This window comes from Abramis brama (assembly GCF_963993115.1).
Source record: "Abramis brama genome assembly, chromosome: 2".
Taxonomy (NCBI): domain Eukaryota; kingdom Metazoa; phylum Chordata; class Actinopteri; order Cypriniformes; family Leuciscidae; genus Abramis; species Abramis brama.
Window position 1 is genome coordinate 25,007,111 of NC_139964.1, and position 512,500 is coordinate 25,519,610.

At 38.4% G+C, this 512,500-nt stretch overlaps 16 protein-coding genes and 4 long non-coding RNA genes across 38 annotated transcripts in view; 9 read left to right on the forward strand and 11 right to left on the reverse strand.

The window, feature by feature from the left end:
- The window catches only part of LOC311078237 (uncharacterized protein), a 25,778-nt gene extending 2,820 nt beyond the window's left edge, over positions 1 to 22,958 (forward strand). The window contains exons 5-13 of one of the 4 annotated variants that reach the window (XM_084106976.1): positions 3,369 to 3,731; positions 3,816 to 3,851; positions 6,377 to 6,751; positions 6,836 to 6,892; positions 8,581 to 8,964; positions 9,049 to 9,096; positions 21,414 to 21,524; positions 21,639 to 21,706; positions 21,815 to 22,958. In XM_084106976.1, coding sequence (XP_083963102.1) covers positions 3,369 to 3,731; positions 3,816 to 3,851; positions 6,377 to 6,751; positions 6,836 to 6,892; positions 8,581 to 8,964; positions 9,049 to 9,096; positions 21,414 to 21,524; positions 21,639 to 21,706; positions 21,815 to 21,931 — 1,559 coding nt within the window. In that variant the 3' untranslated portion in view covers positions 21,932 to 22,958. The remainder of the gene's footprint in view (positions 1 to 3,368; positions 3,732 to 3,815; positions 3,852 to 6,376; positions 6,752 to 6,835; positions 6,893 to 8,580; positions 8,965 to 9,048; positions 9,097 to 21,413; positions 21,525 to 21,638; positions 21,707 to 21,814) is intronic. The other 3 variants (XM_084106977.1, XM_084106978.1, XM_084106979.1) reach the window with 3 other exon arrangements.
- Positions 22,959 to 29,034: 6,076 nt separating this feature from the next.
- Positions 29,035 to 43,999, reverse strand: LOC311072709 (B-cell receptor CD22-like). Of its 3 annotated transcripts, none has more exons than XM_084097898.1 (9): positions 43,097 to 43,999; positions 40,007 to 40,083; positions 31,542 to 31,877; positions 31,032 to 31,265; positions 30,622 to 30,885; positions 30,388 to 30,493; positions 30,207 to 30,258; positions 29,690 to 29,832; positions 29,035 to 29,466 (listed from the first exon to the last, which is right to left on the reverse strand). In XM_084097898.1, exons 2-9 carry the CDS (start codon positions 40,074 to 40,076, stop codon positions 29,412 to 29,414), a joined length of 1,260 nt encoding a protein of 419 aa, XP_083954024.1. In that variant the 5' UTR covers positions 40,077 to 40,083; positions 43,097 to 43,999; the 3' UTR covers positions 29,035 to 29,411. The 3 variants fall into 3 exon arrangements, with proteins under 3 accessions (XP_083954024.1, XP_083954023.1, XP_083954022.1); XM_084097897.1 differs by lacking the exon at positions 43,097 to 43,999 and adding an exon at positions 41,047 to 42,306; XM_084097896.1 differs by lacking the exon at positions 43,097 to 43,999 and adding an exon at positions 40,530 to 41,039.
- A 684-nt stretch (positions 44,000 to 44,683) lies between these two features.
- Positions 44,684 to 122,550, reverse strand: LOC311077898 (B-cell receptor CD22-like). Of its 5 annotated transcripts, none has more exons than XM_084106543.1 (16): positions 121,637 to 122,547; positions 121,116 to 121,247; positions 120,780 to 120,907; positions 112,509 to 112,606; positions 96,869 to 96,976; positions 91,863 to 92,025; positions 91,487 to 91,549; positions 50,172 to 50,516; positions 49,672 to 49,917; positions 48,005 to 48,262; positions 47,670 to 47,924; positions 47,322 to 47,585; positions 47,144 to 47,243; positions 46,947 to 46,992; positions 46,495 to 46,736; positions 44,684 to 46,363 (listed from the first exon to the last, which is right to left on the reverse strand). In XM_084106543.1, the coding sequence occupies exons 7-16, from the start codon at positions 91,539 to 91,541 to the stop codon at positions 46,330 to 46,332; spliced, it is 1,845 nt and encodes a 614-aa protein (XP_083962669.1). In that variant the 5' UTR covers positions 91,542 to 91,549; positions 91,863 to 92,025; positions 96,869 to 96,976; positions 112,509 to 112,606; positions 120,780 to 120,907; positions 121,116 to 121,247; positions 121,637 to 122,547; the 3' UTR covers positions 44,684 to 46,329. The 5 variants fall into 5 exon arrangements, with proteins under 5 accessions (XP_083962669.1, XP_083962667.1, XP_083962668.1 ...); XM_084106541.1 differs by having other exon boundaries at positions 91,487 to 91,563; XM_084106542.1 differs by lacking the exon at positions 121,637 to 122,547 and having other exon boundaries at positions 91,487 to 91,563; positions 121,116 to 121,612.
- LOC311069622 (baculoviral IAP repeat-containing protein 2-like) lies at positions 56,270 to 57,693 on the forward strand (the record flags this gene model as incomplete). The annotated part of the gene is made up of 1 exon (XM_084092906.1): positions 56,270 to 57,693. The coding sequence occupies one exon, from the start codon at positions 56,270 to 56,272 to the stop codon at positions 57,674 to 57,676; it is 1,407 nt and encodes a 468-aa protein (XP_083949032.1). The 3' UTR covers positions 57,677 to 57,693.
- Positions 122,551 to 134,052: 11,502 nt separating the features above from the next.
- Positions 134,053 to 318,861, reverse strand: LOC311077894 (B-cell receptor CD22-like). Of its 2 annotated transcripts, XM_084106536.1 has the most exons (18): positions 318,791 to 318,861; positions 318,415 to 318,491; positions 315,426 to 315,773; positions 305,867 to 306,121; positions 303,426 to 303,773; positions 256,754 to 257,005; positions 250,305 to 250,649; positions 249,816 to 250,067; positions 239,612 to 239,956; positions 203,328 to 203,582; positions 202,811 to 203,158; positions 196,128 to 196,379; positions 190,001 to 190,264; positions 189,852 to 189,922; positions 142,602 to 142,636; positions 142,404 to 142,449; positions 141,297 to 141,538; positions 134,053 to 141,165 (listed from the first exon to the last, which is right to left on the reverse strand). In XM_084106536.1, exons 2-18 carry the CDS (start codon positions 318,485 to 318,487, stop codon positions 141,132 to 141,134), a joined length of 3,765 nt encoding a protein of 1,254 aa, XP_083962662.1. In that variant the 5' UTR covers positions 318,488 to 318,491; positions 318,791 to 318,861; the 3' UTR covers positions 134,053 to 141,131. The 2 variants fall into 2 exon arrangements, with proteins under 2 accessions (XP_083962662.1, XP_083962663.1); XM_084106537.1 differs by lacking the exons at positions 134,053 to 141,165; positions 141,297 to 141,538; positions 142,404 to 142,449; ... (4 more) ...; positions 202,811 to 203,158; positions 203,328 to 203,582 and adding exons at positions 234,120 to 234,722; positions 234,808 to 234,885; positions 235,008 to 235,056; ... (1 more) ...; positions 235,377 to 235,640; positions 238,971 to 239,222.
- On the forward strand, positions 225,592 to 226,179 carry LOC311078362. Its single transcript, XR_014605145.1, has 2 exons — positions 225,592 to 225,873; positions 226,070 to 226,179. It is a non-coding gene; the product is annotated as an uncharacterized lncRNA (long non-coding RNA).
- LOC311078046 lies at positions 264,849 to 266,593 on the reverse strand. Its single transcript, XR_014605032.1, has 3 exons — positions 265,904 to 266,593; positions 265,719 to 265,817; positions 264,849 to 265,532 (listed from the first exon to the last, which is right to left on the reverse strand). It is a non-coding gene; the product is annotated as an uncharacterized lncRNA (long non-coding RNA).
- Positions 318,862 to 343,960: 25,099 nt separating the features above from the next.
- On the reverse strand, positions 343,961 to 347,391 carry LOC311069628 (B-cell receptor CD22-like; the record flags this gene model as incomplete). The annotated part of the gene is made up of 4 exons (XM_084092920.1): positions 343,961 to 344,076; positions 344,150 to 344,425; positions 344,741 to 345,006; positions 347,387 to 347,391. 4 exons carry the CDS (start codon positions 347,389 to 347,391, stop codon positions 343,982 to 343,984), a joined length of 642 nt encoding a protein of 213 aa, XP_083949046.1. The 3' UTR covers positions 343,961 to 343,981.
- A 600-nt stretch (positions 347,392 to 347,991) lies between these two features.
- On the forward strand, positions 347,992 to 349,208 carry LOC311078394. Its single transcript, XR_014605156.1, has 3 exons — positions 347,992 to 348,049; positions 348,325 to 348,429; positions 348,778 to 349,208. It is a non-coding gene; the product is annotated as an uncharacterized lncRNA (long non-coding RNA).
- Positions 349,209 to 352,199: 2,991 nt separating this feature from the next.
- Positions 352,200 to 375,485, forward strand: LOC311070671 (uncharacterized protein). Of its 3 annotated transcripts, XM_084094678.1 has the most exons (5): positions 352,200 to 352,770; positions 352,914 to 352,981; positions 353,847 to 354,189; positions 371,517 to 373,629; positions 374,621 to 375,485. In XM_084094678.1, the coding sequence occupies exons 4-5, from the start codon at positions 371,522 to 371,524 to the stop codon at positions 374,685 to 374,687; spliced, it is 2,175 nt and encodes a 724-aa protein (XP_083950804.1). In that variant the 5' UTR covers positions 352,200 to 352,770; positions 352,914 to 352,981; positions 353,847 to 354,189; positions 371,517 to 371,521; the 3' UTR covers positions 374,688 to 375,485. The 3 variants fall into 3 exon arrangements, with proteins under 3 accessions (XP_083950804.1, XP_083950803.1, XP_083950802.1); XM_084094677.1 differs by lacking the exon at positions 352,914 to 352,981 and having other exon boundaries at positions 352,445 to 352,800; XM_084094676.1 differs by lacking the exon at positions 352,914 to 352,981 and having other exon boundaries at positions 352,445 to 352,770.
- An 8,897-nt stretch (positions 375,486 to 384,382) lies between these two features.
- LOC311068262 (uncharacterized protein) lies at positions 384,383 to 387,750 on the forward strand. The gene is made up of 4 exons (XM_084090605.1): positions 384,383 to 385,652; positions 386,100 to 386,193; positions 386,381 to 386,478; positions 386,617 to 387,750. The coding sequence occupies exons 1-4, from the start codon at positions 385,463 to 385,465 to the stop codon at positions 387,603 to 387,605; spliced, it is 1,371 nt and encodes a 456-aa protein (XP_083946731.1). The 5' UTR covers positions 384,383 to 385,462; the 3' UTR covers positions 387,606 to 387,750.
- Positions 387,751 to 401,128: 13,378 nt separating this feature from the next.
- On the reverse strand, positions 401,129 to 423,278 carry LOC311077896 (B-cell receptor CD22-like). The gene is made up of 12 exons (XM_084106539.1): positions 423,039 to 423,278; positions 422,661 to 422,723; positions 419,630 to 419,968; positions 412,785 to 413,039; positions 412,280 to 412,624; positions 405,432 to 405,677; positions 404,872 to 405,126; positions 404,517 to 404,792; positions 404,353 to 404,443; positions 404,152 to 404,194; positions 401,511 to 401,746; positions 401,129 to 401,381 (listed from the first exon to the last, which is right to left on the reverse strand). Exons 2-12 carry the CDS (start codon positions 422,713 to 422,715, stop codon positions 401,327 to 401,329), a joined length of 2,196 nt encoding a protein of 731 aa, XP_083962665.1. The 5' UTR covers positions 422,716 to 422,723; positions 423,039 to 423,278; the 3' UTR covers positions 401,129 to 401,326.
- Positions 423,279 to 427,708: 4,430 nt separating this feature from the next.
- On the reverse strand, positions 427,709 to 434,525 carry LOC311077901 (cell adhesion molecule CEACAM8). Its single transcript, XM_084106549.1, has 9 exons — positions 434,418 to 434,525; positions 434,219 to 434,262; positions 433,316 to 433,660; positions 432,985 to 433,233; positions 432,601 to 432,876; positions 432,437 to 432,527; positions 432,236 to 432,278; positions 431,676 to 431,911; positions 427,709 to 429,997 (listed from the first exon to the last, which is right to left on the reverse strand). The coding sequence occupies exons 2-9, from the start codon at positions 434,259 to 434,261 to the stop codon at positions 429,943 to 429,945; spliced, it is 1,338 nt and encodes a 445-aa protein (XP_083962675.1). The 5' UTR covers position 434,262; positions 434,418 to 434,525; the 3' UTR covers positions 427,709 to 429,942.
- An 8,421-nt stretch (positions 434,526 to 442,946) lies between these two features.
- LOC311078475 lies at positions 442,947 to 443,488 on the reverse strand. The gene is made up of 3 exons (XR_014605180.1): positions 443,374 to 443,488; positions 443,215 to 443,286; positions 442,947 to 443,138 (listed from the first exon to the last, which is right to left on the reverse strand). It is a non-coding gene; the product is annotated as an uncharacterized lncRNA (long non-coding RNA).
- A 1,635-nt stretch (positions 443,489 to 445,123) lies between these two features.
- LOC311068233 (B-cell receptor CD22) lies at positions 445,124 to 449,349 on the reverse strand. The gene is made up of 9 exons (XM_084090553.1): positions 449,249 to 449,349; positions 449,054 to 449,097; positions 448,146 to 448,487; positions 447,815 to 448,063; positions 447,431 to 447,706; positions 447,267 to 447,357; positions 446,176 to 446,233; positions 446,017 to 446,088; positions 445,124 to 445,940 (listed from the first exon to the last, which is right to left on the reverse strand). Exons 2-9 carry the CDS (start codon positions 449,094 to 449,096, stop codon positions 445,869 to 445,871), a joined length of 1,203 nt encoding a protein of 400 aa, XP_083946679.1. The 5' UTR covers position 449,097; positions 449,249 to 449,349; the 3' UTR covers positions 445,124 to 445,868.
- Positions 449,350 to 472,916: 23,567 nt separating this feature from the next.
- LOC311077900 (B-cell receptor CD22) lies at positions 472,917 to 484,163 on the reverse strand. Its single transcript, XM_084106548.1, has 10 exons — positions 484,083 to 484,163; positions 483,710 to 483,764; positions 478,612 to 478,941; positions 475,092 to 475,352; positions 474,457 to 474,711; positions 474,109 to 474,372; positions 473,909 to 473,999; positions 473,771 to 473,828; positions 473,612 to 473,683; positions 472,917 to 473,535 (listed from the first exon to the last, which is right to left on the reverse strand). The coding sequence occupies exons 1-10, from the start codon at positions 484,083 to 484,085 to the stop codon at positions 473,464 to 473,466; spliced, it is 1,461 nt and encodes a 486-aa protein (XP_083962674.1). The 5' UTR covers positions 484,086 to 484,163; the 3' UTR covers positions 472,917 to 473,463.
- A 1,008-nt stretch (positions 484,164 to 485,171) lies between these two features.
- On the forward strand, positions 485,172 to 488,846 carry LOC311078427 (guanine nucleotide-binding protein G(I)/G(S)/G(O) subunit gamma-5). The gene is made up of 3 exons (XM_084107207.1): positions 485,172 to 485,299; positions 487,955 to 488,095; positions 488,211 to 488,846. Exons 1-2 carry the CDS (start codon positions 485,207 to 485,209, stop codon positions 488,078 to 488,080), a joined length of 219 nt encoding a protein of 72 aa, XP_083963333.1. The 5' UTR covers positions 485,172 to 485,206; the 3' UTR covers positions 488,081 to 488,095; positions 488,211 to 488,846.
- An 80-nt stretch (positions 488,847 to 488,926) lies between these two features.
- Positions 488,927 to 495,598, forward strand: LOC311078426 (afadin- and alpha-actinin-binding protein B). Of its 5 annotated transcripts, none has more exons than XM_084107202.1 (12): positions 488,927 to 489,063; positions 489,312 to 489,387; positions 489,470 to 489,576; positions 489,935 to 490,239; positions 490,659 to 490,737; positions 490,956 to 491,073; positions 491,794 to 491,944; positions 492,541 to 492,644; positions 493,293 to 493,454; positions 494,999 to 495,116; positions 495,202 to 495,349; positions 495,462 to 495,598. In XM_084107202.1, exons 4-12 carry the CDS (start codon positions 490,158 to 490,160, stop codon positions 495,514 to 495,516), a joined length of 1,017 nt encoding a protein of 338 aa, XP_083963328.1. In that variant the 5' UTR covers positions 488,927 to 489,063; positions 489,312 to 489,387; positions 489,470 to 489,576; positions 489,935 to 490,157; the 3' UTR covers positions 495,517 to 495,598. The 5 variants fall into 5 exon arrangements, with proteins under 5 accessions (XP_083963328.1, XP_083963331.1, XP_083963330.1 ...); XM_084107205.1 differs by having other exon boundaries at positions 489,935 to 490,205; XM_084107204.1 differs by lacking the exon at positions 488,927 to 489,063 and having other exon boundaries at positions 489,242 to 489,387; positions 489,935 to 490,205.
- A 2,431-nt stretch (positions 495,599 to 498,029) lies between these two features.
- On the reverse strand, positions 498,030 to 502,517 carry LOC311078045 (uncharacterized protein). Of its 2 annotated transcripts, none has more exons than XM_084106700.1 (7): positions 502,482 to 502,517; positions 502,048 to 502,099; positions 501,845 to 501,933; positions 500,225 to 501,727; positions 498,878 to 499,008; positions 498,639 to 498,731; positions 498,030 to 498,525 (listed from the first exon to the last, which is right to left on the reverse strand). In XM_084106700.1, exons 2-7 carry the CDS (start codon positions 502,073 to 502,075, stop codon positions 498,426 to 498,428), a joined length of 1,944 nt encoding a protein of 647 aa, XP_083962826.1. In that variant the 5' UTR covers positions 502,076 to 502,099; positions 502,482 to 502,517; the 3' UTR covers positions 498,030 to 498,425. The 2 variants fall into 2 exon arrangements, with proteins under 2 accessions (XP_083962826.1, XP_083962825.1); XM_084106699.1 differs by having other exon boundaries at positions 502,398 to 502,511.
- Positions 502,518 to 502,558: 41 nt separating this feature from the next.
- The window catches only part of cc2d1a (coiled-coil and C2 domain containing 1A), a 19,037-nt gene continuing 9,095 nt past the window's right edge, over positions 502,559 to 512,500 (forward strand). The window contains exons 1-21 of one of the 2 annotated variants that reach the window (XM_084106828.1): positions 502,559 to 502,738; positions 503,200 to 503,278; positions 504,140 to 504,299; positions 504,729 to 504,835; positions 504,926 to 505,144; positions 505,404 to 505,698; positions 505,804 to 505,913; positions 506,838 to 506,910; positions 506,998 to 507,075; positions 507,170 to 507,297; positions 507,386 to 507,458; positions 508,076 to 508,200; positions 508,937 to 509,048; positions 509,125 to 509,297; positions 510,206 to 510,328; positions 510,423 to 510,481; positions 511,354 to 511,470; positions 511,561 to 511,634; positions 511,813 to 511,871; positions 512,163 to 512,214; positions 512,311 to 512,410. In XM_084106828.1, coding sequence (XP_083962954.1) covers positions 503,222 to 503,278; positions 504,140 to 504,299; positions 504,729 to 504,835; positions 504,926 to 505,144; positions 505,404 to 505,698; positions 505,804 to 505,913; positions 506,838 to 506,910; positions 506,998 to 507,075; positions 507,170 to 507,297; positions 507,386 to 507,458; positions 508,076 to 508,200; positions 508,937 to 509,048; positions 509,125 to 509,297; positions 510,206 to 510,328; positions 510,423 to 510,481; positions 511,354 to 511,470; positions 511,561 to 511,634; positions 511,813 to 511,871; positions 512,163 to 512,214; positions 512,311 to 512,410 — 2,294 coding nt within the window. In that variant the 5' untranslated portion in view covers positions 502,559 to 502,738; positions 503,200 to 503,221. The remainder of the gene's footprint in view (positions 502,739 to 503,199; positions 503,279 to 504,139; positions 504,300 to 504,728; positions 504,836 to 504,925; positions 505,145 to 505,403; positions 505,699 to 505,803; positions 505,914 to 506,837; positions 506,911 to 506,997; positions 507,076 to 507,169; positions 507,298 to 507,385; positions 507,459 to 508,075; positions 508,201 to 508,936; positions 509,049 to 509,124; positions 509,298 to 510,205; positions 510,329 to 510,422; positions 510,482 to 511,353; positions 511,471 to 511,560; positions 511,635 to 511,812; positions 511,872 to 512,162; positions 512,215 to 512,310; positions 512,411 to 512,500) is intronic. The other variant, XR_014605069.1, reaches the window with a different exon arrangement.

The window sequence follows — 512,500 nt, forward strand, 5'->3', positions numbered from 1 at the left end:
ATAGGTTGAGATTCAATCCTTGCGAGTACATCAGGAAGATTGTTGGAATCTTGGGATGTATCATAAGGAAGTGTTGCGTCAATCGAAATGTAGGCCAACTAACTGAATTTCAACGACACCTCGAACTGGTTTGGGGATTTTGTTTCTACTCCCTTTTAATTCGACTGCTGGCATAATTATTCTTGAACAAAATCACAAAATCCCTCTTTAAAAATCAACAATAGGAAAGATTAGGAACCCATTTTCTGTGCTTTTAATGGTTCTTTCAATTTCTCATCCAGCAAAATCCCCAGTGTTTAAAGGAACACTCCACCGTTTTTTGATATAGGGCTTAGTCTCCACCGTTTTTTGAAATAGGGCTTAGTCACCTTCTTTCCAACATTTAGATAAGTGGGTAAATGCATTTTTGTCTCAGCGCATGCATTGTTTTAGTTTGACAGGGTCGGCGCTAGCTTAGCTTAGCACAATGAATGGAATCCTTTGTTGCCAGCTAGCATGTCCTGAATAAAAGTGATAAAAAAAACAATAAAACAAACACATAATTACTTCTTGTGGCCTGCGTATTGACAACGAGTACAAATAGCGATGCAGATTAACACTAGGCGATTTCCTAGGCAGATACTGACTTAGGACTATATTAGGGGGAAGCACAGGCGAAGCAATATTTTATTATCGGACAATTCTTATCATATAATAATTTAAATATTCTTAGGAATTCAACATATACTTTATCAATATCTTTTCCCTTATATATTATTTCCCAGTCTTGTGAAAGCAAATCATCTTTAAATGCAACCATAGACTCTTCTGTTCTGACCCGTCTGAATAGAAGTTTATTGCCTTTTTTAGATGTGTAATTGCTGTTGTAAACTGTAAAAACTGGTAGGTGGTCACTAATATAATTTATTAGTCCACTCACTGTATTTTTATCTATATCATTTGTAAAAAATATGATCAATTAGTGTTGCACAGTGGGAAGTAATCATACTGTGTCTGGCAATTTTTGGGGAAAAGCCCAGAGTATACACTGTATTAATAAAATCCTCCGTCATATTGTGCTTATTTGGATTCAGCAAATCAATGTTGAAGTCATCACAGATAAACATGACTTTCTGATTTGTTTTTGTAAATTTTTCCTCCATCCAATCCTTAAATAAATCAATATAAGAACCAGGTGATCTATAGATGCAACTTACAATAAAACATTTTTTTTTTTCATAATTCAGTAAATCATCCACCATTGTAGAAAGTTTTTCCACCACCCTGTAATTAAATTCCTTGTCCATGTACAAAACCACACCACCCTCCTTCTTGTTTTCTCTGTCAATACAAAACATTTCATATCCTTTCATTTCTAAATCTAAGTCCGTTTCACTATTTATCCGAGTTTCAGATATAGCAATTATATTGAAAGGCTGTTTAAAGTGATAATATTTAATGTTGTGAAAGTTAGCCTATAGGCTTCTGCTATTAAAGGACAAGTTCGGTATTTTACACTTAAAGCCCTGTTCACAGATCCTTTCTGATGAAATAGAACGGTTAAGATTAAAATTTGGACACATGCTGCTGTCCCGAGAATTTTTAAGTTTATTTCGCTTCTCCCCCCCACCTACACAATGGCAGCCTATGTGCACTGGAACAATCCTTCATAAAACGCATTAAACTTTCGTTTACAAAGACGTGAAACTCACCGAGTGGTCAGGGGTGTTCACTGATATGCTCACACACAAATCGCTGCAAAATATGCTTTCCAACAGGTGTTTTACCATTCGTTGTAAAACTGTGGATCTATTTTTCCAAACGTCTCACACCCGTAGATTCTTCCGTTGAGAGCTTGAATAATAGACAATCCAGCCCAGTTGGTGGCGATAATGCACCTTTGCCAATTGCAAGCAAACCACTGGCATTTAATTGAATACACAGAAGAAGCAGAAGAAGAAGCCGGAGTAATACCGTACCTCACACAGCTCACTCAATACAAGTCAATGGAGTTCGACAAAAACTACTATAAAACCTGTTGGAAAGCATATTTTGCAGCGATTTTTGTGTGAGCATATCAGTGAACACCCCTGACTACTCGGTTAGTTTCACGTCTTTGTAATCGAAAGTTTAATGCGTTTTATGAAGGATTGTTCCAGTGCACATAGGCTGCCATTGTATAGGTGGGGGGGGGGGAGAAGCGAAATAAACTTAAAATTCTCGGGACAGCAGCATGTGTCCAAATTTTAATCTTAACCGTTCTATTTCATCAGAAACGATCTGCAAACAGGGCTTTAAGTGTAAAATACCGAACTTGTCCTTTAAGGTGGATTATTGATAGTTGATTTTAAGTCTTAACTGAACTATTAAACTGTTCATTAGTGTAATAAAAACAGTTGCTGTTGGTGTTGAGGAAAAAGTTGTTTACAGGATCAGTATCATTTTCCAGGTCCTGTGAATGATGTTCAGTGTATTGAAAGATGTTCAACTCTAGTTTATCATGATCAACAATCCTCTGTTGTAGTTGATTAACTATTTTGGTGTACTGGACCGGGCATGAATGATCAGCTTCTCCTGTCATAGATAAGCAATGTCCCCCCTTTCTCTCGCAGCTCTCATATCCGGCATCAGTTCCTTGCTTTTTCTCCTGACAGTATCTGTAAAATCCTATTTGATAAAGGTTTTTCCTTTCAGTGACTTGGTACATTGTAGTATGGCAGATCTGTCCCTGTGCCTCAGAAATTTCACAACAATTGGCCTTGTTCTATCTCCTCCAGGTTTCCCTGTACGGTGGGCGCTCTCCACTTCAACCTCTCGCTGCAACTGTAACTTTTCAGCCAGTACTTTCTTCTCTTTCTCCTCCGTCTCAGCCCAGGTTTCTCCTGGTGCCTCCTGTATTCCCTCTAAAACGAGGTTATTATGCCTGGATTCTCCAAATACTCCATTTTGTCCTTGACAGCAAGCAAACCATCACAAACTTTAAAGATGTCTGACTGCATGTTGATGCAGCATTGAGTTGCAAAGGCTGGAATAAAGTCAGCTTTGTTGACTGCTGTCTGACAATTCCATAGACCCACAGAAAAAGAGAGATCATTTTAAAGAACTATATCCCTGATAGCAGATCAACATTGAAACAACATTGAATCAAGTTTGAAACTTAACATTGATTTTTCATCAGCTTTGCACCCTGAAATAATGTTATTTCAATGATGAATAATAGATCATGATCAACATAAAATCAAAAATTCTCCACTTAAATTAAATAATTTCATTTACATAGAATCAACATTGAAACAATAACAAATGAATCTTGATTTTATAATAAAATATGTTTTTCAGAAACTTGTTAATTTCTTCATATATTTTCATAACCGCTAATCTCTCTGCAGACCCCTGCTACACCTACAATGTGCTGGACAATCCATGGAGATCCATCAAAAGTGGATATAACTACAACTGTGACACGTATGTCTCCTGGAGCGGCTGGTATCGTCTCTACATTAGTGGCGTGAGTGCTCATATTCCAGACACGTGTGTTGCTCAGTACAGCTGTGGCACCTATTACCCACTGTGGATACGTGACGGACACCCAACAGTAACAGATGGTATCGTCACTAGAGATGTCTGCGCTAACGCTGGGAGTTACTGCTGCTTTTACGGGTCTTTTCCCATTAGAGTCAAAGCCTGTCCAGGCAATTATTATGTATATGAGCTGGTTAGACCAACTATCTGTTATTCAGCATACTGTGCAGGTAATTATATTCACATGAGCTCTTTCTACACACTCATGATATTTGTGTTTCTGTTCATTAATCACTATTCATCCAAACTTTCAGACACTGGCAGCGTTAACACCAGCCCTATCTCACCTGGTAATGTAACATACTGTGTTTCTATTGGCTTATTTTCTGAATGTTTTCTAATGCATGTAGGCTATATGGTAAATTTGAACATGGATTTTAACTTGAATATTTGCCTCAAAAGTCATGGAAATGTTTTGGTAGAAATGAATGAAACCTGTAGATTGTTCTCAGGTGTGTCTGGCTGTCATTCACTGTACAGTAGTTCTGAATATGCCACACTTAGTCAAAAACAGTCCTTGTTGTGTTTTTCATTATAAAGAACTATATCCCTGATAGCAGATCAACATTGAATCAAGGTTGAAACTTAACACTGATTTTTTTCATCAGACTTACACCCTGAAATAATGTAATTTCAATGATGAAGAATAGATCAAGATCAACCGAAAATCTATATTTGTTCAACTTAAATTAAATCATTTCATTTACATTGAATCAACATTGAAACAATATATAATACCCTTTTCACAAGATGTAAAATAAGTCTCTGATGTCCCCAGAGTGTGTATGTGAAGTTTTAGCTCAAAATATCCCACAGATATTTTTACATAGAATGTTAAATTTGTCACTTTTTGAAGGTGAGCAAAAGAGGGTGGAGCTTCACCAGCTTGCACTCACACAGACAGTCACTGAAAATTTCAAACACTTTAAGCCTTTTATGTTTAAACCAGAGTCAGACAATGATGGAGAGACTCGAAGTGACAACATGTAGAAGCAACAGGACATTTCTGAATGGTTAATTGATGAATTTATGTAGCTTATGTGTAGTTATCTTCTAGTCATTGATTAGCATATTCTGTCTCGATAATCTATAAATCGTGTTCCAGGGGGCGGGGTTTATGTAAATTATAGGGTTGGTGACATCACTAACCCTGGAGGAATGTCGTATAGTCCCTACCAGCCGTTTGCTGTAGTCCTTAAAATCTATTTCTTTAAAAGCAAATATTTCCTGTTGCGTCGTAACTTTGCCAGATATAGAATATACATTTATATACTATAAATTTCTTTATAATAACTAGTTACCATAACACTGCTGGATCTCATGCTGTTGAATCACAGGGCGCTTGTCTGAAGTTTAAAATCATTGGTTACCCGTAAGCCAATCACATAACATTTAGTTATGGCTTGTGTTATGCGCATGCTCGGCCGCATCTAACTTCCACTGTAACACATGTACGATGCAAAACAAAACCATCGAGCGGAGGAAGGAAAACGGGGAAACGGTCGCTATCTCAGACTGAGTACAGAAGCGAACTGAATTGAGCGGAAGTATGAAGTCTGATGTAATCAGGCTAGGTAACTTGGCAACTATATGTCAACTCATTCTCCTAACCCAAACCCTAACACCTAACCATAACCTATCAGTCTACTGACAGTCTACTACGGTCTACTGCAGTCTACTAATACTCTAATGAGAGTTAGTTGACATGTTGTTGAAAAGTTACTTATAGTTAGTAGAATATCTGTTTGTTGTGATTTTAAGTAGCCTGTTTTGGGATATTTAGAGTTGATCTGTTTATCTGAACATTTTATTGTCACTATTGTTGAGATTCATTTGCTGATTGTTGATGTCTAAGTTATGCTATTCTTGCGCCCTTAAAAAATGGGACAATATATATATATAGCCAGCATCATCTGATCATACTTTATCTTGGTTTTTCTTGTTTTAACAAATGTGCTTTATATACACACAGTTATTAGGATTAATTGACAGCTGCTGTCAGACTCTAAAATGGAGAGTGATTGGAGTGACGCAACAGAGCTGTAGCATTTGAAATCGAGGACTTTTCTCCCCCACCTTCACTCCTCACAGGGTCGCAAGACGACGTAAAGTACATGCATCAGATGAGTTTTATCGAGTTGATGTCAATAGTGCGCGCTCTCTGTAGGCATATTCATATTTTGCCGCTATGTGAAAAAATCCAGCAGTGCATGCAACCACCGGTGCCTAATTTACAAGTCTGCTGGAAAGCTATGCAATCCAGCAGTGCTGTTGCAACCAGGAACATTACACCTACATCCCATCCTGACCACTGTACTAAATACAGATAAATCTACGCAAACTTGAAGCTATCCTAACTGATGCAATACTATGCTACTAACTAACTATGCTTCTAACAATACTACACTAACAACTATGCTAGGCTACACAAAATAATCGAAATAACTATATAAATGCTATGCTAAATATATGCTAAAATACTCGTAATTCCAACTCCTGACTCGCTACAGTGGTTTTGACGAAACGAGGGTTTTTATACTGCCAAGGGCGTGGTGAGCTGGAACCTGCTTATGTCTCGCAGTACCGCAAACATCCAATAGGAAAATTCAACTGCAGTAGCCACCGTTCAACCTGAAGAGGGCAGCACTCAGACGTTTTTACACCATATATTGTAAAAAACACTTTATACCCAAATGTCAAAAAAGTTACTCGAATCAATGAACAGCACTAATAAAGCCCCATTCTTACAGATCATTGACTAAAAAAAGTTGGTTTAGGGTTTAGTTACCCTTTAATATAGCTAATCTCTCTGCAGACCCCTGCTACAACTACAATGCGCTGGACAATCCATGGAGATCCATCAGTAATGGATATGGCTTACATTCATACTACAACTGTGACTACTTTGTCTCCTGGAACGGCTGGTATCGTCTCTTCATTAATGGTGTGAGCGCTCATATCCCAGACACATGTGTTGCTCAGTACAGCTGTGGCACTGATATCTCACTGTGGATACGTGGTGGACACCCAACAGTGACAGATGGAGTCGTCACTCGAGATGTCTGCGGTAGCACTGGGAGTTACTGCTGCTTTTACGGGTCTTTTCCCATTAGAGTCAAAGCCTGTCCAGGCAATTATTATGTATATGAGCTGGTTAGACCAACTGTGTGTAATTCAGCATACTGTGCAGGTAATTATATTCACATGAGCTCTTTCTACACACTCATGATATTTGTGTTTCTGTTCATTAATCACTATTCATCCAAACTTTCAGACACTAGCAGCATTAACACCAGCCCTACAACTGTCACACCAGTGGCCATCTCACCTGGTAATGTTACACACTGTGTCTCTATTGGCTTATTTTCTGAATGTTTTGAATTTCTGAATTTTCTGAATTTTCTAATATATATGGTAAATTTGAACATGGATTTTAACATGAATATTTGCCTCAAAAGTCATGGAAATGTTTTGGTAGAAATGTATGAAACCTGTAGATTGTTCTCAGGGTGTCTGGCTGTCATTCACTGTACAGTAGTTCTGAATATGCCACACTTAAGCCCCTCTCACACAGCGCTTTGAACCCGGGACATTGCCGGCGAATTGCCAGAGTGCCTTCTGTGTGAACGCAAACTCGACCCGGGATTTATGCCGGGATCGATGCCGTGTTGGGGACCTAGTAACATTGCCGTGTTCAGTCCCGGAACGCGCGCTGTGTGAACAAAAGCCGTAATAATGAAATCGCAGCTCATAAGCAAACTTAAAGGGATAGTTCACCTAAAAATGAAAATTCTATCATCATTTACTCACCCTCAAGTTGTTCCAAACCTGTATGAGTTTCTTTGTTCTACTGAACACAAAGGAAGATATTTGGAAGAATGTTTGTAATCAAACAGATCTCGGTCCCCATTGACTTCCATAGTAGGAAAAAAATATACCATGGAAGTCAATGGGGACCGAGATCTGTTTGATTACAAACATTATTCCAAATATCTTCCTTTGTGTTCAGCAGAACAAAGAAACTCATACAGGTTTGGAACAACTTGAGGGTGAGTAAATGATGACAGAATTTTCATTTTTGAGTGAACTATCCCATTAAGACCCTGCTGAGATTACAAGTCACATCGATGTCACGTGTCTTTACGGGATTTTTACAGGTTGTGTGTGAACGCACTCTCTGATTCCGGAAAATAACTGGCAGTGTGAATGAGCCAAAATCAAACGAACCCAGGTCACTTTATTCGTGTATTTTCTGGAATCTCTGTGTAAAAGGGGCTTAAGTCAAAAACAGTACTTCTTGTGTTTGCAATCTGGGAGCCAGCAGAGAACAAAACACATTGATGACTCCCAGCATGCACTGAGACATGAATAAATTATGCAGCTGAATGGTCTTACTATTTTCTTTATTTGCGCTTTTGTTGTGATTTTAAGTAGCCTTTTTTGGGATATTTAGAGTTGATCTGTTTATCTGAATATTTTATGGTCACTATTGTTGGGATTCATTTGCTGATTGTTGATGTCTAAGTTATGCTGTAATGCTTTTTTGTGCATCACTCATAACTGATTACTGTAATATGTATTAATAATATTACACTTTCCATATGGAATTAAATAGTCCGAGTCATGCTTATTTCATAACTATTATCATAATTAGGTCATCATTAGAATATAGCCAGCATCACCTGATCATACTTTTTCTTGGTTGTGGTTTCCTGATCAACAAATGTGCGTTATAAACACACAGTTAGAGCAGCCAGAGAAAAACTAATGTTATAAAGTCAGCGGGCATGAGCTCAACTAAAGTGAACATCGATCACAATAATGGTGTCTTCAAATGAAACAATACAACGTCAACATATAAACCTCTGTTAATTCTCAGTAAGAACTTTTGTAGTCATCTGACAGAAATAAAAATCAAACTGGTTAGAAGCTGTACCAAAAGCTGGATTTATGGTTACATTTTATAATAACAAATGTTTTTCAGACACTTGTTAATTTCTTAATATATTTTTATAACAGCTAATCTCCCTGTTGACCCCTGCTACACCTACACTGTGCTGGACAATCCATGGAGATCCATCAATAATACACATGCTTCAGTCAGAAAGTGTGACACGTCTGTCTCCTGGAGCGGCTGGTATCGTCTCTTCATTAACAACACTAGCGCTCATATCCCAGACACATGTGTTGCTCAGTCCAGCTGTGGCACTGTTCTTGCACTGTGGATGCGTGGTGGACACCCAACAGTAACAGATGGAGTCGTCACTCGAGATGTCTGCGGTAACACTGGGAGTTACTGCTGCTATTACGGGTCTTTTCCCATTAAAGTCAAAGCCTGTCCAGGCAATTATTATGTCTATGAGCTGGTTAGTCCAACTCTCTGCAATTCAGCATACTGTGCAGGTAATTATATTCACATGAGCTCTTTCTACACACTCATGATATTTGTGTCTCTGTTCATTAATCACTATTTATCCAAACTTTCAGACACTGGCAGCATTAACACCAGCCCTACAGCTGTGACCATCTCACCTGGTAATGTTACACACTGTGTCTCTATTGGCTTATTTTCTGAATGTTTTCTAATGTATGTAGGCTACAGATATGTTATGGTAAATTTGAACATGAATTGAATATGAATATGACCATAGTCATTTAGCAGACGCTTTTGTCCAAAGCGACTTACAAATTAGGACTAAGTTAAGCGAGTCATAGTGAAGAGGCAAAAATAACGCAAGAAGTGCTCAAAATACGAAGGTCAGGCATTATTCAGAGTAGCATCAGCCCGATAAGCGAGGATTTAAAGGAAAAGGAAAGTTTTTTTTTTTTTTGGTAGAAATGTATGAAACTGGAGATTGTTTTCAGGTTTTTTCCTGACTGTCATTCACTGTACAGTAGTTCTGAATATGCAACACTTAGTCAAAAACAGTCCTTGTTGTGTTTTTCATTATAAAGAACTATATCCCTGATAGCAGATCAACATTGAATCATTGTTGAAACTTAACATTGATTTTTCATCAGGCTTACACCCTGAAATAATGTTATTTCAATGATGAAAAATAGATCAAGATAAACATAAAATCGAGATTTGTTCAACTTTAAATAATTTCATTTACATTTGAATCAACATTGAAACACTAACAATTCAATCTTGCTTTATGTAGAGCAGGATTCTATGCCATATATATATATATACATACAGTTGTATGTCTTATTTATATTTGCACATTGTCTGTGACTTCTTTCAATCAGAGGCCATAAAGGCTGAAATTAACATGGCAAAAAAAATCAACTCCAAAAACAGCTTTGCCATCTTATTACAAACCAGTTTGACTTCTGTCAAATCATATTATGTCTTTTTGATTTGATGATCAGTGTTTGCTTTATTTGGGCACTTGACCTGACTTCATAACATTAACTCTTTTTCTGGTAACTGTGTGTTAATGATCATATTTTCTCTTTTCTTTTTTTTTCCTGTAACAAATGTTTGTTACAGGGGGAAAAAAAAGAAAAGAGAAAATATGATCAGGTGATTTTGGGAAACTGTTGATTTAGTGGCCTGAACAGATTGATGACTCCCAGCATGCATTGCAGCATGAATAAATTATGCAGCTGAATGATCTATTTTCTTTACTTGCTTTAATTTGTGCTTTTGTTGTGATTTTAAGTAGCCTGTTTTTGTATGTTTATAGTTGATTCGTTAATCTGAATATTTAATCTGAATATTTTATTGTCACTATTGTTGAGATTCATATGCTGATTGTTGATGTCTAAGTTATGTCATAACGCTTTTTTGTGCATCTGGTAATGCTGTTTGTGGAGTTTTTTAATGACGTTGGAGCCTGACGCGTTTATACGTCAACCCAATTTTCATTTTCAACCAATATTTGACGTCTGAGCGATGTTGGAGTCCATGTCCAATAACATTTCTAGCTGGGGTGAGTCACATTGTGGCCATAATATGAGCACACAGTCAGTGCGCTGTGCGGTTACACTTTTAACTCACTGTGAACTCACATTATGGTCATATGGAGAGATCACTGTGAGATCAACGTGTTGACTGGGCAATATTAACATATGTAGCCAGCATCACCAGAACATATTTCCTCTTGGCTTTCTTGCTGGAACAAATGTGCTTTATAAACACAGTTAGAGCAGCCAGAGAAAAACTAATGTTATAAAGTCAGGGGGCAAGAGCTCAACTAAAGTGAACACCGATCACCATAATAGTGACTTCCAATGAAACAATAAAACATCACCATCTAAACCTCTGTTAATTCAAAGTAAGAACTTTTGTAGTCGTCTAACAGAAATAAAATCAAACTGGTTAGTAATAATTGAAGAAGGTAATGCTGTTTGTTTTGGAGTTGTTTACCCAGTCAACACTATGATCTCACAGTGATGTCACCATGTGGTCAAAACGTCAGCAATCTGAGTTCAAAGTGATCTAAAAGCGTAACCTCACAGCGCTCTCACTGTGTGCTCAAACTATGACCACAATATGAGCTCATCCCAACTAGAAATGTTATTGTTCTATGAATGTTTTGAGAGCATTATCTTATGTTCTTGTAATGTTTTCTGTAGCTAATTTTATTTTTGTTACCAGAATGTTCTCCTAAAAGGTAGGATAACACTCTAACACTATAAACATTTCAAACATGTTTAGTGATGACATTGATAGAACATTATCCCCTAACATTCTTAGACAGTTATAGCGGGAAGTTTCGATGTTTAGAAATTATGTTTAAGAGGTTTAGATGTTGAAGTTTTTTTTAAGATAATAGTTTGGTTTGGTCACCATTGCCTCTTTGGCCTTGACATTTTAATGTTAGTCTTTCTCTGGCTGCTGTAGTTGTTTATTATAGCAAGAGAAAATGTGGTCAAGTATGTTGGCTATTTATATTATTACAATCAAGATCAGTGTACAATAAGTTTTAAAACCCTGCATTAAGGCTAACACAAACCTCAAGAATCAGCCTGTGAATCTCAATAACGGTGACGTGCTTCATGCCACAATGTATTCTGGGCACATATATATATATATATACACACACACACACACACATCAAGAATCAGCACGTGAATCTCAATAACATCAAGAATATGATTTATACATTATTATTATTATTATTATTATTACAGATTTTCGTATCATAAAACAATTGGATGTCAAGCTGTAGAAACATTACTATAAACAATTATATGTAATTAATAAAAAACATAATTGTCTATAAGAAATTACATGATGATGATCATATCAGCACTACATGATGATTATATCATTATTGTCATCAAGTAGCTGACATCATCTGATTAAAAAAATGTCTTACTGTTATTGTCATGACAAACAGTTACAGCAGCCAGAGAAAAACTAACATTAAAACATCAAGGGTCAAACTGCCGAACTAAAGCAAACACCGATCACCATAATGGAGACATCAAACCAAACTATAAATTTTTAATAAATCATCAACATCTAAACCTCAGTTAATAGGACTTTTGTACACAAATGACAGAAATAAAGTCTGGTTAGTAATAAGTGAAGCTGGTAATGCTGTTTGTGGAGTTGTTTAATGAAGTTGGAGTCTGACATCCAATGTTTACACGTCAACCCGATTTTTATTTTAAACCAAAATTTGACGTCTGAGTGATGTTGGAGTCCATGTCCAATATTTTTTTTTTGCTGGGGTGAGTCACATTGTGGCCATAATATGAGCACACAGAGAGTGCGCTGTGAGGTTACACTTTAAGCTCATTGTGAACTCACATTGTGGTCATATGGAGAAATCACTGTGAGATCAACGTGTTGACTTGGTAAAATATTTACACACAAATTCAGGGTGATTTACAAATATGTGACAACTTGCAAATGCAGGAAATGTAAAATCTTTTTTTTTTTTTTATTGTGACCAGTCTTGCTTTAGGGAATAACATTTTGTGAATATCAATTAGGTTATGCATTAGGAAATTGTATTTATATATATATATATATATATATTTATATTGAGACAATGACTGGTGTTTTCATAATATATTTATAATATATATATTTAATTTATAATATATAATATAGCCTACACTTAATTGCCAAAAGTATTGAGACACCCCTCCAAATCATTAAATTCAGGTGTTCCAATCATGTCCATGGCCCCAATTGTATAAAATCAAGCACCTAGGCATGCAGACTGAATGGGTCGTTCTCAGGAGCTCAGTGAATTCAAGCGTGGTACCGTGATAGTTTGCCACCTGTGCAGTAAGTCCATTCGTGAAATTTCATCACTACTAAACAGAGGTGTGGACTCGAGTCATGTGACTTGGACTTGAGTCATGAATTTGATGACTTCAGACTCGACTCGACAAAATGTACAAAGACTTGCAACTCGACATGGACTTTAACATCAATGACTCGTGACTTCACTTGGACTTGCGCCTTTTGACTCGAGAAGACTTGCTACTTCCCATGAAAACTGGGGAAAAAATGTTCACACGGCCGCGCCGCTCTCAGTTTATCTGCATCTGTGAAAAAATGTGCACCACCTGTATGCATGCAGAGAGCGCGCGCGCTTTCTGCATGACATCCAATCACTGTAGTCCCACGTTGTTTTGATTCGACAGCATCTAAGCAGGCACATTGCAAGACAACCAATGAAGCGCAACAACGCGCCAGTTGGCAAAATGATACCGAAGAGAGTTTTTCTATTGGCTATAAAAATTACGAGGTAGTCGACAAAAAACGAGTTCCAATTTGCAAAACATGCGGGTCGAAGATTACAGACGGAGCTGCCACAACGTCCAACTTTGTTCGACACCTGAAAGGTAAGTTTTGAACGAATGCTAAGCACCTTATCGGATGTACTGTAACTTACTAGCTGCTACATATTTACCATAGCTGCCAACTCTCACGCATTCACCGTGAGACACACGCAATTGACACTTTTCACACGCTCTCACGCCACACATACATTTTCTCACGCACAGAAAAATCGCGAAGCAAAGAGGACACGGAGACCGACAGACTAGACAGAGCAGGTTACTTATGATATAAAAAAATCTCTGCTCTCAGATTCTTTTATTACGAAATTCAGACAATAAATACCGTTTTGGCACTTGTAAATGTGACGCGACAGATCCCTAGCGGCACGTGAACCGGTCATCTCTAGCTGATAGTAAATAACGTTAAACACGAATGAACACTGTTGAAAGATACAGTACAACTTACCAAAATGTATATTCCTCATACATAATATCGACCAATCAATCAAAGGGGTCAATAAAACAGCTGGAGAACAATTATGTCACATAACATTTACCTCAGGAAAGTTAGTTGGCTAGAAAAAAAGAGCTATAGAGAGTATTTTGCTAAATATGTGTACTATATTGCATGTTTATTATATTTTTACTTGTATCATTAAATAAAGTTGTTATTATAATTAAAAAAAACGCATTATATTTAATTTGTGTTATTTTTAACCTTAAATAATACTGCCAGCTGATAGGGCACTCTGTATGTTTACAGCATTAGAGGAGTTGTTTTTTTCTTGAGAAAAAATAATGCCCATCTTGTGTAGCCTACCTAATATTTATCCAAATGAGTCAATATTAAATCAAATCACAATTATTGAATTGAACTAAAAAAATAATAAAAGCGTAGCTTACCAGAAATTGAACCATGTAAACATTGTAACATGTTGTCACTAAACCTAATAAAATTCAGTTTAGTTACTAAAATGTTTTGACAATCACAATACACTTATTGTGATGCAAAAATTACATCACAATTATTAATAATTGCATCACAATTGCACCCCCCACCCATCCCCCATTGAAGTCAATGGGACCCAGAAACTGCCTGGTTACTGACATTCTTCTAAATATCTTCCTTTCTGTTCAGCAGAAGAAAGAAATTCATGTGAATTTGTTTGTGAAAATTACATTTTCTGTTTTTTACTGTATTTGATTAATGTCATTGTATAAAAAGAGGTTTAAATAAATACAAATGTTACAGACATACATGATTTGTATACATTTTATTTCTGTGGTAAGAGGACTTGAAATGACTCGAAACTAAAATGGTAGGACTTTGGACTCGACTTGAGACTTGTTGGATTTGACTTTTGACTCGACTCGGGACTTGCATCATCTTTGACTCGACTTGACTTGGGACTCGAGGGCAAAGACTTGAGACTTACTTGTGACTTGCATAACAATGACTTTGTCCCACCTCTGCTACTAAATATTTCAGGATCATTTATTAGAGAACGGTATTTGCCTGACTGCATTGTGCCAAGTTTGGTGGAGGGGGGATAATGGTGTGGGGTTGTTTTTCAGGTGTTGGGCTCGGCCCTTTAGTTCCAGTGAAAGGAACTCTTAATGCTTCAGCATACCAAGACATTTTTGACAATTTCATGCTCCCAACTTTGTGGGAACATTTTGGGGATGAACCCTTCCTGTTCCAACATGACTGCGCACAGGTCCATAAAGCCATAGATAAGCGAGTTTGGTGTGGAGGAACTTGACTGGCCTGCACAGAGTCCTGACTTCAACCCGATAGAACAGCTTTGGGATGAATTAGAGTGGAGACTGTGAGCCAGGCCTTCTTGTCCAACATCAGTGCCTGACCTCACAAGGTCAGGACTCTGTGCTATTACACAAACTGAAAAAAATAATGCACAATTATCAGAATAGCAAACAACGTGCTCATGGATCAAAATATAATAAGCGTGAATCAAGAAATAATAAGCATGAATAAAAACTTTAAACATAAAAAATTTAAATTGTACAAAACTTAAAATTATGTTCATGTTTTCTTAAAAATTATGTTTTCCTTGGTTTTAATATTTTAGTACTTTGTGATCTTTTACATTTTCTACTCATATTTTACTCTTTTGTACGCTTGTGGCGTTTTTCTCTTCGCTCTTTTTCCATGTTCTGCGCTTGCTTTTCAAATTGTTGCAGTTGGAGTTTCATGTAAATTAGGGTGGGCTTAAGCATTGGTCCACTAGTTCTAGATTGCCAGCTCCTCCTCTAGCCAATCAATCGACGAGGGGAGTAGACGTCACTCCAATGCGACTCATGGTGGATGTTCACTCACACAGGGGAAGACAACAATTTAATTTGAAACTTTAAAGGGACTTTCAAGCAGTAAAGCTATCTGAACTCTGGATATATACAAATTAGTGCTGCACGATTAATCATAATCATAGCGCAATCGCGATGTAAAGCCTATGCGATTATATGCTGCAATTTTATGAAATAAATAAATGTGTGTGGACGTGACAACCCATTCTCTCTGAGAGCTGTTTGCCCATTTTCTACACCGCTAATAAAAAGACCAGTCAGTTTCAGTTTAGGCAGTGGCACGTGTGGCACACTTTTTCCGGTGTGCAGCGTGGAGAACAGGTGAAGATGGATGCCGAGCAGACGGACACTGATCTGGTGGCCAGAAAACCTCTACCTCTGTTATATGGCGATATTTTGGCTATAAGATAACCGACACTGAGCAGAAAGAGCAGGGCTGCCAACTCTCACTTATTCAGTGCGAGACTCACCCAATTCACACTTTTCACACACGCTCTCATGCCACACATCCATTTTCTTACGCAGAGAAAAATCGCGAAGCAAAGAAAACACTGACACCAACAGACAAGACAGAGCAGGTTACTTTTGATATGAAACAAATCGTCAGCTCTCAGATTCTGTCAATTTTATTACAAAATTCAAACAATAGCGTTTTGGCGCTTATAAATGTGACGTGACAGATCGGGGTCGTGAACCGACCATCTCTTAGCCTCTTTACTACTAGTTAAAGCTCCAATATTTAAACAAATTTGAACACAAGAGGGCGCAGTTTCCAACAATAACAAAGGCGAAGCTTGATGACGCTATGAAGGAGGTGACGATGGGAGATGTCGTTTTTAATGCGTTTTCACTGGTTTTCACCATCTAGCGATGTATCTAAATGGAATTATTGAATCATGATCACGGATGAGGTAATTTATTCGTTTTTGTATTACCTGTAGCCTATGTCTGATCGTATTATTTTATGTCATTATAATTAATGAACTGCAAGGAACGTGAAATGTTATGCTATATTATCCCGTTACAACTTACAGCTATTTGTCATTAATTCTATTAAAATCATCTTTACTGTAACTATTACGTTACTTGTACAATAAAAAAAAAAAATCGATTTGCTTACCTGTCTATCAATACACTCGCCTGGCCGTTATTTATCCGGGTTTTATTCCTCCGTTTGTCACACAGTCTGCGTGTGTCTGAATATGGATGCTTTCGTTTTGTTGGCACTTCAATACTCGCCAAAGAGTAATTGTGATCCATAACAGCTATAACCATACAGTCTATGGCTATAACGCTATAACCACCACTTCCGCATTTGACCATGTGATATTCCGGTGTGGACCTTGTGATATTCCACCACACCGGAATGGGTAAAAAGGATAGTGCGGACATTGCGTCACTGAGAGGCGACATTTCTTTTCCGGGACGGACAGTTATTTAAAATCGGAATTTCTCTGAAATAAAAAATCTTTGGAGACTTTTGAGATATTGTAAGTACACAACTGGAGGAAATATATCACACTGTGCAAGTTATTTTCGGAAATTTTATTACAAAATTGTTACATATTGGAGCTTTAATATTAAATAAACATGAATGAACAATAGGTGTGTTGAAAGATACAGTACAACTTACCAAAATGTTTATGCTTCATACATAATATCGATCAATCAGTGTTTTTCAACCGCAGAAAGAGGTCAATAAAACAGCTGGAGAGCAATAGGCTATGTCACATAACGTTACCTTTACCTCAGGAAAGCTATTTGACAGCACATTAGTTGGCTAGGCAAATTATATATAGAGAGTATTTTGCTAAATATGTGCACTATATTAAATATTTATTATATTGTTAATATCATTAAAATATTGTAACGTTATTATTATAGCCTAGTAAAAAACAAATTATATTTAATTTGAGCTGTTATTTTTAACCTTTAATAATAATACCAGCTGCTCTCTATTTTTACAGCATTACATGAGTTTTTTTTTTTTTTTTTTTTTTTTGTTGAGAAAAATCAACATGTATCAATATTTGGTACCTAATATTTATCCAAATGAATCCATATTGAATCAATATCGGAATCAAATCACAAGATCAAGCAATAATAAAACTAGTAGTCTACCAGTCATTGTACATACTGTCACTAAACTTAACACAATTCTGTTTAGTTACCAAATGTTTTGACAATCACAATACACATCCTGCTTAAATGTCCCTGTTTGTCTGGACAGAATGTTCAAATTATCTTATTTTCATGAGCATACAAATGTTCTTATTTATTGTTCTATTTATTTTATACTATTGTACTATTGAGACAATAACAAGTTTGCAGTAATGCAAAGATCTCATTATTAAATTTAGTAAAAAATATTATTTTAATTTGCAAACACGGAGTTGAGAAATACAAAATCTGTGTGTGCATATTCCTTGAGAAGTAAACAAGTTGACTCATGAAACCATTTGTTTATTATATCACAATCGCATTATTGACCTAAATAAGCGCAATATGACATTTTCCCCAAATCGTGCAGCCCTAATACAAATACTTATATTCCTCTTTTTTTAGATACATGAGAATTTTTAAGTGAACACTGGTAATTGGTGTTAATATTATTTGGCTCATGATGTTAACATGCTAAGGCTGCTGTGAAACTCCCTGCAGTTTTGAAACGTTACATTTTCTTTACAAAAATAAGTTTAAAACTGCCATTGTACCCGTCTGAAGACTTTAGGACTTTGACCTGTCACCGCTATGCCCAGCCTACCTTTTTATACATTTATATATGTATATTTAGTTCCATTATAGACAAGGGCTACAGTGCAAAAAGTACAAGACAAATACAACACGTTTGTGGTACAGTTCAGAGTACAGTATGAGAATAACAACAACAACTAAAATATAAAATGAACATGTATGTAAAGCACAGCCTACCTGGCGATCTCTTACATGCGCCATCCTTAAATATTTTCTTAATTATTGTAGGTAAACGATCATATAGCTAACCTGGTAAATTAATTCTAAGACTGAATGTACCATTTCTGCATCCGACTACGCCAGATTAAACAAAAGATTAATGAAAATGATACACAGCAAAATGACAATGATAATTGAACACTGCCTGTTGCACTCTACTGAGTTAAAGTAGCATTTAAGCAGTGTTGAAGTTAATGTGATAATTAAGTGATGATTGAGCATCAATGATAAACACCTGCTGTTAACAAGCAGAATCACTGAATGAAGAGAAACACGAACAGAAAAAAGGGAAACTTCTAGCCACCGCCTTAGATGAAATTACCTGAAGGTAAAAGACATTTAGGGTATATTTTCACAAACACAATATGCTTAAAACAGAGAAGTTTTTCCTTTGAGTTTTACACGTACATACTCAAAACAATGTCAAAACAATACCCATTCACACGGATCCGTGAAAACAAATAAAATCGCTGTTTTCTTGCTGCCGCGCCATTAGATGGCAATAAAACACTATAGACTGAACACATTAGTTGAAAACAAGGGTCAAGACCCAAAATAAAGAAACCACTGATCTCCATCATGGGGACTTTAACCTATTGTTTCCATTAAAACAGAAATTACAGGAATAAAGTCAGTCTGGTTAGTAATAAGTGAAGCTGGTAATGCTGTTTGTGGAGTTGTTTAATCCTCCTCTGCTGAGATCTTCACAGATTGAATGTCTTTTTTTTATATTCAGTTGATTTCATCTAATTCCGAGTTCACACTGCACGATTTTAGGCCCGATTTTCACTCGCCGACAGGTTTTGTGAAATTGCTGACAAATTCCCGAAATCATAGGCAAATCGGTGCTCTTTCACGCGAGTGACAATCACGCCATGTGAATTATCAAAGACGCGAACTGAGAGAATTGATGACTCAAAATGCTGCAGTGTGAATGTGTTTTGACTGAAAACTACATTCCTCCTACATATGTTTTTTTTTCTTTTTCTCCTTTTCGCTACAAATCAGCGCACACACAATTTGGATCATAAGCTTATTGTGGGCTATCATTTTTTTATAATGATTTCAGTCTCACGCGAGAACTCCGGTCTCACGCACTTGTGATCTTGCAGTATTTTCTTATCACTTCTCGCATGTTTGGTTGTGAAACGTAGTTTGCAGACCAGACAGAGTTGTCTGCGATTTCTTTTCTCTTGAAAAGTAATTCAATATGAAACCCAGTCAACAATTAGATCTCTCAGTGATCTCACCATGAGCTCACAGGATACTGTGATGTGGTCACAATCTGAGGTCACTAAAATCTGAGGCGCTCTCACTGTGTGCTCATACTATGGTCACAATGTGAGGTCAAATTGCACACAGAGACTAGATACCCAGCATGCATTGCAGCATGATCGTCACCATTGTTGAGATTCATACGCTGATTCTTGGTCTCTCTTTGTGTCTAAATGACATAGTAGTTCAAATGTTTGTGTCTTATTATGCATTCAAAATCCTCCATAAATGATCATAACACTGCTGGATCTCATAATGTCTAATCACAGGACTATTATAATTCAAAATATAAAATAAATAACATACAGCAAAAACTGCATGCATTATTATGATTATGTTGTTATTATTATTAATATCAAACCAACATCACCTGGATACATTCTCTTTGTGTTTGTGTTGTTTGATTATTTTTTTAATGTTCAGAATTTGTCTTTATTATTATTATTATTTGTTGAGTGTTTGTCACCATTTTTGTGTTTTGTATGTAGAGTATTGATGTCTGTGCATCATTAGCTGATGGAAGAAAAAACTCTTAAAGCTGCAGTCGGCAAGTCTGGCAGATTGAGGGGACTTAGCCCAAATTTTGAATGTTTACAACTCTCATGCCCCTCCCCCACTGCCACTGAGCACCCTCCCATTGGGTTTGTGTTCGTCAGTGCGTGTGCACCAGATTTTCTGTGAACGCACCCGTCTCTTCAGCATCAGAGCATCATTTTCTTTTCCTTGGTTGTTTTCCGAGGAATTGGAAGCTTGTTAGTAGATTTTCTCTCCGCCATCAAGCTTCGTACAATCCAACACACCTGCGAACTTCAGGCGTGTGCATGTGATATTGCAACGTGCGCGAGAGGGGAGGGGGGATCTGTGGCGTGTGCACGAACTGTGATTGACAGTCAGATCGCACACAGCCCTGCGCTGATTGGACTTGAAGAACTGGGAGCGGTGGATTTTTGCAAAACAAATAACAGGCTCTAGGTGGAGGTAGAAGCGCAGGGTTTTTTTCTAAAACCGGCTGATTTATGTTGTTCTGTCGGAGCATAGTGTCGGTTTCAGTGAATATGATTAAAAAAATCTTGCTGACGGCAGCTTCTTGCAAAGATTTGTTTTAGTCATGTCTCATCTTTCAAAGATGAATGTTAGTATCTGTTAAAACATCCATCTCCAAACAATTATGAATTTGAAATAAGATAAACTTATAATCATCCCATTAGCTTATTTCATATTTTAGCTTGTCATTATTTTAACAAATGTTTTCATTTGTCACTCTTCTGACTAGATCACAAATATGAATATGAATAAACAATCACCATTATGGTAAATCCAATTACAAATCAATTAAACAATGTAATTTCTTACAGTGCTTACATTCATTTATTGTAAAATAATAATACTCTTTGATCCTTTTAATTCCTGGTGATCTTTTAGGTACATCAACAAGTCAATGCTCCTTTAATTGGAGGAAATAATGCAGATAATGACTAATTGAATGACTTTAATGATACAAAAATATCTTTCTATCTCTTCCTCAGCATTCTCGAACACTACAGTATACATACTATATGCTGTCGGTGGTCTGGTCATAGTGGTGATCATACTTGTAGTTGGATTGATCGCTGTTCGCAAGACATCAGCAAGTACAAGTATAAATAAACAAGCCATGTCTACTATCAGCATAATTAAAACAATAGAAAGATTTGACCAATGTATTTTTAAAACCATTCTTTTCTCTTTTTTCTTTTTTGATATTTCCATAGGCAGTGTGATGCCTCTCAACAAGCTTAATGAAGGCAGAGATGAACAGAAGAGTGATGCCAGAGATTCTGTAAGTCGCTTTCTGACCTTAAAAAATAACTTAAAAACCCAACTTATTATTCTGTATGCAATGACCCAGCAGACATATTACTAGTGCACTTTTGTTTTCCTGATGCAGGAGAATGTGTACGACAAGAGCACTAAAGTGAAACCTATCAACAGACCTGAAGTCCCAAAGAGCCAAGTACATGCAATCTATGGGAATGTACAGCTCAACATGGACCAGTCACTGTGAAAATCTCTGATCCTATTATTAAAGGGGTCATGAATATTAAAGGGTGTATTTTTAATGTTCTCTGAAGTTCACTCGTAATGTTATCAAGATTTTAACACCACAAAACATCCTAATAGAAGTATAATCTATTTTCTATTCTGTTTTTGACCTTCTCTTTGAAACACTTTTTTATAGGCGCATCACAGTCAAGACTTGGAAGTAAACGCCCACTTCTATGATTGGGTAACAGTTTTGCATATTAAAATATTTTTCAAAATCCCCACTAAATGTGTAAATACTACAAATATTAAAAATAAAGTTAATTTACGCTTACTTAATTGTAGGATCACAAGGATGGCAATGCAAAGATGTCTTGTAAACCTCAGAGGCGTCTCTGGTTTTGTTGCCGGAGTAATCCTGTGTTAACATCTCTCGTATTTACTACATGACATGCGTGAATCAGTGGGCGGGGCTAAAGAGGCAATGATGTAGAAGTAGGAGTTGATTTTCCTCTGCAGAGGCGGTCTTTCGTCACACTATTACATCATAATGTCACAAATTCCAAAACGAGTTGTTTTCTGAGCTTGGTTTCAATAAAAATGTACAGGATGTTTTTAATAACCTATTTTATGTCAAAAGATTATGGAAAATTAAATTTCTTAATTCATGACCCCTTTAAGCAAGGATATTAAACAACCAGTGAAAACCTGATATGTATAAGATCAAAAGTGACAACTTTTCTGTAACTTATCTGTAACTTCCTCATATGACCACAAGGGGTGCCAGGTTGGATTTTGTTTATCTCCTTTTATATTAATTTTGCTAGCTTTTTGTTTAGCTATAGTTTGTATAATCATATTTTGCATGGCTATTTTAAAATATTTTTTCTTATATCTTGGACAATGTCACTACTAGACATCAGTTCAACCTCTATCAATATGCAAACATTGCCAGTGTGCCACTGAAATTGTAAGGATGTATTTCCACTAAGACTGAATTTGAGAATCCTAATCTGTAATAAAACAGTAAATCTTGCTAATCTGAATCTAATCCATCTGGCTCATTTTTATCTCTTCTTCCCGAGCTGAGCCTCGTCTCCCCACTCTCTCTCTCTCTTTTCCCTCATGTCTTGGCAATAAAGCAACTTCTTGTTGTGTAGTCAATACCAGGTAAAACCAGGTGTGACCCTTTGGGGCACAAGAGTAGGCCACAAATCTAAAAATATTTGTGTTGTAAGTAAATATTAACAACTCTTTCGTTCTAGTCTGGGTATTTAAAGGTGACATATTATGCCCCTTTTCACAAGATTAACATAAATCTATGGTGTTCCCAGAATGTGTCGGAAATTTCAGCTAAAAAACACCCCCCAGATCATAGCTTGTCAAAGTTGCCCCTTTTTGGGTGTGAGCAAAAACGCTCTATCAGAGTCCTGCACGGGTCCGATTTTATAAATCCGCACCTGCCCGTACCTGCAGTGCTTAAAGCCGCATCTGACCCGTTTTCCGACAGCAGCACTAATAAAAGTCTGCATCCGACCCGACCCACTTAAAATAAAACTGAGCACCCGACCCGCAACCGAAATAAAATCAGTTTAGACTATAACATTATAGACACACTTACAAAAATGTTTATTTCCAGGTCATACAGAAGTTATTATACGACAATTAACACAAGGAGAACTTGAGCCGAAGCTGTCAAAAGGCTGGTACATGAAGAACATGGCTAACGTTATTACAAAACTGAGTAGCCTAATAACATTTGACCAATCTAGCAGACGCGGCTACAACACTATATCTGCCATGCAATTTCGTCTAGCCTACATCTGACAATTTTGGGTTCAAACATGCCCTGCACACCACACATCACACATACTTAACAGTGTTAAATTTGAAAAATACCATTCGATAGAACTGCTTGGTTTGTTACCACAGTTATCTGCGTGCTTCTTTAGCGATGAAGTTCCACATTTGCGGCTTTCCAACATGAAAATGCATGCAGCAAAGCCTTTTACAATATTTTTTTCTTCACGTAACTCCAAATTTCTCCCACACACTGGACTTGATTTTTGATGACGTATTGTCGACAACTTTACACTCCCAGAAAAAAAGGTACAAAAGCTGTTGCTGTGGCGGTACCTTTTCAAAAAGTACACTTTTGTACCTAAAGAGTACATATTAGTCCCTCAAAGGTACATAGGTGGGTAATCCAGGGGCCAAAGAGTAAAAGTCCTGCCATGTGTTTATTCCACCCATGAACTCAGTCAGCTGATTTCACTAATTAGTTCTCTCTCCTGTCTGAATTAGCAAATCCAGGTGATTGGAACAAAATACTGAGGAGGACTTTTACTTTCTGAACCTGGACTTTACACCTCTGGCCACATGTCAGCCAAGAGCAAAGAAATAAACCAGAACTAGAACTGGACCTAAACCAGAACTTATCGTAGTATATTAAATATGGAGTAATTTCAGCCACAGCCTCAGATGAAATCAACTGAAGAGAAAAGAAGACATTAAATCTGTGAAGATCTCAGCAGAGGAGGATTAAACAACTCCACAAACAGCATTACCAGCTTCACTTATTACTAACCAGACTGACTTTATTTCTGTCAGACGTCTACATAAGTTTTATTGAGAATTAAGAGAGGCTTTCCTGTAGCTCAAACAGTAGAGCATTGGCGCTAGGCTAGCAACGCCAAGTTCATGGGTTCGTTTCCCAGGGAAAGCAAGAACTGACAAAATGTAAAATGTGTACCTTGAATACAATGTAAGTTGCTTTGGATAAAAGCGTCTGCCAAATATGTAAATGTAACAGAGGTTTAACTCTGTGTTTCATTTGAAGTCACCATAACAGTGATTAGTGTGTCCATTAGTTGGGCTCTTAACTCTTATTATATCTATTGTATTTTTTGGCCGCTGTGACAGTGTGTTTGTCTCCACTAGCTAGGCTATTCTTTTCTTCAACTCCTCAGCATCCATCTCGACGACTGCAAGCAGATCACGTGATGCATTTTTAAAAGTGAAGGTAGCAGAACCCGTGCAGGGCTCGCCTGTGCTCTGTTTCATGTGTCCCTTTAAATGCAAATGAGCTGCTGCTCCCCGCCTCCGTTCAGAAGAGGGACGATCCTTTACATGAGCTTCAGATACAATAACAAAACATGCAAATCTCAGTCATCCAACATCTCAGAAATAACCAGTAGTGGATTGCAGCCTTACAGAGAGACTCAAGAAGAGATTGCAACTTTTAGACGCACCTGGACGTTTCTGAATGTTTAGTGGATACATTTATGTAGTTGTTGTGGAGTTACATTGATTCATCTGTTTCTGGGGGATTTCCTTTGAAAATAAAATGTATCCACTGCTATTTTGTCTCATCTGAGACTGGGACCCTAAATAATGTTCAGTGCTCGTCTGTGCAGCAACGACAGAACAGTTTGCATGCTTTGCTGGAACTTTTGCCATTGCGTTAGAACTGGTTACACTGTTGTCGGTTGTGTAAACCAAATGGCGGCGCCATGGGTGTAAATGTGCAGATTAAGGGGCTGTAATATTATAATAAGATCCAGAAGGGAAGTGAAATCTGATCTGCTTATTTTTGACATGCTTGCAGAGAAAGGCTTACCAAAACAAAGTTACTGGGTTGTCACTTTTCACATTTTCTGGGTTGGTAGATGCACCGGGGACCCGATTATAGCACTTAAACACGGAAAAAGATTGTCACCTTTAAAAGGATGGCATAATAGCCCTTTTTACAAGATGTAAAATAAGTATCTGATGTCCGCAGAGTAGAGGTCTGCTACCTATCATATACAGTTTGCGTGCCTGCTTGCTGCGTTGTGACCGTAGAGCACACGAGAGAGAAAGTATGTGCGCATTATGAGAAAGTATATGCACACACACACACACACACACATATATATATATATATATATATATATATATATATATATATATATATATATATATATATATATATATATATATTCAGTCAGTTTAAATAGTCTGGTTACCAAGGGAGTCTTTTAGCGTAGTGGCTCCAAGGTTGTGGAATGCTCTTCCTCAAGACATCCGTCAAACATCCACCCTTCTCTCCTTCAAAAACACATTTTTTAGCTGAATATTACTCTTCAGCTCAGTCAGTAAATTCTACATTGTTATTGATATGCTATTTGTTTGAATCCCTCTTTGTTTGTATCTTTAACCTACCTTTGTAAGTGACCTCTGAATATTAGGCCTACTTTCTGCCCTTGGTGTGTGTATTGTGCTTTGATGTTGATGTTTATTTTGTTCTATTCCTTAACCCAGTCCCAGTGGTTCTCAAACTTTTTAGAGTTGTAGCCCATGAGGCTTTTAACATCCTTCTGCGCACCCACACTCTTCAGTCACACCTTTTTCAGTAAGGGACACTATTTGCCCCCTTAAATCGATTTTTCCAGTGCATTTTTACCTTTACAAATACCTTTATAAAATAAATAATGCTTTAAATAAAAATAAAAAACTACTACTGGTACTATACGGTTATCCGGACCACACCTATTTCCTATTTCCTGAGACGTGCACACAGCTGGAGGAGACGTGTAGAAAAAGCAGACATTTTGAATTTCTATCATATTTTTCACATAAACTGGGTGCATTTAATATCTCAAACACACACAAAAACTGACAATTTGTATATATGATTTATGTATGTATTTACTTATTTATTTAATGAGCGTGGCTCATAAACTGTCATGCCAAAATAGAGGGCGCCCAGCTGCCCCTGAATTTACTTTTAGTACATTTAAATATTATATATTATTTTCTGTTTGGTTATCTTAAACTCCCAAAATGTTAGGTTGTGCAATTGTCCGCACAAATGAACAGACTAAGAAACAATTAAAAATGGTGTCTTAAAAAATTTAAAACTATTTATACTATGGCATCATTTTAGGTTTAAAATTGTAGTCTCCACTATGGTTTGCAGTGCTGCATAAGGACAGTTGCTCAGAGAAAGCAGTATGAATATAATTTTCCCCACTGACATGGGGAGGAGAAATTATTTTTAAGAACTCCTCTATTGACCCAGACTGTGACTGGTGTCATTCTGGATCAGTCTCTCTAATCCATGTTCTGGACTTTCTCTGCTCTGTCTCCCTTTCAGAGGCTATTTTTGTCTCACTGTCAGCCATTTCCTCTGTATATCCCATGTCCAATTACTGTATTAGGATTCTAGAATTGTAGGCTATTTTATTGCACTCATAATGTATTTTTCTTTTTTCAGTGATTTTTAAAAATATTATGTATTTAGTTTATTTTGGGAAAGTTAATTTCTTGTTGTTTTTGTTAAAATGTATGAATAAAAAAAATACACAAAGGCGTCATTTTGCCTCGTCCTCCTGACAGACGGATCAACTTACCTCAATATTAGGCTAACACTCGACGTAACGTTCAAACCAGTGGTGTAGTCTACGTGATACGCAGGTATACGCCGTATACCCACTAGAAAATGCCAAGGATTTGCGTATACCCACTTAAAAAAAGCGTGAGGATACGTATCAACTTCGTTTTGTGTCAGAACTTTCACACTTTCATTCATAAATTCACCCCGTCTCTGTTTGCGAAGCGACGGATCGAATCGCGGAATCCAGTCACAAATGGAACTTGCTGTATAAAGCAGAACGTCACAGATTTTGGCTATTTTTGAATGAATAAATCAAAACTGTACAATGAATCAAATCTCGATATGGACTAGTGTCTATAAATATTAAAGCTAAAAGAGACTGCAATTAGATACGCGTCTCTGGGAATGAGCGCTCAATGTGTGCTCCACTACACACACACACACACAGACAGACAGACAGAGAAGCACGGGTGACTCACGCTCGTGGTGTTTTCAGCGTTTCACTGTATTGAGACATGATGTAGGCTACAGCTACACATGTGCATTTCATCGCAGAGCTGCTATGAGAGTCACTGCACGAGAATTTCACCATTTCATTTGATAAAACTATCGTCATTCATTCGTTTAATATACACACAGAAATGTATGTCTTTACGACAACCTGTCAAAATAAAAGTTCGGTATAACTTGAAGAAATTATAACAGAAATATATTACTATTGCTTCAGGCCTAATAATAATAATAATAATAATAATAGTTTATTAAAACACACAGAAACTCAAATGTCTACAACCCACCAAAATAAAAGTTCGGTCTAACTCAAATTAATTAGAAAGAAATTGCACAGTAAAATGTATTTTAAAATAACACTTTTTTTTTTTTTTCAAAAACACCATTTCTAAAAGTAAATTTGTATTTGTGCCTATAATGTTTAAAAAAAAATTTTTTTGAAAATTGTCAGCTGATAAAACCTGTGCTTCAGGGACCATATTCATATAACATCTAAGGCTAAATGTAGCTCTTAACTGACTGAGTTAGATGGTGATTAACACTAAACAGTAGAAAATCAGTCCAGTCTCCCCAGCTGTAAATGTCATTGGCTGTTAAAGTCTTGTGTTGCTTATAATAAATTGACATGTTGATAACACTTAGTATTTCATAATGCTCTCAATTACATGTCGATGCATACTGTATGCATTAGTGAGTGTGGTGGTGCTTATGGGGTGACGCTCTGGGATGGGTGAGTATGCAGCGGCGGCGGGGGTATTAGAGTATACTCACTACAAAAAACTAGACTACACCACTGGTTCAAACTACTGACCCTAACTCAAAACCCGTGTTCAAACTCAAAACCCGTGTTCAAAGAAACGTAAACTTGAACATGATGTTAAATCAATTCCAAAGCTTTACTTTGTTTAAAGGAGTTCCCCGCCATTTTAATCGGAAAAACTCGAACTGCAAATCCCGCTGAGTTGTGGAGGAGTGAAGCTGCGCGCGCTCTCAGTCAGCCGCTGTCACGCGCTCGGACGGTTTCAGCTCCCTCTAGTGGTTGAGTTTAACAAAACAGCAGTTTAACAGCAAAGTTTAAAAATTTCGCTTATTATTATATAAGAGAATATGGGCTATAAGCACATGACTAAATACATTGTGAAATACAATTAATTATTAATAAATCGAAGGAAAAAATCACTCTAGCTTTCTTCACAGGCGAGACTGCATTTAGCTTTAACACTTTTTATTTTGGTATTTCTCATGGTAAGTTCATTTTTGACATATTTTTAGTAATTTACAAAAGACTCAGTCACACAAGAAGTACCTGATATTAACTGACAAATCTTTCACTTTTTATTAGCACAGGAAATGGCAAATACATTCTGTAAAGAGAGCTTTGCAGGACAGGTGGAGCCTCCTTTGCACCACTATCAGGTTGTTTGCTTATTTGGCTTTGGTTTACAAGGAATGCAAATGCTTTAGATTGAACTAATTTGGAGCAGATACACTCAAAATATAATCATGATTAAAAGAAACACAAATACTAAAGCAAGAAAAGGTATTATTATAGTCTGGTTTAGATATGTTTTCAGATGCTGTTTAAAAAAATAAATAAAAAAAAAGTAAGTCTGCATTATCTGATGCTGCTGTAAATCACAGACAATTCCTTGTCTTGGCTTGCAGTAGATCTGCAAAAATGACAAATACATAATTAACTGAGAATGAGATCAACACAGAGCGTTAAACATGCTGAAGCCCAAAATATATTTTTAAAGGTGCTGTACAAGGTTCAGCTTTTAATACTTGTATATATTTTATTAATGTGCAATTTTCTGTAAAGACATTGTGAAAAATAGGCTACTTTGCGAATAAAACTGACTTATGAAGCAAAATAATTCAGTTTTTGCTCACTTGGCTTCAGCAGCAGGATGGTGAACTGCAATGCTGGCATACTGAACCTCATCCTCCTCAGGTTTCTTTGTGTCTTCATCTCTGCAATCTTGAACAGAAGCATTTTTACCAGCACCAGATTCAGAGGTCTTTTCTGTAGACGGCTGCAATATAATGTGGCATACATTTAAACTTACAGCAACCTGTAAACATTCATCTCTCCACATTTAATGATAATGTGTACGATAAGTGAATCATAAGTGTACGATAATTAACCTGCAACTCTACAGAACGTCATTAAATTCATGAGCTGATGTTACCATTCATGCATTTATGTGAATTAATATTTTATACATTTTGATTGGCTAGTAAAAAACAAACAATATATCAATGTAAAGTTTTAGTGGCATCAATGAGCTATTGTATGTTGTACAAAGTTTACACCACCTTTTAGAAAGGGACAAAAAATGTCAGCAGAAAAGTCTGTGATACATGATCAATGAAATATGAAGTGATTTAACATCAGCTAGAATCTCACCTTTTTTTGCTCAAGGTCTTTAGGGTCATTATTTCTTCTGTTATTCCTGTTGCTAAATATATAAGGATGCATGCATATATGAAAGTTAAAACCGTAACAGACTGCTTTTTCTGCAAAAAAATGGCTTGCCAAATATATACACATTTGTAGGCATATGCTTAAATAAATATTTCTCACTAACCTTATGAACACAATGATGAGAAACAAGAGCCCAAACCCAGCTGCAATTGCAAAAGTGGCACAAATAGCAATGACATACATGATATTCCAACCCGATCCTTGAACACCTAAGAGGAAAGACAAATCAAGATAATTTATTTTCAGTAAAGTCTATGAACATGTAATGATAAATTAGGGGGTGAATGAACTTCACCCTTACATTTAAACATGATGAGCACAGAAGTGTCTTGAATACCTTTAACAGTGAGTGAAACAGACGCTGATCTCTGAGATCCATGTTTATTCTGAGCCTCACAGTAGAAGCGTCCACTGAAACTAGAGTCAAAGCTGGAGATGCTGAAACTCTGTCCAGATCCAACAGCTGAGGTTTCATTCTCCTTAAACCAGCTGAAGTTCAGAGCAGGAGGGTTTGAGTCACTGCTGCAGTTCAGAGTCACTGAATCTCCCTCCACTATTACACCAGACCGACTGACCGACACTGACGTATTTTGGGGGGGATCTAGACGTAAAACAACATGGTCTCCTTTATTCATGTCATTTTGTGGAGACTGACTACTGCTTGATATATAATGAATGTATGTATTTGTGATAAGTACTCCATCCATGATATTTGTAATCAGTTGTCTGATATAAATGAATACTCACACACGACACTGATGCTGACAGCAGGAGAAGGCAGATGTTCATGTCCTCTGACGGCACAGCTGTATCTGCCAGAATCACTGCGGACTGACTGAAACTGAAGGATGTCGCTGGTGAAGTTTAAAGCCTGTCCATTTTTGTACCAGATGAATCTGTCTGTCAGATTGCAGGTGGTTCTACATGTCAGATTGAGCGTTTCTTTCTCCAGCACCAGCTGTGGAGCCTGAACCTGAAGGCCTGAGGAAATCAAATCAAATCAAATCAAGTATATTTGTATAGCGCTTTTCACAATACAGATTGTATCAAAGCAGCTTCACAGTATTAAAAAAAATAAATAAATAATACAACAAAGTTTGTTTCTAGTGGAATTTATTGATTGATAGAATAAAATTAAATATCCCCAAAATATCCCCAACTGAGCAAGCCAAAGGAAACACATCTTTCTAACCATGTCTTGAAGGTAACAACTTTTTGTTAAATAAATAATGGAAATGAAGGACCGAAGTGGATTACCAGAAACAATAAGTTGAATTCCTGGTTTACCAAACCATTTGTCTTTATCAGTTATGAATCTGAAATAATATATCCTCTCATCGTTTTCAGTGACGTTGTGCAGTCTGAGGACGGCAGTTTTGTTTTGTCTGTCTTCAATGAATTCAACCCTGTCTTTATACTCTGGATATTCTTTTAAACTTTTGATCTCTACATCTGGGTTCTTGATCCAAAATGTATCTGTGAGTTTATACTGCTGAGGGAATCTATATGTGCATGACATGTTTACTGAGGATCCTCTGAGAGCACATATTGATTTAGTTTCATAAATCACATTCCAGTCTTCTCCAAAAACTCCTGAAACACAAAATACAGAAAATCAGTAAACTACTGCAACACACACAGACACACACACACACAGACACACACACACACACACACAAAAGTGTCAAAACTTGTGTTTTTGCACAAGTTAAATAATATCAATCAGTTTTTGTGAAGTGAGTGAGAAGTGTTTTAAAATGTCCTGCAGACGACTATAAAGGGTGTTGCAGAAAAGAGATGATCATTACGACACAGAAAGGTAAAAACTGAAAAGAGCAACATCAACATAAAGGCCAAAATATGAACTCCAACTAAGACTCCACTATGATCAAAGAAGGAAAGAGAATAATCGTTTAATTTGTAAATGTCAACTGTTCTGCTAACTCCCAACATTACACTAACTTTAGCCACACCCCTTCTCTTAAGCCCCGCCTTCTAAAGACATGTGAGCCAATCTGATGTCAGCAGGCATTATAACAGACAGTGATTGACAGGCTGAGAAAAATTCTGGATTGAAAATTCTGGATTGGCTGAAAACGTCAAGCTCCCCAAGTGAGCTGCTGGAATAAGGGACATTTTATGTGTGCTATTACACAAAAATATATAATATTAAAGTGTTGTAATCAGGGACTCACCAGAATTCATGAGTAGAAAGATGAGAAGAAGAGCAAGAGCCATTCTGACTTTCACCAACACACCAAACTTCACAGACGATAACTTAATATAGTTATAGGTACAGTATAAGAATCACTATGTTAGTAGTTATGCACATTAGTATAATAATAGCAGGAAACTCAACTCATTTATTTATTGAAATGAATCTGTTATCCAACAAACAGAGGCTTATGTATTTGTCTATTAAAGAGTTTTATTATATCAGAGATCCGATGACCTCTTCATGAATAACAGTGATCATATTTAATCCTGTACTGTGACTCTGTTGCGTTTAGCAATAAAGCTTTTAAAAAAGTGTGTTATTGTCTACAAAGGACAAATCTATAATCATCATAACAGTTCTGCTGAATGAAAGCTTTTCAACTTCTTATGAAGATCAGCCACATTATATTCATTACAACATTAAGTGTCTACATATTTACACACTTTAAATTGAATTTTACAACTCTTTATTAATATGTAAAAACTCTCATACCTTGGCATTGTAGTTTTCATCACTAGTACACAAAGAGCAAATGTTGAGTTTGGAGACTGAACATGTTAGACGAGTTACGCTGAATAACTTTGAATATGGTTATAATAACTTAATGTAAATGTGTTTTCCATGTAAGTTACAGAGATAAACACTTCTCCATATTCACAAAATGGCCTTCTGCCTTTACTGTAAATGTCACTTCAACACCATTTTATTTGTAAGGCACTTTTCACATCACACATTGTTTTAAGCTTTACTTTAAGCTTTGTTGAAGCTTTACATGTTTGTCTTCAGACATCTAACATCCAAACATGAGATCTGGGCCGTTTTATATGAGTTTGTGGCTTTTTAAGATACAAACGTGATTCTGTTTAACCATTAAGCTCATATTCTACAGCCTCTTCCTGTCAGTCTAAAAGAAAGAAAGAAAGAAAGAAAGAAAGAAAGAAAGAAAGAAAGAAAGAAAAAGAAAGAAAGAAAGAAAGAAAGAAAGAAAGAAAGAAAGAAAGAAAGAAAGTGTGAATTAATACATTAATAAATAATTTACTTTGAATTTCTGCTTGGTATAATATGTGATATAAAATATTAAACAGTAAAATAAAACAGTTGTCACGGGGGTGACGAAGGCGGGAACCTTTTTTTTGAGAATGTTTCCCCCGGGGAGCGCTTCTGCGGAAACATCAGGACGGTTCCGGGTTCTCACGTGAGTGTCATGGCGGCGGGCGAGGCTTGATGAGGGAAACTCGCGGCAGGTGTGAGAGGAGAGGATACAGGATGGTGATTGGGACATGGAGGAGGAAGGGGGGCTCATAAAAGGACACTTTGGTGGTGAGGAGCGGGGGAGAGAGAGGCACGAGGGGGAGAGAGGCACGAGCGAGAGAGAGGCACGAGCGGAGAGAGAAGCCTGAGGAGGGCACGAGGGGATGTGGGGCGCGCGGCGCGCGGCACGTGGGCGGCCGCGGCCGCTGATGCGGCGGGATGCGGCGGGAGGCGGCGGGAGGCCGCGGGGGAGGGAGAGGGACAGAGACAAGGGATTTCGGCTGGATTGCGTGTGTGGGCCGTTGTTTGCGCCTTGGGTCTGTTGAGTTGCGGTTCTATTGTGGGGATGGGCGCGGGTGAACGGTGTGTGGTGGGTGTGCAGGTGTGGGAGTTGTGTTTCTGCTGTTCACACGCAGTCACAGCTGTCTATTAACCTCTTCTCTGCCTGAGTCCTGTGAGTGTACAGCTACGCTGGTGAAATACGATTAATCTCTTCTCTGCCTGAGCCTTGTGAGTGTACAGCTATGCTGGTGAAATACTATTAACCTCTTCTCTGCCTGAGTCCTGTGAGTGTACAGCTGCGCTGGTGAAATACGATTAACCTCTTCTCTGCCTTAGCCCTGTGAGTGTACAGCTACGCTGGTGAAATACTATTAACCTCTTCTCTGCCTGAGTCCTGTGAGTGTACAGCTACGCTGGTGAAATACGATTAACCTCTTCTCTGCCTGAGCCCTGTGAGTGTGCAGCTACGCTGGTGAGATACATAACCTTTGCTCTGTCTGAGCCCTGTGAGTGTGCAGCTACGCTGATGAGATACGTAACCTCTTCTCTGCCTGAGCCCTGTGAATGTGCAGCTACGCTGCTATGCTGGTGAGATACGTAACCTTTGTTCTGCCTGAGCCCTGTGAGTGTGCAGCTACGCTGATGAGATACGTAACCTCTTCTCTGCCTGAGCCCTGTGAATGTGCAGCTACGCTGCTATGCTGGTGAGATACGTAACCTTTGTTCTGCCTGAGCCCTGTGAGTGTGCAGCTACGCTGATGAGATACGTAACCTCTTCTCTGCCTGAGCCCTGTGAATGTGCAGCTACGCTGCTATGCTGGTGAGATACGTAACCTCTTCTCTGCCTGAGCCCTGTGAGTGTGCAGCTACGCTGGTGAGATACGTGACCTCTTCGCTGCCTGAGCCCTGTGAGAGTGCAGCTACGCTGGTGAGATACGTAACCTCTTCTCTGCCTGAGCCCTGTGAGTGTGCAGCTACGCTGGTGAGATACGTAACCTTTGCTCTGTCTGAGCCCTGTGAGAGTGCAGCTACTCTGATGAGATGCGTAACCTCTTCTCTGCCTGAGCCCTGTGAGTGTGCAGCTACGCTGGTGAGATGCGTAACCTCTTCTCTGCCTGAGCCCTGAAGAGAATGCCGAAGAGACTTTTAAGAGACTTTTTATTTATTTAATAAAGTATATTTATTTTGAAGTCTGTGTCTGCCTTTTCCTTTGTGTCCACGGTCCGCTCCTCAGGGGTGGCGCGCGGGTGGGGGGGTGGGCGGCCCGCTGGCGCTCCACCCCGACCTGTGACATAAATGGCGTAGTCGGCAGGATGCCGCCCTGAGTTGAGCGACCGTGGGCCGAAGGTATGGCGACCAGTTTTTTATTTTATTTTTTCCCTTTTTTTGGTTTTGCTCTGTTTCCTTTTTTTCTTTTTTTTCTTTTCTACGGCGTCCCGCTCCAGGGACTGGAGCGGATTGGTGGGGGAGGATGTCACGGGGGTGACGAAGGCGGGAACCTTTTTTTTTGAGAATGTTTCCCCCGGGGAGCGCTTCTGCGGAAACATCAGGACGGTTCCGGGTTCTCACGTGAGTGTCATGGCGGCGGGCGAGGCTTGATGAGGGAAACTCGCGGCAGGTGTGAGAGGAGAGGATACAGGATGGTGATTGGGACATGGAGGAGGAAGGGGGGCTCATAAAAGGACACTTTGGTGGTGAGGCACAAGGGGGAGAGAGGCACGAGGGGGAGAGAGGCACGAGCGGAGAGAGAGGCACGAGCGGAGAGAGAAGCCCGAGGAGGGCACGAGGGGATGTGGGGCGCGCGGCACGTGGGCGGCCGCGGCCGCTGATGCGGCGGGAGGCCGCGGGGGAGGGAGAGGGACAGAGACAAGGGATTTCGGCTGGATTGCGTGTGTGGGCCGTTGTTTGCGCCTTGGGTCTGTTGAGTTGCGGTTCTATTGTGGGGATGGGCGCGGGTGAACGGTGTGTGGTGGGTGTGCAGGTGTGGGAGTTGTGTTTCTGCTGTTCACACGCAGTCACAGCTGTCTATTAACCTCTTCTCTGCCTGAGTCCTGTGAGTGTACAGCTACGCTGGTGAAATACGATTAATCTCTTCTCTGCCTGAGCCTTGTGAGTGTACAGCTATGCTGGTGAAATACTATTAACCTCTTCTCTGCCTGAGTCCTGTGAGTGTACAGCTGCGCTGGTGAAATACGATTAACCTCTTCTCTGCCTTAGCCCTGTGAGTGTACAGCTACGCTGGTGAAATACTATTAACCTCTTCTCTGCCTGAGTCCTGTGAGTGTACAGCTACGCTGGTGAAATACGATTAACCTCTTCTCTGCCTGAGCCCTGTGAGTGTGCAGCTACGCTGGTGAGATACATAACCTTTGCTCTGTCTGAGCCCTGTGAGTGTGCAGCTACGCTGATGAGATACGTAACCTCTTCTCTGCCTGAGCCCTGTGAATGTGCAGCTACGCTGCTATGCTGGTGAGATACGTAACCTTTGTTCTGCCTGAGCCCTGTGAGTGTGCAGCTACGCTGATGAGATACGTAACCTCTTCTCTGCCTGAGCCCTGTGAATGTGCAGCTACGCTGCTATGCTGGTGAGATACGTAACCTTTGTTCTGCCTGAGCCCTGTGAGTGTGCAGCTACGCTGATGAGATACGTAACCTCTTCTCTGCCTGAGCCCTGTGAATGTGCAGCTACGCTGCTATGCTGGTGAGATACGTAACCTCTTCTCTGCCTGAGCCCTGTGAGTGTGCAGCTACGCTGGTGAGATACGTGACCTCTTCGCTGCCTGAGCCCTGTGAGAGTGCAGCTACGCTGGTGAGATACGTAACCTCTTCTCTGCCTGAGCCCTGTGAGTGTGCAGCTACGCTGGTGAGATACGTAACCTTTGCTCTGTCTGAGCCCTGTGAGAGTGCAGCTACGCTGATGAGATGCGTAACCTCTTCTCTGCCTGAGCCCTGTGAGTGTGCAGCTACGCTGGTGAGATGCGTAACCTCTTCTCTGCCTGAGCCCTGAAGAGAATGCCGAAGAGACTTTTAAGAGACTTTTTATTTATTTAATAAAGTATATTTATTTTGAAGTCTGTGTCTGCCTTTTCCTTTGTGTCCACGGTCCGCTCCTCAGGGGTGGCGCGCGGGTGGGGGGGTGGGCGGCCCGCTGGCGCTCCACCCCGACCTGTGACATAAATGGCGTAGTCGGCAGGATGCCGCCCTGAGTTGAGCGACCGTGGGCCGAAGGTATGGCGACCAGTTTTTTATTTTATTTTTTCCCTTTTTTTGGTTTTGCTCTGTTTCCTTTTTTTCTTTTTTTTCTTTTCTACGGCGTCCCGGTCCAGGGACTGGAGCGGATTGGTGGGGGAGGATGTCACGGGGGTGACGAAGGCAGGAACCTTTTTTTTTGAGAATGTTTCCCCCGGGGAGCGCTTCTGCGGAAACATCAGGACGGTTCCGGGTTCTCACGTGAGTGTCATGGCGGCGGGCGAGGCTTGATGAGGGAAACTCGCGGCAGGTGTGAGAGGAGAGGATACAGGATGGTGATTGGGACATGGAGGAGGAAGGGGGGCTCATAAAAGGACACTTTGGTGGTGAGGAGCGGGGGAGAGAGAGGCACGAGGGGGAGAGAGGCACGAGCGAGAGAGAGGCACGAGCGGAGAGAGAGGCACGAGCGGAGAGAGAGGCACGAGCGGAGAGAGAGGCACGAGCGGAGAGAGAAGCCCGAGGAGGGCACGAGGGGATGTGGGGCGCGCGGCACGTGGGCGGCCGCGGCCGCTGATGCGGCGGGAGGCCGCGGGGGAGGGAGAGGGACAGAGACAAGGGATTTCGGCTGGATTGCGTGTGTGGGCCGTTGTTTGCGCCTTGGGTCTGTTGAGTTGCGGTTCTATTGTGGGGATGGGCGCGGGTGAACGGTGTGTGGTGGGTGTGCAGGTGTGGGAGTTGTGTTTCTGCTGTTCACACGCAGTCACAGCTGTCTATTAACCTCTTCTCTGCCTGAGTCCTGTGAGTGTACAGCTACGCTGGTGAAATACGATTAATCTCTTCTCTGCCTGAGCCTTGTGAGTGTACAGCTATGCTGGTGAAATACTATTAACCTCTTCTCTGCCTGAGTCCTGTGAGTGTACAGCTGCGCTGGTGAAATACGATTAACCTCTTCTCTGCCTTAGCCCTGTGAGTGTACAGCTACGCTGGTGAAATACTATTAACCTCTTCTCTGCCTGAGTCCTGTGAGTGTACAGCTACGCTGGTGAAATACGATTAACCTCTTCTCTGCCTGAGCCCTGTGAGTGTGCAGCTACGCTGGTGAGATACATAACCTTTGCTCTGTCTGAGCCCTGTGAGTGTGCAGCTACGCTGATGAGATACGTAACCTCTTCTCTGCCTGAGCCCTGTGAATGTGCAGCTACGCTGCTATGCTGGTGAGATACGTAACCTTTGTTCTGCCTGAGCCCTGTGAGTGTGCAGCTACGCTGATGAGATACGTAACCTCTTCTCTGCCTGAGCCCTGTGAATGTGCAGCTACGCTGCTATGCTGGTGAGATACGTAACCTTTGTTCTGCCTGAGCCCTGTGAGTGTGCAGCTACGCTGATGAGATACGTAACCTCTTCTCTGCCTGAGCCCTGTGAATGTGCAGCTACGCTGCTATGCTGGTGAGATACGTAACCTCTTCTCTGCCTGAGCCCTGTGAGTGTGCAGCTACGCTGGTGAGATACGTGACCTCTTCGCTGCCTGAGCCCTGTGAGAGTGCAGCTACGCTGGTGAGATACGTAACCTCTTCTCTGCCTGAGCCCTGTGAGTGTGCAGCTACGCTGGTGAGATACGTAACCTTTGCTCTGTCTGAGCCCTGTGAGAGTGCAGCTACGCTGATGAGATGCGTAACCTCTTCTCTGCCTGAGCCCTGTGAGTGTGCAGCTACGCTGGTGAGATGCGTAACCTCTTCTCTGCCTGAGCCCTGAAGAGAATGCCGAAGAGACTTTTAAGAGACTTTTTATTTATTTAATAAAGTATATTTATTTTGAAGTCTGTGTCTGCCTTTTCCTTTGTGTCCACGGTCCGCTCCTCAGGGGTGGCACGCAAGTGGAGGGGTGGGCGGCCCGCTGGCGCTCCACCCCGACCTGTGACACAGTCAATTCAATTCTGTTTAAATGTGAAAACCTTTAGAGAAGCTTGTTCTCATGTGAATTTCCAAATTTGTCCTAAAACTAATAACTTTTTGTTAAATATAATGGAAATGAAGGACAAAAGTGCTTTACTAGAAACATGAAGTTGAATTCCTGGTTGACCGATCCATTTTTGTCCTTCATTTGCAGTTATTAATCTGAAACAATACTCTATCTCAGCGTTTTCAGTGACATTGTGCAGTCTGAGGATGGCAGTTTTGTTTTGTCTGTCTTCAATGTATTCAACCCTGTCTTTATACTCTGGATATTCTTTTAAACTTTTGATATCTACATCTGGTATCTTGATCCAAAATGTATCTGTGAGTTTATACTGCTGAGGGAATCTATATGTGCATGACATGTTTACTGAGGATCCTTTGAGAGCACATATTGATTTAGTTTCATAAATCACACTCCAGTTTTCTCCCAAAACTCCTGAAACACAAAATACAAAGAAGATAAATGGTCAAGTATAAGTTATGTGTAAATGCAGCTAAAATAAAATCTATCACTTGTTGCTGGAGAGATGACACACAGTGAGAGAAGTGTGAAAAGTCCTGCAGAGGGGTGTTGCTGAAAAGCATAAATGATCACGCTGACACAGAACTGTGAAAAGCGAACACATCCACAGGCGCTTTAAGCGATTTCAGCCATTTTGTCAGCGTAACCACACGCTCTCCCCAAAGCCCGTCTTCTACGTGTCAACCAACCCAATGTCAGCTAAAATTACTGACAGACTGAGTGTGTTTCTGATTGGTGGACCGTAAAATAGATAAATAATGCACTCTTTAAAAAAGCTTACAGCTCTATGACAACTGTGACTCACCAGAAGTCAAGAGCAGAAAGATTGGAGAGAGAAGAAGAGTCATTCTGGCGCTCACGACCACAGGAACCATCACAGCTCTATAGACAAACATATAAATACACACATCCACTTCATGCACTCCATACCTATAATAAAGCTTCTGAAAATAGTTTGTTTTCGTCTTTGGTTAGTACAAAAATAACAATTCTTAAGCGCTGCTCAGAAACAGTTTTAGTGACTCATCGACACCCAAAGGACTGATAAGATCAGGGTGGCATGGAGGTGTTGCACTGCTGAACTGTGCTCACATTGCTCATGCATGCTAAGAATTAGTCTCAAGCAAGATTAAACCTTTTCTCTGGACAACAATTTCTCTTCTTTTTGCAACATCAGATTGTTGTGTCTTTAGTGTTCCCACAGCATGTCTACACCAGCTTGAGACTGTCTACACTGGACGTGACGAAGCGACCATTGCTAAAATCATCTGTCTTTCATGTCAGGAGAAGCACGTACTTGTCGGAAATAAAACAAGGCGTCAGTTTACTGTTGGAGATTTGTCGTGTCACGATGCTTCATGCCTCATCCAGTGTAGACAGTATGGCTGATTATTATGGGCCCACATCTGGTACACTTGGATTCCACACGGCCCAGATGTGGGCCGGATCTGGGCCGACACTATGTTGCTGTCTGGGTTCTATTGGCTTTTGTTGCTTCACATCTGGTGTAACAGTAAGTCAACAGGACTCAAACACTAACAATGAATGAGGGCTTTACAGCTTCTTACATTGCCCAGCTGGCCTTCCACCAAATCGTATACATCATAATATTTTATATCTACATGTTTGCATACTTCACATTAATCAATTTAGTGTCTCCTGAACTTATTTACCAAGCTTAAAATGCAGCATCCTGTGAAATAAGGGTCCACTAAGGTCCTGTGTGGTATAACCTGCTCCAAGCGACCAACACACAAACATTTTGTCCCAAAAGCTATCCATTTCTTCTCTTTCATAGCCCTACATTTTACAAACTCATCAAGTAATATGTAAAAACTCTCATACCTTGTTCGCAGCAGCTTTCTTCACTAGCACTCAAAGTGCAAATGGAGAGTTTGAAGACTGAACAGACGTATGAAGCAGGGGTTGTATATGATAGGATTTCCTGACTCTATGCAAGCAATGCTCAACTTTCATGAGATTAAAAAAAAAAAAAACAATAGGGTTTTTACACTTGAACAAGTTCATTCTGGGTCATTCTAAACCCCGCATAAACTGAATCCTGAGTTATCTTGTTTAATGTTTAAAGCAACACCAGAGCACTTTTCCTCTTCGGTCCCCCTACAGGTTGGAAGCGGAATTGTCCATTACCTCGGTCGTAAATAATTTAGCCTACCGTTGCATGCACGCTATTTGTTTATCCAGCACCAGCTTTGGAAATAACGATGTCCACAGACAAGGTAGAGTATGTTACATGATTTTATGAAAGTATGATGTATTGCGACATCAGAAACGAAGAAAAACAAAATAATGACATTGCTTGCTATTCTTTTTTAACAACAAAGTCAAGTAATCATCAGTCTTGCATCTTGTAGCCTCCTTCAGCTCTCGCCAACGAGTGTAAGCCGGTCCAATGTTCAATCTAGTTCGAGCTCTTTCTCTTTCATGCTCACGTTTTCTTTTCTTCACCTCCTCCGACATCAAACCCTTCCTTTTATTTGCAGACTCTATCATGATAACAATTCAAAAGCTACCTGGCTGCTAGGTATCTTCCATTTATATGTACCTGCCGAGTACGCTATTGTAACGCTTGCCGTAAAGCAAGTCAGATTTGTAGTTTCTTATGTCTCATTCGAACTACAGATCCACTACCCGATCTGGCAAACTTGAATAGTGCGGTTATAGCCGATAGAGGGACGCAAAGCGAATGCAGAAGTGCCGTTCACCCTGTTACGAGTTGACGAACCACTGAAACTATTTTGGAAACATTATTTTAAGGTAAAAAAGAATCTTTGGTGTTGCTTTAACACTGCTCATACTGTACCCGGAGTTAACAATTAAGAACAATTAAGAATAACATTTTTATTTGCATATTTGTGGTGTCAATGTCTTTGAATGCTATAGCATAGTGCATCTTCATGTTACACATGCTGCATTTCGGGATGACAAAACGTGACGTTCTTGGAGCTGTTCACATCGTCGGACAGGGAATTATGTGTTTCTATGGCAACATTACGAGCTCTATAAAGACGTGAACACTTTTTAGGGCTTCAAGTGCTTACCACTGAAACCCTATTGTACTTGTTAGGATTTTCAAAGATCAGCATCCTGCCCTAAAAGTGATCGGGCAGATCAAACCGCAAGTCGTAGAGACATGAAACTTCGAGGGATGATAGTAACCACCCCATCTACAACGTCACTAAAGCTCACCCTAATCGGCCTGATGGTGGCGCTACAGCGATCAAAAGTATGAAATCGCTCATAACTCAAAAACCGTTAGTCGCAGACTCAATTGTCTTATATCTTTGGAAACATTGGCTCAATACGAACAAGCGTCTCATGTTCATGTCTCGAATTCGATCGTCACCTTTTCTCTGTGTTTTGGATTTCCAGAAAAACCTACTTTTGCTTACAACTACAAGGATTTTCGCCCGGCTGGAACCAAATCAGTGCAGAAAGATTTTCTGGAGTCTGATTGTCCATAATCATATAAAATTAAATTAAAAACGGCAGTTCCTGAGCTTTCAGTATGTTCTGTTGAGGCCAATCAGGCCATTAATGAACTCTCGGTCTCATCAACTGCCTTTGAAAACCCTGTCTGTCCTGCCACGAATACGAAGGTCATCTTTGAGAGTCCTGTCTGTCCTGTCATGGCCACAGGGGTCGCCACTGAACTCTGTGCCAGTCCTGTTATGGCTATAAAAGCCTGCCCTATCACAGCCATAGAGGCCATCTCAGAACTTTATGCCTGTCATGTTGCGAACACAGAGGCCGTCTATGAGCACTGTTCCTTCCCTGTCACGGCCCTAGAGGCCACGTTTAACATTTAACCTCTGTATGTTGTATGGTACAGATCCGCCTAATCCGCCGTGGTGGTTTGCAGTCCCTCCCACACCGCCAAGGTTGTTATCAGTTTCGTCTGCTGTGGTGATCTTCTGCTCCACCGTGGGGGTCGTCAGTTTCACCTACTCCGCTGAAGTGGTCTTTGGCTCCATCTGATCGACTGTGGGGGTCTCCTGCTGTACCTCAGTTCCCAGACCACCTTCTACCTCAGGGGATTGGGCCTTGTAAGAAAAAATTATGTGGACGTCGAAGATCTCAAAAATGAAGTTTATTTCAGCATAGCAGTGGCAAAGTCCACGAAGCACCTTGGGTTCACCGGCGTCAGAATGAACCCAGAACATCCAAATCTCAAACCCTTTATCCTGTAACAGTTTACCACTCTTAATGTAAATGAAGTTGCTCTGTTATAACAGCTGTGGTCTGTATGTTATGAAGTTCTGACACCCCATTGTCTGAGATGGTTCTCTGTGTCCCACACTGATAGATTTTGTATTTTCAGTAATCAGATTAATTTACATTGTGACTGTGTATCAGATGTAATCCACTCTGTCTGTGTCTGCAAAGGTGTGTATCAAATGGCCCATACAGATGAATGGCCCATTCAGATGTATGGCCCATAGAAACTGATTGGTGTGAATGAATAAAAAGAATCAGCATTGCTCAGAGTGGATTAGCAAGTTAGATCGATCTCCTGTGGGAGGCCCTAACAGTTTTCCTTTGTTTGTAGCCCTTTTGTCTTCATGTATAAAGTTCAGTCATACAGACAGAACTTTGGGTTAAGATTGTTGAAGGGCAACATGCTAACATCGCTGCTGAAGGACTGCTACACTACAAACCTTCAATAAATTCTTCTCCCCACAAGAACTCTGGTCAAGCTTACTTATTTTATGTATTGGAGAAATCTAATACATTGGCGAGCCACCCAAACGACTGCTCGGCCAAATACATCAAAATCTAACAACACCCATTCCCATTCTACAATTGATGATGACCATTTGCTTAGGATGTGATCATCCAAATGGTGAAGAAACAATATAACTGTTGCCTTTCTTCTTCTCTATGATAATTAAGCCACTTTGGGGATGAACTCTAAAATATACTTTGGAGTGGGATCTGAGTCGGGGCAAACTATAATATCTTACACCCTCCATCCCTCCCCCTGTTCCTCCTGCCTCCTGGACTGATTTGGTGCGTCTGGAAGCCGCTCTTTTGAGGGGAGACTGTCACGATCCCGGTTCTGTGTCTTTTGTTTTGTATGGACTTTTATGTTGAAGTGTGTTCTCTGTTCTCATTGTGTCTGTCATTCCCTTCATGTGTTTGGTTTCAGTTTCTCCTGGTTTATGTGTAAGTTTCTATAGTTACCGTCATTAGTTCCAGCTGTTGTTAATTGTCTACTCATCGCTCTGTGTGTTTAAGCTCTTTGTTTTCAGTCATACTTTGCTAGTCGTTGTTTTGTGTTGGATCATGTTCGTGTTTGTATTTGGGATTTTGTAGTTGTTCCTGGTGTTCCTGTATTTCATGTGGAGTCTTTTCATTAAAGTGTGCGTGAAAGTGGATTTTCAAAATACAATACCCGACACATTACAGTAATGAGTGTTGGGTGTAAAATGTGCAAAATATTCATGACAATGAAACTAAAGACTTTCTGACAATGTTCAGATTTTATGTATTTAGCAATAAAATCACACAGTATGACAAGAGAAGAGGAAACATCAGTTCTGCATTGACTGTACAAAGCGAGAGCTAAAAGGCCTTTGACTATTCTGCCGTGCAAAGGCAAAAGACCGTAACTTTGTTTTTGGTCGAAAATGAGTTATTTATATTTTTGGCACATTCAAGACCTCCTTTATCATGTGGATGAGTATCTTGAAACAATTCCGTTGTTTTTTCGAGAAAATAATGAGTTGTCTTAACAGTAACTTCCAAAAGCCCATGAGAAACCAAGGCAGAACACAGTAACATCAGTTACCGCTCTTTGGCTTTGTTTTGGAACGCTCAAATTGAGTTACGGTACTCTGCCTTTGTTTAGCCGCGCGTCAATATGAAGTTACTGTGCCGGTGTTCTATCAAATAATGCTACCTACCAGATTGTACGGTTATCTGCCTTTGTTTTACTGTCCATTAAAATTAAAATTACGGTGTAGCCTGTGTACTTTGTACAGCTGCCATCAGTCCCTCTAACTTCTGATGTCCTCAGAGCTTTGTCCTGCGGTCAGAACATTTAGTATGGTCTGAACCCGCCGTCGACAAACGTGCGATTATCGATCGCGAAGGATTATGCAGCGTTGACAGAAAAATGTTACACATGCCGTGGCAGATGAATACAACAAAGAACTAAAGCCCCGCCTCACCCAGTTCGGGTACCGGACCTGGTTGAAACACTCATGCATCTAGCTGGCAGAGTGCCAAAACTTCGCCGGCGCCTTCAGCCCCGCCCTAAACACGGTCGAGCCAAAGCTGGACTAATATATCTAGGGAGGTATTTTGTCATGTCAAATGTATTAATAATGCCATCAGAATGCAACCAAAGCCCAGGATAGCAATAAGTAGATGGCTATAAATAATTGTAAATCATACAAAATAAATGCCATGATCACTAGATTTTATACAGATGTTACTATAATGATTTTGTTAATGGTGATCAGCAACCAAATATTGATAATGTGGAAGTTACTGCCTTTTGCCTTGGCATAACTTCTCACTTTTTGCTGACAATACAAAGGCAGAGTACAGTAACTTTAAAATAGTGGTCAAAAGTCAAGTTTAAGCTCAAGATTTTTTATGTATATAATTTTCATTACTAAAACTTCTATTTGCCAGATTGCCAGTGTCCTACCTATAATTAATTTGGCGGGACAACTAAAAATCTTTAAAGTCATTTTTCTCAGTTCCACACTCTAGCGACTTAAGGTCTTTTGCCTTTGTAGGGCAGTATTACAGGTATCAGTGTGTTCATGTGTGTTTGTGTAGAGTGAGTGTGTGTGTGTCTGTGTCTGTGTCTGTGTGTGTGTGTGTGTGTGTGTGTGTGTGTGTGTGTGTGTGTGTGTGTGTGTGTGTGTGTGTGTGTGTGTGTGCGCGCGTGCTTGTGATTCTGACAATCAATTCAGATTGTAATAAAAGAACTAATTATAAACCAAAATCAATTCATGTCTAAACAGTAAAACAGTCCCATAAATGTGTAAAGGTGAAATCAAGAGGACAGTGAGATGGGAACATGACCTGAGCTGGACTCAAATCCAGGTCTCCCATCAGCATCAATAGGAAGCGGCTCCGATCACATGTTCTTTACTTGACTGAGCTGTAGATCACATCCTCAGATCTGGGGAGAAATTAAACAAAAATAATATGGCATTTCAAGAGGTGACAATCCATCATCTCAACAACACAAAACAAGAGCTCTGATTAAGAACTGAATATGTTTTATTTGAGTTTAAATGAGTCGTTTCTCACCTGTTGGCTTCAGACGGATGATGCGTCTCAATGCAGTCGTACTCTTCAGTCTTCATGTCTTTGTTCTTGAAGTGATGGACACTGGCATACTGAACCTCTTCAACATCTGCAGAGTCTGTTTCTGTTTGTTTCTTTGCTTTAATGTTGGCATAGAGATCATCCGTCTGATTGGCTGATACTAGTGAATACAGTGGATCGTCATTGGTCGAAGCCGTTTCTGCTGATCTGTCAATGTGATCCTCCTGCAGTTTCATCAAATAAAATATCACACAGATATAACAACAGATCGATCATTCAGAAACACAGTGACTGTGAGTTACATGCATGATGTTTTCCAGATTGTCTTCATGTCAAATATTTGTCAGTACATGATCTTGTAAGTCTTGTATTTTCTAGTTAAATATAATATCCATGTCACTGTAGATTCAGGTATGTATTATTATCAAACTTGCCTGATTTTGTCTGATAACTTCAGTTCCACCGTCTCTCCTCTTCTTCCTGGAGAAAACATGTTTTTGTTAGAAAGTACTGAAAAGTAATTTATTTTAAGAAACATTTATTTTTTGTTAGTGGTTTAAGGTCAACAAATGTTGCATTTATGTTTTTTTTTAAAAGAATTTAATGCAGGAGCTGCTCAACATTCACTCACTTTATGAACACAATGATGATGATGATGATGATGATGAAGATCAATCCTCCACATCCCGCCACGATCCCAGAAACTGTGAGCAGAGCATCTCTCTGAACCCCTGAAACAAGACGATCATGAAGATCATTTCACACGTGAGACAGATGAAACTGAAAGAGTGTCTGATTATAGAAAATACCTTTAACAGTGAGTGAAACAGACGCTGATCTCTGAGATCCATGTTTATTCTGAGCCTCACAGTAGAAGCGTCCACTGAAACTGGAGTTAAAGCTGGAGATGCTGAAACTCTGTCCAGATCCAACAGCTGAGGTTTCATTCTCCTTAAACCAGCTGAAGTTCAGAGCAGGAGGGTTTGAGTCACTGATGCAGTTCAGAGTCACTGAATGTCCCTCCACTATTACACCAGATGGACTGACCGACACTGAGACGCTCTTGGGTGAGTCTGAAAAGACAAAAAGTGTCAAATGACATGCAGTAATTGAGCAAATAATCATCCAGAACTGATCTAAAATCAAGGCAGACTTACACATGACATTCACAGTCACAGCAGAGGAGTTCAGAGATCCATGTTTATTTCTAGCAGAGCAATAATAGTTTCCACTGGCCTCAGATTTAATATTAGTGATGCTGTATGTGTCGCCAGATTGCAGAATCATTCCTCCTTTAATCCAGCTGATTTCTGCAGGAGGGTTTGAGTCACTGCTGCAGTTCAGAGTCACTGAATCTCCCTCCACTATTACACCAGACCGACTGACGGACACTGAGACATTTCTTGGTTGGTCTGAAATAGACAAAAAATAAAACATTATTGGATAACTTACTATAACCAGATGATATACTGACTCACATTTATTAACTCACACATGACATTCAGCTTCACAGCTCCAGAGTCTTTCTCTCCATGTTTATATCTGGATCTGCACTTGTATTCTCCACTGTGATCAGAGCTGATGTTTGAGATGCTGAAGATTCTTCCAGATCCTACAATCGTTCCTCCTTTAATCCAGCTGAAGTTCAGAGCAGGAGGGTTTGAGTCACTGCTGCAGTTCAGAGTCACTGAATCTCCCTCCACGATTTCACCAGATCCAGTTATGGATGCTGAGACACTCTTTGGAGGATCTACATAAAATATATATAAAATATGAAAATAATTACTTTATTCATGCCATGACCTTCCATTATCTTTATTATATTACTGAAGTTTATCTTTAAGTAGAAATCAAAATGAAAAAGGTGCAAACCTACATCTGAACTGAAAAATTAATAAAACAATATTATATTTACAGATTTATCAACTAAAGATTCATAAAAAAAGTAACTAAACACAAATTCATGTTTTAATGGACAATTGTACGTTACTTTCAGAAATTAGCCGGGGTTTTTTACAGCAAGGCTTTACAGTGCATCTACACCACTTCAATCCCACTAATCCACCAATTAACTCTTAAAGTCTTTCTAGAAAACAAAAAATGAGCATATTCTTGGTACCTTATGTGAATTATATAACAAATTAGATTATGGAATAAAAGCTCCTGGTGTGACAGGTGCATTAGAGCTACAATTAGCATCAAGCTTCATTACACAATTTAAAAGGTTAATATTACACTTTTACTCAAAACTCACTTTAAACAACCACTGAGTTTTTGTATTAACTTCCGATCGCGATCTAATGTGGATTTTAATAATAATGATGTTGAAATATGTTATTTTAGCCTTTTATATGCATGTATCGTAATCGTGTGTTTATTAGCTTCTTGTTTCACGTGTAGAAATGTTTCTTTGGGTTTGTTCTTCCCGGAGCAGAACGAGGAAGTGTACAGGACAGTGTCATGCAGAAGAGCAGAGAATATGGTCACGTAAGATGATTGACAGCTGTACAGCGAATGAGAGAGCGCTGAGATCATAACTGACGCAAAGCAGAAAGAGGAGAGACAGAGTTCGCTCTAAACGCTCTTTCAGCTCTTCAGATCACATAATTCAGTGGGAAATCAATAGAAATGGTATTCTGCATGACGAAATATTTTGCAAACATGAGAATAAATCAATATTTCTCCCAACATACGCACTTTTGGACTAAGAGCCGTAACAGATGCTGTTCAGTGAAGCTGTGAACACAATAAACCAGAGCAGACGTGACTGAATATGAGTGTGTTTTTATTCTGTTCAAAATATCAAAAATTACAGATCGATTACTTTGCACTCCTGACATAAATTAAATTAAGAAATGAATGTCATTACAACCTAGTTTTATCATAAACAGTGGTCAAATATCGAAGCTGGAGTCTTTAATCTTTCTAATGATACTCAGTTTGTCCAGATCAAGTAAGAGTGTTTTAACGTGAGGTGAATGTTGAACAACAATAATCTGGGGCCGTCTGAGATCTTGTAAAGGGGTTAATGTCTAATAAACAAAAATGTCATGCAGTCTGTATGACTGGTCCTGAAATTACCAAACAAATCTGAACTAAATTCTGAATAATCTGTGAACTATTTCACTAATATTAATGAATCATTCAGTTTGTACTCACATTCAACATTAAGATGAACAGGAGGAGAGATCAGATGTTGATGTCCTGTAACGCCACACCTGTAGTTTCCTTCATCAGAACGACTGACTGACTGCAGATGAAGCTGATTCTCTGTTCCTTCAGTTATTCTCTGTGTGTTTCTGTACCAGATGAATGTTGTTTGTTCAGGCAGAGAGCAGCTGCTTTTACATGTCAGAGTGACTGAATCTCCCTCTTTCACACTCTGCTGTGTCTCCACCTGCAGGTCTGACACAACAACAACAACAACATCAAAAACAACAACAACAATAACAACAACAACATCAACATCATCATCAACATCATATTCACTGTCATCACATCATCAGCATCATGGTGATTAAACTACAACAATAATATTAAAACACTAAACTGAAGCAGTTATAAAATAAACATGATGTTTCTGTGGCACAGATCGTAGTTTATTCAAAAGCTAATAAAACATTTTCTGTGTTTTATTTCTGAGAGTTCACTAGTTTTACCTGTGACATCAAGCCAAGATCCAGGAATCACTGTCCATCTTTTACTCTGATGATCTGTAAATCTGCAGTAGTAGATGTGTTTATCAGCTTCTGTTACATTCATCAAAGTGATGCTGTAAGTGTCTTTATCTTCACTCAAACACTGAATCCCTCTTCTCTTCTCTGGATCTGAACACAGATCTGGTGATTCTCCATAAGCTACAACAGGTTTGGTCCAGAAACCTTCTACGAGTTTATAACTCTGAGTATGTGTTAAAGTACAGGATATTTTCACTGTTGATCCCTTTAATGCACAAACATATGAAGGGCTGTAATTCACTCCCCAATCCCACAGACCATAAACCCCTGAAACACAGAAATGAGGAAAATAATTAAAGAGGCTTTCAGCAACAAACACAGAAATCTTTCATTGGGTTCAAGTACGTGGTAAATTTCCAAGAATCAGCATTTCCCCTAAAAGTGATCGGGCAGATCAAACCGTAAGTCGTAGAGACTTGAAACTTTGAGGGCTGGTAGTACCCACCCCGTCTACAACGTCACCAAGACTCGCCCCGATCGGCCTGACGGGGGCGCTACAGTGGAGAAAGTACGAAAAGTACTTCGGATATACAGCTGGGTCCTTTAGAAAACAGGCGTAGCCAAGTCTACCCAAAAGCCTATTGTTCCTAAATGAAAACTCAGAACTTCGCATCATTAGGTGAGCACTTGCAGCACACGCAACTTCTTTCTAAAGAAGCATGCAAACTTTAATTCACATCGTATTTCCATCTATGTTCTAAGTAATTTAATGCTTGCTAAATAAAACATTATAACTTTTTAATGTATGTGTAACGAATGTAAAATTAGCATTATTATTTTCACTCAAAATCTCCCCTTTTCTCATTAGAGAGAGAATATAGGGCGGCTTCTGTCACTTTGAGTGATTTATTGTCCTTAAGCCCCGCCCCCTTTTTGACCGTGGGAATATTCCCACGCTTGCTCCACCCCTTTCTACCCCCTCCCTCCCACCTCCAGACAAGTCACGTGACCGTGGGAATTTTCCCACGGTACCCTTCCCTACAATCATCCCCACCCCACCCCACTTCTGAACAGGTTATGTGACCGTGGGAATTTTCCCACGATCCACATTAAAACGTTAAAACAACATGTATTAAAATTATATCATGCAAATAGTTCTATTTTCTAATAAAGTTAAATAAAGTTAAAATACACGTCTTTGGTGTTCATCATACATTGTAAAATGTTAAAACATTAATGAAAAAGTTTAAAGTTTATCTTAAAGCTATCAAAATGTATTAGTATTAAGACATTAAACAAATATTAAAACATATCAAATGCGTAAACACATGCGTACATTTTAAAAACTGACTTACGTTTTTACAATTTCACTTGTTGAAAGAAGAACAAAAGTCTTATCCAACTCAGCGATCTCCAAAGTTTAAAGATGTGTAAAAAGATTCCCTTGTGTAAAGTAATATCCTAGGAGCTCAATGAAACACGTCCATACAGTTACATCCCAAAAGTTAGACTGACAATAGCTACCGCTGGACACTGACCAGACGTAGACTCCGCCCCTAGACACCGCCCACCCCTAGACACCTCCCACCCCTAGACACCTCCCACACCAAGACCCCTCCCACATCAAGACCCCTCCCACATCAAGACCCCTCCCACATCAAGACCCCTCCCAAGCCAACTATGTATTGGGTAACAGATCAGTGAGTTGTTTTTAATTAAAGAAAAGCTTTGTTTTCCACATTCATTTAAAACTCTTTAAAAACAATATATGTATAAAGTTAAAATGCAATGGTTTAGTATTCGTACATTTTACGACGTTATCTGAAAAAAGTTAGAATGTGGTCCTTCACATACAGATTTAGAAAACCGTTCAAAACAACATCAACAAAAAATAATGTGCAATCATTTTAAAACAAGTTCCATTTGATACATCACTCATCGTAGGTAGACGCATGAATGAGTATAGATCATGTGTAAACCCGAGTCTCAGCCCCCCTAACACTAAATAACATTTATAAAAAATAATAGTTGTTTAAAGTTTAAAGTTAATTCATGTTTTAGTTAAGTTATATTCACTAACTTACTGATTTATTCACTCTTTGATAAGATAATCCACCTCACCCAATGGAGAAATCGATCATTGTTTGAGAACAATGTATGACACACACACACACACACATGTAACACTTTCACATACAACTTTAATAATAAAATAACTTTAACTTTAATAAAATGACACAGACCTTTAAAATACAAAGGTGTATAGGCTAGTATTTAAAACGCTAGGCCTATCAGAAAAATGTAGACAAGCTAGAATGTCTACACGTTAAAAACAACAACAAAAAAGTCAACGTTAAATAATTTAAAACAAGTTATAGGGTAGAATGCATTTCACAAATGAGTTTTAAAGATACCGGAAAAAGAAATGGTAAATTATATTTTTAAACAATGTTTCAAACGTGAGCATTTAACATATCGAACAACAACCGCTAAAAATACATAAAATGAATAATTTTTAAGCAAAACTTTTTAACATTACAATTCACTATAAACTTTTGTTTAGTTCTTAGCTAAAATATATATCTTTCACTGTCCCGCAAAGCATCCATGTGCTCGGAAAGCAAAACATGATTGAGAAATCGGTCTGTGAACCCAAGTCTCCGCCCACCTAAAAACTTCGCCAAAGCAAATACACATGTGCAGAGGTATAGCTACAGATTTAAATCTTGGTAAAAAGGCTTAATCAAAACAACATTTTAAATTTTTGTACATTTAATTTAATTTAGTTATTAATCCGGTATTAGATCTTTCTAGCCTAATATTGTTTGATGTGTTATGCCTAGATAACGAAACATGTCCATACATGTTGTGTTCGAGAAAAGTAATATTGATGTAATCTTTGTGAGATCATACCCACAAACGCAGAACTTTGTGTTGGGTGCTCCACTTTACTAAAAGAAAATATTATGGAAGTCATTTTCAAACTGTAATTATACCATATTTTATGTATTAATAGTATGGTTCCATGTTGCTTTAAAGTTTTGTTTGTTTGTTATTAACTAATACCTTTTTTTTAACTAACACTTCAACATCCTGCACAAATTAAAGAAACATATGAGCTAAGGAGGTAAAGATGTACATTAATCCCGAATAAACAGATAATGGAATGTCCACAATCTACAGTATATTAGTTATTCTCATACTTGCATGTGTGTAAATAGTTGTGCTTAAATCAACAACTTTATACAGAATCACACGTGTCCAAAACATCCATGTAAGATTCAAAAGACCCAAACCTCTAAGAAAAGAGGCTTGAAAACCATAGTTTATTATAAATTCACAAAAGCATGCAAATGATGACCCTGTTTTACATTTTGTATGTTGGACCGTATGTTTTAGGTGAAGACTTTTCATTGAGAGCTGTCTATAGAAATAAATGACAATTAAGAATTTAAGTGATAGTCTTTCTGTTTGACTAAATTGATACTTCATTTAGTGCAACTTTTCCCTCTATGAATTACACAAAGTGTATGCTGTTTTACACTTAAACTATTACAACAGAATCACATCTGACTATTGCACTGAGAGAGGCATATTCATCCAAGCTCGAGACTGTTAAACAAAGTTCCACACTTTGGTAAAACCTAAATTCTAGAGGTCAACTGGGTTAAAAGTAAATGCATCATGAGTCATTTAAAACAAATACAGAAAAGCCACTATAGTGATCAGTTTTAGCGTTTGAATTGACATTTTACATATTACACTGTTTACATCTTGTTTTTGTACAGTTTTTGCAACAAAGTGTATAGTCACAGAGCGTGGTCAAACATGTTCATATAGGAATGTATGAAAAACATGAACAAATATTGCATAAAGAGAATTAAATGACGGTCCTTCTAGTATGAGAGTGTTTAAGACTAAACAAATCATATTTATTTTAGAACATCTTTCTGCTATGTCTACGAAACATTGACGTGAAAGATGAGTATTACACTTCAAACTCGTCTAACTATTACACTTATTTTGTTATTATTACACGGTTATTTTGTGTGTGTCACTAAACAACATGGTTAAGCTAATGAATTACAGTTGATACGTGGTATTTTTACGTGAAAGGAGGGAAAGGAATATTTAACATAAAAATAAAAATATTTTAACCTATCGTCAATTTCAATTGTTTGATAAATCATCTAACAATCAACATTTATATGTAAAACAATTAGAGTTGGCTAGAATTAGTTGCATTAGAGCAGGATTCTTGTTTATATTGAACATTGTTATTGTACCGCATGTTTAACAGCGCTATTGTCGTCGGCCTCATCAAAGTTCACACAGTTTTCACCGGAGCATACCGACTCTGAAATAAGACCAAGTATTAGCACGTAACATTTTGGACACCTTTGTTTTTAGGCATCTTTGCATTTCTTCTGAAACACCCTGTTTTGAAATTGTTTAACAATTTTTAACATCACTAGCGTAACACTTATCGTATTGTCGGGTGTGATTGTAATGTTTTGTATGGCGTTTTCTTTACACTTTCCCCCGGATATTTGTTTCCTACAGTTAGCTGTAATGTTAGTGAACTCTAGGTCTTCTCTTTGTTCATATACGACAGTATTCACATGAATTGACTTGATTTGATAAAATTATGGTTTAAACCATCATCTTCACGTGAGACATTTACATTATATTATTATACCGTCCTAGTTTTTAAATAGTGCTAAAATGTATATTTTACATTTTAACCTTTATACAGATATAGAATGCCGCACAAGGTTCTCTGACATATCGTGTAAAATATCTATCTAGGTATGTTTTTAAAAATACCGCGAAACAAAGACAAGGACACATCTTTCTATAAGCGACCCTCAAAATCTGTGCATACAACAAAACACATGTATGTGTACAATGATTTATCAGAAAATTACTTTTGTTTGAAGAAAAACTTAAATCAGCTGGTGCTTGATAACTATTGAAGCTATTAAACACCCCTGAATTCGGTAATGCGATATTGATATCACGTTTTAATTTTAACTCAATACATTTGAATGCGTTAAAGGTCTATGAACTTTAACATCTTAATAGTTGGTAAAATGAACTTAAAGCCTATAGGCAAAATGAAATACATCCTAACTACTTTCTACATGCTTGTTACAGATCTTATGACGTACAATTCACCCATGCATATGTTTAAAAATATATGTATATATATATATATATAAATATTTTGGTTTAATTATAGACATCTCTCCGGTGGCATATGCATAACTTCTCCATGACGCTACTTCTGATTCAATGTGGCTTTAATCCTATACAGCGGTTTACGGCGTCATGATGACAACCCCTCCAGCGGGGCGGGGTGAGCTGTTGTCCTGATAAATATTTCAGGACTTCGCACACAACCCCGGTTTGCCGGTATATCATTTTCTTCACTACTTCAATGTATACTCAAAATTATAATGTTGAAATAAAAAAATAAAAAATAAAATAAAAAAAATTACAAACATTTCTGTTGTGTTAATGTCTGAGCTCATAAAAATAGTATTATACATAATAATAATATTTAGAATAGTTAAAAATACTACATGATTTAAAAGATTAAATATTTCAGAGATCCTTGTAAAGAGTTGCGGAATGTTTTCTGCATTTTAATTACTGTATCCCCGAGGTGGCAACCATTTCCATACCACGCCTGGATGCGCTGTGCCACGGACCACAGAGGCACATCGCGTCTCTGAAAAATGTGTGGTGATTTTTCAAATGATACCACTAATTTTCCTGCTGTGTACAGAACAGAACAGAAGAAAGGACATTTTGTAGTGTTGAACAAAATTCGATTTTATTCTTAGCATCGGTTCCTGCATCATAGAGGGAGGAAGCACATACCCCCTACGTCGATCTTCTATCTGTTCAGGAGTTCATTAAATTTTTTAATAAGATTGTGTTCTGTCATGGACGACTAGACACTAGTCATGGGATATCCAGCAGAGAGAAGGGCTCGAGTGGACACACCCTGTGTTTTCCCCCGCTTCGCAACGTAGCCATCCTACAGCCCTGTGACACCCTTAACATCGACCACCATGGTATCTGTTTCAGGCCAAACGGAGGAGCGGGTGGGTTACTTAAACCTGGATATGTCTCACCAGGATATGTCTCACCAGCGACCTCCGGCTTGTCACAATCCTGACATGCGTCGGGAACAGGAACGCCTTGACACCTTTCAGAATTGGCCTCTTGCTACAGTAACTCCAGCCGAGCTTGCCAAAAGTGGTTTCTACTACCTTGGTCAGGGCGACAGAGTGGCTTGCTTCAGTTGTGGAGGCCAGCTTAGCAACTGGGAACCGGGAGATCGGGCAGTATCAGAGCACCAGAGGCATTACCCCAACTGCCGCTTCGTTCGAGGTGACCGTGCAGATAATGTACCTTTATCTGGCGGCGACCTTTCCAATGTATCTAACTCGGCAATGCAACAGTGTGAAGAAAGGTTGCTCACATTTGTCTACTGGCCCTCAAGAATAACTGTTCGACCAGACCAATTGGCTAAGGCTGGTTTTTACTATGTTGGTCGTCGTGATGACATGAAGTGCTTTTGTTGTGATGGTGGACTCAGATGTTGGGAGCCTGGTGATGATCCATGGGTAGAACATGCCAAGTGGTTTCCAAGATGTGAATACCTGTTGCAAGAAAAGGGCCAAGAGTTTGTTCATCAGATTCAAGCAAGATTTCCAAGACTATTTGAACAGCTATTGACTAATGGAGACAGCGACTCAAGAGAATTTGTTGATCCAGCTGTTGTACACCAGGGTCCTGGAGAAGACCGTTCAGAAGATGCAGTGATGATGAACAATCCTGTGGTGAAGCAAACTGTTCAGAGCAAAATTCTCCCAAGTGGAGAAAATTACAAAACCGTTCAAGAGTTGGTGTCTGATTTACTAAGTGCAGAAGATGAGAAGAGAGAGGAGGAGCGAGAGCTTCTTGCTGAGGAAATGGCATCAGATGGTTTTACTTTTCTTAAGAAACATCATATTGTCATGGCACAGCAGCTAAAAAGCGTGCAGAGCTTAATGGACCATCTTCTAGAAGAGAACGTCATCTCACAGAAAGAGTATGACATTATTCGTAACTGCACTACAGTCAAGCAGCAGACAGGGCAGCTCATTGAGTTAGTCCTGTCGAAAGGAAATGCAGCAGCAGAGGTCTTCCACAACTGGATCAAGAAGAATGATGTCTGCCTGCTGAGAGAACTGATGGCCCAGACAAATGAAGCTGCATCACCGAGTCAAGATCTTTCACACTTGCCTATGGAGGAACAGTTAAGAAGACTTCAAGAGGAGCGCACATGCAAAGTTTGCATGGATAAGGAAGTGAACATTGTCTTCATCCCCTGTGGTCACCTAGTTGTGTGCAAAGAATGTGCGCCTTCTCTGCGCAAGTGTCCCATATGTAGAGGATTGGTCAAAGGCGCTGTCCGTACTTTCCTATCATAAAGTGAAGACATTCATCATCCAAGTAACAACAGTTTTGGATGTGCAAATTTACACCAACTCTAATTGTTTCACATATAACTGTCGATTGTTAGATGATTTATCAAACAATTGAAATTGACGATAGGTTAAAATATTTTTATTTTTATATGTTAAATATTCCTTTCCCTCCTTTCACGTAAAAATACCACGTATCAACTATAATTCATTAGCTTAACCATGTTGTTTAGTGACACACACAAAATAACCGTGTAATAATAACAAAATAAGTGTAATAGTTAGACGAGTTTGAAGTGTAATACTCATCTTTCACGTCAATGTTTCGTAGACATAGCAGAAAGATGTTCTAAAATAAATATGATTTGTTTAGTCTTAAACACTCTCATACTAGGAGGACCGTCATTTAATTCTCTTTATGCAATATTTGTTCATGTTTTTCATACATTCCTATATGAACATGTTTGACCACGCTCTGTGACTATACACTTTGTTGCAAAAACTGTACAAAAACAAGATGTAAACAGTGTAATATGTAAAATGTCAATTCAAACGCTAAAACTGATCACTATAGTGGCTTTTCTGTATTTGTTTTAAATGGCTCATGATGATGCATTTACTTTTAACCCAGTTGACCTCTAGAATTTAGGTTTTACCAAAGTGTGGAACTTTGTTTAACAGCCTCGAGCTTGGATGAATATGCCTCTCTCAGTGCAATAGTCAGATGTGATTCTATTGTAATAGTTTAAGTGTAAAACAGCATACACTTTGTGTAATTCATAGAGGGAAAGTTGCACTAAATGAAGTATCAATTTAGTCAAACAGAAAGACTATCACTTAAATTCTTAATTGTCATTTATTTCTATAGACAGCTCTCAATGAAAAGTCTTCACCTAAAACATACAGTCCAACATACAAAATGTAAAACAGGGTCATCATTTGCATGCTTTTGTGAATTTATAATAAACTATGGTTTTCAAGCCTCTTTTCTTAGAGGTCTTAAAATGTCAAACTGCAGTGCCCTTAATGCACACTAAACCCACACTATCTCCAATACTGCTTCATAGTGTTATTCAAGGCTAAGCGTATCCCAGCATGCATTATGTTCGGAAACTCATGTGCCCTGAAATCGCAAGATGTCGAGGAAAACATTCCACCGTAGTTTAAATTAATTAGATGCATATAATTTGGTTGTAAAAATTTGGTTGTTTTTTTGGTGTAAAGATGAGTCTGGTGTGTGTAAAGATGAGTCTGGTTTGTGTAAAGATGAGTCTGGTTTGTGTAAAGATGAGTCTGGTGTGTGTAAAGATGAGTGTGGTTTGTGTAAAGATGAGTCTGGTTTGTGTAAAGATGAGTGTGGTTTGTGTAAAGATGAGTCTGGTTTGTGTAAAGATGAGTCTGGTTTGTGTAAAGATGAGTCTGGTGTGTGTAAAGATGAGTCTGGTGTGTGTAAAGATGAGTCTGGTTTGTGTAAAGCTGAGTCTGGTTTGTGTAAAGATGAGTCTGGTTTGTGTAAAGATGAGTCTGGTTTGTGTAAAGATGAGTCTGGTTTGTGTAAAGATGAGTCTGGTTTGTGTAAAGATGAGTCTGGTTTGTGTAAAGATGAGTCTGGTTTGTGTAAGCCTATTTTGTACAACATTTCCAATTTGCTTCTGTTAGTTACATAGCGACTACTGAACAGACATGTAGAAGTTTATTTTTAAAATGCAAAGTATTGAAAATATAATAAATAAAAGCTTCTCAAAAGTTCTACACACACTTGCAGTCTTCAGACCTACTTGAACACTTGGGCCAAATAGAGGAAATACGTCATGCAAGTAGACATTTTGTGCTTTCACAAAAAAACACAATGCGAACGCATATCAAACACACTGACTTGTTTTAGCAGTTTCAATGTAACGGAAATTGAACTAAGATCATCTAAATACACTTTTGAGGCCAAAGCATTTCAACAAACATTTGGACTCAAAATCAACTGAGTGACTGTAAAATCTGTTTATTATATAATTCATTGGATGATATCAGTAACATGGAGGCTTAAGACTCAATACACAATAAGCAAAAACACATTTAACTGTGACATATTCATATCTAATAGGATGCCATGTCACACTTTAGAAACACATCACCATACCCTGATAGCACACGTACATCTCAGAGACGTCTATTTGCTGTCCGTGTTTTCATCTGGAAGACATATGTTTTAGTGTTATAACGCTTTGTAAATTATGATAAAATGTTAGTTGTAAATGTGGTCATTTTGCTCTGAAAGGTCAAAATACTGGAACCCAGCAGGCACAGTACGTCAATATGACGTCAGGAAGACGTTGGACTCCAACTAATTCAATTCATATTTTGGTTGAAAATGAAAGTCAGGTTGACGTCTAAACTCAACGCTTGTTTGGCGTCAAGCTCCAACGTCAGACAGATGTTGAATTTTGGTTGGAATAAGCACCACAAAAAAATGTGACATGCATGGCAGCACATTAAATCTGTGAAGATCTCAGCAGAGGAGTAAACAACTCCTCAAACAGCATTACCAGCTTCACTTATTACTAACCAGACTGACTATTTAATTTCCGTTTTAATGAAATCAATAGTTGTATCCATGATGGTGGTTAGCGTTTGCTTTAGTTGGACTCTTGACCCTTAACTTTTTAGTATAATTTTTTTTCCGGCTGCTATAATTGTGTTTAATAAGTGTTTATAAAGCACATTTATTGTGGCAAAAAAGCCTAGAGAAAATGAGATCAGGTGATGTTGGCTGTTTATTGATGATGAAGTCATCATCATGTAATTTCCTGAATCCCTGACCTTAGAGTCTGAAGTTTTGATTATATTGGACTTGTGTTTTTAATTTTGTTTTATAATATAAGCCATTTAATTTTACAGCATGAAAGCAATGTTGTCTATCAAATAATATAAAGGATTTTAAAAACATTTAGTGCATTAAACTTTTTCCTCTACATTATTACTTGGACATACATCAAGAATCAGTGTATGACTCTCAACAATGGTGACAATCAATGAAATGCTTCATGCTGCAGTGCATGCTGGGTACCACCAATCAAAACTCACCCATATCTCCCAGCATGCATTGCGGCTTTAATAAATTATGCAGCTGGATTTTTTGTAGCTTGTTTTATGCTCAGAGTTGATCTGATTATCTGGATATTTTGTTTGATTGTCACCATTGTTGAGATTCATATGCTGTTTCTTGATGTCTGTGTGTGTCTTAGTAATGCCATAGATTAAAGGTTTTTGTGCACTAAATAGTTTTTAAAAAACAAGTATATTTTTTGATAAACAACACTGCTAGGTATGCTGTGGAACAAAATGACTTATATTATGAATAAAACAATATTAAAACCACAAGTCCTATATGATGATATCGCCATCATCAATAAACAGCCAACATCACCTGATCTCATTTTCTCATGGCTAGTTTAGCTACAACACATTTACTTCATAAACACACAATTATAGCAGCCAGAGAATTTTTTATATTAAAGAGTCAAGGGTCAAGAGCACAACAAAAGCAAACGCTAACCACCATCATGGTGACTTTAAAATACAAAATATGATTTCATTAAAATGGAATTTAAATAAAGTAAATCTGGTTAGTTTTAAGTGAAGCTGGTAATAAGTGTACGGCCATGCATTTCACCTTTTTGTTTGGTTTATTCCTACCAAAATTCAACGACTGCCCAACGTTGGAGCTTGACGTCAAACAAACATTAGATTTAGACATCAACCCGACTTTCATTTTCAACCAAAATCCAACGTCTGACCGACGCTGTAGTCTATATCCTGTGCCTGCTGGGAAGTGAAAATGAATCCTAGTGACTTGAAACTCAGTTTTAACAAAGTCAAAGTCTTTGGTTTTACCAAATTTGCATAAAACACACTAACCAGATCAGACACTGTTAACTAACAAACAGAGCAATTCAAGTTGTGTTGTTCTGTTCTGTCAGTTCTTTCCATTTGTAGCAAAACGTGGCGCGCTCAGTAGCGACGGGAATAACGGGGAAAACAACCCAAATAAAAAGGACACACAAGTACGTTCCACTTAGAAATAGACAGAGGCGTGAGTTTCCGAATAGAAATAGTAGGTTTTATTAAAGTTACAATGGTTGGCCAATAGTCATTTAAGACCAGTACTCAGCACCATTGCCAGCGGTCGAACGAGAAAGCAACAAAACAGAAATGAACAATAATAATTGCAGGGGGTTTAGGCTTTCTTGTTGAAGAACGGGCTGGTGTGACAGAAGACCCTCACGAAAAGAAAATATATTTCCCAATATATGAATGATCAATATATTAAATGATATTTGAACAGTATATTTGAAAATATACAGAATAATTGTGTTAATATTACATTATATTGAATAATAAATAAGGAATTGCCACTTTTCATATATTGCAAAATATGTGACAATATATTTAGGTTTAGGTTTAGTTTATTTATATCAGGACAATGTGCAGTTACATTAAAAAGATGGCTGCACCAGATTTAGCACTATGCTAATTTCCATCTGTAGTCCTACACAGTTGAAATTACATAACAAAGTTAAAATTACATAGTAAAGGCAATTAACATATAAAAAAATATATATATATATATATATATATATATATATATATATATATATATATATATATATATATATATATATATATATATAACAAAGACAGTTAATACAATATAAAAAGGCAGTTTACAGAGAAGGTACAATATACAAATATAAAGTGCAAATTACCAAATTGTGTGCAAAATTAGCTAGTTGCAATGTTACAAGGTGCTAAATATATGGAGTGCAACAGTTTATATTTTTTATAACACACAAAACACAATACAGTGTAAGAGCCATCAAATGGTACCCACAAGGCTATCATCTGATGGCCAGATACCCGTCTGGTACTTTTAGTGTGAACAGGACTGGTGGTCTAAAAGCCCGTCTTTGACTGTCCGTGAGAAGCTGTAAAAATCTGCATTGTTCTTTAGATTGTCTGGAAGCCCATTCCATTCTTTGATGGCTTTATAGGAAAAGGCTGATTGAGAGAAGGCAGACTTTCTTTTGGGTACATTGCAATCACCCCTGGATACAGACCTCAGCGCTCTGTTTGTTAGTTCAGAGCGTAGCTGTACATATGTTTTTAAAGGGGGTGGGGCAGCATCATTAAAGATTTTATGAACCAAACGGATATCAGAATACCTAATCAGGTTGTCAAAGCTTAGTATACTGTACTTTTCAAGTATATTGCAGTGGTGGTACCGCCGAGGCTTTTTATCGAGGATTTTCAAGGCCTGATTATGTAATGATCTAAGAGGGTTTAAAACAGTTTGTTTAGCTTGAGACCATGATGACATACAGTACAATATATGCGATATAATCATGGCCTGGAAATACGATTTTGCTGCTTCCAATGATAAAGTCCTCTTTATATTTTTTTAGTAACAACGAATCAAGACCCCATGAGTCCTTTGCTCTCGAGTTAGAGAGTGATGTAATAACTTTGTTGACCTTGCCTTCATTTACACATTCAAAGTCCAGTACTTCCACCAAAGTGGGTTGTGGTCCTCCTGTGGGACCAGCGGCCGTGGCCCCAACAATGGCTGCAGATGGTGTTAAAAGCAGCTCTGAGGGTTTACTTAGTTCCAGAATTGAAGTGATGAAGTAGTCATTAAACATGTTGGCAACCATTAAGCTGACCTTTGCAGTGGCTTGTGTTCCAGGCGCAAGTGTTTCATTGTTGTCAATGTTTATGTTAAGTTCGATAGGTCCATTTTTAGTCCGCTCTTTCCCAGATAAATTGTCAATACACTTCCATATCATTTTACTATTCCCTTTAGCCTGCTTAATTATTTCTAAGAAAAAGTCTGCTTTAGCTCTTCTGAGCTGTCCTGTGACTTTGTTTCTCAGGCTTTTGAAAATCAACTGGTCAGTCCCCAACCTTGACTTGAGATACTTTTTTAGGGCAGCATCTCTATCTTTCATTAAAAGCCATAACCTCTCACTTAGCCATGGTAAGGTTTTTTTACTTTTAAATTGTCACGGCTACCTTTTTGTGTATTTAGAGAGAATTTGAGTAATTGTATTTTTAAGAGTACTACAGGCCAGCTCACAGTCTTGGCCACAAACTAAACTATTTTGGACAGTAGTTTTTATTTCAATATCCAAGAGCTCCATGTCACGCTTAGGAATAAGTGATATATAGGTCTTTTCTCTATTTTGATTTCTATAACGGGTCTTGGAGAGTTTCCTAGATACCAGAGTTAGATTATGGTCCGATAAACCGGTTATTAAATATGATATATTTACTAATATATCATAATATATGTAATTCTATATTCAGCATTACACTTCATAATATATAGATGTATATGTGATCAGATATGATACTGCATGTGTAATATAATGCAGATATATTTACTCACGCAGCATTAACACACATTTATAGAAAAAAAATATAATGTAATATATTTCTTATATCTTATATTTATTTACAAATGTTCCATATTTTCAAGCTATTTAACAACAGCACACCTGCATGTACTAAAGTATTTAGCCAAGAGACTATCACTGTGCAGAAACATTACTTTTAAAATATTGTAATAATAGTCTAAATGATATTCAGCCAATCATCAACGTCAGCACAGGCTCTGCTCTTCAGCACAATGGTCACCCCAAAAACTCACACATACCAGAAAACATTTAAAATTTAAAAACAACAGAACATTAAACACTTACAGATCTCCACCTATATTAATATTGAGCAAAGCACATTAAATAACACTTCATTTTAACATTTACTCTCCTTTAACAGTCGGAAGCAAAGCATGCTGGGAACTAGAAATCTGTTGTAACATTCTGTGAATGTATACATTCATACAAATATACATATGTATATTTCATATACATACAAACATACATTCACATTTATAAGAGAACATGTATGTGCAATGCAATACATGTACACAATAAAGGATAACACTTTGTGAATATAACATGTAATGCTATTTACTATTGTCTTCATTTATAAATATTGGATATGTATGGATATGTATTAATATAAATCCATACATGGCCAATGCATATATTGCAGTATTTTGAAAAATATAAGCATATATGGAAATGTATTATGTAATATTTCGCATTATATTTTGCAGTATATTCCCACATATTTTTTGTTCTGCAAGGGGAGACACCACGGCAATCAGAATCACACCCACCAGATTCACTGCAAATAATGACACAGCAATAATGACAACCCCTGGTGAAGTAAAGCCTGTGCCGCAGAGGAACAGCCGCTTCAGGAAGCACTCAGCTCCTACAAAGAGAGGAACAAGAAGAAACAGAACATCAAGAAAAGCACAAAAACAATATATTCAAACTAAACAAAACAGCCTGTTTATGTGTGGATCTGCTGAATCTGAGTGTAAAAGTGTGTAAAAGACATTTACTGACTGTGACTGTGCTGTAAACGTCAGATGTTCTGGACGCTGGATCCAGAGCTGTGTATGTATCATCACTCGCGTCAGCCGCCTATAGAGAAAGATTTATACACTTATATTGCTTCATAGACACTGTTGTATTCATAGTTCAATGCAACAATACAATCACACTGTATTGCAGTTGTAGATGGAGGTGTGTGTGTGTGTGTGTGTGTGTGTGTGTGTGTGTCTGTGTGTGCCGACTCGCCTGCTTTTGATTCCCGTCTTCAGTTCCTCCTTCTCTCCTCTTCTTCCTCCTGAAAACAGAGAGTAAACTATTAAAATATATATTTTAAAAAGAAAAGGCTTGGAATTGAGTCCATTTGCTTTATATGTGAGATTGATTTTGGTCGATTTTTTTTTTGTGAATAGGCTTAGATTTAGTGTGCAGATAAACTTCACTCACTTTATGAACACGATGATGATGATGATGATGATGATGATGATGATGATCAATCCTCCACATCCCGCCACGATCCCAGAAACTGTGAGCAGAGCATCTCTCTGAACCCCTGAAACAAGACGATCATGAAGATCATTTCACACGTGAGACAGATGAAACTGAAAGAGTGTCTGATTATAGAAAATACCTTTAACAGTGAGTGAAACAGACGCTGATCTCTGAGATCCATGTTTATTCTGAGCCTCACAGTAGAAGCGTCCACTGAAACTGGAGTTAAAGCTGGAGATGCTGAAACTCTGTCCAGATCCAACAGCTGAGGTTTCATTCTCCTTAAAGGAGACGTATCATGCTTTTAAATTGTTCCTTTTTACATATAAATCATACATTTGTAGTCTATATAAAGCGGAACTGCAATGCTTGGGTCTGAATTCCTCATTATTATAGCTCCACAGGCCCCTTTTCTACCCCTTTTCTGATGTGCGTCTCTTTAAATACAATTGAGACACTTCATACCCCGCCCACACTCGGTTCAACTCCCCCCTGTTCGGCCAATTTTGTAGTTTGATAGCAGAGATACGGTTATCTAGCGGCACAGAAACTTTTTATTCACACGTTATTAACAAAATGTCAACAACGGAAGACTTGTCCAGCCAGCCTTACATGTTCGAGCCAGAGTCAGAGCCGGAGCGAGATGAAAATGAAGACGACGAACCTGCAGAACAACGTCTTCATATGGATGTATCGCAATGGTGTGTACTGTATTTACACATGAAACTTTGGTCTTCCGACCTTTTACCGCCGTGTCGATTTATTTTGATTAATATGTGCGAGGGAGAGAGAGCAAGACAGCGTCTAGTTTGGAGACGGTGAAGTCTTGTTTACACTTTCGCCTGGCTCTGAAGAGAGAGAGTGAGCGCACACACGACCGGGTCTCTCTCTCTGCTCGTTCTTTCAGTTAAACATGCGTCCTGTAACAAGCGCGGAAGTTCATCTACATTAAACGGTGTAATGAAGCGTGTGGGTTACTACATCCAACAACCGAACATTTTAACTTACCCTCTCGTAACTTCTGCATCCTTTAGCTTGGACTACAAAATTGCAGCGAGAAATAAAAATGGCGGATTGCTCGAAGTGTTGGGCCGGAAGTCAGTGTCCTTATTTGGCAGTTCCGCTGCAAATACTGTGACGTAATAGTTCAAAAAACGTCATAGATAACAGAAAAATCGGAACAGGTTGAAAAATATGACCAAAACAGAATATAAAGATATCAACGAAGCACCTGAAGAGAATAATTTCATATTTTCTGTACTTCTAAACACTCCAAATATACAACAAAATGCATTTAAGGGCTAAAAAAGTGCATTTGGCATGATATGTCCCCTTTAAACCAGCTGAAGTTCAGAGCAGGAGGGTTTGAGTCACTGCTGCAGTTCAGAGTCACTGAATCTCCCTCCACTATTACACCAGACGGACTGACCGTCACTGACGTATTTTGGGGGGGATCTAGACGTAAAACAACATGGTCTCCTTTATTCATGTCATTTTGTGGACACCGACTACTGCTTGATATACAATGAATGTATGTATTTGTGATAAGTACTCCATCCATGATATTTGTAATCAGTTGTCTGATGCTGACAGCAGGAGAAGGCAGATGTTCATGTCCTCTGACGGCACAGCTGTATCTGCCAGAATCACTGCGGACTGACTGAAACTGAAGGATGTCGCTGGTGAAGTTTAAAGCCTGTCCATTTTTGTACCAGATGAATCTGTCTGTCAGATTGCAGGTGGTTCTACATGTCAGATTGAGCGTTTCTTTCTCCAGCACCAGCTGTGGAGCCTGAACCTGAAGGCCTGGAGGAAACACATCTTTCTGTCCTAAAACTAATAACTTTTTGTTAAATAAATGATGGAAATGAAGGACAAAAGTGCTTTACTAGAAACATTAAGTTGAATTCCTGGTTTACCAATCCATTTGTCTTTTTCAGTTATGAATCTGAAACAATACTCGATCTCATCGTTTTCAGTGACGTTGTTCAGTCTGAGGACGGCAGTTTTGTTTTGTCTGTCTTCAATGTATTCAACCCTGTCTTTATACTCTGGATATTATTTTAAACTTTTGATCTCTACATCTGGTTTCTTGATCCAAAATGTATCTGTGAGATTATATTGCTGAGGAAATCTATATGTGCATGACATGTTTACTGAGGATCCTTTGAGAGCACATATTGATTTAGTTTCATAAATCACACTCCAGTTTTCTCCAAAAACTCCTGCAACACAAAATATAAAGAAGATAAATGGTCAAGTATGAGTTATGTGTAAATGCAGCTAAAATAATATTTATCACTTGTTGCTGGAGAGATGACACACAGTGAGAGAAGTGTGAAAAGTCCTGCAGAGGGGTGTTGCTGAAAAGCATAAATGATCACGCTGACACAGAACTGTGAAAAGCGAACACATCCACAGGCACTTTAAGCGATTTCAGCCATTTTGTCAGCGTAACCACACGCTCTCCCCAAAGCCCGTCTTCTACGTGTCAACCAACCCAATGTCAGCTAAAATGACTGACAGACTGAGTGTGTTTCTGATTGGTGGACCGTAAAATAGATAAATAATGCACTCTTTAAAAAAGCACACAAAAAAAAGCTCTATAACAACTGTGACTCACCAGAAGTGAGCAGAAAGATTAGAGAGAGAAGAAGAGTCATTCTGGTGCTCACGACCACAGGAACCATCACAGCTCTATAGACAAACATATAAATACACACATCCAATTCATGCACTCCATACCTATAATAAAGCTTCTGAAAATAGTTTGTTTTCGTCTTTGGTTAGTACAAAAATAACAATTCTTAAGTGCTGCTCAGAAACAGCTTTAGTGACTCATCGACACCCAAAGGACTGATAAGATCAGGGTGGCATGGAGGTGTTGCACTGCTGAACTGTGGTCACATTTCTCATGCATGCTAAGAATAGTCTCAAGCCAGATTAAACCTTTTCTCTGGACAACAATTTCTCTTCTTTTTGCAACATCAGATTGTTGTGTCTTTAGTGTTTCCACAGCATGTCTACACCAGCTTGAGACTGTCTACACTGGACGTGACGAAGCGACCATTGCTAAAATCATTTGTCCTTCATGTCAGGAGAAGCACGTACTTGTCAGAAATAAAACAAGGCGTCAGTTTACTGTTGGAGATTTGTCGTGTCACGATGCTTCATGCCTCATCCAGTGTAGACAGTATGGCTGATTATTATGGGCCCACATCTGGTACACTTGGATTCCACACGGCCCAGATGTGGGCCGGATCTGGGCCAACACTATGTTGCTGTCTGGGTTCTATTGGCTTTTGTTGCTTCACATCTGGTGTAACAGTAAGTCAACAGGACTCAAACACTAACAATGAATGAGGGCTTTACAGCTTCTTACATTGCCCAGCTGGCCTTCCACCAAATTATATACATCATAATATTATATATCTACATGTTTGCATACTTCACATTAATCAATTTAGTGTCTCCTGAACTTATTTACCAAGCTTAAAATGCAGCATCCTGTGAAATAAGGGTCCACTAAGGTCCTGTGTGGTATAACCTGCTCCAAGCGACCAACACACAAACATTTTGTCCCAAAAGCTATCCATTTCTTCTCTTTCATAGCCCTACATTTTACAAACTCATCAAGTAATATGTAAAAACTCTCATACCTTGTTCGCAGCAGCTTTCTTCACAAGTACTCAAAGTGCAAATGGAGACTTTGAAGACTGAACAGACGTATGAAGCAGGGGTTGTATATGATAGCATTTCCTGACTCTATGCAAGCAATGCTCAACTTTCATGAGATTAAAAAAAAAAAAAACAATAGGCTTTTTACACTTGAACAAGTTCATTCTGGGTCATTCTAAACCCAGCATAAACTGAATCCTGAGTTATCTTGTTTAATGTTTAAAGCAACACCAGAGCACTTTTCCTCTTCGGTCCCCCTACAGGTTGGAAGCGGAATTGTCCATTACCGCGGTCGTAAATAATTTAGCCTACCGTTGCATGCACGCTATTTGTTTATCCAGCACCGGCTTTGGAAATAACGATGTCCACAGACAAGGTAGAGTATGTTGCATGATTTTATGAAAGTATGATGTATTGCGACATCAGAAACGAAGAAAAACAAAATAATGACATTGCTTGCTATTCTTTTTTAACAACAAAGCCAAGTAATCAACAGTCTTGCATCTTGTAGCCTCCTTCAGCTCTCGCCAATGAGTGTAAGCCGGTCCAATGTTCACTCTAGTTCGAGCTCTTTCTCTTTCATGCTCACGTTTTCTTTTCTTCGCCTCCTCCGACATCAAACCCTTCCTTTTATTTGCAGACTCCATCATGATGACAATTCAAAAGCTACCTGGCTGCTAGGTATCTTCTATTTATATGTACCTGCCGAGTACGCTATTGTAACGCTTGCCGTAAAGCAAGTCAAATTTGTAGTTTCTTATGTCTCATTCGAACTACAGATCCACTACCCGATCTGGCAAACTTGCATAGTGCGGTTATAGCCGATAGAGGGACGCAAAGCGAATGCAGAAGTGCCGTTCACCCTGTTACGAGTTGACGAACCACTGAAACTATTTTGGAAACATTATTTTAAGGTAAAAAAGAATCTTTGGTGTTGCTTTAACACTGCTCATACTGTACCCGGAGTTAACAATTAAGAACTATTAAGAATAACATTTTTATTTGCATATTTGTGGTGTCAATGTCTTTGAATGCTATAGCATTGTGCATCTTCATGTTACACATGCTGCATTTCGGGATGACAAAATGTGACGTTCTTGGAGCTGTTCACATCGTCGGACAGGGAATTATGTGTTTCTATGGCAACATTACGAGCTCTATAAAGACGTGAACACTTTTTAGGGGTTCAAGTGCTTACCACTGAAACCCTATTGTACTTGTTAGGATTTTCAAAGATCAGCATCCTGCCCTAAAAGTGATCGGGCAGATCAAACCGTAAGTAGTAGAGACATGAAACTTCGAGGGATGGTAGTAACCACCCCATCTACAACGTCACTAAAGCTCACCCTAATCGGCCTGATGGTGGCGCTACAGCGATCAAAAGTATGAAATCGCTCATAACTCCAAAACCGTTAGTCGCAGACTCAATTGTCTTATATCTTTGGAAACATTGGCTCAATACGAACAAGCGTCTCATGTTCATGTCTCGAATTCGATCGTCACCTTTTCTGGGTGTTTTGGATTTCCAGAAAAACCTACTTTTGCTTACAACTACAAGGATTTTCGCCCGGCTGGAACCAAATCAGTGCAGAAAGATTTTCTGGAGTCTGATTGTCCATAATCATATAAAATAAAATTAAAAACGGCAGTTCCTGAGCTTTCAGTATGTTCTGTTGAGGCCAATCAGGCCATTAATGAACTCTCGGTCTCATCAACTGCCTTTGAAAACCCTGTCTGTCCTGCCACGAATACGAAGGTCATCTTAGAGAGTCCTGTCTGTCCTGTCATGGCCATAGGGGTCGCCACTGAACTCTGTGCCAGTCCTGTTATGGCTATAAAAGCCTGCCCTATCACAGCCATAGAGGCCATCTCAGAACTTTATGCCTGTCATGTTGCGAACACAGAGGCCGTCTATGAGCACTGTTCCTTCCCTGTCACGGCCCTAGAGGCCACGTTTAACATTTAACCTCTGTATGTTGTATGGTACAGATCCGCCTAATCCGCCGTGGTGGTTTGCAGTCCCTCCCACACCGCCAAGGTTGTTATCAGTTTCGTCTGCTGTGGTGATCTTCTGCTCCACCGTGGGGGTCGTCAGTTTCACCTACTCCGCTGAAGTGGTCTTTGGCTCCATCTGATCGTCTGTGGGGGTCTCCTGCTGTACCTCAGTTCCCAGACCACCTTCTACCTCAGGGGATTGGGCCTTGTAAGAAAAAATTATGTGGACGTCGAAGATCTCAAAAATGAAGTTTATTTCAGCATAGCAGTGGCAAAGTCCACGAAGCACCTTGGGTTCACCGGCGTCAGAATGAACCCAGAACATCCAAATCTCAAACCCTTTATCCTGTAACAGTTTACCACTCTTAATGTAAATGAAGTTGCTCTGTTATAACAGCTGTGGTCTGTATGTTATGAAGTTCTGACACCCCATTGTCTGAGATGGTTCTCTGTGTCCCACACTGATAGATTTTGTATTTTCAGTCATCAGTTTCATTTACATTGTGACTGTGTATCAGATGTAATCCACTCTGTCTGTGTCTGCAAAGGTGTGTATCAAATGGCCCATACAGATGAATGGCCCATTCAGATGTATGGCCCATAGAAACTGATTGGTGTGAATGAATAAAAAGAATCAGCATTGCTCAGAGTGGATTAGCAAGTTAGATCGATCTCCTGTGGGAGGCCCTAACAGTTTTCCTTTGTTTGTAGCCCTTTTGTCTTCATGTATAAAGTTCAGTCATACAGACAGAACTTTGGGTTAAGATTGTTGAAGGGCAACATGCTAACATCGCTGCTGAAGGACTGCTACACTACAAACCTTCAATAAATTCTTCTCCCCACAAGAACTCTGGTCAAGCTTACTTATTTTATGTATTGGAGAAATCTAATACATTGGCGAGCCACCCAAACGACTGCTCGGCCAAATACACCAAAATCTAACAACACCCATTCCCATTCTACAATTGATGATGACCATTTGCTTAGGATGTGATCATCCAAATGGTGAAGAAACAATATAACTGTTGACTTTCTTCTTCTCTATGATAATTAAGCCACTTTGGGGATGAACTCTAAAATATACTTTGGAGTGGGATCTGAGTTGGGACAAACTATAATATCTTACACCCTCCATCCCTCCCCCTGTTCCTCCTGGACTGATTTGGTGCGTCTGGAAGCCGCTCTTTTGAGGGGAGACTGTCACGATCCCGGTTCTGTCTTTTGTTTTGTATGGACTTTTATGTTGAAGTGTGTTCTCTGTTCTCATTGTGTCTGTCATTCCCTTCATGTGTTTGGTTTCAGTTTCTCCTGGTTTATGTGTAACTTTCTATAGTTACCGTCATTAGTTCCAGCTGTTGTTAATTGTCTACTCATTGCTCTGTGTGTTTAAGCTCTTTGTTTTCAGTCATACTTTGCTAGTCGTTGTTTTGTGTTGGATCATGTTCGTGTTTGTATTTGGGATTTTGTAGTTGTTCCTGGTGTTCCTGTATTTTCATGTGGAGTCTTTTCATTAAAGTGTGCGTGAAAGTGGATTTTCAAAATACAATACCCGACACATTACAGTAATGAGAGTTGGGTGTAAAATGTGCAAAATATTCATGACAATGAAACTAAAGACTTTCTGACAATGTTCAGATTTAATGTATTTAGCAATAAAATCACACAGTATGACAAGAGAAGAGGAAACATCTGTTCTGCATTGACTGTACAAAGTGAGAGCTAAAAGGCCTTTGACTATTCTGCCGTGCAAAGGCAAAAGACCGTAACTTTGTTTTTGGTCGAAAATGAGTTATTTATATTTTTGCCATATTCAAGACCTCCTTTATCATGTGGATGAGTATCTTGAATCAATTCCGTTGTTTTTTCGAGAAAATAATGAGTTATCTTAACAGTAACTTCCAAAAGCCCATGAGAAACCAAGGCAGAACACAGTAACATCAGTTACCGCTCTTTGGCTTTGTTTTGGAACGCTCAAATTGAGTTACGGTACTCTGCCTTTGTTTAGCCGCGCGTCAATATGAAGTTACTGTGCCGGTGTTCTATCAAATAATGCTACCTACCAGATTGTACGGTTATCTGCCTTTGTTTTACTGTCCATTAAAATTAAAATTACGGTGTAGCCTGTGTACTTTGTACAGCTGCCATCAGTCCCTCTAACTTCTGATGTCCTCAGAGCTTTGTCCTGCGGTCAGAACATTTAGTATGGTCTGAACCCGCCGTCGACAAACGTGCGATTATCGATCGCGAAGGATTATGCAGCGTTGACAGAAAAATGTTACACATGCTGTAGCAGATGAATACAACAAAGAACTAAAGCCCCGCCTCACCCAGTTCGGGTACCGGACCTGGTTGAAACACTCATGCATCTAGCTGGCAGAGTGCCAAAACTTCGCCGGCGCCTTCAGCCCCGCCCTAAACACGGTCGAGCCAAAGCTGGACTAATATATCTAGGGAGGTATTTTGTCATGTCAAATGTATTAATAATGCCATCAGAATACAACCAAAGCAAAGGATAGCAATAAGTAGATGGCTATAAATAATTGTAAATCATACAAAATAAATGCCATGATCACTAGATTTTATACAGGTGTTACTATAATGATTTTGTTAATGGTGATCAGCAACCAAATATTGATAATGTGGAAGTTACTGCCTTTTGCCTTGGCATAACTTCTCACTTTTTGCTGACAATACAAAGGCAGAGTACAGTAACTTTAAAATAGTGGTCAAAAGTCAAGTTTAAGCTCAAGATTTTTTATGTATATAATTTTCATTACTAAAACATCTATTTGCCAGATTTCCAGTGTCCTACCTATAACTAGATGTACCGCATGGCGGTACAAAATATGACCGCCGCTCAGGCCTGCACTGGCTTTCCACAAAAATAAATGACGTGGAGCAATTTGGCTGTATTGCGTGTTTATGTATATACCTAAAAAAAGTAGTAGTATGTGCATGTCTGTCTGTGTGTGTGTGTATGTGTGTGTGTTTGTGTATGTGTGTGTCTGTGTGTGTGTCTGTGCGTGTATGTATGCGTGCGTACATGTGTGTGCGCGTGTGTGTTTGTGTGTGTGTGTCTGTGCATGTGGATTTGTATGTGTGTGTATGGGTGTGTGTCTGTGCGTGTGGATGTCAGTGTGTGTGCATGCTTGCGTTTGTTTGTATTCCTGCATGTGTGTGTGTGTGACAGTATCGTCCTAAACCAGCAACCCTTCGCTCAACACCACCATCTACAGGCCGATGAGTGTACAGTCACTAAATGTGCACATAAATGAATTTATTTTATACCCCCCATGGATGAAATTCTACGAAACTTAGCATACCCCCAGAGGATGTCAAGTTAATCATACACATGAAATATGGTGCAGTTCTGAACATCTCAACTGAAGATAGGGGCGATTAAAGCAGAATAATATTGCATTTTCATTTTTTATGGGAGGGGCGCAAATCACAAATGAGTGATTATGGGCTAGGTTAATGTGGGCCCTTAAGAGCAACATACCATAAAAATTTCTTCATCCTCGGTGCCACGGTTCAGGTAGTTATTTAGGAAAAACTGCATTTTTGGGGTTTCTGGGGGCCCAGCGCGGGGGGGGAGTGGCCCCCGGGGACCAAACGAAATTTTTCCGTACAAGTCTAGTGGGGCTACATGCCCACCGAATTTCATGTTCCCCGGTGTTTCGGTGTCCCTGGTATCATTTACGAAAAAATTCAGTAGATGACGAAAAAAAAAAAAAAAAAAAAACTTTGACAATCCCTATATGACCGCTTTCGCTAGCTATGCTAGCGGCGGTCATAATTAATTTGGCGGGACAACTAAAAATCTTTAAAGTAATTTTTCTCAGTTCCACACTCTAGCGACTTAAGGTCTTTTGCCTTTGTAGGGCAGTATTACAGGTATCAGTGTGTTCATGTGTGTTTGTGTAGAGTGAGTGTGTGTGTGTGTGTGTGTGTGTGTGTGTGTGTGTGTGTGTGCGCGTGCTTGTGATTCTGACAATCAATTCAGATTGTAATAAAATTGTAATAAAAGAACTGATTATAAACCAAAATCAATTCATGTCTAAACAGTAAAACAGTCCCATAAATGTGTAAAGGTGAAATCAAGAGGACAGTGAGATGGGAACATGACCTGAGCTGGACTCAAATCCAGGTCTCCCATCAGCATCAATAGGAAGCGGCTCCGATCACATGTTCTTTACTTGACTGAGCTGTAGATCACATCCTCAGATCTGGGGAGAAATTAAACAAAAATAATGTGGCATTTCAAGAGGTGACAATCCATCATCTCAACAACACAAAACAAGAGCTCTGATTAAGAACTGAATATGTTTTATTTGAGTTTAAATGAGTCGTTTCTCACCTGTTGGCTTCAGACGGATGATGCGTCTCAATGCAGTCGTACTCTTCAGTCTTCATGTCTTTGTTCTTGAAGTGATGGACACTGGCATACTGAACCTCTTCAACATCTGCAGAGTCTGTTTCTGTTTGTTTCTTTGCTTTAATGTTGGAATACAGATCATCCCTCTGATTGGCTGATACTAGTGAATACAGTGGATCGTCATTGGTCGAAGCCGTTTCTGCTGATCTGTCAATGTGATCCTCCTGCAGTTTCATCAAATAAAATATCACACAGATATAACAACAGATCGATCATTCAGAAACACAGTGACTGTGAGTTACATGCATGAAGTGTCTGATTATAGAAAATACCTTTAACAGTGAGTGAAACAGACGCTGATCTCTGAGATCCATGTTTATTCTGAGCCTCACAGTAGAAGCGTCCACTGAAACTGGAGTCAGAGCTGGAGATGCTGAAACTCTGTCCAGATCCAACAGCTGAGGTTTCATTCTCCTTAAACCAGCTGAAGTTCAGAGCAGGAGGGTTTGAGTCACTGCTGCAGTTCAGAGTCACTGAATCTCCCTCCACTATTACACCAGACCGACTGACCGACACTGAGACGCTTTGTGGAGGATCTACATGAAATATATATAAAATATGAAAATAATTACTTTATTCATGCCATGACCTTCAATTATCTTTATTATATTCAGGCATGAAAACTGGTCAGGGGTAAAAACGTGAGAAAGATACGGCAGCAAAAAAATCCAATCCAATCAACTTTAAATATATAGCACATTTTAAAAAAACAAGGTTACCAAAGTGCTGCACAAAGAAAAAATATAAAATATAATAACACATTAAAACATATAAAATATGGGGGCCATTTGAATGTGTGGAGGCAAGTATTTACACAAAACACACAGCATGAGATAATTTTTTCTTTTTCGCCTGAACCAGAATCTCCAGGGCCCGTGTTCTCTGTTCAGCAGCATGTCTCAGCCTTGCTCTTCTCCTCTTCAGCTGCCTGTTTTTTGAGATCCTGAGCACTACTGGACCCTTTGCAGTGCATCACTCTCTCCTATCTCTCCGTGCGAAATACGGAAAGCCTCAAAACTAAAATTTGAAGGGGGTCTCTTTTTATTTTTTTTTGTCACCAGTGTTAATTTCGTTAACGAAAAAATGTACGTTGCTTACCTTTTTTCCCCTGACCAAGACAAGGCAATGAGAGACGACAGCCACCTCATTAAACAATAACTGTGACTATATCAACACTTGCAATATCAAAACAAAACAAAACAAAAACACATGCAATATCGTTGACAAAAAAAGACGAGACTGAAATGTGTTTAAAAAAAAAAAAAAACCTTGACCAAAACCACTTATTTTTGTCGAATAAAGAAGAAGACTACACATTACAGACTGTTTTTACGAGCGTTCATGCTTATGGTTGCCAGATTTTAATAATTAAACCCCCAGTCAGAGCTTTTCTGTTAAAAGTACATGTTTTCTACCCGGTCTTTTCAACAGCTGGGAAAGAGATGGGTCTTGTGCATGCTGCCCACTTGGGTCCCACCTAGTACCAAGTGCAATCCTACATGAAATCTATTTGGGCAATTAACATGGGGCCATTATGGAACCCGTGGACAATCCCATACAGAGCCCATTTTTCAGCCCATTTCAAACCCACATGGGCCCCATATACAAATGTCTACTGGGTTAAAGCTGGGACAGAGATGGGTCTTGTGCATTTTGCCCACTTGGGTCCCACCTAGTACCAAGTGCCATCCTTTATGAAATCCATCTGGGCAATTAACATGGGGCCATTATGGAACCCGCGGACAATCCTACATGGGGCCCATTTTTCAGCCCATTTCATACCCATATGGGCCCCACATACAAATGTTGGCTGGGCATACGCGCGCGCACGCTTTCTACACTTTTGAAGAAGCGCGGATGATCTGAAAACACAGACAAGTAAGCATGAGTTTCTTCATTCGAGATTTTCATTGAAAAGATTTTCTCACGACCCTCAGATTTTTTTTTTTTTTCAGAAATTAGCCGTTTTTTTACAGCAAGGTTTTACAGTGCATCTACACCACTTCGATCCCACTAATCCACCAATTAACTGAAGTCTTTCTAGAAAACTAAAAATAAGCATATTCTTGGGACCTTATGTGAATTATATTACAAATTAGATTATGGAATAAAAGCTCCTGGTGTGACAGGTGCATTAGAGCTACAATTAGCATCAAGCTACATAACACAATTAAAAAGATTAATATTACACTTTTACTCAAAACTCACTTTAAACAACCACTGAGTTTTTGTATTAAATTCTGATCGCAATCTAATGTGGATTTTAATCATAATGATTTTGAAATATGTTATTTTAGCCTTTTATATGCATGTAAGCAGGCATCTTAGCATTTATAATGTAAACATCCATTATTAATATGAAAATAAAATGCATGAAAAAAATCACACACAAACCATATTCTATCGTAATCGTGTGTTTGACGTGCAGAAATGTTTCTTTGGGTTTGTTCTTCCCGGAGCAGAACGAGGAAGTGTACAAGACAGTGTCATGCAGAAGAGCAGAGAATATGGTCACGTAAGATGATTGACAGCTGTACAGTGAATGAGAGAGCGCTGAGATCATAACTGACACAAAGCAGAAAGAGGAGAGACAGAGCTCGCTCTAAACGCTCTTTCAGCTCTTCAGATCACATAATTCAGTGGGAAATCAATAGAAATGGTTCCCTTACGAGAACGTTCTCTCGTACTGCGTTGCAAACGCTGTGGGAAAACTCCTTTTCTCGAGAATATTGAAGCCTTTATTTTAAAACGCATTGCTGCAGCATAAGCGAGAGCATCAGGCTCGCGCGAGCTAGCTGATAGGCTATGCTGCATGCAACTGCACGAACCAATGGCGAGAGAGCAGAGGCGCACGAACCAATCAGAGAGCTTGGCGCCCTGCCATACTCGAGCGCGCCAGATAGGGCGTGGCAGAAGAGTATAAATACAGAGAAATCTCGCCATAAAACAGATCTAATCTCCTTCAGCTTCGAGACTCACCTCTTCGCTGAAATCTCCAGAGAGAAGCCGCTCGTCGTTGAGAAGCCCTTCAGCGGAACAGCTTCAGGTTTTGGCAGATCATCCTCGCAGATCGCCGGCTGAGCGTTTCCCTGTGGCATCCGACGAGTATCCTTTTTGCACTATCTAAAAGAGCATACCGCTGTTTTCACAGCGCGCGAACAGCGTTGTTTCAAATGTCTGTTTGCGAGTCCTGCGGGGTTTCCCTGCATGTGTCTGACAGACACACACTGTGCGCGGTCTGTCTCGGTCCTGAGCACACCGAGGCAGCGCTCACTAAAGGCGGCTGTCCACACTGCGACAGCATGACCATGGCGGTTCTCCGGTCACGTCTCGCCCTCGCTACTTCAGAGGGCGAACCCGCTTCACTTCCGTCTTCGGCGCCCCACGAGCCCCGTAGGAAGAAGCGACGAGATCAGAGGATCCCCGAAAGCGGTGAGGTTGAAGAGCTCACGCCGGGTCTCTCCCCGCGTGCTTCACCCGCCTCCCAATCCCCGGTTCTGTTCGTGAGAAGCGACCAACGCCCCTCTCTCGAAGCGGCGGGACTCGTTTCTTTTGGCGGATCGGCGGATGAGGATGACGCTGTTTCTGTGGCGGCATCCGAGAGCGAGGAATGGTCGGGCTCTGTGGACCCCGCCCCCTCTTCTCTGAGCGATCGTCCTGACACACGTGCGAACATCGACGCCGAACTTTTCCGTGTCATGTCTCGCGCTGTCGACGAACTAGGACTCAACTGGCTTTCCCCAGCTGAACCTGCAAGAGGCCGCCTCGACGAGTGGTACCTGCCGGGCCGCCAACAGGCCCCCCGTCAGCGCGCCGCTCCTTTTCTGCCGGAGGTCCACGAGGAGCTCACTAAAAGCTGGCGCGCGCCCTTTTCAGCGCGAACGCGCACTTCCGCTTCTCACACCCTCTCCTCTGTCGACGGCGCTGAAGAGAAGGGCTACGTGTCTCTTCCCCCCATCGAAGAAGCGGTCGCCGTCCATTTATGTCCTCCCACTGCAGGCAGTTGGAGGTCTAAGATGACGCTGCCGTCTAAGCCCTGCAGGGCCACTTCAGCTTTAGCCGCCCGTGCCTACGCCACCGCTGGCCAAGCTGCCTCGGGGATTCACGCCATGGCCACACTTCAGGCGTTCCAGGCCAAACTCCTCCGCTCCATGGATGAGTCAGGCCCTTTCCCGGACACCCTGAAAGACCTCCGTAGCGCTTCAGACTTGGCGCTTCGGGCCACGAAGACCACCGCTCAAGCTCTCGGCCGCAGCATGGCCAGTTTGATTGTGCTTGAGCGCCACCTGTGGCTTAACTTGACGGAGATCAAGGACGCAGATAGAACCGCCTTCTTAGACTCTCCGATCTCCACATCTGGTCTCTTCGGCCCATCTGTCAGCGGCTTCGCGGAGCGCTTCACCGAAGCACAGAAGGCTTCTAGTGCTATGAAGCACTTTCTCCCCAAACGCTCCAGCTCGGCTTCACGGCGTCCCAAGAGCGCGCCGCGGCCAGAGAAGTCAGTTCCTCAGGTTCATCAGCCCCGCCCAGCGGCTGAGACCGGTCAGCGCTTAAAGCCAGCGAAACGTTACCCTTTCCCTAAGCGCCAGGGACCCAGACCGAAGCTCACGCTCGACCTCGAGCCGAAGAAGCCGTCCTAACCGGCAGAAAGAGGGGTTCATGTCCCGCCGCGGCCGGACCAGCCCCGAAGATCGCTCGAACACTGCTCACAGCCCCCTCTTCAGTTCAGGCGGCTGGAGTAGTTTTAAATGCAGAAATAGGGCCTGCTATCTGTCATGCACCTCTGCACACAAACGCTGTTTTAACAGCGACCCACAAAAAGCACAAATCGAGCAAAATTTCACTTTCATGTCTAGTCGAGCCCCCGTCTCCGGGCGCTCAGTCTTCAGATATGATCATACCTCTGGTTCATCGGGCTCTGGCATGGCAGGCCATACCCGGAGTCTCAGAGTGGGTAATGAACATCATAAAGCGCGGTTACTCGCTTCAGTTCTCCCGCAGACCACCACGCTTTCGAGCGGTTATTCAAACTTCAGTAAGGAGCACACTAGTTCATGTCCTCCGCACCGAAGTACAGGGTCTGCTGGCAAAGGGGGCTATCGAGAGAGTTCCCGCTGCACTAAGCGAGTCAGGGTTTTACAGCCGTTACTTCCTCGTTCCGAAGAAGGACGGCGGCTTAAGACCCATTTTAGATCTCAGGCATCTGAACAAAGCCCTCATGACACGGCCGTTCAGAATGCTTACAACCAAACACATCCTGGCGCAAATTCGCCCAGGCGATTGGTTCTTTTCAGTGGATCTAAAAGACGCGTACTTTCACATCCAAGTGAACCCCCACCACAGGCCATTCTTGAGATTCGCCTTCGAGGGGCAGACATACCAGTACACAGTTCTACCTTTTGGACTGGCACTGGCACCTCGTATGTTCACGAAATGCATGGATGCAGCTCTCTCCCCCCTGAGACAGCGGGGAATGCGCATCCTGAACTACCTCGACGACTGGCTCATTTTGACTCAGTCAGAGGCGGAGTCCAATACTCACAAAGCCTGGCTTCTCAGTCATTTAGAATGCCTGGGGCTCAGGGTGAACTTCTCCAAGAGTATTCTGTCCCCCAGTCAGCGTATCACGTTCCTGGGAACAGTTCTAGACTCCGTACTTATGAGAGCGTGGCCCACTTCTACCCGCGCTCTCTCAATCCAACAGCTCGCCGCGTCGTTCACGAAGGGCACTCATGTACCCCTTCGAACGTATCAGAGGATTTTGGGCCTTATGGCTTCGGCAGCTTCAGTACTCCAACTAGGTCTACTGCGCATGCGTCCTCTTCAGCTGTGGCTAGCACCTCGGGTACCCCCTCACGCTTGGCGTACAGGTATCCTGAACATCAGGGTGGACCAGCATTGCATTCTAGCACTGGCCCCTTGGATGAACGCCAGCTGGTATCAGCAGGGCGTGAGCATGGGAGTGGTCTCAGAAAGGAGGGTCATTTCGACAGATGCCTCCAACTCAGGTTGGGGAGCCCTGTACGAGGGCAGGCCTGCCTCCGGCCTCTGGTCGAGCTCGGAGAAACGCCTACACATAAACTGCCTCGAGATGAGAGCAGTTTTTCTGGCCCTAAAAACCTTCCTTCCACACCTGGCAGGACACCATATCTTGGTCCGGACGGACAACATGTCAGTGGTGTCCTACATAAATCGCCAGGGCGGTCTCAGATCCCGCAATCTGCTCGCCATAGCTACCCAGCTGCTACTTTGGGCTCAGACCAATCTGCGCTCGCTCAGAGCAGCTCACGTGCCGGGCACGTTGAATACAGGAGCAGACATGCTCTCTCGGGGCAACGTTCCCCCAGAGGAATGGTCTCTCCACCCCCAGACAGTTCTCCTATTATGGGAAATCTTCGGACAGGCAGAGGTAGACCTCTTCGCCTCAGAAGACAACTGTCACTGCCCAATCTTCTTTTCGAAGAAAAAGGACGCGCTGGCCCACGACTGGCCCAATCGTCCCCTTTACGCGTTTCCTCCGGTCTCGATGCTGCCTCAGGTCATCGAACGGATCAGGAACACGGGGTGTGCGATCCTCTTGATAGCTCCTCTCTGGCGGTCCCAATCTTGGTTCCCAGAGCTGATGCAGCTGTCAGTTTCAGACCCTTGGCCAATTCCTCTGAGGAGCGACTTATTGGCTCAAGCGAACAGAAGGATATGGCACCCCCGTCCCGACTTGTGGGCCCTTCATGCCTGGCCGCTCAACGGCTACCCCAGGACCTCCCAGAGGGCGTCCTGAATACTATTCTGGAGGCTAGAGCTCCGTCTACTAGACGTCTCTACCACCTTAAATGGTCAGTGTTTTCCAGCTGGTGTCAGGCTCGAAACCTCGACCCTCACTCTTGTGAAGTACCGTTGGTTCTTTCCTTTCTCCAGGAGCTGTTGGACGCGGGACGTTCCCCGTCCACACTCAAAGTGTACGTGGCAGCCATCGCGGCTTTTCACGTTTTGGTGGCTGGCTCTTCTCTGGGAAAATGCGACCTTATTGTTCGCTTCCTTAAAGGAGCCAGGAGGCTCAACCCGCCTCGGCCTCCCTCAGTGCCGGCCTGGGATCTTTCTCTGGTTCTACGGGCCCTCAAGGGACCCCCCTTTGAACCCTTGGGGTCCACGGACCTAAAGTCCCTTTCCCTGAAAACTGCTCTGTTACTGGCACTGGCGTCAGTCAAAAGAGTAGGGGACTTACATGCGCTTTCCATAAGCGCTTCCTGTCTTGAGTTTGGCCCCAACGACTCTAAAGTCCTTTTGAAGCCAAAACACGGTTACGTGCCTAAGGTGCTCTCTACTCCGTTCAGAGCGCAGGTAATTTCGCTGTCGGCCCTCCCAGTTTCGGGAGAAGACAGTGATGCTCATACGCTCTGCCCTGTTAGAGCGTTGAGATTATACTTGGAGCGTTCGGCCTCGTTTAGGCAGTCCGAACAGCTCTTTGTCTGTTTCGGGGGCCGAACCAAAGGGTTGCCGGTCACGAAACTCACGCTATCCAGATGGATAGTTGATGCTATTGCTTTAGCATACACCTCACTGGGCCTTCCTTGCCCCATGGGTGTCAGAGCTCACTCCACGAGAGGCATCGCCTCCTCGTGGGCTTGGACTAGTGGTGTCTCTATTGAAGACATTTGTGCGGCGGCAGGCTGGTCAGCTCCGTCCACATTTGCGAGATTTTATAACTTAGAGGTCCCTGCTTTACAAGCACGGGTTCTCTCAATCTAACCTCGGCTCTCCGATCCGGGTTAAATTTCTAAGTTGTATGGGAACTTTACATGGGCTGGCCCCTTTCGCCCTAGCCTATGTACACACCAAGTATCTTTAGACCCGATGTTCTGGTCTGTGGTATTCTGGCTACTTTCTATCCCGGAAATTCCTGGAGTAGAGTAGCCACGAGACTTAGCACGGCGTTTTAAAAAGTGTTCCCACAGCGTTTGCAACGCAGTACGAGAGAACGTTCTCGTAAGGGAACGTACTTGGTTACTTACGTAACCTCGGTTCCCTTAGAGATAAGGGAACGAGTACTGCGTTGCCCTGCCGTGCTATCCTCGAACATCAGGTATTTTCGTTCAGTCGATTAGACCTGTTTTATGGCGAGATTTCTCTGTATTTATACTCTTCTGCCACGCCCTATCTGGCGCGCTCGAGTATGGCAGGGCGCCAAGCTCTCTGATTGGTTCGTGCGCCTCTGCTCTCTCGCCATTGGTTCGTGCAGTTGCATGCAGCATAGCCTATCAGCTAGCTCGCGCGAGCCTGATGCTCTCGCTTATGCTGCAGCAATGCGTTTTAAAATAAAGGCTTCAATATTCTCGAGAAAAGGAGTTTTCCCACAGCGTTTGCAACGCAGTACTCGTTCCCTTATCTCTAAGGGAACCGAGGTTACGTAAGTAACCAAGTACGTTTTCTCTATGATGAAATATTTTGCAAACGTGAGAATAAATCAATATTTCTCCCAATATACGCACTTTTGGACTAAGAGCCGTAACAGATGCTGTTCAGTGAAGCTGTGAACACAATAAACCAGAGCAGACGTGACTGAATATGAGTGTGTTTTTATTCTGTTCAAAATATAAAAAATTACAGATCGATTACTTTGCACTCCTGACATAAATTAAGAAATGAATGTCATTACAACCTAGTTTTATCATAAACAATGGTCAAATATCGAAGCTGGAGTCTTTAATCTTTCTAATGATACTCAGTTTGTCCAGATCAAGTAAGAGTGTTTTAACGTGAGGTGAATGTTGAACAACAATAATCTGGGGCCGTCGGAGATCTTGTAAAGCGGTTAATAAGAATAAATCATGTCTATTAAACAACAATTTTCATGCAGTCTGTATGATTGGGCCTGAAATTACCAAACAAATCTGAACTAAATTCTGAATAATCTGTGAACTATTTCACTAATATTAATGAATCAGTTTGTACTCACATTCAACATTAAGATGAACAGCAGGAGAGATCAGATGATGATGTCCTGTAACGCCACACCTGTAGTTTCCTGTATCAGAACTTCTGATTGACCGCAGATGAAGCTGATTCACTGTTCGATCAGTTATTCTCTGTGTTTCTCTGTACCAGATGAATGTTGTTTGTTCAGGCAGAGAGCAGCTGCTTTTACATGTCAGAGTGACTGAATCTCCCTCTTTCACACTCCGCTGTGTCTCCACCTGCAGGTCTGACACAACAACAACAACAACAACAACAACAACATCAACAACAACATCAACAACAACATCAACAACAACAACAACAACATCAACAACAACAACAACAACAACAACAACAACAACATCAACAACAACAACAACAACCACATCATCAACAACCACAACATCAACAACAACATCAACAACAACAACAACAACAACATCAACAACATCAACAACAACAACAACAACAACAACAACATCAACAACAACAACATCAACAACAACAACAACAACAACATCAACAACAACAACAACCACATCATCAACAACAACAACAACAACAACAACATCAACAACATATTCACTGTCATCACATCATCAGCATCAGGTGATTAAGTAAGGAATAATTGACGACAGGCCGTTGAATTATTAGAAAAATAATGCACACCCGAGGTGGTAATGCGGTCACGACTCGAAGCGGAGTGGCCGTTCACCTCGGGTGTGCATTATTTTTCTAATAATTCAACGGCCTGAAGTCAATTATTCCGCTTATACTACAGTTACCACACCTCGAAACATTGTTCAGATTATGTATTTCAAGACGTTTGTAAAGTTTTTGTCATTAAAACGCTCTTGTATGTAGGCCTAATTTCTTACGCATCTAATCCCATGCCTCCGTTGCTAATTCCAAAACGTCATTTTAGAGTTAGTAACGGAGGTTTGAGCCACTGAGAGCAGACTAATGCCGGGGACACACGACTAGCTGACACAATCTCTGACTGTTTTCATCGACTGCAGCAGATTTTAAACACCGACTCTGAACACAGACTGAACGCTGAACACGCGTTTGGACATGATCAGTCGTAAGAATCAAATAACATTCATAACCGGCCTTAAAGTGTGTCCCCGGCTTTATGCAGTTATTAATGCAGTTATTAGAGAGAGATGTTGCAATAACGAGACAGAAAAGCATGTGCGTCAATATTATTATTTATTTATTAATTCAATTCGTTTTAATTAATTCGTTCATTCTTTTGTTTCTATTATTGACAGATGACAGTAGACTAGCCAAATAAATGAAACACAAAGCCCTTTTAACAAGTAGGCCAATCAATAATTATTTATTTGTTAAATTATCTGCAATAAAAATCCGTGCTGCAGGACTATCCATTTATTTAGCCTATATTCAGTTTAATTTGCTATTGATTATATAGGACTATATACTTTATTTATTAAAATTAAACTGCATGTTTCCATTGATTGTGAAGCTAGACATTGAAAATTGCAGATCAAGCGCATGGGGCTAAATGTTTTTTCTTGTTATGAATTGTATCCTATTTTCCGTTATTACAGTTAACACGCGAAGTGATATGGAACTGTAATGCGGTCAAGACCTGCCTGGAACTACTTTAGCCGTGCGTTTCCCTGAAAATAATGCACACCTCAGAACGTTCGTCAACCAATCAGATTCAAGCATTCAACGGCCCTGTAGTATAAACTACAACAATAATATTAAAACACTAAACTGAAGCAGTTATAAAATAAACATGATGTTTCTGTGGCACAGATGGTAGTTTATTCAAAAGCTAATAAAATGTTTCTGTGTTTTATTTCTGAGAGTTCACTAGTTTTACCTGTGACATCAAGCCAAGATCCAGGAATCACTGTCCATCTATTATACTCCTGATAATCTGTAATTCTGCAGTAGTAGACACGTTTATCAGCTTCTGTTATATTCATCAAAGTGATGCTGAAAGTGTTTATATTTTCACTGTGACACTGAACTCTTCCTCTCTTCTGTGGATCTGAACACAGATCAGGTGATTCTCCATCAGCTACGGTCCAGAAACCTTCTACGAGTTTATAACCCTGATATGTTAAAGTACAGGATATTGTCACTGTTGATCCCTTTAATACACAAACATATGAAGGGCTGTAATTCACTCCCTGATCCCACAGACCATCAACCCCTGAAACACAGAAATGAGGAAAATAATAAAATCTTTCGTTTTCTCCTGCATTTTTAATAACACACTATAAATATTTCAGTTGGTGTTTAGTAGGGATGTTCCTGAAGCCGAATACTATGTTCGGAAAGGAAATTACCCATTCTACAGAACCTCTAAAGGGACATGATGATGGAGAAATGTATGAGATGGGAGGAAAACATATATTTCAATGCTTTTGCGTTCAATCCTAATTATATAGTTGGATAATTATATTGTATATTACGGGCATCATGGAGCCACTATCAATATGCAGATTATTGAAATAGTTTTTGAATGAACGCTTGTTACTTTCGCATTCACGATCACGAGTAACGTTACTCTGTTTATAGGGAGCGCCGAAACTGACCACACATTTTACAACATAAGATATTTGTCAGTGACACTCAGGATCTGCTGCACCAAATCCTCCACCATCGTCCCGTCAGTCATCTCTCCTTACTCTCGTCACCAGATCAGTGAAATCTGATGTACTGGAATGTGACCGACTACCACAGCAAGACTAATGTCCCTTTAGGGGCTCCGTAGAAAGCGTTACTCATTTTCTGTGCCTTTCTGAGTTCAGCGATTGAAAGTGTTTGAATGGAGATTCATTGCATATTAGTAAAATTACTTTTATATATTACTTTTATAGTTATAGTTAAGTGATGAAATAAATTCACAGTATACTCGTATAACTAATGGTTAAAGGGATCGAGGCAATCAGCTTCCTCAATTAAAATTAGTTATCTTGTTGTGTTTTAGAAATTCAAAAAGTGTGAAATATTTCATTACTGTTAATCAATCAGTTTGTACTCACGTTCAACTTTAAGATAAACAGCAGGAGAGATCAGATCTTCATTTCCTCTTACAGCACATCGATAGTATCCTTCATCAGAATATCTGACTGACCACAGATGTAGCTGATTCACTGGTCGATAAGTTATTCTCTGTGTTTCTCTGTACCAGATGAATGTTGTTTGTTCAGGCAGAGAGCAGCTGCTTTTACATGTCAGAGTGACTGAATCTCCCTCTTTCACTCTCTGCTGTGTCTCCACCTGCAGGTCTGACACAACAACAACAACAACAACAACAACAACATCAACTGTCTGTCATCTTATTGTCTTAATAATAATTAAAAAAACTTATTGTTTTAATGAAATTCTGTCATCACATCATCAACTTTATATGGTGATAATACTAAAATGACAATAATGACGACACTAAACTGAAGCAGTTCAGACAGCAGTTATATAATGTCCCAGCTAACAGGAAACGTTCTCATAACTTTAACTAACGTTCTGTCAAAGTGATGAACAAACGTTCTTCCAGTAACAATAATAGTGTGTTTGTTCAATGTTTTCTGGTCTTTAATAATGTTCTCAGAAGGTTAGTACAAAAACATTATTTATACATTGTTCCTTGAAGGTTTTTGAAATGTTTTCATTATGTTTGGAGAAAACACTCTTAGAACAACATTCTTGAAAAATGTTGAAACATCAGATGACGTTGACTGTTAATGGTGACATCATCAGGAAGTGAGCTGATTTACTGATCACAAATGAAGTCTAATCACTCATCATGATCAGTATACCAGTATTACAGTAGTATCGCGATACTATAAAGCTTCAGAATTCTGGCGATGTCGTTGTATTTTTTAAACGGTACTGTATGGAATGTTGCATGTGCGGCTGTACACTTTTAAAACGTTCATTTGACCACGCATGCCTGCAAAAACAGTAAAAGGTCATTTTTTTGAGTGCCGTTGCCTTTTGTGCTCTGTGTAGTAAATGCTGTGTAGAATTAGCGCATTATTGAGTGTTTCCCGATGCTTCAGTTCATTTTGCAGTGAGTTGCGATTGCACGTCATTGTTCACGCTGCAGTTTATCAGGAGAAAGGGTCTGAAATGATTTTTAAAAAAAGCAGCTCAAGCATCACTTAATCAGCATTATAACAGCTGTATATAAGAATGTATTCTCACAGTGTTCTGTTGCTCATTTGACCACTTCTGGAACAATAGTTCGTTTCTAGAAACACCTTGCGAAGACAGTTCAGACGAATGCAATGCCTTTAGTGATGGGTGCTTTAGAAAAACTGCTCGTCTGCTTCATGAAGCTTTGAAACTTTAATCTTTTGTTTCAAATCAACGAGGCTTCGTCACGTCATAACTGGTTAAATGGTTCAATGAATCGTGTGGATTCACTGAGAACCACTGAACAAACGTCTACAGGTTTTACCTGATCTCTGGTCAGTTTTATACATTTGTAGTTATTAAAATAAAATACAAATAAAAGGAATAATAGTAGTAATAGTGTCTTATTGGCCTGTTTAGCTGAGCAATCCATTGAACAAACAAAACATGGCCTGACATTTTTTTTATTATTTTTTTTTTTTAAATCACATGTTATACAGACACTTGATATTTAATCGTATTAGATGATTAGTTAATTGTTTTTGAGTAATTTTTTTAAACCGTTTTTTAAAAGGTGTTTTTCTGCATGTTTGGCCTGAGTTTTTGTTGCATTTACACTGTTCTGACCAGCAGGGGTCACCAGAGTGTAGCGTTCGGTTTAACGATTCAGCGATTTACGATTAACATTTGCTGCTATCTACTTGCGGCTTTAGTTTCACATCTAAAATTAGGCCTATTAATTAATTTTTTTCAAACATTTCATTTATCTATATTCAGAGATTTATATTTAAGACATTAATCTCATAACATTGTTTATGCAATTGTAACTGCAGTGCAAATAATGTAGAGAGGTAGACTGTTCCCAGGTTTTGGGCCTGCAGTCGCAAAAGCGCGATCGCCTCGTTTTCTAAGTCTAGATCTAGGCACAATGAGTCGACAGTGATCACTATATCTCAGAGTTCTAGAAGGAGTGTACGGACAGAGTAGATCAGTCAGGTGCTGAGGGGCCAATTTGTTGAGGGCTTTATAAACAAATAATACAATTTTAAAATCAATTCTAAATTTGACAGGGAGCCAGTGCAGTGTGGATAAAATAGGGGTGATCGACTCATACTTGCGGGACTCAAAACATACACCTCATAACATTTATTATGCAATTGTAATTGCAGTGCAAATGCATAAATACCACATTGGTGTGTGTTCAATACTCACTGCTGTATGTGTGTGTGTTCAATACTCACTGCTATGTGTGTGTGTGTGTGCACTTGGATGGGTGAAACGCAAAGCACGAATTCCAAGTATGGGACACTATACTTATATACTACCGCCAGTAGGTGTCACTGTTAATGAGTGAGTCATTGAGATTCAACCAATTCATTCAAACGGCTGATTCATTCAGGAATGTCTTAATCCATTTTAGTCACTGATTCAACTGATTTGTTTAAAAAGCTGATTCATTCAGTAAGGAAACACTGTTGTGTTGCTCAGAGACGCGATTACAGTGCTGTGGCTTTGTTTTGAACTATTTTGGCGAAATAGAGCAAAAACAGGAGCAAAACAATATGGTGTCAATATATATATCGCTCACCCCTACGTGACGTGTAGCCAGGTATAGTGTCCCATACTTGGAATTTTTGTTTTGTATTTCACCCATCCAAGTGCACACACAGAGCAGTACGTATTGAACACACACACACACCATGAACACACACACATAGTGAACAGCCATTTTTGCTGCGGCGCCCAGGGAGCGATTGGGGGTCGATGTCTTGCTCAAGGGCACCTCAGTTGTGGGGAAAGAGAGTGGAAGAGTTCATTCACTCCCCGACCTACACTTCCTGCAGGTACCAATCAACGTTCCTATAATGTTGAGTTGTTCATAAAAATGAAGTTGATAGAATGTTTCAGGAACATCACACTAATCTTGAAAAAAACATTCCACTAACATTAAGAAAACTGGACATGTTACCGTTTCCAGAACCAAAACAATGTTTTGAAAATGTTCTTAGAACAATAATCCGTTAGCTGGGATAATGCTTCATGTTGACAGTCTCATCACACCTGACAAACACAGCTGATATAAAGAGCTGTTGTGCTCTGGATCATGTGCTCATCTCATTCCTTTCTGTTTCAAATGCAAAAAGATTAGTTTTACCTGTGACATCAAGCCGAGCTCCAGGAATCACTGTCCATCTTTTCTGCCATGCATCTGTAATTCTGCAGTAGTAGATGCGTTTATCAGCTTCTGTTACAGCCGTCAAAGTGATGCTGGAAGTGTTTATATTTTCACTCAAACACTGAACTCTTCCTTTCTTTTCTGGATCTGAACACAGATTCGGTGATTGTCCATCAGTTACAACAGGTTTAGTCCAGAAACCTTCTACGAGTTTATAACTCTGAGTATATGTTAAAGTACAGGATATTGTCACTGTTGATCCCTTTAATGCACAAACATATGAAGGGCTGTAATTCACTCCCCAATCCTGCAGGCCATCAACCCCTGAAACACAGAAATGAGGAATGAAGAGACTTTCAGGTGTTTTGAAGAAATGTACAAAAAAATCTCTTTTCACTTTTGATCATTTTTATGTTAGCTGACAGTAAAACACTCATGTCCGTTTATAAGTGTGAAGAGCTCAATCATCTTTTGTTAAAATATCAGTATAGTGAGTGAAACTGAAGACTCACCCGCAGTCATGATCACTACGATCAGAGGAAGAGACTTTATGAGAGACGACACCATAGTGACTTCTGCAATCATAAAACTGACAATTATGACATTATGAGCATCATCTATATACAACATCACAAACTCTATTGATAAAGCACATGATGATTAATAATTCACGGCTCATTGAAGGCTTGATGTGAACTGATGATGTTTCTCATGTCAGGCCTCGTGTGTCTAAAGAGCTTCACACAATATTTACACATGAATCTACAACAGATATTGAGCTTCTGGAGTTTAAATCACTTCATCAAATCAACATTCACCTAAAACACTTTTACAAACATCAATCGTAGCTCTACTGAACTATTTTAAATAACAGTAAAATGGTCTTACGGCTCTGAAGTGTCAATGTTTCAGTGTCAACGGCCAAATGAGGAAAACATCCACAGTTTAAGGCGTCAAACGCTGCAGTTTTCACACTTAATATTGTGCAACTAAATGTTGGTCTTCCTCTTCCTGGTTATGAGTGACCGTCATCTCAACTACACAAGAACAACTGGAGAAGAAAGTTAACGAGTCAGATTCAAACACACATCAAGCTTTACATGTATCTCTGTAGAGCTCAGTATTGTCAGATCTTTGTGAGAGAATATGTGAAAGATGTTTGCTTTGAGAAAGAACAGTGTAAAGATGCTCATCATGTCTGCAGGAGCGTCTGAGCAGCATCTTTACAGCTCTTAGTTTCACTTCCTCTTTCTGACACAAACTCTGTGTTTAACACATGACACACACACACACACACACACACACAGAGAGACACACACACACACACAGAGACACACACACACACACACACACACAGATATAACCATCAGCAACTACATTGAGTTTAAGTGGGTCAATGGCAGTTTCTGACAGACGACACAAGCACTCAGAGACCAGACCGACGACAGATACAGGAGAAATAGTTTTAATGGTCTTCATAAACACTAATACATCACTGATGGATCTATTTAATAACTCCTAATAATGGAGCAGTGATGTTCACTGCAGAGCCAAATGACGTCCAGCTCCTCCTCAGTGGATCTAATGGGTGGAGGGAGAGAGTTATGGGTCGGTTAGGGTGTTGTTGGACCGTCTCTGTTGTGTATAAAGCGTTGTTACTTTAAGACATAAGTAATGGGCGGAGTCATGTAATGATGACGAAGTGATGTGCTCAAGTGAATATACAAGTGAATGTGAACATTAAAAGAGATGCAAGTTCTTTCGTTCCTGAACTGATTGTTCTGACTCTTCTTTAGTGTCCTCTGTCTTTATAAAAAGGGAAAGACACGACAAAGTGGCGATGAGGATGTTTGAAAGAACCTCTGCATGTTTGAATTGCCGAAAGCAAGAGTAGTGAAGTGCAGAAAACTTCTGAACGCGACCTCGTGCCTGAAAAGACGTTATGGTTGGCGTCATAGGAAATATTAGACGAAAATGTTGAACAATGGAGCCCATACAAGGAGCGATTTGAATATTTCCTGCAGGCAAACGCCATTGAGGAAGAGAAGATTGTGCCTACGTTCCTCAGTGTGATGGGTGCAAAAACTTATGATGAGATTGTGGCAGTGTTGAGCGCACATTTTTCACCTAAACCGCTGGTGATAGCTGAACGATTTCGGTTTCACAAGAGAAATCAGGAAGAGGGAGAAACTGTTACTATGTTTGTGGCTGCACTGAAGAAACTTTCAGAACACTGTGAATTCGGCGATGTTTTGAATGATACCATCAGAGACAGGCTCGTTTGTGGATTAAGAAGCGAAGCCATTCAAAAAAGGCTGTTAATTGAAAGTAATCTCACATTGCAGAAAGCCACATAAATAAATGTAAGCATGGAACTTGCTGCTAAAGAAGCACAGCACTTCAGTAGCTCAGATAAAGTCCATAAATTGTCTGCTGACATTCCAGAATTCCCCTGGCAAAGCACCTAATAATGCAACATGTTTTAGATGTGGCAAAGTCGGACATCTTGCATCTGAGTGTTGGAGTAAAGAGTTGGTGTGTCGCAGTTGTGGAAAAAAAGGCCACATAGAACGTGCTTGCAGAGGAAAACAAAAGGCTGCTAAACAAAAATTCAGAAAAATGCCTGGCACATCAAAGAACAAGAAGAATGTGTATACAATGCAGTCAAATTGCAAGTACACAGACGACACTGATTCCTCCTCAGAGGAAGTTCCTTTGAAAATTCTAGCCGTGGAAGGAGACTCCAAAGGCTGTTGGGTGACACCTGTCATTGAGGGAGAGCCGGTGTGTGAGATAGACTGTTTATATCGTGTCAGATGCTGTGTACCACAAAGTGTTGCAAAAGCCCGTTCTGTGCCATATGCTATCAGATCAAAAGTTGAGACCGCTCTGGAAGATCTGGTAACCAGTGGAGTCATCGTACCAGTGAGTAACAGTGAGTGGGCTACGCCTATACCCGTTCCTAAAAAGCATGGTTCCATTCAAATTTATGGTGACTTTAAAGTCACAGTAAACCCTGTACTGTCTCCTGACCAGTATCCACTTCCCCTCATTGATGAACTGTTTGCTGGCTTGGCAGGGGGGAAGCGGTTCAACAAACTTGATTTCAGTCAAGCTTACAAATGAAAGTCGATGAGAACTCTAAGGAGTTACTGACAATTGTCACACACAAGGGGCTTTTCAGATACCAGTGTCTTCCTTTTGGTATCACATCGGCCCCTTCGCTTTTCCAGAGGGCCATGGACCAGGTGTTAAGTGGCCTGTCGGGGGTGCAGTGCTACTTGACATCTTGGTAACAGGAAAAACTGAAGCAGAGCATCTAAGTAATCTGGATGGTACACTCCAGTGCCTAAATGAATATGGTTTAAGAGTGAGAAAAGACAAATGTGAGTTTTTCAAGCAGTCATTTGAATATCTTAGTCATGTGATCGATGCTGATGGACTGCACAAGGCACTTTCAAAAGTAAGAGCCATACTAGAGGCTCCAGCACCACAGAACACCAGCCAGCTCTGTTCGTTCTTAGGTCTTCTAAACTACTATGGACGATTCATCACTGGCTTAGCCACACTGTTGAAACCACTACACCAACTTCTGTGTAGTCCAGAACCAGTCATGGGAATGGACACAGCAATGTGAGACCACTTTTCAAGAAGCTAAGGAGCTGTTTACACCTGGCCACTTCATGTGTTTTCTCAGATCGGATAGCTATCCGATCGTGAAAAGACCAGGTGTAAATGCCCTCTGAAACGCATTCGAGACGGATTTGAATCCGATCGCTCAAACCACTTCAGGAGGTGGTCTGGGCCGCATTCCAGACGAAACTGGACAAGTGTAAATGCATCTGGTTGTTGAAACCACATATGTAAATTGTACTCCTCCCAAAAATGCAAAAAAAATAAACGTGTGAGAGCGTGTTATAGGCTATATGTAATGTTATAGCCAGATATGACGACGCTACTGGAACACGCATCACCGCAGATGAGAAGCTGAGCATCTATTCATTAAGCCAACGTGCAAACTATCGCAAATCAAAGTGAAAGTGAAAGTGAGACGCTTAACACACAATCATCATCATCATTAAAAGTAGAGAAACGATATGATCTTACCAGGGCTGTTGCCGCTCTGTCTTATTGTGGTCTTTGATTTTGAAATTTTAGCTGATCAATAAAATGCAGATCATATCTGTTGCTTTCGGTGACGTGCACTCCGTTAAATCTGCATATAGCGCGGGAATTGAAGATCGGATTTAAATCCGTTTCGCAAAAACACATTTATATGACCAGGTGTAAATGGAATCGTTTTGATAAATCAGATAGCTATCCGATCTGAGAAAACGCATGAAGTGGCCAGGTGTAAACAGCCCCTAAGAAAGCTCTGGTGAAGTCCAGTGTGCTAACCCATTTTAATCCAAAGCTTCCCCTGCAGTTAGCTTGTGATGCGTCACCTTATGGTGTGGGAGCTGTGATTTCCCACATCATGCCTTCAGGAGAAGATAGGCCAATAGCATATGCCTCATGCACGCTGAATAAAGCAGAGAGCAAGTATGCGCAAATTGAGAGAGTAGCTTTGGGAATATTTTTTTGGTGTTCAAAAATTTCACCAGTACCTGTATGGCAGGCAGTTTATACTGCTAACTGATCACCGGCCTTTAACCACCATTCTTGGGCCACACACTGGTATTCCCTCTCTGGCAGCAAGCCGAATGTTGATGTTAATCAGCACACACATATGAAATAAGATATAGGAAGGCAGAGCAACACGGAAACGCAGATGGTTTATCAAGACTACCATTACCCGTGACATGTCCCGAAACTAAGCAGAAAGATATTTTCTTCTTTGAGCAAGTCACAGTGGCTCCAGTGACCTCCACACAGGTGAGAAGATGCACACGGAATGATCCAATTCTGTCTGCAGTCATGAAGATGGTAAAAGATAGACATGTGCCAAAGGACACCACCAACTTGAAGCCGTACCTGTCTAGAAGGAATGAACTGTTATTTCATTCAGGATGTCTTCTCTGGGGACAAAGAGTCATCATTCCCCCATCGTTGAGAAAACCGGTCCTCCAGCAGCTCCATGTGGGCCATTGCGGTATTGTGTGACTGAAGGAAATAGCTCAGAGTTATTTTTGGTGGCCAGGTCTTGAGGGGGACATTGAATGAAAAGCAAAGTCATGTCCATCCTGCCAGCAAGTGAGAAATGAACCTCAATTGGCCCCATTACACCCGTGGGACTGGCCAGAAATCCCTTGCCAGCGTGTACATGTGGATTTTGCTGGACCAGTCGAAGGAAAGATGTTGTTAATAACGGTGGATGCCCACAGCAAGTGGCCTGAAGTTGCTGTTATGCACTCTACAACTGCAGAGAAAACAGTAGTGAAACTTGGAGAAATGTTCATCAGTGACAATGGGCCACAGTTTACATCTCAAGAATTTGCTGTGTTTTTACAACGTTGTGGAGTACAACATATTAAATCAGCTCCGTACCACCCAGCCACGAATGGTCTCGCAGAGAGAATGGTTCAAACCATCAAACACGCCTTAAAGACATCACAAGGACAAGGGAGCCTTCAGCAGTGCCTGAATGATTTCCTGTTGTCATACCGAAACACCGGCCATGGGACAACAAAGGTTTCTCCAGCTTCTCTGATGTTGAAGCGTTCGCTGCGCTCTGGATTTGATTTACTGAGACCTTCTACTGTCAAAGAGGTGGTAACTCATCAACAACAGAAGCAAGTTCACAGGAGAGACATGAAGGCTAAAAGCAGACTGTTCCATCGAGGACAAAATGCTCTGGCACGCAACTATAGTTCAGGACCAAAGTGGGTACCAGCGACAGTGAAAGCTCAAACCGGCCCAGTGTCACACACTGTACTAACATCTGACAAGCTTACCTGGAAAAGACACTTGGATCAGCTGTTGCTGGAATCTGCTACTGTGGTGGAGTCTGCTGTTGCCACACCCACTGCTTGTTCGGACATCTCCGATGGTTCCAGAAGTGACTGTGGACACATCAAAAAACAACCAGAATCAGGAACCAACATATCTGTTTCAGAGCCCAAGTCAAGCACAGAACGCCGTTATCCCACTAGGGAAAGACGCCCACCAAAAAGACTTGATTTCTAGTGAAAAAGAAAAAGAAAATGAGTGACTACGAAATTGATAAAGTTCTTTATATCAATTTAGTTCAGTAAATGACTGAAGATGTCCTTGCGTTGAGATTTGTTACTGTAAAAAAAAGAGGGAAACAAAGAGGACATTCTGTTTTGGGGGGGAAGGAGTGTTGTGTATAAAGTGTTGTTACTTTAAGACATAAGTAATGGGCGGAGTCATGTAATGATGACAAAGTAATGTGCTCAAGTGAATATACAAGTGAATGTGAGCATTAAAGGGGTCATATAATGGTACATGCACTTTTACAAGTTGATTGTACTGAAATGTGTGTTGGCAGTGCCTCTACACAACCATCATAAAATGATAAAAATCCATCCAGTGTTTTTTTTTTTTAATCTTCTTATATGTTATCCCCTCTCTCAAATCAAGCCGTTCGATTTTGTGGCGTCACAAAATCGACGCCCCTCCCACGATTGTTGATTGACAGCAGCGTTTCAACACAGACCCGCCCTCGCTCGTGAGCGAGCTGTCAATCATAGTCTGCGTGGACCGGCACGGTCATTGTTGATACGCTGGAGCACTGTCTATGAGCAGAATGGCGTCTAAGCGATTGTGGTGTTCTGTTCTTGGGTGTAATAACGAACACAGCAGTCATTTTGATGTTCCTAAATCCGTACAGCTGAAGACGCAGTGGCTGAGTTTGTTAATGTGCAAACACATTAAATGACTTCAGACCAGTGGCATTGACCTCACTGGTCATGAAGTCATTTGAAAGGATTGTAAAGCGGCTTCTGCCGTCCAGGGTGGGTGGGGCCCTGGACTCCAGGCAATTTGCATACAGGACTAGCAGGGGGGTAGAGGATGCCCAGATTACACTTTTAGATCTCCTTTATAGACATTTAGAGGGTCCTGGTATACACGCCAGGCTCTTGTTTTTGGATTTTTCTTCTGCTTTTAATACTATCCAGCCACATGTTTTAGTCAGTAAATTATTATCAGAATTTAATATTGAGAGTAATCTTGTGAGCTGGATTATGGATTTTTTAACAAACAGAACACAGCGAGTTAAGGTGAATGGTTGTCTCTCTGAAAGGCGTGTCTCTTCCACTGGCTCCCCGCAGGGTTGTGTACTTTCACCTCTACTATACATTCTCTACACTAACGATTGTAGGAGCCAGTATAGTAATAGACACATCCTGAAATATGCTGATGATACAGTTATTCTCAGTTTATTGCAGAAACATGAATCTCAGCATGGGCCGGTGGTCGACGAGTTTGTCAGTTGGTGCGACAGGTCTTTTCTTCAGCTTAACACCTCTAAAACCAAGGATATGCTCATAGATTTTAGGAGAAAACAACTTGGTTCTCCTCCACCCACCTATATAAAAGGAATCAGCATAGAGGTGGTAGAGCAGTATAAATATCTGGGTACTGTGATAGACAGTAAACTCAAATTTGACATAAACACAGAGATGATCTGCAAAAAGGGACAACAACGATTGTACTCTTTTAATGTTGATACGGTTATTCTGTCTTTATTTTATAAATCTTTTATTGAATCTGTCCTTACTTTTGCTTTTATTGCCTGGTATGGGGCATCAGCCTGAGGGAGAAAAATAACCTCAGCCACATTGTGAAGGTGGCTGGTAAGTTAATAGGCTGTCCACAGGTTTCCTTGACAAATATTTATGAGAGGCAGGTTATGAGGAAAGCAGATGCCATATTGGACTGTGTAAATCACTCCCTTCATTGTTCTTTTGAGGTCCTCCCCTCAGGCCGGAGATTCAGAATTCCTTGTTTTAAGTCCAATAGGACAAAGAACTTTTTTATACCTAGTGCAATTCGGTTGCTAAATTTGCACAATTCTTTGACCTAGATGAGTAGTAGAGTAACAGTTTTTAATTAAAGCTGCAAGCAGCGATGAAAGGGCCCTCGCACCCATGCCATCAACACTCGGTGGGTTTAGGAAGACAGAGCATGGTTGGGAAATGTACATTTAAGGAGGTATATATAGTAAGAGTATGTCAAAGTCAGTTACAAAATGTTTTGTATAATGGTGATAATAGCATGCTTCATGACTCAGCTAAGTGTTGCTAGCATGTTTAGTCTGTTTCTAGCATGCTTAGTACACAATAATTATGTGGTTAGTACTGCATTACTGTGTTAACCATGTCAGTTTCTGTTGCCAGTAGGTGGCGTTATGACTATAACTGAATATGAGCATGGATGTGTGTTCAGGACAGAACTCTTATCAAACGTGTGAAGTTTGGTGCAAATTGGACATTGCCTTCTTGAGTAACAACAAAGTCATGTTTCATTGAATTAGCATTCTTTAGCACTTAGCTAAGCATTGTTAGCATGTTTTAACATGTTTCTAGCATGTTTAGAACTCAATGGCATTTTTAACATGTTGCTAGAACGGCATCAACGTGTTAAACATGTCACTTCCTGTTGCCAGTAGGTGGCGCTATTACTATAACTGAACATTCTCATGTAGATGTGTTCAGGCCATGACTCTTATCAAAAGTGTGAAGTTTGGGGCAGATTGGACATTCCATGCCTGAGTTACAGCAAATTCCTATTTAATTGCAATAATAGCATGCTTTAGCACTTAGCTAAGAGTTTGCTAGCATGTTTTAGCATGTTTCTAGTATGTTGTTAGCATGTTTAACACTTGCTGGCACTTTTTTATATGTTATTAGGAGTCCATAACAGTGTTAAACATGTCACTTCCTGTTGCCAGCAGGTGGCGCTATGACTGTAACTGAATATAAGCATGGTCATGTGTTCAGGACAGAACGCTTATCAAAAGTGTGAAGTTTGGGGCAGATTGGACATTCCATGCCTGAGTTACAGCAAATTCATATTTAATTGCAGTAATAACATTCTTTAGCACTTAGCTAAGTGTTTGCTAGTATGTTTTAGCATGTCTCTAGTATGTTGGTAGGATGTTTAGCACCTACTGGCATTTTTTTATATGTTATTAGGAGTCAAGAACAGTGTTAAACGTCACTTCCTGTTGCCAGCAGGTGGCGCTATGACTATAACTAAATATGAGCATGGACATGTGTTCAAGAGATAACTCTTATCAAACGTGTGAAGTTTGGGGTAGATTGTACATTGCCTTCTTGAGTAACAAAAAAGTCCTGTTTCATTGAATTAGCATGCTTTAGCACTTAGCTAAGTATTGCTAGCATGTTTTAACATGTTTCTAGCATGTTTAGAACTCAATGGCATTTTTAACATGTTGCTAGAACGGCATCAACGTGTTAAACATGTCACTTCCTGTTACCAGTAGGTGGCGCTATTACTATAACTGAATATTCTCATGTAGATGTGTTCAGGACAGAACGCTTATCAAAAGTGTGAAGTTTGGGGCAGATTGGACATTCCATGCCTGAGTTACAGCAAATTCCTATTTAATTGCAATAATAGCATGCTTTAGCACTTAGCTAAGAGTTTGCTAGCATGTTTTAGCATGCTTCTAGTATGTTGTTAGCATGTTTAGCACTTGCTGGCACTTTTTTATATGTTATTAGGAGTCCATAACAGTGTTAAACATGTCACTTCCTGTTGCCAGCAGGTGGCGCTATGACTATAACTGAATATGAGCATGGTCATGTGTTCAGGACAAAACTCTTATCAAACGTGTGAAGTTTGGGGCAGATTGGACATTCCATGCCTGAGTTACAGCAACTTCCTGTTTCATGGCGAAACATCGAAATTTGTCAGGCCGCCGAGGACCCGCCCTTCGACGAAAACTCAAGATCTTCGCAATTTAACGTCGCAAAGGCCTTAAGATTACACTCACCAAATTTGAAGATGATCAGATTAAAACTGTAGGAGGAGTTTGTTAAAGTACGAGGCCTGAAAATGGCAAAAACTGCACAAAAATCTGAGAGGAAGTTGAAAATGGCTGACTTCCTGTTGTGTTTAGGGCTATGCTCCAAGAGACTTTTTTGTAGGTATTAGGTCATTACATGTATGTACCGAATTTCGTGCACGTACGTGGAACGTTGCGGGAGGCGCACTCTGTTGAACTTTTATAGGTGGCGCTATCGAGCCATTTTGCCCTGTCCAATTCTGAAACCTATATCAGATGTAAATTTTCGCCAGTTCTGACACGTGTGCAAAGTTTTGTGAGTTTTCGAGCATGTTTAGGCCCTCAAAAATGCAATTAAATGCGGAGAAGAAGAATAATAATAATAATAAATATAGCTGCGAGCAGCGATTACAGGCCCAAGCCGGTGGCACTGCAACCCCGGTGCCTTTACCTAAAGGCACCGGGGTGGCGGTACCGCCGGCTTTGGCCCTTCATCGCTGCTCGCAGCTATATTTATATATATATATATATATATATATATGGCTATAATGAACAGGCTGCGATGTCAAGATTGCAATGCTGGAATGTGTGTGTGTGTGTGTGTGTGTGTGTGTGTGTGCATGTGTGTTCATGTTTTTCTATCCCAGTGGGGACTTCAACCTGAATGCACACAGACTCATGGGGACTCGTGTCACAGTGGGGACCTAAATAGAGGTCCCCATGGGTAAACAAGCTTAGAAATCATACAGAATGAGTCTTTTTGGAAATGTAAAAATGCAGAAAGTTTTCTGTAATGGGTAGGTTTAGGGGTAGGGTTAGTGTGAGGAGATAGAATATACAGTTTGTAAAGTATAAAAACCATTAAGTCTATGGAGAGTCCCCACAAAGATAGTAAACCGTGTGTGTGTGTGTGTGTGTGTGGCGTGGGCGCGATGGAACAGTGGACACATAAAAACATACGTCATTATACAGGACCACATTCAAACTGCAAAGTGTTAACTTATATTTGTGTACTGTCGCAATAAGACACAATATTGTGCTTTTGTAAAATAATTTCAAGCAATCCACCCCCCGAAAGGCGCTAATTTTAAAATTAAACTAAAATGCTCATGGCTGCACGGGCATTCATGGTGCGCATCCACGACAAGGAACGAGCAGAATAGAGTGAACGTTTTTCAGTTTATTCCTACTTCCATAGGAATTCATTTGAAACGCCCGCTCAACCGCTCACCCTGTAGTCTGTGTGAGTCCTAATGCCCCAGTGTAGTGACGGGGACCCTATACTGCCAAAAGAGCACCGTCCTTCGGATGAGACGTTAAACCGAGGTCCTGACTCTCTGTGGTCATTAAAAATCCCAGGATGTCCTTCGAAAAAGAGTAGGGGTGTAACCCCGCCATCCTGGCCAAATTTGCCCCTTGGCCCCTATCCATCATGGCCTCCTAATCATCCCCATGTACTGATATACTGATTGGCTTCATCACTGTCTCCTCTCCACCAGTAAGATGGTGTGTGGTGGGCGTTCTGGCGCAATATGGCTGCCGTCGCATCATCCAAGTGGATGCTGCACATTGGTGGTGGTTGAGGAGATTCCCCCCATCTATGTAAAGCGCTTTGAGGTCTCAGAAAAAGCGCTATATAAATGTAACAAATTATTATTATTATCAACCACTATCAATGTCAGTGCGGACGAAAATATTTTACTTTCGTTTTTAAGTTTGCGATTCAAAAGCCCCCAGCGGTGTCACACGTCGATTAACCGGTGGTAAAATTTTCTCACCGTCACATACCTAGTATATTTTTATGTAAATACAATAGGCCTACCTGATTTTGAACACAAGAGGGCAGTATAGCCCTATGTATGACTTGACTTTTATGAGACTAAATAGTACAATTACTATTTTTAAACTTATAAATAATTATTAAATTTAAAAAAAAAAAAGAATAAAATGAGTTTGGTTGTGATATTTGTATACTTTTATAGAAATAAATGGTGTATAATTACATTTTTAGAAGATGAGGCTTTTAGTGTTTAATTTTTGTACATTACTTCAGTCCCTCACTATAGCAAAAACATTTGAGATGTTTAATATCCGTTCACAATTTAGCATCTTTAATGTATTTTCATCATTTTGAAAAAGTTTGGTGTGAATAAAATAAGCCAGTTTGGAAGAGTAGCTAAAAACTCAGAGTCTGAAATATCCAAAAAATCCACATTCAAACCAAAATATCTGACTTTCTTTTGCTCTGAGCTAATGACTGTTAATTAGAAAGTTGTCCGGCTCGGTGAGACCAATATATATACTCATGTTTGTAACTGTTGGTAAAACTAACCCCCCCACTTTTGTCAAAAGCATGTTGAAAGTGACACACTTCCTGCTGCCAGTTGGTGGCGCTATAAATTTGACTCACAATAGTTACATCCATCTGATCGGCCTCTTATCACAAACACACTGCTGAAGTTTCATCAAGATCAGTTAATGTATGCAGAAGTTATAACACTTCGTGTCTCTCTTTTCTCGCCATAAATTCATTTCCTCGCCACGGCCAAACCGTTCAAGATATCAAAGATCCGTCCGCAATTTAGCATCCTCAATGCCTTGACTTCACGCTGACCGAGTTTGGAGGCGAATCGATGTATTTCCTAGGAGGAGTACATTAAATTCCACAGCAAGCGTTTCCAAACAACCCTAAATAGCCGACTTCCTGTTGGGCTGGCGTAAAACTTAGAGCACGAAAGTTGTTCGGCCCGATGAGATCTATATGTGTACCGAGTTTCAAATTGATTCATGCAAGCGTGTTTGATATATGGACCAAGTTTTAGAACCCCGTTCAAGGGGGCGCTGTCGAGCCCCCCTGCCACGCCCGGCTACCAGATTCAGCCCGTCCCTGATGACCGTGGGTTCTGACCTGTGTGCAAAGTTTCAAGAGTTTTCGAGCAAGTTAAGGGCCCCAAAAGCCCCTGAAACCTTGAAAAACAAAGATTAAATGGAATATACAACCCCCCCCCCACACACACACACACACAGACACACAGAGAGAGAGAGAAAATTCTCCAGAAAATCCACATTCAAACCAAAATATCTGACTTCCTGGTGGTCTGAGGTTATGACTGTAAATGAGAAAGTTGTCCGGCTTGATGAGAACAATACACCTACCAAGTTTTGTGATTCTAAGAAAAACTAAGCCCCCATTTTTGACTAAAGGTGGCGCTACTGAGCCATTTCACCACGCCCGTTTCTGAAACTTTTCACATGTCTACTGGATAATAAATGTGATGTGTCTGTCGAGTTTCATGCATTTTCAAGCATGTGAAGAGTCTCAAAAGCATCCGAAAAGAATATTAAAGTTTAATGCATTGCCACGGCAACAGTATCTAAGATATCAATAATCCTTTCACAGGTCTACATCTGCCGTGTGTTTACATTATACACATAAAGTTTTAAGCAAATCGGGTAAAAATAAGAGGGTGATTTCAAAGCATTTTGAAAGTGACACACTTCCTGTTGCCAGTTGGTGGCGCTATAACTTTGACTCACAAATGTCACATCCATGTGATCGGCCTCTTACAACTAACACACTGCTGAAGTTTCATCAAGATCAGTTAATGTATGCAGAAGTTATAACACACTTCCTGTTTGAATTATTCGCCATAAATTCGTTTCCTTGCCACGGCCAAACCGTTCGAGATATCAAAAATCCGTCCGCAATTTAGCATCCTCAATGTCTTGACTTCATGCTGACCGAGTTTGGAGGCGAATGAATGAATTTCCTAGGAGGAGTACATCAAATTCCACAGCATGCGTTTCCAAACAACCCATAATAGCTGACTTCCTGTTGGTCTGGCGTAAAACTTAGAGCACGAAAGTTGTTCGGCCCGATGAGGTCTATATGTGTAACGAGTTTCATATTATTACATGCAAGCGTGTCTGATTTATGGACAAGTGTTCGGATCCCGTTCCAGGGGGCGCTGTCGAGGCCCCCTGCCACGCCCGGGTACCAGCTTCAGCCCGGCCCTGATGGCCGCGGGTTCTGACCTGTGTGCAAAATTTCAAGAGTTTTCGAGCATGTTAAGGGCCCCAAAAGTGCCCGAAAGGTTGACAAAATAATAATAATAATAATAAATATAGCTGCGAGCAGCGATTACGGGCCCAAGCCGGTGGCACCGCAACCCCGGTGCCTTTAGTTACCTAAAGGCACCGGGGTGGCGGTACCGCCGGCTTTGGCCCTCCATCGCTGCTCGCAGCTATATTTATATTTATATATATATATATATATATATATATATATATATATATATATATATATATATATATATACATACACACACATACATATATATGTATATATATATATATATATATATATATATATTATTGTTCAAAAGTTTGGGGTCAGTAAGATTTTTAATGTTTTTAGGAGAAGTCTCTTCTGCTCACCAAGGCTGCATTTATTGATTAAAAATACAAACAAAAACAGTAATATTGTGAAATATTATTCCAATTTAAAACAGCTGTTTTCAATTTTTAAATATTTTACATAGTAATTCATTTCTGTGATCAAAGTTGAGTTTTCAGCATCATTACTCCACTCTTCAGTGTCACATGATCCTTCAGAAATCATACTAATATGATGATTGATGCTCAATAAATATTCATTATTATTTTCAATGTTGAAAACAGTTGTGTACAGATTTTTTTTTTTTTCAAAATGCTTTGATGAATGTAAAGTTCAAAAGAACAGCATATATTTCAAATATATATATTTTTAACATTATAAATGTCTTTACTGTAACTGTTGATCAGTTTAACTCATCCTTCATAAATAAAAGTACTGATTTATTTTATTTATTTCCCCAAAAAATAAAATTTTAATTATTACTAACCCAAAACTTTTGAGCGGTAGTGTTTAACGTTACAAAAGCTTTAGATTTCAGATAAATGCTGTTCTTTTGAACTTTCTATTCATCAAAGACTGTACACAACTGTTTTCGACATTTAAAATAATAATGAATGTTTCTTGAGTATCAATCATCATATTAGAATAATTTCTGAAGGATCATGTGACAGTGACGACTGGAGTAATGATGCTGAAAACTCAGCTTTGATCACAGGAATAAATAACAGTTTAAAATATATTAAAATAGAAAGCAGCTGTTTTAAATTGGAATAATATTTTACAATATTACTGTTTTTGTTTGTATTTTTAATCAAATAAATGCAGCCTTGGTGAGCAGAAGAAACTTCTCTGGTATGTGCGCGCCACAGACTGCACGCACGTCCGCTTAGAGTTCCGCCTTTTGCCGTCCGTCAATATTACGTTATTAGAAAAATATTTTTTTAGAGAATCGATTTTTTGACATTTGTGAATCGATTCAGAATCGTCCACGTCCGCATCGCGATGCATCTAAGAATAATTTTTTTCTCCCACCCCTAGATTTTATACAACAGGTTAATAAACAGTTACAATTAAGTCACTTACATTTTAGATGCAATGTTGACTGTTTTTGTTCTGTTTCAGCAGCGAAAATAGTTAAACAAAGATCACGGCAGAACCATCACGCATCACGTGTTTTCTCATAACTGAACGATTCAGCATTTTTAACGAATCGGTTAACTCAAAGATTGAATGATCAATCCATAAACATCTGTCTTAATCATGATCGACTCATTCGAACGAATCGTTTGAACGAATGAATCAATGACTCGCTTATTAAGATGGATGCCTGGCGACACCTAATGGCGGTTTAGTGTTGTTTAAAAGCATCATTCTTTCCCACATGTGTGTGATTTGTGTGTGCAACATTATCATTATTTTTCTTACACTATTATATTAGCGATTTAAAAGCACCCACTCGTGTCACACGTCGATTAACCGGTGGGAAAATATCCTCAGACACATACCTAATACATGTATATTTAAATACAATATTGGCCTACCTGGTAAAAAGTTTTATATACTATTTTGATGTCCTTTTGGACACAAGAGGGCAGTATAGCCCTATGTTTGCTTTTTTGTTGAACCAAATAGCACTAAATAGCCTGTTTTAACTTTTTCATTCTTCTTGAATTGCAAAAACAGAATAAAATGGGTTTAGTTGTGATATTTGTATACTTTTATATAGAAATAAATGGTATATAATTACATTTTTAGAAGATTTTTAGTGTTTCCTTTTTGGACATTATTTAATCCCTCGCCATAGCAAAACCGTTTGAGATATTTATTATCCATTCACAATTTAGCATATTTAATGTAGTTTCATCATGTTGAAAAAGTTTGGTACGAATAAAATAAATAGTTTAAGAGGAGTGGCTAAAAATTCAGAGGCTGATTTTGCAAAAAAATCCACATTCAGACCAAAATATCTAACTTCCTGATGGCCAGAGCTATTGAATGTAAATTAGAAAGTTGTCCGGCTTGATGAGAACAATATACAAACTATTTTTTCTTTACTGTAGTTAAAACTAACCCCCCCACTTTTGTCAAAAGCATGTTGAAAGTGACACACTTCCTGCTGCCAGTTGGTGGCGCTATAACTTTGACTCACAATAGCTACATCCATCTGATCGGCCTCTTACCACGAACACACTGCTGAAGTTTCATCAAGATCAGTTAATGTATGCAGAAGTTATTCCACTTCCGTGTTTCTCTTTTCTCGCCATAAATTCGATTCCTCGCCACAGCCAAACCGTTCGAGATATCAAAAATCCGTCCGCAATTTAGCATCCTCAATGTCTTGACTACATCCACACCGAGTTTGAAGGGGGCACGGTGAATTTTCTAGGAGGAGTATTTCACATTCCACAGCAAGCGTTTTCCAAACAACCCATAATAGCCGACTTCCTGTTGGGCTGGCGTAAAACTTGACTGGGGTAAAGTTGTTCGGCCCGATGAGATCTATATGTGTACCGAGTTTCATATTAATTCATGCGAGCGTGTTTGATATATGGATCAAGTTTTAGAACCCCGTTCAAGGGGGCGCTGTTGAGCCCCCCAGCCACGCCCGGGTCCCAGCTTCAGCCCGGCCCTGATGGCCGTGGGTTCTGACCTGTGTGCAAAGTTTCAAGAGTTTTTGAGCACGTTAAGGACCCCAAAAGCCCCTGAAACCTTGATTAACAATATAAAAGCAATAGTCAAATCCCCCCCTCCCCTCACACACACACAGACACAGAGAGGGAGAGAAAATTCTTCAGAAAATCCACATTCAAACCAAAATATCTCTCTTCCTGTTGGTCAGAGATGGTTCATGTAAATTAGAAAGTTGTCCGTCTTGATGAGAACAATACACATACCAAGTTTTGTTGCTGTTGATAAAACTAACACCCCCACTTATGACTAAAGGTGGCGCTACTGAGCCCCTCACCACGCCCGTTTCTGAAACTTTGCACATGTCTACTGGATAATAAATGTGATGTGTCTGTCGAGTTTCATGCAATTTCAAGTATGTTAAGAGTCTCAAAAGCATAAAAAAAGAATATTAAAGTTTGATGCGTTGCCACGGCAACAGTATCTAAGATATCAATAATCCTTTCACAGGTTTACATCTGCCGTGTGTCTACATTGTACACATAAAGTTTGAAGCAAATCTGGTAAAAATAAGACAGTGATTTCAAAGCATTTTAATAGTGATGTACTTCCTGCTGCCTGTTGGTGGCGCTATAACTTTGACTCACAATAGTCACATCTGTGCGATCGGCCTCTTACAACGAACACACTGCTGAAGTTTCATCAAGATCAGTTAATGTATGCAGAAGTTATAACACACTTCCTGTTTCATTTTTTCGCCATAAATTCGTTTCCTCGCCACGGCCAAACCGTTCGAGATATCAAAAATCCGTCCGCAATTTAGCATCCTCAATGTCTTGACTTCATGCACACCGAGTTTGGAGGCGAATCGATGAATTCCCTAGGAGGAGTACATTAAATTCCACAGCATGCGTTTCCAAACAACCCTAAATAGCCGACTTCCTGTTGGGCTGGCGTAAAACTTAGAGCACGAAAGTTGTTCGGCCCGATGAGTTCTATATGTGTACCGAGTTTCATATTATTACATGCAAGCGTGTCTGATTTATGGACAAGTGTTCGGATCCCGTTCCAGGGGGCGCTGTCGAGCCCCCCTGCCACGCCCGGGTACCAGCTTCAGTCCGGCCCTGATGGCCGCGGGTTCTGACCTGTGTGCAAAATTTCAAGAGTTTTCGAGCATGTTAAGGGCCCCAAAAGTGGCCGAAAGGTTGACAAAATAATAATAATAATAATAATAATAATAATAATAATAATAATAATAATCCTACCGAAAACAATAGGGCCTTCGCCCTTTCAGGGCTTGGGCCCTAATAATAATAATCCTTACGAAAACAATAGGGCCTTCGCCCTTTCAGGGCTTGGGCCCTAATAATAATAATAATAATCCTACCGAAAACAATAGGGCCTTCGCCCTTTCAGGGCTTGGGCCCTAATAATAATCCTTACGAAAACAATAGGGCCTTCGCCCTTTCAGGGCTTGGGCCCTAATAATAATAAACAGAGCAATTCCAAGAGGGTCCTCACACCATCGGTGCTCGGGCCCTAATTAGTAGTTTGTGTTGTTTTATTCGTATGTGTATGTGGTGTTTACCTGTTGTGCTACCTTAATATGTTTACCTCGCTGTAAGACAAGTTTCCCTTAGGGGACAATAAACTGAAACTAAACTAAACTAAACTAAACTTTGTTTTCGAAGTGAATATTCCCCACGATCAACGTCAATGCTTTCATGTTTGCGCAAATAATTTCACACACCAGACTGCTTTACAAACGAGGTCAATATAAAGCTGGTTTTGCTAAGAAGCTGCTCCTGAAAAGAGGATCTGTACCAACTATTCGTGTTCCTGCTGCACCTCCAGAAGAAGAAGTGAGTGTAACATTTTATTAACCTTTATATTAATATTTATATTAATCTTTGCAAATCGTTTGCTGCACGCTTCACGATGAATGCGGCTATTTACACTCAGGGTACATTACGGCATGTTTTCTATATACGACGTTCTCAATATAATTCATAATCCCATGTTTATAATGAACAACGTGTTATGGTTATTGTGTTACGGTGTTACGGCACAGAACAGAGGGGCGGGGTGAGCAAAGCTCATTATCATTTAAAGACACATGCACTGAAACGGCGTGCTGAAAACAGAGCTGTTTTTGACCAGGCAAAATTAATGTTTTCTTACAATACTAATGAGAATTTTTAATTAAAGTATATTACAAACTTTTAATTTAGACCTTAAAGAATCATATTAGCTTGTACAAAAATGGCATTATATGACCCCTTTAAAAGAGATGCAAGTTCTTTCGTTCCTGAAATGATTGTTCTGACTCTTCTTTAGTGTCCTCTGCCTTTATAAAAATGGAAAGACACGACAGTCTCGCTCCACCCATTACACCCAAATTACATCCAGAGAGAAGAGCTGGACTTCTCTCTCCACCCACGACTCTGCAGTGAACAGCCTCTCAAAATAGAGGAATTACATCCATTACTCAAATCCAGGGCCTGAAATTAACACCCGACCACGCGCCAAATGCGGGTGAATTTTGCAATTGGCGGGTAAAACTGTCAATCTACCTGCCACATTGGCAGGTAGCCAATGAGAATTGAGTGATTCATTAGTTGTTGTTTTTTGCGTCTGTTGTTTTTTTTAAAGTCTGCGACATAAAAGACGACGTTTTGGATGTGCGAGTAACAGTATTAAACTGTTGCCGTGAGATGGGATGAGATGAGATAAAGCAAAGCTGACGTTGGTTACGGTACAATGACTGTTACACAGATGTGTGTGCGTGTATGTTGGGAGTTGGGAACCAGTGAGAAAATATCCGGTACCCGGTAACTTAACAATAATATTAATATTAATTTAGTTCTGCTTAACGGTTCCTGAAGGCTGTAATTAACAGTTGCCAGGAACTGTCTACTGACTAAATCAGCCATCGATACAGCCGTGTGTGATTTGTTTACATACGAGCTGCGGTAACTTAGGTCTATATCTGTTAGCACGGTGTGTGTGTGTGTGCGTGCGTGCGTGCATGCGCTGGCATGCATGTGTTATCAAGCTTACTGTGAATTGTCATTGTTTCTGTAGGGTGGATGAACAGAAATGGTTAGCTGTAGCAGGGAACACATACACAAATGCAAACCAAGCGCGCATCCGAGTGAAGAAAGTACGGCGTGTGCGCGAGCCACACGAGAAAACACTGTACCCGCATCTCTGATCGCAGCGGCAACGAGCACTTTGATCACTTGATTTAAAAAACACATTTCAGCGCTAGATCGCCTCTTATTTAAAAAACGAACGAAATGAATGCTCTGCCAGTTAACTGGAGATGTTTTATTTATTTGTAGAATTGGTACATGACATATGACTATGTCTGTGACAGCAAATCAATGAATAAAAATATTTTAAAAATTATAGTCTGAGTTATTATTACTTATAATGATTTCGTTAATAACTTGACAGCACTTAAATGTGTATTCTTACAAGTTAAAACAATGTTTGTGTGATTTCTATTTTTCACCTTTATGAGGCAAAAAAAAAAAAAAAAAAAAACTGGCTGGTAAAAAGTTACTGTGGCAGGTGGATTTTTAAATCCACCTGCCACAGTGGCTGGTGGTCAAAAAAGTTAACTTCAGGCCCTGCTCAAATCTTTATGTAATGGCACTTTACTGCCATTACAGCAGCTTTTACATCTGACTCTTGGACATGTTGATTTCAGAAGTAATGTAAGTTACTGGTTGTATTTTTTCTGTACTGTTCACTATGTGTTAGGAGAAGCTAATGTGGGCTTCATATGAATTATAATTATAATGTATTAAAAATGCACATATGTAAAATGAATGAAGCTTTATACAGTCAGGATGGGAAATGAACACACGTCACCAGCCAAATACTGGAACTTTAGGACAATAGCTGGTTGTTTTGCTTCATCTGCCAGTCAGGAGCCTTGTCCAAATATTCACACTTGTGGTCTTGGCCACTTGAGAGCACGACTGTCCCATGTCTTAAAATGTCAAACTGCAGTGCCCTTAATGCCCACTAAACCCACACTATCTCCAATACCACTTCAGAGCGTTATTCAAGGCTAAGCGTATCCCATCATGCATTATGTTCGGAAACTCATGTGCCCTGAAATCGCAAGATGTCGAGGAAAACATTCCACCGTAGTTTAAATTAATTAGCATGCATATTATTTGGTTGTAAAAACAAAGTGTTGCACATTTTTTTGGTGTAAAGATGAGTCTGGTTTGTGTAAAGATGAGTCTTTTTATGATATAATTCATTGGATGATATCAGTAACATGGAGGCTTAAGACTCAATACACAATAAGCAAAAACACATTTAACTGTGACATATTCATATCTAATAGGATGCCATGTCACACTTTAGAAACATACCATACATGTGATGTATGAATCTCAATTTTTAAAAAAATTACCCATGTGACTGATTTTGTGGTCCAGGGTCACATATATGGAAATGTATTATGTAATATTTCGCATTATATTTTGCAGTATATTCCCATATATTTTTGTTCTGCAAGGGGAGACACCACGGCAATCAGAATCACACCCACCAGATTCACTGCAAATAATGACACAGCAATAATGACAACCCCTGGTGAAGTAAAGCCTGTGCCGCAGAGAAACAGCCGCTTCAGGAAGCACCCAGCTCCTACAAAGAGAGGAACAAGAAGAAACAGAACATCAAGAAAAGCACAAAAACAATATATTCAAACTAAGCTAAATCAATATTGCAGAACTGTACACCTTAAAGACAAAACAAGGACTTATACTGTCACAGAAGTATAAAGATCACCCGAGCTCAGAGCTAACTACAGGTCATAGGTTAGCAGAAAATGACTGAAACATCTAAAACCACATGGTGGTAATCAATACAATGGATGGAGACTGTTGCAAAACAGTCGGAAACATTAAACAGGTCGTGACAGTAATATGAAACAAATCCACAAACACAAATAAATAAATGATCCAAACAAAACCCAAAAAGGAACTTTCAAGCCCACTTGGGCACTGGACGAGGAGGTGATGGACCCCAAAAGCAGCTGCGTGGCTCAGAGCGAGGGAGAGGAAGAGGAGATCTACACTAAAGGGTTAGTTCACCCAAAAATGAAAATTCTGTCAGTAACTAGATGTACCGCATGGCGGTACAAAATATGACCGCCGCTCAGGCCTGCACTGGCTTTCCACAAAAATAAATGACGTGGAGCAATTTGGCTGTATTGCGTGTTTATGTATATACCTAAAAAAAGTAGTAGTATGTGCATGTCTGTCTGTGTGTGTGTGTATGTGTGTGTGTTTGTGTGTCTGTGCGTGTATGTATGCGTGCGTACATGTGTGTGCGCGTGTGTGTTTGTGTGTGTGTGTCTGTGCATGTGGATTTGTATGTGTGTGTATGGGTGTGTGTCTGTGCGTGTGGATGTCAGTGTGTGTGCATGCTTGCGTTTGTTTGTATTCCTGCATGTGTGTGTGTGTGACAGTATCGTCCTAAACCAGCAACCCTTCGCTCAACACCACCATCTGAGTGGCCGATGAGTGTACAGTCACTAAATGTGCACATAAATGAATTTATTTTATACCCCCCCATGGATGAAATTCTACGAAACTTAGCATACCCCCAGAGGATGTCAAGTTAATCATACACATGAAATATGGTGCAGTTCTGAACATCTCAACTGAAGATAGGGGCGATTAAAGCAGAATAATATTGCATTTTCATTTTTTATGGGAGGGGCGCAAATCACAAATGAGTGATTATGGGCTAGGTTGATGTGGGCCCTTAAGACCAACATACCATAAAAATTTCTTCATCCTCGGTGCCACGGTTCAGGTAGTTATTTAGGAAAAACTGCATTTTTTGGGTTTGGGGGGGCCCAGCGCGGGGGGGGAGTGGCCCCCGGGGACCAAACGAAATTTTTCCGTAAAAGTCTAGTGGGGCCCCACACCTGGTATCGTTGACGGAAAATTCAGTAAGATGACGAAAAAAAAAAAAAAAAGAAACTTTGACAATCCCTATATGACCGCTTTCGCTAGCTACGCTAGCGGCGGTCATAATAATTAGTCATGTTGTTCTGTGTGGGCCTCTGACGTGAGTTCACGTAGTGTAACAGCGCAACGTCAGAACGTAGGCTCACTATTGGCCGACGCTGGTCATGTGTGTGATGCTGGCCAATAGTGAGCCTACGTTCTGACGTTGCGCTGTTACACTACGTGAACTCGCGTCAGAGGCCCACACAGAACAACATGAATAGTTGAATAAAGTCGTTATTTTTGTTGTTTTTTGCGCACCAAAAGTATTCTCGTTGCTTGATAAACGTATGGTTGAGCCACTGTAGTCACTTGGACTATTTTAAACATTGTCTTTACTAACTTTCTGGGCCTGCAAGTTTCAATAACATGGAAGCCTATGAAGGGTGAGCCAGCTCTCAGATTTCATCAAAAATATCTTAATCTGTGTTCCGAAGATGAACGAAAGTCTTACGGGGTTGGAACAACATGAGGGTGAGTAATTACTGACAGAATTTTCATTTTTGGGTGAACTAACCCTTTAAGGAGAGACTGCTCTCACTCAGCCTGCCCTAACACATGACCAGAGGACCGTGATCCAATGACGTAATACTCACGACGGCACATACAGAGATCATAGAGGAGCTTCTTTAGTGGCTATAGTGGTTTGGCAAAGTCCAAACGCATATTTTCCTCCTTGAAGGGCACTTACAAACATTTGTAGGGGTTTTCCAAACGAAAGTGAAAAACTGGATCCCTTCACAACGGGCCTGTAATTTTATCATTTATGGTCATGTGACCCAGCGAATACTCGTAATTCGTTTTAAAGCCAGATGGCGGGAGAGTTCGAGTTAACTAACAAACAGAGCAACTCAAGTTGTTTTGTTTTGTTCGAGATATAATTCACATATTTTGTCATGTTATGTTTAAATAAGTTTCATAGGTAAGAAATGTGTTAGTAATGTGCAGGGTCTAAAGATGACACGACACATTTTAAAGTTGAGAGCAGAGAAACACACTCACCGTTTGGAAATTGCTCTTGCTCTGAAAGTCATGAGGACTCAAATTTTCCCGCGCTGTGGGCGGAGCAAAGGCGTCACGTCACAGGCGTTAATCTGACTGGTGTTTGCAGTTTCATTAATCCTGTTTGATTGGTTATTGTTGCACCGCTGTGCACAATGTTATTTTTTTGTTTTATTATTAACTGTTAAAATGAATTGACTATTCTGGTTCACTGTGTTTATTTTGTCCAATTTCAGTTTTCTACTTCATCACTTATTTACTTCTGGCCTTTCATTATACAGTACTTAAAACCTATAGGCAATGTTAATTAGTGTGTGTGACTAATATCCTCTAGATGGCAGTCTGGACACACACATGAAATATCAGTTATAATGATAAAATACACATCAGCAAGGAGAGAAATGTTTATTTGAGATGCTGGTCTTTTAAACACTACAGGAATTATTAGGATCCTCAATTAAAGATACAGTAGAACAAAATCCAGTCAACAGAGCAATCCAACATGACTGAGAAACTAGAGACTTTAATACAATCAGATACAGATTTTACTGAGTTGAACATGAAAATACTGCTTTACAGGGCAATTATTAACATACATAAATAAAATTTGTAATACTCCAGTGAAGCAGACACTAAGGGGCTGTCACATGGCCACTTCATGCGTTTTCTCTGATCGGATAGCTATCGGATTTGTGCAAACGGTTCCATTTACACTTGTCCACATGAATGCGTCTCAGCTAAACGGATATGAATCCGATCTTCTAATTCCCGCGAAAAATGCAAATAAACATTTCCGGTGAACTGAAATGGCATCCACTGTTATTTTGCACTATTTGGGTTTGCGAATGCAGTCAAAACGAAAAAGAAAAAACTTGCTTCAACGCTTACGCAACAAAAGGCAGCACTTACTATGTGCAGTATTTTCGCTGTCGGCAGTACTACACTTTAAAAACCAGCGAGATACTTGGATGAAAGCTCGGAGTCAACACTGGTGGGAAAATATAGTACAGGCTTCTTTTTCTGAACAAGACTGGCAATCCAGTTTTCGAATGGGGCGCCGTACATTCGATTACCTTTGTGTCTGCCTGAAAAGTTATTTAATGAGGAGGCACACTCATCTCCGTCAGGCTACACCGGTCGATAAGCGCGTCGCCGTGGCCCTGTGGTATCTCGCTACAGGCAGCGGGTATAACACCATCTCTCACCTCTTTGGGCTGAGCCGGTCTACAGTATGCATCTGCGTGTGGGAAGTATGCAGTGCGCTGGTGTCCTGCATGCAGAAATGCATTCAATTGCCCACAGGCCAGAGGCTCCTGGACATTAGGGATGGGTTTGAGAGAAGATGGGGTTTCCCTCAATGTGCAGGTGCCATCGACGGGTCGCACATCCCGATAACGGCTCCACAAAACAACGCCAAGGACTATTTTAATCGCAAAGGACATTGTTCCATAATCCTGCAAGCTGTTGTAGATTATCAGTCACAGTAAGTAACCATTAACATTTTTATTTATTACAAAGTTTGCTAATGTGCAAAGTCCTTACATGGACATAAATCACTTTGGCCCATTTTATAAGATTTTTTTTTTTACATTAAGTATATTATATATTTGTATAGTTTATGTATAGTATTTTTTTATACAGTCAATGTCTAATTAGCAATCTCCATTAGGTTCACCAATATCAATGTCGGTTGGGCAGGCAGTGTTCATGATGCCAGAGTTCTCCGCAATTCAGAGATCTTTGACCTGGCAGAGAGAGGTGCTCTTTTTCCAGAGGTAAAAACATGATCTTTCATTGTTGTCCTAAGAATAACAGAAAAACTATCAACATAGGTTGTCTATAAAAATGTTACAGTAAAGATGAGAAAAATGTGTGAATTTGTAAAAGCAGCCTTTAGTATCATTATTAGTAATAAAAAATATAGGTAGTATGTGTTTATTACACCAAGATATACATTTCTGTTATCACCATACTTCATTTTATGGACAAATTACTTGCAAATGAGAAAAACATAAGCAATTAATATATATAATATGCAAGCAATGCCACAATAATAATTTATCGCAATTGATTTGTTTATACAGCTTACACGCAACATTGGAGGCATTGAGGTGCCAATCACAGTCCTGGGGGACGCAGCCTACCCGCCAGGGCCGTGCACAGACATTTTAAGGGGCAGTGGCCTAAACCAAAAAAGGGGCACTATTTTGTTTTTTTTTTGGGGGGGGGGGGGGGGGGGGGTGGCACACTAGTGTGCCAAAATTTAGTTACTTTTATTAGATCTGATCAAGAGTACAATAATTTGATTAGACAAGCAGCTAATTCTAAGAACGTGGATATGTTGTACACAGGGCTGGACTGGGGCAAAAAAATAAAATAAATCGGCCCTGGCATTTTGGCCCAGACTGGCCCACTATATGATCATAAACAGCACCCATCTTTGCACGCCCTTAAATATATGCATACCAACTCCAATTCCTTAAAACCACTAATGCCATGTAATGAGTGAGTATATGAACAAGTGAGAGTTAACAGATGAAATAAGTAAAAATTTGACATTTATTAATACTAGTGATGAATCCTAAAACAAGCTATAAGCTGCACTGGCATAGCAATACCAGTGTTTCTCACAGGATTTTTGGTAAAACTGTGGTGGGACCTCTGTCCTTCTAGGGGGGGTTGGGGGCATGCCCCCCCTGTAAGAAAATTTTGTGCATTTTAATGTTAAATTCATCAATCTGGTGCACTTTGAGAGTTCAAAATTAAAAGCTCCAACCCATATTCAGTGTGCAAATTAAACAAAGAAAAATTCAAACCTATTTTAGTGGTAAAACATAATAATAGTTATAATATTAATCCAATGACAGTAATAGCCATATTTTGTAAAACAATAAAGGAAACTTTCATAATTAGTTTTGTACCAATTTCTATACTTGAAAGAGATAAGCACATGATATTTTATTTTGACGCAAACTGCATCAAGCTTTTATTTTGGCGGAAAACATGGTTTACAAACGCCTCTCATTAGATTTCTAGTGAATTGCGGTAATCGTCAACTATGCAGATGTGGAAATAATCTGTAACTGGGTTATGGGTTCCTACACTCATGACATGGCCTAAGTGTTTTGAAAGTAGTTCTGCTTTAATACCGCAGGCTCTACACTCTCTCGTCTCTCTCCTGATCCTCCTCACTATCATCATCTGCCACTGGAGCTGTGAAGGTCAGAAAATATACACTACCATTCAAAACTTTGGGGTCAGTAAGATTTTTAATGTTTTTAAAAGAAGTATCTTCTGCTCACCAAGGCTGCATTTATTTGATTAAAAATGCAAACAAAAACAGTAATATTCTGAAATATTATTCCAATTTAAAACAGCTGTTTTCTATGTGAATATACAGTAATGCTGTTCTTTTGAACTTTCTATTTATCAAAGAATTTTGAAAAAAAAAATGTACACAACTGTTTTCAACATTGATAATAATAATGATTTTTTCTTGAGCATCAAATCATCATATTAGAGTGATTTCTGAAGGATCATGTGACACTGAAGACTGGAGTAATGATGCTGAACATTCAGCTTTGATCACAGGAATAAATTACAATTTAAAATATATTAAAATAGAAAACAGTCATTTTAAATTGTCATAATATTTCACAATATTACTGTTTGTTTTTTATCAAATAATGCAGCCTTGGTGAGCAGAAGATAGGCTACTTCTTTTAAAAACATTAAAAAATCTTACTGACCCCAAACTTTTGAACGGTAGTGTCTATTTTGACACATTTTACAGTGTCTGCTTCAAGGGCCTGTTTCCATTTTTTCAAGCTGTTTTTCTGCACATTCCTTCCGTTTCTTCTCCATCTCGCTGACTATTTTGACAGATACACACTGACACTGCTGCACTCTCGCTCACTCGTTTAAAGATGTGATTGGCCCAGCCCAGTGTCAATCAAGAAAATAACCAATGGGCCGCTGATCTACGTGTTTCATGGGCTGGTCTGTCAGAAAAAAAAAAAAAAAAAACCTAACGCTGACTTTTTCTGACCAATGCATTACACTGGCACAAACCCGGCACCGCCAATTAAGCAAAACAAAACAAAACAAAATGAATGGGCCGCCGATGTACAAATTTTATAGGCCGTTAAAAAGAAAAAGAAAAAATAATAAGCCTAATAATTTTTATGAGTATGAGATGTATCGGCCCATGAGTATGAGATGTGTTGGCCCAAAAAGCACGTCGGCCCACCGGGAAAGTGCGCGGTATGCCCGATGGCCAGTCCAGCCCTGGTTGATATAAATCAAAGAAAGAGCCAGAAGCCAGAAGACCAAGAGCAAAACATTACCGACATAAATACAACAAAAACAAATGACTAATTTCGCAGATTCAACCACTGTCTTGCATAGCCTACCTGTTAATGCGACAGCTTTCGTGAACTGTCGTATACTGTGAGTGATGCTGCGGAGCGAGCGGGAAAACCTGGAGCGGATTAGCGGAATCAGCGGAATGCTTTGAGCGGAGCGGTGGGGATGGGGAAGAGGGGCACCTCAGTCGATGAGGGCATAGGGGCAGTGGCTCTAGCCACCGGGCCACCCCCCTGTGCACGGCCCTGCTACCCGCTCATGTCTTGGCTGATGAAGCCCTACAGTGACCATGGCCAGTTGACTGTGGAACAGCAACATTTTAACTACCGCCTAAGCAGAGCACGAATGACGGTAGAGTGTGCGTTCGGGAGGCTGAAGGGCCGGTGGAGGTGCCTCCTCAAGCAGTCTGAGCTTCAACTGAAAAGAATGCCAGTGGTCGTCACAGCATGCTGCATTCTACATAATCTGTGCGAGCAGAATGGAGAACATTTTGACAACGAGTGGCTACAGGGCGTTAGTGAGCCTGGCACTCAAGAAGAGACCCAGGAGATGGCACCTGTTCTGCGGCACCAAGAAACACAACCCCATAAAATTCGCATTGCTTTGACCAGTTTTTTCTCTGAGCAGGGACAACAGTAGCAGCAATCACTTTTCCATTTGTAACTTGTTCACTGAAATGATGCAGCTCATCTATTTCTAAACATTTGTTTTTCGGTTTTCTACCAAGTTATGTTTGTCAGAGTGTTAAAAACCAAACTGAAGATGGTGGACATTTAAAACTTTTATTTATTTTTTAACAAAAAAAAAAAGACATACGTGCCTGGCTGTATCAAGTTAAGTAAATAGCAGCATAAACCAGACTTTATTAATTTACAAATGCAATATTTGAAAATAAAGTGCAACACCCAAAGGCAAAATGATTTGTTGTGTTTAACAAGAAACATCTTATAACTCAAACTGTACATGAAGAGCATAGTAACACAATACCCAAAAGCTCTAGTGTGAAAGGTTAAACTCCACTGAAGAGGTCAAAATTGAGTACAAAAGGTAAACAGAAATGTCTATGGCTCACAATAACATACATTTAACAGGCAAAAACCACTTGAATTTGTTTTTTGTATTACCAAAAGTGTGTTAACTTGGTGAAAAATGTTTAACTTTGTTTTTCAAAAACAAGAAATTGTGCCTCTGGAAGAATTACAGTGGAGTGAATGTATGGGTTTCCTGGTCTTCATCTAGTGGATAGTGTCTGCTTGATGAGGGAGTATGTGGCAGGTACGAAGGTTGTGGACTGTCATGGGCCCAGGTGAGTTAGTGTGGCTAGGATGCAAGTATGGATTTTGTGCAGGAAATGGCATGTTATACGGGGGGCCTTGGGGTGGCATGGGGTGTGTATTTGTTATGGCTTGGATCATCATACCAAACATTCTTACCTCGTGTTCATTCTGGGCTGCTTGCATTTGCATAGCAAACTGCATCTCTCTTGAAAGATTATCGGACAGGGCCTTTGCAAAGCATTCGACTGTGGCTTCTAGTTTTGTCTTCTTCCTTTTCCGTGATCCTAAAAAAAAGACCAAGTTGATGTATTGTTAGTTTAAAATAGTAGATTAAATCAAATGCCTAACTAAAATAAATAAGAAAAAAAGTTTGCTTTGAAAAGTACAGAACCTACATTATTTACTTAGTGTGTCCAAAAATGCTAATTCCACAGAGCACAAATATTATATATTTATCTCAGCATTTACAGAATTTTCCCTAAAAGCACTTACCTACAGCACCCTGATCTCTCTTGGCACGCTCAAAAACACGCTCCTGACCATCATCTTCTGACGTGGGTATGGGAGTGGGTTCAGGAGTGGTTTCGGAAGAGGGTCTATCGGTTGAATCAGTCCCATCCACGTCTGTTAAAAAGTTAAACAGGTTAATATGGTAAAGTGACACTTTTTTTATTTACTACAATTACTATTATCACTTGTATGGGTTAAAGTTAACTGATTTTCGTCAGACTAGCTATTATTATTTCCTACCCACCCCCTACTACTAAGTCAACTAAATACTTATCAAACCTGTGTACAACAATAGATAGAAATGACAACAGAAAATAAAATAAAAATGACTTGGCCCATTTATAAGCCTTTTTAACTAGTTGTCATGATAATTCACTATATAAAAACTTTTGGCCCATAAAAGTAACTACAGAACTATATACACATACGTTTAGAATTTTGTAAATTACTATTGTATTTTTAACTAGCTAGAAAACTTGACCGCACAGACCAAGCATACAAACCTCCTTCAACGTCGACATTGTCTTCTGCCAAACTGGCCGTATCCAGCACCTCGCCTTCTCCAGGTACGAAAGACGGCTTATCTCCTAACACCCGATCCAACACTTCATAAAATGGACATGTTACTCTGGCCCGTCCACTTTTACCATTATTATCTTTTGCTTTGCGGTAAATTATTTTAAGACTTTTTATTTTCCTTTGGCACTGTTGCCAGGTTCGGCTGTAACCGTGTTCTCTCATTTTTTGCGATAAGTCTTCATATATTGCTTTGTTCCTATAAGTTCTTGATAATTTATGCTGCACGCTTTCGTCGCTCCATAAAGAAATAAGTGTCCGAGTTTCGCCGCTGCTCCATCCCTGAGTATCATCCATGTTTGTTTCTGCTTCTGGCGCGGCTAAAGCGAGTGACGTACTTCCGTTTGGGAGGAGAGAAGCGCTGACGTATGTGGTTTGAGCAACCAGATGCATTTACATTTGTCCAGTTTCGTCTGGAATGCGGCCCAGACCACCTCCTGAAGTGGTTTGAGCGATCGGATTCAAATCCGTCTCAAATGCGTTTCGGAGGGCATTTACACCTGGTCTTTTCACGATCGGATAGCTATCCGATTTGAGAAAACGCATGAAGTGGCCAGGTGTAAACAGCCCCTAAACTATTGACTACATGTTATTGCGATGTAACTTTAAATATTTGAATCACACAAGTTTTCTCCTAAAATGCATTTGCTTATGCAGCACAAACATAAATATGCAGGCTAAAATATAGATTTGCAGGACTAATACAACAACACTCTTATAAGCTCAATATACACAGCTTAAGAAATCAGAATGTTATTGATAAAGTAATGATGTTTATGAGCTCATAATGATGGATTATCAGTTTGTGAGGAGCATCAGATGTATATTAGCAGTAATACAGTTTAGTGTGGATCTGCTGAAGTCACTGCTAGAGTCTCATATTCAGAAGATCTGGACTGAAGCTCAAGAGCCGTGTAGGAGTCATCAGGAGCTCTGGACTGAACAGACTGTGAGAGACAGATCAACAACAGCCTGTTTATGTGTGGATCTGCTGAATCTGAGTGTAAAAGTGTGTAAAAGACATTTACTGACTGTGATTGTGCTGTAAACGTCAGATGTTCTGGACGCTGGATCCAGAGCTGTGTATGTATCATCACTCGCGTCAGCCGCCTATAGAGAAAGATTTATACACTTATATTGCTTCATATACACTGTTGTATTCATAGTTCAATGCAACAATACAATCACACTGTATTGCAGTTGTAGATGGAGGTGTCCCACTAAGCAAAATGATGTCCGAAAGACGTCTTTTCAATGTCTTTGTTACAAAAATCGGACGTTGAAAAGACGTCAACTGAGGAGCCAGAATGAAAGTTGTTATGACGTCTTTTTTTGACGTGTTCTGCACGTCCGATATAGACATTCATCGAACCTTCGTACAAGGTTAAAACTAGTTCAGATGTGGCCACTGTGGACATATTTCAACATCATTTATGGTCTCATTTAGACATAATTGCTTTGACTATTGCTGTCAGATGATCTTAGTGAGAATTAACAGAGGTTTAGATGTTGATATTTGTTTAATTTGAAGTGTCACCATTGTGGCGATCAGTGTTTGCTTTAGTTGGGCTCTTGGTCCCCTTTCTTTTACTTTAACTTTTATTTGACTGCTGTAACTTTGTGTTTGTAAAACACAATTGTTGTGGCAGAGAAAGCCAATAATAAGTAAAATCAGCTGTTTTCAGCTTATTGATGATAATGAAATCATCACAAAAAAAAGTATCTAATGTTGTCAGATGCTTTGGCATTCATAACCACCAACCTTGTGGAACTGCATTATTGGTGCCTAAAGCATTAAAATTATCACTTATTTGAAGGTGTATGAAAAGCATGTGCACATGATGTTTTGAGCAAGTGTATCGTGTAATCACATACAGACATCAAGATTTTGGATATGATTCACAACAACGGTGACAATCAAAACAAAAAAGCTTGGGAATTAAGGATGAGTTTTGTACTATGAAAGCTACCCATCATGCATTGCAGCATGAAGCTTTTTTTTTTTTAAATTGTCACCATTGTTGTGAATCATATGCACAATCTTGATGTCTGTGTGTGACTATATGATACACTTGCTCAAAACATCATGTGCACATGCTTTTTATACGCCTTCAAATAAGTGATCATTTTAATGCTTTTGGCACCAATAATGCAGTTCCACAAGGTTGGTGGTTATTATTGCCAAATATAAACGCAAAACTTTAAACACAATATTAAAGGCCCATTTTGTGATGATTATGATGTCATCAACATTGAGCTGATAACACCTCATACTTTTTCTAGGCTTTCTCTGCCAAAACAATTGTGCTACACAAACACACTGTTAAAGCAGTCAAAGAAAAGTTAAAGTAAAAAGAAAGGGGACCAAGAGCCCAACTAAAGCAAGCACTGATCACCACAATGGTGACACTTCAAATTAAACAAATATCAACATCTAAACCTCTGTTAATTCTCACTAAGATCATCTGACAGCAATAGTCAAAGTAATTATGTCTAAATGAGACCATAAATTATGTTGAAATATGTCCACAATGGCCACATCTGAACTAGTTTTAAACTTGTATGAAGGTTCGATGAACGTCTATATATCGGACGTGCAGAACACGTCAAAAAAAGACGTCATAACAACTTTCATTCTGGCTCCTCAGTGGACGTCATTTCAACGTCCGATTTTTGTAACAAAGACATTGAAAAGACGTCTTTCGGACATCATTTTGCTTAGTGGGGTGTGTGTGTCGACTCGCCTGCTTTTGATTCCCGTCTTCAGTTCCTCCTCCTATCCTCTTCTTCCTCCTGAAAACAGAGAAAAAACGATTAAAATATATATTTTAAAAAGAAAAGGCTTGAAATAGAGTCAATTTACTTTTAAAAAAATCGACCAAAAGTGAAGTCTTAGATTTAGTGTGCAGATAAACTTCACTCACTTTATGAACACAATGATGATGACGATGATGATGAAGATCAATCCTCCACATCCCGCCACGATCCCAGAAACTGTGAGCAGAGCATCTCTCTGAACCCCTGAAACAAGACGATCATGAAGATCATTTCACACGTGAGACAGATGAAACTGAAAGAGTGTCTGATTATAGAAAATACCTTTAACAGTGAGTGAAACAGACGCTGATCTCTGAGATCCATGTTTATTCTGAGCCTCACAGTAGAAGCGTCCACTGAAACTGGAGTTAAAGCTGGAGATGCTGAAACTCTGTCCAGATCCAACAGCTGAGGTTTCATTCTCCTTAAACCAGCTGAAGTTCAGAGCAGGAGGGTTTGAGTCACTGCTGCAGTTCAGAGTCACTGAATCTCCCTCCACTATTACACCAGACCGACTGACCGACACTGACGTATTTTGGGGGGAATCTAGAGGTAAAACAATAAGCTTTTTATTCATATATATAATTTGTATACTGCACTGATTCACTTTCCCTAAGTTTAACTTGAATAGAAAAAGAATGTGAAAATGTTTTTATTAATCTGGTATTGCAACAACTGATGATTGCATTTCAGCCACAAAACAACACAGTTTAGATGCAGATTTTAAATGTTATTGTAAGCCATTTTAGCTTTTTTAGATTCATACCAGGACCTTGAGAAAGCTATACATCCATTTTCATGAGCCCTCCAAAAAGAACTGGACTCTGCTAAAACATATATACTATAATAAAATATTTGCAGTATGTGTTTAGTTAGAATACATGGTTAATGAATGTATAATGGTCTGTCAGATGCAGTCAGATCGTGTAGTTACTGCTTCCTCCAGCAGGGGGTTTACGAGACCAAGCTAAACAGCCAAACTGCTCTCTGATTGGCTGGTTTTCCAGTTAAAGACATGCAGGCCACTCCCCTAACACTTTACTGCTGTTGTTCACAGACCTAGACCTACTCACACACGACACTGATGCTGACAGCAGGAGAAGGCAGATGTTCATGTCCTCTGACGGCACAGCTGTATCTGCCAGAATCACTGCGGACTGACTGAAACTGAAGGATGTCGCTGGTGAAGTTTAAAGCCTGTCCATTTTTGTACCAGATGAATCTGTCTGTCAGATTGCAGGTGGTTCTACATGTCAGATTGAGCGTTTCTTTCTCCAGCACCAGCTGTGGAGCCTGAACCTGAAGGCCTGGAGGAAACACATCTTTCTGTCCTAAAACTAATAACTTTTTGTTAAATAAATGATGGAAATGAAGGACAAAAGTGCTTTACTAGAAACATTAAGTTGAATTCCTGGTTTACCAATCCATTTGTCTTTTTCAGTTATGAATCTGAAACAATACTCGATCTCATCGTTTTCAGTGACGTTGTTCAGTCTGAGGACGGCAGTTTTGTTTTGTCTGTCTTCAATGTATTCAACCCTGTCTTTATACTCTGGATATTATTTTAAACTTTTGATATCTACATCTGGTTTCTTGATCCAAAATGTATCTGTGAGATTATATTGCTGAGGAAATCTATATGTGCATGACATGTTTACTGAGGATCCTTTGAGAGCACATATTGATTTAGTTTCATAAATCACACTCCAGTCTTCTCCAAAAACTCCTGCAACACAAAATACAAAGAAGATAAATGGTCAAGTATGAGTTATGTGTAAATGCAGCTAAAATAATATTTATCACTTGTTGCTGGAGAGATGACACACAGTGAGAGAAGTGTGAAAAGTCCTGCAGAAGGGTGTTGCAGAAAAGCAAATGATCACGCTGACACAGAACTGTGAAAAGCGAACACATCCACAGGCGCTTTAAGCGATTTCAGCCATTTTGTCAGCGTAACCACACGCTCTCCCCAAAGCCCGTCTTCTACGTGTCAACCAACCCAATGTCAGCTAAAATGACTGACAGACTGAGTGTGTTTCTGATTGGTGGACAGTAAAATAGATAAATAATGCACTCTTTAAAAAAGCACACAAAAAAAAGCTCTATAACAACTGTGACTCACCAGAAGTGAGTAGAAAGAGCAGAAAGATTAGAGAGAGAAGAAGAGTCATTCTGGCGCTCACGACCACAGGAACCATCACAGCTCTATAGACAAACATATAAATACACACATCCAATTCATGCACTCCATACCTATAATAAAGCTTCTGAAAATAGTTTGTTTTCGTCTTTGGTTAGTACAAAAATAACAATTATTAAGTGCTGCTCAGAAACAGTTTTAGTGACTCATCGACACCCAAAGGACTGATAAGATCAGGGTGGCATGGAGGTGTTGCACTGCTGAACTGTGGTCACATTTCTCATGCATGCTAAGAATTAGTCTCAAGTCAGATTATATCTATTCTCTGGACAACAATTTCTCTTCTTTTTGCAACATCAGATTGTTGTGTCTTTAGTGTTTCCACAGCATGTCTACACCAGCTTGAGACGGTCTACACTGGACGTGACGAAGCGACCATTGCTAAAATCATTTGTCCTTCATGTCAGGAGAAGCACGTACTTGTCAGAAATAAAACAAGGCGTCAGTTTACTGTTGGAGATTTGTCGTGTCACGATGCTTCATGCCTCATCCAGTGTAGACAGTATGGCTGATTATTATGGGCCCACATCTGGGACACTTGGATTCCACACGGCCCAGATGTGGGCCGGATCTGGGCCGATACTATGTTGCTGTCTGGGTTCTATTGGCTTTTGTTGCTTCACATCTGGTGTAACAGTAAGTCAACAGGACTCAAACACTAACAATGAATGAGGGCTTTACAGCTTCTTACATTGCCCAGCTGGCCTTCCACCAAATCATATACATCATAATATTATATATCTACATGTTTGCATACTTAACATTAATCAATTTAGTGTCTCCTGAACTTATTTACCAAGCTTAAAATGCAGCATCCTGTGAAATAAGGGTCCACTAAGGTCCTGTGTGGTATAACCTGCTCCAAGCGACCAACACACAAACATTTTGTCCCAAAAGCTATCCATTTCTTCTCTTTCATAGCCCTACATTTTACAAACTCATCAAGTAATATGTAAAAACTCATACCTTGTTCGCAGCAGCTTTCTTCACTAGCACTCAAAGTGCAAATGGAGACTTTGAAGACTGAACAGACGTATTAAGCAGGGGTTGTATATGATAGCATTTCCTGACTCTATGCAAGCAATGCTCAACTTTCATGAGATTAAAAAAAAAAAAAAAAACCTGTTCACACACACAATAGATTAGACAACAACAATAGGCTTTTTACACTTGAACAAGGTCATTCGGGTCATTCTAAACCCAGCATAAACTGAATCCTGAGTTATCTTGTTTAAAGGAGAACTCCGGTCAATTTTAACATTGAGCTCATTTTTTTGTAAATTTGGAGTGCTGTCAATACAGAGAACAACGACAAAAATTGGTGTTGCCTACACCATGTTATCCTCTTTTTAAAATTTGCACCCTGTTGACTTCAATGGGGCATGTTTAAAACCTGCTTTTAGCCTCTTAACATCCTTGATGTGTCATTACAAGTGCACAGCCAATGTGAGTGATTCCTTGAGTGAAGAGGCTAAAAGCAGGTTTAAAACGTGCCCCATTGAAGTCAACAGGGTGCAAATTTTAAAAAGAGGATAACATGGTGTAGGCAACACCAATTTTTGTCGTTGTTCTCTGTATTGACAGCACTCCAAATTTACAAAAAAATGTTAAAATTGACCGGAGTTCTCCTTTAACGTTTAAAGCAACACCAGAGCACTTTTCCTCTTCGGTCCCCCTACAGGTTGGAAGCGGAATTGTCCATTACCGCGGTCGTAAATAATTTAGCCTACCGTCGCACACACGCTATTTGTTTATCCAGCACCGGCTTTGGAAATAACGATGTCCACAGACAAGGTAGAGTATGTTGCATGATTTTATGAAAGTATGATGTATTGTGACAAAATAATGACACTGCTTGCTATTCTTTTTTAACAACAAAGCCAAGTGACCGTCAGTCTTTCATCTTGTAGCCTCCTTCAGCTCTCGCCAACGAGTGTAAGCCGGTCCAATGTTCACTCTAGTTCGAGCTCTTTCTCTTTCATGCTCACGTTTTCTTTTCTTCGCCTCTTCCGACATCAAACCCTTCCTTTTATTTGCAGACTCCATCATGATGACAATTCAAAAGCTACCTGGCTGCTAGGTATCTTCCATTTATATGTACCTGCCGAGTACGCTATTGTAACGCTTGCCGTAAAGCAAGTCAAAATTGTAGTTTCTTATGTCTCATTCGAACTACAGATAGTGCGGTTATAGCCGATAGAGGGACGCAAAGCGAATGCAGAAGTGCCGTTCACCCTGTTACGAGTTGATGAACCACTGAAACGATTTTGGAAACATTATTTTAAGGTAAAAAAGAATCTTTGGTGTTGCTTTAACACTGCTCATACTGTACCCGGAGTTAACAATTAAGAACAATTAAGAATAACATTTTTATTTGCATATTTGTGGTGTCAATGTCTTTGAATGCTATAGCATTGTGCATCTTCATGTTACACATGCTGCATTTTGGGATGACAAAACGTGACGTTCTTGGAGCTGTTCACATCGTCGGACAGGGAATTATGTGTTTCTATGGCAACATTACGAGCTCTATAAAGACGTGAACACTTTTTAGGGGTTCAAGTGCTTACCACTGAAACCCTATTGTACTTGTTAGGATTTTCAAAGATCAGCATCCTGCCCTAAAAGTGATCGGGCAGATTAAACCGTAAGTCGTAGAGACATGAAACTTCGAGGGATGGTAGTAACCGCTCCATCTACAACGTCACTAAAGCTCACCCTAATCGGCCTGATGGTGGCGCTACAGCGATCAAAAACATGAAAACATCTATAGCTACGCAACAGTCAGTCCGATTGACTTGAAAACCGGCATGCGGTGTCTTGGTCCAAGGTGCCGTGATTGTCTCTGAGGACGTTTGCGTATCACGAAAAACATGGCCGCCATCAGCCAATGATGTTTGAGCACCATTCGGTGCTCAACTACACTACACTGTTAACCCTTGCTGTAAAAAAAGGCCAAATTCTGACAATATCATACAATTTTCCATTAAAACAGTGATATACCGTAGAAAACATAATAGCCTACAGGAATATACTGGTGAATTAACAGCGCTCAAAATCGACACTCAGAGGCTGTTTTCCCAATCACACCCTATACCAGCGGCTTTCAAACCCTGGGTTGCGACCCTCGGGTGGGTCGCGAGACTTATAAAATGGGTCGCCAGGATGATTTAAGGAAAATATAATTAAATTTAAAAAACAAAATTTGTTTTCATTAAATCATTGTCTATAGGCCTATATAAAAGAAACACACGAAATTTAAACAATTAATAGATTAATAAAACTAAAGAAAAAACTGACAGCATGCTGCTGAGTTTGTTTCATTTCTGTGAGGCGCGGCGCCTCAGAAACAAGTTGACGGAAAGGAAACCGAGACGGCAGTTTGTTTGTTTTCTTTATTTTACAAAAGTGTTGTGTTTTATTGCGAGTGTACACAAATATAAATAAATACTTTGCAGTTTTGAATGATGTCCTGAACAAAATAACGGAGTATATTTTTATGATTCCATCGCGCCGACGCCTCACACACCATATTCCAGCATTGCAATCTTGACATCGCAGCCGATTCATTATCAAAATAAAATAGTCAACCTAACATAAAAATTGCACTGCTCTGTTTAAATAGTCAGTAGCCTACAATTCGTGCCATTCAACGTAAGCACCGCTCCACTGATGTTCCCAAGCACATTTTTGCGCATGTTAAGAGGGTGATTTTTTTTGAAGAAGGATCGATATTGGAACGTGAGTGAAGTACAAAGAAGCCCACGGGCGTAATTTCATATGGGAACAGGGGGACATGTCCCCCCCACTTTTCAAAATCCAAAATCCCTTTTGCTATTTATTTATATAGTGTGCACGCGATGTTCCTGGACCTGGACGCGCGCATCGACATAGGTCCTGCTCCTCCCAGTGGGCATTTGATGTCAATTTAACATCAATATGACATCACATTGATTTCAAAATTACGTCAAGAGATAGGTCAAAAATGAAAGTCATATTGACGTCAAAGTGTCGATGTCAATTTGATGTCAAGATTTTGACCTCTGCTGATGTCATTTTGCCAAACAAAAAGGTGAAATGCATGGCCGTACACTTATTACCAGCTTCACTTAAAACTAACCAGATTTACTTTATTTAATTTCCAGTTTAATGAAATCATATTTTGTATTTTAAAGTCACCATGATGGTGGTTAGCGTTTGCTTTAGTTGTGCTCTTGACCCTTGACTCTTTAATATATAAAAAAATCTCTGGCTGCTATAATTGTGTGTTTATAAAGCACATGTGTTGTAGCTAAAAAAGCCATGAGAAAATGAGATCAGGTGATGTTGGCTGTTTATTGATGATGAAGATGATATCATCATGAATCCCTGATCTTATTCAGTGTCTAATGTTTTGATTATATAGAACTTGTGGTTTTAAAACTGTTTCATTCATAATAGAAGTCATTGGGCTCTGTGTTTATCAAATAATATACTTGGTTTTTAAAAACTATTTAGTGCACAAAAACCATTAATCCATGGCATTACTTAGACGCACACAGATATCAAGAAACAGCATATGAATCTCAACAATGGTGACAATCAAACAAAATATCCAGATAATCAGATCAACTCCAGCTGCATAATTTATTAAAGCCGCAATGCATGCTGGGAGATATGGGTGAGTTTTGATTGGTGGTACCCAGCATGCACTGCAGCATGAAGCATTTCATTGATTGTCACCATTGTTGAGAGACATACACTCATTATTGATGTCTAAGTAATAATGTAGAGCAGGGGTGCCCAATCCTGCTCCTGGCGATCGACTGTCCTGCACAGTTCATCTCCAGCCCTAATCAAACACACCTGCCTTTAATTTTCAAGTGATCCTGACGTGCTCTGAAGCCCTTAATTGGTTGCTTCAGGTGTGTTTGATTAGGGTTGGAGATGAACTGTGCAGGACAGTCGATCGCCAGGAGCGGGATTGGGCACCCCTGATGTAGAGTAAAGAGTTTAATGCTCTAAATGTTTTTAAAATCATTTATATTATTTGATAAACATCGCTCTCATGCCGTAAAGATCAATGGATTCTATTATAATACAACATAAAATCCACAAGTCCATTATAATTAAAGCATTAGACACGGAACATGATCAGTGATTTTGGCATTTACATGATGATATCATCATCATCATCAATAATCAGCCAACATCACCTGATCTCATTTTCTCATGGCTTTTTTAGCTACAACACATGTGCTTTATAAACACACAATTATAGCAGCCAGAGAAAATTTATATAAAAGAGTCAAGGGTCAAGAGTCCAACTAAAGCAAACGCTAAGTTTAAGTGAAGCTGGTAATAAGTGTACGGCCATGGATTTCACCTTTTTGTTTGGCAAAATGACATCAGCAGAGGTCAAAATCTTGACATCAAATTGACATCGACACTTTGACGTCAATATGACTTTCATTTTTGACCTATTTCTTGACGTAATTTTGACATCAAGGTGCCCGCTGGGCTCCGTGGTATCGCGGTTGCGGCACAGGCGATGAAACGCCAGAAACAACAACAGGTGACTTTAGCTGTCGTTATGATCCCGCTCTTATTCATGCAAATGTTTTTAAACCATTCATGCGCGACAAGACAAAAGAGAACGCGCTGTCAGTGAATGTCCTCCTGACACACACACACACACACATACACACGACCCACCGATAAACGCGCTCCAGAATCGCACAGACACGCCAGTATCAAGTTCTCTTTCACGCTAGAACGAACAACACATGTATGCCAAAATGTCCGTTTTGTCGAGTAGCCTATCCTCACAAGAAAAGTCTTAAATGAGTTAAATAAAATCTTAAATGAAAGTAAAGAGTAGTGAGAGAATGGGATGCGTGAGATCGGCGCTGGTCCTAAAGTGGCAGCAGCTAATTCTCTCTGTCAGTAAAGTTAAACAAAGGACAAAGAAAACAGAGAAAATGAACTGCTCTTGACTAAAGAATGCTTGTAGCTTTAATAAGGATTTATCTATATTTAGTTTATAATTTATGCAGTGCGGAATGTTTTGATAACCTTATTCAATTTATGTATATTTCATACCTGTAAGACAGGAAAAGCACAGGTAAATATGACATTTATAATGGGTTTATGTAAGGTTTGTTTTAAGTTCACTTAAATTAAAAGCTGTTATATTTTTTGAAGCCTAATAAATATTTAAAATTTGGGGGGATAATCATTTTAATTTTTTTCTTAGAAGCCTATAATAAATAATAGTTTAGCATCCAAATAAATCGCGAATATGGAAAACAGTTTATTCGAATGAGAGAGTTAGGTGAGCCCAACGCCGCTTACTTTCACTTTCGCTTTAAATTATTTCGTTTTGGAGGAAATTGGTCTAAACATTCATGAAAACATGTGGGATGAGTGCTTGAGAAGCATACATGCATGTTCTTTGAATGCTACAATCTGATTCAGTTCAAGATAATTCATAGGCTTCATTATTCTAAGTCAAAACTTCATAAAATTTATCCCACGATTTCTCCACTCTGTAATAAGTGTAAAATGTCAGAAGGCACACTGTTTCTTTCTTTATGGTCATGTAGTAAAATTCAGCCATTTTGGAAATGTATATTTAAATTTCTTTCTGAAGAAAACTCTATTGATTTGGAGCCTGAGCCTTGCACTGGACTTTTAGGAGCAGAGAATGCTTCTTGCAATAAATATCAAACACAGGCCATTTCGCTGTGTATGATGCTTGCAAAAAGACTTATTTTGCAGTTGTGGAAAGCAGATTCTGTACCCACTTTTGAGATGTGGGCTAGGGAGTTGGGAAATATGTTGCACTTGGAAGAACTGAGATTTATATTAAAAGACAAACTATCCATTTTCATTAAGATTTGGAAACCAATAAGAAAATTCTTAAAGGTGGACTGAACAAGCTTTATGTGTATTATTATTATTTTGTTTTTATTATTTTTGTTTTACAATACTTCAATTTAAAAAAGCTGTCTGATTATACATTATTTTAATTTCTGTTGTTGTCGCTCACTAAGATAAAAGATTGTATATGTTCACTCTTTGCTCATGTACAAAAGGTTTTTGTTTGTAGAGCATTTGAAGAAACCTTCTACAATCATTGCAATATGGGGAGGGGGGTGTTCTAATTCAAGTACTCAGCTCAATGTAGCATGTATACAAGGTACTGCTTAGAAAGTATATTTAGATATCTACATGTATAGTTACTATTTTGGTGTCATTGTACATGTTTGTTGTCTTTAAGAAAATGAAAATAAAGGGATTAAAAAAAAAATATTTCATTTTGGCTTGTTTATAGATTTTTTTGTATCTGTTCTGAATATCATTAAATTTAAAGGATTTGTTGTGGAATATTTTTAGTGTATTTTTTAAGCATACAGCAAACGATAGTAGGCTATTAATTGGTTAAAATTATTACAATGGTTTATGGTTAATCAGTTAATTAGCATCCCTGTAGCTTTAGCTAGATCAAAAGAGTGCAGAATCAACTTTGCGTTGCGATCGCGTCACGGATAAGCCACTGCACGTGCATCATCAAAAGCAGATGTTAAGAAAAGTGCTGAGCTGAATTTTTGTGCCAGCTGTGCACAACAGAGCACTTTTAAATGAGAAGTCTAATGCGCGTTTAGCCCATTGTATTCTGTATGCTTGGCTTAAGAATAGGCCTATATAGGCCTATCGGTCACGTCAATAAAAAAAAAATTAAAAAAGGGTCGCTCTTGAAAAAGTTTGAAAACCACTGCCCTATACCCTCATTCACTATTCCCTACATTAGTTCACTAATATAGTCCACTTGACAGAGTGAATGTAAAGAAGTGAGTGAATTGAGACACTGATTAACACCTGATAAGCAGAAGAATCACTGAAGGACAGAGAAACAAGAACAGAAAAAAAAGAGAAACACAAGAACTACAACTGACTTCCAGCAACACTGAGTGTGAAACCAGTTTACAAACCAGTTTAACATTATTTCTTTCGTACAAAAGTTATTGTTGAGAATTAACAGATATTTAGTTGTTGATGTTTTATTGAAAATAATAAAGTTATTATCAACATGATGGAGATCAGTATTTGTTTTAGTTGGGCTCCTGAACCATTGACTTTATTAAATCATTTTTTTCTCTGACTGCTTTAACTATGAGTTTATAAAACACATTTGTTATGGCAAGAAAAAGTCAAGAGAACGATGATAAGGTGTTTGTGATTGTTGTGATGATTACATAATCATCCTGGACATGTCTGATTCTCTGATTTTAACCAGTGGAAAAGCGTTGTATTTATGGCTATTTCATATTAATCATATCTGCTAATCTATAACTTGAAATACAGCAATGCTTCTGTAATCAGATATTCTGAAGAATATTGAAATAATATAGTGCTTTAAAACATTTTGAGCTCCTGCTTACACAAACAGACATCAACAATCAGCACATGAATCTCAACAATGGTGACAATAAAAAGTTTCATGTCACAATGCATGCTGGGTTCCAGATTAGTATAAAACTCCCAGCATGCACTCCTGCATGAATAAATAAATAAAAATAAATTATTTCCACCATTGATGAGAGACATATGCAGATTTTTTATATCTCTGTATCTCCACAAGAAATTGTAGCTCTGTTTCTTTTTTAGCCTGTGTATCATGTGTAAATAATTATCATCATAAATTATTACTGTAGTTTCACAGTGGTGGTAATATAACACTTTTGATACAGGATTAAAAACTGAAAGAGATTTAGTGAATGAACAGGCTTTACAAAGATTTTTTTTATTATACTCAACATAACCACAATCATTCACAAACCGTGTGTGTGCACAAGTACAAATCCACAGTTCAATCAGCTTGTGAAAAACTAATGTTATAAAGTCAAGGGTTAGCATCCCAACTAAAGCAAACACTGATCTCTATAATGGTAACTTCAAACCAAACATTTTCAATAACAACTTCTGTAGATGTATGACAGAAATAAAGTCATACTGTTAATAATAAGTGTAATAATGTGTAATGGCTGGAAGTCAGTTGTAGTTCTTGTGTTTCTCTATTTTCTGTTCTTGTGTTCCTCTTTCCTTCAGTGAATCTGCTTGTTAACAGCAGGTGTTCATCACTAATGCGCAACAATCACTTATTTCACTTATTCACTTATTATTCAACAGATTCACTTAATTATCTCACTGCAACACAATGCGTCAATGTTACTTTTTACTCTTTGTAGTGTGGATTTTCCTGTGGGGTTGAAAGGGTTAACAGTGTAAGATAAAAAGACACACCCACAAAATGTATTTTAACAGTAATAAACTGTAAGTTATAAAACAGGTATATACTGGAACACTGTTGCCAGTAGTTTACTGTAAAATTTATTTTTTGGGTCACCATTGTGCAGAAGAGTAGAGCCTGTGCTTCAGTCCAGGAGAAGATCTACAAACATTGATGATTTGCTGCATGTTGAGCAACACGAGTGAAGATCGCATCCTTTTCAGGATGACGTTTCACCCATGTGTTTCTGGATGCGGTCGTTTCCTGTCCTCATTTGACGGCCACGATCATTGTTATACATGCCTGGGCTAATAAGCGTGCTGAGACTGCGTTTGTGGGTGGTTCATGTTCTCTCATGAGAGCATGACCACGTCGGCACGTTGTTCGTCTCTCCTTTCTCATAAAGGTTTGAGCCGCTCAGCGTGCCGTGTGCCGTCGAGCTGCCGACTGACAGCGTGTCAGCTGGGGCAACCCAGCGCGCGTCGTTTGGCGCTCTAGATGCGCGGTCGAGACTCGTGTGCCTCAACGAGGTGGAGTCCCTTTGCTTTTCCCCAATCTAGTTTCTCTTCTGGTGTCCCAGAAAAGGGCTACTTTGGTTAATAGCATTGGTGATCTGAGGATTACAGTGAGTGTACCACTCACTCCTCTGCGCATCGCAAACATGCTGAGACTGCGTTCGTGGGTGGTTTATGCTCTCTCTCATGAGAGCATGACCACGGCGACATGTTGTTCATCTTGCCTTTTTTCATGAAGGCTTGAGCGTTCAGCGTGCCATGTGTCAGCGATGGCCACATTCACTGTCTTGCATGCCCGGTAGCTTCGGATGGCATTCTGGTCCTTCTCATGAGGGACCAAGCATTTCATTCAGGGCTCCAGGGGAAGATCAGATGTTGATCGCTACATCGGAGAGAGGGCTGTTATACTCTGGAGATGAAGTTGATGCTGAGTTCTCACTATAATGGTGTGTGTGCTCATGCTGAATCAGATTCAGACTTGACGGCCACACTTTCCCGGGCTACTCTCGGGGCGCTGTGCAACGCTTAAATGCCTTGCCCGTGCCTACCCCCCAGCAAGAGGGAGGGAAGCGACCCTGAGACGGGTGACCCAGAGGATGTGTCGTCTGCTCTTTAGGAGTGCGTGTTGGCACCACTCCTTCCCCCGGAGGAGGGCCGGGTGGAGAATCTTGTTTATGTTCCGCCGCTGGTCAACCAGTCAGCGGTACCCAAAATTTCAATATAAGAGCAGTTCCACCTCCTCTGGGTCACACACGGTCGAGACTGGCAGTCAAGGGCGACGCTCAATTGCCTCGCTACTCCCAGTCTCCTCCGTCCAAGAGGGCCAGAATGACAGTGCGCGCCGCCACATTGCCTCGCCGCTCTCATTCCTCCTCGCCCCAGCGCTCAGATGGCAGTGACACTGCTACGGCCTCGTCACTCTCGTCTCTCGCTGGGTAAGAAAACGGTCCACTTCACACCCCGTACCCTCTTGGGATCTGACTTTGGTGCTTAGAGCACTCCAGAATCCTCCATTGAGCCCTTGCATGCAGTTGATTTAAATATCTTGTCAATGAAGACAGCTCTCCTGCTCGCTTTGGCGTTCATCAAGAGGGTAGGGGACCTGCATGCATTTTCGGTCGACGAATCGTGCCTAGAGTTCGCCGGACTTCTGTCACGTTGTTCTGAGACCCTGGCCCGGATATGTGCCCAAGGTTCCTACCACTCCTTTTAGAGATCAGGTAGTGAACCTGCAAGCGCTGCCCCCGGAGGAGGCAGACCCAGCCCTGGCTTTGCTCTGTCCTGTTCACTCTCTGTGCTGCTACATTGACAGAACTCAAAGCTTTAGGACCTTAGACCAGCTCTTTGTCTGTTATGGAGGCCAGCAGAAGAGGAAGGCTGTCTCCAAGCAGAGGTTAGCCCACTGGCTAGTGGATGCTATCGTCCGGGCTTTTCCCAGGACGTGCCTTGTCCACCTAGGTTGAGGGCACACTCTACTAGGAGTGTTGCCTCTTCCTGGGCTTTGGCTCAAGGCGCCTCGCTGACAGATATCTGTAGAGCTGCGGGCTGGGCGACACCTAACACGTTCGCTAGGTTTTATAGCCTTCGTGTAGAACCTGTTTCCTCCCGTGTACTCGCTTCGGCCAGTAGCGCGAGGAATTAGGTTAGTGTCGGCTTGCTACGCCATTCTCGCCCCACGGGCCAGATACGTGCGTTTTCCTGCTCCGTTGGTTACCCAACAAACGGCTAAACTCGTGAGTTCCTCCGTCAGTAAAAAAACTGGTAAGGTCTAACAGTGTATGTCACGATCCCGGTTCTGTGTCTTTTGTTTTGTATGGACTTTTATGTTGAAGTGTGTTCTCTGTTCTCATTGTGTCTGTCATTCCCTTCCTGTGTTTGGTTTGAGTTTCTCCTGGTTTATGTGTAAGTTTCTATAGTTACCGTCATTAGTTCAAGCTGTTGTTAATTGTCTACTCATTGCTCTGTGTGTTTAAGCCCTTTGTTTTCAGCCATACTTTGCTAGTCGTTGTTTTGTGTTGGATCATGTTATATTATGCAAAATATTCATGACAATGAGACTAAAGACTTTATGACAATGTTCAGATTTAATGTATTTAGCAATAAAATCACACAGTATGCAGAGTTGCCAACTCTCACGCATCTGGCGTGACACTCACACTTTCAGCATCAATCTCACGCTCTCACGCACACGCAAGAAATGTCACGCCAAAATCCACGTTTCTCCCCTCTCAATCCGTTAATTTTCTGTTGATGACTAGACGACAGCGTATTAATGACAGGAGAGGAGTTTAAGGCCCACAGCTGTAACATCTGCCTACAACGTTCTCACTGCAGTATTCTCTGATCGTTGATTCGCTGAAAACCTTGCACCTTATACGTCAGTTGCGTGTGAAAAGTTCAGAGAGTCCGGAGCACAGGTTCGGAGTCGGAGCCCACTGATGCGCTTTTGAAAGTTTGGATGACAATCAAGGAAAGCAAATAATAAAATGGTGTGCCTTGTCACTACAGACATAGCCTTGACTAATCAGTCTGTGTGCCGAGAGTACAGACTTCAACTATAGTTGCAAACGTTGTCTGACGTGCGTTATGTGGGCTAGCTATTTGCTAAAAAAAAATAGGCTCATGGTACAAATTACGTTTTGTCAAATCGGGCAAGTGGCATTTTAAAATTCCCCAAATTATGAAAGGTTGCCCAGATTGTGTTGAGTCTGCCACAGTCAAATGCGGATGCTGAGCGAACCTTTTCAGTTATTGGCCTAAACAAGACTGACACCAGGAACAGACTGTCACTTGATGGCACCCTGTGAGTGATGGGAAGTTCGGATCATTTTACTGACTTACTTGTTCTACCTCGTTCATTAAAATGAACAAATCTTTTTTCGAGTTATTTCGTTCATTTAAGGGGCTTTAAATGTTATACTTTTAACAGCCAAATTCCACGAACACATCCACCTACGCAGTCTTTATCATATTCTGAATTAAGAAATCATTATAATGCAGTCAAAAATAATTTACAGGGAACATAAATACTTTACCTTCCGAGTCTTTCGTTCATTTGTCACGTGACAGACGCAATGAACGTTCATGAACGGATTGAACCCTGCTTCAGATACAAGCCTCCTGCAGAGGTGGTGAAGCAGGCCAACACTGCCACTGTGGCATAGGCTACAACAGGCCTACTGTGTGAAAGTTGTCTGTTGTGGTTTTCTGGGGAGGTGGAGTAACTATTATGTGTCCCTTTTGTTTTGAGATTTCTTATTGTTTTGATGTTGTTGTTTTCAGGGTTCTCAAGTTTTATCAAAAGCTTGGAGTGAGATCACATGCGGTTAGGGGAGGAGCCCTAATGGAGCCCCGCCCCCACCTGTCCCCGCCCCCCAATTTTACCCATTGTTCATAATTAACCAGCACAAATTGAAATTATAACAATTGGTAAATCTGATAAATGACAGAGCAATTCATCACATCAAATATACTATTTAATGTTATATTTCAAATTACAAATATACTTAAGGGCCTGTTTCTATTGTTTCACGCTATTTCTCTGCACATTCCTTGCGTTTCTTCTCCATCTCGCTGACTATTTTGACAGATACACACTGACACTGCTGCATGCTCGCTCACTCACTCGTTTAAAGTTGTGATTGGGCCAGCCCAGTGTCAATCAAGAAAAGAGCCAATGGGCCGTTGATCTACGTGTTTCATGGGCTAGTCTGTCAGAAAAAAAAAAAAACTAACGCTGACTTTTTTTGACCAATGCATTACACCAGCACAAACCCAGCGCGTTCGCGCGATGTTGTTGGTTACCTAGTAACGAACGTATGGTGCGTGTGCGTGCACACTTTGTGTGCGTGCGCCTCGTACACAACGTTATATATAAAGCTTGCAGGACAACTTGGTTGGCATTGCCTTTTCAGCGTGAGAAATACATGGTGTGGCGTGTGAGCGTGTGAACTGGTTGAATTGCGTGAGTCTCACGGCCAATGCGTGAGACTTGAGAACCCCACGTTTCCATTCTATTATTTTTTTGTTCTTTCTTTTTTCCCCATAAATCAGGGTTTATACTAAGTAAACAAGGACTGACATTTTTAAAATTAGGGTTAGGGTTGCCAAAAATTCTTCGCGCGTGCGCACTGAATTTTTACAGAGTCTCACTCCAGCCAAAGTCCCAAAGTTGGCAACCCTGCAGTATGACAAGAGAAGAGGAAACATCAGTTCTGCATTAACTGTACAAAGCGAGAGCTAAAAGGCCTTTGACTATTACAGGTATCAGTGTGTTCATGTGTGTGTGTAGAGAGTGTGTGTGTGTGTGTGTGTGTGTGTGTGTGTGTTCATGTGTGTGTAGACTGTGTGTGTGTGTGTGTGTGTGTGTGTGTGTGTGTGTGTGTGTGTGTGTGTGTGTGTGTGTGTGTGTTTATAATTGTGATACTGACAATCAATTCAGATTGTAATAAAAGAGCTCATTATAAACCCAAATCAATTCATGTCTAAACAGTAAAACAGTCCCATAAATGTGTAAAGGTGAAATCAAGAGGACAGTGAGATGGGAACATGACCTGAGCTGGACTCAAATCCAGGTCTCCCATCAGCATCAATAGGAAGCGGCTCCGATCACATGTTCTTTACTTGACTGAGCTGTAGATCACATCCTCAGATCTGGGGAGAAATTAAACAAAAATAATGTGGCATTTCAAGAGGTGACAATCCATCATCTCAACAACACAATACAAGAGCTCTGATTAAGAACTGAATATGTTTTATTTGAGTTTAAATGAGTCGTTTCTCACCTGTTGGCTTCAGACGGATGATGCGTCTCAATGCAGTCGTACTCTTCAGTCTTCATGTCTTTGTTCTTGAAGTGATGGACACTGGCATACTGAACCTCTTCAACATCTGCAGAGTCTGTTTCTGTTTGTTTCTTTGCTTTAATGGTGGAATACAGATCATCCCTCTGATTGGCTGATACTAGTGAATACAGTGGAACGTCATTGGTCGAAGCCGGTTCTGCTGATCTGTCAATGTGATCCTCCTGCAGTTTCATCAAATAAAATATCACACAGATATAACAACAGATCGATCATTCAGAAACACAGTGACTGTGAGTTACATGCATGATGTTTTCCAGATTGTCTTCATGTCAAATATTTGGCAGTACATGATCTTGTAAGTCTTGTATTTTCTAGTTAAAGGGATAGTTCGCCCAAAAATGATATATAACCCATGATTTACTCACCCTCAAGCCATTCAAGATGCATATGTCAATATTTTTTCAGACGAACACATTTTCAGTTATTTTAGAAAATGTCTTAGATCTTTCAGTGGTTATAATGTGAAGCAATGGGGTCCAGCTGATTCAAGTCAGAAAATGTGCATGCATCCTTCACAAAAATAATCCATCCGGCTCCAGGGGGATAAACGAAGGCCTTCTGAGGGTAATCCGTGTGGTTTTGTCGTAAAAATATACATATTTAAAACTTTATAAACGAAAATAACTGGCTTCCGGTAGCGGTCGACGTGCATTCACGGAGATGGATGCTGGCGTATGACGTAGCGTAGGAAGCGTCGTGATGTAGAACGAACTTAGAGTTTTGTTTTGCTCTGCTCTCTGGCTGCACTGTCACGTTCGTTCTACGTCACAACGCTTCCTACACTACGTCCTACGTCATACGCCAGCATCCATCTCCGTGAACGCGCGTCGACCGCTACCGGAAGCCAGTTATTTTCGTTTATAAAGTTTTAAATGTTTTTAAACATTTTTTAACAGTTTTAAACATATGCATCTCGAACGGCTTGAGAGTGAGTAAATCATGTGTTAAATATCATTTTTGGGCGAACTATCCCTTTAAATATAATATGTCATTGTAGATTCAGGTATGTATTATTACCAAACTTGCCTGATTTTGTCTGATAACTTCAGCTCCACCGTCTCTCCTCTTCTTCCTGGAGAAAACATGTTTTTGTTAGAAAGTACTGAAAAGTAATTTATTTTAAGAAACATTTATTTTTTGTTAGTGGTTTAAGTTCAACAAATGTTGAATTTATGTAATTTTTTTAAAAGAATTTATTGCAGGAGCTGCTCAACATTCACTCACTTTATGAACACAATGATGATGATGATGATGATGAAGATCAATCCTCCACATCCCGCCACGATCCCAGAAACTGTGAGCAGAGCATCTCTCTTAACCCCTGAAACAAGACGATCATAAAGATCATTTCACACGTGAGACAGATGAAACTGAAAGAGTGTCTGATTATAGAAAATACCTTTAACAGTGAGTGAAACAGACGCTGATCTCTGAGATCCATGTTTATTCTGAGCCTCACAGTAGAAGCGTCCACTGAAACTGGAGTTAAAGCTGGAGATGCTGAAACTCTGTCCAGATCCAACAGCTGAGGTTTCATTCTCCTTAAACCAGCTGAAGTTCAGAGCAGGAGGGTTTGAGTCACTGCTGCAGTTCAGAGTCACTGAATCTCCCTCCACTATTACACCAGACGGACTGACCGACACTGAGACGCTCTGTGGAGGATCTACATGAAACATATATAAAATATGAAAATAATTACTTTATTAATGACATGACCTTCAATTATCTTTATTATATTACTGAAGTTTATCTTTAAATAGAAATCAAAATGAAAAAGGTGCAAATCTACATCTGAACTGGTGCAAAATTAATAAAACAATATTATATTTACAGATTTATCAAATGAAGATTCATTAAAAAAACATAACACAGATTCATGTTTTAATGGACAATATTGTATTTATTTATTTACCTTTATTTTACCAGGGAAGAAAATCACATTGAGATTACAATCTCTTTTACAAGTGAGCCCTGGCACACAGAAGATACACTTTAACAGACAACAAGCAACAAAAAGACAGGGATGCACAGAAATATTAAAATATACAGAAAATCACTATTTAAAACAATCACAAACATGATGATGAATTTGATTTAGATAGGACTTGAATTCAACATGTGAAATAAAAACCTGCAGTTTTAGCTGGTTTTGCAATTCATTCCATGAAGTTGGAGCACTATAACTAAAAGCAGTTTTACCAAACTCTGTTTTAATTTGTGGAACATCATACAGTATCTATCTACTTGATCTTAGCTTGTATTCAGATCTACTAGGTGTTAAGAGTGTAGTTAAATATGAAGGATTATGTCCAGTTATTGATTTATACACAAAGATCAACCAATGTTTGAACCTTCTTGTGTTAAGTGAGGACCAACCAACCATTTCATATAATACACAGTGATGGACAGAGTACTTTGCATGCATTATAAATCTCAATGCTGAATGATACACAGAATCCAATGATTTCAACAAGGTCTTTGTGGAGTGTCTGTAAAACATCTCCATAGTCTAAAACCGGCAAAAAGGTAGCTTCAACCAGCTTTATTTTGGCTTTCTGTGTAAAGCAGGAACTGTTTCTGAAGTAAAAACCCAGCTTTAATTTCAATTTAGTGAGTAACTGTTTAATATGCAAATTAAAAGACATGTTTTCCTCTAATATAAAACCCAGATATTTATATGAGCAAACTAATTCTATTGGCCTGCCCTGTAATGTGTGGAGTTGAGGCAAGGAAGGTCCAGGCTTACTGGTTTTATTAAAAACATGTATTTAGTTTTCTTATCATTTAAAACTAAATGTAATGCCTGTAGATTGAGCTGGATATTTTCAAATGCTTTTTGTAGCCTTAAAATTGTCTCAGCAGGTGATTTTGCAGAACAATAAATAATGGTATCATCAGCATACGGGTGCATTTTTTTACTTTCATAGTAGCGGTGGTAGTACTATGATTTTTTCTAAAGCCAGACTGAAAAACAGATAAAATACTATTACTAACCAGGAATTGTTTTAATTGTTCACTGACGATAGATTCCAAAATCTTAGCTATCACTGATAATTTAGAGATTGGACGATAATTGTCCAAATTAGATGGGTCACCACCTTTCAGCATTGGTAGAACCAGGGCAGATTTCCAATCTTCAGGAACACTATTCTGTTCCAGTGATAAGTTTAAGATATAAGTCAATGGCTCAGCAATGACTTCTGCTGCAAATTTTAAAAATATGGGTGCAATCTCATCAGGCCCTGCAGATTTACGAATATCCAGTTTTTCCAACACCATTAAAACTTCATGACTCATAATAGGCATAAAATTGAATCTAATACTATAGTCTTCCCTTGAGTGACATGCGTTCAGATTATTTTGTTCAGACAATCCACTGAATATAGCTCCAGCTGATACAAAATGCTTGTTAAAGCAATTTACCATCTCGGTTCTATCGGTTATTTGCCTTTCATTTATTGTTAATTGGTTCTGGAAACCATTAGATGATTGAGTGGGGGACAACGACTTGATGGTTTTCCAAAACTTAGTTGGGTTATTTAGATTTCTTGTTGTTTCATTAAGATAAAACTCAGATTTTGCCCTGCGAACCAGTGCTGTGCATCTATTTCTCAAGGCTCTAAAAGCCACCCAGTCCTTTTGTTGGCCAGTTTTTCTAGCTCTGGCCCAAGCTGAAATCCTTTCACGAAAAAGCTCAGACAGATAATGTATGAAAATACTGCCAAGCAGGGCTGGACTGACCGGCCCACTATATGATCATAAACACCACCCATCTTTGCACGCCCTTAATTATATGCATACCAACTCCTATTCATTAAAACCACTAATGCCATGTAATGAGTGAGTATAGGAACGAGTGAGAGTTAACAGATGAAATAAGTAAAAATGTGACATTTATTAATACAGTTGAACTATACTCCACAGTGGTGAATCCTAAAACAAGCTATAAGCTGCATTGGCATAGCAATACAAGTGTTTCTTACAGGATTTTTGGTAAAACTGTGGTGGGTGGACCTCGGTCCTTCTAGGGGGGTTCGGGGGCATGACCCCCCGTAAGAAAATTTGGTGCATTTTAATGTTAAATTCATCAACCTGGTGCACTTTGAAAGTTCAAAATTAAAAGCTCCAACCCATATTCAGTGTGCAAATTAAACAAAGAAAAATTCAAACCTCTTTTAGTTACAGTGTCTATTTACATAAGCACATGATCTTTTATTTTGACGCAAACTGCATCAAGCTTTTATTTTGGCGGAAAACATAGTTTACAAACGCCTCTCATTAAATTTCTAGTGAATTGCGGTAATCGTCAACTATGCAGATGTGGAAATAATCTGTAACTGGTTTATGGGTTCCTACACTCATGACATGGCCTAAGTGTTTTGAAAGTAGTTCTGCTTACCGCAGGCTCTACACTTTCTCATCTCTGTCCTGATCCTCCTCACTATCATCATCTGCAACAGGAGCTGATGAAGGTTAGAAAACATATATTTTGACACATAAAGCATCTGCTTTAAGGGCCTGTTTCTATTTTTTCACGCTATTTCTCTGCACATTCCTTGCGTTTTCTTCTCCATCTCGCTGACTATTTTGACAGATACACACTGACACTGCTGCACGCTCGCTCACTCGTTTAAAGTTGTGATTGGGCCAGCCCAGTGTCAATCAAGGAAAGAACCAATGGGCCGCTGATCTACGTGTTTCATGGGCTGGTCTGTCAGGAAAAAAAAAAACTAACACGGACTTTTTTTGACCAATGCATTACACCGGCACAAACCCAGCGCCGCCAATTAAGCAAAACAAAACCAAACGAATGGGCCGCCGATGTACACATTTTATGGGCCGTTAAAAAAAAAAAAAAAAAAAAAATTTAAATTATGTATGAGTATGAGATGTATCGGCCCAAAAAGCACGTCGGGACACCGGGAAAATGCCCGGTATGCCTAATGGCCAGTCCAGCCATGCTGCCAAGCAGAGTTCACATCAGGTATTAAAACACGTTTATCCCAGTCACATGCAAACAAATCATGCAAAAAACCTTGAATATCAAAGTTCCTAAAACACCTTTTTTTTTTTATAATTCTAAGTTTTACTTTTAAAATCTTACAGTTTCGTATAGCTGCTACAGCACAGTGATCACTAACATCGGCTGGAAAAATTCCTATATGGGTGAATTTATGGGGTTTATTTGTTAAAATGACATCGATTAGAGTGGATTTGCTTGGGTTCTTAAGATTAGTTCTTGTGGGTGTATTTATGATTTGAGTTATATTCACTGAATCACAAAATTCCTTAAACTGGTTTAACACTGATGATAACCAATCCCAGTTTAAATCACCCAGCAGTAAGAATTATTTTTCTAGCAACTCAACTAACACTGATGACAGTGAGGTGAGTGTTATTTACAGCTCAGGGTGGTCTATAACAGCCAACAATATTCAGATGACAATTATTTCCATAGTGTGAGTCAATAGCTAATAGCTCAAATTGTTTTGGGATGGACAATGACTTTATAACAGTTGCATGGAATTGTGATTTTATATAGATTGCCACACCACCTCCCTTACTTTTCCTATCAGTAGTACGTTACTTTCAGAAATTAGCTGATTTTACAGCCGTTTTTTTACAGCAAGGTTTTACAGTGCATCTACACCACCTCAATCCCACTAATCCACTTTCTTGTCTTTCTAGAAAACTAAAAATAAGCATATTCTTGGGACTTTATGTGAATTATATAACAAATTAGATTATGGAATAAAAGCTCCTGGTGAGACAGGTGCATTAGAGCTACAATTAGCATCAAGCTTCATAACACAATTAAAAAGATTAATATTACACTTTAACTCAAAACTCACTTTAAACAACCACTGAGTTTTTGTATTAACTTCCGATCGCGATCTAATGTGGATTTTAATAATAATGATGTTCAAATATGTTATTTTAGCCTTTCGTATGCATGTATCGTAAGCGTGTGTTTATTAGCTTCTTGTTTCACGTGCAGAAATGTTTCTTTGGGTTTGTTCTTCCCGGAGCAGAACGAGGAAGTGTACAGGACAGTGTCATGCAGAAGAGCAGAGAATATGGTCACGTAAGATGATTGACAGCTGTACAGTGAATGAGAGAGCGCTGAGATCATAACTGACGCAAAGCAGAAAGAGGAGAGACAGAGTTCGCTGTAAACGCTCTTTCAGCTCTTCAGATCACTTAATTCAGTGGGAAATCAATAGAAATGGTTTTCTCTATGACAAAATATTTTGCAAACGTGAGAATAAATCAATAATTCTCCCAATATACGCACTTTTGGACTAAGAGCCGTAACAGATGCTGTTCAGTGAAGCTGTGAACACAATAAACCAGAGCAGACGTGACTGAATATGAGTGTGTTTTTATTCTGTTCAAAATATCAAAAATTACTGATCGATTACTTTGCACTCCTGACATAAATTAAGAAATGAATGTCATTGCAACCTAGTTTAATCATAAACAGTGGTCAAATATCGAAGCTGGAGTCTTTAATCTTTCTAATGATACTCAGTTTGTCCAGATTTGTAAGAGTGTTTTACCGTGAGGTGAATGTTGAACAACAAAATTCTGGGGCCGTCGGAGATCTTGTAAATGGGTTAATGTCTAATTAACAATAATGTCATGCAGTCTGTATGATTGGTCCTAAAATAACCAAACAAATCTGAACTAAATTCTGAATAATCTGTGTAAAATTACTTTTTATAGTTAACTATGAATGATGAAATAAATTCACAGTACTCGTAACTAATGGTTAAAGGGATCGAGGCAATCAGCTTCCTCAATTAAAATTAGTTATCTTGTTGTGTTTTAGAAATTCAAAAAGTGTGCAATATTTCATTAGCCTGACTACGTCAGACTTCGTACTTCCGCTCAATTTCAGTTCGCTTCTGTACTGAAGTCTGAGGCTACGTTTACACGTGGATGGCTATTTTCATAAACGGACATTTCACCCCTCTTCGTTTTCAAAAATAACATTGTGCACACGAACCTGTGTATATGCTGTCAAGAGCATGCCAAACCTGTAGGTGGCAGTGTAACGAGAAGCTCAAGCCCACTTTAGCCAATCAGAATCCCGAAAATAGTCACATTCTGTGACGTCGCTGCCTAAAACTCCGTTTTTCTCAGTTTACATGCAAACGGGCAAACGAAGATTTTCAAAATCTCCACTCTGGCCGGAGTTTTTAGAAAGAATCGGTTTCATTGGCGAATCCTCCGTTTGCGTGTAAACGAAGGGCGCAAACGAAAAGAAATGTCTCCGTTTTTCAAAATAACCATGTACGTGTAAACGGGGCCTGAGATAGCGACCGTTTTCCTCCGGCCTGAAAACAGCCGGCCAATCAACAAACAGAGGGCGGGCTGAGAGCCGTGATGAAGACGCTGATTGTACCGTGGATGCGAAGATTTACTTCACATAATCTGCAAAAGTCGTTCACAGCCATGTTCACTCCGGTATTTCGCAGCTGAGCCCCCCCCAAGAAAGAAAACGCTTTTCAATTATGCCATGCCAGACTCTGTCTACGAAGCAAAGCGAAGTAGCAGAGTTTGGTATTACCGGGTTAATATTTCATTACTGTTAATGAATCAGTTTGTACTCACGTTCAACTTTAAGATAAACAGCAGGAGAGAGCAGATGATCATTTCCTCTTACAGCACATTGGTAGTTTCCTGCATCATAACGACTGACTGACCGCAGATGAAGCTGATTCACTTTCACAATTCCTTCAGGGAATATCTGTGTGTTTCTGTACCAGATGAATGTTGTTTGTTCAGGCAGAGAGCAGCTGCTTTTACATGTCAGAGTGACTGAATCTCCCTCTTTCACACTCTGCTGTGTCTCCACCTGCAGGTCTGACACAACAACAACAACAACAACAACAACAACATCATCAACAACAACATCAACAACAACAACATCAACAACATCATCAACATCAACAACATCATCAACATCAACAACAACTGTCTGTCATCTTATTGTTTTAATAATAATAAAAAACTTATTGTCTTAATGAAATTCTGTCATCACATCATCAACTTTATATGGTGATAATACTAAAATGACAATAATGACGACACTAAATTGAAGCAGTTCAGACAGCAGTTATCGTTCTCATAACTTTAGCTAACGTTCTGTCAAGGTTATGAACAAACGATCTTCCAGTAACATTGGTTTGTTCAATGTTTTCTGGTCTTTAATAATGTTCTCAGAAGGTTTGCACAAAAACATTATTTATACATTGTTTGCTGAAGGTTTTTGAAATGTTTTCATTATGTTTGGAGAAAACATTCTTAGAACAACATTCTTGAAAAATGTTGAAACATCAGATGACGTTGACTGTTAATGGTGACATCATCAGGAAGTGAGCTGATTTAAGGCTTGTTCGACTTCATGCAGCTCTGCGCAGACCGATCGGCGGCTGACTTGAAGCAGTGCATGCCGGTTAGAAATTTTGTCCGACTTGATACAGCGCCGACGCCACGTGACTGTGACGTATGCCATCAAAGTACCGCGAGAGCGATTCGAGAGTAGCCGGAGAACTCAGCCAGCGCAGCTTCTCAAGAGCGGCTGCACTGGGCTGCACGCAGGCGGGAAGGAAGTCGACCGGAAGTTGAAGTCGGCCGGGTGCCGACATCTTGTAGCAGAACTTCACTTGCGTTAGCATCCCATTGACTCCCATTCATTTTGGCGTCACTTTGACAGCGAATAACTTTACATCTGAGGCGTTTAAAGACTCCATTTGTCCATTATTTATTTCTAAAGATACACGACAATGTATAAAATGCTCCATTACCTTGTAGCTTATGTTATGGACCCGTAGAAGCAGTTTTTGTAAAAGTAGGCTAACGATTGCGTCATAACCACGCGACTCTCTGTCGCACACTAGAGAGATTACCGTATAGACGGGAGGAGAAGCTCGCGGGCAATCGGGGGGACGTGGAGGCAAAATGACAATATAATTAATCAGAATACCTAGCAAAAGTTTCTCCTGCTCCAAGCTTATGGACAGCTCCTACTCACACTCTCCGTCTCTGCAAGATTCGGAAGGGAATGATTCAGATTTCTCTTGGCACAGCTACTAGAAGGCAGACGGGTTGCTCACGTGGTCCGTGTAACGCCTTGCTCGGTTTGAGTCTGCGCGTCAGGAAAGGAAGTGCTAAGAAATCGCTGAAAATGGGCTTCACTTGTCTCAATTGAGTTCCAATGGGGTCGCTGTGTCCATTTCTTTTACTGTCTATGGCTGCACGTGGGCTGATGACGATACAGCTGTTCCACGATTGGCCGGATTCACTGCATGACAACAATCACGTGTGTTTCGTGTTTATTCGAACACCTTTAGTTCCTCTAAAGCTCACAAATCAGTTTTTTATAACAGTAAACACTCTTTTCATGTAGTTGCGATGTTATATTGTGTCATGTTTATCAAATTAAAACTGATTAAAAAACGTAGACTCCACTTCATTGATAGTAGCTTATATTGAACTTTATTCTTGTTCAAACATACGCTGTATGAAGCAGTACATAAAGTATTGAATGAAAATGTCTCTGAAACATCTATGCATTATTAGGCAAATATTGCATTTATTTCACTTCAGCTGTGGTAAAGTATGCAAACACCACGTGAGCGGTCACTACGGGAACCAGAAAGTGTCCGACTTCACGTCTCCGTTTGCAGCTCCTCCCCGCCTGCACGCGGCTACTCTCGCCGATCGGTTACATCCAGCCGCAGCCGATGTCGAACACACCTTTACTGATCACATCCGAGCCGGTTGCACCAACAGGGCTTACGCCTGGTCTTAAGGTAGCAGCTAAGTAGGTCTTAACTCAGCATTCTAAGTCCAACCTAAAAGTTATGACAGTTGCACCATCCAGGCTTAAGTCCTCTTCTCGCTAAGACCGGGCGTAAATCTTACGCCTAGTCAGTAGCAGGCGTAAATTCAAAATCTAGGCATATAATAGCGTTAATAGCCGTTAGATAATGTTTCTATTGTAACCACTTGATAACTCAGCAGTAAAGACATGGCGCGCCTTATACACAGACTTTACAATGAGCGGGCTTTTAGACGGGAGAGAGTTATTAGGGACAGAAGCAATCCATTGGACATTTACAATGATGAGGAGCTGATAGAGAGGTTTCGATTCTGTCGGAGAGATATATATGAACTTGTTGAAGAGCTGTCACCCGACTTACAGTATGTGTCGAACCACAACGCAGCATTGACACCAGCATTACAGCTGTTAATAGCGCTACGTTTTTATGCAAATGGTGCGTTTCAAAACACTGTTGGAGACATGATTAATGTCCATAAATCCACCGCATGTCGGGCCATCCGCAGAGTGTCACTGGCACTTAACGTTACAAGTTAACAAAACAGTGGAAGATAGTTTACAGCGTAACCTAGCAACGCACGCTGCTGGTCAACCGCACATGAACGCGCAACGCTAAGACCTGGGGCATGTTCAAGTTCAAAACGGTGCGCAACGTTTTGCTATGGTTTCCGGGTTGAACGTCATGTTTCCTGGAAACGGCGTGCACCGGTGTGCAACGGGGTTTGAGATACGTTTTCTCTTGTTTGGTGGGTGTGTCAGATCTGCAGTCCAATCAGCAGCAACATAAAGCACACGGTATTAAAGTGAACTCGCACAATGGGTTCAAGGAAAGTATTAAATTTACAAATGTGTTCGATGCAGCTCGGTATACGCAACAACTGAGGATATTAGAAGACATTTTTGTCTAAAGTTTTATTGTAAAAAATATAGGATATCAGCATAATGATGTAGTTGTTTATATGTTTAGCTTCATTGCAAGTGTATTGGTATAAACAATGGTAATTAAGTGCTTTTCCTAAAAATGAGAAAGAAAATACAGGGTATTAAAACAGTATGAACTACAAATAAAGTCAGTATGTGAGGCTAAATAGATGTGTTTTAGTCTGAATTAGGTAAGATGTGTGCTTCTATTTCAGTTTCAGCAATCCCTTCACTCGATTGGGATGTTCTCTTTTGTTCTGGGCGGCAAGTGCAGTAACTGTAACATCGGGCATATTTTGTAGTATTAAACACATATTTATACCGACTTCATCAGGCTCCGAAAATTCTTCACAAAGAACACAAAGTCACAAACACAAAGGCCTTCTCAGCTGCCATAGTTGCAACTCTTGCGTCATCAGAACAGTGTGTTCAACGCATCACCGTTTCTGTTTAAAAAACGTTGTGCAACGTTTTGCCAGGGCTGAACGCAGCCCAGGCGTAAGCCTAGGCTTAAGTTTGGTTGGTGCAACCGACGTTAGGTCAACTCTAAAGACTGGTCTTAACTAAGACCTACTTAGCAGTTAGGACCAGGCTTAGTAAAGCCCTGTTGGTGCAACCGGCTGAGTCTAATCACTCATCATGATCAGTATACCAGTATTACAGTATCGCGATACTAAAGCTTCAAAGTTCTGGCGATGTCGTTGTATTTTTTAAACGGTACTGTATGGAATGTTGCATGTGCGGCTGTACACTTTTAAAACGTTCATTTGTCCACGCATGCCTGCAAAAACAGTAAAGGTCATTTTTTTGAGTGCCGTTGCCTTTTGTGCTCTGTGTAGTAAATGCTGTGTAGAATTAGCGCATTATTGAGTGTTTCCCGATGCTTCAGTTCATTTTGCAGTGAGTTGCGATTGCACGTCGTTGTTCACGCTGCAGTTTATCAGGAGAAAGGGTCTGAAATGATTTTAAAAAATAGCAGCTCAAGCATCACTTAATTAGCATTATAACAGCTTTATATAAGAATGTATTCTCACAGTGTTCTGTTGCTCATTTGACCACTTCTGGAACAAGTGATAGTTTGTTCTAGAAACACCTTTGCGAAGACAATTCAGACGAATGCAATGCCTTTAGTGATGGGTGCTTTAGAAAAACTGCTCGTCTGCTTCATGAAGCTTTGAAACTTTAATCTTTTGTTTCGAATCAACGAGGCTTCGTCACGTCATAACTGTTTCGAAACTTTCGAAATTTCAATGGTTCAATGAATCATGTGGATTCACTGAGAACCACTGAACAAACGTTTTTACCTGATCTCTGATCAGTTTTATACATTTGTAGTCGTTTTAATGAAAGTATAATTAAAAGGAATGATAGTAGTAATAGTGTCTTATTGGCCTGTTTAGCTGAGCAATCCATTGAACAAACAAAACATGGCCTGAAAATTGTTTTTGTTTTTTTAATCACATATTATACAGACACTTGATATTTAATCGTATTAGATGATTAGTTAATTGTATTTGATCGATTTTACTTTCAATAAAGCGTTTGCAATGGTTTTTTAAAAGGTGTTTTTTTCTGCATGTTTGGCCTGAGTTTTTGTTGCATTTACACTGTTCTGACCAGCAGGGGTCACCAGAGTGTAGCGTTCGGTTTAACGATTCAGCGACATTTGCTGCTATCTACTTGCGGCTTTAGTTTCACATCTAAAATTAGGCCTATTATTTCATTTTTCTATATTCAGAGATTTATATTTAAGACATAAATCTCATAACATTGTTTATGCAATTGTAATTGCAGTGCAAATGATGTAGAGAGGTAGACTGTTCCCAGGTTTTGGGCCTGCAGTCGCAAAAGCGCGATCGTCTCGTTTTCCAAGTCTCGATCTAGGCACAATGAGTCGACAGTGATCTCTAGATCTCAGAGTCTGTGTGTGTGTGTGTGTGTGTGTGTGTGTGTGTGCACTTGGATGGGTGAAATGCAAAGCACAAATTCCAAGTATGGGACACTATACTTATATACTACCGCCAGTAGGTGGCAGCAAGTCACTGTTAATGAGTGAGTCATTGAGATTCAACCAATTCATTCAAAGGCTGATTCATTCAGAAATGTCTTAATACATTTTAGTCACTGATTCAACTGATTTGCTCAAAAAGCTGATTCATTCAGTAAGGAAACACTGCCATGTGTTGCTCAGAGACGCGATTACAGTGCTGTGGCTTTGTTTTGAACTATTTTGTTTGGCGAAATAGAGCAAAAACAGGAGAAAAACAATATGGTGTCTAAAATGTAAGTCACTTAAGATTAACTTCTTGTTTATTAAACTTGTATACAACCAATGTCACAAAAACTGCACTCTCTGTGTGATATTTATTAACTAAATTAAATGATATAAATTAGACTAAATCACACAGTAAAATCATGCACTCGTAATGTCCAACACTAGACTAATCTACTAGACTACAACATGTAGTGTATGCATGCTCTCTCTGGGTGTGTGTGATAGGCTATACTCGATAATGTCAGATCTAGGGTTGCCAACCGTTCCATATAATACGGAATATTGAACTGATATGGAACGCACTTTGTTCCGTATTTTTGAGAATCAATTCAGTGCAAATCCATGACAGACACATAGCTTCTAATATATGTCAGACTATGACCGATAGTAGGCTATGATAAGAAAAAAAAACCCGCCGGTGCGGTAGATACTAATTTCTCCCCCTGTTTGTCTATGATCAGCGTAGCGTTTTTAACCCCTTAACGTCCGAATTTATATAGCTGTATATAAAAAAAAAAATTATGTGTGTTTTTGCCTTTAAGTAGATGGTAAATAATGTTGAGATTATCAATTTCACTTTTGCACAACAAATAAATAGAAATTTTGGTATGTTGCAAATTTGCGACAACAGGCATTTAGGGTAATTTTTTTTACAAAATGGTAAAATTAATAAAACACATTTTCCCATCTCAGGTATGTAGATTTTATTCATGGCACAAAGTTGTTAGAACTTATAAACTTTAATTGACAAATTAATGAATCTTGACAACAGCAAGAAACAAAACACTCTCCTACTCCCTAACATTGACAGTATGACAGTAGTTTTTATACATTCTATGTTACACTCTGTTTAACTCTTTCCTTGTTTCTCCAGTGCATACATTATATATTCTTATAGTGTTATATCCTAACATGCTATTTTTTGTGAAAAAAAAAAAAACATTTTGGCTGAAATCATCTAAATACAGCATTATTATAATATGTAGCCATTAGCCCAATCCAGCCGTTATGGACCAATGTCGCAAATTTGCTACAAACAGAAATCTACAAAGTACGTAAAAATATTCGTCACATGAAGTCTATATGAATAACATAGCTATAGAAGCAATCAATAAGCTGGTACATATTTTTATCTTAGCACAACTTAACTCATTTTGGGCAATTTCTCCACATTTGCGCCCTTGATATGCGGATTTTGCAAACCAAAATATTAGCTTCGGTGAACCGGATGTAGTTCCCACTCCGACCGCTCCTACGAGAAACCAGTGCGTGCAAAATGTTCCTAGGTATGTATCGAATGTGCACAAACAGGCATTGGGGGAAAACACACGCGATCTCGCCTGCAGTCTGAATGGAAGGGGTTTGTTGCAAATTTGCGACAGTGGGCGTTTAACATCTTGGAACATCATCAGAAAATGCCCTTTTAATTGGTCGTTTCAGTCATTGTGATTCACGTATCGTAGCAACGATGACGACAAGTGACAACAGCGGGAAATGTAAAAATGACTACCTCCGAGCAGCCGGCGAAAAAGAAAAGAGCATAAAAATATACGGTGTTGTATCATAGGCCCTGTCCCAAATGGCACACTCCGGACTTGTGGACTTCCTCAGAGTCCGCACTTTGGTGACGTCATGTAGTGCAGACCTATAGGGCCCTTGGTGCGAGTCCACGAGGGCGCATTGAGAGGTATTTTTGGGACGGACTCGATCGGCACGCCGGAAATAACGGCCTGATTGTTGTTGGACAGGAGAAATCACATTTTTGCACTCCGACGTCTTATCTGCATGTCAACTACACATCCTAATTTTACAGTTCTATATTTTGATATTGTGCATATCACCTGGGCATTAGACAATAGATATATCATGCTTATTTAAATGATGTATACAGTTGTACATAATAATAGGCTACATAATGTTCCATTTGAACTAAGATTACAATTTTAAAACATAATTTAAACCAAATTTTTTCAATTTACAGGTTTCAATATTCATACAATGTTTATATATGACTCAGTAAAGCCCTGACATTCGGTTCTATTTATTTAATGAATCATAATGCGATCGTATTATTAAACGTGCTATTATTATGTTTGAGACATCAACCACATCAACTTATGATGACCATAATGTTTGTATAAACTGTAGGTAACAACTGGTAAAATGTACATTTAGGTCATAAAAACCGTAATATTTTCTTCTCAGCCATGTCAACAATTATCCATGAGTGAAATCTCCTCCCATCCGTTGTCTGATTGGCCTTTCGCAAGGATTCCTGGGTAGTTAAAGTGCGTGGAGCCTGCTTCTATGCGGGCTTCGCGGAAGACCCCAACACACCTGATCAAACACACCTGATTCAACTCATCAGCTCATTAACCCATGTGATAATGAGCTGATGAGTTGAATCAGGTGTGTTTGATTAGGGAGACAAAGAAAACGTGCAGTGTTGGGGGTCCTTCAGGACAGGTTTGGGAACCACTGGTATAGGCTATGTGCACAAGCGTCGCGACGAACTTCCGCTATTGTCAGAAGTCGGCATATCAGTTTCCGGTTTACGGCCGCTTCATCGGCATCCGCTGTAAACAAACAAGATGAGTGCTGCTGTTGTACGAAATAAAGAGATACTATGTGCGTGACACATCTAAGTTTCTAAGAACTGTAGGTGGATCTTACGGCCGTTTCCCACATACTCCGTGTGCAGTGTGTGTGTGCGGTGCAGGAGCAGCACGCGCTATAGTGCTTCATATATGATGCGTTTGCAGTGAATAACTGATTCACGGCTGTACCACAAACACTTACTATTTTTATTTAAAATCCAGAAGTTACGCTGCAACTTTTATTTAATAAAATGTTTTTTTTCAGCATTGCGATTCTCTTTGTAGGCTACACATATAACCTACACTCTTTAATGGACGCATGCACGTTTAAACAATTTAAACAACGTAGGGCTATTATTCCATGCATTACTTATATTAAGTTGCTCAAGCAAGTGGTCAAATATTTAACTGTAAATTGACAAAAACAGCCGACTCTCATGCCTTTTCTTTTCTTTTCCATTTAAATGTTAATAAAATAAATGTCACAAAGAACTTGTTTTTCCACCTCCACGAATGAGACTACAATTTATTTAATTAAACGCATTTATGGTGAAATTACTACATTTTCATGTCAATCTTTGTTAATTTTGACCACGAAACATGCGCTGTCAATTTAATTCAGCGTTTGCAGCACAGCAGAAATAGACTCGGTGCGGAAACGATCTAGATAAATTGTAATTTATCCATAAATTGTAGTAATCTCACCATAAATACATTTAATTCTATAGGCCTACTACTATTTTTCACAGTCATCTTTTTACTTTTAGAAGACCGGGGTAAAGCAAGGTAAACTACAATTTACTTCAACAAGGCGACATGATCAACACTCATTCGTGGAGGTGGATGGGATAATGCTTCATGTTGACAGTTTCATCACACCTGACAAACACAGCTGATATAAAGAGCTGTTGTGCTCTGGATCATGTGCTCATCTCATTCCTTTCTGTTTCTCCCTCAACTTTCCTGTCATTTATGCACTACTATATAATAAATGCAAAAAGATTAGTTTTACCTGTGACATCAAGCCGAGCTCCAGGAATCACTGTCCATCTTTTATCCTGATAATCTGTAAATCTGCAGTAGTAGACGTGTTTATCAGCTTCTGTTACAGCCGTCAAAGTGATGCTGGAAGTGTGTTTATAATAGTCACTGTTACACTGAATCCCTGCTCTCTTCTCTGGATATGAACACAGATTCGGTGATTGTCCATCAGTTACAACAGGTTTAGTCCAGAAACCTTCTACGATTTTATAACTCTGAGTATGTGTTAAAGTACAGGATATTGTCACTGTTGATCCTTTTAATGCACAAACATATGAAGGGCTGTAATTCACTCCCCGATCCCGCAGACCATCAACCCCTGAAACACAGAAATGAGGAAAATAATTAAAGAGGCTTTCAGAAACAAATGCAGAAATCTTTCATCACACCAAAGATTTTTGTACCTTTATATATTCAACTAAATGAAATGTAGAAATTCCAAGTGTGTGAAATATTTCACTAATATTAATGAATCAGTTTGTACTCACATCCTACTTTAAGATAAACAGCAGGAGAGCGCAGACGATGATCATTTCCTCTTACAGCACATTGGTAGTTTCCTGCATCATAACTTCTGACTGACTGCAGATGAAGCTGATTCACTTTCACAATTCCTTTAGTGAATATCTTTGTGTTTCTGTACCAGATGAATGTTGTTTGTTCAGGCCGAGAGCAGCTGCTTTTACATGTCAGAGTGACTGAATCTCCCTCTTTCACACTCTGCTGTGTCTCCACCTGCAGGTCTGACACAACAACAACAACAACATCATCATCAACAACAACAATAACATCATCATCATCAACAACAACATCATCATCATCATCAACAACAACATCATCATCATCAACAACAACAACAATAACATCATCATCAACAACAACAACAATAACATCATCATCAACAACAACAATAACATCATCATCATCATCAACAACAACAAGATTCACTGTCAGCTTAAAGTTAAGTCCTTTATCCATTATTTATGGTTTTGTTATGAAGCCACATGACCTTCTTTCTTTTTCAGGTCACAAAAGGAGAAAATTAAAGGGGAAAAAAATAATAATAATTAATTAATAATTCTCACATGTACAGTGCTTTAGTACATATTGTTTAAAGCATCTTTACAGCAAATGAATGTTTCAATGATATAATGTCATTGTTCCTAATGAACAGGGAATCTCACATTAAAACTTTTATTTTCATCTTTTTCAGTGCTAGTGAGTTTCAGCAACTGTCACGCTCGGTGGCTGTAATGATCGCACAACGATGGAGAATAAATAGAAGGAGAAATTTAACAAGCACATTTAACATTGACGACACGAAACACAGAACTGAGGAAACTAAGGGTACGTTTACAAGACAACGATATGCTTAAAACTGAGACGTTTTTCCTTTGAGTTTTCCAAGTACAGACGACATCATCGTCAAAACGATCCCCATTCACACGGATCCGTGAAAACGACTAGAAACCCTGTTTTCTGCTGCCATAGATAATATACAATATCACTCAATATTACTATTAAATACTATGGTAGTGGCGGCTGGTGATAATTATTTTGGGGGGGCTGGTGATTCTTCATTTGGGACGACACTAGTTATCTTTGGGGTCCCCAGACAATAACATTTAATTTTGTAACAGAATAATAGTTTTTTTTTGTTGTTGTTGTTTTTTTTACAAATGTAATTTTACACTGTTTATTAATGTTTTTACTCAACATTTGTGCAGTTTTTGGAAGATTTATGATATATTTTAAATTTCTTTAAATAAATAAATAAATATTTATTTAAATAGGCTTTTTACAAAAAACAGCATTTTATGTAAAATTCACTTTATAAAAGACCCATATTTCTAACTTTCATTCATGGGGATAACATGGATAATTTTACATGGTATAGTGTAAACTTTTTGCCCATATTTTGTAAAATGTAGTTTTAAAAGTAAAAAATGATCATTTTAGCTACTAGATGGCTATAGAGCTCCACTTTGACTAACTGAAAGACATCTTTTCACAAGATTTTCCAGTTGGATTCATATCTAAATATTATGAAATCACAATTCTAACAATCAAAATGTTTTTTTTGTACTGAAATTTTGTTTTTTCAAATAATGTTACATTATGATTAGAATCAAACCTGGAAAAGATAAAAGTTGAAATTTTAGAGTTTATCATTTATTTCAATCATCTTTTTTTCATATAATTGTACAAATGTGATCTACACTTCAGTTACTAACTGTAACAGAACAGATATGTACAGTTAGATTATATATTGAGTACAAATACATGACATGAACATCAAAATGCAATGAACTGAACAGCATAACAAATAAGCAAATAAAGCCAGCCACCTCCGTTTCTCACAACAAGCGCGGGTGTATGGAATTCCAAAGCTGCCAATATTAAAAATAAATAAATACATATATAAATATACAAATAAATGTAAAAAAGAAAAAATAAATATATAAATATATAAATAAATATACATAGAAAAGCAAAAAAAAACGAAAAAAATAATTATTTATACATTTATTTCCTTATTTATGTATATATTTATTTGTTTCCATATTTATTTATTTATTCTTTTATTTATTTATACATTTATTCATTTCTACATTTATTTATTTATACATTTATTTATTTTTACATTTATTTATTTATACATTTATGTATTTCTACATTTATTTATTTCTTCATTTATTTCTTCCTACATTTCTTCCTGCGTAGGGTAATGAGGAGGGCGTGGTTTACCTCAGACATAGCAATCGAGCTCAGAGTAAGTGAAGGCGAAGGGTTGAGGCCACAGTGACACCCTGTGGCGAAATACAATAAGTATAGCTCACTGACGTTGATGCGGTCTGTGACTGCGAGGTATATGGTCAAAATTCTAAATCTTACTGTGTGACATGGATAGGCTACTTTTAATTTACTTCACGTTATTTTTTTTATTTTTTAACGTGTGCTGAGGGGGTGCTATATATATTATATATATAAATACTTTTAATAAATGAGCAAAATTGGCCACTTAATATTTAATATTCAATTATTTTAATGATCACAATTAAAGTATTAATTTTATTAAATTGAACAAGCACAACATTCGGCATTCAATCAAATATTATTAAAGATTTATTATTATTAATAATGTTATTTCAACACAATATCTCATTATTTCGACATCATATGTGTGCCGAGTGTGCGTGCAACAAGCAAGATGTGCATTTGTAAATCCAGTGACACGCGTGCATTGATTTTTATTAATAAACTAGAGTTTTCTGTCAGTGTCTGCTGCAAAGATGAAGATGATCATGGTGTTCACTTTTTATAATCAACATAGATGGAAAAAACTACATTATAATATTTCAACAAATATGAAACTAAATGCGCTTATTTAATGGCTACAACAAATATAGTAGGCCAACATACTCTCTATTTGTACAAATTGCTGCACATTCAAGTTAATTCTCGAATTAATTTTCTAATTATTGAAAACAATAAACATACCACTTAAAAATATATATACAGTTGTACTGCAGTTTTTTCTAAGTAGAGTTACAAGAAACACTCTTTCTGCGTAGAGCAGGGGTGTCAAACTCAGTTCCTGGAGGGCCACTGTCCTGCAGAGTTTAGCTCCAACCAGCTCCAAAAACACCTGCCTGGAAGTTTCTAGTAATCCTGAAGACCTTGATTAGCTGGATCAGGTGTGTTTAATTAGGGTTGGAGCTAAACTCTGCAGGACTCCGGCCCTCCAGGAACTGAGTTTGACACCCCTGGCGTAGAGGGTCCGTTTATGTTGGAAACAACTCCCATTCATAAAATCCTTCAGTTTTCGCGTGTTGTTTGTGCACCTGACAACGGTACACGTTGAGCCACAAGGAGCCATTGCTTATCTGTCAGCATTACTACTTGTCAGTAATCAGTTTCACCCGTTTGTACCGCGACGCGAGTATCCCTTGTGTGCAAGCTTCATTAAGCGTTACGCTAAACCGGAACTGAGATACCGGCAACAGGAAGTATCGAGTGTCATGGCGACGCCCATTAAGACTCGCAGGAAAGTTTGATATTTCAAGGAGAGAATCGTAGGTAGCATAAATTAAAATGTTTACTGTGTTTTGTAGAGGCTCTCTAAAACGTGCTTCTAACCTAATATTCCCTGATTTAATCAGTGACACATGCTGCGAGCACTCTTCATCCGGAGTAAGGTTATAGGCAAACAGTGTGTAGCCGTCGAGAAAATCCTCCCTGTCTATAGCGAGAGACTGGTTCTTCAGATGTCTCCGCGTGGCAGTAACCAGTTGATAAAACTCTCTTACGGCATTTCCTAAATTAAATTGCGGCTGAAAAGCACGCGTTGGCACGTGTGCGCCGTCAGAGGTGAGATTTAAATATTCTAGATTAAAATGTTTAAAAGCGAATGGGTTTTTTTCGTAAGCGCCGGTAAAAGCATCGTTATCCGTCATTGCTATTATGATGGATTTTGGTAAAGTCCCTAGGAACAGATTTTCATGGTTTGAGACGCGTGCACCTGCCGGTATAGAAAAATTCTTCACGCATACCCTATCAAAAGGATACTTGGCTGTGGCCGACAGTAGAGCTTGAGCGTGCCCCAAGCGGAGCGAAACTGACACCCTTTTAATAAAGAGAGAAGCAGAGATTATTTTTAGTTTATAATCGATCGCGTCCCCGCGCATAAGACAGAATTCATCTTTTGCTCTAGTTAAACGAATACGAATATCTACGCCGTTCAAAAGTAATTTCGGTGTATTTTAAGGAATCAAACGAGTGGATTGAACTCACTCATTAAGACAGTGACTTTCCGCCACCTGGTGTCTGTTTTAGTCTCATATTAAACGTAGGCCTATCACTTCATTGATTCCATCATGTCATATTTATGTCTTCAAAATGTAAAACACTTCATAATATTTTTATGCACTTGTAGACTAATTGCTGTGTAAAAGCATTAAGATCTCTTCTGTATTGATGGCTCTGATGAAGCTCTAGTTGGATTTTAGTGGTAGGCTAACTGCCCTACAGTCTTATCCTATAACTGAATTTATCGATGTGGATTAACGTGACGTTCATACATTTAATAAGGTTGCCCCTGGACATGAGTTTATGGAGGTAGGCTAAAGACTACCACCGCTTAATAGAATAAAAAAAATGTTTCTGTTGCTGTCAGTATTGTTTTTGGAAATTAGGCTACATTAAAATGCAATGGTCTCGTTTCAAAAAGCATTGGTCAATATGCTTGCGTCGACTTCACTGTAGCCTATATGTGCCCTGCTTTCTTTCCGTGAGTTCTGACCGAAAAATGGAAAATATCAAGCGCTTCCGTTTCAGAGTCCCTGTTTCATGTTTGTTAGCCCAGGACATTTTACAAATCCAGACCAAACGATGTTCTACGGCCATGTCCGGAATAAAGAGTAGCCTATCCATGTCACACAGTAAGATTTAGGATTTTGACCATATACCTCGCAGTCACAGACCGTATCAACGTCATTGAGCTATACTTATTGTATTTCGCCACAGGGTGTCACTGTGGCCTCAACCCTTCGCCTTCGCTTACTCTGAGCTCGATTGTTATGTCTGAGGTAAACCACGCCCTCCTCATTACCCTACGCAGGAAGAAATGTAGGAAGAAATAAATGAAGAAATAAATTAATGTAGAAATACATAAATGTAGAAATAAATAAATGTAAAAGTAAATAAATGTATAAATAAATGTAGAAATGAATAAATGTATAAATAAATAAAAGAATAAATAAATATGGAAACAAATAAATATATACATAAATAAGGAAATAAATGTATAAATAATTATTTATTTTTGTTTTTTTGCTTTTCTATGTATATTTATTTATTTATTACATTTATTTATGTATTTATTTATTTTTAATATTGGCAGCTTTGGAATTCCATTTGGGTGAAGCTCCGGGTGTAGCTTCGTCCTCAGTCACTGGCCTGCTGCTGGATCTGTAAATCAGGTTGGTCCGATCCGAGATCCTTTATCCTTTTTTTTCTTCCAGCGAACGCCTTGTGAATTTTTTTTTTTTTTTAAATCAATGACAGAATTTGGTTTAACTTCTGCCATTCTCTCTACGAAAATGATCAGCCTAGCAAGGTTTTGACGGAGTCGGAGTGACGGTGTCGCCCGCGCACTCGCACTCATAGTGGCAAAGAGCGTTGAGTTGAATGGCAGGAAACGAGAACCAATCAGATTGGATAAAATAACATGTATCCAATTCTGATTCGCCAGGGACGCAGCGACCTGTCCGGAGGAGAATCTTTAAGAAACCAATTAGAGACCAGCTTCAGGTCACATGCTGCCCGAAAATGTAAGGACCCTAAGTCCCTCCCCTCCACTTCCGGCTCATGGGACCTTATTTCGGAAAAAATATGTATGGTAGTCAATGGCGAGAGACAAGTTATCTTTTTATTCCGTCTGAACTGTGCCCTGAATTACACATATGATGTTTGTCAATTTCATAATTATCTTTTAAATTGACAAACATCATATGTGCCTTGAATTACACATATGATGTTTGTCAATTTAAAAGATAATTATGAAAGTCAAGAAAGTCGCAGTTTGTCACAGAAGAGTAACATTTAGTTTTATGTGAAAATCGCTCAATGAACTACATCTCCCGGGAAGCAAAACAACGAGCAAGCCGTTGTTCGTATGTGTGCAGTCTGGTACAAAACACTCAGGCATGACGGCGTAACGTTACGATTAGAACGTAAGACTATACAAAAATGACAGACGTTAACTTCAGTAAAGTTAGCTTCATTCATTGAGAGAAAAGGTATGACGTCACATGTGGGTTTGTAGTCTTTGTAATTACGTATTTTCACAGTCTTATACCTCAACAGTTTTACATCAAACTGTGACTTTCTTGACTTTAAAATGTTTCTTTTAAATTGACAAACATCATATGTGTAATTCAGCGCACAATTCAAACGAGATCAAAATATTTGTTGTCTCTCGCCATACACGGGTTTCTTGTATACAAACAATACCGGATGCGCGCGCATCCAGGAGGCAGAAAACCGCTATCTGTTATGCCGACTTCTGTAAAAGAACATTGTAATTAATTTCTTGTTGACTCAATAATAAACTGCAATTTCAGAGTTGGATCTGTTTGTTTGTGTTTCATATTTATATAACATTATGTAAAACGTCCAACTGTTTACGAATCAAAATCCAGACATACTGTGATGCATGTATGAATTATCATGTTAGACTAAGTTAGTAATGTAATAGCCAATGTTAGCAGTGCAGCATCTATAGAGCCCGAATTTGCTTTTATATAAGTTAACCTTGTTTACGTTACTTTACGACCTGCAACATTTCATGACACATATAACGTTACTTTACTGTAAATCAAAGATTTGACGATGGATTATGTGGGAAGCCATTAGTACCTCCGACCGTGGCGATTATATTAAAAAATTTACTCTCAGCAATGGTGAGATCTTTCCGGATCCCTACGCAATACATGACGATCTTTGGATTGTGGATGACAAGAAGTGGCCAGCAATTGTATGGCCTGATATATATAATTATCTTATTCAGACACCAAGTGTGTATACAAGAGAAATGATTAGAGCATACAAATCCCTTGATGCATACAACTACGTGCTGTGGTCATGTGCAGCTTGTCAAATTATGAATAGAAAGAATATAACATACAACTTCCTCCTTCTGTCCCGCTCTTCCATTCGCCTAGATTTGGAATTACTTACAACATGTATAATTTAAATGAGCAGATAAAACACAACAGATAGGCCTGCATGTAAATAAATTACGCAACAACTCCTTGGCATTTTGACTTAGCGACAACACCACCACTTTGCTACTAGCATAAACCCTTTACTCCGGTACGAAGACCGCGGGTCTTTTGCCTCCTGGTTGCGTGCGCAAGCAGTGATGACGTCGCCGAGAAATCCATGTATTGACTAGACTACCATACAATATTTTTCCGAATTAAGGTCCCATGGTGTTCCACCAGAAGGGGAGGGACTTAGGCTCTCTATAGACATCCATTTGACCGGCGTCCCTCTCACATGAAACCGCATGAAACTTATTGAAAAACATAATGAAGAAAATAGTTAACCGATTAAAGCCAGTTTTTATTAAATACTGAGGCTCTTACTACTTACATTGTATGAGTAAACTATTTTATTTTTTATTTTTATTTCATTTTTATATCATTTTTGTATACATGTATATTTCTGGAATTTTGATGGGGGCGGCGCCCCAGCGCCCTCTATTGACAAGCCGCTACACTACGTCCATGTCGTCACCCGTAGGTTTCTGAAGAGCATTTTTGAAGCACTGTTGTTGTGTTATTGCATTGTAAGTTATTGCACGAAACTTTGTTATTGACCCATCCTGCAGAAATAACTTTTTCGCAAATCCAGCTTTGTACTGACCCTCGTTGATGAAGCAGTCATGTGTAAAATGATTTGCGCAAATATATAACAATAGCCAGGTTTCCATCCAAGGTTTCTTTTGCGAAAAAAGCATATAGCTGATGGAAATGCCAATTATCGCTAATTTTTTTGCAAATGTTGACACAATCTTTTTCCATTTAACTTTAGCGCATAAATTCTGTCGATACTTCAAATGTCGCGAAAAACTAGTTTGGAAACTTTTTGTCGAGAGAATGGGCTTTAACGCAAATAAATGTGGTGTCACATGATATTTTCAACACGTGCAAGGTGCAGTCATCACAACAAAAACCATGGCGGACAGATGACGCGACTCTTTATTTTCTCCATTTAAAGGCACACTGTGGAGAAATTGTGTTTTTGTCAAACAGCGACCCCTAGAGTCGCTGTGGAATACTTGCACTGTCGTAAATACCTCGTAATGTTTTTGTCGTAAATACCCCGTAATGGCAAATTTCGTAATGTTTTTTTTTTCCCGCATATTCACTTTGTCGATTACAAAACAGTGCAAAAAGTGGATGGAAACTTGGCTATTTTTCCGACGTTCTTCGGCACATTTCCGTCAAAAATGATATCCACGGTGTCCAGTGACTTGGAGTCTATGGACACTCGTATATTCGTACATCCAGCAGTAACAGAACATTTATAATGTTCTCCAGGCGCAGACATTGTTATATACATAAAGTAAACAGTAATGTAGGACTGCTGCTTCTTCTCACTCAGGGCGGGATCTAGTGCAGATCGTCACCAGTCGTGGGCGGGTTTCCCTACTCTTAGGTTGGGCTGCTTATAAAAGTGAATTTTGCATATAGGTCCTCTTTAAATTTCAACCACAAAACTCCTTGAATCCAATAAAAAATATATTTGTGTATTCGTGGTTCAAGTGCGACAAAAGTCATGGGGTCTTGGACCCCTCAGATTAACACTCGGTTTAAAAAAAATAATAATCATATTTCTGAGAGTTCAGTAGTTTTACCTGTGACATCAAGCTGAACTCCAGGAATCCCCGTCCATTTTCCATCCGCTTTATCTGTAGTAAATCTGCAGTAGTAGACGTGTTTATCAGCTTCTGTTACAGCCGTCAAAGTGATACTGGAAGTGTCTTTATAATATTCTGTGTTACACTGAATCCTTCTTCTCTTCTGTGGATCTGAACACAGATCAGGTGATCCTCCAACAGTTTTGGTCCAGAAAGCTGTTCTGATGTCATAACCATAAGGATGTGTTAAAGTACAGGATATTGTCACTGTTGATCCCTTTAATGCACAAACATATGAAGGGCTGTAATTCACTCCCCAATCCTGCAGACCATCAACCCCTGAAACACAGAAATGAGGAATGAAAAGGCTTTCAGGTGTTTATACAACAAATATCTTTTCACTACATTATAGTGAAAAACTGAAGACTCACCCGCAGTCATGATCACTACGATCAGAGGAAGAGACTTTATGAGTGACGACACCATAGTGACTTCTGCAATCATAAAACTGACAATTATGACATTATAAGCATCATCTATATACAACATCACAAACTCTATTGATAAAGCACATGATGATTAATAATTCACGGCTCATTGAAGGCTTGATGTGTGAACTGATGATGTTTCTCATGTCAGGCCTCGTGTGTCTAAAGAGCTTCACACAATATTTACACATGAATCTACAACAGATATTGAGCTTCTGGAGTTTAAATCACTTCATCAAATCAACATTCACCTAAAACAGTTTAACAAACATCAATCGTAGCTCTACTGAACTATTTTAAAAAACAGTAAAATGGTCTTACGGCTCTGAAGTGTCAATGTTTCAGTGTCGACGCCCAAATGAGAAAAACATCCGCAGTTTAAGGCGTCAGACGCTGCAGTTTTCACACTTTATAAAGTTCATCTAAATGTTGGTCTTCCTCTTCCTGGTTATGAGTGACCGTCATCTCAACTACACAAGAACAACTGGAGAAGAAAGTTAACGTCTCAGATGTCAAACACACACAAGCTTTACATGTATCTCTGTAGAGCTCAGTATTGTCAGATCTTTGTGAGAGAATATGTGAAAGATGTTTGCTTTGAGAAAGAACAGTGTAAAGATGCTCATCATGTCTGCAGGAGCGTCTGAGCAGCATCTTTACAGCTCTTAGTTTCACTTCCTCTTTCTGACACAGACTCTGTGTTTAACACATGACGCAACACACACACACACACACACACACACACACACACACACACACACACACACACACACACACAGTCATAACCCTCAGGAACTACATTGAGTTTAAGTGGGTCAATGGCAGTTTCTGACAGACGACACAAGCACTCAGAGACCAGACCGACGACAGATACAGGAGAAATAGTTTTAATGGTCTTCATAAACACTAATACATCACTGATGGATCTATTTAATAACTCCTAATAATGGAGCAGTGATGTTCACTGCAGAGCCAAATGACGTCCAGCTCCTCCTCAGTGGATCTAATGGGTGGAGGGAGAGAGTTATGGGTCGGTTAGGGTGTTGTTGGACCGTCTCGCTCCACCCATTACACCCAAATTACATCCAGAGAGAAGAGCTGGACTTCTCTCTCCACCCACGACTCTGCAGTGAACAGCCTCTCAAAATAGAGGAATTACATCCATTACTCAAATCTTTCCTGCACTTCCATTGACTTTACTGTCATCTAGTGGTCAAAAAGATCCAGTGCACTTTACTGCCATTACAGCAGCTTTTACATCTGACTCTTGGACATGTTAATTTCAGAAGTAATGAAAGTTACTGGTTGTATTTTTTCTGTTCTGTTCACTATGTGTTAGGAGAAGCTAATGTGTGCTTCATATGAATTATAATTATAATGTATTAAAAATGCACATGTAAACTGAATGAAGCTTTATACAGTCAGGATGGGAAATGAACACCCGTCACCAGCCAAATACTGGAACTTTAGGACAATAGCTGGTTGTTTTGCTTCATCTGTCAGTCAGGAGCCTTGTCCAAATATTCACACTTGCGGTCTTGGCCACTTGAGAGCACGACTGTCCCATGTCTTAAAATGTCAAACTGCAGTGCCCTTAATGCCCACTAAACCCACACTATCTCCAATACCGCTTCAGAGCGTTATTCAAGGCTAAGTGTATCCTAGCATGCATTATGTTCGGAAACTCATGTGCCCTGAAATCGCAAGATGTCGAGGAAAACATTCCACCGTAGTTTAAATTAATTAGATGCATATAATTTGGTTGTAAAAACAAAGTGTTGCACATTTTATTGGTGTAAAGATGAGTCTGGTTTGTGTAAAGATGAGTCTGGTTTGTGTAAAGATGAGTCTGGTTTGTGTAGGCCTATTTTGCACAACATTTGCAATTTGCTTCTGTTAGTTAGCCTACATAGCGACAGAACAGACATGTAGAAGTTGATTAGTAAAATGCAAAGTATTGAAAATATAATAAATAAAAGCTTCTCAAAAGATCTACACACACTTGCAGTCTTCAGACCTACTTGAACACTTGGGCCAAATAGAGGAAATGCGTCATGCAAGTAGACATTTTGTGCGCAAATGCATATCAAACACACTGACTTGTTTTAGCAGTTTCAATGTAGGCTAACGGAAATTGAACTAAGATCATCTAAATCCACTTTTGAGGCCAAAGCATTTCAACAAACATTTGGACTCAAGATCAACTGAGTGACTGTAAAATCTATTTATTATATAATTTATTGGATGATATCAGTAACATGGAGGCTTAAGTAAGGGATAATCCACGGCTAGCCATGCATTAAATGATTTTAATGCACGACGTAGAGGCGAGGAACCACCCGACGCGAAGCGGAAATAAAATTCTTTAATGCATGGCTAGCCGTGGATTATCCCGCTTATACCTTGGTTATTTGCCAAGTTAAAAACAAGTTAAAGCTGTAACTGATGTTTACAGTGTATTTTTTTAACAGACGTGTAAAAATGACGGTTATTTTAAGTTACGGCTCGTTAGTTCCAGCACTCCGTCCGCTTTAAATAAAGTAGAGCCATCGGATTGCTTTTATTTGAATGAATTTTCACATTTATTTAAATCCATTATTAAAAGAGAGAGACAGAGAACTGAAGGAGAAGGGAGAGAGAGAGAGAGAGAGAGAGAGAGAGAGAGAGACAGAGAACTGAAGGAGAAGGGAGAGAGAGAGAGAGAGAGAGAGAGAGACAGAGAACTGAAGGAGAAGGAACAGAGAGAGAGAGAGAGAGAGAGAGAGAGAGAGAGAGAGAGAGAGAGAGAGAGAGATGCGTGCGCGAGTTACCTGTGTGCATCTCTTCTTTAAAGTCTAGCAGCTACAGTCCCCTCGTTGCTTAAGCATATAGCTAACTTAATGATTCTTTAATGGATTTATTAAAATTATTTATGAATGACAGGCAACGCTGACAGTGACAAAGCAATCTTTATTTTAACTAATCATGTAATTTATTTATTGTTAATTCTTTGTGCCGCTTTTTGTCATTCAACGTCTTCTCCAAGTCTTCTATTTCGTCTTGTGCCTGGGCCCATTTCTCAAAATTGTCACCATACAAATTAAACGATATGCAAAAATCATCCATTTAGCCTACCTAAATAAACGTTTTCATATGCGTCTCTCACTCTGCTTGCAAGTGTATCTGTGTTACTATGGTTACCAATGTAGCGGATTAATTTTGAACTGTAATCAAACTGACTGGAACTACCTGTGCATTAAACGGTTTTACTGCACACCTTCCAGCCAATCAGAATCGAGTATTTAAACAGCCCATGGTATAAGACTCAATACACAATAAGCAAAAACAAATTTAACTGTGACATATTCATATCTGATAGGATGCCATGTCACACTTTAGAAACATATCACCATACCCTGATCACACACGTACATTTCAGAGATGTCTATTTGATGTCCATGTTTTCATCTGTAAGACGTATGTTTTAGTGTTATAACGCTTTGTAAATGATGACAAAATGTTAGTTGTAAGTGTGGACATTTTGCTCTGAAAGTTCTAAATACTGGAAGTGAAAATGAATCCTAGTGACTTGAAACTCAGTTTTAACAAGTCAAAGTCTTTGGTTTTACCTTGATTTGCATAAAACAATCAGACACTGGTACTTCATACAAACAATGATAATATTACAAATAAGTCCAGGTGTTTTCATGCAGCCACCCCTGTGCTGGAGTGTGACGAGGGAAGATTTCCTCAATTCTGTGTTTCTAACCACAGTTTTGTCTGTCAGTTCTTTCTGTTGACTGGTTTGTCTGGAACTTGGGGCAAATCCCAAATGGTGTTTTTGCCCCCTTGAAGGGATTTTAATTTTTCAAATAAAAGTGAACACTACGTGAACTCGCGTCAGAGGCCAACATGAATAGTTGAATAAAGTGTTTTTTTTATTGTTTTGGTGTTTAGTGTTTCGCTATTTTAGTGTTTTTGCACACCAAAAGTATTCTCGTCGCTTGATAAACGTATGGTTGAGCCACTGTAGTCACTTGGACTATTTTAAACATTGTCTTTACTAACTTTCTGGGCCGGCAGGTTTCAATAACATGGAAGCCTATGAAGCAGTGAGCCAGCTCTCAGATTTCATCAGAAATATCTTAATCTGTGTTCCGAAGATGAACGAAAGTCTTACGAGGTTGGAACAACATGAGGGTGAGTAATTACTGACAGAATTTTCATTTTTGGGTGAACTAACCCTTTAAGGAGAGACTGCTCTCACTCAGCCTGCCCTAACGCATGACCAGAGGACCGTGATCCAATGACGTAATACTCTCGACGGCACATACAGAGATCATAGAGGAGCTTCTTTAGTGGCTATAGTGGTTTGGCAAATTCCAAACGCGTATTTTCCTCCTTGAAGGGCACTTCGGGAAGGAAACATTTGTAGGGGTTTTCCAAACGACAGTGAACAACTGGATCCCTTCACAACAGGCCTGTAATTTGATCATGTATGGTCATGTGACCCAGCGAATACTCGTAATTCGTTTTAACGGCAGATGGCGGGAGAGTTCGAGTTAACTAACAAACAGAGCAACTCAAGTTGTTTTGTTTTGTTCGAGATATAATTCACATATTTTGTCATGTTATGTTTAAATAAGTTTCATAGGTAAGAAATGTGTAAGTAATGTACAGGGTCCAAAGATGACATGTCACATTTTAAAGTTGAGAGCAGAGAAATACACTCACCGTTTTTGGAAATTGCTCTTGCTCTGAAAGTCATGAGGACCCAAATTTTCCCGCGCTGTGGGCGGAGCAATGGAGTCTTGTGGGGTGTCATGCAAGCCAAAATTCTGGGGGGGCACAATCTGAGACGTTGCAATTGTTTTCTGACGGGTGATATGGATCATGTTAGGAGGGGTCAGGGGGTTTCTCCCCCTGAAAATGTTTAAATTCTGGCTGCTAAACATACCATTTCAATGCAGTTTGGGAGGGACAGAAATACCTTAACGGAGCTAGCAGCAACCCTCCTCTATCTGAGGAGGACTAAGTTAAAGTATCTATTTTGTAAGTTTATGTAAAAGACAGGTTGATGAAAGAACTGTAAGCTCAAATTCAAAAGCTTTTGAAGTCTACTTCATTAAAGCATGTTTACACACACACTTACTGTACACTTAGGCCTACTACACATGATTTTAAAAACAGTACCATTGCAGTTTTTATGTTATGATTTTAAATTGGTATGTGACTGTTGTATTATGGCAAGTAGTAGCCTACCTCATTTGTAAGTTGCTACTTGCGAATCATGAGCAAGTAAAGTGACCTGATAATAATAACGGAAGTTATGAGCACATGAGAGAGAGGCTGACTGCTACACTTTCGTGCACTCTAAGCCTACATCACGGTCATAGCGATCTTTATAACAACTATGCTGTAGCTTTCGAACGGGTAGCCTATCTTTTTTCATTGCATTTGAATTAGCTGCCTACTCCTATATGGGGAGGCTGCAGACCTGGAGCCGGTAGATCTACGCCCCAAGCAGTTTTACGCCCCTGCAGTTTTACGCCCCTGCTGTTCCTGATGCGTCCAGTAGGGGGATATGCTGCGAAATAACACCATTAAATCGACGCTCAAAACGTACACATTAATAACCGTCCCGTTCATAGATTTTGCCCGAATTTGTGTTTTTTGTTAATTTAAATATAAACGTTTTAGTATAAATCTGCACTATGGATTAACATATCTGTAGATATTAGGTTGGGCTTCACTCAGCCTATACAGAAGTTTTTATGAATTAAAAAAATAACACACATAGTTGGATCAGATGACAAGTAATGATATATGACCTGTAGAATAGTTAATTGAATATTGAATATATTAATATTGAATAAATAATAATAATAATTAATAATAGAATATTCACTGTATGTTTTTATACAGGAGACTGAGTGAAATGTGTTGTTGTGAATTTATATAAAGTTACAATTAGATATTAACCATATTTAGCCCATTAGACAGCACCGTGTAATCATATGGATTCTCTATTAAATATCTGCTGTACTATTCACTTAGTCATCATACAGCTACAAAACAGTGTCCTACATAGCATTTTATGAAGACAAACACAATTTATCCCTATTCTAAAATTCCAAGGGCCATTTATAAGAAGGAGACAATATTGTTGTTCACAAAAACATTATTTATCAACACCATTTATGAATTATGATGACTCCTGTAGATGACTCCCCTATGGCTTGCCACTCTTCTTTAACTGTTTTTCTATCCTCCTGTCAAAGTGCTTCTGCTCACTGATAAAAATAAATAAATAATTAAACATAAAAAAAATGTAAAAAGGACATCCATGGTGAATTTGATCTTGTCAAATTCACAAGCAGCAGGACTCACTGTAACATTTTGTATACAATTCCTGAATCCTTTTTTTTTTTTTTTATCACAGTTGCTTTGGTACATTTCATCATTATTCATTATATCAATTCATTATTTCCTTCATTAGTGAAATTCTAAATACACCTTCGCAATTCATCAGGACACATTTACAAAATAACGTGTAATAGAAATGTATTGAAAACATGCTTAACAGTTTATGACAACTAGTCAACCATTTTGCATTTAATGACTTATGCAAGGAACTAGTATAATAGGCCTTTATTTTGATCAACATGACATAAAGAGTTGATAACGTAGGAAACAGCAGACAGTTGTACATTATCAATTGCATGAATGTACCGAAGCATTTGCAATTTGTATAAAAATGAGAAATTGCTTTTATGATGTGCACAAGTGCAAGATGATGTGATTTCAGGTGTGATCTGAGAAATGCACCAAAGCAACTGAGATAAACTATAATACTTATTGGAGACCCTGCAGAATCACTGACCCCTATGAGTCACAGACCACATAAAAGAAAGTTTTACGAGAACACAAACTGCCTTTTTAATTTGAGTTTCATATCTGTGGGTATTTCATTAAAAAAAAACCTAAACTTTAAAAAAATGTAAAAAGGACATCCATGGTGAATTTGATCTAGTCACAGTGTGTGTGTGTGTGTGTGTGTGTGTGTGTGTGTGTGTGTGTGTGTGTGTGTGCTGCCCAGAATTTATGTCAGGTGAGTGCATCAATTTACTCCTGATCTTCAAAGTACAACGGCACAGGCACTTGTTGGTGGAACACTTTTGGAAAAAGTGTCAAGACACTTTGATTTCTTTTGGCCACTGATGATGGACTGTGCAGAGAAAATTGAAAATGACATTAAAAACATGTCCTTGTATGTCTCTGTAAGTCATTTATTTACTAGAGAAGCTATTGGTTTGGAATGCCGTTAAAAAAAAGAGATGGGTGTTTATAGTTTACACAAGTTGAGAGAGAGAGAGAGAGAGAGAGAGAGAGAGAGAGAGAGAGAGAGCGAGAGCGAGAGCGACTTTTTTTTTGACTTTTCAAGCTTCTTTTATTTACAGACACTTATAAAAAACAATAAATATTATATTACACAAGAAGCATAAAAAAACCCTACCTACATATACATAAATATGTTATTAGCTCACATTAAAATAAAACTCAATTCATAACATCATATCATAACCTCTCTCTTCACTTGGTTGACATAAAATACCTTTAGTACCCCAGAAAGAAAAGAAAGAGTCAGTATCATTTACAAATTCATAAAACCTGTACTCCAAAATTAACCTACTTTTTACCAAAGCCTTAAACATATGTAAAGGATCAATTCCTCCACTAAGAAGTGTTTTATTCTTCCTTGTCAGCCAAATTGCCATTTTAGCCTTACCAAACAAAAAATTGATCAAAACTGTTTGTGTCCTGTTTGAGGCACTATATTTTGGTCCAAAAACAAAAAGACCATTTGTAATGTGAAAACCAAATATATGACTCAATTCTCCCAATACACCAAACATGTCTTTTAGCCTTGAACAACCAATAAAAATATGAAAAATATATGACTCAATTCTCCCAATACACCAAACATGTCCTTTAGCCTTGAACAACCAATAAAAATATGAAAAACAGTTTCTGAAATTCCACAAAAACAACACTCTTCATCTTGCAAAGGATTCAGACGTGCCTTATATCGATTTGTTGCTATTATCCAATGTGAAATTCGCCACTGCAAATCTCCATTCCGTTTTTCAATTGGTTTCTTATATAAGGACCTCCAACTACCTTTTGGGGAAGTACCAGACTCAACAAATTCAGTCCACTTAGTTTCTGGAAGTTCTTTTAACGCTCTTAAATTGAGATACTTTACACAAACACAATAAAGAGGTTTCTTAGAAGTAATGTTAAAAAGACCAAGTTCAGGCGTCCTAAAAGAGAGCAGACTTCCTTCAAACTCTTGCCAGTCTCCTACATCCACAGCCACACTGATCTTGGGGAATACCTCCTTCGATTTTTCAACTTTTAGTGGCAGAACAGGAAAAGAGACTTGAATTTCAGCTAGCAGTTTTTGCACAACTCGAACAGAACGGATACCAGTCTTTATGGCCAGTTTTTCAGCAGTAATCCACTGGTCATTTGACCTAAGATGGCAGATCTTAAGAACCCCTGCTCTCACCAAGCTCGTGCGTACAGTCTGTGATTTCAAAATCGCACTGGGTAGGTGAGAATTAAAAATGAAGGGTTCTTCAACACTCAAAAAAAAATTTTTGTCTAAAAATAAGATTTATGTATTTTAATTGCATAACAAATTCCCATGCATTTGGATTACATAGTTTTAACATAAACCAATCAATAATCTTAATGTGATTCATATTTTTAAGTCATATCTAAATGAAACAGGTAAGATTTATGTAATAGTACACAGAAAAACGCCCATGTTAAATTAACACTGCTCAGTGTTCATATGTGTGCACACTACAGAGGTAAAGCGGTGTTGAAGTTAATGAGATAATTAACTTATGATTGAGCATTAATGATGAACACCTGCTGTTAACAAGCAGAATCACTGAAGGAAAGAGAAACACAAGAACTACAACTGACTTCAGACACAGCCTCAGATGAAATCAACTGAAGAGAAAAGAATACATTAAATCTGTGAAGATCTCAGCAGAGGAGGATTAAACAACTCCACAAACAGCATTACCAGCTTCACTTATTACTAACCAGACTGACTTTATTTCATTTCCGTTTTAATGAAAACAATAGGTGTATTTTAAAGTCACCATGATGGTGGTTAGCATTTGCTTTAGTTGGGCTCTTGACCATTGACTCTTTAATATAACATTTTCTCTGGCTGCTATAATTATGTGTTTATAAAGCATGTTTGTTGCAGCAAAAAAGCCATGAGAAAAAGAGATCAGGTGATGTTGGCTGTTTATTGATGATGATGATGAAAAAGTCATCATCATGTAATTGCCTGATTCACTGATCTTGTTCAGTGTCTAATGCTTTTTAATATTGTTTTATTCATAACAGAAGCCATTTGATTTTACAGCATGACATCTAACAGTGTTGTTTATCAAACAATATACTTTTTTTTTCATTAGTTAGTGCACAAAAACCTTTCATCTATGGCATTACTTAGACTCACACAGACATCAAGAAACAGCATATGAATCTCAACAATGGTGACAAAAGATACAAAAATCCTGATGCATAATTTATTAATGCCGCAATGCATGCTGGGAGATATGGGTGAGTTTTGATTGGTGGTACCCAGCATGCACTGCAGCATGAAGCATTTCATTGATTGTCACCATTGTTGAGAGTCATACACTGATTCTTGATGTCCAAGTAATAATGTAGAAAGTTTAATGCACTAAATGTTTTTAAAATTCTTTATATTATTTGATTAACTGTTGGATCTAATGCTGTCAGGTCACACAGCTACTATAACAATTAAAACAAAATCACATAACCCCAATAATTAAAGCATTAGACACTGAAAAAGATAAGTGATTCAGGCCACAATATGATGATTACACCTTCATCAATAAACAGCCAACATCACCTGATCTCATGTTCTTTTGGCTTTTTCGCTACAACAAATGTGTCTTATAAACACATAATTATAGCAACCAGGAAAAATTTACATTACAGAGTCAATGGTCAAGAGTCCAACTAAAGCAAACGCTAACCACCATCATGGTGACTTTAAAATATAACTATTGATTTAATTCAAACGGAAATGAAATAAAGTCAGTCTGGTTAGTAATAAGTGAAGCTGGTAATGCTGTTTGTGGAGTTGTTTAATCCTCCTCTGCTGAGATCTTCACAGATTTAATGTCTTCTTTTCTCTTCAGTTGATTTCATCTAAGACTGTGGCTGAAGTCAGTTGTAGTTCTTGTGTTTCTCTGTTCTTCAGTGATTCTGCTTGTTAACAGCAGGTGTTCATCATTAATGCTCAATCATCACTTAATAATCTCATTAACTTCAACACCGCTTTAACTCTGTAGTGTGCACACATATGAACACTGAGCAGTGTTAATTTAACATGGGCGTTTTTCTGTGTACTATTACATAAATCTTACCTGTTTCATTTACATACGACTGACAAATATAAATCACATTCAGTTTATTAATACAATTACATAAATCTTATCTGTTTCATTTAGATATGACTTAAAAATATGAATCACATTCAGATTATTGATTGGTTTATGTTAAAACTATGTAATCCAAATGCATGGGAATTTGTTATGCAATTAAAATACATAAATCTTATTTTTAGACAAAAAAAAATTTTTGAGTGAAGATCCCAGAGACTCTGTGTTTCAGAAATCTCCCTTTTAACAATAAAAATCTGCCATGCATTGAGTACTGAGGCATAAAAAGATGGGAGCCCACCAAGATCCATCTCCTTTAAATTCATTAAAAAGAGATGTCTGTCCAAATTCAACCGTCCCACTCGATTCAATAAGGCACAAGCCACTCTTATCCAGTTCTGAGACTGATGATAAAGTAGTCTCTGAGCAGTTTGCAGTCTAAAAGCAGCCACTTTAGACTTAATATCCATAAGACTTTGGCCTCCTTCATGTACCTGCAGATACAAAACTGACTCTCGTAGCCAATGTTGACCAGACCAGAAAAAATTTACAAACAATTTTTGGATTCCTCCAATTAAATCTTCTGGTGGATTCAACACAATTAATCGATGCCATAGGATAGAGGCGGCAAGATTGTTTATAACCAGCACTCTTCCCCTATAGGACAGTTGAGGCAAAATCCAGTTCCATTTTGACAATCTGGCACAAACTTTGTCCTTCACACCTTCCCAGTTTTTTTTTTTGGTAGTTTTCAGAACCCATGAAAATTCCTAAAAACTTAAAACCAATTTTTTCCCACTTAACATTTTCAGGGATGACTGGTAAAGGCATTTTTGTTTTATCATTACACCAGAATGCTTCTGTTTTACCCCAGTTGAGTTTTGCGGATGATGCTCTCTCATACAATCCAATACTGTAATTAATAATATCAATATCTTTTTGTTCTTTCACAATTACAGTAATGTCATCCGCATACGCAGTCAGTTTAACAGAATGAAGATCATCACCAATCAATAAACCAGACAAATCTTTTCTTAGTAGACATAAAAGTGGTTCAACTGCTAAAGCATAAAGCTGACCTGACAGTGGACACCCCTGCCTGATACCCTTCTGTATTCTTATTGGTTGGCTTAAACCACCACCAATCTTTAAAATAGAAGATACATTCATATACAAGAGTTTGATCCAAGATATAAAAACATTTCCAAACCCAAACGCATGCAATGTTTCAAACAGAAAACCATGGTCCACTCTATCAAAGGCTTTTTCCTGATCCAGGAACAAAAAACCTACATCCACTTCATAAAGTTTAGAGTAGTCCAAAATATCTCTGATCAGAAAAATGTTATCATGTATTGTCCTTTCTGGGATACAATAGGACTGGTCTTGATGTATTATATCCCCCAAAACAGATTTCATTCTATTAGCCAATAACTTAGCTATTAGCTTATAGTCAGATGTTAGAATCGATACAGGCCTCCAATTTTTCAGGAAACTCAAGTCTCCTTTCTTGGGTATCAGGGCCAACACTGCCCGTTGACAACTTTTGGGGAGTAGTTTATCTCTAAAACATTCTTGAACCACCTCATAAAAGTCTCTTCCGATGATCTTCCAAAAAGCCTTATAAAAGTCCACTGGCAGTCCATCAATTCCAGGTGCACGGCCCGCATTCATCTGTATCACTGCATCAGTTAACTCCTTAAACGAAACAGCACTGTCCAGAGTCCGACACTGCTCTTTAGTGATGGTAGGAAGCTGTTGTAGTAATTGTGAAATGCATCCAGTATCAGTGTCCTCCTTTTTATAAAGTTCAGAATAGAAATCCACTGCAATCTTTCGCATTTTCCTTGAATCAAAAGTCTTTAGTCCATCTGGTGTTGTTAAACAGTGCATTTCATTTTGTTTCTTTGAGACCTTTTCTAAATTAAAAAAATATGCAGTGGGAGCATCCATGTCATGTATAGACATAAACCGTGACCTTATTAGGGCACCTTTGGCCCGAACTTGCAATAAAGTTTCAAGATCTTGCTTCTTTTCAGATAACTTTCCATCTAATGATGAATCTGAATGTTGAATCATTCCAGATGTAATCTGAAAGATCTCTTGCTCTATTTCAGACATTCGTTGTTTAATGTTTCTAGTAGACAAGAAAGTAAATTGCTGACAAAAAACTTTTATTTGGGTCTTTCCTATCTCCCACCACTGTATCAAACTTTCAAAATCATCCTTTTGGGAAACCCACTCACTCCAAAACAATTCAAATTTTTCACAAAAATCTTTTTCTTTTAACAACGCTACATTAAACTTCCAGTAAGGACTTTTACATTTTTGATTTGTCAAGGCAATATTCACTGTACACAGCAAAATCCCCAGTGTTAAATTAACACTCCTAAGTGTTTATATGTGTCCACACTACAGAGTGTTAAAAATTAACACTGAAGCAGTGTTGAAGTTAATGAGATAATTAAGTGATTAATTAAGTGATGATTGGCCATTAGTGGTGACACCTGATGATAACAAGCAGACTCACTGAAGGAAAGAGAAACAAGAACAGAAAAAAGAGAAACACAAGAACTACTGACTTCGAGCCATTATTGCACTTATTATTTTACTAGTTTGACTTTATTTCTGTCATACATCTACACACGGTCTTATTTAGACTTAACAGAAGTTTAGATGGTAATGATTTATGGAATGTTTCGTTTCATGTCACCATTATGGTGGTCAGTGTTTGCTTTAGTTGGGCTCTTGACACGTTATTATTTAACATTAGTTTTTCTCTGGCTGCTCCAACTCTGTGTTTATAGAGCATATGTGTTGTGGCAAGAGAAACTATGATTTGGGCTGAGTTTCCTGTAAACATCACAAGCCTATTTTGATCGTATAGACCATTTGTTGCAGTTGGTCTGAGATTAAGTTAGGCTTAAGATGCTTTTGGAAATGCAGCCCTGGTTATGTTTGGTTATGATGAAATTGCTAGTGACCTGATTCAATGATGTCACCCAGCATTATAAACCGATTATCTAATTGTTTTATTAATTTTTCACTACAATAGTTTCTTACAGTAATGTTTTAAAGATCTGAAGGATTTAAAATCACACACTGACATCAAGAATCTACATATGAATCTCAACAATGGTGACAATCAAACAACTGCTTAATGTTGCAGTGCATGATGGGAGCCACCAATCAGAACGCATCAATGGCTGACATCATGCATTGCAGCATGAATAAATTATGCAGCTGAATTGTCCTGTAATTTTCATTGTTTTTTTTTCTGTTGGCTTTTATTTTGCTATTGTTTTGTTCTGACTTTAGTATCTTGTTTTGTGATGTTCAGAGATGATCTGTTTGTCACTAGTTTGTTTATTGTCACCATTGTCGAGATTCATATGCTGATTCTTGATGTCTGTGTGTTTTAACACAATAACTTCTTTGCTCAAAGTATTTTCAAAATTGTTCATATTGCTGTTGGATCTCAAACTGTAGAATCTCAGAGCTACAATCACCAATACTAAAACGAGACATCAAGTATATAGTCAAAAATTTAGACTCTGAATGACATCAGTGAATCAGGACACTACATGATAATGTTTTTATCATCAAAACATATTGTGAGCAGGTCATATTTTCTCTTGCAGTAACAAATGTGCTTTATAAACACAGAGTTGAAGCAACCAGAGAAAAACTAATATTAAAAAATGAAAAGGGTCAAGAGCCCAACTAAATCAAACACTGACCACTATAATGGTAACTTGAAAAGAAAAATTCCATAAAATATTACCGTCTAAACTTCTGTTGAATCTCAAGAACTTTTGTCGATGTATGACAGAAATAAAGTCAAACTGGTAATAATAAGTGCAACAATGTGTAATGACTCGAAGTCAGTTGTAGTTTTTGTGTTTCTCTTTTTTCTGTTATTGTTTTTTCTCTTTCCGTCAATGATTCTGCTTATTAACATCAGGTGTCACCACTAATGGCCAATCATCACTTAATTAATCACTTAATTATCTCATTAACTTCAACACTGCTTCAGTGTTAACTTAATTATCTCATTAACTTCAACACTGCTTCAGTGTTAATTTTAACACCCTGTAGTGTGGACACATATAAACACTGAGGAGTGTTAATTTAACACTGGGGATTTTGCTGTGTAATAAAATGATGATCTGATACACAACATGGAAAAATGTTACACTCCATTAATCTATTATTTTCTGTACGCTTGATATATATCCGGTCAAGTCTAGCTGCACTAATCCTCCCTTGTGAAACTCTTGTCCATGTATATTGTTTTATAACATTATTCTTTTCTCTCCACACATCTATAAAATCATGTTGAACAATAATACTTTTCAAGAAAGAAGCTGATACAGAATCTGGTTCCTCATTATTTCTGTCTAAAAGAAAATTTAGAGTACAGTTCCAATCACCACCGACAACTATAAATTCATCCGGGGTAAAACTTTTTAAAATATCTCCCAACTTTTTGAATAACAAAGTTCTTTCTGTGCCTCTATTTGGAGCATAAATATTTATGAAAACAAATACTTGATTATGAATTTCAGCTTTCACAATGAGAAGACGTCCTTTCTCCAATTCTATTTTTGATAAAATATTAAAGTCCGCGTGAACCGGAAGTTGCAAACGACTTTTCTCCAGTGTTGTGACGTGTTTCCCAGTGAAATGGAATATTGAACAGAGGGCAGGGTTTTACTCTAGCGCTCCTCCTCTCCATCTCTGCTCATAGCAGACTAATGGTTTGAGGGGAGTGGTTAGGCGTTTCCCAACCCAAGTCCTCAAACCTACGTCATCAGGGAAGGTCCTCCAATGCAGAGGGGAGGGGCATTTTCAGATTTTGATTAAAGATTATGAAGCCAAAACATTTTTTTGTGTGGATTGACTTGCATGGATGAATTGTTCACCACAAAACGATCAATTTAGGCAAACAAAGTAAGTATGGTCAATTTTGATTTCATGTGGACTTTAACATCAAGATTAGCTGAAAATAAGAAAGCTACTCCAGCACTGATATTTGTGCCATGGCTTAAACAAGTTTCCCCTTCCCACCACAAATTCAACTCGGATTCTTTATTTGAATCACTATGCGTTTCTTGTAAAAATATTACATTATTATCTTTAAGCCTAAGAAATTCAGATAGTAAAGCTCTTTTCCCACCATCCCTCAACCCATTAACATTTAAAGATCCCACTCTTAGAATCTGCATTATAGGGGAGAGAAAAAAGAAACAGAAAAAGCAAAAGCAGAAAAACGAAAAAGTAAAAATAGATCCCACAGCCATGTGCATTTATTTTTTCCGTTTTAACATTTTTGCCTGATCATTTTGAGCTTTACGTGCAGCCGTCATACATTTTTTCAGCCTAAATCTTTTTTGTTTCGAAATCACGTCGTAACCAACAGACTTCTGAGCAATCATTACCGATTTAACAAATTTGTTACCATCAGCGAAGTATTTTAAACATCAATTTTTTTTCCTTTAGTTAGAAATTCGTTTAATTCTTCCACAGAATAAACGTCATTCATCGACTGACTGTAATCAAATTCAGACACCTCCGAGCCGCTATCACATCCCTCCATCTGAGCCTCATCGCTATCTTCATCTACTACCAAAGCAGACTGCAAACCACTACCACTCTCATCCTCAACACCAGTAGGCCTACTCAGTTCACTGTCCTTTACAGAATCAACTACATCTTTCGAAACATTTGGGCCGCATTTGTTTTCACCATCTTGTTTAAACAAATTAAAAGCACTCACCTCTGATTTTGAACTCTGTTCTGAAGCACTTTGCTCAGTTGGGGATTTAACCTGGATTGTTTCGCTGGGTTGAGAAATTCCATAGGTAGAAACAGAAGCCTCGATATCCTCACCTTGAGTTTCCTGCCTCTTTTGTTTTTTTGCTGGAATCGTTGTTTCTTTTACAATGTTAAGTCTTTTTTCCTTATCATGATTTTCAGTATTCTCGGTTCGATCTACGTGCTCGTCAATATTTCCGTCCTTCACTTCATTCTCCGTCTGTTTTTTATGCGGGCAAGTAAATATCTTATGCCCCAAATCTCCGCAATCAAAACAACGCATACTATCTGTTGTTGCGAATATCATGTACGAGCTATCTCCATGTTGTATGCGAAAAGAGATTTCCAAAGTCTTAGAGGGTGCATTTAAAAACATGAAAACATGTCTTCGAAAAAACAACACATGTTTCAATGCAGCATTTTTGCATCCAAGTGGAACTACTTTGATGGAACTAGCACACTTACCAAATCGACTAAGTTCTTTGATAATTTCTTCATTAGAAATGAAAGGAGGCACGTTTGAAATCGTTACTTTAGCAGGTGCGCGCAATGGCGTTATCTGCACCAAAGTGTCGCAGGGCTGCCAACTCTCACGCATTGAGCGTGAGACTCACGCAATTGACACTTTTCACACGCTCTCACGCCACACATCCATTTTCTCACGCACAGAAAAATTGCGGAGCAAAGAGGTACCTACTTTTAATATAAAACTAATTCTCAGCTCTTAGATTTCGTCAATTTTATTACGAAATTCAGACAAAAATACGTTTGGCGCTTGTAAATGTGACGTGACAGATCGCTGAGCGCCTCAGTTCAAGTGCACGTGAACCGATCATCTGTTACTTTTTTATTTAAAGATGCAGTACAACTTACCGAAAGTATAGCCTACATAATATCGACCAATTAGTGTTTTTCAACCACGGAAAGAGGTCAATATAACAGCAGAAGAACAATTATATCACATAATGTTACATTTACCTCAGGAAAGCCATTTAATGACCATATCATGTTAATTGAATAGAAAAAATAGCTAGAGGAGATTTTGCTGAGCACTATATTACATATTTATTATATTTTTTACTTATGTCATTAAATAATTGTTATTATAACAAAACTGCATTATATTTAATTTAATTTATTTTTAACCTTTAATAATACCAGCAGATTGGGCCCTCTATGTTTACAGCATTAGGTGAGATTATTTTTTTAAGTAAAATTTAAAATAAACATGTATCCAAATTAGTCAATATTGAATCAAAATCGGAATCAAATCACAAGAATGGAATTGAAATCTTGAAATTTTTGTCAAGCAATAATAAAAACTGTACCAGTCATTGTACATTGTAACATGTTGTCACTAAACTTCAACACCCCCCCATCTCACTCCAAGCTAAACTCAAAAGTTGGCAGCCCTGGTGTCGGACACAACAATTCCGTTTTCAACAAGCCTGTTCACTAAATTTTCCTCTTTTAGAAAAACCACGACGGCCTTGTTCATTCTAGAGGCCGAGACTATTTTTCCATGTCCTACAATCTCTCCCATTGCAAGTAGAACATCTTCTACCGTAAACGCTTGATCCGAAGCAACTTTACATCCATTCTTGATTGAGAAAACCGGCGTTCCCTCACCCGAGGGAGACGCCATAGTTTTCTAAATCAACAAACGGATTTTAACAATTTTTTTTGTTTTTTTGTTTTTTCAAAAATAAAACAAAAATATTTAAGTGATAAATGAAAAAAAAAAAAAAAAACACCATAAAAAAAAGAAAACGGGAAAATTGAAACGAATTCAAGCGCACCGCTCTCACACCCCACGCCACACTCTCGCTTCCCAGCATGCACCACACACGAGAGAGAGAGAGAGAGAGAGAGAGAGAGAGAGAGAGAGAGAGAGAGAGAGAGAGAGAGAGAGATTTTCATTTCCTTAAGTAGCTAAAGCAAACACACACCTTTATGGGATGCATCATGCAAGTTACTTGGCAAAGACTGAGTATGATAAATCCCACATTAAGTGCACACAGCCTACATTTTAATCCAGATCAGTAAGCTATTTTAAGAAAAATGTATATTTAGATATAAATTAGATAGTTAGATCATCTCATTTTATAAGAAACAACTCAAACCAGAAAGGAGTAAAGGAGTCTTACCAGAAGAGGCAAGATAAAGACAGGCAACAAAAGAAAATTCAAAAGAAAATTAATTTTGAAAGTGAGTAGAGAAGACTAGGGGCAGCTAAACTTACACGTGGTAAGCTATAACTTATAAATTTAAGCCAGACAGAACATCAACCTGACCGTCCAGAACTTGTTGTCTCTCGAAATAAATTATAGACCCATCCATTGATATATAGAAATGAATTGATATCTACCTAGCTCTATCAAGCTAATCGTTTATAAATAATAAATGTTGCATCATTGCTAAACAACAATAACTTTAGCGGATTATTTAAAGGAACGCTAACTTAGCGGCGCTAGCTTAGCTTAGCATAATGAATGGAATCCTTTGTTGCCAGCTAGCATGCCCTGAGTAAAAGTGACATAAAAAATAAAAAAAACCCACCTAATTACTTCTTGTGGCCTGCATATTGAGAACAAGTACAAATAGTGATGCAGATTAACACTAGGCGATTTCCTAGGCAGATATTGACTTGGGACTATATTAGGGGGAAGCACAGGCAAAGCACTGCTACTTGGGCGCAGAGATATCACACCCATGTAGCAGTGCTTCGCCTGTGCTTCCCCCTAATATAGTCCTTAATATATAAGTCAATATCTGCCTAGGAAATCGCCTAGTGTTAATCTGCATCGCTATTTGTACTCGTTGTGAATACGCAGGCCACAAGAAGTAATTAGGTGGAGTTTTTTATTTTTTATATCACTTTTACTCAGGACATGCTAGCTGGCAACAAAGGATTCCATTCATTATGCTAAGCTAAGCTAGCGCCGACCCTGTCAAACTAAAACAATGCATGCACTGAGACAAAAATGCATTTGCCCACCTATCTAAATGTAGGAAAGAAGGTGAATAAGCCCTATTTCAAAAAACGGTGGAGTGTTCCTTTAATATAGCCTACCTCAATTTGTGTCGCTGTACAGCCTCCCCCTACTGGACGCATCAGGAACAGCAGGGGTGTAAAACTGCTTGGGGCGTAGATCTACCGGCTCCAGGTCTGCAGCCTCCCCCTACTCGCCTGATCCGTGAAGAACCGTGAATAACAGTCTATGGGAGAAACATCAAGTCGATGCCTTGATAACGTTAGGTTGGATTTTGCAGTTAGCCTACAACAAATTTAACACCCTCGTTTCTATGAAACTGAAAACAATTGAACCAGCTGGAGACTTTGACACAAGACAAAACAGAACAGATGTTTCAAAACCGATCAGATAACGTTACTATGGCTTTGTATGGCAGTAACGTTAGCCAACTAGTTTACGGTTAGACTAGGCTAGCTATCGATAACGTTACACTGACACAACTTAAGTTAATGCTCTGAATTCGCAGCTAATATCAAATCCATAACTTTTTGATCAAGTTAAAATTTCCAGGTCAACCACAAATAATCCCACTACCTTTTAATATCATCCGATAACTAATTCAATGCCAATTTGTTGCTTTGCCCACTTACCACTTCAAGACCATCTATAAAACATTGCCAGCTCAACGTGCGAGACGAGTGAGTTGCTTGAACATACACAGCAAAGATTCTAGAGCGCTAGATTTGATATACACAGACACCATATTAGGAAAAAGGGGCGGGCTGATGCTGACCGATTTATTACACATCCAGAAGAATACATTTGAGTCGTTATAGGCTCTGGTATATTATGGAGCATAATATAAATAAAGTTGTGACAAAAAAATTATCAGGGAGGAAAAATCTGAGCGTCATGCCCATCACTTTGAATGGGCATGACGCCACTTCACTGCAGAGCATAAAATCCGGGGGGAGGAGTCGGATAAAATCCAACTCCTCCCACCTTACATACCTAAACCTACCAATCTCCACCCCCTGATCCCTAAACCCACCCCTAAACCTACCCATCTCCACCCCTAAACCTACCAATCTCCACCCCTTATATAAAATCCGACTCCTCCCCTCGGATCTTGTGTACTGCATTGAGGTGCTACTGACTGCTTGTCACAGGCGTTAATCTGATTGGTCTTTAGACTCCTGCAGTCTCATTAATCCTGTTTGGTTGTTGTTGCACCGCTGTGCACAATGATACATTTTTTAATTATTAACCATTAAAATTAATTATTGACTATTCTGGTTCACTGTGTTTATTTTGTCCAATTTCAGTTTTCTAATTCATCACTTCTTCACTTCTGGCCTTTCATTACTTATACAGTATACTTAATAAAACCTATAGGCAATGTTTATTAGTGTGACTAATATCCTCTAGATGGCAGTCTGGACACACACATGAAATATCAGTTATAATGATAAAATACACATCAGCAAGGAGAGAAATGTTTATTTGAGATGCTGGTCTTTTAAACACTACAGGAATCATTAGGATCCTCAATTAAAGATACAGTAGAACAAAATACAGTCAACAAAGCAATCCGACATGACTGAGAAACTAGAGACTTTAATACAATCAGATACAGATTTTACTGAGTTTAACATGAAAATATGGTTTAGCTGTGCAATTAACATACATAAATAAAATGTTGAATACTCCAGTAAAGCAGACACTGAACTATGACTACATGTTTGTGATGTTACTTGAAATATTTGAGTCGCACAAGTTTTCTCCTCTAATGCATTTGCATATGCAGCACAAACATAAATATGCAGGCTAAAATATAGATTAGCAAGACTAATACAACAACACTCGTATAAGCTCAATGACAATATACACAGCTTAAGAAATCAGAATGTTATAAAGTAATGATGTTTATGAGCTCATAATGATGGATTATCAGTTTGTGAGGAGCATCAGATGTATATTAGCAGTAATACAGTTTAATGTGGATCTGCTGAAGTCACTGCTAGAGTCTCATATTCAGAAGATCTGGACTGAAGCTCAAGAGCCGTGTAGGAGTCATCAGGAGCTCTGGACTGAACAGACTGTGAGAGACAGATCAACAACAGCCTGTTTATGTGTGGATCTGCTGAATCTGAGTGTAAAAGTGTGTAAAAGACATTTACTGACTGTGATTGTGCTGTAAACGTCAGATGTTCTGGACGCTGGATCCAGAGCTGTGTATGTATCATCACTCGCGTCAGCCGCCTATAGAGAAAGATTTATACACTTATATTGCTTCATATACACTGTTGTATTCATAGTTCAATGCAACAATACAATCACACTGTATTGCAGTTGTAGATGGAGGTGTGTGTGTGCCGACTCGCCTGCTTTTGATTCCCATCTTCAGTTCCACCTTCTCTCCTCTTCTTCCTCCTGAAAACAGAGAGAAAATTATGAAAAATATATATTTTAAAAAGAAAAGGCTTGAAATAGAGTCCATTTGCTTTATATGTGAGATTGATTTTGGTAGATTTTTTTGGTGAATAGACTTTAGTGTGCAGATAAACTTCACTCACTTTATGAACACGATGATGATGATGATGATGATGAAGATCAATCCTCCACATCCCGCCACGATCCCAGAAACTGTGAGCAGAGCATCTCTCTGAACCCCTGAAACAAGACGATCATGAAGATCATTTCACACGTGAGACAGATGAAACTGAAAGAGTGTCTGATTATAGAAAATACCTTTAACAGTGAGTGAAACAGACGCTGATCTCTGAGATCCATGTTTATTCTGAGCCTCACAGTAGAAGCGTCCACTGAAACTGGAGTTAAAGCTGGAGATGCTGAAACTCTGTCCAGATCCAACAGCTGAGGTTTCATTCTCCTTAAACCAGCTGAAGTTCAGAGCAGGAGGGTTTGAGTCACTGATGCAGTTCAGAGTCACTGAATCTCCCTCCACTATTACACCAGATCCAGTTATGGACACTGAGACGCTCTTTGGAGGATCTACATGAAACATATATAAAATATGAAAATAATTACTTTATTAATGACATGACCTTCAATTATCTTTATTATATTACTGAAGTTTATCTTTAAATAGAAATCAAAATGAAAAAGGTGCAAATCTACATCTGAACTGGTGCAAAATTAATAAAACAATATTATATTTACAGATTTATCAAATGAAGATTCATTAAAAAAACATAACACAGATTCATGTTTTAATGGACAATATTTTATTTATTTATTTACCTTTATTTTACCAGGGAAGAAAATCACATTGAGATTACAATCTCTTTTACAAGTGAGCCCTGGCACACAGAAGATACACTTTAACAGACAACAAGCAACAAAAAGACAGGGATGCACAGAAATATTAAAATATACAGAAAATCACTATTTAAAACAATCACAAACATGATGATGAATTTGATTTAGATAGGACTTGAATTCAACATGTGAAATAAAAACCTGCAGTTTTAGCTGGTTTTGCAATTCATTCCATGAAGTTGGAGCACTATAACTAAAAGCAGTTTTACCAAACTCTGTTTTAATTTGTGGAACATCATACAGTATCTATCTACTTGATCTTAGCTTGTATTCAGATCTACTAGGTGTTAAGAGTGTAGTTAAATATGAAGGATTATGTCCAGTTATTGATTTATACACAAAGATCAACCAATGTTTGAACCTTCTTGTGTTAAGTGAGGACCAACCAACCATTTCATATAATACACAGTGATGGACAGAGTACTTTGCATGCATTATAAATCTCAATGCTGAATGATACACAGAATCCAACGATTTCAACAAGGTCTTTGTGGAGTGTCTGTAAAACACATCTCTATAGCCTAAAACCGGCAAAAAGGTAGCTTCAACCAGCTTTATTTTGGCTTTCTGTGTAAAGCAGGAACTGTTTCTGAAGTAAAAACCCAGCTTTAATTTCAATTTAGCGAGTAACTGTTTAATATGCAAATTAAAAGACATGTTTTCCTCTAATATAAAACCCAGATATTTATATGAGTGAACTAATTCTATTGGCCTGCCCTGTAATGTGTGGAGTTGATGCAAGGAAGGTCCAGGCTTACGGGTTCTATTAAAAAACATGTATATTTCTTATCATTTAAAACTAAATTGACTGGATATTTTCAAATGCTTTTTGTAGCCTTAAAATTGTCTCAGCAGGTGATTTTGCAGAACAATAAATAATGGTATCATCAGCATACAGGTGCATTTTTGCATTAATCACATTTTCACTAAGGTTATTAATATATGCTGTAAACAGCAAAGGCCCCAAAATAGAGCCCTGCGGTACTCCAGAGTTAACAGTAAGTTTCTCAGACGTACAGTCATTTAAAAGTACACGTTGACATCTGTTATTTAAATAGCTACTGACCCAACCTATAGCAGCATCAGAGAGGACAATGCATGCCAACCGTGATAATAAGATAGCATGATTGACTGTATCAAAGGCTTTTGTTAAATCAATAAATAACGCAGCACATGATTTATGATCATCTAAAGCACTGATTATGTCAGTGGTTCTCAAACTTTTTTGGTCGCGCCCCCCTTTAAACCTTTAAAAAAAATCTGGGCCCCCCCTCCCAAAAAAATGCAATAATATATATATATATACATATATATATATATATATATATATATATATATATATATATATATATATAAGCGGAAAGTTTTTTTTACAATGAAATATGTGCAATGATAAACTTACAAGTGATTTAGGAAATTATTGAAGGCCTGCTTTCTGTATTTCTCCTTGAAAAATAAAAAATAAAAAATTACAAAATAAAATAAAAACGTTCAATGAAAAACAGGAATAGTTTTCGCTGAATTTGTCATGTCATTGAATCAACAGTAAGAGAGAATAATAAACCAGAACTTTAACTTTTAATTTATAATTAAAAGTTAATATATAGCAGCTTTGGAGAGTGCCTCACGAGCTCAGCTTCTGGTTGGTCTTCTCACCAGAGCGCGCACAGCAGCGGAGTGCCACGTTCACAATAGCAGCTCGTGATTCGGTCCGCTGAAGAGGTTTTTTTCTTTGGCGAGCAACTTCTAGGTTGGGCTTGTTCCAACGGTCTGAAGAAGAACGATTCAGTGTAATTGTCGTTCGTTGCCGATTTATAAAAGAAAAGAACGATTCAGTGTAATTGCCGTTCGTTGCCGATTTATAAAAGAAGAGCGCTATCACTACCGCTTTCACGCACTTGAACGCTGTAGTAACGTAACGGCTGTATTTTTATTTTTTATTTTTTGCAGATCTCCCGCGCCCCCCCTGCAGTAACCTTGCGCCACCCCTGGGGGGCGCGCCCCACACTTTGAGAACCACTGGATTATGTCATTAAGTACTTTCATAGTAGCCGTGGTAGTACTATGATTTTTTCTAAAGCCAGACTGAAAAACAGATAAAATATTATTACTAACCAGGAATTGTTTTAATTGTTCACTGACGACAGATTCCAAAATCTTAGCTATCACTGATAATTTAGAGATTGGACGATAGTTGTCCAAATTAGATGGGTCATCACCACCTTTTAGCATTGGTAGAACCAGGGCAGATTTCCAATCTTCAGGAACACTATTCTGTTCCAGTGATAAGTTTAAGATATAAGTCAATGGCTCAGCAAAATATGGGTGCAATCTCATCAGGCCCTGCAGATTTACGATTATCCAGTTTTTCCAACGCCATTAAAACTTCATGACTCATAATAGGCGTAAAATTGAATCTAATACTATAGTCTTCCCCTTACGTTCAGATTATTTTGTTCAGACAATCCACTGAATATAGCTCCAGCTGATACAAAATGTTTGTTAAAGCAATTTACCATCTCGGTTCTATCGGTTATTTGCCTTTCATTTATTGTTAATTGGTTCGGGAAACCATTAGATGATTGAGTGGGGGACAACGACTTGATGGTTTTCCAAAACTTAGTTGGGTTATTTAGATTTCTTGTTGTTTCATTAAGATAAAACTCAGATTTTGCCCTGCGAACCAGTGCTGTGCATCTATTTCTCAGGGCTCTAAAAGCCACCCAGTCCTTTTGTTGGCCAGTTTTTCTAGCTCTGGCTCAAGCTGAATTCCTTTCACGAAAAAGCTCAGACAGTTCATCAGTGAACCAAGGATTATCGCGGCCCTTCACTCTAAATTTCTTGATGCTTATTTATGACCTCTAAAAATAATGTATGAAAATACTGCCAAGCAGAGTTCAAATCAGGTATTAAAACAAGTTTATCCCAGTCACATGCAAACAAATCATGCAAAAAACCTTGAATATCAAAGTTCCTAAAACACCTTTTTTTAATAATTCTAGGTTTTACTTTTAAAATCTTACAGTTTCGTATAGCTGCTACAGCACAGTGATCACTAACATCGGCTGGAAAAATTCCTATATGGGTGAATTTGTGGGTTTTATTTGTTAAAATGACATCGATTAGAGTGGATTTGCTTGGGTTCTTAAGATTAGTTCTTGTGGGTGTATTTATGATTTGAGTTATATTCACTGAATCACAAAATTCCTTAAACTGGTTTGACACTGATGATAACCAATCCCAGTTTAAATCACCCAGCAGTAAGAATTCTTTTTCTAGCAACTCAACTAACACTGATGACAGTGAGGTGAGTGTTATTTACAGCTCAGGGTGGTCTATAACAGCCAACAATATTCAGATGACAATTATTTCCATAGTGTGAGTCAATAGCTAATAGCTCAAATTGTTTTGGGATGGACAATGACTTTATAACAGTTGCATGGAATTGTGATTTTATATAGATTGCCACACCACCTCCCTTACTTTTCCTATCAGTAGTACGTTACTTTCAGAAATTAGCTGATTTTACAGCCGTTTTTTTACAGCAAGGTTTTACAGTGCATCTACACCACCTCAATCCCACTAATCCACTTTCTTGTCTTTCTAGAAAACTAAAAATAAGCATATTCTTGGGACTTTATGTGAATTATATAACAAATTAGATTATGGAATAAAAGCTCCTGGTGAGACAGGTGCATTAGAGCTACAATTAGCATCAAGCTTCATAACACAATTAAAAAGATTAATATTACACTTTAACTCAAAACTCACTTTAAACAACCACTGAGTTTTTGTATTAACTTCCGATCGCGATCTAATGTGGATTTTAATAATAATGATGTTCAAATATGTTATTTTAGCCTTTCGTATGCATGTATCGTAAGCGTGTGTTTATTAGCTTATTGTTTGACGTGTAGAAATGTTTCTTTGGGTTTGTTCTTCCCGGAGCAGAACGAGGAAGTGTACAGGACAGTGTCATGCAGAAGAGCAGAGAATATGGTCACGTAAGATGATTGACAGCTGTACAGTGAATGAGAGAGCGCTGAGATCATAACTGACGCAAAGCAGAAAGAGGAGAGACAGAGTTCGCTGTAAACGCTCTTTCAGCTCTTCAGATCACATAATTCAGTGGGAAATCAATAGAAATGGTTTTCTCTATGACAAAATATTTTGCAAACGTGAGAATAAATCAATAATTCTCCCAATATACGCACTTTTGGACTAAGAGCCGTAACAGATGCTGTTCAGTGAAGCTGTGAACACAATAAACCAGAGCAGACGTGACTGAATATGAGTGTGTTTTTATTCTGTTCAAAATATCAAAAATTACTGATCGATTACTTTGCACTCCTGACATAAATTAAGAAATGAATGTCATTGCAACCTAGTTTAATCATAAACAGTGGTCAAATATCGAAGCTGGAGTCTTTAATCTTTCTAATGATACTCAGTTTGTCCAGATTTGTAAGAGTGTTTTACCGTGAGGTGAATGTTGAACAACAAAATTCTGGGGCCGTCGGAGATCTTGTAAATGGGTTAATGTCTAATTAACAATAATGTCATGCAGTCTGTATGATTGGTCCTAAAATAACCAAACAAATCTGAACTAAATTCTGAATAATCTGTGTAAAATTACTTTTTATAGTTAACTATGAATGATGAAATAAATTCACAGTACTCGTAACTAATGGTTAAAGGGATCGAGGCAATCAGCTTCCTCAATTAAAATTAGTTATCTTGTTGTGTTTTAGAAATTCAAAAAGTGTGCAATATTTCATTAGCCTGACTACGTCAGACTTCGTACTTCCGCTCAATTTCAGTTCGCTTCTGTACTGAAGTCTGAGGCTACGTTTACACGTGGATGGCTATTTTCATAAACGGACATTTCACCCCTCTTCGTTTTCAAAAATAACATTGTGCACACGAACCTGTGTATATGCTGTCAAGAGCATGCCAAACCTGTAGGTGGCAGTGTAACGAGAAGCTCAAGCCCACTTTAGCCAATCAGAATCCCGAAAATAGTCACATTCTGTGACGTCGCTGCCTAAAACTCAGTTTTTCTCAGTTTACATGCAAACGGGCAAACGAAGATTTTCAAAATCTCCACTCTGGCCGGAGTTTTTAGAAAGAATCGGTTTCATTGGCGAATCCTCCGTTTGCGTGTAAACGAAGGGCGCAAACGAAAAGAAATGTCTCCGTTTTTCAAAATAACCATGTACGTGTAAACGGGGCCTGAGATAGCGACCGTTTTCCTCCGGCCTGAAAACAGCCGGCCAATCAACAAACAGAGGGCGGGCTGAGAGCCGTGATGAAGACGCTGATTGTACCGTGGATGCGAAGATTTACTTCACATAATCTGCAAAAGTCGTTCACAGCCATGTTCACTCCGGTATTTCGCAGCTGAGCCCCCCCCAAGAAAGAAACCGCTTTTCAATTATGCCATGCCAGACTCTGTCTACGAAGCAAAGCGAAGTAGCAGAGTTTGGTATTACCGGGTTAATATTTCATTACTGTTAATGAATCAGTTTGTACTCACGTTCAACTTTAAGATAAACAGCAGGAGAGAGCAGATGTTCATGTCCTCTTACAGCACATTGGTAGTTTCCTGCATCATAACGACTGACTGACCGCAGATGAAGCTGATTCACTTTCACAATTCCTTTAGTGAATATCTGTGTGTTTCTGTACCAGATGAATGTTGTTTGTTCAGGCAGAGAGCAGCTGCTTTTACATGTCAGAGTGACTGAATCTCCCTCTTTCACACTCTGCTGTGTCTCCACCTGCAGGTCTGACACAACAACAACAACAACAACAACAACAACATCATCAACAACAACATCAACAACAACATCAACAACATCATCAACAACAACAACATCAACAACATCATCAACATCAACAACAACTGTCTGTCATCTTATTGTTTTAATAATAATAAAAAACTTATTGTCTTAATGAAATTCTGTCATCACATCATCAACTTTATATGGTGATAATACTAAAATGACAATAATGACGACACTAAATTGAAGCAGTTCAGACAGCAGTTATCGTTCTCATAACTTTAGCTAACGTTCTGTCAAGGTTATGAACAAACGATCTTCCAGTAACATTAGGGCGCTTTCACACTAGCACTTTTGGTGCGCACCCGGGTTCGAATGACGTCAGAGTTCGGTTCGTTTGGATGATGTGAACGCTGTTTTCCGAACTCGGGTGCGCACCCGCGAACCGTACTCGAGTCCGCTTAAAAAGGTGGTCTGGGGTACGGTTCATATGAACTCGGGTACGGTTCGCTGCTGATATGAACGCAATCGTACCAAATCGCGGAAGTGAACCGCTATTGATGACATATAATGTGGTGCGTGCCTGCGTGCGTGAGTGTTTAACAACTGTAAAAGGGTCTATTACCTTGACGAAAAGCGGGATTGACGCACTGCAAGCAGAGAGATGATTTCTGCTTGCCTCCACAAAAATTGTCTTCGGCGGGCGGGCAGACATCCCACTGTCTTTGGAACTGTTTTAATACTTTTGCGGCAGACAGACGCAAGTGTGTTTCTGTATATTTTCTTTGAAAACGAAACCAAAGGTTCAAAAAAAAAGAAGAACAAATGTGAAACGAGCAATTCTATCCATGTTGACGCCTTTTCATGGCGGTTACCAAGCAACACGAGTAAGCGCCAGCTGCAGCTTGATGACGCAAGCGTACTGCGGTTCGGATACAAATAATATAATGTGAACACAGTCCATCGGAGGCAGGGGGAGGGGGGAGCAATCGAACTCGGGTTCGGAACAGGCAATCGAACCAAGTGTGAAAGCACCCTAAGTGTTTGTTCAATGTTTTCTGGTCTTTAATAATGTTCTCAGAAGGTTTGCACAAAAACATTATTTATACATTGTTTGCTGAAGGTTTTTGAAATGTTTTCATTATGTTTGGAGAAAACATTCTTAGAACAACATTCTTGAAAAATGTTGAAACATCAGATGACGTTGACTGTTAATGGTGACATCATCAGGAAGTGAGCTGATTTACTGATCACATCCGAGCCGGTTGCACCAACAGGGCTTACACCTGGTCTTAAGGTAAGTAGGTCTTAACTCAGCATTCTAAGTCCAACCTAAAAGTTATGACAGTTGCACCATCCAGGCTTAAGTCCTCTTCTCGCTAAGACCGGGCGTAAATCTTACGCCTAGTCAGTAGCAGGCGTAAATTCAAAATCTAGGCATATAATAGCGTTAATAGCCGTTAGATAATGTTTCTATTGTAACCACTTGATAACTCAGCAGTAAAGACATGGCGCGCCTTATACACAGACTTTACAATGAGCGGGCTTTTAGACGGGAGAGAGTTATTAGGGACAGAAGCAATCCATTGGACATTTACAATGATGAGGAGCTGATAGAGAGGTTTCGATTCTGTCGGAGAGATATATATGAACTTGTTGAAGAGCTGTCACCCGACTTACAGTATGTGTCGAACCACAACGCAGCATTGACACCAGCATTACAGCTGTTAATAGCGCTACGTTTTTATGTAAATGGTGCGTTTCAAAACACTGTTGGAGACATGATTAATGTCCATAAATCCACCGCATGTCGGGCCATCCGCAGAGTGTCACTGGCACTTAACGTTACAAGTTAACAAAACAGCGGAAGATAGTTTACAGCGTAACCTAGCAACGCACGCTGCTGGTCAACCGCACATGAACGCGCAACGCTAAGACCAGGCGTAAGCCTAGGCTTAAGTTTGGTTGGTGCAACCGACGTTAGGTCAACTCTAAAGACTGGTCTTAACTAAGACCTACTTAGCAGTTAGGACCAGGCTTAGTAAAGCCCTGTTGGTGCAACCGGCTGAGTCTAATCACTCATCATGATCAGTATACCAGTATTACAGTATCGCGATACTAAAGCTTCAAAGTTCTGGCGATGTCGTTGTATTTTTTAAACGGTACTGTATGGAATGTTGCATGTGCGGCTGTACACTTTTAAAACGTTCATTTGTCCACGCATGCCTGCAAAAACAGTAAAGGTCATTTTTTTGAGTGCCGTTGCCTTTTGTGCTCTGTGTAGTAAATGCTGTGTAGAATTAGCGCATTATTGAGTGTTTCCCGATGCTTCAGTTCATTTTGCAGTGAGTTGCGATTGCACGTCGTTGTTCACGCTGCAGTTTATCAGGAGAAAGGGTCTGAAATGATTTTAAAAAATAGCAGCTCAAGCATCACTTAATTAGCATTATAACAGCTTTATATAAGAATGTATTCTCACAGTGTTCTGTTGCTCATTTGACCACTTCTGGAACAAGTGATAGTTTGTTCTAGAAACACCTTTGCGAAGACAATTCAGACGAATGCAATGCCTTTAGTGATGGGTGCTTTAGAAAAACTGCTCGTCTGCTTCATGAAGCTTTGAAACTTTAATCTTTTGTTTCGAATCAACGAGGCTTCGTCACGTCATAACTGTTTCGAAACTTTCGAAATTTCAATGGTTCAATGAATCATGTGGATTCACTGAGAACCACTGAACAAACGTTTTTACCTGATCTCTGATCAGTTTTATACATTTGTAGTCGTTTTAATGAGACAATTGTATAATTAAAAGGAATGATAGTAGTAATAGTGTCTTATTGGCCTGTTTAGCTGAGCAATCCATTGAACAAACAAAACATGGCCTGAAAATTGTTTTTGTTTTTTTAATCACATATTATACAGACACTTGATATTTAATCGTATTAGATGATTAGTTAATTGTATTTGATCGATTTTACTTTCAATAAAGCGTTTGCAATGGTTTTTTAAAAGGTGTTTTTTTCTGCATGTTTGGCCTGAGTTTTTGTTGCATTTACACTGTTCTGACCAGCAGGGGTCACCAGAGTGTAGCGTTCGGTTTAACGATTCAGCGACATTTGCTGCTATCTACTTGCGGCTTTAGTTTCACATCTAAAATTAGGCCTATTATTTCATTTTTCTATATTCAGAGATTTATATTTAAGACATAAATCTCATAACATTGTTTATGCAATTGTAATTGCAGTGCAAATGATGTAGAGAGGTAGACTGTTCCCAGATTTTGGGCCTGCAGTCGCAAAAGCGCGATCGTCTCGTTTTCCAAGTCTCGATCTAGGCACAATGAGTCGACAGTGATCTCTAGATCTCAGAGTCTGTGTGTGTGTGTGTGTGTGTGTGCACTTGGATGGGTGAAATGCAAAGCACAAATTCCAAGTATGGGACACTATACTTATATACTACCGCCAGTAGGTGGCAGCAAGTCACTGTTAATGAGTGAGTCATTGAGATTCAACCAATTCATTCAAAGGCTGATTCATTCAGGAATGTCTTAATACATTTTAGTCACTGATTCAACTGATTTGCTCAAAAAGCTGATTCATTCAGTAAGGAAACACTGCCATGTGTTGCTCAGACGCGATTACAGTGCTGTGGCTTTGTTTTGAACTATTTTGTTTGGCGAAATAGAGCAAAAACAGGAGAAAAACAATATGGTGTCTAAAATGTAAGTCACTTAAGATTAACTTCTTGTTTATTAAACTTGTATACAACCAATGTCACATTTGTTACCATGCTGATATCTGGAGAAAAACTGCACTCTCTGTGTGATATTTATTAACTAAATTAAATGATATAAATTAGACTAAATCACACAGTAAAATCATGCACTCGTAATGTCCAACACTAGACTAATCTACTAGACTACAACATGTAGTGTATGCATGCTCTCTCTGGGTGTGTGTGATAGGCTATACTCGATAATGTCAGATCTAGGGTTGCCAACCGTTCCATATAATACGGAATATTGAACTGATATGGAACGCACTTTGTTCCGTATTTTTGAGAATCAATTCAGTGCAAATCCATGACAGACACATAGCTTCTAATATATGTCAGACTATGACCGATAGTAGGCTATGATAAGAAAAAAAAACCCGCCGGTGCGGTAGATACTAATTTCTCCCCCTGTTTGTCTATGATCAGCGTAGCGTTTTTAACCCCTTAACGTCCGAATTTATATAGCTGTATATAAAAAAAAAAATTATGTGTGTTTTTGCCTTTAAGTAGATGGTAAATAATGTTGAGATTATCAATTTCACTTTTGCACAACAAATAAATAGAAATTTTGGTATGTTGCAAATTTGCGACAACAGGCATTTAGGGTAATTTTTTTTTACAAAATGGTAAAATTAATAAAACACATTTTCCCATCTCAGGTATGTAGATTTTATTCATGGCACAAAGTTGTTAGAACTTATAAACTTTAATTGACAAATTAATGAATCTTGACAACAGCAAGAAACAAAACACTCTCCTACTCCCTAACATTGACAGTATGACAGTAGTTTTTATACATTCTATGTTACACTCTGTTTAACTCTTTCCTTGTTTCTCCAGTGCATACATTATATATTCTTATAGTGTTATATCCTAACATGCTATTTTTTGTGGGAAAAAAAACAAAACATTTTGGCTGAAATCATCTAAATACAGCATTATTATAATATGTAGCCATTAGCCCAATCCAGCCGTTATGGCCCAATGTCGCAAATTTGCTACAAACAGAAATCTACAAAGTACGTAAAAAATATTCGTCACATGAAGTCTATATGAATAACATAGCTATAGAAGCAATCAATAAGCTGGTACATATTTTTATCTTAGCACAACTTAACTCATTTTGGGCAATTTCTCCACATTTGCGCCCTTGATATGCGGATTTTGCAAACCAAAATATTAGCTTCGGTGAACCGGATGTAGTTCCCACTCCGACCGCTCCTACGAGAAACCAGTGCGTGCAAAATGTTCCTAGGTATGTATCGAATGTGCACAAACAGGCATTGGGGGAAAACACACGCGATCTCGCCTGCAGTCTGAATGGAAGGGGTTTGTTGCAAATTCGCGACAGTGGGCGTTTAACATCTTGGAACATCATCAGAGAATGCCCTTTTAATTGGTCGTTTCAGTCATTGTGAGTCACGTATCGTAGCAACGATGACGACAAGTGACAACAGCGGGAAATGTAAAAATGACTACCTCCGAGCAGCCGGCGAAAAAGAAAAGAGCATAAAAATATACGGTGTTGTATAGGCTATGTGCACAAGCGTCGCGACGAACTTCCGCTATTGTCAGAAGTCGGCATATCAGTTTCCGGTTTACGGCCGCTTCATCGGCATCCGCTGTAAACAAACAAGATGAGTGCTGCTGTTGTACGAAATATAGAGATACTATGTGCGTGACACATCTAAGTTTCTAAGAACTGTAGGTGGATCTTACGGCCGTTTCCCACATACTCCGTGTGCAGTGTGTGTGTGCGGTGCAGGAGCAGCACGCGCTATAGTGCTTCATATATGATGCGTTTGCAGTGAATAACTGATTCACGGCTGTACCACAAACACTTACTATTTTTATTTAAAATCCAGAAGTTACGCTGCAACTTTTATTTAATAAAATGTTTTTTTTCAGCATTGCGATTCTCTTTGTAGGCTACACATATAACCTACACTCTTTAATGGACGCATGCACGTTTAAACAATTTAAACAACGTAGGGCTATTATTCCATGCATTACTTATATTAAGTTGCTCAAGCAAGTGGTCAAATATTTAACTGTAAATTGACAAAAACAGCCGACTCTCATGCCTTTTCTTTTCTTTTCCATTTAAATTTTAATAAAATAAATCTTGCATGTCACAAAGAACTTGTTTTTCCACCTCCACGAATGAGACTACAATTTATTTAATTAAACGCATTTATGGTGAAATTACTACATTTTCATGTCAATCTTTGTTAATTTTGACCACGAAACATGCGCTGTCAATTTAATTCAGCGTTTGCAGCACAGCAGAAATAGACTCGGTGCGGAAACGATCTAGATAAATTGTAATTTATCCATAAATTGTAGTAATCTCACCATAAATACATTTAATTCTATAGGCCTACTACTATTTTTCACAGTCATCTTTTTACTTTTAGAAGACCGGGGTAAAGCAAGGTAAACTACAATTTACTTCAACAAGGCGACATGATCAACACTCATTCGTGGAGGTGGATGGGATAATGCTTCATGTTGACAGTTTCATCACACCTGACAAACACAGCTGATATAAAGAGCTGTTGTGCTCTGGATCATGTGCTCATCTCATTCCTTTCTGTTTCTCCCTCAACTTTCCTGTCATTTATGCACTACTATATAATAAATGCAAAAAGATTAGTTTTACCTGTGACATCAAGCCAAGCTCCAGGAATCACTGTCCATCTTTTATCCTGATAATCTGTAAATCTGCAGTAGTAGATGTGTTTATCAGCTTCTGTTACAGCCGTCAAAGTGATGCTGGAAGTGTCTTTATAATAGTCACTGTTACACTGAATCCCTGCTCTCTTCTGTGGATATGAACACAGATTCGGTGATTGTCCATCAGTTACAACAGGTTTAGTCCAGAAACCTTCTACGATTTTATAACTCTGAGTATGTGTTAAAGTACAGGATATTTTCACTGTTGATCCCTTTAATGCACAAACATATGAAGGGCTGTAATTCACTCCCCAATCCCGCAGACCATCAACCCCTGAAACACAGAAATGAGGAAAATAATTAAAGAGGCTTTCAGAAACAAACGCAGAAATCTTTCATCACACCAAAGATTTTTGTACCTTTATATATTCAACTAAATGAAATGTAGAAATTCCAAGTGTGTGAAATATTTCACTAATATTAATGAATCAGTTTGTACTCACATTCAACTGTGAGATAAACAGCAGGAGAGCGCAGACGATGATCATTTCCTCTTACAGCACATTGGTAGTTTCCTGCATCAGAACGACTGACTGACCACAGATGAAGCTGATTCACTTTCACAATTCCTTTAGTGAATATCTGTGTGTTTCTGTACCAGATGAATGTTGTTTGTTCAGGCCGAGAGCAGCTGCTTTTACATGTCAGAGTGACTGAATCTCCCTCTTTCACACTCTGCTGTGTCTCCACCTGCAGGTCTGACACAACAACAACAACAACAACAACAACATCATCATCATCATCATCATCATCATCATCATCATCATCATCAACAACAACAACAACAACAATAACATCATCATCAACAACAACAACAACAACAACAACAACATCATCAACAACAACAACAACAACATCATCATCATCATCATCAACAACAACAACAATAACATCATCATCAACAACAACAATAACATCATCATCATCAACAACAACAACAATAACATCATCATCAACAACAACAATAACATCATCATCATCAACAACAACAACAATAACATCATCATCAACAACAACAATAACATCATCATCATCAACAACAACAACATCATCAACAACAACAACAATAACATCATCATCAACAACAACAATAACATCATCATCATCAACAACAACATCATCATCATCATCAACAACAACATCATCATCATCAACAACAACAACAATAACATCATCATCAACAACAACAACAATAACATCATCATCAACAACAACAATAACATCATCATCATCATCAACAACAACAAGATTCACTGTCAGCTTAAAGTTAAGTCCTTTATCCATTATTTATGGTTTTGTTATGAAGCCACATGACCTTCTTTCTTTTTCAGGTCACAAAAGGAGAAAATTAAAGGGGAAAAAAATAATAATAATTAATTAATAATTCTCACATGTACAGTGCTTTAGTACATATTGTTTAAAGCATCTTTACAGCAAATGAATGTTTCAATGATATAATGTCATTGTTCCTAATGAACAGGGAATCTCACATTAAAACTTTTATTTTCATCTTTTTCAGTGCTAGTGAGTTTCAGCAACTGTCACGCTCGGTGGCTGTAATGATCGCACAACGATGGAGAATAAATAGAAGGAGAAATTTAACAAGCACATTTAACATTGACGACACGAAACACAGAACTGAGGAAACTAAGGGTACGTTTACAAGACAACGATATGCTTAAAACTGAGACGTTTTTCCTTTGAGTTTTCCAAGTACAGACGACATCATCGTCAAAACGATCCCCATTCACACGGATCCGTGAAAACGACTAGAAACCCTGTTTTCTGCTGCCATAGATAATATACAATATCACTCAATATTACTATTAAATACTATGGTAGTGGCGGCTGGTGATAATTATTTTGGGGGGGCTGGTGATTCTTCATTTGGGACGACACTAGTTATCTTTGGGGTCCCCAGACAATAACATTTAATTTTGTAACAGAATAATAGTTTTTTTTTGTTGTTGTTGTTTTTTTTACAAATGTAATTTTACACTGTTTATTAATGTTTTTACTCAACATTTGTGCAGTTTTTGGAAGATTTATGATATATTTTAAATTTCTTTAAATAAATAAATAAATATTTATTTAAATAGGCTTTTTACAAAAAACAGCATTTTATGTAAAATTCACTTTATAAAAGACCCATATTTCTAACTTTCATTCATGGGGATAACATGGATAATTTTACATGGTATAGTGTAAACTTTTTGCCCATATTTTGTAAAATGTAGTTTTAAAAGTAAAAAATGATCATTTTAGCTACTAGATGGCTATAGAGCTCCACTTTGACTAACTGAAAGACATCTTTTCACAAGATTTTCCAGTTGGATTCATATCTAAATATTATGAAATCACAATTCTAACAATCAAAATGTTTTTTTTGTACTGAAATTTTGTTTTTTCAAATAATGTTACATTATGATTAGAATCAAACCTGGAAAAGATAAAAGTTGAAATTTTAGAGTTTATCATTTATTTCAATCATCTTTTTTTCATATAATTGTACAAATGTGATCTACACTTCAGTTACTAACTGTAACAGAACAGATATGTACAGTTAGATTATATATTGAGTACAAATACATGACATGAACATCAAAATGCAATGAACTGAACAGCATAACAAATAAGCAAATAAAGCCAGCCACCTCCGTTTCTCACAACAAGCGCGGGTGTATGGAATTCCAAAGCTGCCAATATTAAAAATAAATAAATACATATATAAATATACAAATAAATGTAAAAAAGAAAAAATAAATATATAAATATATAAATAAATATACATAGAAAAGCAAAAAAAAACGAAAAAAATAATTATTTATACATTTATTTCCTTATTTATGTATATATTTATTTGTTTCCATATTTATTTATTTATTCTTTTATTTATTTATACATTTATTCATTTCTACATTTATTTATTTATACATTTATTTATTTTTACATTTATTTATTTATACATTTATGTATTTCTACATTTATTTATTTCTTCATTTATTTCTTCCTACATTTCTTCCTGCGTAGGGTAATGAGGAGGGCGTGGTTTACCTCAGACATAGCAATCGAGCTCAGAGTAAGTGAAGGCGAAGGGTTGAGGCCACAGTGACACCCTGTGGCGAAATACAATAAGTATAGCTCACTGACGTTGATGCGGTCTGTGACTGCGAGGTATATGGTCAAAATTCTAAATCTTACTGTGTGACATGGATAGGCTACTTTTAATTTACTTCACGTTATTTTTTTTATTTTTTAACGTGTGCTGAGGGGGTGCTATATATATTATATATATAAATACTTTTAATAAATGAGCAAAATTGGCCACTTAATATTTAATATTCAATTATTTTAATGATCACAATTAAAGTATTAATTTTATTAAATTGAACAAGCACAACATTCGGCATTCAATCAAATATTATTAAAGATTTATTATTATTAATAATGTTATTTCAACACAATATCTCATTATTTCGACATCATATGTGTGCCGAGTGTGCGTGCAACAAGCAAGATGTGCATTTGTAAATCCAGTGACACGCGTGCATTGATTTTTATTAATAAACTAGAGTTTTCTGTCAGTGTCTGCTGCAAAGATGAAGATGATCATGGTGTTCACTTTTTATAATCAACATAGATGGAAAAAACTACATTATAATATTTCAACAAATATGAAACTAAATGCGCTTATTTAATGGCTACAACAAATATAGTAGGCCAACATACTCTCTATTTGTACAAATTGCTGCACATTCAAGTTAATTCTCGAATTAATTTTCTAATTATTGAAAACAATAAACATACCACTTAAAAATATATATACAGTTGTACTGCAGTTTTTTCTAAGTAGAGTTACAAGAAACACTCTTTCTGCGTAGAGCAGGGGTGTCAAACTCAGTTCCTGGAGGGCCACTGTCCTGCAGAGTTTAGCTCCAACCAGCTCCAAAAACACCTGCCTGGAAGTTTCTAGTAATCCTGAAGACCTTGATTAGCTGGATCAGGTGTGTTTAATTAGGGTTGGAGCTAAACTCTGCAGGACTCCGGCCCTCCAGGAACTGAGTTTGACACCCCTGGCGTAGAGGGTCCGTTTATGTTGGAAACAACTCCCATTCATAAAATCCTTCAGTTTTCGCGTGTTGTTTGTGCACCTGACAACGGTACACGTTGAGCCACAAGGAGCCATTGCTTATCTGTCAGCATTACTACTTGTCAGTAATCAGTTTCACCCGTTTGTACCGCGACGCGAGTATCCCTTGTGTGCAAGCTTCATTAAGCGTTACGCTAAACCGGAACTGAGATACCGGCAACAGGAAGTATCGAGTGTCATGGCGACGCCCATTAAGACTCGCAGGAAAGTTTGATATTTCAAGGAGAGAATCGTAGGTAGCATAAATTAAAATGTTTACTGTGTTTTGTAGAGGCTCTCTAAAACGTGCTTCTAACCTAATATTCCCTGATTTAATCAGTGACACATGCTGCGAGCACTCTTCATCCGGAGTAAGGTTATAGGCAAACAGTGTGTAGCCGTCGAGAAAATCCTCCCTGTCTATAGCGAGAGACTGGTTCTTCAGATGTCTCCGCGTGGCGGTAACCAGTTGATAAAACTCTCTTACGGCATTTCCTAAATTAAATTGCGGCTGAAAAGCACGCGTTGGCACGTGTGCGCCGTCAGAGGTGAGATTTAAATATTCTAGATTAAAATGTTTAAAAGCGAATGGGTTTTTTTCGTAAGCGCCGGTAAAAGCATCGTTATCCGTCATTGCTATTATGATGGATTTTGGTAAAGTCCCTAGGAACAGATTTTCATGGTTTGAGACGCGTGCACCTGCCGGTATAGAAAAATTCTTCACGCATACCCTATCAAAAGGATACTTGGCTGTGGCCGACAGTAGAGCTTGAGCGTGCCCCAAGCGGAGCGAAACTGACACCCTTTTAATAAAGAGAGAAGCAGAGATTATTTTTAGTTTATAATCGATCGCGTCCCCGCGCATAAGACAGAATTCATCTTTTGCTCTAGTTAAACGAATACGAATATCTACGCCGTTCAAAAGTAATTTCGGTGTATTTTAAGGAATCAAACGAGTGGATTGAACTCACTCATTAAGACAGTGACTTTCCGCCACCTGGTGTCTGTTTTAGTCTCATATTAAACGTAGGCCTATCACTTCATTGATTCCATCATGTCATATTTATGTCTTCAAAATGTAAAACACTTCATAATATTTTTATGCACTTGTAGACTAATTGCTGTGTAAAAGCATTAAGATCTCTTCTGTATTGATGGCTCTGATGAAGCTCTAGTTGGATTTTAGTGGTAGGCTAACTGCCCTACAGTCTTATCCTATAACTGAATTTATCGATGTGGATTAACGTGACGTTCATACATTTAATAAGGTTGCCCCTGGACATGAGTTTATGGAGGTAGGCTAAAGACTACCACCGCTTAATAGAATAAAAAAAATGTTTCTGTTGCTGTCAGTATTGTTTTTGGAAATTAGGCTACATTAAAATGCAATGGTCTCGTTTCAAAAAGCATTGGTCAATATGCTTGCGTCGACTTCACTGTAGCCTATATGTGCCCTGCTTTCTTTCCGTGAGTTCTGACCGAAAAATGGAAAATATCAAGCGCTTCCGTTTCAGAGTCCCTGTTTCATGTTTGTTAGCCCAGGACATTTTACAAATCCAGACCAAACGATGTTCTACGGCCATGTCCGGAATAAAGAGTAGCCTATCCATGTCACACAGTAAGATTTAGGATTTTGACCATATACCTCGCAGTCACAGACCGTATCAACGTCAGTCAGCTATACTTATTGTATTTCGCCACAGGGTGTCACTGTGGCCTCAACCCTTCGCCTTCGCTTACTCTGAGCTCGATTGCTATGTCTGAGGTAAACCACGCCCTCCTCATTACCCTACGCAGGAAGAAATGTAGGAAGAAATAAATGAAGAAATAAATTAATGTAGAAATACATAAATGTAGAAATAAATAAATGTAAAAGTAAATAAATGTATAAATAAATGTAGAAATGAATAAATGTATAAATAAATAAAAGAATAAATAAATATGGAAACAAATAAATATATACATAAATAAGGAAATAAATGTATAAATAATTATTTATTTTTGTTTTTTTGCTTTTCTATGTATATTTATTTATTTATTACATTTATTTATGTATTTATTTATTTTTAATATTGGCAGCTTTGGAATTCCATTTGGGTGAAGCTCCGGGTGTAGCTTCGTCCTCAGTCACTGGCCTGCTGCTGGATCTGTAAATCAGGTTGGTCCGATCCGAGATCCTTTATCCTTTTTTTTCTTCCAGCGAACGCCTTGTGAATTATTATTTTTTTTTAAATCAATGACAGAATTTGGTTTAACTTCTGCCATTCTCTCTACGAAAATGATCAGCCTAGCAAGGTTTTGACGGAGTCGGAGTGACGGTGTCGCCCGCGCACTCGCACTCATAGTGGCAAAGAGCGTTGAGTTGAATGGCAGGAAACGAGAACCAATCAGATTGGATAAAATAACATGTATCCAATTCTGATTCGCCAGGGACGCAGCGACCTGTCCGGAGGAGAATCTTTAAGAAACCAATTAGAGACCAGCTTCAGGTCACATGCTGCCCGAAAATGTAAGGACCCTAAGTCCCTCCCCTCCACTTCCGGCTCATGGGACCTTATTTCGGAAAAAATATGTATGGTAGTCAATGGCGAGAGACAAGTTATCTTTTTATTCCGTCTGAACTGTGCCCTGAATTACACATATGATGTTTGTCAATTTAAAAGATAATTATGAAAGTCAAGAAAGTCGCAGTTTGTCACAGAAGAGTAACATTTAGTTTTATGTGAAAATCGCTCAATGAACTACATCTCCCGGGAAGCAAAACAACGAGCAAGCCGTTGCTCGTATGTGTGCAGTCTGGTACAAAACACTCAGGCATGACGGCGTAACGTTACGATTAGAACGTAAGACTATACAAAAATGACAGACGTTAACTTCAGTAAAGTTAGCTTCATTCATTGAGAGAAAAGGTATGACGTCACATGTGGGTTTGTAGTCTTTGTAATTACGTATTTTCACAGTCTTATACCTCAACAGTTTTACATCAAACTGTGACTTTCTTGACTTTAAAATGTTTCTTTTAAATTGACAAACATCATATGTGTAATTCAGCGCACAATTCAAACGAGATCAAAATATTTGTTGTCTCTCGCCATACACGGGTTTCTTGTATACAAACAATACCGGATGCGCGCGCATCCAGGAGGCAGAAAACCGCTATCTGTTATGCCGACTTCTGTAAAAGAACATTGTAATTAATTTCTTGTTGACTCAATAATAAACTGCAATTTCAGAGTTGGATCTGTTTGTTTGTGTTTCATATTTATATAACATTATGTAAAACGTCCAACTGTTTACGAATCAAAATCCAGACATACTGTGATGCATGTATGAATTATCATGTTAGACTAAGTTAGTAATGTAATAGCCAATGTTAGCAGTGCAGCATCTATAGAGCCCGAATTTGCTTTTATATAAGTTAACCTTGTTTACGTTACTTTACGACCTGCAACATTTCATGACACATATAACGTTACTTTACTGTAAATCAAAGATTTGACGATGGATTATGTGGGAAGCCATTAGTACCTCCGACCGTGGCGATTATATTAAAAAACTTACTCTCAGCAATGGTGAGATCTTGCCGGATCCCTACGCAATACATGACGATCTTTGGATTGTGGATGACAAGAAGTGGCCAGCAATTGTATGGCCTGATATATATAATTATCTTATTCAGACACCAAGTGTGTATACAAGAGAAATGATTAGAGCAAACAAATCCCTTGATGCATACAACTACGTGCTGTGGTCATGTGCAGCTTGTCAAATTATGAATAGAAAGAATATAACATACAACTTCCTCCTTCTGTCCCGCTCTTCCATTCGCCTAGATTTGGAATTACTTACAACATGTATAATTTAAATGAGCAGATAAAACACAACAGATAGGCCTGCATGTAAATAAATTATGCAACAACTCCTTGGCATTTTGACTTAGCGACAACACCACCACTTTGCTACTAGCATAAACCCTTTACTCCGGTACGAAGACTGCGGGTCTTTTGCCTCCTGGTTGCGTGCGCAAGCAGTGATGACGTCGCCGAGAAATCCATGTATTGACTAGACTACCATACAATATTTTTCCGAATTAAGGTCCCATGGTGTTCCACCAGAAGGGGAGGGACTTAGGCTCTCTATAGACATCCATTTGACCGGCGTCCCTCTCACATGAAACCGCATGAAACTTATTGAAAAACATAAAGAAAATAGTTAACCGATTAAAGCCAGTTTTATTAAATGCTGAGGCTCTTACTACTTACATTGTATGAGTAAACTATTTTATTTATTTTTATTTCATTTTTATATCATTTTTGTATACATGTATATTTCTGGAATTTTGATGGGGGCGGCGCCCCAGCGCCCTCTATTGACAAGCCGCTACACTACGTCCATGTCGTCACCCGTAGGTTTCTGAAGAGCATTTTTGAAGCACTGTTGCTGTGTTATTGCATTGTAAGTTATTGCACGAAACTTTGTTATTGACCCATCCTTCAGAAAAAACTTTTTCGCAAATCCAGCTTTGTACTGACCCTCGTTGATGAAGCAGTCATGTGTAAAATGATTTGCGCAAATATATAAAAATAGCCAGGTTTCCATCCAAGGTTTCTTTTGCGAAAAAAGCATATAGCTGATGGAAATGGCAATTATCGATATTTTTTTTGCAAATGTTGACACAATCTTTTTCCATTTAACTTTTAACTTTTTTTTAAATTCTGTCGATACTTCAAATGTCACGAAAAACTAGTTTGGAAACTTTTTGTCGAGAGAATGGGCTTTAACGCAAATAAATGTGGTGTCACATGATATTTTCAACACGTGCAAGGTGCAGTCATCACAACAAAAACCATGGCGGACAGATGACGAGACTCTTTATTTTCTCCATTTAAAGGCACACTGTGGAGAAATTGTGTTTTTGTCAAACAGCGACCCCTAGAGTCGCTGTGGAATACTTGCACTGTCGTAAATACCTCTCCACCACCACCGCTTCGGAAGACATTTACACCTGGTCTTTTCACGATCAGATAGCTATCCGATCTGAGAAAACGCATGAAGTGGCCAGGTGTAAACAGCCCCCATGACAAAAACATACGCACGAAAGCCGAAAACAAACGCTGGTTGGCCTCTCACGTCCATAGACAGTATATAAACGCTCACGTCCAGATTTGAGGAAGTGGTGGGGGAAGTGACGTATGCCGTAAAGCAGTCGAATTTTGTAGTTCTGTTTGTGCTCGGGTTACTACCCGAACCCCGAAGTTACGTAGTGCCAGTAAAAGCGATACAGACCCCGTCAGGCTATGGCAGACGTGTCATTCAACCTATTGTAAGTCGATGTACCATCACAAGGGTCTTGGAAATATATTATGAAGGTTGAAAAGTTACATAGTGTTCCTTTAATTGAAGAAAATGAGATTACAAGTATTTTTGATGGAAACGGCAAAGGAATGCTTACAACATTCCAGGAGTTGCAAATAAAAATGGCTATTAATAGCTACACTAAGCCACTGAAACAGCGTTACCTGGCAGAAAAGCGTGACCTTTCATGTAGTGGTTCTAGGGGGAAAAGAAGACGAAGTTTAAATTTTTCAGTGAAATGGATCACATACTGGGCCAGACGCCGATGGTATCGTCGCTTTCTACAAATATCAACAGCTCTGGTAAGTTCTGTACGGTAATTTGTTGTATCACGGACAGTTCTATTTAATGTTATGTTATATTATATCTTTTTGTGCAGTTTCTGTGCAATAGGTCTCTAAAACATTTAAACTTGTAGAGTCTTTTTAAATTTCTTTTTTTTTTTTTTTTGGTTTGTTTGTTTGGTGTTGGGGGGTGTGCTGACTTGTGGAACCCCAAAAGGTAGAATTTGCGATATTTAATAAAAACTATGTATGGAAACGGCTCAAGGGCAGATTTTTTTTCAATACACCAAAACATATGCGATAAATCGTTTTCGTCATTCGTGGCGTCATCACGCACACCATCTTATCGGTAAAAGGCCAATTGAATGGAAACAGGCTGGAGACGGCAAATTTCGTAATTTTTTTTCCCCCCGCATATTCACTTTGTCGATTACAAAACAGTGCAAAAAGTGGATGGAAACTTGGCTATTTTTCCGACGTTCTTCGGCACATTTCCGTCAAAAATGATATCCACGGTGTCCAGTGACTTGGAGTCTATGGACACTCGTATATTCGTACATCCAGCAGTAACAGAACATTTATAATGTTCTCCAGGCGCAGACATTGTTATATACATAAAGTAAACAGTAATGTAGGACTGCTGCTTCTTCTCACTCAGGGCGGGATCTAGTGCAGATCGTCACCAGTCGTGGGCGGGTTTCCCTACTCTTAGGTTGGGCTGCTTATAAAAGTGAATTTTGCATATAGGTCCTCTTTAAATTTCAACCACAAAACTCCTTGAATCCAATAAAAAAATATATTTGTGTATTCGCGGTGCAAGTGCGACAAAAGTCATGGGGTCTTGGACCCCTCAGATTAACACTTGATTTAAAAAAAAAAATTCAAGACAAAATTTCTGGGTCAAAATGACCCGAGGGAAGGATGAAGCTTGAAGAAGGTGCTGTCATTATAAGAACATTTGATAAAATATCCCCTTTTGTGTTTCAACAAATAAAGAAGGTCATCTGGCAGATCCAGAAACATAAGAAAGTGTGTGATGTGTGTGTTTGTATGTTTCTGTGGACGATTTCTGAGAGTTCAGTAGTTTTACCTGTGACGTCAAGCTGAACTCCAGGAATCCCTGTCCATTTTCCCTCCGCTTTATCTGTAGTAAATCTGCAGTAGTAGATGTGTTTATCAGCTTCTGTTACAGCCGTCAAAGTGATGCTGGAAGTGTCTTTATCTTCTCTGACACACTGAATCCCTGCTCTCTTCTGTGGATCTGAACACAGATCAGGTGATCCTCCAACAGTTTTGGTCCAGAAAGCTGTTCTGATTTCATAATCTCGAGGATGTGTTAAAGTACAGGATATTTTCACTGTTGATCCCTTTAATGCACAAACATATGAAGAGCTGTAATTCACTCCCCAATCCTGCAGACCATCAACCCCTGAAACACAGAAATGAGGAATGAAAAGGCTTTCAGGTGTATATACAACAAATATCTTTTCACTTTTGATCATTTTTATGTTAGCTGACAGTAAAACACTCATGTCCGTTTATAAGTGTGACGAGCTCAATCATCTTTTGTTAAAATCTCAGTAGCCTATAGTGAGTGAAACTGAAGACTCACCCGCAGTCATGATCACTACGATCAGAGGAAGAGACTTTATGAGAGACGACACCATAGTGACTTCTGCAATCATAAAACTGACAATTATGACATTATGAGCATCATCTATACACAACATCACAAACTCTATTGATAAAGCACATGATGATTAATAATTCACGGCTCATTGAAGGCTTGATGTGAACTGATGATGTTTCTCATGTCAGGCCTCGTGTGTCTAAAGAGCTTCACACAATATTTACACATGAATCTACAACAGATATTGAGCTTCTGGAGTTTAAATCACTTCATCAAATCAACATTCACCTAAAACACTTTTACAAACATCAATCGTAGCTCTACTGAACTATTTTAAATAACAGTAAAATGGTCTTACCTCTGAAGTGTCAATGTTTCAGTGTCGACGCCCAAATGAGGAAAACATCCGCAGTTTAAGGCGTCAGACGCTGCAGTTTTCACACTTTATAAAGTGCAACTAAATGTTGGTCTTCCTCTTCCTGGTTATGAGTGACCGTCATCTCAACTACACGAACAACTGGAGAGGAAAGTTAACGTCTCAGATGTCAAACACACATAAGCTTTACATGTATCTCTGTAGAGCTCAGTATTGTCAGATCTTTGTGAGAGAATATGTGAAAGATGTTTGCTTTGAGAAAGAACAGTGTAAAGATGCTCATCATGTCTGCAGGAGCGTCTGAGCAGCATCTTTACAGCTCTTTCACTTCCTCTTTCTGACACAAACTCTGTGTTTAACACATGAAGCAACACACACACACACAGTCATAACCCTCAGGAACTACATTGAGTTTAAGTGGGTCAATGGCAGTTTCTGACAGACGACACAAGCACTCAGAGACCAGACCGACGACAGATACAGGAGAAATAGTTTTAATGGTCTTCATAAACACTAATACATCACTGATGGATCTATTTAATAACTCCTAATAATGGAGCAGTGATGGTCACTGCAGAGCCAAATGACGTCCAGCTCCTCCTCAGTGGATCTAATGGGTGGAGGGAGAGAGTTATGGGTCGGTTAGGGTGTTGTTGGACCGTCTCGCTCCACCCATTACACCCAAATTACATCCAGAGAGAAGAGCTGGACTTCTCTCTCCACCCACGACTCTGCAGTGAACAGCCTCTCAAAATAGAGGAATTACATCCATTACTCAAATCTTTCCTGCACTTCCATTGACTTTACTGTCATCTAGTGGTCAAAAAGATCCAGTGCACTTTACTGCCATTACAGCAGCTTTTACATCTGACTCTTGGACATGTTGATTTCAGAAGTAATGAAAGTTACTGGTTGTATTTTTTCTGTACTGTTCACTATGTGTTAGGAGAAGCTAATGTGTGCTTCATATGAATTATAATTATAATGTATTAAAAATGCACATATGTAAAATGAATGAAGCTTTATACAGTCAGGATGGGAAATGAACACCCGTCACCAGCCAAATACTGGAACTTTAGGACAATAGCTGGTTATTTTGCTTCATCTGTCAGTCAGGAGCCTTGTCCAAATATTCACACTTGCGGTCTTGGCCACTTGAGAGCACGACTGTCCCATGTCTTAAAATGTCAAACTGCAGTGCCCTTAATGCCCACTAAACCCACACTATCTCCAATACTGCTTCAGAGTGTTATTCAAGGCTAAGCGTATCCCAGCATGCATTATGTTCGGAAACTCACGTCCCCTGAAATCGCAAGATGTCGAGGAAAACATTCCACCGTAGTTTAAATTAATTAGCACGCATAAAATTTGGTTGTAAAAACAAAGTGTTGCACATTTTATTGGTGTAAAGATGAGTCAGGTGTGTGTAAAAATGAGTCTGGTGTGTGTAAAGATGAGTCTGGTTTGTGTAAGCCTATTTTGCACAACATTTGCAATTTGCTTCTGTTAGTTACATAGCGACTACTGAACAGACATGTAGAAGTTTATTTGTAAAATGCAAAGTATTGAAAATATAATAAATAAAAGCTTCTCAAAAGTTCTACACATACTTGCAATCTTCACGCCTACTTGAACACTTGGGCCAAATAGAGGAAATACGTCATGCAAGTAGACATTTTGTGCGCAAATGCATATCAAACACACTGACTTGTTTTAGCAGTTTCAATAACGGAAATTGAACTAAGATCATCTAAATCCACTTTTGAGGCCAAAGCATTTCAACAGACATTTGGACAAAAAGATCAACTGAGTGACTGTAAAATCTGTTTATTATATAATTCATTGGATGATATCAGTAACAGGGAGGCTTAAGTAAGGGATAATCCACGGCTAGCCATGCATTAAAGGATTTTAATGCACGACGTAGAGGCGAAGAACCACCCGACGCGAAGCGGAAATAAAATTCTTTAATGCATGCGTCACCGCTAGGGCAGAGGACAACCACCACTCCGGAGGAGCTACACCAAGAGTCAGACAACGACGTGATATAAAAGCTTGATTCTTTTTATTAAATATAAAAACACTTTAAAAAGGAATGTCACTGCCACTAGAGTCTTCGTAGGGCCACTCGTCTAAACAGGGCTTCTGTGGAGGAAGGCTACCAGTTGATCTCTTCCTTGCACGGAGCAATACAGAGGGGAGGAGGGGGAGGGCACAAGGGGCTACAAGTGGGTATAGCAGCAGACGGTGGGCTTTCTCTTTTCACAGGACAGCGTCAGATACTGAGTGTCACCTTTCTTCCACAGGACAGCGATGCAGTGGCGGATATCAGGTTCTCCATGTTCGCAGAACAGCAATAATCAGTACAGAATCCAGCAGTTAACAACTGAGTTTTCTTCCCACAGGACAGCGATGGCAATATGCAGCGGCGGTTAGCAGTTTCTCTATGTTCACGTTAATTATTGGTTGCCCACCGGGCTGGACGATCTCCGACTGAGCTTTCAGAGTACTGGTAACATCAAGCTTTCAAATACTCGTGCATATATCAAACCACTATAAATCTTCACATGTGCTCACTTCAATCGTCAGACACTGCAATGGCACACCACTTAAGAGTGAAAAATCGTCATTGGAGGCTGACTTGCTGCTCTCGCGCTCAGACAGGTGTTGTTGTTGTGCGTGCTAGGGAACGTAATGAGCCATACGTCATTGCGTCGCTATATCAGTGATATCGCGATATGACACTTTTTTATCATGTAAAAAATTATACCGGTATTATCGTGGACGGTATGATATGGCACACCCCTAGTTACCAATGTAGCGGATTAATTTTGAACTGTAATCAAACTGACTGGAACTACCTGTGCATTAAACGGTTTTACTGCACACCTTCCAGCCAATCAGAATCGAGTATTTAAACAGCCCATGGTTAAGACTCAATACACAATAAGCAAAAACAAATTTAACTGTGACATATTCATATCTGATAGGATGCCATGTCACACTTTAGAAACATATCACCATACCCTGATAGCACACGTACATCTCAGAGACGTCTATTTGATGTCCATGTTTTCATCTGGAAGACGTATTTTTAGTGTTATAACGCTTTGTAAATGATGACAAAATGTTAGTTGTAAATGTGGTCATTTTGCTCTGAAAGTTCAAAATACTGGAAGTGAAAATGAATCCTAGTGACTTGAAACTCAGTTTTAACAAGTCAAAGTCTTTGGTTTTACCTTGATTTGCATAAAACACACTAACAAGATCAGACACTGGTACTTTATACAAACAATGAAAATAATATTACAAATAAGTCCAGGTGTTTTCATGCAGCCACCCCTGTGCTGGAGTGTGACGAGGGAAGATTTCCTCAATTCTGTGTTTCAAACCACAGTTTTGTCTGTCAGTTCTTTCTGTTGACTGGTTTATCCGGAACTTGGGGCAAATCCCAAACTGTTTTTGCCCCCTTGAAGGGATTTTAATTTTTCAAATTAAATTGAACAACTGGATCCCTTCACTGAAGAGCCCTTCCACAAGGCCGTTAGTGAAGGGAACATGCAATGGTCATTTCAAGGAAGTAATTTTTTGTCATTTATGGTCATGTGACCCAGGGAATACTAAATCACTTTAAAACTGAGAGCTTGAGTTAACTAACAAACAAACAGAGCAGTTCAAGTTGTGTTGTTCTGTTCTGTCAGTTCTTTCCATTTGTAGCAAAATGTGGCGCGCTCAGTAGCGACGGGAATATCGGGGAAAACAACCCAAATAAAAAAGGACACACAAGTAGCCTACGTTCTACTTAGAAATAGACAGAGGTGTGAGTTTCCGTATAGAAATAGTAGGTTTTATTAAAGTTACAATGGTTGACCAATAGTCATTTATATGGAAGTAAAATAATGTCAAATGTTTTTGAAATAAAAAGCCTGTTGAATTGCACTACTTGAAAAAAATAGGCATTGCATTAACCATGCTTGCATTTTAATGCATTGTATTTTTAGGGCTTGCATTTTTATGGGCTGAAATTCAGCATGGTTGAAAATTTAAGCTTTGAATATTTCAATTAAAAACATTTCAAACACCTTTTCATTATTAAAAATTCAATAATCCATATTCACCTTTCATATTTCACTTCCAAAATATTCAAACTGTTTAAAAATACAACCAATAATATTCAACAGGCAATTTTCGGGCCATTTTATTTCACTTTGCAAATTCGCTTCCACAAATTCAGTGGTTCAAATTCGACAGTAAATTCAACATTGACGTCCAGGAACTGCAGGAAAAGCAATAGATTACCGAGCATACTCTCCATCTGCTGTTAGTCAACCTCACCATCAGATGGTGCAAAAGTGCGTGTTGTTGACGAAGACCAGCAAAATTAGAGCAAGTCATTCATTCATAAAACTCATTTACATCAATGTAAGTGTATTTGTGATTATTATGACGGCTGTTTTATGTTAAATTCAGTGTCTTCACGGTTACTTTTCCTGTGTAGCCTACATGCATCTTTCTCTACCGTGAACGAGATTATAATGTTATTCCCCGATGCGGATGTACAGATCCAATGTTACATTTTTGAGGTTGACATATATTTCTCTTGGTTGTTTAGTTGCCTTAACTTTATATTGTGGCGATGTGCTGCATGCAGGCTATTAGGGTTTCCCTCAATACTTCTGGACATATACAACGCTTAACGCAGATTAATGGACTACAGTGATGTAAAAGACCAAACTCGCAGGCAAGCAGATGGACTCAGAATAACGCGCAAAGCTGAGCGTTTCCCAGTGATAGACTGGCATAAAGATGGCTTGATGTTGGACATTCGCACATTTAGGGACCGTCTCTAAAGTGTATACGACTTTGGTATACACGTTTCTAACTCCGATAGCATTTGAATAGAACTACTTACAGTCATAAAACCAACTGTAAAGTGTTCATGTAGTGTCAGGGATAATGCGCACCCTTTGGATTTTTGATATTTATTCAAATAAATTTAAGTTTGCTATTTAAGTTAGAAACATGTATGCCAATGTTGTATGCAACTTTAGAGATGGTCCCTAAATGTGCGAATGTCCAATGTCAAGCCAATTTTACATTTAGTCATTTAGCAGACACTTTTATCCAAAGTGATTTACAGTTAAATTAACAATAGGACAACAATATGCAAGTGCTATGACAGTTTAAGCTAATGCAATACACGTAGGCATACTATATATAGTATATCAGTATATGTATATCACCAGTAGGCTTATATGTATATCGCCAGTATATCACGAAACGCTCAGCATGAAACTTTGTGCGTCAAGTTCATATTCTGAGTCCATGCTTGCCTGTAGCCTATATAGTAGCCTACAGCCTACTTCCCCAATAAGGTGCAAGATTGATCTTTCATATCACTGTATTAGTACATTAAGCTACGTTAAGCGTTTTGTCCCAACTGAAGGGGAATCCTTGAGTATGAGGTATTGAGGGAAACCGATTATAATCCTGTTCATGGTAGAGAAAGCTGATGACATGTAGAATACACAGGGAAAGTAACAATGAAGTTATTGAATGAAACATAAACACACAGCTTTTGTGTGTTTATCATCTTTTCCGCACATACTGACACAGATAATCATTTCCATTTTATGAATGAATGTCTTCGTCAACAACAAGCGCTTTTGCACCACCTGCTGGTGAGGTCGACTAACAGCAGATGGAGAGTATGCTCGGCAATCTACTGCTTTTCCTGCAGTTCCTGGACGTCAATGTTGAATTTACTGTCGAATTTGAACCACTGAATTTGTGGAAGCGAATTTTGCAAAGCGAAATAAAATGGCCCGAAAATTGCCTGTTGAATATTATTGGTTGTATTTTTAAACAGTTTGAATATTTGAACAGTGAAATATGAAAGGTGAATATGGATTATTGAATTTTTAATAATGAAAAGGTGTTTGAAATGTTTTTAATTGAAATATTCACAGCTTAAATATTCAACCATGTTGAATTTCAGCCCATAAAAATGCAAGCCCTAAAAATACAATGCATTAAAATGCAAGCATGGTTAATGCAATGCCTATTTTTTTTTTCAAGTAGTGCAATTCAATAGGCTTTTTATTTCAAAAACATTTGACATTATTTTACTTCCATACCATTTAAGACCAGTACTCAGCACCATTGCCAGCGGTCGAACGAGAAAGTAACAAAACAGAAATGAACAATAATAATTGCAGGGGGTTTAGGCTTTCTTTTTGAAGAACGGGCTGGTGTGACAGAAGACCCTCACGAAAAGAAAACATATTTCCTAATATATGAATGATCAATATATTAAATGATATAACAGTATATTTGAAAATATACAGAATAATATATTGTGTTAATATTACAATATATTGAATAATAAATAAGTAATTGCCGCTTTTCATATATTGCAAAATATGTGACAATATATTTACTAATATATCATAATGTATGTAATTCTATATTCAGTATTACACTTCATAATATATAGATGTGTATGTGATCAGATATGATACTGCATGTGTAATATAATGCAGATATATTTACTCACGGAGCATTAACACACATTTATGGAGAAATATATAATCTAATATATTTCTTATATTTTATAATTATTTACAAATGTTCCATATTTTCAAGCTATTTAACAACAGCACACCTGCATGTACTAAAGTGTTTAGCCAAGAGACTATCACTGTGCAGAAACATTACTTTTAAAATATTGTATTAATAGTCACATATATTCAGCCAATCATCAACGTCAGCACAGGCTCTGCTCTTCAGCACAATGGTCACCCCAAAAACTCACACACACCAGAAAACATTTAAAACTTAAAAACAATAGAGCATTAAACACTTACAGATCTCCACCTATATTAATATTGAGCAAAGCACATAAAATAACACTTAATTTTAACATTTACTCTCCTTTAACAGTCAGAAGCAAAGCATGCTGGGAACTAGAAATCTGTTGTAACACATTCTATGAATGTTTGTGTATACATACATACAAACATACATTCACATTTATATGGGAACATGTGCAATGCAATACATGTACACAATAAAGGATAACACTTTGTGAATATAACATGTAATGCTATTTACTATTGTCTTCATTTATAAATACTGTATATGTATTAATATAAATCCATACATGGCCAATGCATATATTGCAGTATTTTGAAAAATATAAGCACTAGTTTCCCATATATGGAAATGTATTATCTAATATTTCGCATTATATTTTGCAATATATTCCCACATATTTTTTGTTCTGCAAGGGGAGACACCACGGCTATCAGAATCACACCCACCAGATTCACTGCAAATAATGACACAGCAATAATGACAACCCCTGGTGAAGTAAAGCCTGTGCCGCAGAGAAACAGCCGCTTCAGGAAGCGCTCAGCTCCTACAAACAGAGGAACAAGAAGAAACAGAACATCAAGAAAAGCACAAAAACAATATATTCAAACTAAGCTAAATCAATATCACAGAACTGTACACCTTAAAGACAAAACAAGGACTTATACTGTCACAGAAGTATAAAGATCACCCGAGCTCAGAGCTAACTACAGGTCATAGGTTAGCAGAAAATGACTGAAACATCTAAAACCACATGGTGGTAATCAATACAATGGATGGAGACTGTTGCAAAACAGTCGGAAACATTAAACAGGTCATGACAGTAATATGAAACAAATCCACAAACACAAATAAATAAATGATCCAGGGGCCGGTTTCACAAAGATAGACTTTGACTATGGCTTAGATATAGTAGATAGTCAGACTTCAGATAGACATCTAAATCAGACCGTTGCACAAAGCACTTAAGACTCTGGCTGCGTTCGAAACCGCATACTTCCCTACTATTTAGTATGGGAAAAAGAGTAGGCGAGCAAAAAAGTATGTACGAATCCAAAAGAGTAGGCGAGAATTACCTGGGTGACGTACTAATTATCGCGAGATTCGGACTTAAATGCGTTCGAATATGCCTACTTTCCTACTATATAGTAGGCGAAAACAGTATGTGAAGGAAGCAGTACGTTCGAAACATCAGTATTCATAAAAGAGTAGGCGAGAAGTTCCCGGATGGCTTACTGCTTTCGGCCAGATTTTTGAGTGCTCAACCGATCAACCGATGGATACTCTTCTATCCCAGGAGGCCATGCGAGAGGATACGTCATTATCAAACATCGCAGAGATCAGCGACGCGGGTGCTTTCAAATGTGAGTAAACACGGTTCCTTGTGTTAAAACTGCATGTGTTGAACTACTGTAGAGTAAACTGTTGAAGTGTTGGAGGTGTAAAGACATTACACAGTATAGTATAGTTGTGATTTTGCTGTAAAAACACGTTTTATTATGCAACGTTATATAGCTAACTGGGGAGCTCCAGTAAGGACACGTAAGTCACGTCTCTAAAGTGGATTTACATAAACCATATACATCTTAAAGACGATTATTTTAAATATCTATTTACATCTGACAGGAAAATCTTCAGTAAGTATTGCAGAAGAGCACATCACAACATGAAATAGACATCTGAGTGATGAATGTGTGCTATTATGTAGAACAAATCTATAGTAAGTAAGTAACTAAACATAAGTTATCTATTTTATTTGTCCATTAGTACTGTTGATAAATTGAGGAACATTTATGTTGGATAAAAAGTTAAAACAACCTCAACATGTAAATGTAGTGTTGAGCTCATCACAGAGGTAATGTGAATCTTGTCTGGATGTTACAGGGTCAGATGAACAGATGTGTGTTTATCTGGTGGAGAGTGGCTGATGAAGGCTTTGAGTGAGTGACACTACAGAAATGAATAACACAATCTATTTAAATATTAAGTTGTAGTTTATTTTAATTATTGTAATTTCAAACAGAGCTATTACAGCACTTTTCTGATTCTTGATTTCTGTGCATTTGCTGCAGATCTTTTGTAGTGGAGCAGGACCTGCAAGGGAAGATGATGGCGGCATTTGTGGAAAAAAGCGTTTTTGTCTTCTAAATAATACTGAAATGAAAGGACATTGTGCGGTTAAAATGACTGCTTTTGTGTTATGTTTGTGCATTTTTGTAGGATCTTAAATGAAAGCAGGCTGGTGTGAGCACTGAGGATGAGGAGCCCAGAGCTGAATCCTGGAAACGGTGCCATGGATGAGTCCCTCCATCACTCCACCAGCCCTTACAAGACCCTCCATCACTCCACCTGTCCTTACGAGACCCTCCATCACTCCACCTGTCCTTACGAGACCCTCCATCACTCCACCTGTCCTTACGAGACCCTCCATCACTCCACCTGTCCTTACTGCCTCAGATTGTGAAGCACAACACATCACGCAACAACCTCAGTGCCTTCAGCCTACATACATGATTGTAGTTTGAATAAAGCTTTGTTTCATGTGTTGACTTGTATATGCATTTGTTTATTGTGTGATAGTGACTTTGATTAATTCTTTTACTAATTTATTGTAAAAAACATTGTTGTCAGTAAATAAAATATAATTATTTAATTAATGCTTTATTTATTGTTTGAATGAAAATGTAGATATGTTCACTATATACACATCTAGAGTGTATTCATGCATAGCTATTTCATATGACATACATATTAATGATACTTTACCAAAGATAAATGTTTCGCATATAAAATCAAGTTTTCTCCAAAGGCGAATCTTTGCACAGCTGCCCTTTGTGCAGACATTACAAATGCTGAGGAAAACCGTTCTAGGTAGAGCTGTCCAGTTACTGATGTTATGAGGTACAGGATATAGATATATATATTAGGGCTGTCAAAAGATTAATCGCATCCAAAATAAAAGTTTGTGTTTACATAATATGTGTGTGTACTGTGTATAATTATTTTGTATATATCAATACACACACATGCTTGTATATATTTAAGAAAAATGTGTAATTTATATATAAAAAAATTATATTTATATATAATATAAATTATATATAAATATATACAGTATATGAATGCAAATATTTCTTAAATATATACATGCATGTGTGTGTATTTAAATATACAAAATAATTACACAGTACACACACATATATTATGTAAACACAAACTTTTATTTTGGATGCGATTAATCTTTTGACAGCCCTAATATATATATATATATATATATATATATATATATATATATATATATATATATATCGTGGGTTTGCATACATAATATGAAATTTTATACACAGGAAAAAATAACCTACAAGGTTGAATATCTTAATATATATTTTCTTAAATAATTCATTAAAATACATAAAAAAATGCATTTTTTTGTTATTTATAGGCCTGAGGGATGAAACGAGAGTTAAATTCAACAAGAAAAAGAGGACAACAAAGCAGTAATTGCCACCTTTTGCTTGTGGTTGAAAATGTTTGGATATAAAATAAAGAAATTAGCAACATACAAGAGATGACAATTTTGAGATTTCGTAATAAAAATAAATAATATCGTTAAGGATAAAACGGTGGGTCACATTAGTAGGCTTAAATATAAGAACTTAAATCAACCCTAAATGTATTCACAAAATAAATGGGCAGCAGTTTCTTCAAAAAGACCACAAAATGAGCAAGTTTAATCAATATCAAGATATTTACAGAGAGATGAATTAAACGTGTCGTTCAAATCTTTTAAGTTGTTGCGCTTGTGATAACGCGTCGTAGGTCACATGATAACATCAACATGGCAGATGTCCGGTTCGCATTCATACCAAGGGGGCAGGGATTTGTATTATTTTGAAGGTACCCCCGGACGCCGCCATTGGCTAACGGAACCCCACCTGCTGTTAGCATCCCATTGACTCCCATTCATTTTGGCGTCACTTTGACAGCGAATAACTTCACATCTGAGGCGTTTAAAGACTCCATTTGTCCATTATTTATTTCTAAAGATGAAACACGACAATGTATAAAATGCTCCATTACCTTGTAGCTTATGTTATGGCCCTGTAGAAGCAGTTTTTGTAAAAGTAGGCTAATGATTGCGTCATAGCCACGCGACTCTCTGTCGCACAGTAAAAAATTACCGTATGGACAGGAGGAGAAGCTCGCAGGCAATATTTTATGAGCATAGACGTCTATGAGGCAATCGGGGGGACGTAGAGTCAAGGGAGAAGCCCATATAGAGTCCATAAAAGCAACGGGGAAAAATTGTGCAACAACGTTTTGAGGAATTGGAAATAATTCGGTATGTGGCAAGTATACATGAAGTAGCCTAACATTTATCCACGATCTTTAAATAATGTATCTACTTAATTAAATAATGAAGTATGGGTAACGGGGTATTAACGGGGGATGGAGAAATTATCATGAAATTATGCAATGGAAAAAAAAAACATCTCAATGTCAATCGCGGTTAACTTTATTCCTTTATTTATTTACAGATACGCTTGAAGATGAATGTGATCCCTTTCATCCTGGTCGGAAGCCATATACAACATGTCCTATCCTACATAACCTAATGTAAAAAATAAAGAAAACCGTTTCTGTTCAAGTGTGTTTGTCCATGATTTATTAGCCAAAACTGCATGATTTAACAGCTCATCATTTTTTATAAATTGGAATATTATATGGTCAATGTATTACGTGAAGAGATGAACTGTACAATGAGTCATTTTAAGAGACTATTTAAAATTAATATTGAATGGATACGAAAATGACTCGAGGGGATAGTATATTGTATAGGCCTACTTACAGTATGGTTCCTTGGCTTATATAGTATTGTTTTGAATGGGTTATTATTCGGTTTAATGTAGATAGAGGGAAACGGAGAAGATGGAATTTTTTTGAAAAAATTCAAATATGATTCAAATAGGAATTTTTGGAATTCAAATTAAAAAAATTAGACCCGTTTATGCACCCATCTATGGTTTCATTGCTTGTGGCAGAAGTGTGATGGGCATCTACGAAGACCTGGTAGAGCAGCCAGCTGCCCCATGCCGATACCTTCTGACCTACAAACTCAGTCAGGACCACTTGGAGTTGTTCTTCTCTGCAGTCAGAGCACGTGGAGGTTACAACAACAACCCCAATGTAAGGCAGTTCCGAGGGGCATACAAGCGCCTCCTTGTAAGGCACCAGGTGAAAAGGGGCACAGGCAACTGTCTCCTTCGGGACAACACAACCATCCTTGACTCAACAACTGCGACTGTGAACATCGCTCGCCGGGTGGATGTGGAGCCTGTGGAAGTGCTTGTACCTGAGGATGACTCCCTCCCTGACCTTCCAGATGTTGACAATCTGTCTGAGTACAAGGAAGCAGCAATCTCTTACATCACAGGCTTCACTGTGAAAAAGATGAAAGAGAAGATTAATTGCATGCCTTGCTCACAAGCGCTCACCTCAGATGACTTGGTGCATCGATTTATTAGTTTGAAGGACAGAGGTGGCCTACAGAAACCATCTCCAGGCATCACTGCACTTTGCCAAGCTACAGAAAGATGCTTTCAGCGGCTGCTAAAAACCAATGAGGGAAGGGCTCCACAGGGAAGAGGAACAACAGCAGCCATTGTCACCCAGGTTCTTTCTGATTGTTCTGAGAAGAATCTCTTCCCACAGCTGCACACTCACATGTTTGACGTGTGTTGAAGCTAACCATGTCCATGTTCTGGTGAAGATGGCTTCTGCGTGGTACTGCAAAGTTAGATTAAATCATATAGCAAGACGGACAACAGATAAAATTAAAGAAGGCAAGGTGGTCCGCAAAAAACTTACAAAATTAATCCATTTTTATGGAGATTAAGGGAAAGGTGGTTGGTCGTGTGTGTGTGTGTGTGTTTGTGGTTGCTGTATAGCATGTTTTTCTATGTGTGTGTGTGTGTGTGTGTTTGTGGTTGCTGTATAGCATGTTTTTCTATGTGTGTGTGTGTGTGTTTGTGGTTGCTGTATAGCATGTTTTTCTATGTGTATGTGTGTGTGTTTGTGGTTGCTGTATAGCATGTTTTTCTATGTGTATGTCAGAATGTGGCCAATTAAAACTTACTTTGTAGTTATCAGACGTAGAACATGGAAAATGGTACTGAGCCTATCTCTCTTTGGACAACATTGTAAATGTTACTTGGAGCCTGCATGAACGGGGCCTAAGTAACATTCAATGTCTGCTTTAAAAGAAGTACATACACACATGTGTTGTCTCAAATTAACCTCAATGTCAGATGTACCTTACTGCGAACCCCACCAATACCAGGATGATTTTCAGTTGGAGTCTGCATGAACGGGGCCCAACTCTTACAAATCACATGCTGCGATGCTACAGTAACATGCAATATTGAAACAGTTGTAGGTTATACATAGAGCCTTTATACATAGTGCCTTCCTTAACCCACATATACCGCTGATTAAACTTATAGTTTGTATGGGCTTTCCCATGTCACATTAAGGACTGTTCAATATCTCTTAGAGTTCGCATGAACGGGGCCTAAGGTGATATTGATCTGTTTGCCATTTATTATGTGAAATACATATGCAACCTCCCTGACCCTGGTGAATATTTATGTAGATAGTTTCTGGAATTCAAGGATCAGTTCATGACATATTTACAAAAAATGTATATATTTTAAAAAAGTATTCTCTCATGTTAAGTTGCTAGCTTCAAAAAGTTAACATCCATTGTTAGTTTGGTTTTATATCATATATATTGCGTTATTGAAGTGTTACAGTAATACATTAATACAGTATTTTAAGTTATGTTATAAAAAAATTAGCTTTAAATCTAATTTTTATTTATATTGATTCTCACATGATTTTTTTGTCCTGATTGCTGTTTTCATTACAGTTGGGCAAAATGTTAATATTTAAGGTTGTTCCTATCCCTTAGTTTTTTTACCATTGTATATTGCTTTTCCAGTGTTGTACCGGTGGTATGTTTTCTATTTTTTCCATGTCTTGTACCTGTCGTTTTGTAGTGTCTCGTATGTTTGTCCCGTGTTATATGTTCTCACTCATGGCCTGCACCTTGTCGTGGTGAGTGGGCTTTTAACCAAGACAGGCCATACTGAATGTATTGTACCAGTATTTTTTAACCTTGTCATCTTTCTCTCATGTAGGGTGTGTGACGTTCCCTGATTTTTGTGTGTTAGTAACCATACTCATGTTGTCTGTTGATGTGCCAGAGGAGATTGGCCAGATGATTGCAGTATCCATCCTCCAGATGTGGAGCGTTCTGATTCCAGCTTCCATCATGGCACTATACCTTCTCTGTCATTGCCTGCACCATTTTGCTTTGCTTAACTTTTTGTTTAACTTGTAGTCTACTACTGATTAAAATACCCCATATCTGAAGTTGCAGTTCAATTGTTAGTGTTTGTGGCAACTCACTTTTGATAAACACTAAAACAATAATCAAAATATTATTCTAAATTTACTACATAAAGCAATGAAATGTAAAGTCAATGCATTCCATAAAAACTGCTCATACAACTGTGAAAGATTGAATTGAATTTATTTAATTCTTCAGTCTTATTATGCAGAGTCGCTGCAGAGACCATGGGATGGTGGTGGTGGGGGGGGTGGTGGGGGGGGGGGAATGGGGTGGGAGAATGTAGGGATGAGGAAGAGCAGAGGTAACAGTGTTATGGCTACAGGTGTTTCTAAATTAACATAAAAAACTCAACATTAGCCATGATGGTCAGGGCTATATTTAGGCCTAACAAAATGGCCCTAAAGGCAAAATTCAAAAGCAGTAACACTGCCCACTGTAAGCAGTTCACTGCATTTGGATGTGGCCTTTAAGGCAGTTAGCTATTGTATTTAAAAACATATCATTTCCCCTAGGTGTGAAATGAACTCCATCTTTTAAAAATAGCCCAGGACTGTCATGTCTAATGTGAGGGTGCTCAATCATGGCACCATTTAAGCTACGAACAAATGTAGCCATAACACTGTTAACAAAATTTTTTGCCTTGTTAATTTTCACCGGATTGGCACCAGCCTTCCACCGGCACCTCTGGGTCACAGCTGAAAACATAATCTTCATGCCCGGGTGCCGGAGTTTAAGCTGGTGCAGGTCCTCCTTCATGGCGTTCACGAGCTGGACACTGCTGACCTCGCCCAGGTCGTTGCCGCCACAGTGGATGAGGAGGACATCCGGTGCTGCTCTTCCTCGCAGGGAGTGGGAGAAGAAGGGGAGGAGTCCTTTCCACCGCAGTCCACCACACCCAAACCAACACATCCGGACTCCTGGCAGACTGAGGTTGCTTCCCATGGTCTCTGCAGCTCTCTGGGCACCACGTCTGATGTAACTATCACCAATGATCCACACTGTGTCTATGGAAGGAAAATAAATGAGTTTAATAAATGCTTGAGGTAATGAAAATTAAGAATTTAACTATGAAAGGTAGCTCAGGTTTTTTATGTTAACAATACATGTGGGAGAACATAGATCAAGGGAGCAACACCTCAAAATATAGATGACAATCTAATTTGTTGATGTCCTTATAAGATAGACATAATTTATCAGCTGTCAAATAGCCAAGACTAGTACTTACAGTTTTTATGTGCAGACGATCGTGCAGACAGCATCATGGGTGCAGTATCAAGGGTGGCCATCTCAAAATCGATCACTAAAAAAAATACACAGCTTGTAAAAAATAAACTAATGTAAATAGGTAATAACCTATGGTAATAACATTTTTATGTTGGCTAATACGAATCTAAACGTTACGAATTATAACGTTATATTCAGTTGACATCCAAATAGACACTCATAAATTCAGGTTAATTGATTTGCTTCAAATAGTTTATTTGAGATGTAAGTTTTTAAGTAAAGTTGATAACGTTATCGTTAATTCTTATTCATGAATCATGACAACTGTTAATGTTTTCTGCAAGTCATCTAACGTTAGTGTTGAAAATAAACGTTACCACATGTATTAAAAGTGCTGCAGCGTTTTCAACCTTGTCTACTTTAATATCAATAACATACATTTATTTCAAGTTTTGTTGTGTAGGTTCAGGTTAATTTACCTCAATGGTAAGCTTGGAGCTGAATTCAAAATGAACCGCCAGCGCCAATATCTTGTAGTATCCAAGACAACAACTTGATCGCGTGATTCGCGTCGAGGTAGGTGGGCGTGGTTTCAGCATCAGGCTCCTCAGCTCCACCCACGTACCGCTTCTTTGCCCATTTTCGTTTATCCGGAAGTGACGCGCTGCCAAGATGGCGACGGTCGGCTACGCCCACTTTAGGCTTCAAAAACGGTCTTCAGAACTCTACGGGTGACGTCACGGACACTACGTCCATATTTTTTTACAGTCTATGTTTCAAACGCAGCCTCTGACTATCTTAAGTAGGACTACACTGCAATGCATTCTGGGTAAAATAAGACACTTTTCAAAACAAAAAACATGGCGGATCAAGTAAGCGCATTCAACCGCTCAGTGCAGTTTACCCCAGCGGAAAATATGTGTTTGTAGGAGGAGTATAAATGACGGCGTATGTTTTTACTGTTCGATCGCGCCCGTGCCTCTCTCTCTCTCTGACACACACACACACACACACACACACACACACTTCAGCATTGCAATCTTGACATCGCAGCCTGTTGCAGCATTCACACCAAACACGAATAGAGCGTCAAATTCGCGTCTATCGCGTCTAGTTCGACGCTTGAACATTTTGAATCCATTCGCGCGTCCAAGGCGAATAGGACGCGCGTATAAAGCGAGCGTTTGAAGCGAAAGAGCTATGACTCCACTGTGACTCTACTACCCCCAGTTGCGTGAGCGGTGCATTGCATTTCACGCATCGCCCGGGACGCTTGCGTCCACTGCTCAGACTATGAAAGGGAGCGCGTCGATCGTTGCTCGCGTTGACTATGTAACGGCCCTAACAGTTACAAGGACATTTTACTTGGGAATGTAATAACTGGAAGAAATGTTTAAATTATGAGCCATTTTCCCTTTTCTTTTGGCAGTTTGTAATGTAACTGATTGTTACTGCTGGTTGCCAAGGTAACATAGAGTCTTAGACCTAAGTTACCCTGGGGGTAAGGTGTCTAATTTTTTTGGTCTAAATTAAGTCAGTCTTTATTTTTGTGAATAGACCGGTCTAAAATAGCTTTGTGAAACTGGCCCCAGACAAAACCCAAAAAGGAACTTTCAAGCCCACTTGGGCTCTGGACGAGGAGGTGATGGACCCCAAAAGCAGCAGCGTGGCTCAGAGCGAGGGAGAGGAAGAGGAGATCTACACTAAAGGGTTAGTTCACCCAAAAATGAAAATTCTGTCAGTAATTATTACTCACCCTCATGTTGTTCTGTGTGGGACTCTGACGCGAGTTCACGTAGTGTAACAGCGCAACGTCAGAACGTAGGCTCACTATTGGCCGACGCTGGTCATGTGTGTGATGCTGGCCAATAGTGAGCCTACGTTCTGACGCTGTGCTGTTACACTATGTGAACTCGCGTCAGAGGCCCACACAGAACAACATGAATAGTCGAATAAAGTCGTTATTTTTGTTGTTTTTTGCGCACCAAAAGTATTCTCGTCGCTTGATAAACGTATGGTTGAGCCACTGTAGTCACTTGGACTATTTTAAACATTGTCTTTACTAACTTTCTGGGCCGGCAAGTTTCAATAACATGGAAGCCTATGAAGAAGTGAGCCAGCTCTCAGATTTCATCAGAAATATCTTAATCTGTGTTCCGAAGATGAACGAAAGTCTTACGAGGTTGGAACAACATGAGGGTGAGTAATTACTGACAGAATTTTCATTTTTGGGTGAACTAACCCTTTAAGGAGAGACTGCTCTCACTCAGCCTGCCCTAACACATGACCAGAGGACCGTGATCCAATGACGTAATACTCACGACGGCACATACAGAGATCATAGAGGAGCTTCTTTAGTGGCTATAGTGGTTTGGCAAATTCCAAACGTGTATTTTCCTCCTTGAAGGGCACTTCGGGAAGGAAACATTTATAGGGGTTTTCCAAACGAAAGTGAACAACTGGATCCCTTCACAACGGGCCTGTAATTTTATCATTTATGGTCATGTGACCCAGCGAATACTCGTAATTCGTTTTAACGGCAGATGGCAGGAGAGTTCGAGTTAACTAACAAACAGAGCAACTCAAGTTGTTTTGTTTTGTTCGAGATATAATTCACATATTTTGTCATGTTATGTTTAAATAAGTTTCATAGATAAGAAATGTGTTAGTAATGTGCAGGGTCTAAAGATGACACGACCCGTTTTAACCCTTTCACGCATAGTGGTCACTACTGTGGACAGATATTAAAAAAGCATTTTCTTGAATTTGTCATCAAAAAGTACATCAAAAAGTAATCTGATTACGTAATGCATGTTACTTGTAATGTGTTTCTTTACTCGTTACATCAAAAAGTAATCTGATTAGGTAATGTACATTACTTGTAGTTAATTACTTGTTAGATCAAAAAGTAATCTGATTAGGTAATGCATGTTACTTGTAACACTTTACTTTACTTGTAACATCAAAAAAGTAATCTGAATGCGTTATGCATGTTACTTGTAATGCACTACCCCCAACACTGATCATTTCAGATGAGATTGAAAAAACGTATCGCTAGGTTTTCTCAGAGGAGGGCTATGATAGAAATGTGCATGTCCATCTTGAACATAATCAGAATGATCAGCTAATAAGGGTAAATCTCCATACTCTGGTGCACTGGAGGGAACATCTGAGTGGTTTCCACAGTTGTAGCTTGACAGACTGTAGAAAATTCTGATGGAATCACGTCCTCATGTTCTGATATCAAAGATACGCGATGTGCAACTTGTATGAAGTTGTATGAAGCCTTTGCAATATTTTGCATTTATTTTTTGTATATATTTTATAGTTTTCACATGATTTGATATAATTGTATTGATTAGTTTGTTAAATTCACATACTTTATCTGTTTGATTATTGTCTTATATTTAATATATTATATCTTAAGTTTAAACCAACCGCATGCTGTCCACTCAAGTGGACATCTGAAGATCTCTTTGAAAAATTTGTAAAAAAAATAAAATAAAAATCAATTCTTGTTTCTCATGCCCTAAGAGCAATAAAAACACATAGGAAAAAAATCCTGACTGAGGTTATCATAATTCATGCATGAAAGGGTTAAAGTTGAGAGCAGAGAAATACACTCACCGTTTGGAAATTGCTCTTGCTCTGAAAGTCATGAGGACCCTGCAGTCTCATTAATCCTGTTTGGTTGCTGTGCACAATGATACATTTTTTAATTATTAACTATTAAAATTAATTATTGACTATTCTGGTTCACTGTGTTTGAGTTTTCCAATTTCAGTTTTCTAATTCATCACTTCTTCACTTCTGGCCTTTCATTACTTATACAGTATACTTAAAACCTATAGGCAATGTTTATTAGTGTGACTAATATCCTCTAGACGGCAGTCTGGACACACACATGAAATATCAGTTATGTCAGTTATAATGATAAAATACACATCAGCAAGGAGAGAAATGTTTATTTGAGATGCTGGTCTTTTAAACACTACAGGAATTATTAGGATCCTCAATTAAAGATACAGTAGAACAAAATCCAGTCAACAGAGCAATCCAACATGACTGAGAAACTAGAGACTTTAATACAATCAGATACAGATTTTACTGAGTTTAACATGATTATTAACATACATAAATAAAATGTTGAATACTCCAGTAAAGCAGACACTAAACTATTGACTACATGTTATTGTGATGTAACTTTAAATATTTGAATCACACAAGTTTTCTCCTAAAATGCATTTGCTTATGCAGCACAAACATAAATATGCAGGCTAAAATATAGATTAGCAGGACTAATACAACAACACTCTTATAAGCTCAATGACAATATACACAGCTTAAGAAATCAGAATGTTATTGATAAAGTAATGATGTTTATGAGCTCATAATGATGGATTATCAGTTTGTGAGGAGCATCAGATGTATATTAGCAGTAATACAGTTTAATGTGGATCTGCTGAAGTCACTGCTAGAGTCTCATATTCAGAAGATCTGGACTGAAGCTCAAGAGCCGTGTAGGAGTCATCAGGAGCTCTGGACTGAACAGACTGTGAGAGACAGATCAACAACAGCCTGTTTATGTGTGGATCTGCTGAATCTGAGTGTAAAAGTGTGTAAAAGACATTTACTGACTGTGATTGTGCTGTAAACGTCAGATGTTCTGGACGCTGGATCCAGAGCTGTGTATGTATCATCACTCGCGTCAGCCGCCTATAGAGAAAGATTTATACACTTATATTGCTTCATATACACTGTTGTATTCATAGTTCAATGCAACAATACAATCACACTGTATTGCAGTTGTAGATGGAGGTGTGTGTGTGCCGACTCGCCTGCTTTTGATTCCCGTCTTCAGTTCCTCCTTCTCTCCTCTTCTTCCTCCTGAAAACAGAGAGAAAACTATTAAAAATATATATTTTAAAAAGAAAAGGCTTGAAATAGAGTCCATTTGCTTTATATGTGAGATTGATTTTGGTTGATTTCTTAGTGAATAGACTTTAGTGTGCAGATAAACTTCACTCACTTTATGAACATGATGATGATAATGATGAAGATGATGAAGATCAATCCTCCACATCCCGCCACGATCCCAGAAACTGTGAGCAGAGCATCTCTCTGAACCCCTGAAACAAGACGATCATGAAGATCATTTCACACGTGAGACAGATGAAACTGAAAGAGTGTCTGATTATAGAAAATACCTTTAACAGTGAGTGAAACAGACGCTGATCTCTGAGATCCATGTTTATTCTGAGCCTCACAGTAGAAGCGTCCACTGAAACTGGAGTTAAAGCTGGAGATGCTGAAACTCTGTCCAGATCCAACAGCTGAGGTTTCATTCTCCTTAAACCAGCTGAAGTTCAGAGCAGGAGGGTTTGAGTCACTGCTGCAGTTCAGAGTCACTGAATCTCCCTCCACTATTACACCAGACCGACTGACCGACACTGAGACATTTCTTGGTCGGTCTGAAAGAGACAAAAATAAAACATTATTGGATAACTTACTATAACCAGATGATTTACTGACTCACATTTATTCACTCACACATGGCATTCAGCTTCACAGCATCAGAGTCTTTCTCTCCATGTTTATATCTGGATCTGCACTTGTATTCTCCACTGTGAACAGAGCTGATGTTTGAGATGCTGAAGATTCTTCCAGATCTTACAATCATTCCTCTTTTAAACCAGCTGAAGATCACAGCAGGAGGGTTTGAGTCACTGCACAGCAAAATCCCCAGGGTTAAATTAACTCTGTTCAGAGAACATTTGGTCCCTCTCTACAGAGAGTTAAAATAATGCTGAATCAGAGGCCCCGTTTACACGTACATGGTTATTTTGAAAAACGGAGACATTTCCCTTCGTTTGCACCCTTCGTTTACACGCAAACGGAGGATTCGCCAATGAAACCGATTCTTTCTAAAAACTCCGGCCAGAGTGGAGATTTTGAAAATCTTCGTTTGCACGTTTGCAGAGAAACAGAGAAAAACGGAGTTTTAGGCAGCGACGTCACAGAATGTGACTATTTTCGGGATTCTGATTGGCTAAGGTGGGCTTGAGCTTCTCGTTACACTGCCACCTACAGGTTTGGCATGCCCTTGACAGCATATACACAGGTTCGTGTGCACGATGTTATTTTTGAAAACGAAGAGGGGCGAAATGTCCGTTTATGAAAATAGCCATCCACGTGTAAACGTAGCCAGAGTTAAAGTCAATGAGATACTTAAGTGACTAATTAAGTGATGATTGGGCATTAATGATGAACACCTGCTGTTAACAAGTTCTCAGCCTCTGAAGTTTTGTCTATCAAAGGAGGATTAAACAACTCCACAAACAGCATTACCAGCTTTATTTATTACTAATCAGATTGACTTTATTTCTGTCATACGTTTACAGAAGTTCGTATTGAGAATTAACAGAGGTTTAGATGTTGACGATTTATTGAAAATGTATGATCACCATTATCGTGATGAGTGTTTCCTTTAGTTGGGCAGTTTGACTCTAGCTTAATTTTTTGAGTGTTTGTGGTTTTTGTAACAGCTTTTACCAAAACATGTAATTTGTTACAAATAATGCCAGATGCAAAGATCTTCAGGTGATCTAGTTTTCAACAACAAAAAGTAGAGTGATGCGCTTATATCATCACTGTTCAAAAGTGGTCATTTGATGTTAATAAATTATGTTCACTAACAATACTCTCTTGCCACAGATTGGACATTTTTTTTAAAAAATTAAATACATAATAGGGGAATTTTTTTTCTAAGACACAGACATCAAGAATCAGCATATGAATCTCAACAATGGTGATGTTTCATGCCGCAATGCATCCTGGGAGCCATGAGTTTTTTACTATTGTGGCTCCCAGCATGCATTGCAGCATGAAGCATGTCACCATTGTTGAGATTCATAAGCTGATTATTGATGTCTTTGTATTTAAAAAATTAAAAATGTCCAATCTGTGGCAAGAGAGTATTGTTAGTTAATATAATCTATTAACATCAAATGACCACTTTTGAATAGTGATGATATAAGTGCATTTTTTTTTTTACTATCTGCTGTTAAAAACTATATCACCTGATCTTTGTTTTTGGCTTTCTTTATAACAAATTATGTGTTTTGGTAAAAACTGTTACAAAAGTTCTGTCGTTACCAATAGAGTTCAATGGACATTGCGATGAACTTGCAACCATAGTTGGACAACGATGCTTTCGGGAAACGCACCCCTGGTTAGTAATAAGTGAAGCTGGTAATGCTGTTTATGGAGTTGTTGAATCCTCCTCTGCTGAGAACTTGTTAACAGCAGGTGTTCATCATTAATGCCCAATCACTTAATTAATCACTTAAGTATCTCATTAACTTTAACTCTGATTCAGAGTTATTTTAACTCTCTGTAGAGAGGGACCAAATGTTCTCTGAACAGAGTTAATTTAACCGTGGGGATTTTGCTGTGGGAATTGTGCGTTTAAAAAAAAGGATTTCTCGGCATGAAAAGAATGCCTACTTGTTGCGTCGTGGACTGTGAAAATCGCACCAGTTGTGGAGTCAAGTTCTTCAGGATTCCTGCAGGATCTCATCCGTTTAAAAAAAAAAAAATAGACAACATCTGTTCAGAAACTTACTGCTATCTGCCAAGTCTGTAGCATGACACAGGTCACAATTAATGCCAGATATCAAACTTCACCTAACTATTAAATCAGTCTACAGTTTACAGAAAACATTTGTTTACTTACCATGGCTTAACTCTACCGTTGTTGTCACAATGTTGTAACTACTAGCAGCTGGCTACGCCTGTAGCATGACACAGGTCCATGACATTTACAAAACTATTAACCTGCATAGCTTAGCGTTATAGGCTAGTGTACAGAAAACTGTTCATGCAATCCAGGCTTTTGAGTTTAATCTAAAGGATGACTTTACCTGATATGAAGTGAGCACTACAAGCATGAGCCTCTTTGATCGTAGCATTGTCCCAGTCTGCCCGTTTATTGAAAAAAATGTTTTTTAATCTTTTTTAAACTTTTTTTTTTCAGAAAGTTTTCTGTACACAAGCCTATAACATTAAGCTATGCAGGTTAATAGTTAACAGAAAACTGTCAATGGTTTTTATTTTTTTATAAATGGGCAGACTGGGACAACATTGTGACAACAACTGTAGAGTTAAGCCATGGTAAGTAAACAAATGTTTTCTGTAAACTGATTTAATAGTTAGGTGAAGTTTGATATCTGGCATTAATTGTGACCTGTGTCATGTACAGACTCAGCAGACAGCAGTATCTATCTGAATAGATAGCAGTACCAGTTAATATCTGGCCACTCGCTAACGTCGTCTACCCATTCTGATAGGAGCTCGGGATCAGGCAGACAATCGCCATTAGCTAAAACAAGTTTATTATGGTACTGTTCCTGTTCCTGTGGTGGCAAAGACAGTGCATATCTTGACACAATATGCCGGTCTATTAGCCATGCCATTTTTCTGACCCAATGCTGCGCGCACCCAACCTAGGCTTTCGAACATTGAAGGGGTCTATAGACCAGTCATAGAAGTTTGATGTCTATTTGTTCTACGCACAAACAACTCAGAGTCAACGTCCCATCAAGTGGGACCGGTTACATATGCTTACAGGCTTTTAAACACTTGAACTCTGATAATCGCAGCTATATTTTTCTTCTACACTTTTCACAACACACTACTAGAGATTTCAGTTTGAGCCTAGCTTTATAAACTCTCCCAAATAAAATATAAACATTAAAAGTACAAGATATTTCACTTATACTAATGAATCAGTTTGTACTCACATCCTACTGTGAGATAAACAGCAGAAGAGATCAGATGTTCATGTCCTTTAACGGCACACCTGTAGTCTCCGGTATCAGAAAGACTGACTGACTGCAGATGAAGCCGATTCACTGTCACTGTTCCTTCAGGGAATATCTGTGTGTTTCTGTACCAGATGAATGTTGTTTGTTCAGGCAGAGAGCAGCTGCTTTTACATGTCAGAGTGACTGAATCTCCCTCTTTCACACTCTGCTGTGTCTCCACCTGCAGGCCTGACACAACAACAACATCAACAACAACAACAACAACAACATCAACATCAACAACAACAACAACAACAACAACAACAACAACATCATCATCAACAACAACAACATATTCACTGTCATCACAACATCAGCATCATGGCAATGATACTAAAATAATAACGTTAAAAGACTAAAATGAAGCAGGTCAGACAGCAGTTACATAATATATTGCTGGATATTTCTGTGGCACAGATGATAGTGATTCACTTCTGATATATAAACAGCTGCTGTTGTCATGGAGACCTGAGTTTGAGTCCAACCTCCATCCATCACTCCCTCCCGTTTAATCAAATACATTCAATTATTAATAGAAAAGGTTTTGTGTTTTATTTCTGGGAGTTCACTAGTTTTACCTGTGACATCAAGCCAAGATCCAGGAATCACTGTCCATCTTTTACTCTGATGATCTGTAAATCTGCAGTAGTAGATGTGTTTATCAGCTTCTGTTACATTCATCAAAGTGATGCTGGAAGTGTCTTTATCTTCTCTGTTACACTGAATCTCTCCTCTCTTCTCTGGATCTGAACACAGATCTGGTGATTCTCCATCATTTACAACAGGTTTGGTCCAGAAACCTTTTACGAGTTTATTACTCTGAGGATATGTTAAAGTACAGGATATTGTCACTGTTGATCCCTTTAATGCACAAACATATGAAGGGCTGTAATTCACTCCCCAATCCAGCAGACCATCAACCCCTGAAACACAGAAATGAGGAAAATAATTAAAGAGGCTTTCAGCAGCAAATGCAGAAATTTTTCATTGGGTTCAAGCATGTGGTAAATTTCCAAGGATCAGCATTTCCCCTAAAAGTGATCGGGTCACCATTGTTGAGAATCATGCGCTGATTGTTGATGTCTGTGTGTGTCAGCATAGGTTACGTTTTGGTGTTCATGTTCGTTAAAATCTTCTAACTGATTGTTATAATATTGCTGGATCTCACGCTGCAGTAACACAGGGTTTGTGATGTGAATGTATTAATGGTACAACACAATTGTAAGATTCAAAAGACATCAGTGAATCAGTCTAATGCATGATGATTATAAAACCATCAACAGGTAACCATCATCACCTGGGGCTCGTTCTTCGTACGTTGCTTATTACATCCGAGATCAAATGACACATCCAAGATGATTTCATCGTGCTAATCATGATCCGGCTAATTGGGTTCTTCGAACTCACCTGTTGTTTATGATTAGTATCGCTGGATTGAGTTATCTGAGATAATTGCGCGTTCATGAGCTGGCTTAAAAAGGGATATGTATCGATAGTAGAAACATTGATCAGCAACGCTGCTATTGGCTGCTCAGCGTGGCCAAAGAGCGTGCTCAGTTTTTCTCCTCAGCCGAGCAAGAACTAAAAGTTTATTCGGAATTTTAATGTTTAATCAAAACGCCAGGGAACACCTCAAAGTCTGCAAAGGCCAGGATAGAGGGCTGGCAAAAAGTAGTAGACAATTTAAATCCGTTAGAAGTGGCCATGTTAGAGGTTTTTATTACTTAATATCACCTATATTTTTGTATTTTAATAATTGCATAATTACTTTGTTCATTGTAATGTCAGAGTCACCACACTAGAACATGGGAGCAAATAAAAGTGAAGTACAAACATATTCTACATAATGGTAATTTTTAGTTATAGCAGGCCTATAGTCTCTTTTATAAAAGGCACTGTTAAATTAATGGTTGTCTGTTTATAAAAGCAACCAAGAAAAAGGCTGAGAAAAAATATCTTAGTAGACTACACTGTAAAATAATTTTTGCTGCATTAAATTAAGGCTGTATAGTCATTTCAACTGTTAAATCTTGAGTATGAATTGCTTTGACTTGTGAAAGTGAAACCTGATAAACTTATGTTAATGTAAAAATATGAGTTATTGATCACATTTTTCCCCAGTGTAGTTCATTGTAATGACATTGTGTTTTCCTCTTTTGTGCACTTTTACAAAATACACCAACACTTGTATCTGTTCCCAAGAAAGTGGTGGCTGAAATATGTGCAGTAAGTGGACATTTTCTAACTTTCCAAAGGAAAGAAAGTATAAGACTTTGTAATGTCCATTTGTTTCCATTGCACTGGACAGTGAATAAACCCTCTCAGATAACTGTCATATGGAGGAACTAGCCTACCTGCAAGTGCATAAATAACTTAATATACTTAATTTATACTAGTATGCTTTATGGCTGCAACATAAATTGCAAGATTCCACATCTACAGAAAGGCCCACAGAAGAGTCTGCACAGACAGAGCAGACATAGGCCTACAGGTGGGCAGTGTATAGACAAATTTTCCTTTTTATTTGTTGCATGAGGCATGTGTCTAATATCTCTTTTTGCAGGCACTTGACCACTGGCTTTTCTTTACAAAGAACAATTGAAATAAAACTCAAGGAACTAAGCATAGGCTATTTGTCTTTTATTAAACATTTAATGAAAAGTGTTTTTTTGGCAGTGTTGTGTAGTATGGCACATGCAACAATGTCACAGGCCCTGTCAGGTGTGCAACCCTCAGACTTTTCAGACACTGAAATCTTCCCTTTAGTTAACCAAAGTTCATTTCATTGTGTGCCCTTGTCCTGGCTATGCTGCATTGTAACTGGTTTGGGTCAGGGAATGGGGTCATAAAACACCTGTCTGCAGGCAGGAACATGTCATAATCACCTATGAAAAAATGCAGTTCTGTTAGGATCAGCATAAGTGTATGTAATACAGTGAGCTTGATATTTAATTGTGGAACTTTCCTTACCACTTTCAAATAATGTGCATGAATGTGAATTTCTGAAAATTCTTAAGTCATGCACAGATCCTGGCCATTTTACTTTCACATTTTTGATATGGAAGATTTGTCAACTGCCTTTTTTATTTGATATAATATTATTAATCTGGAATATTAAGATTAAGAATCACAATAGTAACTGGGCTGCACATTTACATTGTGAACCCCCTTTCTGTTCACATAATCCCCTTCATTGAGGCCTTGATGGCAGTCTATGGTCTATAAACCTGAGTGACATATACTGTAATCAGCATGGTCATGATTGCATGATCTTCATAAAAAAATATGATAGCCTAATAATAAAAAAATAAAATAAAAAAAACTGCTTAAAAAACTGCTTTACAACATTGGGTCTTAAGTGGCTTGGAAATGCCACAAAAAACATAAAACTGTTTTGTAAACCTAAAAACGACAGACAGCACTTTCCATCAAGTTCTCCCCATCTCCAATAGTGTAAAGGAAAGAGCCACTCGCAAATAATCTTAGGGCACAGTGTGTGCTGTAGTTAAAGCCCGACTCTGACAAGTCGAAAATAAATGTGCGTTTCCAACAAATTAATAATGTAAACGACAATCTCACGAGTCACGAGAAAAAATATATATCTCAGAAAGTGCACTATCGCGCTGCGCTGGACTTCCCGTATCAGCTCCGCTTGTGAAGCCGCGATTTAATCCTGTTTACATGAAATAAGCCTGCTCGCGAGCAGGTTTAAGTTTGCGCACCTGTTGCTATGACAGCAAGTCCAGGATGAGCTTCGAAGAACCAAACAATCCAAGATCATGCCAAATCGTCAACAATCAAATCCAGCTAACTGAGTTAGCGACGTACGAAGAACGGGCCCCTGATCTCATATCACTTTAGCTTTCTTTGCTGCTGCAAATGTGTTTGACAAACACACTGTCACAGCGGCCAAAAAAGACAAAAGAGTCAAGAGCCCAACTAATGGAAACACTAATCACTGTTATGGTGACTTCAAATGAAACAGAGTTAAACCTCTGTTAATTCTCAATAAAAACTTTTGTAGACGTCTGACAGAAATAAAGTCAGTCTGGTTAGTAATAAGTGAAGCTGCCCACCAGAGTTGTATAGTCCAGGGGTCAGAAAGTAAAAGTCCTGCCATAGTTTATTCCACCCATGAACTCAGTCAGCTGATTTCACTAATTAGTTCTCTCTCCTGTCTGAATTAGCAAATCCAGGTGATTGGAACAAAATTCTGAGCAGGACTTTTACTTTCTGTACCTGGACTTTACACCTCTGGAGAGAACAGAAAAAGAGACGAGCAGAAACACAAGAACTACAACTGACTTCAGCCACAGTCTCAGATGAAATCCACTGAAGAGAAAAGAACAGAGGTGTAAAGTAAATCTGTGAAGATCTCAGCAGAGGAGGATTAAACAACTCCACAAACAGCATTACCAGCTTCACTTATTACTAACCAGACTGACTTTATTTCTGTTAGAACACCTTATTGAGATGTGTGTAATTTGAAGTTACCATAACAGTGATTAGCATTTCCATTAGTTGGGCTCTAAACTCTGATTATATCTTTTGTGTTTTCTGGCAGCTGTGACAGTGTGTTTGTTAAACACATTTGCAGCAGCAAAGAAAGCTCAGTTTAATCAGGACAGGTGATGTTGGTTACCTGTTGATGGCTTTATAATCATCATGAAGTATCGTGCTCCACTGATGCTTTTCAAATCTAACAATTGTGTTCCATTAATATTTTCACTTCACAAATCCTGAGTTATTGCAGTATGAGATACAGAAGTAATATAGAAATCAGTTAAAAGAATTTTATAAACTTGAGTGCTATAGCTAAATCTACTATGACAAACATCAATAATCAGCGTATTAATCTCAACAATGGTGACAATCAAAAGTACCTTGTTGCAATGCATGCTGGGTACCAGCATAGTACAAAACTCCCAGCATGCATTGCAACATGAATAAATTATGCAGCTGAATTGTCCTATTATTTTGTTTAATTTTAAATATTTGCTTTTATTTTTTGCTGTTGTTTTTGTAGTGACATTTAGTAGCTTTTTTGTAATGTTCAGAGTTGATCAGTTTATCTGAATATTTTTGATTGTCACCATTGTTGAGATTCATACGCTGATTGTTGATAAGTGTGTGTGTCACACTGAAGATAAAATTTTTGTTCTCATGTTTGTTCAAATATTTTAACTGATAGGTATAATACTGCTTGATCTCATGCTGCAGTAACACAGGGCTTATGATATTGATATATTAATTGAGCAAAACAATTGTATTACACAAATTATATCAGTGATTCAGGCAATAACATCATGATTAAAAAGCCATCAACAGGTAACCATCATCACCTGCCCTGATTAAACTGAGCTTTCTTTGCTGCTGCAAATGTGTTTAACAAACACACTGTCACAGCTGCCAGAAAACACAAAAGATATAATCAGAGTTTAGAGCCCAACTAATGGAAATGCTAATCACTGTTATGGTAACTTCAAATTACACACATCTCAATAAGGAGTTCTAACAGAAATAAAGTCAGTCTGGTTAGTAATAAGTGAAGCTGGTAATGCTGTTTGTGGAGTTGTTTAATCCTCCTCTGCTGAGATCTTCACAGATTTAATGTCTTCTTTTCTCTTCAGTTGATTTCATCTGAGACTGTGGCTGAAGTCAGTTGTAGTTCTTGTGTTTCTGCTCGTCTCTTTTTCTGTTCTCTCCAGAGGTGTAAAGTCCAGGTTCAGAAAGTAAAAGTCCTGCTCAGAATTTTGTTCCAATCACCTGGATTTGCTAATTAGCAGTTTTTCAGACAGGAGATAGAAATCAGCTGACAAAGTTCATGGGTGGAATAAACATATGGCAGGACTTCTACTTTCTGACCCCTGGACTATACAACTCTGCTGCCCACTAAGCAAAATTATGTCCAAAAGACGTCTTTTCAACGTCTTTGTTACAAAAGTCGGACGTTGAAAAGACGTCCACTGAGGAGCCAGAATGAAAGTTGTTATGACGTCTTTTTTTGACGTGTTCTGCACGTCCGATATAGACGTTTATCGAACCTTCGTACAAGTTTAAAACTAGTTCAGATGTGGCCATTGTGGACATATTTCAACATCATTTATGGTCTCATTTAGACATAATTACTTTGACTATTGCTGTCAGATGATCTTAGTGAGAATTAACAGAGGTTTAGATGTTGATATTTGTTTAATTTGAAGTGTCACCATTGTGGCGATCAGTTTTTGCTTCAGTTGGGCTCTTGGTCCCCTTTCCTTTTACTTTAACTTTTATTTGACTGCTTTAACTGTGTGTTTTTAAAACACAATTGCTGTGGCAGAGAAAGCCAATAATAAGTAAGATCAGCTGTTTTCAGCATATTGATGATGATGAAATCATCACAGAACAAGCATCTAATGTTGTCAGATGTTTTGGCATTCATAACCACCAACCTTGTGGAGCTGCAATATTGGTGCCAAAAGCATTAAAATGATCACTTATTTGAAGGTGTATAAAAAGCATGTGCACATGATGTTTTGAGCAAGTGTATCACGTAGTCACACACAGACATCAAGATTTTGGATATGAATCACAACAACGGTGACAATCAAAACAAAAAAGCTTGGGAATTAAGGATGAGTTTTGTACTATGAAAGCTACCCATCATGCATTGCAGCATGAATCTTTTATTTTATTTTAAATTGTCACCATTGTTGTGAATCATATGCAAAATCTTGATGTCTGTGTGTGACTATATGATACATTTGCTCAAAACATCATGTGCACATGCTTTTTATACACCTTTAAATAAGTGATCATTTTAATGCTTTTGGCACCAATAATGCAGTTCCACAAGGTTGGTGGTTACGAACAACAAATATAAACACAAAACATTAAACAAAATATTAGATGCCCATTTTGTGATGATTATCATCATCAACATTGAGCTAATAACACCTCAAACTTTTTCTAGGCTTTCTCTGCCACAACAATTGTGTTACACAAACACACTGTTACAGCAGCCAAAGAAAAGTTAAAGTAAAAAGAAAGGGGACCAAGAGCCCAACTAAAGCAAACACTGATCACCACAATGGTGACACTTCAAATTAAACAAATATCAACATCTAAACCTCTGTTAATTCTCACTAAGATCATCTGACAGCAATAGTCAAAGTAATTATGTCTAAATGAGACCATAAATGTCCACAATGGCCACATCTGAACTAGTTTTAAACTTGTACGAAGGTTCGATAAACGTCTATATCGGACGTGCAGAACACGTCAAAAAAAGACGTCATAAAAACTTTCATTCTGGCTGCTCAGTGGACGTCTTTTCAACGTCCGATTTTTGTAACAAAGACGTTGAAAAGACGTCTTTTGGACATAATTTTGTTTAGTGGGTGGTAATGCTGTTTGTGGAGTTGTTTAATCCTCCTCTGCTGAGATCTTCACAGATTTAATGTTTTTTATCTTCAGTTGATTTCATCTTAGACTGTGTCTGAAGTCAGTTGTAGTTCTTGTTTTTCTCTTTCATTCAGTGATTCTGCTTGTTAACAGGCTTATTAAGGCTGAGATGACTCCATATTTAATATACACAGATTTTGTGGCTCAGATAAGGTCCAGTTCTGGTTTATTTCTTTACTCCTGGCTGACATGTGGCATTGCTATGGCCTGCTTGTGGCCCAGATCTGGCAAACAGGAGCGGTCCGCCCAAGGGCCGTCATTCCACGCTGCATGTGGGCCAGATCATCTTTCCACGTGTGCCAGATGTGGGCCGGATCTGGGACGTCCCAATGTTGCTATGTGGGACTTAAGACCGAATACACGGGTCCAATAATGATTCATCCTTCTCTTGTTCTTATTCTCTTGAGGCATAATTGACTGTTTACGAGAATACTTGCTGAGACCGGTATTTTGACATCATTATGTGTGAACGCGAAAAGAGGAATCAGTTCGGAGTTTGTGCGCTATCTGAAACGCCTCTCTGTGTGTGTGTGTGTGTGTGTGTGTGTGTGTGTGTGTGTGTGTGTGTGTGCTTCAGGTGTGTGTGGCTGTGCACACAGATAACAGTGTGCGAATAGCAAACTAAATGAATCTAGCGCTTGAATGGTTTAAAATCTATTGAATGTGGAAACCAGCAAAAAAAAAAACACTCGCAAATGATAAACTCCACGAATCAAATGCGTGCCGAACCGTGGGGGCCGGTCTGTCCTTATCACAGATCAACAACGATCCATTTAAACCCTAGATAAAATAACTTTATTCAACAGAAATAAATATAATCTCTTTCTTTGTATCAACTCACATTATTTGTTTAAATGAACTAAAATTTTAAGTCAACCAGATTAGGCAAATTTATGTTAAACAAGAACTCCGCTCGCACCAGTGGACACACATCGTGAGAGACGGGGAGGAGCCGATTCCTGCCGTCGTTTTCATATGAGGTTTAAAGGGGACTGAGGCCATCACAAATTCGTGTACAAGTAGAAAAAGGGCCAAGTGATGTCCCTGGTACCGGCAACATGTGAGAAGTGCCGGTATACGCAATAAAAGTGAGGGTACGCTACAGCTTAAAATAGAGAAGTGTGTACCAGCCCACTGCGAGCGCTGAATATAGCAGAGAAACTAGAACTGCATCAACAAGTGCAGATACTGCCTTTTCATCAAAGCAGCGTAAAGAAGTCTGAACCTTCTTTGGCCCATTTTCATCCTGATCACAGACTCTTGTTAACCCCCAAAACTCAGACATAACAGAAACGCGTTTAAATCCCAACACAACAACATTAAACACTAACAGATATCCCGCTATATTAATCATGTGCAAAACTCATAAAATAACACTTCATTTTAACATTTACTCTCCTATCAGAGTCTGAAGCAAAGCATGAAATCACTTCATTTAATAAACTTAACTGTGAGTTTGTGAGGGATGTGCCAGAAGCCTAAAGCCAGTGATTAGTGTTTCCATTAGTTGGGCTCTTAACTCTTATTATATCTTTTGTCTTTTTTGGCTGCTGTGATAGTGTGTTTGTCAAAAATTAACACACAGCAAAATCCCCAGAGTTAAATTAACTCTGCTCAGAGAACATTTGGTCCCTCTCTACAGAGAGTTAAAATAACTCTAAACAGAGTTAAAGTTAATGAGATACTTAAGTGATTAATTAAGTGATGATTGGGCATTAATGATGAACACCTGCTGTTAACAAGCAGAATCACTGAAGGAAAGAGAAACACAAGAACTACAATTGACTTCCAGCCGCAGTCTTAGATGAAATCAACTGAAGACAAAATAAAACATTAAATCTGTGAAGATCTCAGCAGAGGAGGATTAAACAACTCCACAAACAGCATTACCAGCTTCACTTATTACTAACCAGACTGACTTTATTTCTGGAATACGTTTACAGAAGTTCTTATTGAGAATTAACAGAGGTTTAGATGTTGACGATTTATTGAAAATGGTTGGTCACCATTATGGTGATGAGTGTTTCCTTTAGTTGGGCAGTTTGACTCTTAGCTTATTTTTTTGTGAATTTGTGGTTTTTGTAACAGTTTTTACCATAACACGTAATTTGTTGCAAAGAAAGCCAGAAGCAAAGATGTTCAGGTGATCTAGTTTTCAAACACAAAATGTAGAATGATGCGCTTATATCATCAGTCCAAAAGTGGTCATTTGATGTTAATAGATGATATTCCCTAACAGTACTCTCTTGCCACAGATTGGACATTTAGAATTTTTTAAATGCATAATGGGAGAATTTTTTTTTCTAAGACACAGACATCAAGAATCAGCATATGAATCTCAACAATGGTGACATGTTTCATGCCGCAATGCATCCTGGGAGCCATGAGTTTTATACTATTGTGGCTCCCAGCATGCATTGCAGCATGAAGCATGTCACCATTGTTGAGATTCATATGCTGATTCTTGATGTCTTTGTATAAAAAAAAATAAATAAATAATCCCTATAATGTATTTTAAAAATCTAAATTCAGAATGTCCGATCTTTGCCTAGAGAGTATTGTTAGTGAATATAATCTATTAACATCAAATAATCACTTTTAGACAGTCATGAGATAAAAGCATTTTTCTACTATCTGTTGTTAAAAAACTACATCAGCTGATCAAATTATGTGTTTTGGTAAAAACTGTTACAAAAACCAGAAACTTGCAATAAGAGTCAAACTGCCCAACTGAAGGAAACACTCATCACCATACTGGAAATACAGTCAGTCTGGTTAGCTGGTAATGCTGTTTGTGGAGTTGTTTAATCCTCCTCTGCTGAGATCTTGTTGACAGCAGGTGTTCATCATCAATGCCCAATCATCACTTAATTAATCACTTAAGTATCTCATTAACTTTAACTCTGATTCAGTTATTTTAACTCTCTGTAGAGAGGGACCAAATGTTCTCTGAACAGAGTTAATTTAACTCTGGGGATTTTGCTGTGTAGATTGTCACAGATCAGAGAAACAACGTGTAGTTATGTTGTTGTACTAAATAATGATCCAGCAGCTAATTGTGACATAGCCTTAGAGTAAAGGGTTTAGTGGTTTTTCATGTCACTTTGAATTAAAGAAGTGGCAAATTGATAGATTCATGTTCTGTTATTTTTATTAAATAGAAAAAAAGGAATGATTTAATATAGGGCAGATTAAACATATTGCCAATTTAGACAATTACACTAATATAAGGTTTGTCTATATTCTAAATTAATATGAATATAATATATTAAATGTTTTTTAATCTTTTAATCTGTGAAATATTTCTTTACTGTTAATGAATCAGTTTGTACTCACATTCAACATTAAGATAAACAGGAGGAGAGATCAGATGATCATTTCCTCTTACAGCACATTGATAGTCTCCTCTATCAGAATATCTGACTGACCGCAGATGAAGCCGATTCACTGTCACTGTTCCTTCAGTGAATATCTGTGTGTTTCTGTACCAGATGAATGTAGTTTGTTCAGGCAGAGAGCAGCTGCTTTTACATGTCAGAGTGACTGAATCTCCCTCTTTCACACTCTGCTGTGTCTCCACCTGCAGGTCTGACACAACAACAACAACATCATCATCATCATCATCATCATCATCATCAACAACAACAACATATTCACTGTCATTACATCATCAGCATCATGGTGATTATACTACAATGATAATATTAAAACACTAAACTGAAGCAGTTATATATAAACATGATGTTTCTGTGGCACAGATGGTAGTTTATTCAAAAGCTAATAAAATGTTTTTGTGTTTTATTTCTGAGAGTTCACTAGTTTTACCTGTGACATCAAGCCAAGATCCAGGAATCATCGTCCATCTTTTACTCTGATGATCTGTAAATCTGCAGTAGTAGACGCGTTTATCAGCTTCTGTTACAGCCGTCAAAGTGATGCTGTAAGTGTGTTTATCTTCACTGTTACACTGAACTCTTCCTCTCTTCTGTGGATCTGAACACAGATCAGGTGATTCTCCATCATTTACAACAGGTTTGGTCCAGAAACCTTTTACGAGTGTATAACCCCAAGTATATGTTAAAGTACAGGATATTGTCACTGTTGATCCCTTTAATGCACAAACATATGAAGGGCTGTAATTCACTCCCCAATCCAGCAGACCATCAACCGCTGAAACACAGAAATGAGGAAAATAATTAAAGAGGCTTTCAGCAACAAACACAGAAATATTTAGTTTTCTTCTGCACTGTTCATAACACACTCAGAACTTTCCCTGCTGTCACGCTTTGGCTGGTGCTGAGCCAGAGATGGACACACTCAGTGCTTTTCATATCACAACTATTCAGTGATTTCAACCACATAAAGTTCATTTTAAGTTTCAGACATTTACACAGAGCAGGGGTCACCAAACTCGGTCCTGGAGGGCCGCGCACAGTTTAGCTCCAACACACTACTGAGCGTGCAAGTTTGTGGAGGTTCGTGCTGCACACTGATGCTCTCTCGCGTTTATGTATTACACTGATGCGCACTCGACATGTGTCGTTAAAAATGCCATAGAAACTGCCTCAAGTGAACTATAAAACTGAAAAGAAAGTCACGTCTGAAAGCTGCAGTCGTTTTTAATTGGTCAAAGAGAATGGAGAATATCTCGTTATTTTTCTGTGTGTGCTTGGCACTTATTATATAGTTAATGATAGGCTATCGTTAATGAATAAATAGGAAATAAAAGTGATACATCTGTGTCACGCTATTGTGCCTGTGTGACACGTCATAGAAATAAGGTTATATATATAAATTATACCCCCCCCCCCCCAAGGCCTATGAATGAACATGAGAAAGTATGAACTTTCAGACGCCATCTTTATTTTTCTAGCTCAACTGTCACAGAATGTGAAGCTCAGGATTGTGGGATAAAGGCAGTGAAGGATACATCTAAGCTGCCTTCAGAAATCCATCAGACGAAGGAGACCGGAAGTGAAACTATTGCATTCGGACGTGCCTTGATGCCTTAAGACATTGGAATGAGTTCTCAGAAAGCAGCATTTATCAGTTTTCGGACGCAGCCCTGATGTACTGTGATGTAAGCGAATACCGCAGCAAGCCTAACCATGTCCCTTTAGGGGCTCCATAGAATGTGTTATTCATTTTCCGTGCCTTTACGAGTTCGGATTTAGGCTTCTGGCACATCCCTCACAAACTCACAGTCAAGTTTATTAAATGAAGTGATTTCATTTCAATAAAATATTACTGAAAGATCATTGCACTTCAAAGAAAAACTCATGTGAACTCAATAACTGAGAACTCAAACTGAATGAGTTCTATATTTCTAGTTCCCAGCATGCTTTGCTTCAGACTCTGATAGGAGAGTAAATGTTAAAATGAAGTGTTATTTTATGAGTTTTGTACATGATTAATATAGCGGGAGATCTGTTAGTGTTTAATGTTGTTGTGTTGGGATTTAAAAGGGTTTCTGTTATGTCTGAGTTTTGGGGGTTAATGTCCACATGAAATCAAAATTGACCATATTTACTTTGTTTGCCTAAATTGATCGTTTTTTGGTGAACAATTCATCCATGCAAGTCAATCCACACAAAAAAAAATTTTGGCCTCGTAATCTTTAATCAAAATCTGAAAATGCCCCTCCCCTCTGCATTGGAGGACCTTCCCTGATGACGTAGGTTTGATGGCTTGGTTTGGGAAACGCTTAACCACTCCCATCAAACCGTTAGTCTGTAATGAGCGAGAGATGGAGAGGAGGAGCGCTAGAGTAAAACCCTGCCCTCTGTTCAATATTCCATCTCACTGGGAAATACGTCACAACACTGGAGAAAAGTTGTTTGCAACTTCCGAAGAGTTTGCAAATTACTCACCCTCATGTTGTTCCAACCCCGTAAGACTTTCGTTCATCTTCGGAAAACAAATTAAGATATTTTTGATTAAATCTGAGAGCTGGATCACTCCTCCATAGGCTTCTAAGACATTATAACTTGCTGGCCCAGAAAATGCATTAAAGACATTGTTAATAATAGTCCAAGTGACTACAGTGGCTCAATCTTAAGTTTATAAAGCGTCGAGAATACTTTTTGTGCGCAAAAACAAACAAAAATAATGACTTTATTCCACTTTTAATTTCCTTCTCTCTGGGCCTCGAGTCTTTCCACATAGTGTAATAGCGTAGCGCGTCTGTGTTGCACGTCACCACATAGGCTCACTATTGGGCGACGCTGGTCATGTGTGTGATACGTGGTGACGTGCAACACAGACACGCTACGCTATTACACTACGTGGAAAGACTCGAGGCCCAGAGAGAAGGAAATTAAAAGTTTCATCAAAAATATCTTAATTTGTGTTCTGAAGATGAACGAAAGTCTTACAGGGGTTGGAACAACATGAGGGTGAGTAATTAATGACAGAATTTTCATTTTTGGGTGAACAAACCCTTTAACAAAGTCTGTGATCAGGGTGAAAATGGGCCAAAGAAGGTTCAGACTTCTTTACGCTGCTTTGATGAAATGGCAGTATCTGCACTTGTTGATGCAGTTCTAGTTTCTCTGCTGTATTCAGTGCTCAAAGTGAGCTGGTACACACTTCTCTATTTTAAAGGAGAACTCCGGTCAATTTTAACATTGAGCTCATTTTTTTGTACATTTGGAGTGCTGTCAGTACAGAGAACAACGACAAAAATCGGTGTTGCCTACACCATGTTATCCTCTTTTTAAAATTTGCACCCTGTTGACTTCAATAGGGCAAGTTTTAAACCTGCTTTTAGCCTCTTAACATCCTTGATGTGTCATTACAAGTGCACAGCCAATGTGAGTGATTCCTTCAGAGTGAACGCGGGTGAATCTGACTGCAGTAGATGTGAAAGATATGAATAAAAATTATGTTTATTCAGCCAGCGCTCATACCTGTATTTACATCCTGTTTTCGGTCGAAGGCCATAGTAATCGATTGTCGAGTTCACGCGCGTGATCATAGGTAACTCTGAAGGAGTCACTCACATGGCTGTGCACTTGTAAGGACACATCAAGGATGTTAAGAGGCTAAAAGCAGGTTTAAAACTTGCCCTATTGAAGTAAACAGGGTGCAAATTTAAAAAATTGACCAGAGTTCTCCTTTAAGCTGTAGCGTACCCTCACTTTTATTGCGTATACCGGCACTTTTCCCATGTTGCCGGTACCAGGGACGTCACTTGGCCCTTTTCTACTTGTACATGAATTTGTGATGGACTCAGTCCCCTTTTAAACCTCATATGAAAACGACGGCAGGAATCGGCTCCTCCCCGTCTCTCACAATGCGTGTCCACTGGTGCGAGCGGAGTTCTTGTTTAACATAAATTTGCCTAATCTGGTTGACTTAAAATTTGAGTTCATTTAAACAAATAATGTGAGTTGATACAAAGAAAGAGATTATATTTATTTCTGTTGAATAAAGTTATTCTATCTAGGGGTTAAACGGATCGTTGTTGATCTGTGATAAGGACAGACCGGCCCCCATGGTTCGGCAAGCATTTGATTCATGAATTAATAATTAATTAGTTATTATTTGCAAGTGTTTTTTTCTTGCTGGTTTCCACATTCAATAGATTTTAAACCATTCCAGCGCTAGAAGAGGCAAAAGAAAATTTAATTTGCTATTCGCACACTGTTATCTGTGTGCACAGTCACACACACCCGAAACCGAACACACACGTTACAGGTCGGGGCGAGCGCCAGCGGGCCGCCCACCCCTAGCTTGCGTACTACCCCTGAAGAGCTGACCGTGCACACGAAGGAGGCAGACACAAAAGGCAAGTGTAAAAATTCTTTATTTACTTTAAAACATCTCTTTAAAATAATTTCTGTAGTAGCTCCGACGTTCTCTTCAACAGGATTCAAATGGAGGAAGTGGATATGCTTCGCAGCTTCAATGTATTCTTTACTAAACTCAGACAGACACCATTGTTGAGATGCATTGACTGAATCTTGACGTCTGTGTGTGCCTGAGAATGATTTTGTTTTTAAACAACTTTTAAGAAATCCTTTATATTATATCAAAAATTCTGGGCATTTATGCAGATTCACAGTTATGTTGTAACCAAATCGAAGTTAGAAAGAAGGATCTTAATGAGTTCAGTGATCAAGTTCAAATGATGAATGTCATAATATAACCAACACCATCAGATCACTTTTTTTCTTTGTTCATCTGGCAGTTATAACTCAGATACAGCAGCCAAACAAAATCTAAAGTTAATCATATAAGGGTCAAGAGCCCAACTAAAGCAAACACTGATCGCCATAACGGTGGCTTACAATTTGTGATTTTCTCCTTCAGTGATTCTGCTTGTTAACATCAGGTGTCTTCAATAATGTTCAATCATCACTAAATTAATCACTTAATTATCTCATTGACTTCAACACTCTTGAGTGTGGACTCATACACTCCCAGGAGTGTTAATTTAACACTGGAGTTTTTGCTGTGTACAAAGAGCCGTAGTTAACTGACAAGCTGAGCCATATCGCATTAATTATCGCTGGCGATACGTCCGCGATATTGATGTGATTTGGCTCAGCTTGTCAGTTAACTACGGCTCTTTGTAGTAAATGCCGCTCCATCTGAAAGCAGTTGAAGGTGATTTACTACTAATCAAGGAACCGGCTTTACTGATGAGATGCGCATAACAATATCGTGCGATATATCGTGCAGCCCTACAGCTTTAGCGGCTCTTCACTAGTCTCAGACAGAGAGGAGGGTACGTATAACTCACAGCTTTAGCAGGCTCTTCACTAGCCTCGGACAGAGAATGGAGGGTATATCTCACAGCTTTAGCGGCTCTTCATTTACTGCAGTGGTTCTCAACTCCAGTCCTCGGGACCCACTGCTCTGCATATTGTGTATGTCTCCCTTATTTAACACACCTGATTCAGATCATCAGCTCGTTAGGATAGACTCCATGAACTGAACTGAGTGTGTCAGATAAGAGAGACATCCAAAATGTGCAGAGCAGTGGGTCCCGAGGACTGGAGTTGAGAACCACTGATTTACTGGATTCAAACAGGGAGAGAGATGAGTATATTTAACCACATCAATGGGCTTTCACAGCTTTTAGCGTCCTTCTGCAACGGGATTCAAACAGAGAGAGAGAGATGAATATTTTCAACCACGTCAATGGGCTTTCACAGCTTTTAGCGTCTTCTGCAACTGGATTCAGCAGAGAGAGAGATGAGTATTTTCACTAGAACCATCAATGCCTTCCGCAATTCGCTCCCACACTCGTGCTTCACTACAACCACACAAGTAATCACACGTGAATATATATATATATAAAGCACTGCAAATCTCACAACTCACAGAGAAGGCACAGGCATGAGGTCGCTGATGTTACTCAGATGAAAAGCAGCTGTGAGGCGCAAATCACTCAATGCAGTTACTGATTCTTCAAGAGAAGTTTCAATAATCATACGATTCCATACAGTTCACAGGGACGTCAATTGTTCCATAATCCAGCTAGAGTTCAACACTTATCTCACTTAAGGGGCTGACTTCACTTTAACCTCTCCCTTTTTCCTTCAGCCCATCCTTCTCCTTGCCCGGGTCCAAATCTCTCTTCTTCTTCTTCTTCTTTCACACGAATAACTCGATTCTGGCTTTCCTTGCAACAAATTATGTGTTTTAGTAAACACTGATACAAAGACCATAAACTCCCATAAGAAGTCAAGAGTCAAATTGCACAACTAAATGCAACACTTTTTTAATGGTGATTTTAAAACATATTCATAGACATATGACAGAAATAAAGTCAGTCTGGTTAGTAATAAGTGAAGCTGGTAATGCTGTTTGTGGAGTTGTTTAATCCTCCTCTGCTGAGATCTTCACAGATTTAATGTTTTATTTTCTCTTCATCTGATTTAATGTGACTGTGACTGGAAGTCAGTTGTAGTTCTTGTGTTTCTCTTTCCTTCAGTGATTCTGCTTGTTAACTGCAGGTGTTCATCACTAATGTTCAATCATCACTCAATTAATCACTTAATTATCTCATTAACTTTAACTCTGCTTCAGTGTTATTTTAACACTGTAGAGTGGGACCATATTTGCTCTGAGCAGTGTTGATTTAACACTGGGGATTTTGCTGTGTATTGCCATTTTAGACAATGACGCTAATATAAGGTTTGTCTATATTCTAAATGAATATGAATATTAATATACTTTATACTTTAATTTAATTTTTAATCTTACCATCCCCCCCAAAAAGTGTGCAATATTTCATTACTGTTAATGAATCAGTTTGTACTCACATTCAACTTTAAGATAAACAGCAGGAGAGATCAGATGTTCATGTCCTTTAACGGCACACCTGTAGTCTCCGCTATCAGAACGACTGACTGACCGCAGATGAAGCTGATTCACTTTCACAATTCCTTTAGTGAATATCTGTCTGTTTCTGTACCAGATGAATGTTGTTTGTTCAGGCAGAGAGCAGCTGCTTTTACATGTCAGAGTGACTGAATCTCCCTCTTTCACACTCTGCTGTGTCTCCACCTGCAGGTCTGACACAACAACAACAACAACAACAACATCATCAACAACATCAACAACAACAACATCAACAACAACAACATCATCAACATCAACAACAACAACTATCTCAAAAATAAAAATTCTGTAATTTTTTTATCATTATTTGTTTTGTTCTTCGTTCAGTTAAATTCATGTTTTATAATGATCGCATGTTTTCACTGTAGGCTATATATAACTGTATATTGTTTCAGTGCAGCTTGACAGCAAATTAATGTTTCACTGCTACAACTGGTCCTAATGAACAGGGAATCTAGCATTAAATCAACACATTTATTTTAATCTTATTTTAATTTCTTCTGGCAGCAACATAATGTAAAAATGATGTACATCCAGCTGGTTGTTGTTTTAAAATAAACCCCAACAGGGTGATCAGGATTTGTGAACCAGTGAGAGTTTATTCTGCGATAACAACCAGCTTGATGTACACTGTTAACACTTGCTGTAAAAAAGGCCTAATTTAGACAGTATCATACCATTTTCCATTAAAACAGTAATATACCGTAGAAAACAAAAATAGCCTACAGGAATATACTGTAAATTAACAGCGCTCAAAATCGACACTCAGAGGCTGTTTTCCCAATCACACCCTATACCCTCATTCACTATTCCCTACATTAGTTCACTAATATAGTCCCCTTGACAGAGTGAATGAAAAGAAGTGAGTGAATTGAGAAACTGATGAACACCTGATAAGCAGAATCACTGAAGGACAGAGAAACAAGAACAGAAAAAAGAGAAACACAAGAACTACAACTGACTTCCAGCAACACTGAGTGTGAAACCAGTTTACAAACCAGTTTAACATTATTTCTTTTGTACAAAAGTTATTCTTGAGAATTAACAGATATTTAATTGTTGATGTTTTATTGAAACTAATAAAGTTATTATCACCATGATGGAGATCAGTATTTAGTTGGGCTCTTGAACCATTGACTTTATTATATCAGTTTTTCTCTGGCTGCTTTAACTATAAAACACATGTGTTATGGCAAGAAAAAGTCAAGAGAAAGATGATCATGCGTGTATGACTGTTGTGATGATTACATAGTCATTCTGGACATGTTTGATTTTCTGATCTTAACCAGTGTAAAAGATTTGGATTTATGTTTTTTTTTCATATTAATCATATATCTGTTAATCTATAATGTGAAATACAGCAAGGTTTCTGTTATTAGTTATTCTGAAGAATATTGAAATAAGATAATGTTTTAAACCTTTTTGAACTCAGACATCAACAATCAGCACATGAATCTCAACAATGGTGACAATAAAAACTTTCATGTCGCAATGCATGCTGGGTTCCAGGATTGTATAAAACTCCCAGCATGCACTCCTGCATGAATAAATAAATACAAATAAATTATTGCCACCATTGATGAGAGACATATGCAGATTTTTTATATTTCTGTGTTTCTACAAGACATTGTAGCTCTGTTTTTATTTTAGGCTGTGCATTATGTGTTAAAACACTTTTGTAACACTTTTGATACAGAATTAAAATTAATAGAGATTTAGTGTATGAACAGGCTATACAATGATTTTTTTCATCATAATCAGCATAACTGCAATCATTCACAAACTGTGTGTGTGTGCATAAATGCAAAGACACAGTTCATTCAGCCAGTGAAATATCAATGTTAAATAGTCAAGGGTCAGCATCCCAACTAAAGCAAACACTGATCTCCATCATGGTAACTTCAAACCAAACATTTTCAATTAAACATCTCAATAACAACTTCTGTAGATGTATGACAGAAATAAAGTCATACCGGTAAATAATAAGTGTAATAATGTGTAATGGCTGGAAGTCAATTGTAGTTCTTGTGTTTCTCTATTTTCTGTTCTTGTGTTCCTCTTTCCTTCAGTGATTCTGCTTGTTAACAGCAGGTGTTCATCACTAATGCTCAACAATCACTTATTTCACTTATTAACTTATTATTCAACATATTCACTTAATTATCTCTCTGCAACACTGTCTCAATGTTACATTTTACTCTTTGTAGTGTGGATTTTCCTGTGGGGTTGAAAGGGTTAACAGTGTAAGATAAAAAGTCACACCCACAAAATGTATTTTAACAGTAAAAAACTGTAAGTTATAAAACAGGTATATACTGCAACACTGTTGCCAGTAGTTTACTGTAAAATTTATTTTTTGGGTCACCATTGTGCAGAAGAGTAGAGCCTGTGCTTCAGTCCAGGAGAAGATCTACAAACATTGATGATTTGCTGCATGTTGCTTTATTTAACAGGCGGTGATTGTGTAGTTGCTGGTCCAGTGGAAATCTCTTTATGTGTACAATAGTGTTTTAGTGGTCTCAAATGAAAGAAGTTCACAGTAATACTTTGCTCAGATTATTAATGCATTATAAAGTTTAGTTAATACATTTAAATGACAGTTGGTCAATTTAAGGAAGTCGGTTTCTGCAAGTGTAATTAGTTAACTTGAATTTTAATTTAGTGCATTTTTACAGAAACAAACTGTAGATTACAGTAAAGAACTGTACAATTAACAGTATATTACTGGCAACAGTGTTGCCAGTATTTTACTGTAAAAAAACCCTGGTAAGTTCTAACAGTGTACATTATCCTGATTACTACAGTTATGCTTGCCACATAAATATATAATTAGTCAACAAAATTTTTAAGCTCATTAAACACAAAACTTCCGTGGAGAAAAAGTTCCTATAATCAGCTTTGAGCCGAGACCAACAAACAAGTTCAAACATTTAGGTGGATATTTAATGTATCATATCAGTCATATCACTTTTCACACACATTAATAATGACGGAGACATGAAATATTGATTTGAGAAGAAACCATTTAAAATCATACCTGATTATTATCTTATAACCCATTACAATTAACAAAGCAATCATTCTAGCAACAAGACAATCACTTCAACAATATTACTGTAAGTCTGCTATTACAGTGTTGCAATTGACGACATTATCATTGTCAGTTTTTAGAAGTCTGGTTTTGATGCGAGCCTCTGTCTTGAATAAAATAAACACATTGTCCATACCTATGTGATAAAGTCAGATATGCCAATCCATTTATTGTCAACTGGCATAGCAAACAATGAATAAAACAAAAAGAAAAAGAAATAGGCCTACTTCAAACTACTTTCTACTAATAAACTAAATATTTCCTTAAAAACAAACTGTAACGGGCACAAGCACAGTCCTGCACAGCACACTCAACACGGCACGGTCAAAAAGTTTGTCTGACCTTTGCGCCTGTAACTCATCATCACTTGGCTTAAATGCGCTACAATAGTCATACGCCCTCTAGTGTCACAAACAAAAATAATACAACTCAATATAATGACTCCAACAAGTACACATCTTGATCTTGCATGTATGAGAGTGTTTGAGAAAGAGAACAGCAGTGAAGATTTGTGATAAATAAGGGACTATTCGTTTTTTATTTAAGGGGCTACCGGAGGAGTTTTGAGTCTATTCAAAATAGACTTGACACTCCTTCGCCAGCAATACATTTTTCTATGACCCTCCAAAATGATTGTGAAAGAAGGCATGACCCTCCCCGATAATTTCTTGATTACTTCTGTACTGGTTTGTGCTTGGCAAATATGTTCAGATAGCCACTGTTTTTTTTACAACCATTACAACAAACGACTTTCACACATAGCCTACTCCGTTTGCAGTGCAGTGAGCGACAGTCCCGGAAAATTCTTTCCCGGGACCCGAACACGTTTTTTTGTGAAAATGTACTTCTAAAGTAGAATTTCCTGGTTTCAAATTAAACCGTTTCCTTCTACTGTTACTCTGTTTTCTTCATGGTTGTGTACATCCAATCCTGTGTCCGTAAACGGGTAAAAACGGGTAAAACACCGGATTGGCCAATGCCAGGCGTTTGCATTTATTTGATTGGAAGCTCAACTTATCGCATATCGCCTAGCAACTGCCTGTGCTGTCGGTTGGTCGCACACATCCACACACATCCAGGATGAAACAGTGTGAGTTCAGTTGCTAGCTAGCTTTTTTAAAACTTTCTATTTACTCAGTTTTGTGAAATGGGGGGAGAGACAGACAAGGAGGATAACACAACAAAATCGGATGAGCCACCAGTGTCAAAGAAAAAACGATTTACAACCTACAACTCAGACTGGGCGAAAAGAGAAAACTTTTCTGAATGGGTAAGGTCCACCCAATGAGACCTGTTCTCCGCTACCTGTGTTTTGTGTCCTGCCAAAATTTCAGTTAAATAAGGAAAAACAGCGGTGGAAAATCCTTTCCGCACCGAGTCTATTTCTGCTGTGCTGCAACACTGAATTGACAGCCCATGTTTCGTGGTCAAAATGAACACGAATCTTGACCTGCAAATGTAGTAATATCACCATAAATGCGTTTAATTTTTGTAATATCACCATAAATGCGTTTAATAAATGCGATGGACAATCCTTCCATCCACCATAGATAATTTCTCGAGTTGCTTGTCTGATCTGTCTCAGCTGCTGCCTGAACCCAAACAAACAGATGAACTAGAAGAACTAACTAGCACTATGAGCACCATTCTCTCTAGAACATTGGATGTTGTTGCACCCGTTAGATTAAAAAAGGTCACAGAGAAAATTAAAGCACCATGGTACAATAATACTACGCATGTTCTAAAGAGAGAAACCCGTAATTTAGAGCGTAAATGGAAACAAACTAATTTAGATGTCTTTAGAATCGCGTGGAAAGACAGTACGTCACGTTATAAAAAGGCCCTAAAAGCGGCCAGGGCTGAGCACCTCCGTAAACTAATAGAAAACAACCAAAACAATCCTAGGTTTTATTTAACACTGTGGCTAGACTAACAAATAAACAGACGTCACCCGAACAAAATATCCCGTTACAGTTTAGTAGTAATGATTTCATGAACTTCTTCACTGAGAAAATAGAAAACATCAGAACCACAATTGTAAACGTTCAATCCTCAATCGCGCCTTATAATTCAGCCTCAATTTTCCCCCCGCAAGAATAATTACAGTGCTTTACAACTATAGAACAAAAAGAGTTAAATAAACTTATCACTTCTTCTAAAACAACAACATGTTTATTAGATCCTATACCAACTAAACTACTGAAGGAAGTGTTACCTGTAGTGGAAGAGCCTCTCCTCAATATTATTAACTCATCTTTATCTTTAGGTCATGTTCCAAGAACATTTAAACTGGCAGTGATAAAACCTCTCATTAAGAAACCACAATTAGACCCGCATAATCTAGCAAATTATAGACCCATTTCAAATCTACCTTTTATGTCTAAAATACTAGAAAAAGTTGTGTCCACTCAACTGGGCTCTTTCTTGCAAGAAAATGATATCTATGAAAAGTTTCAGTCAGGATTCAGGCCGCACCATAGCACTGAAACTGCGCTCGTTAAAATCACAAATGATTTACTCTTAGCTTCTGACCAAGGCTGCATCTCAATACTAGTTTTACTTGATCTAAGTGCTGCGTTCGATACTATAGATCACACAATACTCTTAGATCGACTACAAAATTATACTGGTGTTCAAGGAGAAGCATTAAGCTGGTTTAGATCATACTTATCAGACCGCTACCATTTTGTCTATTTAAATGGAGAAAAATCGATCATAACTCCAGTAAACTATGGAGTGCCGCAGGGATCTGTGTTAGGCCCTCTGTTATTCTCAATATATATGATGCCACTTGGAAATATTATAAGGAAACATGGAATTAGTTTCCATTGTTATGCTGATGACACTCAAATATATATTTCATCACGGCCGGATGAAAACGCTAAATTATCCAAATTGACAGAGTGTGTTAAAGATATAAAAGATTGGATGACGCGTAATTTTCTTTTATTAAATCCAGACAAGACAGAGGTAATACTTATCGGTTCAAAAAACCACCCACAGAACCTCTCACAATACAACTTTGACATCGTAGGATGTCCTGTTACTTTATCCTCTACAGTAAAAGACCTGGGTGTTATACTCGATTGTAACCTGTCTTTTGAAAATCATATTTCGTATGTTACAAAAACAGCCTTTTTCCACCTTAGAAACATTGCTAAGCTACGTAATATGCTATCAGTTTCTGATGCAGAAAAGTTAGTTCATGCATTCATGACCTCGAGACTAGATTACTGTAATGCTTTATTAGCTGGTTGTCCTGCATCCTCAATAAACAAGCTACAGTTAGTCCAAAATGCAGCCGCTAGAGTTCTTACTAGATCAAGAAAATATGATCATATAACACCGATTTTATCATCACTACATTGGCTACCTATAAAGTTCCGTATTAATTATAAGGTATTGCTACTGACTTATAAAGCCCTAAACGGCTTAGCTCCAGTCTATTTAACGGATCTTCTATCACCCTATAATCCATCGCGCTCTTTAAGATCAATAAATTCGAGGCTTTTGGTCATACCTAGGATATCCAGATCAACCAAAGGAGGGAGAGCATTTTCACATTTGGCTCCAAAACTCTGGAATAGCCTTCCTGATACTGTTCGTTGCTCGGACTCACTCTCCCAGTTTAAAACTAGATTAAAGACGCATCTTTTCAGCCAGGCATTCATATAATATTGTTAATCTCACAGTTTCAAACTACAATCCGGCCTCTAGTTCATAAATGCCAGAGGAGAACTGGCCCCCGACTGAGCCTGGGTTCTCCCAAGGTTTTTTTTTTCTCCATTAATTCACCTGATGGAGTTTTAGGACACCATTAGGTCACTTGATGGAGTTTTTCGGTTCCTTGCCACTGTTGCCTTTGGCTTGCTCAGTTGGGGATATTTTGGGGATATTTAATTTTATTCTATCAATCAATAAATTCCACTAGAAACAAACTTTGTTGTATTATTTTATTTTAATACTGTGAAGCTGCTTTGATACAATCTGTATTGTGAAAAGCGCTATACAAATATACTTGATTGATTGATTGATTAATTAAATAAAATGTAGTAATCTCACCATAAATGTATTTAATTAAATACTACTTTTTTTCACAGTCATCTTTTACACTCTTAGAAAGAATGTGTCAAAAATGACACAACCTGTGTTAAATTTTAACACATCTGTGGGTGAGCTCCAGGACTACTAGATTTGTGTTAATTTCAACTCATTCACTGTTAATGAGTTTAACACACTAAATGTGTCAGAAAGGTTAACATAAAGATGTGTAAAAGATGTGTAAACATGTGTAACATTACCACATTATGTGCTATCCTTGGCTACACACACTGTGTTAAGAAAGGTATCTAAAATCCTAAACAAAATAAGCATTTGACAAAATAAAGTCTGTGGTTGATTATCTTATTTATTATAATGACTGACATATCAACAATTAAATTCAATCCAGAATAGAACAATACAATTTAAAGCAGTCAAAAAGGAAATGTCCAACATAGGATAAAACAGTTATTTTCTCAATCTCATTAGGTAACATAACACACTTCCCCACCTTCAAAATAATTTCACTTATTTCCAAAACATTTTTGGCTTGATGTACATTGGTGGCCAAGTTTAGAAAATATTAAGCATTTTAATGTTTTTGAAAGAAATCTCTTATGCTCACCAAATATTTTATTTGATACAAAAGTACAGTAAAAACAGTAAATATTGTGAAATATTACTACAATGTAAAACAACTGTTTTCTATTTGAATATATTTAAAAAAATATTATTTTATTCATGTGATCAAAGCTGAATTTTCAGCATCATTACTCCAAGTTTTCAGTGTCACATGATCCTTCAGAAATCATTCTTATATGATGATTTGATGCTCAAGAAACAGTTCTCATTATTATTATCAATGTCTGTACTTTTCACAGCATTGAAGTAAAAGTGATCATAAAATCAGTCTTTAATAAGCCAATCTTTGGGAATAAGCATTTTGTTCACCTTTGGGAAAAATACATAAATGAACCTAAACCTAAATTAACTTATCCTGTTCAGAACTTAGTCTTGTTTAGCCAGACCTATCCCTAGACTCTATTGCAGCTTTTCTTGACCAAGGACCACCCAAGAGGACGTTTGACTGACATGTAACGCAACCAATCACAGTTCGTTTTGTTCTGCGTCATGTTTAGGGGCGTGATAATATATGATGTTGATGTCCCTACAATAACAGACTGGCTGCATCTAATAAATTATTCATTCAAGAACGTTAAGCAAGTTTACGGCAACAATGGAGCCGCGAACTTCAAATACTTTTGAAAATCCAGCGTTTAGTTGATCCTGGTAAGCGCTCATTGTCACAGTTGCAAGCACAATAGCATTCTTCTTCCACGAGGGGTTTTGGTGTCACGGCATTTGTTTCCAGGCGAACCGATAAAGAACACGACACTCACATCTCCCGAACATCCTGTAGAATTCAACCAATCAGATCGCGACTTTGAAACTCCTGAAGTGTTTCCAGAAAAGTGTGACATATGCATCAGTCCCGTTTCCTGGATGCAAACGTGTCCACCAACACAAATGTGCTCAGTTCTTCTTCAGAGAAGATCGCAGTTCCAACACTATATAAAAATATAATAGGGAAAGAGAGAGAGAGAGGAGAAAATTACACAAGCATCAAATTGTTTTTAATCTCCATCATACTATAATTCAGAATATATATATTTGTAACACCCTTTTGTCAGCACATTCAAACATTTCAGTTGAACTGTAAACTAAATTATGCCAGATTAAATTTTAATACTTACATTTCCTTAATTCTCTCCAAAAATGCTGAGATTCGTAGGCTTAACTGCAATCAGGGATTTAGGCTAGCCAATTTCAACTTGTTTGCAGTGAAGGGACAGCTGTTTGAGACAAATACACAGTAAGATACATGATGCAAGAAATCCTCATGTGATGATCTTTTTCTTTCCCTCAGTAGTTAACCTACCTGTGCGCTGATAGGCTATGCTTATTAGGCACCTTCCTGGTCAGGTCGGACTCCTTGGCCTAATAATAGATCAAAAGGATACAAAAATAAAAACTTAAAGACCCACTCCGATGAAAATCATGTTTTTCTAGGTGTTAACATGTTCTTGTGGCATTTTTCTGATGTTAGAGGACATATCTTGAGAAAAATAAGTTCAAAGTTGTATTTCTGAGTATTTCTGCATTCAAATGGCTGTGAATCAGTAGCAGACGCTAAAATGCCAGCTAAAATAGACTGGAGTTGTGACGTAGTAACTCCACTGGGCGGTGCCACAAGCTCATACTCCCCTCCGCCCCCGCCCGCGCGGCTCAGGTTCTGAGGAGTAGAGAAGACGATGGCGGATCAACACCTATGTGCGGTAGCTGGTTGCAATGCTAACTGTACGTTCACACCGCCGCCGACTTGAGCGGCAAAGAAGCTCTGGCCGCCCTGTCAAGGACGCTTGTCAAAAAGTACGAGGAAGCTTGTTGACGCTTTGGCCGCTCTGACGTAGCAGCATTCTATGTTCGATCATGGGAGAAGAGAAGTGTCACACCATGAAAAGTAAACAAAATAAACAAGCAATACATTGACACTAGAAACCTTTTATAATGACAGCATTTGTATAACCGTTTTGGTCACATTATTATTTATTATTATTAATAGTGAGTGCGCGCGCGCGCGGCCGAGGCTCTCTCTCTCTCTCTCTCTCTCTCTCTCTCTCTCTCTCTCTCTCTGCTATCTCTCTGCGTTCTTATATGCCCTGTCAAGCGCGCCCTGTTAAACTGGCAGGACTTAAAAACCAGGGTTCGTACACTTTTTCCAAGGTCAAATTCAAGCACTTTTCAAGCACTTTCCAGGTCCATTTTAAAGCTTTTTCCAGCACCTTACACTACCGTAAATTACATACCAATACATAGTTAAAATTATTATTTAGTGTTTTTATCACATCAAAAGAGATACACAGACAAATGTTTCATAATAGCAGAGGGCTGCACGATATTGAAGAAAAATTAGATATGCGATAACTCATTAAATAATGCAATATTCAATATGCAATACAATAATGCTTAAAGTGTGTCTGTCAAATTAACTTAAATTATCTTTAAAATATCTTTAAAATTATATAACCTACACATACATGTTTCACATTCTTTTTGTGGTAAGAAAATATCCCTACAATTTCAAGACAGTGAACATCAGTGTTTTACTGTAGCATAAGAAGTGTTATTTTAACATCACTGGGGTTTAGGGGTTCAGGTTATCCTACATTAGGTTTATTTAACAACAGAAACTGATAAATCAAATAAATGTAAAAATAAACACTGCTTAGTTATAAATATACTGATTCTTATTAAAGCTACAAAAGTCAGCCAAAACCAGTGAGTGATTTTTTGTATTTTGTTCATGATCCCAGTTATTGCAAGCCGTTGGTTGCGATATGCAATTATGCATATTGTAATATATACAGTTGCAATATTTTGATATATTGTGCAGCCCTAATATTTAACTATAAGCCAATCACAAGTTTTATTCTTCAACATGTATCACTAAGTATATAGCCTAAAGCATATGATTAATATACTTTTCATTATATTAATGTCCAAACATTGCTTACCAGATAATGTGATTTATAGTCTGTAAAACTGAAATAATTTCAAATATGAAGACTTAGGATTTGAACAGAAATATTTGACAGGCCTTCCCGTTTTGGGACACATTCTTGATATAGACAAGGTTTGAACAATATCTGAGTGCACAGGAACCTGCCTGATAAATGTATTTCATTGCCAAGACATAACGTTAGCCAATACATTTACTGGAATAGAGCAGTGCAAATATTGCATAGGGCCATCCTAAACCTTACAGTAATAGTATTATGACACTGACTGATTTCAGTTCAGCAATCAACGACTGTTGTTATGCACTGGGCTAACGTTTGCAGGTTGCACGTTACACTTCTGTAATTTTGGCAATGTTCACTGCATATGCAAACTGCAAATGAATGTGACATAACGGACATGTAATACTTACATTACATTATCACATCAAGTACTCTGTCACTAACGGCCCTTTCAGAGAGGACGCGGACCGCGCTGCGCTATGAAATGAAACCGATATATTTCAATGGCTTGCGCCGCGCGACTCGGACCAAAGCGGAGCTCAGCGAGCTCGCGCGCACGCCGCGGTCAAACAAAGTTTAAAATACTTCAACTGTTGCCGCTGCTTGGCCAATAAAAACGGTGCATCCAAACAACCGCGGAAATCAAAATGAAAACTCCGCCTACTTTTGCTCTGGCCAGCGTAACGCAAATCAATATGTATCTGATTCTGAAGGGCTACATTTTTTTCTCCGTTTAATAAAGAACTATTTCGTCAGAAAGATATTTCTTGTGAAAGAAATACAGTTACAAATTCAAGCATTTTCAAGCATTTTATCCAAAATTCAAGCACTTTTCAAACCTTGAAAACACATCATCAAAATTCAAGCACTTTCAAGGATTTCAAGCACCCGTACGAACCCTGAAAAACACATGCAAATGATAAACTTTCACTCTGATGGTTAAACTGCAATTAATCCGATAATGATAGGAAACCCAGCAACGGCGATGATCAGCTTCTCCTCCGTTTTCTCGGAAGCTCAAGTCGGCGGCGGTGTGAACGAGGGGGAGGGTCGTCTCCGTGCCAACGGCTCCGCCCACAACGCAGAGGCGAATTGCTAATGAGCTACTGCCGCTCTGCTGAAGCAAAGTCCCAGAAAACGGCACAGGTTTTGTGATTTTGGCTAAAAACGGCATAATCATCATTTAAAGACCACTGAGAATGTTTAAAAATAGCTCAAAATATGATCGGAGTGGGACTTTAAGTTGTTTAGAATGCTTGATTTGATATGAATGAATGATTTAGTGAGTTTTACTGCAATGCTTACCTGAATAAATTAAATCTGGTGAGACTGAACACGGTGGTCGGTGGAAAATGGTCCATCTTCTGATTGGTTCATTTGCTGTGTAATAAATATTAGACATAATGCAAAGGTCACTTATTTGATATAAAGTTAGCACATGTAAGTTATTGTATGCTAACAGTTACCTAGCCTGCACATCACAGGCTCAAGAGCACTTATGACATATTGCTAATCATTTCAGCAAACTTTCAAATCCACTACTACGACTACATTTTATACGTAACGTTAATCAAATTAATAAAGAGTAGACGATTTTTAAAACACCCTTACAGATAACATTTTGTGTATTGTAAGTCGAGTAGCACTAAGTTACAATCTAACTTAGGTGCGGTCACGTTTACCATTGCTTGGCGAAATTTTGTGTGTAAAATCCATTTATTAATAAAGGTCTCTTCATTATCTGGAATTTCGTGTGAAAGTGGAAAAAAATTATGCCGATTTTGAATCGGGGTTTCCACACAAATTCGCAGCATTGATCAACATAAAGCTGCTTGGTTTAGCCGTGCTTCAGCTAACTTTAACGTTACACTATTGACAATAGTCGAGTTTTTTGCCCGCAAAATCTCGTCGTAACCTAGCTTTTAAACCAGTATTAAAATAACAGTAGCAGGAAATATTATTTTTGTAAATGAACATGAGTAAAAAAAATATAATTCAAGTACAGCGAGCTTACCTCAAGAACCTTGAGCATCACCGGCGTGATTCGGCGCGAATCATCTCCGAGTCCTCCCTGGTAAAGAGGTGGTTTTCACGAACAGTTTTGACGCGAGGGGTAGTCGATAACGAAGTGATAAGGTATAACTGTTACATGTTTTATTTTCAACAATATAGTAAAAACAAAATAGTTGCTGTCGTTAACAGACTTTTATCTACTAACGTTACTGAACTGACTGGAACTGGATTATGCTCACTCAAAAGTCACCTTATTGGTTGGTTCAGTTCGACTAGCTAATTTAAATAACGGTCGTGTTATAAAAAATAACACATTAAAGTGTGTAAGCACATCAGTCTACTCATATTGTGTTAAATGCTTTGAGTAAATACCCAAGTTGTGTAAACCTTAAACTACACATGGATATGTGTAAAATAGATTATTTTTTTATACACAGTTTTAGTTAATATTGACACAAAATGTGTAAATTAGAGTGTTACACATAATTTGTATAATTTTTCTACACATTCCTTCTAAGAGTGTACTTTAAGACCAGGAGGAAAGCTACAATTTACCTCAACAAGGCGACATAATGAACAGCACTCGTCTCATTTGTGGAGGTGGAAAAACAAGTTCTTTGTGACATTCAAGATCTATTGTATTAAAATTTAAATGAAAAAGAAAAGGCATGAAAGTCGGCTGTTTTTGTCAATTTTAAGTTTTAATTTAAAATCTTTGCGATTTTAATATATTTACATGGTAAAATATTTTACCACTTGCTTGAGCAACTTAATATATAAAGTAATGCATTGAATAATACGTTGTTTAAATTGTGTTTAAACGTGAATAGTGTATATGTGTACAAAGAAAATCGCAATGCTGATTTTTTTTTTTAAAATAAAAGTTGCTGATAACTTCTGGATTTAAAATAAAAATAGTGATTATGTGTTTGTGATACAGCCACGGATCAGTTGTGCACTGCACACGCAGAATGTGAAAGCACTATAGCGTATGCTGCTCCTGTACCGCATACGCATTAAACATGGAGTATGTGTGAAACGGGCGTTAACCTCTGCTTTCTCATCTTACACATCACACTCCACTGTTATGGTAATATTATTACAGTAGATTTTCAAAGATACTAGAAAAGGCAGTATCCTCACAACTTCCTTTTAAGAAAGAAATGGTATCTGCAAGGATTTTCAGTCCGGATTTAGACCGTATCATAGTACTGAGACAGCTCTCATCAGAGTCACAAATGATTTGCTCTTATCATCCGATCGTGGTTGAATCTTGCTATTAGTGTTACTCGATCTTAGTGCTGCATTTGATACTATTGACCACAACATTCTTTTAAATAGACTCGAAAATTATGTTTGCATTAGTGGAATTGCATTAGCATGGTTTAAATCATACTTATCTGAAAATGAAAATGAAGTAAATGAAGAGATGTCTTATCAATCAAAACATCATTATGGTGTACCGAGGCTCAGTACTAGGACCGCTGCTGTTCACTCTGTACATGCTACCATTAGGAGATATCATTAGGAAGTGTGGAATTAGTTTTCACTGTTATGCTGATGATACTCAGCTGTATATTTCTTCAAAACCTAATGAAACTTACCAATTCAAAAAATGAATGCATAGCTTTTGAATGCATAAAAAAATGGATGACTAGTAATTTCCTACTACTTAATTCTGAAAAAACAGAGATTCTTATTATTGGACAAAAAACTTCCTCACGTAATAACCTAGAATACTGTCTAACACTTGATGGCTGCTCTGTTAAAGGAGACATATCATGCTTTTAAATTGTTCCTTTTTACATATAAATCATACATTTGTAGTCTATATAAAGCGGAACTGCAATGCTTGGGTCTGAATTCCTCATTATTATAGCTCCACAGGCCCCTTTTCTACCCCTTTTCTGATGTGCGTCTGAGAGCAACTCGTTTTGGTGCGGTCTCTTTAAATACAATTGAGACACTTCATACCCCGCCCACACTCGGTTCAACTCCACCCCGTTCGGCCATTTTTGTAGTTTGATAGCAGAGATACGATTATCTAGCGGCACAGACACTTTTTATTCACACGTTATTAACAAAATGTCAACAACGGAAGACTTGTCCAGCCAGCCTTACATGTTCGAGCCAGAGTCGGAGCCGGAGCGAGATGAAAATGAAGACGACGAACCTGTAGAACAACGTCTTCATATGGATGTATCGCAATGGTGTGTACTGTATTTACACATGAAACTTTGGTCTTCCGACCTTTTACCACCGTGTCGATTTATTTTGATTAATATGTGCGAGGGAGAGAGAGCAAGACAGCGTCTAGTTTGGAGACGGTGATGTCTTGTTTACACTTTCGCCTGGCTCTGAAGAGAGAGAGTGAGCGCGCGCGCGACCGGGGTCTCTCTCTCTGCTCGTTCTTTCAGTTAAACATGCGTCCTATAACAAGCGCGGCAGTTCATCTACATTAAACGGTGTAATGAAGCGTGTGGGTTACTACATCCAACAACCGAACATTTTAACTTACCCTCTCGTAACTTCTGCATCCTTTAGCTTGGACTACAAAATTGCAGCGAGAAATAAAAATGGCGGATTGCTCAAAGTGTTGGGCCGGAAGTCAATGTCCTTATTTGGCAGTTCCGCTGCAAATACTGTGACGTAATAGTTCAAAAAACGTCATAGATAACAGAAAAATCGGAACAGGTTGAAAAATATGACCAAAACAGAATATAAAGATATCAATGAAGCGCCTGAAGAGAATAATTTCATATTTTCTGTACTTCTAAACACTCCAAATATACAACAAAATGCATTTAAGGGCTAAAAAAGTGCATTTGGCATGATATGTCCCCTTTAAGTCTTCGTCGTCGGTTAGGAACCTGGGTGTGCTCTTTGATACCAATCTTCTTTTGAAAATCATGTGTCTAGTATATGTAAAACTGCATTTTTCCATCTTAAAAATATATTTAAATTACGCCATATGCTCTCATTAACCAATGTGGAACATTTAGTTCATGCGTTCATGACATCAAGGCTAGATTATTGTAATGATATTTAGATTATTGTTAGCGGCCCCTAAGTTAATAACTAATGATCGTTGCGACAGAAGTGAATCAATCAAACTAACTTTAGCTGGAAAATAACTTTATTCTAGAGCTGCTATAAAGCCAAAACATTCTCTGTTACTTTAATTTCCTATTATCACTGTAAAGCTGCTTTGGAACAATCTACATAGTTAAAAGCGCTATATAAATGAAGGTGACTTGACTTAACTTGACTTAATGCTGGGTGGTTGCACTGCACGCTTAATAAACAAACTACAGCTGGTCCAAAACGCAGCAGCTCAAGTTCTTACCAGAACCAGGAAGTATGACCATATTAGCCCGGTTCTGTCAACACTGCATTGGCTCCCTTTTAAACATTGTATAAAATTTAAAATATTGCTAATTAATTACAAAGCACTAAATGGTTTAGCTTCGCAGTACTTGAGCGAGCTCTTAACGCATTATAGTCATTCACGTCTATTGCGATCTCAAAATTCTGGCCAGTTGATAATACCTAGAATATCAAAATCGACTGCTGGCGGTAGATCCTTCTCCTATTTAGCACCAAAACTTTTGAACAGTCTTCCTAACATTGTCCGGGAAGCAGACACACTCTATCAGTTCAAATCTAGACTAAAAACACATCTCTTTGACCTAGCATACACATAATACATTATAGACTTCTATAATTCAACGTTAGGCTGCATAGATTAGGTCAGCCGGAACCGGGAACACTTCCCATAAATCCTGATGTACTCGTTACATCATAAGAAGAATGTTGTCTACGCTAATATTAGTCTCTCTGTTTATCCTGAGGTTTACCGCAGTCCGCCGGTTCCCGGACGTATCCAGATCCGATGAAGGACCTGCGACTGGACGCAACGACAATGCAGTCCTGAAATGTCAACTAGTGTCTCCCCTGTGAAGGCCTCCTTCCCTCCCCTTTACCTCTCTACAGATAAAACGGGATAATTCCGGTTCGCGTGGCTACATGGAAGCGATGAAAATTCTGTATTAGAAATTTTAAGGCCAGACAAGTAGTATGTTGAAGGTTGATTTATAAAGAAGGAGTACACGCCTGCGCACATATATTCAAGCGCTCATACTATAGACTGAACTCATAATACTCATGTGCACGAATTCAGTATTCAGTAACATAAGAAAGTGTGTGATGTGTGTGTTTGTATGTTTCTGTGGTCTATTTCTGAGAGTTCAGTAGTTTTACCTGTGATGTCAAGCTGAACTCCAGGAATCCCCGTCAATTTTCCCTCCGCTTTATCTGTAGTAAATCTGCAATAGTAGATGTGTTTATCAGCTTCTGTTACAGCCGTCAAAGTGATACTGGAAGTGTCTTTATCTTCTCTGTTACACTGAACTCTTCCTTTATTTTCTGGATCTGAACACAGATCAGGTGATTCTCCAACAGTTTTGGTCCAGAAAGCTTTTTTGATCTCATAACCATGAGGATATGTTAAAGTACAGGATATTTTCACTGTTGATCCCTTTAATGCACAAACATATGAAGGGCTGTAATTCACTCCCCAACCCTTCTGACCATCAACCCCTGAAACACAGAAATGAGGAATGAAAAGGCTTTCAGGTGTTTATACAACAAATATCTTTTCACTTTTGATCATTTTTATGTTAGCTGACAGTAAAACACTCATGTCCGTTTATAAGTGTGAAGAGCTCAATCATCTTTTGTTAAAATCTCAGTATAGTGAGTGAAACTGAAGACTCACCCGCAGTCATGATCACTACGATCAGAGGAAGAGACTTTATGAGAGACGACACCATAGTGACTTCTGCAATCATAAAACTGACAATTATGACATTATGAGCATCATCTATACACAACATCACAAACTCTATTGATAAAGCACATGGTGATTAATAATTCACGGCTCATTGAAGGCTTGATGTGTGAACTGATGATGTTTCTCATGTCAGGCCTCGTGTGTCTAAAGAGCTTCACACAATATTTACACATGAATCTACAACAGATATTGAGCTTCTGGAGTTTAAATCACTTCATCAAATCAACATTCACCTAAAAACAGTTTTACAAACATCAATCGTAGCTCTACTGAACTATTTTAAATAACAGTAAAATGGTCTTACCGCTCTGAAGTGTCAATGTTTCACTGTCGACGCCCAAATGAGGAAAACATCCGCAGTTTAAGGCGTCAGATGCTGCAGATTGCAAATTAAATATTGTGCAACTAAATGTTGGTCTTCCTCTTTGTGGTTATGAGTGACCGTCATCTCAACTACACAAGAACAACTGGAGAAGAAAGTTAACGTCTCAGATGTCAAACACACATAAGCTTTACATGTATCTCTGTAATAATAATAATAATAATAATAATAATAAACATTTATTTATATAGCACCTTTCATACATAGAATGCAACGCAAAGTGCTTCACAAACATAAAAACAAATTCACAGAATGTCAATATAAAAAGAAAATACATATAAATAACAGTTTAAAATAAAAGACTTATACACAACTTCACATAATATTATTGTACTCATAAGCAACTTTAAAAAGGTATGTCTTAACCTGACTTTTAAAAATATGAATGCTAGTAGCCTCTTTCACTTCATTTGGTAAAGAATTCCAAATTTTTGGAGCATAGTGGCTAAAAGAAGCACCACCTGATCGTTTGTGTTTAACTGTACAATGTTCCAGAAGATTAGCATTAGAGGATCTAAATCTACGGTTAGGAACATGTGAAAAGCATTCTACCCTATAACTTGTTTTAAATTATTTAACGTTGACTTTTTTTGTTTTTAACGTGTTTTAAAATCTGTATACATAAGAAGACATTCTAGCTTGTTTACATTTTTCTGATAGGCCTAGCGTTTTAAATACTAGCCTATACACCTTTGTATTTTAAAGGTCTGTATCATTTTATTAAAGTTAAAGTTATTTTATTATTAAAGTTGTATGTGAAAGTGTTACGTGTGTGTGGAAAATGTTTGCCTACCGCTTACGTTTCACAGTTTTAAAGTTAAAAGCACATAGTTTTGAACAGAATCATTATTTTTTTACTCAAAAAACGCATTCTCAAACAATGATCGGATTTCTCCACTGGGTTAGTTGGATTATCTTATCGAAGAGTGAATAAACCAGTAAGTTAGTGAATATAACTTAACTAAAACATGAATTAACTTTAACTTAACTAATAATTTAAACGATTAATTTTAAATAAAATCTGGCTATTAATTCTAACTTTTTCAGATAACGTTGTAAAACGTACGGATACTAAACCATTGCATTTTAACTTTATGCATACATTGTTTTTAAAAAGTTTTTAAATGATTGTGGAAAACAAAACTCTTCTTTAATTAAAAACAACTCACTGATCTGCTACCCAATACATAGTTGGCTTGGGAGGGTCTTGATGTGGGAGGGGTCTTGGTGTGGGAGGTGTCTAGGGGCGGAGTCTACGTGTACCCAGTGTCCAGACCCCACAGGTCTCATTCTAACTTTTGGGGTGTAAGAGTGTGGTCACTTTTCGTTGAACTCCTCACGAGGACTTTGTAACTTTTGGAATTAAAATCTCTACACCTTTGGATATGGATAAGCGTTTTGGATATACCTCTGGTCTTGGATATATCCTTGTTGTTGGATAAATCTTTCGAGCTTTGGATATAACTTTTGGATATACATTTGATGTGGAATATACCTTCGGATATACCTTTGGAGATAATAAGAGTTTTGGTTCTCTTTCAACAAATGGTATGTAAAAACGTAAGGCTTTTTAACAATGTTTTTAAACTAGTTTGTGTTTTATGTAACAGTTTTACAAATACTGTGTGGATGGATACATTTACTTTTCTGTAAATTACTGATTTTTTAACATCTTAAAATAACACTAACTCATTTTTTAATAACTCTTTTAGAGAAAAATGCAATTTTAACTTATTTCATTAATGTTTTAAAAGTGATGGACACTTCATATGTAATGAAATTACATCTGTCTTCTTTAATAAATAAAAAACACTGATCTCATCTCTGATTATGTCTTTATTATACATTTCTTAAAAAGTTTTAATATACATTGTCATAATGTTATTTGTTAAACAATATGATGTTTAAACATTATTGTAACCGGATATATCTTTGGAGATAATAAGAGTTTTGGTTCTCTTTCAACAAACGGAATTGTAAAAACGTAAGTCAGTTTTTAAATGTACGTATGTGTTAAATGCGTTTAATATGTTTTAATATTTGTTTAATGTTTGATAACTTTTTTACATTTTGATAACTTTAAGAAAATGCAATTTAAACTTTTTTCATTAATGTTTTAACATTTTACAAATGTATGAACGCTAAACACGTGTATTTTAACTCTATACAACGTTTTATACACCTTTAAACACTATGTAATTGTGAATGTACAACTTTTCTTCAAATGTATTAGAAAATAGAACTATTTGCTTGATATAATTTTAATACATGTTGTTTTAACGTTTTAATGTGGATCGTGGGGAAATTTTCCCACGGTCACATGACCTGTCCAGAAGTGGGGTGGGGTGGGGATGTTTGTAGGGAAGGGTACCGTGGGAAAATTCCCACAGTCACGTGACCTGTCCGGAGGTGGGAGGGAGGGGGGTAGAAGGGGGCGGGGCAAGCGTGGGAATATTCCCACGGTCAAAAAGGGGGCGGGGCTTAAGGGCTATAAATCACTCAAAGTGACAGAAGCCGCCCTATATTCTCTCTACCGTGTTCAGTTTTTGCAGTCTGTACCCACAAATTCATAAACCATAAAAGAGTTCATAATGCGGTGAATTTCCGCTCCCGTTTACTTCACAATTCTCACTATAGAGAGACGCGCGTCACGATCTGTGCACTGCCGCGTCTCGCGCTCGCCATGCAGCCAGATTCAGTATCAGTGCACCTTATGAACCATGGCGTTAACTTGAACTGCATTTCTGTCAGTGCGTGACCACAGCTCGTTAATAAACAACAGGTCGTTTTTTTATTGATCCATTTCATACAATCCGTCTTCATTTGGCAAGTCCACTTGCGCAAAACGTTTTTCATGTTCAACTGTTTTTTTGTGTGTGGATGCTGCTAATAAAACAGCTTCGCCGAGACTACAAACCCACTAAGCAAAATGATGTCCGAAAGACGTCTTTTCAATGTCTTTGTTACAAAAATCGGACGTTGAAAAGACGTCCACTGAGGAGCCAGAATGAAAGTTGTTATGACGTCTTTTTTTGACGTGTTCTGCACGTCCGATATAGACATTCATCGAACCTTCGTACAAGGTTAAAACTAGTTCAGATGTGGCCACTGTGGACATATTTCAACATCATTTATGGTCTCATTTAGACATAATTGCTTTGACTATTGCTGTCAGATGATCTTAGTGAGAATTAACAGAGGTTTAGATGTTGATATTTGTTTAATTTGAAGTGTCACCATTGTGGCGATCAGTGTTTGCTTTAGTTGGGCTCTTGGTCCCCTTTCTTTTACTTTAACTTTTATTTGACTGCTGTAACTTTGTGTTTGTAAAACACAATTGTTGTGGCAGAGAAAGCCAATAATAAGTAAAATCAGCTGTTTTCAGCTTATTGATGATAATGAAATCATCACAAAAAAAAGTATCTAATGTTGTCAGATGCTTTGGCATTCATAACCACCAACCTTGTGGAACTGCATTATTGGTGCCTAAAGCATTAAAATTATCACTTATTTGAAGGTGTATGAAAAGCATGTGCACATGATGTTTTGAGCAAGTGTATCGTGTAATCACATACAGACATCAAGATTTTGGATATGATTCACAACAACGGTGACAATCAAAACAAAAAAGCTTGGGAATTAAGGATGAGTTTTGTACTATGAAAGCTACCCATCATGCATTGCAGCATGAAGCTTTTTTTTTTTTAAATTGTCACCATTGTTGTGAATCATATGCACAATCTTGATGTCTGTGTGTGACTATATGATACACTTGCTCAAAACATCATGTGCACATGCTTTTTATACACCTTCAAATAAGTGATCATTTTAATGCTTTTGGCACCAATAATGCAGTTCCACAAGGTTGGTGGTTATTATTGCCAAATATAAACGCAAAACTTTAAACACAATATTAAAGGCCCATTTTGTGATGATTATGATGTCATCAACATTGAGCTGATAACACCTCATACTTTTTCTAGGCTTTCTCTGCCAAAACAATTGTGCTACACAAACACACTGTTACAGCAGCCAACGAAAAGTTAAAGTAAAAAGAAAGGGGACCAAGAGCCCAACTAAAGCAAACACTGATCACCACAATGGTGACACTTCAAATTAAACAAATATCAACATCTAAACCTCTGTTAATTCTCACTAAGATCATCTGACAGCAATAGTCAAAGTAATTATGTCTAAATGAGACCATAAATGATGTTGAAATATGTCCACAATGGCCACATCTGAACTAGTTTTAACCTTGTACGAAGGTTCGATGAACGTCTATATCGGACGTGCAGAACACGTCAAAAAAAGACGTCATAACAACTTTCATTCTGGCTCCTCAGTGGACGTCATTTCAACGTCCGATTTTTGTAACAAAGACATTGAAAAGACGTCTTTCGGACATCATTTTGCTTAGTGGGAAGAGACATGCATTTGTGTGTGTGTGTGTGTGTGTGTGTGTGTGTGTGTGTGTGTGTGTGTGTGTGTGTTTGTTTGTTTGTTTGTTTATTTCTTTTGTAAAAGTTTCCCGGATATAACTTCCCTATTTAATGCACAATTTTCCTTACAAATTATATTGTCAGCATTACAATGTGAGTAAATGTAGCCGTGTAAAATGTAAGGGATGATGCCACCCTTCTAGAACAATGTGCATTTACGTTTAAATTGTAACATATTTAATAGCATGGAATTACAGTGTAATTAGTGTTAGCCTACTATCTTAGCCTTTTTCAGTGCATTAGGTGAGGTAATCTGATAATATTAGTGATTCTCATTTATCAAAACACTAAAATTGGTACCGCTTTGGAGAGAAATTGGGTATTTTTTAATCTCTCTATTTAACCCATCTCATGGTGTGTGACACTGAACTATCATATGAGTTTAGCATAGCATGCTCAGGCTCAGTGGCCTTTCGCCTAATTTTAAATCCTTTTTTTTTTTTTTAATACTGTAATATGATTTAAATGGTGATGACTGTACTGATTTGAATTTTAAAAAGATGGATGATAGATATTCTTCAATCTTTCTGACAAAGAACTCAAGTCAAGTCAAGTCATCTTCATTTATATAGCGCTTTTAACAATGTAGATTGTTTCAAAGCAGCTTTACAGAGATAAACGTATAATTTAAGGTAACAGAGATTGTTTTGGCTTTATAGCGGTTCTTTAATAAAGTTATTTTCCAGCTAAAGTTAGTTTTGATTGATTTGCTTCCGTCGCAACGATCATTTGTTATTAAATTAGGGGCCGCTATGACAGCGTGTGTGTGTGAACAAAATATAATTTTGAAAACAAAGAACAAAATATAATGTGAATTACAGTAAGTGCATTTTTTTTAACTTTATTAATTGTAGTGCACAATGTTTATTATAGGGGGTAGAATCCACAGCTTAGTACTCACTACTCATGAGTACTTTTAAATAAGCTACTTTTTTACTCTTACTCAAGTAGTTTTTACTCCACTCACACTACATTTTTTGGAATGTAATGGTACTCTTATGGTGTGTTCACACCAAACGCGAATTTAATTATTTGCGCGAGTAGATTACATACAAAGTCAATGCAAAGACGCGCATAGACGCGAATTCGCGCCGGGCGGCGCGAATGACGCGAATTGGGCAACGCGTTTGCCGCGAACGCTCGATAATCGCCTCAATCGCGTCTTCCGCGCAAGTTGAAATATTTCAACTCGAGCGGAAAATTCGCGTGAAGACGGTGAAATTCACCGAGTTGAGTGCGCCTCTTGATGGTGCTGTGAACCCAGACACGTCGGCGTTTGGCTTTCCTCCGTATTTGGGACTTCCACAACAAGTACAAAGCAGCAATATCCTTTATTTCAGACATGACGGAAAAATTATGGCAGAAATAAATTGTGTTGTTGTTGTTGATGATGATGATGTCACACTCCTTTTCGCGCGAATGGATTCAAAATGTTCAAGCGACTAACTAGACGCGATAGACGCGAATCTGACGCTCTATTCGCGTTTGGTGTGAACGCACCATAATGGCGAATAGCGCGTCAGGCACGAGTGATTTCAATGTTAAGTCAATGCAAAGACGTGTTACGCGCGTAAAAATTCCTGCGCCGCGAATGAGGCGTTTAGCGCGGCGCGTTAAGCGCGTTACGCGCGAATGATTTTATTAGTGCTATTTGTGCATTCACGCGTTTGACGCGAATTCGCGTCTGCCGCCCGAGTTGAAAAATCTGAACTTCTGCGTCAATTCGCGCCGCGTTAACCAATCAGCAGCCTGCTTGCATGCTGCTGTCACGTGGTGAAGTGACAGTTTATAATGTTATTTTATGTTTGGCCTCAATAAATTATTTTGTAATATGACTAAAATGCACAACAAAGCAAATAAAAACATAAAACTCGATTTCAATATATGAGAGATACTCATTTTGTATTGAATGCTATTTATTCCATATCTATTCTAGATTATATGAAACATTATTAATCTAATGTAAAGACAACAAACACAATTTAGTGTATAAAAACAAACAAAAATCACAGGACAGGTTTCACTTTTGAAGGCTGGCTCCATTTATTATCAAAACAAAAATAAATGACAGATTAGGTGGGTGCGGGTGAGGGTGAACCTCGCGCCGGGCTGTACAGCGCGGGCTCGTCAGGCAGCGACCACTCGAGGCCGAGGCTTATACGGCCTACGCTGTCCTCGTCAGCGTCCTCACCGTCAGGTCCACCAAACCTAGCTCCTGGAGCAAATTGTGAAACTCCTGAAACCCTCCGGAGGGTTTGGTGGACCCGAGTACAGCGGCGATGTTCCCTACGCAGCTGTTTCTGCTCTCCAGAGCATATACGAGTGGTGATTCTCTCGATTAATGCTAATGCTCGATAAACCAAAAAAAGATGGCCGCCAACAGGTTTCGAAACTTTCGCCTCTGAAGCGTAAATTTCGCTTCAAACTTTTGATTTTACGCGCGAATGCACACAAAGTGGTCACGCGTATAACTAGAATTTAGACGCATATTCGCGTTTGGTGTGAACGCAGCATTACACTCTCAGAAATAGGGGTACAGCAGGAGTCCATTTCTGTCCCCCAAGGTACATATATGTACCTTTTTGAGGGTCAAAAAGGTACATATATGTCCCCAAGCATTAAAAGGTACAAATATATACCGTTTCTTTTAAAGGTTAAGGTACAATATCAAAAGACAGCCTCTGCTAAGTTATTTTATTTTATTTTTTGTAAAAAAAAAAAGTTTTTTTTTTTAAAGGTTTTAATGATACCTTAATCATTTAAGGTAGATTTTAACATATCACTATATTAGAGTAGCCTTGAAATAAAGGAAAAAAAAGTTTTGTAAGTCAATTTACTGATATTAAATCAGTATAACACAGCAAAAACTCCAGTGTTAAATGAACTTTCCTGGGAGTTTATTTGGCTCCAGACTCAAGAGTGTTAAAGTGTTAAAATATGAGTGTTAAAAATATGAGTGTTAAATTAACAATCAAGAGTGCTAAAGTTAATGACTTAAATGTATATTGTTGATTACAGCATCACTGTGATTCCACAGCATAAGATCCAGACTTTTTGAAATAATCTAAAGGATTTCTTAAAAGTTGATCTGATAAAACAAATATTTCTTTTAGGCACACACAGACATCAAGAATCAGTGTATGAATCTCAACAATGGTGACAAACAGAATATTCAATTAGGGAAAGGAAATTAGTAAGACAATTCAGATCATAATTTATTCATACCGCAATGCATGATGGGAGCCATGAATGAGTTTTGATTGGTGGCACCCAGGATGCACTGCAACATGCTTTATTATTGTCACCATTGTTGAGATTCACAGGCTGATTATTGATGTCAGTGTTTCTACATAAAGTAATTTTCAATGTCTTTTGATCAGAACAACTTTTAAGAATTTTTGGATTATATTGAAAATGCTGAAAATCTTTTGCTGTAGAATCACAGTGATGCTGTAATCAACAATATACATTTAAGCCTGAGATTAGATTCTAAATGAGTTCAGTGATTCAGGTTAAATTATGATAATGTCAAAACATAACCAACACCACCTGATCAACTTTTCTCTTTGTTCATCTGGCAGTTATAACTCAGATACAACAGCCAAACAAATTCTAAAGTGAATGATTTAAGGGTCAAGAGCCCAACTAAAGCAAACACTGATCTCCATAACGGTGTCTTAAAAAATTCAATTTTCTCCTTCCGTGATTCTGCTTGTTAACATCAGGTGTCTTCAATAATGGTCAATCATCACTCAATGAACCACTTAATTAGATCATTAACTTCAACACTCTTTGAGTCTGGAGTCATATAAACTCCCAGGAGAGTTCAATTAACACTGGAGTTTTTGCTGTTGGACCTCAAGGTACATATATGTAACTTTTTGAGGATCAAAAAGCATTAAAAGTTACATATATGTACCGTTTCTTTTAAAGGTTAAGGTACAATATTGTACCCTTGAGGGTACAGCCCCAGTGACAAGCCATTGTACCCCTAAAGGTACAATTATGTACTTTATTTTCTGAGAGTGTATGTGGAGCCAGCCCTGATTGGCTGCTTGAATCTCAAATTTAAAAGAATGTCCAGTTCCGGGTCTTTCTTTCTTTTGGCCATCGGTGGAGAAGAAGTCATAGCACGGTTACTCATGGTTCTTACAGGACTTTCAACCGAGGAGGTCCTTCAGAAAATATCAGAAGCAGGCATAGAAGTAACCGACGTCAAGATGAAAGGACATGAAATGGACTTTCAGGCAAATTACATTTACTCGGATGATAATAATTTATATGTCACAGTTAGACATTGAGTTTAAAATGAAATGTTGGAAAATGTGAAAATGAAAAGGATTTAATAAATTCTGATTTTAATTCAGCGTGTGTGTAATATATATAATCTCACTATAGTCAACAATTGTACCCTGTCAAAGCCAATTTTGTACCATTTTTGAAGGGTCCATTTTTGTACTGTTAAATAAAGGTACAAAATTGTCACCACAGGTACAAGACTGGTCTCTTAAAGGGATAGTTCAGGATTTTAGACATGAATCTCTATAGCTTCCCCATAAGCAGTGTGGTGCATTGACCATGACTTACCCCCGACAGCGTCCTATGAGCCGAGCTCCGGTCCAGTTTTGGTCAAGATGAAATTAGTCCGGCAAGATTGCTGGGGTCACGGCAATAAAGCTTTTTTCTTCTCAAATCAATATGTGTTCAAAAGAGTGATATATTTGCGTCACTAAAACGTTGTCTATGGAGAGGTCAGACCTCGTAATGGCTTGGCACTATTTTCTCCCCTGTCATATCACTGCGCACTGCCGCTACCTACTACAGCCAGCTGCGAGCTGCGCAGGCGCACACCACTTTTTCAGTTGTTCGGCAGTGTTTACAGCAGTGTTTACTGCAGTGTTTACCTACACGTAACTCGTCATCTGTGTATTCAGGTTCGTAAAGATATCCTTTTGGCTGTGTGTCGAAGTCAATGTTGTCATCGTCGCTGCTGTAGTCAGACATGTTATCGTTCTCTTTACGAGCTGTAAACAAAGTGACACGTGCGCGGCTCCCAGCTGGCTGTAGGTAGCGGCAGCGCGCAGTGATATGACGGGGAAGAAAATAGTGCCAAGCCATTACGAGGTCTGACCTCTCCATAGACAGCGGTTTTGTGCTGCAAATATATAACTCTTTTGAACACATATTGATTTGAGAAGAAAAAAGCTTTATTGCCGTGACCCCAGCAAACTTGCCGGACTAATTTCATCTTGACCAAAACTGGACCGGAGCTCGGCTCACAGGACGCTGTCGGGGGTAAGTCATGGTCAATGCACCACACTGCTTATGGGGAAGCTATAGAGATTCATGTCTAAAATCCTGAACTATCCCTTTAAGGTACAAATCACAAGGGTACAAATATGTACCCTATACCAAGGGTACAATATTGTACCCTTGAGGGTACAGCCCCAGTGACAAGCCATTGTACCCCTAAAGGTACAATTATGTACTTTATTTTCTGAGAGTGTACTTGAGTATGTTTTTTCAGTACTCTTTCCACCACTGCTGATTTTGTTCGAGATGATGTGCATCTCCTACAAATGTGCACTTAAAGCCCAGACACAATGTGCCGATTTCAGCCGTCAGGTGTCGTCGGCGGTAGCTTTGCATGTTAAGCATGTTTTGTTGACTTGTGGTTAGGCCTACTGATGTTCAGTGATTTTAAGAGTAGCCTCAATTAGGCCTGCATGAAGTTGCATGAAGCTGCATGAAGTTGGAAATTATTAGCTGTTGCAAAGAATCACGATAACACTGTGACCTTCACAGATCACATTTCAAAGACAGCTCGATCATGCAGGTTTGCACTGCACAACATCAGGAAGATCAGGCCTTTCCTAACTGAGCATGCAACACAACTTCTCGTCCAGGCCCTGGTCATTTCTAGGCTTGACTACTGCAATGCTCTTCTGGCCGGTCTTCCTTCAAGTGCAACTAAACCTCTACAGATGATCCAGAATGCTGCAGCTCGTCTTGTCTTCAACGAGCCCAAGAGGGCCCACGTCACTCCTCTGTTCATCTCTCTGCACTGGCTACCTCTCGCTGCTCGCATCAAGTTCAAGGCATTGACGCTTGCTTACCGATCTATCACAGGCTCAGCTCCCTCCTACTTTAACTCATTCCTACGAGTCTACATCCCTACCAGACGCCTACGATCAGTCAACGAGCGACGTCTCGTGGTTCCATCGCAGAGAGCCACAAAATCACTTTCCAGAACATTCTCATTCACAGTTCCATGCTGGTGGAACACTCTCCCCTCCCTCATCCGGAATGCTGAATCCCTGACAACCTTCAAAAAGCATCTGAAAACCCATCTCTTCCGTGAGCACTTAACCACATAAAAAAAAAAAAAAAAAAAAAAAAAAAAAAAAAAAACCCTCCCCTTTCCCTCTAAAAACCTCACTTATCGGGCTTATGCTACTCTGAATAATGCCTGAACTTTGTATCTTGAGCACTCCTTGCGTAGCTTTGGTTTTTGCCTCTTCATGATGATTCGCTTAATCTAGTCCTGCTTTGTAAGTCGCTTTGGATAAAAGCGTCTGCCAAATGACTAAATGTAAAAAAAATGTAAATGTAAAGAATCGTTTATGAGTGCACTTTTTTAAGAAAGTTGTGGAAATAAAATAATATTTACATTTTATCAGTTGTTATTGAAACTCATCATTGCCTGGAATACACAAAAGATGGCATTCACTGTAGAGGCGTGTGTGTGTGGGTTAGGGAAGGCGGACGGGATTTTGGGGAAAGGGGGACTCGGCTGTCCTTACCTACTCTAAGGGGAGGCTCACATTCACCCAATTTGAAAACCCCTGACATACATAAATATACACATACAGTCTCAGGGTGCTATTTTTCTTTTTTTATTCCTCATTTTGCAATTCACAGTTTTAGTGCAATATATTTCTTATAAGTGCAATATTTAAAACTGATTACAAATTGATTATTTTGTATTATATGTTTAATATTTGTGTTGTATGTAACATTATTTGTTTTGTTGTATATAATCCAACACTAAGGGGATGCACTTCATAATTTCGTTATACATGTTTATAATGACAATAAAGGTAATCTATTCTAATCTAATATGACATCAGTGCATCAGGCTATTTCATGATGATTATAAAACCATCAACAGGTAACCATCAACACCTGTTGTCGTTTTACTTTAGCTTTCTTTGCTGCTGCAAATGTTTTTGACAAAAACACTGGGTGCTTCTCAATATCACTCCTCGTCTCCTCGCTCCTCCGTCCTCCATTCTATGACCTGGAAACCGATCGAGCTCAGCCATCTTGAAGGACATCTCAATTCTCTAATCGCACCGCGAGGCGTCGAGGATCGAGGAGTGAGGAGGCTTCCTGAGGAGTCATGAGTGAGAATACACGGGTGGATCCTTTGCGGAAGTGTTTTATCGACTAAACGTGACGCACAAATCAATTGTTCTCCCCCTTCACATCGGTGACAATAATTTTACTTTATACTTTCCGTTTACAGTTTATATAAACCACACATCTCACATATTTCAACAGGGTATCTTGCTTTATTATTATTATTATGAATTTCTTAAATAACCAAACTTTAACAACATAAGGGCAGATCCTTTGAGCGCTGATGATGACGCTGTGAAGTGACGCTTGAGTGATCAAGTATTCCAAAGTATAAATAAGCTTTCCTTCGATTCCTCCATCCTCCTTTTCTTCCCTCGCATCCTACAGGGGGAGGAGCTGAGACGCGAGGAAAGGAAACGAGGATGCATAAATAACACAGTAGCAAAAATATAATTAATACATAACAACAGTCATAGCAGCCAAAAAAAGACATAATAAGAGTTAAGATCCCAACTAATGGAAACACTAAATGAAAAAGTTAAACCTCTGTTAATTCTCAATAAAACCTTTTGTAGACGTCTGACAGATATAAAGTCAGTCTGGTTAGTAATAAGTGAAGCTGGTAATGCTGTTTGTGGAGTTGTTTAATCCTCCTCTGCTGAGATCTTCACAGATTTAATGTCTTCTATCCTCTCATCAGTGGATTTCATCTTAGACTGTGGCTGAAGTCAGTTGTAGTTATTGTGTTTCTGCTCGTCTCTTTTTCTGTTCTCTTCTTTCCTTCAGTGATTCTGCTTGTTAACAGGCTTATTAAGGCTGAGATGACTCCATATTTAATATACACAGATTTTGTGGCTTAGATAAGGTCCAGTTCTGGTTTATTTCTTTGCTCTTGGCTGAGATGTGGCATTGCTATGGCCTGCTTGTGGCCCAGATCTGGCAAACAGAAGTGAGCCGCCGAAGGGCCGTCATTCCACGCTGCATGTGGGCCAGATCATCTTTCCACATGTGCCAGATGTGGGCCGGATCTGGGCCAAAACAATGTTGCTATGTGGGCTACTGTGCTGGAGTGTGATGAAGGTGGAATACAAGGAAGATTTCCTCAATTCTGTTTTTCAGTTTTGTCTGTCAGTTCTTTCCATTAACTGGTTTGTCTGGAACTTGGGGCAAATTCAAAATGCGTTTTTGCCACCTTGAAGGCCACTTAGGGAAGGACGCACCATTTGTAGGGATTTTCCAAATGAAAGTGAACAACTGGATCCCTTCACAATGGGCCCTTCCACAAGGCCGTTAGTGAAGGGAACATAATTCATGTCTAAACAGTAAAACAGTCCCATAAATGTGTAAAGGTGAAATCAAGAGGACAGTGAGATGGGAACATGACCTGAGCTGGACTCAAATCCAGGTCTCCCATCAGCATCAATAGGAAGCGGCTCCGATCACATGTTCTTTACTTGACTGAGCTGTAGATCACATCCTCAGATCTGGGGAGAAATTAAACAAAAATAATGTTGCATTTCAAGAGGTGACAATCCATCATCTCAACAACACAATACAAGAGCTCTGATTAAGAATTGAATATGTTTTATTTGAGTTTAAATGAATCGTTTCTCACCTGTTGGCTTCAGACGGATGATGCGTCTCAATGCAGTCGTACTCTTCAGTCTTCATGTCTTTGTTCTTGAAGTGATGGACACTGGCATACTGAACCTCTTCAACATCTGCAGAGTCTGTTTCTGTTTGTTTCTTTGCTTTAATGTTGGAATACAGATCATCCCTCTGATTGGCTGATACTAGTGAATACAGTGGAACGTCATTGGTCGAAGCCGTTTCTGCTGATCTGTCAATGTGATCCTCCTGCAGTTTCATCACATAAAATATCACACAGATATAACAACAGATCGATCATTCAGAAACACAGTGACTGTGAGTTACATGCATGTTGTTTTCCAGATTGTCTTCATGTCAAATATTTGTCAGTACATGATCTTGTAAGTCTTGTATTTTCTAGTAAATATAATATCCATGTCACTGTAGATTCAGATGTATTATTATCAAACTTGCCTGATTTTGTCTGATAACTTCAGCTCCACCGTCTCTCCTCTTCTTCCTGGAGAAAACATGTTTTTGTTAGAAAGTACTAAAAAGTAATTTATTGTAAGAAACATTTATTTTTTGATAGTGGTTTAAGTTCAACAAATGTTGCATTTATGTTATTTTTTTTAAAGAATTTAATGCAGGAGCTTCTCAACATTCACTCACCTTATGAACACGATGATGATAATGATAATGATGATGATGAAGATTAATGCTCCACATCCCGCCACAATCCCAGAAACTGTGAGCAGAGCATCTCTCTGAACCCCTGAAACAAGATAAAAAACAATCATTTCACACGTGAAACAGATGAAACTGAAAGAGTTTCTGATTAAAGAAAATACATTAGTATAAATTAATAGAAATGATAAATTAGTAAGATTAAATGTCTATTAGACATAAAATGTGACTATTTCACTAATATTAATGAATCAGTTTGCACTCACATTCAACATTAAGATAAACAGCAGGAGAGATCAGATGATGATTATTTCTTCTTATTTCACATTGATAGTTTCCTTCATCAGAACAACTGACTGACCGCAGATGAAGCCGATTCACTGTTCGTTCAGTTATTCTCTGTGCGTTTCTGTACCAGATGAATATTGTTCCTTCAGTCAGATTGCAGCTGCTTTTACATGTCAGAGTGACTGAATCTCCCTGTTTCACACTCTGCTGTGTCTCCACCTGCAGGTCTGACACAACAACTCTCTACATCATCATCAGCTTAATGAAATCATGTTGCGCCAATATAAACCAGAGGCCTATACCTTCAGATAGATAGATAGATAGATAGATAGATAGATAGATAGATAGATAGATAGATAGATAGATAGATAGATAGATAGATAGATAGATAGATAGATAGATAGATAGATAGATAGATAAACACTTCATTCATTCGCTAGGGAAATTCAAGTTTCCAGTAGCAAAAAATAAAACAAATAATAAAAACAACGGCGCGGGAATGGCAGCAGAACAGTCCCCATCGGCGGCATGGCAATCCAATCTATTAAAGAAGTTATTAAACTGGTTGGCCCTCTCCACATCCCCCTCCACGAGGTTCCCATGCTTGTGATGGTCTTCATGCCCTCCCTCATGCTGTTTTGCTGCAACTTCTGCTCAAATTTTCTTCTGTAAGCATATTTAGCCTCTTTCGGTTGGACTTTGAGCTCCCTTTGTATGAATCTTCACTGTTCCTGGTCACCAATCATAAAAGCTCTCTTCTTCTGGTTGAGGAGGCACAGTGCCATGTCTTTAAAATTCAAACACATTATTCTCTATGAGTGTCCACACGCCGGCGGCGCCATTTGGCGTCTGTCTGCGGCGCCCAGCAACGGCTTGACCTTGTTCAAAATTCTGCCGCGCCACAGAGCGCAATTTACATAGTTTTATATTAAATTTACATTATATTTGTCTCAAATCGTCGTTAATGTATATACTGACTTCATTCTGTGCTGCAATATACATTTAGTTTTACATTCATTTACAGAAATCAGCTGCTTGAATGAAAATCGCTGATGTTATCGGATTTTCAGGTGATATTCTCAATTCATTCAGTTAACGGACACTCTGAAGTAAAGTGAATTCAGACTGCAGACTTAGCAACGATTGTATTTAATTGTACAGTACAATCATAACATGGTACAGACATTATCTTAATTCCATGATGTCCTTAAACATAACAATATTGCTGGCCATAAACTGAGAAAGTGCGCGTCCGGTGTGCGATACCTCGAGTTGTCCTAGACGCGACGCTGCGCTTCTCGTCCGGTGTGCGACCCCCTTTAAGCTATGAAACTTTGAAAACTAAACATTTAGACTATTTTAGCACAAATTATGAGCTTATTTGCTGATTTTTAATAATTATTAACAAAATTAAAATATATTAAAAGTTTTTGATTTATTTTTTTGAAGAAAAGTTTTGGGTGGTCCTAGGCCCATCAGGCCCACCCCTAACGCCGTGCCTGGTGTGCTGATGTCACACTCTCCATGACCTTGTTGTCCAGTTGACAGAGAAAGTTGATGATCAGCGTCATGGTGCCAGCAAAGCCTTATTGGACTGGTTTGGTTTTGTCAACTTTAAACTAATCTTGTAACCCTGAGTTTATTCAACTACCATCATGGTACGGTCCCTGCGCTTTTCAGCTTCAGTCCTGAGGCCTGTTGCATGAAGCTAGTTGAACAAAGAGTAGGTTTAGAGTTGACAAAACCATACAAATCCAACCAGGCTTTGTTGGTACCATGATGTTGATCATCAACTTCTACTGTCAACTCAGGCTTTGATCCTGAGTTTAGAAGTTTAGGTGTGACATCAGAAGCGAACAGCCAATCACGTGCTGGGAAAGAGTGAAACTCGGTTCATTTCTCGCGAGAGAAGCGGCGCGATTCACTTCTCTCTTCTGCAGAATATTACGGGATTGAAAAAGAGATTCTTAATTGAAATTAAGAATTTAAACAAATTTACACAGCAAGAAAATCTTGCTATATCAGTGCAAGTAAAAGTTGTGAAGTTAGTTCATACAGTTGATAAGGGTATAGAGAGAATTGAACATTTAAAGGGGTCATACTGGATTATTTTATTATTTTATAATGTTTCCTGGGGTGCCCTTATAATGTTAGTATGATTTTAACATCAAAAATGTTCATAATTTATAAATAAAAGGCATTTTTCCTAGCCTGATTTTAGCCTCTGATTTGAACGCTCTGTTTGAAGGGGCGTGTCTGTGTGAGACTTCAGTGTAAACGCCCACTGCTGTGATTGGCTGACATGCTTGCATATGAAATAGCTAGCATTACATGTGGAACTCTCTCTAAAACTTTTACTACGTTTTTACTATTACAGCTATCGAGATTAAGGAATCGTGAAAAGTATTGATCATAATGTTCTATTCCGATTTCTTGAAAGGTTGCAGTGATGAGCATTGAGCAGATGACAGACAGTCTGTTGATCGCGTATGAAAAGATCTTATCATTGCAACGCAGTTTCATCACTCTCACAAATGCTTCCACCAAATAACAATGCAAACACGATGCAAATATAGTAAGAGCTTCGTTGTACTGTACATTATAACAGCGTCATGATTTTATGATGATTGATTTCAACGAGTTTTGACAAGTGTCCAGATTAACTCTCGCTGTTTGATTGACAGCTTGGGCAACTGGAAAGGGAGCGTTCTTTGATCGCTTTCTTTATATAATTCAATCACAGTTTAAATAAGAATATTTTCATCCTAAGAGAAACGACGTGAAGTTGATTGTTTAGTCACTGGCTTGATTTACTGATGCATAAACAGTATTGAACTATATTTTGAGAGATAATCTGATCTGAACTTGAATAATTACACCAGAAATCACTGATCACAGATCAGGCATTCGAATAAACATGACTACTTACATGTTTGTGGCGTATCTGGCAGATCCATATCGCAAAAGTCTGTTTGCAAAGCCTGCCGAAATTTACTAAATAATCCAGTAGCACCTCACTGCAGTACACGAGATCCAGGGGTGGATTTGGATCCTGAACTAAGGGGTGGAGATTGGTAGGTTTAGGGGTGGGTTTAGGGATCAGGGGGTGGAGATGGGTAGGTTTAGGTATATGTAAGGTGGGAGGAGTTGGATCTGGATCCAACTCCTCCCCCTGGATTTCATGTTCTGCAGTGAGGACCATCTCAAATAATCCACAGTGAAATATACCGAATATAAACAAATGATGCAGTGCCGAGACATTCACATTGTTGGGGAAAAAAACCCACTATCCTAGCACAGACATCCCAACCTGCAAAAAGTAATTTCAGGGAGGTATCTCGATAATAATTCCATAAATAATATCTAAATAATACAAAGTTATTATTCTAAATAAGCGTTACTATAATCCAGAAAATTTTGTCTTTAAAAATCATTTGCTATGTAGTGACCTTTAATTTGGATTAGAAACAGGTGGAGTGACTTTATCGCATCAGACATGTGTCACTTTGCTCACTGCTGGTCCAAGTTCGGTTTGCAACCTCTAACCTGGAACATAACCTGCCCCGGACCAGGTTAGTAGTGAAGCGTATGTTACTATGGCGATGAACACTGCTAAAAGCCAAACCACTTTCATGGTGCCTAAAACCCAGGGTTGGCAGAAGTGGAGTTGTTCTTTATTTATTTCTTTATTTTCAAGGATAACCCCTTGAGATGTACCATCTTATTTTCGAGGGGGTCCTTTACATTACAAAGAAACCAGCATCAAAATGGAAAATCATAATTAAAGTAAATACAACACAAGACTATAACAAACATTTAGATACAGTAACATTCACATTCATATACACGCACGCACTAACAATGCTCCCACAAACCTAATCCCTTCACTTTTAGCCCATACCATAATCAAAGACAATTAGTGAGCCATCTGTGAAAATGCAAATACAAAATCAAGGTATAAATATGCTTACACACTTCACTATACGCATACACGTACATAAATGCAAACATATAAATAAAAATAATAAATAAAATTAAAAGAAAGAGAGATCAGAAACAGGAACACGGTGTTTGAAATTAAGTAAGAAGAGATGATTTGAAAACATAAAAGGAAGTTATAGATCTGAGAGAGCAGGAAAGATTGTTCCAGTCTGATGGAGCTTTAAATTTAAACGCACAACAACCTCTTTGCAAATTCTGGGTACATAAAAGATGAGCTGATCCGTATGCCTTAAATTGTACTGTGTATTAAAAGAAATTAGGTAACATTTCAAATATGGAGGGAAATGCAAATGAAAACACTTAAAAATAAGTAGTAACCAGTGAAATTGCCTTCTTGACTTGGGAGCCAGCCAACACAAAGACTCATACATTTGGCAATGGTGAGTTCTACTGTATAAGGACATCTGAGCAAAAATCTACAAAGACTATTATAAAGTACAGAGATAGGACGAAGATTTGAATCAGTAGTATTCCCGTATATAGTATCAGCATAATCAATTATTGGAAGTATCAAATGAGTAATAATTCTTTTTCGAACCTGTTGTGAAAAGCAATCAACAGAGCGATAAAGTGACTTCAATTGACCATATATTTTCTTGCAGATTGAGTTAATATGAGGTTTGAAAGAAAGCTGGGTATCAAGAGACCAAGATATTTAAATTCTTCGACTTTTGTTAAAGCTGTTCCATCGAGAAAATAATAGACCAGCTTTTAAATATAGGCAAAGAATTAGGTCGAGTGCAAAACAACTATAAGATTTGTTTTTGTTCAAGAGGAGTTTATTAGAAGAAAACCATTTTTGAACTAAGTTAAAGTCCGATTGAAGAGAGTTTTGAATTTGTGAGATGTCAGAACTGGATGAATATATTACAGTGTCATCTGCATATAAGTGAATTAAACTGTCAGGACAGATTTGCGGTAGATCATTAATAAAAATGGAAAATAAGAGAGGACCTAAGGATGAACCTTGTGGAACTCCTTTATCAATAATTTTGAAACCTGATTGGCTGCCTTGAAAAGTAACGCATTGACTTCTGTGATGAAGAAAATAATTAAATAATTAAAAAATAATAAAGAGTCAGAAGAAAGACCAATAGCATATAATTTGTCTAAGAGAAGATAATGGTCAACCATATCAAATGCTTTGGTAAGATCAATAAATATACAGTGAGGAAAATAAGTATTTGAACACCACTGCTATTTTGCAAGTTCTCCCACTTAGAAATCATGGAGGGGTCTGAAATTGTCATCGTAGGTGCATGTCCACTGTGAGAGACATAATCTAAAAAAAAAAATCCAGAAATCACAATGTATGATTTTTTAACTATTTATTTGTATGATACAGCTGCATATAAGTATTTGAACACCTGAGAAAATCAATGTTAATATTTGGTACAGTAGCCTTTGTTTGCAATTACAGAGGTCAAACGTTTCCTGTAGTTTTTCACCAGGTTTGCACACACTGCAGGAGGGATTTTGGCCCACTCCTCCACACAGATCTTCTCTAGATCAGTCAGGTTTCTGGGCTGTCGCTGAGAAACACAGAGTTTGAGCTCCCTCCAAAGATTCTCTATTGGGTTTAGGTCTGGAGACTGGCTAGGCCACGCCAGAACCTTGATATGCTTCTTACAGAGCCACTCCTTGGTTATCCTGGCTGTGTGCTTCGGGTCATTGTCATGTTGGAAGACCCAGCCTCGACCCATCTTCAATGCTCTAACTGAGGGAAGGAGGTTGTTCCCCAAAATCTCGCAATACATGGCCCCGGTCATCCTCTCCTTAATACAGTGCAGTTGCCCTGTCCCATGTGAAAAAGAAAAACACCCCCAAAGCATGATGCTACCACCCCCATGCTTCACAGTAGGGATGATGTTCTTGGGATGGTACTCATCATTCTTCTTCCTCCAAACACGTTTAGTGGAATTATGACCAAAAAGTTATATTTTGGTCTCATCTGACCACATGACTTTCTCCCATGACTCCTCTGGATCATCCAAATGGTCATTGGCAAACTTAAGACGGGCCTTGACATGTGCTGGTTTAAGCAGGGGAACCTTCCGTGCCATGCATGATTTCAAACCATGACGTCTTAGTGTATTACCAACAGTAACCTTGGAAACGGTGGTCCCAGCCCTTTTCAGGTCATTGACCAGCTCCTCCCGTGTAGTTCTGGGCTGATTTCTCACCTTTCTTAGGATCATTGAGACCCCACGAGGTGAGATCTTGCATGGAGCCCCAGTCCGAGGGAGATTGACAGTCATGTTTAGCTTCTTCCATTTTCTAATGATTGCTCCAACAGTGGACCTTTTTTCACCAAGCTGCTTGGCAGTTTCCCCGTAGCCCTTTCCAGCCTTGTGGAGGTGTACAATTTTGTCTCTAGTGTCTTTGGACAGCTCTTTGGTCTTGGCCATGTTAGTAGTTGGATTCTTACTGATTGTATGGGGTGGACAGGTGTCTTTATGCAGCTAACGACCTCAAACAGGTGCATCTAATTTAGGATAATAAATGGAGTGGAGGTGGACATTTTAAAGGCAGACTAACAGGTCTTTGAGGGTCAGAATTCTAGCTGATAGACAGGTGTTCAAATACTTATTTGCAGCTGTATCATACAAATAAATAGTTAAAAAATCATACATTGTGATTTCTGGATTTTTTTTTTTAGATTAAGTCTCTCACAGTGGACATGCACCTACGATGACAATTTCAGACCCCTCCATGATTTCCAAGTGCGAGAACTTGCAAAATAGCAGGGTGTTCAAATACTTATTTTCCTAGCACCTGTCAGCATATTACTGCCTGATGCTGACAGTATGTTGTTTGTGAATTTTAAAAGAGCAGTGGTGGTCGAAAAATTTGATCGAAAACCAGACATTTTCAAGATGGCCGCCGTGGTGTGAGTGTGTGCTGCAAGCTCAGTCTGCTGGCCCAATGTTTTTGCTTAACTGAGGTCATTGTGACATAATTTTTCCACTACAAAACGATTTTCTTCAAGGATCTATTAGAGTTATATCAAGATAAGCAAACTAAACCAATCTCCAACTTCAAACCAACAAGTTATTGGAATATATTCTTCTCTTTGTGCGAGTGGGAAGAAACCGGCCTCTCAATGGGTGATGAAACAATTACTCTCCAAAGTATTTTGGACATGATGCAGCAAATGAAGCTAGAGATGATTTCACACTTGGATGCCAAAATTGATTCACTTGGAGCCAACCTGGCCAAAATAGATGGATCGCTTCAAATGTTTGGAGAGCAGGTTATTGAGCTGGAGCAGAGAGTCAGCTCAAATGAGGATGATATAACAGAGCTGGTCAAACGGGTAAAAGTGCTTGAAAAGGAAAACACTGAGTTGAAATCATGGGCAGAGGACGCGGAGAACCGAAGCAGACGCTCTAATCTACGATTCATCGGCATTCCAGAGAGGGCAGAGGCCAGAGATATCCTTGGCTTCGTGAGACACTTGATTCTACAGCTTCTAGGTGAAGCGAATTTCTCCTCTCCTCCGGTGATTGAGCGCTGTCATCGTACAGGTATGCAGGACAACTCCAGAGCCAAGGGTCCCAGGCCGATCCTGGTAAAGTTTCACTATTTCCAGGATAAGCTAAAAGTAATGAAACTAGCCAGGGAGAAGAAAGAAACCCTACAATTCAAAGGAGCTCGTGTTTTCATTTATCCGGACTTCTCCACTGCTCTGGTCCAGAGACGCCGAGGGTTTGATGCGGTTAAGAAAAAGCTTCGTGATCGGGACATTAAGTATGCTCTGATCTATCCTTGCACACTGAGAGTTGCCTTTGCTGGTAAGACACATTTCTTTCGTACTCCTGAGGAAGCTGAGGAATCCCTTGCTGGTGAACTCTCTCTTATGAACTCCTCCATTGACTCTGACATGACAGCCTAAAGTTAGTAAATGAAGGCTAGTGCTAATAGCAGCACAATACTCAGCTTGCTGATGAAAAATTTCTTTTTCTTTTTTTTTTTTTTTTTTTTTTTTTTTCTTCTTTTTTTTTTCTCTTTCTTCTCCCAGTGGGTACTTTCCTCGCTGGACTGGCATTGAACTTATTATTTATTATTTGTATTGTTATCATTGGCATAAGTGCTATTTGAGTGACTGCTGTCTTTTTGTTTCTTATTTGCAAATCAATGCTGGGAATGGAAAGGGTTGGTGTTGTTTTACTATTGTTTGCCATATAATATGAATCAAATAGCGTAAAAAGACGTAATACTAAAAGATGGGCTAGTCTTGGTCTCCTAAATGGGAAAGGATAGATATTTATAAGTCTGATATATGCAATTGATATTTTGATTTATTAAATAAATTAAATAAAGTAGCATTTATATTCTACTATTTTATTTTTATCATTATTATTATTGTTTGACGTTATGTCATTTGATGATTTTTATACAGTTATGGTTATATTATATAACTATTCCTGCAGAAAGTGACCTCGTTTATTTATGCATGTATGTGTATGTGTATATATATGTATGTATATGTATGTATATATGTATGTGTATGTATGTATGTATGTATGTATATATATATATGTATATGTATGTATATATGTGTATATATGTGTATATATATATATATATATATTTATATGTATATGTTTGTGTGTGTATATATATATATATTTTTTTTTTTTTTGGTTTTTGGTTTATTATTATTATTATTATTATGTTTGCTAATGGGTTATGCAGACTGAGTGGTGCACTTACAGGTTTATGTGCATACTCTGTGTGTGTGTGTGTGTGTGTGTGTGTGTGGGTGTGTGTGTGTGTGTGTGTGTGTGTGTGTGTGTGTGTTTGCTCTCCTACTGCCTTTCTCTTCACATGCCCCCTACTGCTCTATACAATAACCTGCAATGTTGCTTTATGATAATTTTTTTGCTTTCATATCATGTGTATATTAATATTTATGAGTAATGAACTTCACTAAAGGTTTATTTGTTATTCACTTGAATATTAGGAGTTTGCCTCCTAAAATTGATTTATTGAGAGCTTGGCTCGCTTATAATAATCCACATATCATTACTCTTTCCGAAACCTGGTTAAACAGTGAGATCTCTGATGATGAAGTCAGACTTGACAATTATGTTTTATTCAGGAAAGATAGGGGCTCAAGAGGTGGGGGCCTCTTAATATATGTATCCTCAAAATTGACTGCAGAACTTGTATTGCCAAGTGAGAATCCCCTGCATTTTGAAGGCCTCTTTGTTAAAATTATTTTCCATGAAAACAAACGACTTATAATAGGAAATATATATAAACCTCCTAATGCTCCTGCTGAAACCACTGAATGTATCTTGTCTACTATTAATTCTTTAGATTGTGCTAGTGAAAAAATCATATTAGGTGATTTTAATTCGAATTGGCTAGCTAATTCCTCTCATAAAGATCGCAATCTTTTTAACAGCATAAATTTAACTCAACTCATAACTGAACCCACTAGAGTTGGTCCTAGCTCCTCTTCTTTGCTTGACTGGATTTTGGTTTCTCATCCTGGTAGAATCTTAAAATCTGGGGTATTACCGGATTCTCTTAGTGACCACTCTATTGTTTATTGTATTTGGAAAATCAAATTGCCTCATCTTCCTCCAAAATTAATTAGAGTAAGGAAATGGAATAACGTTAATCCTGAACACTTTATTCAAGACATACTAGATATAAATTGGGAGAGATTTCAGTTAATTCCATCTGTTGAAGATGCATGGAATTACTTTTATACTGAATTTGTTGAGATAATAGATAAACATGCTCCTTGGAGATCAATCAAGGTTAAGGGTCGACACTTACCTTGGATCAAAGGAGATCTCATACACTTATTTAAACAAAGAGACAAGGCATGGAAAAAATATCGTATATCAAATGATTATGCTGATTGGGATGCTTATAAAGAACTAAGAAATAAATGTAAAACTATTACTAGAAATGCTAAAGCAAATTACTATAAGGATTGTTTATCAACTGACTTTAAGAACCCAAAGCAATTCTGGAAGAGAATTAATTCTATAACCAACAAACCCATAAAAAACCCTATTTCCCTTATTAGAGTAAATAATGAATCTATTAGTGAACCTTTATTAATTGCAGAGGCTTTCAGCCAGCACTTCTCTACAGTTGGCAGTTCTTTTTCATTTCCTTCTCACTCTGATGTTTCTCTGACTCAAAATAGGTTTAATAGATCATTTTGCTTTAATATTATCACTCCAGATGATGTTCAGCAGGTTATTGATGGCATAAACCCCGGATGTAGTGCTGGTCCAGATGGTCTTGAGATCAAGTTCTTTAAACTTGCCTCTCATGTTATATCATTTCCATTGGCTGATATATTTAATTTATCATTGGCGACTTGCGAAACACCTCGATCATGGAATTGTGCCAGAGTAATTCCTCTTCATAAAGGAGGTGATATCACAGATATTAATAATTACAGACCTATTTCAATTATCAATAGTGTAACAAAAATCTTTGAAAAATTACTCTTTAATCAACTTTCTAAATATCTTAATGACCAAAATGTATTATCTCCACATCAATCTGGTTTTCGTTCAAATTTTTCAACCACCACTGCTCTTTTAAAATTCACAAACGACATACTGTCAGCATCAGACAGTAATATGCTGACAGGTGCTATATTTATTGATCTTACCAAAGCATTTGATATGGTTGATCATTATCTTCTCTTAGACAAATTATATGCTATTGGTCTTTCTTCTGACTCTTTATTATTTTTTAATTCTTTTCTTCATCACAGAAGTCAATGCGTTACTTTTCAAGGCAGCCAGTCTGGCTTCAAAATTATTGATAAAGGAGTTCCACAAGGTTCATCCTTAGGTCCTCTCTTATTTTCCATTTTTATTAATGATCTACCGCAAATCTGTCCAGATAGTTTAATTCACTTATATGCAGATGACACTGTAATATATTCATCCAGTGCTGAAGTCTCACAAATTCAACATTCTCTTCAATCTGATTTTAACTTAGTTCAAAAATGGTTTTCTTCTAATAAACTCCTTTTGAACAAAAACAAATCTTACACAATGTTGTTTTGCTCTCGACCTAATTCCTTGCCTATATCTAAAAGCTTGTCTATTAGTTTTCTCGATGGAACAGCTTTAACAAAAGTTGAAGAGTTTAAATATCTTGGTCTCTGGCTTGATACTCAGCTTTCCTTCAAACCTCATATTAATTCAATCTGCAAGAAAATATATGGTCAATTGAGGTCACTTTATCGCTCTGTTGATTGCTTTTCACAACAGGTTCGAAAAAGAATAATTACGCAATTGATACTTCCAATAATTGATTATGCTGATACTATATACGGGAATACTACTGATTCAAATCTTCGTCCTATCTCTGTACTTTATAATAGTCTTTGTAGATTTGTGCTCAGATGTCCTTATAGAACTCACCATTGCCAAATGTATGAGTCTTTGTGCTGGCTGGCTCCCAAGTCAAGAAGGCAATTTCACTGGTTACTACTTATTTTTAAGTGTATTCACTTGCATTTTCCTCCATATTTGAAATGTTACCTAATTTCTTTTAATACACAGTACAATTTAAGGCATACGGATCAGCTCTTCTTTTATGTACCTAGAATTTGCAAAGAAGTAGGTCGTCGTGCGTTCAAATTTAAAGCTCCATCAGACTGGAACAATCTTCCCTGCTCGCTCAGATCTATAACTACTTTATATGTTTTCAAATCATCTCTTCTTACTTATTTTCAAACACCGTGTTCCTGTTTCTAATCTCTCTTTCTTTTAATTTTAATTTTATTTTTGTTTATATTGTACATGTTTGCATTTATGTACCTGTATGCGTATAGTGAAGTGTGTAAGCATATTTATAACTTGTTTTTGTATTTGCATGTTCGCAGATGGCTCATTGATTTCTTCGATTATGGTATGGGCTAAAAATGGGGGGATTAGGTTTGTGGGAGCATTGATAGTGTGTGTGTGTGTGTACGAATGTTACTGTATTTAAATGTTTCTTATAGTCTTGTGTAGTATTTACTTTTTTTATGATTTTCCATTTTGTTGCTGGTTTCTTTGTAATGTAAAGGACCCCCTCGAAAATGAGATGGTGCATCTCAAGGGGTTATCCTTGAAAAATAAAGAATAAAGATTGATGTGGAAATAATACGTTTTGGTCATTAAGATATTTAGAAAGTTGATTAAAGATTAATTTATCAAATATTTTTGTTACACTATTGATAATTGAAATAGGTCTCCTCCTCTGCTGAGATCTTCACAGATTTAATGTCTTCTTTTATCTTCACTTGATTTCATCTGAGGCTGTAACTGAAGTTAGTTGTAGTTCTTGTGTTTCTGCTCGTCTCTTTTTCTGTTCTCTTCTTTCCTTCAGTGATTCTGCTTGTTAACAGGTTTATTAAGGCTGAAATTACTCCATATTTAATATACACAGATTTTGTGGCTCAGATAAGGTCCAGTTGTGGTTTATTTATTTGCTCTTGGCTGACATGTGGCATTGCTATGGCCTGCTTGTGGCCCAGATCTGGCAAACAGGAGTGAGCCGCCCAAGGGCTGTCATTCCACGCTGCATGTGGGCCAGATCATCTTTCCACATGTGCCAGATGTGGGCCGGATATAGGGTGACCAGACGTCCCAAAAAATTCGGAAGAGTCCCGAAATCTAAGCTGTTGTCCCGAATCCCGAATCCAGCCCTAATTGTCCCGAAAATTATACTAAAGCAAAATCTTGAGTAGTTATTGTCTGATAAAACATTAAAAACTGTTGTCCGTGGAGGTCGAGTCGTCATTGAATGCAGCATCTTTTTTCTTTCTTTTTTTGAAGTTCTACAAAGATACCGTAGACGCGAATTTAGATATGCATTGATAAGCGAGCGCAAGTTGCAGCAGCCGCGATAACAGTGAATGTGCAGCCAGTCGTAAAGGAGTGATTGATTGGTCGCGGCACTGTGTGCAAAAAAATACTTTGGCCTAATGTCTGATGTCGGGTTACACAAAGCAAATCATCTACACAATTATTTCGTTTTCTTATTTAATGACGACAATTTAGTTGTAATAAAAATTTTGGCAAAAGGCTTATTAGCGTTAGGCTATAGCCTGAAAGGTCTGATTTACAACAGTTACAACAGTTATTGTTTTGGGTTTTTTCACAATGACATTTGAATTCATGATTTTAATGTTGTTGTTTTTTGTGGCAGACTAAAGACTAATGACAGACTGTTGATCTTTGAATACAAATATGTTTGGTTCAGGGTTAAAATTCATTATCTTTTATTATAGGGTATGTAGTCTAATATCATAGTAGGCCATCATGTTTAATAATCACTAACATGAATCAGTTTGTACTCATGTTCAACATTAAAGGAGAACTCCGGTCAATTTTAACATTGAGCTAATTTTTGTGTAAATTTGGAGTGCTGTCAGTACAGGGAACAACGACAAAAATCGGTGTTGCCTACACGTGTTATCCTCTTTTTAAAATTTGCACCCTGTTGACTTCAATGGGGCAAGTTTTAAACCTGCTTTTAGCCTCTTAACATCCTTGATGTGTCATTACAAGTGCACAGCCAATGTTAGATGATTCCTTCAGAGTGAACACGGGTGAATCTGACTGCAGTAGATGTGAAAGATATGAATAAAAGTGATGTTATTTCAGCCAGAGCACATACGTGTATTTACATCCTGTTTTCGGTCGAAGTCCATAGTAATCGATTGTCGAGTTCACGCGCGTGATCATAGGTAACTAAACCTATGCGCGTGAACTCGACAATCGAGAAGGAGACATCAGATGTTCAGATCAGACACTAAACTGCTTTAATTTGGAGTGAGAGATACAGAGATAAAGGGGGAGTGGCTTTATTGCATCAGAAACATGTCACTTTACTCACAGCTGATTGGTCCAGTTTGGGTTTGTAATCTCTAACCCAGAATAAAACCTGCAGGTTAGCCGTGCAGCGTCAGTTAGTGAGTTTAGCTTTAACTCTAACCAAACACCTGAAAAAGCTCATCACAGGGTTCAGAATTACTTACAAATTAGCAGGAGGTTTAATTAGAGTTAAAACTACTGTCCCTCCAGGACTCGAGTTAAAGAGTCCTGATGTAAACTTACTTTAATGTGAAAAATAATGAAGCAGGTCGCAGTTAAATTGCTTTAAACTGTATGTGTGTGTTTGTATGTTTCTGTGGTCTATTTCTGAGAGTTCAGTAGTTTTACCTGTGACGTCAAGCTGAACTCCAGGAACCCCCGTCCATTTTCCACCCGCTTTATCTGTAGTAAATCTGCAGTAGTAGATGTGTTTATCAGCTTCTGTTACAGCCGTCAAAGTGATGCTGGAAGTGTCTTTATCTTCACTGTCACACTGAACTCTTCCTTTTTTTTCTGGATCTGAACACAGATCAGGTAATTCTACAACACCTACAGCAGGTTTGGTCCAGAAAACTGTTCTGATCTCATGACCATCAGGATATTTTACAGTACAGGATATTTTCACTGTTGATCCCTTTAATGCACAAACATAAGAATGATTGTAATTCACTCCCCAATCCTGCTGACCATCAACCGCTGAAACACAGAAATGAGGAAAATAATTAAAGAGGCTTACACACACACTGTAAAACCCAACAAGTTAAGCTAACTCATTTCATTTGAGGAAACCGATTGCCTTAATTCAATTAAGTTTATAAAAAACAATAGTTATGAGTACTCTGAACTTATTTTAATCGAGTCCACTAAAACAGTAATACAAAGTCAAATTCAATAAGTTAAGCTAACTTATTACATTTGAGGACACCGATTGCCTTAATTCAATTAAGTTTATAAAAACAATAGTTATGAGTACTCTGAACTTATTTCAGTTGAGTTTACTAAAAGTAGATATACATTGCAGTCAATAAATTAAGTGATTAATTAAGTGATTATTGAGCATTAGTGATTAACACCTGCTGTTAACGAGCAGAATCAATGAAGGAAAGAGAAACACAAGAACTACAACTGACTTCCAGCCACAGCCTGAGATGAAATCAACTCAAGATAAAAGAAGTTTAAATCTCTAAAGATCTCAGCAGAGGAGGATTAAACCACTACACAAACAGCATTACCAGCTTCACTTATTACTAAACAGTTTGACTTTTGTCATGCGTCTACAGAAGTTGTTATTGAGAATGAACAGAGGGTTAGATGATAATGATTTATTGAGTTTTTTTAAAGACACCATGATAGTGATCCGTGTTTGCTTTAGTTGGGCTCTTGACCCTTGACTTTTTAACACCAGTTTTTACTCTGGCTGCTGTAATTGAGTGTTTATAAAACACATTTGTTATGGCACATACGCCAAAAGAAAATATGAGCATGTGGTTGTGCTAAGATGATAAAAAACATAATTTAGTGACTTGATTCTCTGATCATTCCCAGAGCCTAATCTCTGATTAGATAGGTGATGTATTACTTGTATTATTCATTATAGTATAACTGATTCTGTTGTAAGACCCATTGTTGTGATTAACAGATTTTAAAAACCTCTATGGTATTATGCTGACTTACACAGACATCAAGAATCAGCATATGAATCTCAACAATGGTGACCATTAAAAAATGATTTATGCCGCAATGCATGCTGGGAGCCATGGATAAGTTTTGTATTATGCTAGTACCCAGCATGCATCATTTTTTAATGGTCACCATTGTTGAGATTCATATGCTGATTCTTGATGTCTGTGTGAGTCTTAATAATGCAATACCTTTTCTGTGAAACTTTTTGTGCATAACTATTTTTTAATATCCTTCATATTATCTGATGGCCACAACATGGCTAGCTCTTATGCTGTAGAATCACAGTTTTGAGTGAAACTAATATGTTGCCCTTTTAATCAGAGATCAGACTCTGAATGAAATCAGTGAATCAAGCCACTAAATGATGATTGTCATCAACAATCCTGCACCATCAACACCAGATCAGACTTTTCCTTGGCTTTTGTGCCATAACAAATATGTTTTATAAACACTCAATTATAGTAGCCAAAGAAAATCTTAAGTGCAAAAGTCAAGGGTCAAGAGCTCAACTAAAGCAAACGCTGATCTCCATCATGGTGACCTTAAATGAAACTCAAATCATCAACTTCTAAACCTTTGTTAATTCTAATAAGATCTTCTGTAGACGAATGGCAGTAATAAAGTCAAAGTGGTTAATAATAAGTGAAGCTTGTAATGCTGTTCGTGGAGTTGTTTAATCCTCCTCTGCTGAGATCTTGAGATATTTAATGTCTTCTTTTATCTCCAGTCGATTTTGCTGTGGCTGAAGTCAGTTGTAGTTCTTGTGTTTCTCTTTCCTTCAGTGATTCTGCTTGTTAACAGCAGGTGCTCATCACTAATGCTCAATCATCACTTAATTAATCACTTAATTATACAATTATCATTCTGGGATCTAGAAATGTTCTATAACTCATTCAGTTTGAGTTCTGTTTCAGTCATTCAAGTTTCGGTAATATTTGAGTGCTGTGAACTCAATTGTATTTAGTTAATATTACTGTTAGGTTTTACAGTGCACCAAAGATTTCCTTTTGAAACTACAGTAGCTTTATATATTCACCCAAATGAAATTTAGAAATTCCAAGTGTGTGAAATATTTCACTAATATTAATGAATCAGTTTGTACTCACTTTCTACTTTGAGATAAACAGGAGGAGAGCACAGGCGATGATCATTTCCTTTTACAGCACATTGATAGTTTCCCACATCATAACTTCTGACTGACTGCAGATGAAGCTGATTCACTTTCACAATTCCTTCAGTGATTATCTGTGTGTTTCTGTACCAGATGAATGTTGTTTGTTCAGGCAGAGAGCAGCTGCTTTTACATGTCAGAGTGACTGAATCTCCCTCTTTCACACTCTGCTGTGTCTCCACCTGCAGGTCTGACACAACAACAACAACAACAACAACAACATCATCATCATCATCATCATCATCATCAACAACAACAACAACAACATCTGATTCACTGTCAGCTTAAAGTGAGAGTTCACACAAAAATATTTATCATTATTTATGGTTTTGTTCTTAAGCTTCATGAACTTGTTTGTTTGTTTCTTTTATTTTAAGAACACAAAGGGGAAACAATTGTTAATACTGTTCCATCATTAATGAATAACTACACAGGAACAGATTAATAATGCAATATTAACACTCTAGTAACTGTTAACCAGAGATGGACAGTATTTTAATTAAATGTATTTAAAATATTTACTTTTGAGTATTTTGTCATTTGTATTGTCCTTAAAAATAAATCAAATGTAATTTGTAATTAAATACTTTGAGAGACTATATTTTGTATTTAAAATACATATTAAAATATGTCATTTTATTCTCGTATTTAATAGCTTTCATCACCAGGCTTAATAAGGTCATACACATAAAATAGGAATAGGACTAACAAATAGTCAATCACAGTTTCAGTTTTTGGCTAGATGCGAGAAAATCACGTGAAACATGTTATGGAAAATTTTATCTGTAAGATACAGTATTCTAAAGTGTTACCTTTTATCTTTTCTTTGTATTTTATTTTCAATGATTTAATTTTGAATGCCATGCGTTCTTTTGCTGTATTTTGAGTTTCTTTTATGATGTTGATACAGCTGGAAGGGAGTGTGTGGGACTTCAGAGGTGAGAGGATTCCCGGGCTGGGGAGGGGTCGAGGGGGGTCCCTTTGTTCCTTGTGTTTGGGGTGGGTGACAAGAGATAGCTTTGAAAAGAACACTATAAAAATGCTGGCCAACCTCTGCTCTGGGTCTCACTCCGCCTGCAGCTGGACTGTGGATGGACATGGGAACATTCTTGCAAGAATAAATATCTTTTAAAGACAATTTGAATCCTGATGTCTCTTATGCCTGTTTTGTTAGTTATTGTTTTTGCCGCAACAAACATCAGAAGCGGAAGTCGCCATAGTAAAGTAAACTTTTATAGCGGTAAATGAGAGACTACATTAAATATATTTTGTGTGTTCCCATTAGCTGAAATAGCAAAAGAAAAACACCTAACAACTAAAAAAACCGAGAGAGAGATTGATAACGGCAGTCAGAAGAGAGAACGATGTTAATTTAACCGACACTCCCACAGTCGCTGAATCACAAACACCCTCACAGCAGCATTAACTAGTTTCTTGTAATTGGCTGCAAATGTAATATAATACTAGGCAAAGTACACTGTAAAAAAAAAATCCTAATTTTACAGAAAATAACTGTGATTTTTTGACAATCTTTTTTAATTTATTTTAAATTGTACTCAAAACACTGTAAAATTACACATAATATCTGTAAAATAAAAATTCAGATGTTATTTTAGGTATTGTGACATTAATGACAAATTACAGTAATTCACATTTTTTATACAGAAAATTGATTGTATTTTTCATACAGTATTTTTTCTGTTTTCTTAAATTACATAAAATTGTATGTAAAATTACAAATATAATCTGTAATTTAACAGTAACAGAACAGTTAAATGATAAAATGGTCAAATGACTGTCAGCCCCCCAAAAAACTGTAAAACATCCTAAGTTAAATAAACTGAAAAACACTGTTATTTTACAGGTATTTCCTGAATAATCACGATCATAAACCTTCATTAGAAAAAAAAATCGTAAAAAAAGGGTCAAATGACTGGCAGCTACGGCTGCCAAACAAAAACCATAAAATTAAAGTAAAACATCCTAAATTAAATAAAGTGTAAAAAACTTTAAAATAAATTTGATGTCACCATGATTGAGATCAGTGTCTGCTTTAGTTGGGCTCATGACCCTTGAGTTTTTAACTTTAGTTTTTTTCTGACTGCTTTAACTGTGTATTTGATGCACATTTGTTAGAGCAATAAATGCAGGAGAAAATAACAGATGATCTTGGTCATTCTTTGGTGATGTTATAGTCATCATATGATGATCTGATTCACTGATATGACAGTGAAAATCTTTGAATTTAATTACATAATATGTAGATGGAGTTCAGCTTTATACAAAGTCTATAATTAATGTCATATTTTTTTCACATGACCCTTGAAATATTGTGGCATCAGTATTATAACAATCTGAAATAAAAAAAAAAAAATATATATATATATATTAAACAGAAAAAGTTTTGAGCTGGTTAATTTTTTTTAGTAGTATAGAGACATCAAGAATCAACATATGAATCTCAACAATGGTGACAACCAACAAAGCCTTTTTGTGACTTTATAGTAATTCAGATTTTTTTTTTCATTGTCACCATTGTTGCGATTCATACGCTGATTCTTGATGTCTGAGTGAGTCTGTATGATTCTGTCAAAACATTTTCTGTATAATGACTTCATAAAATCTGAGTATCACAACACTGCAGGATCTTCTATAACAGATTTATCATGCAAAATGAACAACTAATATTTAATGACTTAAACAGATATTACACTTCAGACGGTATCAATGAAGCAGGGCACTACATGATGACTACTATCACTAAAAAGTGACCAATATCATCTGATCTGAGTTTCTCTTAGATTCCTACTATAACTAATATGCATCAGAGACACACAGTTAAAGTAGCCAGAAAAAAACTCATGTTAAACACTAAAAGGTCAAGAGCCCAACTAAAGCAAACACTGATCTCCATCATGGTGACATCAAACTTGATTCTTTTCAATAAGACTTCAACTTCTAAACCTCTGTTAATTCTCAATAAGAATGTTAGTATGAAATAAATAAAGTCTGGATTGTAATAAGTGAAGATGCTGAGATCCTGAGAGATCTGTTAGTGTTTAATGTTCTGTTGGGGTTTAAAGTGTTTCTGTATGGTGTGTTTCGTGTGTCACCATTGTGTTGAAGAGTAGAGCCTGAGCTTCAGTTCAGGATGAGAAAAGAAACACTGATGATATGCTGCATGTTGCTTTAATTAACAGACAGTAACTGTGTAGTTGCTGATGCAGTGACGTATAGTCACAGCAAATCAAAATTAACTGCATGTTTTTCAGTAAAAAAAATCAGAAAATAAATGTGAAATAACTGTGTTTTAACTGTGTGTTTCTGTTAAAAAAAGATTAATGAAGATTTCTGTAAAAGTATTTTGCACTCATTTAAATTAGGATATTTTACATTAATTTTACGTTTTTTGTATGGCAGCTATTGCTGACAGTCATTTGACTGTTTTTTTATGGGATTTTTTTACAGTGAAGGTGTTTGATCGTAATAATTCAGGAAACAGCTGTAAAATAACAGTGTTTTTCTGTAAAACATTTAAGGAAAATTTCTGTAAAAGTTTTTTGCACTTCATTTAAATTAGGATATTTTACTTTATTTTTACGGTTTTTGTTTGGCAGCCGTAGCTGACAGTGATTGACCGTTTTTTTACGATTTTATTTTTTACAGTGTACACTCGTTCTGTGGTACCGTTGCTCTCATGGAACATATAGACTATATATATGCTTATTTATCTTTTTAGTGTTAAATAAAAAGTACCGTCAGATGAAATCCTGCAAGTGTCAGTGCTTTCTCCGTCCATGCAATAAATGCACATCCTTGAATGAGCGCGGATTTCTAGCACAATTACTTGAACTTCTGATGTAATATCTTTGGTTTGACCCATCTGAGAGACGGACAAAATCAGAATTTAAAAAGGACTGAATAAAGCTCTCGACGAACTTGACGTGCGATGCCGCGCTACTGACTAACATGTATGCGCATGAATCACTGTCACACACACACACACACGCTCAGATCAATATTGTAAATTACTGCATAATACATTTTGAACTAGCAGAATAATACAACATCACAACACACATAGTCTTTCTTTTAGCTATGTCTTCTAAATATTATAGTATTTCATTTTACACTTTAACTATTGGCTTTAACTACTGGCTTTACATCATCAAGTCAGCTGTCACTTTGGCGCGAGGCCCTGTGTGGTCGCCCACACTTGGCCCTTGCAACGGTACTGCCAGTAACATATAGCATTATTTCTCCTATGCTCCTTAAGCCCAATTTATACTTCTGCGTCGAACTCACGCCGTAGCTACGTCGTAGGCTGTGTGTAGCACGCGTACCCTTCGGCGTACCCTGACGTGCACCTCTCCAAAAATGTAACAACGCGTCAATTCTACGCAGACTGCAAGTGCTGTGATTGGTCTGCTAGAACCCCTCCCTCGGGTTTCACACACTCCCTCTGCATGTGTAATTGCGCGTCAACGCGAACAATGACACAGAAGTATAAATGAAAACCAACGCGTAGCCTACAGCGTAGAGGCTCCGTCGTAGGTCCGACGCAGAAGTATAAATCAGCCTTTAACCTGAGCTAACTCAATTACGTCGAGCTAGGCGGGCGTAGTTTCAGTAAACAGGCTCCTCAGCTCCACCCACGTCTGCCTCTTTGCCCATTTTGTTTATCCGGGAGTGACGCGCTGCCAAGATGGGACCCGACTGAAGTATGTCCCCTGAAGTATGTCCCTTTTTATTTGTATTATAATCTAATATATTAAAATACAAAATCTTCTGAGTTTTATGATGTAGGCCTTGTGTGTTAAAATGTATTATAATTTACATCTCAAAAGGATGCGCTTTGTGCATTCTCTGACATTATATTTATTTATTTAATTAATATTGAGTATCAATTGATGTTAAACAAAACGGTGTGTTATTTTCTCTGGCAACTAAACTTCCAAAAAAAAAAAAAAAAAACTTCCAAAGCAAAGCCATTGTGCGTTCTCTCTGCACTCCGCAGCTTTTACACACAGTTTTGAGAACGGCCAGCTAAAAAAAATAGGCCAAAGAAGTAGACTAACGGCTAGTGTCCGGGAAATGCGAGGTACGTTCATATTTATAAATAAACATAACTGATTTTGTCTACACCAAAATACATTTCCTAATAATAACAGTGATTAAGCCCAAATGTGGGTGGGGGTAATGAACACAATATGTTTTTTTTGTTTTTTTTTTGCCCAAATGGTCTTCACTCTATGCATTTTGTAATAATACAGCAACATTTTTTAACTGACCGTATTTGCAGGAAAATAAGTCGCATGCACATGAGTGCAAGTCACACCGGATCATGTTGAGAGAGAAACGCGTCATTATTTTTTTTATTTTTTTTTATATTAGCCTATTCAGCAATAGTGTAAAAGACCTGTAAATAAAATACAACATTTACATGATAAACACTGTTAACATGTAGGCTATGTGTTGCCTATTTTACTTTCCCTTACTGTATGACAAATGAATGCAGAAAACAACAAGAATGAAAAATAAGTAGTCATGTATAATAAAATAATATAGGCTACATAGATAATAAAAATAGCCTATACTGTGCCCTTTATTACAAACAACATTTAGCCTATTTTAAACGCCAAGCCTAAACAAATTTATTTAAATCTCTCATTCAGTCAAAAGTTTTCATATTTGCAATGTAACATGTGGATGCATAAAGAAGGCGTCATACTTCAGTCGAGTCCAGGCTAAATCAGCATCTTCACAGCAAGGTAAATGTTTGGAATAACAAGTAGGACTGTGTGCGGCACAGCTTGCCCTTTATATTGTACAACAGACCAATTAAATTAGGCAGAATAACTTTTTATATGTTTGGTTGATTGTGTTTCATTTTGATAATGAGCAGTCTGCGATATGAAGCAACGCCAGAACTGATACTATGTTGTGTGAGAGTGCGATGCGCGAGCGCCATCTCTTGGATTTGTTCCACTGCTGGGAAATAACTTAATACTCTGTTATTTATAGTCATACAGATAATATGACATCATTCGAAACAGTAAAATGTATATTTTTATTTGTGTACATTCAAAATGACTACAAAATATCATGTTATTGAAAAATAAATAAAACAACATGATGCGCTTTTTAGATCTTTCTGGCGCTCACCAAAAATGAACCAAAATACAGAGAATAGCCTTCTTGGCGCGCCTACTTTTGAAAGTCAACATTTAGATTATTTAACGTTATAACGTTGCATTATATATGCCTGAGTCACTTTGGAATAAATCACAGCGTGTTTCATGATAAAACGTGACTTAGCCTATACAGTCCAGAAAATAGGCTATAGGTTATAGCAAATTCAGACCAACTGCTGGTCTACACAGAGAAAAAGCCCTGTCTAGGCTCTTCTGTTGTACCGAGACATTCGTTAGTCTAGTTGTTTGATGAGAAAATTAAATGTAGCCTATAGTTGCAATACACGCGTTAAGTTTTGTAAGCTCCGTGCAACTGCTGCAGCGGACTATTATTACTAGAATATTAGAAATCTAATACTCAAGCTGTTTTCTCATTTTTCTACTCTTAATATTAAATAAAAAACGACTGAATGAAAGATAAACGGATTCTCTTGAACCACCACCACGTTTGCGGCAGAAAACTACTGCAGTGCAGCCAAAATGCTCTGTTCGACTTATCTGAGATCCTTTACTCTTCCCTGTGGATGACCTGTGACCTACTTTCTGTAAGATCTGAATTTTTGAACTTGAATTTTTGAACTTGAATTTTAGAAAACTGAATTTGAAGTTCCGAATTTCTTCATCTTGAAAACTTGAATCTGTATTTTTTAAACTGAATATTTGCAGTATACAAATTCAGAACAAAAAAACTAGCTGTTTGAAAATACATGTCTATAAAATTCAGTCATAAAAACATTTCAATTTGTTAAATTTCAAATGTTCAATATTCGTTTAAAAAAAATCAAATTCAGAACTATTTAAACTACCACCTAAAATTCAATTTTGTTAGATTACACTTGCAAATAATTCAAATTTACACAATTCAAATTCAAATCGTTTTGTCATTATGAGCTCCATAGACTTCTCAGTCAAACTGCTTTAAGGTAAAATTTATTATCAGTTATTTTTCACTGAATGTCTGATTGGACAGAAGATTAGCACAAATAGCAAGAACTTGTGAATTGTCTTGCTAGCTAAAGAATGACATGTGCTGTCTAGTGAAGCGCGGATCACAGTTATATCCGTGGGTGGGTCAAGTAACAAAAATAACATTTGGATTAATTGCGGGTGGGTAACGCGCAGATTAGATAAATCATTAATGATGGTAATCTTAAAACAACATGTGTATGTGAGTGTGTTGCTGAAATCGCGGTTGATGAACTGCTGTTTGGCAGAGTAACTGCCAGATACACACAAAATTATGTCAAAATGCCCGTCTTGGAGAATATTCACATAAACACTGTTGGTCGTGGCTTAAATTAATGTAAAGCCACCTTTCCACAGCACACGGCATTCGGACTGTCGTAATTCACCACCATTGCCAGACGTAATGATCTTTTATTAAGACCGTTCGCTGCAACGTGTAAAAGAAGCTCATTCTCGCGGTCTCGCTTCCCTTTTAAAAGCGCATCTTCTGCACTAAACAATGATATTCTGATATTCCATACATGTATCTAAATCTCACACTTCAAATGATTTCTTGTAAATTTTGTTTATATTTTTGTATTTTCAAATGACAAATTATTTGACAGCAGTATTTTGTATTATATTTAATATACATTTGATTTGTAATTTGTAACCAGAGGTGGAAAGTCCAGGAGTCAGAAAGTAAAAGTCCTGCTATATGTTTATTCCACCCATGAACTCACACAGCAAAATCTCCAGTGTTAAATTAACTCTCCTGGGAGTTTATTTGGCTCCAGACTCAAGAGTGTTAAAGTTAATGAGATAATTTAGTGATTGATTGAGTGATGATTGAGCATTATTGAAGACACCTGATGTTAACAAGCAGAATCACTGAAGGAGAAAATCTCTTTTTTAAGTTACCATTATTGTGATCAGTGTTGGATTTAGTTGGGCTCTTGACCCTTAAACTGTTGATGTTATATTTAGTTTGGCTGCTGTAATTGAGTTATACCAGCCAGATGAACAACAAGAAAAGCTGATCAGCTAGTGTTGGTTATGTTTTGACATAATCATCATTTGACCTGAATCACTGAACCTCCTTACCTTTAACACTCTTGAGTCTGGAGCCAAATAAACTCCCAGGAGAGTTCATTTTTTTGCTGTGTGAGTTCATGGGTGGAATAAACATATGGCAGGACTTTTACTTTCTGACCCCTGGACTTTCCACCTCTGTTTGTAACTAAATACATTTTTATGTATTTGTGCCCATCTCTGCTATTAACATCACATTTGAACAAGAAACATAAAGTCTATAAAACTCATCAAATCTCAGCGAAATACAACAAGCGTATCGGTGAGAACACTTGTTTAAACAGCATACACACACACCTGGACATTTGACTGCACATCACATTTTAGGCATCTTTGATACTGCTTGCTATTGTAAGGCAATGTACCGTTCTAAGGGACATAAATTAAGCCTTAAACTAAAAGGGTTATTGAACTGTTTACACTGTCATATACAATAAAAGAGCCTGTGCAGCGACAGTAAATAAACACTGCCTAGTGCCTACTTTACACAACACTGACAGTGAACTTGCGCTCAGGATTAGAGCAGACGAATTCCAAAAATGTCATTTGAAAAAAGTCCTGTTTGCGGTTGTTTATTTAGCCTTCTAGCCACATAGCAACATTGTGACGGCCCAGATCCGGCCCACATCTGGCACATGTGGAAAGATGATCTGGCCCACATGCAGCGTGGAATGATGGCTCTTGGGCGGCTCACTCCTGTTTGCCAGATCTGGGCCACAAGCAGGCCATAGCAATGCCACATGTCAGCCAAGAGCAAATAAATAAACCAGAACTGGACCTAATCTGAGCCACAAAGTCTGTGTATATTAAATATGAAGTCATCTCAGCCTTAATAAACCTGTTAACAAGCAGAATCACTGAAGGAAAGAAGAGAAAAGAAACACAAGAACTACAAGTGACTTTAGACACAGTCTTAGATGAAATCAGCTGAAGAGAAAAGAAGACATTAAATTGTGAAGATCTCAGCAGAGGAGGATTAAACAACTCCACAAACAGCACATGTGGGCCAGATCATCTCTCCACGTGTGCCAGATGTGGGCCGGATCTGGGACGTCCCAATGTTGCTATGTGGGTAGACATTGTGTTTTTAATGTCTTGTTTTTAATTTGTTAAAATGGTGCACATGTTCTTCATCAGTGTGCCGGCATGAACTGCTGCTCTCATAAACTCTCATGAATGTGCACAGAAGAGATTTTGAGATTAATTTCTGCTTATTATTTTATTTCTCGGTCTAGTCTATTTCTGAGAGTTGACTAGTTTTACCTGTGACGTCAAGCTGAGCTCCAGGAATCCCCGTCCATTTTCCCTCTGCTTTATCTGTAGTAAATCTGCAGTAGTAGATGTGTTTATCAGCTTCTGTTACAGCCGTCAAAGTGATGTTGGAAGTGTCTTTATCTTCACTGTCACACTGAACTCTTCCTTTTTTTTCTGGGTCTAAACACAGATCCGGTGGTTCTCCATCAGTTACAACAGTTTTGGTCCAGAAAACTGTTCTGATCTCATGACCATCAGGATATTTTACAGTACAGGATATTTTCACTGTTGATCCCTTTAATGCACAAACATAAGAATGATTGTAATTCACTCCCCAATCCTGCTGACCATCAACCCCTGAAACACAGAAATGAGGAATGAAGAGACTTTCAGGTGTTTTGAAGCAATGTAAAAAAATATAGATATATTTTTCACTGGTCACCCTTTTTATTTTAACCGACAGCTTAATCATGCCTACAGTGGCTGAGAGAGCTCAACATGCTGCAACTGAAGAAAACATGAAAATAGAAAAAACACCAGTAAATTAAAGGCACAATATGCAAGTTTTCACCGCCAGAGGTCGAATTATCAAAACAATAACAAACACTAAGCTTGATGATGCTATGAAGGAGAGTGGAACGATGGAAGATTGTCTTTTTCACCATCCAGAGATGAATAGAATTCATGAATCATGTTCACGGATGAGGTAATGAATTAGTTTTTTTATAACCTGTACGTTTGATCACATTGTTTAATGTCATCGTAATGAATTATCTGCGAGGAACATGAAATGTAATGCTATAATAGCCTGTTACTGATATGTATTTGTCAAATGATTTGGTGAGTTAATGCTGCACAGTTTTACACGTTTAAAAGAATCGTACTAAAAGTGCATTTGAACGAACCCAAATATTTGCAAGTAATGGCTAAATATTTTTGTGCAACACATAATGTATTTATTTTCACTGCCATAGACTTGATCACCAGACTTGATAAAAAGCGTTACTGAAGCACAAACAAAGTGCAATATAACTGTGTACAATAAATAATATATTTTGTTCACCTGTATATTAAAACACACGTGAGAGCAGATTCTCTGTCAAGTCCAAGTTTGTCACAAAGCTCTCTCCATCTTGTTTTATTTCTCCGTTTATCCCAAAGCCTGCTTGCCTCAGCTGATCTACATTTATGGTTATTTTTGTTTTTTTGTTTCTGTACACAGCAAAATAATAAATTACCACTGCTAAGTGTTTATATGAGTCCACACTCAGAGTGTTATAAGTAACACTGAAGCAGTGTTGAAGTTAATGAGATAATTAAGTGATTAACTGAGCGATTATTGAGCATTATTGAAGACATCTGATGATAACAAGCAGAATCTCCAAAGGAAAGAGAAACACAAGAACTAAAACTGACTTCCAGCCTTAGCCTTAGATGAAATCAACTGAAGATTAAAGAAGATTAAAGAAGACATTAGACCTCTGAAGACAACTCCACAAACGCCATTACCAGCTTCACTTATTAGAATGACTTTATTTCTGTCAGACGTCTACAGAAGTTCTTAATAATAGTTTGGCTTGTACTCACCGTTGTGGTGATCAGCGTTTGCTTTAGTTGGGCTCTTGACTCTGAGCATTTACTGTATATGTTTGGTTTTGGTCTTTTTAACAGTTTTTATCAAAACATATTGAAAAATATTAATAACTTCCCTTTTTAAAAAAAAGCAACAACATCTGAATACACACAGATATCAAGAATCAGCATATGAAGAGTTCAGATGCAAAAGCCTCTAAGTGCCATCTGAAATTTTCTTCTAGATTGATCATTTTTATCAAGTTCGTATATTTAAGGTCAGTAATTTCACTTAAATGGCAATGAAAATTACCTATTAGTTGTCATTTAAGTGAAATTACTGAACTTAAATATACAAGCTTGATAAAAATGATCATTCTAAAAGAAAATTTCAGATGGCACTTAGAGGCTTTTGCATCTGAACTCTTCATATAGATCTCAATGCTTCATGCTTCAATGCATGCTGGGATCCACCATGGTATAAACTCATGGCTCCCAACATGCATTGTGGCATGAAGTATGTCACCATTGTTGAGATTCATATGCTGATTCTTGATATCTGTTTATTGTGTTTTTTTTTTTAAAGTTATTAATATTTTCAAGTTCTCATCACACCAGTGTTGAATATCAAGATGTGCAGTCCTGGGGCTTATGTACTGAATGATGTGATATTATTAACACATAACCTATATAATCAGAAACTAGACTCTGAATGAGATCCATAAATGAGACAATTACATGATGATTACATCATCATCAAGAGGCTCTCATTCTCTGATCATGTTTTCTCTTACTGTTCTTTCCATAACAAACATAGTTACAATAGCCAGAGTAATGTTGAAAAAATCAATTGTCAAACTGACCAAATAAAGCAAACACCAATCACCATAATGGTGACTTATGAACTTATTTTCAATAAATCATCAATATCTAAAGCTCTGTTAATTTTCAATAAGAATTTTTTTGACATTTTTTTCTATTTGCATGTGTTTTCTTCAGTTGCAGCATGTTGAACTCTCTCAGCCACCGTACATGTCAGTTTAGAAAAATACAAAGTGTGAAGAGCTCAATCATCTTTTCAAAGAGTGTTAAAATATCTGATAACACATTACAATAAGGTTCATTATAACTAACATGAACTAACAATGAGCAATACATTTGTTACAGTATTCATTAATCTTTGATAATGTTAGTTAATAAAAATAGAGCTGTTCATTGTTTGTTCATGTTAATTCACAGTGCATTAACTAATGTTAACAAATACAACTTCTGATTTCAATAATGTATTAGTAAATGTAAAAATTTATATTAACTAAGATTAATAAATGCTGAATAAGTATTCTTAATTCTTAGTTCATATTAACTAATGAACCTTATTGTAAAGTGTTACCAAATCTCAGTATAGTGAGTGAAACTGAAGACTCACCCGCAGTCATGATCACTACGATCAGAGGAAGAGACTTTATGAGAGACGACACCATAGTGACTTCTGCAATCATAAAACTGACAATTATGACATTATGAGCATCATCTATATACAACATCACAAACTCTATTGATAAAGCACATGATGATTAATAATTTACGGCTCATTGAAGGCTTGATGTGAACTGATGATGTTTCTCATGTCAGGCCTCGTGTGTCTAAAGAGCTTCACACAATATTTACACATGAATCTACAACAGATATTGAGCTTCTGGAGTTTAAATCACTTCATCAAATCAACATTCACCTAAAACAGTTTAACAAACATCAATCGTAGCTCTACTAAACTATTTTAAATAACAGTAAAATGGTCTTACCGCTCTGAAGTGTCAATGTTTCAGTGTCGACGGCCAAATGAGAGAAACATCCGCAGTTTAAGGCGTCAGACGCTGCAGTTTTAACACTTTATATTGGGCAACTAAATGTTGGTCTTCCTCTTCCTGGTTATGAGTGACTGTCATCTCAACTACACAAGAACAACTTGACAAGAAATGTATCAAACACACAACAAGCTTAATCGCTGTAGAGCTCAGTATTGTCAGATCTTTGAGAGAATATGTGAAAGATGTTTGCTTTGAGAAAGAACAGTGTAAAGATGCTCATCATGTCTGCAGGAGCGTCTGAGCAGCATCTTTACAACTCTTAGTTTCACTTCCTCTTTCTGACACAAACTCTGTGTTTAACACATGAAGCACTGGACGACACACACACACACACACACACACACACACACACACGCACACACACACAGTCATAACCATCAGCAACTACATTGTGTTTAAGTGGGTCAATGCCATTTTCTGACAGACGACACAAGCACTCAGAGACCAGACCGATGACAGATACAGGAGAAATAGTTTTAATGGTCTTCATAAACACTAATACATCACTGATGGATCTATTTAATAACTCCTAATAATGGAGCAGTGATGTTCACTGCAGAGCCAAATGACGTCCAGCTAGGGCTGGGCGATATATCGCATGACATTGTTAGGCGCATCTCGTCAGTAAATCCTTGATTAGTAGTAAATCACCATCACCTGCTTTCAGATGGAGCGGCATTTACTACGCAGCAAAAACTCCAGTGTTAAATTAACACTGGGAGTGTATATGAGTCCACACTCAAGAGAGTAAAGTGTTAAAATATGAGTGTTAAATTAACACTCAAGAGTGTTAAAGTTAATGAGATAATTAAGTGATTAATTTAGTGATGATTGAGTATTATTGAAGACACCTGATGTTAACAAGCAGAATCACTGAAGGAGAAAATCACAAATTGTAAGCCACCGTTATGGCGATCAATGTTTGCTTTAGTTGGACTCTTGACCCTTATACATTCACTTTAAATTTTGTTTGTCTGCTGTTACTGATTTATAACAGTCAAATGAACAAAGAAAAGTGTGATCTGATAGTGTTGGTTATGTTTTGACATAATCATGCTGTGATCTGAAAAATGAAACTTATTGAGATAGTTTGGTTTATCTTGTTAGCAGCAGCTTTGTGATTCTACGGCATAATATTATCAGTATTTTTCTTATAATCCAAAATATTTCATAAACATTGTTCTGATCAAAACACTTTCAAATGAATTAATTTAGAAACACAGACATCAATAATCAGCCTGTGAATCTCAACAATGGTGACAATAATAAAGCATGATGCAGTGGCTGCCACCAATCACAACTCATTAATGGCTCCCATCATGCATTGCGGTATGAATAAATTATGATCTGAATTGTCTATGTAATTTACTTTTCCCTAATTTAATATTCTGCTTGTCACCATTGTTGAGATGCATTGACTGAATCTTGACGTCTGTGTTTGCCTAAAAGAAAGATTTTTTTTTTAAACAACTTTTAAGAAATTCTTTATATTATATCTAAAATTCTGGATATTTATGCAGAATCACAGTTATGCTGTAACCAACAACATAAATCAAAAACGAAGTTCAAATGATGATTGTCATAATATAACCAACACCATCAGATCACTTTTTTTCTTTGTTCATCTGGCAGTTATAACTCAGATACAACAGCCAAACAAAATCTAAAGTAAACAGATAGAGGTCAAGAGCCCAACTAAAGCAAACACCCATCACCATAACGGTGGCTTACAATTTGAGATTTTCTCCTTCAGTGATTCTTCTTGTTAACATCAGGTGTCTTCAATAATGCTCAATCATCACTCAATTAATCACTTAATTATCTCATTAAAGGAACACTATGTAGCTTTTCAACCTTCATAATATATTTCCAAGACCCTTGTGATGGTACATCGACTTACAATAGGTTGAATGACACGTCTGCCATAGCCTGACGGGGTCTGTATCGCTTTTACTGGCACTACGTAACTTCGGGATTCGGGTAGTAACCCGAGCACAAAAAGAACTACAAAATTCGACTGCTTTATGGCATACGTCACTTCCCCCACCACTTCCTCAAATTTGGACGTGAGCGTTTATATACTGTCTATGGACGTGAGAGGCCAACCAGCGTTTGTTTTCGGCTTTCGTGCGCATGTTTTTGTCATGGGGGCTGTTTACACCTGGCCACTTCATGCGTTTTCTCAGATCGGATAGCTATCCGATCGTGAAAAGACCAGGTGTAAATGTCCTCCGAAACGTATTCAAGACGGATTTGAATCCGATCGCTCAAACCACTTCAGGGGGAAGTTCAAAAAAAAAAATTCATTTAAAGCCAAGATTGATGCCTGAATAAATACCTAAAAATCTTAAAACAGTGTTTATTTCAATCAAGTCTTTGTTCAGTTGTGAATAAATTTAGAAAATGTCTGAGGATGTTCATGATTTAGAATGTATTTAAAAAAAATTAAAGATGTTTGTCAGATGTTTGTCCACAGTAGAAGCTTTCCGGATGAGCAGGGCTGCATTTCCCGAAACCTTCTTAACGCTCAGCGTTCTTAAGTTAAGCTGTTCCTTATCGATAATACGTGTTTTATAAGTAAGTATACGTAAGTAATGAGGAAATATTTAAACAGATGAACATCTGTGATAGGAGATTAAATGAATAATGGTAATAATCATCATCATCATCATCATCTACAGGTAAAAAAAAACAGGGGCCTGTTCTTTATTCGTGGATTAAATTAGGATCAGTTATCAGGATTTTACTGTTGACGCTTTGAGATGATCCAGGATCGTTACGTTCTTCAAAGTCAGCAAAGTCAAACTTGCTCAGGAGCTTATTTGACAGAAACAAGATTAGAATGCGTCTTTTTTAAAGATTTCTTTCCCAGCCATGTTACTTTCTTAAAATAGCACCCTACAGAACCAGGGAAATTAATAATTAAAAATACAAATGCACTTGTTATTAGTATACTATACAAAGTTCAAAACCACAAGACTAAACAATGCTTTCATTCTCGGGGAGGGGAAATGTTGCGTGGCCATTGAAGAGAGGGAAGAGATGGATGAGTCAGGCTCCCGAATGTTATTGTGCAAGGCTTTTGAGAAATCTCAACCACTTTTGCAAGACCCATGTGACTCACGGATGATTGGTTGCTTCAAAGTGCAGTCAAGACAATGCAAAATGACACTAATCCCAGAACAGCAGCAAACAAAAACTGCCGTAATGATTGGAGAAAACCAGGAAATATTTTTTTTGGCCATAATGCATACACTTTAACTCTCTTCCCTATCTCACCCCACCTCACAACCGACGGACAACGTTTCCGCTTGTAATGTCCGGACACTGGGCTGGGAGAGCAGGAAGATGAGGGTCTGCCTTTGAACCGTTCACTGTATGGGTCGTTCTTCCATGGGCTGAGGATGGTCTTGCTTTCGTTTCAGGGTGAATATTTCTATTTGACTTTGTGACTTTTTTTTACCCATGTTATAGCAAAAATTATTTGATCAAACACTAATTTGCGGACCCCTGCTGCAGACCGCTGCAGACCCCCGGTTGAAGACTCTTGCTGTAGAGTGAACTCGTATAAGGCTGTGCGCTTGTAATATAAAAGCATTGGTTTTTATCTCCCAACAGATGGAGACTTTTGCAGTGGTCGAGTTTGCAGATGATAATTCTGTAGAAATGATCCCAACCACTTGGTTGGAGGAAACGATCAAAGTATGCTTTTATTCACTAAACTTTAAAATAACATTACACTTACACTCATGCTTACAATGTGGAAATCCACTGTGAAATGCTAATTGTATTTATTTATTTATTTTAAATAGGGAATATTCTGTTTCTGGACCTACACGAACTCAAGGCAGTTGGTAAAAAACAATGCGATTCCTGACAAGCAAAAGTGGAGGCGGTTCTTGCTGAAAAGAATTTGGTTAAGAACAGGTATAGTGATACTATTTCAAAATTAAGTGTGCTGCCTGACTCATGAAGGTGATGTTAAAACCTTTTCTGATTACTGCCAAAATTTCTAAATGCCATCTATAATATTATTGGACATATATTTTACAGACTCTTATGCCAAAGCCTCCCAGAAATGCCAGCTTGTTACCGAAACGTCACATATTGAAACAGAGGACACAACAAGTAAAAAGAGGTCACATTAAAATGCCAAAGAGATTTCATTCTGAAACAGAAATTTCTTCAGATGGTAGGTGTTCAAATTGTGTTGCAACTATATTTTATCTTTTATGATTGAACTATGGAATTAAAGGCATTTGTGAACTTTGCCTTTTATTTAAGCATACAAAAAATCATTAATTTCAGACGATTGCAGAGTTATAAAGAAGAAAAAAGTGTTGAAATCTGTTGCACCTAAATGTAAGTTGTTACATAATTTACACAGATAGTAATATTAAATTTTATTTGCACAATTCAAAGCAACCTAGATGTCTTTTTATATTTCTGTTGTATTGTCAGATCAGCAACTGCCCAAAACATATCCTCAAGACAAGGGTAAGTAGAATGAAATCTACATGTTTTATATGTAAATATAAAAAATGTGTTTCAAAATTTTATCCACAGTGGACTTACAGTAATATATTTCTCTCTCTTCTCCACAGGCAATCAGGAAAAGCCAAGATCTCCCAACTTATTTTGTAAGAAGCTTTAAATGTTAATAAACATTTTAATGTCCATGTATACCTATTGTACATTTACACTCTATTAAAAATGTATTTATTTACAGCAGAGGCATCACTGGCTCACTGCAAACTGTGTCACCACCCCATCAAGGTGTGTAACAATTTCATTGATATTCATAAACGTGTATGTAATGTCAATTTTGAAACATAGGTATTTTTTTTGCCACAGCAGATCAGATGTCAGATCTCCTCTTAAGAGAACCACAGGCCTCGTCTGAAGAAGCAACAAAGAGTAAGCTTACAGCTCTGTCACAAACATGCATACACATTTCAGGAACTGATTAATATTTTTTGGTTTGTTTGTTTGTTTGTTTTTAGACTACCGCACAAAAGTCTTGTAGAAGTTACAAGAGCTCTGCGAGAACCAGCAAGACATCCTCACACTGCAGAGAAGACTGTTGGCTGCTATGACTGTGCCAGGGGTAGACAGAGGAGGAAACTCTAGAAAATGGGCCCTGTCAAACTGTAGAAGAGCTTAAACAGTTTGACATCTCATTAGAAAATAAAGAGATTAATAAAATTGGTTTCTGGGAACCAAAAACTAACGTTCTGGGAACCAAAAATTGTTAGCTGGGATGATGCAATTGTCATTTCAAGGAAATAATTTTATCATTTATGGTCATGTGACCCAGCGAATAGGATACTTGATTTATTTTAAAGCCAGATGGCGGGAGAGTTCGAGATAACAAACAAACAGAGCAATTCAAGTTGTTTTGTTTTGTCCGCGATATATTTCACATATGCTGTCACTTGTCATGTTATGTTTAAAGTTTCATAGGTAAGAAATGTGTTAGGTAATGTGCAGCGTCCAAAGATGACTCAACATGTTTTAAAGTTGAGAGCAGAGAAATACACTCACCGTTTGGAAATTGCTCTTGCTCTGAATGTCATGAGGACTCAAATTTTCCCGCGCTGTGGGCGGAGCAACGGCGTCTCGTCACAGGCGTTAATCTGATTGGTGTTTAAGCCCAATTTATACTTCTGCGTCGAACTTACGCCGTAGCTACGTCGTAGGCTGTGTGTAGCGCGCGTACCCTTCGGCGTACCCTGACGTGCACCTCTCCAAAAATGTAACAACGCGTCAACTCTACGCGGACGCAAGCGCTGTGATTGGTCTGCTAGGACCGCTCCCTCAGGTTTCACATGCTCCCTCTGCGCGCGTGAACGCGGACAACGACGCAGAAGTATAAATGAAAACCAACGCGTTGCCTACAGCGTAGAGGCTCCGGCGTAGGTCCGACGCAGAAGTATAAATCAGCCTTTAGACTCCTGCAGTCTCATTAATCCTGTTTGATTGGTTATTGTTGCACCGCTGTGCACAATGATAAATCTTTTTAATTATTAACTATTAAAATTAATTATTAACTATTCTGGTTAGCTGTGTTTGAGTTTTCCACTTTGTCCAATCTCGGATTTCTAATTCTTCACTTCTGGCCTTTCATTACTTAAAGTATACTTCATAAACCCTATAGGCAACGTTTATTATTACGTAATATCCTCTAGATGGCAGTCTGGACACACACATGAAATATCAGTTATAATGATAAAATACACATCAGCAACGAGAGAAATGTTTATTTGAGATGCTGGTATTAGGATCCTTCATTAAGTACAGTAGAACAAAATCCAGTCGACAGAGCAATCCAACATGACAGAGAAACTAGAGACCTTAATACAATCAGATACAGATTTTACTGCGTTTAACAAGAAAATATGTGCATTTATCTGTGCAATAAACATACATAAATACATTTATACTCCAGTGAAGCAGACAATCAAGTATCGACTACTTTATTGCGGTGTTACTTTAAATTGCACAAGTTTTCTCCTCTAATGCATTTGCTTTGCTGCACAAATATACAATGTGAAATAAAGGCTAAAATATAGATTTGCAAGAGTAATACAAAAAATAAAATCTGCAAACTCTTATAAGCTCAATGACAATATACACAGCATAAGAAATCAGAATGTTATTGATAATGAAATGATGTTTATGGGCTCATAATGATGGATTATCAGTTTGTGAGGAGCATCAGATGTATATTAGCAGTAATACAGTTTAATGTGGATCTGCTGAAGTCACTGCTAGATTCTCATATTCAGTAGATCTGGACTGAAGCTCAAGAGCCGTGTCGGAGTCATCAGGAGCTCTGGACTGAACAGACTGTGAGAGACAGATCAACAACAGCCTGTTTATGTGTGGATCTGCTGAATCTGAGTGTAAAAGTGTGTAAAAGACATTTACTGACTGTGATTGTGCTGTAAACGTCAGATGTTCTGGACGCTGGATCCAGAGCTGTGTATGTATCATCACTCGCGTCAGCAGCCTATAGAGAAAGATTTATACACTTATATTGCTTCATATACACTGTTGTATTCATAGTTCAATGCAACAATACAATCACACTGTATTGCAGTTGTAGATGGAGGTAGGTGTGTGTGTGTGTGTGTGTGTGTGTGTGTGTGTGTGTGTGTGTGTGTGTGTGTGTGTGTGTGTGTGTGTGTGTGTGTGTGTGTCTGTGTGTGCCGACTCGCCTGCTTTTGATTCCCGTCTTCAGTTCCTCCTTCTCTCCTCTTCTTCCTCCTGAAAACAAAGAGAAAACTATTAAGAAATAAATTTAAAAAAGAAAAGGCTTGAAATACAGTCAATTTACTTTGTATGCGAGACTAATTTGGTCTATTTTTTTAGTAAATAGACTTAGATTTAGTGTGCAGATAAACTTCACTCACTTTATAAACACGATGATGACAATGATGATGATGACGAAGATCAATCCTCCGCATCCCGCCACGATCCCAGAAACTGTGAGCAGAGCATCTCTCTGAACCCCTGAAACAAGAGGATCATGAAGATCATTTCACACGTGAGACAGATGAAACTGAAAGAGTGTCTGATTATAGAAAATACTTTAGTATAAATTAGTATAAATTATAAATTAATAAGATTAAATGTCTAATAGATACAAAAATGTCATGCAGTCTGTATGATTGGGCCTGAATTTATCAAAACAAATCTGAACTAAATTCTGAATAATCTGTGAAATATTTCACTAATATTAATGAATCAGTTTGTACTCACATTCAACATTAAGATAAACAGCAGGAGAGATCAGATGATGATTATTTCTTCTTATTTCACATTGATAGTTTCCAGTATCAGAACTTCTGACTGACCGCAGATGAAGCTGATTCACTTTCACAATTCCTTCAGTGATTATCTGTGTGTTTCTGTACCAGATGAATGTTGTTTGTTCAGGCAGAGAGCAGCTGCTTTTACATGTCAGAGTGACTGAATCTCCCTCTTTCACACTCTGCTGTGTCTCCACCTGCAGGTCTGACACAACAACAACAACAACATCATCAACAACAACATCATCATCAACATCAACAACATCAACAACAAACAACTCTCTAAATCATTATCAACTTAATGAAAACATGTTGTGCCAATGTAAACCTGAGGCCTACACCTTCAAGCTGGTTTATGTGGATAGCCTGAGGGTTGTTCCATAAAAGACGCTTAGAAAAGCGGGGATTAAACTCCAAAACCGGACTTGAATGAGCCTAACAAATAAGTTGGGGCTAAAGTGGTTCCATAAAAGGTAATTGAAGTTCACGCAATCTCACTAATTTGATCCAGGTTTATCTAGTCTAGATAATTGCGTGTGCACGCGTTTCTGAAGCAGCCCTAGAGGTCGATCGTGGATCAAATCGATCAACCATCAAACAGCGTATATTTTGTGCTGTTTTATGCGTTTGTGACATGTTTTTTTTTCCTCTGAGTGCAAAACTTACATTTTACTGTACAATTTTTTTTCTGTTTGCTCAACTAACGCACGAGGGTTACGTAATGACGTCAAACGTAAAGCTATTTTTCTGTATGCTAAATATGGATCATCCCACATAGCAACATTGTGTCGGCCCAGATCCGGCCCACATCTGGCACACATGGAAAGATGATCTGGCCCACATGCAGCGTGGACTTACGGCACTTGGGTGGGCCACTCCTGTTTGCCAGATCTGGGCCACAAGCAGGCCATAGCAATGCCACATCTCAGCCAAGAACAAAGAAATAAACCAGAACTGGAGGATTAAACAACTCCACAAACAGCATTACCAGCTTCACTTATTACCAACCAGACTGACTTTATTTCTGTCAGACGTCTACAAAAGTTTTTATTGAGAATTAACAGAGGTTTAACTATAATGTGTTTCATTTAAAGTCACCATTACAGTGAATAGTGTTTCCATTAGTTGGGCTCTTAACTCTTATTATATCTATTGTCTTCTTTGACTGTTGTGACAGAGTGTTTGTCAAACACATTTGCAGCAGCAAAGAAAGCTAAAGTGAAATGAGATCAGGTGATGATGGTTACCTGTTGATGGTTTTATAATCATCATGAAATAACCTGTATCACTGAGATCATTTAAATCTAACAATTGTGTTGTACCATTAATATATTCTCATCACAAACCCTGTGTTTCTGCAGCGTGAGGTCCAGCAATATTATTACAATCAGTTAGAAGACTTTAACAAACATGAGCACGAATCATTACTGTTCGATGACACACACAGACATCAATAATCAACGTATGAATCTCAACAATGGTGAGAATCAAAAGTACCTTGCTGCAATGCATGCTGGGTACCATCATTGTACAAAACTCCCAGCATGCATTGCAACATGAATAAATTATGCAGCTAAATTGTCCTATTAATTTGTTTAATTCTAAATATGTGCTTTTATTTTTTTTGCTGTTGTTTTTGTTGTGGCATTTAGTAGCTTTTCAGTGATGTTCTGAATTAATCTAAAAAAAAATATATATATTGTCACCCTTGTTGAGATTCATGTGCTGATTTTTGATATCTAAGTGTGTCACCATGGATTTTTTTCGTGCTCATGTTTGTTAAAGTCTTCTAACTGATTGTTATAATATTGCTGGACCTCACGCTGCAGTAACACAGGGTTTGTGATGAGAATATATTAATGGTACAACACAATTGTGAGATTCAAATTATCTCAGTGATACAGGTTATTTCATGATGATTATAAAACCATCAACACCTGATCTCATTTCACTTTAGCTTTCTTTGCTGCTGCAAATGTGTTTGACAAACACTCTGTCACAACAGTCAAAGAAGACAATAGATATAATAAGAGTTAAGAGCCCAACTAATGGAAACACTATTCACTGTAATGGTGACTTTAAATGAAACACATTATAGTTAAACCTCTGTTAATTCTCAATAAAAACTTTTGTAGACGTCTGACAGAAATAAAGTCAGTCTGGTTGGTAATAAGTGAAGCTGGTAATGCTGTTTGTGGAGTTGTTTAATCCTCCAGTTCTGGTTTATTTCTTTGCTCTTGGCTGAGATGTGGCATTGCTATGGCCTGCTTGTGGCCCAGATCTGGCAAACAGAAGTGGCCCACCCAAGTGCCGTAAGTCCACGCTGCATGTGGGCCAGATCATCTTTCCATGTGTGCCAGATGTGGGCCGGATCTGGGCCGACACAATGTTGCTATGTGGGATCAGGCCTCTGTGAATTGATTTCCCATTTTGGTCTGACTGACATTTGGAGGGAAAAACATCCTCATGCTTCACAATTTACCTGGTCTAACAGCTCTGGTTCATTGAGGTCTAGTATTGACTTCTGGTTAATATCTGACTCTTTATCGGATTATGTCAATAAGGTTGAAATTTTGCCTTCCCCACTGTCCGATCATAAGTCTATTACTCTGTCTTTTGATAACCCATCTTACTCAAGAACATACAGTTCATATTGGAAACTAAACTCTGCTTTATTAGAGGATGAGGAAACTTAACTTGTCAGTCTGTAATTTCTAAAATTATTATTTTTTTAATAAGGCTCAAGCTGAGAATAACTTTGCTTCTAATTGGGAGCTATTAAAATACAATATTAGGTCAATGTTATTCAAAGTTGGATCTCAAAAAGCCAAGCAAGACAAATTAGAGGAACTTAAAATTATTAAAAGTATTGTCCGTCTCTCCTGCATCCCCTTTGAAAATTCAAGAAAATTCAGAAATTAGAAATGGCTGAACTTCAGAACTCATTAGATAACTTGTATATAGATAAAGCAAAGAGTGCTTTTGTTCGTTCAAGAAGGAGATGGATGGAAGAGGGAGAAAAAAATTCCAATTATCTTTTTAGGTTAGAGAAACAGCGTAATCATCTCAATTCTATAAACAGTCTTAACATAAATGGAGTGGTTTTAAAAGATCATAAAGACATTTCTAAGTATTGTGAAGAATTTTATAAAAATCTTTATCGTTCTAGACACTCTCAACAAAATTTAGATTTATTTTTTAATTCTCTTGATTCAGACCGTATTTCAAAAATTGATGAAATTGGCAAAAGTCTGTGTGAATCTCCTATTCAAATGAAAGATATTTCTGAGGCGATCGACAAGCTGAAACTTAATAAATCTCCTGGAAATGATGGTTTGACCACAGAGTTCTATAAGAAATTCTCGAATTTTCTTTCTCCATTTCTTCTCCAAATTGAGCGTCAGCGTCAGTTCTGGCAGGCCAGGTAGTCAAGACGCTGCTAATGCTATTTGCTAACAACACTGTCCCGTCAGCTGATCTGCTCCAGCTGAGCTGCATTAGCTGGTTAACTCCCCTCGCTGCTCAATGGCCAAAGCTCAAACAAGGCGCCCTATTTAAAGCACATTCAGTTGCTCATACATGCATGCTGCTCGCTTCTGCTGATCTGTACGCTGGTAAAAAGCTGTTTAATTCCTTCATCTAGCTTGTTTCTCAGAAGGTGGCTTAGTCATCTCTTCATAGCGCTTACACTGTAGACCGTCAAAACAGTTCAAAGACAGATAATTCTCGGTAACAGCATGTTTTAGCTATTGCGGTCTTGAATAGTCATTTCAGTAACTAATCAATCATTTTTACCATAATATAAATCGCTAAATTAGGGCGGCTCAGACGACACCGTTTGAGACACCCAATTTCTGTTTTGGGGGGGATACCTCATCTAGTCAAAATAATGTGAGAGCCCTTATGCTGCTGCTGCATCCCCTCATGCTGATAATGCTGTCCCTATATGCGGCTGCTATCTCCTCATACTGTGCTGTCCCCTGACTCTGCTAATTCATGAATGGTCAGGGGACTCATCTGATCAGAACATACTGCTGCTGCTGTCCCCTGATTCTGCTAACTCATGGGTGGTCAGGACTCATCTGATTATAACATATTGCAAATTATCCGTATATATTCGTAGATTACTAAGCATATAAATTGTTAAAATTAAATCATCCTCTGTATCTCAGAGGATTGCCAGGTGTGGTTTTGTTTGGGGGGATATTTTAGCTCTCACAGTCCTAAATTGTGTGAGCGTTCCCTAATGCTGCTGCTGCTGCTGTCCTCTGACTCTCTACTATTTCATGGTGCTCATGAAAGGTCAGAGGACTCCCTGAACAGAGCCATACCGCCAAATTTCAATTCAGGAACATCAACTTGTTTGCAATCTATTCAATAAAAATTCTTAAATTATTTTTATTGTCTGTGTGTTCTTGACTTAAAGGACCTGACAGAAGTATATTTAGAAAGCCTGCATAAGGGAACTCTTCCAAGCTCTATGACTCAGGGTGTTATAAATTTGATCCCTAAGCCACAAAAGGATCCTGCTCAACTTGAAAATTGGTGACCTATAAGCTTATTAAATAATGATTACAAAATACTAGCCATGATTTTTGCTAAAAGAATTAAATGTGTTTTAGATAATATCCCACTAAGCAAAATGATGTCCAAAAGACGTCTTTTCAACGTCTTTGTTACAAAAATCGGACGTTGAAATGACGTCCACTGAGCAGCCAGAATGAAAGTTTTTATGACGTCTTTTTTTGACGTGTTCTGCACGTCCGATATAGACGTTTATCGAACCTTCGTACAAGTTTAAAACTAGTTCAGATGTGGCCATTGTGGACATATTTCAACATCATTTATGGTCTCATTTAGACATAATTACTTTGACTATTGCTGTCAGATGATCTTAGTGAGAATTAACAGAGGTTTAGATGTTGATATTTGTTTAATTTGAAGTGTCACCATTGTGGTGATCAGTGTTTGCTTTAGTTGGGCTCTTGGTCCCCTTTCCTTTTACTTTAACTTTTATTTGACTGCTTTAACTGTGTTTTTAAAACACAATTGCTGTGGCAGAGAAAGCCAATAATAAGTAAGATCAGCTGTTTTCAGCTTATTGATGATGATGAAATCATCACAGAACAAGCATCTAATGTTGTCAGATGTTTTGGCATTCATAACCACCAACCTTGTGGAGCTGCAATATTGGTGCCAAAAGCATTAAAATTATCACTTATTTGAAGGTGTATAAAAAGCATGTGCAGATGATGTTTTGAGCAAGTGTATCATGTAGTCACACACAGACATCAAGATTTTGGATATGAATCACAACAACGGTGACAATCAAAACAAAAAAAGCTTGGGAATTAAGGATGAGTTTTGTACTATGAAAGCTACCCATCATGCATTGCAGCATGAATCTTTTATTTTATTTTAAATTGTCACCATTGTTGTGAATCATATGCAAAATCTTGATGTCTGTGTGTGACTATATGATACATTTGCACATGCTTTTTATACACCATTCAAATAAGTGATCATTTTAATGCTTTTGGCACCAATAATGCAGTTCCACAAGGTTGGTGGTTATTAATGCCAAATATAAACACAAAACTTTAAACACAATATTAGATGCCCATTTTGTGATGATTATGTCATCATCAACATTGAGCTGATAACACCTCAAACTTTTTCTAGGCTTTCTCTGCCACAACAATTGTGTTACACAAACACACTGTTACAGCAGCCAAAGAAAAGTTAAAGAAAGAGGACCAAGAGCCCAACTAAAGCAAACACTGATCACCACAATGGTGACACTTCAAATTAAACAAATATCAACATCTAAACCTCTGTTAATTCTCACTAAGATCATCTGACAGCAATAGTCAAAGTAATTATGTCTAAATGAGACCATAAATGATGTTGAAATATGTCCACAATGGCCACATCTGAACTAGTTTTAAACTTGTACGAAGGTTCGATAAACGTCTATATCGGACGTGCAGAACACGTCAAAAAAAGACGTCATAAAAACTTTCATTCTGGCTGCTCAGTGGACGTCTTTTCAACGTCCGATTTTTGTAACAAAGACGTTGAAAAGACGTCTTTTGGACATAATTTTGTTTAGTGGGATAATTGATGACTTTCAGTCAGGTTTCATGAAAGACAGACTTATTTCAAATAATATTAGGCTTGTTCTTGATATTTTAGATTACTCTGATCTGATCCCTGATGATGGTTTCTTGCTTTTTCTTGATTTTTATAAAGCTTTTGATTCTGTTGAGTTTCCTTTTAGTCTTAAATCTTTGAATATTTTTGGTTTTGGCCCCAACTTTATCAATGCAATTCAAACTTTCTACAATAACGCCAATGCTTCAATTAAATTACAGCATGGTACTACTCATAGATTTAATATAGACAGAGGCATCCGTCAAGGCTGCCCAATATCGCCGTATCTTTTTCTGCTTCCTATGCAATTATTAGCCATCCACATTCTAACTAGTAATTTGAAAGGTATCTCTGTTGCAAACCAATCATTATTAATAAGCCAACTGGCTGATGATACAACTCTGTTTTTGAAAAATAAAGATCAAGTTTCTGTAGCCTTAAATGTAATTGATCTCTTTTCATCTGCTTCTGGTTTAGTTCTTAATATTCACAAATGTGAACTTTTATCTATTAAACATTCCACTGATGATAAAATATGTGACATTCCAGTCAAATCCGAAGTTAAATACTTAAGTATAATTATATGTAAAGATCAGAAAAAAAAGATCAAAACTGAACTTTGAACCTTTGAACCATTCTTTCTGTTCAACGCAAATTTAATTCTTGGTTACAGCGTGATCTGTCTATAACAGGTAGAGTGTTGCTTTCCAAAGTAGATGGGTTATCTCGGGTTATCTATCCTGCAATGGCTCTGGATATTTCTGTGGAAATTTGTAGAATGCTGGACAAAATTATAGTAAACTTTGTTTGGAAATCTAAGAGTCATTTAATCAAACAGAGTGTTATGATAGCTGATCGGACAATGGGTGGTTTTGACTTAGTCAAGTTAGTAATAGTAATAGTTAGCCTAGTTAGTAATAGTAATAATAACAATGGTAGAAATTAGTATAATGGTAATATTATTTTATTTTTTTTAAATAATAATAATAATAATAATTTATAGTTTAATTTACTTAGTATTATACATGGATAGATAGTTGAAGGTGTTTTTTAAATATCTGTCCTACTATATGGGTTCATTTTGTTTGTTTTTTAATGCGCTCATTACATATAAGCTGTTGGAATATCCAGGGTCTCCACTCCTCGACATTTGAGCTGAAGAGTGAAAACCCTGAATTCATTAAATCTATAAAAGATGTTGACTTAATTGTATTGACAGAAACATGGTGTAAAAATGATTCACTCATTCACTGTCACCCTATATAACGAAATCATGGTGCCCTCTATAAAATTTAAAAACATACGTAAGGGCAGAACATCGGGGGGATCTTGGTGTGGTACAAAGGAGATCTATGCAGTCAGATCTCAACAGTAAAACAGGGTAAATCCCATGTTTGGTTGAGGATAGATCAAACCCTTGGCATTACAGATCTCTATCTGTGTGCAATATATATACCCCCAGTTGATTCTCCTTATTTTGAAGAAGATATTTTTGATACTCTCCATTCAGAAATCGCCTATTTCCAGGCCCAGGGAAATGTTCTTCTAACTGGCGATCTGAATGCACGAACAGGAATTGAACCTGATGTCATCGACCCACAGAGCCACAACCATGTATTTGATCAGGCCCCCTTGTTTACCACACCAACCATCACCCATCGGAACAACCTCAACTGTGAAATTAATCAAAGTGGCAGGGAGATAGTGCATCTCTGTCGGGCTTTAGGCCTGTACATAGTTAATGGTAGGTTCAGAGGGGACTCTTTAGGGAGATTCACCTACTCCTCAGCTCATGGATCTAGTGTAGTAGACTATGCAATCACTGACATGGATCCCTCAACTATCAGTGCATTCACTGTCAGACAGCAATCCCCACTTTCAGACCACAACCAAATAAATCTGTTCTTTAAACTCCCAGATCAATTAAATCCCAAAACAAAAGAACCCAGTAAGCTGTATGAGTTAAATCCTGGCTACAGATGGGCCCCAGACAGTGGAGACAAACTCATCATGGCCCTGAAATCACCTGATCTGATGAATGACATATCAATATATGACCAAACTCAATATGTCCCTACCAAAAACGGTGTAAACAAGGCGATTGATGACATCAACACGATATTCCATAAGGCAGCTATCAGAGCTGACCTCATAAAACAGAAACATAAGCCTATTAGAAGACAAAATGTTGAGAAATGGTTTGATAAAGAATGCAAGACCATCAGAAAGGACCTTAGAAATATAGCAAATGAAAAACACCGCCAACCAAACAACCCGGCCTTACGCATTAGATACAATGACATTTTAAATAAATACAAATGTACAATTAGGAACAAAAAACAAAATTATACCCACATGAAACTTGAAGACATTGAAAACGCCATTAATCAAAATCAATTCTGGAATATGTGGAACAAGTTCAACACAAAACTACAACAGACATTACCCATCCAAAATGGTGATATCTGGAAAGCACATTTTGAAAACCTCTACAAAGACATACCAATTAAACAAATTAGACCAGAACAAAATATTATAAAAGAAAAACTCCAAACATTAAAAACAAACCATTAAAGACAACCAAAACCCTCTTGATTCTCCAATTACTTGGGAAGAATTGATCACACAGACAAAATCTCTCCAGCCGAGGAAAGCTTGTGGTCCAGACAGCATTAAAAACGAGATGCTCAAATGCAGCACCCCAGAGATGCAGGCTGCAGTGTTAAAGCTGTTCAATATTGTTCTACAGTCAGGATGTTTTCCTGACATCTGGTGCAAAGGGCTCATTTCCCCCCATTCATAAGAGTGGGGACAAATCAGACCCTAATAACTACCGTGGCATCTCTGTCAGCAGCTGTCTAGGCAAATTATTCTGTAGCATTCTAAATAAAAGAATGCTAGATTTCATTGAGGAACACTCCATCTTAAGTAAAAGTCAGATTGGTTTCCTCCCAAAACACCGCACAACTGATCATATATATACCCTTCACACCTTAATTAATAAACATGTACACCAAACTAAAAATGGTAAAATATTCTCTTGTTTCATTGATTTCAGAAAAGCTTTTGATTCTATTTGGCATGAAGGTCTCTTTTACAGACTTCTACAGTGTGGTATAGGGGGCAAAATGTATGATCTAGTTAAATCTATGTATTTAGAAAATATGTGTGCTGTTAGAATTGGCAACAAACAAACTGATTTCTTCACCCAGAGAAGAGGTGTTCGGCAGGGTTGCAATTTAAGTCCAACATTATTTAATATGTACATCAATGAGCTTGCTGTTGAGTTAGATCAATATGCTGCTCCTGGCCTCTCCCTTCTAGATAGAGAGGTGAAGTCCCTGTTTTATGCTGACGATCTCGTTCTACTGTCTCCTACTAAACAAGGATTACAGCAACAGCTGGACATAGTAGAAAAATACTGTCAGAACTGGGCTCTGGCTGTAAATATGAAGAAAACTAATATCATGATCTTCCAAAAACGCCCAAGATGTCAGGAGAACAAACATCAATTCACCATTAATAATGATGTCATTGAACACAGCATGAGCTATACCTACCTTGGTATAACAATATCAGCATCAGGGAGTTTCAACATGGCAGTGAATGCACTAAAAGAAAAAGCTTGAAGAGCTATACATGCAATTAAGAGAAAATTGTATAACTTCCAAATTCCAATTAAAATCTGGCTTAAAATATTTGACAGTGTCATCCAGCCCATTGCGCTGTACGGTAGTGAAATATGGGGTCCACTCAGTCATCAGAGCTATACCCGTTGGGACAAACACCCAACAGAATCTCTTCATGCAGAATTTTGCAGATACATTTTACACGTACACAGAAACACACCAACAAATGCATGCAGAGCAGAATTAGGCAGATACCCACTGATAATTAACATCCAAAAGACAACACTCAACTTTTTTAACCACCTGAAATCCAGCCCCCAAGACACACTTCACTCCAAAGCCCTCCGAACCCAAGAGCTGAGCCCAGAGAAGAGTCCCCTATGTCAGTTGGTACTGAGGCAAACTGACCCACGTCAGAGACAGTCTGAGCAGCCTCAGAACAACACTGCCTTCCAAACACCAATCAGAGTCAAGCAAATCATAGCACAATGCAAAGAAACCTATCTGGAACATTGGAAAGAAGAAACTAAAAGCCAAAGTAGACTAGAATGTTATTTGACCCTAAAAAGAGATTATAAATTAGCAGAATATCTCTCTACTGTCAGAGATAGAAAGCAGAGACAGATCCTAACCAGGTACAGGCTCAGTGATCACAAATTGGCAATTGAAACAGGAAGACACAAAAAATCATGGCAACCAAAAGAAAACAGAACGTGTGATCACTGTTTGACAGGTGAGGTTGAGACAGAGATGCACTTTCTCCTACAATGTGAAGCGTTCAAAGACACAAGGAACCTTTACTTTAACAAATTTAACCATATAATCCCAAACTTCAAAGACCTGAATGAAATTTCTAAATTAAACTTTCTCCTGGGAGAAGGAGACAGAACTTATCTTGCTGCCCAATATGTACAAACATGCCACAACCTGAGGGGCAGTGAGTGACCGACACACAAATATATCCAAACATTGTGTTAAGTTTCATAACTTATATATAGTCAATGTGTCGCCAATCCTACATCTCAGATTATCCTTTGACCAAAAAACTGCACAAAAAATACAGTGCGAACGCGTATTGTAAGACTGGAAAAACTGGAAGAGAGGACAACTCTCTGAGAAAACAAAGGAAATTAACATCTGAACTCTCTTGCTATATTAACATCCCCATTCGAGACACGATCACACTTGATTTGATCACCTCCCAGTTTACAATTCTGTCTCAGTACGACTGGTACAAAGGTCTCATCCACAAAGTAGTAAAACAAAAGGTGATAAAGTTTTTAAGAGTTTAGACACATTAGCAACAAGAGAAATGTTTATTTGAGTTGCTGGCCTTTTAAACACTACAAAAATTATTAGGATCCTCTATTAAAGATACAGTAGAACTAAATCCAGTCAACAGAGCAATCCGACATGACTGAGAAAGAGACTTACAATCAGGTACAGATTGTACAGAGGCAGTAGGTCCCGCGATTGGACCATGGAGGCCGCGCCGCCATGGTTGCCTCTTCAGCCAGCTCCGCCATGGCCACCCGAAGGGTCGTCTCCGCCCTGGCCGCCTGAAGGGTCGTCTCCACCCTGGGGGTCGTCTCCGCCCTGGCCGCCTGAAGGGTCGTCTCCACCCTGGGGGTCGTCTCCGCCCTGGCCGCCTGAAGGGTCGTCTCCGCCCTGGGGGTCGTCTCTGCCTGAAGGGTTGTCTCCGCCTGCACTGCCTGCTCCGCCCTGGCCCTCCCGTACTACTACAGTCTCTAGTCTCTTGTCCCTCTTCTGCTCCACGGGCCTGGCCCTCCATCCCGCCCCCAGATCCGCCTCCGCTTCACCACCCTCCTGGACTATTGTTTCCTGAGAGGAGTGTCTGGAATCCACTCCTTAAGTGGGGGGCTATGTAATGATTCTTGTCTTGTGTTCACCTCTGTGCTTCAGTTATTGTTTGTCGGTCGTTGTAGCTGTTTCCTGTCCTGAGTTCCGTGTTCTGTTTGTTCTATTAAAGTATGCTTGCATATGGATTCTCTCTCCACTTCATTCCTGTGTCATCGTAACAATAACAGTTTTAGCTTTTTCAATGAAATCCAAATTATTTATTAATAGTTGTTCAATTACAAAAAATAAAAAACTTCTAAAAAAGAAATATACTATGCAGGCACACACAGACATCAAGAATTAGCGTATGCATCTCAGCAATAGTGACAGATCAACTCTGAACATAAGCTCATTATTTATTCATGCAGCAATGCATGATGGGAGCCATGAATGAGTTTTGATTGGTGGCACCGCACTAAGCTTTATAATTGTCACCATTGCTGAGATTCACAGGCTGAATCTTGATGTCTGTGTGTTTAACAAATAAATAATTATTGTATAAAAACAACTTTTAAGAAATCATTTGGATTAATAATGTTAAAAATATTAAGATGTACAAGGACAGTTCTACTATAATCAATAAAGTAAATCTAACTCAGAGATTAGGCTCTATATGAGTTAAGTAATTCAGGTCAAATGATAGTGAAATAATTATGTTAAAACATAGTCAACATCATCAAATAACTTTTGCTATTTGTTCATCTGGCAGTTATAACTCAGTTACAGCAGCCAAACTAAATCAGATTTTTTGTTTAGGGGTCAATTTTGTCAAGAGCCCAAATAAAACAAACACTAATTACCATAATGGGGACTTATTTTTTTTTATTTTCTCCTTCAGTGATTCTGCTTGTTAACATCAGGTGTCTTCACTAATGCTCAATCAACACTCAATTAATCACTTAATTATCTCATTAACTTTAACACTGCTTCAGTATTACTTATAATACTCTGAGTGTGGATTACATAAACACTGAGAGTGTTAATTTAACACTGGGGATTTAGCAGAATCACTGAAGGAAAGACAAACACAAGAACTACAACTGACTTTGACGCACAAACAAACAAACAGCGTTAAACACACCCCTGACCTTCTGCCATCAGTCTGAAGCTCTGGGTACACAAGACTAATTGATCAAACAGCTTTACAAAAATACCTGAAATAGTTTGCACTTCAGTTTGATTCATTATTTTAGACAGTTCAACCGTGCACTGAATGGTTTTTAATATATATTGTATCGGGATGTTGTGGCTGAGCGACCACTTGGGATTTCGAAGAAGCAGAAAGGTTATTTTTTAAACACTCAATGAAGCCAAGGTTGAAGATAAAACCCAACATTTATTAACACACTTCATGGGCATGCCCCCAAAAAAACAAGCAGTTATCAAGCAAACACACTCGCCCTCCGCCAGGAGGAGGCACTGATGCTCTTCTCTTTTTAACACATACAACAACAGAATGCAGTAAATACAATCTTCCTTAATAAACAATCTATGCCATATGGTCTTTTCAACTCAGTATTCAAAAAGAACATACTTTAATATGTTTCTTCACATTAAATACACCACACTGGATACTTTATTAGTTATTACACAGAAAAACAGTGGATGAAATGATATTCACATGCAGTTCACAGTATGAAACAAAACTCGCAAATATTCTATTAGTCATGTGTCTGTGATGAAGCAGCTTGTGAATGAGCAACACACTCTGCTGGAAAAGACAATATATATACAGACTTCATATATCCAAAACAGTAACACACACACACACACACACACACAAAAGATTAACTCAGAAATACATCACAGTATGGTAGTAACGTTGGTTGCTTGCAACTTGCAACTTAACACAATGGCAATTGAGGTGTTTGTGATCAGATGCTCAAAATCTTCCTGCAACATTGATGCTGCTGTAGATCACACTGGAATCATCAGATCTGTTCAGTAAGTGTAAAAAAGACAAAATAAGATTAATCATACACATAAAAGTCGCCTGCAGAGTTTTAGGGATTGGTTCAAATCTTTAACGGTGAGTAATGAAGTGCGCCTCACCTGGCAGAGTCAGCAGGACCACGATCCCTCACGTCTCCAGACTGACCTTCAGCCTTCACACTCGTGTTCCCTGTGTTTCTGTGGTGCTGGACGGTGGCGTACTGAACCTCGTCTTCATCTCCAGCGCTCTGAGGCTTCCTGGGTCTCTTGTGAGCGATGCTTGTGTACATCAAGTCATTCTGAATGCCTGAATCACTTGTGCTCATCTGATTCGTACCCGCTGCACTGATGTTTCCCTGAACGAACACACACAGTCCAGATGATCACACTACAATCAGTCACTGTTCCTGTATCAGCATTCCTGTCCGAATATTTAGTCCCACTACCCATAACTTGAATGATACACTGTAAAAAAGAATACATTGATTTTATTAATATCTAATTAATAAAAATGAGGCAACAGATTACAAGCAATATTATTAATTAAATGTAACAAATTAGAATTGAGTAATAATTAATCAAATGAATTCCTTAAAAGTTAACCATTTAAAATGAGTAAAATGTACAAAATATCTTTTATTGCCAACATTGAAGACACCTGGTGTTAACAAGCAGAATCACTGAAGGAGAAAACCATAATTAAAGTCACCATTGTGGAGATCAGTGTGTGTTTTAGTTGGGCGCTTGACCCTTAAATTATTAACTATAAGTTTTGTTTGGCTGCTGTACGTGAGTTATAACAGCCAGATGAACAAAGAGAAAAGGTGATCTGATGGTGTTGGTTGTGATTTAACATAATCATTATTTCACAATCATTAGACCTGAATCACTGAACTCATATAGAGTCCAATTTATGGGTTAAGTTAACTTTATTAATTACAGCAGTATAATATTTTTAGCCTTTTCAATGAAATCCAAATGATCAGATCAATAATAAAAAATAAATAAATATGTAGGAGTTTTTTTATATTTTTTTTAGGCACACTCACACATCAAGATTTTGCGTATGAATCTCAGCAATGGTGACGAACAGATCACCTCTGAACATAAGCTCATTATTTATTCATGCAGCAATGCATGATGGGAGCCATGAATGAGTTTTGATTGGTGGAACCCAGAATGCACTGCAACATGCTTTATAAATGTCACCATTGTTGAGATTCACAGGCTGATTATTGATGTCTGTATGTCTCCTTTTTATGTAAGAGAAACTTTTTAGAAATGATTTGCTTTACATTGTAAAAGTTAAAAATATTATGCCGTACAAGGCCAGTACTGCTATAATTAATAAAGTAAACCCAGAGGTGGAAAGAGTACTGAAAATTTGTACTCAAGTACAAGTACCGTTACATTGCTGAAATAATACTCAATTACAAGTAAAAGTACTGGTGTCAAAAAAGTACTTAAGTAAAAGTACAAATTACTCTTCTCAAAAACTACTCAGAGTACTAGTTACTAGTTACTTTTTAGCTGGCGATAGTTAATGTATTACCAATAAATATTCAACCAAATCATAGATTTATGTAGAAAATAGCTACTTTTAATACGTTTTTACCTTATTGTCGAAGGACATTAATTAGTGGTCATGATACTGGAATTTCTAACTTCAATATAGAAATATGTCAGTATTCAGTAGGCCTAGCCTATCATTTTTAATACCATCGGGAAAACTACCACATACTAAATATTTTAATATCTACATTTTTGTCCATCCATTTTGTCAAGGCAATCATTATTTTCAAGCATCGAAAAGCACAACACTCATTGTAACAGTAATCTATTTGAATGGAAAAGTTTAATTCAAGTCTTCTGAAGAGACACGTCCACTTTATACAGTGAGATTTTAATTTAGGCTTTTGTTTACATATTTAAACATTGATCAATAACCATTACAATAATCTAACTTAAATATTTACTCACTCAGTGTATTTGTCTTTACAATAGGGTAACGTTAACCGTTGCAATAGCTCACACACAGCACAAGGAAGCTTGATTTCAAACTGAATTTAATTTGCAAAAAAGACTAGATTTTTCATAACTTTTGACAACGTTTAATTCAAGAGCAGACTTAAATCATTTGAGTCTGCAGTGAGAACCACTTGGAGAGATTCGCGAATCGCGATTGCACATGATATGACACAGTCCGAGAGCGCACACTCAATATCCGAGTCCAGTTCATTCGTATATTTGAGAGCTCGCGTCCAGTTTTCTGCGATTACATGAATGTGCCCTCGCGTTATAATATTGCACTCGTGACATTTGCCATTAAAATATGCCATAGAAACTTGCAGGTATTAATAAAATTATGCGTAATAGGTCTACCTGCAATCCCGCGCTGAGAGGAGGCGGGTGTGAATGAGTATTGACAGATATTTCAGTATTGATATGTATCAAAATATAGATATTTTGACAATACTACTATATAGTTTGTTGTTTCTCCAAACTTTCAGTCCAGCCATTAATCACTCTGAGCCCCTCGCCTCCTCTTATGATCAGCTCTTCAAAACCTGCTGCGACTGCGGCGGCTTCAATTCAGTCCAAATATCAGGGGTTTTATTGGTCCGTTTACGATCGAATATTTTTATTGGCTACCGAAATACCGGTCAAAGATTTGAATATCAATTCGAATTGTACTCAGTAACGAAATGTGATTTTACAAGTAGCGAAGTAGATTACTTAGTTTAATATGTACTTGAGTACAAGTAAAATTACAGATTTAAAAATATACTCAAAAAAGTACAAGTACCCAAAAAAACGACTTAATTACAGTAACGTGAGTAGTTGTAATTCGTTACTTCCACCTCTGAGTAAACCTAACTTATAAATTGGACTCTATATGAGTTCAGTGATTCAGGTCAAATGATTGTGAAATAATGATTATGTTAAAACACAACCAACACCATCAGATCACCTTTTCTATTTGTTCATCTGGCTGTTATAACTCAGGTACAGCAGCCAAACGAAACTTAAAGTTAATGATTTAAGGGTCAAGAGCCCAACTAAAACACACACTGATCTCCACAATGGTGACTTTAATTATGGTTTTCTCCTTCAGTGATTCTGCTTGTTAACACCAGGTGTCTTCAATGTTGGCAATAAAATATATTTTGTACATTTTACTCATTTTAAATGGTTAACTTTTAAGGAATTCATTTGATTAATTATTACTCAATTCTAATTTGTTAAATTTAATTAATAATATTGCTTGTAATCTGTTGCCTCATTTTTATTAATTAGATATCAATAAAATCAATGTATTCTTTTTTACAGTGTAGGTGATAACACTGATGTAGAAAAACCTAATCCTGATTTTAAGCCTAAACTTGACATAAACTGTAAACTTCTCCCTCAAATCTGATTGGTTGATTGGAATGTTGTTCCAGGATCAACAAAGATGTTGATCCAGGAACATGTTGTACTTTGAGAAATCATGTTCAACCATTGGGATCATAATTGCCTTAAAATGTTCTGAAAAAGACACTTTTCTAGACTTGCCTGTTTTGATACGCCACCTTGGACGCCAGTATCTCCTGCTTTCCTAACGGAGAGAAGAGAAATTGGAAACATACAGTATCTATATCATGGAAATGCACATCTTAAAAGGGGAAAATACAGGATTAAATGTGTCATAAAAGTGATTAATATGACCTGTGAGTTATTTCCACAGCAGTTTTCTCTTACCTTTTGATTGTTATCACTACAGCAATAATGCAGATGCCGATGAGCACCGCCCCAATCCCAGCAGCTGCGTACACACCTGTGTTCTGGCCACCTGAGCGAAGAGAAACATCATTCACACGGCTGATAATGACACCAGCATAAGAGCCAAAGGTACATATCAATACCTGCAACTGTTGGAGACACGAACAAAGACACAGACGCTGATCTCTGAGATCCATGTTTATTCTGAGCCTCACAGTAGAAGCGTCCACTGAAACTGGAGTTAAAGCTGGAGATGCTGAAACTCTGTCCAGATCCAACAGCTGAGGTTTCATTCTCCTTAAACCAGCTGAAGTTCAGAGCAGGAGGGTTTGAGTCACTGATGCAGTTCAGAGTCACTGAATCTCCCTCCACTATTACACCAGACCGACTGACCGACACTGAGACATTCTGTGGAGGATCTACATGAAATATATATAACATATTTATAAATCAAAGTAGGAATGAAAAATTTGCAAATCTACATCTCAACTGGTGCAAAGTCAATGAAAAAATATAATATTTACAGATATATCAACTCAAGATTCATAAAAAAGGATCACTATACAGATTCACGATTTACATTCATTTTGCGTATTAATAAATTAATATGTATAAATCATGATTAATACACAAAAATGTCATGCAGTCTGTATGATCAGGCCTGAAATTATCAAACAAATCTGAATAATCTGAACTATTACACTAATATTAATTCATATGTTATTAATACTCACATTCAACATTAAGATAAACAGCAGGAGAGATCAGAAGATGATTATTTCTTCTTATTTCACATTGATAGTTTCCTTCATCAGAACGACTGACTGACCGCAGATGAAGCTGATTCACTGTTCGATCAGTTATTCTCTGTGTGTTTCTGTACCAGATGAATGTTGTTTGTTCAGGCAGAGAGCAGCTGCTTTTACATGTCAGAGTGACTGAATCTCCCTCTTTCACTCTGCTGTGTCTCCACCTGCAGGTCTGACACAACAACAACTCTCTACGTCATCATCAGATAGATAGATGGATAAACACTTTATTCATTCGCTAGGCAAATTCCAGTTTCCAGTAGCAACAATTAAAACAAATAATAAAAACAAACAAAACAAGACAAGCTGCCCAATATATATAAATACATAAATAAAGTCCTGCTCACAGGCATGAATTAAAAAGCTATATGGCCTGAGGGACAAACGCCTTCCCTCAGTGTGTCTGTGGAACAGGACAGAGACAGCATCTTGAAGCTGAAGGTGCTCTTCTGCCTGATGATGGTATTGTGCAGTGGGTGATGGACATTGTCCAAGATGGACAAAAACTTGCTACGGGTCCTCCTCTCTGCCACAGATGTTAATGAGTCAAGTTCCACAGCCACCACAGAACCAGCCTTCTTCACCAGCTTATCCAGTCCCTTTCATACTGACGCTCCCCCAACATACCATAGCATAGAAGAGGACGCTATAGCGATGGCCGTCTGCAGTAGGGCTGGGCTGGGCGATATATCGCACGATATTGTTATGCGCATCTCGTCAGTAAAGCCGGTTCCCTTGATTAGTAGTAAATCGCCATCACCTGCTTTCAGATGGAGCGGTGTTAAATTAACACTCCTGGGGCTGGGAGTGTATATGAACACTCAAGAGTGTTGAAGTTAATGAGATAATTAAGTGATTAATTTAGTGATGATTGAGCATTATTGAAGACACCTGATGTTAACAAGCAGAATCACTGAAGGAGAAAATCACAAATTGTAAGTTACCATTGTGGTGATGGGTGTTTGCTTTAGTTGGGCTCTTGACCATTATATGATTACTTTAAATTGTACTGTTGTTTGTCTGCTGTTACTGATTTATAACAGTCAAATGAACAAAGTGAAGTGTGATCTGATAGTGTTGGTTATGTTTTGACATAATCATGCATGTGATCTAAAAAATGAAACTTATTGAGATAGCTTGGTTTACTTTGTTAGCAGCAGTTTTGTGGTTCTTCAGCATATGATTACCAGTAGGCTACTTCACTTATAATCCAAAATATTTAATTAACTTTGTTCTGATAAAAAAACTTCCAAATAAATTTATTTAGGAACACAGACATCAATAATCAGCCTGTGAATATCAACAATGGTGACAATAATAAAGCATGTTGCAGTGGCTGCCACCAATCACAACTCATTAATGGCTCCCATCATGCATTGCGGTATGAATAAATTATGATCTGAATTGTCTATGTAATTTACTTTTCCTAATTGAATATTCTGCTCGTCACCATTGTTGAGATGCATAGACTGAATCTTGACGTCTGTGTGTGCCTTAAAGTACGATTTTTTTTAAAACAACTTTTAAGAAATCCTTTATATTTTATCAAAAATTCTGGGAATTTATACAGAATCACAGTTATGCTGTAACCAACAACATAAATCAAAGTCAGAAAGAAGGATCTTAATGAGTTCAGTGATCAAGTTCAAATGATGATTGTCATAATATAACCAACACCATCATATCACTTTTTTTCTTTGTTCATCTGGCAGTTATAACTCAGATACAACAGCCAAACAAAATCTAAAGTAAACACATAAGGCTCAAGAGCCCAACTAAAGCAAATACCCATCACCATAACGGTGGCTTACAATTTGTGATTTTCTCCTTCAGTGATTCTGTTTGTTAACATCAGGTGTCTTCAATAATGTTCAATCATCACTAAATTAATCACTTAATTATCTCATTAACTTCAACACTCTTGAGTGTTCATATACACTCCCAGAGTTTTTGCTGTGTACAAAGAGCCGTAGTTAACTGACAAGCTGAGCCATATCGCATTAATTATCGCCGGCGATACGTCCGCGATATTGATGTGATATGGCTCAGCTTGTCAGTGAACTACGGCTCTTTGTAGTAAATGCCGCTCCATCTGAAAGCAGGTGATGGTGATTTACTACTAATCAAGGAACTGGCTTTACTGACGAGATGCGCATAACAATATCGTGCGATATATCGCCCAGCCCTACTCGGTAGTCTATTTCTGAGAGTTCAGAATACTGACACCGTATAGTGCACGTCTTTAGTAACTGGTTAACGGATGCGCGCCGCACGAAATAAACCGCACCACCGACAAATAAAAGTCAATAAACCAGTTACAAAAGTCAATAAACCAGTTACAAGGAGGAAGTGTCCTCGTTGTAAGGTTTATTGACTTTTATTTGTCGGTGGTGCGGTTTATTTCGTGCGGCGCGCATCCGTTAACCAGTTACTAAAGACGTGCAGTAAGTTAACTTATGTTTTTGGAGCAGTTTAATGCCTTCATACAAGCTAACGTTACCAGAGGAATCGTCAGGAAAAGGAAAGGCCATTCAAGACTTAGGCTAGTTGATTTAAAAGGCATGAAGATACATCATGATACGTGAAGATGCAGTAACGTTACAGCTGGGTCAAGGAAAACAAACCACCTTTTCTGCCAGATGAGGTAAGTTAACGTTATGTTTACGTTAGACTTTTTGTTGTCTTCTTTTAGATGACACACGGATACATGACACATATTATATGACTTTAAACCCCAAATAATGACATTGAAAGATTAATTTACACATAACACGACTGCTATTATACTTCTGCCTGTAACGTTAGTCATTCTTTACCAGCTCCCTCCTCATTAAGTTTGTTTGTGTTTCTGTTGTTGCATGACGATACAGTAACGTTACAACGTGAAGAGAGACTGTATGTGAAGATGCAGTTCAGCTGGATCAAGGAAAGCACCTCCACCTTTTCTGCCAAATGAGGTAACTTGAAGTTATGTTTACGTTAGACTTTTTATTGTCTTGATTTTATTTTATAAAATCTTATTTTTAGACACACATGACTCTAAAGACCAAATAATAACCTTGAAATATTTTACATTTAACATGACTGCTATTATACTTCTGCCTGTCAGGTTAGTCATTCTTTACCAGCTCCCTCCTCATTAGTTTGTTTCATAGTGTTTCTGTTTTTTTCTCATCTATTGACAGGACTTTGCTGCTGTACTGTGCATCCCAAGCACCACCACCATCCTTATGGGTTTGTATTTTGTTTTATTAGCATTTAAAAAAAATAATAATAATTTTTATTAATCATTAAGAGTGTTCAATATTGGCAAAACACATTTAAATTTAAAGTCTAAATTTAAATGTTTATAGAAAAAGTCGGTTGCTGAATACTCCCTTCAAAGATTTGTATGCTTATATGGTCAGAAGAAAAACAAATTGTATAGGGAATATTTAAACTATTTTTGAAGCGGTTTTCTGAAGTGATTGACTAATGTTTTTCATTTTGTAATATCTTATTTGTTTAAGATGATGGGCATTCAAGATTGCTGTCATTCAAGAAGTTATTGACCACATCTCCTACCCCATTGAGGCAGTGAGCTACATGGCACTTAGCCTGGAGTTCATATAAAGGTAAGCAACACATTTTTAATTAAATTATTTATCTCTAGCATGTTGTTGTGTTACTGTTTATGTAGTTGAAAATAATGAAACACATTATAAGGTATAGTTGAGCAGACAAGCTAACATAACATGCAATTGGAGTCCACTGGAAACAGAAGTCTTAGCGTTTTATACAGTGTTTGAATTTGAAAGAATTAGGGATGGCAGTTGATAATTTAACGAACGTAAAACACTGTACGATTGCTTTTCAACCTTAACCTTGTCTGCATTATACTTTGTAGTTCAGTTTCCTTCATTTAATTTCTTGTGTAGCTAAAAACATATCCATTTTTTTCTTCATATCCATTTCCTGTGCAGAAATCCTGAACGAAGGTCGAAAAGGCTGAGATGAAGGAAACCAAACGTCCACACATTCCTCAAAGACTTCTGAAGTTCCTGTATGAACAACTTCGAAAATCCATGTAAAGTTTAAGCTTTTGTCAAATCTCAAAATGGACCTTTAACTGAACGTACCGAAGGAGGAAAGTTATTCACCCCTAAATTAAAATAATGTCATTAATTACTCCTGCAAGACTTCTGTTCATCTTCAGAACAAAAATGAAGATCTTTTTAATGAAATCTGAGAGCTTTCTCTTCCTCTGTTGACAGCTTAAGCAACTACCACTTTCAAGCTCCAGAAAGGTAGTAAAGACATCATTAAAGTAACATGAGAATACTTTTTCTGCACAAAAAAAACCCTAAAATAACCAACTATTCATGTTCTTCATGTGGGCCTCTGAGAGTTCACGTAGTGTAACAGCGCAGCACTTCTGGGTTGTACGTCAGAACGTAGACTCACTATTGGCCGACGATTGTCATGCGTGTGATGCTGGCCAATAGTGAGCCTACGTGCTGACGTACAACCCAGAAGCGTTGCGCTGTTACACTACGTCAACTCACTCAGAGGAACACAGAAGAAAACGAATAGTTGAATAAAGTCATTATTTTAGTTTTTTGTGCACAAAAAGTATTCTCGTCGCTTGATAAACTTATGGTTGAGCCACTGTAGTCACTTGGACTATTTTAAACATTGTCTTTACTAACTTTGTGTGCCGGCAAGTTTCAATATCATAGAAGCCTATGGAGGAGTGAGACAGTTCTCAGATTTAATCAAAAATATCTTAATTTGTGTTCTGAAGATGAACTAAAGTCTTACGGGGTTGGAACAACATGAGGGTGAGTAATTACTGACAGAATTTACATTTTTGGGTGAACTAACCCTTTAAGGAATATTGTGTTCTCTTACAGAAAAATGGCATCAACACTGTAACATTTCCCTCTACTATTAACTATAAGTCTAAAGCTATTTTTAATGTAAAAAGCAGCAGCCCTGTCTTTGTATTCCATTTGGTTTTGTTTATTTGTTTCTGTATTTGTATTGTTTTGCTTTTGAAAATGTGTTGAATCTTTCACAGTTTATGATTTTTTTTTTAAAGAATTTTGTGAGCTATTTGGTGCAATATCAATATTGTGCAAGTATACAATATTTTGATGTTTTTTCCCTTGTTTGTTTGTCTAAAAATGTATTCCACAATACAAGCACTTTTTAATGGTGCTTTGCACATTGTTTAATTGATGTAATTATTTATTTAGATAGATAGATAGATAGATAGATAGATAGATCTATCTATCTATCTATCTATCTATCTATCTATCTATCTATCTATCGATAGATAGATAGATAGATAGATAGATAGATAGATATTGATTATCCGTGAATAGTATGGAAAATGTACTGTTAATATACAGAATTTTCCGTTTTAGATTTGAAGGAATTGTCCGTAATTTAACAGAAAATGTCCTGGTAATTTTCTGCCAGTACATTATCCGTTTTTTTACGGAATTTTTTTTTTTACAGTGCAGCAATCGATTTAAATAGTAGGCTACATGGGGTTTAATTTGTTGTGGGAAAATTTTTGTGTTACTAAATACATAGATTCGCCTACTTGATCAACTTAGACCTCAATGGTTCAGTGGTAGAACTTTCGACAACCGTCTCAGAGGTTCTGGGTTAAAATCCGCACTCGTATAGTTTTTTTTTTTTTCTCATATAGTTTTTTTTTCCTCATCAAAACCGATTATGTTCATCAGTGGTTGTAAATCAAGCAGGGACACGTTTGTGTGTATTATGTTTTGTTATTTCACCAGAACGAATAGAGTCTCCGGCTCCGCAAAGGATTGAAGCGCACATCCAAGTGAAGACACGAGAAAACACTGTATCCGCGTGATCGCAGCGGCAACGATCACTTGATTTAATATAATATTTTTTTTATATTTAATATAGCGATAGATCGTCTCTTATTTAAAAAACGAACTAAATTAATTGTTTTTATTAATCTGATTGGGTAGGCCACTGGTCAATCTGGGTGGGCACGTGCCCATTGACACGTGCAACATGATCTTTACTTTTTACCCTAATGATTTTTGGCATAAAAGAAAAATCTATAATTTTGACCCAAACAATGTTTTGTTGGCTATTGCCACAAATATACCCGTGCAACATAAGACTGGTTTTGTGATCCAGGGTCACTTTTGTGGAGACACCCCTCGCTGCAGCCTGTAGCACGATGACGTAGTTGGATGATCCAATATGTACTGGACGTGCATGCGCGGTGGTGCGTTTTGGTCTGTACAAATAAAAACTATTAAAAAACCTGAATTTAAGTTAAATATAAATGATCACTTGAGTGACAACTGCGTGATCTGACTGCTGTGATCAGTTTGTATATTAAACTTAATTTCAGTTTTTATTTTATTTTATTTTTTTATGTATGTACATAAAACTCGCTATAGAAACAAAGATGCTAAAATGCAATCATGCAATGAGCTTCTCTACTACTTATTGTGAAATTGATATTTTTATATTTGCTATTAGTATTATCCATACTGCAAAATCCTTATGTTTGTATTCAACTATGTGTGGGCCTAATGAAAAATACGGGACAAATCCCGTCCCTTATTGATTTGATACGGGACGCATCATCTTACTTGTAAATACGGGACGATTCCGTATTTTAAGGGACCTTATGTACAGAGCACTGTGGAAAAATAGTATAAGGAACCAGGCAAAATATCATTAAGCACTTTTTTTTCTGACAAGATTTAGTTTAGCTGTTATTATTTCTTGCTTTCACTCAACAGCAAATATGACCTGAATAAAATAAAATGCTTTATTTTAAAATGTTCTGTATACACGCAATAAATCCATCACATTTAGGTTTAAAATCATGTGATTTAAAATGTTGTAAAATTAACTATTTTGCATGTATGTGAGAGAGACTAGGAAAGCATCACATTTATGTAAATAATTACTTATTCATCAATAATTACTTATTACTATTTATCAGTAGGTTACTACACAGGTTAGAACGTCATCTCACCTAAGACCAGCTCATGCGAATTATGTTCATGAACGTGACAAATGAACGAAAGATTCGGAAGGTAAAGTAATTATTTATGTTCCCTGTAAATAATTTTTGACTGCATTATAATGATTTCTTAATTCAGAATATGATCAAGATTGCGTAGGTGGATGTATTCGGGGAATTTGCCAGTTAAAAGTATAACATTTAAAGCCCCTTAAATGAGCGAAATGACTCGAAAAAAGATTCATTCATTTTGATGAACGAGATCGAACAAGAGAGTCAGCAAAATGATCCGAACCTCCTATCCAATACGTATTGGATCATCCAACTACGTCATCGTGCTACAGGCTGCAGCGAGGACTTCTTGGATTTGTGCGCTTTCATGTTTTGCGCTATGGACAAAAACTTTGCATCCGTTAGTTTTCAATGCATTTCGTTTCAATGTATTGCGTTTGTTAAAAACACCAATCACTATGTTTATTGGTTGAGTTGATGACCGTTTGGACGAATCTGGGCATGGGGGTGGGATTAAGCATCAACAATCGTTCCTGTTTGGCTCAGAGAAAGAAACCACATGTGTTTCTTTGACGAATCGCTGCTGCAGATTTTGATGACGCAATCACCGGCACTAAGGTCTACGGAGCCACTGAATGACCGATAGAAACAACCGTGATAACAAACAAAGGGAAAGCTGAGAATCTCATCTTTACGGTGCATTTTAAAGCATACGGATTGGATTAGCGAATCAAAAGTTATTAAACATTTTAGAACGATAGTTATTTTATGCCGCCGGCGGCTGTATCGGTCTTCAAGGGTTTAACAACAAGAGTATAAAAGACTGATGAACTGATTTCCTCTTGGGATACTGATACGCCAGTTCCCCCGACGCCTAGAAGCTGCGGACAAGAAACCCCAAGCAGAAGATAAGAAGCCCAGAGCTTACTAAGTAACACTTTTGATTCAAAACGTGATTATTGTATTTTATACTTAAACGATTAAGTTTTATTTGCCTTTATATTTTTGTTTATTATAAAAAGAATAGTAGCAAATTAAAAGAAATGTAATTGGTTACAAAATCTGCCTACTGAGACTTAGATTTATGATGCTGGAAGACTTTTAATGAGAACATACCACAGAGGAGTCTTCTGACCAGATTTGTAAGTACCTTTTGAATGCTTATGGTTTAGGTCAGATTTGACTTTCTTTACCTTACCTGAGAATAAAAAATAAATAGGTAAAAGGTGTTCAGAGTAAAGTACACACCGTAAAACAATTTCATTATTCATTTATGCTGATGTCTTCAGATCTCCTGTAAATTGACACTTAAAGCTCATTTCATTGGTGTCAATAGACTGAGGGTAATTGTTGGTTTCATAGACTGTAAAAAAATATGGACGACACCCCTTCGCTCTCTTCCATTGGTGAGAAGTGAAGCCCCCAGTGTCCCGATATGGCGCTGACCTGCGCTGTAGTGAGCAGGAAGTAAAGCTGCGAAATCAAGGCCCCGCCCTCACTCTCGGTGTGAAATAATTAATTATAGAAATTTAGATATTAAATGTAAAGCTCCTATCTCCTCAGTCCTCTGAAGATCACAAAAGTCTGTTGGTGCTTCAGTGACTACTTCGCTCAGAGAACCTCTTAATCACAGCTGTCAATCATGACGTCACCGTTTTTATAGCATCAAATAACTAACTAAAAACAAACTTATTTTAAAAACGAACACTTGAATTTACATCAGCGTGATAAAAAACTACAGTAAATGACAGAAACCACCTTCGGAAAAAAGATATTGTAAGTGTAATTAAATTGTTTAGTTGGTCTCAAGTCCCGTTGAATAACACGGGAGGCGGGGTTTATGACCTATTCTAGGACCAGTCACTGGGGGGCGATCAAAACGTTTTGACTTCACTTTTCAGGGCTTGTGCGGCACGCTTGGTTGGTTTCTATATAGAGATACAGACATTCTTAGATATGTCATTTAGTATTAAAACAAACTCAGTAACTGATAACTTTGATTTTCAGCTCCTCCTACAATTCATCATCATTGAAGCCCCTTCCACATCAATCACATCATCAGTGAAGCTCCTCGCACAGCAATCACATCATCAGTGAAGCTCCTCCTACAGTGAAATTCATCATCAGTGAAGCCCCTCCCACATCAATCACATCATCAGTGAAGCTCCTCCTACTGTAATTCTCCAATAAATGCTGGAATATTCCCATCAGTCTACAAGTGAAGACGAGCAGCAAAGCATCAGGAAGAGCTGAAATCTGCAAAGACTGAGTTTATTAAAGAGGACAGTGAGAACATGAGTGATCCAGAACCCTGCAGAATGAAACACTGAAGATCCTGAAGAACAAAGAGGTTGGTGTTTATTCTTCATTCATTCATGATGCTGAAGAACATTCATGTTAGAAAGATTCAACATCTTCTTCACTTTTAGATAAACGGGTAAACTATGAAATAGAAGAATATTTTCTTTCTTGTTTGTTTGTTTACCACAAATGGTCAGTAAAGGGAGGTTTGAGAAACTGTTATATTGATTGTCAACATTAGGTCCAACTAAATATTTTAGCTGTTTTATTTTACATTTATAACTGGCTCACATTTTTTGCAACCATGTTACCAAACATTTTGACATTTCTCAATATAGTTTGCTAAGTATTGACATGATTTGATATGGATTGTTTTGCATATACTATATTAGATAAAGTACAGGGCAAATGTTCTCAAGGAAAGAAAATCTCTCAAATAATGCTGTAAACTACACATGGGAGTCAATTTGTACTACATTAATATAATATTGAAGGTTAAAATTCACTGATTTGTATACAAATAGAGCTGGGCGATATATCGCACGATATTGTTATGCGCATCTCGTCAGTAAAGCCGGTTCCTTGATTAGTAGTAAATCACCATCACCTGCTTTCAGATGGAGCGGCATTTACTACAAAGAGCCGTAGTTAACTGACAAGCTGAGCCATATCGCATTAATATCGCGGACGTATCGCCAGTGATATTTAATGCGATATGGCTCAGCTTGTCAGTTAACTACGGCTCTTTGTACACAGCAAAAACTCCAGTGTTAAATTAACACTCCTGGGAGTGTATGAGTCCACACTCAAGAGTGTTTAAGTTAATGAGATAATTAAGTGATTAATTTAGTGATGATTGAACATTATTGAAGACACCTGATGTTAACAAGCAGAATCACTGAAGGAGAAAATCTCAAATTGTAAGCCACCGTTATGGTGATCAGTGTTTGCTTTAGTTGGACTCTTGAGCCTTATATGTTTACTTTAGATTTTGTTTGGCTGCTGTATCTGAGTTATAACCGCCAGTTAAACAAAGAGAAAATGCTAGATGAACAAAGAAAAACAGTGATCTGATGGTGTTGGTTATATTATGACAATCATCATTTGAACTTGATCACTGAACTCATTAAGATCCTTCTTTCTGACGTAGATTTATGTTGTTGATTACAGAATAACTGTGATTCTGCATAAATGCCCAGAATTTTTGATATAATAAAGAATTTCTTAAAAGTTGTTTAAAAAAAAAAAAACTTTCTTTTAGGCACACACAGACGTCAAGATTCAGTCTATGCATCTCAACAATGGTGACGAGCAGAATATTAAATTAGGAAAAGTAAATTACATAGACAATTCAGATCATAATTTATTCATACCGCAATGCATGATGGGAGCCATTAATGAGTTGTGATTGGTGGCAGCCACTGCAACATGCTTTATTATTGTCACCATTGTTGAGATTCACAGGCTGATTATTGATGTCTGTGTTTCTAAATAAATTCATTTGGGAGTCTTTTGATCAGAACAATGTTTAACAAATATTTTGGATTATAAGAAAATACTGATAATCACATGCTGTAGAATCACAAAGCTGCTGCTAACAAGATAAACCAAACTCTCAATAAGTTTCATTTTTCAGATCACAGCATGATAATGTTGAAACATAACCAACACTACCAGATCACACTTTTCTTTGTTCATTTGATGGTTATAAATCAATAACAGCAGACAAACAAAATTTAAAGTGAATATATAAGGGTCAAGAGCCCAACTAAAGCAAACACTCATCACCATAACGGTGGCTTACAATTTGTGATTTTCTCCTTCAGTGATTCTGCTTGTTAACATCAGGTGTCTTCAATAATGCTCAATCATCACTAAATGAATCACTTAATTATCTCATTAACTTTAACACTCCCAGGAGTGTTCATTTAACACTGGAGTTTTTGCCGTGTAGTAAATGCCGCTCCATCTGAAAGCAGGTGCACTCAAAAAAAAAATTGTCTAAACATAAGATTTATGTATTTGAATTGCATAACAAATTCCCATGCATTTGGTTTACATAGTTTTAACATAAACCAATCAATACTCCTGAATGTGATTCATATTTTTAAGTCATAGATAAATGAAACAGATAAGATTTATGTAATTGTATTAATAAACTGAATGTGATTTATATTTGTCAGTCATATGTAAATGAAACAGGTAAGATTTATGTAATAGTACACAGAAAAACGCCCATGTTAAATTAACACTGCTCAGTGTTCATATGTGTGCACACTAAAGAGTTAAAGCGGTCTTGAAGTTAATGAGATAATTAAGTGATGATTGAGCATTAATTATGAACACCTGCTGTTAACAAGCAGAATCACTGAAGAACAGAGAAACACAAGAACTACAACTGACTTCAGACACAGCCTCAGATGAAATCAACTGAAGAGAAAAGAAGACATTAAATCTGTGAAGATCTCAGCAGAGGAGGATTAAACAACTCCACAAACAGCATTACCAGCTTCACTTATTACTAACCAGACTGACTTTATTTCATTTCCGTGTTAATGAAATCAATAGTTGTATTTTAAAGTCACCATGATGGTGGTTAGCGTTTGCTTTAGTTGGGCTCTTGACCATTGACTCTTTAATATAAAATTTTCTCTGGCTGCTATAATTATGTGTTTATAAAACACATTTGTTGCAGCAAAAAAGCCATGAGAAAAAGAGATCAGGTGATATTGGCTGTTTATTGATGATGATGATGACGACAAAGTCATCATCATGTAATTGCCTCATTCGCTGATCTTGTTCAGTGTCTAATGCTTTTTAATATTGTTTTATTCATAACAGAAGCCATTTGATTTTACAGCATGAAATCTAACAGTGTTGTTTATCAAACAATATACTTTTTTTTTTTATTTTTATTTTATAGTTAGTGCACAAAAACCTTTCATCTATGGCATTACTTCGACTCACACAGACATCAAGAAACAGCATATGAATCTCAACAATGGTGACAAAAGATACAAAAAATCCTGATGCATAATTTATTAATGCCGCAATGCATGCTGGGAGATATGGGTGAGTTTTGATTGGTGGTACCCAGCATGCACTGCAGTATGAAGCATTTCATTGATTGTCACCATTGTTGAGAGTCATACACTGATTCTTGATAGCTAAGTAATAATGTAGAAGAGAAAGTTTAATGCACTAAATGTTTTTAAAATTCTTTATATTATTTGATTAACTGTTGGATCTAATGCTGTCAGGTCACACAGCTACTATAATAAATAAAACAAAATCACATAACCCCAATAATCAAAGCATTAGACACTGAAAAAGATAAGTGATTCAGGCCACAATATGATGATTTTACCTTCATCAATAAACAGCCAATATCACCTAATCTCTTTTTCTCTTGGCTTTTTCGCTGCAACAAACGTGTTTTATAAACACATAATTATAGCAGCCAGAGAAAACCTTATATTAAAGAGTCAATGGTCAAGAGCCCAACTAAAGCAAACGCTAACCACCATCATGGTGACTTTAAAATACAACTATTGATTTCATTCAAATGGAAATGAAATAAACTCAGTCTGGTTACTAATAGGTGAAGCTGGTAATGCTGTTTGTGGAGTTGTTTAATCCTCCTCTGCTGAGATCTTCACAGATTTAATGTCTTCTTTTCTCTTCAGTTGATTTCATCTAAGACTGTGTCTGAAGTCAGTTGTAGTTCTTGTGTTTCTCTTTCCTTCAGTGATTCTGCTTGTTAACAGCAGGTGTTCATAATTAATGCTCAATCATCACTTAATTATCTCATTAACTTCAACACTGCTTTAACTCTGTAGTGTGCACACATATGAACACTGAGCAGTGTTAATTTAACATGGGCGTTTTTCTGTGTACTATTACATAAATCTTACCTGTTTCATTTACATATGACTGACAAATATAAATCACATTCAGTTTATTAATACAATTACATAAATCTTATCTGTTTCATTTATCTATGACTTAAAAATATGAATCACATTCAGATTATTGATTGGTTTATGTTAAAACTATGTAAACCAAATGCATGGGAATTTGTTATGCAATTCAAATACATAAATCTTATTTTTAGACAAAAATTTTTTTTTGAGTGTGATGGTGATTTACTACTAATCAAGGAACCGGCTTTACTGACGAGATGCGCCTAACAATATTGTGCGATATATCGCCCAGCCCTACAAACACTTAAATTACATTCAAGGATGTTTTTTTTAAATAATAAAGTTATACTAACTTTACAATTACATAATCATATTTCTATAGTGGCTGTCAAAAAAACTGTTTACTGATTTATTCAAACATGCATGAAATATTGAACATTGAAAATTATAATAAATATGTAATGTGTTGCATATAATTATCAAAATGCTCCTCTCTAGAATTATTTTTTCTAGTTAAATAACGAGTTATGGTCACTGAATATGGTTTTTCTTTTTTGTATTATTTATTTATGTTTATGATGCATACAGGGTGAAAAGAAAATAAGTAAACAACCAAACAAACAAATAAACAGGTATAAGTCAAGTCACCTTCATTTATATAGCGCTTTTAACAATATAGATTTCAAAGCCGCTTTACAGTAATAATAGGAAATTAAAGTGCCAGAGATTGTTTTTGCTTTTGCTAAAATTAATTCTGCTACAATTAATTCTGAAAGATGATCGAAATATGTTATACATACACAATTATAACTTGTCATAATTAATTTTATATATATTTCACTTTTTGAGCTAATTTGCTAGGGTTGTGTGTGCCTCACAGGTGGATAGTAATGAAGTACATTTACTTCGTTACATTAACTTGAGTATTGTTGACAATTTTTACTTTTAAGAGTAGATTTGAATGTGAGTACTTTTACTTTAACTCGAGTACATTTCTAATGAAAAAACTGTACTTTTACTAAGTTACGTTGACGTTCCTCTCGTTACTTTATTTTAATGCAATATGTGTTGTTAAATGCGTAGTTTATAGGGGTGGCACGGTACATGAAAAAACATCCGAACCGTTCGGTTCGCTTGTCTCGGTTCGATGTGTGTGTGCGTCGCGCGGTTCGCACGGTTCGACGCATGCGCAATGTAGCCTCGTGCCCGTGCTAATACTGCTAAATCATAAATCAGACATATGTAGAATAACATTACAATGTCCAGCAATCGATTTAAATAGTACATTGGGTTTACTTAGACATTTAATGAGGTCTACTCCACTATATGTTGTTTTTTTCACGTGAATAAATAGGCTAGATCGACTGTTCCACGTACCGGTATGTACTTTAATGGTCCAGTGGCAGAACTTGCCAAGCGTGTCAAAGGTTCTGAGTTCTAATCTGCACTGAGTGCACTCGTGTATATATATATTTTTCTTTTTCATCAAACCCAATTATGTTTATCAGCGGTTGTATATCAAGCAGGGACAGATTTGTATGAATTTTGTTTTGTGATTTCATCGGAACGAATAGAGTAGCCTAGAGTCTCCTCAACGGATTGAAGCGCGAGTGAAGAACCGAGTGAAGAATGTGCGGCCGCTGCGGTGTGTGCGCGAGCCACGAGAACAGTGTATCAGCGCCACTGATCGCAACGGCAACGAGCACTTTGATCACTTGATTAAAAAAACACATTTCAGCGCTAGATTGCTTCTTATTTAACAAACGAACGAAACGAATACTTTGCTAGTTAACTGGAAATGTTTTATTTATTTGTATTGGTACATCTGTGCTGGGAGATAATATCAACCCTGGCAAAAAATGGTGGGGACATGTCCCACCCGCAAATTACGCCTATGATGACGAGACACGAGGAGAAATTGACAAATAATTGTCCGACACAGCCCACGTAGCTCTCACTACAGATGATGGACCTCCAGGGCCACTGAAATGGCGCTTTTCCACTGCATGGTACGGCTCGGTACGGTTCGACTCGGCGCGGAACGCTTCGGCTCGGCGCGGAACGCTTCGGCTCGCTTCGCTTTTCCACTGCGTGGTACGACTCGACTCGGTACGGCACGGTTCGGTTCGCTTTAGCTCGGTTGCTTTTCCACTCCAGTTAGTACCGCTTCAAAGTGGGTGGGACTGATCGTTATAGTTGCCGTCTCTACTGCCATGATATCATCATATTAAATGCGAATTTTTCATTCCGTGTTTCCCCATCCACTCCTCGGCAACCAACGAGAGGAACGTCTGCACCTCGTCCACTGACCACGATTCAGCGGCAGCCATTTCTTTTTTCGAAGTTTATACTGAGCCGTTTAAAGTGAGCCGTACCGAACCGAGCCGTACCGTACCATGCAGTGGAAAAGCGCCAAAGCGTGCCGTACCGAACCGAGCCGTACCGTACCATGCAGTGGAAAAGCGCCAAAAGTCTCCTCAGGGTGACTGCTCACTCATTTTACTTCAGAATGGGAAATGAGAAGCTGCGTTTTGCAAACACACCCCATTTATGAAATAAATTAATTAATAATTAGATAATTCAGCTATATATAATATGCTGAAGTAAATTTTTGGAGTGTTAAAAATTAAAATAAAAAACAACAAGAACCGTACAGAACCGAAAACCGTGACCCTAAAACCGTGATACAAACCGAACCGTGGGTTTTGTGAACCGTGCCACCCCTAGTAGTTTATTCCAAGCGCGCTGTATCTTTTTTCTGGGCTTGAGTGATGCTCAATTCACAAAAGAATCACTCATTTGAGTCGATTCTGTTCAAAGACTTCATCAAATAAGTCGGCAGATCTGTCTAAATCGGTTCGCGAATCAGAATGATCTGTTCAGTTTCCTACACGCACTGAATCGTCAGGAGCGATTTCAATTCACACTCGACTCGGAGTCGTAACAGGAAGATTTAAGAACATAAAGAGCGTAGATGAAGTGGCCGTGGACCTACAATACAGTCAAGTGAGAGCAAATCTTCAAATGCATCATATTTTTGACCGCGATGATGATCTTTAATAGTTGAACATCTTCTGTCTGTGAATGAATGATTCCACAGGACGATTCGATTTCATTTCACTCAGGTATTACATTTTACAACCAAACAGATTATTACGCCACGATAGCACTACTAGAAAGTATGACATTACCCGTTTTTTGGACATATACATTCATTTATACATTAAATAAGCTACCATTGTTCACAGTTTATGAACACCCGCCATCCCGCTGCGCGGTAGTTTGTGTGTATTGTTGCGCAGTGGCGTGCGAACTCGACTTGCCTGCCGTAGAGACAGTTAACCAGTTTAAACATGCTTGCAGAAATATACATTTGATTATATTTTGGAGAACAGAGAGAAGAAGATCCGTCGATGTACTTTTTTTTTGTGTGTGTGTGTGTGTGTTCAGATGTTAAGGAGCGGTCATGAGCGCGAGCACATGTGAAGAGTTTTAACTCTTTCTTCTCTGTCAATTACATGCCTTTGAATGCAACACTCTGCAGATGCACTTTATTTCGACATTGTCTAATAATCCAAATGTAGTTTTATAAGTTACTATTATACAAACCAAAGGACAGGCAATGATTTTCGGGCTATACATATGGCAGAAATAATGCTTGTCTCTTCTGTTTTGTTGCAAAGATAGGCTATCTACTTTTTTTTTTTTTTTTAAATGACTATTATTATCATATCTAAATAATATCATTTTATATATGACGACTTCAGATGCAAAAGCCTCTAAATACCATCTGAAACTTTCTTCTAAAAGAGCACTTTTATCAAGCTTGTATGTTTATGTCAGTTATTTCACTGAAATGGCAATAAAAAGTACCTATTAATTGTAATTAAAGTGAAATTACTGAACTTAAATATATACAAGCATTTTTATCAAGCTTGTATATATATATGTATATGTAGCAGGAGCAGAGGCGTGTGACTCGGGGCAGAGGGGCTATTATGCATACGCAAGCTGATGTGTGTCATATGAACAGCCTTAAATATGTGTCCCATACATGGAATCAGAGTGCCTATGTAGTAAATGGAAAATCTCTACAGCAAAAGGCCAACCGCTACATGCATTCGGTTTGTTTCTACCATGATTTGCACAGTTTGTTTACTATTTACTATTCACCTGAGCATTTAGTATTGTGCAATATAGCATACAGAAGGTGAGGGACATTTTGGGGGGGAAAGAAGTGCTGCATTTTATTTTTTAAACGTGACTTTTCATGAAAATTCTATAATCCAAGACGGCCGCCACCATGTGACGTCATAATATGCAAATTAGATGGGAAAATGTAATCCCTACATAAACTTTGGGTCATCCTTAATATTTTTCTAATTTACAGAAAGTCTCTATCTTTTATCACTTTTAAGATATAGCCTTTTGAAATTAAGATGTCAAAATCAAAAGTTTTAGGAAAAAACCTCTGGTGCCTAAAGGGTTAAAAGTTAAGACTTTGATTTTAGTAGGGTAAGTTTCTAGCTAGAGACTTCTACCAGTCCTGTTTTCTCTATTGTGTTTTAGTCCGATCACTGAGATTCTCACCTTTCGGAGCCCAAATGGCTTTCTGGCCCAGATGTTGAATCGTTAGGTTGATTAGATTAGCTGTAGGGGAGACTTTCACCTTTTGTCTTTAATGGCTCTGGGATGGCTCTTGGAACTGGACTTCCTGGCCAGTATCAGTATTTGAATAGTTACGCTGATTCAATTGGACTGGTAGCGCTCTCAGAGTAGGGTGTGTTCCTACTTCATTTGCATGCTTTGTTCAGAGTCTCCGCCTCTATGTAATCCCTCCCCCTTGGAATGTATATATCTACAATGAATAATGTATTAAGATTTGGTTGGACAACCTGCAGTCACGCTCAATAAAGAATAACTTCTGTTTGAACACGATCCCAACATATCCTGGTCTCTTCTTTGAAGAAGGAAAAAGTTCCCTACAAGCCTAATTGAACACTGTCTGTGTGAATTAAAACTTCAGAATTATATTCGTATAGACCTGCAACAGTGATAAGGCTAGTGGTCCAGACCAACCTTCCGAACTTATGACTTACAAAAGGTATACTTAACTAAGAAAGTTTTGGGAAGCACGTATTAACGATAAGGTACAGCTTAAGGTGTAACTTAAGAACCACGTAGTGTTAAGGAGGTTTCGGGAAACCCAGCCCTGGTTTGCGCTTGGCAAAGATGTTCAGATAGCCATTGTTTGTTTTTTTTTACAACCATGACAAACAACTAAACTCCTGCTTTCTCATCTTACTAGGGCTGTAACGATAGACCAAACCTACGATTTGGTTCGTATCACGATATTTATTTTTAGATTTGAAAAAAAAAATATCATGTTTTCGGTGCTGATGCGGTGTAGCGTCTGGCCTATGAATCATTCTTTCATTTCTTCTGAATTAACAAATTCTGACTCCGTGTTCTGAGCACATTCCTTCTGAAATCCAAAGCTTTTAGCCTCTGAACTCATGAATGCAAATCATGCGTTAGGCTCCAGCTAGTCTGCAAGAAGATGGTCTTGATGACTTTTATGGCGCCTTGAGTGTTAACAGACAACACGATACAGGATATTCTCCAAGCTTTGCAAACTTCAAAAGATTCCCAGGGGAGATATGGAACTCGCCCGCTGCGACCCAGACCTTCCACACACACACCCAGACATTCCAATACGCATGCACCCAAACGTTTCTTCAAACTTATCATTTAAAGTCATTTCCAAAGGTATATGACTAGAGATGCACCGATTACAATTTTCTGGGCCGATTCTGATTTCCGATTTTTCATTAAGTTTGACCTGCCGATACCGATTTTAGCCGATTCCGATTTAATTTTTTCTCGAGCTTCACTGCTCGCGACGCTCCTGCTTGACGCTCACGCGCTGCTCCTGCTCCCGTTGTGAATGCACTCATTGATTAACATGCACGCTGAAAAAAAATACTGAAATCTCTGAAGGTGATTGGTCCACGTACGTGAAGTAGGCGAAACCAAGACTCTCCATAAGAGACTGACACAGAAAGTTTCTAGAGAGCACTTTGTCTGTGAGAGTTGTCCCACGACTCCTTAGGGAGTTTTCTCCGTTTTTCTTTTCTTTTCTTTTCTTTTCTTTTCTTTTCTTTTCTTTTCTTTTCTTCAGTCTTTCTTTAGTCTTTATTTTTCATCTTCAGTCCTTCTCCTACGTTCAGTGAAGTGAACGTAGCCGGCAACGTTCACTGAAGAACACCCAGCTCTAAGAAGGAACACACGCACGGCGCCTCCAGCAACACAAAGAACCATGTACAAGTATATCAGTTTTATCGAGCTTTTGTCGTTCGCCCTATTTAGGGTGATGTGATTTCTTGTTGTCTCTCAAAAGGGTTACTTTGTCAGTGAAACTGCCATCCTGAGATTTTGCTTTCACTTTCTCTCAATCTTTCCTCCCTTTCTATCTCTCACTCCCATTCGTTATTCGTAGTTTGTTTACGTGTTCGTAGTCTGTATATACATATACTCGTGTGAATTGTATTCTGTATCCTTAGCTTGTGTTTTTATTTGTAAATATGTAAATATTCCCTTTTTGGGTAATTTAATCTGTGTAGACGATAAGCAAATCACATTCATAAACTCATGAATATTCCCTTTCATTTGAGTTATTTTTCCCCAGAAATGATTGTCGCTAAGTTACATGAGTGGTGAAAGATACACTTTTCTTAGAATAAATGAATAATCAAAGAGTTCTTTGGAACTGATTAATTTATTGTAATATTAATTTAGCGTACCTCAAAGTTAATCTAATTAACTGACCCAAATATTAAAAATTAATCATAATTGGTAATTATGGATTATTAATAATATTTCCCCTTTGAGCTAATATTGTTACAGCTGTGACGCATTCATTTAAGGGTGGCGCTGCCAATAAAGCATCTAAGAGCTGTCACAAAGAACTGGCAAAAGTAATTATTATGAATATGTCAAATATAGCAAGGAGACATTTTAATTGTTCATTAATTAACAAGTGTTTTCTGTGTCGACTGCAAAGATGTTGACGATGCTGACTCACGATCGCAGTAGTGAACGCGCCAGAGGTGCATTTCATACGGATTACATAAGAGAGCAGTCTGTTTTCTTTTGTTTTGAATTGTTCTGTTTAAAAGTAGATATTTCAAGCTTTCTGTCTCAGGTCTGTGAAGCAAGTACCTCACGTTGAGTTTCGGTTAATTTATGAGACGCTAGTCCAGTTCACATGCCAGCACCTCCATGTCGTGATTATCTATTGTCTGCTGTATTTACTTCTATTTATTAAATCCAGGCAATTGGTTGATGAAACATTGATTAAAATTAAGATACAATTAATACAAAACGAAATTTACTTTAAAGAAAGGCTTTGTGCTTTATTTTTGAAGTGTCTGTGAAAGTTTTTAAAGTCGCTTTCAGAGTGGTCATGACCGTAACGGAGAACTGTCACGTCCGTAACATTGTTTTTTTTTTCTCATAAATGCGAACACGAAAAATAAAATAAAAAGATTATTTTACGTTCTGAGGAGGCCGACGATTCTTCATCCGCTGGGTAGTATTAGGCCTACTTTTGTTTTGCGCAGTGTAAGTCATAGAATTAATAAAACATATTTTGCCACCTAAAAGTTAACGATTTGTGTGTCATGTCCGTTACGCATGTGTATTTCCCTCATGATAAATATAAAACGCATGTCGAGTGATATTTTTCTAATGTCTGGACTCCTGTAGTAAGGGAGTATGGATATATAAACAGACTTTTAATATATTGGTATTAAATGCATTTTCTGAGAATTTATATTTCAAGTTTTGACTGCAAATGTCACATCCATAACGCTGGAATTGCCCAATTTTAAAGAATTTATCCACAACTAGTTTTTTGGTGTAGGTCTACGTATTTTATTATGATAACTTCAAATAATACTAATAGTAATTTAAAGATGTGGTAGCCCTACATTTTACACATCACACTCCACTGTTATGGTGGCAATTTCAGTAGATTTACTAACTAACATGGTTGTGGAAACACAATAAGAATGGAAACTAAAATATGGTAGTATCGAGCTACAGCGCACATTCTATCAGCTGCAGTTCTGACGCCTCAGTCCCAATACTGTAAAACTTGACATACACTCACATAAAGGATTATTAGGACCACCTGTTCAATTTCTCATTAATGCAATTATCTAATCAACCAATCACATGGCAGTTGCTTCAATGCATTTAGGGGTGTGGTCCTGGTCAAGACAATCTCCTGAACTCCAAACTGAATGTCAGAATGGGAAAGAAAGGTGATTTAAGCAATTTTGAGCGTGGCATGGTTGTTGGTGCCAGACGGGCCGGTATTTCACAGTCTGCTCAGTTACTGGGATTTTCACGCACAACCATTTCTAGGGTTTACAAAGAAAACATCCAGTATGCGGCAGTCCTGTGGGCGAAAATGCCTTGTTGATGCTAGAGGTCAGAGGAGAATGGGCCGACTGATTCAAGCTGATAGAAGAGCAACTTTGACTGAAATAACCACTCGTTACAACCGAGGTATGCAGCAAAGCATTTGTGGAGCCACAACACGCACAACCTTGAGGCGGATGGGCTACAACAGCAGAAGACCCCACCAGGTACCACTCATCTCCACTACAAATAGGAAAAAGAGGCTATAATTTGCACAAGCTCACCAAAATTGGACAGTTGAAGACTGGAAAAATGTTGCCTGGTCTGATGAGTCTCAATTTCTGTTAAGACATTCAGATGGTAGAGTCAGAATTTGGCGTAAACAGAATGAGAACATGGATCCATCATGCCTTGTTACCACTGTGCTGGTGGTGGTGGTGTAAGGGTGTGGGGGATGTTTTCTTGGCACACCTTAGACCCCTTAGTGCCAATTGGGCATCGTTTAAATGCCACGGCCTACCTGAGCATTGTTTCTGACCATGTCCATCCCTTTATGACCACCATGTACCCATCCTCTGATGGCTACTTCCAGCAGGATAATGCACCATGTCACAAAGCTCGAATTATTTCAAATTGGTTTCTTGAACATGACAATGAGTTCACTGTACTAAAATGGCCCCCACAGTCACCAGATCTCAACCCAATAGAGCATCTTTGGGATGTGGTGGAACGGGAGCTTCGTGCCCTGGATGTGCATCCCACAAATCTCCATCAACTGCAAGATGCTATCCAATCAATATGGGCCAACATTTCTAAAGAATGCTTTCAGCACCTTGTTGAATCAATGCCACGTAGAATTAAGGCAGTTCTGAAGGCGAAAGGGGGTCAAACACAGTATTAGTATGGTGTTCCTAATAATCCTTTAGGTGAGTGTGCATTCACATCACATGTTAATACAGTTACACTCACAGGACACTGCACTTATTCGCTATCACAAAAGTTCATTATTTGCTTTAAAGCATTGCCAAGTAAACATTTCATTGGCGTTCTGTTCTGACATGATGCACTTTTTCTGAGCGTGTACTGAAGTGCGCGCGCACTGTCAAACAGCGCCAAACTGGATTTTTGTTGGGTCAGACCCATCTGATAGCGACGGGGGGCCAAGACTGCGAGAGCTACATGGAGTTACATAGAAACAATATGCACCAAACAAACCACTTTGAAATTTTGCTGTTTTGATGAATACAAAAGTTGGGTGACCCTCCCCCAAGACTAAAAAATGTTGGATGACCCCTCCCCTCAACAAAGAATAAAAAGACATGACCCTCCCCTATTTTCCTCCGGTGGTCCATTCCATAAATACCGAACAGTCCCTAACGTACTCTTCGTGAAGAGTGATCATCTCTGTGTAAGGGGTTAAATGTTCTTGCATTTCAAAATGCTTTCATGATGCAAAATGAATGTAAACACAGTCAGTTACGTCTTTAAGCCGGGATTAAACATACAGGAAATTTTTATTTTTTATTTCAAAATAGATCTATGTGTTATTTTGAATGTAGCCTATTAAATCTCCTGCTGTTTATGATGTCATCTGTTATAATAAACAACAGTTCATCTGAAAAATAACAGATCTTGAATTAAAATGTTATGGCACTGTTGTATATAGTGGTCGACCAATATATCGCCAAGGCCAAGATATCGGCTAATTTGCCATTTTAAAAAATCGGCATCGGCCAATAAGTTTTTCTGATTGGCCGATGTGTTGGAAGCGGGACTTTTATTTTGACAGCGCTCCGGACTTTTATTTTGACGGGTGACGCTGAGAACACCAGCGCCTGAGAAGAGAACGGCAGTGCCTGATCACACACAGGGGGGGCAGTGTTTCATATTATTGTAGGATTTGAGGGCGAAACAAACACAAATGAATCTTCCAGGTGAATTGTTCAAACATAATTCCACACAGGACTCAACATTCCAGATCCCCAAATCACCAATCCAGAACCATAAAAGAAGGCTCCAGCCAGTCTACCTAAGAACTTTATGGCCATGCGGGCTTCAAAGAGATGAGCCCAACTAAAGGAAGAACGTGTCAATGTTAGATTGGTCCCAAAGACTGATTGGTTCAGAGATGGCAAAAGCACGGTGCTCGATCAAGATAACGGCAGAGAAGCTGCTGGACTCCACACAAACACAAAACAGACCCCAGTCTCCTTAAGGAGACCTCTGAATGACCCAGAGTTTTGAAATCACTTCAAACCAAAGAGACTGAGACTTTGACTCATAAAAATACATAAAATTATCCCAGAACAATTTTCGATGGACTTCTCTCGTGTCAATTTTCTTTCTTTTCTTAGTTCTCTTATTTTCTGTTGTGAGTCTCAGTTCTAAGTTAAGTTTTGCGGCAAGATTTCGGTCTACGTTCTTCTGCAAAGCCAGCTTCAACAAAGACTTTCAATCAGTCCGCCAGCACACCACGTGATTGGCCGCCCCAGACGAGGACACCAGCCAACGGACCGGGAAAACCCCTCTCACACAACAAAGGGAATCCCCAAAAGCAAAGACGCAAGTAACCTCCAGACTAAAAGCTGAACTGGTGTATTGTATTGATTTAATAACCTGCCTAAGAAGGGTTTAGTGCATTGATCAATGCCACGTAGAATTAAGGCAGTTCTGAAGGCGAAAGGGGGTCAAACACAGTATTAGTATGGTGTTCCTAATAATCCTTTAGGTGAGTGTACATTCACATCACATGTTAATACAGTTGCACTCACAGGACACTGCACTTATTCGCTATCACAAAAGTTCATTATTTGCTTTAAAGCATTGGCGTTCTGTTCTGACATGATGCACTTTTTCTGAGCGTGTACTGAAGTGCGCGCGCACTGTCAAACAGCGCCAAACTGGATTTTTGTTGGGTCAGACCCATCTGATAGCGACGGGGGGCCAAGACTGCGAGAGCTACATGGAGTTACATAGAAACAATATGCACCAAACAAACCACTTTGAAATTTTGCTGTTTTGATGAATACAAAAGTTGGGTGACCCTCCCCCAAGACTAAAAAATGTTGGATGACCCCTCCCCTCAACAAAGAATAAAAAGACAAAGCTTCAACAAAGACTTTCAATCAGTCCGCCAGCACACCACGTGATTGGCCGCCCCAGACGAGGACACCAGCCAAAGGACCGGGAAAACCCCTCTCACACAACAAAGGGAATCCCCAAAAGCAAAGACGCAAGTAACCTCCAGACTAAAAGCTGAACTGGTGTATTGTATTGATTTAATAACCCGCCTAAGAAGGGTTTAATTAACGCTTGATGGTTCGTTCAGGTTATGTATTATAAGTGCATATAGAAACTTGGGATTTCATCATCTCGCTCTTAAAACTCATTCTTTCCTCACTCTCTTTCTTTCTGCAACTCGTATGAATGTGTGTGTGTGTGTGTTTATGTTAGATATTAGTTTTATGTGTTAGAATAATCAAAGTCTTGTTTGTATTTTTAAAGATAAGTATTACTTGTGTTATGTGCTTACGAATTTAATGTCTTAAACTGCTGATCTAAGTTACCTTGCTAACAAATAGTATTTAACTATAGAGTGGATATTTATATTCGCTGCAGAGCTGATAGTTACAGCCAGTTCAAATGAACCGCGAACGAGTCATTTGCTCGGTTGTAATAAGTGATTTCTTTCGAATTCCCTATAAATTAATCAATAATTCCTTTGAGCTAAATTGACGAATCACTACAATTACAAATATCTTACATTATTTTGAAGCTTCCCCGGGTGCCGCCATTGATTAGTGCGAATCCAGCTGTGATATCTTGTGAAGTGTGCATTTGTAGCCCGATAAACGTGTGACTGCGAGTGACGGTTGGTTTGTGCGAAGTGAGTGAATGCAAACAGAAGATCAGCTTCAGGAGATGCGATCGAAAAACTTTAAATTTTTCATTTTAAAATATGATGTGCTTTATCCAGTTTCCCACTGTTTCATATTCATATTGTTTTCACTGTGTGCTGTATGTAAAATTAGCATTACCTTGTCTTTATTTGAAAAACTATGATTACCATTGCGCATGAAATTACCAGATACCGAGTGCCCTGTTATGATGTTTACTTCCTTTTTATTCACATATTCAAATTTTTAAATAATTACTTTATTTGTGAAAAAAAACTGTAACAGGACTGCAGATTCAAGAAGTTGCCATCTAAAGTATAAGCATGTTTATTTTAAAGATTTGTTTTCTAATTCATTTCTAATTTATTAAATATTGATTAAAAAAAAAATATATATATATATATATATATATATATATATATATATAGATATATATATATATATATATATCTCGTCTTTATATCGGCCATCGGCCATCAAAAAAACATTTTCGGTCAACCAGTAGTTGTATATTTTTAATGTGTTTATTGCATTAAATAATTGTGTCATTGATCAAATATTTTTAGTAGTTCTCTTGACAGAAACATGGGATTTGTGCCTATAATGTTTTAAAAGTAATAATTGGAAGATCTATGTTCCTCATTCATGGAGATTTTCAGGGACATGCATAATTAATTTATAAAATCTCATCAAAATGATGGGAATATTTTAGGGCTCAGTTTATGTCCTTTGACTTTACAATCACATTTCTCTCTTTGAATTTGGATGTTGTCACGCGTTGGTTGAAGCAGGGAAGAATGCAGGATCTTAATTGTAGCAGAATTTATTTAAACAAACTCTAATACTCACAAACTGGATCAAAAGAAACATTAACAAAACAACCAAACATATAGCAACGACAACAGACAAGGAACAGACTGAAACACATTGCTTAAATACACAGAACAGAAGACTGGAAAGCGAGACACAGCTGGGACAAATTAACTCATAACTAATTAACAAGACGGGGATTAAATCACAGAGTCACGTGGGCAAATTGGGTGTCACAGGCAAACATAACATGAACACAGACACTAAACGTGACAGACGTACTGGAAATGCAATTAAACTTTTTTTTTCTTTCATTTCAGAGCTAATGGAAGAGAGCGAGGAGAGTGAAGAACTGAGTGAAGTGGAGGAGGAGAGTGAAGAACTGAGTGAAGTGGAGGAGGAGAGTGAAGAACTGAGTGAAGTGAAGGAGGAGAATGAAGAACTGAGTGAAGTGAAGGAGGAGAGTGAAGAACTGAGTGAAGTGAAGGAGGAGAGTGAAGAACTGAGTGAAGTGGAGGAGGAGAGTGAAGAACTGAGTGAAGTGAAGGAGGAGAATGAAAAACTGAGTGAAGTGAAGGAGGAGAGTGAAGAACTGAGTGAAGTGAAGGAGGAGAGTGAAGAACTGAGTGAAGTGAAGGAGGAGAATGAAGAACTGAGTGAAGTGAAGGAGGAGAGTGAAGAACTGAGTGAAGTGGAGGAGGAGAGTGAAGAACTGAGTGAAGTGAAGGAGGAGAGTGAAGTGGAGGAGGAGAGTGAAGAACTGAGTGAAGTGAAGGAGGAGAGTGAAGTGAAGGAGGAGAGTGAAGAACTGAGTGAAGTGAAGGAGGAGAGTGAAGAACTGAGTGAAGTGGAGGAGGAGAGTGAAGAACTGAATGAAGTGAAGGAGGAACATCATGTCAAACCTGGAGAAAAACCTTTGAGTCGCTCAAAGACTAAAAATACATTTTTAAAGAAAAGAAGAGCCAAGAAATCTTTCACCTGCACTCAGTGTGGAAAGAGTTTAACAAGCAAACGAAGTCTTCAGCTTCACATGAGGATCCACACTGGAGAGAAGCCGTTCACATGTGATCAGTGTGGAAAAACATTTATTCAGGCATCAAGCCTGAAGAGACACCTGACAGTTCATACGAAGGAGAAGCCACATTCATGTTCTGTGTGTGGAAAGAGTTTTTCACTGCAGCAATATTTACATACACATCAGAAAATACACACTGGTGTGAGAGAGTACATGTGCTTTGAGTGTGAGAAGACTTTTATGACAGCAAACTGTTTAAAACTGCACCAGAGGATTCACACTGGAGAAAAACCCTACAGTTGTTCACACTGTGACAAGAGATTCAGTCGGTCATCATCTCTGAAATCACATGAGAGGATCCACAGCGGAGAAAAACCTTACAAGTGTTCACACTGTGACAAGAGATTCAGTCAGTCATCATCTCTGAAATCACATGAGAGGATCCACAGCGGACAAAACCCTTATAAAACATTAACATGTGATCAGTGTGGAAAGAGTTTCACAACCAAACACAGCCTTTGGATTCACATGAGAGTTCACACTGGAGAGAAGCCTTACCCATGCAATCAATGTGGGAAGATATTCAGCCAATCAGGACACCTTAAAAGTCACATGAGAATCCACACTGGAGAGAAGCCTTTCACATGTGATCATTGCGGCAAAGCATTTCCCGGGGCATCAAACCTGAAGGCACACCTGACAGTTCATACGAAGGAGAAGCCATATTCATGTTCTGTGTGTGGAAAGAGATTTTCACTGCAGGAAAATTTACATAAACATCAGAAAACTCATACTGGTGTGAGAGAGTACATGTGCTTTGAGTGTGAGAAGACTTTTACTACAGCTCAACAATTAAAACTGCACCAGAGAATTCACACTGGAGAAAAACCTTACAAGTGTTCACACTGTGACAAGAGATTCAGTCAGTCAATACATCTGAAAAGACATGAGAGGGTCCACAGTGGAGAAAAACCTTACAAGTGTTCACACTGTGACAAGAGATTCAGTCAGTCATCATCTCTGAAATCACATGAGAGGATCCACAGTGGAGAAAAACCTTACAAGTGTTCACACTGTGACAAGAGATTCAGTGATTCATCATCTCTGAAATCACATGAGAGGATCCACAGTGGAGAAAAACCTTACAAGTGTTCACACTGTGACAAGAGATTCAGTCAGTCATCATCTCTGAAATCACATGAGAGGATCCACAGTGGAGAAAAACCTTACAAGTGTACACACTGTGACAAGAGATTCAGTGCGTCAGCTAATCTGAAAGCACATGAGAGGATCCACAGCGGAGAGAAGCTGCACACGTGTGATCAGTGTGGAATGAGTTTCTCTTTTAAAAGTCACTTAAAGATACACATGAGGATCCATGCAGTGCAGAAACCACATCACCACAGCCGGAGATCACGGTAAGAAGTTCATCTTTATGTGCTGAGAAACAAAATCTCTTCTGTAAAGTTAGTCACATTCAAATCACTCTATCTCCACCTATAGTTGGCGCTGTTTCACTGTGGCTGCTGTTGAATCATCCAGGTTGTGAATGAGGCCGACACCTGATGTGATTTGTAAAGCGTTTGGTGTGTACAGTAGTAAATAGTAGCGCTATATAAATGCCTCATTCATTAGTTTCTTAACAGCCACGATGAGCAATGGACATTTTGTTGTTTGATTGGGGTTTTTTTAACTCGTGTTCAACGCAAAATGAATGTGTGCGATAAAGAAATCAGTCTGATTTTGACGTGATTTGTCTGTTCAGAGCACTGCAAAATCACTCTCTGACAGTATACATAGCAGAGCTGTGCAACTTTCTCTTTCTGACACTGCTTATTATTTACATTTACATTTACGCATTTGGCAGACGCTTTTATCCAAAGCGACTTACATTGCATTCAAGGTACACATTTTACATTTTTGTCAGTTCTTGCTTCCCCTGGGAATCGAACCCATGACCTTGGCGTTGTTAGCACCAACGCTCTACTGTTTGAGCTACAGGAAGGCTGAATATTATGGTGAAGATAAAACATCAAACAGTATTTTCATGTTTTCTAACAGCAGTTCATGATTTTGTATTTGCTCTGGTGCTTATCAAGAATACAGAGACGAGAAGCTTCCAGATTCTTCCTCTGTTAATGTTAGAAAGGCATTGGAAACTATGTGATTGCTTGCAGATTACATGTGAAGCATGTGCCATCTAGAGTTTCATGACCAAACTAGTGATTTATAACATAAATCATCTTCATGATGTTAAAATAGATCATAATTGTGCACAGCAGTTGTTGACCAGATATGATGGGATTAAAATGACTATTGAACTCATCAGTGATCTTGACTTTGGGCTTTAATTTTCATTTCACATTTGTCTCTTATTTGAAATCTCACTTGATTTAATGTTTCTTTTAGACCTGATGGACGTGAACAAGAAAAGAAAAACAGAAGCCAAAAAATCTGTCTCCTGCCCTCAGTGTAAAAAAACGCTTCAAATGAAAATCAAGGCTGAAGATTCACATGAGAGTTCACACTGGGAAGAAGCGGCTCAGGCTTTCTCTCTGAAATCACATCTTCTCATTCTGAAGAAAGACCATTTAACTGTGATCAGTGCGGTAAACAGTTTCATTGGGCTTCAGTCTTGAAGAACTTGAAGATTCACACAAAGGAGAATATTCATTCTGAATATTACAGCAGAAAAGACACGGCGGTGTGTTTCAGTGCAGGAAGGCCTTTACTGCGGATGATAGAAAGAGATTGCATTTACATTTATGCATTTGGCAGACGCTTTTATCCAAAGCGACTTACATTGCATTCAAGGTACTCATTTTACATTTTGTCAGTTCTTGCTTTCCCAGGGAATCGAACCCATGCCCTTGGCGTTGCTAGCGCCAACGCTCTACTGTTAGAGCTACAGGAAAGATTAACTGAAAAGAGCACCAAGAACGTTCACCCTGGAAAAACCTTTGGAGGCAAAGTTTAGGAGCTGAAGAAGAGGCCTTAACACTTTTAATAGAGACATGAATCTTATGTTAATTTTTAACTCGTTCTTCATTGTTTTTCATTAGAACATCTAGTTTCACTTCTACTCTTCCATGGAAACGCAAGATATACTTTCATGTATCTTTGAAACTGGACTCTTTTCTTCTCTTCTTCTCTTGAGATTATTTGGCTTGCATAAGTCAGTAAAGAGAGAGATCTAATTCGCTTTCACTTTTTCTTAATGTTTGTATTTGCTTCATGAAATTATTGATTAAACTCTTTACTCATTTTATCAACATCTCATTGTTATTGTCCTTTTTTAATTTTCTGTTGATTGTGCTTGAATTAAGAGCTATTTCTTCATTTTAGTTCTAAAATTCACGAAGTATCCTGATATGATTGCTTTTTGAGCTTTCCGTGTTTTAAACTTCTCAACAGAGCTTTTAAATGCCTAACTCAATTATATTTCACTGCATTCATGACTGACACTGAATGAGATTGCTGTCTGTCTACATTATTAACAGTTTCACCCTTGATATCCAGTAACATATATACATTTCAAAGAGTTTGTTTGAGTCAGTTTGATGTTTCATTCACACCATCAGGCTTCATGAAGTCAGAACAATTGTCCATTCACCTGCAGCAGTGTAAATTGACCTCCACCATTCCCCAAATGAAAGAGCTCTTCAGGAACGTTGAAAAACGGTGGCAAGTTGATGTACGTCCCTTCAGGAACGACAAGGAGGTCACCAGATCCTGACAAGACCAATATGTTACACCACCCCTCTGCTTAGGCAAAAAAAAATTCCAAGCCTCAAAGGGAATGGTAATGCCCAGCCTCCAGAACACTGAACGGTACCTCGCTAAATATCCAGATCAAGGTAAGGCGTACAATGCTGAAATTCTGAAACTGACCCAGACAGGAACCGTCAAGAAGTTGAGTTCCCACCAGCTGATACAGTCAGGGGAATAATGGTATATCCCACATCACATGATGACACACAACAATAAGAACTGCATTGTGTTCAACTGTTCTCTTCTCAACCCTCAACTGTTCTCTTCTCAACCCTCCTCCTCCTCCTCCTTCTTCATCAACACTAACAGCTGACGATTTTGCTACATTCTTTATAAATAAAACAACCACCATCAGCGGCCAATTTACCAATCCACAAACTGACACACACATTTTACCAGCTAACACACACACTCTGTACCCTCCTTCTCTCTTTCAGAGACATAAGTCTCCAATCTCCTCCTTTCCAATCGCCCTACCACCTGTCCTATTATATATATATTGATCCTATTCCCACTAACCTACTTCAAGCCATTTCATCCTCAGTTGTACCCGTACTCACACACATCATAAACACCTCTCTTCACTTTGGCACCTTTCCCACAACATTTAAGCAGGCTTGTGTAACCCCACTTGCTTAAGAAACCGACTCTAAATCCAGCACATCTGGAAAATTACAGACCGGTATCTCTCCTTCCATTCGTCGCGAAAACACTTGAATGAGTTGTTTTCAACCAGATCTCTTCCTTCCTTACGCAGAACAACCTATTGTACAGCAACCAGTCTGGTTTCAAAATCGGACACTCAACTGAAACTGCCCTGCTCTCAGTAATTGAAGCTCTGAGACTGGCAAGAGCAGCTTCCAAATCCTCAGTTCTCATCCTGCTGGATCTGTCTGCTGCCTTTGACACAGTTAACCACCAGATCCTCTTGTCAATCCTAAAGATTAAGGGCATCTCGGGAACCGTACTCCAATGGTTCAAGTCTTACCTTTCAGGTAGGTCCTTTAGGGTATCGTGGAGGGGCATGGTGTCTAAGACCCAACTTCTAGCTACTGGAGTGCCTCAGGGCTCAGTGCTTGGACCACTTCTCTGCTCCATCTACATGACATCACTTGGATCTGTGATTCAGAAACATGGCTTTTCCTATCACTGCTACACTGATGACACACAACTCTACCTCTCATTCCAGCCTGACGATCCGACGGTAGATGATTGTATCTCAGCCTGCCTTGCAGACATTTCTGGTTGGATGAAGGACCATCACCTTCAACTAAACCTTGCGAAGACAGAGCTACTCGTGGTCCCGGCCAACCCAACACTTCACCACAACTTCACCATTCAGCTTGACTCGTCGTCTATAACTCCATCAAGGTCAGCCAGGAACCTTGGTGTGGTAATTGACGATCAATTGAACTTCACAGATCACATTGCTAGAACTGCCCGATCATGTAGATTTGCCTTGTACAACATTAGGAGGATCAGGCCCTTCGTATCAGAACATGCTACACAACTCCTTGTCCAAGCGCTAGTTTTATCCAGACTGGACTATTGCAACGCTCTCCTAGCTGCTGCAGCTAGAGTGGTCTTTAATAAGCCAAAAAGAACACGTCACTCCTCTGCTCACAAAATTGCACTGGTTGCCAGTTGCCGCTCGCATCAAATTCAAGTCACTGACGTTTGCCTACAGAACAACCACTGGTTCTGCCCTCTTTTACTTTAACTCTTTACTTTGGACTTATACGCCTTCCAGGAACTTGCACTCTGCATGCGAACGACGTCTTGTGGTCCCATCTCAAAGAGGCACAAAATCTCTTTCTCGGACCTTTACCTTGATGGTTCCCTGCTGGTGGAATGATCTGCCTAACTCAACCAGAGCTGCTGAGTCCTTAGCCACTTTCAAGAAACGGCTGAAGACGCTTCTTTTTCGACAGCACTTGATCCAGTAATACTAACACTTTCTCTACTATTCTATTCTATTCTGCTCTTTAAAAAAAAAAAAACCTGCGTTAGATTAAACTGAGAAGGGTCATAGCACTTGCATATCGTTGTCCTACTGTTAGTTTAACTGCTTCTATTGTTCTCATTTATAAGTCGCTTTGGATAAAAGCGTCTGCTAAATGAATAAATGTAAATGTAAAGTTCTTATCAGTAGTACTTTGAATATCACTCAAAATCTATTATTATTATTAATACCGAAGTCTGAACCTAAATGAGTGGCTGTTACCTGGCCCCACCTTAGGACCTTCACTCCTAGGAGTGCTGTTAAGGTTCCGGGAGCACACTGTAGCTATTAAGTGGTTATGTAAAAGCCATGTTCCTCCAGGTCCGCCTGCTCTCTGAAGACCCTTCTGAGATTTGTCTGGCGTGACATGGAAGGAGACAAAACTCCATCAGTGTTTGAGTGGCAACTCCTGCCCTTCGATACCCTGTGTAGCCCCCAGTATTCCATAAATCCACTCTGGGCCTCAGCTGGCACTGTTCCACAGACACATTGAGGTACAAACATCGACCAGTAAATTATGATGCTCCTACCATGCGTAACATTTAAAGGGCCTTAGCTAGCCAGTACGACCACCTCGGGTTAATCATGCCATACACCACTTGTGCCAAATTCCTAGTGAGTCCACTTTGGGACAAACACAGAGACTGGGATGATGCCCTACTGCCCCAGGATTTGCTACAAGCCTGGAGAGACTGGGAGGGAAAGTTACAAGTCCTGCTGAGAATCACCTTCCCCTGAGCGTATATACCTCCTTCCATGGATGAGAGAAGCATTACTCATGAGATACATGTGTTCTGCGATGCTTCGAAGTAAGCCTATGAAAGCCTATGAAGCTGTCGCTTACCTGATGACAGTAGACAGTCAAAGTAAGCCTTATCTCTCCTTTGTTGTGGCCTGTTCAAGAATTGCACCTAAACGATTGCATTCAGTGTCCAGATTGGAGCTTTGTACTGCCATCACAGGAGCCCTAAGTCCTGAGTCATGCTGATTTAAGAAGAAGAAGAAAGGGGGTTTATTCGCCATGACTGTTTGTACAGACAAGGAATTTACTTTGGCAGGAAGGTGCATACATATAACATACAACATATATGATACAGAATATAAGAGCACCAAAAATACACATAGAATACATTTAAGGCAATGGTGCAAATATGCAAAAGTGCAAAAATTGAGCTAAGAGTTTATAATTTAAAGTCACTGCAACTATGGCAATGTTTAAGAGGTTATAGTTTATAATCAGTGTAAAAATGGCATGGTTAAAATGTTATAGTTTCAAGTTTAAGTCAGTGTCAATGAGAGCTCCAGGTGTTATTAAAGAGGCGAATAGCAGAAGGAAAAAAATTGTTCTTATGGTGTGAGGTGATGGTCCTAACGGCCCGCATCCTTCTGCCAGAGGAAAGTAGGTGGAGCAAAGAGAAACCAGGGTGGGAGGGATCTGCCACAATCTTCTTCGCTCGCCTCAGCGCCCTTGACGAGTACAGGTCATCAAGGGAAGGCAGATTGCAACCGATCACCTCAGCAGTGCGGATGATACGCTGTAGTCTGCTCTTGTCCTTGGCCGTGGCAGCAGCTTACCAGGTGATAATGGAGGAAGGGAGTATGGACTCAATGATCGCTGTGTAGAAGTGCACCATCATTGTCTTATGGAGGTTGAATTTCTTCAGCTGCAGTAGGAAGTAAATCCACTGTAGTGCTTTCTTGGTGAGGGAGCTGGTGTTCAGTTCCCACTTTAGGGTCCGGGAGAGGATAGTACCCAGGAAGCGAAAGGACTCCACAGTGTACTTGGGAGCCACACAGGTTGATGGGGGTGGGTGGGGCTGTGTTCCTTCTGAAATCCACAACCATCTCCAAAGTCTTCAGAGCATTGAGCTCTAAGTTGTTCTGACTACACCAGGACAACAGCTTATCAACTTCCCACCTATAGTCAGACTCATCCCCATCGGAGATGAGCCCAATGAGGGTGGTGTCGTCCGCAAACTTCAAGAGTTTGACGGACGGGTGACTGGAGGTGCAGCTGTTGGTGTATAAGGAGAAAAGCAGAGGAAAAAGGACGCAGCCCTGAGGAGAACCGGTGCTGATGGACAGAGAATCACGGACTTGTGACCCCAGCTTAACGCACTGCTTCCTGTCAGACAGGAAGTCTGTGATCCACCTGCAGATGGAGTCCGATACATTGAGCTGGGAGAGCTTGTCCTGAAGCAGGGCAGGGATGATGGTATTAAAGGCGGAGCTAAAATCCACAAACAGGATCCTGGCATAGGTTGCCGGAGAGTCCAGGTGTTGGAGGGTGAAGTGTAGGGCCATGTTGATTGTGTCATCCACAGACCTGTTGGGTCTGTAGGCAAACTGTTAGGGGTCCAGGAGAGAGTCTGTGATTGATTTGAGGTGAGCCAACACCAGGCGCTCAAAGGACTTCATTACCACAGAGGTCAAGGCGACGGGCCTGTAGTCTTTATATTATGTAGGCCATAGTTTTTTGGCCACAGGGATGATGGTGGAAGACTTAAGACAGGCTGGTACATGGCATGTCTCCAAGAAGGTGTTAAATATAGCGGTGAACACAGGAGACAGCTGGTCCGCACAGTGCTTAAGGGTGGCTGGAGAGATTGAGTCTGGCCCTGCTGATTTCCGTGGGTTCTGCCTCTTGAAGAGTCTGTTCACTTCACTCTCTTGGATGTAGAGAGCTGACACTGTAGTGGTGGGCGGGGGCAGCACTGGTAAGGGAGGGAGTAGAACAGGACAGTCCAATTGCCTTTCGAATTTACAGTAAAACTCATTCAGGTCGTTGGCCAGACGAGAGTCGTTAGTGGTGTGGGGGGCTCTGGGCTTGTAGTTGGTAATCTACCTGAGCCCCCTCCAGACAGAAGCAGCATCATCAGCAGAGAACTGATTTTGAAGCATCTCTGAGTACAGTAGTTTAGCCTCCTTTACAGCTTTGCTAAACCTGTTTTTTGACTCCTTGAATATGTCTGAGTTTACCTGAGAACCAGGGGTTATCATTGTTAAAATTTACCCTGGTGCGTGTTGAAATACAGCAGTCTTCACAGAAACTGATGTATGACGTTACAGCCTCTGTGTACTCATCCAGACTATTGGTAATAAACCTGAACATGTCCCAGTCAGTAGAGTCCAAGCACGCCTGCAGGTCCTCTAAGGCCTCAATGCTCCACAGTTTTGATGCCCTCACAGCAGGTTTACAGAGTTTTAGTTTCTGCCTATAAGCAGGAATCAGGTGGACCATGGCATGGTCAGAGTGACCCAGTGCTGCTCGAGTGACTGCATGGTAGGCATTACTGACTGTAGTGTAACAATGGTCCAGAGTGTTGTCTTCCCTGGTGGGGCATGAATTGATGAATTGTCTATATTTGGGAAGATCGTGGCTGAGATTACCTTTGTTAAAGTCACCAAGTACGATAACCAAGATATCTGGGTTTGTTCGCTCCACGCTTAGTATCTGATCGGTAAGTGAGCGCTGGGCTTCTTTAACATTTGCATCCGACGCCATGTAAACACCGACCAAAATAAATGACGTGAAAAACTTGTGAGGCGAGTAGAATGGTTTACAGTTTGTAAAAAATTATTCCAAGTCCGGTGAACAATATTGCAGAATTGCTGTGATATCTACACACCAGCTACTGTTAATATAGAAAAAAAATACCTCCGCCTTTCGTCTTCCTGGAAAGAACCGTGTTCCGGTCCACCCTCAGTAACCTAAAGCCGGCCAGCTGTAATGAGGAACCCGGGATCAGATCACCCAGCCAAGTCTCAGAGAAACATAGGACAGGCGCTGTTAGATAGTCTCTGCTTTTTTACCATCAGTGGCTGGAGTTCATCCATTTTGTTACACAGTGAACGAACATTTGAAAGAAAAATGCTTGGTAGCACTGTTCGGTTTCTGTGTCCACGTAGCCGTACCAGAGCACCCACTCGCTTTCCCCTTTTCCGCCGATGTTCCTTTGTTTTTACAAAGCCGAGCTCAGCTTTTACTAGAATATCCAATCCAATCCAATCCACTTTATTTCTATAGCACATTTTACAAACACAAAGTTTCCGAAGTGCTGCACAGAAGACTCAGAACATACAAAACGATTAATACAAAATTATTAAAACAAAATAAGAACATCAGGTTTAAAAAAATGATATAAAATATAAGATAAAAAGAATAAACACCACAGAGGACCACACAACTCACGCGGTGTTAAAAGCCAAAGAATAAAAATGAGTCTTTAGACGAGCCTTAAAACACTCAACTGCAGGGGCAGTTCGGATATGGAGTGGCAGAGCGTTCCAGAGATTAGGTCCAACTACAGAAAAGGCCCTGTCCCCCAGAGTTTTAAGTCTTGACTTGGGGACCGCAAGCTGGGGCTGGCCCTCTGACCTCAGTGTCCGCGCTGGTGTACACAGCAAAATCCCCAGTGTTAAATTAACACTCCTCAGTGTACATATGTGTCCACACTACAGGGTGTTAAAAATTAACACTGAAGCAGTGTTGAAGTTAATGAGATAATTAAGTGATTAATTAAGTGATGATTGGCCATTAGTGGTGACACCTGATGATAACAAGCGGAATCATTGACGGAAAGAGAAACATGAACAGAAAAAAGAGAAACACAAGAACTACTGACTTTGAACCATTATTGCACTTATTATTTTACCAGTTTGACTTTATTTCTGTCATACATCTACACACGGTCTTACTTAGATTTAACAGAAGTTTAGATGGTAATGTTTTATGGAATGTTTCGTTTCATGTCACCATTATGGTGACCAGTGGTTGCTTTAGTTGGGCTCTTGACCCTTTACTATTTAACATTTGAATTTCTCTGGCTGCTCCAACTCTGTGTTTATAGAGCATATGTGTTGTGGCAAGAGAAACTATGATTTGGGCTGTGTTTCCCGAGAGCATCGCAAGCCTAATTTGATCGTATAGACCATTTGTTGCAGTTGTTCTATGATCAAGTAAGGCTTAAGATGCTATTGGGACTGCAGCCCTGGTTATGTTTTGATGATAAAATTACTAGTGACCTGATTTACTGATGGCACCCATTATTTTAAACTGATTATCTAAATGTTTTATTAATTTTTCACTACAGTAGTTACTTCCAGCAATGTTTTAAAGATCTGAAGGTTTTAAATTCACACACAGACATCAAGAATATGTCAATGAATACATATGAATCTCAACAATGGTGACAATCAAACAAATGCTTAAAGTTGCAGTGCATGATGGGAGCCACCAATCAGAACGCATCAATGGCTGACATCATGCATTGCAGCATGAATAAATTATGCAGCTGAATTGTCCTGTAATTTTCATTGTTTTTTCTGTTGGCTTTTATTTTGCTATTGTTTTGTTCTGACTTTAGTAGCTTGTTTTGTGATGTTCAGAGTTGATCTGTTTGTCACTAGTTTGTTTTTTGTCACCATTGGTGAGATTCAAATGCTGATTCTTGATGTCTGTGCGTTTAAACACAATAACTTCTTTGCACAAAGTATTTTCAAAATTTTTCATTTTGCTGTTGGATCTCAAACTGTAGAATCTCAGAGCTACAATCACCAATACTAAAACAAGACATCAAGAATATAGTCAAAGATTTAGACTCTGAATTACATCAGTGAATCAGGTCACTACATGATATTTTCATTATCACCAAAACATATTGTGAGCAGGTCATGTTTTCTCTTGCAGTAACAAATGTGCTTTATAAACACAGAGTTGTAGCAACCAGAGAAAAACTAATATTAAAAAATGAAAAGGGTCAAGAGCCCAACTAAAGCAAACACTGACCACCAAAATGGTAAGTTGAAAAGAAAAATTCCATAAAACATTACCGTCTAAACTTCTGTTAAATCTCAAGAACTTTTGTCGATGTATGACAGAAATAAAGTCAAACTGGTAATAATAAGTGCAACAATGTGTAATGACTTTAAGTCAGTTGTAGTTCTTGTGTTTCTCTTTTTTCTGTTATTGTTTTTTTCTCTTTCCGTCAATGATTCTGCTTATTAACATCAGGTGTCACCACTAATGGCCAATCATCACTTAATTAATCACTTAATTATCGCATTAACTTCAACACTGCTTCAGTGTTAACTTAATTATCTCATTAAATTCAACACTGCTTCAGTGTTAATTTTTAACACCCTGTAGTGTGGACACATATGTACACTGAGGAGTGTTAATTTAACACTGGGGATTTTGCTGTGTATAAATTTGGATGAGGTCTGAGATATATGTTGGGGCCAGTCCATTCATATGGAATTTTTTTTGTGCCAATAATAATGAACTTAGCTTTTCAAGAAACTAATGAAAATATAAATTGAAACTAAATAAAATATCTTTGAAACTGAAAAAGAATAAATTGCAGGCAAATTTTTTGACTTCATTTTTAATACACTGCATATTTTGCTAACTATTTCTCATATTTCAATCGCTGATCTGAACTTACAAATGCGCTTCCAGAGTTTTCATTTACGCTTCTGAAGTTTTCGTTTATGCTCCCTGAGTTTTCGTTCGCCGTTCTGACACATTTCTCTCGTGGGGGCGGGGCTAGTAGCAGTGTGTTCTCATTGGCTACTGAGTTTTTGAGTGACAGCTTCTTGACCTGGAAGTGAAGACGTCAGTGGTGTGTTTATGTGTGGATGTGAGCGTCTGTAATCGCAGCTTTCTATTTAATTTGAGTGATATTAAGTTTATATCTGTATTTATTTGCTGCTACACTATATTGTTGAGATGATTTTTTATAGAAGGAATAGTACAGACGAATGATATCATTATCATTAGTCATCGTTGCTATCAGGATACTGGATAACGTTAGTCTACTCGTGGTAAGTCTGTTTTTTTTATTTTTTTATTAATACTATACTAATAGGCTACTATTTATAATACAGTAGACTGGCTTTTTTCAGGTGGTGAGGCATTTTAGAATTCAGTGAGAGCCCACAACATTATACAGCTGTGTCTTGATTTAACGTGAACTGTTAGCCCAATCATTAGGCTAACGTTACATGACTTGTTTATCTACATTCGGTTACAGTCTTCGATTAGATCATATTTGCTTCGATTTCCCCCCAGCCACCCCAAACAACATTGGGCTAGAGTACTGTACAGTATCTGTACTGTAGCCTACAGTACAAAAAATACTGTATCGGTCAATGACCGATGCCATAGGACCAGAGCGCTGTCAATCACTGCCTGATTCAACTTTGGCAATGTAAAGCCTTTTTTTTACCATGCCAATAAAGCTATTTAAACCTGAATTTCTTAATTGATGATTAATTTGCGATGCAGAGTTTTTGAAAGAGGAGAGACACGACTTGACCACAGACCACGTCTCTGTTCGTAATATGTAAACACTCTATAGACCCCTTCACGGTTGACGTCACAGGAAAATTCGAAGTGCGTTGTGCGCATGTCGGGGTCAGAACGTTCCATCGTGTGTTAACAGTCTATGGTGTTAACCAGATAATTTCTCGTCAAAATGCCTTCTTGTTGTGTCGTGGACTGTGCAAATCGTACCAGTTGTGGAGTCAAGTTTTTCAGGATTCCTGCAGGATCTCATCCTTTTCAAAAAAATAGACGACATCTGTGGCTGCAAGCTATTAAACGGGCAGACTGGGACAATGCTACGATCAAAGAGGCTCGTGTTTGTAGTGCTCACTTCATATCAGGTAAAGTCATCCTTTATCACCCCTTTCTATTAGATTAAACTCGAAAGCCTGGATTGCATGAACAGTTTTTTTTGTACACTAGCCTATAACGTTAAGCTATTCTGGTTAATTTATTTTATTTTATAAATGTCATGGGCCTGTGTCATGCTACAGACGCAGCCAGCTGCTAGCAGTTAGCCGCAGGCTAGCGCCAACTTTGTGACAACAACATTTGTTTAACTGTTACTTACCATGGCTTAACTCTAGCCATAGTAAGTAAATAACTGTTTTCTGTAAACTGTAGACTGATTTAATAGTTAGTGAAATTTGATATCTGGCATTAATTGTGACCTGTGTCATGCTACAGACTTCGCAGACTAGCTTTACATTAGCGCTTTCACTATGACAACAGTAGATCGCGTTGTAATGAATGTGCAATTATTTTTTTATTTTTTTTATTTTTTGTAGGAGAGGCATCACTTGACTCCAGTAGTCCTGACTTTGTGCCCTCCTTGTTTGTGTACAAAAAACAAAGCCAGACACCTAAGACAAAAATGGAAAGGTACGAATAAAAAAAAGTATCTATCTATAAGGCTTGACTGTTTCTCTCTTGCAACAGCATTTTAATTCCTTGTTCATGTAAATCATTATTAATTAAATTTAAATGTAATTTAATTAAAGCAATATTGTGCAGGCCAATGATTAAATGGTTTCACACAGCACTAATTGTTCCTTTTGTTTTCCTTTAGGTATCAGAGGAAAAGGAAGAGAGATGAACGCCCTGACATGACACCTGCTTCTTCCATGGCTGAGAAGGAGCAAGACTGTACCATTGATCATTGCAGTGGTATGAATAATCTCTTAAACGTAAAGCTAAAACCAATGCAGTCTAATACACCAGCCCTGTGGTCCCACAAGCTACACCCTCCAAAGTTGTCATAATTTTTCACTGAACTTCTGTATGTCTGTTTGTTTTCTGTTCAAGATGAGGAGGAAGCTGAAGGGGAGCGCCCAGTGTCGAGACAGGAACATGACGATCTTTGCTTTACACATCATCAACTGCAGGAAGACTACATCAACCTGCAGCAGGACTGTTTTAAATTACGCAATGAGAATGAAGAACTTAGGAATGAATTACATAAATCCAAATTTTCGTACAGCAATGTTAAAAGAAGCATTGGGCAATTACTGTTTTTCACTGGACTGACCTCTGTAATCTTCGAATGGCTCCTAAAAAAATTAGATGGCAGTATTGAGATAAGTCACCAAGCCCTTCCTCTAGAGGACCAATTGTTGATGGTCTTGATGAAATTAAGGATGGGCCTCAGTAACACTGACCTGGCATATAGATTTCATGTAACAACAAGCACCGTATCAAATATTTATCGGAGCTGGATCTCTGTTATGTCTGTCGTCCTCAAGCCATTAATTAAATGGCCAAATAAGGGAGCTATACTTAAAAATATGCCCAAAACATTCAAACGTCACTTCAAAAAATGCCGCTGCATAATAGACTGCACAGAAATATTTATAGCTCGACCTAGCAATTTGACTGCAAGGGCCCAGACCTGGTCTAATTACAAACACAACAATACGGTAAAATATTTGATTGCCATCACACCTGCTGGGGCAATTTCATTTTTGTCTCCAGGGTGGGGTGGGCGGGTTTCTGATAAACAGATCACCAAAGAGTCGGGTTTCCTGGAACTGTTGGAGCCTATGGACGAGGTTTTAGCTGATAGGGGATTTTTAATACGAGATGAGCTTGCAGCTTGCGGTGCCACTCTTCGTATTCCTCATTTTACTAAAGGCAAAAAGCAACTGTCTGCATTGGAAGTAGACACATCCAGACAACTGTCTCGGGTTAGGATTCATGTTGAACGAGTCATTGGTCGGTGGAAAAACTTCAAGATTTTACAAACTGTTATTCCTGTGTCTCAGGTTGATATGCTGGATGATAACAAACCTCTGTAAAAGTGTGGTTCCAAAATAAGTCATTAATTTGAAATATTTAATGAGTAATGCTATTTTACAATTTATACTTTTTTGTATTTTGTCAAAATATGTAACATTGTTTCTGGACATGTTCCAATAAAGAAAATCATATATTACATAATAATTTACTGTCACTTGTTTATTTAAGCTACTGGATAATGACATGGGAATTGTACATGTCTTAAATTGATGTGCATCTGCATACAAGTAACAAGTGCATCTGCATACAAACAAGTAACAATAACAAGTGCATCTGTATACAAACAAGTAACAATAACAAGTGCATCTGTATACAAACAATAACAATAACAAGTGCATCTGTATAATAACAATAACAAGTGCATCTGTATACAAACAACTAAATACATTCAAGAAATACAACAAACACATAAGTGTAGTTCATTAGTCAACACTTGTCTTCCGGCATTGACAAAGAAAACAGTCAGTTGTTTTGACATTCTCCACATAACCAGGTTGCTGACTTCCTTTTGATCTGTGCGCAGCTGTAATGGAAGTGTCGACTACATCTGGCACAGTTGATAATTTTCCCGAAATCTGGCCTTTCACAGATTTTGCAGACTGATTGTGCCCGCAAGGAAGGGTCATGTCTTCTTGTTAAGATCTCAGGCAACACAGTTGAAATGAAGGCATGTTGAGCCTTTGACAAATTCTCCTGCAGAAACTCTGCGTTTTTAAGGATGCGTTCCACTATAACCTCGTTTCTCGTCCACAACACGAAGTCACAGTAGCTGACGTCACTTACAAACATATATAGTTGGGTTTGATAGTAGTATGGGTGTGAATTCTTCAATTTGAAAGACTTGTCCAGGCAAAACTGCCTGTCCTCTGCGCTTCCCTGAAGACCATCGCGGTATTTGTAAGGACACTTAATTTCTACCAAACCTTTGCCACAACAGGTACATCTTACCATGCCATCTGGTGATGATCCGAGGTGTGGCTCAGAAGGCCGCACAACTAGGCCACAGGAACTTACACTGAAGTCTTGATGGTTTTCGACCATAAGGGACGTGTAGGCTTGTCTTGCAGTTTCTTCCATGGACGTACCCCAGAGAACAGATGGGACATTTAGCTGTGTGTGGTTGTACTGCATTATCTCACTCAGGTAGGTGTTGCTGATATTGTCAGCTGTAGCCACACGATAAAACCTAGTACTTGTAATTCGACCAGCCCTGTAAGTTTGCCAATCCTTTGAGCTTGACTGTTGTCGTGTGACAAATTCCAGCCTTTCACACTGATGAGGTTGTAGTTTATTCTTCAGTCTGTGAAATGTGTCCTCACTTTTCACCTGCAATTCTTGTGGTGAGAGCTCCCTGAGTGTTTCATCAAATAAAGCAGTCAAGGGCTCGGGTAAGTTTGAGTGTTCCTCTGTATCACTATCGGATGCTGTGTCTGTATCACTATTTTCTAGACTTGTCAGTACAGCAGCACCAGGGGCTATAATCTGCAACTCTTTGATGTCATCATCTGTCAACACTGGGGAAGGAGAACTAGACAATTATAACACTATAGAACATTTACAACAGTATTGTCACATTTCAACAACAATTTTTTTGTGTATCTAACACTCCCTCAGTTTGTATAATAATATATCATTTTTACTAACTTGGGAGGAGTAATGAAAATAAACAAAATGAACTTTTTGCAAAAGGAATCTTATCTATACTCTGTCAACTAGTACATGCCAGTGGCTCTGGCGGTAGCACTAGATCTACTCCTGACCGTTTCTGGAAGCTGCCTGTCTAGCCTGCCTGTCCTCTTTGGTTTGTGGAAGCTGATTTTCTTTAATGGGGCTGGTTCGACTTCTTTCCTGCTTAAGTCTTTCCACTTGCACTCTCCAGAAGTGACTGCTGGTTTCTCTGTCCATCCCATTCTAACACAGATTTCGATTTTGAATAAAATTGCCGCTGCATAACTGCAGCATGACCCAAGCCTGAAATTAAATCACATATAATTTACATGTCAAACCACTATCCTTCATGAGTGGGTCTTGAAATTAACGCTTGCTCTCAGCAAATGAGTCTGCAGGTAAGACATAGCTACAAACTAAATACTACTAACATGCCTACTATGATCTTTTTTTTAAGTTGGCTACTATGTATGCCTGTTCTAACCCAGCCAGCACAGCCATGTGGGGCCCAAATGGGTCTGACCTGGGCTATCTAACTGGGACCCAGCCAGTTTTGCACCCAGTTTCCATGTAGGCCCCACATGGGTTTGCCCAGATGAAATGAACACTGCTTAGTGTGCACACTACAGGCTGTTTAATGTAACACTTAATCAGTGTTGGAGGTAATGAGGTAATTAAGTGATTGAATCATGATTTTGTATTAGTGAAGAACACCTGCTGTTAACAAGCAGAATCACTGAAGGAAAGAGAAACACAAGAACAACTTCCAGTCACAGCCTTGGATGAAATCAACTGAAGATAAAATACATCAGATCTCTCAAGATCTGATTAAACAACTCCACAAACAGCATTACCAGCTTCACTTATTAGTAACCAGACTGACTTTATTTCTGTCAGACGTCTTCAGAAATTCTTATTGAGAATTAACAGAGGTTAAGATGTTGATTATTTATTTGAAAGTAATAGTTTGGTTTGATGTTACCATTGTGGCGATCCGTGTGTGCTTTAGTCGGGCTCTTGACTTTTTAACATTAGTTTTTCTCTGGCAGCTGTGTCTGTTTGTTATGGCGAGAACAGCAAGAGAAAATGTAGTCAGATGCTTTAAGCTGATTGATGATAAGAATATAATCATCATCATGTAGTGGCTTAACTCACTGATATTATGTGTGAGGTTTATACAGGTAGTATGGTATTCACTTTGTTTTATTGTTGTGATTCTACAGTAAGAGAATAATAGAATTTAATCAGAATATCAAACGATTTATAACACACCATTTGCATATTTTGGGCTCCTGTGAGTTTTACTCACACACAGACATCAAGAATCAGCATATGAATCTCAGCAATGGTGACATGCTTCATGCTGCAATGCATTCTGGGAGCCATGGATAAGTTTTGTATGATGCTCCCAGAATGCATTGCACCATGAAGCATGTCACCACTGTTGAGATTCATATGCTGATTCTTGATGTCTGTGTGCGAGTAAAACTCACAGGAGCCCAAAATATGCAAATGGTGTGTTAAAAATCGTTTGATGTTCTGATTAAATTCTTTTAATCTGTTGCTGTAGAATCACAACAATAAAACCGAATGAATAACATACTACCTGTATAAACCTCACACATAACATCAGTGAGTTAAGCCACTACATGATGATGATTATATTTTTATCATCAATCAGCTTACAGCATCTGATTACATTTTCTCTTGCTGTTCTCACCATAACAAACAGACACAGCTGCCTGAGAAAAACTAATGTTAAAAAGTCAAGAGCCTGACTAAAGCACACACTGATCGCCACAATGGTAACATCAAATCAAACTATTACTTTCAAATAAGTAATCAACATCTAAGCCTCTTCTTAATTCTTAATACAAACTTCTGAAGACGTCTGACAGAAATAAAGTCAGTCTGGTTACTAATAAGTGAAGCTGGTAATGCTGTTTGTGGAGTTGTTTAATCAGATCTTGAGAGATTTGATGTATTTTATCTTCAGTTGATTTCATCCAAGGTTGTGGCTGGAAGTTGTTCTTGTGTTTCTCTTTCCTTCAGTGATTATTTACAGCAGGTGTTGATCAATAATGCACAATCATTATTCAATCACTTAATTACCTCATTACCTCCAGCACTGATTAAGTGTTACATTAAACAGCCTGTAGTGTGCACACTAAGCATTGTTCATTTCATCTGGGCAAACCCATGTGGGGCCTACATGGAAACTGGGTGCAAAACTGGCTGGGTCCCAGTTAGATAACCCAGGTCAAACCCATTTGGGCCCCACATGGCTCTGCTGGCTGGGTTATACACTTATGCTTGAAATGGAGTGGGGAGAAGTAAAACTTATTGAACCCCACCCCAGTCTGTCAAAGAATACAAACAAAATAGCTGCTTCCTACTTCAACTATCTAAAAGAAAAAAAATATATATATATATAATAAATAATAGTAATAATAATACCTCATTAAGAAACAGTATTATAGTTGCACATGTGCAAAACCACACATACATACTATACATATTCATAATATACACATATTACCTCAGGTAACAATGATTATCAAATACCAACAATGGTAGATGGAATACCACAAGGGTAAATAACAACTAATCCAACACTCCACACAACATGAATACAATCAAACCTCATTATCATTGTAATGGGACCAGACCTTTTGTTTGTAAAGACGTTTGAAAAGGTGAATGCTTTGACATTGCTTTAATTCAAGCCCCAAATTATTCCACAAAGTAACCCCACATACAGACATGGAAAGACTCCTCCTGGTGGAACCCGCCATTGGGACCACAAAGTTCCCAAATCCTCTCAAACTGTACGACTGCTCTTTATGAGAAAACATATTTTGAATGTTCACAGGTAATAGTGATACGCTTTAAACATGAACTGTGCATTATATAATTTTACAAGTTCCTGCATTTTTAATAACTTTGATTTAAGAAAGAGAGGATTTGTGTGCTCAAAATAGGCGGCCTTGTGTATAATTCGTACAGCCCTTTTCTGTAGCAAAAAAAGTGACTGTATTACATTTTTGTAATTATTGCCCCATACCTCTACACAGTAGATTAGATATGACTGTATTAAAGAACAATACAAGGTATGGAGTGCATTATGATCAAGGATATGTTTAACTCTACTAATTATAGCAAGGCTTTTGGAGACTTTAGTAGTTATATGTCTGATGTGGGCATTCCAACTTAACTTATGGTCTATCGTTACACCTAAACATTTTAATACGTTTTCAATGTGTACTCCATCTATCTCAACCAGTTTCTGTGAATCGACTTGATACTTTCCAAAAAACATCACTTTAGATTTATCTAGGTTTAAGGATAATTTATTACTTTCCATCCATTTTTTAAATTTACTTAATTCTTTATTTACAACGCTGATAAGTCACTCCAAACTGTCGTTACTATAGAAAATGTTTGTATCATCAGCAAACAATACACATTTAACCACCTGAGAAACATTAAAAATATCATTAATATACAAATTAAATAATTTGGGGCCCAGAACTGACCCCTGGGGGACACCACAAGCAATGTCAAGACATCCAGAAGAGAGCTCATCCATTTGGACATACTGTACTCTGTCGCTCAAATAACTTTTCACCCATTTCCCAGCCACCATATCGTTCTAATTTCTTAAGTAGTATATCATGGTTGATGGTATCAAACGCTTTTTTGAGATCAATAAAAATTCCTATTGCATGTTTTTTATTTGTTAATGCCTTCGATATTTCTTCTGTAGCATCAATTATGGCCACTGAAGTGGATCTGTCCTTCATTAATTAGCTTATGCTTATGTATGAAATTTTATAACCATTTGTCAAAAACCTTTTCAAGGATTTTTGAAAAATGGGGAAGGAGTGAAATGGGTCTGTAATTAGTGAAGTGATTCCTATTTCCATTTTTGAACAATGGTATGACCTTAGCAATTTTAATTTTTCTTGGCACACAGCCGTTTTTAAGCGACAGGTTACAGATATGTGTTAGAGGCTTTATGATACTTTTAATAGTTTTTTTTACTAGTACCATATCGATTGAGTGACAGTCTGTAGATAACTTGTTTTTTGATTTTTGAACAATATTCATTATTGCACACTCACTGACAGAAGAGAGGAAAATAGTACAGTCATTTCTTTCAGAGCTCAGCTCCAATTCTTGGTTTGGAATTTTGGCTGCTAAATAAGGGCCAACATTTACAAAAAAAATATTGAAATCATTTACTAATTTATTCATGTCATAATTTTCTCCATTAGAGTCAACAAAATATTCCGGATAATCCGTTTTATTAAATCCTTGCTTAATGATACTATTTAATACTGCCCAGGTTCTTTTTATGTTATTAGCAAGTAATAGTTTTTCATAATATTGTTTTTTCGCCATTCTCATTATAGCTGTCAATTTATTTTTGTATCTATCCTCAGCTTCTTTGGTTTTCGATTTAACAAACAATTTATAAAGGTTATTTTTCTTCTTGCATGCATTCTGCAGGCCTTTGGAAATCCAAGGGCATTTTAGATTTTTTTTTCGGTTTACTAAATACTCTGATGGGACAGTGCTTGTTGTACAAGGAAGTAAATATTTCTATAAATTTATTGTAAGCCACATCAGTCTGCATCTCTCCATAAATAGTGTTCCAATCTTGTGACCTTAATTCTTCATTAAACCCATGAATAGCTTCCTCGGTTTGTACTCGTCTATAATTCACATTGCAGGTTATATTACGTTTACTAACATTACTGTCATATATAGTAAAGACTGGTAAGTGGTCGGTGATATCACAGATCAATAGACCATTAACAGTATTGTTTAAAAAGTTGTTAGTAAAGATGTTATCAATTAAAGTTGCGCTGTGAGAGGTGATCCTACTGGGCTTTGTGATTGATGGAAATAAGGACATACTATACATCCTATCAACAAATTCACAGGTAGGTTTGTGTTTGTTTGAGTTCAAAAGGTCAATATTGAAATCACCACATACAAATAAGGGCTTATTTATAACTTCAGAAAACAATTTCACCATCCATTCATTGAATAAGTCTACGCTTGATCCAGGTGACCTATAGACACAGCTTATGATAATATTCTTTTGCTTTTCATTTTTTAGTTCGATAGTTACACATTACATTACATTATGAAGTGCTATTGACAAACTATTTACTATTGAAAAATGTATTGTTTTGTGGACGTACAGTGCTACGCCACCACCTGTTTTGTTTTGTCTATTGATGTAGTTGAGATCACATCACTGATGGATCTATTTATAACTCCTAATAAAGGAGCAGTGATGTTCACTGCAGAGCCAAATGACGTCCAGCTCCTCCTCAGTGGATCTAATGGGTGGAGGGAGAGAGTTATGGGTCGGTTAGGGTGTTGTTGGACCGTCTCGCTCCACCCATTACACCCAAATTACATCCAGAGAGAAGAGCTGGACTTCTCTCTCCACCCACGACTCTGCAGTGAACAGCCTCTCAAAATAGAGGAATTACATCCATTACTCAAATCTTTCCTGCACTTCCATTGACTTTACTGTCATCTAGTGGTCAAAAAGATCCAGTGCACTTTACTGCCATTACAGCAGCTTTTACATCTGACTCTTGGACATGCTGATTTCAGAAGTAATGAAAGTTACTAAAGTCGTATTTCTGTCTATATTGTTCACTTTGTTTTTATAAATCAATCATGTAAATAGGAGAAGCTAATGTGTGCTTCATGTATGTATTACAAAGATATTGTACTAAAAAAATACACGTATGTAAAATGAATGAAGCTTATACAGTCAGGATGGGAAATTAACACCCGACCCGTCACCAGCCAAATACTTTAACTTTAGGACAATAGCTGGTTATTTTGCTTCATCTGCCAGTCAATGTGTCGCCAATCCAACATCTCAGATTATCCTTTGACCAAAAAACTGCACAAAAAATACAGTGTGAACGCGTATTGTAAGACTGGAAAAACTGGAAGAGAGGGCAACTCTCTGAGAAAACAAAGGGAATTAACATCTGAACTCTCTTGCTATATTAACATCCCCATTCGAGACACGATCACACTTGATTTGATCACCTCCCAGTTTACAATTCTGTCTCAGTGCGACTGGTACAAAGGTCTCATCCACAAAGAAGTCAGACAAAAGGTGATAAAGTTTTGAAGAGTTTAGACACATCAGCAACAAGAGAAATGTTTATTTGCTGGTCTTTTAAACACTACAAAAATTATTAGGATCCTCAATTAAAGATACAGTAGAACAAAATACAGTCAACAGAGCAATCCATGACTGAGAAACTAGAGACTTTAATACAATCAGATACAGATTTTACTGAGTTTAACATGAAAATACTGCTTTACTGTGCAATTAACATATATAAATAAGATGTGTAATACTCCAGTGAAGCAGACAATCGAGTATTGACTACGTTATTGCGGTGTTACTTTAAATTGCACAAGTTTTCTCCTCTAATGCATTTGCTTTGCTGCACAAATATACAATGTGAAATAAAGGCTAAAATATAGATTTGCAAGACTAATACAAAACAACTATTCTGCCAACTCTTATAAGCTCAATGACAATATACACAGCTTCAGAAATCAGAATGTTATTGATAAAGTAATGATGTTTATGAGCTCATAATGATGGATTATCAGTTTGTGAGGAGCATCAGATGTATATTAGCAGTAATACAGTTTAATGTGGATCTGCTGAAGTCACTGCTAGAGTCTCATATTCAGAAGATCTGGACTGAAGCTCAAGAGTTGTGTAATTAGTTAAGTTTACCTTATGGATTATAGCAGCACTGTCCTTGTACAGCATAACAGTTTTAGATTTTTCAGTGAAATCCAAATTAATTCTTAATAGTTGTTCATTTACAAAAAAAAAAAAAAAAAACTTCTACAAAAAATATGCCATGCAGGCACACACAGACATCAAGAATTAGCGTATGCATCTCAGCAATAGTGACAGATCAACTCAACATAAGCTCATTATTTATTCATGCAGCAATGCATGATGGGAGCCATGAATGAGTGTTGATTGGTGGCAGCGCACCAAGCTTTATAATTGTCACCATTGCTGAGATTCACAGGCTGATTATTGATGTCTGTGTGTTAAAAAAAAAAAAAAAATTATTGTATAAAAACAACTTTTAAGAAATCGTTTAGATTAATAATGTTAATATTATGTTGTACAAGGACAGTTCTGCTATAATCAAGAAAGTAAATCTAACTCAGAGATTAGGCTCTATATGAGATAAGTAATTCAGGTCAAATGATAGTGAAATAATTATTCTGTTAAAACATAGTCAACATCATCAGATAACTTTTGCTATTTGTTCGTCTGCAGTTATAACTCAGATACAGCAGCCAAACTAAATCAGAAATTTTGTTTAAGGATAATTTTGTCAAGAGCCCAAATAAAACAAACACTGATTACCATAATGGGGACTTACTTTTTTTTTTTTTTTTCTCCTTCAGTGATTCTGCTTGTTAACATCAGGTGTCTTCACTAATGCTCAATCATCACTCAATTAATCACTTAATTATCACATTAACTTTAACACTGCTTCAGTGTTACTTATAACAGGGGTTTTCAAAGTGGGGGCCGCGGCCCCCTGGGGGGCCGCCAGGGGGCGCCAGGGGGGCCGCAGCAAGTTGGGGAAAAAAAGCGGAAAAAAGTAAAAAAATATATATTTATATAAAATATTTGCTAATATGAGTATTGTTATGAAATAACATTATAATAATTTGTTGCATAGCCTATCTTAACATTATACTTTTAATGTTAATATTTTAGAGATGAACTGATTGATCGGCTAGTGACAAGAATTGGCCGATTTTCACGTGATTTTCAGTCTGACATATGCTGATTCAAATGCACTCGGGCGCCGCATGAATAACATGATCGCGCAACATCAGCATCACACATGCACACAGAACGCACATGTAGGAAACCTTGTGAATTACGGCCGTTTCAGACCGCGAGCGGCGCGCGAGCAGCGCGATTTTTTTCCGGCGTGCATGTTCAGTGAGTGCATTCACACCACGAGCAGGAGCAGCGCGTGAGCGTCAAGCAGGAGCGTCGCATGAGCAGTAGTGAAGCGGAGGGTTTCGGCGCCGAGTCTATTTTTGCTGCGCTGCTTACGCTCAATTAAAGTGAAGGCACACTTTTGATGGACAAAATAAATATGATTTCACACAAAAAGTACCTAAAATGCACATATTGCATGTATAGTGTGTTTGAACAAGAACTGGAGTAGGATTTTTGTCTTCATTTTCTTTTCTGACATAGCCTACTAAAGAAAATGAAGACAAAAATATTTATAGAAAATGTATTAATTTAAACTTGTTTTTATTAATCAGTTTGGGTAAAAGTGGTGTTTTATTATATATATAGGCTATATTAGGGCTGGATGAATTAACGCGTTAATCTTTGCGATTAATTTGAAATGTTTAACGCGTTAAAAAAATAACGCATTTAACGCAGCACTTTTTTTTTGCCTCGTTTTAATGATTTCCTGTTGCGGCTGCTATTAAAAAGCCGAAAATATGTGGATCGGGTTTCATTCTCGAGCAGCTTTAATGAGCGGGTCTTTTCCGCTCCGTGTGCGCCGCCGCACTCTCCGTTCCGTGTGTGTGTGTGTGTGTGTGTCGGCCATAGGTGTCGGCGTACTGCGCGTTCTGCTCTGTCGTTCACGGCCCAAACGCTCCAATCATGTACCGATCACGCACTGGAAAAGCAAGTCCGCTCAAATAAGGTGAAATTTCTCTCTAGACTTCTGTTTGCTGCGCTGTTATGCATGCTGGGCAACAATGTTAAAGGGATAGCTCACCCAAAAATTAAAATTCTGTCATTTACTCTCCCTCAAGTTGTTCCAAACCTGTATGATTTCCTTTCTTCTGCTAAACACAAAAGAAGATATTTTAAAGAAGGTTTGTAACTAAACAGTTGCTGGTCCCCATTGACCATAGTATTTTTTTTTTCCTATATGGAAGTCAATGGGGTCCATCAGTCGTTTGGTTACCGACTTTCTTCAAAATATCATCTTTTGTGTTCAGCAGAAGAAAGAAAGTCATAAAGGTTTGGAACAACTTGAGGAAGAGTAAATGAGGACAGAATTTTTAATTTTTGGGTGAACTATTCCTTTAAAATGACCTGCTCTGATCACGTGCTCTGTGTAATAATAGCTTTTTTAGGACTATAGTTTATTTTTATAATTAGTAAAAAAAAAAATTTTTGAAAAAAAAAAATCTTAAATTGATTATGTTGATTGATTATTGAAAAAGAATAATACATTGATATATTGATGTTTAATATTATTTTAATATAGGGCTATTTTCTGTTCCTTTTTGACCGGTGATTCTAAGTTTTAATTATTGATGATTACAAGCTTGGAGGAAATGCAATTAATTGCAATTAATTACAGCAAATTGTGCAAGTAATTAGTTAATTTTTTCTAATCGATTCCCAGCCCTAATATATATATATATATATATATAATATTTGTGTGTGCTGTAAAGTGGTAAGAAAAAATTAAATCAGAATCGGCTAAAATCTGTATCGGCAGGTTAAACTCAATGAAAAATCGGAATCTGCCTTGAAAATTGTAATCGGTGCATAATCTTTCTGGTATCAAACACCATCACATAATCTGATGTTCACCTAGATGTTTTATTTATTTATTTCTACACGTGCCGTAGTATTGTCGATGGGTTCAATAACACATCCTGCAAAAGGGGGGCCTTGGCCAGAACCTAGTGGTATTTGGGGGGCCTTGGCATGGAAAAGTTTGGGAACCCCTGACTTATAACACTCTGAGTGTGGATTATATAAACACTGAGCAGTGTTAATTTAACACTGGGGATTTAGCAGAATCACTGAAGGAAAGACAAACACAAGAACTACAAATGACTTTGACGCACTAAGAAACAGCGTTATCTGGAAACGCACCCCTGACCTTCTGCCGTCAGTCTGAAGCTCTGGCTACGCGAGACTAATTGATCAAACAGCTTTACAAAAATACCTGAAATAGTTTGCGCTTCAGTTTGATTCATTATTTTAGACAGTTCAACCGTGCACTGAATGGTTTTTAATATATATTGTATCGGGATGTTGTGGCCGAGCGACCACTTGGGATTTCGAAGAAGCAGAAAGGTTATTTTTTAAACACTCAATGAAGCCAAGGTTGAAGATAAAACCCAACATTTATTAACACACTTCATGGGCATGCCCCCAAAAAAACAAGCAGTTATCAAGCAAACACACTCGCCCTCCGCCAGGAGGAGGCACTGATGCTCTTCTCTTTTTAACACATACAACAACAGAATGCAGTAAATACAATCTTCCTTAATAAACAATCTATGCCATATGGTCTTTTCAACGCAGTATTCAAAAAGAACATACTTTAATATGTTTCTTCACATTAAATACACCACACTGGATAATTTATTACACAGAAAAACAGTGGATGAAATGATATTCACATGCAGTTCACAGTATGAAACAAAACTCGCAAATATTCTATTAGTCATGTGTCTGTGATGAAGCAGCTTGTGAATGAGCAACACACACAGCAAAAGCTCCAGTGTTAAATTAACACTCCTGGGAGTGTATATGAGTCCACACTCAAGAGTGTAAAGTGTTAAAATATGAGTGTTAAATTAACACTCAAGAGTGTTAAAGTTAATGAGATAATTAAGTGATTAATTTAGTGATGATTGAGCATTATTGAAGACACCTGATGTTAGCAAGCAGAATCACTGAAGGAGAAAATCACAAATCGTAAGTTACCATTATGGTGATCAGTGTTTGCTTTAGTTGGGCTCTTGAACATTTTATGTTTATTTTATATTTTGCTTGTCTGCTGTTGATTGATTTATAACAGTCAGATGAACAAGGAAAAAACGTGATCTGATGGTGTTGGTTATGTTTTGACATAATCATGTTGTGATCTGAAAAACTAATTAAACTAACTAAACTTATTGAGATAGTTTGGTTTAACTAGTTAATTACAACAGCTCTGTGATTTTACAGCATATGATTTTCAGTATTTTTCATATAATCAAAAATATTTAATAAACATTGTTCTGATCAAAAGACTTTCAAATGAATTTATTGAGAAACACATACATCAACAATCAGCCTGTGAATCTCAACAATGGTGACAATAATAAAGCATGTTGCAGTGGCTGCCACCAATCACAACTCATTAATGGCTCCCATCATGCATTGCAGTATGAATAAATTATGATCTGAATTGTCTATGTAATTTACTTTTCCTAATTTAATATTCTGCTCGTCACCATTGTTGAGATGCATAGACTGAATCTTGACGTCTGTGTGTGCCTAAACGAAAGTTTTTTTTTTTCAAAACAACTTTTAAGAAATCCTTTGTATTATATCTAAAATTCCGGATATTTATGCAGAATCACAGTTATTCTGTAACCAACAACATAAATTTAAGTCAGAAATAAGGATCTTAATGAGTTCAGTGATCAAGTTCAAATGATGATTGTCAGAATATAACCAACACCATCAGATCACTTTTTTTCTTTTTTCATCTGACTGTTATAAATCAATAACAGCAGACAAGCAAAATTTAAAGTAATCATATAAGGGTCAGGAGCCCAACTAAAGCAAACACTGATCACCATAATGGTAACTTACAATTTGAGATTTTCTCCTTCAGTGATTCTGCTAGTTAACATTAGGTGTCTTCAATAATGCTCAATCATCACTTAATTAATCACTTAATTATCTCATTAACTTTAACACTCTTGAGTGTGGACTCATATACACTCCCAGGAGTGTTAATTTAACACTGGAGTTTTTGCTGTGCACTCTGCAGGAAAAGACAATATATATACAGACTTCATATATCCAAAACAGTAACACACACACACACACACACACAAAAGATTCACTCAGAAATACATCACAGTATGGTATTAACGTTGGTTGCCACTTCCATTTAATGCCACATTTAGGACATGTCAGCGTGTTGGTTCAGTAGCTGTTCAGGTGTTTGTGATCAGATGCTCAAAATCTTCCTGCAACATTGATGCTGCTGTAGATCACACTGGAATCATCAGATCTGTTCAGTAAGTGTAAAAAAGACAAAATAAGATTAATCATACACATAAAACCTTGTTTCTCTGAGTCGCCTGCAGAGTTTGAGGGATTGGTTCAAATCTTTAACGGTGAGTAATGAAGTGCGCCTCACCTGGCAGAGTCAGCAGGACCACAATCCCTCACGTCTCCAGACTGACCTTCAGCCTTCACACTCGTGTTCCCTGTGTTTCTGTGGTGCTGGACGGTGGCGTACTGAACCTCGTCTTCATCTCCAGCGCTCTGAGGCTTCCTGGGTCTCTTGTGAGCGATGCTTGCGTACATCGAGTCATTCTGAACGCCTGAATCACTCGTGCTCATCTGATTCGTACCCGCTGCGCTGATGTTTCCCTGAACGAACACACACAGTCCAGATGATCACACTACAATCGGTCACTGTTCCTGGATCAACATTCCTGTCCGAAAATTTAGTCCCACTACCCATAACTTTGATGATGAATAACACTGTTGAGATGCATCTAACCCTGATTTTAAGCCTTAACTTGACATAAACTGTAAACTTGTCCCTCAAATCTGATTGGTTGATTGAAATCCCACATAGCAACATTGTGTCGGCCCAGATCCGGCCCACATCTGGCACACGTGGAAAGATGATCTGGCCCACATGCAGCATGGATCTACGGCACTTGAGTGGCCCACTCCTGTTTGCCAGATCTGGGCCACAAGCAGGCCATAGCAATGCCACATGTCAGCCAAGAACAAAGAAATAAACCAGAACTGGACCTTATCTGAGCCACAAAGTCTGTGTATATTAAATATGAAGTCATCTCAGCCTTAATAAGCCTGTTAACAAGCAGAATCACTGAAAGAAAGAAGAGAACAGAAAAAAGAGACAAGCAGAAACACAAGAACTACAACTGACTTCAGACACAGCCTTAGATGAAATCAACTGAAGAGAAAAGAAGACATTAAATCTGTGAAGATCTCAGCAGAGGAGGATTAAACAACTCCACAAACAGCATTACCAGCTTCACTTATTACTAACCAGACTGACTTTATTTCTGTCAGACATCTACAGAAGTTACTAGTGAGAATTAACAGAGGTTTAACTCTAATGTGTTTCATTTGAAGTCACCATAACAGTGATGAGTGCTTCCATTAGTTGGGCTCTTAACTCTTCTTATATCTTTTGTCTTCTTTGGCCGCTGTGACAGTGTGTTTGTCAAACACATTTGCAGCAGCAAAGAAAGCTAAAGTGAAATGAGATCAGGTGATGATGGTTACCTGTTGATGGCTTTATAATCATCATGAAATAACCTGTTTCACTGATGTCTTTGGAATCTCACAATTGTTTTGTTCCATTAATATATTCTCATCACAAACCCTGTGTTACTGCAGCGTGAGATTCAGCAATATTATATCAAGTTAGAAGATTTTAACAAACATGAGCACGAAAATTGAAGCAATGGTGACACACAGAGATATGAGAAATCAGCACATGAATCTCAACAATGGTGACATTTTTTTTTTTAAATAAACAGAATAATTCAGAACATCACTGAAAAGCTACTAAATGTCACAACAAAAACAACAGCAAAAAATAAAAGCAAATATTTAGAATCAAACAAAATTATAGGACAATTCAGCTGCATAATTTATTCATGTTGCAATGCATGCTGGGAGTTTTGTACTATGATGGTACCCAGCATGCATTGCAGCAAGGTACTTTTGATTGTCACCATTGTTGAGATTCATACGTTGATTATTGATGTCTGTGTTTGTCATCGATCAGTAATGTTTCATGCTCATGTTTGTTAAAGTCTTCTAACTGATTGTAATAATATTGCTGGACCTCACGCTGCAGATGTTATGTATGCAGATGTATGTAATGTGAATATATTAGTTGAACAACATAATTTTTAGATTTCAAAGACATCAGTGAAACTGGTTATATCATGATGATTATAAATCCATCAACAGGTAACCATCATCGCCTGATCTCATTTCACTTTAGCTTTCTTTGCTGCTGCAAATGGGTTTGACAAACACACTGTCACAGCAGCCAAAGAAGACAAAAGATATAAGAAGAGTTAAGAGCCCAACTAATGGAAACACTAATCAATGTTATGGTGATTTCAAATGAAACACATTATAGTTAAACCTCTGTTAATTCTCAATAAAAACTTCTGTAGACGTCTGGCAGAAATAAAGTCAGTCTGGTTAGTAATAAGTGAAGCTGGTAATGCTGTTTGTGGAGTTGTTTAATCCTCCTCTGCTGAGATCTTCACAGATTTAATGTCTTCTTTTCTCTTCAGTTGATTTCCTCTAAGGCTGTGTCTGAAGTCAGTTGTAGTTCTTGTGTTTCTGCTTGTCTCTTTTTCTGTTCTCTTCTTTCCTTCAGTGATTCTGCTTGTTAACAGGCTTATTAAGGCTGAGATGACTTCATATTTAATATACACAGACTTTGTGGCTCAGATAAGGTCCAGTTCTGGTTTATTTCTTTGCTCTTGGCTGACATGTGGCATTGCTATGGCCTGCTTGTGGCCCAGATCTGGCAAACAGGAGTGGGCCACTCAAGTGCCGTAGATCCACGCTGCATGTGGGCCAGATCATCTTTCTACGTGTGCCAGATGTGGGCCGGATCTGGGCCGACACAATGTTGCTATGTGGGATGTTGTTCCAGGATCAATAAAGATGTTGATCCAGGAACATGTTGTACTTTGAGAAATCATTTTCAACCATTGGAATCATAATTGCCTTAAAATGTGCTGAAATAGACACTTTTCTAGACTTGCCTGTTTTGATACGCCATCTTGGACGCCAGTATCTCCTGCTTTCCTAACAGAGAGAAGAGAGATTGGAAACATACAGTATCTATATCATGGAAATGCACATCTTAAAAGGGGGAAATATAGGATTAAATGTGTCATAAAAGTGATTAATATGACCTGTGAGTTATAAATACACCATATATTTCCACAGCAGTTTTCTCTTACCTTTTGATTGTTATCACTACAGCAATAATGCAGATGCCGATGAGCGCCGCCCCAATCCCAGCAGCTGCGTACACACCTGTGTTCTGGCCACCTGAGCGAAGAGAAACATCATTCACACGGCTGATAATGACACCAGCATAAGAGCCAAAGGTACATATCAATACCTGCAACTGTTGGAGACACGAACAAAGACACAGACGCTGATCTCTGAGATCCATGTTTATTCTGAGCCTCACAGTAGAAGCGTCCACTGAAACTGGAGTTAAAGCTGGAGATGCTGAAACTCTGTCCAGATCCAACAGCTGAGGTTTCATTCTCCTTAAACCAGCTGAAGTTCAGAGCAGGAGGGTTTGAGTCACTGATGCAGTTCAGAGTCACTGAATCTCCCTCCACTATTACACCAGACCGACTGACCGACACTGAGACATTTCTTGGTCGGTCTGAAAGAGACAAAAATAAAACATTATTGGATAACTTACTATTACCAGATGATTTACTGACTCACATTTATTAACTCACACATGACATTCAGCTTAACAGCTTCAGAGTCTTTCTCTCCATGTTTATTTCTGGATCTGCACTTGTATTCTCCACTGTGATCAGAGCTGATGTTTGAGATGCTGAAGATTCTTCCAGATCCTACAATCGTTCCTCCTTTAATCCAGCTGATTTCTGCAGGAGGGTTTGAGTCACTGCTGCAGTTCAGAGTCACTGAATCTCCCTCCACTATTACACCAGACGGACTGACCGACACTGAGACGCTCTGTGGAGGATCTGCATGAAATATATATAACGTATAAATCAAAGTAGGAATGAAACATTTGCAAATCTACATCTGAACTGGTGCAAAGTCAATGAAATAATATAATATTTATAGATATATCAACTCAAGATTCATAAAAAAGAACACTATTCACGATCTACATTCATTTTGCGTATTAAATTAATATGAATAAATCATGATTAATACTCAAAAATGTCATGCAGTCTGTATGATTGAGCCTGAAATTATTAAACAAATCTGAATAATCTGAACTATTTCACTAATATTAATTAATATGTTATTAATGTGTACTCACATTCAACATTAAGATAAACAGCAGGAGAGATCAGATGTTGATGTCCTATAATGCCACAACTGTAGTCTCCAGTATCAGAACGATTGACTGACCGCAGATGAAGCTGATTCACTGTTCGATCAGTTATTCTCTGTGTGTTTCTGTACCAGATGAATGTTGTTTGTTCAGGCAGAGAGCAGCTGCTTTTACATGTCAGAGTGACTGAATCTCCCTCTTTCACACTCTGCTGTGTCTCCACCTGCAGGCCTGACACAACAACAACTCTACATCATCATCAGCTTAAAGGTGCTATAAGCGATCTCGGTTGGCGTAACCTCTTGTTGATGTTTGAATTATTATCAAACAAAACGGAGGCTAGCTAGACCCTCCCTCCTCCTCATCCGCTCACTAAGCCCCGAACCCCACCCCCACATCATTCTTGTCTGTTATTGGCTGGAACAGTTTGTTATGTTTCGTGCTGCGGGTCACTCTGTTTGTTGCTCAGTTTGTTTTTGCTGCAGTTTGTGGAGTCTGGGCTGTCTGCAGAGACTGTGTTTTTTTACAGTGTGTTCAGGGGACAGGCAGCTAGCGGATAGTGAGGAGATGTTTGCGGTATGTGAAAAAAAATGTTTTGGCCTAAAAAACGCGTGAGATCGCTTATAGCACCTTTAATGAAATCATGTTACGCCAATGTAAACCAGAGGCCTATACCTTCAGATAGATAGATAAACACTTTATTCATTCGCTACACAGCAAAAACTCCCGTGTTAAATTAACACTCCTGGGAGTGTATATGAGTCCACACTCAAGAGTGTAAAGTGTTAAAATATGAGTGTTAAATTAACACTCAAGAGTGTTAAAGTTAATGAGATAATTAAGTGATTAATTAAGTGATGATTGAGCATTATTGAAGACACCTGATGTTAACAAGCAGAATCACTGAAGGAGAAAATCTCAAATTGTAAGCCACCGTTATGGTGATGGGTGTTTGCTTTAGTTGGGCTCTTGACCCTTATATGTTTACTTTAAATTTTGCTTGTCTGCTGTTATTGATTTATAACAGTCAGATGAACAAAGAAAAAAAGTGATCTGATGGTGTTGGTTATATTACGACAATCATCATTTGAACTTGATCACTGAACTCATTAAGATCCTTATTTCTGACTTAAATTTATGTTGTTGGTTACAGAATAACTGTGATTCTGCATAAATATCCGGAATTTTAGATATAATACAAAGGATTTCTTAAAAGTTGTTTTGAAAAAAAAAACTTTCGTTTAGGCACACACAGACGTCAAGATTCAGTCTATGCATCTCAACAATGGTGACGAGCAGAATATTCAATTAGGAAAAGTAAATTACATAGACAATTCAGATCATAATTTATTCATACTGCAATGCATGATGGGAGCCATTAATGAGTTGTGATTGGTGGCAGCCACTGCAACATGCTTTATTATTGTCACCATTGTTGAGATTCACAGGCTGATTGTTGATGTATGTGTTTCTCAATAAATTCATTTGAAAGTCTTTTGAACAATGTTTATTAAATATTTTTGATTATATGAAAAATACTGAAAATCATATGCTGTAAAATCACAGAGCTGTTGTAATTAACTAGTTAAACCAAACTATCTCAATAAGTTTAGTTAGTTTAATTAGTTTTTCAGATCACAACATGATTATGTCAAAACATAACCAACACCACCAGATCACGTTTTTTCTTTGTTCATCTGACTGTTATAAATCAATCAACAGCAGACAAGCAAAATATAAAATAAACATAAAATGTTCAAGAGCCCAACTAAAGCAAACACTGATCACCATAATGGTAACTTACGATTTGTGATTTTCTCCTTCAGTGATTCTGCTTGCTAACATCAGGTGTCTTCAATAATGCTCAATCATCACTAAATTAATCACTTAATTATCTCATTCACTTTAACACTCTTGAGTGTTAATTTAACACTCATATTTTAACACTTTACACTCTTGAGTGTGGACTCATATACACTCCCAGTAGTGTTAATTTAACACTGGAGCTTTTGCTGTGTAGGCAAATTCAAGTAGCAACAATTAAAACAAATAATAAAAACAAACAAAACAAGACAAGCTGCCCAATATACAAAAATACATAAATAAAGCCCTGCTCACTGGGATGAATTAAAAAGTTGTATTGCCTGAGGGACAAACGCCTTCCCTCAGTGTGTCTGTGGAACAGGACAGAGACAGCATCCTGAAGCTGAAGGTGCTCTTCTGCCTGATGATGGTATTGTGCAGTGGGTGATGGACATTGTCCAAGATGGACAAAAACTTGCTACGGGTCCTCCTCTCTGCCACAGATGTTAATGAGTCAAGTTCCACACCCACCACAGAACCAGCCTTCTTCACCAGCTTATCCAGTCCCTTTCATACTGACGCTCCCCCAACATACCATAGCATAGAAGAGGATGCTAGCGATGACCGTCTGGTAAAACATCTGCAGTAGCTTCTGACTGATACTGAAGGACCCTAGCCTTCTCAGGAAATAGATGCCCAGTCCCAAATGGAACCCTAAGCACTCGCGGTCTTCCTCTGAGTCCGCACTTTCGTGACGTAATGCCGCTTTGACTGTCGGGAAGAAGTCTGCTGCGGAGTCCACATCAGCGCGGGCTCAGCAAAAGTGCGCATCAAGGCCGCAATTCGACCACATGGGGGCGCTCGCGAGCACCCTTCTGAGATCTAAAAATGACAAATGGGACACACTGCAGTCTCACAGACTTAACGGACACTCGCACGCGGCAGCCATTGTAGGTCCACAAGACCGAAAGTGCACATGAAGTGTGCCATTTGGGACAGGGCCAGAGTCGACTGTCCCTTCCAGTATAGGGCATCCGTGTTCTTGTCCAGCCCAGTCTGTCGTCCAGCTGCAGAACTAGATCTTTGTAGGTCTGGACCACCTTCACACGAAGCCTTTGCTGAACACAGCCTGCATGTGGGGCCTCTGTCTCCTGGAAGTTGACCACCATCTCCTTAGTTTTTGTAGTTTTGAGCTGTAGATAGTTAAAGCTACACCACCTCACAAAGTCCCCAATCAGGGTCCGATACTCTCCCTCATCTCCATTCTTGATACACCCCACGATGGCAGTGCCATCAGAATACTTCTGGAGACTTCTGGTTTGGTGAGATGGCGTAGACACACGTTACGTCTCGCTCCCACTTTTTTTTTTGTTGTCTATAATAGTTTTAAAACCCCACTATTTACTTCTACTTCGCTACCAAGTGGGCAATATATTTGTTGCATACATATTGGCATCAAATTATGGCAGCTAAATATACAAAACAAAGCAAAAAGGATCAGAAAACCAAGGCGTGTGGAGAAGACGGCAAATAGGTTAACATCGCAGACATCGCTAACCTTCTGGAGGAACACCGGGTCACTCTTTCTGCAGACTTTAAAACCGCCGTTTCGACACTCGAGGTAAAGCTAGACCAAATTCAAACTGCCGTGACAGACCACGCTTCGAAGATTGCCTCGCTCGAGACACACGTAAATGCACAGGATGAGCGAGTGCAAGCCCTGGATACGACTTGTGCTATCCCAACAGAGAGCAACGCTAAATTGCTGATAAACCGAGGCCGGGGCAGAGGCCTAGGCCTGTTATCATTCGGCTACATAAATTCCAACAGAAGGAAAAGATCATCTGTGAAGCCAGAGCGAGGAGGGGAAAGATTCACTACCACGGCACACCTTGCACTATTTACGAAGAATATGAGCCGGAGATGCTGGAACAACGATCCAAGTACAGAGAGGTGCTATCTGAACTGTACAATCTTGGCCTAAAACCAGCGCTGTTGTTTCCGGCCAGACTTACTATCGTAACGAAGGATGGTGATAAGAGAAGATTTGCATCGGTCACTGAAGTCAAGGACTACATTGCATCTATTCGTCCTGCTGAGGTCTAAACTCGAAGTAACTTGTGGAGTAACTCATGACTGGATCGACTGACTCAAGAAGTAGTATTCGTTAAATGCTTGTATTTCTATAATGACTTATGGGCGCATTATACATATAGTGTTTGATTTTTTTTTTTTTTTTTCTCCTAAATTTCAACACTTTTGAGCCACTACACACCCAGTGCCTGATAGACTAGTTTTACAGCTGTAGTGCCTACAGTTTGTGTGTGATGCACATTGTATGACAGGCAGTACTTGGTTATTACATTTGTTTTGTTTCTATTCATTTTGTTTGGTTCTTAAGTCACAGGCTGGACTAAATACAAGTGGTATCCTAAATGGATTTGTGTTTTGTGCCTTCTATTGCACCACGCCTATTCTCTGCTCGTAAGAATTTGCAGTGGTGCTTATAGTACAGTATGTGCCTATTCAAATATACATGAAAGTAGTTGTAACGAGTATAAAAATATATTTATGTTTTTCCTTTCTTGGCGAATGTACATTGTATATGATCATAACTTAATTTTTGTTGTTTACTTATTTTATATTTTATATATATATATATGTTTGAATATGGTTTTCGTTTATCGTCGTTTTTTTTTATTTATTTTTTAGGACTGACAACACACAGATCTACTTAGCCCTATCGCCTAACGATTACAGCCCCATTGACTCCCTGTGCCAATGCATTGATGAAGTCAACAGCTGGATGTGCCGAAACTTTCTTCAGCTAAACAACGACAAAACTGAAGTCATTGCGTTTGGAAACAAAGATGAAGCTTCCAAGGTGAATGCATACCTTCACTCTAGGGGTCAAACAACTAAACATCAAGTCAAGAATCTTGGTGTGATTCTGGAGTCAGACCTTAGTTTCAGTAGTCATGTCAAAGCAATAACTAAATCAGCATACTATCATCTGAAAAATATTGCAAGAATAAGATGCTTTTTTTCCAGACAAGACTTAGAGAAACTTGTGCATGCTTTCATCACCAGCAGGGTGGATTATTGTAATGGACTCCTCACTGGCCTTCCCAAAAAGACCATAAGACAGTTGCAGCTCATACAGAACGCTGCCGCCAGGATTCTGAGCATAACCAGAAAATATGAACATATCACACCAGTCCTCAGGTCTTTACACTGGCTACCAGTTAGATTTAGGATTGATTTTAAAGTATTATTACTGGTACTCTCTTCTCTTCCTTTTCTGTTGATGTTCATGCCGCAAAATCTTCATATTTCCACTACAACATCAACAGCTCCTCCAACACACGATCACTCTTCAAGACATTCAACTCTCTCCTCTGTCCACCTCCACCACCACCACCACCACCACCACCACCACCACCACCACCACCACCACCACCACCACCACCACCACCACCACCACCACCACCACCACCACCACCACCACCACCACCCGCCTCCTCTTTAACTGCTGACTATTTTGCTAATTTCTTCACCAACAAAACAACATCTATCAGCAGTCAGTTCTCAGCTCCACACACAGGAACCCAGACCGACCCCTTCCATAGCCATAACCCTCTCTCCTCCTTTTCTCCACTAACCGAGGAAGAAGTATCTACACTTCTTCTCTCCAGTCATCCTACCACCTGCCCTCTAGACCCAATCCCAGCATTCAAGCAGGCTCGGGTAACTCCACTGCTTAAAAAACCAACACTAAACACTTAATTTGTAGAGAATTACAGACCTATCTCTCTCCTTCCATTCATTGCGAAGACACTTGAAAGAGTTGTCAGAATCTCAACAATGGTGACAATCAAAAGTTTCATGTTGCAATGCATGCTGGGTTCCAGGATAATATAAAACTCCCAGCATGCACTGCTGCATGAATAAAAAAATAAAAAAAATATATTGCCACCATTGTTGAGATTCATGTGCTAAATTGTGATATATCTGTGTTTCTGAAAGACAGCGTAGCTCTGTTTTTGTGGTTTATGATGTGTTCAAAAAAAATTAGTCATTGTAATTTATTGCTGTGGTTTCACAGTGTTGGAATGTAACACTTTTGATTGAGGATTAAACTCTGAATGAGTGAGAATGAATTTCCTTAGTGAATGAACAGGCAATATGATGACTTTGTCATCATAATCATTATAACCGCAATTATTCATAAACTGTGTGTGTGCACAAGTGTGACTTGCACAGAAACACAGCTCAAGCAGTAAAAGAAACACTAATGTTTTAGCATCAGCATCCCAACCAAAGCAAGCACTGATCTCTATAATGGTCATTTCAAACAAACATTTTCAATTAAACATCTTAATAACATTTTCTCTAGATGTATGACATAAATAAAGTCATACTGGTTAATAATAAGTGTAATAATGTGTAATGGCTGGAAGTCGGTTGTAGTTCTTGTGTTTCTCTATTTTCTGTTCTTGTGTTTCTCTTTTCTTCAGTGATTCTGCTTATTAACAGCAGGTGTTCATCACTAATGCTCAACAATCACTTACATATTCCCTTAATTATCTCACTGCAACACTGTCTCAATGTTACTTTTTACTCTTTGTAGTGTGGATTTCCTGTGGGGTTGAAAGGATTAACAGTGTAAGATAAAAAAGTCACACCCACAAAATGTATTTTAACAGTAATAAACTGTAAGTTCTAAAACAAGTTTATACTGGCAACACAAAGATGTCAGTACACAACATACAACACTAACAATGTTTAAATCCACCGACGTTAATCTACTAATTCTCCTGACTGCTTTGTCGGACAAAAATGGCGGATGGTGGATTACGTAGCTGCTGGTACTGGAACTACTGGTCCTCCAGGACTAGAGTTAAAGAGTCCTAATGCAAACTTAATTTAATATGATAAAAAATGAAGCAGGTCGTAGTTAAATTGCTTTATACTGTATGTGTGTGTTTGTATGTTTCTGTGGTCTATTTCTGAGAGTTCAGTAGTTTTACCTGTGACGTCAAGCTGAACTCCAGGAACCCCCGTCCATTTTCCCTCCTTATCTGTAGTAAATCTGCAGTAGTAGATGTGTTTATCAGCTTCTGTTACAGCCGTCAAAGTGATGCTGGAAGTGTCTTTATATTCTCTGTTACACTGAACTCTTCCTCTTTTTTCTGGATCTGAACACAGATCAGGTAATTCTACAACACCTACAGCAGGTTTGGTCCAGAAAACTGTTCTGATCTCATAACCCTGAGGATATTTTACAGTACATGATATTTTCACTGTTGATCCCTTTAATGCACAAACATATGAATGACTGTAATTCACTCCCCAATCCTGCAGACCATCAGCCGCTGAAACACAGAAATGAGGAAAATAATTATAGAGATTTACACACACCAAAGATTTTCCTTTTGAAACTACAGTAGCTTTATATATTTCACCCAAATTAAATTAAGAAATTCCAAGTGTGTGAAATATTTCACTAATATTAATAAATCAGTTTGTACTCACTTTCTACTTTGAGATAAACAGGAGGAGAGATCAGAAGATGATCATTTCCTCTTACAGCACATTGATAGTTTCCCACATCAGAACGATTGACTGACCGCAGATGAAGCTGATTCACTTTCACAATTCCTTTAGTGAATATCTGTGTGTTTCTGTACCAGATGAATGTTGTTTGTTCAGGCAGAGAGCAGCTGCTTTTACATGTCAGAGTGACTGAATCTCCCTGTTTCACTCTCTGCTGTGTCTCCACCTGCAGGTCTGACACAACAACAACAACAACATCAACAACAACAACAACAACAACAACAACATCATCATCAACAAGAACAACAACAACTGATTCACTGTCAGCTTAAAGTGAGAGTTCACACAAAATATTTTTCATTATTTATAGTTTTGTTCTAAAGCTTCATGAACTTGTTTCTTTCTTTTATTTTCAGCACAAAGGGGAAATAATGTGTTAATACTGTTCCATCATTAATGAATAACTTCACAGGAACAGATTACACAACACTGACGGTGGACTCAGGATTAGAGTGGTTCAATTCCGAAAATTTTATTTGAACAAAGTCCTGATTGCGTTTGTCTATTAAGCCTACTTTATTTGTATAGCGTTTTCCACAATACATATCAATTCAAAGTAGTTTCAATGACACAATCACTGTATCTGAAATCTACCCACATAGCAACATTTTGACGTCCCAAATCCGGCCCACATCTGGCACACGTGGAAAGATGATCTGGCCCACATGCAGCGTGGAACACTCTCTTGAACAATCTCTTCATTCTTTCAGTGATTCTGCTTATTAACAGGCTTATTAAAGGGATACTCCACCGTTTTTTCATATTAAAATGCTATTCCCTTAACTAAGACGAGTTGATACATACACAGCAAAAACTCCAGTGTTAAATTAACACTCCTGGGAGTACATATGAGACCACACTTGTAGAGTGTAAAGTGTTAAAATATGAGTGTTAAATTAACACTCAAGAGTGTTAAAGTTAATGAGATAATTAAGTGATTAATTGAGTGATGATTGATCATTATTGAAGACACCTGATGTTAACAAGCAGAATCACTGAAGGAGAAAATCACAAATTGTAAGCCACCGTTATGGTGATGATTGTTTGCTTTAGTTGGGCTCTTGACCATTATATTATTAACTTTAGATTTTGTTTGGCTGCTGTATCTGAGTTATAACTGCCAGATGATCAAAGAAAAAAAGTGATCTGATGGTGATGGTTATATTATGACAATCATCATTTGAACTTGATCACTGAACTCATATTTCTGACTTAGATTTATGTTGTTGGTTACAGCATAACTGTGATTCTGCATAAATATCCAGAATTTTAGATATAATGAAAAGGACTTCTTAAAAGTTGTTTTGAAAAAAAAAAATCATTCTTTTAGGCACACACAGATGTCAAGATTCAGTCTATGCATCTCAACAATGGTGACGAGCAGAATATTCAATTAGGCAAAGTAAATTACATAGACAATTCAGATCATAATTTATTCATACCGCAATGCATGATGGGAGCCATTAATGAGTTGTGATTGGTGGCAGACACTGCAACATGCTTTATTATTGTCACCATTGTTGAGATTCACAGGCTGATTATTGATGTCTCTGTTTCTAAATAAATAAATTAATTAATTTGAAAGTCTTTTGATCAGAACAATGTTTATTAAATGTTTTGGATTACATGAAAAATACTGATAATCATATGCTGTAGAATCACAGAGCTGCTGTAATTAACAAATCCAAACTATCTCAATAAGTTTAGTTTTTCAGATCACAACATGATTATGTCAAAACATAACCAACACCATCAGATCACATTTTTTCTTTGTTCATCTGACTGTTATAAATCAATAACAGCAGACAAGCAAAATTTAAAGTAAACATGTAAGGGTCAAGAGCCCAACTAAAGCAAACAATCATCACCATAACGGTGGCTTACAATTTGTGATTTTCTCCTTCAGTGATTCTGCTTGTTAACATCAGGTGTCTTCAATAATGATCAATCATCATTCAATTAATCACTTAATTATCTCATTAACTTTAACGCTCTTGAGTGTTAATTTAACACTCATATTTTAACACTTTACACTCTACAAGTGTGGTCTCATATGTACTCCCAGGAGTGTTAATTTAACACTGGAGTTTTTGCTGTGTACCTCTCTCATCATAGTGCATGCACTCAATCGCTCTAGCGCGCGGTGACACTTTTGTGACAACATCAACAACAGCAACAACATCAATAACATCAACAACAGCAACAACATCAACAACAACAACATCAATAACAACAACATCAATAACAACAACATCAATAACAACAACATCAATAACATCAACAACAACAGCAACAACATCAACAACAACAACATCAATAACAACAACATCAATAACAACAACATCAACAACATCAATAACATCAACAACAGCAACAACATCAACAACAACAACATCAATAACAACAACATCAATAACAACAACAACAACATCAATAACATCAACAACAGCAACAACATCAACAACAACAACAACAACATCAATAACAACAACATCAATAACAACAACATCAATAACAACAACAACAACAACAACAACAACATCAATAACAACAACATCAATAACAACAACAACATCATCATCAACAACAACAACATCAATAACAACAACAACAACATCATCAGTACTTCGACTGTCGCAGTAAAAAGTCACGCCTGATCCTCTTCCTCTCACTTCTGTCAATAGTGGAAAGAGGATCAGGCGTGACTTTTTACTGCGCCAGTCGAAGTACTCGCAAAAGTGCTATTACGCCATACATTATAGTTATCCTTTTTAACCCACTTAGAAAAGCGCCACGTTTTATTTTGTGTCACCATACTTGGTTGTATAACTACTCGTGTAACTGTTTTTAAATAGGGAAAACGCTGATGTGTTTGGTCACTTCTAAATTCATTGCTGTTAGATACCATTGAATATACTGGGGTAAGCTAAGTGCTTTTTATCGCGCGCTAGAGGTGAGATGATAGAGGTATGTATCAACACGTCTTAGTTAAGGGAATAACATAGTTTAATATGAAAAAACGGTGGAGTATCCCTTTAAGGCTTAGATGACGGACAAACTGGTACTGCAATCACTTTCAAATGACTGTAGAGCGGTGTATCCCCTCCCCCCTGACTCGAGGTTGCCAGTTAGGCTTCAGGATCCAGCAGGAACGTAGGCTGCTACAAGGAGCTTCCAATGGCAAGTGACGAGTCCTACACAGTAATTTTTTCTGTTAATTATGTTTATGCTTCATGAGAGATGTTTTGCGAAGTAATTATGTATCGCAAAAATTTACTAATGGCGATTAGCCAAATATAATCGTAAAGATGTACTCTTGTATGTGACAGTACATTGTTAGAATCTCGGCAATCTCCTATACAAATCCTTGTTTTATTTCGGACTTTGTCACAACGTATTTCGGATTCATAACGAGGTCTTTTAGGTTTCGTAAAGTTAGACATTTTTTTATCCGACACGTTTGTAGCTGCAGCTGTGGTAACTAGAGCAGAGCTGGCAACCCGGATGCCGAAACACAACTGACTTTGTGATTGGTAGATAGGTGGAGGGTGGAGCATCAGGCCAAAACACAACATGACAACATCAACATCAGTTGAGGCAGAGAATGTCTAATAAGGGGAGAACTTCCACTCTCAGTAAACTTCCGGCTTCTGAACTGGTTGCAGTTCCACTCTGATTCCACATGAGGGCGCTCACAGGACGAGTGCAGAATGAATGGAGGTCTATGGCGCTATACCCCCCAAAATCCACTTTTCTCAGGATATAATTTTTTGTCTAGTAATTTGAATGTTGTATTCGAAAGGAGATGCAAATAAATTACACATTGCTGGGTGTTAGATATTTTAGAGTCACTTATTTGCTTTAAAAAGTCTTTTAAAGTGTCAATGACGTCATACACATCGTACGACCAGAGATACTGCTTAACGGCAATCCTTCAGTCACTTTGGTGCGTTCGCGCTCTGCACTTTCTTTTCTCTCGAGGCATCGACAACACAGCTGACACAGGTAAATACACGTGCTAGAAGAGTTTTTGTTTTGTTGTTTCTGGTCCCGCTTCGGATACCACGATGCCATCAAGCGGTATCTCTGGTCGTAATCAGTCCCTCACTGACCAATCAGCGTTCATTAGCAGAATGCTATCATGTTATGGGCAACAACAACTCAACCTGTAACTGTACGTTCTCACCGCCGCCGGCGAGAGCGGCAAATTTCGCTCTCGCCGCCCTGCCACCGACGCCATAGAAAGATTCGGGGACGCTCTGACGGTCTGACGTAGATTAGAATGCGTAATTTTTTACCTCTCAGGCGGAGGACTTCTACATTCCGATTGGTTGCCGCCGAACCACGTCATAGCTTATTACCATAAAGTTGACTTGGTTTCAACTCCTCTCGCCGCTCTCGCCGTCCAAGACGCGCCGCGCCGCCCTCGCCGGAGCTCGCCGCTGACTCTCATTGAAAATGAATGGCTTCCAGCCACTCTGATGCTCTCGCCACCGGCGGTGTGAACGCACAGTAAGAAATCGAAAGGACATAAGTACTCGTTCATTCAACTTTCGACCTATAACCCATGTTGAACTTGCAAAACCTACAATTAAATCTGAGATTTCTCAACGGCAATTGGGTGAAAGAGACAAATTTAGCCGTCTAGCTCCATAGACTCCCATTCATTTTGCACTCATGGGCGATCGCCCCCAGTGGAACTCTGGTGGAACTACAACCAAAATTAGGTACAATGGGACTTAATAGGGAGTGGGCAGGCTCTCCGTAGACGGGCTCTGTTTGAGGGCTGCAACGTCACTTTTAAATGACAATATTATGAAGCTGCAGACTCTGAGTCTGCAGCTACAGTCCCGCACCCAGAGTCCCGCATTCTCAGACCCCTCGTCGTATAACACCCTTATCCAAATGCCATTGAAAACAATAGGATGCAATATTTGCGTTACCTGCTTAATGCATGTGCCAAAAAAACTCATTGTGTTCTCTGACTAACAAATTACCCAGTAGTTATTTTTTGAGCATGGGTGTAATTGAAAGAAAAGGAAGAAAGAATCGTAGCAATATAATATAATATTTTTCTGTAGCTGCAGGCTCCGAGTCTTTTAAATGACAATATCCTGGCCGGACTACTGTTGTCAGTGATATAAGTATTTGAAATGAACATGATTTCTTAATGTCTAGTGACATATCAGGGCCATTTTATGATTAATTGAAATACATTTCTTACATACGGTTCCTTTAATATACACAGATTATGTGGCTCAGATAAGGTCCAGTTCTGGTTTATTTCTTTGCTCTTGGCTGACATGTGGCATTGCCTGCTTGTGGCCCAGATCTGGCAAACAGGAGTGAGCCACCCAAGGGCCGTCATTCCACACTGCATGTGGGCCAGATCATCTTTCCACGTGTGCCAGATGTGTGTAGATGATGTTTAAAAAAGTAAATTTATTATTTTTGGTAATAAAATATGCAGTACAGGCCAAAAGTTTGGAAACATTACTATTTTTAATGTTTTTGAAAGAAGTTTCTTCTGCTCATCAAGCCTGCATTTATTTGATCAAAAATACAGAAAAAAATGTAATATTGTGATATAATATTACAATTTAAAATAATTGGTTTTCAATTTATTATACTTTAAATTATCATTTATTTCTGTGATGCAAAGCTGAATTTTCAGGATCATTACTCCAGTCTTCAGTGTCACATGTGACAACCAGTCTATCACATGATCCTTTACAAATCATTCTAATATGATGATTCATTATCAAAGTTGGAAACAGTTCTGCTGCTTAATATTTTTTCATAACCTGTGATACTTTTTTAGGATACTTTGATGAATTAAAAGTAAAAAAAAAGAAAAAAAAAGAAGAAAAAGCAAATGTTTTAAAAATAGAAATCTTTTGTAACAACAATATACACTACAGGTCAGTCATTTTTTTTATTTTTTTTTAAATAAATCAATACTTTTATTCAGCAAGGATGTGTTAAATTGATAAAAAGTGATAGTAAAGAAGATTTATATTATTAGAAAATATTTTTGTTATTTTGAATAAATGCAGTTCTTTTTAACCTTTTATTCATCAAATATATTAGGCAGCAGAACTGTTTCCAACACTCATAATGAATCATCATATTAGAATGATTTCTAAAGGATCATGTGATAGACTGGATGTCACATGTGACACTGAAGACTGGAGTAATGATGCTGAAAATTCAGCTTTGCATCACAGAAATAAATGATAATTTAAAGTATAATAAATTGAAAACCAATTATTTTAAATTGTAATAATATATCATCACAATATTACATTTGTTTCTGTATTTTTGATCAAATAAATGCAGGCTTGATGAGCAGAAGAAACTTCTTTCAAAAACATTAAAAATAGTAATGTTTCCAAACTTTTGGCCTGTACTGTACACCTTTATATAAATAAATGTGACTTGACTTGACTCTAAAAGCATACAACAGGGATTGATGAGTAAAAAAAAAGTGTGTAATTTATTATTTAGTGAAAATCTTGACTTTGCATCATGTATGAGAGTCTTTGAGAACTGAGTCTGAGAACTGTTATTCTGACTGACAAACAGAAAACATCTGAGAAGAAAGTACAGGCATCATTTTGATATACTTATAGACATTGTGTTTTAATGTGCATGAACTGCTGCTCTCATAAACTCTCAGTAAAGTGTAGAGGAGAGATTTTGAGATTAATTTCTGCTTATTATTTTATTTCTCGGTCTAGTCTATTTCTGAGAGTTGACTTTACCTGTGACGTCGAGCTGAGCTCCAGGAATCCCCGTCCATTTTCCCTCTGCTTTATCTGTAGTAAATCTGCAGTAGTAGATGTGTTTATCAGCTTCTGTTACAGCCGTCAAAGTGATGCTGGAAGTGTCTTTATATTCTCTGTTACACTGAATCCCTGCTCTCTTCTGTGGATCTGAACACAGATCAGGTGATTCTCCATAAGCTACAGTCCAGAAACCTTTCATGAGTTTATAACTCTGAATATATGTTAAAGTACAGGATATTGTCACTGTTGATCCCTTTAATGCACAAACATATGAAGGGCTGTAATTCACTCCCCAATCCTGCTGACCATCAACCCCTGAAACACAGAAATGAGGAATGAAGAGACTTTCAGGTGTTTTGAAGCAATGTAAAATATACTTTTTCACTGTTCACCCTTTTTATTTTAACCGACAGCACAATCATGCCTACAGTGGCTGAGAGAGCTCAACATGCTGCAACTGAAGAAAACATGGAAATAGAAAAAACACCAGTAAATTAAAGGCACAATATGTAAGTTTTCGCCGCCAGAGGTCGCATTATCAAAACAATAACAAACACTAAGCTTGATGATGCTATGAAGGAGAGTGGAACGATGGGAGATTGTCTTTTTCACCATCCAGAGATGAACAGAATTCATGAATCATGTTCACGGATGAGGTAATGAATTAGTTTTTTTATTACCTGTACGTTTGATCACATTGTTTAATGTCATCGTAATGAATTATCTGCAAGGAACATGAAATGTAATGCTCTAATAGCCTGTTACTGATATGTATTTGTCAAATGATTTGGTGGGTTAATGCTGCACAGTTTTACGAGTTTACGATTTTAAATAATCGTACTAAAAGTACATTTGAACAAACCCAAAGTATTTGCAAGTATTGGCTAAATATTTTTGTGTAACACATACTGTATTTATTTTCACTGCCATAGACTTGTTCACCAGATCGCCAACAGCGTTACTGAAGTAACGATAATTAAGTGATTAATTGAGCAATTATTGAGCATTATTGAAGACACCTGACGATAACAAGCAGAATCTCCAAAGGAAAGAGAAACACAAGAACTACAACTGACTTCAGCCACAGCCTTAGATGAAATCAACTGAAATAAAAGAAGACATTAAATCTGTGAAGATCTCAGCAGAGGAGGATTAAACAACTCCACAAACAGCATTACCAGCTTCACTTATTACTAACCAGACTGACTTTATTTCTGTCACACGTCTACAAAAGTTCTTATTAATAATAGTTTGGCTTGTACTCACTTCTTTGTGTTTATGAAAACATACTGAAAAATATTAATAACTTCCCCTTTTTTTGAAAAATAACATCATCTGAATACACACAGATATCAAGAATCAGCATATGAATCTCAATGCTTCATGCTGCAATGCATGCTGGGATAAAACTCATGGCTCCCAGCATGCATTGCGGCATGAAGCATTGAGATTCATATGCTGATTCTTGATATTTGTATGTTGCTTTTCAAAAAAAAAAGGGGGGGAAGTTATTAATATTTTCAAGTTATCCTCACACCAGTGTTGAATATCAAGATGTGCAGTCCTGGGGCTACTATACTCAATGATATGATATTCTTAACACATAACCTATATAATCAGAAACTTACGGTGGCTGAGAAGGGTCACAACACAAACAAACGCCACAACAACTACATATTCAGAAAACACCTCCAAATTCAGAAAACACATACAAACGCCACAACAACTACACAGAAAACAACTTCGTCGATTTCACATCACGTACGCTGCAAATATTCACAGCACGATAGGGAAACGAACTGCAAACTGCAAAGACAGAACGGAAATGTTTCAAGGGGGGCCATAATCAGTGACGGCTATATTCCCTATTTGCTCGTGCTGTGAATATTTGCAGCATATATGTGTTTTGTGTAAATACTTGCCTCCACACATTAAAATGGCCCCCATATTTTATATGTTTTAATGTGTTATTATATTTTATATGTATTCTCTGTGCAGCACTTTGGTAACCTTGTTTTTTTAAATTTGCAGCGTACGTGATGTGAAATCGACGAAGTTGTTTTCTGAATATGTAGTTGTTGTGGCGTTTGTATGTGTTTTCTGAATTTGGAGGTGTTTTCTGCATATGTAGTTGTTGTGGCGTTTGTTTGTGTTGTGACCCTTCTCGGCCGCAAGACTCTGAATGAGATCTGTAAATGAGACAATTACATGATGATTACATGATCATCAAGAGGCTCTCATTCTCTGATCATGTTTTCTCTTACTGTTCTTTCCATAACAAACATAGTTACAATAGCCAGAGTAATGTTGAAAAAATCAAGTGTCAAACTGCCCAACTAAAGCACAGACTGATCACCATAATGATGACTTCAACCAGAACTTATTTTCAATAAATCATCAACATCTAAAGCTCTGTTCATTTTCAATAAGAATTTTTTAGACATCTGACAGAAATAGTCAGTCTGGTTAGTAATAAGTGAAGCTGGTAATGCTGTTTGTGGAGTTATTTAATCCTCCTAAGTTCATCACTGCTTCAGTGGTGTTTTTTTCTATTTGCATGTGTTTTCTTCAGTTGCAGCATGTTGAACTCTCTCAGCCACCGTACATGTCAGTTGAGTTTACAAAAAATACAAAGTGTGAAGAGCTCAATCATCTTTTCAAAGAGTGTTAAAATATCTGACAACATGTTACAATAAGGTTCATTATGTATTAACTATGAACTAACAATGAGCAATACATTTGTTACAGTATTTATTAATATATTTGATAATGTTAGTTAATAAAAAGAGCTGTTTGTTGTTTGTTCATGTTAATTCACAGTGCATCAACTAATGTTAACAAATACAACTTCTGATTTCAATAATGTATTAGTAAATATAAAAATGAATATTAACTAAGATTAATAAATGCTGAATAAGTATTCTTAATTCTTAGTTCATATTAACTAATGAACCTTATTGTAAAGTGTTACCAAATACCAGTATAGTGAGTGAAACTGAAGACTCACCCGCAGTCATGATCACTACGATCAGAGGAAGAGACTTTATGAGAGACGACACCATAGTGACTTCTGCAATCATAAAACTGACAATTATGACATTATGAGCATCATCTATATACAACATCACAAACTCTATTGATAAAGCACATGATGATTAATAATTCACGGCTCATTGAAGGCTTGATGTGTGAACTGATGATGTTTCTCATGTCAGGCCTCGTGTGTCTAAAGAGCTTCACACAATATTTACACATGAATCTACAACAGATATTGAGCTTCTGGAGTTTAAATCACTTCATCAAATCAACATTCACCTAAAACAGTTTAACAAACATCAATCGTAGCTCTACTGAACTATTTTAAATAACAGTAAAATGGTCTTACGGCTCTGAAGTGTCAATGTTTCAGTGTCGACGCCCAAATGAGGAAAACATCCGCAGTTTAAGGCGTCAGACGCTGCAGTTTTCACACTTTATAAAGTGCATCTAAATGTTGGTCTTCCTCTTCCTGGTTATGAGTGACCGTCATCTTAACTACACAAGAACAACTGGTGAAGAAAGTTAACGTCTCAGATGTCAAACACACATAAGCTTTACATGTATCTCTGTAGAGCTCAGTATTGTCAGATCTTTGTGAGAGAATATGTGAAAGATGTTTGCTTTGAGAAAGAACAGTGTAAAGATGCTCATCATGTCTGCAGGAGCGTCTGAGCAGCATCTTTACAGCTCTTAGCTTCACTTCCTCTTTCTGACACAAACTCTGTGTTTAACACATGAAGCAACACACACACACACACACACACAAGCACTCAGAGACCAGACCGACGACAGATACAGGAGAAACAGTTTTAATGGTCTTCATAAACACTAATACATCACTGATGGATCTATTTAATAACTCCTAATAATGGAGCAGTGATGTTCACTGCAGAGCCAAATGACGTCCAGCTCCTCCTCAGTGGATCTAATGGGTGGAGGGAGAGAGTTATGGGTCGGTTAGGGTGTTGTTGGACCGTCTCGCTCCACCCATTACACCCAAATTACATCCAGAGAGAAGAGCTGGACTTCTCTCTCCACCCACGACTCTGCAGTGAACAGCCTCTCAAAATAGAGGAACTACCATAGATATCATATAAAGGCTACACAGCAAAAACTCCAGTGTTAAATTAACACTCCTGGGAGTGTATATGAGTCCACACTCAAGAGTGTAAAGTGTTAAAATATGAGTGTTAAATTTACACTCAAGAGTGTTAAAGTTAATGAGATAATTAAGTGATAAATTTAGTGATGATTGAACATTATTGAAGACACCTGATGTTAACAAGCAGAATCACTGAAGGAGAAAATCACAAATTGTAAGTTACCATTGTGGTGATGGGTGTTTGCTTTAGTTGGGCTCTAGACCATTATATGTTTACTTTAAATTTTGTTTGGCTGTTATATCTGAATTATAATTGCCAGATGAACAAAGAAAAAACGTGATCTGATGGTGTTGGTTATATTATGACAATCATCATTTGAACTTGATCACTGAACTCATTAAGATTCTTATTTCTGACTTAGATTTATGTTGTTGGTTACAGAATAACTGTGATTCTGCATAAATATCCAGCATTTTTGATATAATACAAAGGATTTCTTAACAGTTGTTTTGAAAAAAAAAGTCTTTCTTTTCGGCACACACAGACGTCAAGATTCAGTCTATGCATCTCAACAATGGTGATGAGCAGAATATTCAATTAGGAAAAGTACATTTTTAGACAATAGACAATTCAGATCATAATTTATTCATACCGCAATGCATGATGGGAGCCATTAATGAGTTGTGATTGGTGCCAGCCACTGCAACATGCTTTATTATTGTCACCATTGTTGAGATTCACAGGCTGATTATTGATGTCTGTGTTTCTAAATAAATTCATTTGAAAGTCTTTTGATCAGAACAACGGTTATGAATTATTTTTGGATTATATGAAAAATACTGATAATCATGTGCTGTAGAATCACAAAGTTGCTGTAATTAACAAGTTAAGCCATCTCAATAAGTTTTGTTTTACGGATCACAACATGATTATGTCAAAAAATAACCAACACCATCAGATCACATTGTCTCTTTGTTCATCTTACTGTTATAAATCAATAACAGCAGACAAGCAAAATTTAAAGTAAACATATAATGGTCTAGAGCCCAACTAAAGCAAACACTGATCGCCAAAACGGTGGCTTACAATTTGTGATTTTCTCCTTCAGTGATTCTGCTTGTTAACATTAGGTGTCTTCAATAATGTTCAATCATCACTAAATTAATCACTTAATTATCTCATTAACTTTAACACTCTTGAGTGTTAATTTAACACTCATATTTTAACACTTTACACTTTTGAGTGTGGACTCATATACACTCCCAGGAGTGTTAATTTAACACTGGAGTTTTTGCTGTGTAGATGTCTCGTCCGCGCTGCTGGCCAATGGAAGTTGACGTCCGCACACGGTGGCCATATTACCACAGTGTGCTCGCTCACTCGTAACATGGTGCATGTACTTTTAAATAACCATAACTTGCTCAATTTTCAACCGATTTTCAAACGGTTTGGTTTGTTACAAACGTCAGAGATGTAGTTATGACAATTCATACGTATGAATAATTATAACCATGGACTTCCATATGAAAGAATTATAGCCACGTTAATAACGTTTGTAAGAAACCAATCCGTTTGTAAATCCGTCAAGATTTCAGCGAGATAAGAGGATTTGTGTTCGTGCTGATCACTCACCTTAATTCACAGCATCCCTGGTGTAAGATGGCCACCGGTGATGCCAGAAGTGACTCCGCCGTAAGACATCTAGTCTTTATTATATGATATCTATGGGAATTACATCCATTACTCAAATCTTTCCTGCACTTCCATTGACTTTACTGTCATCTAGTGGTCAAAAAGATCCAGTGCACTTTACTGCCATTACAGCAGCTTTTACATCTGACTCTTGGACATGTTGATTTTAGAAGTTATGAAAGTTGCTGAAGTTGTATGTCTTTCTATATTGTTCACTATGCGTTTATCAGAGGCGGACAGAGTACACAGCTTCATTACTTGAGTAAAAGTACAGATACCCCTTGCTAAATTTTACTCAAGTACAAGTAAAAGTACTACAGTCAGATGTCTACTTAAGTAAAAGTACTAAAGTACTTGTTTTTAAAAGTACTTGAGTATCAAGAGTACAAGAGTACATTTTCTAAATATTGCATTACTACTGCCACAGTGCTTACATTGGTAAACACAGCAAACACTTGAAGCGAAAACTATCATTAACTTGTTCAGAAAATTGAAATAGTCTGGCGAGGTGGGGCCACGGGAGCGATATTTTTTTTCCCAGGATGGTAGGGGAAGACTCATGAATATTCATTAGGGAAGTCATCCCTGATTGGTCTGATGACCTACCCCTAACCCCACCCCTAAACCTACCCGTCACTGGGGGTCTTATGACCTCCCTAACACCGCCCCTAAACCTACCCGTCACTGGGGTTAAGACCAATCAGGGATGACTTCCCTAATGAATATTCATGAGTCTTCCCCTACCATCCTGGGAAAAAGGATGGTACCATCCTGGGAAAAAATACTCCCGCGATGGACCTGCTGCGTCTTCATCCATGGTTTCGTCTCTTATCTAAATCTGACCATGGAGTTGACTTTGGCGGAAAGCTGAAGGTGATTGCTGATAGGCTGTCCCAAACAGTGGTGCCTGCACAATCCACTCACATTTGAGAGGGAAACAACAACTTGAGGGTTTCCGAGATGTTTCTTTTTTCCTTTTTTTTAATTTTTTTTTTTAGAAGTAACAGGTACTCACAGTTATGGATAGAAATGTAGTGGAGTAAAGAGTACAATATTTGCCTCTCAAATGTACTTGAGTAAAGTCATGAGTACTCCCCAAAAATGATACTCGAGTAAAGTACAGATCCCTCAAAATTGTACTTAAGTACTGTACTCAAGTAAATGTAAAAATGTACTCCGTTATTGTCCGGCTCTGGCGTTTATAAATCAATCATGTAAATAGGAGAAGCTAATGTGTGCTTCATGTATGTATTACAAAGATATTGTACTAAAAAAATGCACATATGTAAACTGAATGAAGCTTTATACAGTCAGGATGGGAAATGAACACCCGTCACCAACCAAATACTGGAACTTTAGGACAATAGCTGGTTATTTTGCTTCATCTGCCAGTCAATGTGTCGCCAATCCAACATCTCAGATTATCCTTTGACCAAAAAACTGCACAAAAAATAGTGCGAACGCGTATTGTAAGACTGGAAAAACTGGAAGAGAGGGCAACTTAATAGTTAAAAAAAAACTTAATAGTTGTTCAATTACAAAAAATAAAAAACTTCTAAAAAAGAAATATATTATGCAGGCACACACAGACATCAAGAATTAGCGTATGCATCTCAGCAATAGTGACAGATCAACTCTGAACATAAGCTCATTATTTATTCATGCAGCAATGCATGATGGGAGCCATGAATGAGTTTTGATTGGTGGCACCGCACCAAGCTTTATAATCGTCACCATTGTTGAGATTCACAGGCTGAATCTTGATGTCTGTGTGTTTAAATAATACATTTAATAACAACTTTTAAAAAATCATTTGGATTAATAATATTAACAATATTAAGCTGTACAAGGACAGTACTGCTATAATCAATAAAGTAAATCTAACTCAGAAGTTAGGCTTTTGCTATTTGTTCACCTGGCAGTTATAACTCAGGTACAGCAGCCAAACTAAATCAGAAATTTTGCCAAGAGCCCAAATAAAGGACACTTTTTACACCAAACACTGATTACCATAATGAGGACTTAATGTTTATTATTTTTTTCTCCTTCAGTGATTCTGCTTGTAGTTTGCGCTTCAGTTTGATTCATTATTTTAGACAGTTCAACCGTGCACTGAATGGTTTTTAATATATATATTGTATCGGGATGTTGTGGCTGAGCGACCACTTGGGATTTCGAAGAAGCAGAAAGGTTATTTTTTAAATACTCAATGAAGCCAAGGTTGAAGATAAAACACAACATTTATTAACACACTTCATGGGCATGCCCCAAAAAAACAAGCAGTTATCAAGCAAACACACTCGCCCTCCGCCAGGAGGAGGCACTGATGCTCTTCTCTTTTTAACACATACAACAACAGAATGCAGTAAATACAATCTTCCTTAATAAACAATCTATGCCATATGGTCTTTTCAACGCAGTATTCAAAAAGAACATACTTTAATATGTTTCTTCACATTAAATACACCACACTGGATACTTTATTACACAGAAAAACAATGGATGAAATGATATTCACATGCAGTTCACAGTATGAAACAAAACTCGCAAATATTCTATTAGTCATGTGTCTGTGATGAAGCAGCTTGTGAATGAGCAACACACTCTGCTGGAAAACGCTATTTATACAGACTTCATATATCATACTCATATGACTCATATTGCTCATATATCCAAAACAGTAACACACACACACACACACACACAAGATTAACTCAGAAATACATCACAGTATGGTAGTAACGTTGGTTGCAACTCGCAACTTAACATGATGGCATTTGAGGTGTTTGTGATCACTCTTAAAACGGATGTGTTAAAAACAACACAACCTGTGTTATATCTTAACACACTACTGTGTCTAGTTAAGGACAACACATTTTGTGTTACTTTTAACTCAACCAGTGTGTTATTGTTCTTAACACAGGGAGTGTGTTGAAACCTTTTACACACTAGTGTGTTATAGTTACACAACTTGTGTCAGATATGTGTCACATGTGACTGTAGTCGGTGTGTATTTGCCAGAGTTACTTCCTGTGTTTTTACAACTGAGTGTTTGGACGAACACTGAAACATATTGTTTACTTGTTTTTTGGAGTCCAGTGACGTTTAATAAAGAGTTTGTTTGAACATTTGGATGTTTTAGACATCATGAATCTACATAGACAAGCTCTTATTGAGAATTAACAGAGGTTTAGATGTTGATGTTTCGTTGAATGTTTTATTTGAAGTCACCAGAATCGTGATTAATGGCTCCTTTATTTGAGCTCTTGACCCTTTACTCTTCTTTTAGTTTTTCTCTTGCTACATTAACTGTATTTTAATACAGTACATTTGTTGTGGCAAGAGATAATATGATCAGATGTTTCTTGATGTCATAATCATCATTTTGAGTATATGGATGCTGTGCATTTAATTTATTTATTTGCTATTAGTTATAACAATGTTGTGACACTATATCATGCTGTCCAACATAATAAAAAATATTTTCTAAAATTTTTAATCTACAACAAAAACTAGTCAAACACAGACCTCAAGATTCAGCGTATGAATCTCAACAATGGTGACAAACGAAAAGCTTCATGCCGCAATGCATGCTGGGATTCATGGATGAGATTTGTACTATGGTGGCACCCAGCATGCATTGCGGCATGAAGCTTTTTGTTTGTCACCATTGTTGAGATTCATGTGCTGATTCTTGATATCTGTTTGATACCATAGACTCTAAAGTCCTGTACGAACTGTATTTAAAAATAATTTGAAGCTAATTGTATTATGCTAATCCTTTTAAAAGTCATCTTTTAAAATTATATTAATCTTTCAAATGTTTAACTCTTGCTAAGCTTAACAATTTTACATGTTCATGGTGATAACATTATCATCTGAGCATGTTTTTTTCATGATTATTTCTGCTGTTTCAAATGTGTTATAATAAATACACATTTACAGCAATCAGAGAAAACTAATGTTAAAGAGTCAAGGGTCAAGAGCTCAAATAAAGCTGACACTAATCACGATTCTGGTGACTTTAAATGAAACATTCAATGAATCGTCAACACCAAAACCTGTTAATTCTCAATAAGAGCTTCTGGAGAGTCTGACAGAAATAACGTTAATCTGGTTATTAATAACAAGTGAAAGCAGCATTTGAAAAAGAAGAAGCATGATGTGATTGGCTGCAAAAAACACCCGTTAATCTTTAAGTTTTCATGAATTAAGATTTAATTTATTTATTTGAATGTATTGTTTTATTTATTTTAGAGCATTTTATGGGATACCATATAAAATATACCTATAATTTTTTTCATAAACACAAACTCTCCTCCACCCAGTGCTATTCTATCCAGAGTTACATTTTAACACACATTGTGTGTTAAAAATATACACAACATGTGTCAAAATACCATCAACACATGCTGTGTGTTGTTTTTTAACACATCTCTTTTTAGAGTGAGATGCTCAAAATCTTCCTGCAACATTGATGCTGCTGTAGATCACACTGGAATCATCAGATCTGTTCAGTAAGTGTAAAAAAGACAAAATAAGATTAATCATACACATAAAACCTTGTTTCTCTGAGTCGCCTGCAGACAGGGGCGGATTAAGGTGGTCAGGGGCCCCTAGGCTGCTCTTTGTGTGAGGCCCCCCCTAAAAATTTATTTAGTAGTGCCATGCATGGTCCACACGCAACTACGGTGAACTGGCATACACACATTGGCCCTCATTTATCATTCTTGCGTAGAAACGGGCGTATATGTTGGCGTAAGAGAGAGCCAACACTACAATGTTTCCTTTACATTCCTTCAAGTGGTGGCCAATTCACATCTACCCAATCACCTACTTGTTTTTTTTTTCCTTTCTTTTTTTTTTTTTCTTATGGGCCAATTAGGGTCTTTTTTTGTTCGCGGCGCGGTTATGGATTTGTTTTTCTTCAAAAAAAAAAAAAACTTTTAATATATTTTAATTTGTCAAGAATTGTAAAAAATCGTCAATAAGCTCATAATTTGTGCTAAAATAGTCTAAATGTTTAGTTTTAAGAACAATTTTAAAAAGCTGGTTATGTCCATTTTGATGTTTCTGTGCAAGTTCAGCAGACAGTGAGGTTCGGGTTTGTTGGTTTTGAATATTTTCGTTTGCAAGTAGACATTTCAAGCTTTCTATAATAGATAGCCTATATTTCTCAAATCTGTGAGGCACAAGCTGAGTTTCGCGCCCTCCAGTTCACGTGCAATGCAAGTGATCGTGTTGGCGCCTTATTCTCATTGTCTGCTATATATTTTCTTCTTATTTAGTAAATACAGGCAATTGGTTGATAAAACATTGATCAAAATTAAGATACAATTTATACAAAACGAAAATCTTTTAAAAAGAGACTTTCTACAAAACAAGACTCAATGAAGTGCACGTACAGTCTCGGAGTCATCGCTGCAACCAGGAGATGAAGAGAGCTGAGATCCACATCACCTAGCACTTAGCATCTTCGTCTCTGCCACCCCAGGATACTAGCGCGGCTAGCGCAGCTAGCGTGACCAGCACCGTTGCTAGGAGGGCGCCAGCGCCTCTGCCTCTCAGCGTCTCTGCCTCGCGAGTGGATGATAGCTCTGAAGACGCCTAGCAATGGTATACCTTTAGTGGTAGTATACCTTTAGTTAAGTTATACCTATGAGTCTTCGTAGCGCGCTAAGAGACAGTGTTATCGGGAAACGCAGCCCAGGTATGATGCGTATGATGCGTAATGGAGATTCCAAAGCGCTCTTCTTTGGTCAGAACCATGGAGAGCGATCGCGGATAGGTCCGTCCTATGCACCGAAACTTTTTACAATGCAACAAAATATTTAAAGAGCATCAAGCTATTAAAATCTATATTATGTATACGCACATATAATATAACAGTATAGGCCTATTAGTCAGTAATTTTTATTAGGTTAAACAGTGATTCGATAAGGTTTTTAATTTAAGGCCCACCCACAATTGGTCTGGCCCATCCAAAACTGGAATCCTGGCGCCGTGCCTTTGCGCTTAAGTAAATAAAAAAAATAAAAATAAAAATTGTCTGGCCAATCCGAGGCCCCTGCACACGTGGGGCCCCCTAGGCTGCAGCCTAGGCAAGCCTGTGCATTAATCCGCGCCAGCCTGCAGAGTTTTAGGGATTGGTTCAAATCTTTAACGGTGAGTAATGAAGTGCGCCTCACCTGGCAGAGTCAGCAGGACCACAATCCCTCACGTCTCCAGACTGACCTTCAGCCTTCACACTCGTGTTCCCTGTGTTTCTGTGGTGCTGGACGGTGGCGTACTGAACCTCGTCTTCATCTCCAGCGCTCTGAGGCTTCCTGGGTCTCTTGTGAGCGATGCTTGCGTACATCGAGTCATTCTGAACGCCTGAATCACTCGTGCTCATCTGATTCGTACCCGCTGCGCTGATGTTTCCCTGAACGAACACACACAGTCCAGATGATCACACTACAATCGGTCACTGTTCCTGGATCAGCATTCCTGTCCGAAAATTTAGTCCCACTACCCATAACTTTGATGATGAATAACACTGTTGAGAAGCATCTAACCCTGATTTTAAGCCTAAACTTGACATAAACTGTAAACTTGTCCCTCAAATCTGATTGGTTGATTGAAATGTTGTTCCAGGATCAACAAAGATGTTGATCCAGGAACATGTTGTACTTTGAGAAATCATGTTCAACCATTGGAATCATAATTGCCTTAAAATGTGCTGAAATAGACACTTTTCTAGACTTGCCTGTTTTGATACGCCACCTTGGACGCCAGTATCTCCTGCTTTCCTAACAGAGAGAAGAGAGATTGGAAACATACAGTATCTATATCATGGAAATGCACATCTTAAAAGAGGGAAATACAGGATTAAATGTGTCATAAAAGTGATTAATATGACCTGTGAGTTATAAATACACCATATATTTCCACAGCAGTTTTCTCTTACCTTTTGATTGTTATCACTACAGCAATAATGCAGATGCCGATGAGCGCCGCCCCGATCCCAGCAGCTGCGTACACACCTGTGTTCTGGCCACCTGAGCGAAGAGAAACATCATTCACACGGCTGATAATGACACCAGCATAAGAGCCAACGGCACATATCAATACCTGCAACTGTTTCAGACACGAACAAAGACACAGACGCTGATCTCTGAGATCCATGTTTATTCTGAGCCTCACAGTAGAAGCGTCCACTGAAACTGGAGTTAAAGCTGGAGATGCTGAAACTCTGTCCAGATCCAACAGCTGAGGTTTCATTCTCCTTAAACCAGCTGAAGTTCAGAGCAGGAGGGTTTGAGTCACTGCTGCAGTTCAGAGTCACTGAATCTCCCTCCACTATTACACCAGACCGACTGACCGACACTGAGACATTTCTTGGTCGGTCTGAAAGAGACAAAAATAAAACATTATTGGATAACTTACTATAACCAGATGATTGATCATTTGATGTGTCTGGACTGAATTTGTCTGAAAGCTGAGAGTGTGTGTTACATCTGACGCTGAGAGTGACGGCAGGAGACGGCAGATGTTCCTGATCTCTCGCTGCACAGCTGTAGTTTCCCGTATCATCACTGCTGACCGACCGCAGAGTCAGCGTATTCCCGACGCTCGACTCTGATAAAGACTCGCCGTTTTTATACCAGATAAAGTCTGTTCTGTCTGAGAGGTTACAGGTGCTCTTACACAATAAAGCAGGGGAATCTTTCTCAACGACCTCTTCAGGAATCTCCACTCTGAGCTCTGAAATCACACACAAATCATAATTTATATTTATATGAAAGAACAGAGTAAATCTGTCAGTGCAATATTAGTTTGACTGTACCTGTGACACTGAGCTGAATCCCAGGAAAAAACAGATAACTTTGTTTTTCTACATTTGTAATGATTTTGATGCAGTACATTCCTTCATCCTCACGTCTCACATTACTGAGTTTGAGAATGAATGTTCGGTCTTTAATGGGGAAATACTCAACTCTGCCTTCGTAATCTGGAAGATTCAACAGATTGATGTTGATTTTGTCTTTAACTGGGTTTAAGGTCCAAAATGCCTCTGTCACAGTGAGATGATTTGGGTGTTTATAAGTGCCTGATAAACGTATTGTTGAACCCTTTAGGACACATTTCATCATATCTGTGTACTGAATCTTCCATTCCTGACCGCAAATCCCTGGAAAATATAAAACAGGAAAACACTGAATTTGACCATATGTGTGTTTTTACTTTTCTCTTCAACACAGAAGCAGTTCTTACTTATTTTGCTTCTACTTCAGTATTTGCTTTGTTTGTTTTTTATATAGTTTAAAAAAAACATTGCTTTACTCTTCAGTTTTACTTCTTTTAACCACAAGACAAAATACAACAAGACACCGATCCTACTCATGCTCTCTATACCAAATATTCTAGTAACATGCCACCCAGAGGATAACAAACACTTTACATGAACACAAACATGGCGCCAATAGCCAATGTTTCCAGGAAGTGTCTAAACAGACTCATTTGATGTGTGATATATATCGGATTTTTGACATAGACATTAAACTGTCTTTAAATACAGACAAAACATCCTGAAAGATGGAGGTTTCTTCAGTGTGTGTGTGTGTGTGTGTGTGTGTGTGTGTGTGTGTGTGTGTGTGTGTGTGTGTGTGTGTGTGTGTGTGTGTGTGTGTGTGTGTGTGTGTGTGTGTGTGTGTGTGTGTGTGTGAATAAGAATTAGGTTCAGACTCACCAGGAATCACAAGCAGAGAAATCAGAGAGAAAAGACCAAACATTCTGGAAGACACGCGGAAGATTGTTACAATTACACAAATGTATGACTGACGTGTGTCTATAGATATATATAAAACAAGTATACTTAATATATCATATTCAATAATCTCTCTATTAAAGATGAAACATGTTTTTGCATTGTAAAATATGTGTCCTACCTTACTGTAATCTGCAGGGTCTGAGTGTAAAAACTGCATATGATCTGTTTGCAAGAGTTTTTACATATCCTGTCTTTCTTCACTTCCTCTGAATGAGTGCAAAACACTCCTCTTCCAGTCAAACGACACTAGTGCTATAACACTCTCTCACACACACAAATATATATATAATTCTTTGGAAATATGATTCCACAGAAAATGTCTGATTATGAATAAATGTCTAGAAGTCACTCAAGTCTCTTTGAATCTGTATTAATGCATATATTCAGTCACAGAGGAGCTGAACTGAAGTCACTGAAACGTCATTGTCACATTCACATGGCACTAAAAATTACACTTCAGTAGAACCGCTTCCTTTTTCTATTTTCAGTCTATGCTGATGCAAGATAAATGTACATCATACTCTTGAGAAACAGCTTCTCTTTGACTTCATTTAAACTATCATCAACACAAACACAAATCACCACAGATATTTCACATAAACACAGAGTAAAAGGCAGAAATCAAGAGGATTTGATGATTTCATAATTGATAATTCACTGTAATTCCTGAATCTCACAAAGACGAGCCTCTTACTCTTGGTGGTGGTGGCGCAATGGATAAGACACATGCCTTTGGTGTGAGAGACCTGGGTTCGAATCCACTGTGAGACACCAATGTGTCCCTGAGCAAGACACTTAACCCCTAGTTGCTCCAGAGGCGTGCGACCTCTGACATATATAGCAATTGTAAGTCGCTTTGGATAAAAGCGTCAGCTAAATGAATAAATGTAAATGTAAATGTAAAATGCCTCTTGAACAGTTTCTTTTTCAGAACAGGGCATTGGGCCTTTATAGGTTGCACAGATGGAGAGAATACACAATGAGATGAAAGGCAAAGTTATAGAATTTTTTATTATCATTATTTAAAAACAAATGTTTTTTTTATTTTTTACCCCTTGCTACATAATAGGCCTACTAAGCATCTCAAACGCTTTTTTGCAACATTCCACACACACACCCCCTCACTGTTGATGGATTTTTTTTATCAGCACCTTGGACAGCGCTGTCACAACACACACACACACACACACACACACACACACACACACACACACACACAGGCCTACAGCCTCACCGACCTGACGCGCCATCTACAGGAAGATACATGTAACTGCATGCACATCATATTAGTGAGAGAAAAGCCCATTTTTTCCCAGTTTACAAGACCATTTGCTGTAATAACACACTTTGTAATCTTTATTTCTAACAACAAACACAGCCACAGATATTTTGATTTATAGAAGCAAAAGGGCGGCATTTCACAGCGGCAGAGCTGGTGTGGGTGTACTTTGTGAATGGGGAGAAGTGTAGCAGGTCTAAAGAGTGTTTTATGTTCTGTATTAGGTGTGTTCTAGGTGCATGTATATTCTTTTTGTGTGTTATGAGTTCTGTTTGTGTGAGGCTTTAAGGCGTGGGATGTTCTTCTGTAGAACAAGCCTGCAGAGTAATGTGTAGGCTGGATCTGGGGTAAAACGTTCCAGACGCTTGAAGTCCGCGGGTCTGTGTGAGGCAAGAGCATCGGCCACACAGTTTGACTTTGACTTTATACTTTATTGTCCCCTGGGGGAAATTTGTTGTGGACTCAAAAGTGCTTAGTGCCGTTGCTGCCTTTACAGACAATAAATACACATAGTAAATAGAAATAATACACAACTACATACATACACAAATATAGATAGCTAAGGTTAAAATTAATAAAAAGTACAGCACACAAGATTATTGCACATACCTCAGGCCTATCTCATACAAATCATCACACAATTTCTAATTTAAATTTTGATTTAAAATTTTGGTGGAAACTGGTACGAAGGAGTATTTAAACCGGTTCAATCTAGTTTTTGGTATTCTGTACCTTCTACCAGACGGCAAGAGTTCATATTCTTTTCGAAGAATGTGGGACGGGTCCGACAGAACTCTCTGCGCCTGTTTAAGTACAGACTGCTCATAAATGGACTGAAGGGAGAGCTTTTCAGTCCTCCCCATCACCCTCATAGCAGTCTGTACCAGGCGCTGCAACTTTGATTTTGACTGTGTGGAGAGATTGCCGAACCACGCTGTCATCCCATACCTGATGACACTTTCTATCACTGCCTGATAAAATAAAAACATAATATTCTGACTGACACCAAACACCCTTAGTCTGCGTAAAAAATACAGTCTCTGCTGTAAACGGGAACAAACATAATCTACATGGTCACTCCAGCTTAAGCGGTTATCTAGGTGGATACCCAGATACCTATATGAAGTGACCTGTTTTATATCCTCTCTATGAATGGTCAAAGGGGTATGATCCCCCACCGACCGAGGGTCAAACACCATCTCCTCTGTTTTTTTTGTGTTGATTGTAAGATAGTTTTTGTCACACCACAAAACAAATTTGTTAACTTCCATACAGTACAGCGATGGATCTGAGTTCTGGTCAAGCAGACTAAGAATGGCAGTGTCATCAGAAAATTTAAAAAACAAGTTGCCCGGGAGACTATTCTGCCGTGCAAAGGCAAAAGACCGTAACTTCGTTTTTGGTCGAAAATGAGTTATTTATATTTTTGGCACATTCAAGACCTCCTTTATCATGTGGATAAGTATCTTGAATCAATTCCGTTGTTTTTTCGAGAAAATAATGAATTGTCTTAACAGTAACTTCCAAAAGCCCATAAGAAACAAAGGCAGAACACCGTAACATCAGTTACCGCTCTTTGGCTTTGTTTTGTAATGCTCGAAATGGAGTTACGGTTCTCTGCCTTTGTTTAGCCGCGCGTCAATATGAAGTTACTGTGCCGGTGTTCTATCAGATAATGCTACCTACCAGATTGTACGCTTATCAGTCCCTCTAACTTCTGATGTCCTCAGAGCTTTGTCCTGCACAGTTGCGGTCAGAACGTATGGTCTGAACCCGCCGTCGACAAACGTGCGATATCGATCGCGAAGGATTATGCAGAGTTGACAGAAAAACGTTACACATTGCCGTATCAGATGAATACAACCAAGAATTAAAGCCCCGCCCCACTCAGTTCGGGTACAGGACCTGGTTGAAACACACATGCATCTAGCTGGCAGAGTGCCAAAACTTCGCCGGCGCCTTCAGCCCCGCCCTAAACACGGTCGAGCCAATGCTGGACTAATATGGAGGTATTTTGTCATGTCAAATGTATTAATAATGCCATCAGAATGCAACCAAAGCCCATGATAGCAATAAGTAGATGGCTAAATAATTGTAAATCATACAAAATAAATGCCATGATCACTAGATTTTATACAGGTGTTACTATAATGATTTTGTTAATGGTGATCAGCAACCAAATATTGATAATGTGGAAGTTACTGCCTTTTGCCTTGGCATGACTTCTCACTTTTTGCTGACAATACAAAGGCAGAGTACAGTAACTTTAAAATAGTGGTCAAAAGTCAAGTTTGAGCTCAAGATTTTTTTATGTATATAATTTCCATTACTAAAACATCTATTTGCCAGATTTCCAGTGTCCTACCTATAATTAATTTGACGGGACAACTAAAAATCTTTAAAGTCATTTTTCTCAGTTCCACACTCTAGCGACTTAAGGTCTTTTGCCTTTGTAGGGCAGTATTGGTGCAGTCGTTAGTATAAAGGGTGAACAGGACGGGTGAACTTACACAACCCTGAGGCGCGCCTGTACTGATGCGTTTTGATTCCGAAAGCGAGTTGTTAATCCTAACAGTTTGAGTTCTCTCTGTTAAAAAAGAATAAAACCATTTAATAATAAAAGAGTTAACATTCATCTGACTCATTTTCTGTAAAAGCAGATGAGGCTGTAATGTGTTAAAAGCAGAGCTAAAATCAATGAACAAAAGGCGTACATAAGCTTTAGGATCCTCCAGGTGTTTAAGAGTTAGGTGGGTGATGCTATTAATTGCATCATCAGTACTCCTCCCCTGCCTATACGCAAACTGTAGTGGATCTAGTTCTGTGTTGACTTCAGCTTTCAGTAAGGATACCATGTATTTTTCAAAACATTTCATGACAACGGACGTTAAAGCCACCGGTCTATAGTCGTTGTTTTCTGTAGGACAGGGTTTCTTAGGAATGGGAACAATGATGGATTTTTTCCAGAGGGCAGGGACCAGATTGGAATCTACAGACCTCTGAAACACAGGGCACCATGCAGGGGTTAACTCTGCAGCGAAAGTTTTAAGGAGGAAAGCAGAGATGCCATCCGGGTGTTACGATCTGCTCCGAGACTCGAAGGTAAAGATCCAAACGCAGCTTTATTTAGGGGTAATCCAAAGAACAAGCAATAGGTCATACACTGGAAGGCAGTCCAAACAAACAAACAAAACAAACAAACAAAACAGGCAGGGACCAGAGGCAAGAGAGTAATCCAGGGACCAGAGGCAAGAGAGTAATCCAGGGAACAGGGCAAGATATCCAAAAACCAAGAGACACAAAACCAGGGAAAAACGCTCAGAAGTGCAGTGCAACAACATACAAAACTTCGCAGTGAGTGATGGGGTGAACCAGGCTTATATGGGGTGAACTAAACAAGAAGATGAGATACAGGTGAATGTGATAATGAGTGCTGATGAGTCCAGGCAGAGAATGATGGGAGATGTAGTCTGTGAGTGAACATGAGAGTCAGGTGTGGAGTGCCCTCTGGTGGCTCTCAAGGGCACTCCAGCTGGTTATCGTTACATAGCCCCTCCCCAAAGAGCGGCTTCCAGACGCTCCAAAACTGTCCAGGTGGGAGGTGGCCCGGAGGCGGATCCGGGGGCGGGATGGAGGGCCAGGTCCGTGGAGCGGAAGAGGACCTTGAGACTGCGGTAATACGGGAGGCCAGGACGGAGCAGGCAGTGCAGGCGACCAGGGCGGAGCAGGCGGCCAGGGCGGAGCAGGCTGTGCAGGCGACCAGGGCGGAGCAGGCTGTGCAGGCGACCAGGGAGGAGACGACCCGTGCAGGCGGCCAGGGAGGAGACGGCCCTTCAGGCGGCCAGGGAGGTGACCATGGCACAGGAACAGACACCGGCTCAGGAACAGGAACAGACACCGGCTCAGGAACAGACACCGGCTCAGGAACAGGAACAGACACCGGCTCAGGAACAGGAACAGACACCGGCTCAGGAACAGACACCGGCTCAGGAACAGACACCGGCTCAGGAACAGACACCGGCTCAGCGGCGGCCATCTTTTCCGAAGACACTGGCTCGGTGGAAACCATCTTGTCCTGAGACACTGGCTCGGCGGCGACCATCTTGTCCTGAGACACTGGCTCAGCGGAGACCATCTTGTCCTGAGACACTGGCTCGGCGGTGGCCATCTTGTCCGAAGACACAGGCGTGGTTTCAGCCATCTTGTCCGAAGACACAGGCGTGGAGTCGGCCATCTTGTCCGAAGACACAGGCGTGGAGTCGGCCATCTTGTCCGAAGACACAGGCGTGGAGTCGGCCATCTTGTCCGAAGACACAGGCGTGGAGTCGGCCATCTTGTCCGAAGACACAGGCGAGGATTCGGCCATCTTGTCCGAAGACACAGGCGTGGAGTCGGCCATCTTGTCCGAAGACACAGGCGCAGAAAGAGGAAGAGGAACAGATTCAGGCTCAGTATCAGGATCAGATTCAGGCTCAGGAACAGATTCAGTCTCGGCGGGACGAGACTCTTGACGGGCAGACGTGACGTGAAGCTCAGTCTCTGGATCGGCTGACGTGACGTGAAGCTCAGTCTCTGGATCGGCAGAAGTGACGTGAAGCTCAGTCTCTGGATCGGCAGAAGTGACGTGAAGCTCAGTCTCTGGATCGGCAGAAGTGACGTGAAGCTCAGTCTCTGGATCGGCAGAAGTGACGTGAAGCTCAGTCTCTGGATCGGCAGAAGTGACGTGAAGCTCAGTCTCTGGATCGGCAGAAGTGACGTGAACAGTCTCTGGCTCGGCAGAAGTGACGTGAACAGTCTCTGGCTCAGGATCAGCGCGCTCTGAGCTTGACGGGACCAGCGGCGAGGGCTTTGAGCTGGGTAGGACCAGCGGCGAAGAGGACTCTGAGCTGGTTAGGACCAGCGATGAAGAGGGCTTTGAGCTGGAAAGGACCAGTGATGAAGAGGGCTCTGAACTGGACGGAACCAGCGGCGAAGAGGGCTCTGAGCTGGGCAGGACCAGCGGCGAAGAGGGCTCTGAGCTGGACGGAACCAGCGATGAAGAGGGCTCTGTGCTGGGCAGGACCAGCGGCGAAGAGGGCTCTGTGCTGGATGGGACCAGCAGTGAAGGCTCTGTGCTGGACGGGACCAGCGGTGAAGAAGGCTCTGTGCTGGACGGGACCAGTGGTGAAGAGGGCTCTGTGCTGGACGGGACCAGCGGTGAAGACTCTAGCTTGGCGGGCATGTCGCTTGCTGTCTCAGGCGCGGCGGGCATGATGCTCTCAGTCTCAGGGGCGGCGGGCATGACGCATACTGCCTTGGCTTCGGATCTGGCGTGAAGTGCGGGCTCGGCTGGACTGGCGTGAAGTGCAGGCTCGGCTGGACTGGCGTGAAGTGCGGGCTCGGCTGGACTGGCGTGAAGTGCAGGCTCGGCTGGACTGGCGTGAAGTGCAGGCTCAGCAGGGCTGACGAGGAGAAGCTCAGGCTGAGGGGATACTGCAGGCTCACGGAGCTCCTCCTCTACCCCGCCCACAGTAAATGATGATCCGCTTAACAAAAGGGCCAGATCAATATAGTGCTCCAAAGTCTCGTGAGGATCATGCAAGGGCATGAATGAACTGAGCGGTTCAGATAGCCCTCCCCGAAAAAAGATCTTAAGGCATTCTGTGTTCATTGAGGTGAGATTTGCCAGTTCAATAAACTCCTCGACATACCTCTCAATTAGCCGATTCCCCTGACGGAGACGCAGGATTTGTACTGCTGTATCTGATGGCATCGCTGCTGGATCTAGGTATGGCGAAGTTTTCTGTTACGATCTGCTCCGAGACTCGAAGGTAAAGATCCAAACGCAGCTTTATTTAGGGGTAATCCAAAGAACAAGCAATAGGTCATACACTGGAAGGCAGTCCAAACAAACAAACAAAACAAACAAACAAAACAGGCAGGGACCAGAGGCAAGAGAGTAATCCAGGGACCAGAGGCAAGAGAGTAATCCAGGGAACAGGGCAAGATATCCAAAAACCAAGAGACACAAAACCAGGGAAAACCGCTCAGAAGTGCAGTGCAACAACATACAAAACTTCGCAGTGAGTGATGGGGTGAACCAGGCTTATATGGGGTGAACTAAACAAGAAGATGAGATACAGGTGAATGTGATAATGAGTGCTGATGAGTCCAGGCAGAGAATGATGGGAGATGTAGTCTGTGAGTGAACATGAGAGTCAGGTGTGGAGTGCCCTCTGGTGGCTCTCAAGGGCACTCCAGCTGGTTATCGTTACACCGGGCCTGCAGATTTTTTTTTACATACATGGCTAAAGATTGACTGAATTATGAGGGGATCAACAACTATTCTAGAACACAGATCACTTGTTAATGACTGTAAAACATTATTGCATTCCAATGAAAAGTCATGTGTATCAAACCTCAAAAAGAAATCATTCAGTTCATCTGCATTACTCTGCTCATCATATGTTGTGAGGCCCTTTTTATGTGTTATCATATTTGTTGCAGATTTCATGGAAACCCAAAGTTTTTTAGAGTCCATAGAGGCAAAATTCTGTTCTATGACATCTTTATGTTTCCGTCTTGCATCCCTTAATAACTTATTAAGCTCCCTTTGAACTGATTTCACCCCCATCTTATCACGATTCCTAAAAGCCATTTTTTTCTGGTTGATACAGATTTTTAACTCTCTGGTTATGTATGGCTTATTGTTAGGATAGATTGTAATAACCTTCTTAGTGGCCACACAATCCTTACAGAATTTAATATAATCCGTAATAGTGTCAGTGGCCTCGTCAATACCCAGATCATGAAAAATGTCCCAGTCAGTACAGAGAAATGAGCCCTTCAATGTCTCAATACTGTCATTCGACCATACAGTCACTGTCTTGGTTACTGGTTTGCTGCTCTTCAAAACAGTCTTATATATAGGTATAAGATGGAGTGCATTATGGTCAGAGTTTGACAAAGGGGGCTTTGGACTGGCCCTGTATGCATGTTTTATATTACCATAACATTTGTCCAACACTCTGTTGTCTCGGGTGCCGCACTTGACGTATTGTTCGAATCCAGGAAGGTAAAGTTCCAATTTGCAGTGATTGAAGTCTCCAAGAATGAAGACAGGGGCTCCCGGCGTGCGTTGCAGTTGGTGGTGAACACAGTCTGCGACTTGAGCTGCAGCTCGGGCCGCATTCCCGCTGGGTGGCACATACACTGAGCAAATTATAATATTGGGAGGTAAAAGGGTCTTAAAGAGATACACAGCAGTTCAATATCAGGGCAGCAAACAGTTGCTCATGTTAATAAAGGAGCATTAAAACCATTAAGTGAGTCTATCATTTTCTCTGTACGCTACAATATTGAATCATTTGGTCAGAACGTAGATACCATTCACAAACAGAAAGTCTTGTTATATATGCAATGCTGCATTTTGTTTTTAAATGTGAACATGCACAAGATTGATGTATTTGACTGTTGAGATGTTCTCTCATTTTAATATTAGTATAATAATCAATTGGCAGTGTTATGATAAATGGGGTCCTGATCTTCAGGGTCGTCTGTGTCACAGGATCTCTTCATATTCTAGAGAAGAAGTGAACATATGCATCACAAATAAGATCTCCTGTAACACCTTCACAACAACAGCAGAATAACTCACATCCAGTGTGTCGTACTCAGAACATCTGGACTTGGGGTCAAGGGTCATGTAGGCGTCCTCAGGAGACTCGGCCTGACGACACACAATGATGAGAGAATCAATTCTCCCTTCATAACTGACAGGACACACATGAGAAGAAGCAGGAGAAGATTGTCTCACTGTTTTATGGTGTCGTGATCCTCTGTGGTTTCGCTCTTCTGATGGAGTCACTCGTTTCCTGTGAGAGAAGAAGAAATGAACATGAACACAAACTGACTCTGAATCTTTATGACCGACCGCAGAATCAGCCGATTCCCAACGCTCGACTCTGATAAAGACTCACCGTTTTTATACCAGATAAAGTCTGTTCTGTCTGAGAGGTTACAGGTGCTCTTACACAATAAAACAGGGGAATCTTTCTCAACGACCTCTTCAGGAATCTCCACTCTGAGCTCTGAAATCACACACAAATCATAATTTATATTTAGGTGTCGGTAAAGCTCTGATGTCAAGAGTGCGAGAGGTGTCAAGTGGCCAAGGACACTAACCCTGCTGTTCATAATTTCATGGGACATCTTTTGACTTGGCCCAATGAAATCCAAGCCATGGACTTTACAATTCTGGAGACTTCACACAATGGCCTGGAAAATGTGCTGGTCATGACAGACATTTTGTGGCCAATGCTGCCTAACACCGCAAGGACTATCATGACAAGAGTGTGAAGGAGGATCCACTGTACGAGGACCAGCAAGTGTACTTGTGTAATATTGGAGTGAAGGGCCATCGTTAAATTCAAGATCTTTGTAGCTCTGTTGTGTATCAAGTACTGAAGGCACCTAAAGAGAAAGGAGTTGTGTATATAATTGCACCTGTGAATGACTTCGGGAAGATTCGACATGTGCATCGGAATATGCTGAAGGCCCGAAAGCAGCCGGAGCCCCAGGACATTCCTCCAGACAGTCCATCGGCGACAGTTATGCCAAGCCAGGAAGAGGCTAGTGATGATTTGTGGCTTTTAGTATCCATCAGCTCAAATTGTTCCTGTACAAGTTCTGCCCCTACGATCTCTCCCTCCTCTAATGTTTCTGCATCAGCAGAGGTTCCAGTCTCGGCCTCGGTTACCCCAGATGTTCAGGAGACGAGGCCGCGGACCCCTCCTACTCTTCAGCTGTAAGTTTGCATGCTGTGACTCAAACACCTTTACGACGGACTTTTACAGCTTTACAATTTGTACCATCTCCCCCAGGCAGGGCAGTGGGTTGCTAATGGGACTGTTTGTTCTCCTACGCCTGCGTCTCAGGCCGTTTCGGCTTTGTTCGGGCCTTGGAACTAGCCTTGCGTTGTTTCAATGAGTTACCATAATTCTGTCTCTAAGTTTCTCATTGGGGTTAACTTATCGTTGGGGTGACGATAAGAAAATGGGGGCGGTAGATTGTAGTAGTGCGGGATTCCCCCTTCATTTGGTTATCCTTTTATGGGAATGCGTAATTGGGATAAGTAGGGCCTGTGTATTTAAATGCGTGGACAGGAAGTATTAGAACTTAGACTTTGTGAAGATCAGAGTATAGAGAAAGTGTCACCCAAAAGTAGTAAGATATTTGCAGAATGAAAGGAGGTAGAAGAAGAAGTGAAGAGGAAAATAAGAGCAACAAATATATATGCAGGAAATGTACTTCCTCCTAAATGGATGTTTTGGTCTGATAAGAAAAGGTCAAACATATTTATCCATCATAGGTCATAGTTGGTGTAATGACTAGGTCGACGTGACCGGTCAGATATCAAAGATAGATGAAAATAGATGTACAAAGTGTTGTTTTGACACCTTTAAGAGAATATTGCAGATCTTACATTATCTCATGTCTGCAGCGATGGAAATAAATATATCTGATATGAAGGTAAATTGTTACGTAACTGCTCTGAGAGACTCGGGTTGGAGATCCTAACGCATCTTTATTGAGAGTAATCCACAATCATAATCCATATAACAGGGCTTATATACACAGACATTAATAAGCTAATGACACACAGGTGGATGTAATCACATGATAATGAGTCCAGGCAAAGGTTTATGGGAAATGTAGTTCATGATGGAATGGCAAAGGACTAGAGAGACTTCACGCACATCAACTCTGATGGAAAATACAGCCACTCGATCTTACAACACAGAAGAGACACCGAAGATCTTACATTTGGAGATAATCAAACATATCAGAGCATATAATAGAAAATATGTAAATGATTAAAGAACTCAATAACATGTAAAATAATGCAACATAAGGAATAAAACAATTAATGATGATTAAATAAATACATAACCATCAATGACTAGAATTCATAAAAAAGAAATTAATAAGATTCATAAAAATAAATAATTGATAAAAGAAAGAAATAAAATACATTAATCAAAAGAATACAAATAATTTTGCATACACCAGCATCCAAAAAATAAATACCGTAATTCTACAAATAACAATGAACATGCAGTTGTTAAAAGTTGGAGGTTATGATAGTAACAGTAAACTGACTTTACTAAGGTTGCTCAAGAACAAACCATCTTTACCACCATAAATAAAGAAACAAATATCAACCATTAAATTCTAAGTCGGAGAGAGGGTGGAAATAAAGGGGAAGAGTAAATAATAATAAAAAAGTCATGATATGGCCACTGAGATTAATCATTTGTCCATGTTATAATATGTAGTATCCTGATCTTCAGGGTCACTTGTGTCACAGGATCTCTTCATATTCTAGAGAAGAAGTGAACATATGCATCACAAATAAGATCTCCTGTAACACCTTCACAACAACAGCAGAATAACTCACATCCAGTGTGTCGTACTCAGAACATCTGGACTTGGGGTCAAGGGTCATGTAGGCGTCCTCAGGAGACTCGGCCTGACGACACACAATGATGAGAGAATCAATTCTCCCTTCATAACTGACAGGACACACATGAGAAGAAGCAGGAGAAGATTGTCTCACTGTTTTATGGTGTCGTGATCCTCTGTGGTTTCGCTCTTCTGATGGAGTCACTCGTTTCCTGTGAGAGAAGAAGAAATGAACATGAACACAAACTGACTCTGAATCTTTATGACGCTACAGACACGGGGCCCTATTTTAACGATCTAAGCGATGGTCTAAAGCGCACAGCGCAAGTTCACTTAGGTTGTGTCTGAATCCACTTTTGCTAGACAGGAAAAATGGTCTGTGCGCGCGGCGTCTAATAGTATTGTCCCTATTCTCATGTGTAATGGGTGCGTTTTAGGCGTAACGTGCAAAAAAACAATCATAGTGTAATTTCCCATTCCCTTTCAAAACCAGTTGTGCTCGCGCCATGGCGGATTCGCTATTTACATGGAGGAATTTGCAAGTGAAAGAGCAAACGGTATTTTGCCATTGACAGTAGACCAGGTTTCAGTTGGTCAATGGCACAGTTTAATTTACCATCAATGCGCCTGAACACACCTCGTTTTCAGACCAGCAGCCCATCGGCGTACAAATATGGGCACAAATGCATTTGCTATTTAAACAACATGGCTGTAATGATGAGTCATCGGATTGAGAATCCATCTGCAGCTTTATTAATTCAGAGTCGAAAACAGGTACAAACAAGGTCGAGGCAGGCAGCAAACATTCACAGAACAGAGGACAGGCAAGAGGTCAGGGCAGGTAGCAAACAATCACAATCCAAAAGAAGGTCGGTGCCGAGCGGCAAGGACTCAAACAAGAAACAGTCCAAGATCAAACACAGAATATAGTCCACAGTAGAAACACTCAGAAATGATCACCACGGCAAATCAAGACTACGCAACGGTGGTGTGTGTATGGTGTGTTTAAATAGTGTTTGTGTGATGAACTGCGGGTGTGTGTAATCAGTCTCAGGTATGAGGGCCTATGGGATTTGTAGTCCAAATAGCAACAGTCAATATTGTGGTGAAAGTTCCCTCTGGTGATCTGGAGGAAGCGGAGAGGAAGCCTCTCCTGTAACAGTGGCGCAGGAGGTGAAAATGAAAACTGCTTCAGGCTGAAACTAGCAAAACACACTTGCGTCGTACTTAGAGCTTTTCTCTTACCTGAGGATTGTTATCACTACAACAATAATGCAGATGCCGATGAGCGCCGCCCCGATCCCAGCAGCTGCGTACACACCTGTGCTCTGGCCACCTGAGCGAAGAGAAACATCATTCACACGGCTGATAATGACACCAGCATAAGAGCCAACGGCACATATCAATACCTGCAACTGTTGGAGACACGAACAAAGACACAGACGCTGATCTCTGAGATCCATGTTTATTCTGAGCCTCACAGTAGAAGCGTCCACTGAAACTGGAGTTAAAGCTGGAGATGCTGAAACTCTGTCCAGATCCAACAGCTGAGGTTTCATTCTCCTTAAACCAGCTGAAGTTCAGAGCAGGAGGGTTTGAGTCACTGCTGCAGTTCAGAGTCACTGAATCTCCCTCCACTATTACACCAGACCGACTGACCGACACTGAGACATTTCTTGGTCGGTCTGAAAGAGACAAAAATAAAACATTATTGGATAACTTACTATAACCAGATGATTGATCATTTGATGTGTCTGGACTGAATTTGTCTGAAAGCTGAGAGTGTGTGTTACATCTGACGCTGAGAGTGACGGCAGGAGACGGCAGATGTTCCTGATCTCTCGCTGCACAGCTGTAGTTTCCCGTATCATCACTGCTGACCGACCGCAGAGTCAGCGTATTCCCGACGCTCGACTCTGATAAAGACTCGCCGTTTTTATACCAGATAAAGTCTGTTCTGTCTGAGAGGTTACAGGTGCTCTTACACAATAAAGCAGGGGAATCTTTCTCAACGACCTCTTCAGGAATCTCCACTCTGAGCTCTGAAATCACACACAAATCATAATTTATATTTATATGAAAGAACAGAGTAAATCTGTCAGTGCAATATTAGTTTGACTGTACCTGTGACACTGAGCTGAATGCCAGGATAACCCAGAAATCTTGTTCTTTCTTCATTTGTCAAGATTCTGATGCAGTACATTCCTTCATTCTCACGTCTCACATTACTGAGCTTGAGAACCATTGTTCTGTCTTTATTGAGATACTCAACTCTGCCTCTGTAATCTGGAAGATCCAACAGATTGATGGTGTTTTCGTCTTTAAATGGGTTTACGGCCCAAAATGCCTCTGTCACAGTGAGATGATTTGGGTGTTTATAAGTGCCTGATAAACGTGTTGTTGAACCCTTTAGGACACATTTCACCATATTTGGGTACTGAACCTTCCATTCCTGACCGCAAATCCCTGGAAAACATAAAACAGGAAAATACAGGGTTTTGTGTTTTTACTTTTCACTACAACACAGAAGCAGTTCTTCAGTATTTGTTTTGCTAATTGTTTTTATATAGTTAAAAAAAACTGCTTTACTCTTCAGTTTTACTTCTTGTAACCATCCACAAGACAAAATACAACAATATCAACATTTGATCACTGATCCTACTCTATATGATCTATCATAGACTCTATCTATGATCTCTATATATCCCAAATATTCTAGTAACATGCGACCTAGAGAATAACAAACGCTTTACATGAACACAAACATGGCACCAATAGCCAGTATTTCCAGGAAGTGTCTAAAGACTAATTTGATGTGTGATATATATCGAAGGTTTCTGTGTCAGTTTAGCAGAACTCTGGAAACTACACATTGACACATTACACACTACACTTGACAAAGACATTAAACTGTCTTTAAATACAGACAAAACATCCTGAAAGATGGAGATTTATTCAGCGTGTGCGTGCGTGTGCGTGTGTGTGCGTGTGTGTGTGTGTGTCTGTGAAAATAAGATTAGGTTCAGACTCACCAGGAATCACAAGCAGAGAAATCAGAGAGAAAAGACCAAACATTCTGGAAGACACGAGGAAGATTGTTACAATTACACAAATGTATGACTGACGCGTGTTTATACATATAAAACAAGTATACTTAATATATTATATTCAATAATCTCTCTATTAAAGATGAAACAAGTTTTTGCATTGTAAAATATGTGTCCTACCTTACTGTAATCTGCAGGGTCTGAGTGTAAAAACTGCATATGATCTCTATGCAAGAGTTAACTCTTTACACACATCCTGTCTTTCTTCACTTCCTCTGAATGAGTGCAAAACACTCCTCCTCCAGTCAAACGACACAAGTGCTAGATTTACACACACAACAATACACAGCAAAATCCCCAGTGTTAAATTAACACTCCTCAGTGTACATATGTGTCCACACTACAGAGTGTTAAAATTAACACTGAAGCAGTGTTGAAGTTAATGAGATAATTAAGTGATTAATTAAGTGATGATTGGCCATTAGTGGTGACACCTGATGATAACAAGCAGACTCACTGAAGGAAAGAGAAACAAGAACAGAAAAAAGAGAAACACAAGAACTACTGACTTTGAACCATTATTGCACTTATTATTTTACCAGTTTGACTTTATTTCTGTCATACATCTACACACGGTCTTATTTAGATTTAACAGAAGTTTAGATGGTAATGTTTCATGGAATGTTTCGTTTCATGTCACCATTATAGTGACCAGTGTTTGCTTTAGTTGGGCTCTTGACCCTTTAATTTTGAACATTGGTTTTTCTCTGGTTACTCCAACTCTGTGTTTATAGAGCATATGTGTTGTGGCAAGAGAAACTATTATTTGGGCTGTGTTTCCTGAAAGCATCGCAAGCCTAATTTGATCATACAAACCATTTGTTGCAGTTGGTCTGAGATCAAGTTAGGCTTAAGATGCTTTTGGGAAACACAGCCCTGGTTATGTAAATTACTAGTGACCTGATTCAATAATGTCACCCATCATTATAAACTGATTATCCAAATGCTTTATTATTTTTTCACTACAGTAACTACTTCCAGGAATGTTTTAGGAATCTGAAGGTTTTAAAATCACACACAGACATCAAGAATCTACATATGAATCTCAACAATGGTGGCAATCAAGCAAATGCTTAATGTTGCAGTGCATGATGGGAGCCACCAATCAGAACGCATCAATGGCTCACATCATGCATTGCAGCATGAATAAATTATGCAGCTGAATTGTCCTGTGATTTTCATTGTTTGCTTTTATTTTGCTATTGTTTTGTTCTGACTTTAGTAGCTTGTTTTGTGATGTTCAGAGTTGATCTGTTTGTCACTAGTCTGTTTATTGTCACCATTGTTGAGATTCATATGCTGATTCTTGATGTCTGTGTGTTTAAACACAATAACTTATTTGCACAAAGTATTTTCAAAGTTGTTCATATTGCTGTTGGATCTCAAACTGTAGAATCTCAGAACTACAATCACCAATACTAAAATGAGACATCAAGCATATAGTCAAAGATTCATGCTGATAATGTCATTGTCATCAAAACATATTGTGAGCAGGTCATGTTTTCTCTTGCAGTAACAAATGTGCTTTATAAACACAATGTTGGAGCAGTCAGAGAAAAAATAATATTAAAAAATGATAAGGGTCAAGAGCCCAACTAAAGAAAACACTGACCACCAAAATGGTAACTTGAAAAGAAAAAATCCATAAAACATTACCGTCTAAACTTCTGTTGAATCTCAAGAACTTTTGTCGATGTATGACAGAAATAAAGTCAAACTGGTAATAATAAGTGCAACAATGTGTAATGACTCGAAGTCAGTTGTAGTTCTTGTGTTTCTCTTTTTTCTGTTATTGTTTTTTTTCTCTTTCCGTCAATGATTCTGCTTATTAACATCAGGTATCTTCAATAATGCTCAATCATCACTTAATTAATCACTTAATTATCTTATTAACTTCAACACTGCTTCAGTGTTCATTTTAACACCCTGTAGTGTGGACACATATACACTGAGGAGTGTTAATTTAACACTGGGGATTTTGCTGTGTATAATTCTTTTGAAATATGAATCCGCAAACCCAGATGAAAATGTCTGATTATGATTAAATGCCTAGAAGTCACGCAAGCCTCTTTGAATCTGTATTAATGCATATATTCAGTCACAGAGGAGCTGAACTGAAGTCACTGAAACGTCATTGTCACATTCACATGGCACTAAAAATTACACTTCAGTAGAACCGCTTCCTTTTTCTCTTTTCAGTCTATGCTGATGCAAGATAAATGTACATCATACTCTTGAGAAACAGCTTCTCTTTGACTTCATTTATATCATCAACACAAACACAAAACACCACAGATAATACACATAAACACAGAGTAAAAGGCAAAAATCAAGAGGATTTGATGATTTCATAATTGATAATTCACTGTAATTCCTGAATCTCACAAAGACGAGCCTCTTTACCAGGTTTACCCAGGTTTTTTTTTTTTTTAGAACAAGGCATTGGGCCTTTATAGGTTGCACAAATGGTACAAACACACAATGAGATGAAAGGCAGAGTTGCAGTGACATTCTTCTTGCATATTGAATTTTTTATTATTATTATTATTTAAAAACATGTTTCTATTGTTTTCCTCTTGCTACATATAGGGATACTCGGCATCTCAAACACTTTTATTTTGTAACATTAGAACAATGAACATTCCACACACGTCACTGTTGATGGATTTTTTTATTTTTTTATCAGCACCTCGGACAGCGCCGTCACACACACACACACACACACACACAAACATACATACAGCCTCACCGACCTGACACGCCATCTAGAGGAAAATACATGTAACTGCATGCACATCATATTAGTGAGAGTAAAGCCCTTTTTTCCCCCCAGTTTTTAAGACCATTTGTTGTAATAATACACTTTATAATCTAGATTTCTAACAACAAATACAGCCACAGATATTTTGATTTATGCAAAAGTAGAAAAGACAAATCTGGGGTGATTCACGGCAATAATATGATGTAGATGTCATAAGCGGACCATATAGAGACCACATCCTGATGGTCGCACTGGGAACAGTCGCATGCAGTATTAAAAATCTCCAAATTCCATATGGAAATGAACCATAGCAATAGTACACTCTTCACAGAAACAACTTTTCTGTTTGGTCAGCGTCACAAGGATATCAACAAAACACAGCCGCTATTCATCACCGAAAATAACCACTCTGCAAACAGTAGTAGGGGAAGATACATGCATTCACACATCACTGAACCATAATTCACACATCGCCTGCATATAGACACGCATATTTGACACGCCCCCTTTAAGACGCGGAAGAGTTTGAGAGTTTAGTTGATAAATTATTCTGACGCAGGAGTAACACCTTACATTTCCAGAGAGTAAAAGGCAAAAATCAAGAGGATTTGATGATTTCATATAATTGATAATTCACTGTAATTCCTTTCTTTTTCAGAACAGGGCATTGGGCCTTTATAGGTTGCACAGATGTAGAAAATACACAATGAGATGAAAGGCAGAGTTGCAGTGACATTCTTCTTGCATACTATTAAATTTGTTTTTTTATTATTTAAAAACAAATTTGTATTGTTTACCCCTTGCTACATACACTGTAAAAAATAATTACAGTAAATTAGTAAATATTACAGACATTTTTAACTTTATTAACTTAATAAAATCTCTGAATATCGTTTACTTGATTGTTTGAGTTAAACATACCAAAATAATTGAGTAAAAATCCAACAGTTCATTTTATCTAAAATTTAGATATATTTATTTATTTTTTTCAATAAAATGATTTAGTATTTGACTAACCAATTATTTCTTTATAATATACTTAATATATTTGAGAAATTTCTATCCAAATATTTGAGAATGTTGAATTAAACTGATCTGTTTCAAGAAACAAAAATATTATTTAATTCAAATTAATATTATTAATATATTTAACACTCTTAAGAAATTGAGTAAGTTTACTCAATTAAAACAATTCACCCCTCCCCCACCCTCTGACGTGACGACAACTCGACGGTTGAGTGAGCGCGCGCTGTTTGAACTCTCCAGTCTCCAGAACAACAGTTCTCTTCTCAGCGTCGCAGAATTGGTGCATTTCCTCTGTGAAATTCAGGTTTGTGTATGTTTTATTTTATCTATAAAATCATTAATGTGCTTTAAATCATTTTATTTAATGCAAAACAACATACAGAGGCGTAATATGCTATGTGCACAAGCGTCGCGACGAACTTCCGCTATTGTCAGAAGTCGGCATATCAGTTTCCGGTTTACGGCCGCTTCATCGGCATCCGCTGTAAACAAACAAGATGAGTGCTGCTGTTGTACGAAATATAGAGATACTATGTGCGTGACACATCTAAGTTTCTAAGAACTGTAGGTGGATCTTACGGCCGTTTCCCACATACTCCGTGTGCAGTGTGTGTGTGTGTGTGTGTGCTTCACATATGATGCGTTTGCAGTGAATAACTGATTCACGGCTGTACCACAAACACTTACTATTTTTATTTTATTGGAAAAACAAGTTCTTTGTGACATGCAAGATTTATTTTATTAAAATTTAAATGGAAAAGAAAAGGCATGAGAGTCGGCTGTTTTTGTCAATTTACAGTTAAATATTTGACCACTTGCTTGAGCAACTTAATATAAGTAATGCATGGAATAATAGCCCTACGTTGTTTAAATTGTGTTTAAACATGCATCCATTAAAGAGTGTAGGTTATATGTGTACAAAGAGAATCGCAATGCTGAAAAAACATTTTATTAAATAAAAGTTGCAGCGTAACTTCTGGATTTTAAATAAAAATAGTAAGTGTTTGTGGTACAGCCGTGAATCAGTTATTCACTGCAAACGCATCATATGTGAAGCACTATAGCGCGTGCTGCTCCTGCACCGCACACACACACTGCACACGGAGTATGTGGGAAACGGCCGTAAGATCCACCTACAGTTCTTAGAAACTTAGATGTGTCACGCACATAGTATCTCTTTATTTCGTACAACAGCAGCACTCATCTTGTTTGTTTACAGCGGATGCCGATGAAGCGGCCGTAAACCGGAAACTGATATGCCGACTTCTGACAATAGCGGAAGTTCGTCGCGACGCTTGTGCACATAGCCTATTTGACACCTAAACGAGAGTCGCGCCTGTCTTTTTGCGTGATTGAAACGCTTTGCATAAACACTTTATTCCTAATGATAATGAATATAATTATTATCATTTGGATGATAAAATGTCCTCAGAACTGTCACTTTTTGTTTATTGGCTGGTTATGTCAGTCGCTCGCGGTATCTTTCGGCTGTGAGTGAAATGCAGGACGGCGATATGAAGTTCGAAGTTCACCCGCAGAGCTCAAGTCCGTCTCCGGCACGAGAACCAGCGCTGATCCGGTGGATATTGGATAACAGACTGGTTGATTACACTTGAATTACCTGAGTTACCTGAATGTTTAAATATTTCATTTTTACTTATAAAATATTTCTTAAATGAGTTTAAATGTAGGCAATATTGTATACATGTTAAAAACAGTGTAAAATGTACTGTATTGCTGTACTTACTGACAATAAAGGCCAATGTCATGTATACTGGTGGTTGTATGGAATACTATTTTACAAAAGTTTAGAGAAAATAAAAAAGTTAATATTACTCATTAATAAAAACAGTTAATATTACTCATAAATATTGTTTTTTTAAATGTTTAAATGTTAAATTATTTCTACTCAATTTTATTTGTTAATGTACCACACTGTTAAAAAAAAACTGTGAAATTTACGGTAAAAAAACGGCAGCTGTGGTTGCCAGTATTTTACCGTAAAAAATAAGGTAGCAACCTTTTATGTTTTACGGGATTTAAATTTACGGGCAAAAAAACACAATGTAAAAAAAACCTGTGAAATTTACGGTAAAAAACGTCAGCTTGGTTGCCAGTATTTTACCATAAAAAATACAGTAGGAACCTTTTAGTTTTCATGGGACAACCGTTATATTACATAAACCAATAAATGTTATCATTAAATTTCACTAAAGTATTAAAGTCTGCTTTATATCTTTGTAATATACTGATAACCATCATAATAACACAAGTGGTAAAAAAGAAAAGCACACGATGATTTAAGTATACCATTAGTTTTTCACAAACTGAGGCACATGTTAATATTAAGAAGGTGCACAGTGTCATACACACAAACACAAAACACCATCATGGTGACACACACATGACTCCAAATAATGCCATAAATATTCATTAAACAATATATGATGTAATATAAACCCCAAATGTATAAAACTGATAACAAAAACCAAGAAGAAACATAATTATTTAAATGAAATAGCATCAAATGTGAAGTGTCACACAGGGAATTCTGGGAATGTCCATTTAGAGAAACAACAGGAACAGAAAAAAGAGACGAGCAGAAACACAAGAACTACAACTGACTTCAGCCACAGCCTCAGATGAAATCAACTGAAGATAAAAAACATTAAATCTGTGAAGATCTCAGCAGAGGAGGATTAAACAACTCCACAAACAGCATTACCAGCTTCACTTATTACTAACCAGACTGACTTTATTTTTGTCACACGTCTACAGTTCTGTTTGAGAATTAACAGAGGTTTAGATGTTGATGATTTATTGTTTCATTTGAAGTCACCATGATGGAGATCAGTGACTGCTTTAGTTGGGCTCTTGACCCTTGACTTTCTGACATTAGTTTTTCTCTGCCTGCTGTAACTCTGTGTTTATAAGACATGTTGATTATGGCTAGAAAATCAGAGAGAAAATGAATCCTGTGTTGTTGGTTGTGTATCAGTGATGGCAATCACCATGTTTGACTCACTGAGCTCTTATAGAGTCTTATCTTTGATTATATGTGTTACTCATTTTACATTATTGATTTCAGTAGTCCTATGATTCTATAGCATGTGATCCATCATTGCTGTGATAATCAGAAGAATTTTTAAAACATTGTGTACAATAAAGGTTTGAACTGCTGTATCTTTCAGACACACACAGACATCAAGAGTCAGCGTATGAATCTCAACAATGGTGATGATAAAAGTGCAGTGCACTTGATGGAGCCTCCAATCAAAACTCATCAGTATCTCCCAGCATGCATTGCAGCAGGAATACATTATGCTGAATTGCCTTAGTATTTTCTTTTATTATTATATCTGCTTTTATTTTTGATGTTGTTTTTGTTGCAGCTTTTTAGTAGCTTGTTTTGTGATGTTCAGAGTTTTATCTGATTATTGTGTTGATTGTCACCGTTGTTGAGATTCATACGCTGAATCTTGATGTCTGTGTTGGTTTAAATTGAGCAATAGTTCAAAACCTTTTTTCTACACCATGTATTTTTAAAGGTTTTCAGATTATCTGTTGCTCGCTGCTGGCTTACAGAGATATTATACACAATTTGAAATATTTTTTTTTAACATTATAATTAATATTATCACTGCTCATAAAGTGAGAGATAAGACTCTTTATGAGATCAGTGAATCAGGCCACAATATGACGATTATGTCATCATTAACCTGCCATCATCATCTGGTCACATTTTCTCTCTGATTTTCATGCCATAACGTTTGTGTAACTGTTACCACACAGTTAAGGCAGTCAGAGTAAATCTAAAGTTAAAAAGTCAAGGGTCAAGAGCCCAACTAAAGCAAACACTCATCTTATTATTTTCACTCTTATTATTTACACTCAAACTTTATTATTTTCAATAAAACATCAACGTCTGAACCTCTGGTAATTCTCACTAATAAGATTACAGGAAACCACAGCTGGCAGGTTTTTATTTTTTATTTTTTATATAAAAGTTCAGTTCAATGTTCAATGCCATAAAACCTAAAATATTACTACCATATTTTTTACGGTAAATCGCCTGCAACCAGCTGCCAGTTTTTTACCGTAAACTTTAGTTCAAGGCCGTAAAACATAAATATTTATACCGTATTTTTTACGGTAAAGTACTGGCAACCAGTTGCCAGTTTTTCACCGTAATTTTTAGTTCGATGATGTAAAACTTTGTAAAATTAGTAAACATTTGCTGCCGTATTTTTGACGGTAAGGTACGGTAAATGCAACAGTACGTTTTTTTTTTACAGTGTACTTCCAAAATCCGTACATTTAACAGTATATTAATGTAAAATTACATGAAATGTCCCGTGAGAGCTATTACAGTTTTTCACTGTATATAGTAAGGGTACATACCGTTAAGGAATTAACATTTTTTTCCCGTTGCTTTTTTACAGTTTTTTACTGTTAAAATTACAAAAAAAATTTACAGTGCAGATGCAGTTACTCAGATTTACTTAATTTTTTTACTTGCATTTACTCAATTCATACAGTATATTTAATTGATTTCACAGCTTTAAAATTTACTCAATTTTTTTTTATCTAAAAATGTTTCACCAAAAAAATTTAGTAAATAATAGTTAAACTAACACACACACACACTCATGTCATGTGGATGGATTTTTTTTTATCAGCACCTTGGACAGCGCCGTCACACACACCTACAGCCTCACCGACCTGACGCGCCATCTACAGGAAGACACATGTACCTGCATGCACATTTCCCCCCCAGTTTTCAAGACCATTTGTTGTAATAACCAGCAGAGGTGGAAAGTCCAGGGGTCAGAAAGTAAAAGTCCTGCCATATATTTATTCCACCCATGAACTCACACAGCAAAAACTCCAGTTTTAAATGAACTCTCCTGGGAGTTTATTTGGCTCCAGACTCAAGAGTGTTAAAGTTAATGAGATAATTTAGTGATTGATTGAGTGATGATTGAGCATTATTGAACACACCAGATGTTAACAAGCAGAATCACCAAAGGAGAAAATCTCTTTTTTTAAGTTGCCATTATGGTGATCAGTGTTGGCTTTAGTTGGGCTCTTGAACCTTAAACTAATACCGTTAGATTTTGTTTGGCTGTTCTATCAGTGTTATAACTCTCAGATGAACAAAGAGAAAAGCTGATCAGGTCATTTTGGTTGTGTTTCGACATAATCATCTTTTGACTTGAATCACAAAGCTCATTCAGAGAGTTAGGTTTACCTTACTGATTACAGCAGTCTATGATTCTACAGTATACTCTCATCAATATAATAATCAGCATTTTCAAAATAATCCAAAAGATTTCTTTAAAGTTGTCCTGATCAAAACACTTTGAAAAGTTTTTTTTTTTTTTTTTGGACACACTGACACCAAGAATCAGCCTGTGATTCTCAACAATGGTGACAATAATAAAGCATGTTGCAGTGCATTCTGGGTACCACCAATCAAAACTCATTCATGGCTCCCATCATGCATTGCGGTATGAATAAATTATGATCTGAATTGTTTTACTAATTTCCTTTCCCTAATTGAATATTCTTTTTGTCACCATTGTTGAGATTCATACACTGATTCTTGATGTCTGTGTGCGCCTTAAAGAAATATATATATATATATATTTTTTTATATCAGAACAACTTTTAAGAAATCATTTGGATTATAATGACAAATTTGGATATAATTCTGTAGAATCACTTTGATGCTGTTATGACCAATATACATTTAAGTCAAAGATTAGACTCTAAATGAGTTCAGTGATTCAGGTTAAATGATGATTATGTTAAAATATAACCAACACCTGTTCACCTTTTCTCTTTGTTCATCTGGCTGTTATAACACAGATACAGCAGCCAAACAAAATCTAAAGTTAAACATTTAAAGGTCAACTGCCCAACTAAATCAAACACAGATATCCATAATGGTGACTAAAATTGTGATTTTTCTCCTTCAGTGATTCTGCTTGTTAACATCAGGTGTCTTCAATAATGCTCAATCATCACTCAATCAATCACTAAATTATCTCATTAACTTTAACACTCTTGAGTCTGGAGCCAAATAAACTCCCAGGAGAGTTCATTTAAAACTGGAGTTTTTGCTGTGTGAGTTCATGGGTGGAATAAATATATGGCAGGACTTTTACTTTCTGACCCCTGGACTTTCCACCTCTGGTAATAACACACTTTTTAATCTATATTTCTAACAACAAATACAGCCACAGATATTTTTATTTATGCAAAAGTAGAAAAGAAAAATCTGGGGTGATTCACGGCAATAATATGATGTAGACGTCATAAGCGGACCGTATAGAGACCACATTCTGATGGTCGCACTGTGAACAGTCGCATGCAGTATTAAAAATCTCCAAATTCCATAGTAACAGATTTAACATTACATATTAACCATAGCTATAGCCTAGTACACACAACTTTTCTGTTTGGTCAGCGTTACAAGGATATCAACAAAACACAGCCGCTATTCATAACCGAAAACAGACGATATAGTTTCAAAAAGCCACAGTGATTTACAATGTCGTTTTAATAAAAAAAATTAAAGCACTTTTTTACAATTCATATAGTTTTAAAGCAGTGATTATAATAGTCCTCTGTTGCAAACAACTTGAAGGCAAAAATGGCAAGGAAAATTCACACAGAACGCGTTTTTGTATTGAACTGTTTTTCTATTGTTGTTTTTTAAACAGTTCAAGGGGAGCTTGCAAGAGACAAAATTCATACAGACCCTTACCCCTGTGGAGCTCCGTAGACAGACACAACTGCCCCTCAAACCCTCCAGGATGTCTTGGAGATGATGTTGGAGAGGGAGATTGTTTGGGGAACTTGCATGCTGGATGAGAGACAGCACGAATCTGTGTCCCCGCACACAACCAAGAATTTGTTGGGGTTGTGGGCAGACTGGATATTTAGTTCGTCAGTGTCCTAAGCTAGCTGATAACCAGGGAAATGGGACGGGGTACGAATGATCAGAGCCATGCGGACCCCTAACACTAACATCTCCAATATGAGTCATCACCAGCGGGAGTCTTGAGAGATGGACAAGGGGAAGGCAAACAAGGACTGTTGGGGGAGGGTGAATGTGGGCCAAAAGAGTCTGAGGTTGCGGTGGGACAAACATGTGTTAGTGATTTTTGTCACATGCCAATTTTGGAGGATAGAGCAGTGGTTCCCAACCTTTTTCCTTGGGCCCCCCCCATGTACATATTTAACAATCCCCCCCCCCTTATATATATATATATTAGGGGTGTAACGGTTCACAAAATTCACAGTTCGGTTCGATACGATACACTTGTGTCACGGTTCGGTTCGGTACGTTTTTGATACAGCAAAAAGAAAGAAATGCCAGAGAAATTTCCTTGATTTCATTTTTTTTATTCTTTTTTATATTAAAACTAACATCATGATATTTTTTTTTACTTTGAGCAATTCTAGAGCTATAATTCACTCTTCTTATGAGCATGTAAAACAAAACAGCTCCTTGGAAAAAATTAAATGTAATATTGTAGTAGTTATAAACAAAGGTTTATTTTATTTCAGATTAACATTTGAGGGCAGCAATTTTATTCATAATGTAAAAATAAAACCGATGTAATGTTACTTGAAGGCATTATAGCCTACTATTCCTGCCAAACTTCCATGGTTGCAGTTAGTGTTACTACAGTAAATCCATGGTGAATGTTGCAGATCTGTGGACACTGGATAGGTCATTCATGGCACAATGTTTCTTCCTGGTTTCCACGTCAGCGCTGTTTGATCCATTAATAACGGAGAAATGTGAATGTTTCTCATTAGATCTCGCAGCGATGTTATTACTTCAGTGGCGAATTCAAATGCTTTCTTTACTGGATCTCTTAGCGCTGTGTACACTGTAAAAAAGAATACATTGATTTTATTGATACACTGTAAAACCCAACAAGTTAAGCTAACTCATTTCATTTGAGGAAACCGATTGCCTCAATTCAATTAAGTTTATAAAAACAATAGTTATGAGTACTCTGAACTTATTTCAGTTGAGTTTACTAAAAGTAGATATACATTGCAGTCAATAAATTAAGTGATTAATTAAGTGATTATTGAGCATTAGTGATTAACACCTGCTGTTAACGAGCAGAATCAATGAAGGAAAGAGAAACACAAGAACTACAACTGACTTCCAACCACAGCCTTAGATGAAATCAGCTCAAGATAAAAGACGTTTAAATCTCTAAAGATCTCAGCAGAGGAGGATTAAACCACTACACAAACAGCATTACCAGCTTCACTTATTACTAAACAGTTTGACTTTTGTTATGCGTCTACAGAAGTTGTTATTGAGAATGAACAGAGGGTTAGATGATAATGATTTATTGAGTTTCATCATAGTGATCCGTGTTTGCTTTAGTTGGGCTCTTGACCCTTGACTTTATAACACCAGTTTTTCCTCTGGCTGCTGTAACTGAGTGTTTATAAAACACATTTGTTATGGCACATACGCCAAAAGAAAATATGAGCATGTGGTTGTGTTAAGATGATAAAAATCATCATTTAGTGACTTGATTCTCTGATCATTCCCAGAGCCTAATCTCTGATTAGATAGGTGATGTATTACTTGTATTATTCATTATAGTATAACTGATTCTGCTGTAAGACCCATTGTTGTGATTAACAGATTTTAAAAACCTCTATGGTATCATGCTGACTTACACAGTAATCAAGAATCAGCATATGAATCTCAACAATGGTGACCATTAAAAAATGATTTATGCCGCAATACATGCTGGAGCCATGGATAAGTTTTATATTATGCTAGTACCCAGCATGCATCATTTTTTAATGGTCACCATTGTTGAGATTCATATGCTGATTCTTGATGTCTGTGTGAGTCTTAATAATGCAATATCTTTTCTGTGAAACTTTTTGTGCACAACTATTTGTAAAATCCTTCATATTATCTGATGTCTCAACATGGCTAGCTCTTATGCTGTAGAATCACAGTTTTGAGTGAAACTAATATGTTGCCCTTTTAATCAGAGATCAGACTCTGAATGAAATCAGTGAATCAAGTCACGAAATGATGATTGTCATCAACAATTCTGCACCATCAACACCAGATCAGACTTTTCCTTGGCTTTTGTGCCATAACAAATATGTTTTATAAACACTCAATTATAGCAGCCAAAGAAAATCTTAAGTGCAAAAGTCAAGGATCAAGAGCCCAACTAAAGCAAACACTGATCTCCATCATGGTGACCTTAAATGAAACTCAAATCATCAACTTCTAAACCTTTGTTAATTCTAATAAGAACTTCTGTAGACGAATGGCAGTAATAAAGTCAAACTGTTTAGTAATAAGTGAAGCTGGTAATGTTGTTCGTGGAGTTGTTTAATCCTCCTCTGCTGAGATCTTGAGATATTTAATGTCTTCTTTTATTTCCAGTTGATTTTGCTGTGGCTGAAGTCAGTTGTAGTTCTTGTGTTTCTCTTTCCTTCAGTGATTCTGCTTGTTAACAGCAGGTGCTCATCACTAATACTCAATCATCCCTTAATTAATCACTTAATTATACAATTATCATTCTGGGATCTAGAAATGTTCTATAACTCATTCAGTTTGAGTTCTGTTTCAGTCATTCAAGTTTCGGTAATATTTGAGTGCTGTGAACTCAATTGTATTTAGTTAATATTACTGTTAGGTTTTACAGTGTATCTAATCAATAAAATTGAGGCAACAGATTACAAGCAATATTATTAATTAAATTTAACAAATTAGAATTGAGTAATAATTAATCAAATTAATTCCTTAAAAGTTAACCATTTAAAATGAGTAAAATTTACAAAATATCTTTTATTGCCAACATTGAAGACACCTGGTGTTAACAAGCAGAATCACTGAAGGAGAAAACCATAATTAAAGTCACCATTGTGGAGATCAGTGTGTGTTTTACTTGGGCTCTTGACCCTTAAATTATTAACTTTAAGTTTTGTTTGGCTGCTGTACATGAGTTATCACAGCATATTTTGTGATTTGTGCTCTCAACTCGCCTGTAATTATTAGTCAGTGACTTTTACAAAACTACCCTAATTATAGTAAAAATACTATTGTACACTAGCCTACTGTTCAAAAGTTTGGGGTCTGTAAGATTTTTAATTCTCTTCTGCATTTATTTGATCAAAAATACAGTAAAAAGTGTAATATTACAATTTAACATAGGCTATCTGTTTTCTATGTCATACTAAACTGTAATTTATTCAATTGATCAAAGCGTAATTTTCGGCATCATTACTCCAGTTATGATGATAATTAATTTTAATATGCTGATTTACAGCTCAGAAAACATTTCTTATTATCAGTGTTGAAAACAGTTTCATATTTTTTTGTGGAAACCATGATGCAGAATTATTTGATGAACCAAGTTGAAAGAACAACATTTATATGAAGTAGATTTTTTTAACAGTGAAAAACCCTTGACTGTCACTTTTGATCAATTTAATGCATCGATCCTTGTTGAATAAAAATATTAATTTCATTAAAAAAAATCTTACTGTCCTCAACATTTTGAACCGTTATATACACTTTTGCTTTGTTTATTGCAAAATAACTCCCGATTGTTTCTCTGTCATCTAAGCAAGGCTTCGTTTCCCAAACGTGCCTGTGAGCTCAGTGAAGCACCAGCATCGAACGCTCTCTGTGATTGATTGGTTTCGTCTTGTATCCAGATGACTAGGAGAAAAAGTTCTATCCTACACAATTATCCGCTAACATTCGCTTATTTTTCCACTTAGAAGCTTATTTTACGCACTGAATTGCGTGCTAAATTAATAAAAATTACTGGTAAAAAAAACACACATTTGGATCGATATTTTTATGTGAGGATCGATCCTTTTCGATACCACGTCAGTATCGAAGTATCGATATTTTAGGATCGATCCGCCCACCTCTAATGAGTTCAGTGATTCAGGTCAAATGATTGTGAAATAATGATTATGTTAAAACACAACCAACACCATCAGACCACCTTTTCTATTTGTTCATCTGGCTGTTATAACTCATGTACAGCAACCAAACAAAACTTAAAGTTAATAATTTAAGGGTCAAGAGCCCAAGTAAAACACACACTGATCTCCACAATGGTGACTTTAATTATGGTTTTCTCCTTCAGTGATTCTGCTTGTTAACACCAGGTGTCTTCAATGTTGGCAATAAAAGATATTTTGTAAATTTTACTCATTTTAAATGGTTAACTTTTAAGGAATTAATTTGATTAATTATTACTCAATTATAATTTGTTAAATTTAATTAATAATATTGCTTGTAATCTGTTGCCTCAATTTTATTGATTAGATATCAATAAAATCAATGTATTCTTTTTTACAGTGTAGAAACAGTGTCGCATGATCACGATCGGCTCGCGCTGCACTGGTCCAAACTGATAAACGGTCCTTCAACCACACAATAACAATCAGTTTCGTTCCGCTTGCATTACGTTTGCCATTTGATGTTGGGCAATGTTGTGGTCTTGCCGGCGTCTCTTACATTATGAGCACGCTTGCCACGCGCAACGCGCCTACATTTGAAATAACGAAATTGTAGGCTAATTGAAATCGGCATTGTAAGCATATGATTTTTAAAAAACTTAGAAAAAATATTTTTATATAAAATTATTAGTGGAACATTTTATGCATCTTTATTCACCTCAAAGCATATCCGCTCCCGCGCCCCCCCCCTGTGAACTCTGGCGCCCCCCTGAGGGGATCAACTGTGACAGTTATAAGACCAGAGGTAGTTCCACCCAATGCCAGTCTAGAACCCACCACTGTCCGACTACGCACCGTGACGGGTGAACTGGCGCCAATGAAGGGTAAAGGCTTGGTGGGGTTGACTGTAGGGGGACATTACGCCATTCAGTGTGGGTGGCTGCAGTTGTTTTATTGGTCTGGACTTCCTTAGAAGTGCAGGTTGCCAGTTAAACCTGAGAGATGGCCTGCTCCATTTTGAAGGGGGCCCTAAGGTTTTCATGTCCACTGTAAGTAACATTAATATGTCTTTTACAGGTCTGCTGGATGCAGCAGCTGCTCCGGAGGACCCTAGTTTGGAGCACCACACACTGCACTTGCGAGCCCACCCCAGCGCTGTTGTCAGTCCACCACAGGTAGATGTTTCCCTCACTCCCTTACCCCACACCCCAAATGACATCTTCCCCTGGGTGGCCACACAGTCCCCGTTAGAGCCAGCCTCGAGCCTCTCCAGCAGGGATGGGCAGGAGAACGCCATTCCATTTCTGCCTCTCGAGGAGAGGGAGGGGTTGGCTGCTTTGAGGGAGTTGTGGCTGAATAATTGTGAGGGCTTGGATGAGAGTCAGCAGGGGCATGGATTTGTTGGTTTATTTCCAACATTGTTTCGCATTTTGGAAAGGGGATGTGGGGCGAACACACCTGGCACAGCACAAAATTGAGACTGGAGATGCCATGTCCATTAGGCTGTGGCCCGGAGACTACCTTTTGCCCATCAGGACGCTGCTGATAAGGCCTTGTTGGACATGCAGCGAGTGTGGATTATTGAGCCGTCCGAGAGCGCATGGCCCGCACCGGTGGTCATGGTGCTAAAGAAGGTGTGGGGGGGGGGAGCAGTGGAGATTTTGCGTTGACTATAGGCGCCTTAATGAGGTCACCAGGAAGGACTCATCCCTCATGTGGATGAGTCACTGGATCTCGTAACTGGGTCGTCATGGTTCACTACACTGGACATGCGCACTGGCTATGTGCAGGTACCACTTGCTCCCGATGCCAGACCGAAAACTGCTTTTTGTACAAGTAGGGCTCTATGACAGTTCAGGGTACTCTGCTTTGGCCTCTGCAATGCACCAACCACTTTTGCCAGGTTAATGGACAGTGTATTATTGGGTATTTCACGGTCAGAGTGTCTACCTGGATTAGGGCTGGGCGATATATCGCACGATATTGTTATGCGCATCTCATCAGTAAAGCCGGTTCCTTGATTAGTAGTAAATCACCATCACCTGCTTTCAGATGGAGCGGTGTTAAATTAACACTCCTGGGAGTGTATATGAGTCCACACTCAAGAGTGTAAAGTGTTAAAATATGAGTGTTAAATTAACACTCAAGAGTGTTAAAGTTAATGAGATAATTAAGTGATTAATTTAGTGATGATTGAGCATTATTGAAGACACCTGATGTTAACAAGCAGAATCACTGAAGGAGAAAATCACAAATTGTAAGTTACCATTGTGGTGATGGGTGTTTGCTTTAGTTGGGCTCTAGACCTCTATCTGTTTATTTTAATATTTACTGCTGTTTGTCTGCTGTCATTGATTTATAACAGTTAAATGAACAAAGTAAAGTGTGATCTGATAGTGTTGGTTATGTTTTGACATAATCATGCTGTGATCTGAAAAATGAGACTTCTTGAAATAGTTTGGTTTAATTTGTTAACAGAAGTTTTGTGTTTTTTCAGCCTACGATTATCATTACTTTACTTATAATTCTAAATATTTAATGAACATTGTTCTAATCAAAAGACTTCCAAATGAACTTATTGAAAAACACAGACATCAATAATCAGCCTGTGAATCTCAACAATGGTGACAATAATAAAGCATGTTGCAGTGGCTGCCACCAATCGCAACTCATTAATGGCTCCCATCATGCATTGCGGTATGAATAAATTATGATCTGAATTGTCTATGTAATTTACTTTTCCTAATTGAATATTCTGCTCGTCACCATTGTTGAGATGCATAGACTGAATCTTGATCTCTGTGTGTGCCTAAAATAAAGATTTTTTTTTTTAAACAACTTTTAAGAAATTCTTTATATTATATCAAAAAATCTGGGCATTTATGCAGATTCACAGTTATGCTGTAACCAACAACATACATCGAAGTCAGAAAGAAGAATCTTAATGAGTTCAGTGATCAAGTTCAAATGATGAATGTCATAATAAAACCAACACCATCAGATCACTGTTTTTCTTTGTTCATCTAGCATTTTCTCTTTGTTTAACTGGCGGTTATAACTCAGATACAGCAGCCAAACAAAATCTAAAGTAAACATATAAGGCTCAAGAGTCCAACTAAAGCAAACACTGATCACCATAACGGTGGCTTACAATTTGTGATTTTCTCCTTCTGTGATTCTGCTTGTTAACATCAGGTGTCTTCAATAATGTTCAATCATCACTAAATTAATCACTTAATTATCTCATTAACTTAAACACTCTTGAGTGTGGACTCATACACTCCCAGGAGTGTTAATTTAACACTGGAGTTTTTGCTGTGTACAAAGAGCCGTAGTTAACTGACAAGCTGAGCCATATCACATTAAATATCGCTGGCGATACGTCCGCGATATTAATGCGATATGGCTCAGCTTGTCAGTTAACTACGGCTCTTTGTAGTAAATTCTGCTCCATCTGAAAGCAGGTGATGGCGATTTACTACTAATCAAGGAACCGGCTTTACTGACGAGATGCGCATAACAATATCGTGCGATATATCGCCCAGCCCTAACCTGGATGACATCCTGGTCCATGGTAGAACATTTAAGTCCTCACTGGAGGCCCTCAGGCATGTGCTGGTTCGCATAAGCGAAACTGGCTTGAAGCTGCACCCAGAGAAATGTCATTTTTTTATCCAGTGGGTCCAAACACAGCAGCGACCTCTGTGGGAGGAAGTGGCCATTCTCTCTTTGTCCACGAAAAACTTATGGGCCAAATTCAAGGACCTGCATCTGCGAGACGGGGTGTTAGAAAGGGGGAGGATAGACCCCACCAACGGGGAGGGTAGGTCCCACATAGCAACATTGTGTCGGCCCAGATCCGGCCCACATCTGGCACACGTGGAAAGATGATCTGGCCCACATGCAGTGTGGAATTACGGCACTTGGGTGGGCCACTCCTGTTTGCCAGATCTGGGCCACAAGCAGGCCATAGCAATGCCACATCTCAGCCAAGAGCAAAGAAATAAACCAGAACTGGACCTTATCTGAGCCACAAAATCTGTGTATATTAAATATGAAGTCATTTCAGCCTGTTAACAAAAAGAATCACTGAAAGAAAGAAGAGAACAGAAAAAAGAGACGAGCAGAAACACAAGAACTACAACTGACTTCAGCCACAGTCTTAGATGAAATCAACTGAAGATAAAAAACATTAAATCTGTGAAGATCTCAGCAGAGGAGGATTAAACAACTCCACAAACAGCATTACCAGCTTCACTTATTACTAACCAGACTGACTTTATTTCTGGCAGACGTCTACAAAAGTTTTTATTGAGAATTAACAGAGGTTTAACTCTAATGTGTTTCATTTGAAGTCACCATAACAGTGAATAGTGTTTCCATTAGTTGGGCTCTTAACTCGTATTATATCTTTTATTTTTTTTGGCCACTGTGACAGTGTGTTTGTCAAACACATTTGCAGCAGCAAAGACAGCTAAAGTGAAACGAGATCAGGTGATGATGGTTTTATAATCATCATGAAATAGACTGTTTCACTGAGGTAATTTGAATCTAACAGTTGTGTTGTACCATTAATATGTTCTCATCACAAACCCTGTGTTACTGCAGCGTGAGGTCCAGCAATATTATAACAATCAGTTAGAAGATTTTAACAAACATGAGCACAAAAAATTACTATTCGATGACAAACACAGACATCAATAATCAACGTATGAATCTCAACAATGGTGACAATCTAAAGTACCTTGCTGCAATGCATGCTGGGTACCATCATTGTACAAAACTCCCAGCATGCATTGCAACATGAATAAATTATGCAGCTGAATTGTCCTATTATTTTAATTCTAAATATGTGCTTTTATTTTTTGCTGTTGTTTTTTTTTTTTTGTGACATTTAGTAGCTTTTCAGTGATGTTCTGAATTAATCTGTTTATCTAAAAATATATATATATTGTCACCCTTGTTGAGATTCATGTGCTGATTTTTGATATCTCTGTGTGTCACTGTGGATTCATTTTTCATGTTCATGTTCGATAAAATCTTCTAACTGATTGTTATAATATTGCTGGACCTCACGCTGCAGTAACACAGGGTTTGTGATGAGAATATATTAATGGAACAACACAGTTATTAGATTCAGAAGACATCAGTGAATCAGTCTATTTCATGATGATTATAAAACCATCAACAGGTAACCATCATCACCTGATCTCATTTCACTTTAGCTTTCTTTGCTGCAGTAAATGTGTTTGACAAACACACTGTCACAGCGGCCAAAAAAGACAAAAGATATAATAAGAGTTAAGAGCCCAACTAATAGAAACACTATTCACTATTATGGTGACTTCAAATGAACCAGAGTTAAACCTCTGTTAATTCTCAATAAAACTTTTGTAGACGTCTGCCAGAAATAAAGTCAGTCTGGTTAGTAATAAGTGAAGCTGGTAATGCTGTTTGTGGAGTTGTTTAATCCTCCTCTGCTGAGATCTTCACAGATTTAATGTTTTTTATCTTCAGTTGATTTCATCTGAGGCTGTGGCTGAAGTCAGTTGTAGTTCTTGTGTTTCTGCTCGTCTCTTTTTTCTGTTCTCTTCTTTCTTTCAGTGATTCTTTTTGTTAACAGGCTGAGATGACTTCATATTTAATATACACAGATTTTGTGGCTCAGATAAGGTCCAGTTCTGGTTTATTTCTTTGCTCTTGGCTGACATGTGGCATTGCTATGGCCTGCTTGTGGCCCAGATCTGGCAAACAGGAGTGGCCCACCCAAGTGCCGTAATTCCACGCTGCATGTGGGCCAGATCATCTTTCCACGTGTGCCAGATGTGGGCCGGATCTGGGCCGACACAATGTTGCTATGTGGGGTGGTAGGTGGTGATGCCCAGGTCACTGCGGGAGGGGGTTATTAGGACTGCCCACGGGTCGGTGGGGTCTGGACACTTTGGGGTTTCAAAAACATCCAAACATGTCAGACAGAGTTTTTACTGGGGGCTTGTGAGGAGAGATGTGAAGAATTTTTGAAAGCGGTGTGATGGTTGCACTGCCCACAAGGGCCCGTCTGGCTAGTCCCTGAATCCCTGAATGTAATGGGTCCTTTTCCATGTTCGGAAAGGGGGAACAGGGTTGTGCTGGCGGCTATGGATTATTACACTAAATGGTCAGAAGCTTACACACTGCCTGACCAAGAAGCTGAGACAGTGGTGAACGCATTGGTAGAAGGCATGATCAGCCAGTTCGGGGTCGGAGAATCCATACACAGTGATCAAGGCCGGAATTTTGAGTCGCGTGTCTTCTCTGAGATGTGTGAAATATTAGGGATTCACAAAACAAGGACCACCCCTTTGCATCCCCAAAGTCATGGCCTCGTTGAGAGGTTTAACATGATGCTGGCGGAACAGCTGGCCATTGTGGCTGCCAAGCATCAGCGAGATTGGGATACGCACTTGCCATTTATCCACAGTGCAAGACTTCTTGCACACCTGCCCTTTTGATGTTGGGATGGGAGATCAGAAGACTTGGGGAAATGGCTTTCAGGAGGCCACCTGATGCGCCTACTGTGCCCCCGGGCCCTGAGGATGCTAGGAAGCTTCAGGACTCATTGGAAGCCGCTCATAATTTTGCAAGGAATCAGGTGTTAAAAGCGGGGACCCGGCAGAGGTGAAATTACGACCTGGAAGCAAAAGGACAGCATTTCACACACTGAAAAAAATGTGGAGTGACATTTACTTAAAAAAAGCTAGGCAACTTTTTCCACACAGAAAGTGCTTGTAATCTTTACTCGGGTTATTTCAATTAGTAATTAATTGTAAAAGTAATTAAATTGAACAAATTATAATTGAGTAATAATTAATCAAATTAATTCCTTAAAAGTTAACCATTTAAAATGAGTAAAATTTACAAAATATCTTTTATTGCCAACATTGAAGACACCAGGGGCCTCATTTATAAACGTTGCGTACGCACAAAAGGCGGCGTACGCCGCTCTCTACGCAATAATTGGTATTTATAAAAAGCAAACTTGACGGGAAAATGTGCAGTCCTTCACGCAAGCTCTGACCCAGGCGTACGCACAAAAACGGGTGAAATGAGAAATGGCGACACCGTCGGCAGATGGAAGAAACACATAGGATCGTTGTGTAAAAGAAATGGCAATACTGCCTCTCATAAATAACATGAAGACTTCACAAAGCAAGTCTTACAATTAACAGCCTACACAAACACCCGTTTGATCGATCTGCAGTGTAAAACAAACAAAATCAAACGAAGATTACAACAGAAATGCAATTTAACACATATTTGCAAAAAGATATAAATATGTTCTGCAATAATATTAGCATGTTATGCAATTCATCCTCATAACACATCTGTAGCTTGTCAGATGCAATCAAATGGATGGTAATAAAATGCCATGATGCCATCACAATGCGTAATGACGCACAATGGCTGATCATGCGCTTCACGCTTGCGCGTGAGTGAAGTTACGTTTCTTGGTTTTCCTCTGTGTTTGCCATGATTTCGCAATCGATGAATATTAACTTGTGGGCGTTTCACGGTCTATTTATGGGCAACTATGGGCGTGACATGAAGCCGCAAAAGCTGCGCTACATTTAGAATTGATTGTGATTTATTAAGGGAAAACTGCGTAGGACTGCGTTTTATAAATCCGAATATTTCTGTGCGTACGCACGTCCTATGTTTCATCCGTACGCCACTTCTGACGCAAATCCTACGCAAAGTTTTATAAATGAGGCCCCTGGTGTTAACAAGCAGAATCACTGAAGGAGAAAACCATAATTAAAGTCACCATTGTGGAGATCAGTGTGTGTTTTAGTTGGGCTCTTGACCCTTAAATTATTAACTTTAAGTTTTGTTTGGCTACTGTACCTGAGTTATAACAGCCAGATGAACAAAGAGAAAAGGTGATCTGATGGTGTTGGTTGTGTTTTAACATAATCATTATTTCACAATCATTAGACCTGAATCACTGAACTCATATAGAGTCCAATTTAGTTATATTAATTATAGCAGCACTGTCCTTGTACGGCAGAATATTTTTAACTTTTACAATGTAAACAAAAATAATTTCCAAAAAGCTTCTCTTTTACAAAAAAGAGACACACAGACATCAATAATCAGCCTGTGAATCTCAACAATGGTGACATTTATAAAGCATGTTGCAGTGCATTCTGGGTGCCACCAATCAAAACTCATTCATGGCTCCCATCATGCATTGCTGCATGAATAAATAATGAGCTTATGATCAGAGGTGATCTGTTTGTCACCATTGCTGAGATTCATACGCAAAATCTTGATGTGTGTGTGTGTGCCTAAAAAAAAAGTGTATATATATATATATATAATTTTTTTTTTATTATTGATTTGATCATTTGGATTGCATTGAACAGGCTAAAAATATTATACTGCTATAATTAATAAAGTTAACCTAACTCAAAAATTGGACTCTATATGAGTTCAGTGATTCAGGTCAAATGATTGTGAAATAATGATTATGTTAAAACACAACCAACACTATCAGATCACCTTTTCTCTTTGTTCATCTGGCTGTTATAACTCATGTACAGCAGCCAAACAAAACTTAAAGTTAATAATTTAAGGGTCGAGCCCAACTAAAACACACACTGATCTCCACAATGGTGACTTTAATTATGGTTTTCTCCTTCAGTGATTCTGCTTGTTAACACCAGGTGTCTTCAATGTTGGCAATAAAAGATATTTTGTAAATTTTACTAATTTTAAATGGTTAACTTTTAAGGAATTAATTTGATTAATTATTACTCAATTATAATTTGTTCAATTTAATTACTTTTACAATTAATTACTAATTGAAATAGCCCGAGTAAAGATTAAAGCACTTTCTGTGTGGAAAAAGTTGCCTAGCTTTTTTTAAGTAAATGTCACTCCACATTTTTTTCAGTGAAGTAAACAATTAGTATATAATTAGGATTTACTTAATATACTAAAGTTTTTTTTTTACAAAATGATTCTTAGCAAAAGATACATGATTTTTCCTGTTTTATTTACTTTGACATAAAATCATTTTTTACAGTGCAGCGGCAGAGCTGGTGTGGGTGTACTTTGTGAATGGGGAGAAGTGTAGCAGGTCTAAAGAGTGTTTTATGTTCTGTATTCGGTGTGTTCTAGGTGCATGTATATTCTTTTTGTGTGTTATGAGTTCTGTTTGTGTGAGGCTTTAAGGCGTGGGATGTTCTTCTGTAGAACAAGCCTGCAGAGTAATGTGTAGGCTGGATCTGGGGTAAAACGTTCCAGACGTTTGAAGTTCGCGGGTCTGTGTGAGGCAAGAGCATCGGCCACACAGTTGCTCATGTTAATAAAGGGGCATTAAAACCATTAAGTGAGTCTATCATTTTCTCTGTACGCTACAATATTGAATCATTTGGTCAGAACGTAGATACCATTCACAAACATAAAGTCTTGTTTATATGCAATGCTGCATTTTGTTTTTAAATGTGAACATGCACAAGATTGATGCATTTGACTGTTGAGATGTTCTCTCATTTTAATATTAGTATAATATTCAATTGCCAGCATTATGATAAATGGGGTCCTGATCTTCAGGGTCACTTGTGTCACAGGATCTCTTCATATTCTAGAGAAGAAGTGAACATATGCATCACAAATAAGATCTCCTGTAACACCTTCACAACAACAGCAGAATAACTCACATCCAGTGTGTCGTACTCAGAACATCTGGACTTGGGGTCAAGGGTCATGTAGGCGTCCTCAGGAGACTCGACCTGACGACACACAATGATGAGAGAATCAATTCTCCCTTCATAACTGACAGGACACACATGAGAAGAAGCAGGAGAAGATTGTCTCACTGTTTTATGGTGTCGTGATCCTCTGTGGTTTCGCTCTTCTGATGGAGTCACTCGTTTCCTGTGAGAGAAGAAGAAATGAACATGAACACAAACTGACTCTGAATCTTTATGACGCTACAGACACAGAGTCTCTCTCACCTTCTGATGAACAGCCAGAGGACAAGAATCAGTATCACAGTCACGACAACAGATGCAGTGATTCCCACTGTGACTGAAGACCAGCTGCTTTCTTCAGCCGTGCAGACGAGAGAAAGAGAAACTCTTCTGAGACCAGTGCTTTACCTCACTACATACAGACAATGACCTCCAAAACTGAGACCAACACAGATGATTCTCACCTTTAACAGTGAGTGAAACAGACGCTGATCTCTGAGATCCATGTTTATTCTGAGCCTCACAGTAGAAGCGTCCACTGAAACTGGAGTTAAAGCTGGAGATGCTGAAACTCTGTCCAGATCCAACAGCTGAGGTTTCATTCTCCTTAAACCAGCTGAAGTTCAGAGCAGGAGGGTTTGAGTCACTGATGCAGTTCAGAGTCACTGAATCTCCCTCCACTATTACACCAGACGGACCGACCGACACTGAGACGCTCTTCGGAGGATCTGAAAAGACAAAAAGTGTCAAATGACATGCAGTAATTGAGCAAATAATCATCCAGAACTGATCTAAAATCAAGGCAGACTTACACATGACATTCACAGTCACAGCAGAGGAGTTCAGAGATCCATGTTTATTTCTAGCAGAGCAATAATAGTTTCCACTGGCCTCAGATTTAATATTAGGGATGCTGTATGTGTCGCCAGATTGCAGAATCATTCCTCCTTTAATCCAGCTGATTTCTGCAGGAGGGTTTGAGTCACTGCTGCAGTTCAGAGTCACTGAATCTCCCTCCACTATTACACCAGACGGACTGACGGTCACTGAGACATTCTTTGGTGGAGCTGAAAGAGACAAACGAGTGTGAAAACATGCAGCAAATTTCAACTCAATTCAATTATGTTCAGGGTTAAATGACATTATACTTTGCAAGCATTATTTAAAATTGCAACAGTGAAAGGGACTGATGATACTTGATGACCAATAAGACAGCTTGGATAAACTGTGCACTAAAGAATATCAAGAATTTCTTTCACCACACTTAGCTGTAAACTCAAGAGTTTGGGATGTAGTTCAACATGTTTTTACATAATATTGTTTCCTGAGCCACTACTACACTTCTCACAACTTTCATAGACATTTCATTCTAAAGACATTTCTACATTTTCTGAGGAACATGTGAGGTGTTTCAAAATAAAGTTATAAAAGCTCTCAGCTCACTTACATACGGGTCTTACAGTGATGTCAACAGATGTGGAGTTGAGTCCCTCATGGCCGCTTATGGTGCATAAATATCGGCCTCTGTCCTCCAGCCCGACAGACTCCAGATAAAGCAAGTTTTCCCCATGATGACGACTGTGCAGACGCCCATCTTTCCTCCAGATGTAGGTTGCAGTCACGGAGGGGATGCATGAACCGCAGACAAACAAAATCCAATCTCCCTCTGTCACATTGTCAGACTCGGTCTGTACCTCCACCTCCGCATCTGGACCAGAAAGAAGAATCTCCTTATGTGCTTAGTGTGTAAATACAGCAGAGAGTCGACATGAATATGACAGTCTTTACTGGTGAAGCATGGCACTAAACACCACATTCATGTGTTTGATTCCCAAAGAACATACTTTGAATACACTGCAAGTGTTTCAATGTAAATTTAACATACTTTGGATATAAGCATCTCACAAAGGCATGTAAATGTAAAGATCTATTTCTGAGCCTTCTTAAAGTTGTCATGTAACAGAAGACGTGATCTTCTTTTCTTCCCTGGGACTATATCCGAGTGAAACATAGTGATGGGCTCTTTCAAACCACTGCTTTATGAAGCTTTGAAACCTATTGCGAATCGTTTGTTTTGAATCAGTGATTCGGAGCGTGTATCAAAACTGCCAAAGTCATGTGATTTCAGTAAACAAGGCTTTGACATAACTGTTTTGAAATTTCAATGGTTTGCCGCTAGGAGACGATGATCTCTATGAACCAGTGTCTATGATCAGTGATCATTTTTATACATTTGTAGACATTTCAAATGATACATTTGCATAATAAAAAGGAAAAAGTTGTAGTTGATAGTCTCTTATTGATCTGATTAAAACAAACGAAACAAGCCCTGCATTTAAAAAAATAACACATTATACACTTAATATTTAATGGTATAAGATGATTTGTTGGTTGCATTGAATAGATTTGTTTATGTTTGAGCTGAGAGTGCTGCATTTACACCATTCTGACCAGCAGGCGTCCCAGCGGGCAATTGATGTTGAAAAGACATAAAATTGACATCCAACATTGACGTCAAAAAACTTGACAAATATGCAAATCAAATCGACGTTAAAAACTTGACATCCATTTGACATCCACACACCGATGTCCTATTCTCGACCAAAATAACGACACAAAAATAATAAAATGCTGAAAAAATCTAAACTTCTTGAGTCGACCACCATATATTGCTCAGCGATTCTCTGCCACCGGGGATTGAACAGGGACCTTTTGATCTTTAGGTCTACTACAATGTATAATAATAATGGTTTCACTATAAATAAAAAATATGAATAATATACAATACTTTATGTGGGCAAAAATGCTGTATTGAATTACAGTTCAATGTAGTTAATCAACAAATCATAAATGTAATACTCACTCCACTGCTTCCATGCAAGCGTGGGTATGTAAATAAAATTAGAAACCAGTCCGAAATTGTTCGTTTTTATTAAGCTAAAGTCCACCCACAGTGATTTTACAGTTGGGCACACACACAACGGCTACACACAGTTCAAAAGGAGATGTGCCAAATGGATGAGTTTCAATGCCTCCGTTAAGAAAAAAATGCTATGTAAGGCTGACAAAGAATTCATATGTAATAAATAGGCTGTCAATCAAACACATTGATGTCAGTGTCCGTGATATCCTATCAAACTGACGTCTAAACCATGAGATTTGACTGAATGTCAAACATATTGACCTGCATATACTGTACATTAAACCAATTTCAGTGTGGGTATTAACTTTCTCTTTTCACCTAATAACCAATGCAAGACTTTGCCTCCCAGACTGATAATGATTAAAATGATATGCAGCATGTTGATCAAGTCTCGACTAACTTTTGACGTCAAATTGATATCAAGGTGCCCGCTGGGGTCACCAGCACGTGGGGTTTCAAACCAGTGAATCATTTTACAAGGTCACAATGATTTTGCCAAGACATTTTCCTGGATCAACATATTTTGCTGATACTGGAATAACATTCCTGTCCAAACATTTTGTCCCAACCCTATCCCTATGTAACATGTCTGGCCTTTCCTGTGTTTTCATTTCTGCCCTCTGTGACCTAGTTTTGATTAGTTAAAGGCAGGGTAGGCAGGATTTTTCTAAAAACTTTTTCCCAAATTTGTTTAATACCAATCTGTCTTTATATACCAATACATAATTAAAATGTAAGTACTCTGGAAAAGAGAGTAAAAAGTCGAGTGTCTGTAGTCCTCTCAGGGCTGCAATAAACACAGGGCTCCTTCCAAAGCCACGCCCCCAAAACACATGAACACGCGATGCCGACCGCTCAGCTGGAGGAGGACGCGCTTGCCAGCGCCGAGCGGAGAGGAGCGCAGTGCATGTAGTGACATCATGTCAGAATCACATGTAATAAAATACCTAACTTTATCATTAATATAAACAACTAACATGGCTGTTAGTACTCACTATCAAGCTAGCATATCGATACTGGTAAAGTTTAAAATATATTGAGTTTGATTCGGTAACGAGCTAGTGACATAAGGCAAAGCTAAAAACAGGTTGCATTGATACACGTTTTCCCAATTACCATCAGTTACACTGTGATGAAGGTGAATTTCGTGTAAGATTCATAACATATACGGTGTTTTGCATGTAAGAGCTTCCACGATGAAAGCACTGTTGGCTCTGATGAGGACTACACTCCAGAGACAAGTACCTTTCTACCTTAGTTCCTTTTTTTGCCTTGTTTGCCTTCGCTGACTGTATATGCAGGTACTGGGAATTTTGACTGCTCTTTCTCTGCCATAATTGTGATTCTTCCTAGCTTCCGTGCCTCTCTCCGTGCCTCTTCCCCTCCTCGAGTCAAACTGGTGCGCGCATGTGGGCAGCTCCTGTAGCAGCAGGGGTGGTAGCCATGGTAGCGAGGGAGAGTGACAGTCGCCCAGCCAATCATTTCATTCGTTCCGAATGGAAATAAGTAGCTCTGTTTATTGCAGCCCTGATAGGACTACAGACACTCGATTTTTATACTCTCTTTTTCAGAGTACTTACATTTTAATTATGTATTGGTATATAAAGACAGTTTAAACAAACTTGGTAAAAAGTTTTTTAGAATAATCCTGCCTACCCTGCCTTTAATTTGTCTCCCCCTGTGTTTATTAATTATCTTGTTTGTCTCTGTTCATTTAAGGCCAGTCCTCCTTTGAGATAGTGTTTGGTTGTGTTTATTCTTTGTTGTTCTCTGAATTTACTATTAAATAATACTAGAGTTCATTATCCTTCGTTGGTGCTTGGTTATATCAACCAACCGTTACACCCTACCCCTAAACCTAACCATCCCTAAAATCAGAGGAAAATGATAGGTGAATAACTGATGTGACATTCATTTATGCTCCTCTCTGGCCAAATTTTCAATCGGTTTTCCCACGGAATTGGTCTACTTTTAAATTGCCTACCATACTTTCTAAATTTAATTCTAAGTAAAATTAAGTTCTCACACCTATTATCCAACTCACCTGTTACGTCGAGACGGATTCCCTGTGCGTTCATCCTGATTTGGCCGGAAGAGGTGTTGTGCACAAGACGGAAGATACCTGCGTCACTCTTTCTCACGTCCCTCAGGATCAGCGAGCAGTTCCTCGCGTCAGACTGCACAAACTCCACGCGGCCTTCAAACGCAGGGTCCTGAGAAACTCTGACCTCCTCCTCCGGTGATTTCTCATGGAGCCATTCCACTGAGCTCACCTGCTCATGTTGAGGATGAATGTATTTGCAGGGTATGAGCACCGTCGACTGCTGAACAACACACATACTGCCGATAATATGAGTAACGTCATCCTGCACACCTGGAATACAAACAAATGCATGCTTGAAATGCTGATTTGCATTTCAGTTGCATATAAAGTGTATACACTGACCACCGTGAACTATTGAAAATAAAAGTTCCAAAATTTGTATTATTATTAGTTTTACAGCAATTAAATGAACTTTTCAGTGAAGAGTTCTTAAAAGAAACAGTTTTTTCATAGTTTGAAGAACATTTTTATCTGAAGGGCCTTTTTCCACTATTAAAAAATTACAAAAAATTAATGTTTTAGCCATGTTTACACGGTCACTGTGATTTTGCCAAGTAAGACATGTTCCTGGATCAACATATTTTGAAGTCCAAAATGTAGTCCTTACCCTATCCCTACCCCTAAACCTAACCCTACCCATAACTTTTCCCTAAAATCAGAGGGAAATGATAGGTGAGTATATAACACTGATGGTGAAGCACCTCACCCTGGTTCTAAGCCTAAACTTGACATAAACTTTAAACGTGTCCCTCGAATCTGATTGGTTGATTGGAAAGTTGTTCATGTGAACATGTGTTGAACATGTGGTACTTGGTGAAATCACGTTCATCTGTTTACACCTGGTAATAAGATGCGTTTTGGTCGATCTGATCACAAGTGGACGACACTAAATACAGGTGTAAACGGGGTCTAAAGCGTTTTGAGCTTGTCCACTTCCAGGAAGTCAAAACGCATTCGAAGTTCGAACCATACGTCAGAACGCCAGCTCTGCATTGGCCGATGCTGTTCACGTGAGCACGACGACACATGTGTGTGATGCTGATGCAGGAGCTGGCCAATAATGAGCCACCGTTCTGACGAAGAACCATGAAGCATTGCACTGTTTACAATGTGAACCAAGAGAAGAAATTGTTGAATAAAGTTGTTATTTTGTGCACAAAAAGTATTCTCGTTGCTTTATAACATTAAGGTTGAACCATAGTCACATGGACTATTTTAACGATGTCTTTACTCTTTTCTTGGCCTTGAAAGTGGTCGTTGCGTTGCTGTCTACACTCTAAAAAGAGATGTGTTAAAAAACAACACACAAGATGTGTTGATGGCATTTTGACACGTTGTGTATATTTTTAACACACAATGTGTGTTAAAATGTAACTCTGGATAGAATAGCACTGGGTGGAGGAGAGTTTGTTTTTATGAAAAAAAAATTATAGGTATATTTTATATGGTATCCCATAAAATGCTCTAAAATAAATAAAGCAATATATTCAAATAAATAAATTAAATCTTAATTCATGAAAACTTAAAGGGTGTTTTTTTTCAGCCAATCACACCATGCCTCTTTTTCAATGTCTTTTTCAAATGCTGCTTTCACTTGTTATTAATAACCAGATTAACTTTATTTCTGTCAGACTCTACAGAAGCTCTTATTGAGAATTAACAGGTTTTGGTGTTGACGATTCATTGAATGTTTCATTTAAAGTCACCAGAATTATGATTAGTGTCAGCTTTATTTGGGCTCTTGACCCTTGACTCTTTAACATTAGTTTTCTCTGATTGTTGTAAATGTGTATTTAATCTGTGCATTAGAAACAGCAGAAAAAATCATGAGAAAAATATGCTCAGATGATAATATTATCATCATGAACATGTAAGATTGTTCAGCAGAAGCTCAGAAAAAGTTTAATATTTGAAAGATGAGTGTAATAAAAGATTAGCATAATGCAATTAGCTTAAAATTAATTTTTAAATACACAGTTCCTATAGAATCTTACAGTCTAAGGTATCAAACAGATATCAAGAATCAGCACATGAATCTCAACAATGGTGACAAACGAAATGCTTCATGCCGCAATGCATGCTGGGTGCCACCATAGTGCAAATCTCATCCATGACTCCCAGCATGCATTGTGGCATGAAGCATTTAGTTTGTCACCATTGTTGAGATTCATGCGCTGATTCTTGAGGTCTGTGTTTGACTAATTTCTGCTGCAGATTAAAATTTTCAGAAAACATTTATTTTATTATTCTGCTCTGCTGGACAGCATGATGTAGTGTCACAAGATCATTATAAGTAACAGCACATAAATAAACTAAATGCTCACCATCCATATACTCATAAACTTGATTAGATCAGCACTTGCTGATTATGACATCATCAAGAAACGTCTGATCATATTTTCACTCGCCATAACAAATGTATTTTATTAAAATACAATTAAAGCAGCAAGAGGAAAACTAAGAGTAAAGGGTCAAGAGCTCAAATAAAGGAGCCATTAATCACGATTCTGGTGACTTCAGATAACACATTCAATGAAACATCAACATCTAAACCTCTGTTAATTCTCAATAAGAGCTTGTCTATGTAGATTCATGATGTCTAAAACATCCAGCTAATAAAATGTTCAAACAAACTCTTTATTAAATGTCACTGGACTCCATAAACACAAGTTAACAATATGTTTCAGTGTTCGTCCAAACACTCAGTTGTAAAAACACAGGAAGTAACTCTGGCAAATACACACCGACTACAGTCACATGTGACACATATCTGACACAAGTTGAGTAACTATAACACATTAGTGTGTAAAAGGTTTCAACACACTTCTGTGTAAGAGGAATAACACATTAGTTGTGTTAAAGGTAATACAAAATGTGTAGTCCTTATAAACACAGAGATGTGTTAAGAATCGACACAGGTTGTGTGTTAAATTTGACACAACATGTGTCATTTTTAACATCTCTTTTTACAGGTTGTGTTGTTTTCAACTCATCATTTTGAGTGCCGACACTCACCATCACTGTGAATGGTATGCAGTGTTTGCTATGTTCTCAAACTAACAGGCCAGTGTAAATACAAGTTATTTATATACAATATTTTGTCAGTTGCTACATTTCAATTAAATTCAAAGTGCAAACTCTGTTAACTGTTATCTCTTCATGAACTTTTGTCAAAAGCAGCATTATCAGTTAGGGGTTGAAGCGTGAATAACTGAATAATGTCCAGTACAGTGAGTCTGTCCAATCATTGAGCTTGAAACATTGTGTTGTACTTTGTGTGCACATGCATTCTGTTCTCGACTATTGATTAAACGGTTAATATTTTTGCATCTGGCCCTTTCGCTTTATTTTTTAAAATGACACAATTTGTGTGTTAAAATTACTTACACATTTATTGTGTTAAATTTGACACAACATGTGTTGTCCCTGAGCACACTCACTACATGTGTTAAAACTGACACAACATGTGTCATTTTTAACACCTCTTTTTAGAGTGTATATGGGGGTTTCAGAAAGCTCTCGGATTTCATCAAAAATATGTTAATCTGTCTTCTGAAGATAAATTAATGTCTTACAGGTTTGGACAACATGAGTAATTAATGACAGAATTTTAATTGTTGGGGTGAACTAACCCTTTAAAAATGTTCATAGATGACACTATTTGGTTTCTTATGTTATAAAAGAAGTATAATGAATGCTCATGTCACTTCAAAATGCGAACTCTCATAAAACTTCCAGTTTCTTTGTCACTGTAGATTGCTGTCAGTGTGAATGCCTCTTTAAAGCATAGACAGTATAAGAAATGGACACAGGGACCCCATAGACTGCAACGGAGAAAAGTGAAGCAAATTAGAAGCACTCACTTCCTGATGGCTGAGCGTACTGCGCAGACTCAAACTGAGCTTGACGACGTGGATGTGACGTGAGCAGCCTGCCTGACAGTTGTAAGTCTTCTAGTAGCTGTGCCAAGCGAAATCTGAATCATTCCCTTCCGAATCTTGCAGTGACGGAGAGTGTGAGTAGGAGCTGTCCATGAGCTAGGAGCAGGAGCAACTTTATGACTCTCTATGGGCTTCTCCCTTGACTTTATCGGACTTTATGCCTCCACGTCCCCCTGATTGACTGCGAGCTTCTTCTCCTGTCTATACAGTAGTTTCCAGAGAGTCGCGTGGTTATGACGCAACCGTTAGCCTATTTTTACAAAAACTGCTTCTACGGGGCCATAACATAAGATACAAGGTAATGGAGCCTTTTATACATTGTCGTGTTTCTTTAGAAATAAACAATGGACAAATAGTGACTTTTTAAACGCCTCAGATGTAAAGTTATTCGCTGTCAAAGTGACGCCAAAATGAATGGGAGTCAATGGGATGCTTACAGCAGGTGATGGCTTGTTAGCCAATGGCGGCCGCCGGGGGTGGTACGCTTTTCGGGTCCTGGATTGCCCCCCTGCTTTAAAGCAACACTAATGAACTTTTCCTCTTCGGTCGCCCTACAGGTTGGAAGCGGAATTGTCCATTACCGCTGTCGTAAATAATTTTGCCGCCCGCAGCCTACCGTCACACGCACGCTCGCTGTTTATCCAGCACCGGCTTTGCAATGAACGATGTCCACAGACAAGGTAGAGTATGTTGCATGATTTTATGAAAGTATGATGTATTGCGACATCAGAAACGAAGAAAAACTAAATAATGACTATTGTAACGCTTGACGTAAAGCAAGTCAAATTTGTAGTTTTCTTATGTCTCATTCGAACTACAGAAACGCGACCCGGTTTGGCAAACTTGCATAGTGTGGTTAAAGCAGATATAGGGCTGCAAAGCAAATCCAGAAGTGCCGTTCACCCTGTTACGACTTGATGAACCACTGATACGATTTTGGAAACATTTTAAGGTAAAAAATGTTCCTTAGTGTTGCTTTAATGGAGACTAATTCATTATTGCAATCACAGAAAGCTGCAAGCTGTGACTTTTTGCTCAAGTGACCCAGGATGCTGAAAGAGAAGTTACTTTAAGCAATATTATAGATATTGTGTTACCTGTTGCCATCAGAGAGATCCAGATGAAGCAGTGAAGCAGTACAGCTGGACACACCTGCAAGATATGAGATTTAGCAGGACCTCCATGACATCTTTAAGATATCTGATCTGTCTTTACACACTCTGAAAATTGACAGAAGTAGCAACATCACCCATATAAACTAATATGTATTCAATTCTGTCATTATTCCTTAACATTTATCAGAAAGCCTTTATTTAAAGCACTCAGCCATTGCATGACCTGCTCCTTACTGTACGTCTCGTGCTAAAACAGTGCAGTGCAATAAGCAGAGTAACTTCAGCGGGTTAAGATAACTGTCAAGAAAACCATCTCAGGCATTTAAACAAAAGATTTTGAAGTGAAATATAATACCATAATGCTGAAGTCTTTCAATGATGGGGACGATCAAAACAGCCGGCAGAAAGTGAAGTCAAACGCTTTCGTAAGAGAAACTGGCCAAAGACCAGAAATAATGTAGCCTTGCCCTCTTCCCCTTAAAACCATGAGAACTCGAGTTGTTATAAATAAAAAAAACTGCTGACTGCACTGCTAGTAAATGGTGTCATAACTACTGAAAATACTGTAGCTCTGAAGATGCCTTAGTATTGCTCATGCTTATGATGCATAAATTGTCCCACAGTGTTTTTAACAAGGACATGAATGATGCCTCAAATTGAGTAGACTTAAATAAGGCTTGGTTACACTTTATTTCGATAGTCCACTTTAGACATAACTATAAGTAACTTTTCAACTACATGTCAACTAATTCTCCTTAGAGTATTAGAAGGCTGTAGTAGACTGTCAGTAGACTGATAGGTTATGGTTAGGTGTTAGGGTTCGGGTTAGGAGAATGTTGACTTAGTTGCCAAGTTACTTATAGTCAGTAGAATGTCTGTTGGAGGAGCATCACAATAAAGTGTTAGCAAGTAGGCTATTAAGCAGACAGTCTACTAATACTCTAATGACAGTTAGTTGACATGTAGCTGCAAAGTTACTTATAGTTAGTAGAATGTCTAAAGTGGACTATCTAAATAAAGTGTTACTGGAGGATTTAAAGGTACACTGAAGGAGGGATCCATCCGAGAACTATCTAGACCACAATGTGTTGGATTGTCATATTTTTGTGTTTCTAGAACATAATTCAAATGCTTAAAGAATAGAATATAACAAAGTAAGACAATCTGCCAGTTGTAATGACTTGTTACTCTTGCAAAAGTGATGTTATAGGCCTATTTCTTGGTTCCACAGACTGTTTTTTTTTTTTGCGGTCTGGTCTTTGAGACACTGCAGGCGTTCTCAAATACTTTGGAGACAAATTTGTCGTCAGTTAAATCTGACAAAACCTCCATTTGTAAAAAAGTATAAGTAGATATAGTAATAGTGGCTGTATTATGTCCATATTTAGATAGTGAAGTCGTGTTGCGTGTGCGTGCGCTTGCGCGCGTTCCTCTTCCTCAAACTTCCGCAAACTCTTTTCAGTCATTCGGTCAGTCATCATGTCCAACAATAACGCTAGCAGCAGTAGTGTGGCTGTGGCGACCAAAGCCGTCAAACAGCTCAGACTAGAGGCGAAAATACGAAGAATTAACGTAAGTATGTCGGCGTCAACTTTAAAGGTGAAAGAGTTTGTGGGTTGAGGAAGAACACGGACAAAAGCGTTTAACCGGTGTGAGTTACTGCTAGCGCTAACGCTAACCGACAAAACAACTATTTAAACGCGTTTAAACTAACTTATAGGTAAATGACATCCGTTTTTTAACGTCAAGGCAACTCGGAGATGTTTTAAAGTGTTTATGATAGTTTTATACGGTCAGATCTGCATTGTAGTCGTAAACTTTAGACTGCACAGTTAGTTGTTATGCCCTCTGCTCATTAATAATGCAAACGCACAGAGAGCAGCGCTATAACTGAGACTCTGCTAGTACTATAGGGTACAGTGATGGCATCAGATTGCAATATTATGGTACTTTTTTAAATACTGTCTATAGCACTTTAAAAAATACATTTGTGTCTAAACAAAACAACTCTTTACTGTGACAGAAACTTTTTTTTCCAGCTCAAAGATACTTTAATATGAAAATGCCAAATTTTCTCTATAATGCATGCAGTATATTTAATTATATAATAACACTGTATTATGTTAAAGTACTGTTTGTTGACCTAATTTTCAGTTAACTAGCGTTTATATCCTTTCCCATATATTCATCATGTCACTGTGTTGTCTGATAAAAATAGATGAAGGCCTACATTTGTTTAATAGAGATTATATAATAACTTATTTCAACCATAAATTTAAGTCAAGATACCACAGGTAATTAGGTAAAAAAAAATCGATAAATAGATACTCTTCTCAAATACCGCAGTTGATTAATCACAGGACATTAAGACAATTGCTTTTTATTACAAGTTTTTTTTTAAATGTTGTTTAAATATGTGATCCATTATCTAATTACATCTGCAGTAATTTGCATATAATTTCCAGAACGGAAATATGAACTTTGGATAAAGCCAGGTTCAAAAACTGCATTGATGTATTGTTATATAACTCTAAATATGCAAATAAATAAATAAGAAAATACATGGTTAAATATGTATTTTGGATGTTTTCTTTTCACTATTCCGAAGCAAAATAGCCCTCAAAATTGACCAGTGCATGAAATAACAATGGTTTTGTCTGTAATATCTTGCCTTAAAAATATGCACATGTGTCAAAACATTATGTCCACCTGCCTAATATGCTGTCGGTCCTGCCAAAACAGCGCCGACCCGCAAGGCATGGACTCTGTGAGCTGCGGTCTCTGGCATGAGACGTTAGCAGATTCTTCGAGTCCTGTAGGTTGTGAGGTGGAGCCGCCGTGGATCGAACGCGTTGGCCCACATTCAGTTGGATTGAGGACTGGGGAATTTGGAGGCCAGGGCAACACCTTGAACTCTTCATCATGTTCCTGAAACCATAGTGTTTGAAACCATGAAACCATTCCTGAACAGTGTGTGTCAGGATACATTATCCTGCTGAAAGAGGACACTTTTAGGAAGGGGTGCACCTGGTCTGCAACTATGACTGTGTTTACGTGTGCACCAATAATGCGATTATTTCCAGTAATCAGAGTAAGGTCTTAAAGGGATACTCCACTTTTTTTGGAAATAGGCTCATTTTACAACTCCCCCAGAGTTAAACAGTTGAGTTTTACCGTTTTCGAATCCATTCAGCCGAACTCCGGGTCTGGCGGTACCACTTTTAGCATAGCTTAGCATAGATCATTGAATCGGACAAGACCATTAGCATCTCTCTCAAAAAAATGACCAAAGAGTTTCGATAGAGTTCCAGCAGGCGTAATGATATGACGCAGCACCTGAAAATAGTCGACCCTGTAGTCTACCGAGCTGTGGACTATTTTCAGGTGCTGCATCATATCATTACGCCTGCTGGACCCATGGTACGGCAGCAAAGTTTCTTGATTATTACGCAGGAATGAGAGTATAGTTCATCAGCCTAGAAAATCGCAACTTTACATTTTCCGTCGGTCTTAGTACACGATGTAACTACAGAAGAGTCAAGTTTTAAATAGGAAAAATATCGAAACTCTTTGTTCATATTTTTGAGAGAGATGCTAATGGTCCTGTCCGATTCAATGATCTATGCTAAGCTATGCTAAAAGTGGTAACGCCAGACCCGGAGTTCGGCTGAATGGATTCGAAAACGGTAAAACTCATCTGTTTAACTGAGCCTAACTGAGTTTAACTGAGTTGTAAAATGAGCCTATTTCCAAAAAAAGTGGAGTATCCTTTTAATCGCAGTAAGATGTTTACATGACATGAGCAGAACTCGCTCCAGTTTACATGCAAGTTTCATTATTCTGATTATTCGCTTATAAGTATGGTTATTCCACACTCAGATATGCATGTTACCGGCCATTGTTTTAATCTTCTCACATCAAATTCGAAATTCGTTTTTGTGAATATTATTCGGCGCGGGATGAACGTCGCAGTGCCTACACTGATCGCACTCTGGTTGAAGATGCGCAGCAGAGTGAGTTGTGTTGACAGTTTAGCGTTTCGGAGAAGAGAAAACGTCAGAATAATGTCACCGAGTTCATTCATGAAGTTGTGTGAACGACACACTGCATCAGTGCAGACTTTGGTCAGAGCGGAAATAATGCGATTTTACATTCTGCTGTGTTTATCAGGGGTATCTGGACTCATTTATATCATTTAACATGTCGTCTTCACTGCGATCTCTGCAGGTTTCTCAAGCTGCCACAGACCTGAAGAACTTCTGCCTGCAAAACGCCCATAAAGACCCTCTTCTGATGGGCGTCCCGTCCAGCGACAACCCCTTCCGCCCGCCCAAATCCTGCGGGCTCCTCTGAGCTGATCCCGCAGAGGTTACAGCAGCCTCCTGACCTCCTCTCAGCTAATGCTAATGCATGCACTAAATGCTCTCGTTTGTCTTTGTCATGATTCCATATATTAATATTTATGTTATATCTGTTATTTCAGAGCCGATGAAGCCGTTTCTGATGATGCGTCTGTCCTCGAGCGTCTGTTTCTACCTTTACACTACTACATAAAGACCCACACAAACACTAGAAAAATTGTTTGTTTGTATGAACTGTATTATGTATAATAATACTTTGATTATGCTGAATTTACACTGTATGGCATGGTACGATCAGTTACTGTATTAACGTTTCTGAACATGCATTACCCACAACACGCCCTGTGTTTTAAAAAGCAATTCCGTTCAAACTTCATGTACTAAACACTATTTTATTTGTGATGTGTATAAAACAGTTTGTTGAAGATTGTATGAAGGTTTCCCTGGTTTATGAGGAAGGAATTGAAGAATTAGCTGACTTAAAGAGACAGATTTTTACTATAGTGTTTTACTAATTTATAGCCAGCAGAATTTGGCTTGAAGGTCATTTTAAACAAGCATTTGTGTTCAGATTCAGTGTTCACACTAAACATTGCACGGACGTCTCCCTGTATCTGACCCTCATCAGCTGATCAGTTGATTCAGGTGTGTTTGATGAGGGAGATCCTGATCTACACGATCGCCTACTGGATGAACATGTTACGTTTAAATCTTTTTCAATGTCTTTTTGCCTTTAAAATAAAGTGTTATTGATCATTTGTCTGTTGTGTTGACTTTAAAGTGCATATTAACCTTTAATATTGTAAGTATTTCTCAACACTTAGGAATGTGTGTTAGCTGTTAAATAGACCGAAGCTGTCGATCACTGATGAGATGATTGAAGGAAACAAGTCACTGGAGCTCTCGTTTGCTCTGTAACACGCTTTAATGTTTTTATCTAACTTTTGAGAAGGCACAACAGATTTCTTTGCTCTGGTAAGACATGTTAGGTTAACATATTTGCTTATATATCTATCAGATATTTAATTTATGCTAACATGTGTTTTAGATAAATTACTTAATGTTATTTAAATTACATTGAAATCACCAAAAAAGACGAGCAAATTTGCTGTGGTTTACGGATTTCACAATCACTTCCACTTATTTTGCATGCACTGAAAAGGAGAAGTTGCACAAGGCATCAGTGTTTTCTGTAGCCGTGATATCTAATGTTGTGCTGGTAGTATTTCTGCAGGGTTATGGCACACAAACATCTCTCGAGATCACCATCGTCTCATATCCGAGCTCAAGACTGCTCAGGTAAGTGTGATCACACACACACATACACACGTGATATGTAACGGTCAGAAAGAGCAGCCTGAGTTTGTCCTGTGTTTGTCAGAGATGCTGAACTCAGTGTGTGTGCCTCATCATGATGAAACCACAATCCACTTCACACACAGCAGGATCTCCAGAGAAGAGCACAGAGACCCGATCAACTCGTTACAGGTGCATGATGTGCCACACCTGAGCCTCACTACACTACACTACACTTCACATCACGAGCCACGGCAAATCATGTCAAGAACCTCTAAATAATGAACAAGGCTGTGATATTATTTTCACATTATTTATGCTTATTTCCTGACACATCATGGCAGTATTTATTTTACTGCCTTTTAATTCAGGATTTATATTATATTATATTATATTATAGGACCCCATCAAAAATGAGATGTAAATCTCAAGAGGTTTATCCCAAAATAGAAATAATATTACTAATTAATATTTAATTATGTTAATATTATTATATTACTTCCTTTATATTATATTATTAAAGACTGACTGGACTTATTGTCTTTCACAGGAGCAGCTTATGGAGAAGGACCTGCACATCTCCAGGCTACAAGATGCTCTGACCTCTGAAAGAGAGAAGGTTGTGTTATGATGGGTTATAATTCCTGCAGTAGAGCGCACCAGACGACGGTCGTGTGTGTGTGTGTGTGTCGTGTGTGTAGTGCGCGCGGCTGCAGTGTCGCTGTCACCAGCAGGGGGCGGAACTGAGGCGCAGAGAGCAGAACATCAGCCGCATGAGGGAGAAACTCTCTCAGCTCTCCGACAGACACAAGCAGCGCGGAGTGTGTGAGACTCACGGCCCGCGGTCACAACACGGTTTCATGTTCAACTTCTAGCGACTTCATTCACTACCTTAATATTCTGTCCTTTCCCTTTTTGAAACATTTGCCCTCGTTAACTTACAATAATGTGTCACACATGCTATTATTCTGAGTTTATATTAGTATATTAAAAGTTTATATTACACAACCCAGACAGCAAATAGTGTCGCCCACATCAGGTAGGCGTGGAATCCACATGTACTGTACCAGATGTGGCCCGGATCTGGGCGACACTGTTGCTGTCTGGGAAACTCCCCTGAGTGCAAGATGATGGCATCAGTATTTTTGTGCGTTTTTTCCTCAAGTTTGAGTGCATTAACTTGCAGACTAAAAAGCCACGAAACATTAAATTAGGATGCATGCATGCATGAAACCCACAAACTGAACAGTGACAACAATATTCCCCATCTATAGCCATGGAGATCATAAATGTGTTGCCAAAGCGGACAGGACGGAGAGAGCCTGGCTTCAAGCCCGCAAAGGCTGATGGGAGGTACAACCAATGACCCGATATACTGTACAACGCGCTTTAATCCATCAGAAACATTTGTGTAATTTGCAATAATGTGCTTTATTGTGGACTTTAAGCATCTTTTATGTAAAATTTGAGGAACAGGAATTATTTGTGGAGAGAAAAGTATAGAAAATATTTGCCTATTCCCCCCCAAAAAAATGTCTTTTGGCTCGAGCGCTTTGTGTTTCCCCCTGCAGGACGGAAGAAGCACTGCGTCTGCTGCTGGACCGGAGAGAAGCTGAGCTCAGAGAGGCCATGAAACTCCGGCACGCGCTCACCACACTACTGCACATGCTCAGAAATAACATGGCACAGGTGAGAGAGACCCCCGCACATGCACTGGAAAGATCTCCTATTAACAAAATGTACGGCAGAGTTTGCACAAACTATACTCTAAAAGGATGTTCTTCACCGGTATTGGGCAAATGTGTAATTCTGAGAGTGCAGAAAAACATCCTACTTCATCAATTAAAACATGTCTTGACACCACAGACCCCTTTGCAACATACTGTTCCTACTGAACTTTAAAGTTCATGCAAACTGCTGAGGCTTCAAACTCTCGTGATTTTTATTAAACTGAAAAAGTAAAAGTGATCCGAAACCTGTTCAGTAGCAGCCTTGCAATGTTTCACATGAAACGGGCCTTGCAACAGAAGTGGCCTCTGTCCCACCGCCATCATGGAAATTAACGGGGGTTTGGGGCAAAAATGCCACCAAAATTAATAAAAATGCCCCCCAAAAATCAAGATATACAGGGCAAAAATGTCCCTGCATAAGATCTTGTTTTTAATACTTATAACAGGATATAGAGTGCTGTTTTGTGATAGTCTATTGATTTTATACAACAGTTCAGTGAACAAGAAGTTACTTTTAGCTGACTTTCCTTATTGGGGATGAGGGGCCTCCGAATTGCAAAGTCTGCCTCTTTCAGTGTAATATGTGATGCACACTTACTATTATTTACATACTTGCATACTATTTAGGATATGAAGTATGCAAATTGGGTGTATCATATAGTATAATCTTTCTAATTAGATACTACAAGATGACCATACAGGACTGGGGGATGAGGACAAAGGCAATGTGCTGGTCCAATCAGAGCAGGGCCTTGGTGATCATGTGACCGGAGGTGTGGTCCAGGAGTGGATGCAAGTCCAGAAGAGACTCCGGGAGCTCGTGTCTCAGAGTAAGAACTGCATGAAATTGACCAGTTAGAAGAGGTTTTATGGACTGAAGTCAACGATTATCTATATATACAGTCAAACCAAAAATTATTCAGACACCAGATATTATTTTGTATATTTTTTTACGAGTGTGATCAGGACACTATAGTTCATTTATGTAAGTGAGGATAGCAAAATAAAGTAAACTGTGACATATTATACCCAAAAATTCTTCACACAGTGACTACCAGTAAAATTATTCAGACACTTTGAGCTGACCATGTTTTGCTGAAGTGTTTTTTCTTTAATTGCTAATGTGACCTTTTCACACACAGACTGAACTAAATGAAGCATTGCTTGGTAATCGGTTGAGCTAAACTGGTATTATCTAATAGTGTAGTTAAATTTAACAGCTGACAGATATTCAACATAATTCATTTATGAGACAGTCTAACAGAAGGATGGACAAAACCAGAGAAATATCAACTGATTTAATAACTCTTCTTGTCATATTTTATAACCATTTTCTAAACTATAGCGAATAAACTGTGATAATGTGAGAAATGTTGAAGGTGTCTGGATAAGTGTTGGTTTGACTGTATATGTGTGTGTTCATCAGGTGCTGTCGCTCAGGGAACGGACCAGGAGAAGCTGCTGGCTCATCTGGAGGAGGAACTGGAGCAGAGCCGGGAGCTGATCCGAGCACAGCAGGAGTTACTGCAGGTCAGACACCAGAGCTGGGGTTCGCACGAGCTCAAACCGGTTTCCGGGTTGAATGGCAAGTTTCCTGGAAACGGTGTGCAACGGGGTTTCAGATACGTTTTCTCTTGTTTGGAGGGTGTCAAAAATGTCAGCCCAATCAGCAGCAACGTGCATTAAAGAGACAGCTCGCACAATGGGTTCCGAGTCGTTTACAAATGTGTCCGCTGCAGCTCGGTAGATGCAACAATTGAAGATATTACAAGACATGTTTGTCATTTCATGCTGAAATGCGAGGCAAATGTTGGATCACAATAATTAGGAACCACAGGAATCCCTTCACTCGATTGAGATGTTCTCTTTTAATCTGGACGGCGAGGGCAGTGACTGTAACATTGAGCGTATTTTGCAGTATTAAACACGTATTTATACCGATTTCATCAGGCTCCCGAAAATTCTTCAAAAAGAACACAAAGAATGTTTTCAAAGAACACAAAGAATGTCCTTCTCAGCTGCCGTAGATGCAACTCTTGCGTCATCAGAACAGGGTGTTCAACGCACCACCGTTTCCGTTTAAAAAAACGTTTTGCAACTTTTTCTCGGGGCTGAACGCAGCCCTGATGTCCCGTCCAACTCTGTGTTTACCACAGTAAAGTGAGTGTGTTCTCTCAGGACAGTGTGACTCCGCCTCTCCCCGCGGTGCTGATGGACTGCTACTATCTGGAGGAGTGGGAGCGGCTACAGGACCGCTGGGAGGAGCTTAACCGGCAGAGGCGGAGCTTCCAGCGAGAGAGGCGGGCCTTCACTGAGGCGGCTATCCGATTGGGTCACGAGGTGAGAGACACTTGATTTATGCGCCTGTTTATCTCTCTGAACTAACTTTTCTTTGTCATTTTTGCTCATTTTGTTTGAATCAGCTGGTGTTTTTAGTGGATGAAGTCAGTTCTCCTCAAGTTTACACGGGCAGAGGAACCACAGGTGTAGAGAATCACATCAAATTATCAACATGATCCACTAAGGCGGGTGTTTACATGACACTTTCAACTAAAAACTGAAAACTTTTTATGAATTTTGGCCGATTTATTTGCACGTCAACGGCGCTTTGGGGGACTGAAAGTGCAAACTTTTGAAAACTGGTTTCAAAGTGCAAGTTTTTGTGAAAACGGTGACGTCATGCACATTACGTGTTCAGTCTATAGGCGTGTTGTTTATATACAAAGTGGCATCGCAATCTACTGGCCAGGATTTAAAAATACAGTATTTTAAATGTTTTTCACGGATCGGTGTGAACGGGATCGTTTTGACAACTTTGTCGTCTGTACGTGAAACTTTTCAAAAACACAAAAGGAGTTTTCTGTTTTCGGTACATCATTGTCATGTAAACGTACCCTAATTCTCAACCAAGCACACTTCCAAGGGGTGATTAAAAATTATAATAAAAAACAAGCTTTAAAATGAACTAAAACAAATAAACTCGAGGTATTTCTAATTAGAAGTCACTCCCTCAACACCTGTTATTTTTATTTTAAAAACCAGAGTTCTCACGGTCTTGGAAAACCTGGATATATGCAGTATTTTTAAAGTCTAGATCTGGAAAAGTCATGGGAATTAATAAAATCTTAAAGTCATGGGTGTTTTATTTTTATTTTATAATACTAAAAAAAATCTAGTTATGCTCTAAAAGATAAATTGTTATTTGTGAGTAAAAAATTATTTACAAACTGAATTAATTTATTGAACTAATTCAGTTAGTGAAACTTAACTTAAAAAAATATATTTTAAATATAGTTTAACTAATTTTTTACATAATTATAAATATAATTTAGAATATATTTTATATAAATATTTTAATATTAAATTTAAATTGACACTCATTGTTCTGGAAATAAAGTTTGACAATGATCAGCTTTGTCATTACAGCAGAAGTACCAGAAAAATCTTGGGATCCTTCAAATATTGACAGAAATCGGACTACATATCACCCAGCGCACTTTGCAGAGCACAAAAGAGACGTTTTGAAGAATAGTTACACAGATTTTTGCTACATGGACCGTTTACAGTGACCAGGGAATTGTCGAGAATTTAAAATAAAAAATAAAATCACCATGAAGTATAATAAAAAATAGTATAATCAACTTTTGTTATGTGAACAAACTGAGTGAAGGCTTGCATTTTCATTTAGTCTTCTATAGAAAACAATAACGGCATATTGAGTAAATAAAAGGATTTAATTTTCAGAATCAGAATGAGCTTTATTGCCAAGTATGTTTACACACACAAAGAATTTGTGTGTGAATATCTTGGCTGAATTTCTCCTTATATGCAGCTTAATAATCTACATTGTCCCTCAGCAGTGTGTGTGTGTGTGTGTGTTTCAGAGAAGCGAGTTTGAGCAGCAGAAAGCCTCCCGTTTGAAGTCCGAGTTCCTCAGTTCTTCTCCCGTCAAGAAAAGCTGTCAGTGGAACAGGAGAGAGAGCACAGCGCTCAGCGACCCCCGTACATGCACACACACGCATGCACGCAAACACACACAGATCAACATTACAGCATCACACTAACACAGCCCTGTGTGTGTGTGCAGGTGCAGCAGCTCCGGATCAGCTATCTCTCTCTCCATGTGTCACTCCGTCATCTGAGAGGTCAGGGGTCACGCCAGGGTCCCGTCAGAACGGGGTCATGACCCCCAACACCCCTGAGCTGTACTCCGCTCTTAAACTGCCCTACCGCAGGTCTAATATCTCTTTAATATCTCTAATATCTGTGTAATATCTCTGTCACGTGCTGAAACGAGAGGTGAATGATACAGTCGGACTCAGTGCTGTCCTTTTCTCTGTCTCTCAGGTCTCGGCGGATCCTTCTGTCCCCTGAGGAACACAACACCGACTGGCCCTTTTAGTTCACACACTTCAAGGAAATACTACGTGTTTTGTAAAGATTCAGTCTTTTTTGAATAAATTAAATAAAGGATATGCATTATATATGTGGGATTTCCTTGTGTTTTCTCTTTCCAGTATATCGCATCTCTCACAAATGCACACTTCATATTCACAATTGTATATATTGTTTTGTAAGCTGAGACCGGGGCTAGTTGTCACAGGCTCTATGGCCGGTTTCACAGACGAGGCTTAAGCTAGTCCTCGACTAAAATGCATGTTTGAGACAAAACAAGTTGATTTCAGTTAAAACGGCTCAAGATGTACACCAATAATGTTTTTTTGTTTATAAAAGTAACTTAAATGATCTAATTGATAGTTTAAGTTTAAACTATCTTATAGTTATAAGGCCAAATTCTGGCTTAATCTTAAGCCCTGTCTGTGAAACCAAAGATTTCTATTCAAAAATATGCTTTTTTTTTTGTATGTTGGTTTTAAATACTAGTTCAAAAATGTCTTAAAACAATTTTTGTTAAATATTAAAATGTTAAAATGAGAATATTTAATTTGAATGTAATATTTGTGGTATAAAATGGGTAACCAAAACACATTTACAATCAGGATTTCATAAAATGCTTTGCAGGTATTCAAAATTGTACATAATTTACATTGACATTTGTTTCTTATTTTTGATTTTTCTTATTGCTTCTTAAACTGTTTGTATTTTCTCTTACAGTATTATTTATATATATACACACATACATATATATATATATATATATATATATATATATATATAAAAATGTATTGTTTATTATAATTATTACTGGTTATTGTCCATTATTGTGTATTATTTTATATTTATAGTCTTGTGTTTCTTGCGAGGAATAGACAAAATTCATATATGAATATTTTTTGGTTTGTTTGGCAAAATAAAGGTTCTATACTTTTTTCTTTCTTTTTTTTGTATGTTACGATCGTACAAGGCCTTTTTAAAACGCCATAGAGTATTTCATATTACAAAAACGCTTCTTCTCCAACCAGTTTCAATAAACAACGGTTTCTCGTTGCGAAAACTTACCCCATATGGTGTTACAATAGTAATCCCAGAGGAATTCAAATGAAATTTATTTCACTTATCAGTCTTTTTTTTTTCTTTTTTTTTCAGAGGACACAATTGGCAAACCAATCATGCCCTAATTGGTCTCGTGCTGTGACGTCTGCCCTTTAAACCCCACGCGTGTTCAGCGCGTGCAAGTTGTTTTGGTGGCGAGTGTGACATGGCCTTTTCCTCTCCTCCGTTACATCTGGTCAGCTCATAGATCCATGGAGTTTAAAAACGATTATTTCCAGCCCTGGAATGACTACCTGGGTTTGGCAGACCTGGTCAGAAGAATGCATCGGTCGGGACAGCAATCAGGCTCGGATGAGGGCAAAAGTCAAACAACCGCCGCGCCCGTGGAGTTTCCAAGCGGACCAGCGCGCGCGCGCACGACAGAGACGAGCGAGGAACCCTGCAAGAACTCAAGCGACCAACATGAGAGGATGTTTTGCAGTTTCTGCAAGCACAACGGCGAGAGTGAGGTCGTGTTCAGATCCCACTACCTTAAGGACCGCGCCGGGAGTGTGACCTGCCCGTATTTGAGCCAGTACATGTGTCCGCTGTGCGGGGCCACCGGGGCCAAAGCGCACACGAAGAGGTTCTGCCCGCTGGTGGAGAAAACATACAGCTCCGTGTACGCCAAGAAATAAACATGTCGAACGGGACATTTGTGACCCGCAGAGGAGCTGGAGGAACGAGACGTTTGAAAGGACACTTTTTACATACGGTTTTAATGTTGAGTTTTAACTTTTAATTGTTTGTTTTATACGTAATGGCTTGTGTGTGAGTTTGCATGCATGTGTGCTTCCACGGTTTGATTTTGCACTTTTTCTTTGGATTTCCTTCAGTTGTGTGCACTGGTCTTGTGTGTTTCACTTTTTCTTTTTTTACCCCCTTGTGAACAAACTTGTACATCAGCCATTAGGCTTGCTACAGGTGCAACCGCGTTTCAACTCTTCTCTACAAACAAGCTCTTTATTTTTATAAAGAAAAATATTTTGTATTTTATATAACACCTTTTTTATTGTGAGACTTCATAACTATTTAAAAAAAATCTTTTACTGTTAATATTAGGTGTGTGTTACTCTTGAGATGCCTGTGTTTGCATCAATAACAAACTACATGGAACAATCTACAAAAGCTTCTGTTTTATTTCTTTCTCTCATTCTCCACTTTATAATTTCTCTAATTGTGCTGGAAATCATGATCATCAGGTTTTGTCATATTGTGAAATTTGTGGTTTTTAATTACCAAGTTACACTAAAAATTGGATTAAGTTAAATGAAAAACTTACCTTTTTCACTAGATTTTTAGAACCCATTTTTGTGTGTGTACCATCACAGTACTTTAATTGAAACAAGCTCAATTTTACCATTTTTGAGGTCTAGTTTTACAAAACAAGCTCAAACACGCACAACAATGGAAAGAGTCATTTAATTATGTAGTATTTACTGTATATAGTATGTTTTGCACAGAAGGATGGACAGATTTAGGGCTAAAACTTTCAGACCCTTCAATCCAGGGGTCACAACCTGTGATTGACAGAATTACAATGTTTACTTCTTTGCTTGAACATCTTAAGAAAAAAGTTAACTTTGGCTTACTGAAATGAAACCGCTCTATGCAAGTTGAGCATTTGCTCTTAGACACAAAGATGTGAACAAACTTCAAACACATGAAACTGAACAATATGTGAACAAGTGGTCGGAAGCTAACTGTTACTACAGCTAAATCACTCTGAACCAGTTTTCTTTCTTTTGTCAAAACACTAAAACATTTTGTTCACCATATCCTTCGTTAGAACATATTCAGAAACTGATGCCTATACTTCTAGTGTTTAGGGCCATAGATGCTGTGAAACTGTGGTCTTGGAGGTTTTCTGCCTTGTTGCAGAGGTCCAATTTTCCTGTGTGCATCCCTCACTATCCAACTGCAAGAAAACAAAGTTATGTTGGTTTTTAGTCAAAGGTTTCAGTGTAAACCACAACATCAGAATCGTGTGTGTGGTAGAAGTGCTCAAGACTTCTACGAATCATGACTTACTTCAGAGAGGTGAGATCTCTGATAAGGCCACACACCAGGTCTGTGGCGTCTTCCAGATCACAAGTGTCTTCTATGATGGGGAAGTCCTCCAAACTAAACAAAAGTAAACCATGAAAATTAAAAAAAAAAAGCCTTATAATGTACAGCACATTAATGAGTCCAAGACAGACAATTCTGAAATGTAACCAATTAAACAAGAGTAGACGGAGTCACAAGTGAACCGCTGGCACTCGTCTCACCTCAGAGGGATGTTGTTGAGCTGGGAATCTGTCACGGAGTGGATGGATAACGGGCTGGAGGGATCGGGTTCAGCAGGACTCGGATGAGGCTCCTGAGTTTCACTCGGTAGACCATCATGCTCTGAAAGCGACTGATGATCCAGCTCAGTTTTAGTATCTTAATGTTGACTTTAAAGGACATGTGAGAGTTTTGTACACTTATTAATTATCAAACTAAAACCCACATTATTTCGTCAACTTATGGTACGGCAAACTAACAGTCAATATACAAATCCAAAGTAGTGGTTCTGGTGTTTCAAAGGAATTTTACAAACAGAAAAATGACAATTCTGTCATCATACTTAATCTCTCATGCCATTATAAAGCTAGAAGTCTTTCTTTCATCCCCTTCAGCTAAACTCAAATCAAGTTCAAGTAAAGCACTTCACACCACATTTGAGGTCAGACAACATTGATTTTTGCGTGTCTAGACATTGTTGTCAAATGTAGTGCAATGAATCTTGATATGTCATATTTTAGTTAAAGTGTTGGTTCACCCAAAATCCTACATACAGTCATTTATATGATGAACAGATTTAATTTGAGCATTTATTCACATATAGACAGACATTCATGAACGCACATCAGATATGGCAAACTGAAGCTCAAGCACGATTGCGTGACGTGCGAGAACCAATGAGGTTCATTCTCGTGTTACGCATCATGTTTGAGCTTCAGCAAGAACCAATGAGGTTCATTCTCGTGGTTCATTCTTGCTTCCGCAAGAGGTTTGTTCTCACGCGTCATAGCAAGAACTACATAGGTTGAGCTTCTGTTTATGTTTGCTAATCGGTGTTTATATGTGAATAAAAGCCTAAATTCAGTCTGGTCATCATATAAAGCGATCAAGTCTCTTCAGAAAATTTGGACTAAACCACTCGATTCATATGGATTACTTTTACGAACTTTTTGAAGCTTCAATGTGGTAGTTGCGTAGCTGTCAATAGATGGTCAGAAATCGCTCAGATTTCATTAAAAATATCTTCTTTTGTGTTCTGAAGATAAATGAACATCTTATGGGTTTGGAACGACATGAGGGTGAGTAAATTATGACAGAATTAAACATTTTGGTTGAACTAACCCTTTAAATACGATTTGAGAAGTTTTTCATTGAGTAACAATTTACATCATGGCCTTTTCTTATAGAAATGTATTACTTTTTATGATACTTCTATGTCCTTTCTAGAACTTAAAAGCACTCTTAGGACATCCTGCAGTATATCATGATACAGTGAGTAAATAATGTCAGGAATTTTACATTTGTACTTTTCTTTAAGTGTATGTTCTTCATTCAAAAGAATAACTCACTTGCACATCTTTATCTTCACCACAAGGTGGGGCTGCGGGTGAGGACCAACTCCACAAGTCTCTGTTCTCACAGTTCTCTGTGGTCTCAGCTGTTACAGATGCAGCAACCAAAGTACAGTCCAAAGCCTCACTCTCATCTTTAATCTCGTCGATTACCGGAGGTGCACTGGCGTTCTCATTGACTGCGATATCTGTGAACTCCACACACTCTTCATTGGTTTGGCCACTGATTGAAGTGTTCATGTCAAGTTCAGATGGACAGCACTCCTCATCCTCCATCTTATTGCCTCCCAATACCAGTTCTTCAAAATGATTAGCAACCTCAGAAGTGGTTGCTGATTCTTCGTTGGTCTCTTTGAGGACTTCAAGTGGACCCTCTATCACAACCGCATCTTGAGCCGAAACATCGGTCGATTCCTTGTAATCATCAGCTAAATCTACAGACACTTCGGTACCAATCTCAGTTGTGAAGTCATCACACATTTCTGGATTATTATCTTTTTTAATGTTGCTTTCATTATTGCTACGCTCCACACATCCAGTTTCAATGTCCTCAAGAGGATTGTCAAACTTAGCATGGGACAGGAGTGTATTGTCAGTTTCATGAGTAATATCTTGCTCGCTTGATATGCATTCAACCAACATCTGAACTTGAACTTCATTCCCATTCTCCACATTAAGCTCCTCCTGTTTTTCCAGTTCAGGTATATCTTCTAATGGGCAAGAGGTTGGGAAGGAGGATCCTGAAACCTCTGACTCAGTTCCCTCCTCTTCAAGAGAGATTGAGCCATCCTTCTTTAAATCTTCACTGATCATCACAGACTCCTTGTTAATATCTTGACCTGCCTCGTTCTCCAGTCCTTCTCCAAACACATTCCCTCTAGTCGACTGTTCCTTGAGCATCTTCTTCCTATCTCCAAGCCGACACATTCCCATCCTCTTTCTTATTTTCCTCTTTACTAGAGGATCTGCATCTTCAGTCATATGAATTCCTGTCTCGTCAACTGAGGTCTCATCTTTGATGCCCGAAGACCCTAATCGTTCGCCCATCTTATGTTCAGTGGCTAAACTATCCTCATGTGATAATTCTCTCTCGGTTTGACACTCATCTGATGGTAATTCAGAGTCACAGTCATCCGGGACCTTCTGGGATTCATGGTTTGAATTGCTTGTGATTTCACTCTTTTCATCATCCAGCTCTGCATCAGGCTGATCTTCCTTGGTGACTTCGACATTTAAAGGTTCAGAGAGCGTGTACTTGTCGCTATTGATAGGTTCTGGGGTTTGTACTGCGATCTCTGCAGTTTGTTCAATCTCAGGTGGGTTTGTGCCATTTCCACCCTCATCATTGCATGTTTTTTCTTCCAGAGGACAACAAGGGTCAACAGGGAACTCTGTTGTCTGACAGATTTGTAATGTGATCTGTCCAGGCTGATGCTCATCCAGTTTCTCTGAGCATGATGCATTATGGGAGTTGTTGTTTTCTGGATTTGGTGTCTGAATCTAGATATTAAGGAGAAGAGTTCTGGAATTAGCTAAAGAAACACAAATATAACAGCATCAAAGCATAGAAAATCTTCTAAATGTTCTTTGTGTAGCCTAATTGAAAGACAAATCCACCTGAGTTTTATCTGCAGACAGCAGATTTGTTTCTTCAGTGCTTCTCTGCCGTTTTGTACTGGACTTTGTTCTTTTAGGAGGTTTGAACTCTGCAAAAATACATTTACATCAACATGTATCTTGTAAATTAAAAAGTCAATATAGCTAAAATCAAGCTTGTTGAGTGAATAACTGATAATAATGTTTTCATGGGTTCAAACTACCTGTAGTCTTTGATTTTCTTTTGGTCATTGTCCTGTTTTAGTCCAGATTTAACTAAGTGAATAAAAAGAAACAAGTTAAAACAAATTCATGGCACACTTGACACATTTCATATCTTGTAGCTTGCTTGTTTAAATGTATTAATTTAATTCTCATCTAACCCACGTTCATAAAATATATATTTTGAAATATTATAAAACGTTCAACAAACAAAATAAACCTTTTATGCTTAAGTAAACCACGTATAATTTATCTGACAGACATTAACTGTCGATTCAAATGCGCGCGCGAAAGATTCGTGACGCTATTCGTGGTAGCATAGTTAGAAAAAAAAACCAAAACATTTTTGCACCTTTTCTCAGAGAAAACCAATTTCAACGCGACAAAATACCAGAAAGCGTAATATATTATTTAAAAATTCAATACATCGACACACCCAGCGGTTGAATTACAAGTCCTCAGAGTCTGTGGGGCATTCCCGCGTGCCGTAAAGCGCGAGGCTCTGCCGTTGCTATGGGAAACCTGGCGAAAAGCAGGAAGTGCTGAATTGTCATTGACAGCAGTGCAGATTTGTGTTTACTTCTGTATTTATGACACTCTAGTCCGATAACTTAATGACAGACAGCTTATTCTTCTCAACGGAACAGATATTGACCACGTAACCCGCCCTCGAAGGAGGAACATATGATCGAGGTATCGTGTTCAAATTATTAGTAAAGAGAGTCTGATGTACGAACTAGCCTCGCTAGCTTGCACTTTGACTCAATTAGTTGTTTACTTTTTTCATTTATATTGTGAATGAGCTGAAATGTATTTCATAGCTTCATTCAGCTTTGCCTCCAACAGTTTCTGGTGCAAAATCAGCTTTCGATTCCCATGTTTAAACACTAGCAGGTTAAATACTGTTGAAACATTAGCTGTTGAGCTCATAGTCAGGTAATGTAATCTGATGGAGGTCTAGAAGGTATATAGCACAATTAAATAAACATTTGGCGTTGATTTTGTCTATGAAAATATAAACGTCCTTATTCACGTCGTGATTCCGGAATGTGCCTTGACCAAGCCTGTCACTTTCAGGTCTTGTTGTCTATGGTGTTACTGAAGGGCAGTGGCATTGTAGCTTTATAAATGAATCTTTCTTGTTCTCACTCCAGGTTTGAGGCATCTGTGAAGAAAATGAGCAAAAGCCGTAACCCTCCGCAGAAGGGCCAGGGGGCCGCCAGGGCCAAACAGGTAAAACACAAGATGAGAGCCAGTACTGTGTCCAGAATCATGAAATCTCAGCTTTAAAGTCAGCTTATAAATGGAAATTCACCCTATTTATTTTAAAAATGCATGTTATACACTGCCTGAGCAACAAAAAAAGCCGCTGTTTTGATTTAAATAGGCAAACAACATCAAGAGGTGCATACAATTTTGGTCAAAATCTTGTATGGACAATGTCAGTGACAGTGACAGTCAATGACAGAGTCCATCACTCTGTAAAGTCTCCTCCAGCACATCCCAAAGACTTTCAATGACTTTAAAGTCTGGACTCAGAGGAGACAATTCATGTGTGGAAATGATTCTTCATGCTCCTCACAACCATTCTTTCACAATCTGAGCCGGATGAATCCTGACATTGTCATCCTGGAATATGGCCATGATGTGTCTTCCTACATGATTGTTTAAGAAATGAAACGCTACACACTCCATCAATTAGGGTTAGAAAAACTGTTGCCAAACATATAGCATGCAAGAAAAATAATAATCACTGCAATGATCATAGACTCTTAAGCATTTGCCTATTTAAATCCACTTTTTTTGTGGCCAGGCAGTTTAGATCTAATAGTGAACAATTAATCCGATCATGTTTTTTATTATTTTTCAAAACTATTTTGACCTCGGAATGTTTAATTAATATGTCTTAAATGCATAAAACTTCATAGACACATTAAAAAACACTAAAAAGACACATCAAAATGACTAAAGCTAACAAAAGTTCAAATAAAATTGGGCAATAGAAAATAAAAACTTCAAAATAATAATAAAAGATATAATAGTATCTCAATTCTACCAAAATAACACTGGCTCTCCGTCCTCACGTGTAATCAGATGGGCCTGCTGTTGGATTTGGCTCCTGATGGCGGGCTGGATGACTCCGGGGGAAATGAGGCGGAGTTAGAGGCGGAGCTTCTGGCCTTGATGGGGGGAGGGGGAGGAGGAGGAGGAGGAGGGAGGGGCGGACCAGCGGGCAGGAAACCTGGAGGAAAAGGTGAGGACACCAAACATTATGTAGATATGACATCTATTAAAGTCCTCCGTAATCATTTTATCCCTTAAAACTCATCCATGAATATGCAAATTAACCCCACCTCCACTCACTCACTCACTCAGCTCAGAGATCTACATGTTGACGATCACACGTTGATCTGATTGGTTACAAGGTAGTTTGTGACGTCAGAAACAGCAGCGATTTCAAACTGTTTTTGAGACTGTCTTTGGTTCACTGCAGTTTTAAGGAGAAAATACTCAGCAATGGTGTCGACTTATGAATTTACACATGGTTTGTCTTAAAGCACATTAAAAACACCACATAGACACAAAAACAACAATAAAAACTTGATTTTCACCACAGGGGGACTTAAACAATTATAACCATGGCATCTTTCCATCATTTTTCTTTCTTTTTTGCATCATGTAGCTCCGCTGCCCATGGAGGACATTGATCGGATGGCCGCTCTGTGTATGAAAGATCTGGACGAGGACGGAGACGATGATGGTGATTTGGAGAACGATGCTGATCTCCTGGTTAGGCAAAAACCTTCTTGTCTTTTACGTCCACTGCATGGGATATGATGTTTCTCGCATGAAGAGATTTTCACTAAAGTCGTTTTTCAGGCCGAGCTGAATGAGGTGTTGGAAGACGATGAGGAGCAAGTGGTCAGGAAAGCCCCTCCGTCACCAGCACCTCCTCAACGCTCAAATGCAACGCCCCAGTCCACAACCAGCCTGGAGTCTCGCCTGAGAGAGCGCTTAGACATGTACCAAACCGCCATTACCAACGCCAAGGCATCGGGGGAGACCAGCAAAGCTCGGAGATACGACCGTGGACTGAAGGTGGACCATATCTGAGACTAAAGAGAGATTTTTTTTGATGGCCACTGCCAATATCTGAGAGAGCAGGGTGGCTGCTGTCAAAATAAAAGTCCCGCTTAGCTCACTTATCTGTCAAACCTTTTCAGCTGATGCAATAATTTAAATTGACCAAATATCTTGGCGATATAGATATCTGTCGAACGCCATGTCAAACTTTCTGTCCTGCTAATTTTTCCTCATGTTTGAGTATTGGTCTGTAACATGTTCTCCTTGTTTTTAGACTCTACAGTCAATGCTGACGTCAGTTAAAAAGGGGAAACCCATCAATGAAGAGGAGATTCCTCCTCCTGTGGCCACTGGTGGAAAACCCTCCGCTGATTCGCAGACAGAGCCAATCGGAGAGCAGGAAAAACCTCCTCCAGCAAGCACACCACCTCAGACGGCCAGCGTGAAGCCAATCGCTCCATCCAAACCTCAGTTTCTACAGCCTCCATCACAGAGACTGACTGCCGTAACGCCCGATACACCAGCCATATCACCCCTCACGCCCAGCCAGCCCAACACACAGCACTCAGGTACACACACACACACACACACACACTGAATATCTCATTTAACTCTTATAAAACTATTTGGAAAGCTGTTACTGTACACATTAGTCACATTTGTGTGCGTTTCAGAGCTCAAAGCGAGTATATTAAGCAGACAGAGAGAGTATAAGCTGGCAGCCATAAAGGCCAAACAGAGCGGAAACACTGACCAAGCCAAACAACTCTACTCAGTGTCCAAGGTAAGAGCGTCTCACCGATTCATGATTAGTACGTGTCATTTAGGCCACGTTTACATTCGTTTGTTTGTTTCTCTTCTCATTTTATGCAAGAGCGCTATCATTTATTTGGAAAGAAATTAATAGTTTTATTCAGCAAGGATGCATTAAATTGATCTAAAGTGACAGTAAAGACCAGCGATATTATTATAATAAAACAAAAAGCATTAAAAAATAGTTTCATGAAATAAAATAAATGTTAACTGAAATAAAATCAAATATTAAAAACATTACATTATTTTATTTCAGCTAGTTTTTCATTTTGTTGAGCTTGATATAAAACTGAAAAAAAGATGGAGACATTTAATAAAAAATAACAAAAGCACTATAAAATGACTAAAACTTTCAAATTAAAATGAAACCAAAAAACTAAAAGTGATCTCAGTGATACTAAAATTGTATATTTGTAAAGACATGTTACAAAAGATTTTATTTCAAATGCTGTTCTTTTAACTTTCTATTCTTTAAAAGTCCTGAAATCAAATGTATCGTGGTTTCAACAAAAATAATTATCAGCAGAACTCTTTTCAACATTGATAATAATCATAAATAATGTAATGATACTGCTTTATGTAATGAATATGTAGTGTAATGAAATTCAGCTTTGATCACAGGAATAGATTACATTTTAATATACATTCACATAGAAAACAGCTATTTTGAATAGTAATAATATTTCACAATATTACTGTGTTTTACTGTATTTTTGGTCAAATAAATGCAGCCTTTGTGAGCAGGAGAGACATCTTTCAAAAACATTAAAACATTTTACCGACCCCAAGTGTAGGTCTATTATTGTGGACTGTAGATTTACACAACACTAGGTCACAATTAACCACCACAACAACTATGACACTCATTTGCTGTGTGTCTCTGCGTTTCCCACAGAGATTAGACTCGCTGGTGGAGACTGTTGACCGAGGGGAGTTTGTGGACCTCAGCTCACTGCCGCCCCCTCCTGGTACAGCCTTACCTCACAGATCATCACTCGCCCCAGCTGCATCCTGGTTAGTTTATTCAGATATTGATGAGAGTCTCTCTGTTTCAGCTGAGGTCGAAGTGCCACGTTCAAACCCCCCCCAGCTGTCCACTAAACCAGACGCCCCTCCTGCTGCCCCAGAACCAGGTGAGAACGAGTGTGTCGTTGATGAAGCGCGGTCTAGATATCAGTTACACTGTATATGAACGGATGTGTGTGTGTGTGTGTGTGTGTGTTTCAGCTCTCTCTGCTCCCCGGAGCGTCGCCGAGGCCTTACAGCAGCGCATGGACAAATACAAAGAAGCTGCAGAGAGCGCCAAGAGCAAAGGAGATGACCGCAAAGCACGCATGCACCAGCGCATTATCAAGGTAACACACGTGAAGAGTCACATGTGTATAACAATAATACAAAAAGCCATTTCTTTAACTTCTTTTGTGTGTGTGTTCTTCACTTCAGCAATATCAAGACGCCATTAAAGCTCAAAAAGCAGGACGGCCTGTGAATCTGGCAGATCTTCCTGTTCCACCAGGTAATGCTTGTGTGCTTGTTTGCAGCGAGGGCCACTTGCCTGCAGAGTTTGGCTTCAGCCCTGATCACACACACCTGCCTGTGGCTTTCTAGTAATCCTGAAGACCTCGATTGTGTTTGATTAGGGTTTGGAGCTAAACTCTGCTGGACAGTGGCCTTTCTCGCCTTGGCTTTTGGCTTGCTTAGTTGGGGACATTTAATATCCAACAATATTATTGCTCTGCCTGCATTGACAACATTATATGAGACCTGAACTGAGCTGGACGATGACATCACTGATTACTCCAGAGCGGCTATATATGAACTAAATTAATAACATTTCTACAACAAAAATGAACTATCACTGAACTTACTTAAGTTGAACTATGACGCTATTTTCTTCTAGAAACAAACTTTGTTGCATTATTTTCCTGTTATCTCTGTAAAGCTGCTTTAAAACTATCTGTATGTGACTTGACAGTGGCCCTCGAGGGACAATATACAGCAGAAAAATTAGAGATCACAGGAAAGTCCTCACAATCATAGTTGTAGATGGTTTGTATGCCTCTTTTTTAACGTTGTGTGTGTGTGTGTGTGTGTGTGTGTGTGTGTGTGTGTGTGTGTGTGTGTGTGTGTCAGGTTGTCCTCCGCTGCAGGGCACCGAGGGAGGCAACCAGAACTTTATGGGCGTCCTGGAGACAGCCATGAAACTGGCCAATCAGGACGAAGATGCTGACGCGGATGAAGACGAGGAGACACACAAGGTCAGTGAAGCATCTAGAACAGAGATGGGCAACTTCAGTCCTGCAGAGTTTGGCTCCAACTCTAATCAAACACACCCGAACAAGCTAATCAACATCTTCAGGATGAGCTGTGTTCGAAATCGCCCCGCTATACCCTCATTCACTATTCCCTATATCACTCCACTGATATAGTCCACCGGAAGGAGGGAATTCAGACGCTGAGTGCCGGAAGGGCTGCCGCTTTTGCATAGATTGTGCTGTTTAATAATCATTTTAAACTAATCAAACTGGCAGCTCTAGGAGTAATGAAAAGATTCTTGAACTCTATGGAAACTAGCATGTATAAACCGTAATTAAACTAATTAATAATTAATTAAAAAGGACTTTATACCTGTGTGATATTACGCTGTACCCACATTGGACCAGCGGTTTGTTAAATGGATGGATGATTGATTCAGCTGCGGGTGACATCTTCTCCTTATTGCGGTGCATTGTGGGATTGAATGAGTGCACTCGATAACGTCCACTATGGTTTCGGACACCACTACAAATAACTGTCCTGTCAAATAGTGCCGTATCTAAGGGTTTAGGGGGCGATTTCAGACACAGCCCTGGAAACTGCAGGCAGGAGTTAAATCAGCGATGGAGCTGAACTCCTCAGGACAGCGTCCCTGACTCCCTCCAGGACCGAAGATGCCCATCCCTGATCTAGAAAGTGTGTTTCAGCCTGATTCTTCATCGCTCTGTTTCCGTGTAGCCATCAGCTCCGCCTGCCGTTCAGAAATCAAGAGCTCCCGCTCCTCCGAAAGCCCCGTCCGCCGCAGGGACGCCCACTGGCTCCACAAACACACCCAAACCAGGAGGGAAAGGTAGGCAGAGTTCATGCAAAGGCATTGATGTGCATGCGCTGATGTGTAATGTGTGTGTGTGTGTTGTGTTTTGCAGCCCAGCAGCAGCTGGATTTCCTGATGATGCGCAGACAGCAGTTTGTGAAGGCGGCGTTGCGCTCTAAAGAGATGAAGGACATGCAGGGAGCCGCGCAACACCTCAGACACGCTAAAGGACTCGATGCCATGATCAATGCCGCCAAGTCCGGACTTCCTGTTGACATCACCAAGGTTTGCGAATTTATGATGCTTTTCACATTTCCAGGGTTCTCAGAAAATCATCATAGTTGGGTAGACTTCTGTAGTGGCGAACAAAAACTACAACAAATATCTTTTTTGTGTTATCATTTGCTCCAATAGAAAAAGAAAAATCCACGACAGGGTTTCCATGTCACTCCCTCAGCTGTTGTATTACAAGCACTATATGATAAACGCGATAAATGTCGGCATGAAAGGAAGTTGCGATGGTCTTTTCTTCCCTATTGTGACGTATATCCTAGTGAAACGGCCTCACAAACATGAACAAATGTTGGGTGGGCGGGGCAACCTGTCACTCACATCAGATCCACCAATAGCAAACCACAACCATCCAATCAATTCCTCACGGACAAAATAAAGCCCCGCCCTCGTCATCAGAGAAGAGAAGAGATGCTGCAAGAGGAAGGGGAAATTATTCTGATTCAAGATTATGAGGAATATGAATTTGACACAATATGTTAAATCACAGATAAATCATTAATAATAAATATTGCAATATTCCATAAAAATCAAGAATTGTCCATTTTGATTTCATGCTGATTTTAACTAGTTTTCTGTATTTTAATGCTAAGGTTAGATCATTAACAATGTTATTAACTGTGGAAACCTGTCATCACAGTTTTTATTTGAGTGTTTAATAATTTGAGTAATTGATTGGTTATTAAATAAACTTTATTTTTGGTAATAGTTTTTGGCTAAATGAAAACTTAAGTAAAAAATAAATTTCTGTCATCACTAGTGTGAAATAAGTGTTTGAGAAAAAGTTGATTATTTTCAGCCTCCGAGCTCATCGCTCATCTAAACTGTAGCGTCTGCTCACCAACAAGATCTATCTCTATTCAATGCCTTTGTCACAGTGGTGTGTGTGTGTGTGTGTGCAGGTGCCGGGCGCTCCGGTCAGTGAGGAGGACTACAGACTGTCTCAGTCTCGCTCGTCTGCAGTGTCCCCGCGCTCGACTGAACAGTACACACAACTCTTGGAGCAGCTCAAACTGCAGCACGAGGTCAGTGTCACACAGCGACTCGTACATCTGACTCCTGTAGAGCGTTAACCACAGACGCTTGGCTTATTAACTATCTAACGATTGATGTTTCCAGAAATGCCTGGCCTACTCGCAGCAGTTCACTCATATGGGGAATGTAGCTGAAACTGCCAGGTGTGTGTTTTCATTCATCTTGATGCTGTGTGTTTGTGTTAGTGAATGTCTGTTTAGACTTTTACATTCGGTAAGCTGAGTTTTCAGGTGTGTTTTGAGTGATGAATGTGCACTACTGTTAGAAAAGTTTGAGAAATTAAGAAATTAATACTTTTATTCAGCAAGGACGCATTAAATTGATCAAAAGTGACAGTGAAGACATTTATAATGTTACAGAAGATTTTATTTAAAATAAATGCTGTTCTTTTGAACTTTCTCTTCATTAAAGAGCCCTGAAAAAATAATGTATCAAGATTTCAACCAAAATATGAATTTTACTACTTTTTTTTTACTGTATTTTTGATCAAATAAATGCAGCCTTGGTGAGCAGAAGACAGTTTAGAAATCTTGTCGACCCCAAACTTTTGAATAGTTGTGTATAAAATATAAAACAAAACGGAAAGATTTTGTCCTGTTTATGTAACTAAGCACTAAAAGTGCAATTTTAAACATAAAATTTTAATAAATTAATGTGCAGGTTTTTTTTAAGTACTGTTGTTGTTGTTAAGTACATTTTTTGTGATTGATACAAACATATTTTTTACACATTAATAATGTAAAAAGTTAACCATTATATAAATTAAATTGAATTCATAAAAAAAAGTAATTAAAGAAATATTTAAAATCTGTCAGAATGAAAGTTCTAAGCGTAAATACTAATATAAATCTTAAAGTGAAATATCAAATCTTGATCTAGTCTTAATAAAGTGGATCTGTCAGATTTTGCTAGCGTTGTAGAGACCGAATGTCCCACGTGGACAGTAAAGCCTGAAATGACACACACAGTGTGAGCAGCGAACAGTCCCATGAGGAAGACTTGGTTTGTGTTGTAGGTTTGAGAAGCTGGCAGAGGAATGCATGAGTAACATTGAAGTGCTGAAGAAAGCTCATGCTAAAGGCCGACCAGTACCCAAGTACCACACGGAGGAGCGCACCCTCAACACCGTCAAGTAAGAACACACACAAACACACACACACACGTGTGTCCATGAGGACGTCCTGCACAGAGTCCCTAAATGTCTTCATCTCTGTGTTTATAGGATCTTTCCTAACCTGACGTCCAATGACATGGTGCTGACCATCGTCAAAGGAATCAACCTGCCCACTCCTCCAGGTGTGTGTGTGTGTGTGTGTGTGTGCAGCTTGATCCAATATTAATTTGTTAAGAATATATAATTTTACTGACCCCAAACTCTTGAATGTTATATAGTCTAAATATAGTCTGAGGAAATAAATAAATAATGATATTCTGTGACAAAATCCTGCAAATGTTGTTTTGGTGTTTTCTCCAGGAGTTTCTGCCAGCGATCTGGATGCAAGTGTGCGCTTCGAGTTTCCCTTCCCCAGTGCGGTACGCCACACACACACTCCAACACACTCTCTCACACACTCACACTCTTTCACACACACATGTCTGACTCTCTGAACACAACTCATTTATGATGGATGACAAAAGGGCCACAGTTTCTTCCTCGATTGCAGCAACTTCCATTTTATTACAGATATTTTGTGTTTCCCAGGAAGTGATGATTTTGTTTTTTTGAACACAGATGGAAACGCTGCTTTATTCTCAAATGTTTTATGTGATATTGCAGTTTTGCACAATTTTGAAACATGTCTATTGTGTGTATTGTTTTCTCAGGAAGAAGCTCAGAAAGACAAAACCAGCACTGTGAAAAACACCAACTGTCCAGGTACACACACTCACACACACACACACACACACACACACACACGGTCTGTCTGTTAAACAGGTGGCAGCATTAGATGACAGTCTCTGTGTGTTTCAGAGTTTAAGGAGCAGTTCAAGCTGAACATCAAGCGAGATCACAGAGGCTTTAAGAGGATCGTACAGGCCAAAGGCATCAAGCTGGAGATCGTTCACAAGGGGTGAGGACACATTCCACCGCAACAGAGAGGAAACTGCTAATAATACTAATAAGTAAAAAAAAAACTTGCATTGTGACAATTAAGGAAATT

What these genes read in the sequence shown, in the direction of transcription:
- LOC311072709 (XM_084097896.1), bottom strand. Translation starts at nt 40,561, where the DNA reads ATGAAGCATCGTGACACGACAAATCTCCAACA. An exon ending in GACACGACAAATCTCCAACA is followed by an intron (nt 40,084 to 40,529) that starts GTAAACTGACGC and finishes GTTTGTCTATAG; the next exon opens with AGCTGTGATGGTTCCTGTGG. An exon ending in CTTTCTGCTCTTGACTTCTG is followed by an intron (nt 31,878 to 40,006) that starts GTGAGTCACAGT and finishes TTTGTGTTTCAG; the next exon opens with GAGTTTTTGGAGAAGACTGG.
- LOC311077898 (XM_084106541.1), bottom strand. Translation starts at nt 91,559, where the DNA reads ATGATTGCAGAAGTCACTATGGTGTCGTCTCTCATAAAGTCTCTTCCT. An exon ending in TGTTTCACTCACTGTTAAAG is followed by an intron (nt 47,244 to 47,321) that starts GTATTTTCTATA and finishes GTCTTGTTTCAG; the next exon opens with GGGTTCAGAGAGATGCTCTG. An exon ending in ATCATCATTGTGTTCATAAA is followed by an intron (nt 46,993 to 47,143) that starts GTGAGTGAATGT and finishes TGTTTTCTCCAG; the next exon opens with GAAGAAGAGGAGAGACGGTG.
- LOC311077894 (XM_084106536.1), bottom strand. Translation starts at nt 318,487, where the DNA reads ATGATTGCAGAAGTCACTATGGTGTCGTCTCTCATAAAGTCTCTTCCT. An exon ending in AGCTTGGCTTGATGTCACAG is followed by an intron (nt 196,380 to 202,810) that starts GTAAAACTAATC and finishes TTGTTGTGTCAG; the next exon opens with ACCTGCAGGTGGAGACACAG. An exon ending in TGTTTATCTTAAAGTTGAAC is followed by an intron (nt 190,265 to 196,127) that starts GTGAGTACAAAC and finishes TGTTTCATGTAG; the next exon opens with ATCCTCCAAAGAGCGTCTCA.
- LOC311070671 (XM_084094678.1), top strand. Translation starts at nt 371,522, where the DNA reads ATGGAAGAGAGCGAGGAGAGTGAAGAACTGAGTGAAGTGGAGGAGGAG. An exon ending in CACCACAGCCGGAGATCACG is followed by an intron (nt 373,630 to 374,620) that starts GTAAGAAGTTCA and finishes TGTTTCTTTTAG; the next exon opens with ACCTGATGGACGTGAACAAG.
- LOC311068262 (XM_084090605.1), top strand. Translation starts at nt 385,463, where the DNA reads ATGCCTTCTTGTTGTGTCGTGGACTGTGCAAATCGTACCAGTTGTGGA. An exon ending in TAGTGCTCACTTCATATCAG is followed by an intron (nt 385,653 to 386,099) that starts GTAAAGTCATCC and finishes TATTTTTTGTAG; the next exon opens with GAGAGGCATCACTTGACTCC. An exon ending in TACCATTGATCATTGCAGTG is followed by an intron (nt 386,479 to 386,616) that starts GTATGAATAATC and finishes TTTCTGTTCAAG; the next exon opens with ATGAGGAGGAAGCTGAAGGG.
- LOC311077896 (XM_084106539.1), bottom strand. Translation starts at nt 422,715, where the DNA reads ATGGTGTCGTCTCTCATAAAGTCTCTTCCTCTGATCGTAGTGATCATG. An exon ending in TGTTAAGCTGAATGTCATGT is followed by an intron (nt 404,793 to 404,871) that starts GTGAGTTAATAA and finishes TGTCTCTTTCAG; the next exon opens with ACCGACCAAGAAATGTCTCA. An exon ending in AAGATGGCGTATCAAAACAG is followed by an intron (nt 401,747 to 404,151) that starts GCAAGTCTAGAA and finishes GTGTTCGTTCAG; the next exon opens with GGAAACATCAGCGCAGCGGG.
- LOC311077901 (XM_084106549.1), bottom strand. Translation starts at nt 434,261, where the DNA reads ATGTTTGGTCTTTTCTCTCTGATTTCTCTGCTTGTGATTCCTG. An exon ending in GATTCAGCTCAGTGTCACAG is followed by an intron (nt 433,234 to 433,315) that starts GTACAGTCAAAC and finishes GTGTGATTTCAG; the next exon opens with AGCTCAGAGTGGAGATTCCT. An exon ending in CGTCACTCTCAGCGTCAGAT is followed by an intron (nt 432,877 to 432,984) that starts GTAACACACACT and finishes TGTCTCTTTCAG; the next exon opens with ACCGACCAAGAAATGTCTCA.
- LOC311068233 (XM_084090553.1), bottom strand. Translation starts at nt 449,096, where the DNA reads ATGTTTGGTCTTTTCTCTCTGATTTCTCTGCTTGTGATTCCTG. An exon ending in CATTCAGCTCAGTGTCACAG is followed by an intron (nt 448,064 to 448,145) that starts GTACAGTCAAAC and finishes GTGTGATTTCAG; the next exon opens with AGCTCAGAGTGGAGATTCCT. An exon ending in CTGAGTACGACACACTGGAT is followed by an intron (nt 445,941 to 446,016) that starts GTGAGTTATTCT and finishes CTTCTTCTCTAG; the next exon opens with AATATGAAGAGATCCTGTGA.
- LOC311077900 (XM_084106548.1), bottom strand. An exon ending in TGTTTCACTCACTGTTAAAG is followed by an intron (nt 474,000 to 474,108) that starts GTGAGAATCATC and finishes GCACGGCTGAAG; the next exon opens with AAAGCAGCTGGTCTTCAGTC. An exon ending in CTGAGTACGACACACTGGAT is followed by an intron (nt 473,536 to 473,611) that starts GTGAGTTATTCT and finishes CTTCTTCTCTAG; the next exon opens with AATATGAAGAGATCCTGTGA.
- LOC311078427 (XM_084107207.1), top strand. Translation starts at nt 485,207, where the DNA reads ATGTCCAACAATAACGCTAGCAGCAGTAGTGTGGCTGTGGCGACCAAA. An exon ending in CGAAAATACGAAGAATTAAC is followed by an intron (nt 485,300 to 487,954) that starts GTAAGTATGTCG and finishes CGATCTCTGCAG; the next exon opens with GTTTCTCAAGCTGCCACAGA.
- LOC311078426 (XM_084107202.1), top strand. Translation starts at nt 490,158, where the DNA reads ATGAGGGAGAAACTCTCTCAGCTCTCCGACAGACACAAGCAGCGCGGA. An exon ending in CACAGCAGGAGTTACTGCAG is followed by an intron (nt 492,645 to 493,292) that starts GTCAGACACCAG and finishes GTGTTCTCTCAG; the next exon opens with GACAGTGTGACTCCGCCTCT. An exon ending in CTATCCGATTGGGTCACGAG is followed by an intron (nt 493,455 to 494,998) that starts GTGAGAGACACT and finishes TGTGTGTTTCAG; the next exon opens with AGAAGCGAGTTTGAGCAGCA.
- LOC311078045 (XM_084106700.1), bottom strand. Translation starts at nt 502,075, where the DNA reads ATGACCAAAAGAAAATCAAAGACTACAG. An exon ending in TGTCTGCAGATAAAACTCAG is followed by an intron (nt 501,728 to 501,844) that starts GTGGATTTGTCT and finishes CTTAATATCTAG; the next exon opens with ATTCAGACACCAAATCCAGA. An exon ending in CTCAACAACATCCCTCTGAG is followed by an intron (nt 498,732 to 498,877) that starts GTGAGACGAGTG and finishes ACTTTTGTTTAG; the next exon opens with TTTGGAGGACTTCCCCATCA.